Genomic DNA, 531,157 nt, shown 5'->3' on the forward strand with positions numbered 1-531,157 from the left:
GTGCTGAGAGCGATTTTGTGATCATTTATCGAATCCAAGATGGCCGCCGCACAAAATTATGTTTTCAGCAATATGGATATCGTGTCCGAGGTTCTCGAGGGTGCAGAAATCAATTTTGGGATCATTTTTAAATCCGAGATGGCCACCGCTCAACAGTATGATAACAAGATTATGGGTATCGTATACTAGGTTCTCGAGAGAGCACAGAACGATTTTGTGATCATTTATCGAATCCAAGATGGCCGCCGCACAAAATTATGTTTTCAGCAATATGGATATCGTGTCCGAGGTTCTCGAGGGTGCAGAAATCAATTTTGGGATCATTTTTAAATCCGAGATGGCCACCGCTCAAAAGTATGATAACAAGATTATGGGTATCGTATACTAGGTTCCCGAGAGTGCACCGAACGATTTTGTGATCATTTTTAAAATCCAAGATGGCTGCCGCTCAAAATTATGATAACTACATTATGGGTATCGTATACGAGGTCCTCGAGGGTGCAGAGAGCGATTTTGTGAGCATTTTTCAAATCCAAGATGGCCGCCGCTCAAAAGTATGATAACTACATTATGGGTATCGTATCCGAGGTTCTTGAGAGCGCACAGAACAATTTTGTGATCATTTTTTAAATCCAAGATGGCCGCCGCACAAAATTATGTTTTCAGCAATATGGATATCGTGTCCGAGGTTCTCGAGGGTGCAGAAAACAATTTTGTGATCATTTTTCAAATCCAAGATGGCCGCCGCTCAAAAGTATGATAATTACATTATGGGTATCGTATCCGAGGTTCTTGAGAGCGCACAGAACGATTTTGTAATCATTTTTTAAATCTAAGATGGCCGCCGCACATAATTATGTTTTCAGCAATATGGATATCGTGTCCGAGGTTCTCGAGGGTGCAGAAAACAATTTTGGGATCATTTTTAAATCCGAGATGGCCACCGCTCAAAAGTATGATAACAAGATTATGGTTATCGTATACTAGGTTCTCGGGGGTGCAGAGAACGATTTTGTTATCATTTTTCAAATCCAAGATGGCCGCCGCACAAAATTATGATTTCAGCAATATGGATATCGTACCCGAGGTTCTTGAGGGTGCAGAGAACGATTTGGTGATCATTTTTCAAATCCAAGATGGCCGCCGCACAAAATTATGATTTTAGCAATATGGATATCGTGTCCGAGATTCTCCAGGGTGCAGAGAACGATTCTGTGATCATTTTTCAAATCCAAGATGGCCGCCGCACAAAAGTATGATAACTACATTATGGGTATCGTATTCGAGGTTCTCGAGGGTGCTGAGAACGATTTTGTAATCATTTTTCAAATCCAAGATGGCTGCCGCACAAAATTATGATTTTCGCAATATGGATATCGTGACCGAGGTTCTCGAGAGTGCAGAAAACGATTTTGTGATCATTTTTCAAATCCAAGATGGCCGCCGCTTAAAAGTATGATAACTACATTATGGGTATCGTATCCAAGGTTCTTGAGGGTGCTGAGAAAGATTTTGTGATCATTTTTCTAATCCAAGATGGCCGCCGCACAAAATTATGTTTTCAGCAATATGGATATCGTGTCCGAGATTCTCGAGGGTGCAGAGAACGATTTGGTGATCAATTTACAAATACAAGATGGCCGCCGCACAAAATGATGTTTTCAGCAATATTGATATCGTGCCCGAGGTTCTTGAGGGTGCAGAAAACAATTTTGGGATCATTCTTAAATCCGAGATGGCCACCGCTCAATAGTATGATTACAAGATTATGGGTATCGTATACAAGGTTCTCGAGGGTGCAGAGAACGATTTTGTGATCATTTTTGAATACCAAAATGGCCGCCGCTCAAAATTACCATAACTACATTATGGTTATCGTATCCGAGGTTCTCGAGTGTGCAGAGAGCGATTTTGTGATCATTTTTCAAATCCAAGATGGCCGCCGCTCAAAAGTATGATGACTACATTATGGGTATCGTATCCGAGGTTCTCGAGAGTGCACAGAACGATTTTGTGGTCTTTTTTAAATCCAATATGGCCGCCGCTCAAAATTATGATAACTACGTTATGGGTATCGTATCCGAGGTTCTCGAGGGTGCAGAGAGCGATTTTGTGATCATTTTTCAAATCCAAGATGGCCGCCGCTCAAAAGTATGATAACTAGATTATGGGAATCGTATCCTAGGTTCTCGAGGGTGCAGAGAACGATTTTGTGATCATTTTTCAAATCCAAGATGGCCGCCGCACAAAATTATGATTTCAGCAATATGGATATCGTGTCCGAGATTCTCGAGGGTGCAGAGAACGATTTTGTGATCATTTTACAAATCCAAGATGGCCGCCGCACAAAATTATGTTTTCAGCAAAATTGATATCGTGTCCGAGGTCCTTGAGGGTGCAGAAAACAATTTAGGGATCATTTTGAAATCCGAGATAGCCGCCGCTCAAAAGTATGATAACTAGATTATGGGTATCGTATCCTAGGTTCTAGAGAGTGCACAGAACGATTTTGTGATCATTTTTGAATTCCAAGATGGCCGCCGCTCAAAATTACGATAACTACATTATGGGTATCGTATCCGAGTTTCTCAAGGGTGCAGAGAACGATTTTGTGATAATTTTTCAAATCGAAGATGGCCGCCGCACAAAAGTATGATAACTACATTATGGGTATCGTATCCGAGGTTCTCAAGGGTGCTGAGAACGATTTTGTGATCATTTTTCAAATCGAAGATGGCCGCCGCACAAAAGTATGATAACTACATTATGGGTATCGTATCAGAGGTTCTCGAGGGTGCAGAGAACGATTTTGTGATCATTTTATAAATCCAAGATGGCCGCCGCTCAAAAGTATGATAACTACAATATGGTTATCGTATCCGAGGTTCTCGAGGATGCAGAGAACGATTTTGTGATCATTTTTCAAATCGAAGATGGCCGCCGCACAAAAGTATGATAACTACATTATGGGTATCGACCCATACGAGTCGGATACGATTATCCGAGGTTTTGCGAGGGTGCTGAGAACGATTTTGTGATCATTTTTCAAATCCAAGATGGCTGCCGCACAAAATTAGTATTTTAGCAATATGGATATCGTGACCGAGGTTCTCGAGGTTGCAGAGAACAATTCTGTGATCATTTTTGAAATCCAAGATGGCCGCCGCTTAAAAGTATGATAACTACATTATGGGCATCTTATCCAAGGTTCTTGAGGGTGCTGAGAAAGATTTTGTGATCATTTATCTAATCCAAGATGGCCGCCGCACAAAATTATGTTTTCAGCAATATGGATATCGTGTCCGAGGTTCTCGAGGGTGCAGAAAACAATTTTGGTATCATTTTTAAATCCGAGATGGCCACCGCTCAAAAGTATGATAACAAGATTATGGGTATCGTATACTAGGTTTTCGAAGGTGCAGAGAAAGATTTTGTTATCATTTTTCAAATCCAAGATGGCCGCCGCTCAAAATTATGATAACTACATTATGGGTATCGTATCAGAGGTTCTCGAGGGTGTAGAGAACGATTTTGTGATTATTTTTCTAATCCAAGATGGCCGCCGCACAAAATTATGTTTTCAGCATATTGCTGCTATATATTCAGCATATATCATGTCCGAGGTTCTCGAGGGAGCAGAAAACAATTTTGGGATCATTTTTAAATCCGAGATGGCCACCGCTCAAAAGTATGAGAACAAGATTATGGGTATCGTATACTAGGTTTTCGAAGGTGCAAAGAAAGATTTTGTTATCATTTTTCAAATCCAAGATGGTCGCCACTCAAAATTATGATAACTACATTATGGGTATCGTATCAGAGGTTCTCGAGGGTGTAGAGAACGATTTTGTGATTATTTTTCTAATCCAAGATGGCCGCCGCACAAAATTATGATTTCAGCATATTGCTGCTATATATTCAGCATATATCATGTCCGAGGTTCTCGAGGGAGCAGAAAACAATTTTGGGATCATTTTTAAATCCGAGATGGCCACCGCTCAAAAGTATGAGAACAAGATTATGGGTATCGTATACAAGGTTCTCGAGGGTGCAGAGAACGATTTTGTAATCATTTTTGAATTCCAAAATGGCCGCCGCTCAAAATTACCATAACTACATTATGGTTATCGTGACCGAGGTTCTCGAGGTTGCAGAGAACAATTCTGTGATCATTTTTGAAATCCAAGAGGGCTGCCGCAAACAATTATGTTTTCAGCAATATGGATATCGTGTCCGAGGTTCTCGAGAGTGCAGAGAACGATTTTGTAATCATTTTTAAAATCCAAGATGGCCGCCGCTTAAAAGTATGATAACTACATTATGGGTATCGTATCCAAGGTTCTTGAGGGTGCTGAGAAAGATTTTGTGATCATTTATCTAATCCAAGATGGCCGCCGCACAAAATTATGTTTTCAGCAATATGGATATCGTGTCCGAGATTCTCGAGGGTGCAGAGAACGATTTGGTGATCAATTTACAAATACAAGATGGCCGCCGCACAAAATGATGTTTTCAGCAATATTGATATCGTGCCCGAGGTTCTTGAGGGTGCAGAAAACAATTTTGGGATCATTCTTAAATCCGAGATGGCCACCGCTCAATAGTATGATTACAAGATTATGGGTATCGTATACAAGGTTCTCGAGGGTGCAGAGAACGATTTTGTGATCATTTTTGAATTCCAAAATGGCCGCCGCTCAAAATTACCATAACTACATTATGGTTATCGTATCCGAGGTTCTCGAGTGTGCAGAGAACGATTTTGTGATCATTTTTCAAATCCAAGATGGCCGCCGCACAAAATTATGTTTTCAGCATATTGCTGCTATATATTCAGCATATATCATGTCCGAGGTTCTCGAGGGAGCAGAAAACAATTTTGGGATCATTTTTAAATCCGAGATGGCCACCGCTCAAAAGTATGAGAACAAGATTATGGGTATCGTATACTAGGTTTTCGAAGGTGCAGAGAAAGATTTTGTTATCATTTTTCAAATCCAAGATGGTCGCCGCTCAAAATTATGATAACTACATTATGGGTATCGTATCAGAGGTTCTCGAGGGTGTAGAGAACGATTTTGTGATTATTTTTCTAATCCAAGATGGCCGCCGCACAAAATTATGATTTCAGCATATTGCTGCTATATATTCAGCATATATCATGTCCGAGGTTCTCGAGGGAGCAGAAAACAATTTTGGGATCATTTTTAAATCCGAGGTGGCCACCGCTCAAAAGTATGAGAACAAGATTATGGGTATCGTATACAAGGTTCTCGAGGGTGCAGAGAACGATTTTGTAATCATTTTTGAATTCCAAAATGGCCGCCGCTCAAAATTACCATAACTACATTATGGTTATCGTATACGAGGTTCTAGAGGGTGCAGAGAGCGATTTTGTGATCATTTTTCAAATCCAAGATGGCCGCCACTCAAAAGTATGATAACTAGATTATGGGAATCGTATCCTAGGTTCTCGAGGGTGCAGAGAACGATTTTGTGATTATTTTTCAAATCCAAGATGGCAGCCGCACAAAATTATGATTTCAGCAATATGGATATCGTGTCCGAGATTCTCGAGGGTGCAGAGAACGATTTGGTGATCAATTTACAAATCCAAGATGGCCGCCGCACAAAATTATGTTTTCAGCAATATTGATATCGTGTCCGAGGTTCTTGAGGGTGCAGAAAACAATTTAGGGATCATTTAAAAATCCGAGATAGCCGCCGCTCAAAAGTATGATAACAAGATTATGGGTATCGTATCCTAGGTTCTCGAGGGTGCAGAGAACGATTTTGTTATCATTTTTCAAATCCAAGATGGCCGCCGCTCAAAATTATGATAACTACATTATGGGTATCGTATCAGAGGTTCTCGAGGGTGTAGAGAACGATTTTGTGATTATTTTTCTAATCCAAGATGGCCGCCGCACAAAATTATGTTTTCAGCATATTGCTGCTATATATTCAGCATATATCATGTCCGAGGTTCTCGAGGGAGCAGAAAACAATTTTGGGATCATTTTTAAATCCGAGATGGCCACCGCTCAAAAGTATGAGAACAAGATTATGGGTATCGTATACTAGGTTTTCGAAGGTGCAGAGAAAGATTTTGTGATTATTTTTCTAATCCAAGATGGCCGCCGCACAAAATTATGATAACTACATTATGGGTATCGTATCAGAGGTTCTCGAGGGTGTAGAGAACGATTTTGTGATTATTTTTCTAATCCAAGATGGCCGCCGCACAAAATTATGTTTTCAGCATATTGCTGCTATATATTCAGCATATATCATGTCCGAGGTTCTCGAGGGAGCAGAAAACAATTTTGGGATCATTTTTAAATCCGAGATGGCCACCGCTCAAAAGTATGAGAACAAGATTATGGGTACCGTATCCGAGGTTTTCGAGAGTGCACAGAACGATTTTGTGATCATTTTTTAAATCCAATATGGCCGCCTCTCAAAATTATGATAACTACATTATGGGTATCGTATCCGAGGTTCTCGAGGGTGCAGAGAGTGATTTTGTGATCATTTTTCAAATCCAAGATGGCCGCCACTCAAAAGTATGATAACTAGATTATGGGAATCGTATCCTAGGTTCTCGAGGGTGCAGAGAACGATTTTGTGATTATTTTCAAATCCAAGATGGCAGCCGCACAAAATTATGATTTCAGCAATATGGATATCGTGTCCGAGATTCTCGAGGGTGCAGAGAACGATTTGGTGATCAATTTACAAATCCAAGATGGCCGCCGCACAAAATTATGTTTTCAGCAATATTGATATCGTGTCCGAGGTTCTTGAGGGTGCAGAAAACAATTTAGGGATCATTTTAAAATCCGAGATAGCTGCCGCTCAAAAGTATGATAACTAGATTATGGGTATCGTATCCTAGGTTCTAGAGAGTGTACAGAACGATTTTGAGATCATTTTTGAATTCCAAGATGGCCGCCGCTCAAAATTACGATAACTACATTATGGGTATCGTATCCGAGGTTCTCGAGGGTGCAGAGAACGATTTTGTGATCATTTTTCAAATCGAAGATGGCCGCCGCACAAAAGTATGATAACTACATTATGGGTATCGTATCCGAGGTTCTCGAGGTTGCAGAGAACAATTATGTGATCATTTTTGAAATCCAAGAGGGCTGCCGCAAACAATTATGTTTTCAGCAATATGGATATCGTGTCCGAGGTTCTCGAGAGTGCAGAGAACGATTTTGTGATCATTTTTCAAATCCAAGATGGCCGCCGCTTAAAAGTATTATAACTGCATTATGGGTATCGTATCCAAGGTTCTTGAGGGTGCTGAGAAAGATTTTGTGATCATTCATCTAATCCAAGATGGCCGCCGCACAAAATTATGTTTTCAGCAATATGGATATCGTGTCCGAGGTTCTCGAGGGTGCAGAAAACAATTTTGGTATCATTTTTAAATCCGAGATAACCGCCGCTCAAAATTATGATAACTACATTATGGGTATCGTATCAGAGGTTCTTGAGGGTGCTGAGAAAGATTTTGTGATCATTCATCTAATCCAAGATGGCCGCCGCACAAAATTATGTTTTCAGCAATATGGGTATCGTATCAGAGGTTCTCGAGGGTGTAGAGAACGATTTTGTGATTATTTTTCAAATCCAAGATGGCCGCCGCTCAAAAGTATAATAACTACATTATGGATATCGTGTCCGAGGTTCTCGAGGGTGCAGAAAACAATTTTGGTATCATTTTTAAATCCGAGATAACCGCCGCTTCAAATTATGATAACTACATTATGGGTATCGTATCCAAGGTTCTCGAGGGTGCTGAGAACGATTTTGTGATCATTTATCGAATCCAAGATGGCCGCCGCACAAAATTATGTTTTCAGCAATATGGATATCGTGTCCGAGGTTCTCGAGGGTGCAGAAATCAATTTTGGGATCATTTTTAAATCCGAGATGGCCACCGCTCAAAAGTATGATAACAAGATTATGGGTATCGTATACTAAATTCTCGAGAGTGCACAGAACGATTTTGTGATCATTTTTTAAATCCAAGATGGCCGCCGCTCAAAAGTATGATAACTACATTATGGGTATCGTATACGAGGTCCTCGAGGGTGCAGAGAGCGATTTTGTGATCATTTTTCAAATCCAAGATGGCCGCCGCTCAAAAGTATGATAACTACATTATGGGTATCGTATCCGAGGTTCATGAGAGCGCACAGAACGATTTTGTGATCATTTTTTAAATCCAAAATGGCCGCCGCACAAAATTATGTTTTCAGCAATATGGATATCGTGTCCGAGGTTCTCGAGGGTGCAGAAAACAATTTTGGCATCATTTTTAAATCCGAGATGGCCACCGCTCAAAAGTATGATAACATGATTATGGGTATCGTATACTGGGTTCTCGAGGGTGCAGAGAACGATTTTGATATGATTTTTCAAATCCAAGATGGCTGCCACTCAAAATTATAATAACTACATTATGGGTATCGTATCCGAGGTTCTTGAGAGAGCACAGAACGATTTTGTGATCATTTTTTAAATCCAAGATGGGCGCCGCACAAAATTATGTTTTCAGCAATATGGATATCGTGTCCGAGGTTCTCGAGGGTGCAGAAAACAATTTTGGGATCATTTTTAAATCCGAGATGGCCACCGCTCAAAAGTATGATAACATGATTATGGGTATCGTATACTGGGTTCTCGAGGGTGCAGAGAACGATTTTGATATGATTTTTCAAATCCAAGATGGCTGCCGCTCAAAATTATGATAACTACATTATGGGTATCGTATCCGAGGTTCTTGAGAGAGCACAGAACGATTTTGTGATCATTTTTAAATCCAAGATGGCCGCCGCACAAAATTATGTTTTCAGCAATATGGATATCGTGTCCGAGGTTCTCGAGGGTGCAGAAAACAATTTTGGGATCATTTTTAAATCCGAGATGGCCACCGCTCAAAAGTATGATAACAAGATTATGGTTATCTTATACTAGGTTCTCGAGGGTGCAGAGAACGATTTTGTTATCATTTTTCAAATCCAAGATGGCCGCCGCACAAAATTATGATTTCAGCAATATGGATATCGTACCCGAGGTTCTTGAGGGTGCAGAGAACGATTTGGTGATCATTTTTCAAATCCAAGATGGCCGCCGCACAAAATTATGATTTTAGCAATATGGATATCGTGTCCGAGATTCTCCAGGGTGCAGAGAACAATTCTGTGATCATTTTGGAAATCCAAGAGGGCTGCCGCAAACAATTATGTTTTCAACAATATGGATATCGTGTCCGAGGTTCTCGAGAGTAAAGAGAACGATTTTGTGATCATTTTTCAAATCCAAGATGGCCGCCGTTAAAAGTATGATAACTACATTATGGGTATCGTATCCAAGGTTATCGAGGGTGCTGAGAGCGATTTTGTGATCATTTATCGAATCCAAGATGGCCGCCGCACAAAATTATGTTTTCAGCAATATGGATATCGTGTCCGAGGTTCTCGAGGGTGCAGAAATCAATTTTGGGATCATTTTTAAATCCGAGATGGCCACCGCTCAACAGTATGATAACAAGATTATGGGTATCGTATACTAGGTTCTCGAGAGAGCACAGAACGATTTTGTGATCATTTATCGAATCCAAGATGGCCGCCGCACAAAATTATGTTTTCAGCAATATGGATATCGTGTCCGAGGTTCTCGAGGGTGCAGAAATCAATTTTGGGATCATTTTTAAATCCGAGATGGCCACCGCTCAAAAGTATGATAACAAGATTATGGGTATCGTATACTAGGTTCCCGAGAGTGCACCGAACGATTTTGTGATCATTTTTAAAATCCAAGATGGCTGCCGCTCAAAATTATGATAACTACATTATGGGTATCGTATACGAGGTCCTCGAGGGTGCAGAGAGCGATTTTGTGAGCATTTTTCAAATCCAAGATGGCCGCCGCTCAAAAGTATGATAACTACATTATGGGTATCGTATCCGAGGTTCTTGAGAGCGCACAGAACGATTTTGTGATCATTTTTTAAATCCAAGATGGCCGCCGCACAAAATTATGTTTTCAGCAATATGGATATCGTGTCCGAGGTTCTCGAGGGTGCAGAAAACAATTTTGTGATCATTTTTCAAATCCAAGATGGCCGCCGCTCAAAAGTATGATAATTACATTATGGGTATCGTATCCGAGGTTCTTGAGAGCGCACAGAACGATTTTGTAATCATTTTTTAAATCTAAGATGGCCGCCGCACATAATTATGTTTTCAGCAATATGGATATCGTGTCCGAGGTTCTCGAGGGTGCAGAAAACAATTTTGGGATCATTTTTAAATCCGAGATGGCCACCGCTCAAAAGTATGATAACAAGATTATGGTTATCGTATACTAGGTTCTCGGGGGTGCAGAGAACGATTTTGTTATCATTTTTCAAATCCAAGATGGCCGCCGCACAAAATTATGATTTCAGCAATATGGATATCGTACCCGAGGTTCTTGAGGGTGCAGAGAACGATTTGGTGATCATTTTTCAAATCCAAGATGGCCGCCGCACAAAATTATGATTTTAGCAATATGGATATCGTGTCCGAGATTCTCCAGGGTGCAGAGAACGATTCTGTGATCATTTTTCAAATCGAAGATGGCCGCCGCACAAAAGTATGATAACTACATTATGGGTATCGTATTCGAGGTTCTCGAGGGTGCTGAGAACGATTTTGTAATCATTTTTCAAATCCAAGATGGCTGCCGCACAAAATTATGATTTTCGCAATATGGATATCGTGACCGAGGTTCTCGAGAGTGCAGAAAACGATTTTGTGATCATTTTTCAAATCCAAGATGGCCGCCGCTTAAAAGTATGATAACTACATTATGGGTATCGTATCCAAGGTTCTTGAGGGTGCTGAGAAAGATTTTGTGATCATTTATCTAATCCAAGATGGCCGCCGCACAAAATTATGTTTTCAGCAATATGGATATCGTGTCCGAGATTCTCGAGGGTGCAGAGAACGATTTGGTGATCAATTTACAAATACAAGATGGCCGCCGCACAAAATGATGTTTTCAGCAATATTGATATCGTGCCCGAGGTTCTTGAGGGTGCAGAAAACAATTTTGGGATCATTCTTAAATCCGAGATGGCCACCGCTCAATAGTATGATTACAAGATTATGGGTATCGTATACAAGGTTCTCGAGGGTGCAGAGAACGATTTTGTGATCATTTTTGAATTCCAAAATGGCCGCCGCTCAAAATTACCATAACTACATTATGGTTATCGTATCCGAGGTTCTCGAGTGTGCAGAGAGCGATTTTGTGATCATTTTTCAAATCCAAGATGGCCGCCGCTCAAAAGTATGATGACTACATTATGGGTATCGTATCCGAGGTTCTCGAGAGTGCACAGAACGATTTTGTGGTCTTTTTTAAATCCAATATGGCCGCCGCTCAAAATTATGATAACTACATTATGGGTATCGTATCCGAGGTTCTCGAGGGTGCAGAGAGCGATTTTGTGATCATTTTTCAAATCCAAGATGGCCGCCGCTCAAAAGTATGATAACTAGATTATGGGAATCGTATCCTAGGTTCTCGAGGGTGCAGAGAACGATTTTGTGATCATTTTTCTAAGCCAAGATGGCCGCCGCACAAAATTATGATTTCAGCAATAAGGATATCGTGTCCGAGATTCTCGAGGGTGCAGAGAACGATTTGGTGATCATTTTACAAATCCAAGATGGCCGCCGCACAAAATTATGTTTTCAGCAAAATTGATATCGTGTCCGAGGTCCTTGAGGGTGCAGAAAACAATTTAGGGATCATTTTGAAATCCGAGATGGCCGCCGCTCAAAAGTATGATAACTACATTATGGGTATCGTATCCTAGGTTCTCGAGGGTGCACAGAACGATTTTGTGATCATTTTTGAATTCCAAGATGGCCGCCGCTCAAAATTACGATAACTACATTATGGGTATCGTATCCGAGTTTCTCAAGGGTGCAGAGAACGATTTTGTGATAATTTTTCAAATCGAAGATGGCCGCCGCACAAAAGTATGATAACTACATTATGGGTATCGTATCCGAGGTTCTCAAGGGTGCTGAGAACGATTTTGTGATCATTTTTCAAATCGAAGATGGCCGCCGCACAAAAGTATGATAACTACATTATGGGTATCGTATCAGAGGTTCTCGAGGGTGCAGAGAACGATTTTGTGATCATTTTATAAATCCAAGATGGCCGCCGCTCAAAAGTATGATAACTACAATATGGTTATCGTATCCGAGGTTCTCGAGGATGCAGAGAACGATTTTGTGATCATTTTTCAAATCGAAGATGGCCGCCGCACAAAAGTATGATAACTACATTATGGGTATCGACCCATACGAGTCGGATACGATTATCCGAGGTTTTCGAGGGTGCTGAGAACGATTTTGTGATCATTTTTCAAATCCAAGATGGCTGCCGCACAAAATTAGTATTTTAGCAATATGGATATCGTGACCGAGGTTCTCGAGGTTGCAGAGAACAATTCTGTGATCATTTTTGAAATCCAAGATGGCCGCCGCTTAAAAGTATGATAACTACATTATGGGCATCTTATCCAAGGTTCTTGAGGGTGCTGAGAAAGATTTTGTGATCATTTATCTAATCCAAGATGGCCGCCGCACAAAATTATGTTTTCAGCAATATGGATATCGTGTCCGAGGTTCTCGAGGGTGCAGAAAACAATTTTGGTATCATTTTTAAATCCGAGATGGCCACCGCTCAAAAGTATGATAACAAGATTATGGGTATCGTATACTAGGTTTTCGAAGGTGCAGAGAAAGATTTTGTTATCATTTTTCAAATCCAAGATGGCCGCCGCTCAAAATTATGATAACTACATTATGGGTATCGTATCAGAGGTTCTCGAGGGTGTAGAGAACGATTTTGTGATTATTTTTCTAATCCAAGATGGCCGCCGCACAAAATTATGTTTTCAGCATATTGCTGCTATATATTCAGCATATATCATGTCCGAGGTTCTCGAGGGAGCAGAAAACAATTTTGGGATCATTTTTAAATCCGAGATGGCCACCGCTCAAAAGTATGAGAACAAGATTATGGGTATCGTATACTAGGTTTTCGAAGGTGCAAAGAAAGATTTTGTTATCATTTTTCAAATCCAAGATGGTCGCCGCTCAAAATTATGATAACTACATTATGGGTATCGTATCAGAGGTTCTCGAGGGTGTAGAGAACGATTTTGTGATTATTTTTCTAATCCAAGATGGCCGCCGCACAAAATTATGATTTCAGCATATTGCTGCTATATATTCAGCATATATCATGTCCGAGGTTCTCGAGGGAGCAGAAAACAATTTTGGGATCATTTTTAAATCCGAGATGGCCACCGCTCAAAAGTATGAGAACAAGATTATGGGTATCGTATACAAGGTTCTCGAGGGTGCAGAGAACGATTTTGTAATCATTTTTGAATTCCAAAATGGCCGCCGCTCAAAATTACAATAACTACATTATGGTTATCGTGACCGAGGTTCTCGAGGTTGCAGAGAACAATTCTGTGATCATTTTTGAAATCCAAGAGGGCTGCCGCAAACAATTATGTTTTCAGCAATATGGATATCGTGTCCGAGGTTCTCGAGAGTGCAGAGAACGATTTTGTGATCATTTTTAAAATCCAAGATGGCCGCCGCTTAAAAGTATGATAACTACATTATGGGTATCGTATCCAAGGTTCTTGAGGGTGCTGAGAAAGATTTTTTGATCATTTATCTAATCCAAGATGGCCGCCGCACAAAATTATGTTTTCAGCAATATGGATATCGTGTCCGAGATTCTCGAGGGTGCAGAGAACGATTTGGTGATCAATTTACAAATACAAGATGGCCGCCGCACAAAATGATGTTTTCAGCAATATTGATATCGTGCCCGAGGTTCTTGAGGGTGCAGAAAACAATTTTGGGATCATTCTTAAATCCGAGATGGCCACCGCTCAATAGTATGATTACAAGATTATGGGTATCGTATACAAGGTTCTCGAGGGTGCAGAGAACGATTTTGTGATCATTTTTGAATTCCAAAATGGCCGCCGCTCAAAATTACCATAACTACATTATGGTTATCGTATCCGAGGTTCTCGAGGGTGCAGAGAGCGATTTTGTGATCATTTTTCAAATCCAAGATGGCCGCCGCACAAAATTATGTTTTCAGCATATTGCTGCTATATATTCAGCATATATCATGTCCGAGGTTCTCGAGGGAGCAGAAAACAATTTTGGGATCATTTTTAAATCCGAGATGGCCACCGCTCAAAAGTATGAGAACAAGATTATGGGTATCGTATACTAGGTTTTCGAAGGTGCAGAGAAAGATTTTGTTATCATTTTTCAAATCCAAGATGGTCGCCGCTCAAAATTATGATAACTACATTATGGGTATCGTATCAGAGGTTCTCGAGGGTGTAGAGAACGATTTTGTGATTATTTTTCTAATCCAAGATGGCCGCCGCACAAAATTATGATTTCAGCATATTGCTGCTATATATTCAGCATATATCATGTCCGAGGTTCTCGAGGGAGCAGAAAACAATTTTGGGATCATTTTTAAATCCGAGGTGGCCACCGCTCAAAAGTATGAGAACAAGATTATGGGTATCGTATACAAGGTTCTCGAGGGTGCAGAGAACGATTTTGTAATCATTTTTGAATTCCAAAATGGCCGCCGCTCAAAATTACCATAACTACATTATGGTTATCGTATACGAGGTTCTAGAGGGTGCAGAGAGCGATTTTGTGATCATTTTTCAAATCCAAGATGGCCGCCACTCAAAAGTATGATAACTAGATTATGGGAATCGTATCCTAGGTTCTCGAGGGTGCAGAGAACGATTTTGTGATTATTTTTCAAATCCAAGATGGCAGCCGCACAAAATTATGATTTCAGCAATATGGATATCGTGTCCGAGATTCTCGAGGGTGCAGAGAACGATTTGGTGATCAATTTACAAATCCAAGATGGCCGCCGCACAAAATTATGTTTTCAGCAATATTGATATCGTGTCCGAGGTTCTTGAGGGTGCAGAAAACAATTTAGGGATCATTTAAAAATCCGAGATAGCCGCCGCTCAAAAGTATGATAACAAGATTATGGGTATCGTATACTAGGTTTTCGAAGGTGCAGAGAAAGATTTTGTTATCATTTTTCAAATCCAAGATGGCCGCCGCTCAAAATTATGATAACTACATTATGGGTATCGTATCAGAGGTTCTCGAGGGTGTAGAGAACGATTTTGTGATTATTTTTCTAATCCAAGATGGCCGCCGCACAAAATTATGTTTTCAGCATATTGCTGCTATATATTCAGCATATATCATGTCCGAGGTTCTCGAGGGAGCAGAAAACAATTTTGGGATCATTTTTAAATCCGAGATGGCCACCGCTCAAAAGTATGAGAACAAGATTATGGGTATCGTATACTAGGTTTTCGAAGGTGCAGAGAAAGATTTTGTTATCATTTTTCAAATCCAAGATGGCCGCCGCTCAAAATTATGATAACTACATTATGGGTATCGTATCAGAGGTTCTCGAGGGTGTAGAGAACGATTTTGTGATTATTTTTCTAATCCAAGATGGCCGCCGCACAAAATTATGTTTTCAGCATATTGCTGCTATATATTCAGCATATATCATGTCCGAGGTTCTCGAGGGAGCAGAAAACAATTTTGGGATCATTTTTAAATCCGAGATGGCCACCGCTCAAAAGTATGAGAACAAGATTATGGGTACCGTATCCGAGGTTTTCGAGAGTGCACAGAACGATTTTGTGATCATTTTTTAAATCCAATATGGCCGCCTCTCAAAATTATGATAACTACATTATGGGTATCGTATCCGAGGTTCTCGAGGGTGCAGAGAGTGATTTTGTGATCATTTTTCAAATCCAAGATGGCCGCCACTCAAAAGTATGATAACTAGATTATGGGAATCGTATCCTAGGTTCTCGAGGGTGCAGAGAACGATTTTGTGATTATTTTCAAATCCAAGATGGCAGCCGCACAAAATTATGATTTCAGCAATATGGATATCGTGTCCGAGATTCTCGAGGGTGCAGAGAACGATTTGGTGATCAATTTACAAATCCAAGATGGCCGCCGCACAAAATTATGTTTTCAGCAATATTGATATCGTGTCCGAGGTTCTTGAGGGTGCAGAAAACAATTTAGGGATCATTTTAAAATCCGAGATAGCTGCCGCTCAAAAGTATGATAACTAGATTATGGGTATCGTATCCTAGGTTCTAGAGAGTGTACAGAACGATTTTGAGATCATTTTTGAATTCCAAGATGGCCGCCGCTCAAAATTACGATAACTACATTATGGGTATCGTATCCGAGGTTCTCGAGGGTGCAGAGAACGATTTTGTGATCATTTTTCAAATCGAAGATGGCCGCCGCTTAAAAGTATGATAACTACATTATGGGTATCGTATCCGAGGTTCTCGAGGTTGCAGAGAACAATTCTGTGATCATTTTTGAAATCCAAGAGGGCTGCCGCAAACAATTATGTTTTCAGCAATATGGATATCGTGTCCGAGGTTCTCGAGAGTGCAGAGAACGATTTTGTGATCATTTTTCAAATCCAAGATGGCCGCCGCTTAAAAGTATTATAACTGCATTATGGGTATCGTATCCAAGGTTCTTGAGGGTGCTGAGAAAGATTTTGTGATCATTCATCTAATCCAAGATGGCCGCCGCACAAAATTATGTTTTCAGCAATATGGATATCGTGTCCGAGGTTCTCGAGGGTGCAGAAAACAATTTTGGTATCATTTTTAAATCCGAGATAACCGCCGCTCAAAATTATGATAACTACATTATGGGTATCGTATCAGAGGTTCTTGAGGGTGCTGAGAAAGATTTTGTGATCATTCATCTAATCCAAGATGGCCGCCGCACAAAATTATGTTTTCAGCAATATGGGTATCGTATCAGAGGTTCTCGAGGGTGTAGAGAACGATTTTGTGATTATTTTTCAAATCCAAGATGGCCGCCGCTCAAAAGTATAATAACTACATTATGGATATCGTGTCCGAGGTTCTCGAGGGTGCAGAAAACAATTTTGGTATCATTTTTCAAATCCAAGATGGCTGCCACTCAAAATTATAATAACTACATTATGGGTATCGTATCCGAGGTTCTTGAGAGAGCACAGAACGATTTTGTGATCATTTTTTAAATCCAAGATGGCCGCCGCACAAAATTATGTTTTCAGCAATATGGATATCGTGTCCGAGGTTCTCGAGGGTGCAGAAAACAATTTTGGGATCATTTTTAAATCCGAGATGGCCACCGCTCAAAAGTATGATAACATGATTATGGGTATCGTATACTGGGTTCTCGAGGGTGCAGAGAACGATTTTGATATGATTTTTCAAATCCAAGATGGCTGCCGCTCAAAATTATGATAACTACATTATGGGTATCGTATCCGAGGTTCTTGAGAGAGCACAGAACGATTTTGTGATCATTTTTAAATCCAAGATGGCCGCAGCACAAAATTATGTTTTCAGCAATATGGATATCGTGTCCGAGGTTCTCGAGGGTGCAGAAAACAATTTTGGGATCATTTTTAAATCCGAGATTGCCACCGCTCAAAAGTATGATAACAAGATTATGGTTATCTTATACTAGGTTCTCGAGGGTGCAGAGAACGATTTTGTTATCATTTTTCAAATCCAAGATGGCCGCCGCACAAAATTATGATTTCAGCAATATGGATATCGTACCCGAGGTTCTTGAGGGTGCAGAGAACGATTTGGTGATCATTTTTCAAATCCAAGATGGCCGCCGCACAAAATTATGATTTTAGCAATATGGATATCGTGTCCGAGATTCTCCAGGGTGCAGAGAACAATTCTGTGATCATTTTGGAAATCCAAGAGGGCTGCCGCAAACAATTATGTTTTCAACAATATGGATATCGTGTCCGAGGTTCTCGAGAGTAAAGAGAACGATTTTGTGATCATTTTTCAAATCCAAGATGGCCGCCGTTAAAAGTATGATAACTACATTATGGGTATCGTATCCAAGGTTATCGAGGGTGCTGAGAGCGATTTTGTGATCATTTATCGAATCCAAGATGGCCGCCGCACAAAATTATGTTTTCAGCAATATGGATATCGTGTCCGAGGTTCTCGAGGGTGCAGAAATCAATTTTGGGATCATTTTTAAATCCGAGATGGCCACCGCTCAACAGTATGATAACAAGATTATGGGTATCGTATACTAGGTTCTCGAGAGAGCACAGAACGATTTTGTGATCATTTATCGAATCCAAGATGGCCGCCGCACAAAATTATGTTTTCAGCAATATGGATATCGTGTCCGAGGTTCTCGAGGGTGCAGAAATCAATTTTGGGATCATTTTTAAATCCGAGATGGCCACCGCTCAAAAGTATGATAACAAGATTATGGGTATCGTATACTAGGTTCCCGAGAGTGCACCGAACGATTTTGTTATCATTTTTAAAATCCAAGATGGCTGCCGCTCAAAATTATGATAACTACATTATGGGTATCGTATACGAGGTCCTCGAGGGTGCAGAGAGCGATTTTGTGAGCATTTTTCAAATCCAAGATGGCCGCCGCTCAAAAGTATGATAACTACATTATGGGTATCGTATCCGAGGTTCTTGAGAGCGCACAGAACGATTTTGTGATCATTTTTTTAATCCAAGATGGCCGCCGCACAAAATTATGTTTTCAGCAATATGGATATCGTGTCCGAGGTTCTCGAGGGTGCAGAAAACAATTTTGTGATCATTTTTCAAATCCAAGATGGCCGCCGCTCAAAAGTATGATAATTACATTATGGGTATCGTATCCGAGGTTCTTGAGAGCGCACAGAACGATTTTGTAATCATTTTTTAAATCTAAGATGGCCGCCGCACATAATTATGTTTTCAGCAATATGGATATCGTGTCCGAGGTTCTCGAGGGTGCAGAAAACAATTTTGGGATCATTTTTAAATCCGAGATGGCCACCGCTCAAAAGTATGATAACAAGATTATGGTTATCGTATACTAGGTTCTCGGGGGTGCAGAGAACGATTTTGTTATCATTTTTCAAATCCAAGATGGCCGCCGCACAAAATTATGATTTCAGCAATATGGATATCGTACCCGAGGTTCTTGAGGGTGCAGAGAACGATTTGGTGATCATTTTTCAAATCCAAGATGGCCGCCGCACAAAATTATGATTTTAGCAATATGGATATCGTACCCGAGGTTCTTGAGGGTGCAGAGAACGATTTGGTGATCATTTTTCAAATCCAAGATGGCTGCCGCTCAAAATTATGATAACTACATTATGGGTATCGTATACGAGGTCCTCGAGGGTGCAGAGAGCGATTTTGTGAGCATTTTTCAAATCCAAGATGGCCGCCGCTCAAAAGTATGATAACTACATTATGGGTATCGTATCCGAGGTTCTTGAGAGCGCACAGAACGATTTGGTGATCATTTTTCAAATCCAAGATGGCCGCCGCACAAAATTATGATTTTAGCAATATGGATATCGTGTCCGAGATTCTCCAGGGTGCAGAGAACAATTCTGTGATGATTTTGGAAATCGAAGAGGGCTGCCGCAAACAATTATGTTTTCAGCAATATTGATATCGTGCCCGAGGTTCTTGAGGGTGCAGAAAACAATTTTGGGATCATTCTTAAATCCGAGATGGCCACCGCTCAATAGTATGATTACAAGATTATGGGTATCGTATACAAGGTTCTCGAGGGTGCAGAGAACGATTTTGTGATCATTTTTGAATTCCAAAATGGCCGCCGCTCAAAATTACCATAACTACATTATGGTTATCGTATCCGAGGTTCTCGAGTGTGCAGAGAGCGATTTTGTGATCATTTTTCAAATCCAAGATGGCCGCCGCTCAAAAGTATGATGACTACATTATGGGTATCGTATCCGAGGTTCTCGAGAGTGCACAGAACGATTTTGTGGTCTTTTTTAAATCCAATATGGCCGCCGCTCAAAATTATGATAACTACGTTATGGGTATCGTATCCGAGGTTCTCGAGGGTGCAGAGAGCGATTTTGTGATCATTTTTCAAATCCAAGATGGCCGCCGCTCAAAAGTATGATAACTAGATTATGGGAATCGTATCCTAGGTTCTCGAGGGTGCAGAGAACGATTTTGTGATCATTTTTCAAATCCAAGATGGCCGCCGCACAAAATTATGATTTCAGCAATATGGATATCGTGTCCGAGATTCTCGAGGGTGCAGAGAACGATTTGGTGATCATTTTACAAATCCAAGATGGCCGCCGCACAAAATTATGTTTTCAGCAAAATTGATATCGTGTCCGAGGTCCTTGAGGGTGCAGAAAACAATTTAGGGATCATTTTGAAATCCGAGATAGCCGCCGCTCAAAAGTATGATAACTAGATTATGGGTATCGTATCCTAGGTTCTAGAGAGTGCACAGAACGATTTTGTGATCATTTTTGAATTCCAAGATGGCCGCCGCTCAAAATTACGATAACTACATTATGGGTATCGTATCCGAGTTTCTCAAGGGTGCAGAGAACGATTTTGTGATCATTTTTCAAATCGAAGATGGCCGCCGCTCAAAAGTATGATAACTACATTATGGGTATCGTATCCGAGGTTCTCAAGGGTGCTGAGAACGATTTTGTGATCATTTTTCAAATCGAAGATGGCCGCCGCCCAAAAGTATGATAACTACATTATGGGTATCGTATCAGAGGTTCTCGAGGGTGCAGAGAACGATTTTGTGATCATTTTATAAATCCAAGATGGCCGCCGCTCAAAAGTATGATAACTACAATATGGTTATCGTATCCGAGGTTCTCGAGGATGCAGAGAACGATTTTGTGGTCATTTTTCAAATCGAAGATGGCCGCCGCACAAAAGTATGATAACTACATTATGGGTATCGACCCATACGAGTCGGATACGATTATCCGAGGTTTTCGAGGGTGCTGAGAACGATTTTGTGATCATTTTTCAAATCCAAGATGGCTGCCGCACAAAATTAGTATTTTAGCAATATGGATATCGTGACCGAGGTTCTCGAGGTTGCAGAGAACAATTCTGTGATCATTTTTGAAATCCAAGATGGCCGCCGCTTAAAAGTATGATAACTACATTATGGGCATCTTATCCAAGGTTCTTGAGGGTGCTGAGAAAGATTTTGTGATCATTTATCTAATCCAAGATGGCCGCCGCACAAAATTATGTTTTCAGCAATATGGATATCGTGTCCGAGGTTCTCGAGGGTGCAGAAAACAATTTTGGTATCATTTTTAAATCCGAGATGGCCACCGCTCAAAAGTATGATAACAAGATTATGGGTATCGTATACTAGGTTTTCGAAGGTGCAGAGAAAGATTTTGTTATCATTTTTCAAATCCAAGATGGCCGCCGCTCAAAATTATGATAACTACATTATGGGTATCGTATCAGAGGTTCTCGAGGGTGTAGAGAACGATTTTGTGATTATTTTTCTAATCCAAGATGGCCGCCGCACAAAATTATGTTTTCAGCATATTGCTGCTATATATTCAGCATATATCATGTCCGAGGTTCTCGAGGGAGCAGAAAACAATTTTGGGATCATTTTTAAATCCGAGATGGCCACCGCTCAAAAGTATGAGAACAAGATTATGGGTATCGTATACTAGGTTTTCGAAGGTGCAAAGAAAGATTTTGTTATCATTTTTCAAATCCAAGATGGTCGCCGCTCAAAATTATGATAACTACATTATGGGTATCGTATCAGAGGTTCTCGAGGGTGTAGAGAACGATTTTGTGATTATTTTTCTAATCCAAGATGGCCGCCGCACAAAATTATGATTTCAGCATATTGCTGCTATATATTCAGCATATATCATGTCCGAGGTTCTCGAGGGAGCAGAAAACAATTTTGGGATCATTTTTAAATCCGAGATGGCCACCGCTCAAAAGTATGAGAACAAGATTATGGGTATCGTATACAAGGTTCTCGAGGGTGCAGAGAACGATTTTGTAATCATTTTTGAATTCCAAAATGGCCGCCGCTCAAAATTACCATAACTACATTATGGTTATCGTGACCGAGGTTCTCGAGGTTGCAGAGAACAATTCTGTGATCATTTTTGAAATCCAAGAGGGCTGCCGCAAACAATTATGTTTTCAGCAATATGGATATCGTGTCCGAGGTTCTCGAGAGTGCAGAGAACGATTTTGTGATCATTTTTAAAATCCAAGATGGCCGCCGCTTAAAAGTATGATAACTACATTATGGGTATCGTATCCAAGGTTCTTGAGGGTGCTGAGAAAGATTTTGTGATCATTTATCTAATCCAAGATGGCCGCCGCACAAAATTATGTTTTCAGCAATATGGATATCGTGTCCGAGATTCTCGAGGGTGCAGAGAACGATTTGGTGATCAATTTACAAATACAAGATGGCCGCCGCACAAAATGATGTTTTCAGCAATATTGATATCGTGCCCGAGGTTCTTGAGGGTGCAGAAAACAATTTTGGGATCATTCTTAAATCCGAGATGGCCACCGCTCAATAGTATGATTACAAGATTATGGGTATCGTATACAAGGTTCTCGAGGGTGCAGAGAACGATTTTGTGATCATTTTTGAATTCCAAAATGGCCGCCGCTCAAAATTACCATAACTACATTATGGTTATCGTATCCGAGGTTCTCGAGTGTGCAGAGAACGATTTTGTGATCATTTTTCAAATCCAAGATGGCCGCCGCACAAAATTATGTTTTCAGCATATTGCTGCTATATATTCAGCATATATCATGTCCGAGGTTCTCGAGGGAGCAGAAAACAATTTTGGGATCATTTTTAAATCCGAGATGGCCACCGCTCAAAAGTATGAGAACAAGATTATGGGTATCGTATACTAGGTTTTCGAAGGTGCAGAGAAAGATTTTGTTATCATTTTTCAAATCCAAGATGGTCGCCGCTCAAAATTATGATAACTACATTATGGGTATCGTATCAGAGGTTCTCGAGGGTGTAGAGAACGATTTTGTGATTATTTTTCTAATCCAAGATGGCCGCCGCACAAAATTATGATTTCAGCATATTGCTGCTATATATTCAGCATATATCATGTCCGAGGTTCTCGAGGGAGCAGAAAACAATTTTGGGATCATTTTTAAATCCGAGGTGGCCACCGCTCAAAAGTATGAGAACAAGATTATGGGTATCGTATACAAGGTTCTCGAGGGTGCAGAGAACGATTTTGTAATCATTTTTGAATTCCAAAATGGCCGCCGCTCAAAATTACCATAACTACATTATGGTTATCGTATACGAGGTTCTAGAGGGTGCAGAGAGCGATTTTGTGATCATTTTTCAAATCCAAGATGGCCGCCACTCAAAAGTATGATAACTAGATTATGGGAATCGTATCCTAGGTTCTCGAGGGTGCAGAGAACGATTTTGTGATTATTTTTCAAATCCAAGATGGCAGCCGCACAAAATTATGATTTCAGCAATATGGATATCGTGTCCGAGGTTCTCGAGGGTGCAGAGAACGATTTGGTGATCAATTTACAAATCCAAGATGGCCGCCGCACAAAATTATGTTTTCAGCAATATTGATATCGTGTCCGAGGTTCTTGAGGGTGCAGAAAACAATTTAGGGATCATTTAAAAATCCGAGATAGCCGCCGCTCAAAAGTATGATAACAAGATTATGGGTATCGTATACTAGGTTTTCGAAGGTGCAGAGAAAGATTTTGTTATCATTTTTCAAATCCAAGATGGCCGCCGCTCAAAATTATGATAACTACATTATGGGTATCGTATCAGAGGTTCTCGAGGGTGTAGAGAACGATTTTGTGATTATTTTTCTAATCCAAGATGGCCGCCGCACAAAATTATGTTTTCAGCATATTGCTGCTATATATTCAGCATATATCATGTCCGAGGTTCTCGAGGGAGCAGAAAACAATTTTGGGATCATTTTTAAATCCGAGATGGCCACCGCTCAAAAGTATGAGAACAAGATTATGGGTATCGTATACTAGGTTTTCGAAGGTGCAGAGAAAGATTTTGTTATCATTTTTCAAATCCAAGATGGCCGCCGCTCAAAATTATGATAACTACATTATGGGTATCGTATCAGAGGTTCTCGAGGGTGTAGAGAACGATTTTGTGATTATTTTTCTAATCCAAGATGGCCGCCGCACAAAATTATGTTTTCAGCATATTGCTGCTATATATTCAGCATATATCATGTCCGAGGTTCTCGAGGGAGCAGAAAACAATTTTGGGATCATTTTTAAATCCGAGATGGCCACCGCTCAAAAGTATGAGAACAAGATTATGGGTACCGTATCCGAGGTTTTCGAGAGTGCACAGAACGATTTTGTGATCATTTTTTAAATCCAATATGGCCGCCTCTCAAAATTATGATAACTACATTATGGGTATCGTATCCGAGGTTCTCGAGGGTGCAGAGAGTGATTTTGTGATCATTTTTCAAATCCAAGATGGCCGCCACTCAAAAGTATGATAACTAGATTATGGGAATCGTATCCTAGGTTCTCGAGGGTGCAGAGAACGATTTTGTGATTATTTTCAAATCCAAGATGGCAGCCGCACAAAATTATGATTTCAGCAATATGGATATCGTGTCCGAGATTCTCGAGGGTGCAGAGAACGATTTGGTGATCAATTTACAAATCCAAGATGGCCGCCGCACAAAATTATGTTTTCAGCAATATTGATATCGTGTCCGAGGTTCTTGAGGGTGCAGAAAACAATTTAGGGATCATTTTAAAATCCGAGATAGCTGCCGCTCAAAAGTATGATAACTAGATTATGGGTATCGTATCCTAGGTTCTAGAGAGTGTACAGAACGATTTTGAGATCATTTTTGAATTCCAAGATGGCCGCCGCTCAAAATTACGATAACTACATTATGGGTATCGTATCCGAGGTTCTCGAGGGTGCAGAGAACGATTTTGTGATCATTTTTCAAATCGAAGATGGCCGCCGCACAAAAGTATGATAACTACATTATGGGTATCGTATCCGAGGTTCTCGAGGTTGCAGAGAACAATTCTGTGATCATTTTTGAAATCCAAGAGGGCTGCCGCAAACAATTATGTTTTCAGCAATATGGATATCGTGTCCGAGGTTCTCGAGAGTGCAGAGAACGATTTTGTGATCATTTTTCAAATCCAAGATGGCCGCCGCTTAAAAGTATTATAACTGCATTATGGGTATCGTATCCAAGGTTCTTGAGGGTGCTGAGAAAGATTTTGTGATCATTCATCTAATCCAAGATGGCCGCCGCACAAAATTATGTTTTCAGCAATATGGATATCGTGTCCGAGGTTCTCGAGGGTGCAGAAAACAATTTTGGTATCATTTTTAAATCCGAGATAACCGCCGCTCAAAATTATGATAACTACATTATGGGTATCGTATCAGAGGTTCTTGAGGGTGCTGAGAAAGATTTTGTGATCATTCATCTAATCCAAGATGGCCGCCGCACAAAATTATGTTTTCAGCAATATGGGTATCGTATCAGAGGTTCTCGAGGGTGTAGAGAACGATTTTGTGATTATTTTTCAAATCCAAGATGGCCGCCGCTCAAAAGTATAATAACTACATTATGGATATCGTGTCCGAGGTTCTCGAGGGTGCAGAAAACAATTTTGGTATCATTTTTAAATCCGAGATAACCGCCGCTTCAAATTATGATAACTACATTATGGGTATCGTATCAGAGGTTCTCGAGGGTGTAGAGAACGATTTTGTGATTTTTTTTCAAATCCAAGATGGCCGCCGCTCAAAAGTATAATAACTACATTATGGGTATCGTATCCTAGGTTCTCGAGGGTGCTGAGAACGATTTTGTGATCATTTTTCAAATCCAAGAGGGCCGCCGTGCAAGATTATGATCACAAAAATATGAGTATCGTATCCGAGGTTCTCGAGAGTGCACAGAACGATTTTGTGATCATTTTTTACATCCAACATGGCTGCCGCTCAAAATTATGATAAATACATTATGGGTATCGTATCCGAGGTTCTTGAGGGTGCTGAGAACGATTTTGTGATCATTTTTCAAATCTAAGATGGCCGCCGCACAAAATTATGATTTCAGCAATATGGATATCGTACCCGAGGTTCTTGAGGGTGCAGAGAACGATTTGGTGATCATTTTTCAAATCCAAGATGGCCGCCGCACAAAATTATGATTTTAGCAATATGGATATCGTGTCCGAGGTTCTCCAGCGTGCAGAGAACAATTCTGTGATCATTTTGAAAGTCCAAGAGGGCTGCCGCAAGCAATTATGTTTTCAGCAATATGGATATCGTGTCCGAGGTTCTCGAGGGTGCAGAAAACAATTTTGGGGTCATTTTTAAATTCGAGATGGCCACCGCTCAAAAGTATGATAACAAGATTATGGGTGTCGTATACTAGGTTCTCGAGGGTGCAGAGAACGATTTTGTTATCATTTTTAAAATCGAAGTTGGCCGCCGCACAAAAGTATGATAACTACATTATGGGTATCGTATGCGAGGTGCTTGAGGGTGCAGAGAACGATTTGGTGATCATTTTTCAAATCCAAGATGGCCGCCGCACAAAATTATGATTTTAGCAATATGGATATCGTGTCCGAGGTTCTCCAGGGTGCAGAGAACAATTCTGTGATCATTTTGAAAATCCAAGAGGGCTGCCGCAAGCAATTATGTTTTCAGCAATATGGATATCGTGTCCGAGGTTCTCGAGGGTAAAGAAAAAAATGTTGGGATCATTTCTAAATCCGAGATGGCCACCGCTCAAAAGTATGATAACAAAATTATGGGTGTCGTATACTAGGTTCTCGAGGATGCAGAGAACGATTTTGTTATCATTTTTAAAATCGAAGATGGCCGCCGCACAAAAGTATGATAAGTACATTATGGGTATCGTATCCGAGGTTCTCGAGGGTGCAGAGAACGATTTGGTGATCATTTTTCAAATCCAAGATGGCCGCCGCACAAAATTATGATTTAACAATATGGATATCGTGTCCGAGATTCTCCAGGGTGCAGAGAACAATTCTGTGATCATTTTGAAAATCCAAGAGGGCTGCCGCAAGCAATTATGTTTTCAGCAATATGGATATCGTGTCCGAGGTTCTCGAGGGTGCAGAAAACAATTTTGGGATCATTTTTAAATCCCAGATGGCCACCGCTCAAAAGTATGGTAACAAGATTATGGGTGTCGTATACTAGGTTCTCGAGGGTGCAGAGAACGATTTTGTTATCATTTTTAAAATCGAAGATGGCCGCCGCACAAAAGTATGATAACTACATTATGGGTATCGTATCCGAGGTTCTCGAGGGTGCAGAGAACGATTTGGTGATCATTTTTCAAATCCAAGATGGCTGCCGCACAAAATTATGATTTAACAATATGGATATCGTGTCCGAGGTTCTCCAGGGTGCAGAGAACAATTCTGTGATCATTTTGAAAATCCAAGAGGGCTGCCGCAAGCAATTTTGTTTTCAGCAATATGGATATCGTGTCCGAGGTTCTCGAGAGTGCAGAAAACAATTTTGGGATCATTTTTAAATCCGAGATGGCCGCCGCTCAAAAGTATGATAACAAGATTATGGGTGTCGTATACTAGGTTCTCGAGGGTGCAGAGAACGATTTTGTTATCATTTTTAAAATCGAAGATGGCCGCCGCACAAAAGTATGATAACTACATTATGGGTATCGTATCCGAGGTTCTCGAGGGTGCAGAGAACGATTTGGTGATCATTTTTCAAATCCAAGATGTCCGCCGCACAAAATTATGATTTAACAATATGGATATCGTGTCCGAGATTCTCCAGGGTGCAGAGAACAATTCTGTGATCATTTTCGATATCCAAGAGGGCTGCCGCAAACAATTATGTTTTCAGCAATATGGATATCGTGTCCGAGGTTCTCGAGGGTGCAGAAAACAATTTTGGGATCATTTTTAAATCCGCGATGGCCGCCGCTCAAAAGTATGATAACTAGATTATGGGTATCGAATCCTAGGTTCTCGAGGGTGCTGAGAACGATTTTGTGATCAGTTTTCAAATCGAAGATGGCCGCCGCTCAAAAGTATGATAACTACATTATGGGTATCGTATCCGAGGTTCTCGAGGGTGCAGAGAACGATTTTGTGATCATTTTTCAAATCTAAGATAGCCGCCGCTTAAAAGTATGATAACTAAATTATGGGTATCGTATCCGAGGTTCTCGAGGGTGCTGAGAACGATTTTGTGATCATTTCGCTAATCCAAGATGGCCGCCGCACAAAATTATGTTTTCAGCAATATGGATATCATGTCCGAGGTTCTCGAGGGTGCAGAAAACAATTTTGGGATCATTCTTAAATCCGAGATGGCCACCGCTCAAAAGTATGCTAACAAGATTATGAGTATCGTATACAAGGTTCTCGAGGGTGCAGAGAACGATTTTGTGATCATTTTTGAATTCCAAAATGGCCGCCGCTCAAAATTACCATAACTACATTATGGTTATCGTATCCGAGGTTCTCGAGGGTGCAGAGAGCAATTTTGTGATCATTTTTCAAATCCAAGATGGCCGCCGCTCAAAAGTATGATGACTACATTATGGGTATCGTATCCGAGGTTCTCGAGAGTGCACAGAACGATTTTGTGATCAAATTTTAAATCCAATATGGCCGCCGCTCAAAATTATGATTTTAGCAATATGGATATCGTGTCCAAGCTTCTCCAGCGTGCAGAGAACAATTCTGTGATCATTTTGAAAATCCAAGAGGGCTGCCGCAAGCAATTATGTTTTCAGCAATATGGATATCGTGTCCGAGGTTCTCGAGGGTGCAGAAAACAATTTTGGGATCATTTTTAAATCCGAGATGGCCACCGCTCAAAAGTATGATAACAAGATTATGGGTATCCTATACTAGGTTCTCGAGGGTGCAGAGAACGATTTTTTGATCATTTTTCAAATCCAAGATGGCCGCCGCACAAAAGTATGATAACTAGATTATGGGAATCGTATCCTAGGTTCTCGAGGGTGCAGAGAACGATTTTGTGATCATTTTTCAAATCCAAGATGGCCGCCGCTCAAAAGTATGATGACTACATTATGGGTATCGTATCCGAGGTTCTCGAGAGTGCACAGAACGATTTTGTGATCATTTTTTAAATCCAATATGGCCGCCGCTCAAAATTATGATAACTACATTATGGGTATCGTATCCGAGGTTCTCGAGGGTGCAGAGAGCGATTTTGTGATCATTTTTCAAATCCAAGATGGCCGCCGCTCAAAAGTATGATAACTACATTATGGGTATCGTATCCGAGGTTCTTGAGAGCGCACAGAACGATTTTGTGATCATTTTTTAAATCCAAAATGGCCGCCGCACAAAATTATGTTTTCAGCAATATGGATATCGTGTCCGAGGTTCTCGAGGGTGCAGAAAACAATTTTGGCATCATTTTTAAATCCGAGATGGCCACCGCTCAAAAGTATGATAACATGATTATGGGTATCGTATACTGGGTTCTCGAGGGTGCAGAGAACGATTTTGATATGATTTTTCAAATCCAAGATGGCTGCCACTCAAAATTATGATAACTACATTATGGGTATCGTATCCGAGGTTCTTGAGAGAGCACAGAACGATTTTGTGATCATTTTTTAAATCCAAGATGGCCGCCGCACAAAATTATGTTTTCAGCAATATGGATATCGTGTCCGAGGTTCTCGAGGGTGCAGAAAACAATTTTGGGATCATTTTTAAATCCGAGATGGCCACCGCTCAAAAGTATGATAACAAGATTATGGTTATCGTATACTAGGTTCTCGAGGGTGCAGAGAACGATTTTGTTATCATTTTTCAAATCCAAGATGGCCGCCGCACAAAATTATGATTTCAGCAATATGGATATCGTACCCGAGGTTCTTGAGGGTGCAGAGAACGATTTGGTGATCATTTTTCAAATCCAAGATGGCCGCCGCACAAAATTATGATTTTAGCAATATGGATATCGTGTCCGAGATTCTCCAGGGTGCAGAGAACAATTCTGTGATCATTTTGGAAATCCAAGAGGGCTGCCGCAAACAATTATGTTTTCAACAATATGGATATCGTGTCCGAGGTTCTCGAGAGTAAAGAGAACGATTTTGTGATCATTTTTCAAATCCAAGATAGCCGCCGCTTAAAAGTATGATAACTACATTATGGGTATCGTATCCAAGGTTATCGAGGGTGCTGAGAACGATTTTGTGATCATTTATCGAATCCAAGATGGCCGCCGCACAAAATTATGTTTTCAGCAATATGGATATCGTGTCCGAGGTTCTCGAGGGTGCAGAAATCAATTTTGGGATCATTTTTAAATCCGAGATGGCCACCGCTCAAAAGTATGATATCAAGATTATGGGTATCGTATACTAGGTTCTAGAGAGTGCACAGAACGATTTTGTGATCATTTATCGAATCCAAGATGGCCGCCGCACAAAATTATGTTTTCAGCAATATGGATATCGTGTCCGAGGTTCTCGAGGGTGCAGAAATCAATTTTGGGATCATTTTTAAATCCGAGATGGCCACCGCTCAAAAGTATGATAACAAGATTATGGGTATCGTATACTAGGTTCCCGAGAGTGCACCGAACGATTTTGTGATCATTTTTAAAATCCAAGATGGCTGCCGCTCAAAATTATGATAACTACATTATGGGTATCGTATACGAGGTCCTCGAGGGTGCAGAGAGCGATTTTGTGAGCATTTTTCAAATCCAAGATGGCCGCCGCTCAAAAGTATGATAACTACATTATGGGTATCGTATCCGAGGTTCTTGAGAGCGCACAGAACGATTTTGTGATCATTTTTTAAATCCAAGATGGCCGCCGCACAAAATTATGTTTTCAGCAATATGGATATCGTGTCCGAGGTTCTCGAGGGTGCAGAAAACAATTTTGTGATCATTTTTCAAATCCAAGATGGCCGCCGCTCAAAAGTATGATAATTACATTATGGGTATCGTATCCGAGGTTCTTGAGAGCGCACAGAACGATTTTGTAATCATTTTTTAATCTAAGATGGCCGCCGCACATAATTATGTTTTCAGCAATATGGATATCGTGTCCGAGGTTCTCGAGGGTGCAGAAAACAATTTTGGGATCATTTTTAAATACGAGATGGCCACCGCTCAAAAGTATGATAACAAGATTATGGTTATCGTATACTAGGTTCTCGGGGGTGCAGAGAACGATTTGTTATCATTTTTCAAATCCAAGATGGCCGCCGCACAAAATTTTGATTTCAGCAATATGGATATCGTACCCGAGGTTCTTGAGGGTGCAGAGAACGATTTGGTGATCATTTTTCAAATCCAAGATGGCCGCCGCACAAAATTATGATTTTAGCAATATGGATATCGTGTCCGAGATTCTCCAGGGTGCAGAGAACGATTCTGTGATCATTTTTCAAATCGAAGATGGCCGCCGCACAAAAGTATGATAACTACATTATGGGTATCGTATTCGAGGTTCTCGAGGGTGCTGAGAACGATTTTGTGATCATTTTTAAATCCAAGATGGCTGCCGCACAAAATTATGATTTTCGCAATATGGATATCGTGACCGAGGTTCTCGAGGTTGCAGAGAACAATTCTGTGATCATTTTTGAAATCCAAGAGGGCTGCCGCAAACAATTATGTTTTCAGCAATATGGATATCGTGTCCGAGGTTCTCGAGAGTGCAGAGAACGATTTTGTGATCATTTTTCAAATCCAAGATGGCCGCCGCTTAAAAGTATGATAACTACATTATGGGTATCGTATCCAAGGTTCTTGAGGGTGCTGAGAAAGATTTTGTGATCATTTATCTAATCCAAGATGGCCGCCGCACAAAATTAAGTTTTCAGCAATATGGATATCGTGTCCGAGATTCTCGAGGGTGCAGAGAACGATTTGGTGATCAATTGTTCTTGAGGGTGCAGAAAACAATTTTGGGATCATTCTTAAATCCGAGATGGCCACCGCTCAATAGTATGATTACAAGATTATGGGTATCGTATACAATGTTCTCGAGGGTGCAGAGAACGATTTTGTGATCATTTTTGAATTCCAAAATGGCCGCCGCTCAAAATTACCATAACTACATTATGGTTATCGTATCCGAGGTTCTCGAGTGTGCAGAGAGCGATTTTGTGATCATTTTTCAAATCCAAGATGGCCGCCGCTCAAAAGTATGATGACTACATTATGGGTATCGTATCCGAGGTTCTCGAGAGTGCACAGAACGATTTTGTGATCATTTTTTAAATCCAATATGGCCGCCGCTCAAAATTATGATAACTACATTATGGGTATCGTATCCGAGGTTCTCGAGGGTGCAGAGAGCGATTTTGTGATCATTTTTCAAATCCAAGATGGCCGCCGCTCAAAAGTATGATAACTACATTATGGATATCGTGTCCGAGGTTCTCGAGGGTGCAGAAAACAATTTTGGGATCATTTTTAAATCCGAGATGGCCACCGCTCAAAAGTATGATAACAAGATTATGGGTATCCTATACTAGGTTCTCGAGGGTGCAGAGAACGATTTTTTGATCATTTTTCAAATCCAAGATGGCCGCCGCACAAAAGTATGATAACTAGATTATGGGAATCGTATCCTAGGTTCTCGAGGGTGCAGAGAACGATTTTGTGATCATTTTTCAAATCCAAGATGGCCGCCGCTCAAAAGTATGATGACTACATTATGGGTATCGTATCCGAGGTGCTCGAGAGTGCACAGAACGATTTTGTGATCATTTTTTAAATCCAATATGGCCGCCGCTCAAAATTATGATAACTACATTATGGGTATCGTATCCGAGGTTCTTGAGAGCGCACAGAACGATTTTGTGATCATTTTTTAAATCCAAAATGGCCGCCGCACAAAATTATGTTTTCAGCAATATGGATATCGTGTCCGAGGTTCTCGAGGGTGCAGAAAACAATTTTGGCATCATTTTTAAATCCGAGATGGCCACCGCTCAAAAGTATGATAACATGATTATGGGTATCGTATACTGGGTTCTCGAGGGTGCAGAGAACGATTTTGATATGATTTTTCAAATCCAAGATGGCTGCCACTCAAAATTATGATAACTACATTATGGGTATCGTATCCGAGGTTCTTGAGAGAGCACAGAACGATTTTGTGATCATTTTTTAAATCCAAGATGGCCGCCGCACAAAATTATGTTTTCAGCAATATGGATATCGTGTCCGAGGTTCTCGAGGGTGCAGAAAACAATTTTGGGATCATTTTTAAATCCGAGATGGCCACCGCTCAAAAGTATGATAACAAGATTATGGTTATCGTATACTAGGTTCTCGAGGGTGCAGAGAACGATTTTGTTATCATTTTTCAAATCCAAGATGGCCGCCGCACAAAATTATGATTTCAGCAATATGGATATCGTACCCGAGGTTCTTGAGGGTGCAGAGAACGATTTGGTGATCATTTTTCAAATCCAAGATGGCCGCCGCACAAAATTATGATTTTAGCAATATGGATATCGTGTCCGAGATTCTCCAGGGTGCAGAGAACAATTCTGTGATCATTTTGGAAATCCAAGAGGGCTGCCGCAAACAATTATGTTTTCAACAATATGGATATCGTGTCCGAGGTTCTCGAGAGTAAAGAGAACGATTTTGTGATCATTTTTCAAATCCAAGATAGCCGCCGCTTAAAAGTATGATAACTACATTATGGGTATCGTATCCAAGGTTATCGAGGGTGCTGAGAACGATTTTGTGATCATTTATCGAATCCAAGATGGCCGCCGCACAAAATTATGTTTTCAGCAATATGGATATCGTGTCCGAGGTTCTCGAGGGTGCAGAAATCAATTTTGGGATCATTTTTAAATCCGAGATGGCCACCGCTCAAAAGTATGATATCAAGATTATGGGTATCGTATACTAGGTTCTAGAGAGTGCACAGAACGATTTTGTGATCATTTATCGAATCCAAGATGGCCGCCGCACAAAATTATGTTTTCAGCAATATGGATATCGTGTCCGAGGTTCTCGAGGGTGCAGAAATCAATTTTGGGATCATTTTTAAATCCGAGATGGCCACCGCTCAAAAGTATGATAACAAGATTATGGGTATCGTATACTAGGTTCCCGAGAGTGCACCGAACGATTTTGTGATCATTTTTAAAATCCAAGATGGCTGCCGCTCAAAATTATGATAACTACATTATGGGTATCGTATACGAGGTCCTCGAGGGTGCAGAGAGCGATTTTGTGAGCATTTTTCAAATCCAAGATGGCCGCCGCTCAAAAGTATGATAACTACATTATGGGTATCGTATCCGAGGTTCTTGAGAGCGCACAGAACGATTTTGTGATCATTTTTTAAATCCAAGATGGCCGCCGCACAAAATTATGTTTTCAGCAATATGGATATCGTGTCCGAGGTTCTCGAGGGTGCAGAGAACAATTTTGTGATCATTTTTCAAATCCAAGATGGCCGCCGCTCAAAAGTATGATAATTACATTATGGGTATCGTATCCGAGGTTCTTGAGAGCGCACAGAACGATTTTGTAATCATTTTTTAATCTAAGATGGCCGCCGCACATAATTATGTTTTCAGCAATATGGATATCGTGTCCGAGGTTCTCGAGGGTGCAGAAAACAATTTTGGGATCATTTTTAAATACGAGATGGCCACCGCTCAAAAGTATGATAACAAGATTATGGTTATCGTATACTAGGTTCTCGGGGGTGCAGAGAACGATTTGTTATCATTTTTCAAATCCAAGATGGCCGCCGCACAAAATTATGATTTCAGCAATATGGATATCGTACCCGAGGTTCTTGAGGGTGCAGAGAACGATTTGGTGATCATTTTTCAAATCCAAGATGGCCGCCGCACAAAATTATGATTTTAGCAATATGGATATCGTGTCCGAGATTCTCCAGGGTGCAGAGAACGATTTTGTTATCATTTTTCAAATCCAAGATGGCCGCCGCACAAAAGTATGATAACTACATTATGGGTATCGTATTCGAGGTTCTCGAGGGTGCTGAGAACGATTTTGTGATCATTTTTCAAATCCAAGATGGCTGCCGCACAAAATTATGATTTTCGCAATATGGATATCGTGACCGAGGTTCTCGAGGTTGCAGAGAACAATTCTGTGATCATTTTTGAAATCCAAGAGGGCTGCCGCAAACAATAATGTTTTCAGCTATATGGATATCGTATCAGAGGTTCTCGAGGGTGCTGAGAACGTTTTTTGTGAACATTTTTCAAATCCAAGATGGCCGCCGCTCAAAATTATGATAACTACATTATGGGTATCGTATCCAAGGTTCTTGAGGGTGCAGAGAAAGATTTTGTGATCATTTATCTAATCCAAGATGGCCGCCGCACAAAATTAAGTTTTCAGCAATATGGATATCGTGTCCGAGATTCTCGAGGGTGCAGAGAACGATTTGGTGATCAATTTACAAATCCAAGATGGCCGCCGCACAAAATTATGTTTTCAGCAATATTGATATCGTGCCCGAGGTTCTTGAGGGTGCAGAAAACAATTTTGGGATCATTCTTAAATCCGAGATGGCCACCGCTCAATAGTATGATTACAAGATTATGGGTATCGTATACAATGTTCTCGAGGGTGCAGAGAACGATTTTGTGATCATTTTTGAATTCCAAAATGGCCGCCGCTCAAAATTACCATAACTACATTATGGTTATCGTATCCGAGGTTCTCGAGTGTGCAGAGAGCGATTTTGTGATCATTTTTCAAATCCAAGATGGCCGCCGCTCAAAAGTATGATGACTACATTATGGGTATCGTATCCGAGGTTCTCGAGAGTGCACAGAACGATTTTGTGATCATTTTTTAAATCCAATATGGCCGCCGCTCAAAATTATGATAACTACATTATGGGTATCGTATCCGAGGTTCTCGAGGGTGCAGAGAGCGATTTTGTGATCATTTTTCAAATCCAAGATGGTCGCCGCTCAAAAGTATGATAACTACATTATGGATATCGTGTCCGAGGTTCTCGAGGGTGCAGAAAACAATTTTGGGATCATTTTTAAATCCGAGATGGCCACCGCTCAAAAGTATGATAACAAGATTATGGGTATCCTATACTAGGTTCTCGAGGGTGCAGAGAACGATTTTTTGATCATTTTTCAAATCCAAGATGGCCGCCGCACAAAAGTATGATAACTAGATTATGGGAATCGTATCCTAGGTTCTCGAGGGTGCAGAGAACGATTTTGTGATCATTTTTCAAATCCAAGATGGCCGCCGCTCAAAAGTATGATGACTACATTATGGGTATCGTATCCGAGGTTCTCGAGAGTGCACAGAACGATTTTGTGATCATTTTTTAAATCCAATATGGCCGCCGCTCAAAATTATGATAACTACATTATGGGTATCGTATCCGAGGTTCTTGAGAGCGCACAGAACGATTTTGTGATCATTTTTTAAATCCAAAATGGCCGCCGCACAAAATTATGTTTTCAGCAATATGGATATCGTGTCCGAGGTTCTCGAGGGTGCAGAAAACAATTTTGGCATCATTTTTAAATCCGAGATGGCCACCGCTCAAAAGTATGATAACATGATTATGGGTATCGTATACTGGGTTCTCGAGGGTGCAGAGAACGATTTTGATATGATTTTTCAAATCCAAGATGGCTGCCACTCAAAATTATGATAACTACATTATGGGTATCGTATCCGAGGTTCTTGAGAGAGCACAGAACGATTTTGTGATCATTTTTTAAATCCAAGATGGCCGCCGCACAAAATTATGTTTTCAGCAATATGGATATCGTGTCCGAGGTTCTCGAGGGTGCAGAAAACAATTTTGGGATCATTTTTAAATCCGAGATGGCCACCGCTCAAAAGTATGATAACAAGATTATGGTTATCGTATACTAGGTTCTCGAGGGTGCAGAGAACGATTTTGTTATCATTTTTCAAATCCAAGATGGCCGCCGCACAAAATTATGATTTCAGCAATATGGATATCGTACCCGAGGTTCTTGAGGGTGCAGAGAACGATTTGGTGATCATTTTTCAAATCCAAGATGGCCGCCGCACAAAATTATGATTTTAGCAATATGGATATCGTGTCCGAGATTCTCCAGGGTGCAGAGAACAATTCTGTGATCATTTTGGAAATCCAAGAGGGCTGCCGCAAACAATTATGTTTTCAACAATATGGATATCGTGTCCGAGGTTCTCGAGAGTAAAGAGAACGATTTTGTGATCATTTTTCAAATCCAAGATAGCCGCCGCTTAAAAGTATGATAACTACATTATGGGTATCGTATCCAAGGTTATCGAGGGTGCTGAGAACGATTTTGTGATCATTTATCGAATCCAAGATGGCCGCCGCACAAAATTATGTTTTCAGCAATATGGATATCGTGTCCGAGGTTCTCGAGGGTGCAGAAATCAATTTTGGGATCATTTTTAAATCCGAGATGGCCACCGCTCAAAAGTATGATATCAAGATTATGGGTATCGTATACTAGGTTCTAGAGAGTGCACAGAACGATTTTGTGATCATTTATCGAATCCAAGATGGCCGCCGCACAAAATTATGTTTTCAGCAATATGGATATCGTGTCCGAGGTTCTCGAGGGTGCAGAAATCAATTTTGGGATCATTTTTAAATCCGAGATGGCCACCGCTCAAAAGTATGATAACAAGATTATGGGTATCGCATACTAGGTTCCCGAGAGTGCACCGAACGATTTTGTGATCATTTTTAAAATCCAAGATGGCTGCCGCTCAAAATTATGATAACTACATTATGGGTATCGTATACGAGGTCCTCGAGGGTGCAGAGAGCGATTTTGTGAGCATTTTTCAAATCCAAGATGGCCGCCGCTCAAAAGTATGATAACTACATTATGGGTATCGTATCCGAGGTTCTTGAGAGCGCACAGAACGATTTTGTGATCATTTTTTAAATCCAAGATGGCCGCCGCACAAAATTATGTTTTCAGCAATATGGATATCGTGTCCGAGGTTCTCGAGGGTGCAGAAAACAATTTTGTGATCATTTTTCAAATCCAAGATGGCCGCCGCTCAAAAGTATGATAATTACATTATGGGTATCGTATCCGAGGTTCTTGAGAGCGCACAGAACGATTTTGTAATCATTTTTTAATCTAAGATGGCCGCCGCACATAATTATGTTTTCAGCAATATGGATATCGTGTCCGAGGTTCTCGAGGGTGCAGAAAACAATTTTGGGATCATTTTTAAATACGAGATGGCCACCGCTCAAAAGTATGATAACAAGATTATGGTTATCGTATACTAGGTTCTCGGGGGTGCAGAGAACGATTTGTTATCATTTTTCAAATCCAAGATGGCCGCCGCACAAAATTATGATTTCAGCAATATGGATATCGTACCCGAGGTTCTTGAGGGTGCAGAGAACGATTTGGTGATCATTTTTCAAATCCAAGATGGCCGCCGCACAAAATTATGATTTTAGCAATATGGATATCGTGTCCGAGATTCTCCAGGGTGCAGAGAACGATTCTGTGATCATTTTTCAAATCGAAGATGGCCGCCGCACAAAAGTATGATAACTACATTATGGGTATCGTATTCGAGGTTCTCGAGGGTGCTGAGAACGATTTTGTGATCATTTTTCAAATCCAAGATGGCTGCCGCACAAAATTATGATTTTCGCAATATGGATATCGTGACCGAGGTTCTCGAGGTTGCAGAGAACAATTCTGTGATCATTTTTGAAATCCAAGAGGGCTGCCGCAAACAATTATGTTTTCAGCAATATGGATATCGTGTCCGAGGTTCTCGAGGGTGCAGAGAACGATTTTGTGATCATTTTTCAAATCCAAGATGGCCGCCGCTTAAAAGTATGATAACTACATTATGGGTATCGTATCCAAGGTTCTTGAGGGTGCTGAGAAAGATTTTGTGATCATTTATCTAATCCAAGATGGCCGCCGCACAAAATTAAGTTTTCAGCAATATGGATATCGTGTCCGAGATTCTCGAGGGTGCAGAGAACGATTTGGTGATCAATTTACAAATCCAAGATGGCCGCCGCACAAAATTATGTTTTCAGCAATATTGATATCGTGCCCGAGGTTCTTGAGGGTGCAGAAAACAATTTTGGGATCATTCTTAAATCCGAGATGGCCACCGCTCAATAGTATGATTACAAGATTATGGGTATCGTATACAATGTTCTCGAGGGTGCAGAGAACGATTTTGTGATCATTTTTGAATTCCAAAATGGCCGCCGCTCAAAATTACCATAACTACATTATGGTTATCGTATCCGAGGTTCTCGAGTGTGCAGAGAGCGATTTTGTGATCATTTTTCAAATCCAAGATGGCCGCCGCTCAAAAGTATGATGACTACATTATGGGTATCGTATCCGAGGTTCTCGAGAGTGCACAGAACGATTTTGTGATCATTTTTTAAATCCAATATGGCCGCCGCTCAAAATTATGATAACTACATTATGGGTATCGTATCCGAGGTTCTCGAGGGTGCAGAGAGCGATTTTGTGATCATTTTTCAAATCCAAGATGGCCGCCGCTCAAAAGTATGATAACTACATTATGGATATCGTGTCCGAGGTTCTCGAGGGTGCAGAAAACAATTTTGGGATCATTTTTAAATCCGAGATGGCCACCGCTCAAAAGTATGATAACAAGATTATGGGTATCCTATACTAGGTTCTCGAGGGTGCAGAGAACGATTTTTTGATCATTTTTCAAATCCAAGATGGCCGCCGCACAAAAGTATGATAACTAGATTATGGGAATCGTATCCTAGGTTCTCGAGGGTGCAGAGAACGATTTTGTGATCATTTTTCAAATCCAAGATGGCCGCCGCTCAAAAGTATGATGAACTACATTATGGGTATCGTATCCGAGGTTCTCGAGAGTGCACAGAACGATTTTGTGATCATTTTTTAAATCCAATATGGCCGCCGCTCAAAATTATGATAACTACATTATGGGTATCGTATCCGAGGTTCTTGAGAGCGCACAGAACGATTTTGTGATCATTTTTTAAATCCAAAATGGCCGCCGCACAAAATTATGTTTTCAGCAATATGGATATCGTGTCCGAAGTTCTCGAGGGTGCAGAAAACAATTTTGGCATCATTTTTAAATCCGAGATGGCCACCGCTCAAAAGTATGATAACATGATTATGGGTATCGTATACTGGGTTCTCGAGGGTGCAGAGAACGATTTTGATATGATTTTTCAAATCCAAGATGGCTGCCACTCAAAATTATGATAACTACATTATGGGTATCGTATCCGAGGTTCTTGAGAGAGCACAGAACGATTTTGTGATCATTTTTTAAATCCAAGATGGCCGCCGCACAAAATTATGTTTTCAGCAATATGGATATCGTGTCCGAGGTTCTCGAGGGTGCAGAAAACAATTTTGGGATCATTTTTAAATCCGAGATGGCAACCGCTCAAAAGTATGATAACAAGATTATGGTTATCGTATACTAGGTTCTCGAGGGTGCAGAGAACGATTTTGTTATCATTTTTCAAATCCAAGATGGCCGCCGCACAAAATTATGATTTCAGCAATATGGATATCGTACCCGAGGTTCTTGAGGGTGCAGAGAACGATTTGGTGATCATTTTTCAAATCCAAGATGGCCGCCGCACAAAATTATGATTTTAGCAATATGGATATCGTGTCCGAGATTCTCCAGGGTGCAGAGAACAATTCTGTGATCATTTTGGAAATCCAAGAGGGCTGCCGCAAACAATTATGTTTTCAACAATATGGATATCGTGTCCGAGGTTCTCGAGAGTAAAGAGAACGATTTTGTGATCATTTTTCAAATCCAAGATAGCCGCCGCTTAAAAGTATGATAACTACATTATGGGTATCGTATCCAAGGTTATCGAGGGTGCTGAGAACGATTTTGTGATCATTTATCGAATCCAAGATGGCCGCCGCACAAAATTATGTTTTCAGCAATATGGATATCGTGTCCGAGGTTCTCGAGGGTGCAGAAATCAATTTTGGGATCATTTTTAAATCCGAGATGGCCACCGCTCAAAAGTATGATATCAAGATTATGGGTATCGTATACTAGGTTCTAGAGAGTGCACAGAACGATTTTGTGATCATTTATCGAATCCAAGATGGCCGCCGCACAAAATTATGTTTTCAGCAATATGGATATCGTGTCCGAGGTTCTCGAGGGTGCAGAAATCAATTTTGGGATCATTTTTAAATCCGAGATGGCCACCGCTCAAAAGTATGATAACAAGATTATGGGTATCGTATACTAGGTTCCCGAGAGTGCACCGAACGATTTTGTGATCATTTTTAAAATCCAAGATGGCTGCCGCTCAAAATTATGATAACTACATTATGGGTATCGTATACGAGGTCCTCGAGGGTGCAGAGAGCGATTTTGTGAGCATTTTTCAAATCCAAGATGGCCGCCGCTCAAAAGTATGATAACTACATTATGGGTATCGTATCCGAGGTTCTTGAGAGCGCACAGAACGATTTTGTGATCATTTTTTAAATCCAAGATGGCCGCCGCACAAAATTATGTTTTCAGCAATATGGATATCGTGTCCGAGGTTCTCGAGGGTGCAGAAAACAATTTTGTGATCATTTTTCAAATCCAAGATGGCCGCCGCTCAAAATTATGATAATTACATTATGGGTATCGTATCCGAGGTTCTTGAGAGCGCACAGAACGATTTTGTAATCATTTTTTAATCTAAGATGGCCGCCGCACATAATTATGTTTTCAGCAATATGGATATCGTGTCCGAGGTTCTCGAGGGTGCAGAAAACAATTTTGGGATCATTTTTAAATACGAGATGGCCACCGCTCAAAAGTATGATAACAAGATTATGGTTATCGTATACTAGGTTCTCGGGGGTGCAGAGAACGATTTGTTATCATTTTTCAAATCCAAGATGGCCGCCGCACAAAATTATGATTTCAGCAATATGGATATCGTACCCGAGGTTCTTGAGGGTGCAGAGAACGATTTGGTGATCATTTTTCAAATCCAAGATGGCCGCCGCACAAAATTATGATTTTAGCAATATGGATATCGTGTCCGAGATTCTCCAGGGTGCAGAGAACGATTCTGTGATCATTTTTCAAATCGAAGATGGCCGCCGCACAAAAGTATGATAACTACATTATGGGTATCGTATTCGAGGTTCTCGAGGGTGCTGAGAACGATTTTGTGATCATTTTTCAAATCCAAGATGGCTGCCGCACAAAATTATGATTTTCGCAATATGGATATCGTGACCGAGGTTCTCGAGGTTGCAGAGAACAATTCTGTGATCATTTTTGAAATCCAAGAGGGCTGCCGCAAACAATTATGTTTTCAGCAATATGGATATCGTGTCCGAGGTTCTCGAGGGTGCAGAAAACAATTTTGGGATCATTTTTAAATCCGAGATGGCCACCGCTCAAAAGTATGATAACAAGATTATGGGTATCCTATACTAGGTTCTCGAGGGTGCAGAGAACGATTTTGTGATCATTTTTTAAATCCAATATGGCCGCCGCTCAAAATTATGATAACTACATTATGGGTATCGTATCCGAGGTTCTCGAGGGTGCAGAGAGCGATTTTGTGATCATTTTTCAAATCCAAGATGGCCGCCGCTCAAAAGTATGATAACTACATTATGCGTATCGTATCCGAGGTTCTTGAGAGCGCACAGAACGATTTTGTGATCATTTTTTAAATCCAAAATGGCCGCCGCACAAAATTATGTTTTCAGCAATATGGATATCGTGTCCGAGGTTCTCGAGGGTGCAGAAAACAATTTTGGCATCATTTTTAAATCCGAGATGGCCACCGCTCAAAAGTATGATAACATGATTATGGGTATCGTATACTGGGTTCTCGAGGGTGCAGAGAACGATTTTGATATGATTTTTCAAATCCAAGATGGCTGCCACTCAAAATTATGATAACTACATTATGGGTATCGTATCCGAGGTTCTTGAGAGAGCACAGAACGATTTTGTGATCATTTTTTAAATCCAAGATGGCCGCCGCACAAAATTATGTTTTCAGCAATATGGATATCGTGTCCGAGGTTCTCGAGGGTGCAGAAAACAATTTTGGGATCATTTTTAAATCCGAGATGGCCACCGCTCAAAAGTATGATAACAAGATTATGGTTATCGTATACTAGGTTCTCGAGGGTGCAGAGAACGATTTTGTTATCATTTTTCAAATCCAAGATGGCCGCCGCACAAAATTATGATTTCAGCAATATGGATATCGTACCCGAGGTTCTTGAGGGTGCAGAGAACGATTTGGTGATTATTTTTCAAATCCAAGATAGCCGCCGCACAAAATTATGATTTTAGCAATATGGATATCGTGTCCGAGATTCTCGAGGGTGCAGAGAACAATTCTGTGATCATTTTGGAAATCCAAGAGGGCTGCCGCAAACAATTATGTTTTCAACAATATGGATATCGTGTCCGAGGTTCTCGAGAGTAAAGAGAACGATTTTGTGATCATTTTTCAAATCCAAGATAGCCGCCGCTTAAAAGTATGATAACTACATTATGGGTATCGTATCCAAGGTTATCGAGGGTGCTGAGAACGATTTTGTGATCATTTATCGAATCCAAGATGGCCGCCGCACAAAATTATGTTTTCAGCAATATGGATATCGTGTCCGAGGTTCTCGAGGGTGCAGAAATCAATTTTGGGATCATTTTTAAATCCGAGATGGCCACCGCTCAAAAGTATGATAACAAGATTATGGGTATCGTATACTAGGTTCTAGAGAGTGCACAGAACGATTTTGTGATCATTTATCGAATCCAAGATGGCCGCCGCACAAAATTATGTTTTCAGCAATATGGATATCGTGTCCGAGGTTCTCGAGGGTGCAGAAATCAATTTTGGGATCATTTTTAAATCCGAGATGGCCACCGCTCAAAAGTATGATAACAAGATTATGGGTATCGTATACTAGGTTCCCGAGAGTGCACCGAACGATTTTGTGATCATTTTTAAAATCCAAGATGGCTGCCGCTCAAAATTATGATAACTACATTATGGGTATCGTATCCGAGGTTCTCGAGTGTGCAGAGAGCGATTTTGTGATCATTTTTCAAATCCAAGATGGCCGCCGCTCAAAAGTATGATGACTACATTATGGGTATCGTATCCGAGGTTCTCGAGAGTGCACAGAACGATTTTGTGGTCTTTTTTAAATCCAATATGGACGCCGCTCAAAATTATGATAACTACGTTATGGGTATCGTATCCGAGGTTCTCGAGGGTGCAGAGAGCGATTTTGTGATCATTTTTCAAATCCAAGATGGCCGCCGCTCAAAAGTATGATAACTAGATTATGGGAATCGTATCCTAGGTTCTCGAGGGTGCAGAGAACGATTTTGTGATCATTTTTCAAATCCAAGATGGCCGCCGCACAAAATTATGATTTCAGCAATATGGATATCGTGTCCGAGATTCTCGAGGGTGCAGAGAACGATTTGGTGATCAATTTACAAATCCAAGATGGCCGCCGCACAAAATTATGTTTTCAGCAATATTGATATCGTGCCCGAGGTTCTTGAGGGTGCAGAAAACAATTTTGGGATCATTCTTAAATCCGAGATGGCCACCGCTCAATAGTATGATTACAAGATTATGGGTATCGTATACAATGTTCTCGAGGGTGCAGAGAACGATTTTGTGATCATTTTTGAATTCCAAAATGGCCGCCGCTCAAAATTACCATAACTACATTATGGTTATCGTATCCGAGGTTCTCGAGTGTGCAGAGAGCGATTTTGTGATCATTTATCAAATCCAAGATGGCCGCCGCTCAAAAGTATGATGACTACATTATGGGTATCGTATCCGAGGTTCTCGAGAGTGCACAGAACGATTTTGTGGTCTTTTTTAAATCCAATATGGACGCCGCTCAAAATTATGATAACTACGTTATGGGTATCGTATCCGAGGTTCTCGAGGGTGCAGAGAGCGATTTTGTGATCATTTTTCAAATCCAAGATGGCCGCCGCTCAAAAGTATGATAACTAGATTATGGGAATCGTATCCTAGGTTCTCGAGGGTGCAGAGAACGATTTTGTGATCATTTTTCAAATCCAAGATGGCCGCCGCACAAAATTATGATTTCAGCAATATGGATATCGTGTCCGAGGTTCTCGAGGGTGCAGAGAACGATTTGGTGATCATTTTACAAATCCAAGATGGCCGCCGCACAAAATTATGTTTTCAGCAATATTGATATCGTGTCCGAGGTCCTTGAGGGTGCAGAAAACAATTTAGGGATCATTTTGAAATCCGAGATAGCCGCCGCTCAAAAGTATGATAACTAGATTATGGGTATCGTATCCTAGGTTCTAGAGAGTGCACAGAACGATTTTGTGATCATTTTTGAATTCCAAGATGGCCGCCGCTCAAAATTACGATAACTACATTATGGGTATCGTATCCGAGGTTCTCAAGGGTGCAGAGAACGATTTTGTGATAATTTTTCAAATCGAAGATGGCCGCCGCACAAAAGTATGATAACTACATTATGGGTATCGTATCCGAGGTTCTCGAGGGTGCTGAGAACGATTTTGTGATCATTTTTCAAATCGAAGATGGCCGCCGCACAAAAGTATGATAACTACATTATGGGTATCGTATCAGAGGTTCTCGAGGGTGCAGAGAACGATTTTGTGATCATTTTATAAATCCAAGATGGCCGCCGCTCAAAAGTATGATAACTACAATATGGTTATCGTATCCGAGGTTCTCGAGGATGCAGAGAACGATTTTGTGATCATTTTTCAAATCGAAGATGGCCGCCGCACAAAAGTATGATAACTACATTATGGGTATCGACCCATACGAGTCGGATACGATTATCCGAGGTTTTCGAGGGTGCTGAGAACGATTTTGTGATCATTTTTCAAATCCAAGATGGCTGCCGCACAAAATTAGTATTTTAGCAATATGGATATCGTGACCGAGGTTCTCGAGGTTGCAGAGAACAATTCTGTGATCATTTTTGAAATCCAAGAGGGCTGCCGCAAACAATTATGTTTTCAGCAATATGGATATCGTGTCCGAGGTTCTCGAGAGTGGAGAGAACGATTTTGTGATCATTTTTCAAATCCAAGATGGCCGCCGCTTAAAACTACATTATGGGCATCTTATCCAAGGTTCTTGAGGGTGCTGAGAAAGATTTTGTGATCATTTATCTAATCCAAGATGGCCGCCGCATAAAATTATGTTTTCAGCAATATGGATATCGTGTCCGAGGTTCTCGAGGGTGCAGAAAACAATTTTGGTATCATTTTTAAATCCGAGATGGCCACCGCTCAAAAGTATGATAACAAGATTATGGGTATCGTATACTAGGTTTTCGAAGGTGCAGAGAAAGATTTTGTTATCATTTTTCAAATCCAAGATGGCCGCCGCTCAAAATTATGATTTCAGCAATATGGATATCGTGTCCGAGATTCTCGAGGGTGCAGAGAACGATTTTGGTGATCAATTTACAAATCCAAGATGGCCGCCGCACAAAATTATGTTTTCAGCAATATTGATATCGTGTCCGAGGTTCTTGAGGGTGCAGAAAACAATTTAGGGATCATTTTAAAATCCGAGATAGCCGCCGCTCAAAAGTATGATAACAAGATTATGGGTATCTAATACTAGGTTTTCGAAGGTGCAGAGAAAGATTTTGTTATCATTTTTCAAATCCAAGATGGCCGCCGCTCAAAATTATGATAACTACATTATGGGTATCGTATCAGAGGTTCTCGAGGGTGTAGAGAACGATTTTGTGATTATTTTTCTAATCCAAGATGGCCGCCGCACAAAATTATGTTTTCAGCATATTGCTGCTATATATTCAGCATATATCATGTCCGAGGTTCTCGAGGGAGCAGAAAACAATTTTGGGATCATTTTTAAATCCGAGATGGCCACCGCTCAAAAGTATGAGAACAAGATTATGGGTATCGTATACAAGAATCTCGAGGGTGCAGAGAACGATTTTGTAATCATTTATGAATTCCAAAATGGCCGCCGCTCAAAATTACCATAACTACATTATGGTTATCGTATACGAGGTTCTCGAGGGTGCAGAGAGCGATTTTGTGATCATTTTTCAAATCCAAGATGGCCGCCACTCAAAAGTATGATAACTAGATTATGGGAATCGTATCCTAGGTTCTCGAGGGTGCAGAGAACGATTTTGTGATTATTTTTCAAATCCAAGATGGCAGCCGCACAAAATTATGATTTCAGCAATATGGATATCGTGTCCGAGATTCTCGAGGGTGCAGACAACGATTTGGTGATCAATTTACAAATCCAAGATGGCCGCCGCACAAAATTATGTTTTCAGCAATATGGATATCGTGTCCGAGGTTCTCGAGGGTGCAGAAAACAATTTTGGGATCATTTTTAAATCCGAGATGGCCACCGCTCAAAAGTATGATAACAAGATTATGGTTATCGTATACTAGGTTCTCGAGGGTGCAGAGAACGATTTTGTTATCATTTTTCAAATCCAAGATGGCCGCCGCACAAAATTATGATTTCAGCAATATGGATATCGTACCCGAGGTTCTTGAGGGTGCAGAGAACGATTTGGTGATCATTTTTCAAATCCAAGATGGCCGCCGCACAAAATTATGATTTTAGCAATATGGATATCGTGTCCGAGATTCTCCAGGGTGCAGAGAACAATTCTGTGATCATTTTGGAAATCCAAGAGGGCTGCCGCAAACAATTATGTTTTCAACAATATGGATATCGTGTCCGAGGTTCTCGAGAGTAAAGAGAACGATTTTGTGATCATTTTTCAAATCCAAGATAGCCGCCGCTTAAAAGTATGATAACTACATTATGGGTATCGTATCCAAGGTTATCGAGGGTGCTGAGAACGATTTTGTGATCATTTATCGAATTCAAGATGGCCGCCGCACAAAATTATGTTTTCAGCAATATGGATATCGTGTCCGAGGTTCTCGAGGGTGCAGAAATCAATTTTGGGATCATTTTTAAATCCGAGATGGCCACCGCTCAAAAGTATGATAACAAGATTATGGGTATCGTATACTAGGTTCTAGAGAGTGCACAGAACGATTTTGTGATCATTTATCGAATCCAAGATGGCCGCCGCACAAAATTATGTTTTCAGCAATATGGATATCGTGTCCGAGGTTCTCGAGGGTGCAGAAATCAATTTTGGGATCATTTTTAAATCCGAGATGGCCACCGCTCAAAAGTATGATAACAAGATTATGGGTATCGTATACTAGGTTCTAGAGAGTGCACAGAACGATTTTGTGATCATTTTTAAAATCCAAGATGGCTGCCGCTCAAAATTATGATAACTACATTATGGGTATCGTATCCGAGGTTCTCGAGTGTGCAGAGAGCGATTTTGTGATCATTTTTCAAATCCAAGATGGCCGCCGCTCAAAAGTATGATGACTACATTATGGGTATCGTATCCGAGGTTCTCGAGAGTGCACAGAACGATTTTGTGGTCTTTTTTAAATCCAATATGGACGCCGCTCAAAATTATGATAACTACGTTATGGGTATCGTATCCGAGGTTCTCGAGGGTGCAGAGAGCGATTTTGTGATCATTTTTCAAATCCAAGATGGCCGCCGCTCAAAAGTATGATAACTAGATTATGGGAATCGTATCCTAGGTTCTCGAGGGTGCAGAGAACGATTTTGTGATCATTTTTCAAATCCAAGATGGCCGCCGCACAAAATTATGATTTCAGCAATATGGATATCGTGTCCGAGATTCTCGAGGGTGCAGAGAACGATTTGGTGATCAATTTACAAATCCAAGATGGCCGCCGCACAAAATTATGTTTTCAGCAATATTGATATCGTGCCCGAGGTTCTTGAGGGTGCAGAAAACAATTTTGGGATCATTCTTAAATCCGAGATGGCCACCGCTCAATAGTATGATTACAAGATTATGGGTATCGTATACAATGTTCTCGAGGGTGCAGAGAACGATTTTGTGATCATTTTTGAATTCCAAAATGGCCGCCGCTCAAAATTACCATAACTACATTATGGTTATCGTATCCGAGGTTCTCGAGTGTGCAGAGAGCGATTTTGTGATCATTTATCAAATCCAAGATGGCCGCCGCTCAAAAGTATGATGACTACATTATGGGTATCGTATCCGAGGTTCTCGAGAGTGCACAGAACGATTTTGTGGTCTTTTTTAAATCCAATATGGACGCCGCTCAAAATTATGATAACTACGTTATGGGTATCGTATCCGAGGTTCTCGAGGGTGCAGAGAAAGATTTGGTGATCATTTTTCAAATCCAAGATGGCCGCCGCTCAAAAGTATGATAACTAGATTATGGGAATCGTATCCCAGGTTCTCGAGGGTGCAGAGAACGATTTTGTGATCATTTTTCAAATCCAAGATGGCCGCCGCACAAAATTATGATTTCAGCAATATGGATATCGTGTCCGAGATTCTCGAGGGTGCAGAGAACGATTTGGTGATCATTTTACAAATCCAAGATGGCCGCCGCACAAAATTATGTTTTCAGCAATATTGATATCGTGTCCGAGGTCCTTGAGGGTGCAGAAAACAATTTAGGGATCATTTTGAAATCCGAGATAGCCGCCGCTCAAAAGTATGATAACTAGATTATGGGTATCGTATCCTAGGTTCTAGAGAGTGCACAGAACGATTTTGTGATCATTTTTGAATTCCAAGATGGCCGCCGCTCAAAATTACGATAACTACATTATGGGTATCGTATCCGAGGTTCTCAAGGGTGCAGAGAACGATTTTGTGATAATTTTTCAAATCGAAGATGGCCGCCGCACAAAAGTATGATAACTACATTATGGGTATCGTATCCGAGGTTCTCGAGGGTGCTGAGAACGATTTTGTGATCATTTTTCAAATCGAAGATGGCCGCCGCACAAAATTATGTTTTCAGCAATATTGATATCGTGTCCGAGGTTCTTGAGGGTGCAGAAAACAATTTAGGGATCATTTTAAAATCCGAGATAGCCGCCGCTCAAAAGTATGATAACAAGATTATGGGTATCTAATACTAGGTTTTCGAAGGTGCAGAGAAAGATTTTGTTATCATTTTTCAAATCCAAGATGGCCGCCGCTCAAAATTATGATAACTACATTATGGGTATCGTATCAGAGGTTCTCGAGGGTGTAGAGAACGATTTTGTGATTATTTTTCTAATCCAAGATGGCCGCCGCACAAAATTATGTTTTCAGCATATTGCTGCTATATATTCAGCATATATCATGTCCGAGGTTCTCGAGGGAGCAGAAAACAATTTTGGGATCATTTTTAAATCCGAGATGGCCACCGCTCAAAAGTATGAGAACAAGATTATGGGTATCGTATACAAGAATCTCGAGGGTGCAGAGAACGATTTTGTAATCATTTATGAATTCCAAAATGGCCGCCGCTCAAAATTACCATAACTACATTATGGTTATCGTATACGAGGTTCTCGAGGGTGCAGAGAGCGATTTTGTGATCATTTTTCAAATCCAAGATGGCCGCCACTCAAAAGTATGATAACTAGATTATGGGAATCGTATCCTAGGTTCTCGAGGGTGCAGAGAACGATTTTGTGATTATTTTTCAAATCCAAGATGGCAGCCGCACAAAATTATGATTTCAGCAATATGGATATCGTGTCCGAGATTCTCGAGGGTGCAGACAACGATTTGGTGATCAATTTACAAATCCAAGATGGCCGCCGCACAAAATTATGTTTTCAGCAATATTGATATCGTGTCCGAGGTTCTTGAGGGTGCAGAAAACAATTTAGGGATCATTTTAAAATCCGAGATAGCCGCCGCTCAAAAGTATGATAACAAGATTATGGGTATCGTATACTAGGTTTTCGAAGGTGCAGAGAAAGATTTTGTTATCATTTTTCAAATCCAAGATGGCCGCCGCTCAAAATTATGATAACTACATTATGGGTATCGTATCAGAGGTTCTCGAGGGTGTAGAGAACGATTTTGTGATTATTTTTCTAATCCAAGATGGCCGCCGCACAAAATTATGTTTTCAGCATATTGCTGCTATATATTCAGCATATATCATGTCCGAGGTTCTCGAGGGAGCAGAAAACAATTTTGGGATCATTTTTAAATCCGAGATGGCCACCGCTCAAAAGTATGAGAACAAGATTATGGGTATCGTATACAAGGTTCTCGAGGGTGCAGAGAACGATTTTGTAATCATTTTTGAATTCCAAAATGGCCGCCGCTCAAAATTACCATAACTACATTATGGTTATCGTATACGAGGTTCTCGAGGGTGCAGAGAGCGATTTTGTGTTCATTTTTCAAATCCAAGATGGCCGCCACTCAAAAGTATGATAACTAGATTATGGGAATCGTATCCTAGGTTCTCGAGGGTGCAGAGAACGATTTTGTGATTATTTTTCAAATCCAAGATGGCAGCCGCACAAAATTATGATTTCAGCAATATGGATATCGTGTCCGAGATTCTCGAGGGTGCAGAGAACGATTTGGTGATCAATTTACAAATCCAAGATGGCCGCCGCACAAAATTATGTTTTCAGCAATATTGATATCGTGTCCGAGGTTCTTGAGGGTGCAGAAAACAATTTAGGGATCATTTTAAAATCCGAGATAGCCGCCGCTCAAAAGTATGATAACAAGATTATTGGTATCGTATACTAGGTTTTCGAAGGTGCAGAGAAAGATTTTGTTATCATTTTTCAAATCCAAGATGGCCGCCGCTCAAAATTATGATAACTACATTATGGGTATCGTATCAGAGGTTCTCGAGGGTGTAGAGAACGATTTTGTGATTATTTTTCTAATCCAAGATGGCCGCCGCACAAAATTATGTTTTCAGCATATTGCTGCTATAAATTCAGCATATATCATGTCCGAGGTTCTCGAGGGAGCAGAAAACAATTTTGGGATCATTTTTAAATCCGAGATGGCCACCGCTCAAAAGTATGAGAACAAGATTATGGGTATCGTATACTAGGTTTTCGAAGGTGCAGAGAAAGATTTTGTTATCATTTTTCAAATCCAAGATGGCCGCCGCTCAAAATTATGATAACTACATTATGGGTATCGTATGAGAGGTTCTCGAGGGTGTAGAGAACGATTTTGTGATTATTTTTCTAATCCAAGATGGCCGCCGCACAAAATTATGTTTTCAGCATATTGCTGCTATATATTCAGCATATATCATGTCCGAGGTTCTCGAGGGAGCAGAAAACAATTTTGGGATCATTTTTAAATCCGAGATGGCCACCGCTCAAAAGTATGAGAACAAGATTATGGGTATCGTATCCGAGGTTTTCGAGAGTGCACAGAACGATTTTGTGAACATTTTTTAAATCCAATATGGCCGCCTCTCAAAATTATGATAACTACATTATGGGTATCGTATCCGAGGTTCTCGAGGGTGCAGAGAGTGATTTTGTGATCATTTTTCAAATCCAAGATGGCCGCCACTCAAAAGTATGATAACTAGATTATGGGAATCGTATCCTAGGTTCTCGAGGGTGCAGAGAACGATTTTGTGATTATTTTTCAAATCCAAGATGGCAGCCGCACAAAATTATGATTTCAGCAATATGGATATCGTGACCGAGATTCTCGAGGGTGCAGCGAACGATTTGGTGATCAATTTACAAATCCAAGATGGCCGCCGCACAAAATTATGTTTTCAGCATATTGCTGCTATATATTCAGCATATATCATGTCCGAGGTTCTCGAGGGAGCAGAAAACAATTTTGGGATCATTTTTAAATCCGAGATGGCCACCGCTCAAAAGTATGAGAACAAGATTATGGGTATCGTATACAAGAATCTCGAGGGTGCAGAAAACGATTTTGTAATCATTTTTGAATTCCAAAATGGCCGCCGCTCAAAATTACCATAACTACATTATGGTTATCGTATACGAGGTTCTCGAGGGTGCAGAGAGCGATTTTGTGTTCATTTTTCAAATCCAAGATGGCCGCCACTCAAAAGTATGATAACTAGATTATGGGAATCGTATCCTAGGTTCTCGAGGGTGCAGAGAACGATTTTGTGATTATTTTTCAAATCCAAGATGGCAGCCGCACAAAATTATGATTTCAGCAATATGGATATCGTGTCCGAGATTCTCGAGGGTGCAGAGAACGATTTGGTGATCAATTTACAAATCCAAGATGGCCGCCGCACAAAATTATGTTTTCAGCAATATTGATATCGTGTCCGAGGTTCTTGAGGGTGCAGAAAACAATTTAGGGATCATTTTAAAATCCGAGATAGCCGCCGCTCAAAAGTATGATAACAAGATTATGGGTATCGTATACTAGGTTTTCGAAGGTGCAGAGAAAGATTTTGTTATCATTTTTCAAATCCAAGATGGCCGCCGCTCAAAATTATGATAACTACATCATGGGTATCGTATCAGAGGTTCTCGAGGGTGTAGAGAACGATTTTGTGATTATTTTTCTAATCCAAGATGGCCGCCGCACAAAATTATGTTTTCAGCATATTGCTGCTATATATTCAGCATATATCATGTCCGAGGTTCTCGAGGTTGCAGAGAACAATTCTGTGATCATTTTTGAAATCCAAGAGGGCTGCCGCAAACAATTATGTTTTCAGCAATATGGATATCGTGTCCGAGGTTCTCGAGAGTGCAAGAACGATTTTGTGATCATTTTTCAAATCCAAGATGGCCGCCGCTTAAAAGTATTATAACTACATTATGGGTATCGTATCCAAGGTTCTTGAGGGTGCTGAGAAAGATTTTGTGATCATTCATCTAATCCAAGATGGCCGCCGCACAAAATTATGTTTTCAGCAATATGGATATCGTGGCCGAGGTTCTCGAGGGTGCAGAAAACAATTTTGGTATCATTTTTAAATCCGAGATAACCGCCGCTCAAAATTATGATAACTACATTATGGGTATCGTATCAGAGGTTCTCGAGGGTGTAGAAAACGATTTTGTGATTATTTTTCAAATCCAAGATGGCCGCCGCTCAAAAGTATAATAACTACATTATGGGTATCGTATCCTAGGTTCTCGAGGGTGCTGAGAACGATTTTGTGATCATTTTTCAAATCCAAGAGGGCCGCCGTGCAAGATTATGATCACAAAAATATGAGTATCGTATCTGAGGTTCTCGAGAGTGCACAGAACGATTTTGTGATCATTTTTTACATCCAACATGGCTGCCGCTCAAAATTATGATAAATACATTATGGGTATCGTATCCGAAGTTCTTGAGGGTGCTGAGAACGATTTTGTGATCATTTTTCAAATCTAAGATGGCCGCCGCACAAAATTATGATTTCAGCAATATGGATATCGTACCCGAGGTTCTTGAGGGTGCAGAGAACGATTTGGTGATCATTTTTCAAATCCAAGTTGGCCGCCGCACAAAATTATGATTTTAGCAATATGGATATCGTGTCCGAGGTTCTCCAGCGTGCAGAGAACAATTCTGTGATCATTTTGAAAATCCAAGAGGGCTGCCGCAAGCAATTATGTTTTCAGCAATATGGATATCGTGTCCGAGGTTCTCGAGGGTGCAGAAAACAATTTTGGGATCATTTTTAAATCCGAGATGGCCACCGCTCAAAAGTATGATAACAAGATTATGGGTGTCGTATACTAGGTTCTCGAGGGTGCAGAGAACGATTTTGTTATCATTTTTAAAATCGAAGATGGCCGCCGCACAAAAGTATGATAACTACATTATGGGTATCGTATGCGAGGTGCTTGAGGGTGCAGAGAACGATTTGGTGATCATTTTTCAAATCCAAGATGGCCGCCGCACAAAATTATGATTTTAGCAATATGGATATCGTGTCCGAGGTTCTCCAGGGTGCAGAGAACAATTCTGTGATCATTTTGAAAATCCAAGAGGGCTGCCGCAAGCAATTATGTTTTCAGCAATATGGATATCGTGTCCGAGGTTCTCGAGGGTAAAGAAAACAATGTTGGGATCATTTCTAAATCCGAGATGGCCACCGCTCAAAAGTATGATAACAAGATTATGGGTGTCGTATACTAGGTTCTCGAGGGTGCAGAGAACGATTTTGTTATCATTTTTCAAATCGAAGATGGCCGCCGCACAAAAGTATGATAACTACATTATGGGTATCGTATCCGAGGTTCTCGAGGGTGCAGAGAACGATTTGGTGATCATTTTTCAAATCCAAGATGGCCGCCGCACAAAATTATGATTTAACAATATGGATATCGTGTCCGAGATTCTCCAGGGTGCAGAGAACAATTCTGTGATCATTTTCGAAATCCAAGAGGGCTGCCGCAAACAATTATGTTTTCAGCAATATGGATATCGTGTCCGAGGTTCTCGAGGGTGCAGAAAACAATTTTGGGATCATTTTTAAATCCGCGATGGCCGCCGCTCAAAAGTAAGATAACTAGATTATGGGTATCGAATCCTAGGTTCTCGAGGGTGCTGAGAACGATTTTGTGATCAGTTTTCAAATCGAAGATGGCCGCCGCTCAAAAGTATGATAACTACATTATGGGTATCGTATCCGAGGTTCTCGAGAGTGCAGAGAACGATTTTGTGATCATTTTTCAAATCTAAGATAGCCGCCGCTTAAAAGTATGATAACTAAATTATGGGTATCGTATCCGAGGTTCTCGAGGGTGCTGAGAACGATTTTGTGATCATTTCGCTAATCCAAGATGGCCGCCGCACAAAATTATGTTTTCAGCAATATGGATATCATGTCCGAGGTTCTCGAGGGTGCAGAAAACAATTTTGGGATCATTCTTAAATCCGAGATGGCCACCGCTCAAAAGTATGATAACAAGATTATGGGTATCGTATACAAGGTTCTCGAGGGTGCAGAGAACGATTTTGTGATCATTTTTGAATTCCAAAATGGCCGCCGCTCAAAATTACCATAACTACATTATGGTTATCGTATCCGAGGTTCTCGAGGGTGCAGAGAGCAATTTTGTGATCATTTTTCAAATCCAAGATGGCCGCCGCTCAAAAGTATGATGACTTCATTATGGGTATCGTATCCGAGGTTCTCGAGAGTGCACAGAACGATTTTGTGATCATATTTTAAATCCAATATGGCCGCCGCTCAAAATTATGATTTTAGCAATATGGATATCGTGTCCGAGCTTCTCCAGCGTGCAGAGAACAATTCTGTGATCATTTTGAAAATCCAAGAGGGCTGCCGCAAGCAATTATGTTTTCAGCAATATGGATATCGTGTCCGAGGTCCTCGAGGGTGCAGAAAACAATTTTGGGATCATTTTTAAATCCGAGATGGCCACCGCTCAAAAGTATGATAACAAGATTATGGGTATCCTATACTAGGTTCTCGAGGGTGCAGAGAACGATTTTTTGATCATTTTTCAAATCCAAGATGGCCGCCGCACAAAAGTATGATAACTAGATTATGGGAATCGTATCCTAGGTTCTCGAGGGTGCAGAGAACGATTTTGTGATCATTTTTAAAAATCCAAGATGGCCGCCGCTCAAAAGTATGATGACTACATTATGGGTATCGTATCCGAGGTTCTCGAGAGTGCACAGAACGATTTTGTGATCATTTTTTAAATCCAATATGGCCGCCGCTCAAAATTATGATAACTACATTATGGGTATCGTATCCGAGGTTCTCGAGGGTGCAGAGAGCGATTTTGTGATCATTTTTCAAATCCAAGATGGCCGCCGCACAAAAGTATGATAACTACATTATGGGTATCGTATGCGAGGTGCTTGAGGGTGCAGAGAACGATTTGGTGATCATTTTTCAAATCCAAGATGGCCGCCGCACAAAATTATGATTTTAGCAATATGGATATCGTGTCCGAGGTTCTCCAGGGTGCAGAGAACAATTCTGTGATCATTTTGAAAATCCAAGAGGGCTGCCGCAAGAAATTATGTTTTCAGCAATATGGATATCGTGTCCGAGGTTCTCGAGGGTAAAGAAAACAATGTTGGGATCATTTCTAAATCCGAGATGGCCACCGCTCAAAAGTATGATAACAAGATTATGGGTGTCGTATACTAGGTTCTCGAGGGTGCAGAGAACGATTTGGTGATCATTTTTCAAATCCAAGATGGCCGCCGCACAAAATTATGATTTAACAATATGGATATCGTGTCCGAGATTCTCCAGGGTGCAGAGAACAATTCTGTGATCATTTTCGAAATCCAAGAGGGCTGCCGCAAACAATTATGTTTTCAGCAATATGGATATCGTGTCCGAGGTTCTCGAGGGTGCAGAAAACAATTTTGGGATCATTTTTAAATCCGCGATGGCCGCCGCTCAAAAGTATGATAACTAGATTATGGGTATCGAATCCTAGGTTCTCGAGGGTGCTGAGAACGATTTTGTGATCAGTTTTCAAATCGAAGATGGCCGCCGCTCAAAAGTATGATAACTACATTATGGGTATCGTATCCGAGGTTCTCGAGAGTGCAGAGAACGATTTTGTGATCATTTTTCAAATCTAAGATAGCCGCCGCTTAAAAGTATGATAACTAAATTATGGGTATCGTATCCGAGGTTCTCGAGGGTGCTGAGAACGATTTTGTGATCATTTCGCTAATCCAAGATGGCCGCCGCACAAAATTATGTTTTCAGCAATATGGATATCATGTCCGAGGTTCTCGAGGGTGCAGAAAACAATTTTGGGATCATTCTTAAATCCGAGATGGCCACCGCTCAAAAGTATGATAACAAGATTATGGGTATCGTATACAAGGTTCTCGAGGGTGCAGAGAACGATTTTGTGATCATTTTTGAATTCCAAAATGGCCGCCGCTCAAAATTACCATAACTACATTATGGTTATCGTATCCGAGGTTCTCGAGGGTGCAGAGAGCAATTTTGTGATCATTTTTCAAATCCAAGATGGCCGCCGCTCAAAAGTATGATGACTTCATTATGGGTATCGTATCCGAGGTTCTCGAGAGTGCACAGAACGATTTTGTGATCATATTTTAAATCCAATATGGCCGCCGCTCAAAATTATGATTTTAGCAATATGGATATCGTGTCCGAGCTTCTCCAGCGTGCAGAGAACAATTCTGTGATCATTTTGAAAATCCAAGAGGGCTGCCGCAAGCAATTATGTTTTCAGCAATATGGATATCGTGTCCGAGGTTCTCGAGGGTGCAGAAAACAATTTTGGGATCATTTTTAAATCCGAGATGGCCACCGCTCAAAAGTATGATAACAAGATTATGGGTATCCTATACTAGGTTCTCGAGGGTGCAGAGAACGATTTTTTTATCATTTTTCAAATCCAAGATGGCCGCCGCACAAAAGTATGATAACTAGATTATGGGAATCGTATCCTAGGTTCTCGAGGGTGCAGAGAACGATTTTGTGATCATTTTTCAAATCCAAGATGGCCGCCGCTCAAAAGTATGATGACTACATTATGGGTATCGTATCCGAGGTTCTCGAGAGTGCACAGAACGATTTTGTGATCATTTTTTAAATCCAATATGGCCGCCGCTCAAAATTATGATAACTACATTATGGGTATCGTATCCGAGGTTCTCGAGGGTGCAGAGAGCGATTTTGTGATCATTTTTCAAATCCAAGATGGCCGCCGCTCAAAAGTATGATAACTACATTATGGGTATCGTATCCGAGGTTCTCGAGGGTGCAGAGAGCCATTTTGTGATCATTTCTCAAATCCAAGATGGCCGCCGCTCAAAAGTATGATAACTAGATTATGGGAATCGTATCCTAGGTACTCGAGGGTGCAGAGAACGATTTTGTGATCATTTTACAAATCCAAGATGGCCGCCGAACAAAATTAGGTTTTCAGCAATATTGATATCGTGTCCGAGGTCCTTGAGGGTGCAGAAAACAATTTAGGGATCATTTTGAAATCCGAGATAGCCGCCGCTCAAAAGTATGATAACTAGATTATGGGTATCGTATCCTAGGTTCTAGAGAGTGCACAGAACGATTTTGTGATCAGTTTCGAATTCCAAGATGGCCGCCGCTCAAAATTACGATAACTACATTATGGGTATCGTATCCGAGGTTCTCAAGGGTGCAGAGAACGATTTTGTGATAATTTTTCAAATCGAAGATGGCCGCCGCTCAAAATTACGATAACTACATTATGGGTATCGTATCCGAGGTTCTCAAGGGTGCAGAGAACAATTCTGTGATCATTTTCGAAATCCAAGAGGGCTGCCGCAAACAATTATGTTTTCAGCAATATGGATATCGTGTCCGAGGTTCTCGAGGGTGCAGAAAACAATTTTGGGATCATTTTTAAATCCGCGATGGCCGCCGCTCAAAAGTATGATAACTAGATTATGGGTATCGAATCCTAGGTTCTCGAGGGTGCTGAGAACGATTTTGTGATCAGTTTTCAAATCGAAGATGGCCGCCGCTCAAAAGTATGATAACTACATTATGGGTATCGTATCCGAGGTTCTCGAGAGTGCAGAGAACGATTTTGTGATCATTTTTCAAATCTAAGATAGCCGCCGCTTAAAAGTATGATAACTAAATTATGGGTATCGTATCCGAGGTTCTCGAGGGTGCTGAGAACGATTTTGTGATCATTTCGCTAATCCAAGATGGCCGCCGCACAAAATTATGTTTTCAGCAATATGGATATCATGTCCGAGGTTCTCGAGGGTGCAGAAAACAATTTTGGGATCATTCTTAAATCCGAGATGGCCACCGCTCAAAAGTATGATAACAAGATTATGGGTATCGTATACAAGGTTCTCGAGGGTGCAGAGAACGATTTTGTGATCATTTTTGAATTCCAAAATGGCCGCCGCTCAAAATTACCATAACTACATTATGGTTATCGTATCCGAGGTTCTCGAGGGTGCAGAGAGCAATTTTGTGATCATTTTTCAAATCCAAGATGGCCGCCGCTCAAAAGTATGATGACTTCATTATGGGTATCGTATCCGAGGTTCTCGAGAGTGCACAGAACGATTTTGTGATCATATTTTAAATCCAATATGGCCGCCGCTCAAAATTATGATTTTAGCAATATGGATATCGTGTCCGAGCTTCTCCAGCGTGCAGAGAACAATTCTGTGATCATTTTGAAAATCCAAGAGGGCTGCCGCAAGCAATTATGTTTTCAGCAATATGGATATCGTGTCCGAGGTTCTCGAGGGTGCAGAAAACAATTTTGGGATCATTTTTAAATCCGAGATGGCCACCGCTCAAAAGTATGATAACAAGATTATGGGTATCCTATACTAGGTTCTCGAGGGTGCAGAGAACGATTTTTTGATCATTTTTCAAATCCAAGATGGCCGCCGCACAAAAGTATGATAACTAGATTATGGGAATCGTATCCTAGGTTCTCGAGGGTGCAGAGAACGATTTTGTGATCATTTTTCAAATCCAAGATGGCCGCCGCTCAAAATTATGATAACTACATTATGGGTATCGTATCCGAGGTTCTCGAGGGTGCAGAGAGCGATTTTGTGATCATTTTTCAAATCCAAGATGGCCGCCGCTCAAAAGTATGATAACTACATTATGGGTATCGTATCCGAGGTTCTCGAGGGTGCAGAGAGCCATTTTGTGATCATTTCTCAAATCCAAGATGGCCGCCGCTCAAAAGTATGATAACTAGATTATGGGAATCGTATCCTAGGTACTCGAGGGTGCAGAGAACGATTTTGTGATCATTTTACAAATCCAAGATGGCCGCCGCACAAAATTAGGTTTTCAGCAATATTGATATCGTGTCCGAGGTCCTTGAGGGTGCAGAAAACAATTTAGGGATCATTTTGAAATCCGAGATAGCCGCCGCTCAAAAGTATGATAACTAGATTATGGGTATCGTATCCTAGGTTCTAGAGAGTGCACAGAACGATTTTGTGATCATTTTCGAATTCCAAGATGGCCGCCGCTCAAAATTACGATAACTACATTATGGGTATCGTATCCGAGGTTCTCAAGGGTGCAGAGAACGATTTTGTGATAATTTTTCAAATCGAAGATGGCCGCCGCTCAAAATTACGATAACTACATTATGGGTATCGTATCCGAGGTTCTCAAGGGTGCAGAGAACGATTTTGTGATAATTTTTCAAATCGAAGATGGCCGCCGCACAAAAGTATGTTAACTACATTATGGGTATCGTATCCGAGGTTCTCGAGGGTGCTGAGAACGATTTTGTGATCATTTTTCAAATCGAAGATGGCCGCCGCACAAAAGGATGATAACTACATTATGGGTATCGTATCAGAGAATCTCGAGGGTGCAGAGAACGATTTTGTGATCATTTTATAAATCCAAGATGGCCGCCGCTCAAAAAAATGATAACTACAATATGGTTATCGTATCCGAGGTTCTCGAGGATGCAGAGAACGATTTTGTGATCATTTTTCAAATCGAAGATGGCCGCCGCACAAAAGTATGATAACTACATTATGGGTATCGACCCATACGAGTCGGATACGATTATCCGAGGTTTTCGAGGGTGCAGAGAACAATTCTGTGATCATTTTTGAAATCCAAGAGGGCTGCCGCAAACAATTATGTTTTCAGCAATATGGATATCGTGTCCGAGGTTCTCGAGAGTGCAGAGAACGATTTTGTGATCATTTTTCAAATCCAAGATGGCCGCCGCTTAAAAGTATGATAACTACATTATGGGCATCGTATCCAAGGTTCTTGAGGGTGCTGAGAAAGATTTTGTGATCATTTATCTAATCCAAGATGGCCGCCGCACAAAATTATGTTTTCAGCAATATGGATATCGTGTCCGAGGTTCTCGAGGGTGCAGAAAACAATTTTGGTATCATTTTTAAATCCGAGATGGCCACCCCTCAAAAGTATGATAACAAGATTATGGGTATCGTATACTAGGTTCTCGAAGGTGCAGAAAAAGATTTTGTTATCATTTTTCAAATCCAAGATGGCCGCCGCTCAAAATTATGATAACTAAATTATGGGTATCGTATCAGAGGTTCTCGAGAGTGCACAGAACGATTTTGTGATCATTTTTTACATCCAAGATGGATGCCACTCAAAATTATGATAAATACATTATGGGTTTCGTATCCGAGGTTCTAGTGGGTGCTGAGAACGATTTTGTTATCATTTTTCAAATCCAAGATGGCCGCCGCACAAAATTATGATTTCAGCAATATGGATATCGTACCCAAGGTTCTTGAGGGTGCAGAGAACGATTTGGTGATCATTTTTCAAATCCAAGATGGCCGCTGCACAAAATTATGATTTAACAATATGGATATCGTGTCCGAGGTTCTCGAGAGTGCAGAGAACGATTTTGTGATCATTTTTCTAATCCAAGATGGCCGCCGCTTAAAAGTATGATAACTACATTATGGGTATCGTATCCGAGGTTCTCGAGGGTGCTGAGAACGATTTTGTGATCATTTCGCTAATGCAAGATGGCCGCCGCACAAAATTATGTTTTCAGCAATATGGATATCATGTCCGAGGTTCTCGAGGGTGCAGAAAACAATTTTGGGATCATTCTTAAATCCGAGATGGCCACCGCTCAAAAGTATGCTAACAAGATTATGGGTATCGTATACAAGGTTCTCGAGGGTGCAGAGAACGATTTTGTTATCATTTTTCAAATCGAAGATGGCCGCCGCACAAAAGTATGATAACTACATTATGGGTATCGTATCCGAGGTTCTCGAGGGTGCAGAGAACGATTTGGTGATCATTTTTCAAATCCAAGATGGCCGCCGCTCAAAAGTATGATGACTTCATTATGGGTATCGTATCCGAGGTTCTCGAGAGTGCACAGAACGATTTTGTGATCATATTTTAAATCCAATATGGCCGCCGCTCAAAATTATGATTTTAGCAATATGGATATCGTGTCCGAGCTTCTCCAGCGTGCAGAGAACAATTCTGTGATCATTTTCGAAATCCAAGAGTGCTGCCGCAAACAATTATGTTTTCAGCAATATGGATATCGTGTCCGAGGTTCTCGAGGGTGCAGAAAACAATTTTGGGATCATTTTTAAATCCGCGATGGCCGCCGCTCAAAAGTATGATAACTAGATTATGGGTATCGAATCCTAGGTTCTCGAGGGTGCTGAGAACGATTTTGTTATCAGTTTTCAATTCGAAGATGGCCGCCGCTCAAAAGTATGATAACTACATTATGGGTACCGTATCCGAGGTTCTCGAGAGTGCAGAGAACGATTTTGTGATCATTTTTCAAATCTAAGATAGCCGCCGCTTAAAAGTATGATAACTAAATTATGGGTATCGTATCCGAGGTTCTCGAGGGTGCTGAGAACGATTTTGTGATCATTTCGCTAATCCAAGATGGCCGCCGCACAAAATTATGTTTTCAGCAATATGGATATCATGTCCGAGGTTCTCGAGGGTGCAGAAAACAATTTTGGGATCATTCTTAAATCCGAGATGGCCACCGCTCAAAAGTATGATAACAAGATTATGGGTATCGTATACAAGGTTCTCGAGGGTGCAGAGAACGATTTTGTGATCATTTTTGAATTCCAAAATGGCCGCCGCTCAAAATTACCATAACTACATTATGGTTATCGTATCCGAGGTTCTCGAGGGTGCAGAGAGCAATTTTGTGATCATTTTTCAAATCCAAGATGGCCGCCGCTCAAAAGTATGATGACTTCATTATGGGTATCGTATCCGAGGTTCTCGAGAGTGCACAGAACGATTTTGTGATCATTTTTTAAATCCAATATGGCCGCCGCTCAAAATTATGATTTTAGCAATATGGATATCGTGTCCGAGCTTCTCCAGCGTGCAGAGAACAATTCTGTGATCATTTTGAAAATCCAAGAGGGCTGCCGCAAGCAATTATGTTTTCAGCAATATGGATATCGTGTCCGAGGTTCTCGAGGGTGCAGAAAACAATTTTGGGTTCATTTTTAAATCCGAGATGGCCACCGCTCAAAAGTATGATAACAAGATTATGGGTATCCTATACTAGGTTCTCGAGGGTGCAGAGAACGATTTTTTGATCATTTTTCAAATCCAAGATGGCCGCCGCACAAAAGTATGATAACTAGATTATGGGAATCGTATCCTAGGTTCTCGAGGGTGCAGAGAACGATTTTGTGATCATTTTTCAAATCCAAGATGGCCGCCGCTCAAAAGTATGATGACTACATTATGGGTATCGTATCCGAGGTTCTCGAGAGTGCACAGAACGATTTTGTGATCATTTTTTAAATCCAATATGGCCGCCGCTCAAAATTATGATAACTACATTATGGGTATCGTATCCGAGGTTCTCGAGGGTGCAGAGAGCGATTTTGTGATCATTTTTCAAATCCAAGATGGCCGCCACTCAAAAGTATGATAACTAAATTATGGGTATCGTATCCGAGGTTCTCGAGGGTGCAGAGAGCCATTTTGTGATCATTTCTCAAATCCAAGATGGCCGCCGCTCAAAAGTATGATAACTAGATTATGGGAATCGTATCCTAGGTACTCGAGGGTGCAGAGAACGATTTTGTGATCATTTTACAAATCCAAGATGGCCGCCGCACAAAATTAGGTTTTCAGCAATATTGATATCGTGTCCGAGGTCCTTGAGGGTGCAGAAAACAATTTAGGGATCATTTTGAAATCCGAGATAGCCGCCGCTCAAAAGTATGATAACTAGATTATGGGTATCGTATCCTAGGTTCTAGAGAGTGCACAGAACGATTTTGTGATCATTTTCGAATTCCAAGATGGCCGCCGCTCAAAATTACGATAACTACATTATGGGTATCGTATCCGAGGTTCTCAAGGGTGCAGAGAACGATTTTGTGATAATTTTTCAAATCGAAGATGGCCGCCGCTCAAAATTACGATAACTACATTATGGGTATCGTATCCGAGGTTCTCAAGGGTGCAGAGAACGATTTTGTGATAATTTTTCAAATCGAAGATGGCCGCCGCACAAAAGTATGTTAACTACATTATGGGTATCGTATCCGAGGTTCTCGAGGGTGCAGAGAACGATTTTGTGATCATTTTTCAAATCGAAGATGGCCGCCGCACAAAAGGATGATAACTACATTATGGGTATCGTATCAGAGAATCTCGAGGGTGCAGAGAACGATTTTGTGATCATTTTATAAATCCAAGATGGCCGCCGCTCAAAAAAATGATAACTACAATATGGTTATCGTATCCGAGGTTCTCGAGGATGCAGAGAACGATTTTGTGATCATTTTTCAAATCGAAGATGGCCGCCGCACAAAAGTATGATAACTACATTATGGGTATCGACCCATACGAGTCGGATACGATTATCCGAGGTTTTCGAGGGTGCAGAGAACAATTCTGTGATCATTTTTGAAATCCAAGAGGGCTGCCGCAAACAATTATGTTTTCAGCAATATGGATATCGTATCCGAGGTTCTCGAGAGTGCAGAGAACGATTTTGTGATCATTTTTCAAATCCAAGATGGCCGCCGCTCAAAAGTATGATAACTACATTATGGGCATCGTATCCAAGGTTCTTGAGGGTGCTGAGAAAGATTTTGTGATCATTTATCTAATCCAAGATGGCCGCCGCACAAAATTATGTTTTCAGCAATATGGATATCGTGTCCGAGGTTCTCGAGGGTGCAGAAAACAATTTTGGTATCATTTTTAAATCCGAGATGGCCACCCCTCAAAAGTATGATAACAAGATTATGGGTATCGTATACTAGGTTTTCGAAGGTGCAGAAAAAGATTTTGTTATCATTTTTCAAATCCAAGATGGCCGCCGCTCAAAATTATGATAACTAAATTATGGGTATCGTATCAGAGGTTCTCGAGAGTGCACAGAACGATTTTGTGATCATTTTTTACATCCAAGATGGATGCCACTCAAAATTATGATAAATACATTATGGGTTTCGTATCCGAGGTTCTAGTGGGTGCTGAGAACGATTTTGTTATCATTTTTCAAATCCAAGATGGCCGCCGCACAAAATTATGATTTCAGCAATATGGATATCGTACCCAAGGTTCTTGAGGGTGCAGAGAACGATTTGGTGATCATTTTTCAAATCCAAGATGGCCGCTGCACAAAATTATGATTTAACAATATGGATATCGTGTCCGAGGTTATCGAGAGTGCAGAGAACGATTTTGTGATCATTTTTCTAATCCAAGATGGCCGCCGCTTAAAAGTATGATAACTACATTATGGGTATCGTATCCGAGGTTCTCGAGGGTGCTGAGAACGATTTTGTGATCATTTCGCTAATCCAAGATGGCCGCCGCACAAAATTATGTTTTCAGCAATATGGATATCATGTCCGAGGTTCTCGAGGGTGCAGAAAACAATTTTGGGATCATTCTTAAATCCGAGATGGCCACCGCTCAAAAGTATGCTAACAAGATTATGGGTATCGTATCCAAGGTTCTCGAGGGTGCAGAGAACGATTTTGTTATCATTTTTCAAATCGAAGATGGCCGCCGCTCAAAAGTATGATAACTACATTATGGGTATCGTATCCGAGGTTCTCGAGGGTGCAGAGAACGATTTGGTGATCATTTTTCAAATCCAAGATGGCCGCCGCTCAAAAGTATGATAACTACATTATGGATATCGTATCCGAGGTTCTCGAGAGTGCACAGAACGATTTTGTGATCATATTTTAAATCCAATATGGCCGCCGCTCAAAATTATGATTTTAGCAATATGGATATCGTGTCCGAGCTTCTCCAGCGTGCAGAGAACAATTCTGTGATCATTTTGAAAATCCAAGAGGGCTGCCGCAAGCAATTATGTTTTCAGCAATATGGATATCGTGTCCGAGGTTCTCGAGGGTGCAGAAAACAATTTTGGGATCATTTTTAAATCCGAGATGGCCACCGCTCAAAAGTATGATAACAAGATTATGGGTATCCTATACTAGGTTCTCGAGGGTGCAGAGAACGATTTTTTGATCATTTTTCAAATCCAAGATGGCCGCCGCACAAAAGTATGATAACTAGATTATGGGAATCGTATCCTAGGTTCTCGAGGGTGCAGAGAACGATTTTGTGATCATTTTTCAAATCCAAGATGGCCGCCGCTCAAAAGTATGATGACTACATTATGGGTATCGTATCCGAGGTTCTCGAGAGTGCACAGAACGATTTTGTGATCATTTTTTAAATCCAATATGGCCGCCGCTCAAAATTATGATAACTACATTATGGGTATCGTATCCGAGGTTTTCGAGGGTGCAGAGAGCGATTTTGTGATCATTTTTCAAATCCAAGATGGCCGCCGCTCAAAAGTATGATAACTACATTATGGGTATCGTATCCGAGGTTCTTGAGAGCGCACAGAACGATTTTGTGATCATTTTTTAAATCCAAAATGGCCGCCGCACAAAATTATGTTTTCAGCAATATGGATATCGTGTCCGAGGTTCTCGAGGGTGCAGAAAACAATTTTGGCATCATTTTTAAATCCGAGATGGCCACCGCTCAAAAGTATGATAACATGATTATGGGTATCGTATACTGGGTTCTCGAGGGTGCAGAGAACGATTTTGATATGATTTTTCAAATCCAAGATGGCTGCCACTCAAAATTATGATAACTACATTATGGGTATCGTATCCGAGGTTCTTGAGAGAGCACAGAACGATTTTGTGATCATTTTTTAAATCCAAGATGGCCGCCGCACAAAATTATGTTTTCAGCAATATGGATATCGTGTCCGAGGTTCTCGAGGGTGCAGAAAACAATTTTGGGATCATTTTTAAATCCGAGATGGCCACCGCTCAAAAGTATGATAACATGATTATGGGTATCGTATACTGGGTTCTCGAGGGTGCAGAGAACGATTTTGATATGATTTTTCAAATCCAAGATGGCTGCCGCTCAAAATTATGATAACTACATTATGGGTATCGTATCCGAGGTTCTTGAGAGAGCACAGAACGATTTTGTGATCATTTTTTAAATCCAGGATGGCCGCCGCACAAAATTATGTTTTCAGCAATATGGATATCGTGTCCGAGGTTCTCGAGGGTGCAGAAAACAATTTTGGGATCATTTTTAAATCCGAGATGGCCACCGCTCAAAAGTATGATAACAAGATTATGGTTATCGTATACTAGGTTCTCGAGGGTGCAGAGAACGATTTTGTGATCATTTAACAAGTCCAAGATGGCCGCCGCACAAAATTATGATTTCAGCATTATGGATATCGTACCTGAGGTTCTCGAGGGTGCAGAGAACGATTTTGGGATCATTTTTCAAATCCAAGATGGCCGCCGCACAAAATTATGATTTTAGCAATATGGATATCGTGTCCGAGATTCTCCAGGGTGCAGAGAACAATTCTGTGATCATTTTGGAAATCCAAGAGGGCTGCCGCAAACAATTATGTTTTCAACAATATGGATATCGTGTCCGAGGTTCTCGAGAGTAAAGAGAACGATTTTGTGATCATTTTTCAAATCCAAGATAGCCGCCGCTTAAAAGTATGATAACTACATTATGGGTATCGTATCCTAGGTTCTAGAGAGTGCACAGAACGATTTTGTGATCATTTTCGAATTCCAAGATGGCCGCCGCTCAAAATTACGATAACTACATTATGGGTATCGTATCCGAGGTTCTCAAGGGTGCAGAGAACGATTTTGTGATAATTTTTCAAATCGAAGATGGCCGCCGCTCAAAATTACGATAACTACATTATGGGTATCGTATCCGAGGTTCTCAAGGGTGCAGAGAACGATTTTGTGATAATTTTTCAAATCGAAGATGGCCGCCGCACAAAAGTATGTTAACTACATTATGGGTATCGTATCCTAGGTTCTCGAGGGTGCTGAGAACGATTTTGTGATCATTTTTCAAATCGAAGATGGCCGCTGCACAAAAGGATGATTACTACATTATGGGTATCGTATCAGAGAATCTCGAGGGTGCAGAGAACGATTTTGTGATCATTTTATAAATCCAAGATGGCCGCCGCTCAAAAAAATGATAACTACAATATGGTTATCGTATCCGAGGTTCTCGAGGATGCAGAGAACGATTTTGTGATCATTTTTCAAATCGAAGATGGCCGCCGCACAAAAGTATGATAACTACATTATGGGTATCGACCCATACGAGTCGGATACGATTATCCGAGGTTTTCGAGGGTGCAGAGAACAATTCTGTGATCATTTTTGAAATCCAAGAGGGCTGCCGCAAACAATTATGTTTTCAGCAATATGGATATCGTATCCGAGGTTCTCGAGAGTGCAGAGAACGATTTTGTGATCATTTTTCAAATCCAAGATGGCCGCCGCTTAAAAGTATGATAACTACATTATGGGCATCGTATCCAAGGTTCTTGAGGGTGCTGAGAAAGATTTTGTGATCATTTATCTAATCCAAGATGGCCGCCGCACTAAATTATGTTTTCAGCAATATGGATATCGTGTCCGAGGTTCTCGAGGGTGCAGAAAACAATTTTGGTATCATTTTTAAATCCGAGATGGCCACCCCTCAAAAGTATGATAACAAGATTATGGGTATCGTATACTAGGTTTTCCAAGGTGCAGAAAAAGATTTTGTTATCATTTTTCAAATCCAAGATGGCCGCCGCTCAAAATTATGATAACTAAATTATGGGTATCGTATCAGAGGTTCTCGAGAGTGCACAGAACGATTTTGTGATCATTTTTTACATCCAAGATGGATGCCACTCAAAAGTATGATAACTAGATTATGGGAATCGTATCCTAGGTACTCGAGGGTGCAGAGAACGATTTTGTGATCATTTTACAAATCCAAGATGGCCGCCGCACAAAATTAGGTTTTCAGCAATATTGATATCGTGTCCGAGGTCCTTGAGGGTGCAGAAAACAATTTAGGGATCATTTTGAAATCCGAGATAGCCGCCGCTCAAAAGTATGATAACTAGATTATGGGTATCGTATCCTAGGTTCTAGAGAGTGCACAGAACGATTTTGTGATCATTTTCGAATTCCAAGATGGCCGCCGCTCAAAATTACGATAACTACATTATGGGTATCGTATCCGAGGTTCTCAAGGGTGCAGAGAACGATTTTGTGATAATTTTTCAAATCGAAGATGGCCGCCGCTCAAAAGTATGATAACTACATTATGGGTATCGTATCCGAGGTTCTCAAGGGTGCAGAGAACGATTTTGTGATAATTTTTCAAATCGAAGATGGCCGCCGCACAAAAGTATGTTAACTACATTATGGGTATCGTATCCGAGGTTCTCGAGGGTGCTGAGAACGATTTTGTGATAATTTTTCAAATCGAAGATGGCCGCCGCACAAAAGGATGATAACTACATTATGGGTATCGTATCAGAGAATCTCGAGGGTGCAGAGAACGATTTTGTGATCATTTTATAAATCCAAGATGGCCGCCGCTCAAAAAAATGATAACTACAATATGGTTATCGTATCCGAGGTTCTCGAGGATGCAGAGAACGATTTTGTGATCATTTTTCAAATCGAAGATGGCCGCCGCACAAAAGTATGATAACTACATTATGGGTATCGACCCATACGAGTCGGATACGATTATCCGAGGTTTTCGAGGGTGCAGAGAACAATTCTGTGATCATTTTTGAAATCCAAGAGGGCTGCCGCAAACAATTATGTTTTCAGCAATATGGATATCGTATCCGAGGTTCTCGAGAGTGCAGAGAACGATTTTGTGATCATTTTTCAAATCCAAGATGGCCGCCGCTTAAAAGTATGATAACTACATTATGGGCATCGTATCCAAGGTTCTTGAGGGTGCTGAGAAAGATTTTGTGATCATTTATCTAATCCAAGATGGCCGCCGCACAAAATTATGTTTTCAGCAATATGGATATCGTGTCCGAGGTTCTCGAGGGTGCAGAAAACAATTTTGGTATCATTTTTAAATCCGAGATGGCCACCCCTCAAAAGTATGATAACAAGATTATGGGTATCGTATACTAGGTTTTCGAAGGTGCAGAAAAAGATTTTGTTATCATTTTTCAAATCCAAGATGGCCGCCGCTCAAAATTATGATAACTAAATTATGGGTATCGTATCAGAGGTTCTCGAGAGTGCACAGAACGATTTTGTGATCATTTTTTACATCCAAGATGGATGCCACTCAAAATTATGATAAATACATTATGGGTTTCGTATCCGAGGTTCTAGTGGGTGCTGAGAACGATTTTGTTATCATTTTTCAAATCCAAGATGGCCGCCGCACAAAATTATGATTTCAGCAATATGGATATCGTACCCAAGGTTCTTGAGGGTGCAGAGAACGATTTGGTGATCATTTTTCAAATCCAAGATGGCCGCTGCACAAAATTATGATTTAACAATATGGATATCGTGTCCGAGGTTATCGAGAGTGCAGAGAACGATTTTGTGATCATTTTTCTAATCCAAGATGGCCGCCGCTTAAAAGTATGATAACTACATTATGGGTATCGTATCCGAGGTTCTCGAGGGTGCTGAGAACGATTTTGTGATCATTTCGCTAATCCAAGATGGCCGCCGCACAAAATTATGTTTTCAGCAATATGGATATCATGTCCGAGGTTCTCGAGGGTGCAGAAAACAATTTTGGGATCATTCTTAAATCCGAGATGGCCACCGCTCAAAAGTATGCTAACAAGATTATGGGTATCGTATACAAGGTTCTCGAGGGTGCAGAGAACGATTTTGTTATCATTTTTCAAATCGAAGATGGCCGCCGCACAAAAGTATGATAACTACATTATGGGTATCGTATCCGAGGTTCTCGAGGGTGCAGAGAACGATTTTGTGATCATTTTTCAAATCCAAGATGGCCGCCGCTCAAAAGTATGATAACTACATTATGGGTATCGTATCCGAGGTTCTCGAGAGTGCACAGAACGATTTTGTGATCATATTTTAAATCCAATATGGCCGCCGCTCAAAATTATGATTTTAGCAATATGGATATCGTGTCCGAGCTTCTCCAGCGTGCAGAGAACAATTCTGTGATCATTTTGAAAATCCAAGAGGGCTGCCGCAAGCAATTATGTTTTCAGCAATATGGATATCGTGTCCGAGGTTCTCGAGGGTGCAGAAAACAATTTTGGGATCATTTTTAAATCCGAGATGGCCACCGCTCAAAAGTATGATAACAAGATTATGGGTATCCTATACTAGGTTCTCGAGGGTGCAGAGAACGATTTTTTGATCATTTTTCAAATCCAAGATGGCCGCCGCACAAAAGTATGATAACTAGATTATGGGAATCGTATCCTAGGTTCTCGAGGGTGCAGAGAACGATTTTGTGATCATTTTTCAAATCCAAGATGGCCGCCGCTCAAAAGTATGATGACTACATTATGGGTATCGTATCCGAGGTTCTCGAGAGTGCACAGAACGATTTTGTGATCATTTTTTAAATCCAATATGGCCGCCGCTCAAAATTATGATAACTACATTATGGGTATCGTATCCGAGGTTTTCGAGGGTGCAGAGAGCGATTTTGTGATCATTTTTCAAATCCAAGATGGCCGCCGCTCAAAAGTATGATAACTACATTATGGGTATCGTATCCGAGGTTCTTGAGAGCGCACAGAACGATTTTGTGATCATTTTTTAAATCCAAAATGGCCGCCGCACAAAATTATGTTTTCAGCAATATGGATATCGTGTCCGAGGTTCTCGAGGGTGCAGAAAACAATTTTGGCATCATTTTTAAATCCGAGATGGCCACCGCTCAAAAGTATGATAACATGATTATGGGTATCGTATACTGGGTTCTCGAGGGTGCAGAGAACGATTTTGATATGATTTTTCAAATCCAAGATGGCTGCCACTCAAAATTATGATAACTACATTATGGGTATCGTATCCGAGGTTCTTGAGAGAGCACAGAACGATTTTGTGATCATTTTTTAAATCCAAGATGGCCGCCGCACAAAATTATGTTTTCAGCAATATGGATATCGTGTCCGAGGTTCTCGAGGGTGCAGAAAACAATTTTGGGATCATTTTTAAATCCGAGATGGCCACCGCTCAAAAGTATGATAACATGATTATGGGTATCGTATACTGGGTTCTCGAGGGTGCAGAGAACGATTTTGATATGATTTTTCAAATCCAAGATGGCTGCCGCTCAAAATTATGATAACTACATTATGGGTATCGTATCCGAGGTTCTTGAGAGAGCACAGAACGATTTTGTGATCATTTTTTAAATCCAGGATGGCCGCCGCACAAAATTATGTTTTCAGCAATATGGATATCGTGTCCGAGGTTCTCGAGGGTGCAGAAAACAATTTTGGGATCATTTTTAAATCCGAGATGGCCACCGCTCAAAAGTATGATAACAAGATTATGGTTATCGTATACTAGGTTCTCGAGGGTGCAGAGAACGATTTTGTTATCATTTTTCAAATCCAAGATGGCCGCCGCACAAAATTATGATTTCAGCATTATGGATATCGTACCCGAGGTTCTTGAGGGTGCAGAGAACGATTTGGTGATCATTTTTCAAATCCAAGATGGCCGCCGCACAAAATTATGATTTTAGCAATATGGATATCGTGTCCGAGATTCTCCAGGGTGCAGAGAACAATTCTGTGATCATTTTGGAAATCCAAGAGGGCTGCCGCAAACAATTATGTTTTCAACAATATGGATATCGTGTCCGAGGTTCTCGAGAGTAAAGAGAACGATTTTGTGATCATTTTTCAAATCCAAGATAGCCGCCGCTTAAAAGTATGATAACTACATTATGGGTATCGTATCCTAGGTTCTAGAGAGTGCACAGAACGATTTTGTGATCATTTTCGAATTCCAAGATGGCCGCCGCTCAAAATTACGATAACTACATTATGGGTATCGTATCCGAGGTTCTCAAGGGTGCAGAGAACGATTTTGTGATAATTTTTCAAATCGAAGATGGCCGCCGCTCAAAATTACGATAACTACATTATGGGTATCGTATCCGAGGTTCTCAAGGGTGCAGAGAACGATTTTGTGATAATTTTTCAAATCGAAGATGGCCGCCGCACAAAAGTATGTTAACTACATTATGGGTATCGTATCCGAGGTTCTCGAGGGTGCTGAGAACGATTTTGTGATCATTTTTCAAATCGAAGATGGCCGCTGCACAAAAGGATGATAACTACATTATGGGTATCGTATCAGAGAATCTCGAGGGTGCAGAGAACGATTTTGTGATCATTTTATAAATCCAAGATGGCCGCCGCTCAAAAAAATGATAACTACAATATGGTTATCGTATCCGAGGTTCTCGAGGATGCAGAGAACGATTTTGTGATCATTTTTCAAATCGAAGATGGCCGCCGCACAAAAGTATGATAACTACATTATGGGTATCGACCCATACGAGTCGGATACGATTATCCGAGGTTTTCGAGGGTGCAGAGAACAATTCTGTGATCATTTTTGAAATCCAAGAGGGCTGCCGCAAACAATTATGTTTTCAGCAATATGGATATCGTATCCGAGGTTCTCGAGAGTGCAGAGAACGATTTTGTGATCATTTTTCAAATCCAAGATGGCCGCCGCTCAAAAGTATGATAACTACATTATGGGTATCGTATCCAAGGTTCTTGAGGGTGCTGAGAAAGATTTTGTGATCATTTATCTAATCCAAGATGGCCGCCGCACTAAATTATGTTTTCAGCAATATGGATATCGTGTCCGAGGTTCTCGAGGGTGCAGAAAACAATTTTGGTATCATTTTTAAATCCGAGATGGCCACCCCTCAAAAGTATGATAACAAGATTATGGGTATCGTATACTAGGTTTTCGAAGGTGCAGAAAAAGATTTTGTTATCATTTTTCAAATCCAAGATGGCCGCCGCTCAAAATTATGATAACTAAATTATGGGTATCGTATCAGAGGTTCTCGAGAGTGCACAGAACGATTTTGTGATCATTTTTTACATCCAAGATGGATGCCACTCAAAATTATGATAAATACATTATGGGTTTCGTATCCGAGGTTCTAGTGGGTGCTGAGAACGATTTTGTTATCATTTTTCAAATCCAAGATGGCCGCCGCACAAAATTATGATTTCAGCAATATGGATATCGTACCCAAGGTTCTTGAGGGTGCAGAGAACGATTTGGTGATCATTTTTCAAATCCAAGATGGCCGCTGCACAAAATTATGATTTAACAATATGGATATCGTGTCCGAGGTTCTCGAGAGTGCAGAGAACGATTTTGTGATCATTTTTCTAATCCAAGATGGCCGCCGCTTAAAAGTATGATAACTACATTATGGGTATCGTATCCGAGGTTCTCGAGGGTGCTGAGAACGATTTTGTGATCATTTCGCTAATCCAAGATGGCCGCCGCACAAAATTATGTTTTCAGCAATATGGATATCATGTCCGAGGTTCTCGAGGGTGCAGAAAACAATTTTGGGATCATTCTTAAATCCGAGATGGCCACCGCTCAAAAGTATGCTAACAAGATTATGGGTATCGTATACAAGGTTCTCGAGGGTGCAGAGAACGATTTTGTTATCATTTTTCAAATCGAAGATGGCCGCCAGCTCAAAAGTATGATAACTACATTATGGGTATCGTATCCGAGGTTCTCGAGGGTGCAGAGAACGATTTGGTGATCATTTTTCAAATCCAAGATGGCCGCCGCTCAAAAGTATGATGACTACATTATGGGTATCGTATCCGAGGTTCTCGAGAGTGCACAGAACGATTTTGTGATCATATTTTAAATCCAATATGGCCGCCGCTCAAAATTATGATTTTAGCAATATGGATATCGTGTCCGAGCTTCTCCAGCGTGCAGAGAACAATTCTGTGATCATTTTGAAAATCCAAGAGGGCTGCCGCAAGCAATTATGTTTTCAGCAATATGGATATCGTGTCCGAGGTTCTCGAGGGTGCAGAAAACAATTTTGGGATCATTTTTAAATCCGAGATGGCCACCGCTCAAAAGTATGATAACAAGATTATGGGTATCCTATACTAGGTTCTCGAGGGTGCAGAGAACGATTTTTTGATCATTTTTCAAATCCAAGATGGCCGCCGCACAAAAGTATGATAACTAGATTATGGGAATCGTATCCTAGGTTCTCGAGGGTGCAGAGAACGATTTTGTGATCATTTTTCAAATCCAAGATGGCCGCCGCTCAAAAGTATGATGACTACATTATGGGTATCGTATCCGAGGTTCTTGAGGGTGCAGAGAACGATTTGGTGATCATTTTTCAAATCCAAGATGGCCGCCGCACAAAATTATGATTTTAGCAATATGGATATCGTGTCCGAGATTCTCCAGGGTGCAGAGAACAATTCTGTGATCATTTTGGAAATCCAAGAGGGCTGCCGCAAACAATTATGTTTTCAACAATATGGATATCGTGTCCGAGGTTCTCGAGAGTAAAGAGAACGATTTTGTGATCATTTTTCAAATCCAAGATAGCCGCCGCTTAAAAGTATGATAACTACATTATGGGTATCGTATCCTAGGTTCTAGAGAGTGCACAGAACGATTTTGTGATCATTTTCGAATTCCAAGATGGCCGCCGCTCAAAATTACGATAACTACATTATGGGTATCGTATCCGAGGTTCTCAAGGGTGCAGAGAACGATTTTGTGATAATTTTTCAAATCGAAGATGGCCGCCGCTCAAAATTACGATAACTACATTATGGGTATCGTATCCGAGGTTCTCAAGGGTGCAGAGAACGATTTTGTGATAATTTTTCAAATCGAAGATGGCCGCCGCACAAAAGTATGTTAACTACATTATGGGTATCGTATCCGAGGTTCTCGAGGGTGCTGAGAACGATTTTGTGATCATTTTTCAAATCGAAGATGGCCGCTGCACAAAAGGATGATAACTACATTATGGGTATCGTATCAGAGAATCTCGAGGGTGCAGAGAACGATTTTGTGATCATTTTATAAATCCAAGATGGCCGCCGCTCAAAAAAATGATAACTACAATATGGTTATCGTATCCGAGGTTCTCGAGGATGCAGAGAACGATTTTGTGATCATTTTTCAAATCGAAGATGGCCGCCGCACAAAAGTATGATAACTACATTATGGGTATCGACCCATACGAGTCGGATACGATTATCCGAGGTTTTCGAGGGTGCAGAGAACAATTCTGTGATCATTTTTGAAATCCAAGAGGGCTGCCGCAAACAATTATGTTTTCAGCAATATGGATATCGTATCCGAGGTTCTCGAGGGTGCAGAGAACGATTTTGTGATCATTTTTCAAATCCAAGATGGCCGCCGCTTAAAAGTATGATAACTACATTATGGGCATCGTATCCAAGGTTCTTGAGGGTGCTGAGAAAGATTTTGTGATCATTTATCTAATCCAAGATGGCCGCCGCACTAAATTATGTTTTCAGCAATATGGATATCGTGTCCGAGGTTCTCGAGGGTGCAGAAAACAATTTTGGTATCATTTTTAAATCCGAGATGGCCACCCTTCAAAAGTATGATAACAAGATTATGGGTATCGTATACTAGGTTTTCGAAGGTGCAGAAAAAGATTTTGTTATCATTTTTCAAATCCAAGATGGCCGCCGCTCAAAATTATGATAACTAAATTATGGGTATCGTATCAGAGGTTCTCGAGAGTGCACAGAACGATTTTGTGATCATTTTTTACATCCAAGATGGATGCCACTCAAAATTATGATAAATACATTATGGGTTTCGTATCCGAGATTCTAGTGGGTGCTGAGAACGATTTTGTTATCATTTTTCAAATCCAAGATGGCCGCCGCACAAAATTATGATTTCAGCAATATGGATATCGTACCCAAGGTTCTTGAGGGTGCAGAGAACGATTTGGTGATCATTTTTCAAATCCAAGATGGCCGCTGCACAAAATTATGATTTAACAATATGGATATCGTGTCCGAGGTTCTCGAGAGTGCAGAGAACGATTTTGTGATCATTTTTCTAATCCAAGATGGCCGCCGCTTAAAAGTATGATAACTACATTATGGGTATCGTATCCGAGGTTCTCGAGGGTGCTGAGAACGATTTTGTGATCATTTCGCTAATCCAAGATGGCCGCCGCACAAAATTATGTTTTCAGCAATATGGATATCATGTCCGAGGTTCTCGAGGGTGCAGAAAACAATTTTGGGATCATTCTTAAATCCGAGATGGCCACCGCTCAAAAGTATGCTAACAAGATTATGGGTATCGTATACAAGGTTCTCGAGGGTGCAGAGAACGATTTTGTTATCATTTTTCAAATCGAAGATGGCCGCCGCTCAAAAGTATGATAACTACATTATGGGTATCGTATCCGAGGTTCTCGAGGGTGCAGAGAACGATTTGGTGATCATTTTTCAAATCCAAGATGGCCGCCGCTCAAAAGTATGATGACTACATTATGGGTATCGTATCCGAGGTTCTCGAGAGTGCACAGAACGATTTTGTGATCATATTTTAAATCCAATATGGCCGCCGCTCAAAATTATGATTTTAGCAATATGGATATCGTGTCCGAGCTTCTCCAGCGTGCAGAGAACAATTCTGTGATCATTTTGAAAATCCAAGAGGGCTGCCGCAAGCAATTATGTTTTCAGCAATATGGATATCGTGTCCGAGGTTCTCGAGGGTGCAGAAAACAATTTTGGGATCATTTTTAAATCCGAGATGGCCACCGCTCAAAAGTATGATAACAAGATTATGGGTATCCTATACTAGGTTCTCGAGGGTGCAGAGAACGATTTTTTGATCATTTTTCAAATCCAAGATGGCCGCCGCACAAAAGTATGATAACTAGATTATGGGAATCGTATCCTAGGTTCTCGAGGGTGCAGAGAACGATTTTGTGATCATTTTTCAAATCCAAGATGGCCGCCGCTCAAAAGTATGATGACTACATTATGGGTATCGTATCCGAGGTTCTCGAGAGTGCACAGAACGATTTTGTGATCATTTTTTAAATCCAATATGGCCGCCGCTCAAAATTATGATAACTACATAATGGGTATCGTATCCGAGGTTTTCGAGGGTGCAGAGAGCGATTTTGTGATCATTTTTCAAATCCAAGATGGCCGCCGCTCAAAAGTATGATAACTACATTATGGGTATCGTATCCGAGGTTCTTGAGAGCGCACAGAACGATTTTGTGATCATTTTTTAAATCCAAAATGGCCGCCGCACAAAATTATGTTTTCAGCAATATGGATATCGTGTCCGAGGTTCTCGAGGGTGCAGAAAACAATTTTGGCATCATTTTTAAATCCGAGATGGCCACCGCTCAAAAGTATGATAACATGATTATGGGTATCGTATACTGGGTTCTCGAGGGTGCAGAGAACGATTTTGATATGATTTTTCAAATCCAAGATGGCTGCCACTCAAAATTATGATAACTACATTATGGGTATCGTATCCGAGGTTCTTGAGAGAGCACAGAACGATTTTGTGATCATTTTTTAAATCCAAGATGGCCGCCGCACAAAATTATGTTTTCAGCAATATGGATATCGTGTCCGAGGTTCTCGAGGGTGCAGAAAACAATTTTGGGATCATTTTTAAATCCGAGATGGCCACCGCTCAAAAGTATGATAACATGATTATGGGTATCGTATACTGGGTTCTCGAGGGTGCAGAGAACGATTTTGATATGATTTTTCAAATCCAAGATGGCTGCCGCTCAAAATTATGATAACTACATTATGGGTATCGTATCCGAGGTTCTTGAGAGAGCACAGAACGATTTTGTGATCATTTTTTAAATCCAGGATGGCCGCCGCACAAAATTATGTTTTCAGCAATATGGATATCGTGTCCGAGGTTCTCGAGGGTGCAGAAAACAATTTTGGGATCATTTTTAAATCCGAGATGGCCACCGCTCAAAAGTATGATAACAAGATTATGGTTATCGTATACTAGGTTCTCGAGGGTGCAGAGAACGATTTTGTTATCATTTTTCAAATCCAAGATGGCCGCCGCACAAAATTATGATTTCAGCATTATGGATATCGTACCCGAGGTTCTTGAGGGTGCAGAGAACGATTTGGTGATCATTTTTCAAATCCAAGATGGCCGCCGCACAAAATTATGATTTTAGCAATATGGATATCGTGTCCGAGATTCTCCAGGGTGCAGAGAACAATTCTGTGATCATTTTGGAAATCCAAGAGGGCTGCCGCAAACAATTATGTTTTCAACAATATGGATATCGTGTCCGAGGTTCTCGAGAGTAAAGAGAACGATTTTGTGATCATTTTTCAAATCCAAGATAGCCGCCGCTTAAAAGTATGATAACTACATTATGGGTATCGTATCCAAGGTTATCGAGGGTGCTGAGAACGATTTTGTGATCATTTATCGAATCCAAGATGGCCGCCGCACAAAATTATGTTTTCAGCAATATGGATATCGTGTCCGAGGTTCTCGAGGGTGCAGAAATCAATTTTGGGATCATTTTTAAATCCGAGATGGCCACCGCTCAAAAGTATGATAACAAGATTATGGGTATCGTATACTAGGTTCTCGAGAGTGCACAGAACGATTTTGTGATCATTTATCGAATCCAAGATGGCCGCCGCACAAAATTATGTTTTCAGCAATATGGATATCGTGTCCGAGGTTCTCGAGGGTGCAGAAATCAATTTTGGGATCATTTTTAAATCCGAGATGGCCACCGCTCAAAAGTATGATAACAAGATTATGGGTATCGTATACTAGGTTCCCGAGAGTGCACCGAACGATTTTGTGATCATTTTTAAAATCCAAGATGGCTGCCGCTCAAAATTATGATAACTACATTATGGGTATCGTATACGAGGTCCTCGAGGGTGCAGAGAGCGATTTTGTGAGCATTTTTCAAATCCAAGATGGCCGCCGCTCAAAAGTATGATAACTACATTATGGGTATCGTATCCGAGGTTCTTGAGAGCGCACAGAACGATTTTGTGATCATTTTTTAAATCCAAGATGGCCGCCGCACAAAATTATGTTTTCAGCAATATGGATATCGTGTCCGAGGTTCTCGAGGGTGCAGAAAACAATTTTGTGATCATTTTTCAAATCCAAGATGGCCGCCGCTCAAAAGTATGATAATTACATTATGGGTATCGTATCCGAGGTTCTTGAGAGCGCACAGAACGATTTTGTAATCATTTTTTAATCTAAGATGGCCGCCGCACATAATTATGTTTTCAGCAATATGGATATCGTGTCCGAGGTTCTCGAGGGTGCAGAAAACAATTTTGGGATCATTTTTAAATCCGAGATGGCCACCGCTCAAAAGTATGATAACAAGATTATGGTTATCGTATACTAGGTTCTCGGGGGTGCAGAGAACGATTTGTTATCATTTTTCAAATCCAAGATGGCCGCCGCACAAAATTATGATTTCAGCAATATGGATATCGTACCCGAGGTTCTTGAGGGTGCAGAGAACGATTTGGTGATCATTTTTCAAATCCAAGATGGCCGCCGCACAAAATTATGATTTTAGCAATATGGATATCGTGTCCGAGATTCTCCAGGGTGCAGAGAACGATTCTGTGATCATTTTTCAAATCGAAGATGGCCGCCGCACAAAAGTATGATAACTACATTATGGGTATCGTATTCGAGGTTCTCGAGGGTGCTGAGAACGATTTTGTGATCATTTTTCAAATCCAAGATGGCTGCCGCACAAAATTATGATTTTCGCAATATGGATATCGTGACCGAGGTTCTCGAGGTTGCAGAGAACAATTCTGTGATCATTTTTGAAATCCAAGAGGGCTGCCGCAAACAATTATGTTTTCAGCAATATGGATATCGTGTCCGAGGTTCTCGAGAGTGCAGAGAACGATTTTGTGATCATTTTTCAAATCCAAGATGGCCGCCGCTTAAAAGTATGATAACTACATTATGGGTATCGTATCCAAGGTTCTCGAGGGTGCTGAGAAAGATTTTGTGATCATTTATCTAATCCAAGATGGCCGCCGCACAAAATTAAGTTTTCAGCAATATGGATATCGTGTCCGAGATTCTCGAGGGTGCAGAGAACGATTTGGTGATCAATTTACAAATCCAAGATGGCCGCCGCACAAAATTATGTTTTCAGCAATATTGATATCGTGCCCGAGGTTCTTGAGGGTGCAGAAAACAATTTTGGGATCATTCTTAAATCCGAGATGGCCACCGCTCAATAGTATGATTACAAGATTATGGGTATCGTATACAAGGTTCTCGAGGGTGCAGAGAACGATTTTGTGATCATTTTTGAATTCCAAAATGGCCGCCGCTCAAAATCACCATAACTACATTATGGTTATCGTATCCGAGGTTCTCGAGTGTGCAGAGAGCGATTTTGTGATCATTTTTCAAATCCAAGATGGCCGCCGCTCAAAAGTATGATGACTACATTATGGGTATCGTATCCGAGGTTCTCGAGAGTGCACAGAACGATTTTGTGGTCTTTTTTAAATCCAATATGGCCGCCGCTCAAAATTATGATAACTACGTTATGGGTATCGTATCCGAGGTTCTCGAGGGTGCAGAGAGCGATTTTGTGATCATTTTTCAAATCCAAGATGGCCGCCGCTCAAAAGTATGATAACTAGATTATGGGAATCGTATCCTAGGTTCTCGAGGGTGCAGAGAACGATTTTGTGATCATTTTTCAAATACAAGATGGCCGCCGCACAAAATTATGATTTCAGCAATATGGATATCGTGTCCGAGATTCTCGAGGGTGCAGAGAACGATTTGGTGATCATTTTACAAATCCAAGATGGCCGCCGCACAAAATTATGTTTTCAGCAATATTGATATCGTGTCCGAGGTCCTTGAGGGTGCAGAAAACAATTTAGGGATCATTTTGAAATCCGAGATAGCCGCCGCTCAAAAGTATGATAACTAGATTATGGGTATCGTATCCTAGGTTCTAGAGAGTGCACAGAACGATTTTGTGATCATTTTTGAATTCCAAGATGGCCGCCGCTCAAAATTACGATAACTACATTATGGGTATCGTATCCGAGGTTCTCAAGGGTGCAGAGAACGATTTTGTGATCATTTTTCAAATCGAAGATGGCCGCCGCACAAAAGTATGATAACTACATTATGGGTATCGTATCAGAGGTTCTCGAGGGTGCAGAGAACGATTTTGTGATCATTTTATAAATCCAAGATGGCCGCCGCTCAAAAGTATGAAAACTACAATATGGTTATCGTATCCGAGGTTCTCGAGGATGCAGAGAACGATTTTGTGATCATTTTTCAAATCGAAGATGGCCGCCGCACAAAAGTATGATAACTACATTATGGGTATCGACCCATACGAGTCGGATACGATTATCCGAGGTTTTCGAGGGTGCTGAGAACGATTTTGTGATCATTTTTCAAATCCAAGATGGCTGCCGCACAAAATTAGTATTTTAGCAATATGGATATCGTGACCGAGGTTCTCGAGGTTGCAGAGAACAATTCTGTGATCATTTTTGAAATCCAAGAGGGCTGCCGCAAACAATTATGTTTTCAGCAATATGGATATCGTGTCCGAGGTTCTCGAGAGTGCAGAGAACGATTTTGTGATCATTTTTCAAATCCAAGATGGCCGCCGCTTAAAACTACATTATGGGCATCTTATCCAAGGTTCTTGAGGGTGCTGAGAAAGATTTTGTGATCATTTATCTAATCCAAGATGGCCGCCGCACAAAATTATGTTTTCAGCAATATGGATATCGTGTCCGAGGTTCTCGAGGGTGCAGAAAACAATTTTGGTATCATTTTTAAATCCGAGATGGCCACCGCTCAAAAGTATGATAACAAGATTATGGGTATCGTATACTAGGTTTTCGAAGGTGCAGAGAAAGATTTTGTTATCATTTTTCAAATCCAAGATGGCCGCCGCTCAAAATTATGATTTCAGCAATATGGATATCGTGTCCGAGATTCTCGAGGGTGCAGAGAACGATTTGGTGATCAATTTACAAATCCAAGATGGCCGCCGCACAAAATTATGTTTTCAGCAATATTGATATCGTGTCCGAGGTTCTTGAGGGTGCAGAAAACAATTTAGGGATCATTTTAAAATCCGAGATAGCCGCCGCTCAAAAGTATGATAACAAGATTATGGGTATCGTATACTAGATTTTCGAAGGTGCAGAGAAAGATTTTGTTATCATTTTTCAAATCCAAGATGGCCGCCGCTCAAAATTATGATAACTACATTATGGGTATCGTATCAGAGGTTCTCGAGGGTGTAGAGAACGATTTTGTGATTATTTTTCTAATCCAAGATGGCCGCCGCACAAAATTATGTTTTCAGCATATTGCTGCTATATATTCAGCATATATCATGTCCGAGGTTCTCGAGGGAGCAGAAAACAATTTTGGGATCATTTTTAAATCCGAGATGGCCACCGCTCAAAAGTATGAGAACAAGATTATGGGTATCGTATACTAGGTTTTCGAAGGTGCAGAGAATGATTTTGTTATCATTTTTCAAATCCAAGATGGCCGCCGCTCAAAATTATGATAACTACATTATGGGTATCGTATGAGAGGTTCTCGAGGGTGTAGAGAACGATTTTGTGATTATTTTTCTAATCCAAGATGGCCGCCGCACAAAATTATGTTTTCAGCATATTGCTGCTATATATTCAGCATATATCATGTCCGAGGTTCTCGAGGGAGCAGAAAACAATTTTGGGATCATTTTTAAATCCGAGATGGCCACCGCTCAAAAGTATGAGAACAAGATTATGGGTATCGTATACAAGAATCTCGAGGGTGCAGAGAACGATTTTGTAATCATTTATGAATTCCAAAATGGCCGCCGCTCAAAATTACCATAACTACATTATGGTTATCGTATACGAGGTTCTCGAGGGTGCAGAGAGCGATTTTGTGATCATTTTTCAAATCCAAGATGGCCGCCACTCAAAAGTATGATAACTAGATTATGGGAATCGTATCCTAGGTTATCGAGGGTGCTGAGAACGATTTTGTGATCATTTATCGAATCCAAGATGGCCGCCGCACAAAATTATATTTTCAGCAATATGGATATCGTGTCCGAGGTTCTCGAGGGTGCAGAAATCAATTTTGGGATCATTTTTAAATCCGAGATGGCCACCACTCAAAAGTATGATAACAAGATTATGGGTATCGTATACTAGGTTCTCGAGAGTGCACAGAACGATTTTGTGATCATTTATCGAATCCAAGATGGCCGCCGCACAAAATTATGTTTTCAGCAATATGGATATCGTGTCCGAGGTTCTCGAGGGTGCAGAAATCAATTTTGGGATCATTTTTAAATCCGAGATGGCCACCGCTCAAAAGTATGATAACAAGATTATGGGTATCGTATACTAGGTTCCCGAGAGTGCACCGAACGATTTTGTGATCATTTTTAAAATCCAAGATGGCTGCCGCTCAAAATTATGATAACTACATTATGGGTATCGTATACGAGGTCCTCGAGGGTGCAGAGAGCGATTTTGTGAGCATTTTTCAAATCCAAGATGGCCGCCGCTCAAAAGTATGATAACTACATTATGGGTATCGTATCCGAGGTTCTTGAGAGCGCACAGAACGATTTTGTGATAATTTTTTAAATCCAAGATGGCCGCCGCACAAAATTATGTTTTCAGCAATATGGATATCGTGTCCGAGGTTCTCGAGGGTGCAGAAAACAATTTTGTGATCATTTTTCAAATCCAAGATGGCCGCCGCTCAAAAGTATGATAATTACATCATGGGTATCGTATCCGAGGTTCTTGAGAGCGCACAGAACGATTTTGTAATCATTTTTTAATCTAAGATGGCCGCCGCACATAATTATGTTTTCAGCAATATGGATATCGTGTCCGAGGTTCTCGAGGGTGCAGAAAACAATTTTGGGATCATTTTTAAATCCGAGATGGCCACCGCTCAAAAGTATGATAACAAGATTATGGTTATCGTATACTAGGTTCTCGGGGGTGCAGAGAACGATTTGTTATCATTTTTCAAATCCAAGATGGCCGCCGCACAAAATTATGATTTCAGCAATATGGATATCGTACCCGAGGTTCTTGAGGGTGCAGAGAACGATTTGGTGATCATTTTTCAAATCCAAGATGGCCGCCGCACAAAATTATGATTTTAGCAATATGGATATCGTGTCCGAGATTCTCCAGGGTGCAGAGAACGATTCTGTGATCATTTTTCAAATCGAAGATGGCCGCCGCACAAAAGTATGATAACTACATTATGGGTATCGTATTCGAGGTTCTCGAGGGTGCAGAGAACGATTTTGTGATCATTTTTCAAATCCAAGATGGCTGCCGCACAAAATTATGATTTTCGCAATATGGATATCGTGACCGAGGTTCTCGAGGTTGCAGAGAACAATTCTGTGATCATTTTTGAAATCCAAGAGGGCTGCCGCAAACAATTATGTTTTCAGCAATATGGATATCGTGTCCGAGGTTCTCGAGAGTGCAGAGAACGATTTTGTGATCATTTTTCAAATCCAAGATGGCCGCCGCTTAAAAGTATGATAACTACATTATGGGTATCGTATCCAAGGTTCTTGAGGGTGCTGAGAAAGATTTTGTGATCATTTATCTAATCCAAGATGGCCGCCGCACAAAATTAAGTTTTCAGCAATATGGATATCGTGTCCGAGATTCTCGAGGGTGCAGAGAACGATTTGGTGATCAATTTACAAATCCAAGATGGCCGCCGCACAAAATTATGTTTTCAGCAATATTGATATCGTGCCCGAGGTTCTTGAGGGTGCAGAAAACAATTTTGGGATCATTCTTAAATCCGAGATGGCCACCGCTCAATAGTATGATTACAAGATTATGGGTATCGTACACAAGGTTCTCGAGGGTGCAGAGAACGATTTTGTGATCATTTTTGAATTCCAAAATGGCCGCCGCTCAAAATTACCATAACTACATTATGGTTATCGTATCCGAGGTTCTCGAGTGTGCAGAGAGCGATTTTGTGATCATTTTTCAAATCCAAGATGGCCGCCGCTCAAAAGTATGATGACTACATTATGGGTATCGTATCCGAGGTTCTCGAGAGTGCACAGAACGATTTTGTGGTCTTTTTTAAATCCAATATGGCCGCCGCTCAAAATTATGATAACTACGTTATGGGTATCGTATCCGAGGTTCTCGAGGGTGCAGAGAGCGATTTTGTGATCATTTTTCAAATCCAAGATGGCCGCCGCTCAAAAGTATGATAACTACATTATGGGAATCGTATCCTAGGTTCTCGAGGGTGCAGAGAACGATTTTGTGATCATTTTTCAAATCCAAGATGGCCGCCGCACAAAATTATGATTTCAGCAATATGGATATCGTGTCCGAGATTCTCGAGGGTGCAGAGAACGATTTGGTGATCATTTTACAAATCCAAGATGGCCGCCGCACAAAATTATGTTTTCAGCAATATTGATATCGTGTCCGAGGTCCTTGAGGGTGCAGAAAACAATTTAGGGATCATTTTGAAATCCGAGATAGCCGCCGCTCAAAAGTATGATAACTAGATTATGGGTATCGTATCCTAGGTTCTAGAGAGTGCACAGAACGATTTTGTGATCATTTTTGAATTCCAAGATGGCCGCCGCTCAAAATTACGATAACTACATTATGAGTATCGTATCCGAGGTTCTCAAGGGTGCAGAGAACGATTTTGTGATAATTTTTCAAATCGAAGATGGCCGCCGCACAAAAGTATGATAACTACATTATGGGTATCGTATCCGAGGTTCTCGAGGGTGCTGAGAACGATTTTGTGATCATTTTTCAAATCGAAGATGGCCGCCGCACAAAAGTATGATAACTACATTATGGGTATCGTATCAGAGGTTCTCGAGGGTGCAGAGAACGATTTTGTGATCATTTTATAAATCCAAGATGGCCGCCGCTCAAAAGTATGATAACTACAATATGGTTATCGTATCCGAGGTTCTCGAGGATGCAGAGAACGATTTTGTGATCATTTTTCAAATCGAAGATGGCCGCCGCACAAAAGTATGATAACTACATTATGGGTATCGACCCATACGAGTCGGATACGATTATCCGAGGTTTTCGAGGGTGCTGAGAACGATTTTGTGATCATTTTTCAAATCCAAGATGGCTGCCGCACAAAATTAGTATTTTAGCAATATGGATATCGTGACCGAGGTTCTCGAGGTTGCAGAGAACAATTCTGTGATCATTTTTGAAATCCAAGAGGGCTGCCGCAAACAATTATGTTTTCAGCAATATGGATATCGTGTCCGAGGTTCTCGAGAGTGCAGAGAACGATTTTGTGATCATTTTTCAAATCCAAGATGGCCGCCGCTTAAAACTACATTATGGGCATCTTATCCAAGGTTCTTGAGGGTGCTGAGAAAGATTTTGTGATCATTTATCTAATCCAAGATGGCCGCCGCACAAAATTATGTTTTCAGCAATATGGATATCGTGTCCGAGGTTCTCGAGGGTGCAGAAAACAATTTTGGTATCATTTTTAAATCCGAGATGGCCACCGCTCAAAAGTATGATAACAAGATTATGGGTATCGTATACTAGGTTTTCGAGGGTGCAGAGAAAGATTTTGTTATCATTTTTCAAATCCAAGATGGCCGCCGCACAAAATTATGATTTCAGCAATATGGATATCGTGTCCGAGATTCTCGAGGGTGCAGAGAACGATTTGGTGATCAATTTACAAATCCAAGATGGCCGCCGCACAAAATTATGTTTTCAGCAATATTGATATCGTGTCCGAGGTTCTTGAGGGTGCAGAAAACAATTTAGGGATCATTTTAAAATCCGAGATAGCCGCCGCTCAAAAGTATGATAACAAGATTATGGGTATCGTATACTAGATTTTCGAAGGTGCAGAGAAAGATTTTGTTATCATTTTTCAAATCCAAGATGGCCGCCGCTCAAAATTATGATAACTACATTATGGGTATCGTATCAGAGGTTCTCGAGGGTGTAGAGAACGATTTTGTGATTATTTTTCTAATCCAAGATGGCCGCCGCACAAAATTATGTTTTCAGCATATTGCTGCTATATATTCAGCATATATCATGTCCGAGGTTCTCGAGGGAGCAGAAAACAATTTTGGGATCATTTTTAAATCCGAGATGGCCACCGCTCAAAAGTATGAGAACAAGATTATGGGTATCGTATACTAGGTTTTCGAAGGTGCAGAGAAAGATTTTGTTATCATTTTTCAAATCCAAGATGGCCGCCGCTCAAAATTATGATAACTACATTATGGGTATCGTATGAGAGGTTCTCGAGGGTGTAGAGAACGATTTTGTGATTATTTTTCTAATCCAAGATGGCCGCCGCACAAAATTATGTTTTCAGCATATTGCTGCTATATATTCAGCATATATCATGTCCGAGGTTCTCGAGGGAGCAGAAAACAATTTTGGGATCATTTTTAAATCCGAGATGGCCACCGCTCAAAAGTATGAGAACAAGATTATGGGTATCGTATACAAGAATCTCGAGGGTGCAGAGAACGATTTTGTAATCATTTATGAATTCCAAAATGGCCGCCGCTCAAAATTACCATAACTACATTATGGTTATCGTATACGAGGTTCTCGAGGGTGCAGAGAGCGATTTTGTGATCATTTTTCAAATCCAAGATGGCCGCCGCTCAAAAGTATGATGACTACATTATGGGTATCGTATCCGAGGTTCTCGAGAGTGCACAGAACGATTTTGTGGTCTTTTTTAAATCCAATATGGCCGCCGCTCAAAATTATGATAACTACGTTATGGGTATCGTATTCGAGGTTCTCGAGGGTGCTGAGAACGATTTTGTGATCATTTTTCAAATCCAAGATGGCTGCCGCACAAAATTATGATTTTCGCAATATGGATATCGTGACCGAGGTTCTCGAGGTTGCAGAGAACAATTCTGTGATCATTTTTGAAATCCAAGAGGGCTGCCGCAAACAATTATGTTTTCAGCAATATGGATATCGTGTCCGAGGTTCTCGAGGGTGCAGAAATCAATTTTGGGATCATTTTTAAATCCGAGATGGCCACCGCTCAAAAGTATGATAACAAGATTATGGGTATCGTATACTAGGTTCCCGAGAGTGCACCGAACGATTTGGTGATCATTTTTAAAATCCAAGATGGCTGCCGCTCAAAATTATGATAACTACATTATGGGTATCGTATACGAGGTCCTCGAGGGTGCAGAGAGCGATTTTGTGAGCATTTTTCAAATCCAAGATGGCCGCCGCTCAAAAGTATGATAACTACATTATGGGTATCGTATCCGAGGTTCTTGAGAGCGCACAGAACGATTTTGTGATAATTTTTTAAATCCAAGATGGCCGCCGCACAAAATTATGTTTTCAGCAATATGGATATCGTGTCCGAGGTTCTCGAGGGTGCAGAAAACAATTTTGTGATCATTTTTCAAATCCAAGATGGCCGCCGCTCAAAAGTATGATAATTACATTATGGGTATCGTATCCGAGGTTCTTGAGAGCGCACAGAACGATTTTGTAATCATTTTTTAATCTAAGATGGCCGCCGCACATAATTATGTTTTCAGCAATATGGATATCGTGTCCGAGGTTCTCGAGGGTGCAGAAAACAATTTTGGGATCATTTTTAAATCCGAGATGGCCACCGCTCAAAAGTATGATAACAAGATTATGGTTATCGTATACTAGGTTCTCGGGGGTGCAGAGAACGATTTGTTATCATTTTTCAAATCCAAGATGGCCGCCGCACAAAATTATGATTTTAGCAATATGGATATCGTGTCCGAGATTCTCCAGGGTGCAGAGAACGATTCTGTGATCATTTTTCAAATCGAAGATGGCCGACGCACAAAAGTATGATAACTACATTATGGGTATCGTATTCGAGGTTCTCGAGGGTGCTGAGAACGATTTTGTGATCATTTTTCAAATCCAAGATGGCTGCCGCACAAAATTATGATTTTCGCAATATGGATATCGTGACCGAGGTTCTCGAGGTTGCAGAGAACAATTCTGTGATCATTTTTGAAATCCAAGAGGGCTGCCGCAAACAATTATGTTTTCAGCAATATGGATATCGTGTCCGAGGTTCTCGAGAGTGCAGAGAACGATTTTGTGATCATTTTTCAAATCCAAGATGGCCGCCGCTTAAAAGTATGATAACTACATTATGGGTATCGTATCCAAGGTTCTTGAGGGTGCTGAGAAAGATTTTGTGATCATTTATCTAATCCAAGATGGCCGCCGCACAAAATTAAGTTTTCAGCAATATGGATATCGTGTCCGAGATTCTCGAGGGTGCAGAGAACGATTTGGTGATCAATTTACAAATCCAAGATGGCCGCCGCACAAAATTATGTTTTCAGCAATATTGATATCGTGCCCGAGGTTCTTGAGGGTGCAGAAAACAATTTTGGGATCATTCTTAAATCCGAGATGGCCACCGCTCAATAGTATGATTACAAGATTATGGGTATCGTATACAAGGTTCTCGAGGGTGCAGAGAACGATTTTGTGATCATTTTTGAATTCCAAAATGGCCGCCGCTCAAAATTACCATAACTACATTATGGTTATCGTATCCGAGGTTCTCGAGTGTGCAGAGAGCGATTTTGTGATCATTTTTCAAATCCAAGATGGCCGCCGCTCAAAAGTATGATGACTACATTATGGGTATCGTATCCGAGGTTCTCGAGAGTGCACAGAACGATTTTGTGGTCTTTTTTAAATCCAATATGGCCGCCGCTCAAAATTATGATAACTACATTATGGGTATCGTATCCGAGGTTCTCGAGGGTGCAGAGAGCGATTTTGTGATCATTTTTCAAATCCAAGATGGCCGCCGCTCAAAAGTATGATAACTAGATTATGGGAATCGTATCCTAGGTTCTCGAGGGTGCAGAGAACGATTTTGTGATCATTTTTCAAATCCAAGATGGCCGCCGCACAAAATTATGATTTCAGCAATATGGATATCGTGTCCGAGATTCTCGAGGGTGCAGAGAACGATTTGGTGATCATTTTACAAATCCAAGATGGCCGCCGCACAAAATTATGTTTTCAGCAATATTGATATCGTGTCCGAGGTCCTTGAGGGTGCAGAAAACAATTTAGGGATCATTTTGAAATCCGAGATAGCCGCCGCTCAAAAGTATGATAACTAGATTATGGGTATCGTATCCTAGGTTCTAGAGAGTGCACAGAACGATTTTGTGATCATTTTTGAATTCGAAGATGGCCGCCGCTCAAAATTACGATAACTACATTATGGGTATCGTATCCGAGGTTCTCAAGGGTGCAGAGAACGATTTTGTGATAATTTTTCAAATCGAAGATGGCCGCCGCACAAAAGTATGATAACTACATTATGGGTATCGTATCCGAGGTTCTCGAGGGTGCTGAGAACGATTTTGTGATCATTTTTCAAATCGAAGATGGCCGCCGCACAAAAGTATGATAACTACATTATGGGTATCGTATCAGAGGTTCTCGAGGGTGCAGAGAACGATTTTGTGATCATTTTATAAATCCAAGATTGCCGCCGCTCAAAAGTATGATAACTACAATATGGTTATCGTATCCGAGGTTCTCGAGGATGCAGAGAACGATTTTGTGATCATTTTTCAAATCGAAGATGGCCGCCGCACAAAAGTATGATAACTACATTATGGGTATCGACCCATACGAGTCGGATACGATTATCCGAGGTTTTCGAGGGTGCTGAGAACGATTTTGTGATCATTTTTCAAATCCAAGATGGCTGCCGCACAAAATTAGTATTTTAGCAATATGGATATCGTGACCGAGGTTCTCGAGGTTGCAGAGAACAATTCTGTGATCATTTTTGAAATCCAAGAGGGCTGCCGCAAACAATTATGTTTTCAGCAATATGGATATCGTGTCCGAGGTTCTCGAGAGTGCAGAGAACGATTTTGTGATCATTTTTCAAATCCAAGATGGCCGCCGCTTAAAACTACATTATGGGCATCTTATCCAAGGTTCTTGAGGGTGCTGAGAAAGATTTTGTGATCATTTATCTAATCCAAGATGGCCGCCGCACAAAATTATGTTTTCAGCAATATGGATATCGTGTCCGAGGTTCTCGAGGGTGCAGAAAACAATTTTGGTATCATTTTTAAATCCGAGATGGCCACCGCTCAAAAGTATGATAACAAGATTATGGGTATCGTATACTAGGTTTTCGAAGGTGCAGAGAAAGATTTTGTTATCATTTTTCAAATCCAAGATGGCCGCCGCTCAAAATTATGATTTCAGCAATATGGATATCGTGTCCGAGATTCTCGAGGGTGCAGAGAACGATTTGGTGATCAATTTACAAATCCAAGATGGCCGCCGCACAAAATTATGTTTTCAGCAATATTGATATCGTGTCCGAGGTTCTTGAGGGTGCAGAAAACAATTTAGGGATCATTTTAAAATCCGAGATAGCCGCCGCTCAAAAGTATGATAACAAGATTATGGGTATCGTATACTAGGTTTTCGAAGGTGCAGAGAAAGATTTTGTTATCATTTTTCAAATCCAAGATGGCCGCCGCTCAAAATTATGATAACTACATTATGGGTATCGTATCAGAGGTTCTCGAGGGTGTAGAGAACGATTTTGTGATTATTTTTCTAATCCAAGATGGCCGCCGCACAAAATTATGTTTTCAGCATATTGCTGCTATATATTCAGCATATATCATGTCCGAGGTTCTCGAGGGAGCAGAAAACAATTTTGGGATCATTTTTAAATCCGAGATGGCCACCGCTCAAAAGTATGAGAACAAGATTATGGGTATCGTATACTAGGTTTTCGAAGGTGCAGAGAAAGATTTTGTTATCATTTTTCAAATCCAAGATGGTCGCCGCTCAAAATTATGATAACTACATTATGGGTATCGTATGAGAGGTTCTCGAGGGTGTAGAGAACGATTTTGTGATTATTTTTCTAATCCAAGATGGCCGCCGCACAAAATTATGTTTTCAGCATATTGCTGCTATATATTCAGCATATATCATGTCCGAGGTTCTCGAGGGAGCAGAAAACAATTTTGGGATCATTTTTAAATCCGAGATGGCCACCGCTCAAAAGTATGAGAACAAGATTATGGGTATCGTATACAAGAATCTCGAGGGTGCAGAGAACGATTTTGTAATCATTTATGAATTCCAAAATGGCCGCCGCTCAAAATTACCATAACTACATTATGGTTATCGTATACGAGGTTCTCGAGGGTGCAGAGAGCGATTTTGTGATCATTTTTCAAATCCAAGATGGCCGCCACTCAAAAGTATGATAACTAGATTATGGGAATCGTATCCTAGGTTCTCGAGGGTGCAGAGAACGATTTTGTGATTATTTTTCAAATCCAAGATGGCAGCCGCACAAAATTATGATTTCAGCAATATGGATATCGTGTCCGAGATTCTCGAGGGTGCAGAGAACGATTTGGTGATCAATTTACAAATCCAAGATGGCCGCCGCACAAAATTATGTTTTCAGCAATATTGATATCGTGTCCGAGGTTCTTGAGGGTGCAGAAAACAATTTAGGGATCATTTTAAAATCCGAGATAGCCGCCGCTCAAAAGTATGATAACAAGATTATGGGTATCGTATACTAGGTTTTCGAAGGTGCAGAGAAAGATTTTGTTATCTATTTTCAAATCCAAGATGGCCGCCGCTCAAAATTATGATAACTACATTATGGGTATCGTATCAGAGGTTCTCGAGGGTGTAGAGAACGATTTTGTGATTATTTTTCTAATCCAAGATGGCCGCCGCACAAAATTATGTTTTCAGCATATTGCTGCTATATATTCAGCATATATCATGTCCGAGGTTCTCGAGGGAGCAGAAAACAATTTTGGGATCATTTTTAAATCCGAGATGGCCACCGCTCAAAAGTATGAGAACAAGATTATGGGTATCGTATACTAGGTTTTCGAAGGTGCAGAGAAAGATTTTGTTATCATTTTTCAAATCCAAGATGGTCGCCGCTCAAAATTATGATAACTACATTATGGGTATCGTATCAGAGGTTCTCGAGGGTGTAGAGAACGATTTTGTGACTATTTTTCTAATCCAAGATGGCCGCCGCACAAAATTATGTTTTCAGCATATTGCTGCTATATATTCAGCATATATCATGTCCGAGGTTCTCGAGGGAGCAGAAAACAATTTTGGGATCATTTTTAAATCCGAGATGGCCACCGCTCAAAAGTATGAGAACAAGATTATGGGTATCGTATACAAGGTTCTCGAGGGTGCAGAGAACGATTTTGTAATCATTTTTGAATTCCAAAATGGCCGCCGCTCAAAATTACCATAACTACATTATGGTTATCGTATACGAGGTTCTCGAGGGTGCAGAGAGCGATTTTGTGATCATTTTTCAAATCCAAGATGGCCGCCACTCAAAAGTATGATAACTAGATTATGGGAATCGTATCCTAGGTTCTCGAGGGTGCAGAGAACGATTTTGTGATTATTTTTCAAATCCAAGATGGCAGCCGCACAAAATTATGATTTCAGCAATATGGATATCGTGTCCGAGATTCTCGAGGGTGCAGAGAACGATTTGGTGATCAATTTACAAATCCAAGATGGCCGCCGCACAAAATTATGTTTTCAGCAATATTGATATCGTGTCCGAGGTTCTTGAGGGTGCAGAAAACAATTTAGGGATCATTTTAAAATCCGAGATAGCCGCCGCTCAAAAGTATGATAACAAGATTATGGGTATCGTATACTAGGTTTTCGAAGGTGCAGAGAAAGATTTTGTTATCATTTTTCAAATCGAAGATGGCCGCCGCTCAAAATTATGATAACTACATTATGGGTATCGTATCAGAGGTTCTCGAGGGTGTAGAGAACGATTTTGTGATTATTTTTCTAATCCAAGATGGCCGCCGCACAAAATTATGTTTTCAGCATATTGCTGCTATATATTCAGCATATATCATGTCCGAGGTTCTCGAGGGAGCAGAAAACAATTTTGGGATCATTTTTAAATCCGAGATGGCCACCGCTCAAAAGTATGAGAACAAGATTATGGGTATCGTATACTAGGTTTTCGAAGGTGCAGAGAAAGATTTTGTTATCATTTTTCAAATCCAAGATGGCCGCCGCTCAAAATTATGATAACTACATTATGGGTATCGTATGAGAGGTTCTCGAGGGTGTAGAGAACGATTTTGTGATTATTTTTCTAATCCAAGATGGCCGCCGCACAAAATTATGTTTTCAGCATATTGCTGCTATATATTCAGCATATATCATGTCCGAGGTTCTCGAGGGAGCAGAAAACAATTTTGGGATCATTTTTAAATCCGAGATGGCCACCGCTCAAAAGTATGAGAACAAGATTATGGGTATCGTATCCGAGGTTTTCGAGAGTGCACAGAACGATTTTGTGATCATTTTTTAAATCCAATATGGCCGCCTCTCAAAATTATGATAACTACATTATGGGTATCGTATCCGAGGTTCTCGAGGGTGCAGAGAGTGATTTTGTGATCATTTTTCAAATCCAAGATGGCCGCCACTCAAAAGTATGATAACTAGATTATGGGAATCGTATCCTAGGTTCTCGAGGGTGCAGAGAACGATTTTGTGATTATTTTTCAAATCCAAGATGGCAGCCGCACAAAATTATGATTTCAGCAATATGGATATCGTGTCCGAGATTCTCGAGGGTGCAGAGAACGATTTGGTGATCAATTTACAAATCCAAGATGGCCGCCGCACAAAATTATGTTTTCAGCAATATTGATATCGTGTCCGAGGTTCTTGAGGGTGCAGAAAACAATTTAGGGATCATTTTAAAATCCGAGATAGCCGCCGCTCAAAAGTATGATAACAAGATTATGGGTATCGTATACTAGGTTTTCGAAGGTGCAGAGAAAGATTTTGTTATCATTTTTCAAATCGAAGATGGCCGCCGCTCAAAATTATGATAACTACATTATGGGTATCGTATCAGAGGTTCTCGAGGGTGTAGAGAACGATTTTGTGATTATTTTTCTAATCCAAGATGGCCGCCGCACAAAATTATGTTTTCAGCATATTGCTGCTATATATTCAGCATATATCATGTCCGAGGTTCTCGAGGGAGCAGAAAACAATTTTGGGATCATTTTTAAATCCGAGATGGCCACCGCTCAAAAGTATGAGAACAAGATTATGGGTATCGTATACTAGGTTTTCGAAGGTGCAGAGAAAGATTTTGTTATCATTTTTCAAATCCAAGATGGCCGCCGCTCAAAATTATGATAACTACATTATGGGTATCGTATGAGAGGTTCTCGAGGGTGTAGAGAACGATTTTGTGATTATTTTTCTAATCAAAGATGGCCGCCGCACAAAATTATGTTTTCAGCATATTGCTGCTATATATTCAGCATATATCATGTCCGAGGTTCTCGAGGGAGCAGAAAACAATTTTGGGATCATTTTTAAATCCGAGATGGCCACCGCTCAAAAGTATGAGAACAAGATTATGGGTATCGTATCCGAGGTTTTCGAGAGTGCACAGAACGATTTTGTGATCATTTTTTAAATCCAATATGGCCGCCTCTCAAAATTATGATAACTACATTATGGGTATCGTATCCGAGGTTCTCGAGGGTGCAGAGAGTGATTTTGTGATCATTTTTCAAATCCAAGATGGCCGCCACTCAAAAGTATGATAACTAGATTATGGGAATCGTATCCTAGGTTCTCGAGGGTGCAGAGAACGATTTTGTGATTATTTTTCAAATCCAAGATGGCAGCCGCACAAAATAATGATTTCAGCAATATGGATATCGTGTCCGAGATTCTCGAGGGTGCAGAGAACGATTTGGTGATCAATTTACAAATCCAAGATGGCCGCCGCACAAAATTATGTTTTCAGCATATTGCTGCTATATATTCAGCATATATCATGTCCGAGGTTCTCGAGGGAGCAGAAAACAATTTTGGGATCATTTTTAAATCCGAGATGGCCACCGCTCAAAAGTATGAGAACAAGATTATGGGTATCGTATACAAGAATCTCGAGGGTGCAGAAAACGATTTTGTAATCATTTTTGAATTCCAAAATGGCCGCCGCTCAAAATTACCATAACTACATTATGGTTATCGTATACGAGGTTCTCGAGGGTGCAGAGAGCGATTTTGTGATCATTTTTCAAATCCAAGATGGCCGCCACTCAAAAGTATGATAACTAGATTATGGGAATCGTATCCTAGGTTCTCGAGGGTGCAGAGAACGATTTTGTGATTATTTTTCAAATCCAAGATGGCAGCCGCACAAAATTATGATTTCAGCAATATGGATATCGTGTCCGAGATTCTCGAGGGTGCAGAGAACGATTTGGTGATCAATTTACAAATCCAAGATGGCCGCCGCACAAAATTATGTTTTCAGCAATATTGATATCGTGTCCGAGGTTCTTGAGGGTGCAGAAAACAATTTAGGGATCATTTTAAAATCCGAGATAGCCGCCGCTCAAAAGTATGATAACAAGATTATGGGTATCGTATACTAGGTTTTCGAAGGTGCAGAGAAAGATTTTGTTATCATTTTTCAAATCCAAGATGGCCGCCGCTCAAAATTATGATAACTACATTATGGGTATCGTATCAGAGGTTCTCGAGGGTGTAGAGAACGATTTTGTGATTATTTTTCTAATCCAAGATGGCCGCCGCACAAAATTATGTTTTCAGCATATTGCTGCTATATATTCAGCATATATCATGTACGAGGTTCTCGAGGTTGCAGAGAACAATTCTGTGATCATTTTTGAAATCCAAGAGGGCTGCCGCAAACAATTATGTTTTCAGCAATATGGATATCGTGTCCGAGGTTCTCGAGAGTGCAGAGAACGATTTTGTGATCATTTTTCAAATCCAAGATGGCCGCCGCTTAAAAGTATTATAACTACATTATGGGTATCGTATCCAAGGTTCTTGAGGTTGCTGAGAAAGATTTTGTGATCATTCATCTAATCCAAGATGGCCGCCGCACAAAATTATGTTTTCAGCAATATGGATATCGTGTCCGAGGTTCTCGAGGGTGCAGAAAACAATTTTGGTATCATTTTTAAATCCGAGATAACCGCCGATCAAAATTATGATAACTACATTATGGGTATCGTATCAGAGGTTCTCGAGGGTGTAGAAAACGATTTTGTGATTATTTTTCAAATCCAAGATGGCCGCCGCTCAAAAGTATAATAACTACATTATGGGTATCGTATCCTAGGTTCTCGAGGGTGCTGAGAACGATTTTGTGATCATTTTTCAAATCCAAGAGGGCCGCCGTGCAAGATTATGATCACAAAAATATGAGTATCGTATCCGAGGTTCTCGAGAGTGCACAGAACGATTTTGTGATCATTTTTTACATCCAACATGGCTGACGCTCAAAATTATGATAAACACATTATGGGTATCGTATCCGAAGTTCTTGAGGGTGCTGAGAACGATTTTGTGATCATTTTTCAAATCTAAGATGGCCGCCGCACAAAATTATGATTTCAGCAATATGGATATCGTACCCGAGGTTCTTGAGGGTGCAGAGAACGATTTGGTGATCATTTTTCAAATCCAAGATGGCCGCCGCACAAAATTATGATTTTAGCAATATGGATATCGTATCCGAGGTTCTCCAGCGTGCAGAGAACAATTCTGTGATCATTTTGAAAATCCAAGAGGGCTGCCGCAAGCAATTATGTTTTCAGCAATATGGATATCGTGTCCGAGGTTCTCGAGGGTGCAGAAAACAATTTTGGGATCATTTTTAAATCCGAGATGGCCACCGCTCAAAAGTATGATAACAAGATTATGGGTGTCGTATACTAGGTTCTCGAGGGTGCAGAGAACGATTTTGTTATCATTTTTAAAATCGAAGATGGCCGCTGCACAAAAGTATGATAACTACATTATGGGTATCGTATGCGAGGTGCTTGAGGGTGTAGAGAACGATTTGGTGATCATTTTTCAAATCCAAGATGGCCGCCGCACAAAATTATGATTTTAGCAATATGGATATCGTGTCCGAGGTTCTCCAGGGTGCAGAGAACAATTCTGTGATCATTTTGAAAATCCAAGAGGGCTGCCGCAAGCAATTATGTTTTCAGCAATATGGATATCGTGTCCGAGGTTCTCGAGGGTAAAGAAAACAATGTTGGGATCATTTCTAAATCCGAGATGGCCACCGCTCAAAAGTATGATAACAAGATTATGGGTGTCGTATACTAGGTTCTCGAGGGTGCAGAGAACGATTTTGTTATCATTTTTCAAATCGAAGATGGCCGCCGCACAAAAGTATGATAACTACATTATGGGTATCGTATCCGAGGTTCTCGAGGGTGCAGAGAACGATTTGGTGATCATTTTTCAAATCCAAGATGGCCGCCACTCAAAAGTATGATAACTAGATTATGGGAATCGTATCCTAGGTTCTCGAGGGTGCAGAGAACGATTTTGTGATTATTTTTCAAATCCAAGATGGCAGCCGCACAAAATTATGATTTCAGCAATATGGATATCGTGTCCGAGATTCTCGAGGGTGCAGAGAACGATTTGGTGATCAATTTACAAATCCAAGATGGCCGCCGCACAAAATTATGTTTTCAGCAATATTGATATCGTGTCCGAGGTTCTTGAGGGTGCAGAAAACAATTTAGGGATCATTTTAAAATCCGAGATAGCCGCCGCTCAAAAGTATGATAACAAGATTATGGGTATCGTATACTAGGTTTTCGAAGGTGCAGAGAAAGATTTTGTTATCATTTTTCAAATCCAAGATGGCCGCCGCTCAAAATTATGATAACTACATTATGGGTATCGTATCAGAGGTTCTCGAGGGTGTAGAGAACGATTTTGTGATTATTTTTCTAATCCAAGATGGCCGCCGCACAAAATTATGTTTTCAGCATATTGCTGCTATATATTCAGCATATATCATGTCCGAGGTTCTCGAGGTTGCAGAGAACAATTCTGTGATCATTTTTGAAATCCAAGAGGGCTGCCGCAAACAATTATGTTTTCAGCAATATGGATATCGTGTCCGAGGTTCTCGAGAGTGCAGAGAACGATTTTGTGATCATTTTTCAAATCCAAGATGGCCGCCGCTTAAAAGTATTATAACTACATTATGGGTATCGTATCCAAGGTTCTTGAGGTTGCTGAGAAAGATTTTGTGATCATTCATCTAATCCAAGATGGCCGCCGCACAAAATTATGTTTTCAGCAATATGGATATCGTGTCCGAGGTTCTCGAGGGTGCAGAAAACAATTTTGGTATCATTTTTAAATCCGAGATAACCGCCGCTCAAAATTATGATAACTACATTATGGGTATCGTATCAGAGGTTCTCGAGGGTGTAGAAAACGATTTTGTGATTATTTTTCAAATCCAAGATGGCCGCCGCTCAAAAGTATAATAACTACATTATGGGTATCGTATCCTAGGTTCTCGAGGGTGCTGAGAACGATTTTGTGATCATTTTTCAAATCCAAGAGGGCCGCCGTGCAAGATTATGATCACAAAAATATGAGTATCGTATCCGAGGTTCTCGAGAGTGCACAGAACGATTTTGTGATCATTTTTTACATCCAACATGGCTGCCGCTCAAAATTATGATAAATACATTATGGGTATCGTATCCGAAGTTCTTGAGGGTGCTGAGAACGATTTTGTGATCATTTTTCAAATCTAAGATGGCCGCCGCACAAAATTATGATTTCAGCAATATGGATATCGTACCCGAGGTTCTTGAGGGTGCAGAGAACGATTTGGTGATCATTTTTCAAATCCAAGATGGCTGCCGCACAAAATTATGATTTTAGCAATATGGATATCGTGTCCGAGGTTCTCCAGCGTGCAGAGAACAATTCTGTGATCATTTTGAAAATCCAAGAGGGCTGCCGCAAGCAATTATGTTTTCAGCAATATGGATATCGTATCCGAGGTTCTCGAGGGTGCAGAAAACAATTTTGGGATCATTTTTAAATCCGAGATGGCCACCGCTCAAAAGTATGATAACAAGATTATGGGTGTCGTATACTAGGTTCTCGAGGGTGCAGAGAACGATTTTGTTATCATTTTTAAAATCGAAGATGGCCGCCGCACAAAAGTATGATAACTACATTATGGGTATCGTATGCGAGGTGCTTGAGGGTGCAGAGAACGATTTGGTGATCATTTTTCAAATCCAAGATGGCCGCCGCACAAAATTATGATTTTAGCAATATGGATATCGTGTCCGAGGTTCTCCAGGGTGCAGAGAACAATTCTGTGATCATTTTGAAAATCCAAGAGGGCTGCCGCAAGCAATTATGTTTTCAGCAATATGGATATCGTGTCCGAGGTTCTCGAGGGTAAAGAAAACAATGTTGGGATCATTTCTAAATCCGAGATGGCCACCGCTCAAAAGTATGATAACAAGATTATGGGTGTCGTATACTAGGTTCTCGAGGGTGCAGAGAACGATTTTGTTATCATTTTTCAAATCGAAGATGGCCGCCGCACAAAAGTATGATAACTACATTATGGGTATTGTATCCGAGGTTCTCGAGGGTGCAGAGAACGATTTGGTGATCATTTTTCAAATCCAAGATGGCCGCCGCACAAAATTATGATTTAACAATATGGATATCGTGTCCAAGATTCTCCAGGGTGCAGAGAACAATTCTGTGATCATTTTCGAAATCCAAGAGGGCTGCCGCAAACAATTATGTTTTCAGCAATATGGATATCGTGTCCGAGGTTCTCGAGGGTGCAGAAAACAATTTTGGGATCATTTTTAAATCCGCGATGGCTGCCGCTCAAAAGTATGATAACTAGATTATGGGTATCGAATCCTAGGTTCTCGAGGGTGCTGAGAACGATTTTGTGATCAGTTTTCAAATCGAAGATGGCCGCCGCTCAAAAGTATGATAACTACATTATGGGTATCGTATCCGAGGTTCTCGAGAGTGCAGAGAACGATTTTGTGATCATTTTTCAAATCTAAGATAGCCGCCGCTTAAAAGTATGATAACTAAATTATGGGTATCGTATCCGAGGTTCTCGAGGGTGCTGAGAACGATTTTGTGATCATTTCGCTAATCCAAGATGGCCGCCGCACAAAATTATGTTTTCAGCAATATGGATATCATGTCCGAGGTTCTCGAGGGTGCAGAAAACAATTTTGGGATCATTCTTAAATCCGAGATGGCCACCGCTCAAAAGTATGATAACAAGATTATGGGTATCGTATACAAGGTTCTCGAGGGTGCAGAGAACGATTTTGTGATCATTTTTGAATTCCAAAATGGCCGCCGCTCAAAATTACCATAACTACATTATGGTTATCGTATCCGAGGTTCTCGAGGGTGCAGAGAGCAATTTTGTGATCATTTTTCAAATCCAAGATGGCCGCCGCTCAAAAGTATGATGACTACATTATGGGTATCGTATCCGAGGTTCTCGAGAGTGCACAGAACGATTTTGTGATCATATTTTAAATCCAATATGGCCGCCGCTCAAAATTATGATTTTAGCAATATGGATATCGTGTCCGAGCTTCTCCAGCGTGCAGAGAACAATTCTGTGATCATTTTGAAAATCCAAGAGGGCTGCCGCAAGCAATTATGTTTTCAGCAATATGGATATCGTGTCCGAGGTTCTCGAGGGTGCAGAAAACAATTTTGGGATCATTTTTAAATCCGAGATGGCCACCGCTCAAAAGTATGATAACAAGATTATGGGTATCCTATACTAGGTTCTCGAGGGTGCAGAGAACGATTTTTTGATCATTTTTCAAATCCAAGATGGCCGCCGCACAAAAGTATGATAACTAGATTATGGGAATCGTATCCTAGGTTCTCGAGGGTGCAGAGAACGATTTTGTGATCATTTTTCAAATCCAAGATGGCCGCCGCTCAAAAGAATGATGACTACATTATGGGTATCGTATCCGAGGTTCTCGAGAGTGCACAGAACGATTTTGTGATCATTTTTTAAATCCAATATGGCCGCCGCTCAAAATTATGATAACTACATTATGGGTATCGTATCCGAGGTTCTCGAGGGCGCAGAGAGCGATTTTGTGATCATTTTTCAAATCCAAGATGGCCGCCGCTCAAAAGTATGATAACTACATTATGGGTATCGTATCCGAGGTTCTCGAGGGTGCAGGAGCCATTTTGTGATCATTTCTCAAATCCAAGATGGCCGCCGCTCAAAAGTATGATAACTAGATTATGGGAATCGTATCCTAGGTTCTCGAGGGTGCAGAGAACGATTTTGTGATCATTTTACAAATCCAAGATGGCCGCCGCACAAAATTAGGTTTTCAGCAATATTGATATCGTGTCCGAGGTCCTTGAGGGTGCAGAAAACAATTTAGGGATCATTTTGAAATCCGAGAAAGCCACCGCTCAAAAGTATGATAACTAGATTATGGGTATCGTATCCTAGGTTCTAGAGAGTGCACAGAACGATTTTGTGATCATTTTTGAATTCCAAGATGGCCGCCGCTCAAAATTACGATAACTACATTATGGGTATCGTATCCGAGGTTCTCAAGGGTGCAGAGAACGATTTTGTGATAATTTTTCAAATCGAAGATGGCCGCCGCACAAAAGTATGTTAACTACATTATGGGTATCGTATCCGAGGTTCTCGAGGGTGCTGAGAACGATTTTGTGATCATTTTTCAAATCGAAGATGGCCGCCGCACAAAAGGATGATAACTACATTATGGGTATCGTATCAGAGAATCTCCAGGGTGCAGAGAACGATTTTGTGATCATTTTATAAATCCAAGATGGCCGCCGCTCAAAAAAATGATAACTACAATATGGTTATCGTATCCGAGGTTCTCGAGGATGCAGAGAACGATTTTGTGATCATTTTTCAAATCGAAGATGGCCGCCGCACAAAAGTATGATAACTACATTATGGGTATCGACCCATACGAGTCGGATACGATTATCCGAGGTTTTCGAGGGTGCAGAGAACAATTCTGTGATCATTTTTGAAATCCAAGAGGGCTGCCGCAAACAATTATGTTTTCAGCAATATGGATATCGTGTCCGAGGTTCTCGAGAGTGCAGAGAACGATTTTGTGATCATTTTTCAAATCCAAGATGGCCGCCGCTCAAAAGTATGATAACTACATTATGGGTATCGTATCCGAGGTTCTCGAGAGTGCACAGAACGATTTTGTGATCATTTTTTAAATCCAAGATGGCCGCCGCTCAAAATTATGATAACTACATTATGGGTATCGTATCCTAGGTTCTAGAGAGTGCACAGAACGATTTTGTGATAATTTTTGAATTCCAAGATGGCCGCCGCTCAAAATTACGATAACTACATTATGGGTATCGTATCCGAGGTTCTCAAGGGTGCAGAGAACGATTTTGTGATAATTTTTCAAATCGAAGATGGCCGCCGCTCAAAATCACGATAACTACATTATGGGTATCGTATCCGAGGTTCTCAAGGGTGCAGAGAACGATTTTGTGATAATTTTTCAAATCGAAGATGGCCGCCGCACAAAAGTATGTTAACTAAATTATGGGTATCGTATCCGAGGTTCTCGAGGGTGCTGAGAACGATTTTGTGATCATTTTTCTAATCCAAGATGGCCGCCGCACAAAATAATGTTTTCAGCAATATGGTTATCGTGTCCGAGGTTCTCGAGGGTGCAGAAAACAATTTTGGCATCATTTTTCAATCCGAGATGGCCACCGCTCAAAAGTATGATAACAAGATTATGGGTATCGTATACTAGGTTCTCGAGGGTGCAGAGAACGATTTGGTGATCATTATTCAAATCCAAGATGGCCGCCGCACAAAATTATGTTTTCAGCTATATGGATATCGTGTCCGAGTTTCTCGAGGGTGCAGAAAACAATTTTGGGATCATTCTTAAATCCGAGAGGGCCGCCGCACAAAATTATGATTTCAGCAATATGGATATCGTACCCGAGGTTCTTGAGGGTGCAGAGAACGATTTGGTGATCATTTTTCAAATCCAAGATGGCCGCCGCTCAAAAGTATGATAACTACATTATGGGTATCGTATCCGAGGTTCTCGAGGGTACTGAGAACGATTTTGTGATCATTTTTCAAATCCAAGATGGCCGCTGCTAAAAAGTATGATAACTAAATTATGGGTATCGTATCCGAGGTTCTCGAGGGTGCTGAGAACGATTTTGTGATCATTTTTCAAATCCAAGATGGCCGCCGCACAAAATAATGTTTTCAGCAATATGGATATCGTGTCCGAGGTTCTCGAGGGTGCAGAAAACAATTTTGGCATCATTTTTAAATCCGAGATGGCCACCGCTCAAAAGTATGATAACAAGATTATGGGTATCGTATACTAGGTTCTCGAGGGTGCAGAGAACGATTTTGTTGTCATTTTTCAAATCCAAGATGGCCGCCACTCAAAATTATGATAACTTCATTATGGTTATCGTAAACGAGGTTCTCGAGGGTGCAGAGAGCGATTTTGTGATCATTTTTCAAATCCAAGATGGCCGCCGCTCAAAAGTATGATAACTACATTATGGGTATCGTATCCGAGGTTCTCGAGAGTGCACAGAACGATTTTGTGATCATTTTTTAAATCCAAGATGGCCGCCGCTCAAAATTATGATAACTACATTATGGGTATCGTATCCGGGGTTCTCGAGGGTGCAGAGAGCGATTTTGTCATCATTTTTCAAATCCAAGATGGCCGCCGCTCATAAGTATGATAACTACATTATGGGTATCGTATCCGAGGTTCTCCAGGGTGCTTAGAACGATTTTGTGATCATTTATCTAATCCAAGATGGCCGCCGCACAAAATTATGTTTTCAGCTATATGGATATCGTGTCCGAGGTTCTCGAGGGTGCAGAAAACAATTTTGGGATCATTTTTAAATCCGAGATGGCCATCGCTCAAAAGTATGATAACAAGATTATGGGTATCGTATACTAGATTTTCGAGGGTGCAGAGAACGATTTTGTTATCATTTTTCAAATCCAAGATGGCTGCCGCTCAAAATTATGATAACTACACTATGGGTATCGTATCAGAGGTTCTCGAGGGTGTAGAGAACGATTTTGTGATTATTTTTCAAATCCAAGATGGCCGCCGCTCAAAAGTATGATAACTACATTATGGGCATCGTATCCGAGGTTCTCGAGGGTGCTGAGAACGATTTTGTGATCATTTTTCAAATCCAAGAGGGCCGCCGTGCAAGATTATGATCCCAAAAAATGGGTATCGTACCCTTGATTCTCGAGAGTGCAGAGAACGATTTTGTGATCATTTTTCAAATCCAAGATGGCCGCCGCTCAAAAGTATGATAACTACATTATGGGTATCGTATCCGAGGTTCTCGAGGGTGCTGAGAACGATTTTGTAAACATTTTTCAAATCGAAGATGGCCGCCGCTCAAAAGTATAATAACTACATTATGGGTATCGTGTCCGAGGTTCTCGAGGGTACTGAGAACGATTTTGTGATCATTTTTCAAATCCAAGATGGCCGCTGCTAAAAAGTATGATAACTAAATTATGGGTATCGTATCCGAGGTTCTCGAGGGTGCTGAGAACGATTTTGTGATCATTTTTCTAGTCCAAGATGGCCGCTGCTAAAAAGTATGATAACTAAATTATGGGTATCGTATCCGAGGTTCTCGAGGGTGCTGAGAACGATTTTGTGATCATTTTTCTAATCCAAGATGGCCGCCGCACAAAATAATGTTTTCAGCAATATGGTTATCGTGTCCGAGGTTCTCGAGGGTGCAGAAAACAATTTTGGCATCATTTTTCAATCCGAGATGGCCACCGCTCAAAAGTATGATAACAAGATTATGGGTATCGTATACTAGGTTCTCGAGGGTGCAGAGAACGATTTGGTGATCATTATTCAAATCCAAGATGGCCGCCGCACAAAATTATGTTTTCAGCTATATGGATATCGTGTCCGAGTTTCTCGAGGGTGCAGAAAACAATTTTGGGATCATTCTTAAATCCGAGAGGGCCGCCGCACAAAATTATGATTTCAGCAATATGGATATCGTACCCGAGGTTCTTGAGGGTGCAGAGAACGATTTGGTGATCATTTTTCAAATCCAAGATGGCCGCCGCTCAAAAGTATGATAACTACATTATGGGTATCGTATCCGAGGTTCTCGAGGGTACTGAGAACGATTTTGTGATCATTTTTCAAATCCAAGATGGCCGCTGCTAAAAAGTATGATAACTAAATTATGGGTATCGTATCCGAGGTTCTCGAGGGTGCTGAGAACGATTTTGTGATCATTTTTCTAATCCAAGATGGCCGCCGCACAAAATAATGTTTTCAGCAATATGGATATCGTGTCCGAGGTTCTCGAGGGTGCAGAAAACAATTTTGGCATCATTTTTAAATCCGAGATGGCCACCGCTCAAAAGTATGATAACAAGATTATGGGTATCGTATACTAGGTTCTCGAGGGTGCAGAGAACGATTTTGTTGTCATTTTTCAAATCCAAGATGGCCGCCACTCAAAATTATGATAACTTCATTATGGTTATCGTAAACGAGGTTCTCGAGGGTGCAGAGAGCGATTTTGTGATCATTTTTCAAATCCAAGATGGCCGCCGCTCAAAAGTATGATAACTACATTATGGGTATCGTATCCGAGGTTCTCGAGAGTGCACAGAACGATTTTGTGATCATTTTTTAAATCCAAGATGGCCGCCGCTCAAAATTATGATAACTACATTATGGGTATCGTATCCGGGGTTCTCGAGGGTGCAGAGAGCGATATTGTCATCATTTTTCAAATCCAAGATGGCCGCCGCTCATAAGTATGATAACTACATTATGGGTATCGTATCCGAGGTTCTCCAGGGTGCTTAGAACGATTTTGTGATCATTTATCTAATCCAAGATGGCCGCCGCACAAAATTATGTTTTCAGCAATATGGTTATCGTGTACGAGGTTCTCGAGGGTGCAGAAAACAATTTTGGGATCATTTTTAAATCCGAGATGGCCACCGCTCAAAAGTATGATAACAAGATTATGGGTATCGTATACAAGGTTCTCGAGAGTGCACAGAACGATTTTGTGGTCATTTTTTAAATCCAAGATGGCCGCCGCTCAAAATTATGATAACTACATTATGGGTATCGTATCCGAGGTTCTCGAGGGTGCAGAGAGCGATTTTGTCATCATTTTTCAAATCCAAGATGCCGCCGCTCATAAGTATGATAACTAGATTATGGGTATCGTATCCTAGGTTCTCGAGGGTGCAGAGAACGATTTTGTGATCATTTTTCAAATCCAAGATGGCCGCCGCACAAAATTATGATTTCAGCAATATGGATATCGTGTCCGAGATTCTAGAGGGTGCAGAGAACGATTTGGTTATCATTTTTCAAATCCACGATGGCCGCCGCACAAAATTATGTTTTCAGCAATATGGATATCGTGTCCGCGGTTTCGAGGGTGCAGAAAACAATTTAGGGATCACTTTTAAATCCGAGATGGCCGCCGCTCAAAAGTATGATAACTAGATTATGCGTATCGTATCCTAGGTTCTAGAGAGTGCACAGAACGATTTTGTGATCATTTTTGAAATCCAAGATGGCCGACGCTCAAAATTATGATAACTACATTATGGGTATCGTATCCGACGTTCTCGAGGGTGCAGAAAACGATTTTGTGATCATTTTTCAAATCGAAGATGGCCGCCGCTCAAAATTATGATAGCTACATTATGGGTATCGTATCCGAGGTTCTCTAGGGTGCAGAGAGCGATTTTGTGATCATTATTCAAATCCAAGATGGCAGCCGCTCAAAAGTATGATAACTAGATTATGGGTATCGTATCCTAGGTTCTCGAGGGTGCCGAGAACGATTTTGTGACCATTTTTCAAATCAAAAATGGCCGCCGCACTAAATTATGATTTCAGCAATATGGATATCGTGTCCGAGATTCTCGAGGGTGCAGAGAACGATTTGGTGATCATTATTCAAATCCAAGATGGCCGCCGCACAAAATTATGTTTTCAGCTATATGGATATCGTGTCCGAGTTTCTCGAGGGTGCAGAAAACAATTTTGGGATCATTCTTAAATCCGAGAGGGCCGCCGCACAAAATTATGATTTCAGCAATATGGATATCGTACCCGAGGTTCTTGAGGGTGCAGAGAACGATTTGGTGATCATTTTTCAAATCCAAGATGGCCGCCGCACAAAAATAATGATTTTAGCAATATGGATATCGTGTCCGGGGTTCTCGAGGGTGCAGAAAACAATTTTGGGATCATTTTTAAATCCGAGATGGCCACCGCTCAAAAGTATGATAACAAGATTATGGGTATCGTATACAAGGTTCTCGAGGGTGCAGAGAACGATTTTGTTATCATTTTTCAAATCCGAGATGGCCGCCGCTCAAAATTATGATAACTACATTATAGGTATCGTATCAGAGGTTCTCGAGGGTGCAGAGAACGATATTGTGATCATTTTACAAATCTAAGATGGCCGCCGCTCAAAAGTATGATAACTACATTATGGGTATCGGTATACGAGGTTCTCGAGGGTGCAGAGAAAAATTTTGTGATCATTTTTCAAATCGAAGATGGCCGCCGCACAAAAGTATGATAACTACATTATGGGTATCGTATCCGAGGTTCTCGAGCGTGCACAGATCGATTTTGTGATCATTTTTTAAATCCAAGATGGCCGCCGCTCAAAATTATGATAACTACATTATGGGTATCGTATCCGAGGTTCTCGAGGGTGCAGAGAGCGATTTATTGATCATTTTTCAAATCCAAGATGGCCGCCGCTCAAAAGTATGATAACTAGATTATGGGTATCGTATCCTAGGTTCTCGAGGGTGCAGAGAACGATTTTGAGATCATTTTTCAAATCCAAGATGGCCGCCGCTCAAAATTATGATAACTACATTATGGGTATCGTATCCGAGGTTCTCGAGGGTGCTGATAACGATTTTGTGATCATTTTTCAAATCCAAGAGGGCCGCCGCACAAAATAATGTTTTCAGCAATATGGATATCGTGTCCGAGGTTCTCGAGGGTGCAGAAAACAATTTTGGCATCATTTTTAAATCCGAGATGGCCACCGCTCAAAAGTATGATAACAAGATTATGGGTATCGTATACTAGGTTCTCGAGGGTGCAGAGAACGATTTTGTTGTCATTTTTCAAATCCAAGATGGCCGCCACTCAAAATTATGATAACTTCATTATGGTTATCGTAAACGAGGTTCTCGAGGGTGCAGAGAGCGATTTTGTGATCATTTTTCAAATCCAAGATGGCCGCCGCTCAAAAGTATGATAACTACATTATGGGTATCGTATCCGAGGTTCTCGAGAGTGCACAGAACGATTTTGTGATCATTTTTTAAATCCAAGATGGCCGCCGCTCAAAATTATGATAACTACATTATGGGTATCGTATCCGGGGTTCTCGAGGGTGCAGAGAGCGATATTGTCATCATTTTTCAAATCCAAGATGGCCGCCGCTCATAAGTATGATAACTACATTATGGGTATCGTATCCGAGGTTCTCCAGGGTGCTTAGAACGATTTTGTGATCATTTATCTAATCCAAGATGGCCGCCGCACAAAATTATGTTTTCAGCAATATGGTTATCGTGTACGAGGTTCTCGAGGGTGCAGAAAACAATTTTGGGATCATTTTTAAATCCGAGATGGCCACCGCTCAAAAGTATGATAACAAGATTATGGGTATCGTATACAAGGTTCTCGAGAGTGCACAGAACGATTTTGTGGTCATTTTTTAAATCCAAGATGGCCGCCGCTCAAAATTATGATAACTACATTATGGGTATCGTATCCGAGGTTCTCGAGGGTGCAGAGAGCGATTTTGTCATCATTTTTCAAATCCAAGATGCCGCCGCTCATAAGTATGATAACTAGATTATGGGTATCGTATCCTAGGTTCTCGAGGGTGCAGAGAACGATTTTGTGATCATTTTTCAAATCCAAGATGGCCGCCGCACAAAATTATGATTTCAGCAATATGGATATCGTGTCCGAGATTCTAGAGGGTGCAGAGAACGATTTGGTTATCATTTTTCAAATCCACGATGGCCGCCGCACAAAATTATGTTTTCAGCAATATGGATATCGTGTCCGCGGTTTCGAGGGTGCAGAAAACAATTTAGGGATCACTTTTAAATCCGAGATGGCCGCCGCTCAAAAGTATGATAACTAGATTATGCGTATCGTATCCTAGGTTCTAGAGAGTGCACAGAACGATTTTGTGATCATTTTTGAAATCCAAGATGGCCGACGCTCAAAATTATGATAACTACATTATGGGTATCGTATCCGACGTTCTCGAGGGTGCAGAAAACGATTTTGTGATCATTTTTCAAATCGAAGATGGCCGCCGCTCAAAATTATGATAGCTACATTATGGGTATCGTATCCGAGGTTCTCTAGGGTGCAGAGAGCGATTTTGTGATCATTATTCAAATCCAAGATGGCAGCCGCTCAAAAGTATGATAACTAGATTATGGGTATCGTATCCTAGGTTCTCGAGGGTGCCGAGAACGATTTTGTGACCATTTTTCAAATCAAAAATGGCCGCCGCACTAAATTATGATTTCAGCAATATGGATATCGTGTCCGAGATTCTCGAGGGTGCAGAGAACGATTTGGTGATCATTATTCAAATCCAAGATGGCCGCCGCACAAAATTATGTTTTCAGCTATATGGATATCGTGTCCGAGTTTCTCGAGGGTGCAGAAAACAATTTTGGGATCATTCTTAAATCCGAGAGGGCCGCCGCACAAAATTATGATTTCAGCAATATGGATATCGTACCCGAGGTTCTTGAGGGTGCAGAGAACGATTTGGTGATCATTTTTCAAATCCAAGATGGCCGCCGCACAAAAATAATGATTTTAGCAATATGGATATCGTGTCCGGGGTTCTCGAGGGTGCAGAAAACAATTTTGGGATCATTTTTAAATCCGAGATGGCCACCGCTCAAAAGTATGATAACAAGATTATGGGTATCGTATACAAGGTTCTCGAGGGTGCAGAGAACGATTTTGTTATCATTTTTCAAATCCGAGATGGCCGCCGCTCAAAATTATGATAACTACATTATAGGTATCGTATCAGAGGTTCTCGAGGGTGCAGAGAACGATTTTGTGATCATTTTACAAATCTAAGATGGCCGCCGCTCAAAAGTATGATAACTACATTATGGGTATCGGTATACGAGGTTCTCGAGGGTGCAGAGAAAAATTTTGTGATCATTTTTCAAATCGAAGATGGCCGCCGCACAAAAGTATGATAACTACATTATGGGTATCGTATCCGAGGTTCTCGAGCGTGCACAGATCGATTTTGTGATCATTTTTTAAATCCAAGATGGCCGCCGCTCAAAATTATGATAACTACATTATGGGTATCGTATCCGAGGTTCTCGAGGGTGCAGAGAGCGATTTATTGATCATTTTTCAAATCCAAGATGGCCGCCGCTCAAAAGTATGATAACTAGATTATGGGTATCGTATCCTAGGTTCTCGAGGGTGCAGAGAACGATTTTGAGATCATTTTTCAAATCCAAGATGGCCGCCGCTCAAAATTATGATAACTACATTATGGGTATCGTATCCGAGGTTCTCGAGGGTGCTGATAACGATTTTGTGATCATTTTTCAAATCCAAGAGGGCCGCCGTGCAAGATTATGATCACAAAAATACGAGTATCGTGTCCGAGGTTCTCGAGGGTGCAGAAAACAATTTTGGGATCATTTTTAAATCCGAGATGGCCACCGCTCAAAAGTATGATAACAAGATTATGGGTATCGTATACAAGGTTCTCGAGGGTGCAGAGAACGATTTTGTTATCATTTTTCAAATCCAAGATGGCCGCCGCTCAAAATTATGATAACTACATTATGGTTATCGTATACGAGGTTCTCGAGGGTGCAGAGAGCGATTTTGTGATCATTTTTCAAATCCAAGATGGCCGCCGCTCAAAAGTATGATGACTATAATATGGGTATCGTATCCGAGGTTCTCGAGAGTGCACAGAACGATTTTGTGATCATTTTTTAAATCCAAGATGGCCGCCGCTCAAAATTATGATAACTTCATTATGGGTATCGTATCCGAGAATCTCGAGGGTGCAGAGAGCGATTTTGTGATCATTTTTCAAATCCAAGATGGCCGCCGCTCAAAAGTATGATAACTAGATTATGGGTATCGTATCCTAGGTTCTCGAGGGTGCAGAGAACAATTTTGTGATCATTTTTGAATTCCAAGATGGCCGCCGCTCAAAATTACGATAACTACATTATGGGTATCGTATCCGAGGTTCTCGAGGGTGCAGAAAACAATTTTGGCATCATTTTTCAATCCAAGATGGCCGCCGCTCAAAAGTATTATAACTACATTATGGGTATCGGTATCCGAGGTTCTCGAGGGTGCAGAGAAAAATTTTGTGATCATTTTTCAAATCGAAGATGGCCGCCGCACAAAAGTATGATAACTACATTATGGGTATCGTATCCGAGGTTCTCGAGGGTGCTAAGAACGATTTTGTGATCATTTTTCAAATCCAAGATGGCTGCCGCACAAAATTATGATAACTACATTATGGGTATCGTATCCGAGGTTCTCGAGGGTGCTGATAACGATTTTGTGATCATTTTTCAAATCCAAGAGGGCCGCCGTGCAAGATTATGATCACAAAAATACGAGTATCGTGTCCGAGGTTCTCGAGGGTGCAGAAAACAATTTTGGGATCATTTTTAAATCCGAGATGGCCACCGCTCAAAAGTATGATAACAAGATCATGGGTATCGTATACAAGGTTCTCGAGGGTGCAGAGAACGATTTTGTTATCATTTTTCAAATCCAAGATGGCCGCCGCACAAAAGTATGATAACTACATTATGGGTATCGTATCCGAGGTTCTCGAGCGTGCACAGATCGATTTTGTGATCATTTTTTAAATCCAAGATGGCCGCCGCTCAAAATTATTATAACTACATAACGGGTATCGTATCCGAGGTTCTCGAGGGTGCAGAGAGCGATTTATTGATCATTTTTCAAATCCAAGATGGCCGCCGCTCAAAAGTATGATAACTAGATTATGGGTATCGTATCCTAGGTTCTCGAGGGTGCAGAGAACGATTTTGAGATCATTTTTCAAATCCAAGATGGCCGCCGCTCAAAATTATGATAACTACATTATGGGTATCGTATCCGAGGTTCTCGAGGGTGCTGATTACGATTTTGTGATCATTTTGCAAATCCAAGAGGGCCGCCGTGCAAGATTATGATCACAAAAATACGAGTATCGTGTCCGAGGTTCTCGAGGGTGCAGAAAACAATTTTGGGATCATTTTTAAATCCGAGATGGCAACCGCTCAAAAGTATGATAACAAGATTATGGGTATCGTATACAAGGTTCTCGAGGGTGCAGAGAACGATTTTGTTATCATTTTTCAAATCCAAGATGGCCGCCGCTCAAACTTATGATAACTACATTATGGTTATCGTATACGAGGTTCTCGAGGGTGCAGAGAGCGATTTTGTGATCATTTTTCAAATCCAAGATGGCCGCCGCTCAAAAGTATGATGACTATAATATGGGTATCGTATCCGAGGTTCTCGAGAGTGCACAGAACGATTTTGTGATCATTTTTTAAATCTAAGATGGCCGCCGCTCAAAAGTATGATAACAAGATTATGGGTATCGTATACAAGGTTCTCGAGGGTGCAGAGAACGATTTTGTTATCATTTTTCAAATCCGAGATGGCCGCCGCTCAAAATTATGATAACTACATTATAGGTATCGTATCAGAGGTTCTCGAGGGTGCAGAGAACGATTTTGTGATCATTTTACAAATCTAAGATGGCCACCGCTCAAAAGTATGATAACTACATTATGGGTATCGGTATACGAGGTTCTCGAGGGTGCAGAGAAAAATTTGTGATCATTTTTCAAATCGAAGATGGCCGCCGCACAAAAGTATGATAACTACATTATGGGTATCGTATCCGAGGTTCTCGAGCGTGCACAGATCGATTTTGTGATCATTTTTTAAATCCAAGATGGCCGCCGCTCAAAATTATGATAACTACATTATGGGTATCGTATCCGAGGTTCTCGAGGGTGCAGAGAGCGATTTATTGATCATTTTGCAAATCCAAGATGGCCGCCGCTCAAAAGTATGATAACTAGATTATGGGTATCGTATCCTAGGTTCTCGAGGGTGCAGAGAACGATTTTGAGATCATTTTTCAAATCCAAGATGGCCGCCGCTCAAAATTACGATAACTACATTATGGGTATCGTATCCGAGGTTCTCGAGGGTGCAGAAAACAATTTTGGCATCATTTTTCAATCCAAGATGGCCGCCGCTCAAAAGTATTATAACTACATTATGGGTATCGGTATCCGAGGTTCTCGAGGGTGCAGAGAAAAATTTTGTGATCATTTTTCAAATCGAAGATGGCCGCCGCACAAAAGTATGATAACTACATTATGGGTATCGTATCCGAGGTTCTCGAGGGTGCTAAGAACGATTTTGTGATCATTTTTCAAATCCAAGATGGCTGCCGCACAAAATTATGATAACTACATTATGGGTATCGTATCCGAGGTTCTCGAGGGTACTGATAACGATTTTGTGATCATTTTTCAAATCCAAGAGGGCCGCCGTGCAAGATTATGATCACAAAAATACGAGTATCGTGTCCGAGGTTCTCGAGGGTGCAGAAAACAATTTTGGGATCATTTTTAAATCCGAGATGGCCACCGCTCAAAAGTATGATAACAAGATCATGGGTATCGTATACAAGGTTCTCGAGGGTGCAGAGAACGATTTTGTTATCATTTTTCAAATCCAAGATGGCCGCCGCACAAAAGTATGATAACTACATTATGGGTATCGTATCCGAGGTTCTCGAGCGTGCACAGATCGATTTTGTGATCATTTTTTAAATCCAAGATGGCCGCCGCTCAAAATTATGATAACTACATAATGGGTATCGTATCCGAGGTTCTCGAGGGTGCAGAGAGCGATTTATTGATCATTTTTCAAATCCAAGATGGCCGCCGCTCAAAAGTATGATAACTAGATTATGGGTATCGTATCCTAGGTTCTCGAGGGTGCAGAGAACGATTTTGAGATCATTTTTCAAATCCAAGATGGCCGCCGCTCAAAATTATGATAACTACATTATGGGTATCGTATCCGAGGTTCTCGAGGGTGCTGATTACGATTTTGTGATCATTTTGCAAATCCAAGAGGGCCGCCGTGCAAGATTATGATCACAAAAATACGAGTATCGTGTCCGAGGTTCTCGAGGGTGCAGAAAACAATTTTGGGATCATTTTTAAATCCGAGATGGCAACCGCTCAAAAGTATGATAACAAGATTATGGGTATCGTATACAAGGTTCTCGAGGGTGCAGAGAACGATTTTGTTATCATTTTTCAAATCCAAGATGGCCGCCGCTCAAAATTATGATAACTACATTATGGTTATCGTATACGAGGTTCTCGAGGGTGCAGAGAGCGATTTTGTGATCATTTTTCAAATCCAAGATGGCCGCCGCTCAAAATTATGATGACTATAATATGGGTATCGTATCCGAGGTTCTCGAGAGTGCACAGAACGATTTTGTGATCATTTTTTAAATCTAAGATGGCCGCCGCTCAAAATTATGATAACTTCATTATGGGTATCGTATCCGAGAATCTCGAGGGTGCAGAGAGCGATTTTGTGATCATTTTTCAAATCCAAGATGGCCGCCGCTCAAAAGTATGATAACTAGATTATGGGTATCGTATCCCAGGTTCTCGAGGGTGCAGAGAACAATTTTGTGATCATTTTTGAATTCCAAGATGGCCGCCGCTCAAAATTACGATAACTACATTATGGGTATCGTATCCGAGGTTCTCGAGGGTGCAGAAAACAATTTTGGCATCATTTTTAAATCCAAGATGGCCGCCGCTCAAAAGTATGATAACTACATTATGGGTATCGGTATCCGAGGTTCTCGAGGGTGCAGAGAAAAATTTTGTGATCATTTTTCAAATCGAAGATGGCCGCCGCACAAAAGTATGATAACTACATTATGGGTATCGTATCCGAGGTTCTCGAGGGTGCTAAGAACGATTTTGTGATTATTTTTCAAATCCAAGATGGCTGCCGCACAAAATTATGATTTTAGCAATATGGATATCGTGACCGAGGTTCTCGAGGTTGCAGAGAACAATTCTGTGATCATTTTTGAAATCCAAGAGGGTTGCCGCAAACAATTATGTTTTCAGCAATATGGATATCGTGTCCGCGGTTTCGAGGGTGCAGAAAACAATTTTGGGATCATTTTTAAATCCGAGATGGCCACCGCTCAAAAGTATGATAACAAGATTATGGGTATCGTATACAAGGTTCTCGAGGGTGCAGAGAACGATTTTGTTATCATTTTTCAAATCCAAGATGGCCGCCGCTCAAAATTATGATAACTACATTATGGTTATCGTATACGAGGTTCTCGAGGGTGCTGAGAACGATTTTGTGATCATTTTTCAAATCGAAGATGGCCGCCGCTCAAAAGTATAATAACTACATTATGGGTATCGTATCCGAGGTTCTCGAGGGTGCTGAGAACGATTTTCTGATCATTTTTCTAATCCAAGATGGCCGCCGCTCAAAAGTATGATAACTACATTATGGGTATCGTATCCGAGGTTCTCGAGGGTGCTGAGAACGATTTTGTGATCATTTTTCAAATCGAAGATGGCCGCCGCTCAAAAGTATAATAACTACATTATGGGTATCGTATCCGAGGTTCTCGAGGGTACTGAGAACGATTTTGTGATCATTTTTCAAATCCAAGATGGCCGCTGCTAAAAAGTATGATAACTAAATTATGGGTATCGTATCCGAGGTTCTCGAGGGTGCTGAGAACGATTTTCTGATCATTTTTCTAATCCAAGATGGCCGCCGCACAAAATTATGTTTTCAGCAATATGGTTATCGTGTCCGAGGTTCTCGAGGGTGCAGAAAACAATTTTGGGATCATTTTTAAATCCGAGATGGCCACCGCTCAAAAGTATGATAACAAGATTATGGGTATCGTATACAAGGTTCTCGAGAGTGCACAGAACGATTTTGTGGTCATTTTTTAAATCCAAGATGGCCGCCGCTCAAAATTATGATAACTACATTATGGGTATCGTATCCGAGGTTCTCGAGGGTGCAGAGAGCGATTTTGTCATCATTTTTCAAATCCAAGATGGCCGCCGCTCATAAGTATGATAACTAGATTATGGGTATCGTATCCTAGGTTCTCGAGGGTGGAGATAACGATTTTGTGACCATTTTTCAAATCCAAGATGGCCGCCGCACAAAATTATGATTTCAGCAATATGGATATCGTGTCCGAGATTCTAGAGCGTGCAGAGAACGATTTGGTTATCATTTTTCAAATCCACGATGGCCGCCGCACAAAATTATGTTTTCAGCAATATGGATATCGTGTCCGCGGTTTCGAGGGTGCAGAAAACAACTTAGGGATCACTTTTAAATCCGAGATGGCCGCCGCTCAAAAGTATGATAACTAGATTATGCGTATTGTATCCTAGGTTCTAGAGAGTGCACAGAACGATTTTGTGATCATTTTTGAAATCCAAGATGGCCGACGCTCAAAATTATGATAACTACATTATGGGTATCGTATCCGACGTTCTCGAGGGTGCAGAGAACGATTTTGTGATCATTTTTCAAATCGAAGATGGCTGCCGCTCAAAATTATGATAACTACATTATGGGTATCGTATCCGAGGTTCTCTAGGGTGCAGAGAGCGATTTTGTGATCATTTTTCAAATCCAAGATGGCCGCCGCTCAAAAGTATGATAACTAGATTATGGGTATCGTATCCTAGGTTCTCGAGGGTGCAGAGAACGATTTTGTGACCATTTTTCAAATCAAAAATGGCCGCCGCACTAAATTATGATTTCAGCAATATGGATATCGTGTCCGAGATTCTCGAGGGTGCAGAGAACGATTTGGTGATCATTATTCAAATCCAAGATGGCCGCCGCACAAAATTATGTTTTCAGCTATATGGATATCGTGTCCGAGTTTCTCGAGGGTGCAGAAAACAATTTTGGGATCATTTTTAAATCCGAGAGGGCCGCCGCACAAAATTATGATTTCAGCAATATGGATATCGTACCCGAGGTTCTTGAGGGTGCAGAGAACGATTTGGTGATTATTTTTCAAATCCAAGATGGCCGCCGCACAAAAATAATGATTTTAGCAATATGGATATCGTGTCCGAGGTTCTCGAGGGTGCAGAAAACAATTTTGGGATCATTTTTAAATCCCAGATGGCCACCGCTCAAAAGTATGATAACAAGATTATGGGTATCGTATACAAGGTTCTCGAGGGTGCAGAGAACGATTTTGTTATCATTTTTCAAATCCGAGATGGCCGCCGCTCAAAATTATGATAACTACATTATAGGTATCGTATCAGAGGTTCTCGAGGGTGCAGAGAACGATTTTGTGATCATTTTACAAATCCAAGATGGCCGCCGCTCAAAAGTATGATAACTACATTATGGGTATCGGTATCCGAGGTTCTCGAGGGTGCAGAGAAAAATTTTGTGATCATTTTTCAAATCGAAGATGGCCGCCGCACAAAAGTATGATAACTACATTATGGGTATCGTATCCGAGGTTCTCGAGCGTGCACAGATCGATTTTGTGATCATTTTTTAAATCCAAGATGGCCGCCGCTCAAAATTATGATAACTACATTATGGGTATCGTATCCGAGGTTCTCGAGGGTGCAGAGAGCGATTTTTTGATCATTTTTCAAATCCACGATGGCCGCCGCAAAAAATTATGTTATCAGCAATATGGATATCGTGTCCGGGGTTTCGAGGGTGCAGAAAACAATTTGAGGATCACTTTTAAATCCGAGATGGCCGCCGCTCAAAAGTATGATAACTAGATTATGCGTATCGTATCCTAGGTTCTAGAGTGTGCACAGAACGATTTTGTGATCATTTTTGAAATCCAAGATGGCCGCCGCACAAAATTATGATTTCAGTAATATGGATATCGTACCCGAGGTTCTTGAGGGTGCAGAGAACGATTTGGTGATCATTCTTTAAATCCAAGATGGCCGCCGCACAAAATTATGATTTTAGCAATATGGATATCGTGTCCGAGGTTCTCGAGGGTGCAGAGAACAATTCTGTATTCATTTTTGAAATCCAAGAGGGCCGCCGTGCAAGATTATGATCACAAAAAATGGGTATCGTATCCTAGGTTCTCGAGGGTGCAGAGAACGATTTTGTGATCAGTTTTCAAATCCAAGATGGCCGACGCTCAAAAGTATGATAACTACATTATGGGTATTGTATCTGAGATTCTCGAGAGTGCAGAGAACGATTTTGTGATCATTTTTCAAATCCAAGATGGCCGCCGCTCAAAATTATGGTAACTACATAATGGGTATCGTATCCGAGGTTCTCGAGGGTGCTGAGAACGATTTTGTGATCATTTTTCAAATCCAAGAGGGCCGCCGTGCAAGATTATGATCACAAAAATATGACTATCGTTTCCGAGGTTCTCGAGAGTGCACAGAACGATTTTGTGATCATTTTTTACATACAAGATGGCTGCTGCTCAAAATTATGATAACTACATTATGGGTATCGTATCCGAGGTTCTCGACGGTGCTGAGAACGATTTTGTGATCATTTTTCAAATCTATGATGGCCGCCACACAAAATTATGATTTCAGCAATATGGATATCGTGTCCGAGGTTCTCGAGGGTGCAGAGAACAATTCTGTATTCATTATTGAAATCCAAGAGGGCCGCCGTGCAAGATTATGATCACAAAAAAATGGGTATCGTATCCTAGGTTCTCGAGAGTGCACAGAACGATTTTGTGATCATTTTTTACATACAAGATGGCTGCTGCTCAAAATTATGATAACTACATTATGGGTATCGTATCCGAGGTTCTCGACGGTGCTGAGAACGATTTTGTGATCATTTTTCAAATCTAAGATGGCCGCCACACAAAATTATGATTTCAGCAATATGGATATCGTACCCGAGGTTCTTGAGGGTGCAGAGAACGATTTGGTGATCATTTTTCAAATCCAAGATGGCCGCCGCACAAAATTATGATTTCAGCAATATGGATATCGTACCCGAGGTTCTTGAGGGTGCAGAGAACGATTTGGAGATCATTTTTTAAATCCAAGATGGCCGCCGCACAAAATTATGATTTTAGCAATATGGATATCGTGTCCGAGGTTCTCGAGGGTGCAGAGAACAATTCTGTATTCATTATTGAAATCCAAGAGGGCCGCCGTGCAAGATTATGATCACAAAAAAATGGGTATCGTATCCTAGGTTCTCGAGGGTGCAGAGAACGATTTTGTGATCTGTTTTCAAATCCAAGATGGCCGCCGCTCAAAAGTATGATAACTACATATTCTCGAGGTTGCAGAGGACAATTCTGTGATCATTTTTCAAATCCAAGATGGCCGCCGCACAAAATTATGATTTTAGCAATATGGATATCGTGACCGAGGTTCTCGAGGTTGCAGAGAACAATTCTGTGATCATTTTTGAAATCCAAGAGGGTTGCCGCAAACAATTATGTTTTCAGCAATATAGATATCGTGTCCGAGGTTCTCGAGGGTGCAGAAAACAATTTTGGCATCATTTTTAAATCCGAGATGGCCGCCGCTCAAAATTATGATAACTACATTATAGGTATCGTATCAGAGGTTCTCGAGGGTGCAGAGAACGATTTTGTGATCATTTTACAAATCCAAGATGGCCGCCGCTCCAAAGTATGATAACTACATTATGGGTATCGTATCCGAGGTTCTCGAGAGTGCAGAGAACGATTTTGTGATCATTTTTCAAATCCAAGATGACCACCGCTCAAAAGTATGATAACTACATTATGGGCATCGCATCCGAGGTTCGCATCAAATCCAAGAGCGCCGCCGTGCAAGATTATGATCACAAAAATATGGATATCGTATCCTTGGTTCTCGAGAGTGCAGATAACTATTTGGTGATCATTTTTCAAATCCAAGAGGGTTGCCGCAAACAATTATGTTTTCAGCAATATGAATATCGTGTCCGAGGTTCTCGAGGGTGCAGATAACAATTTTGGCATCATTTTTAAATCCGAGATGGCCGCCGCTCAAAATTATGATAACTACATTATGGGCATCGTATCCGAGGTTCTCGAGGGTGCTGAGAACGGTTTTGTGATAATTTTTCAAATCCAAGAGGGCCGCCGTGCAAGATTATGATCACAAAAATATGGATATCGTACCCGAGGTTCTTGAGGGTGCAGAGACCGATTTGGTGATCATTTTTTAAATCCAAGATGGCCGCCGCACAAAATTATGATTTTAGCAATATGGATATCGTGTCCGAGGTTCTCGAGGGTGCACAGAACAATTCTGTATTCATTTTTGAAATCCAAGAGGGCTGCCGCAAACAATTATGTTTTCAGCAATATGGATATCGTGTCCGAGGTTCTCGAGGGTGCAGAAAACAATTTTGGGATCATTTTTAAATGCGAGATGGCCGCCGCTCAAAAGTATGATAAGTAGATTACGGGTATCGTATCCTAGGTTCTCGAGGGTGCAGAGAACGATTTGTGATCTGTTTTCAAATCCAAGATGGCCGCCGCTCAAAAGTATGATAACTACATTATGGGCATCGTATCCGAGGTTCTCGAAGGTGCTGAGTACGATTTTGTGATCATTTTTCAAATCCAAGAGGGCTGCCATACAAGATTATGATCACAAAAAAATGGGTATCGTATCCGAGGTTCTCGAGGGTGCAGAGAACGATTTTGTGATCATTTTCCTAATCCAAGATGGCCGCTGCACAAAATTATGTTTTCAGCAATATGGATATCGTGTCCCAGGTTCTCGAGGGTGCAGAATGCAATATTGGGATCATTTTTAAATCCGAGATGGCCACCGCTCAAAAGTATGATAACAAGATTATGGGTATCGTATACAAGGTTCTCTAGGGTGCAAAGAAAGATTTTGTTATCATTTTTCAAATCCAAGATGGCCGCCGCTCAAAATTATGATAACTACATTATGGTTATCGTATACGAGGTTCTCGAGGGTGCAGAGAGCGGTTTTGTGATCATTTTTCAAATCCAAGATGGCCGCCGCTCAAAATTATGATGACCACATTATGGGTATCGTATCCGAGGTTCGAGAGTGCGCAGAACGATTTTGTGATCATTTTTTAAATCGAAGATGGCCGCCGCTCAAAATTATGATAACTACATTATGGGTATCGTATCCGAGGTTCTCGAGGTTGCAGAGAACAATTCTGTGATCATTTTTCAAATCCAAGATGGCTGCCGCACAAAATTATGATTTTAGCAATATGGATATCGTGACCGAGGTTCTCGAGGTTGCAGAGAACAATTCTGTGATCATATTTGAAATCCAAGAGGGTTGCCGCAAACAATTATGTTTTCAGCAATATAGATATCGTGTCCGAGGTTCTCGAGGGTGCAGAAAACAATTTTGGCATCATTTTTAAATCCGAGATGGCCGCCGCTCAAAATTATGATAACTACATTATAGGTATCGTATCAGAGGTTCTCGAGGGTGCAGAGAACGATTTTGTGATCATTTTACAAATCCAAGATGGCCGCCGCTCAAAAGTATGATAACTACATTATGGGTATCGTATCCGAGGTTCTCGAGAGTGCAGAGAACGATTTTGTGATCATTTTTCAAATCCAAGATGACCGCCGCTCAAAAGTATGATAACTACATTATGGGCATCGCATCCGAGGTTCGCATCAAATCCAAGAGCGCCGCCGTGCAAGATTATGATCACAAAAATATGGGTATCGTATCCTTGGTTCTCGAGAGTGCAGATAACTATTTGGTGATCATTTTTCAAATCCAAGAGGGTTGCCGCAAACAATTATGTTTTCAGCAATATGAATATCGTGTCCGAGGTTCTCGAGGGTGCAGATAACAATTTTGGCATCATTTTTAAATCCGAGATGGCCGCCGCTCAAAATTATGATAACTACATTATGGGCATCGTATCCGAGGTTCTCGAGGGTGCTGAGAACGGTTTTGTGATAATTTTTCAAATCCAAGAGGGCCGCCGTGCAAGATTATGATCACAAAAATATGGATATCGTACCCGAGGTTCTTGAGGGTGCAGAGACCGATTTGGTGATCATTTTTTAAATCCAAGATGGCCGCCGCACAAAATTATGATTTTAGCAATATGGATATCGTGTCCGAGGTTCTCGAGGGTGCAGAGAACAATTCTGTATTCATTTTTGAAATCCAAGAGGGCTGCCGCAAACAATTATGTTTTCAGCAATATGGATATCGTGTCCGAGGTTCTCGAGGGTGCAGAAAACAATTTTGGGATCATTTTTAAATGCGAGATGGCCGCCGCTCAAAAGTATGATAAGTAGATTACGGGTATCGTATCCTAGGTTCTCGAGGGTGCAGAGAACGATTTGTGATCTGTTTTCAAATCCAAGATGGCCGCCGCTCAAAAGTATGATAACTACATTATGGGCATCGTATCCGAGGTTCTCGAAGGTGCTGAGTACGATTTTGTGATCATTTTTCAAATCCAAGAGGGCTGCCATGCAAGATTATGATCACAAAAAAATGGGTATCGTATCCGAGGTTCTCGAGGGTGCAGAGAACGATTTTGTGATCATTTTCCTAATCCAAGATGGCCGCTGCACAAAATTATGTTTTCAGCAATATGGATATCGTGTCCCAGGTTCTCGAGGGTGCAGAAAGCAATTTTGGGATCATTTTTAAATCCGAGATGGCCACCGCTCAAAAGTATGATAACAAGATTATGGGTATCGTATACAAGGTTCTCTAGGGTGCAAAGAACGATTTTGTTATCATTTTTCAAATCCAAGATGGCCGCCGCTCAAAATTATGATAACTACATTATGGTTATCGTATACGAGGTTCTCGAGGGTGCAGAGAGCGGTTTTGTGATCATTTTTCAAATCCAAGATGGCCGCCGCTCAAAATTATGATGACCACATTATGGGTATCGTATCCGAGGTTCGAGAGTGCGCAGAACGATTTTGTGATCATTTTTTAAATCGAAGATGGCCGCCGCTCAAAATTATGATAACTACATTATGGGTATCGTATCCGAGGTTCTCGAGGGTGCAGAGAGCGATTTTGTTATCATTTTTCAAATCCAAGATGGCCGCCGCTCAAAAGTATAATAACTACATTATGGGTATCGTATCCGAGGTTCTCGAGGGTGCTGAAGGGCCGCCGCACAAAATTATGATAACTACATTATGGGTATCGTATCCGAGGTTCTCGAGGGTGCAGAGGGCGATTTTGTGATCATTTTTCAAATCCAAGACGGCCGCCGCTCAAAAGTATGATAACTAGATTACGGGTATCGTATTCTAGGTTCTAGAGGGTGCAGAGAACGATTTTGTGATCATTTTTTAAATCCAAGATGGCCGCCGCACAAAACTATGATTTCAGCAATATGCATATCGTGTCCGAGGTTCTCGAGGGTGCAGAGAACAATTCTGTGATCATTTTTAAAATCCAAGAGGGTTGCCGCAAACAATTATGTTTTCAGCAATATGGATATCGTGTCCGAGGTTCTCGAGGGTGCAGAAAACAATTTTGGGATCATTTTTAAATCCGAGATGGCCACCGCTCAAATGTATGATAACTAGATTATGGGTATCGTATCCTAGGTTCTCGAGTTTGCAGAGAACGATTTTGTGATCATTTTTCAAATCGAAGATGGCCGCCGCTCAAAAGTGTAATAACTACATTATGGGTATCGTATCCTATAACATTTTCTAGAAGAAGTGACTCAGCAACACTGGTGGAGGAGACAAGAGTGTTTGTTATAGAAACTGGAATCTCAGAAAAAAATTTCTCAAAAGCAGTAGCAACTTCCTGCTTAGATTGAATTATTGTATTGTTTATTGATAGATTATATTCAATGTTGCGGTCTTTCAATCTTCCAGATTCCCAGTTAATAACATTCCAAGTCATCTTTATTTTATTTGGTGCATTTTAATTATTTGTCTGATATGCATAGACTTTGCAATAGAACAAACACTTTTAAATAATTTAGAGTATTTTTTAACATACTCGAGAAAAGATGCATCATGATTATACATTGATCTCTCACTATATAGTTCATATAGCCTTTGTCTGCTCCTATGAATGCCAGCTGTTGCCCAATCATTAAATGACAGGAGACCACCTGATTTAACTGTTTTAATTATTTTAAATAACATATTATACATTTCATTGGGATTAATATTATATTTGAATAAATCCAAATTAGAGAGTTTAACTGACACATTGCCTCTATATTTCTCCATTCGCCTATTATTCACAGGAACAAACGTAAACTTTTTAATTTTAGTACATTTATTGACCTCAATATTAAAAGAGGCTAACTGACCAAAGTGGTCTGAACTCAGTTTGTTAATTTTTGTCTGAGAAATGGGTTTATAATTGGTAAATATGTTATCAGTACAGCTTTTGGAGGTGCCAGTTACTCTAGTTAGAAAGTTAAGTACCACTACCTAGGACTATTCTGGGTAGAGTAATATTATTTGTATTTTTTGTTTTATGGATATTTTAAAGAACAACAGGAGGGTACTAGAGTCGGAGAATCCCTCCCTGAGCATTCTCGCTCGGGCTGCCCCTCGTATTCTGGGGAGTGCACAGTACCGCGCATACCTAAGGACAAACAGGGCAGCAACACCACGGCACCCCGCTCCACGCTCGATGTGGAATTCTGTAATATCAGGGGGAATTCACTCCAATTTAAACGCCGTCCACCACCACCTTGAGACGGCGCAGCCGGCCTTGTGTTTCCTTACGGAGACGCAGATATCTCGACCTAGCGATACGTCATATTTAACGTACCCCGGGTACAAAATTGAGCATAATTTGTACCCGGTTTGCTCCGCGTAGATTTAGAGGACCGCGTCCGCATCAAATTCAAATTCAAATTCAAATATTTTTATTCAAAATAGGATTTAAAATCATTTATTGAACGTCAAAATCTACCACCCATTCAAAAGAGACTGCCTCAGACCTGAGAAGATTGGTCGCAAGAAACTCAGCGGGTTTTTTTTTAATATAAAATATGGATTACAATGTAATATCGTACAATAAACTTTTATAATTAAAGAGCCTGAGGGTGTTCGCTTTATTCCCAGTCCGTGGTGTCATTAAGAAAATCGTTTATGCTATAATAACCTTTCCCACACAAATGTTTTTTAACAATTCTTTTAAATTTCGTAACACATTTGTTTTCTACATTTTCTGGGATCATATTGTAGAAGCATATACATCGCCCAACAAAAGACTTACTAACTCGACCCAACCGAGTAGTAGGCACAACAAGTTTATGTTTGTTCCTCGTGTTAACATTATGAATGTCACAGTTTCTAGAAAATTCCTCAATGTGCTTATGAACATACAAAACATTATCAAAAATGTATTGAGAAGCAACAGTCAAAATGTTTATTTCTTTAAATTTTTCTCTTAATGATTCTTTAGGACCTAGGTTATAAATCGCGCGAATAGCCCTCTTCTGCAGCACATATATAGTATTAATATCGGCCGCACTGCCCCATAACAATATACCATAGGACATAATACTATGAAAATAACTAAAGTATACTAGTCTCGCCGTATCTATGTCAGTCAACCGTCTAATTTTCTTAACCGCATATGCTGCAGAACTAAGCCTATTCGTCAATCCTTCAATATGGGGGCCCCACTGCAATTTGGAATCAAGAGTAATGCCAAGAAATATAGCAGATTCCACTGGTTTTACCACCTCTCCATTTAATAAAATATTCGCATCTACATTTTTGACATTTGGCGCGGTGAATTTAATATATTTGGTTTTATGATTATTTAACAATAAGTTATTGGCACTAAACCAGTACACGATGTCAGATAGAGCATTGTTTACTTCGTCATACAAAACTTGGCTTCGTTTCACTTTGAATATATGTGAAGTGTCATCCGCAAACAATACCACCTTGTGTTTTTTTTTCTACAAGGTTAGGTAGATCATTTATATAAATTAGGAAGAGGAAGGGTCCAAGAATAAACCCTTGTGGTACCCCCATACCGAGAGGAGTCCCAGGAGATCTCCTGCCATTCACCTCGACCCTCTGAATCCTATTATTTAAATATGAGATCAGAAGAGCGAGTGCAGATCCTCTTATACCATAGTGGCATAGCTTCCTGACCAGCGTTGAATGTTGAACACAATCAAAAGCCTTAGATAAATCACAGAAGATACCAAGTGCATTCTGTGATTCTTCCCAGGCCTCAAAAATATTCCTGATGAGTTCAACACCTGCATCCGTAGTCAAGCGTCCCCTAGAAAAGCCAAATTGTTTTATATGATGTAACTTATAAGTGTTAAAGTGAGTAAGCATTTGGCTTAAAATAATTTTTTCAAAAATTTTACTAAGGGTCGGCAACACCGAAACAGGGCGATAGTTATTCGGGTCAGAAGTGAGTCCCGATTTAAATATTGGTGTAATTTTACTATACTTCAGAAGGTCAGGAAACACGCCATGTTCAATACAGCTATTAAAAACTAGTGCTAGATATGGTGCTATGACGTTAATAACAGAACTTATTATTTTTACAGATATGCCCCATATATCAGCAGTTTTTTTCATTTCTAAGGATCTGAAAGTTTTAATTATTTCTGCTGGGCTAACAACACTGAATTTGAAATTTTGTTTACATTCCTTAATATTTTCCAAAAGAAGTGACTCGGCAACACTGGTGGAGGAGACAAGGGTACTTGAGATGGATACTGGAATGTCAGAAAAAATTTCTCAAAAGCAGAAGCTACTTCCTGCTCAGAGTGGATTTTTGTATTGTTATCTATGAGTGTGTCTACAAGTCCACTAGTGGTAACGCAGAAACGGATCACCTCATGGGCTGCGTTCAAGTGGCATTTGATGACGTGCTTGCTCAGATCCCCTCCGCTGAAATCGTGTGAAATAGTAAAATAATATAATATAAAAATATATAAATAGTCTTGGGTGATTTCAACGGGCACAATGGCGAATGGCTTGGATCACGTACTACAGACTACGCAGGGCGATCTGCGCATAATTTTGCATTGGCGTATGGTTTGTCCCAATTGGTTGAGTCGCCAACGCGGCTCCCGGATGTGGATAGCCACATGCCGTCCTTATTAGATCTTCTGCTGACTACACATCCCGATGGTTAGCAGATCTCTATTGACGCCCCTCTCGGAACGTCCGACCATTGCCTGGTCAGGAGTGTAGTGCCTATCCGACGCCAACGTCGCAGACCACCAGCGACCCGGCGCGTTTGGCACTACAAGTCAGCAGATTGGGATAGGATGCGTTCCTTTTTTGCATCCTACCCTTGGGGCAGGGTTTGTTTCCCTTCGGATGATCCTAGTGCCTGCGCCGTTGGAGTAGCCGATGTGATACTGCAGGGCATGAATATTTTTATACCAAGTTCTGTAGTACCGATCGGTGGCAGATCACAGCCCTGGTTCGATGCGTCAGTTCTGCAGCATCTGACTGCAAACAACAGGCGTATCGAACGTGGGTTGCGGCGCTGGGCTCAAAGAATCCGAACTGCAAAGTTCTGAAGAGGAAATATAACCGTGCCTCCAGATTTTATAAGCGGTAAATCGCCCGTGCGAAATCGAAGCACGTCGTCAAAATTGGCGAGCAGCTTTCCAGTTACTCGACCGGAACACGCAAGTTCTGGTCGTTGTCGAAAGCTGATCTTCGTAACTTCAACAAGCCGTCCATGCCGCCGTTGCACATGAGGAATGACACCCTGGCCCATACGGCAAAAGAGAAAGCCGTTCTCCTGTGCACTCTTTGCCTCCAACTCGACTCTTGACGACAACGGAAAAACACCGCCGACCATCCCGCGGTGTCAGAGCTACATGCCTGAAGTACAGTTCCGACAGAAAACTGTTAGGCGAGCTCTGTTTTCGTTGGACGTCAGGAAGTCGAGCGGGCTGGATGTCATTTCTCCAATCGTGCTTAGAACATGTGCCCTTGAGTTGACGCCGGTGCTAACGCGTTTATTCCGGCACTCTTATTCAAAAGGCGTAGTCTCTGATTCATGGAAGTCAGCCCTTGTCCATCCGATCCCAAAAAAAGGAGACAGTTCGGATCCGTCAATCTATAGGCCTATTGCTATTACCTCCTTACTCTCCAAAATCATGGAGAGCATTATTAACCGCCAGCTCTTGGTATACCTTGAGGGTCACCAGTTGATCAACGACCGGCAGTACGGCTTTCGCCATGGTCGGTCGACTGGCGATCTTCTGGTATACCTAACAAATAGATGGGCGGCGGCTATGCAAGTGGACCTCCAGTTTCCTCACTGGGCGCAGCATACAGGTCATTGTCGACGGTTATTGCTCGAATCCGAAGACCGTGAACGCTGGAGTGCCCCAAGGCTGTGTGCTATCTCCCACGCTGTTTCTTCTGCATATCAATGATATGTTGGACACAGCCAACATGCATTGCTATGCAGACGACAGCACTGGTGATGCCGTATACACGGGCCATGCAGGTCTCTCTCGGGAAAACGTTGACCGGTGCCGGGAGAAACTTGTGTCTTCTATCGAGTCCTCTCTCGAGAAGGTCGCGGAATGGGGTAAGTTGTACCTCGTCCAATTTAACCCCCAGAAGACTCAAGTTTGCGAGTTTACCACTAAAAAAACCCCATTTGCCGTATCACCGCTCTGCGAGAACACTTCCCTTAAAGCCTCGCCTAGTATCGGAATACTGGGTCTCGAAATCTCGAGCGATTGCCAATTCCGTGGCCATCTGGAGGGCAAAGCCAAATTGACGTCGAAGAAACTGGGCGTCATAAATAGAGCACGGCAATACTTCAAGCCGGCCCACATTCTAGCGCTCTACAAAGCGCAGGTCCGGCCTCACATGGAGCATTGCTGTCATCTCTGGTCTGGCGCACCCCGCGTGCAACGCAGAGCAGCTCGGATTGTCGGGGACCTAGCGCTCTGTGAACGGCTGGATCACTTGGCGTTGCGTAGAGACGTCGCTTCATTGTGTGTCTTCTACCGCATTTATCACGAGGAGTGTTCCGAAGAGCTGTTCAACCTGATTCCTGCCGCCGAATTTCACCTTCGCACGACACGCCACAAGTTACGATATCATCCCCACCATCTGGATGTGTGGCGGTCCTCCACATTGCGGTTTTCAAAGAACTTTCTTCCTCGTACTACGAAGCTGTGGAATGAGCTTCCTTGTGCGGTGTTTCCGGGATGATACGACATGGGTACCTTCAAGAAAAGCGCGTACACCTTCCTTACAGGCCGGCAACGCTCTTGTGAGTCCTCTGGTGTTGCATGAGAGTGTGGGCGGCGGTAATCACTTAACACCAGGTGACCCGGACGCTCGTTTGTCCTCCTATTCCATAGAAAAAAAAAACAACCGCCTGTTTCCATTATGATCATAATTTTTTCCAGTTTCTATAAATAAGTTCCGATTTGTTATGCATTTTAGGAGAGCTAAGAAAACGATCATGTTGTTAAAATAATCTGCAAGCCAAGTTTCATTGTTTTTTTTTTTGTTTTTCACGCATTTAATAAATAATCAAAAAAACGGGGCGGAGAAGAGGCATTGTTTTGACATCACGCACACCAAGACGTGTTACAATGTCTCTCATCTATTTTGCTCCGCTATCCCAAGGAGTAATCTGGCAAATGGTCATGGGTGGAGTACAAGTTGCAAAGATACCATGGCAAGTCTACTTAGTTCCCTTCCCGTGGTTGCCGCCTGTTATTGATCTGGTTCCCTATGAAACAGATATAACAAAAACTGAGTAGACGCACTTGACCCTTCTCACCACAACAATTCCAGTTTCCAATCATTTTTCCCATCCCTCCTCGGCCGAGCTCAAGGCCAGCGGCTCCCCCAGTTTTTGTAGGTTGGGGCTGGGAGACTATCAACGACCTACCTGCGTTTTTTCCTACGCAGTCGATCGCCGTAAGCTGGGACGAAGGAATCCTGTAGGATTGAGCTGTAGATGAGCAACACGCCCTCTTTGGTCTGGACTTCCATGCGAAACGGCAGCCCCCCGCCTAGCCAGCGTGGGGAAATGGTCTTCGGTAGCCTGCCTTCTGCAGATACCTGGCGAGGGGCGGCGGGACTGGTGGCAGTCATGCTGAGGAGGTAAGGATTGCGTGGACAAACTGGGGGTGTTTTGGGAACCTATGCTCCGAGCCACGCTCTTCCAAGCTCCTGATGTCGCACCTAAACCACCAACTCGCTGTACCGACATCCTTTGTGGTAGTCTTAGTGTACCGAATAGGCACTCCCTATTGCGGGCTCCGGGGAGGGTGGGAAACCACGAAGGATAAATTTTCATACTTTAACATGGATAATTTAAAGGTCTCAAAAACAAAAAACACACCCGAGGGGCAACCCGAGGGAAAACCTGAAGGGAAAGCCGCACTGGCCATCCCTTCAACATCTAAAGCAATAGCTGCTACTTCCGCTATGGAGGTGGCGCAAACAGGGTCTCTGGAACCCTCCCAAACACACAACATAAGTAACTTCAAGCTCAAATGGGCCCAGGTGAACGCGCCAAAAACAGGGCTGCTAAAACCACTCCCAAAGTGGCTCAGCGGCCTAGTGGCTTGGCGAATAGTGAACCCGGGCTCTCGCGAAAACACAAAAAGTTACTCAAAAAGAAGGAGAAGAGGCGAGCAAAACGTGAGTCTCAAACTCAATCACTCACCTGTCTCCCCAAAACACAAACCGACAGACGGACCGATACGCCAGGACCGTCCACAACAAAAGCAATTTTCCGTAAGACTGTGCTGGAAACCAAGGCGACTGGCCAGTCCGAGAAGGAAAGTGTACAGGACAAAGGCAAAACAAAGAGGGCTAGGCTCGACGAGACCCTGTCTCCTCGAGGCGAGCCCAAGAGTGGATCCCAATGGAGCCCTATTCCCCCAATAAGCAAATATTGATTTTACAATGCAACCTCCATCATAGCATTACTGCGACGGCTCAACTTCGAAGATGGTTGGAGGCTGCATCCACTACACCAGCCATTGCACTGATCCAAGAGCCGTGGATTAGGAGCGGCAACGTATGCGGACTCTGCAATATTGGTGGTAAGCTCTTCCAAAACAATTTCGAAGAGGTGAGACCCTGCATTTACGTTAAAGGTAATATAAATATACAGCCTCTTGTGGATTTCTGTTCCAGAGATCTATGTGCCATAAGGCTGAATTCTTACCAAGACATAAACAACCTCAACATCGTTATTGCATCAGCCTACATGCATGAGGCGGATGCGGTACCACCTGAAGGACTCAACACAGTCGTCAGATGCTGCGAACATAATGGATTGATTGTGTCAACGGACTCCAATGCCCATCATCCGCTATGGGGAATGGAAGCAAGCAACAATAGAGGTAATGATCTAGTTGAATACCTATTTACTACTCATTTAGATATATCAAACAAAGGTAACGAGCCCACATTTGTGGGTAGGCGGTGCAAAACAATAATTGAGTTGACACTGGCAACCCCCAGAGCTGCTGATCTTGTAGCGGGTTGGCATGTCTCATCATAGGCATTATGCTCTGATCACAGGTGGATTCGATACGATTTAAAGATTACCAGTAACCCCGAACAACCTTAGGTACCCGAGGAAGACTGCCCAGAGGCTCTATAGATCTCTAGTAGAACTAGAGCTGGGAAAACAGCCGCCTACCACTAGGTTAGACAGCATAGAAACAATTGATCAACAGGTAAGTAACTTAAACAGCACCTTAATAAACTGCTTCCGTAAAGCCTGTCCTCTAGTAACACCGGTTACTGGGGTCATATCCAAGGGCTGGTGGGGCACAGAACTTTAAAAAGCTACGAACAAAAGTAAGGAAAGCCTTCAATAGAGCAATGAATACAGGCGCTGATGTAGACTGGGATGCCTACAAGGAGAACAAAACTAAACGAACCAAACGAAGTCTCACTCATGGAGAAAATTCTGTGAAGACATTAATTCACTCCACAAGCAAACCGCATTAGGAAGGTACTGGCCAAACAGGGTCTTTGCGTTGTCGGAAATCTGAGGAAAGCCGATGGCACAATGACCCTGAGCCAGGAGGAGACTAACACGGTACTGCTAGAAACACACTTTCCAGACTGTAAAATAATACAAGAACCAACTAGGACGATACCTAACAGCTTGGTTACAGAAAACTGCTGGCAAACCGCCTATGAGATCGTCACCTACAACAAGGTGAAATGGGCGGTGAACAGCTTCCAGCCTTTCAAGTCAGCAGGCACAGATCGCGTCTTTCCTGCACTGCTACAGTGGGGAGGAGATAAGTTTATGTACATACTGACATATCTATCAGGCCTGTCTGGCCTTTAAATACACTCCCCTTGCCTGGCGGGAAGTTAGGGTCATCTTCATACCCAAGCAAGGTAAGAGTAATTACACTAATCCTAAATCGTTTAGACCCATCAGTCTGTCGTCTTTTCTCCTCAAGACTTTAGAGAGAATATGCGTCAGACACCTGAGAGATAATGCGCTACGTAACACACCCATACACAGGCATCAGCATGCCTACTGCCAAGGCAGATCAACGGAATCCGCTCTTCACCAGGTAGTAGGAAAAATTGAACAATATGCGTTACAAAATAAATTAGTCTGTCTAGGTTGCTTCATAGATATAGAGGGAGCCTTGGACAAGTCCAACTTCACCAGTATCAACATAGCACTTCGCAGACACGGAGTACAGACCCTGCTCATTGACTGGATTATTAATATGTTAAGCAATAGAATTATAAGGGTAACAGGGGAAGACACGAAAGGCGCCCTTGTAGCCCGCGGCTGTCCGCAGGGAGGTGTTCTCTCTCCGCTTCCGTGGAACTTCGTAGTGAACGACGTGATCTCCAAACTGAACAACCAATACTTTTACTCAGTAGGTATGCCGATGACATCACCATATTAAACACAGGCAATAATGCCAGCATGGTATGTGATAGGTTACAAGCAGCTCTTCGACTCGTCGAAGAATGGTGTAAAGACCATGAGCTCTCTGTAAGCCCACAGAAAACACAGGTAGTACTCTTTCATTTTTGATAAAAATACAGAATAGAGCTCGAGGAAAGGAACAACAGTGTCCTTACACATCATGAGCTCGACCTCTACACAGATGGTTCGAAGACGTATTCAGGCACAGGTACGGGAGTCTTCTCGGAAGATCTAAATATCAGCATATCCGAGCCCTTCGGTAAAAGTAACACTGTATACCAGGCTGAATGCATGGGGATTTTGCTGGCTGCCAATGCTATCTTGGTCAGAGAAGTTCAAGATCACTCCATTAGAATACTCTCTGATAGCAAATCGGTATTACAATCCCTTCAAGGTAAGATAATCAATTCCAGCCTATTACTTGAATGCCACTCAGCATTAAATAAGGTGGCTGGTAAAAACAACAACCTAACACTTCAGTGGATCAAAGGTCACAGTGGGGTCAGGGGCAACGAGGCTTCAGACCAACTAGCTCGAAGGGTTTCTGAGACCCAGCCGGTTGGACCAGAGTCTTTCCTGCCTCTGCCACATAGTTGGTTCAGGAACCACTTAAATCAAAAGATAAAAGCACTACATCAACAATACTGGGATAGCCTTGAGGAGTGCAGGCAAGCCAAAGCAGCTTTACCTTGAGCCGACTTGCGTTTTACCAGGGAAATCTTACAACTTAATCGGTGTCGACTAAGATTAATACTGTGTGCGGCCACAGGTCACGGCAATTTTAACAGGCATCTCTTTAATATAGGTGTCACGGACAGCCCTCTATGCAGAGGTTGCCTGGGGACAGAGGAAACAGCCGCTCACGTTCTGCTGGAATGCAGTGAGGTGGCAAAATACAGGGCGAAGCACCTGGGGTCACCAGGCGCTCTTCGGGAAGTCTCCCGAGACGTTAAGAAGTTGGGTGACTTCTTGGAGGAGCTCGGCTGGTTGGAGTAGCCTCTACCACCCTCGCACGCAAAATAGGCACATATGACGTCGAGTTGCGGAAAGCGGCCGTATGAAGAAGAAGAAGATAATTGTAATTTTTAGTACTGATAAATAACCAGTGTTTAATTATTTTCATATATCAGAAGAAGAAATTAGATTTAAATTGACACTTTTTATATAACAATTTTTGAAGTTCAAATTTTGACTTTTTTTTAAAAATGCTAAAAACCTGATCACTCAAATGTTCAATTTTTCATAATGTATTAATACCAATAACCCTGTATATTACAACATTATAGGTATTGCATAAAAAATGGAGGTGCATTAGTGATTACCACAATATAACACAAGTGGTAGAAAGAGACTTGGTGTTCCAACTTTCCGACTTTATAAAACTGGTCACCCATACATGGGGATGACACGACGTGGGAGTTTATTATATACAAATATAATAAACTCCCACATCATGTAACTCAAACTCCGTTAGTTAATTTATTCAAGTTTCATATTAAGCAAAATTTTAATGAAGAAAGCGTATTATAAAATTCAGGATATTTTATGAAAATATGGAAGGAGACGAGCAGGATTTTCAGCTGATGGTTATGGAAACGCCCTGCCGATTACAATGCAGTGCCGCGTTTCAATTCGGATCAAGCTCAGGATTCTTGAAAATCCCCAAAAATTCTGAACGGCACTACAATTGCGCTTATCACCTTGAGACATAAGATGTTAAGTCTTATTTGCCCAGTAATTTCACTAGCTACGGCGCCCTTCACCTCAAAACACAATAACGCTTACACATTACTGCTTCACGGCAGAAATAGGCGCTATTGGGGTGCCCATAATCTATCCGGCATCCTCCACAAGATTGTAGGACGAGAAATCACTCTACTTTAATTGTCAAAATTCGATAAAATATGAGAAAATAACGCCGTCATGTTAGGGTTCGTAGAGAAAAATACCACAGATATGTCAAAATTACTTTTATCTCTACTTTTGACGTAAAGAGACGAAATAATTATGCAACCATGTTAGCTTCAGTAGACATGTCGAGATAAGTCGAGAAAATGCGTAGAGATAATTTACTCGTGGTGCGCATCTTAGCCGGGCTGGTAGTCTCATGAACCGATGGCATCAAAACTGACTTTCATAAGTGTAGGTACAAATTCTACCAAAAGGAATAAATAAAGTTAATCGCTAAAAAAATATCCCCATGAAATGATCACTAAACGGCTACCATGACTTTTCCTTTTTTCTTTTTTTTTTTCAGGGAACGTACAGTCTTGAACAAATGATATACAAGATATAAGTAAAATTAATATCGACAATGAGTCCCATACAAGTTAAACAAAAGAAAATTTTCAAGTACCTATAGAGACGCATCGTAAGCATAGTTATTACAATTTTGACAATTACCTTAATATCAATAGAGATGAATTATATCAACTTCTTAAAGATATTTTTATTGGTAAGGTTACGTAACTTTTGGTCACATTCGAGCTGGAGTCAGCCATTGCAATGTTCACTTGCAATAATTATCGAATAGAATCAAGTAATGACAACAAATAAATATTGATTTTCAGGAAATAAGCACATAAAAGAAAGGATTGTACATGTATTGCTTATAAAATTTGGACACCACTGCCTGCAGCCATTTAAATTTTTCCCCAACCACATATCTATTTGCACCCCACGGGTGCGGGCGGTGGCGGCAAAAACGAGTAGTAGGAGTAGTAATAGAATAAATAAGTTAGAGGCTCATTTCATATGAAATGTTCTTTTTATTGTAGCATTTAAACAAAGGGCTTTCATTTTTATTTTATTTGTAGTGGTGTTGCCGCACTCAACTTCATATCCTTGTCAATTATCGTACAAGGTTTTTTAACAAAGTGTATATGATCAAGATTCTAAATGAAAGAGCGAGAGTCATCCATTACTTTTATTAAAAAGTTTATTCACATAAACAATTATCACTATCAACTATTAACAATTCTATGTAAGAGTATGATGCATTTGCATTGTAATTAAAAAGACATGGTTATAATTTTTACAATTATTATCTAATATAATATGATCGTTAATTATATTTCATTTATAATTAATATTTAAACAGTTACGCGATTCCTGTTAAAGCCAAATCGCATTTTAAATATTATCTCATTTATTTATGGTGTATGTGGATGATGCAGCTACTGTACTCAATAACTTTTGTATGAATTTACATTTACTTTTTTGACTTACTCGTGTAAGGCAATGAGTGTATGACGTTTGAGTATTTTTGTTGCATCACTTTACGTTTATAAGCTGTAAATGTTGATTTAAAAAAGTGGCAATGACTTTCTTGCCACTTCTTCTCATTAAAGCACAACCTTTTCCGAAGTAGCGGTAATTGTAAAAAGAAAAGACAACTTGACATTCATAAGCCTCATTTCCTTGGCCTAAGTGATTTTGATTTGATTTTATAGTGACGAGCGCAATTGCGGTACCACTCAGATTTTTTAATGGGCGTGGCGTAAATCTTACAATCATGTGAACATAGTCTTGTCACTTTTTCCTCAAAAAAAAAATAAGAAAAAATACACCTCTTCGACATTACATTATGCTTTAAATATTCAGTTTCATATAATTCTTAGGCTAAGCGCACACTACGATAAAAAAACGTTGCGAAAAATTAACGTTACTCTGTGAACAACAGAAATACACTTAAATCGGCGAACCGCGAAAATAATTCGTTTGCGATTTAAAATCTTATATTACGTATTTTCCACTACAATTTCTACACATTCTTTTGTAAATCCCAGCACGACTGATACGGTCTTTAGGCATCCAATATTTCGCAGGCGGCACATAATATTTCGTTATACGCGTAGGAATTCGTAGTGTGCGCTTAGCCTTACAAAATAGATAATATTATGAAAGTTACAAACAATATATAACTCAGTACATGGTAATAAATTGTTCTACAATAACAGTAAAATAAAGATCTAATTTCACAAAGAACGTAGATAAATTCTTAATATTAGAACACTGGAATGAGATGTCTCGGCGTTCTGTGTAAGGGTTCGTCGATGATCAAGAGCGCGTTAAACGAAAAAAACATGGCCGCCGCGGACGCCAAGTGCCAAAGGTCGTGAGTGTCAAACACGCCCATTGCGTCGCACACGGCATTGTGTTGCCGCGATTGCGCAGGAGTTTGCTGAAAAAATTTTATTATACATACTTCGATGTCAAAAATAATTGATTTATTTAATAGGAAGCCAACGTTGTATACAATATAAATCCTTATTCTAAAGCACACTCTTAATGAATATATATAGAGAACTTAGTAAAAATTTTGAATTTTTCAAACAAATTATATATTTGAGTAACAATTTTGATCACCTTTACGAGGTAAGACGGCACGAAGTAGGTGTCAGTGTCTATCCTAGCGCGCGGCTACTAGATTTCTTACAGGTTGTTCCGAAATGATATTATGGAAAATTGATTTATTTAGGCGAATTATGTATTTTATATATATTATCTAAGTTAAGTATACAATTTCTATCTGTATACATATATCTAAAATTAAGACAACTAACAAGTAACAAATAATTAAAATACAATATAGAATATAAAATATTTGAATGTGAGAAAAAAAATAAAAGAAAAAAAAGACATATCATGCAAGTGCATCCAACATTACAACTAAAAGAGGCATTTGTAGGTGGTGAAAATTACAAAAACAGTCGCCTTTTACGACACCCTTTACCTTGGGACTTCCCTAATCTTTTTATGCCCCAGGCAAGCACAGGGCAATATAATAACTTAGCCCATATGAAAACGGTAGCCCCCCACTCACCGACCACTTGGTCCTCGATGTAGTGAACAACACCGCAGCAAGCCCCCAGGCGGCGTGAGCTAGTCCCACCCACATCCAGGCAGCGCCCCCCACTCGCTCTCGATGCACCAACTTCATGACCACGTAGCTCACATTGTAGATAATGGCGTTCCCCATGAGGATGGCGAGCAGGTGACGAGCAAAGTCCTTCTTGTGCTCGTACATACTAAATTAGAAGATTTTTTTTTAAGTTATTCTTCTTTTGTTGCGTTAGGGAAAAATTTGCAGAGTCAATTTTAATGATGCGCGCGCACTCGTCTGACGTTAGCTGGTCAACTAGACCATTTGTATGGTTGAGAAAATGGACGATAAAATAAATAAATTTCAATTTATAAACAAGTTGTCAAATAAAACAAAACAATATGTGTAACAAAAAATTCACACGTGGTAGAAGTGGAGGAGGAGTCACCAGTGGGAGGCTCCTTTGAGCAGGAAGCCGGCTAGATTATGGGTACCACTACGGCGCCTATTTCTGCCGTGAAGCAGTAATGTGTAAACATTACTGTGTTTCGGTCTGAATGGCGCCGAGCTAGTGAAATTACTGGGCAAATGAGACTTAACGTCTTATGTCTCAAGGTGACGTGAGCAATTGTAGTGCCCTCAGAATTTTCGGGTTTTTCAAGAATCAAAGAAGAAAGAAAGAAGAAGAATAATTGTCATACAATAGTGAAATCTTTAAAAATTTTGGCTTCAAGATAATTAGACGAATGTAAATATTTCATGAGGATTGCTTAAATTGTAGGAACCTGAATGCTTTATAATTTACCCGTAGGAGGCGAGAGCGATATTCGCGCAGTTGGCAACACCGAGTAGTGCTGCTCGTGCCGTGTAGTTCGGCTTAAATGCACGCCATCCGTGCACTCTGACCGCCGACCACGCTTGCGGTATTACGGCACGCTCTGAAGAAAATAAGCTAATAAATAACGTTAATAAAAAGCCATTTATTTAATTTTAAAATTTAAAACTACAAACCTTTATTTTAGATTATTTACATTTATATGATATAGCCGAATGGTTAGTAACCCTGACTACTAAGCTAGAGGTCCCGGGTTCGAATCCCGGTAGGTGCAGTCTTTATTTATATCATTAATATGCATGTTTGTTTCCGAGTCATGGATGTTTATATGTATTTATGTATGTTTAGGTAAGTATATTGTATTAAATATATCGTTGTCTTGTACCCAAAGTACAGGCTATGCCTAGTTTGGGGCAAGATAATTTGTGTAAAAGTGTGTCAATATTATACTATATTTTATATAGTATAGTAATATTTTCTATTATTAACGTCAGTGTTACACTTATAAATTAAACACTTCTCAAATGATTGCAACGCGTGTTATTGTAACTTTGTTTTTACTTTAGAATTTTGGGTAAAAATTACATTTTTATCATTATTTTAGTTAACCCGACGTTTGAAGACCTTTCCAGGTCTCGTTGTCAGGGGGTGCTGTTAAAATGAGTCAAGATAGTATTTGTCAGTAGTTGTCAGTATGAAGTTTAGCGCCATTCATTGCCTCGGAGGTAGTATTTGCTGTAGACAGATAGTTTTTGGCAATAAAGTAATAATTGAAGGTATGCAAACATGCTAATATTTATTACGAATATAGGTGAGAGAGACATCGGGGATTGCCGATGGAGAACGAATAAATGGGACGCCCCACCAGTTATTGTTCCGTGTCGATTCTCATCGTCGTATTATTTTTTGTCCGTTTCTCTGCGTTTTTAAGCATAAAACGAAAGTATTAATAATGTCCGTGCGCAGTTCATGATGGAAAATATTATTAAATTATCTCATATTTTGTAGTAATATTTATGAATACAAGGCATTAGTCGTAAAAGGTGCTGATTCATATTTTATTAATTGTTCGAAGTAAACCCATCGAACAGCATTATATTACAAATATTGCTTAGTAGATTAATTGTAAAATTAATTATTGTAATGAAACCATGTGTTGCCTTACGCAGTACGCGAGTATTGATCGATCCGGTCCTAGTTACCATTAAACATTTGTCTATAACCATTACAGGACTGGTCCGAGTAACCATTTTAACCAGTTAATAGTAGAGACCCGCGTACTCACATGTTGAACAATTAATGATAGTTATTTAGCAAGTGTCATAGATTAGTTTAGTACATGAAGTACTTACTTTACTTTTTACCATTACCAAACCAATATATATATACATATATATATCTACCCTTTTCATTAATAGTGAACACTTGTAAATTGTCTATTTATAGGGTTCAATTAAATTGTTAAGTATCGAGTTAAATCGTCTAGTTGTTTGTTAATTTTTCTGTTTTATATATATTCGTCATCATCAGCCGGAAGACGTCCACTGCTGGACAAAGGCCTCCCCCAAATATCTCCATTACGATGGGTCCTGCGCTGTACTCATACAATTTATTACGGCAATCTTGACCAGATCGTCGGTACATCTTGTGGGAGGCCTACCAACACTACGTCTTCCGGTACGTGGTCACCATTCGAGGACTTTTCTGCCCCAGCGGCCATCTGTCCATCGAGCTATGTGCCCTGCCCACTGCCACTTCAGTTCCGCAACCATATGGGCTTAGTTGGTGACTTTAGTTCTCCTACGGATCTCCTCATTTCTGATTCGATCTCGCAGGGAAGCTAGACATAACCAAGTATATCCCTCTCCATTGCTCTAAGCGACCATGACCTTTTTCATCAGGCCCATAGTTAGCCCGTCATATTTAATCATATTCACGCTGAATTCTTTTTATTCTATTAGTGAAAAATGTTTTTGTCTTTTGTGTACACATTTTATTATAATCTTAAGTGCGAATATAATAATTAAAAAAAATAAAGTAAGCCGTCTGATTGTTAATAATATAAGAACAGAGCTCTATTGTTGAGATTTATAAAGCGTACTTAGACTTTGCCCAGACTTTTCTTACGTAAAACTTTGCTGAGTGTGACAGATCATTTTGCGCGATGAATGCGAACTTGAATTTTCCATTGGGCTAGCTACCTTGGTTACTCTCAGCATAATTTCAGAACTTAAACAAAAGGCATAAAAGGCATGTATTTTCTTAAAATTGATCCTTTAGAATTCGTTTTGATATTATTTCTAATAACAACTAGATACTACTACCGCTTCGGAAACAAATGGCACTCTGAGAGAAAGAGAAGCAGCGCAAGAAACTCTCCCAGCATTCCTTTTTAGCGCTCTTTTTAATGAAATATATACAATATTGTACTGTCATTGCTATAAAATAATCAAAATCAACTCCCAGGCTATCGGATCACTTAGATATTCAGCTGTGGAATAGTAAGATTTACTAGAGAGCCATTTTTAAATAAAAGATTAAAATTTATTTGTAGATAATGCCTGAACTTAGCAAAGTTCTACGTAAGTGAAGTATAAGAACGCTCTACAGAACTCAGTCTATCACTTCCAGAGTACCGCAGAAGATCTCTGGCAGTGGCTATGAGAGTTGTGGTAGTGACTGACCGTGGGGACCCACTAACACATTTTTTTCCAAGCTATCGAATGATACGGAGAACCGTAATGTGATGTTACAACGAATAATTGTGCGGCACGAATGAACATAAGAAAAATTGTACTCCATAAACTCACCCACTTTAAATCTTCCAACGTAATATATCTTAAAGGTGAACACAAAACAGACAGACAGATGGAGCACCGTGAACAAAATCCAGAAGTATACACTAGGATACATAATACCGAAGAAACCTGAAAGAAAATTCCGCTAAATTGAGTCAAATAATTATTATCTTTAGCAAAAACACTAGTTGCTCACGGTACCAAAGAAATAGATAGTTTTGTTTTTATTTATGATAACAAGGGACGAGGCGAGTAGGACGTTCAGCTGATGGTAATTGATACGCCCTGCCCAACACTCAAAAGCTCTGTGCGGCACTACAATTGTGCTCGTCACCATGAGACACAAAATGTTAAGTCTCATTTTCCCAGTAATTTCACTAGTTACGGCGCCCTTCAGACCGAAACACAAGAATTTTAATTTTAATATTAAGCTTACACATTACTGCTTCACGGCAGAAATAGGTACCGTTGTGGCACCCATAATTTAGCCGGTAACCTGTGCCAAGGAGCCTCCCACTGGTGAATCCTTCTTTTTATGGATGAGAAGGACAAACAATCAGGTGACAAGATGTTAAGTGTTCACCGCTGCCCATACTCTTCTGGAACACCAGAGGAATCACAGGAGCGTTGCCGTCCCTTATAATCAGTACATTAGAAAGGTGTACGCGCTTTTTTCAAAGGCACCTATTACGTATCGTCCCGGAAACACCGCACAAGTAAGATGTTTCATCATAATGTACCCCCTTGCACATCAAGAAATGCAGAATCCTGAGCGGCACTATATTTTAATGGGCAGGGCGTACCAATTACCATCAGCTGAACGTCCTGCTCGTCTCGTCTCCTATTTTAAAAAAAATACCATTGTACAACTGTGCATAGTTTAAGTAAATTAGTTCAAGATATTTTGTTTTCTTTCATGGCATCATCAGGGCTTACCAAGAGCCATCATCATAGCCAATAGCATAAAGGTGGCGTGAGCGCTGGCGTTCACGTCGGGGTGCCGCGACTGGTAAAGTTTCACCACAAACAGTACAGCAATCACGTACATGAACGACGAGTCTGCGAACAATTATTATGAGAAGTATATTTAAGTACAACAATTACAAACATAAAATTTATAATTTGTACTTTTGTTTCTTCTTTCGTTTTTTTTTCTAAATAATCTAAATAGACTATGACAGCTGAGATAACGTCGAAAAAAAATTGAGTTTAGAACTAACCTCCATTTTGAGCAATTCACGCACACTAAAGTAATATTCTTGGGATGTTCTTATCGGGTGTCTAACAGCAAGAGACTCTATCTAGACGTACCTATACATTATCTAACGCCATAGTTTTATTTTTCAAACACAATTAGAGAGCATAGTTTGTAATTTTTATGTTCACCGTAATTGTCCTATATTTTACAACAACAAATTGTAACGTAATATGTAGAAAATTGTATAGTATATGAAGTGGTGTACTTTAATAAATAAAAAGTAGAAATTATATTTTTGACAAAAAAAAAGATAAACGCATCAATAATATAATAGGGAGTGTGTAACATTTACAAAGAAAAGATTCTGACGTTTGTGGATTTTATTAATATTTTAACAAGTTTTCAACATGTTATATAAAATAGCATGGTTAAAGCACGGACTAGTAAAAAAATAAGGACTCCGTGTCGCCTTACATGTAATGTAGCACCAAAACAAGCCGATTAACGTGTAAATACATAGCCCCACGCACACACTTACACTACTACAGGCCGATAGGCGGCCATTATGAGAATTGTCATCGTCTGTGACAGATCAGTTTGCGTCTCAATAAAATATTTTAAAAACCCGTCGTGCGTTGTGAAAAAGTGTAAAAACGATACTTTATAAGTAAGTGGCCATATATGATTATTACAGTGAGAAAAAATTGTGTAACTAGTATCCCCCGTAACCGCACACACACTAGCATAACGGTGCCTCACTTGCTAATATCACGGCGCGGAGTCCTTCTTTTTTACTCGTCCGTGGGATAATGGAGAATAAAATATAAAGAGGCCTAAAGAATCACATCTGCATTAAACTCTTCTGCAGGCCTGCTAAGGAGAGACAACTTAATATGCTTTTGGTTACTCACCGAATTGAAAGTTCATTTTATTGGGGCACAGATGATAGCAGGCCGATAGCAAACCCTCCATGGCGAGCGCAAGACCCATGGAGTAGAAGAACCCCACGTGCTGCGGTATGCCCAACTCCTGACACAGACATTCAACATCTAAATATATTTCTAGTAAGGTATTACTAGTCATAAGCCTCCAACTACTAACGACTCCAGAACGGCTTTATCGACCGCCCCAAATTGCTAAATAAATTTAAGCTAAGGGCGCTTTCGCACTACGTCCGATCCATATCCGTGAAAAAACGGTCCAGTGTAGTCGTAGAACTATTTCTAATAGTTGACGGAAAGAAAGCGGATGGCGGAAGCCGGATCTAGTTCGTAAACTACCATAGAAATAGTTCTACGACTACTTCGAACCGTGTTTTGACGGGTACGGATCGGATTCGGATCGGACGTAGTGCGAAAGCGCTCTAAGAGTACCAGTAAGAATTCCACGTAAGCCCACTTCAAACTCATCTTATCATCAAATAACTCCACTTCATCGAACGATCCTAGGTACCAATTCCCCAGACCCACAGTTATGTAAAATTTCAAATTCTTATAGCGTAGCTGATATTGACATATTTGCTGATTCCTTAGCCAAATTCCGTAAGACCATTTGCACCAACATTGGTAATCCTTAAGTGCTTTATCATTAACCTTAACCTGTAACCTACTCATTTATTAATTAAAAAAATAGTATATTACGCACCTAGGAAGAAAAGTATACGATTTTTTTCCCACCTGGATGAAAAGCTCGATTTTAGTCCCTGGTACGAGGGACAAAAGTCATCTTGCCGGGAGAGAATCGGCCACTTTTGTCCCTCGTACCAGGGACTAAAATCGAGCTTTTGGAGGACTAAAAGAAAGCTTCTCATCGAGGTGGAAAAAAACTGTTAAATTCTTAACTTATCTATACTAATATTATAAAGCTGCAGTGTTTGTTTGTTTGAACGCGCTAATCTCTGGTACTACTGGTCCGATTTGAATGATTCTTTCAGTGTTGGGTAGTCCATTTATCGAGGAAGGCTATAGGCTTTTTTTTCAAAATTAGGGATCCGTAATAAAATTGCTATTTTGTAACACAAGGTGTAAAATCGAAAACCTATTTTTGCGTGCGCTGCAAAAACTATTGACAATAGAACAAAATGATGTACAGGCTATAATATAGGCAATATTTTATTACTTATAAAACTATCGCGTGAATTATACTTTATATGGCAAAACAACGTTTGCCGGGTCAGCTACTTCTATATAACACTTAAAATTAATTATTTCTGTGCATGCTGTGTTTATTTGTAAGTAATCACTACATGTAATTCCTAGTTTTTAGTGATACTTTTTATATTTGTGTGTAATATTGTAAGGGATTGTAAATAAACCTAATAAATAAAAAAAAGCCGTCGGTACACTATTAAATTATTTTTTTTTTAACAAAAAACGAACTGACTTAAAAAATGAGTGATCAATCTATTTCAAAACAATATAATATGCACTAAAGAGTAAAAAAATAGTTGCGTATTCTTCTACAGCTTATTAATGAACTTATTTTTAGAGTTCTCCTAAATAATATGAAATTTAAAATTAGTTATTTGGATGCAATTATCAGAACTGGACCTTATTGAAATTGGACCCACACGGGAAGCACCAGCTTTCAAATAAAAAAAAAAGAATCATCAAAATCGGTTCATCCAATCGTAAGTTCCGAGGCAACAAATATAATAAAATACAGTCGAATTGAGAACCTTCCCCTTTTTTTAAGTCGGTTAAAAATTTGTTTACATTATGATCTGACAGTATTCGTTGTCTCCAATGTCTCATTACTCTCTCTTCAGAAGAATGACCTGAGCGTTGCCGCCGAGAAGATACGGAAGAAACTCTCCCAGCATTAATTGTTGCGCTCTTTAGAAAATACTGTCATTGCTATTGCTATAAAATAATCATAATCTAGTCCCAGGTTCTCCGATCACTTAGACATTCAGATGTGGAGTAGTAGGATTTACGACAGAGCCATTTTTTTTATAAAACAAACTGTTAGCTTTATAACTTTTAACATTCAAGTGTGACTTTTGACTCAACTGAATAAATCTGAAAATACAATTTAGAATATCACTCACGTGTTGATCACTGTGTCTACGATGTCTACACTTGGCCTGCACCATGAAAACTAAGCCCAAGATGACGTAACCGATGTTGGAGTACACGTGGTTGAAGTCGGCGAGCGGACCCAGCGGCTGAGCGCACAGGAAGTTATAGTAGCACACATCCTGGTCCCCGGTTTGGAACACCATCTATCCACAAATAAAACTGCATGTATTTTTTGAAAGTCGATGAAACGAAAAAGCGTCAGGAAAAAGAGACAGACACATTAATTCATAAGATTTAATGTGGGAGAAAATGAGATAGGAAGCTATACAGGATGTCCCAAAGTTATGGGACATGAAGGGAAAGTACCTTAAATATCGAAGATAGGCTATTTTACCGAAAGAAGACTTTATGTTATTTTTAAAAGTTAGTAATTCTGCATTCAAAGATTTTCTAAAAATTACTTGCCCCGTCTGTCATCTAATCGGTCCATTCGTACCAATCCGAGTAGGAAAACATTCATTTTACGTTGTTCCTTTCTTTTAAAATACTATGTTACTTAAGAAGAGTTATTAGTTTTTGACCATTCTTTCGATAGCATCATAAAAGTAGGGGTGTTTTTTTTACGGGTTACGTCCCGTATCGCACTACGGATTTGCGATCGTAGGCTGAGATCAGACTTTACTCGCGTAAGACTTAGCTGAGTGTAAACTTAGCATAATTTCGTTTTTATAGGCATTTGTCAGCTGAATATATACTGAGCTTAAGACAGCCCAATACAAAAGTCAAGCTCACTTATTATCACACTCAACTAAACAATCTGTTATTTTTAAAGTGATATACAAAGACAGGTGGTAAAACCGCGAGGTCGGAGCCCGAGAGGTCGCGGTTTCGAGTCCCGCATCGTTCATACATTTTAGTATAAATTAAATTTGTATAAAGCTAAGTTCATATGGCCGCGCGGCACCGCGCGCCGACGCGCGATGTGAGAGTTCACATGACAGGGTATATACGAGCGCCAGTCTGGCATTAACATTGATATACAATGGACGTGGAGGAGGCAATTTGCTTGTGGATTTTATATAGAAGACTGAGACGTCGCAGAAGACGACAAAGGCGATACTGGGTGCATCCAATATTAAGTGACTGACTTTCTGCAAGCCTGTTTGTCACCTTATACCCTAAGTTGAGGTTACATGAAGAAATTTTTTTTAATTATTGTCAAAAGAAAAAAAAATATTTAACTACCGCCTTTCTTTAGCACGAAGGTATGTCGAATGTACATTTGGCATAATGTGTAACAAGTGGCGTATCTTACACCGGCCAATAGACGTGAAGATAGATTTTGCTGTTGATATCGTCAAAGCTATTTGTGTTTTACATAACTTGGTAAGGATGAGAGATGGTATAAATCAGGATGATATGATCAATCCAGCGCCATTACCTAATGTGAATCCAACTAACAGTGGACGAGCAATCCATGAAGTAGATAATATTCGAACTAAATTCACAAATTATTTTGTTACTGAAGGTAAATTAGATTGGCAAGATAAAATGGTGTAATAGGTGATGATTTTATAAAACTTATTTTAAATAAATAAAACTAATTAAAAAACAACTTACCCAAATTTTTCTTTTTTTCTTCGGAATCATCATTTTTGCAAAAAATTAAAACTAGTTCTTCCCAAGACCTTCTTTTTAATATTTTATTTGAATAATCCTTAGAGTTAAGATTCCAAATCGCATCTCTTTTTTCGATTTCGTCGATAAGCAAATCGATAGGCACAATGTCATCTTCGGTACTCATTGCATCGATCTATGTGTCTTTCCGTCTCAAGGCGCGCGGATCAACTGAACAGGTCGATACAGGTTTGAAATACTTGGGCCGCGCGGCAGCGCGCGGTTCTAGATCTTGCGCGCGGGTCAGAGCGCGCCGCGCGTTGGCGTGCGGTACCGCGCGGTAATGTAGACGATAATTATCGTTTATATTGATCTTGTGCCGCGCGGTTCGTAGTTCCGCGCGGTACCGCGCGGCCATATGAACTTAGCCTAATAATACGCGTAAAAAGTATATGTTGGCCGACTCACAGACCTACCCGATATGCACACAAAATTTCATACAAATCTGTTCAGCCGTTTCGGAGAAGTTTGGTAACAAACAACGGGACACGATAATTTAATATATAAGATTATCACATCGTGGCGGGAAGTTTAAATTATGTATTTGATAAATGTGGGAACTTGGTTGGTGTTAGAACTACACACTTACTTTGCAATAATTTATTGTACTTTTTGTTTCTCTTAAAAATCAAATAATTAAATGCTTTTGAGTTAGAGTTAGAAGTAAGTTAGAAGACACCGACCTTTTGGTAAGTGGAGAGAAGCTGCACCACAGGCAAGGCGTATACCACGGCAACTGTTAGCACACTCAAGAAATATCTGCAAAACATTCATTTAAATAAACTCCCTGGGTAACACTGAAAATATTTAGAAAATGAAAAACGGCTTAATGTAGAAAGTTGCCAATACTTTTATTATTTTTCGAAGTAATCTTCGTTCCTCTCTATCGTCGCATTCGATGGAACCATTGAGAAAAGCAGTGGGCCCATTCTTCCTTAAGACTCTTCTATGGCATTTTCGAACGCTTTCACCGCATCTTCAGGGCTGGTAAAGCGAATACCTCGGATTTTATCTTTAGTTCTTGGGAATAAATAAAAGTCGCAGGGCGCCAGGTCAGGACTGTGTGGCGGATGACTCATTATCTCGACACCTGCCATAGTCAAATATTCAACAGTCCGTTTTGCGGAGTGCGCTGAAGCATTGTCGTGGTGAAGGAGGATCTTGCTTCGAGGGCACTGCTGTCGATTTTTTTCCAAGACAACAGGCAAACAGCGATTGACATACCAGTCCGCAATAACTGTCTTTCTAGCACAAATGTCGCGAAATGACCTTTCCGACCAAAGAATGATGCAATCATCTTTTGTCCTTGACTTCTTCCTTTCTTTACCTTAGTTGAAAAGAAACACCCACTGAGCTGAATGTCTATTGGTTTCGAGTTCGTAGCAATATATCCAGGTTTCACCACCTAAGACGATGTCAAATACAGCATTTGAGTCACCGCCGTTGAACTTATCTAACACTTGGCGACACCAGTCCATTCGAAGGTGTTTCTTGTCGTCGATTAAAGTATGGGGAATCCATCTGGTACAAAGCTGCCTGACGCCTAAATATTCGTGTGAATTTTTTTTAACTTGACTCATACCAATGCCTAGGCTTGCCGGTATCTGCTGATAGGTCACTCTCGTATCTTGCTCTATGATGCGTCGCACAGCACTGATGTTATCTTCAGTAATTGCTGTTAAAGGACATCCCTCACGCAGATCATCATTGAAATTGATACGTCCACGCTTAAACTCGTTAAACCAACTGTAAATAGTGGCACGAGATGGGGCTTCATTAAGAAATGCTAATCGCGGCCTATCATAGCTTTGTTGTTGAGTAAGCCCACAACGAAAGTCATAATAAATCATTGACCGAAAATTTTCTCGCGTTAGGTTAGTTATTTTCACGTGTAACAAGAGTTTCAGATTTGCCGCCAATTCACAAAAACAAATGACAAATGAATGCATTTAACTACATTAGGTTACCAAAGAGTTCTAAAATTGAAATTCAAAAAAAATTTTCAATAGCAATGTTTCTAACTGGCCAGTTCTACACATTTTCAGTGTTACCCACGTATAAGCGTTGTTTATTTTTATTTATAATAAGTTAATATAATATAAGGTGTCTATTCAGTTGACAGCGTGAAGACAGGTAAGTACGTAGTAAGATAAAAAGTTATTTGGAAGATAGTGAAGTAAAATTTGTAAGTAAAGAGATATACATAATTCCGCACGTTCCCCAGTATGTAAGGAATTTTTGTTATCGGCTGTATGATATGTGCTTTGTTCCAATAACTTAGGTGAGTGTACCGACCTGTTAGATCGCCTGTAGTGCGCCGTGGGCTTGGCTCGGCTGAGTCCAGCGAGATTCAAGGGCATCGGCAACGACCGCACCTCTTCATCCAACTCTAACACAAAATCATATTTTACTTTGGGTCCAAAGTGCTCAACTTTCACACACCATCAGGGGCGTGCATATCATATAGGCAGTGCCTACCTCAAAATGAACCTATATAAATCTATATTTATTATAGCGTCAAATTATAAACCATTAAGCCCTTTTTTGTACTCTTTAAATAAGAGTAATATAAATGAATATAGTTCTTTGAATTACAAATTAAATGTTTGCTTAGGTGTTTTCGTAAAAATAACGAGCTATGAACGCACCTCCGTTGATGTTTGATTTGACAGGGGCACAGAGTACATATTATTTAATTCGTTCTTGCGAAGGGGCTATAGCCCGGGCCCTTACTGCCTCGTCTTTAGTATTTTCATTTTCGGTATTTATTTTCAGTGTTTTGTTTAACAAAAAAGTCCAATAAAGTATTCTCATCTCATCTTTCATCAATAAGATTTCCTTTTTCTGTATGTTTTCACTATTTTTTAAAAGTACATTAACTTTTACACTAGTGCATTAACTTTAACACTAGTGTTATCACTAGTGTAAAAGTTAATGTACTACCTACGGTAGGCGGTCTACAGATTGCATATACGAAGTAAGCAGCGTTTCATACAACTAATGTCGTACTGTCGGACTAAAGCACAACTACAACTAGTTAGGTCTACAGTTCCTACCAATGAAAAATTACGTACGTATTTTTAGAGTTCCGTAGCCAAACGGAACCCTTGTCTGTCTGTCTGTCCGTGTATGTCACAGCCACTTTTTTCCAAAGCTATAAGAACTATACTGTTGAAACTTGGTAAGTAAATGTATTCTGTGAATCGCATTAAGATTTTTACATAAAAATAGAAGAAAAACGAAACAATAGATTTTGGGAGTTCCCCATACTTAGAACTGAAAGTCAACATTTTTTTTTTTCATCAAACCCATACGTGTGTGGCTATGTATAGGTCTTCAAAAACTATTTTGAGGTTTCTAATATAATTTTTGACACACTTCAAAGTGAAAAAATGTTTGTCCCCCCTGTAACTTCTAAAATAAGAGAATATATACGAACTATGTCTGTGAAGTCATATTCAGTGTTTGATGCCATTGAAAGTGCAGTTAGTTTGAATTAGAGTTAGTTAGTTAGTTACTCACCATCGTCTCCTTGCATGATGGGTTCTGATTCCACGTTACTACTGGACGTTGATGGTACAACCAGCTCTTCGACCAGGTAAGAGTCTGAAATAAGTTGGAGAGTTGAACAAACACACGAAGACTTATTATTATAGTAATACTATCTGACCCAGCAAACGTTGTATTGGCGATATTAAAATCGCGATACAAAAGTAACTGTTGATCGTAGATGGGTGAAAATTTGAAGTTGTATATATTTTTTAATGCTAACTCATAATCAAATAAATTAAAAAAAAAATGCCAATAAAATTTAAAAAACAATTTGGCGTGGACCACCCTTAACATTTAGGGGGATGAAAAATAGATGCGGTCCGATTCTCAGACCTACCCAAAATGCACTCAAAATTTCATGAGAATCGGTCAAGCCGTTTCAAAGGAGTTTAACTACAAACACCGCGACATGAGAGTTTTATATATTAGATTTTCTTTATATTTTATTTTATTATAACTGGAAAACTAACAGCTAAATACAATAATCGTTAGGAAAATATTGATATGAAAAACATTTAAATAAAACACTTTTAAATGGATTAAAACGCGTGTAACTGTAACTTTTATTTAAACACGAGATTTTGCGTTAAAGTAATATTTTTAATATTATTTTAGCTAACCCGACGTTTTGAGGCCCTTCCAGGTCTCGTTTTCAGGGGGACTTAACACAGATATTTATTTGAATTTTTAAAAACAGAAGTGTCAATTAATTTGAGAAAAGAACATATTATTGATAGTACGTTTAAATTCTACATAATCGAATTGTTGAGAAAACCAACGTTAGTTTTTGAGCACAAATTATTCTACGATCTGCAATATATCTGCAATAGATAAATGTGGAAACTTTTAAGTAGCCTTCATTAGTTTTAATTATTTCATAAGTTATAATTGTAAGCTAGCTGTAAGTCTCCCAAATATTAATAAATAAAAAATAATAAATAAATAGATTTTAATTAATTTTTTCCTTGGACACAAGGCCCTTATTAAAAAAGAATATTGCGATATGTTAATTATAAACAATTTGTTATGTTTAAAGTAATAGCCCTTACATCTGGAATTAATTACACAAATAAAACTGAAAACAAAATTTTATGAACGATGCGAAACTCGAACCCGCGACCTCTCGCGTTCCGTGCGAGCGTTCTTTCCGACTGAGCCTACCGTTCGAGTGACGTATCGTTGATTAAATCTTGTATGCTTTTTATTATTATTCCCTAATATGCTAACATCGGGGTTGAGCAGGTTATCAACTGTAAAGTAGATCCTGTAGATGAAGCCACAAACAACCTGAGAATTGTACAAAGCATACAAGATCTTAATTATAAAGTTATTTAAGTTTTAAGAAACAACTATTTTTATAAGCATTCGGTCATTTATTTATACTTTAATAAAACGCCGTGAGCCAATTACAACGTCTAATATATAAAATTCTCTTGTCATGGAAAACATTGAACTCCTCCGTAACGGCTTGACTGATTCTCATGAAATTTTGAGTGCATATTAGGTAGGTCTGAGAATCGGACAACATCTATTTTTCATCCCCCTAAATGTTAAGGGTGGTCCGGGCCATTTTTTTTTAATTTTTTTTAACATTTTTTTTTAAATTTGTTTGATTACGAGTCAGCAAAATACATACAACTTCAAATTTTCACCCATCTACGATGGGTTACTTTTGTATCGCGATTTTAATATCGGCAATGCAACGTTTGCTGGGTCAGCTAGTTAACATATACAAATAATAGTAAATAAATACAAAATTTACTGTTATTAGCTATTACGTAAACATCCAAACACAGTTCATCCATCACTCAAACGCAAGCACTGTTAAAATCGTCTGCCATTCATACGCAAATATACCACAAGCAGGGTTGGCTTAGAGAATACCGTTGAGAGCGGAGAGTAAAAAAAATTGCGATATCTTCATTTAAAATATTGTTTATTTAAGTATAAGTCATTGAAGTTGTACAAAACAACGATTTTTATAAACACTACATCCTCAGTCATGTGTGTACGCGAACGAATTCGCTGTTGTAGGACGTGTAGTGACTAGGTACAAGCTATTGTTACTTAAGGCGAAGAGTAAGCAGAAAACACGCAAACATGGTGTTTTTAGACAAGTTTTGTGGTGAAAGTATAGCATTTGAGCTATGAACACTACTTAATCCTGTTAAACATATCCTTAAGTCTTACTTGTAGGTTGCTAATGCTTGCTGTTGGTTATAGTTAACACTGCCGAGCCTTTTTGAACTACCACTTTTCTTTGAAGTTAAACATGTTTTTTGGCATGGCGTGACGAATTTTTTTGGTACTTCTCGCAGAAAAGTTATTCTTATAGCTTGTACTTTTTTGTGTAGGTTCATTTATTCACATTAGTAGTGAATAACGAGGATTGTAAGCATATAAACTGTTTTCCATCCAAGAATTTTGAAAATATTGGCTTTGTTACATAGATGGCGGGACGGCAGCCGCGAACTCATATCGCTCAAGGTCGCTGGCATTTAGTGTCGCCTTAATATTACACAGTTAGCGCGCGAGTTGAATGCAGTCGGGGCCCGGGGTAATCCCCAGGAGAGTCTCCCCCCCTGCCCGCACGCCTCGCCTCTCCTAGTGTAGTGATGTACCGTAGTCGTCGCTTACCGTGTTATCGCCTTAATACTAAAGTTGCGATCCCATGTTATTTTTTTATTTATTTTAATAATGGCTGATCCGAGTCCATCAGGGGGCCTACTACAAAAATCGATATTCGATATATCGTGGCATTAGTCGTGTCGAATTCTACTCTTAGTAACATCGTATTCAATGTCGAAACGATGATTGAACGAACGAAACATTTTTCGATATTATAAGTCCTAACCCTACTCTTAGTTGAAAATGTCAGAGACGAATATTCGAATTTGACAAATAATCAAACGTCACTTTTACGATAATCTCAAAGACACCTTCTAGGCTGTCGTTGCCATTATCGTTTCAAGTTGTATAGATATATTTGCCATACAATATACATACTTTATAAATATTATTAAAATAATAATATGTGATTTACTACTCAACAGGATTTTTTTACTACCAAGTAATTTAAGTCATTTTATTGATCGCTTATGCGTAGAAAGTAATGCAAATGGCCGCCTGAGAAATAGGAAATCGACGAGAAAGGTTGAGTTACTTTTTTTTTACATTTTATTATACACACGTTTTGTATTATTTATTCAATTATAAATGGTCATATTATATTCATTACATAATTTTTTAATATTTACATTTTGCGTAAATGATACTCAATAAGTGGTAATGAGTCTGGCATGGTCCTTAGCGCCTAAGCTATGTTTTGACTTTTGACACTTAACAGCGACATAGCACAGATAATATTTAGTTTTTATAGGTTTGCGCATAATTCATTCACTCTAACATCGTAAAAAAATCAAACGATAAACGATTTGGAATACGAACATTTGTTAGAGTAGGGTAAGTGCAATATATTCGGAGTATTATCGTATCGTTCCGAATATATCGTTGTCGATTTTGCGAGTAGCCTCCAGGGTCCATTCCAAAAGAACTAGTTTTTATTCATCGCCCAGCACGAAAAATTGCGATAAATGTTTGGGACATGTGTGTTGAGATTTAATTATTAGGTTAAAATGGTTAAGTTTAATTTAAACAATGCTTCATTGTTTAAATTTATCGACATACATGAGGATGATACAATATAATATAATTGAAGACCATAATCATGAGAATATGGCCATGAATTATAATTATGTCCCAGCACTATCGCATTCCTGAACACTGCATTCAACTCGCGCGTTTTCTGTAGTTTCTTAGCTTTTCTTATGAATTAATTAATAGTCGATTTAATAGTTTTAAAGCGTATTTGACATCACTAGTGTAAACTGACCGTTTCGTCCGCAAGTGAGTTTGTTGCCCAGCGGCGCTAGGATTGCCACCAATATAATAAGCGTCAAGGACGCAAGTGCGCCCGCTATGAAGTCACTCGTGGTCGCCGCCGGTACGATACTGAATCTGTAATTAAAGTCATTAATTGTTTTTTCCATACGGCTTAGCCTTATGCAGTAAAACTTCACTGTTTTTATGTACACCAGCGATTCGGAAAGCAACAAGTTGAGAAGCAGCGTATTGGGGCATCATATTTTTATATATAACATATAAAAATCGGACAACAGTTTATTATTCTTTAAGTCATATATTTATTTTATACGAAATACCAAATTTAATTTATACGAAAATTTATGAAAGGCTCAAAGGACCAAAAAAGATGATGGAAGGTCCTTGATTGACACTACACTCTCTTCATGATAATTGATAAATGCTATTTGATTGTATTGCTGTTAAATTAACACTCGAGTTATTTTAATTATTATTTATTTATTATGCTAAAAACATATTTATTTTTATATACTATTTATGATTAATGATGAGGTGAGCACGCGCGATCGCCTTGCTGCTTTCGTGCGAACTAATTAATGAAATCGTGAGTATATGTAAACCACTATAAAACTACTAAACATGTACAATACAATGTGCGATTTAGGTACAAGATCGTACAATGCGCGGCTCAAATCCGTGCCTCTCGGGTGCGTCCGAGCGCTCTTACCAACTGAGCTTACCGTCCGAGTGACGCATTGACCGTAAATCTTAGTATGTCTTGTTCAACTATTAGGTTCCATCTACTTTACAGTTGATAACCTGCTCACTTGCCGAATTGCGCGTGTTCGAGTCCCTCATCGTCCATAATTTTTTTTTACAAATTATTTTTTTTTATGTTTAATCCCAGATGTGAGGGATATCACTTAAAAATAACAAACTGGTTAGACGCCATTTTGATTTTATAAATTGGTCCGAGTGAATTCGTACGAGTAGGGCCGCGTTTGAGTTTTATTTCATTTTATTTATTTATTTAGTAGGAAGCCCACGTTGTATACAATGGTAAATTTACACATTAATCTTCTAAAATATAAAATTCTCGTGTCATGGTGTTAAACTTTGAACTCCTCCGAAACGGCTTGACCGATTCTCATGAAATTTTGAGTGCATATTGGGTAGGTCTAAAAATCGGACAATAACTATTTTTCATCCCCCTAAATGTTAAGGGTGGTCCACACGAATTTTTTTTTATTTTTTTTTGAATTTTTTTTTAAATTTGTTTGATTATGAGTCAGAATTAAAAAAAAAAGAACTTCAAATTTTCCCCCATCTTCGATCAACAGTTACTTTTGTATCGCGATTTTTATATCGGCAATACAACGTTTGCTCGGTCAGCTAGTAACTTATATTATTTAACATCGTATACCCCAATTACGGGCGAACTCGACACGCAATAAAATAAATAACAAGTACTTAATAACATTATTAAAATAAGACCTGTTAACTTACTATCTAAATTACTATATAAAGTACCTACACAAAGATATAAAAGATTATAAAACTGTAGAAATTAAGAAAAGACAGCAACTATTATCAAAAACAAAGACGAATGATTATTTAATTAAATTATTATTAATTTTGCGCTTGAAAATCGATGCAGAGTTCAATAAAATGTCCAAATTTCAATTGAGTCCAATTTCTATTGAACACCCAACCAGAACTTCTGTTCGATTATAGAATTAAAGAACTAAAGTTATCTGAATTAACTTGAAATCTAGTGTAGGTAGATTATTTACACTCTATATATAGTAGGTAGGCTATGCCTATTGGCATTGGAATTCACGCCTCTGGATGACGGCCAATTGTCAAATATATACCGCGAAAATCTCACCTGAAGTTTTTAGCTCGTCCGTTGGTGGTGAAGAACTGAGAGCCGTGTTCATTATCACCGACACCGGAGCACTCCTCGTCACTCTCCTTCACGATGAACACCACGTAGAAACCGTTCGGGAACATAGATTGCTGGAAACGAATACAATACAGCAAACAGGCTTCTGTGATATCCGACTATAACTTTTAAATAAAAATTTTTTACGTACGTCTCATCGTGACGAGCGCAGTTGTAGTGCTGCTCAGAGTTTTAGGATTTTTCAAGAATCCTGAGCGGCACTATATTGTAATGGGCAGGGCGTATCGATTACTATCAGCTGAACGTCCTGCTCGTCTCGTACCTTAATTTCATAAAAAAATCGCTAGTAGATATAATATGGTAAATCTATAGTTTAGATTATAGGTATAACAAAAAAATTTAAAAAAAAATATGTTTGATGTTAATGCCTTACTGTTATCGTCATACCACCCTTTGTGGTCACCGTGAAGTGATAACCCTGGTTCAGGATATCTTTCTCATTGTCAAACACTGGACACTGAAACAAATTATAACCAACAAGTGATTCTAAAGCCAATACCAAAAAACATACCCAAAGCTTCTAATAGAACCATCATTCACAAAAGAAAAAAATCAGTGGATAAAAATGATCTCTGTAATCGTATACTACTCTACTCACTCTTCTAATTTATCAAGAACTTATATAGCGCGAAGAGGTTGTAAATACTATTTATCTACATCCATGCTTTAAACCGTCTATTAAAGATTCTGAAACAGTTATCTTATTGCCAACATTAAAACACCCAATGTTCTAATAACCATAACATCATCCAAACGAGTGTTGTAATGTTGTACTGAATTTCATAACAACACTCCTATGTTTTTCTTTTCGATCCCCTCATGCGCAAAGAGTTCCAACAGACAGCCACATTCTTATTGCTCGATGCGTGGTATCTGTATGAATTAAAAAAAAATAACATTTTCGTTTACGCGCCTTCCACACTACCAGAAGTCGCGCGCCGTAAAAAAAAGTAGGTTATACGAATCCCCGCCATTTTTATTGTTTTGTTTACAAAAAATGAGCGATTCATTTTAAACGCTGCAAAAGAACATTATATTCAAGTGAATTTTAATTATTGCACCATACAAAATGTAAATTACTACTAAAATATATAATTCTTTAGTTTATTTGTACATAATCAGTAGTAGGTTACTACTAGGACTGGCTGTTTTAATGTTAGCAGTAAGGTAACTGTTCCAGAATCTTTTAGAGGATTCATATTCTGGGTGTAGATAAAGTATTGTATGCAACTGTTGATAATTAGGTATTGAAACACTCATGTGATAAATCCACATTCGTGTTTTAATACCTAATTACACTACAGTTGCATAAATAACTAGAAATAAAAGGCTGCTTAAGTAAACATTGAAATTTAGTTTTGTATGAAACGTGCAATGATTTGACATAAGTTTGAAATAGTAATTATAATAATATGGCGATTAAGTATAATCCGGCTAATTTTATAAGTGAACAGTTGCTTAAAACAATACGTTGTCGGCTATCTCCGTTTTTTACAAGATCATAGCCGTCATCTGTCAATCTATCAATGGCTGCACGTTTCATACAATCGACTGAATCGCTTTTTTCTTAAGAGGGTTTCGCTAGGCTGATAAATTTAATTGTTTAATTTTTTTTACTCCTCTACTTTTATCAGTCATTAATTATCTGTGTATCACAAATATTAGTACATACTTTAACGAGTCTTAGGCGAGAGAAAAAGGCTATACCCTATGGCCTAAAAAAGCATTGCTCATCGTACTTTCATTTCTTCTTAGTCGGACACTCTTGTCAGAGTGGTCGTGGTTGCGCTGACGAGGTACATGGTGGAGTGTTCGGTGGGTCAACATCCTTTCTGAGGGTAGATCTCCTGGCGATGTGCTTCCATTTCTGACGGTTAGAGGCGTTGCGAGTACACTGGACTATGGTGGACTCAGTAGCCTTTGTGATGGCGTCTATCCAGCGGGTTGGCGATCGACCGCGTGCTCTCTTGCCTTCCACCTGGCCCTGAACTACCAGTCTCTCCATCGAGTTCTCATTTCTAGAGACGTGACCAAAGAACTTCAGTATTCTTAGTTGCACAATTGACGATAGTCTGTCTTTAATACGAAGCTCTTTGAGGATGGATACATTGGTGCGAAATGCCGTCCACGGGATCTTTAGGAGGCGTCTCCAGCACCACATCTCTAATGCATCGATTTTACAGCGGTCCTGCAGTCTCAGAGACCAAGTTTCGGCTCCATAGAGAAAGATTGGAAACACAAGGCATTTTCATTTATTAACTATTTATTTATGGTGTATGTGGATGATGCAGCTACTGTACTCAATAACTTTTGTATGAATTTACATTTACTTTTTTGACTTACTCGTGTAAGACATTGACTATTTGATTTGACGTTTGAGTGTGTCTATTGCATCATTATACATATTATATTGTAATTTGAAATGATTTGTAAATCGATGTACTCAAATGTAAATCTTGATTAAAAAGAGTGGCAATGAGTTTCTTGCTATTTTTTCTCATTAGCTCAACCATTTACGAAGTAGCGGTAAATTCAATAAGATTTTTTTTTGACATTCATAAGTGTCATTTCCGTGACCTACATGAATAAACTGATTTTGATTTGATTTGATTTAATGTCGACAAAAAAACACATATTTTTTGGTGCCAAAGACAACTAAATCTAAGTTAGGTATTGTAGGTTCATATAAATATTAGGTAGGTTACGTAGTACATATCATAGTAAGTCTGTCGTATAAAAAGACGAAATGTGGAACATGCCAAAAATAACACCAAAATAAGCTTCGATTGCTTTATCTATACATTGCCGATATTATATTCCAGTTGATTAATATATATATACTAGCTGCCCCGACAGACGTTGTTCTATAGATAATAAAAACATACTGTTATATAGGAATTTGCCAAAAAGATTTCAAAACATCAAGAATTATTTCATGAAAAATGCTCTCTGTTGTTATAATTAAATTGTTTCACAGCCGTACTGACAAACCGTGCATCAATAAATTCTCTCACAGAAAATATGTCCATAGAAAACAAACATTGGAAATAAATATAATTATGGGTCCCAAATCTAAATAAAAAATATCCAATCTCTCAAGTTGGATTAAACTGAACTCCATGCAGTAATCCCCATTAAAATCCGTTCATTAGTTTAGGAGTCCCTCGAGGACAAACAACGTGTCACGTAATTTATATATATTAGATATATATACGTGTATATATATATATATATATATTACGTATGTTGTATTACGAACCCGATTCGGACAGTTGACACACGACTAAGGAGAAAAAAGTGGTTTTGTATCTAAGTACGTAAATATGGTCTATTTAAAAGGTCCACTTACCGAGTTATTTTGTACAGAGACAACAGCACACACGTCGTCGTCAGAATCGATGACCAGCAGCACGCTCTTTGGTATAGTGTAGTTAAAGCTGAAAATGCAAAAACATTTTGAGCAGCAGGAATCAGGTCAAACAATACCTCGGAAAGCTCCCTGTGGTAAATGCGTTATAAGATACACAATCAAGCGACATCTCCACGCAACGCTAAGTGACCGAGTCGTAAAGTTTCACGCGGTCAAATCGATCGAGCTGATATCTAAAGAGCTGTGATATGACAAATGGGGTGGTTAACACGCAAACTTGAGGAATAGATCAAGGTTCTCAAGAAAGTGCTCGATCCACGACACATGTTTTTTATGACGTTGAGTTAACAATGCAGTGCCGCTCAGGATTCTTGAAAAACCCAAAATTCAGGCACTACAATGAATGTCGTCACCTTGAGACATAAGATATTAAGTCTTATTTACCCAGTAATTTCCCGCGTTAGCAACCATTTTCCGAGAGAGACCTGCACGGTCAATGTATACTCCATCTCTATAACAATGCATGCTGGTCTCATCCAATATATCATTGATATGCAGAAGAAACAGTGTAGGATATACACACAGTCCTGGGGAACACATACACACACACACAAACGCGCGCAAATTCTTTGTATTTTGTATATCTAATGTGGTACTATTACTAATATGGTACCCAATAAAAATTCTTTCTTTTTATTTTTTCTTGAAAACGCCAGCGTTTATGAGCTTAAGTTATGTCGGCAACACTTCTGTGATTCGTTTGGTGTTGCAAAAGTTTATGGGAGGCGGGGATCACTTAATACCAGGTGATCTACACGCTCCTTTGTCCTCCACATCCATAAAAGAATCCATTATATAGCTAGGCAATTGTAAAATATCTGTATTGGCAGTGCATGGCTACGTCATAGTGAAATACGATGAAACACCTACCTGGGTAGCATCAGTTTTCTTGTCAAATTTGAAGCGTCTTTGTCGAACGAGAAATAGTAGTACTTGGGTGTACTTGGGGTTACCTTGACCAGCTCCACCTCCTGTAAATACAAATATGGTAAATGAATATCAACGATTGGGCGGGTGGAAACTCTGGTATGGATAGAAACACTCAAGTGGGCTATGACCTTACTCTGATTTAGGGTTTCTGGTTTCAGTTTCCAGTGTAGCCTTACAATTTAAAGTGACGATTTGTGATTGAAAGTAAAGTTTAAGAATGTAAAGTGACGATTTGTGATTGAAAGTAAAGTTTAAGAATGTAAAGTGACGATTTGTGATTCAACGTAAAGTTTAAGAATGTAAAGTAACACTTTCTGATTGAAAGAAACTTTTAAGAATGTAAAATGACTATTTTTGATTTAAAGTTAATTAATTTAAAGTGACACTTTGTGATTCAAAGCAAAGTTTATGAATGTAAAATGACTATTTTTGATTCAAAGTAAAGTTAATTAATGTTAAGTGACGATTTGCGATTCAACGTAATGTTTAAGAATGTAAAGTGACGATTTGTGATTCAAACTAGCTAACTTGTTAAATTTAAAAGTGTAACCTTATTGATCTCCAGATAGAAGTCCTCGACTCGTCTCAGTTTGATCCTTACGTCAATGTCGTAGCCGCTGGTGGTCGCAAGCGTGACAGTGGGACGAGTTTGTGACGTTATATCTGTAACATTTGTTACTTAACAACACAATCTGTTACTTTATATAATTTTTTGAAGTTAATATTTAAGAAAGTATATTTAATTGTGTGATAAGTGTTATTAAAAAATAATAATATAACTTAGAACATGCGCTTACTGGGGCCAGCATCGTGCGGGCACAAAGTCCTTGCCATATCGTCGAATTGGAGCCTCCCGTGATTCGTGTTGATTGTCAGTGGTAGCTCCCATGACGATATACCTAAAACATCGGTTAAGAATGAGAGACTCAAAATAACGTTTCGTATAGTATTTTCTTTGATTAATGCGAGTGTTACACATTTAAATAAAACACTTTTAAAGGATTAAAACACGTAGAATTGTAACGGTTTTACATTAGATGTTTGCGTTTTCTGAAAACGAGATCTTGAAATGTCTTGAAACGTCGGATTAACTAAAATAAAATTGTAATTTTTACGCAAACATCTAATGTAATACCGTTACAATTACACGCGTTTTAATCCTTTAAAAGTGTTTTATTTAAACGTTTCGTATTACGAAATTAGCATTTTGTGATTGAAAGTAGCATTTATGAATGTGAAGCAAAAATTTGTGATTCAAAGTAACGTTTTATAGTGTTTCTTTGTTACGCAAAATAATATTTTAGAAAATAAAGTGATAATTTGTGATTCAAACTTAAGTTTTATTATGTGATTTATTATTCAAAGTAACTACTTAATTAATTAGCACCAGAGGTCAAGAGATGCGATGCTTAACCCCTTGCTATAAAGTTCCATTATCGTATACTAGCTGACCCCGCAAACGTTGTTTAGCCACATAAAGTATAATTCACGCGATAAATTTATAAATAATAGCCTATGTGTTATTCTGGTGTGTAAGCTATATTATTATAAAGTTTCATCAAAATCCATTCAGTAGATTTTGCGTTAAAGAAGTTCAAATATACATCCAGACATGCAAACTTTCACATTTATAATATTAATAGGATGTCAAGGAAAACTTTAGCCGGTAATTAATTCCACAATGTGGCTATATGAAGTAAAAAGTTTCTCGCAATAATCTGGAATTCTACAACCGTCAACATGATGTGGGTGGAATTTTGCATTTTACGTAATGTCCGGTGGTGAAATTCGGTTGTTGGTATCAACCCGAAAAACTATCACTCTACGATCAACCCACATCTCTACGCAACGCCAAAGAATCAAACCCATCGGAGATGACTTGATCGTCGATGATTCGAGCCGCTCTTCGAAGATGTTACTGGGGAGCGCCTGCCCAGAGATGAGTACTCCATGTGAGGCCGAAATTGCGCCTTATATAGTTGTAAGCTGAAGTAAAGTACTGTAGCGCCTTACTGAGTACACCAAGAGGCCAATTTGGCATTCTCTTACAAGTGACATAGAACTACGGACGATATATAAACGCCACGTAGAACCTTTAAGAACAGTTAGAGGAACGATATCATATCGAAAGGTTGGAATCGAATCGAATGACGTCAATGTATATAAAGTATGCATGTATGTGTTAGGCTACGTGTTTTTCAGTAACTACAAATCCAAATTTTAATATGTCCATTACACATGTATTGTAAGCATCCTCATAATGTGTTTCAGTAACAGTTGCGACTCACTTTTTTGCTGGGCAGCGGTCACGAACAATGGATTGTCAGCGCTGATGGTGTCGTTGGTGCCAACATGAACTCTCGTTGGATATCCCGACCACAACTCGGTCTCCTGAAAACATTAACGGCCTTACAAATAAAATTGGTATAAAGTTATACCTGTGAATAAACAATGCAAAATGTTTATAAAAAGAGAATTTTGCTTACGATTGGTTTATTCGGCCCGTATAACGTTTCCCGCGTTTATTTGCAAAGCTACCTGACATTCAGAAAACTTTAGAAATATCATTGTATTTACAGTGTTCTCAGCGATATAGTCAATATTTTGCATATTCTTGTTTTAATCTCAGCGCTTTCGCACTACGCCCGATCCGAATCCGATTCGTATTCGTGAAGTCCGAAGTAGTCTTAGAACTATTTCTATGGTAGTTTACGCACTGGATCCGGCTTCATCCGTCATCCGAATTTTCACGGGTTCGGATCGGATTCGGATTGGACGTAGAGCGAAAGCGCTCTAACTGTTGGCCAAGTATTAAGGTATTTGTAAGGCCGTTAGTGGATATCAAAAATAATGGAATAAAATTCAATAAAATCTCACTATGTGGCGGTGGTGTGCTGACATATGTGTTTATTGATAATATAATAATTATTGATACATTATTAATAATTTCAGGCTCAGATTATAGAAAAAAACCAGAAGGATCTATCACATTTCTACGCAAGGCGTTGTATTTTCGACACAATAACTCCCTGTCTGCGCGTCATGCCCTGCTATGTGCTATCAGCGCTCCATACATTACCGCATTTGGTACTTATTTTTTAGTTAATAACATTCAAGTACCTACAATGAAATTTTATAAAATTGTCAGTCTCGAGCCAGTATTCGGCAAGTCAACATCTCCTAAGGATGCCTCGTGTACAGGTTAGATAGAGAAAACGCTTGTGGAGTGCAAGAAAACACATTACATTTGGATAATTATGTATCTCCACAAAATAACGCCCAATTCAATAGATTTGGAGTGAAAATTTCTTTAGCATTGTTGGGATTTGAAATTCGATGAAATGAAAAAGCGACAGTCAAAAGAGATAGACACATAAGTTCATAAGATTAAACGTCGTACAAAATGAGACAGGAAGCATTCTACAGTGTTTTGGTACCAGGCGATCATAGTTGAAGAAGAGATATGACGCGAGTACCTATTCCTTAATATATTCAGACGTTATGCGCACGACGTATGACTACATAGACACCAGGAGAACATAAATATGGTAGCGGTGATGGTAATGTCTTTCATAGTGGTTGAAATCATGTGTCATTCTAGCAACATATACCAGGACTTCATATGCAGTTTACAGGTTCATGCATAATGCAGGTTTCACTTCTGACATGTGTACTTTGTACGCACGCAATTTTTTTTAATTGTTACCTAATTTAGTAGAACATAACTACAGAAATATGATTTATTACCTCATAGAAATCAAGTATTTGAGTTGTATAATTATTCACTTTAATGTGAATAATATCATTATAGCCATACCTGAAAAGAGAAATTAATTTATTTCTATATATAGAATTATTATAGAATTTTCTCTAGTCAGAAAACATTTAAAGGCAAGTACAGTAAAAACTCTTTATTCCCGGGGTATACGTTTCGTAAATATGCCGCGAATAATGAAAACCGTGAATATGGAATGTTGATTTATATGTGATTGTTCGGTGACAAAACCAACAAAATCTTTTTGACCATATTGTGTTATCTATTATATATAATCTATTATCTTCTAGCTTATGCAGTGGAAGAATTTGTAATTTTTTCTTGGTTTGCAGTTTTTAAAAGTTCCTTCAATTCAGACTGAAATTGCCTCTTAAACATAAGAATAAAGAATAAAGAAATCGCAAGGCTCAACTTCACTAAGATTATTAAAATAAAATGTCTTTAAAATGTTTCCGGGGCTTGTTGAAGGATCTTCTTCAATGAGCTGTTATTTACATTTCCACCAAGCCATTTCCATAATGATTCAAGCGATTCCTGAATGTTGCTTGATTCATTCTGTTCAAGCCGATCTAGCACTATTCAATTTGCAATTTTAGCTATGTTTGCAGTCTAGAAGAGCTTTTATTGTACTTTCATTAGAGATTCAAGGAATATTTTTGTTTTGGGTAGTCAAAGATGACTTTGTCACACCCTACTTAAAAAATTCCTTAATTACATCACACAATATATAAAAAACACAAAAAGCATGGCTTTTATAATATATATAACTAGCTGACCCGGCAAACGTTGTTTTACCATATAAAGTATAATTCACGCGATAGTTTTATAAGTAATAAAATATTGCCTATATTATAGCCTGTACATCATTTTGTTCTATTGTCAATAGTTTTTGCAGCGCACGCAAAAATAGGTTTTCGATTTTACACCTTGTGTTACAAAATAGCAATTATTATTACGGATCCCTAATTTTGAAAAAAAAAAAACATAGCCTATAGCCTTCCTCGATAAATGGACTACCCAACACTGAAAGAAACATTCAAATCGGACCAGTAGTACCAGAGATTAGCGTGTTCAAACAAACAAACAAACACTGCAGCTTTATAATATTAGTATAGATATAATAACCAAAAAGCATACAAACACACTATAACAAACACAAAATAAAGTTATTTAATGTCTTAACATTAAACTGTTAATATTAAACTCAGTGGGCTTCTATTTGTTTCATTCTATTTGACGACCTGTATAGCCGAGTGGTTAGCGATCCTACCTACTAAGCTAGAGGTCCCAGGTTGGAATCCCGGTAGGTGCAAGCATTTATATGATGAATATGGATGTTTGTTTCCGAGTCATGGATGTTTAAATGTATTTATGTATGTTTATATGAATTTATGTATGTTTAAGTAAGTATATTGTATTAAATATATCGTTGTCTTATAACCGTACTGTGTAATCATAACACAGGCTATATATGCTTAACTTGGGGCAAGATAATTTGTGTAAAAAGTGTGTCAATATTATTATTTTTATTATTTGTAGCTGAGACTTGTAGACAAATGAGTGAAGTCTGCAAGAGCTTAGCATCTCATAGTGCCTTTTACCTTCTTTTATAGGCATATAATTTATTACATATTTATTACTACTTAATTAAACTCTATAATAGGTAAATATTTTACATTTCGAAATTATAATGAATAGAAAAAAAGCAAAGACTATTTTGTTAATTTATTCCATGATCATTAAACTTTCATTATTTTCAATAATGAAGCAATAGAATATTTTAAGACAGAACTTAACTAAATTTAAAAAATATTTCTATGTCATGTATGTCTGATAAGATGTAACGAAGTTTCTTAATGTTAATTAAGAAACTTCGTTACATCTTATCAGATGTTTCTATTAATTAAATAAAAAATCATTATATTTTTGGCTATCTTTGGAATTATAAATAGATTTATGTGTGTGTTATACAACACACATGAATATTATAAAGTATGAGAAGGCTTTAGGACATGTATAGAGTCAAAATGAAATATAATTGTAACAAGTAAGTGAAGTGAGGAGCGAATGTCAGTAAGGTGGCGCTAGTGTAGCGGTGTGAAGTGTGAGGCAAGTAGTAGAGGGGCGACGAGAGGAGAGGGGTGGCAAAGGGTATATAAATGTCTTGCTCGGGATTAAATTAATTATTCCGCAGTGTTTAAAGTAATGTTAAATAATAACAAGAGTACCAGTATATTTGAAAGTCAAAACTTGTAATTGTAAAGTCAAAAGTTGTAGTTGTAAATATAAAGTGGTTTCTGATAGAATACTATTTTTATTCTTCCTGACTGCTTTACATTATTATTCAAATTCAAATATTCTTATTCAAAATAGAATATGATAACACATATTGAAAGTCAAAAACTACCACCCATTCTAAACAGTATGCCTCAGACCTGAGAAGAACGGGCACAACAAAGTAAATGGGCCTCCTTTTTTTTCATAAAAAATAGGGTAACAAAGTAATATCCTACAATCAAACTAATTATTTTATAGCCTGAGGGTGCCAATTTTTTTTTTAAATTTCTTCATAGGGTGAGGGTGAGCCAAACATTTTGTAACAATTCTTTTGAATTTCATAATACAATTGTTTTGAACATTTTCTGGGATCGTGTTGTAAAAGCATATAATATACAACGTCCCACAAAAGACTTACTAACTTGACATGGCCAAGTAGTAGGCATTGTAAGTTTATGTCTGTTCCTGGTGTTAACGTTATGGTTATGACAGTTTCTAGCAAATTTACTTATGTGCCTATGTACATACATAACATTATCAAGAATATATTGAGAAGCAACAGTCAAGATTTAATTTCTTTAAATTCTGCTCGCAATGATTCTTTAGGAGAAGGTATAAATAGTGCAAGTAGACCTCTTCTGCAGCACAAAGATTGTATTAATATCGGCAGCATTACCCCATAAGACATAAACAAAATAGGTCGTATTTAATTTTATAAACTACTACCCATTTGAAAATTTATGCCGCAGACCTGAGAAGAATGGCCCCAAGAAACTTGGCAGGCTTCATTTTTTTTTAATAAATTTCCATAACTATAAAATTTATTCCCTAAAGAGCCTCAGTGGTTATGTCCATCTATTCATCCCCCATCTGAGGTATTGTTAAGAGTCATTTATATATTAATAGCCTTTACCAAATAAAAGTCTAGCAATTTGTTTGAATTTTGTAGCACATGTCATCATCATGTGTAAAAGTATGTACGTCTTACATAAATGTACATAAATTCCCATTAAAAAGAGCTGTTATCAAAAAAACTATTGCCATAACGACATCAATTAGAAAGTTAAATAATAATACATATCTGCTGCGTATAAATGAAATAATGAATTACCACAAAAACTCATATTTTACGATGTTTTTCCTCAGTCTCGGTATGAATTTTCTTTCATATGAGATGAATATGAACTCATAGTAATTGCAAATAATTGTAGGTAAACATTAGACAGTACTAAAACTTACGTAGCATAATTAAAGATTTTCTGCGATGCATTGCTATATTTTACTGTGTTCGTGGAAGTGCAATAAACTGCAGAGTTTATAACTATAGTCAAATATAAAGCCGTAAACATTTTGTCTTACTTCTAAACATTAAAGTGGTTTAACAAATACATCAATGTTTTTATTAATCAGCAAACCAAAAAACAAACACCATCAGCTGTGAACAAAAATATCAAATAATATATTTACTCTGCGAATAATGCACAGAGAATAAAACCACGAATTGACTATGAATTATTCTTATGGTGGCAACCTGCGCTATTTTATTCCTTACCCAGTATAATTATTATAATAAAATCTTTATTGCAGCCATAAAAATCCTATATCACAATATTTAGTAGTTAGTAAGTAGTACTTAAATATATTACATAGTACTTATACAATAAAGTAAAAATACGTAGTACATAAGATTAAATCAGTAAAAAACATAGTTGCGATTTTTCTCAAAATGCACGCTCGAAGATGAAACAGTTTATGGACCCGGACAGAGATGAAAGGATCGTATTTTTCGACGCCAACAATCTGTTCCAGAATCCGATATGTGTCATTATATTGTATCCTGATAGCGCTCATTGTCCTTTGGGTGTATGGTACCCAGAGCTGGCACGTGTACAAGCATAAACAGAATGCTCTAAAGTCTAAGCAGTGTCTACTTAACATCACGTGTGTATCCAGCATATCTGCACGCAATCATGTTGCCACGTTCTTCTATGGAAAACCGCTCCCCTCAGTGTCGGCATCGTCATTCAGGTAACTAGCCTTCCTGCTCTGAAAACCATAAACCTATTCTTAGCTGCATTGTATTTCAAGCCGTGATATATTAAATATTCAAATTCAAATAATTTTATTCAAAATTGGATATAATATCACATATTGAAAGTCAAAAACAACCTATTCGAAAAAGTATGCCTCAAACCTAAGAATAACGGACCCAAGAAACTTCCGCTGAGTTTCTTGCACCCGTTCTTCTTCTTTTTTTTTTCATAAAAATAAGGTTACAATGTAAAATCGTTCAATAAAAATCTAATAGTGGGCGTAATGAGAGAGGTTGCTCCCTTCCCAATATATCATCATTAAGACGTTATCATTCAAGAGAGGCATAGTTACAGCACAGGGTAGGGATGGATACTTAGGGTATTTCTGTTGTAACTTTTACGACAGAAACGTTTTTTAACATTTTTTTATTAAATTTCGTAATAAACATTTGTTTTGAACATTTTCTGGGATCTTGTTGTAAAAGCATATACATCGCCCCACAATTTACAAGAGACTAACTTCACTTAGCAGAGTAGTAGTAGTTTATGTATGATCCTGATGGCGAAGAGTTCAGTACTTTAAGAGGCATATCTTCATCTGCGGTCCCCGATTCCTCGAGTTTCTCCCATATCAAACTATAATTTACTAGGCTGAACGCTCGACTTAGATCGAGGAAACAGGCATAGACTGAAGTGTTTCGGTCTGTGTAGTATTTCACTCTCCTTTTCAAACTTAAAATTGTAGCGTCAGTGGAGATATTGGTACGAAAATCCAAATTTCGCGTCTTCAATTCTTAATTTAGAATTCAAACATTTCTTCTTAGAATTCAATTATCCTTTCGAATATTTGGTAAAGTAAATAAGTCTATAGTTTTAAGTACTGGATTTGGTTCTACTTTTTGGCACAGGAACTACAATAGATTTCATAAATTTTTTGGGAAGAAAACTGAGTATAATAAATTAAAGAGCCTTTATTCAGCCAATGCTTAACTAATTAAAAACTCAATTTTATTTTAACTGTTCTATACTTTGTATTCTTCATCCGTTTCTCTGTCTGTTTGCCTTTTGGCAAAGGCCTCCTCCAACACTTTCCACTTTCTCGGGTGTTTCGCTGTCCTTGTATTTTTATTGCCTACTGCCTTCTTAATCTCGTCTGCCCATCTTCTAAATGTTCTCCTCCTTTGCGATTACCAGCCCTTGGATACCACTTTGTTTTTACTATTACTGTACTCCATTTCTTTCGTCTAATAGTATGACCTGCTTTACTCCATTTTAGTTTTATCACTAATAATTTTGTTTTTTCTCTAATTGTTTTGTTTCGTCTAACTCTTACTTGCTCTCCGTTGGACATGATTTTCGATTTTTGTGTGCTCATTGATAGTCCTATCTTTATGCTTGCCCTATCAAGATCGATCAGCATAGATTATAGGTCTTCCGGGTTTGTCGCGATAATAATTAGGTCATCTGCGAATCTTAGCGATATTTAAGCCGAATTTATCCCACGTCATTCACCTGAAGATGTCCTATACGATTGCTGAGACGAGTTTTGGTGATAGCTGGTTTATTCTTGAAATCACTAACTAATTCTAGAGCTTTTCATAATTTCAAAAATCGTACCTGAATTTGGTCAACCAGTTAGAGTTTACGAAGAATAATGTATATAGGCTTTATCGTGCATGCCCTTCACGTAGATAATTCCACCCTACAATTTGTTTAGCACCGCTCACGTGCACCATGATTGCAGTTACAACCAAGAGTCGCTACAGATAGTAGTGAATTAATAATAATATTTTCATAAGAATTATCTTTTTATCCTTAATGAGACTGACATAAACCTTTTGAACAGTCGTCACGACAACCTGTCCATGAACTGCAGTCATGGAGTGTTTACTAAAAGTCAGAGTTGCATTTTAATTTTAAACCACTAAGTTTCAACCATAACAAAGTGATGTATTTCAACAAACCCGTCACCTCAATATTATTGTCGAATGACACCGGTCGGAGTCGATTAAGGTCTTTCGCTACGAATGATTGCTGTACTGCTGGTTCAATTTCTTTAAGGACCCTTCTAACATCCTTGGTGTTGTTCTTCTTTTTATCGTCACCTTTTCGTTGAATAATCTTGAGCCTTAACAGCTGCTGAAAAGCACGTTATTTCCTGTTTCTATCTTGACTTAATTATAATTCGGCGCACAGCAAAATCTTTAATTCATCTAACACGTCCATTTTATTTTGTACAAAATACACATTTATTATAACATCCTCATCGCTAGAATCTGAATAATTTACTATATGAGTTCACAGGGTCACATAAACCCATTTAAAACTTTTAACTTTAAGTTTTACTTATTTTATATAAGTATTTCACACATCTTTTCGCATGCGGTATTTAACTTTGTAATAAGACCTTTATAACTTAGCATAATTATAAATGTAATTACCAATGGTGAATCTAAATAAATAAACCAAGGGTTAACATTGTAAGAACCCATTATTATAATTATTAATTAATTGCCCATTAATTATATGTACCCATCATTAATTGAATTTTGAAATAATACTCAAAATATGAAGTTTACTTCGAATAAGTATAAGAGACAACAGTTAATAGTTTGACTTGAAAACCGAATAATAATAATTGTAATTTGTAAGTTACAAATAATAATAATAGGGAATACTTGTATCAAAAGCTGTTAAAAGATTAAAAAAATACAAAAAAATCAATGAAGGCACAGAAAGATCTCTAACGTCATAACCCCTAACCAATAGCCATCCAATATTTCAATGACATCAAATGAAGTAAGCCAATACCCACAGATCATTAAATGTCTTTTCTTTGTAAGTGGAAAAAATCAGACTGACATTAATTGAAAATGGCGTCGGTTTGCCGATCAAATGAATCAGTGATTATTTTTTCGTAAATAGTATTTTGAAATAAAAAGCTGTATTATAGATTGTATTAAATATTGTTAACCTGATGATTTAGTCCTCTGATTCTGTGCGTCAAGTTTCGAGCCATGAAGATCGTAGAAATGGTTTTAACTTGGAAGTGATTTTGTGTGTTTACATGATTTCGTTGCGGGTGCTTCAGCTAAAATGCTGCCAACGGTGGAGGAAAGTCGAGGATATGACTTCCAGGATCCGGAAAACGTGGATAAATGGCGAGGATTATTCCTCAATTCCTTTCGAAAGGTTTGCTTACAATAATGTGTCAATACAAAAACAATGAACTTGAAAAAATAAACCTATAGGATAATATAAAATAATACATAATATTTTGTTTCTCGTATAATATGAATCAGTTTAGCGGCTTTTATAAATCGCATAAATATTTGGATAAAGTTTCTATTACCTATAAGGCTATTGTAGTAGTAAGTATTGTAGTGTATTGTAGTAGTAGTAAGTGTATTGTAGTTTTGGTAATGTTTACCTCTTGGTAACATATCCAAAGCTCAAGAGATGATTCATTTCAAGGTACTTTCAGTTATCTATTTCTAATTATTTACAGTGTAGTGGTAGTTTCTTTTTCTATTCATTATTATTTTAAATTCTTTCAGTAGTTAAATTTTTTATTTAAGCCATAATGGTCTCAAAAATTGTGTATATAAATTCTAGATTGATATCATACTTATTTATTTATATTTAAAGAAGTATATTTTTCTGGATTGGAACATACAAAATACAAACAAACAAAAACTAAGTATCTAATATCTAATTTCAACAATGTGTCCCTGGTAGCATTTCGTTGTGCATGCTTTTTATGCACTAGGAGATAATAAACATGTGGGGTGCAAAAGTAAATAGTCACTGTCATCAGTGTCAACATACTCTGAAGCCGGGCCACTATCACTCATGATAATTCATTTCTTTTTCTTTTTTGAACTTACATAAGTCAATAAGTTTCAGAAATTTTAGTGCATCACTTGACACAATATAACATTCTATAAAATAATATGGTAAGTGCTGAAACTGTACACTTAGATTTTAACACTCTTACATGAGTTTCTTGTCACTTCTTCTCATTAAAGCTTAACCTTTACAAAGTGGTGGTTATATCTGACATTGATAAGTGTCATTTTGACCTGAGTGAATAAATGATTTTTCTCCCTTTCTTTTGTTTCAATTATTATAGGGCTGTAAAATTATTTACTGGTCTCAGAATTCAAAACTATTTTCTTCCAGATAACATTTGTTTCTCTGTCACTTTTTTTTATATATTTTGGATATAATATGATAATTTTGGAATAGGAGGACAAACGAGTGTATGGGTCATCTGGTGTTAAGTGATCACTGCCGCCCACATTCTCTTGCAACACCAGAGGAATCATAAGAGTGTTGCCGGCCTTTAAGGAGGGTGTACACACTTTTTTTAAAGGTACCCATGTTGTATTGTCCCGGAAAAACCGCACAAGGAAGCTCATTCCACAGCTTAGTAGTAAAGCTCCTTGAAAACCGCACCGTGGAGGACCGCCACACATCCAGATGGGGATGATATCCTAATTTGTGGCGTGACATGTGAAGGTACTTACAATTAAATGCTAAACTAACTATTGCTTCACTACTCAGCTGAGAAGAAGCCAAGGTAACTAAGACTTATTCTCTCAAATAATTAACTTACTTCACTTTCCAAAATCGGCAGTGCCCCAGGGGACTAGATTTTTCAGATTCACAAAAATTGAAAGTGCCATACTGCACACTATTCCCTCACCAAGTTCTGACCTTTATTTTGTTTATAAGATTCTTTTATTTGCATGGTCTTATAGCTTGATTCATTAGCTTTCAGGTACATTCATTCAATTCATCCTAATTATAAGCAATCTATTAATACACGTAAAATAATACGCATTGACGGCTGCGCCCGCGCCAAAATCTCGCCAATCTCGGCAACTGCGTGGTCTCAAAATATTAACGCCAAACGGTGGGGGGATTGTTATTCAGTTAATTACATAGGGCACTCAAAGTTCTGAGAAATTAAAAAAAATATATGGATATGATAATGAAGTGTACTCCTTCTATGGCCTTCTCATACACTGTTAAAGCTCATACACTGTTCTGGCAAAGAAAACTGGATCTTTTCAGTTGATTTTTATATTTTATGGAATAAAAACAAGTCACATGGTGTCATATCAGGACTATAAGGAAGGTGACCCGTGACATTGACCAGTGTGGTGTCCAGAACATCCCTTGTTTTTAGTGCAATCTAATTGCAATATGCTGAATTTCTTTCTATGTAATTTGTTTGATTTCTTGAATTAAATGCCCAAAGAAAATCTAAACTTAAATATTTCAATCTTGTATGGATTCTTTCCAAATCTGTAAATCATGGAGAAAAACTAAACTTAAAAATAGACTTATTGAAACTCAAAGGATTTAGTCATGATCAGATCACTGTTATTACAAATCCAGCTGTGGATTCCGTTCCTACTACTCTTTCGGAAATGGAATCATCAGGATCACATTGAGTCCTATTGTGGTTTCGCGCCAAAACCATTATAAATTTTGATTTTGAGCAATATTTTTTGTTGTTTACAGACTCCTGACCATCCTATTAGTATTATAAATGTGAAAGTTTGTATGTCTGGATGTATGTTTGAACTTCTTTAACGCAAAAAATACTGTATGGATTTTGATGAAACTTTACAATAATATAGCTTACACACCAGAATAACACTTAGGCTATTATTTATAAAACTATCGCGTGAATTATACTTTATATGGCAAAACAATGTTTGCCGGGTCAGCTAGTTGATGATCAAGATGAATGACTTCTTTTATTTACGTGTATTCACAAATCTCAAAAGAAAAAAATTTGTAATAAAAATTTATGAACTGTGCTTATAATGTAATGAACACTTTTCTGAACGAAATAAGACGAGATAGTCTTACATTACATACATTAGAGGTCTAATATGAAACAGATATAGATACAGACAAAGATAGTCTTTTGAACACATAAAAAAGATCATTGAAGTTTTAATGTACCGAAACTCATCCTAATTTGAATCTGGCTTTATTATTTCGCTCGGAAATAAAGGGATTGCTTGAAGAAGCAACTGACGATGAGCCTCTAGCAATAGCTTGGCTTAAAAGTAACATGAAGAGTTGTGTGGAATCCTGGTTTCCTCTAACTGATGTACCTAAACAATTTGTTATGTTTTATTATAGTGATAACCATCACTTCTTTTGGGGTTGAGCAGGTACTCTACTGTAAAGTAGATCCTGTAGATGAAACCACAACCTGAGATTTGAACAAAGCATACAAGATATTATCAACAATATGTCACACGAACGGTTGGCTCGGTTGGGACAGCACTCGCACGGAATGCGAGAGATCGGGGGTTCGAGTCTCGCATTGTTTATAAAATTTTGATTTTAAATTTGGTATTTCATACTGATATCCCTCACTCATAAATTTTGGTCACAAATTTAATTTGTAAAATGAATACCAAAAGTGAGTTTATCACTTTAAAATAACAAATCTCATTTAATGATGTGACCTGATGTAACTTCAAATTGCTGCAAGTAAATATTAATTTACAAACTCTTCTTTACTTTGGTCCCCTGACTAAAATCAATTTTCTTTTTAGATCCTGGAGAACTTACATCCATCGTTGTCTGCAGAGCAGACAGCCTTTGAGTTTGTGGAGTCACTATGTCTCCGGCTACTTTCCATGCTGTGTGCCATACCAGTGCCAGTTACTATACAGGTTAATTTTAAATTCTACACTCTTTAAACCATTATTTAAGAATTAGCAAGAAAAAAATGGTTAATTATTTACCATTACAGAACATATTATTAGAAAAAATAAATAAAAACAATGTCAAAAAGCTATCCCAAGGAAATTTTTAATCACTAGTTCATCACCCTACTCTGTTTACGTCCTGTCATGACTGATGTCAATAAACATCTAGACTCACAATCACACTCAAAAATTGTCTGAAGTAAAACTCTGCCCAAACGTCTATTAGGCAGAGTTTTCGTTCAGTTGTGTTGCGACCGCGCTTTGAATACAACACCACGCAATGACAGAGTGTTCACTGAAAAACTGTCCAAATAACAGCATATCCAAACTTAAAAAGGATTACTTACTGACTTATTTCAGGTAATTGCCTCTTTAAATTAACAAAATTGTGTAACTAACTTCTTTTTATTCATTTTGCTAGATAATTACATTTTAGTTGATAAAACAAAATATTCTTGCCTCGTGTTACTTTACCGCTTTGAACATTACTGCCACGAATTAAGGTGTTAATTCGAATGAATGTCTTAATGTTATCTGTATAAGTTAATATATACGTTTATACAATGGCGCTCGGATAATTTTTGACAACCTTAATAATAGGCGATTGGAGCTGTTTATTGTTCGTCAATGCCTGTCACTAGGAGGATTTCCACGTTGGCACACTCACTAATAAGTATTGTGTTCAATGTTCATAATTTTAGGTAGACAAAGTACTGTTCTCTTTCTTATGAGTGCGAGTCGGACTCGCCCATGAAGGGGTTACGTAGCAGCAAGTAACAATTTAAAAGTTCTTGTAGTTCATTGTAACTAATCGATGTTTTAATAATAGCGTATTTTTTTAATATAAGTTATTGATAATACGATTTATGACGTATTAAAAATGACTACTTACTAGATCTCGTTCAAAACAATTTTCGGTGGAAGTTTGCATGCTAATGTACATATATTTTTTTTAGTTTTATCATTATCTTGTTTTAGAAGTTCCAGGGGGGGGGATTACACACATTTTACCACTTTGGAAGTGTCTCTAGCGCAAACTATTCAGTTTACGTTCACAGAATACATCTACTTACCAAGTTTCAACAGTATAGTTCTTATAGTTTCGGAAAAAAGTGTTTTTTGCCATTTGGCTATAAATATATATAATATATGACATGAAATATTGTCGATAGTGTTCAAAGTTAGCATAATATAAGAAGTTTCATTTCCTACTTCTTGCTATAGATATGACGTGATTTAAATAAATCTTCCAGGATGTTGAAGAGAGGGTAGCGCGGACTTTCCCGAATCCTTTGGACCGCTGGGCGTTGGGAGAGGCCAGAGATGCCCCAAAACGGAGAAAACTGCTCTTGCCAGCTGACAAACTACACCACCTACTTCAGAAGGTACCGCTTTTATGCGTATGGGCTTATCTATAAGCTTAGGGTTCATACCCATATGCCACGCATGTCCATGGGTGTCTGGTTTTTATTTTACATCGCGTGAGCAGATTGCCCGTTTCTCACCTCCACATTGCAGTTCCTAAGGGACTTTCCCATCTAAAGGCGCCGACGTCATCTGCTGTTTTGTAAATACCACGGAAGTTTGCATGCTCGTTGCTCATGCTTCTAGTCTTCACACGTTGGCTCTGAAATGACGCAGGGGACCACTGGTGGGACTTAACCTTTTCCCGTCTCGTCACTTTTGTATACGTCATGTAATTTGAGACGACTTTGTTGGGTAGATATATCTCTGATGTTAGAAATAGGACTTGCCCTGCCCGGGGATACAAACTTTTAATTTTACACAAAGTCTTTCTTCATTAAAATCTTGTTTTATACCTTAGGGATACAATGTACAATTTCTCTTCGGTATAAATACTTTTTCCAATGTCTGTATCCTCTCTGGTGATTTTGGGTGATATTTTACCCAGGATGTAATCAAATGTTGACGTGGGCATTAAATTGTACCTGCTCAAAGAATTTAGTGGGGTACAATATCATATCTCCATACAAATGAAAAATTCAAAATATTTTTTCTCTCTTTTTATAAAATTTGTCTTCAACACCTCCCATCGTAGGATCAGACTATCTACTAAGAATGTAGACGTCTGGTTGAAGAAATAACCCGTGAATTACCATAGTCACAATCTACTTACCATATGCAGACAACATATTTTAGCCACATAATGGGTACAGGCGATGAAAGTTTGGAAAAAATAACTGTGGTTGGAAATACCAACGGCAAAAGATCGCGCGGTCATTCTCCATGAAGATGGGATTCGCCAAATTAAAGACTCGTCAGAGAAATTCTCCATGGTTGTAAGAGAAGACCTGGACAGAAAGCGGTGGAAGCAGATCATCCACTCCCGATGCAGTTGCATAATCTGACTGGCTGACCACGAACCTCAGACATGAGGGCTTGCTGTGCAATTAATAAAGTGTGTAAATGTACGAGCGTTTAATATTTCAGGAGGTCTTCCCTCACAAAATTGACCCCTCAGTGACAGCGTTCATGATAGGGATACTAGAGTACATAAGCACAGATGTACTGAGGCTGTCAGGGACATTTGTGAAGGAGATATCCCAGAAGTCCGGCTACCTGGTTATCACGAGCAGTGATATCAAGACGGCTATGTGTGCTGATAAGGTTGGTTTTATATCTATCAGATATTATGTCAAAACTGTACATTAAAAAACACAGAAACATAATATATGCTGAGGGATAAAATCTCATACGATCTTGTATTATTAAACTAGCAATAATAAAAAAAACTCTGCTAAATTTTGCTTTGACTGATCGCGCTCTCTTAGTCTAACCGAACCGATTTTACCCGAGCGTGACAGCACAGTCTCATACAATCAACCCACAAAATAAAAAATATTAAACAATTTGATATGTTTTTTAAAATGATAACCTTCACTTCTAGGATTAATACACAAATAAAATTTGAAAACAAAATTTTATGAACGATGCGGGACTCGAACCCACGACCACGAGTGTTCAGTGCGAGTGCTCTGCCAACTGAGCTAACCGTTCGAGTAACGTATCATTATAAAATCGTAAAAAAAATAACTTCAAATATGACAGTCTGTATTTTTATGGCGCCGTCAATCATAAGAATCTCTTATTTTTTTAAAGAAAACAATAAAATATATCGATGATAGGCAGATATAAGATATTAGTTAAATAAGTTAAAAAATATGTTATTGACACAAACCAATGATTCTTTGAGTCCTCCGCAGCGTTTAAATGCGATACCTGTTTATCTATAATATTAAAGTGGTTACTTTAACTCTGTTTATACATTTCACACACAATTTAAAGAGTAAAATATAATTAACACAAACTAAATTTTACATTAATTATGAATAAATTAAGTAGTTAAATAATTGGCATTTTCAGCTCTTGATGGACATGTTTTACCAAGAATCAGAATTGGCTGGTGTGGCTGCTGGCGTTTCGGCTTTGGATAGAGGTCGGAGAGGTTCACTCACATACGGAGAACTAGTGAGAGACTTATTAGCTGATGAGAGAAGTTTTCTGAGGGATTTGAACCTTATTATACGAGTATTTAAGGATGAACTTGAAAAAATTCTGCATTCGGACAACCGGGTAAGTGACAAATATATGAAATTATTGTGGGGTGCCCCAAGGTTTGCACTAAGCCCATATTTAATTTTATTATAAATTTAAACAAATATAAAAAGCGACTAATATCGAGTCGGACTCGCCCATGATGAGTTCCGTGGCAGCAAGTAACATAATATAAAAGTTTTAAAGAAAGAAAAATGATATTAAATTATTTAAATGGAAAAGGCAAAAAAACTGCTCAAAATATCTAATTTTTTTCATCAAACCTCTCTAGAGTTTCAGAAGTATGGAGACCCCCAAAATTTTTATTTTTGTGTGTAAATGTTGCCATTTGGCTCCGGAACCTTAACTAGTGCTTTTCTTGTCATCTATACTAATATTATAAAGCTGCAGTGTTTGTTTGTTTGTTTGAACGCGCTAATCTCTGGTACTACTGGTCCGATTTGAATGATTCTTTCAGTGTTGGGTAGTCCATTTATCGAGGAAGGCTATAGGCTGTTTTTTTTTTCAAAATTAGGGATCCGTAATAATATTGCTATTTTGTAACACAAGGTGTAAAATCGAAAACCTATTTTTGCGTGCGCTGCAAAAACTATTGACAATAGAACAAAATGATGTACAGGCTATAATATAGGCAATATTTTATTACTTATAAAACTATCGCGTGAATTATACTTTATATGGCAAAACAACGTTTGCCGGGTCAACTAGTATATTATATAAGTACTAAAAAATTCAAGTAGTTTCATTCGACATACATAGTGATATTTGTTGTATCCTTTGACAGAAATTGATTCTATAATTTGTGCATTTCAGACAATATCACTAATATTTGGCAACATAGTGGACATATATGAGTTAACGGTTACTCTATTGGGCAATCTCGAAGATGCTATGGAGGTATCACAGGATTCGACGCAACCCTACATTGGCAGTTGCTTTGAAGGTACTCAACTCTTTTTATCTTAAAGTGATATATGAAATACTAGCGACCCACATGGCTGTAATGCGGATACTAAAATATATACTACAGAATGTTTTTATTTAATAAAGCTTACAGCTTTTTTGTCATTAGACAGTACAAATATGTTCTTTTAGAGGTATTTATATGCACGCGATGGCGGTCCCCCGTCGGTACCGCGTTCATGCATTTTAAATCTGTAATATCTTCAAATATATTCATTTAAATGACATTCTCGTAAAAAGCAGTTGATAAGAAATGGTTCCTGTAGGTTATCCCTAAGAGATAGACATATAAAATTGCGGACTTTTTTGGAGAACTTATAAGGGCCGGTATCCACCAAAGTGGAGAAGAGCTGTCAGGTTATTTCCACCAGAGCGGAGAGGAGATGTGAGCTCTGCTTATAGCAACGCTTTCGGGTGCGCTAGGCGCGGGGAGATAACAACGGCGAAAACCACGCAAGAGCGCAGGCGCCGCCCGGCCGCCTTCATCTCCGCACTGCCGCGCTGCTTGATCGCTCGACGCGGCACATAATTCTATAGACAAATGAGGCATCTCCTCTTGATTAATTTCCACCGAAGCTAAGCGGAAAGGAGATGTGGAAATAACGAAATCTGATTAGTTATCACAATACATCTTCTCTTCTCTCCGCTTTGGTGGATACCGGGCCTTAGGTGTACAATGCTAGAGTACATTATTTTAATCTATCATGTATTAGGTAAAAAAAAAAATGTGTTTATTTACGACACATTAGAAACCTCTAAAATTATCAGTATTTATTTGGTATTATAAATATGAAAATACTAAGCATACGTAGGGACAGACAGACTGTGTAAAGCAACCTTGTTTTATACAATGTAGTGATTTGCAAAAACTCAATTTCTTTTATTCAAACAAACAACGGATGTCGTTTATCGGAAGAGTTTTGTCTTAATTGATTAAATCCGACACGTATTTCGCCTCTACACGAGGTATCCTCAGGAGATGTTGACACTGACTGAATTGAATAAGCCGGAAACCGCTCTTTTATACCCTCGTCACATGAATTGGCGTGTTGTGATTGGTCGGTTGTTGTGACGTATTACCCCCGGAAGAGATACGTAACAATGGTGAAGAGACCAAATTTGTTTGTATGTGTGTCCCCCCGATGCGTGAACGCGGATGAAAACGTAATAGTTATGTTATTTACTTATAAAATGTGTTATTTTTTAGAATTGGCGGAAGTGGAGGAGTTTCGGGCTTATGTTAGATATGCAAACATCGTGACGAGGAAAGAGTCGAGGGACGCACTACAGAGGATTGTCGACGATCCTGAAGTGAGTAAAGGACTATTCAAGTTAAGACCACCAGTAGTAAAAATAATATTGATTTAGAAGAGTTATAAATTTGTGCGCGATTGTACCCTCAAATATGTGCGAAAGGAACGATCGCTGGTCCATGCGTCAACTCATGTATGAGTGCTACTTGTGGTGCCAGGTCAACCTGTTATCCCTACTTAATATTATAAATGTGAATGTAAGTTTGTTTGTTACAATTTTACGCCGGAGCTACTGAACCGATTCACTTCGATGAGCTATAAGTATGCCAATAGTAGGTTTAGTTTGCCATAGCAATCTTCCTCGAAATAAGTTTCATATAATATGTTGGGAACGGGAATCGGAACTGGAATAGGACACGAGTTAATCTTCAATTCCAAACTTGCTTATTATTTCTAAAAAACCCTTTTCTACGCGGGCGAAGTCGCGGGCATCAGCTAGTATAATATATATGAAATTGAATTTATTTTGGAAGAAAAACTGACACATTCACACAAAGAGGTCAATGAAAACAAAATATATGCTTAATTTTAATACTTAACTTGCTTAATACAAAAGAAAAAAAAGAAATACTAAATTACGTCGGGTCAACTAAAAGAATAATAGAAATTAAACTTATACGCTAAATCTATTGTAAAAACACAGTTACAAAACAGTTTTATTTAAAAATGTAATACTCGCGTTAATCAGAAAAAAATACTATATATCAAATTGCAAAATTGACTTTCACCTCAGCATAATGTGTAAAAAGCGTTACATTTCAATTTAATAGTTATATAATAATACTAGCTGACCCAGCAAACGTTGTATTGCCGATATTAAAATCGCGATACAAAAGTAACTGTTGATCGTAGATGGGTGAAAATTTGAAGTTGTATTTATTTTTTAATGGTGACTCATAATCAAACAAATTTAAATAAAATGTCAAAAAAATTAAAAAAAAAATTCGTGAAACTTAACATTTAGGGGGATGAAAAATAGATGTTGTCCGATTCTCAGACCTACCCAATATGCACTCAAAATTTCATGAGAATCGTTCAAGCCGTTTCGGAGGAGTTCAATGTTTAACACCATGACACGAGAATTTTATATATTAGATTAACAAATAGTAATGTAGGTTAAATATTTTGCATATTTTCTTTCTTTTTTCCAAGTTAACTTTGATATTGCAACATTTCAGTTGTCGGAGCGGTTGGACACGGCAGGTCACGGGTTCCGACTGGCCGTCAAGTACTACCTGCCGAAGCTACTGCTCAGCCCCGTGACGCACGCGTTGCTCTATCACACCTACGTGTTGGCGCTGCTGCAGATAGCCCCAGCCACCGACGACCGCGAGAGCTTCAAGCAGGTATAAAAAAAAAGTACACATGTCAGAAGTGAAACCTGCATTGTGCATGAACCTCTCAACTGTATATGAAGCCCTGGTACATGTTGCCACATGATTTCAACCTCTATGAAAGACATTACTATTACCGCTACCATATTTATGTTCTCTTGGTGTCTATGTAGTAATACGTCGTGCGCATGTCGTCAGAATATATTAAGGTATACTCGAGTCAAACATTTTTTGTTCTGATTTATTATATTACGTTACGTGTGAACAAAACGAAGGTTGTTTCCTTTGGGAAATAAGGTACGAGACGAGCAGGACATTCAGCTGATAGTTATTGATACGACCTGCCCATTACAATGCAGCGCTGCTCAAGATTATTGAAAAATCCAAAATATCTGAGCGGTACTACAGCTGCGCTCGTCATCTTGAGACATAATGCTTACACATTACTGCTTCACGGCAGAAATAGGCGCCGTTGTGGTACCTATAATCTAGCCGGCATCCTGTGCAAAGCCTCCCTCGGTTCCCGAGCCGTTTTCAAATCCTACTAGCAAAGTACAAAGCCAGGCGCTCTACACCTCTCAGCTCTCATACAACAATGTGTTTCGAACTCTACTGGGGTTGCCATGAAGGTGTAGTGCGTCGAGTATGTTCGCGGTACACAGGGTTGACGCTTATATTGACGCTTTTTATGCTGTAATGCGTAGGGTAAGAGCAGGATTCCTGTTGAGATTGTATAATAATAATTTTATTTTGAAAACTGTAAAACATTACCACCTCAATATTGTACCAAAATTTTTCTTATATAATATTGTTATTTTTAATTAATGTTACCTACTTTAATTTAAGATTGGTTACCGGCGGTTTTTGCTGTCTGAATTTTTTTTTATTTATTTCATTTCAACCGGTAAACTGTTGAAATTTTGCGCAGATCATAAAGCTGTTTCGTCTATAGTTTGAGTTCACTGGAGGTTCATATAGGAGGTGTTACTATTTAATATTTTGTGAAGTATCAACAGTCAAAACATCATTTAGGCGCTAAGTACCATGCCAGACTCTGCACCATCAATTTCCATCATTTACACAATTGTAAATGATGTAACATTTAAATAATTTGTAATGAATATAATATGGCCATTTAAAATTGAATAAATAAGACAAAACTTGCGGATAATAAAATGTAAGAAAAAGCAACTAAGTAACCCTTCTCGTCGACTTCCTATTTCTCAGGCGGCCATTTGCATTACTTTCTACGCATAAACGATCAAAAAAAATCTCAACGACGCCGTCTAGGCTGTCTAGGATTATCGTAAAAGTGAAGTTTGATTATTTGTCAAATTCGAATACTCGTCTCTGACATTTTCAACTAAGAGTAGGGTTAGGGCCGATAATATCGAAAAATGTTTCGTTCGTTCATTCGTCGTTTCGACTTTGAATACGATGTAACTCAGTAGGATTCGACACGACTAATGCCACGATATATCGAATATCGAATTTAGGAGTAGGCGACAAGGAGATTTTACCCTAACTATAAAAGATATCAAAAAAACTTTAAACTGATATTGTAAGTACGTTACCTAATCAGTAAAACGACATAAATAACTTTTTATAAATCAAATGAGAAGTATCAAAAATTTTAATATATTACTGTGCCATATAAATGTATGTATATATTAGTAGTTAAGGAATAATCGCCTGGTCACACTTTACGATAACACCCTGTATCATAATCAGAATCATCAGCCGGAAGACGTCCACTACTGGAGAAAGGCCTCCCCCAAAGATTTCCACGACAATCGGTTCTGCGTTGCCCTCATCCAACGTATTCCGGCGATTTTGGCTAAATCGCCGTTCCATCTTGTCATTCCATCATCAATTATCATCCTGTATATAAAAGCTAAAATCACAGAACTGATATGAGAATGATTTGAACAATAGTTAATTATAATAACTGTAAGACTACTTATTTTCTTATACTTGTATTTTTATTGTTTATGTCGTATTAATATAATATTATCGATTTATTTACAGGTGGAATGCAATCTTCATCCAATTAAGAAGTTACTAGTCAAAGCTCTAGGAAATGGACCTAAAATGTATGTACATGACAAGTATTACCTAAATAAGAATGATTAATAATTAGGTCTGGTTTGCATCAACTAACTTTAAAAATAACAAACATGTTATAGTACCCGCTTAGAAACAATATGTTAAATAGCCATTTTTACATGACGTCATATCTTTAACTGCTAACCGTAACTGTCCAATCGTCGCCGGTTAAAGCTATTGTTAATGTTAAAAAGCGACCTGTCAAAAGTTTCAAATAAATATTCGATATCGACTTGATAGCAAAGAACCGAATGCTCGATTCTGCTGTTATGTGTATAGTAGTATATATGTATATATATATTATACCTGTTTACACCTAACAAGCAACTCTAATGTTCTGGCTGACTGAGAGTTTGAAACCATATTAATTTCAATTGTTTACATAATTTCCATTAATATGACGTAAATGTATAACATGCACGTATTTTTATATCAGGAAGTTAATTATATTAAAATTAATTACCGGTATTTTTTTATTGTCGGGGACCCAGTGCTCTGTGAACGGCTGGATCACTTGGCGTTGCGTAGAGATGTCGTTTCATTGTGTGTCTTCTACCGCATTTATCACAGGGAGTGTTCCGAAGAGCTGTTTAACCTGATTCCTGCCGCCGAATTCCACCTTCGCACGACACGCCACAAGTTAGGATATCATCCCCACCATCTGGATGTGTGGCGGTCCTCCACAGTGCGGTTTTCAAGGAACTTTCTTCCACGTACTACAAAAGCTGAGCTTCCTTATGCGGTGTTTCCGCGACGATACGACATGGGTACCTTCAAAAAAAGCGCATACTCCTTCCTTAAAGGCCGGCAACGCTCCTGTGATTCCTCTGGTGTTGCAAGAGATTGTGGGCGGCGGTGATCACTTAACACCAGGTGACCCGTACGCTCGTTTGTCTTCCTATTCCATAAAAAAAAATTACTTAACGCTAATGTCTCTCTCGTATGTTTTACAGTGAGGGTGCGGTCCGCGGCGCCGCCAGAGCGAGACGGCAACAGGCGATAGAAAAGTGCAACGAGCTGTCGAAACTGATCGACAACTGGGACACGAGAGACGTGGCGCAGTGCTGCAACGAGTTCATACGAGGTACATTCTGACTTCTGCGACTTATTTATTTATAACTAAAAATGTTAACATGCATTATCAGTGCTTCGCGGTCAATCAGCGATTAAACACAACTATGACATCACGATAATATAAGCATTTTATTGTATACATTCGCTGAACACCTCGTCATTGCATGGCGTTGTGCTTAAAGCGCGGTCGAGACTCAACTGAACGAAAACTCTGCCTATAGACGCGTAAGCAGAGTTTTGCATCAGACAATTTTTGAGCGTGATTGTGAGTCTAGTGGGTTATTTTATGTCAATGCTTCATTAATACACAACATCTTGGAAATAGAGTGATAGCCATCCGTCTATTTCAAGAAAAAAGTAATGTAATGTTATTTTTTATCTTAGGTTTCAAGATTTCTCATTAAAAACGTAGTCACTTACACGAAAACATGATAATTGATAATAATTTTTAACAGTAATAATTTGTTTTGTTGCTTGTTTCTCATCTATGATGTAACAATAAGTCTCTTACTACCCGGTTACATTATCTCTGGACCTGACGTCGATGACGTCACATCAAGCACCATTATTATTAATAAATAAATATAGATTTATTTTTTCTGTATTATTCATTGATGTAAAGGTGTGTGTTGTGGTACTGATTATTTTATTTTTATAATGATGAAAAATCAAAGTAAGAATCCGGGTTAAGTATAAATGGCATTTAACAGAAACTAAAGAACTATTAACAACAAAAGTCAAAACGTTACAAACCGTACTGCTGCAACAGGACGAGCGCGAGAGGGTGAAACGTTCCAGCTGGTCCGGAGATAATGTGGACGTGTAGTATTTATTTATTTTTCTCATTTAAAAAAAAAAAACCCCTTAGTGTGTTGTATTCTCGCGTCTGAAGCATCTCTTTTCAAACTACTTTGAGTTATGGATTCAAAAATTAAGTATTCAATTTGATAATGATTTACAGAGGACACGTTAAGTAAGGTGGGACCCGGGCGGCGCCTGGCCGAGCGTCGCGCGTTCCTCTTCGATGGTCTACTGTTACTATGCAAGCCTTCTACAAGTATCGTGAGTATACTCGACATGTCATCACGCTCGTCTCTCCAAGGAAGACGGAAGAGTCACCTGGTGTCAAGTGATCACCGCCGCCCACATTCTCTTGCAACAACAGAGGAAACTCACAAGAGCTTTGCCGGTCTTTTAGAAGAGTGTACACGCTTTTTTTATGACATGTCGTATCGTCCCGGAAACACCGCACAAGGAAGCTCATTCCACAGCTTTGTTGTACGTGGAAGAAAATACCTTAAAACCGCACTGTGGAGGAACACCACACATCCAGATGTTGGGGATGATATCGTAATATGTGGCGTGTTGTGTGAAGGTGGAATTCGGCGGCAGGAATCACGTGAAACAGCTCTTCGGAACACACTAAGTCATAAATGGATAAACTCTTCCTTGGTTACTCTTCTACATCCCAGATATTATCATGCGATATTGACCTTTAGTCTACCTCCATTTTCCAAAACCTTCATCCACTTGTGTGGTTACAACAATAAATGGCGGCTTAGTGAGTACTACTCACTGGTGCCTATTTTTGCTATCAGTATAAAATATATATATAATATAAACATTGTGTTTCGGTCTGAAGAGCGCCGTAGCTAGTTACGATGCCGCTCAATTTCGAGTTCCATTAAGAATCCTCAGCGGCACTGCATTCTGGTCAGGGCGTATGACTTACCACCCGTCTTGTTCGTCTCGTAACTTTTTCTCATAAAAAATATTATGCTAGCTATAATGAGGGTTCTTGCATATCCCTTATCGGATCTTTTGTATCCTTTGCCATGTTACAGCATTGCTTCTAGACGTACTTTCTTAAAGGCAGCTATTTTCTCAACATTGATTCCTTTAGAATTCTTTTTGATGTCAGTTGAAACACTACCATCGCTTCGGAAACAAATGACGCTTTAATAAAGAAGAAACGGCGAAAGAAACTCACTGAGTATTCCTTTTTACCTGTGGAGTAGTAAGATTTACGACAGAGCCATTTAGTGGTTTGGACGGTCTGTTATGTGTTCACATACAGCTGACTTGCAGTGACGTCTGTGTTTAATATCCGCAATGTGTAGAGAAAACAACACAGCTACAATTACACGCGTTTTAAGTCTTTAAAAAGTGTTTTATTTAAATGTGTAACGCTCGCGTTTATCAAAGAAAATATGTACTATGATTTATCACTCCCAGGTGACAGTAAACAGTAACGCGGCGAATAGCGGAGTGCAGCAGCTGAAAATGAAGGAGAAGCTTCACATACGGAAACTGGAGATCGTGGACAAGACTGATTGTGATGGTGCGTGCTATACTCTGATCTGCCTTGTGTCATCATCATTTCAGCCGGGACAACGTCCACTGCTAGACAAAGGTCTCCCCCAAAGATCACCATAACGATTAGTATTGCCTTGCCCTCATCCGACTTATTCCAGCGATCTTGACTAGATCATCTGTCCATCTTATGGGGGGCCTATCAAGTACCAACACTGCGTCTTTCACTACGTGGTCGCCATTCGAGCACTTTACTGCCTCACCGGCCATCTGTCCGTCGAGCTATGTGCCCTGCCCACAGACATCAGTTTCGCAATCATTCATGTCGGACTTTAGTTCTCCTATGGATCTCGTTATTTTTGATTCGATCTCACAGGGAATCTAGACATAACCGAGTCCAGCCCTCTTCTGCTTACCGTAAGTCTACAATGGCAACACACAGTGGTTGATGATACCCTTCGTTTTTAGACACTGGTATTTTCGATGAGAAAATTTTACGGATCTTTACGTACGTTACGATCGAAGGCTGCCCACGTGAGAATTACTTAGTTACTATGAATATAACTGGATAAATTAAGAAAAAATGGCAAATAAAATAAATTTAATTATTTTATTTTAAATCATATTATAAAAATTAACGAAACAAGAATATCTAAATAAATATATGGCTATGGTCTAAACTCGCGAATATGATATTATTATATATATGAATATGGTATTGTGTACTGGGTTATTTGATTTTTGATAGTAATGATGTAAATCACTGTTGACAGAGGGTCGTCACCTCATAGAGCTGTGTCCGCGCGTGGGCGGGCCCGTGCTGTTGATGGCTGGCTCGGGCGCGGAGAAGCGGAGCTGGATGAGCGACCTGGTGATGCTGAACACCAAGCCCATGCTGGACCGGAGCCTCGACAGGTTACACGCAGACATATGAGTCGCCATTTAAACATTGCATACTATAGTTATAAAACTACTCCGCTTTATCAGCTCGCTGTCTGGGCAGTAAATTAAAAAATCATCCTTTTACTCAGGATCAGTCATGGGTTAAGAAGAAAGAAGGTTTTGAAGGTATCCATTTTTTTTTATGGAATAGGAGGACAAACGAGCGTACGGGTCACCTGTTAAGTGATCACCGCCGCCCATACTCTCTTGCAACACCAGAGGAATCACAGGAGCGTTGCCGGCCTTTAAGGAAGGTGTACGCGCTTTTTTTGAAGGTACCCATGTCGTATCGTCCCGGAAACACCGCATAAGGAAACTCATTCCACAACTTTGTAGTACATGGAAGAAAGTTCCTTGAAAACCGCACTGTGGAGGAACTCCTCACAGCTCTTCGAAACTTCCCTGAGATAAATACGGTAGAAGACAGATTTGTCTACACTAAGCCAAGTGATCAAGCCGTTCATAGAGCACTGGATTTCTGACAATTCGTGCAGCTCTGCGTTGTACGCGGTCAAATGGTAGAAACAAAATGGTCAACGTAGATCTATAAATTATTTTTAATTAGTATTTTCTTACGTCACAGTATCCTGTTGGAGTTGGAGCGACGTCACCCGTTGAAGCTGCCTCCCGTGTCGCTGTACAGGTTCGCGGAGCCCGACTCTCCCGACAACATTGTCCTGGAAGACGCGCCCACGCCGCTCATCAAGGTACGCACCTGGTGTTTATATTTAAAAAAAGGCCAATGTCTGCTTATCCGTAGATAAAACCACCACAGATAATTTTTACTGGGTGTATTATTAATTGATTTTAGTTTTAAAAGCCATAAAACGAAGCGCAACGCTTTTGAAGACAAAATATATTAGTATTTATTTGAATTTAGCTGGCGGCGGACATCTTTTTTTAGCATACAACCGGAACATTATTTTTTAATATTTTATTTAGAAAAAAAAACTTTTTTGTAAGAAAATATAAGATCATATTATAAAGTGTCCACCATAGTAAAAATAATTCAATTGCAATATTTTTAATTTGACGCGTTTAACAAAATAGGCACAATTTCTCGTACAATTCTGAAAGAGCGGCGAAATCACAGCACGAATCTTTTACAAATCACGGTTTTTTTGCTCACAATAACAGTGCTTGTTTATCTTATAACCCCTAACATAAACCGCACAATGATACCTCGGCTAATGTAAACACAAGTGCTTATAGCATTTCAAGTGGCCGCGCCGGGTTTGGCGTCAAAACAGCTGAGCGGGTGCCGGGCGTGCGGAACGTGAGAGCATTGCTTAGTTTAATAATGGCGGTTGTAGAGACTGCCGATAGCAGTGAAAATTAAGAACTTTTAGTATTAAAATTTGATATATACACTTAAAATTGTTTAAACTTTTGATTTAATTTATTTTTAAAACTTTATTTTCAATAATATATTACTCAATCAAATAACAGTATTTTAACACTGAACTTTTCACTAAATCCATTCAATTTCATTATACGCCAGATGATGAAATTTTGACAGAGAGTGAGTTTAACCATTCTGCTACAACATATGGCGATATGGGGCGTGCATATCATATAATAAATAAATAAATAGGCAATTAAGCATTGCCTACCTTATTACGAACCTAAATAAATATAGAACTAGTGTTAAAGTTTATTTACTACCTACGGTAGGCAGTCTACATATTGCATATACGAAGCAAGCAGCGTTTCATACAACTTATGTGGTACCGTCGGAATAAAGCGCAACCACGACTAGTTAGATTTACAGTGCCTAACTTGCTAGTAAACCAATACAGCCTAGGCGAATTTAAAATTTATTATTATCGTATTTAAAACTATAATTTAAATGTAACGTTGTTGTTGATTGCAGGGCGCCACGCTACTGAAGCTGGTTGAGCGGCTGACGTACCACGTGCACGCGGACCTCAACCTGGTGCGCACGTTCCTCACAACGTACCGCTCGTTCTGCTCGCCCGCCGAGCTCCTCGAGCTGCTCGTCGAGCGGTTCAACATACCCGAGCCCAGCGAGGTGTACGACACGCCGCGCCCCAGTTAGTCTTACACAATACTTTATACTACACTACGCTCACCCGACAGACGCTGTTCTGTCGTTAGTTATCATTAAGTGATAGACATATGCCATCGCGGACTTTTCTGTAGATATGAGCGTTTTTTTTTTTTTTTTTGTTTACCAAAGTCAATTAAATTTTTGTGATATGGCGTGTGTACCAAAGTCAATATTTGACGAAAAATAATTATTGACAGCTAATTTATATTTTCGGGGTTTCTTGTTGATAATCTTTGTTATTTGAAAATAATACTTTTTTGAAAGTTCTAATAAAAAGCATACTGGTTATTGTTAAATGTTATTAATTTGTCTCAGCTTGAGCGTCTTAATGTTCCACTGAGTTACAATATAATTTCTTTTTTTTTTTCTACTGAGTTACGACTGCATCCAACTCTAATATCTATTACATTAAAATGTCGTCACGCAAATGCAGTATAGAAATAGAACTTAAAATCAATGCAATAAGATCAGACTAATACTTGCTTTAAAAAAGAGTACAGTGCTCCTTAAGAACACATAACGATTTTTTTATGTTTTCTGAATGCTATTTGTCGTGAGACATCCTTAAAAATAGGGTTTTTTCAATTTATATAATTAATAAATATATGTAACAGTTATTAAGGCAGTAAAATAATAAGTCGATTTTATATTTATTCATACATAAAAATAATTTCACGAAAACATTATGTAAAAAAATATTACATGCATAAAACAGCCATAGGACAGGACAAAAGTCAAGGTTCAAAAAAATAAAAAAACGCCCATTTAAGATACACAATTCCACCATACTTTCTTTTGTAATATCTCAAAAGGTTCAGACAGCGTTTTCGTTGATAGCTCCCAGACAGCTAAATTTTTTCCGACACCTCCAACAAAATTCGTAAATATATACAAAAACTTAACAAAGTATATACTAAAACCTTCCTCGAGAACCATTAGTGAAAACAGCCTGAAAATCGGTGCAATAGTTTTTGAGTTTATCGTGAACAGGCAGACAGGCGATGACGTCACATCGTTGCTTTGTTACCGTGTCCAAAACAGGCTTTTTCAGTGTATATTGATGTAAAGGTCTTGTGTTGTGATACTGATTATTATTATAATTATAAAAATCAATGAAATACTCTGGGTTGAGTAAAAAGAGATTTTATATTTCTGGTAGAACTATTATAGCGTCAGAGAACAACATAAACTACTAAGCTTCAATAAACAACATGAAAATATCACGACATGTACCTAACGGTAATGAAACTTCAAACCGTTCTGACGCAACAGGGGGGAGCGCGAGGGGTAAAATGGGAAGGGGAGGGGGCTTCATTTTCTAGCGAGGTCCAGAGATAATGTGGTCGTGTAGTACATTATATTATGTATTCTATTGTTCTTAAAAAAAGAGCCATAAAATTTGGTAATTTATCAAATCTTATCTCAATATTTTCAATTAAAAGTGAAACTGAAAGTATTTTTTCTGTGTTTTCTCGGCGTTTCGGCGTCATGGATGTAATTGACATGAAAAGTAATCTCAATTGAATTCATTTTTATGTTACAAATACCTTTTAATTTGTTCCCATACTAAGTAAGCTTACATTTTCACTTGTTTTCACTATTCCGTGATAGTAACCATATTTAATAATTGGTGTAAAAATCTTTTCAAACATGGAGAAATTAAAAGAGGTTAAGATAAATAAAACTAAATAAAGCAACACTAATCAGAGAAAGTAAGTAGCTAATTTATTTTTCTGTTTTCGTGCTGGTTCTAAAGTAGATTTGACTTTCTTAGATTGTTCTTTAACATTATAAACAAGTCACCAGATAACAGCTGCTGTAGTAGTAGTTTCGCGCGCACTGGGTAATTTCTCAATAAGTTACTACGAGTAGATCGCAGTGTGCGTATACTGATTTGTCAATGTATTATAAGTCCATCGCAGCTGCGAACTGAGCACGACTTAAAATCAATGCTATTAAGCTAAGTTCATATGGCCGCGCGGCACCGCGCGCCGACGCGCGATGTGAGAGTTCACATGACAGGGTATATACGAGCGCCAGTCTGGCATTAACATTGATATACAATGGACGTGGAGGAGGCAATTTGCTTGTGGATTTTATATAGAAGACTGAGACGTCGCAGAAGACGACAAAGGCGATACTGGGTGCATCCAATATTAAGTGACAGACTTTCTTCAAGCCTGTTTGTCACCTTATACCCTAAGTTGAGGTTACATGAAGAAATTTTTTTTAATTATTTCCGTATGTCAGTTGCAACCTTTGATTTTTTATACGATTTCATTGAAAATGATTTAAAATCCAGTGAAAATGCTGTAAGATATTGCATATCACCAAAAGAAAAACTCATTGTAACATTGCGGTAAGTTAACTGTTTATTAATCATAATCACAGTAAAAATTATAAAAAATAAGAAATTATGAGCGAGGCTTCTTGGCAAATTAACTTTTAGTTTAATTGAACAGATCTAATTCTTGAGAATCTTCGTATGACGGGTCACAAGTAACATCACCCGGGGGTGATGTTGCTTGCGATGAACTTGTGGGAGGTGAAGTGTATGAACTAGTTGTATAGCCATATTGTGTTGATTCTCTATCAGAGTACTGCATTGGGTTGCTATATTGAGAACTTTGAAATGAAGCATGATAGTTTCTGGGTGGTCGTTGTGAGCTATATGAAGTAGACGGGTAGTTAAAATCTTCAAGTGGCTGTGCTCGTGTAGCTTGGTATCGTTCTAATAAATTATAAATTTCAATTTTCAGTTTTAAACGCCGGTTTTCAGGAACTTTTTTTATTTCCCTAACCAATGAAAGACAAAATAATTTATCTTCATCGTCATCTTTCTTTTCTGCTGCATTATTATTTCGAGTATTTATGCTTTGTTGTAAAAGATTTGCAAAATGTTCATCGGCAGGGTGAAGTTTGAATTTTTTCCGGGGCACATTTTCTGTTGAAGCTTGAACGCCGCTGCTGTTAACTGCACTATCCAAATCAGGATTCTCTGTAACTTCCGCAACATCAAGGCTGTTGTCAGTTTTTCGTTTCTGGACAACTTGTTTAAGAAATGACAATCTTTGGAAATACGAAAATGAAGATGGTGTTGATGCTGAGGAACCAGACTTCAAATGTTTTGTTTTCTTAAGTTCTTTTACATAGGCATCTCGTAAATTTTTCCATTTTTTTTGCAAAATCGATCCTAGAAAGTAAATAATTAATTATTAGTTTTCATTGCAAAACTATTGAAAAATGTTGTACGATACGGGTGCATAAAGAGTCCTTATGACCTACTCGTACTTTATGCAAATTGTACTTTGTGCACTTTAGGCTCACGTGCCACACTGTAAACACTCGCTATGAATGTGTTTTCTTTGTAGCACTTATTCAGTAAAGATTTCCTTAAAAGAAATAGACATAGACATAGAATTAGGAATAGGAATAGGAGTAGGAATAGGAGTAAGTAGGGGTAGGAATAGGTATGGGAATAGGAATTTGACGAGGAATAGGAGTAGGAATAGAAATGGAATATTTATCGTGGCACGTGAGCATATGCACTTTATGCTCGCGTGCCACACTGTAAACACTCGCTATGCTTGTGTTTTCACTGTAGCACTTATTCGGTAAAGATCTACTTTATGCACGTGTATCTTAAATAACTATTATGTTACAGGTACCTAGCAACTGGTTCTTCATTTGCAGAGTTACAATATGGTTATAAAATTGGCAAGTCTACGATATCGGGTATAATTAAGCAAGTGTGCCAAGTTTTTTGGAGAAATTTAAAAACTTTGGTCATGAGTCCACCAACAAAAGAAATCTGGACACAAATATCTATACAATTTGAAAATAAAGCATATTTTCCAAATTGTGTTGGAGCGTTGGACGGCAAACACGTTCGTTTAATACAGCCACCAGAATCAGGATCAATGTATTACAATTATAAACACTTTTTCTCATTAGTTTTAATGGCTTTATGTGATGCTAACTATTGCTTCATATGGATAGACGTTGGAGCTTACGGAAAAGACAGTGATTCGGGTGTTTTCAAGGAAACGTCATTATTCAAAAAACTCTCAGAAAATTCGTTGAACTTACCAGAGCCTAGATCTATCACAAATAATGAGAGCGATGCATTTAAACTACCATACGTAATTGTAGCTGACGAGGCTTTCGCTATGACTAAAAATTTGATGAGACCCTATGGTGGTAAAATGTTGTCAAAAGAAAAAAAAATATTTAACTACCGCCTTTCTTTAGCACGAAGGTATGTCGAATGTACATTTGGCATAATGTGTAACAAGTGGCGTATCTTACACCGGCCAATAGACGTGAAGATAGATTTTGCTGTTGATATCGTCAAAGCTATTTGTGTTTTACATAACTTGGTAAGGATGAGAGATGGTATAAATCAGGATGATATGATCAATCCAGCGCCATTACCTAATGTGAATCCAACTAACAGTGGACGAGCAATCCATGAAGTAGATAATATTCGAACTAAATTCACAAATTATTTTGTTACTGAAGGTAAATTAGATTGGCAAGATAAAATGGTGTAATAGGTGATGATTTTATAAAACTTATTTTAAATAAATAAAACTAATTAAAAAACAACTTACCCAAATTTTTCTTTTTTTCTTCGGAATCATCATTTTTGCAAAAAATTAAAACTAGTTCTTCCCAAGACCTTCTTTTTAATATTTTATTTGAATAATCCTTAGAGTTAAGATTCCAAATCGCATCTCTTTTTTCGATTTCGTCGATAAGCAAATCGATAGGCACAATGTCATCTTCGGTACTCATTGCATCGATCTATGTGTCTTTCCGTCTCAAGGCGCGCGGATCAACTGAACAGGTCGATACAGGTTTGAAATACTTGGGCCGCGCGGCAGCGCGCGGTTCTAGATCTTGCGCGCGGGTCAGAGCGCGCCGCGCGTTGGCGTGCGGTACCGCGCGGTAATGTAGACGATAATTATCGTTTATATTGATCTTGTGCCGCGCGGTTCGTAGTTCCGCGCGGTACCGCGCGGCCATATGAACTTAGCCTTAGAGTTGTTACTTCTATAAAAGTTGTTACTTATTGAAACTTTTGTATTTATTATTATTATATTATTTATTAATTATTATTTTTGTTTTAACTTCTCATCCTAATAATACTTACCTATTTAAAGATAAAGATTTCAACGTACAACACATCTTGCGTGCAAACAGACAACTCGGCCTGATAATCCCTAAGCACAAAACAGCTCGGTTTAGGGGATCTTTCAGATTCTCTGCAGCAAAAATATAAAAATAAATCCATGATTCCATGTCAGGTGAAGCTGAGCCTTTTCCTTTTGCCTTGTGTTTAATCGCGTATCCTAATTGTTCATTTTATATTTGTAATGATTTCTATGGCAATAAAGAATTTATTAATATTTTTACTATTTATTTATAACGTGTAAAATATTTTGCGCACGCCAGTACCAAGGATCAAGCTACCAAAAAAGGACATTAGCCCTCATGAATCGTTTTTGGATCTCGATTTAGACATTGGTAATGTATTATAAGAGTACCTACTGTATGTTATTCATGTTTTAGGACAGTCTACTTTTTTATGGAAGAGGAGGAAAAAGGAGTTAATGGTTCACCTTGTGTTAAGTGATTACCGCCGCCTACATTCTTCTACAATACCATAGGAATCACCGGAGCGTTGCCGGCCTTCTACGAAGGCTTACAATGACGTTGTATACACATATAAGAACATACCACTTGAAGCCTGACAGCAGGACGGCGTTTCGCCTCTATACGAGGCATCCTCAGAAGATGTTGACTCGCCAAATTCTGGTACGAGACTTTAGTGGAATTTAAACTCAAAATAACTCAAAAATTTGGATAATTATGGATTTCAATAAACTTTTTATACTGCTATGCTAAAAATGTGACACAGTTTTAGCTTAATTATCACTTTATTATTAAGGCAATCTCCGAGAAAGTTCAGTATAGATTGATATTTTTAACTGAATACTTTTTGCACAGCTGAATGCGTCGAGGAGATGTCGGCCAATAGCGACGCTGAGAAGCTGAGCAAGAATACGGCGAGAGAAGACTGGAAGCGATACAGGAAAGAGTTCCAGCAGCCTGTCAAGTTTCGGTGAGTCGCTCAATGCGGTGCAGATTTACGGGTTGGATGGCAATGGGAAGCGATCCAGTGCAAGTTGGTGGATGGGTTCAGAGGATGGGGCGCTAAAACAATATATTGCTGTGGGGCAGCGCTGCCGATATTAATACAATATTTGTGCTGCAGAAGAGGGCTGTTCGCGCTATTTATAACCTAGTTTTTTTTTAATAATTAACTAGTGGCTTATACGAGAAAAGGAAGTGGAAAAGTTTAACATCCAAATATTATACACTTTTCTGATAATACTATTCTTTTCTACAACCCCAGAAGTGAGGAAAAGCATTTAAAAAGAAATTGTTTTCTAACTCATTCTATTTCGTACAGAGTCATCAACGTTCTCCGGCATTGGGTGGACCAGCACTTCTACGACTTTGAGCGCGAGCCGCAGCTGCTCGAGAGACTGAAGGAGTTTCTGGAGTCGGTTGACGGGAAACCCATGAAGAAGTGGGTGCAGAGTGTGCTGAAGATTGTGCAGAGGAAGGTAAACTTACATAAGACTCACACACACACAGACATGGTATGGGCCTGATGAGAAAGCTCATGGTCGCTTAAGGGGTGAGGCTCTCCTCAATAGGCCTCTGGCTATTCTACTCGGTTATGTCTAGTTTCCCTGCGCGATCGAAGTAGAAATGAGGAGATCCGTAGGAGAACCAAAGTAACCAACATAGCGCAGATGGTTGCGAAACTGAAGTGGCAGTGGGCAGGGCACATAGCTCGACGGACAGATGGTCATTGGGGCAGTAAAGTCCTCGAATGGCGACTACGTACCGGAAGACGCAGTGTTGCTAGGCCCCCCACAATATGGACCGACAATCTGATCAAGATCGCCGGAATACGTTAGATGAGGGCAGCGCAGGACCGATCATCATGGATATCTTTGGGGGAGGCTGGCAACACCAGAGAAATCACATGCCTTTATAATCACATGCGTTGCCGGCCTTTAACGTAGGTGTAAGGGCTTTTTTTGAAGGTACCCATATCATATCGTCTTGGAAACACCACACAAGGAAGAAGGAGATTCACATGTGTGGGGTTGAACTGACATTTAGGAGTAAAATAGGGGGCAAACGGCAAGACGCTCACGGATGGGGAGTGGTGAGGAAACCGCCTATGGACTTCCGCAACAGCAGGGTCATGAGTTGCGGTGCCGGTCCTTAAGGTGGGAGTATGCTCTTTTCTTGAAGGTCCCTTAGTAGAATCGGTTTGGGTTTGAGTAAAATGGCTGTGCGAGGCAAGAAATTTCTTGCAAAATGGAATTGCAGTTGTGGAATGCCAGTGGTCATCGTGATGCGGGTGGTATTTTGCATTTCGATGTAATGTCCTTGTAATTGTTATGATTGATTGTGTTTCCAGAGCGGCGTGTGGATGGACTGCGAGGGCAGCATCTCGGGCAGTATCTCCAGCAGCGTGTCGGGCGTGTCGGCCATGTCGGTGTCGCACGTGTTCGACAAACTGCCGCCCGCGCAGGCCCGCCACCTCGCCGACCCCGACAAGTACAACTGGCACCCGCTGGCGCTGCACCCCCTGGAACTCGCCCGTCAGCTCACGCTTCTCGAGTTCCAGCTCTACCGACAGGTCGGTAATCACCGTTCAGCTTCAAAGATACGTATGGAGTATTGCTGTCATCTCTAGCATGGCGTACCCCAGTATCAGTTCAAACCATTTGTCCGAGTGCTACGCCGAGCCGTTCGATTTGTTGTGGATCCCGTGCTCTATGAATGGTAGTGTTCCGAAGAGCTGTTTGACTTTCGCACGACACGCCACGAGTTAGGATATCATCCCCGAGTACACCTTTCTAAATACTCGGCAACGCTCCTGTGATCCCTCTGGTGTTGTAAGAGAATGTGGATGGCGCTGATCATTTAACAACAGGTGACCCATACGCCAATTTTTTAAAATACCTTAGTAATTATTATATACTACAGGGTTGTAAATTACCAGTGAATTCTATTTTATCTTTCTTACGCCAGAATTAAGGCTAAAAGGCCTTGACCCCAAGATAGTTAAGTAGTGTACTAAAGTAATTATAACAGCTCAGTTTGCTAAGATTTTCTTCGTTGCAATGACATACGTAGTATCGCATTTTATATTTTGTTCACAATAATGCTTACATCTATTATGATAATATTTTTCATTGTTAGGTTAAACCTTCTGAGCTGGTCGGAGCTGTGTGGACTAAAAAGGACAAGGAGAAGACGAGCCCTAACTTATTGAAAATCATCAAACATACAACTAATGTGAGTTATTTGTGTATTTTTTTATTAAGTAGACGTAGAACTTATTGAATTTTTTTTCAGCAGTAATGCAGTACTGTCGCGTGCAACGCAGAACTGCTTGAATGGTTAGGTATCCAGTAATATATATAATAATTGTTGTTTTAGGTTAGGTTAATGTAAGTAGCATTATTGTTCCACGAGAGCTGCTGCCCACAAACTACATACGTAGTTTGGCAGATTGTACATATGAAATGTGTTATGGCTACTTAAATAAATAAATAAAGTACTCTGAGAACAGCTAAATCACTGGGCCTTCCGTAGAAACGTCGCTTCATTGTGTCTTCTAAAGGATTTATCATGGGGAGTGTTCTGAAGAGCTGTACAACAATCCTGTTGCTGAATGAGTTGGATGAGGGCAGCACAGGACCGAAGTTCACGGAGATCTTTGGGGACGTTCTTTGTCCAGCAGTGGATGTCTTCCGGCTGAAATTATGATGAACATGTGGTAGGTCAAGAAACAGTATAGTTTTTTGTATCCCTAGTTCACCAGATGGATGGAGAAGTGGATAGTGGAGAGTGAGAACCTGGAAGAACGCGCGGGCGTGGTGTGCCGCCTCATAGAGCTGGCCATCTGCCTCCGCGACCTGAACAACTTCAACGGCGTGTTGGGAGTGGTGGCGGCTTGCGGCAGCGCCAGCGTGCACCGGCTCCGGAACACCTTTCAGGTGGCGCTATCTATATTTTTTATTATTAGGTTTAGACCTATTTCGCCTTTTCCATGTGCTGCACAACCTTTCACTTAACCAACGGGAATCCTATATTAAGGCTGTAATTTAGCCATTTAGTGCTCGACCGACGGTGAGCGCTGACATCGGTCAAGCGTAGCTACAACAATAAAAACCTATGATGAATAACTACTCGCGTACAGCTACGTCGCGCTGATGAGAATCGTTAGTCGAGCTCGTCGGTCTGGCGTACTTCGGTCCACTGACACGCTATGGAGATAAATTAGTGCGTTCAGTGCGACGCCGACCAAGCAACCGAACGTACGCGTGTGCGTATGATCGTTATCAAAAATCGCAGACAAAAATTCGTGTTTTCACTAGTAAGTATATTATATTGTTTTAATAATTAGGTAAACATGATATCTTCTACGCCTTTTATTCAAAAATTTTATAAAAGTTGTGCTCTAGCCGTTTTATGCTGTTTCGTCTAAAATGAAAATTGCCATTCCGCCGAGGGGATGACTGAAAAAAATGTATTCATATGAAAAATTTTAATAAAGAAATATTTTTATATGTTAACTACCCATTCTCAGGTTGTTCCACTTCGATACCTGCGCGCGCTTGAGCAGTTCCGCGCGCTCAATTCTGACCACTTCAAGCGTTACCAGGAGAGGCTGCGGAGCATCAACCCGCCCTGTGTGCCGTTCTGCGGGATCTACCTTACCAACATCCTGCACATCGAAGAGGGCAACCTGGGTGAGTAGAAACTCGGAATTGATATATAGAATACGAACTTATTAGAAATTGAAATGGCTCAAACAAGAAAGCAATCGAGAGAGATTAGAAGATGATGTAAGTCAAGAACGGTTGGCCCTCGGCCTAGTACTTAATATAAAACAATGTTAAGTATTATGTAAAAGTAATGGAAAACAAAGAAGATAATTCAAGAATAGTTTCAATATAATACGATCCCGCGTGTGAAGTTACGTGTTACAGGAGTTATCCAAAATTTTGATATTAAACACTCCATTACATTTAGTATGAGATTAGTATAAAGGTCTGCTTGGAATACAATTTTTTATTTACTTTCTGAGGATATTATTCATTTAAAGGATAAGATATTTTGATTATTTTGTTAGTTTAGTAAACAGTTTCCTTTAATATCAATTCTAAGCTAAAAAAACGCTTGAAAATAAAGAAACTAAAACCTTTCTACTAATCTCATACTAAATATATGGGAGTGTTTAATATTTTGGACACTTCTCGTTTGTTTTAAAAATATATTGATCTCATTTTTCTTTTAGATATCGTACTTTCGATATCACTTTAAAGTTTTCTTATATCTGTAATACTTATGGAATAATTTCAGTAACGTTTACACTCTGTGTATGGGAAGCAGGCGTATTATTGTGTGTACGTTGTGCTTTGCATAAAATTACGTCCCAGCTGGTATAAAAAATTGTAATATGAAATTAAAATGAAATGATGTTCATTTCAGACTACCTACCAAACTCGCAGCTAATAAACTTCTCGAAGCGAAGAAAAGTTGCAGAAATAACGGGCGAAATTCAACAGTATCAAAACCAGCCGTACTGTCTCACCGTCGAGATAAGGACGCGAGTGAGTATTACCGCTACTGTCGGGACCGTAGAGCGTGTGAGAGAGATTGGAGAACATCTTGAAATCGGAGATACAGAAAGAGAGAAAAGGAAAACGCATCTACAGTAACCGATTTTGATTGCCATAAACCAGTCTTTCTCAAATGTGATAACGCCCCATTGTAGGCGTTAGAGACCTAGAGGGGGGCGTTAAAGGGCCCAGAAAAAAATGGGGGATGTTGGCGTGGTTTAGGAGAGTGTTGGTCGATTTGTAATGTCATTTAGATACTTTATATATTAATAAATTTCGAATAAGGGTATTTGTGCATTCATCCGTGATTTTACGGATCCATGAATAAAATACGTATGAGTGCACAAATGCACTAATTAGTTTATATTTCTGCCCTGTATGATGGTATAAAACTAGAAATACTCGAAGTGTATAAACAATTGGGGATGCTGAATAGCAGTTGATTTTCAAAACGGGCGGTGAAAGAAATAAGTTTGATAATCTCTGCTCTAAATCTGTTTAAACTAAGTAACGCACACATTGGCAAATCAAAATTGGTCTCGCATTATTGGGCTGTCAGATCGTCTTACACTAGTAAATAATACGCTAATATTCTTACGATATTTATATCGATGTTGTGTTTCAGATGTTTCTAGAAGCATTGGACCCATTCCCCGGCATGGACGAGAACGAAATCACCAACTATCTGTACGCGAAAAGTTTGGAGATAGAACCACGACCTCCCGCCAAGCCGATGGCGAAAATTGTAAGTCACTAACTTGACTTTTGTGTTATCCATCTGCAGTTGAGGGACTAGAAAAACTAGAAGCTAATGGTAAATGGTAATGCGATATGTAAAGTATTCGAGTCATGCAGAACGTAGACCAGGTCGAAGGTCGAAATATATCATAATACGTGGTCCTCCACAGTGCGGTTTACAAGGAGCTTTCTTCCACGTACTACAAAGCTGTGGAATGAACTTCCTTGTGCGGTGTTTCCGCGATGATACGACATGGGTACCTTCAAAAAAAGCGCGTACACCTTCCTTAAAGGCCGGCAACGCTCCTGTGATTCCTCTGGTGTTGCAAGAGAGTATGGGTGGCGGTGATCACTTAACAACAGGTGACCCGTACGCTCGTTTGTCCTCCTATTCCATAAAAAAAAAATACACCTTGGAAAGTACCAACATATGTAACAATAAGGCGGAAATTTCTAAAGACTATTTATGTCTATGGCGGCAAGGTTGGTCATATGGTCAGGATTTTCGTGGTTGTCTATTGTTGTGGGCACTTAACACTCCAGCAAGTAAAACACAGTCCTTCGAACACACGGTATAATAATCAGTCAGTCATACGTTGTAAGTAAGCAGTTTATAATCGCATAATAGTTACACTTCACAAACACAGCAATTACGATTTCGAAATAAGGATGTGGTGTTCTTGACATGCGCGTGCGACACAACCGCCTCGCTCGGTAGTTCTTCCCTGACTGAATGCTCGGCGCTTGCCCTGAACCCGTTCTCGCCCGCACTCCCACCGCACGGCGATTACACCCGAGCTAAGTTACTTTCTTGGCTCGACGTTCTGGACTAAGTCTAACATTATGTCACAATGTTACAGCCACGGAAATACCCAGACTTGTCGCTGAAGCCGGTGAAGATATCGCGGCGATCGCACGAACAGCACGCGCCCTCTAACAACAACGACGACAACATCAGTGAGTCACGTCTATGATCAAATATATATTTACTGTAGTGATATTCAAATTTAAATTGTACCAAAATTCATGGACGATGCGGGACTCGAACCCGCGCCTCTTGGATTCCATTCGTGTGCTCTTACCAATTAAGCCAACCGTTCGAGTGACGCATTGGTATGTCATGTTCAACTCTCAGGTTGTGGCCATCTAAAGCACCTACTTTACAGATGATAACCTGCTCAACCCCAATAATTGCATATTAGGGCCACGGGTCCATCATCGTCCAGTGATTTTGGTGCAAATTAAATTTGTAAACTTAAAAAGCAAAATACTGTTTATTGAAATTTAAAATAATTGTGAGCAGATTTGAAAGATAGTGTGGCTCCCGTCACATAAAGAGAGCGCTACTATGCTACAAAAGAAATTGATGTTAAAATAAGAGATGTGTAGGTGAAAATGTACAGTTATTGGTCGAGACGTTATCAGCGCTTCAACAGTACAGTTGCGTTCAATTAAAATTCACGACAATTTATGTGGACACGTTTTATCAAAAGATTGAATTATTGTTGATACACATTAAAATTTATCTAATTTTAAAAACCGTACCATACAATAATCATTGAATGAGCATTACATTTGAGACCATTAAAATATGTCAAGTGAAATGTGATTTATCTACGAAATAAAATATATTTGATTTGATCTGTATTTGCAGCGGATTTATGTACTAATGTTCGTGTTCCAGGTGTGAGCCAACTGTCTCCGACAAGCATGAGCACGTGGGACGGGGCGTCCCTTGCCTCGCTACCGATACATTTACACCACGACGACTGTGAGTATAATTAATTTATACAATTCCTATTCGCGATGTTGAAGTAATAGAAAAACTCAATACAACCAAAGAATATATACAATAACTCCTGTCTATGTAGTAAACCGTCGTGCGCATGACGTCAGAATATATTAACGTCATCATACATAAGACAATCTCTTCTTTAACTATGATCGCCTGGTACCAAAACACTTTATAAAGCTTCCTATCTCATTTTGTCCCACGTTAAATCTTATGAATTTATGTGTCTGCCTCTTTTTACTGTCGCTTTTTCGTTTTATCGACTTTCAAATCACAACGATGCCAAAGAAGTTTTTCACTTCAATAGGTATTTACATATTAATCCGGGCCCTATTGATAATTTTCACAGGTGATAGATCAGTTACGAGTCCGCGCTTAGAGCGGTCTTGTTCCAGCTCGCTCGCGCACATTGGTCAGCTCAGCCTCTTCGACAAGGGACTGGCGTTCTTCGACAAGAGCAAGTCGATAGCGACGCTCAACGCCCATTCTAGGTGAGTGGCCAATGAGGGCTTACAAACGTCAGACGCTAATCAATCAGCGAGCGTTGATATATTGTCGTCAAAAACAAGTAATCTTTTATTAGGAGCTAAGATCATGTATACGTCTAAATAGTCTACATATTAAACGATAAGAAAAATAGGCATGTGAGTGTAAGCAATGAGCGATTATAACTATGTACCTATCTCTTTTATAATTTATAATAAATATTATATATATATATCGATACCTCAGTTCTACAGTGTAACAGTTCCGAGATTAGTATGAGCAATTATTCTATAAACGTTAAGCCACCATTACCAAAGAGAAACAAGTTGGTCGATAAGTGAATACAGCTTAGTTGTTACTTCTAATATTTCTTCGTAAGTCTACAATTTCAAGTTATTTCTTGAGTTTTGTTTGAGAACCCTTTTCTGAATTGTTACGCTTTGGAACTGGTGAAGATTTGATATTCTGTTTTAAGAGCGTGGACTTCTGAAACAGGAATTAATTAGAAGATCACATTCACTTACTATTTTTGTACCCTTAGATAATTTATGCGTCTAGATAGTCTCTTGCTGTTAGACAACCGATAAAAACAGGCCGGGAATATTAATTTAGTGTGCGTGACAAGCTGCGTTTTATAGTCGTGATTTCTTCGACACAGTGTGCGTGAATTGCTCAAAATAGAGGTTAGTTCTAAAGTCTTTTTTTTTTCGACGTTTTCACAGCTCATAAGTCTAGACGTATAAATGAATCATGTTTGTACCATATTTGTTACTGAAATAAATTATTTTAAAATATTTCAATATGTGTGAGTAACACGATGTTATTTCTTTAGGCACAGTATGTCGACGCGAGACGAGCCTCCCTCACCTAGAGACAATCACTCTCCGAGACATGAGCGGTATGACATTATCTCCATCTATTAGTTATAAATAGAAAACTAAATTTTTATTTTTCTCATCATCATAGTTTGCGTTAAATGAAAGTGGTTTTCCATCGAGCATCTAGCGCTCTACAAAGCACAGGTCCGGCCACATACGGAGTATAGCTGTCATCTCTGGTCTGGCGCACCTTAGTATCAGCTCCAACGTATAAACGACATCGTATAAAAATAAAGCCGAAATATGGAACATGTCTCAAATTACACAATAATAAGCTTCGACTGCTATATCTATACATTGCCGCATTCACTCCAGTTGTTTTTAAATATTTGTGGGCAATAAACAGCAATGTAAAACATTTTGCTTATTGCTCAAGAATATTGTCCTGTACTTTCCCCGGGGCATAAAATGAATAGGGGAGTCCCACGCCCATGGGTGTCGTAAGAGGTGACTAAGGGCTTTTTAGAAGTGGGAGAGTCACGCTGCCGTCTTTTCACGTCAGCACAATCGGGCCAGACTCGTCCGGGTTAATTACCACACTCGCACAGAATACCGTCGTGAAGTAGCGGCCTAGTGCCGCTATGTTTCGCATGGGTTAGTGTCGAGGACCGGTGGCCATCCCTTAATCCATTAACAACGGTGACCCGTACCCTCGTTTGTCCTCCTATTTCATAAAAAAAATTCGGTTCATGTTTCATTCGGACAGTGACAGTTGACGCATGATGAGAAAAGTTTTCTTACATTGTCTTTAAGCACACTTTTACCGTTCCGCTATCAACCTGTGAATGATATGTCCTTATATGTGTATAGATCGTTATTGATTTGATGGCGTAGAACGGGTCAAGTGGTTGGTGTAATTAGGATAAAATCCCCACCATCAGGACGATACGAGTTGGGTACCTTAATGACACGATGATTGCTTAGCATCAGATGACTCCTACGGTCGTTTATCCTCTAACTGAGAAGGATCCTTCCCGGTTGTTTGTGTTGATTCCTCGCGGTTGATATTTTATTTATTTATTGTAACACTAACAATAGATATGCATGACATTTGATTACACATTGTTAAGATTTTGTATAGTCTAGGATATCTATTAATTTAAGGCATTCACAGAATTTCATAATAGATATCTACAATAGGCAAAAACAAGACTTAAACATTCAAAACAAAATACTAGTAAATTAAATAAAACTTTTTACAAAATATTATTGAAATTAACAATTTATGAGTATATACAACAATATCTTATTTGCAAGTAATTTTCGTTTGAGATCCGCTAAATTGTCGTCGAAGAGATCTAATTGAGTGGTGGTGGTGGTTCCAGATGCGGCAGTAGTAGCAGTATAGCGAGCGCGGGCTGCCGCCGCGGAGTGGGAGGGGCGTTGTCCCCGCGCGGAGCCATCGTCGACGCGGAGCTGTTCTACTGCCGCCACTACAGCGACCAGGCGTCACGCCGCGCCGACACGCTGGTGCGTTTTACAACTACCCACATTATACGAGTTGGCCGGATGCTGGCTAGCATATGAGTACCACAACGGTGCCTATTTCTGTTGTAAAGCAGTAATATGTAAGCATTATTGTGTTTCGGTGTGAAGGGCGCCGTGGCGACGGAAATTACTGGGCAAATGAGACTTAACATCTTATGTCTTAAGATGACTAGCGTAATTGTAGTCCCACTCAGAGTTTTGGGTTTTTTAAAAATCCTGAGCGGCACGGCATTGTAATGGACAGGGCAGCAATGGAGTTGACTCACTGTTGAATTTATTGCACATTTTTTATGGCAAGAAGGGACGAGACGAGCAGGATGTTCAGCTGATGATAATTGATTGACGCCCTGCCCATTACAATGCAGTGTCGCTCAGGCACAACAATTGCGCTCGTCACCTTGAGACGTAAGATGTTAAGTCTCATTTACCCATGCCCAATAATTTCACTAGCTACGGCGCCCTTCAGACTGAAACACAGTAATGTTTACATATTACTGCTTAGAAATAGGCACCGTTGTGGTACCCATAATCTAGCCGGCATCCTGTGCATAGGAACCTCCCCGCTGGTAGGAAGTGAGACAGCCTGCTGTAGGACAGGTTGTAGATGCAACCTCTTACCCTCATCAATAAGTATGTGTTGTTGTGGCAGGAGCGAGTGCCGCCGCTGCTGCCGCGCCACTCGGCCAGCAGCAGCCCGGGCGAGCACGAGGCGCCGCCGCCGCCGCCACACAACCACCACCATCTGGGTGAGTGTACCGACCACTGGTGCCTCGACCGATTTATTATTATATTTTTGTTAAGTTCACGTAATTGGACTTGATTCCAGAAACAATTTCCAAACCACAATCATGCGGAAATTGAGTTAAGAACACAAAACTGGTCACGTGATCCATATTAATGGACTGACAAAAAATGGCAGCCCTACTGTCACTATTTAAATGACATCATGACTTAGTTTTGTGGCTTGGAACGTTTTCAGGAACTACGTCCAATTATCGTAATCCTATCACTGCATATTATAAAACAAAGTCTTCCACCGCAACGGCCTGTTCGCGATAAACTCAAAAACTCCTGATTTTCTTGTTGTTTTCACCGATGGATAGCGTGGTTCTCGAGGGAGGTTTTAGTATACAATTTGTTAAGTTTTTGTATAAATTTTTTTATACCATTACTATATTTGTTGGAGGTGTCGGATAAAAATAATCCATCTGGGAGCTTTCAATGAAAACTCCGTATAAAATATAAAACACTGTTACAGAATAAAAAAAAATATACAAATCGTTATTTGAGGAATCAAATGATGGGTACTTTGATAAATGATAGGAACGAAGTTTATCAAGCTCAATAGGTGATTGTCATTATTATTATATATGTATGCTCGGGTGGAAATGCGGGGCACAACTATACACTACTACACTGTGATATAATACTAGCTACATAATATAATACATATAGTGATATTTCAAGGTACCTGTGACATATCGGACGGTGACAAGCCCCTGCCCAGTCCGAAACATCAAGAGTTATTCAGGTAAGAATGAATTTTTGCAACCAAAAAAGACGGTCATTTCAATTTCTGTATTATATATTAGTATTGATATTGGACTCCTGTTTCCGCAATTAGACCGCTTAATTAGGTCCATTTTGCGTGCAGTGTTGGCCAGTCATTCCAACCAGCCCAGCTCCTTCCAGAAGTTCAGAACACTCCGGGGGTGTTCGCAGACTTCCTGGAGCGACCTTGTATTTACTAAGGTTTGTGCCCGTTGGTTGGCCACCCCAGCACATTCCAGGATTACGTGAGTGACCGTTTCATCTTCGGTTAGACAGCCCCTGCACTTAGGACTGTCCGTAACGCCGATTGTAAATAGGTGTTTGTTCAGTGATGTGTGACCCGTTAGGGTGCCGACCATAATTCGGATGTCATGTCTGTTTAGGCTAATAAGTCGACGTGTCAGTTTGGGCGATAGTGCAGGAATCGCCGCTTTCGACTGTCTGCAGCCTGAGACATTTGTCCATCGGGTTCCATGTAGGTTGTTGGTGAGAGAGCGTATCCATGACCGCATTTGGCTGAAGGGTAGCGGCAGGACTGGCCCTGGGCCAGCCACTTGCGTTTCCGACCCCCGCCTTGCAAGTTCATCCGCTGCATCGTTCCCCAACGAACCGCTGTGTCCTTTGATCCATTGCAGAGTTACCCAGTTGTTAGAGGCAGCTCGTTCTAAGGATCGGTGACACTCGTATATCAGCGCTGAGTTATAGGTGTTGCTCCCCAGCGCAGTCAGTACTGCCATACTATCGGATAGAATACGGACATAATATCCGTGTATTTTCCTTCTTAGTATCGCGTCTGCAGCTTCCTTGATTCTGTATTATATAATATTATATTCTTTCTTTTTCTAAACTACCGCTATAGGAGGTATCCACGGGAGTGAAAGTTATTGTTTAAATACCTCAAATAAAGAGGTGGTGAGAATCAATAATAAGCCCTGGGGGAAATTTTATTAAAAAGATAAACTACACTACTCCTGGAGATTGAACAAACCAAGATTTATGAATCATGCGTCATCCGGACTGTTAGCATAGATGTTAGAGTTGGAGAAATCATGCATCGTGTATATATTTTTGTACATACGTTTGTAAAATTAATGAGTAATTTTATGTGACTTCATTACATAATGGTTCTAATACCACTGGCTGATTTGAATAAGCTAACATTTGAATTCGTCTATTCGATGCATGTAGATGAAATCCAAAGTGTATTAAGTCTGAAATTCAGAAAGGTTGAGATAAGTATGAGAAATTGTTCTACAAGCGATAAGTCACCGTTACGACAGAGAAACAAGTCGATAAGTGGTAATAGTTTACTTATTACTTCCAATATATCTTCATAAGCCTGGGATATTTTCGTTTCATATAGTAACAACTCGAGTTGTTTTCCTTATGAGCTTTGGAACCCTTTTCTGAATAGTTACTCTTTGGAGCTGAGGTATCGAAATGTACTTTTTATCTTTTTAAATACATAAAAGAGCAAGCAACCTTGAGAACACTTTGTCTATTTACCAGGAAAATATAACAATTGTATTATCTTCATGCAGATCGAGTCCAGCCATGTCACCTAAAAGATCCCCTGCACCGCCAGCCGCCAGTCCGCTAAACCAGGACAGGTAAGGAAAAATAATAAATCATTGTATTTGTTGGATGCAATTACTAATTGTAACAGTAATCACGACACTCACGAAGAAGCCTTACACAAACAATGAGTTCAAGCTCTAAAGGTTGATGTATCCAATATACGATAATTTATAATTATACAGTTAATTTGCACTGTACTTTCCCCGGGGCGTAAAAGGAATAGGGGAGCCCCAGGCCCATGGGTGTCGTAAGAGGCGACTTAGGGCTTTTTAGAAGTGGGAGAGTCACGCTGCCGTCTTATGACGTCAGCACAATCGGGCCAGACTCGTCCGAGGAAATTACCACACTCGCAGAGAATACTGGCGAAGTAGCGGCCTAGTGCCGCTATGTTTCGCATAGGTTAGTGTCGAGGACCGGAGGCCACCCCTTTTGCCTCATGTATGTGTGTACGTTAGGGAGGATATCTTCTGTCGCCGTCTCGGCAATTTTGAAGGTAGGGACCTGTCTTCTCTCTGGCTCCGCGTAGATTTAGAGGACCGCGTCCGCATCTATGCGTGAGTCTACAGGTCCCATAGTGGTAACGCAGAAACCGATCATCTCATGGGCTGCGTTCAAACGGCAATTGACGACGTGCTTGCACAGATCCCCTCTGCTGAAATCGTAGTCTTGGGTGATGTCAACGGGCACAATGCCGAATGGCTTGGATCACGTACCACAGACTACGCAGGGCGATCTGTGCATAATTTTGCATTGGCGTATGGTCATGTTCCAATTGGTTGAGTCGCCAACGCGGCTCCCGGATGTGGATAGCCACATGCCGCCCTTATTAGATCTTCTGCTGACTACACATCCCGGTGGTTACCAGGTCTTTGTCGATGCCCCTCTCGGAACGTCCGACCATTGCCTGGTCAGGAGTGTAGTGCCTATCCGACGCCAACGTCGCAGACCACCAGCGATCCGCCGCGTTTGGCACTACAAGTCAGCAGATTGGGATAGGTTGCGTTCCTTTTTTGCATCCTACCCTTGGGGCAAGGTTTGTTTCCCTTGGGATGATCCTAGTGCCTGCGCCGTTGCAGTAGCCGATGTGATACTGCAGGGCATGGATATTTTTATACCAAGCTCTGTAGTAACGATCGGTGGCAGATCATAGCCCTGGTTCGATGCGTCAGTTACGGCAGCATCTGACTGCAAAAAACAGGCGTATCGAACTTGGGTTGCGGCGCTGGGCACAAGGGATCCGAACTGCAAAGTTCTTAAGAGGAAATAAAACCGTGCCTCCAGATTTTTTAAGCGGCAAATCGCCCTTGCGAAATCGAAGCACATCGTCAAAATCGGCGAGCAGCTTTCAAGTTACCCGACCGGAACGAGTCGAGGAAAAGCTGCTCTTGGTAACTTCAACCAGCCATCCTTGCCGCCCTTGCTTGCACATGAGGAATGACACCCTGGCCCATACGGCAAAAGAGAAAGCCGATCTCCTGTGCGCTTTTTGCCTCGAACTCGACTCTTGACGACAACGGAAAAACACCGCCGACCATCCCGCGGTGTCAGAGCTCTATGCCTGAAGTACAGTGCAGACAGAAAACTGTTAGGCGAGCTTTGTTTTCGTTGGACATCAGGAAGTCGAGTGGGCCGGATGGCATTTATCCAATCGTGCTTAGAACGTGTGCCCTTGAGTTGAAGCCGGTGCTAACGCGTTTATTCCGGCACTCTTATTTAAAAGGCGTAGTCCCTGACTCATGGAAGTCAGCCCTTGCCCATCCGATCCAAAAAAAGGAGACAGTTCAGATCCAGCAAACTACAGGCCTATTGCTATTACCTCCCTGCTCTCCAAAATCATGGAGAGCATAATCAACCGCCGGCTCTTGGTATACCTAGAGGGTCATCAGTTGATCAACGACCGACAGGATGGCTTTCGCCATGGTCGGTCGGCAGGTGATCTTCTGGTATGCCTAACACATAGATGGGCGGCGGCTATTGAAAGCAAGGGGGAAGGCCTGGCAGTTAGCCTGGATATAGCAAAGGCCTGGCAGTTAACCTGGATATAGCAAAGGCCTTTGATCGTGTATGGCACAAGGCGCTCCTCTCAAAACTTCCATCATTTAGGCTTCCCGAGAGCTTGTGCAAGTGGACCTCCAGCTTCCTCACTGGGCGTAGCATACAGGTCGTTGTCGACGGATATTGCTCGAACCCAAAGCCCGTGAATGCTGGAGTGCCCCAAGGCTGTGTGCTATCTCCTACGCTGTTTCTTCTGCATATCAATGATATGTTGGACACTTCCAACATTAATTGCTATGCAGATGACAGCACTGGTGATGCCGTATACACGGGCCATGTCTCTCTCGGGAAATCGTCGACCAGTGCCGGGAGAAACTTGTGTCTTCTATCGAGTCCTCTCTCGAGAAGGTCGCGGAATGGGGTAAGTTGTACCTCGTCCAATTTAACCCCCAGAAGACTCAAGTTTTCGCGTTTACCACTAAAAAAACCTTATTTGTCGTATCACCGCTCTTCGAGAACACTTCTCTTAAATCCTCGCCTAGTATCGGAATACTGGGTCTCGAAATCTCGAGCGATTGCCAATTCCATGGCCATCTGGAGGGCAAAGCCAAATTGGCTTCGAAGAAGCCGGGCGTCATCAATAGAGCACGGCAATACTTCAAGCCGGCCCACATTCTAGCGCTCTACAAAGCGCAGGTCCGGCCACACATGGAGTATTGCTGTCATCTCTGGTCTGGCGCACCACAGTATCTGCTCGATCCATTTGACCGCGTGCAACGTAAAGCAGCTCGAATTGTCGGGGACTCAGTGCTCTGTGAACGGCTGGATCACTTGGCGTTGCGTAGAGACGTCGCTTCATTGTGTGTCTTCTACCGCATTTATCACGGGGAGTGTTCCGAAGAGCTGTTTAACCTGATTCCTGCCGCCGAATTCCACCTTCGCACGACACGCCACAAGTTAGGATATCATCCCCACCATCTGGATGTGTGGCGGTCCTCCACAGTGCGTTTTTCAAGGAGCTTTCTCCCACGTACTACAAAGCTGTGGAATGAGCTTCCTTGTGCGGTGTTTCCGGGACGATACGACATGGGTACCTTCAAAAAAAGCGCGTACACCTTCCTTAAAGGCCGGCAACGCTCTTGTGATTCCTCTGGTGTTGCAAGAGAATGTGGGCGGCGGTGATCACTTAACACCAGGTGACCCGTACGCTCGTTTGTCCTCCTATTCCATAAAAAAATATTATTACTTTTTATGAAATAGTTTATATTACTTAAACACGACTCATATATTGGATGCAGCACCTTACAAACTAATTTGTTATGTATATTACAGCCATTGTATAATACTCCATTTGATTGGAAAGAGTGGCCCTTGAGTTTCCTATATGTTCTTCTCACGAGCTCAACTATTTACGAACATATGGTAAATTCAGTAATTTTAAAGAAATATTTGTAGTGAAGATTCAAAAGCACTTAGTTTAAGCCTAATTGAATAAAGTTTATTTGACTTGAATGCATCTCTCTCTTTTCTCATCATGTACCTTTAGAAATAACGTCAAAAAAGTTTATCGAGCTTATATAAAAGAACTTGTTCCAGTGACCCTAGAAAGATCTACTTATTTATTTATTTATTCATAAAGGCTTACCAACTAAATACAATTTATTAACTTATGCACTAAGAATTAAACAAATATAATAAAATAGTTTAAATGTACTTAAATTATAGGTAGGCACAACATTACTATAAGAAATACATGTGATATTTTAAAATCTATAAATTTTGGAGAGCAATATAAATTTGTTTTTTAAAATTAAGAAAGTTTGAAGAGAAGATATCAGTGTTTTCATCTTTATTAAAAATACACTTAATAATACTTAGCACTGAATTAAACATAGTTTTTTGGGGAGGGAAAAAAATTACAAAATATATTGAGGAAAGTGAAAGAAGGTGAGGGTGAAGATGTTTATTAAAGGCGACGTCTCACTGGCGTCGGTACACTTCCGCTGCTTACCGCACCTCTCTAAGAAAAAAGCGATTCAGTCGATTGTATGAAACGTGCAGTCATTTATTGATATATTGACAGATGAAGGCTATAATCTTGTAAAAAACGGAGATAGCCGAAATCCACTACGTTTTAAGCAGCTTTTCGCTTTGAAACTTAGCCGAATTATACTTTGCCGCCAATCATCATTCTATAATAACTACTACTTCAAACTTATGTCAAATGACTACACGTTTCATACTAAAGTATTTTTAAATTTTTACTGAAGCAATCCCCTCTTATTACGTAGTATTGACATCCTCTTTGCATTTCCGCTTCAACCGTTGACGAGTTAGGATGTTACTCTGTCCTATTTACTGTTTGAATATTGTCATTATTATTCGTAATTCATTCTTAGAAGCTTAGCATATTTTTCTACTTAATTTAACAGTTAATTATATGCATCTATATACCCACAATTTTTTCATAAAAAACATATTACCTTTTTTCACCCCAAGAACGCCATAGACGAGTACAATTACTTCTACTGCTATTAAACTAGGCTGTTAAATATTTAAACGTACTTGTTTTGTCAACAGACCACCGCCGACCTTCAGCTTTCCATCCGCCACTTCTCCTTCGTCACTACCGCAGAGTAAGTACACTTTCTAAACAGTTTGTTATTTATAAGTGATGTGAGTTCTTGTCTTGTTCAACTCTCAGGTTGTGGCTACATCTACAGGATCTACTTTACAGTAGATAATCTGCTCAACCCCAATAATTGCATAATAGGATATTGACTTGATATGTCTCTCTTTCCAAACAGTGCGAAACAGCGAAATTGAGTAAGCAACAGTTGATAAGAGTGCTCGCACGGAATCCGAGAGGCACGGGTTCGAGTCCCGCAACGTCCATCAATATTAGTACAAATTTAATTTGTAGATCTTATATAAATCAGTACCTACCGACTGTTTACGATGTGTTGTAATCGTTGCCTGACCAATGAGCATTCAGTACCACGCGCCCACTCACCCTAGTTGGTTGACTAAATTGTTTGCATTGCGAATATAATCATTCGACTTTATAAAAAATACTAGCTAACTCAGCTGTATTGCCATATAAAATAATAAAAAAAATCACTAATTAAAATTTTTGGGGTATGAAATATATCTCTTTTTGCCTGTCTGTCTGCAGACGAGACCAACTCATGCGGTACTCCGCCCCCGCTGCCCCCGCGCAGGAGGAGGGACTCGGCAGTCACGCCCACACACCATCACGTAAGTCACAGAATTCAATAGAGATAGAAAGAGAAATGGCCGCATTCAATATCCGATTTCTAGTTTAAGATATTTACCACCCAGATTTAATGTTTAAAGGGCTTCGGATTCGAGCAATATCTTTCGACAATGACCTGTATGGTTCGCACATTAGGGAAGCTGCTGTTTCTCTCCTCGCCTAATCTCTAGGTATACCAAGAGCTGGCAGATAGTAATTCATTGGTTTTGGAGAGCAGAATGGCTATAGCAGGCCAGGCATATATAGGCCTGTGGTAAGGTAGCTGTTATTTTTATGCTGACTTCCATTAGTTCGGGACTATACCTTTTGAGTGCCAGAATTAAATGTGTTAGCACTGGAGTGAACTCATGGGCTCACGTTCTGAGCACGTTTAAAGAGATGCCGTTTTTTTTTTTATGGAATAGGAGGACAAACGAGCATACGGGTCACCTGGTGTTAAATGATCACCGCCGCCCACATTCTCTTGCAACACCAGAGGAATCACAAGAGCGTTGCCGGCCTTTAAAGAAGGTGTTTGTTAATACTTTCATGCTTCCTCCGCAAATGCCGCACCATCTTAATATTCGTTTCTCAATAGCATCACTCAATACATCATTAACTACGCAGCGCTCATTAATCGAAAATCTCCTCAATTTCTCTTTTAATATATTATTAATATTACCAGTAGTAGGCTCCTTTGTATGGGCTATCTGCTAGGTTATGGGTATCACAACGGCGCCTTTTTCTGCCGTGAAGCCGTAATGTGTTAGCATTATTGTGTTTCGGTCTGAAGGGCGCCGTAGCTAGTGAAATTACTGCTCAAATGGGACTTAACATCTTATTGCATCGTATCAATTACCATCAGCTGAACGTCCCCGCTCGTCTCGTCGCGTATTATCATAAAAAAAACTCCACACAAAGTAGTACATATAATAAATGTATGGTATTACAAATCAACAGTCGTGGGCGGACAGTGTCCCGGGCGGGTCGCCGTCGTCCGGGGGCGCGTGCTCCACCGCGCGGGCGGGCGGGGGCAGCCCCCCTCCGCTGCCGCCCCGCCCCCCCGCGGCCCCGCCCCTGCTGCGGCCGCAGAGCTCGGCGCTGCTGCAGCGACGACATCACACTGCGCAGTAAGTATCTGGACACACCACACCCCACCAGCAGTTACAAAACATTATTCACAAACATAATTGGACGTAGTTCCTGAAAAACGTTCCAAGCCACAAACATCATATTTTAAGGAATTCGTGATTAAAGTTTAATGAATATTAGTGTATTCCATACGGGTTGGGCTACTAAGTCATGATGTCATTAAAAGAGTGGCAGTAGGCCTGCCATTTTTTGTCAGTCTGTCAATAATATGAATCACGTGACCAGTTTTCTGTTCTCAACTCTATTTCGACATGATTGTGGTTTGGAACGATTTTCTGGAATTACGTCCAATTATGAGTGATGGGCCGAATGTGGTTTGAACCGACTACTTACGAACTTCGGCTGAACATTCGATAAAAATCCAAAAATTCGATATTTTAAGTAAGCAGATTTAAATTGAGAAATATTAATATTTTTTTGGTGCGAATGTTAAAGGCCTTTTTTATTTAACAGATATAACTGATTTTTAGTTCTATTATTTTCAAAAAATTGCAGATATTGTTTAGTTTTCTCTTGTACCGACTAAGCAGAACGGAAAATGAGTTCGCCCATCCCTAATAATTACAGCTATCGACACTGTCACAATGTCACACACATTCACGTTTTATTTACACTCAAAAGTTTCACACGGACATAAACTTAGAAACGTCTATGGGTACAACCGTTGACGGTGACCCCGGTTACATCTGCGACCGCCGCGTTTCAATCTGTTTCGGTTTCCAAGTTTCAAGTATTTAAGTTTTTTCAATACCATCATGGTCACCTGATGCCGTGTGCTAGTTTGTTATCTAAAAGGAGGACAAGCGAGCGTACCCCCTGATGTTAAGTGTTCACGCCCGCCCAAAGAACCTCATAACGTGGAAGAAAATTCCTTGAAAACCGCACTGTGGTGAGGATGATATCTAACATTTAATATTCACACACATACATATTCAGACAAGTACAAACTACACGTAACATTCACACACAAAAGCTTGTATTCGACGAGCACTCAATCAACAATAGTCCATCCTGGCTTGGGATGTCCAAATTGATAGTACGGGAAGCGACGTAGACTTTCAGGGCTTGAAACATTAGATTTTCGAGGCAGCAGAGCGCTATAGCTTTTCCACAGGTCTAAAATCGCACAAGATAAATAGGCTTTTTTGCTGTGTCAATTAATGCCGCCGAAATTCACCTTCGCACGACACGCTACAAATTATCCTAATCTCAGAAATGTGTGTGAATATATATAGTCCCTAAAATCTGGATGTGTGACAGTCCTTCACAGTGCGGTTTTCAACTTTCCTCCACGTACTACAAAGCTGTGGAATGAGCTTCCTTGTGCGGTGTTTCCGGGACGATACGATATATGGGTACCTTCAAAAAAAGCGCGTACATCTTCCTTAAAGGCAGGCAACGCTCCTGTTATTCCTTTGGTGTTGCAAGAGTAAGAGTGATCACTTAACACCAGGTGACCCGTACGCTCGTTTGTCCTCCTTTTTCATAAAACAAAGAATTTGAGATTCCAGAGACTAAGATTTAGTATTTCATGTTTTAGGTTGGCCCCTCGTTTGCCACCAAAGCCCCCTCCAGCGGCTGTGGCCCCTCGGACTTAGCCCGGCCTATGCCTTGAGGGTCTGCTCTCATACTCATGGATACTGCACCCTGCACCGGGCAAGCCACGTGACGAAATCCCTTACGGGGTTCGACAGGCTTCGATGCATTTCAACATGAATTTGACTGTACACAAAAGCGTTCAATTCTAGACAGAATTCTAGTATATTACAATTTTAGAGCATAAAGCTGTAAATATGTAGGCAAGAATGTTAACCGTCTCTAATATCAATATATGTTTTTTTTTTTGACTAGAGTACCGACGCGAAGCAAAAAATAATTAGGTTATTGACTTGTCACGGCATTCTGTGTGGCCGTGTACATGATTATCGTTCCGTTTTGCTCACACGATTAGACACTGCCGTGAACTCATAGTGCAACCATCGGGGTCAATAACCGAAATTGTTTAAACTCCGCGACTGTACTCTATCAATATTTATTTTAATTTGAAAAGGTTGACCAAATGAACAATAAACCTTTGAACATCTATGTGATAGAAATGTACAAAATATTATTGATATTTATATATGCTGTGCCGTACTAGTGATAATTTGGTTTTGTTTAAAAAAATGTATATAAATATATATTTTTTGACATACAAACGATAAATTGGCCGAGTTAGCTCCCAATCGCAATAATACGGTATGTTTTCCTAAGTTAAGCGCAGACTGAGAATGATGTGTAAGAAATTAAGTGTGTCAATAGCGCAATAGTTAGACATTACTTTATAGTTATGCCGCACAAAAAATGCATAGAGCTTCCATTTTTTTTAAATATATAAGTCGAATAAAATAATCTGATAGAACTTCAGCAGTAGATGGAAGCTATAGAGGGAGAAAATAACTATATACTCCGATATTAACTTAACTCACGTGTCATACTTTAAAAAAATTTAAATAAGGGCAAGTGACAATATCTGAGTGATAAAGCGATACAGATTCGGTAAGGAAAGTTGCAAAACCTCATTGCAACTATTGGGCTTAGATATTTTTTTAAAATCGATATTTACAGAGGCATTATTTGTGACTTTTGTTATAGATCAATCTGTAATGTCATTCTACAAATTCCTCAAACATCTTAACTTACTTAGTTAGTGAATTTACTCAACAGATGGGGTATTTGCTTCATTATTTAGTTTTTTTTAAATGCAGGCAATAGCTCGGACATTGACCTCCACTACCTACGCTCTCTCGTATTGTGTGTGATATGGTAGTTATTGATACTAGGTGCACGGGTATATTGGACCGAAATTGGAAACTGTTCGCGACAGAAGTATACACGTATTTATTTCACAAAAATCTCTACATATTGTGGTAGTTCGTTTGTTTAATAATACAGGTTGTAAACCAAGTACCTTTTGAGGTACGGGACTTTTGGTGTAGACAAATCAAGAATATATCTAGGATAAATCTGCTAGATTCAACTATTCATAGTACAATCTTATAATATCCGCCTTACAATAGAATCAACCTTGTTTTTATTAATAGGCTACCTACGTAATATTACTTCACGGTTTGTGAGCATTCCTGCATTGTCTAGTAGGGGCCGGGGGGGGGGGGGGCGCTGCCCGTACCTACTATGCCCTTGGGTGAGATCATTTAATGTGAGAAATGATAATAACTTAAAGATGGTCAATCAACACATTCTACACACAAATGATGTTTATTGTTTGCAAAAGGGGAACGTATAGTGTTAATTCAGTTAATTTTTGTTAGGCTACATGCCGGATGCAAGCACGGCCTAAAGTTAAGGGGGTTAAACATGCTCTCCGTCGAAGTAGTCTCGACCGAACGACCGAGATAGTTGTTGATGTCAATCTTTCCTGAACCAATTCGACACATAATTCGCCGTTGACACGCTCGAACGAGACAACTTTCTTAAGTGTTCGGCGAAGCGGAATTAACACTAAAATATGAATTAATAGCATATTAAATAATTTAGGTTCTATTAAAATTTGATCAATGTAACTGTTTGGAATTGGCAAAGGTGGTATTTAATGCAACGGGATGTAGTTGGACATACATCGTCCACTTCGAAAATGTAAATAACCATCGAATAGTTTATGAATACATTAAGAATTAAGGTCTTGAGGCCCACACGCTTTCTTGTGCCGTGTTTCCAGGACGATACGACATGGGATACCTTGAAAAAAAGTGCTTACATTTTCTAAAGGGCTAGCAACGCTCCTGTAATTCCTGTAGTGTTGCAAGAGATGTGGGCGACGATGCCGCTCTTCCATAAAAAAAAATTTAGCACTTGACTTACACCTGATATTATTGAACACGGATAAAAAAATATAAGTAGTTTATTTTTGATTGTTGATCGACAATACTTCGCAAATACAAAATTGTCTGAAGTGCTTGATACTAATTTGTGTAAACACTACAATGGTCATCACAGCGTGGTTATGTAACAACAGTCGAGTGTTCCCCACGCTCGACCGTTGCCTAAAACTTGTATATTATAGAATATTAGATGGTGCCAGAATTGTACAGAATATGTTGATATGTTGTACATAATGCTATTAACGTGTAGTGTAGGTTACGCCGCTGTTGGAAGAGTGATTGTTGAATTGAGGGTAGTTCTCGTTTAGATTACGACCATTGACGTACTATAAACAACTAGACTCACAATCACGCTTAAAAATTGTCTGAAGCAAAACTCTGTCGATTTGGCAGAGTTTTCGTTCAGTTTTGTTGCGACTGCGCTTTGAGTACAACGCCACGCAATAACAAAGTGGCCAGTGAAAAATTGTCCAAATTACAGCATATCCAAACTTAAAAAGGATAGTGTCGTATTTCAGGTAAGTGCCCCTTTGAATTAACAAAATTGTGTGATGTTAATTTGACCTTTTTAAAAAGTTTTGCAAAATAATTACGTTTCAATTGCTTAAACAAAATGTTCTTGTCTGGTGTTCGCGTGACGTCACGAAATAAGGTGTTAAATTTGAATGTATGTTTTAATATTATCTGTTTTTGTGTTTAACGCCACTCCGACTTTTTTGACAACCTTTTAGTAGGCGATCTGGAGTCAAGTTTATAGTGCGTCAATGGTTACGACGGATAGATAAGGTACGGATAGTACAGATTTTGTGGACGCCCTGGCGTGCGAGTGGGACGTATATATGCCTTTGTCCCACTCGCACGATACATGACAATAGTTTGTGGAGCGACTAAATACATTTGTGACAAGTCGCTTTTTGTTATCTCCCTAATATATAAATTTATATAAAGGGTGTGTTATAGAAAAGTTGCCCCTTTTAGCTTCATTTTGCGAATTGTTTCGAGCAATGGAGAAAGCTTGAAGTTATTTTTCTAGCCCCCGTAGGATTTTTTAAGCATTTGGCTATAGTAGTGGGCCGAAATTGAACGTCCAATCTTGCAAAAAGCAAATAATTATTTGATATAACAGTAGTGGAAATTCGGGATTGCGCCAAAAATGTTAGTTCACAGGCGCCATGTTGTTTCGTTGAGTATGTGTGGGTCTTTTCAAGATGCTTTTTGGCAGAGGTAACAAACAGTTGGCTACGCGTAGTTCTGTCAATGTCATATCATTTAGATTATAGACCATCATAATTACGCATAGACTTACAATATACTAGCGTATAAACAAATCATGTAAGAGAGAAGAACATCTCTAACGGAGAAACTGCAAGATAGAAAGGGATGGCGAATATAGTCACTACCTCTGTTGGAACTAGTTATAAAGTATTTTGAATATTAAACTAGCTGACCTAGTGGTCTAATCTAGTGATTACGCATACATTTACAAATTGAAATTGTTCACGCATTATCGGGCTGTCGGGTCATGTATACGCTATTATATTCTAACTCTATGTAATTAAGAGTCAGGCCGTGATTTTTTATCACTGTAAGTAAAGTGTGTGTCTCTATTATTACTATTATTGCATACTTAGATCATTAATACGTCTAGATAGACTGTGACAGCTGTGAAAACGTCGAGAAAAATTGAGGTTGACAGTTAACCTCTATTTTGAGCATTGCACGCACACTAACATAAAGTGACATACAAATCGCGAGTGTAAGACGTAGCTTCTCACGCACATTAAAGTAATAAACCTGACCTGTTTTCATCGGTTGTCTAGCAGCAAGCAGCTCTATCTAATCGTATAAATTATCTTAGGTTGTTTAAATATTTATATTGTACTGTTATAGTTTTGTTAATTTTATAAAATTACAACTTGCTCAGTAGAAAGATACGGTATATTAATATTGACAGATAATAATGTACAACACTGTACCATTTTTTTTGTAAAATCATCTTGAAAACGGCCCACGTAGCGCCATAGTGAGTGCGTTGGTCCTTCAAGCCGATGTGATATAAAAGTCTGTGAGATTACTCGAGCGCTGTATGTGTCGGAAGCTACCATGGACTATATATGGGCTATTATCGCTGATATATCTGAGGGTTGGCGCAGATTTATAGTAATTTCAATCGTAGATAGAAGATGAACAATAGATACCTACCAGTGGAAGGCTCCTTTGCCGGCTAGATTATGGGTACCACAACGGCGCCTATTTCTGCCGTGAAGCAGTAAAGTGTAAGCGTTATTGTGTTTCGGTCTGAAGGGCACCGTAGCTAGTGAAATTACTGGGCAAATGAGACTTAACACCTTATGTCTCAAGGTGACGAGCGCAGTTGTAATGCCGCTCAGAATTTTTGGGGTTTTTCAAGAATCCTGAGCGGTAAGTACTGCATTGTAATGGGCAGGGCGCATCAATTACCATCAGCGGAACGTCCTGCTTGTCTCGTCCCTTATTTTCATTAAAAAAAAAGATGCGTTACTATAATAACAATGTGACGAGAGACATAAATTAGATTGGTATTGAGAGTAAGCGAGATACACTACAATATCTGCTATCCCTTTCGCGTATGCGATTTTTTTGTTTGGACCCATTTCATAGGTTTTCAGATAAAAAATAAATAAATTTTAATTATAATTGAATAAATTCTGATTGTTGATACGTCATTGAGTGATTTAGTGTTAATTCAGTTATTATTAAAATATGGAACGTGGTTGTCTATTATGTAGTACAAATCGTCACAGACTTGTTATCTCACGCTGACAAAATTAAGGAGTATTAAGTAAATTAGTATATATATACAAAAAATGTAGAGCCAATGTGAAATATTTTGAAAAGTAATTTCTAAATTATAAAATCTGCGAATGTCAAATGCCCATGGTTCCGGCCATGAATACAAAAGTTAATGTTATTTTCTATGCTATCCGTAAATTCATATAATCTGTGAAAATTCCCAATCGGCACATAATATCATTATTCAGATTGTATCTAACCGAAAGCCTAAATATGATCTAATAATATTATTACCGTAGACGTCCAAATATACTGGCCTATAGAGTACAAACAAACATAGGTTGCAAATAGAAAAGAACATCTGTAACGTAGATGCAGAAATATTGAAACGGAAACCTCTATTACTATAATCGATTTTACATATTAACCCGCACACATTGACAAATCAAAATTGGTCACGTGTTATCAGATTGACAGGTCGCCTTTACGCTAGTATATTTTAATATGATTATTACTAAAAAGAGTGAATATCTTAATGATAATAATTAAATAATTCGTCAGTTGCTGCACATATATTTTATTTTATATGAATGTCGAAATGACTTTCTACCAATCGCGAGCCTCGGTAACACACGTCATAATAATATAAACCAATCGCGAGCATGGGAAACACACGTCATAATAATATAAACCAATCGCGAGCATCGGAAACACACGTCATCGTAACATTAACCAATCGCGCGCAGCAAATGTTGACAAGTTTGTATTGAATGAAATGTGCGCCGCCCCTCACGTTTATTTGTGTCGCGTAGTGTTCCATATCAGTCGTATGTCGTCTATGGTGATTGTTGAGAAAAGACCATTTGTAAATGAATAGTTGTAAATATAAATAATATTATGTGGATAATGTATGTAGAGTATTCATATTATATACACAGTTATATTTTGTGTTTTATTAATACAACCGAAAAATCATTCTGAAAGGCAAAAGGCGCGAACACTTGCCGTTGCGGAGAAAGTTGCTTCTACAAGTGTCTTCTTCCATACCCCGCATCGTGTTGACGTCTGTCATTCTACAACCGTGTGTTTTGCAAGAAATTTCTGCCCTCACACAGGGATTTTGTCACAATACAGTAATGGAACAGACCTTCATACTACAGCGCCCGAATCGACGCACGCACACATGCACACGATTTACACGGCCGCTAAGCACTATTGGGAAGACGAAACTATTGAGGGAGTCTCTTTTGAATGGGTGGTAGTTTTTGACGTGCAATAAGTGATTTTAAATCCAATTTTGAATAAAAATATTTGAATTTGAATTGGATTTCAATTCTACGTAATAAGAGGGACTGCCTAAGTAAAAATTGAAATTTGGTATGAAATGTAATCCGATGTAATGTAATACGAAGTATTAACCGGCTATGTTTGAAAGCAAACAGTTGCGTAAAACGTAGAGGATTTCGGCAATCTCCGTTGTTTAGTCGAGTGAATCGCTTACTGAAGTAAAACTTCTTTAGGCGCGACTTGGGGGTAACTCAGAATTTTTTTCTGACGGACGTAACGCTCAGTACAAAAGTCAATTGAAAGAACTTTTTAAGCCATTATGATAATAAGATATTAAGTTCTTAAGATAATAATAATGATAATACTTAAGATATTAAGTTCTCAAGGAACTTTCATCCACGTAAAACCAGAGAGGAATAGACTTCACTGCGCAATATTTCCAGGATGTCACGACATTGGAAGTTCTTTATAAGGAAGGTGGTGATAGAAAGGTGGAAAGAAAGTTATTGCAAGCGAGCTAGCATTAACAAACACCAGCCAAAGGCGGGAGTTAATGTCACGAACTTAAAAAAGTTTGTTTAAATGTTATCTTAAACATATATGCAGGATTTTTTCACATAAAGGTATATGTTTTCATTTTTCAGTCGCCTCAATAAGCAATTGTGAATAAATATGTTGTAGCTTTCGTGTTTTCTATACTATATATGTGTATTGTATATACTGGTCCCGCCATGCGGGAACTTTCAGATATTAAGCTGAAAAGAACAGACTTTGATTAGCCAAAAGGCCGAGTAGCGATGCCGTCAAAAACACCTGGGTCTTCCGCGTAGGTCCTTACGGGCCTCGGGGTAACTGTTCGGGGCGATGGCCCCTTTCAGTAGTATAAACGCCGCCTGCAACTACAGACGGGTCACTGGGTGGGACCGGTTGGTCCGTGGTGTCATGTCCGGTGGTTTCTTGCTACAGTGCGATCAAGCCCGCGTAGTGTCGCGAGCGATCTGCGGACTGCAGCAGGTTTGTAGGTCCGTGGTTAGCTTTCTCCCGTCGCTCAGCGAGGTCAAGCCCGCCGGTAGTGTACCGGTGAGCGCCCATCAGCCCTCTTATGTCCGGCGGTCGTCGATGGTATGGCGCGATGCCACGCAAATGCTAGGATCGCGCTCCATCGGTGCGCGCGAACACAGAGGTGCTCAGGCGGCAAACGAAGTCATCCAGGCTCTCCATGCGCAGGTCTCTGGAGATGACCTGATTCCGTACGAAGCGTGGTGCTCCAGAGATGGTGCGAAGCGCCAGCGACTGCTGCGCTCGCAGCGACTTGCGACCCGTCTCGCTTGTCAGCGCGAACCATGCGGGGGCCGCATATGTGAGTCGCGAACGTACGCCTTGTATACGCACAGCTTCGTACGGAGTGGCAGGTGAGACGCCAGCACGGGGCGGAGAAGGTTCCGTGCGGCGCGCGTCTGGGCGACCACGTTCTTCACATGGGGCCGCATCCCGTTGATGGTCACACCAAGGTATTTAGCCTTCGGGGACCATTCGACGGGCTCGCCCATGAGTGACACCGGGGGCGGCAGTAAGCGCGCCCGCCCGATGGAAATCGCCTGAGTCTTCGCCACGTTGACCTTGAGTCTCCAGTCCTTCAGCCAGGTGGGAAGCGCGTCCAGTGCTCGCTGCATCTTCAGCGCTGCATGCGGGACATTCAGCGAGGTGGTAATGAACGCCGCGTCGTCGGCATACAGCGCTAAAATGGCGCCGTCGGCGACTGGGATGTCGTTCGTGTATCTGCTGTAGCAGACGGGCGACAGGCAGCTTCCCTGGGGCACACCGGCTCGGATGGGGCGCTCCGTGGACAGAGCGTCTTCAACCGCCACTTGAAAACGTCTGTCTTCCAAAAGGGTAGCCACAGTCTTAACTACTCGACGAGGAGTAGTAGAAGTAGACAGCTTATATACGAGGCCGGCATGCCAGACGCGATCGAACGCCTTCTCCATATCGAGGAATACTGCGACTGACTGTTCTCGCTTGTTGTAGGCGGTAGCGAGATGGTGCAGTACTCTCGTCACTTGTAAAGTGGTGGAGTGTTCGGCACGGAAACCGAACTGTTCGTCGCGTGGCTGAAGGTGAGGCGTGATGTGCAGCAACAGTAGCTTCTCAAAGACTTTCGAGGTGGTGGATAGAAGAGTGATGGGACGGTAACTCCCAGGCAGCATGATGTTCTTGCCTTGCTTGGGAATCAGGATGACTCGGCCGAGCTTCCACGACGATGGAATGTGCCCGGTACGGAGGATTCCATTGAAGAGCCGCGTCAGCGTCGCGATTGCTCGCGTAGGTAGGTGACGCAGCGCTTCGTTGGTGATTAGATCGGGGCCGGGGGCTTTACGTAGTCTAGTTCGTCGAATCATCCTTTGGACTTGTCCAGGGGAGAACACGACGGGATCTTCTGTCGGCGCTATCGGCGACTCGAAGTAATTCTTCAGATGTCGTTCGATAGTCTCTACGTGCTGCAAATCCGCAGTCGGGTTGGGTGTAAACTGCGTCTCCAGGTAGTCCGCAAATATCTCCGCTCGATCCTCAGCTTGGTAACGTGGGGTTCCGTCACTGGCCATGAGGGGTCTAATCGGAGAGGGCCTCCCGGAGAGTTCGCGGCAGAGGCGGTGCATGCCGGACCAGTCATCGCCGGCTCGCTCGATGGCGGATTGCCAGGATTCGACTGCGACTGTTTCCAGTGCGTTTGAGATCTTGGCAGCCAGAGCGTTCAGCCGCGTCTTCATGGTCGGGCACCGCAGGTTTTGCTATTGCCTTCGCAGCTTCCTCTTCTCGTCTATCATCGCTTGTATGTAGCTGGGGTTGTCTTCGAGTAGATGCAGCGTCGAGTCTGGACTCTGGAAGCGCATTGGACACTGTTGCGCTGAGGTCCGTGGCGAGTCGATCGACGTCTGCAGGGCTCTCTACTCTAAAGGACGGCGAATGTTCAGCCATGTGTTCGGCGAAGATTCGCCAGTCCTGGCGATGCTTCGGAGAAGGCAGCGATGTTGTCATCGGGGTTGTCTTCAGTGTCAAGAGGACTGCTTGGTGGTCGGAGATGAGGTGGTCATCCAGGACGTCTAGCGACGGTGCGGCGGCTAATCCGCGCGTGACGGCTATGCCGATGACGTCCGGCATGTGGGTCCTAGCACCTCGTAGCCGTGGCGGTCTGCATCGTCCAGGAGGCGTCTGCCATCCGGGCTCACAATGTTGGAGTTCCACGCCGTGTGTTTCGCATTGAAGTCGCCCCGCAAGGATCGTGGGCAGCAGCAAGTCCAGCAAGGTGTGGTCATCAAGCCACTGCAATTCGATTTTGCGGCGGCTTGTAAAAGGTGAACACACGGGTGGGCTGACGATCGATGCAGATCTACATGCCCAGGGCGTCCAACATCTGCAGTTGAGGTAATTCTAGTATTCCTCGAAACGATACTGGCAAGCGTCACTAGTATGCAATAAATTCTAATAGCGCGTCGTAATATTGAGCTAACGATGTAGTACCGACATCTCTGGGCGTTCATATAAACTAACGCGACCGACTAAACATGCGATATCTGATGGAATGCTATTAGTGATATGACCTGCAATAACGGACCGAGATACTACTCGTAATTAGTTATTTATAGAAAATCTATTACTTGGATTTTCATTGCAGTTTTTTATTACAGAACAAAAACTCGCGGTGATATTTTAGAAAAATAGATATGTATAATATATAAATTGTCTTTATAAATTCCAATGCGACTAAAAATAACTGATTTAAGAGATAATAATTTTTTTATATTATTTTGCTTAAAATTTGTGTAAGTATCAAAATGGAGCCATCCATTCGAACAACTCATGTTTGGTAAATCTTGTTCAACATACAGGTTGTGGTTCCATCTACTTTACAATTGATAACCTGCTCAACCCCAATAAATGCATATTAGGAAATTGACTTGAGATGTCACTCTTGTAAATCTAAAGAATTTGTTACTAAACAATCTGAAAAAAAAATGGTCACAAATTTAATTACTCCCAGAAATGAAGGATACCAAATTAAAAATAACAAATTATTATTTCACTTACCTTGATAATGTATTCGCTAATTATACCATCTTCATATTTATTTGTTGAAAAATAAAACATCATGTATGTGAGTAAAACACTATTTATTAAACGTAACTTCATTAATTACAACATAACTTCATTTCAAACTCGGGATCGGTCGCGCGGTAGAAAGTGTTTTGGTCAACGCCCTATTGGTCGCCTATCTCGCTGCTACAGTCGCGAACGAATATTACAGTGATTGACCAATAAAATTCTTTCTAACGTGTAACCTTACTATGTTACAATAAAATTAACTATTCAGTAAGAAAGATATGTTTCTTAAATAAATAATAAATATAAAATCACTAATCAGGCAGTTGATGAGCTGACTTTTTAATAATTTAAATGCTTGCCATTTGCTATAATCCGGTCACGAAGTGGAAAGATTTTAGGTCATTGAACTCATTGTCCAGGTGTAGCAACAATCTTGGTACCCCAAACAAACTCCCAGAAGTATTAGGAAGGAGAGGAGGTTGCTGCGGTTTCTGGAGGAATATATTTATTCCCGCACACGTAAATTAGACGCGCAGGCGTCGAGTGGCGGAAATTAGCCCGATTATACCATACCATATCATTGAACTGGGGTTGCACGCACCTTGGTACATTCGATACAGCGATCTCTATCGGGACCTAAACATCGACATAGGTTAGAATATATTGATAGATTTTCTGTTTCGCGACCGTATTTAAATCTTGCATATTTAGAGTTTTCTTTCAAGTTCTAATACTGCATGTGATAAATGTATTTTGCAAAGCGATCCAATAAAATAATACCCAATTTCATTATCTCTGGACCTGACATCGATGACGTCACATCGTCGCTTTGTTACGGTGTGCATAACATGCTACTCGGATATTAACTTTATTTATATGCATATAATTCTTATGTACGTGTGTTGACAGTGAACTCCACCTAAACGGTTGGACCGATTTTGGGTGTGTTCAAGTGGATTCGAGGATGGTTTAGATTCACAATTGAACCAACTCCTCAGCGGCTGGACCGATTTTGATGATTTTTTGTGTGTTTGTGATTAGTAGAAAGGTCATTGTATCGCACAATAAGGACGTATCTTCGAATACAAAATTTTGTACTTACAAAGAAATAAATATAATAAAATAAAATGATAGTTTTATTACTTTGTTAGGCTAATAAATGGTTTCCTTTAATATCAGTACAAGGCTAAAATAACTTTTTAAATAAGGAAGCGAACACCTTTCTACTAATCTCATACCAAATGTTAGGAATAATGGGAGTGTTTAATATAAAAATTTTGGATACTTCTCATTTGATTTTTACAAAATTATTTATGTAATTTTACTAATTAGGTAACATGCTTTCAATATCAGTTCAAATTTTTTTGGTATCTGTAACAGTTACTGAATAATCGCCTGATCACACTTTACGGTTACAGCCTGATGTAAACTATCCAAATTGATAAAATATTATTTCGAGTGAGATAAGACATTATGTATAAACAGATAAATCATAATTACTTGAAACAGAAACTTAACTGTTGTCATTTACTAACAAAACACAAATCACTAACTTCTAACTCTCAACTTTTTCTTAAAGAACGGATTTATAGGTGAAGGCGTCGACGGTTTTAGATTAGTTTTTGACGGAATCTTGGTGCCGTCGTAAGGTATGTTCGGACTCTGTCGAACACTCTTGTAATAATCTCCAGTTCCCTGCATACAATTATTCTTCAGTACAAATTTCACCTTTTTTGGTGTACTCATACTATCAGTAAGCTTTTTCTGATAATTTTTAACTTTCCCCCCAACATTCTTAGTAATACACTTATTTACTTTTCTTAAAGTATCTTTCTTAACCATTTCGCTTTTAGTGCTATTATCTTTACTTTTATCTTTATCAACTACTTTTGATTTGTCACTGACACTATTTCTTTCTTTAACTATTTTATCTTTTTTAATTGTTTCTGTGTTATTATTGACAACACTTTTTGTTTGTTTATTTTTTCCCACTATTACAGAACTAATTTTCTTCGATTTATCACATTTTGTTTTTCTATCATCAGTTTTGGAAGTTTTCTCTACTGTTGGTTCAATTCTTTTCATTTTAGAATTGACTTCTTTCTTTTCCGTGTTATTTTGTTTAACATTAATTTTAGGCTTTTTAACAACGACATCAACTTTTTCACTGTCTCCTTTACGTTTTTTGGCACGTTTGCGTTTCTTCTTCACTTCCGTATTCTGAAACACATTTTTTTTTATTATTCATATTTAAAAAAAGAGTACAATGAAAACTTAAGTCTAAAATGCGCCACAGAAACCTGTGCAGGTTTTTGCGTGGTGCAAATGCATCACTTCGCTCACAACGACTGTACTTAAGAAGTATTTATATCAATATTTTATTTTTATACATAAGAAGGTATAATGTTAAATGACAAAAGATGAAAAAAAATACCTATTACATCCCCATTTTCTCTTAGTGTATACTGCATATTTTTAAATGCGTATTTACACGAATTTTTCTTATGCGTATTTTCACGAATAGGTCTTCAGGTAAGTTATTTAATATGTTAGGTAGCATGTATTCCCACGTCCTTTTGCCATACACATTTACATACCTAGGTAAAATATATCTGGTTTGATTAACCCCGGTAATATATAATGATAAAAAGATAATGTAGAACAAACATTACAGAAATGTATCCAAGAAATGGAAAAAGGCACAGAGAATTAAATAGCAAAAAACGGAGGGTTAGATGAAGTCTATATCTCAGGACAATCTAACCTGATTAATGATCTAATCACGAAAAATAATATTAAGGCTAAAATTAATTGTGTAAGAAGGTGAAAGAAAAACGTTTTCCTATTTTTTTAATTTATGACGAAATGCAAATAAAAAACAAAATCTTGATATTAAAGTTAATAAACAGATCTTGCATTTACTTAGGCGTTTATTACGGAACAACTATAACATATACTATTTTATAAAGTCATCACCTATTTGCATTTTCTTTAATTATTGCTTGAACATTGTATACTAGTTAAATTCAAATATTTTTATTCAAAATAGCATATGATATATCTTATTGACAGTCAGAAACTACCACCCATTCAAGTATGCTTCAGACCTGAGAAGAACGGGTGCAAGAAACTGCAGCAGGCTTCTTTTTTTTTCATAAAAATATCGTAATAATAATGTAATGTTTATTATTTAATAGCCTGAGGGAGGTCGCTCCATTACCAATCCGTGGTATCATTAAGAGAGTCATTTATGTTATAACCTTTACCACACAAACGTTTTTAACTATTCTTTTAAATTTCGTAATTTGTTTTGTACATTTTCTGGTATTACAACATGTAAAAGAATATAAATCGCCCAATAAATGACTTACTAACTCGACTTAACCGAGTAGTAGGCATAACAAGTTTATGTTTCTTCCTCGTATTAACATTTTAACTGTCGCAGTTTCAATCAAATTCACTAATGTGCCTATGTACATACATAACATTATCAAGAATATATTGAGACGCAACATAATATAACAGAATATATTTCTTTAAATTTTACTCTCAATGATTCTTTAGGACCTTGGTTAAAAACAGCGTGAATAGCCCTCTTCTGCAGCACAAAGATTGTGATAATATCGGCTGCATTGCCCCATAGATAAATACCATAGGAATAATATACTATGGAAATAACTAAAGTAAACTAAGGGCCATATATCTATGTCAGTTAACTGTCTAATCTTTTTAACCGTGTATGCTGCAGAAGTAAGTCTATTAGCCAATCCTTCAATATGTAGTGATAGTCCACTAAAACATTATCAATCAACATGATGTTACTTCTACTGTTACGACTTAATCTGGGGGCACGGCCGTATCATCATTTTCTCAATGCACTTCAGGCCATTTTCGACCCTCTATTACTTCGTTGTGCACTAAACAATCTAATTTAATATTATAATATTACTAGCTGACCCGACAGACGTTGTACTGTACATAATAAATAAAATACTGCTTTTTATGTATTTGTCAATAATTTTTCATAACATCAAGAATTATTTCGTAAAATATGCTCCCTGTTGTTATAATGAAATTGTTTCACAGCAGAACTGTCAAACCGTGCGTCAATAAATTCTCTCACAGAAAATATGTCCATTCAAAACAAATATTGGAAATAAAAATAATTAATTATTGGTCCCAAATCGAAATAAAAAGTATCCTATCTCTCAAGTTGGACTAAACTGCACTCCATGAAGTGATCCCCCATTTAAATCCGTGCATTAGTTTAGGAGTCCATCGCGGACAAACAATGTGTCTCGATATTTATATATATTAAGATGTATTGCTTGTGAGATACACTGTGTTTTTAATAAAAATAAAATAGAAAAGAAACATTGTATTTTCATGCGATGGCCAAGTTAATCTATTTATATAAAACATAAAATATTTTTAATATTGATATGGTCACTATAACATGTTGTTAGTTTAGTTAAATACTTTATAACTTAATACAGAAGAACTCTTAATAAGTTAAAAATTAAGAACTCTATATAAACCGAATTGGTATTACATGGATCTCACAACTTTGTATAGTATAAGAACAAGTTGCAAGACTTGTTTTTTTTTTTTATAAAATACCTTCTTGATGATAAATACTTACACTATCTGTTTTTGTGTCTGTCTGTAGATCCTCCACGATACTCAACCCGGCTCTACTCTTAGCAAGCAAACGTTTCCTGTGTTTGCGGCGAAGACCTTTAATTAAAAAATAGAAATTTAACATCATATAAACTAACAGCCGTTTTCAATAACCTATCTATCCTTAGTTTAACTTACTAGAGGTAGACAAATCTATACTTTTACGCTTACTTACATTTCAAGAACCTATCGACATAACTATAGAAAGATAAGATCTTGTCATTAAACAATGATAGCATATAAAGCGGGTTGGGTACAAATTTTGATTTTGACACTGACAGGAGAATCTTAAAGGGTAAGATAATATTTATGGAGATTGTTAATATTTGTTTTTATTCCAGTAAAAGAAATGATTGCTCAGTTACGACCCTTTCACTATTCTACAGATCCCGATCTTGAAGTGATAACTTCTTATGGCACTTATGGTTCACCCGAACCGCTTCGTAACGTAACGCGTTACGACGCCAGTCTGTCTGGCTTCCCTTTCTCTCACGCATACGACAGCGGTAGACAGGCTCCGCCCCTCTCACTCTAACCAATTGTTACTATTATAGGATTAAATAATGATACTAATAATGTACATACACAATATTCAAGAATTGTAACTAAGAATAAAATATATTTAAAGATTTTATGAATAACCGTTCCTTATATAATCATATTAATATACATACAATTTAATAGTAACCTATGCTTTTCTCAATTTAAACAATTTCAATATTAAATAGCTCAACTTACATTAGTTTAAGTTGTCACTTCTGTCCGGCGTCCCGAGACACACAGGTTTTTTTGTAATAAATAACCGGGGGTTAATTTATTAATATATCGTTCATGATATTGGTACCTCTCATCGCCAGCTCATCTGAGTCCACGACCAGTTTCTTCTCCAGGGTGTTGAGCGACTGTATTGCTTCCAGCTTATCTTTGGCTCGCAGTGGCGACTCCACACCTTCGGCATCCCAAGTCCTCACTGCGAGGGGGTACTTGTCGCGGGACAGATCCTCGAATCTGTTGGAATAATATATTTTTTTATGGAAAAGAAGGACAAACGAGCGTACGGGTCTCCTGATGTTAAGTAATCACCGCCGCCCACATTCTCTTGCAAGACTAGACGAATCTCACAGGAGCGTTGCCAACTTTAAGGAAGGTGTACATGTCGCATCGTCCCGGAAACACCGCACAACGAAACTCATTCCACAGCTTTGCGCACGCCACACATCCAGTAGTGGGGATGATATTCTAATTTGTGGCGTGTCATGGGAAGGTGGAATAGTACCTTAGATCATTTTTACGTCTAGTTAGACTGTGACAGCTGTGAAAAAAACCTCGAAAAAAAATTGAGGTTGACAATTTACCCCTATTTTGAACAATGCTATGCAATGAACACTAACACAAAATGACATAAAAATCGCGAGTGTAAGACATATCTTGTCACGCACACTAAAGTAATAAATTTAACTTTATACGAACATTTCGTAAATTCAGTAATTTAAAAGAAATATTTGTTGTAGTCAAAAGCGCTTAGTTTAAGCCTAATTAATTAAAGTTTATTTGACTTTGACTTTAAACCTATAATTTGAGCAAGAAGCTGTTACTCACCGTTGGAGGCACTGGCGCGCCCGCTTGTATGAACTGGATGAGGCGCTGCTCATCAGCTCCTTGATCCTGGCGGCCAGAAGCCGCGCTGGTACCGGCAGTGGCGTGAGCACCACGTCCACGTGACCAGCCCGGGGATCCAGCGCCGTCGACCTGAAGTCATCATTCATCGATGTGTCCAGCAACATCCAAATAGACTTGTTTACAAAAAAGCATAAAGGACTATTGTATTTATTTATTTAATAGTAGTGCATATTATTGATAAGTTGTATTTTTTTTTCTTTTTTACAGACAAAACATACACTTTGAAGAATACCGCGTTAGATTCGGGATGGGGGAGGGGGTTGAGGAAAATCATATGATATCTCAGCAAGGGAAAAAGGGGGCTAGAAAAATGCCTCACGTAATTAATGGATGCCCCCCAACTAGGATAAATAGATCACAATATTCAAACATACATATTCTCAACTTCAACTTCATCTTCACCATTCTCATCGTCCGACTGCAATTCCAGAGCTTCGGGTCCACCGGCCGGACAACCCATCTAGAATAAAATTTGTGGGTTGAAAGTTAGTGAAAATTTTAGGGTCAGACTATATAGCGTCGCTATATGAATAGTTAAGTACTCCAATCAAGAGGAGGACAAACGAGCCTACATGTTACCTGATGTTATGTGACCACCGCCGCCCATATTCTCCTGCAACACCACAGGAATCATAGAACTGGGCTTGCTAGACTTTTATAAAACCGCGTTATCGCGCCTTTTCTTCAAGAAAGTTCATTCCATAGCTTGGCTTCTGGCATTCAGATGATGGGGGAGATATCCAAGTTTGTGGCGTATTTATGGGAAGGAATTCGGCGGCAGGAATTAGGTCAAACTGCTCTTTTCGGAACGCTCGCCGAGATACATTCTCGAGGTAGAAGACAGACGTCTCGTCTATCGATTTCGACTCTCTGGTACATGGAAACTTGTTTCATTGACATTGCTTTTAACTGAGTCATACCTGTCTCCAAGCTTCAAAAGCACTTGTGTACTTCAAGCCTGGCTCACTCTGTTTCATGAGATCATTGAGGAGCTGCCTTGACGAGATGCTCAGAGTCAGGTTGTCGCCACAGACTTGGAGGAGGAACGGCTCCAAGAGTTCCACAAGGCTCTCCTCGGGGATCTTGCCTTTGGATACCTGGAAATTGAATTGAACTGAAGATTCAATTGAACATTGGAATATCTAGATTTTAGCAATTAATCTCCGGGTATCCCTTATCCCCTGAGCATAAAAATAATAGGGATGGCAACTAAGGGCCGTTATCAGTGGGAGGCTTCTTGGCACAGGATGCCCGCTAGATTATGGGTACCACAATGACGCCTCTTTCTACCGTAATGTATTATTTCGTTTACTGTGTTTCGTTTATTTGGGTTAGAGAAATTACTGGGCAAATGAGACATAACATCTTCGGTCTAAACGCGACGATCACAATTGCAGTGCTACTCAGAACTTTTGGGTTTTTCAAGAATCCTGAACGACCTGCTCGTCACGTCATTGTCATTAAAAAAAATGTAAAATCTACCTACCTTAGACAACTCTTCTAGATAACACTCTGTTAGATGTTGTATTAATGAACTTGCATTCCTCGCGTAGTGCGGGGTTTTTCTTGAGAGTAGCCCTGAAAATAATAGTTGTTAGTAAGTGTTAGGTTCTGCTGAGTGATACATAGCAAACTCAACGACATCAACATCAAATGATTAGGCCGTTTTTATTAGATAGACGCGATGACTACGCACAATGCTTCCTGTCTCTTTCGCGCCTATCTCTAATGCCTATATCCTTCCTTGTCTTCCACATGTGTGCGCGGGGGGTAAAATATTGAACGCATAATGCGAGTACGCCACGCGCCTAATTCATTCATTAACATCAAGCCTCCTCCACAGTTCGGTTTTCAAGGAACTTTCTTCCATGAACTTCCTTGTGTGATTTTTTCAGGACATAAGACACAGGACACTTGCAAATCTGGTACAGATTTGTAAGTGTCCAGTCAAGAGCGACATCTCAAGTCTTCAAAATGCATATATCCCCAATATTTGCATTTTGAAGATTAAGCAGGTTATCTGCTGTAAAGTAGATCCTGTAGATGAAGCCACAACCTGAGAGTTGAACACGCATACAAGATTTTATCAACGATACGGCACTCGAACGGTTGGCTCAGTTGGAAAGAACGCTCGCACGGAAAGCGAAAGGTCGCGGGTTCAAGTCCCGCATCGTTCATAAATTTGTTTTTAGTTTAAATTGTGTAGTTAATCCCAGAACTGTAGATCTAACTAGTCGTTTGTATCATACTAGATACAAGAAGTAGATTTTTTTATGATCGCTGTTGTAGCTTCATGTGTAAGCTATATTATTGTAAAGTTTCATCAAAATCTATTCAGTAGATTTTGCGTTAAAGAAGTTCAAACATACATCCAGACATACAAACTTTCACATTTATAATATTAGTAGTTTTGAACCTATTTTAAAGTCGGAAAAAGTAGAGCTCTGAGAAGAACATACAAGAAACTCAAATGCCACTCTTTTCAATCAAATAGAGTACTTTACAATGGCTGTAATATACATAACTAAGTATTAGAAAAGTGCAGCATCCAATAAATTTATTGAGTTTAAATAATATCAAATATTTCATATTAAACTTTATAAATAAATATAATTTATCATATATTTGTGTGTTTGTGTAAGGATGCATCAAGGTTGTGATTACTGTCATAATAATTAGTAATCGCACCCAACAACTACAATGATTTATTAATTATTACAGGTCGACCTGGAGCCAAAAGCAGCACCCATTCACGAGTTGATGATGGGGCAGCAATATACAGTATTAGAGAACTTAAGGGCATTCCGTTACAGGTCAGAATCAAGCTTATAAATAAAAACATTAACAGACCGTCATCATTGGACAACATATCGGCATATAGCTTGCAGCTGTCCACATCCCACTCCATGCGCTGCAAACATCTGAAACTGCCACGCAAGTACCGACGGACGAGCTGGAAAAAGAAAAATATTTAGAGCTACGATTAAATGTTTTTTTTTGATGAAAACTCCATATAGTTTGGACTAGTAGTTCTCATTTAAAAAAAATTATGAACATTCATGTTTTTGTGGATGATGTAATTTTAGTTTGTGTCTGGCTTTTTAGGAGTTTTCATTTAGGTTGATTATATATTATTATTAGCTGACCCGGCAAACGTGTTTTGCCATATAAATTATTTTTAGAGTTAGACCGTTTCTTGGACATTGCAACATTACTTAATTTTTCTAAAATAAAAGTAGCCTAAGTTACTCCTTATAAGGTCTGTTTTAATTATTTTTTAGTGGTTTTTATAGTTTAAGTTTATAATTTTGGTTAACTTATAGTTTTAATCTAATATTTTATGTTAAAATTACTTGTTTGTTAAAGTTATTATTTTATAAACTATGACCTATTTTAGCAGTGTAATTACGTTGCCAATAAAGTTTATTATTATTATTACATCAGTCATCAGCCAAAAAAATGTCCCGTCGATATTGGTCCAGCCATTTCTAGCTAACAAACGTTCTTCACAATATTTCACTGTCTCACAAGAACATGAAGTAGAGTTAGAACATCATATTTTCGGATTCGATTCCTTTTTTCCGTTCCCTACTACTTAAAATGATTATTGAATATTACTTGGCACCAACTTAAACCCTATCAATAGGTATTATATCATACAAATTATAAAAGTATTTTATTAATATTAAAGGTATTAAGTTTGAAAAAACTGTGTATTAAATTAAATCTCTATTTAGTTATTTTATACTTTATAATTTTTGAAGTCAGTTTTTTCTACATTTTGTTTTGTGTACTATATTAATTCCTTTTTGTTGTCGGCGTCCCTTTTTAACCTTTCCGGATCGGCGCGCTCCGCCGCTCGATGTACACCTTAGATCGGCAAGTGTTCGGCGTTTGCGCAGCGTTTTACCCGTGCGTATTATTTAACGTGTAGTTATAAAATGCTTATAACTAGGGTGATTTCAGTGACTGTCGCTGAAAGCTATTCTAACAAGCTATAAGACCATATATAAATTATTCATATTGTCTTTGTTTTTTATTTCACACAGTTTTTTCATTCGACAATAAGTGTAAAAATAGGTATATTTTTAAATAAATATTGTTATTATTGTTAATTACTTGTTTTATTTATTTCCTTTTATGTTTTTGTAATGAACATTATATGTTCATTATAAAAATTAAGCCAAACTCTCCACAAAGAACAATCTTCGTGCAAAGTCTTGATAACGACCGCTCGCTGCGCCGCCCGGGAACAAGTGAACACATAAGTGCTTTGTCCGTAAAGCTATGACGTCGAATATTGGTGGCCTTGAATCGTATCGGATCGAAATGTGTATTGGACTTCACTCGTTCATAACTGCGTAGGCAAATAAACCATCTTGTACACCTAATAAGGGTGAAAACTGGATGAGGTAAAAGAGTGCCCCGCGGCACAGCCACTCTCATTGTTTTTTGAATTACCAGTGCCAGATGCGGAAAGGTTAATATATATTATAAGTAATTAAAGAAATCCATATATTTACCATCAGGAACTTATCATAGCGGTGTTGATCTAACCCATACCACTCCAGAGCCAGCACCTTGAATCCCGCTTTTGTCATCAGCACTGCATATTTGAATTGGTCATTTGGGAACAGGTCTAAAGTATTAGCAATACTTTCACATAAGTCTTCCTGAAATAAATATGAACAGAATTATACATTTAGCTTCAAATCCAATCAAGTCATTTATTTGCAAAGATTATGTGGGTACATTGGTGTTACATTATAATTATAGGTGCTTACAATCTGCCGTGTGTAGTATATGCAAATAAACAACATAAAACGACATTATTCATAAATGTGCATCCTTAGATCAAGGATTGGTCTCTGCTGCGCTCCAACTAGATACCACACTACCTAAGAACAATAGGTCTTTTATTACGGCAAATATTAGATGCTTGTGTGTACATCTTGACACTCAATGGCATCTTTCAAATTTTGTAACATACGCTTCATGTTATTTTCATTGAAATTAATTAAATACAAAATACTTATAATATGTGATCCCAGTGTCTTTCTTATAGTATTATTTTTACTATGTTTTACTACACAAGCCGGAATTTTAGTTGCCGCACTTTGTGACTACACCTGCGGTATCTAGTAGAGCTCAGAGGAGACCAAATCTTCATTCAAATTTTCGAGAGCATACTATCCATTAAATCTAAAGTGAAACTGAGAGGCACTACGATTGTGCTCGTCACCTTGAGACATAAGATGTTAAGTCTCATTTGCCCAGTAATTCCATCCTTTACAAAGTAGCCTCCCACTGGTAAGTAAGTATTAAATTAGTAATTAATATTGTCAAACATTATTACTATGTAATTTTTGTATATCTAAAAAAATTTTTATTTCTTTCTTACCTGCACTAATGGTTTATCAGACATCCACATTGCGTAAAACAAACCTTTCCAGACTCTAATGAAGTCATCCTCTTTAAAAGCTGTAATTAATAAAAACTTAATTTTATAACAAATTTAAACACAAAAGATCAACTGTATGTATATTTGTAACTATTGACCTTGCCATAAACTAAGGAAAAAATATTTATAACCCATGCATACTCTATGGTTGGCTCAGTTGGAAAGAGCACTTGGATGGTTCCCAAGGGTTTGAGTGCCACATCTGTCAGTAATCATCATCAAGTCTGTAATCAATGTATACATGTGCCTTTTATGGAATATTGAGTGGGCCTGCAGATAATAAAGTATTATTCCTTTTTTCTTCTATTTCTATAAGAAGGCATACACTCTCCAACTATCTCTGTGGTAATTCCCTCATGACTGAGAATCAAGTTTATTGTTGATAAGGATGCTGGCACAGTGATACATCCTAAGATCTGCCTCCATCAGTGACTACACTCTATAACTCTTAACCAGCCTTTTAAGGAACCAATATCATATTATTATGAGACCACAGGAAAAGCAAGTTCATACCAAACTTTGATACAATGTGGTAGATCCTAAATCCCACTGTGGAAGAATACCACACAACCAGGTGAGGGTGATAGGTAATAAAAATTTGTTAAAGGTGTTTCTATTATCTTAGTTCACCAACGTAAAATATAATTAAGGTTATGTTGACAATAACAAAATAGCACTTTTGAGGTTATTCCAATGTGCGACGTAAGAAATCATACACACTTTTAACACCATAACTCACCGTAATTCTTGTCGAAACAATTAGTTAACCATTTCTTCAGTGATTTAAGCACACGGTCACGGGTTTTTTTATCATTACCAGAAAGTAGCAATGCAAACTTAAACTCTTGTGCTACCACCAAGACTTTCTCCTTTTTTGGTTTTACCATCGGTTTCTTTTTTAGCTTTTGTTGCTTTATGTTCTTTTTATCAACAGATTTCATTTTTATTTTTCACAATTCAATTTGTGTAATTATATTAACGATAAACACCAAAAAGAGCATGCGTATTCAGTACTGCGATTTGCGTCGTATTCAGATTTGAGATTTCAGATTTTTTACTTGTTTAATGTCAAATGTCAACATTTATTTTTCTCACAATGACACTTGATAGGCTGTGACTGATAAATATGTGCCGATTTCAACATCCCAGAGGACTTACATTTTAAATTCGCTTTGATTATAATAATAACATCTACAGATCGTGCATGGTCTCAAGCCACTTTACCATACAGTTTGGTGTTTATCAGTTCATAGTGCGCAGCCATTGGATACCATAATTATTGTAATTCATGTACCAGGTAACTCAGAGATTGCGTATTTGAACGAAGCTAACTATACTTGGCTTGGAAAATTTTGAATATTTGCAATAAATATTGCAAATATTCAAAATTTTCCAGCCGGGCTAGGATGTGCACCACGAGTAAATAATCTCTTCTACACATTTTCTCGTCGTATCTCGACATGTCTATTGAAGCTAACACGGCTATACCTTTCCACATCGGACAGTGCCCGCAGGCACTTGAAATTACAAACACACAAGAGTTCGGCAGTGCCGCACGGCACTCTTTTACCTCACCCAGTTTTCACCTTAATTACGTGTTTGTACACGGTTTGGTTTATTTTCCTATGCAATTATGAACGAGTGAAGTCCTATACACATTTCAATCCGTTACGATTCAAGGCCACCAATATTCGACGTCATAGCTTTACGGACATAGCATTTTTGTGTTCCCTTTTTCCCGGGCGGCGCAGCGAGCGGTCGTTATCAAGACTTTGCACGAAGATTGTTCTTTGTGGAGATTTTGGTTTTTATTTTATAATGAACATAAAATGTTTATTACAAAAACATAAAAGTAAGTAAATAAAACAAGTAATTACCATTGAAAATAATAATTTATTCTAAAATATACCTATTTTTACACTTATTGTCGAATGAAAAGTCTGTGTGAAATAAAATAAAAACACAATATGAATAATTTATGCATGGTCTTATAGCTTGTTTCAATAGCTTTCAGTGACAGTCACTCAAATCACCCGAGTTTTAAGCATTTTATTACTACACGTAAAATAATACGCACGGGGAGAACGCTGCACGAGCGTCGAACGCATGCCGATCTAAGGCGAACATTTTGCGGCGGAGAGCGCCGATGTGGAAAGGTCAATTGTCAAAAAGCATGGGACGCACTTCTTTATAAGTCTTTTGATGACATGTGCTGATAGAACAGAGCGTGCTCATCTTTTGGCCGTGACACAAAATGAGTCGAGCTTTTGGTTACAAGCGTTGCCTTCTGCGCCGATTGGAACGCTACTTGACAATATTATGACATTGTCAATATGCGTATCACTTCGGCTAGGTATAAAACTGAATGAACCACATCAAAGAAGATGTAGCGTTCAGAACAAAAAAATATCGGCGAACAGCTAAATCTCTATTTTCAACAAACGTACGCACACTAAAATAAAGTGACTGACCTATCGAGAGTCTAAAACGTAGCTGTCATGCAAAGGTACTAAAATGTAAATATTCTAAGATACTAAAGTAATAAACCTGCAGTTTAATGCGTGGTCTAACAGCAAGAAGTTTCAATTTACGGCCGTTTTCAATGTTAAAGTTAATGCATGGGACCTCAGAAGATATGCATACTTTTATAGTGAGACTTACAATGTGCCACCATAAAAATAAAACTAACTTGTCATTAATTTGTCTTTTGTTATGCCTTGTAATAAGGACAAAAAAATGTACTAATACTTGAGATGTTGTTTTTTGTACGTATAAAATAAAATCGAGACGAATCTACTCGTAAGTTTCAATAACCTATCTACCCTTAGTTTAACTTACGCACACGTTGCTGTCACCGTTTAATGACAAGATCTTATCTATCCATAGTTATGTCCAATATAGTTATAGCCCAATGCTATCTGTCAATAGTTTATTGAAATGTAAGTAAGCGTTAAAGGATAGATTTATCTACCTCTAGTTAGTTAAACTAAGGATAGTTAGGTTATTGGAAACGGCCGTAAGACGTTAAATTATCTTAAGTCAGAGGTAGAATAATTGTGAACGGACTGTAGTTAACCCTTTGTTACTGTACCAACTATTTTATGTTGACTCATCGTTTTACTAAACTTAAGTAGCCGATAAATAATCCCAAACAAAAACAGTTATGGTTATTAACCACTTTTAGTTTGCTTAATATTCTTGTAAAAACAATCGTGTTGAATCTTTTGTGATTGCATTGATAAAGATTCGGATATGCAAATACTATAGGTATGCAACTATTATATTATTCGAAAAATATGAGAATATTCGAATAAAGGAATACGACACAAACCTCACGATGCCTCGCCATCTCTACGTGGTATATGGAGCTCCCAAATTGATGCTTTAAAAGAATTTAGTAAAAGTCACACGATATTAAAATATTCATATATTAACAATAAAATATCGTAATAAATACAGACAAAATACATAAAACTTTGCTTAAACGACATGCACCTAATATTTCATAAGATAAAAATATTATACAATTGTAACATTTAAATAGAATTCAAATTGAATAACAAGAAATAATGACAAGTCATTTCCGAGCGACCCAAGGCCAAAATTTTTTCACGCATGGAGAGGATAAAACGTAATGATTGCTGCCTACATTTTCAAGCAACGCCATAGGAATCACAGGAGCGTTGACGGCTTTTAGAAAAGTTTACGCGCTTTTTTTTTTGAAGGTACTTATGTCACAATGCAGGTATTAAGGGTTGGTACATACAAAAATATTGACGATGCGGACGGCGCGTCGCAGCTAATTTAACTCGGACAGCGACCAGTCTCGGCGGCGTACGTCGATGCACTCAATAGTTTAGTCTTTCCAAGATTACTTAGCAGCTGTGTAAATGGTGTGTATGTGTGCGTGCGTCGATTCGGGCGCTCTAGTATGAAGTTAAAGTACTATTCTATTACTGTATTGTGCTTATGCCGTATTGATCTGGAAACACTGCACAAGGCGAGTCCAATGTTTGGTTGTAAGTATGTGTAAGAAAGTTTCTTGAAAATCGCACTGTAGAGGAACGACGCATATCTGTATGGAGGGGATGATATCCAGATTTGTGGCGTGTCGTGAGAAGCATCTATGATTGATTCGGAACAAATTAATATCTACTACACGGCAACATTATCTCTGGACGTCACCGGACCGTGAAGTCCCCTCCCGTTCCCCTTTCACCCCTCGCGCTCGTCCTGTTGCATCAGTACGGTTTGTATGTATCTGTAGTTTATGTTATTCTGTGTCGCTAATATAGTTCAATCAGAAAAGAAAATACTATTTGTACTTAACCCAGATTCTTTCACTGATTTTTCATCAATATTATAATTATAATCAGCATCACACAACATCTACACATCAATCAATAATTCAGAAAAAAAAATATAGGTTATTAGTTATTAACAAACAATACTCTAGTGATGCTTGCATTGCATACCGTGACAATGCGGCGATGTGACGTCATCGATGTCAGGTCCAGAGATAATGTAAGCGGGTAGTATATATATTTTCACTAAAACATATTATACCTATAGTACGTTGACATGGTACCTACCTGGTAGAGTTACAATATATACTACATACTTGATTTGTCAATACTAAAGGCGGAAACGCAGTAGAGCGCGCGCCGCTGCGCAGCGCGTCGCATTACGTCGCGTACCTATCGCATTACAACTGCAGTAAGCGGCAGCTCGCGTCATTTCTATAACAGTTCGCGTGCGTGCAACATTACAAGATGAGCGATAGTGACGAGGATTTGGTTATTATTTCTTTATTGTGTGCAGAAGATGAATCAATTATGGAAGAGAAAAAAAGTGGGATGTCAAAGCCAAATACTTAAACTTTATTCAATTAGGCTTCAATCGTCACTATAAATATTTTTATTTTAAATCACTGAATCTACCATAATGTACGGAAAAAGTAGAGCTCTTGAAAAGAACATACAAGAAACACAACAGCCACTCTTTTCAATCAATAGAGTATTTTACAATGGTTATGGTATACAAAATAAATTAGTTTGTGAGGGTATGCATCCAATATATATGAATAAAATAAAATAAATTAATTTAAAGTACTAAATAAAATAATTAAATTATTTTTACTTAGTTATAAAAATGTATTAAATTATAAGACAAAATTCTATAAACTTAGCAATTAACAGTATGTTGCTGTGTCGCATTGAGCGACGCTGCACTGCGCGTCAAAATATTTTCTCGAAGCCAAGTATGCCGCGACGCGCATTGCAGCACCGCTGTAGTGCGACATGCTCCATACAAAATGGTTGAAATAATATTATGACGCTTAGCGCCGTGTAGTGCAGCGCTGCGCAGCGCCGCTCTAATGCGTTCCTTAAGGAGTCTATGCTACCTTCCACGTACAAACAAAATAGGGGTATCGAAATTCGTCGATGTGAACTAACGCTCGTTAACATTATTATCAGAGATAACCTTAACGGTTAACATTAACGGGAACTTTGGTGCCACCCTTAGCCTTCATCCAAATTTATCATATTGTTCCAGTAATTCCCATACCCTGAGACATCACGTTACAGAGGGGAAAAAAACTCAAAATACAGAAAAAAAACATTTCCAAAAAAGGAGTGTTAGATCACATTTCTCCTTAATTTAATTATTCTATTCCATTAAAATACCCTAATGTTGTAAGTGTAAATGTAGTGTTGTAAATGTAAGATTACTCAATTTCTTCCTATACCTAGTACCATTTTTGTAAGTGAGAACGACACACAACCGCGTAAATATTTAAAAACTGATAAGGCCACTAGTAAAACGTACACGGGTCGGCCATTGCTAAACGACAATTAAACGAAATAAGTTTACACCACAATACTATTGATGACGTTTTTTGGTTTGGGACAGGGAGGAGTGAATTTAATAAGATTTTAAAGCTTAATAGAACCTTAGTTTTATCGTAAATTACAATAAAATAATATATTTTTATATAAAATATGGAATGTAAAATTTTCATATACTAAAAAACAGTAGTTAAATTAATATTTACAATTAACTTAAATAATCTCCAATCGTAAGTAGTTGAGTAACAGATACCTACTGGCAAAAGTCGTGTGCACTATTTTCATTGGTTCTTCGATCGATGCTGGTTTTATTTTGGATATATACGACCCATTCGACTACCATATACTTTAAAGCACTTTGTAATTTTGTTAGAAGCACTATCTGTGCTTACAACTTAGAGGGGAAGGGGACTATACTGTTTTTTAACCCTGTAAAAGACAAGCTAACAAATGTGCAGCTTTCTAAATTGATGGTAAAAATAAGTTTTACGATAAAAAAGTATTTTAAATTAAGCAATTTGAATAAAGATGTTGGACTTGGTAACATTCGATACTACCAACTTCTGTTAAATACATTACAAGTACTCAAATGGAAAATAATCCTTTAAAACAGCACTGAATAATGAAGTTTAAGTATTTTACGGCTATCACCACTGCACATATGTTCCATGCAAGATTACTTTACCATAACTCACAATCCGAAGAAAGATACTATTTCTTACTACTAAACAGATCGTCATCACTGTCTGATTCAAATAATTTCCCTTTGGGCACTTTTTTGCTGTCACTGTTCCTATAATTAGCCGTACTCGTTGGTTTAAATAGTTCGTCATCGGAATCACCGAAAATATTTTTTTCTTTATTCTCTTCTTTTACATCAGAAAATAGATCTTCATCATTTAAAATATAAACTACTTTTTTCGTAATTGATTTCGGTTGATTTTCTATTTCAGGGTCATTCAACGAAGTTTCATAGGATTTTGTAGGTTCAGCAGTTTTTAGATCCTCTATTTTAGATGAATCATCTATTGAACTAGAGTTATCCGTAGAATCGAAGCTGCCGCCTAAGTCAGTTACTTTTTTAACCGCCTCTTTCCTGGCTTTTCGAGTAGATGGTCGTCTTTTCACCTGAATTTTTGCTCTATCCTTAGATATTTTATTGTCCAGCATGCCTGAATCTTGATCGAAATTCACTGATTTCCAGGTATCATTGGATCCGTAATCTTCTGTACGAAGTTTGGGTTTATCCTGTGGAACTTCAGTTACTGCTGTTGTCACATCAATATTTAGATCTGAATCTGAACTCTTTAATTTCCCTACTGTTATATTTTCCCCTGGCGAATGATCTTTTGAGCCATCAGTTTCTTCACTAAGTATGGATTTCTTTGGAGAGGCTCCAGGCAATAGGGTTGATACATCAATTTTTAGATTAACAGCTTTTAACTTTCCAATTGTTTTATATTCCTCCGTTGTATGCCTCGCTGCATTAAGTTTGTCTCCGCGTACGAAGTCGTCAGTATTTAAAATTTCAACATGTTCACATGGTTCTGAATTTAAATATTTTTTACTTTCACTGTCTAAACTTTGATTCGGAGAAGTAAATTGAATATCTTTATCTGGATTTATTTTATAGCTTTTTTGAGTTTCAGATATATTACTTTCCGAAATAATATCCTCGAATGGATCTGGCACACTCTCAATAGTTTTGTTTGATTGGAGATTACTTGTGGAATCTACATCAATTGCTGGTGGTTCATCATGAAATATACTAAAACTTTCGTTTCCATAATCTGTGTTCGGTTCATCATTTACATCATTTTTCTTAAAAAATAAGGCTTCATCATCAGAATCATCATCAAATAATGCATTGACATTTTTACTCTTTTTAGATTCTTTTGGTTTTTCAAATTCAGGTGGCAAATCAGCAAATATGTTAGTAAAGCTATCAGTCACGATTGGTACAGAATATTCTAGATTTTTCGAAACATCCGTGGCCACATTTTGGATAGATCTTTCTTCTATCACTTTCTCACTTCTTATTTCTACTTTCGTGTCGGGGTAAGGTATAAGATCGGGGTATATTTGAGTTATAGATTCAATAACAGTTCTCGGTTGTGGTACCGATTCGGGACGTATTTCTAAGTTTTCTTCTCTTTGCACGGTACTTCTTTCAGTATTAGAATCGAAAAGGCTACCCTTAAGTATTTGATTGTTAATTGTTCCAGGTTTTACGATTTCCTCATTTAAAACTGTTTCTGGCCAGAGTTCATCATCATCAAATATTGATGGACTCTGTTTTTCGTTATGAGACATACTTACGTCGGAAAACAGTCTTGAGTTTACGTCTGTTTTTGATTCATTTTTTTCTTCTTCTATTTTTACATTTGTAGCTGTATTTAATGCTACATTTACTGCTGTTGATTGCTTACTAACAATACCTATATTACTTGATACTTCTGTTTCTGTACTGTCAAATAGTATGGGACTTTTATTTATTGGAATTTCTTCATTAAATTTGTTTGGATCACCATCAATGATACGAGAACAAGCATTCGCCTCACCTTTCACATTTACAAGTGGTGTAGAAACTTTCTTGATTGCACCATTATTTTGTTTATTTTCATTATTTGTATTCGTAATACTGGTGAACCCGTCATCGTCACTTTCATCATCGAAAATGCTTGTTTTTGGTGGCAACTTCTTATTTTCACGACAAACTTTATCAGGCTTATCAAAAAATAAATCATCATCGCTACCATTAAAAATATCATTTATATTAGAGAACTCTTTCTCCAGTATTTTTTTTGATTTACTTTCACTATCAAATAATTCATCATTAGAATCATCATCAGAAATGCTTTTATCCTTATTTTCACTTGTTTTAACTTTTTTATTAGTTTTTGTTATATCACTACTTTCAACATCTTTTTTGGGAATTACATCACTAAACAATTCGTCGTCACTATCGAACATACTCTTTGCATTATATTTCGAAGTTTTATTCGTTGTGCCGCTGGAAATATCCACAGACTTTTGTGTGGTATTAATACTTAGTACTTTGCTAGTAAAGAGATCTTCAAAATCATCAAATAAATCATCCTTAAACAGATCTACTTTGGGTTTTTTTACGTTGACTTCTTTAGCATTTGGTTCAACTTTAGGTAACATTGCTTTGACTGGAACTGTCTTTGGTTTAGCGAATATATCTTCGATAATATTTTTGGCTGTTGCACTTGGTTTCGGTGCGGATTTATCAGCTTCAACACAAACTTTCGGTGTTTCAGTGAAGTCTTCGTCATCCGTGCTCGACTTACGTTGGTGACGCTTCAAAATAGCAGCTCCGATACTATCTGAATTTTTGTTAGATCCAAACAAAGAAATGCCGCCAACTGGTTTCTGTTGAGGAAATTAAAATAAAGTGACTTAGGATAAAGATAGTGTCACATATGGGGACGTTTTATGATTTAAGTGTCCCGCTGCACAACAATATTATAAGTTCAAAAATGTCTCTATCTGATATGAATGTTATCCCTTATTGATAAAAAATTTCTTACCTTGACGTTTTCATTTTTATCGTGGTCTTCAATTTCATTCGTTGCTCTGTTCGTTTCATTGTTGTTATTGAATATTTGTTCATCTCTCACCTTGACCTGTATAATATATTATAAAAAGTCTGTGTTAGTGTTAACTGTATTACACAAAAAAAAGTTATAAACAATTTCTATGAACGATGGGAGACTCAAACCCGCGACCTCTCGAGTTCCGTGCGAGTGCTCTTCCACTGAGCCGTATCGTTAATAAATCTTGTATATGTCTTGTTCAACTCTCAGGTTGTGGCTTCATCTACAGGATCTACTTTACAGTTGATAACCTGCTCAACCCCAATATTTGCATATAAGGAAATTGACTTGAGATGTCGCTCTTGCGAATCTAAACAATTTGTTATTTGAATTCATATTTATATATATATAAGAGACGGCAAACGAGCAAGAAGCTCACGGGCTGGGGAGAGCTGAGGCAACTGCCCATGGACATCCGCAGCAACAGATGTGTCAAGAAATACGTTGCCGGCCTTTAAGGTGGGAGTATGCTTAATTCTTGAAGGTCCCTAAGTCGTATCTGTTCCACAAAGTGGCTGTGCGAGGCAAGAAACTTCTAACGAGACGCGCGGTTGTGGAATGCCAGACGTCCAAGTGGTGCGGTTGGTACTTGGCACGTAATGTCCGGTGCTGGAATTCGGCCGCTGGAATCAACCCGAACAGCTCCTCTGAGCACTCCCCGCGATAAATGCTGTAGAAGATGCAGAGGGGTTCTCTCTGCAACATCTCTACGCAATGCCAAAGGATCTAGCCAATCGGAGATGGCTTGATCGTCGATGATTCGAACCGCTCTTCGTTGTATGCGGTCAAATGGAAGAAGGGCGGCTGCTCCCCAGTACCAGACTGGGGAGCAGCCGCCCAGAGGTGAGAACAGTACTCCATGTGAGGCCGAATTTGCGCCTTATAAAGTTGCAGGCGGTGGCTTTTAGTGAAGTACTGTCTCGCCTTACTGAGTAAACCAAGTTTTTTAGAGGCCAGTTTGGCCTTCTCTTCCAAGGGACCACGGAACTGAACGTCGCTCGATATATCAACGCCAAGTATGTCAATACAGGCTGTGGTAGTTAGAGGAGTGATCTCGAATCGAGGGAATACGACAAAGGGAGACTTTTTAGTGGTGAACGCACAAACTTGTGTCTTCTTGGGGTTGAATTGGACTAAATTTTGTCGGCCCCATTCCGAGACATTTGCAAAGCAGTCTCGATTTCAGACACAAGTTTGTTCCGGTTTTCGTCGACGCTATCCCGGGGCATGTTGGCACGGCCGGTATAGCAAGCATACCCTGTGCTGACTGCATAGCAATAAATACTGCTGATTTGCAGCATATCATTGATATGCAGAAGAAACAGTGTAGAGGATAGCACGCAGACTTGCGGGACCCCGGCGTTTATGGGTTTTAAGTCGGAGCATCACCGTTGATAACAACATTGATGCTCCGATCGGCCAAAATCTAGCGATCCATTTGCACAACTTCTCGGGAAGCCGATAGAATGGCAATTTTGCTATAAGCGCCTTTATGCTACACCGATCGAAGGCCTTCGCTATGTCCAAACTCACCGCCAACGCCTCTCCCTTCGACTCAAGCAGCTGAGCGACCCTGACGGAAACCGTACTGGCAGTCGCTGATCAGCTGGTGCTCCTTTAGGTTTCCCAATAGCTGGCGGTTGATGATCGACTCCATTACTTTGAAGAAAGTGGATGTAATGGCAATGGGCCGGTAGTTGGACGGATCCGAGCGTACACCTTTTTTAGGGATCGGGTGCACTAAAGCCGCCTTCCATAATTTTGGGACTACGCCTGATGAGTAGGAGAGCTGGAAAAGACGAGTAAGGACCGGCGCCAGTTCCGGAGCACATGTCCGCAGCACTATCGGGGGAATGCCATCGGGCCCGCTCGATTTGTGAATGTCCAAGGTGAGAAGCGCCTTTAGCACGGCGCCATGCCGGATTTTTACCTCCGGCATGTATGACTCGCACCGCGAAATATGCGGTGGTGGTGCGCACCTTGGTCATCCAGAGTCGAGTTGGACGCGAAGACGGAGCCCAGGAGACCAGATTTCTCTTTCGCGTCATGGGCCAGCGAGTCATCATCCCTGTGCAGTGGCTGAATGGCTGGCTGGCAGAAGTTTCCTTGGACAGCCTTTCCGAGCGACCAGAACGCACGAGTTCTCGAGGGAAGGCGTGCAAGTCTCTCGGCAATTCTGCCAATGTGCTTCAACTTCGCGTCAGCAATAACTCTTTTGAAGGACCTGGAGGCATGATTGAAGTGTTTTTAAGTTCGCTGGAATTCACATCCTTAGATACCACCGCATTGACCCAAGCCTGATAGCACTCCTGCTTTCGGCTAGAGGCCATTTTGCAGGAGCGGTCAAACCATGGTTGGGACCTGCCACCGATAGGGACAGAGGAGGATGGAATGAAGAGTTCCATACCTTGCAGTACCACATCAGCAACAGCGTCAGCAGCGGCATCTGGATTACCCAGCGAAAAACAGACCTGCCTCCACGGGTAGGATGCAAAAAAGCACCGCATCTCGTCCTACTTTGCTGATCTATAGCCACACGCGGCGACAGCCTAAGGAGCGGGGCCGTGTTAGGCGCGTGATCGGCATGGTACTCCGGATCAGGCAGTGGTCCGACGAGGAGGGTCAACGGAAACTAGGTAGCCGCCCGGATGTGAGGTCAACAGAAGGTCCAACAGTGAAGGTATATGATCTTCCACATCTGGGATTCGCGTTGGCGCAATAACTAGTTGCGTCAGACCATATGCTAAGGCGAAGTCGTGAACAGATCTCCCTGCATGATCGGTGGTACGTGAGCCTAGCCATTCGGCGTGGTGGATCACAGAATCACAGGATAAGAACACGATCTCTGCAGTGGGGATCTGCTCCAACACGGAATCTGTAGCCATTCGGATGTGAATTAATCCCAGAAGTGAGGGTTATCACTTCAAAAAATAACAAATATTCGTATTAACACATATTACCCAACACAACACACAACACACATTCACATTTACTTAATTTTCAGGAAATCTTTAAATAATTTTTTAAGTACTCTATTCAATTAATAAAAAGAAATGCAATAAAATGGGGTATAAAAATAGATTACAACCAATTCTCAGACATAACCAAATATAAATTCTCATAAAAATCGATCAAGCTGTTTCGGAGGAGCATGACAACTATCATTGTAACGCGAGAATTTTATATGTATACCAATAGCTTATATAATTTATACGTCTAGATAGTCTCTTGCTGTTAGAGAACAGATAAAAACAGGGAAGGAATATTAGTTTAGTGTTCGTGACAAGATACGCACTAGCGATTTGTATGACACTTTGTGTTAGTGTGCGTGAATTGCTCAAAATAGAAGTTGATTGTGAAATCGATTTTTTCCGACGTTGTCACATTGTTATAGGCTATCTAGACGTGTAAATGATGTAAAAGATCTTCATTTCTTTAATATGACAATATCCTTGCACCCAACTCCATTGCTGCTTTTGTAGCGCTACGCTAAAGAATAAAAAAAAATTAAACTATTTAAAATGAGTAGTCTCAGATCAAGGATTGGTCTCTGATGCGCTCCAACTAGATACCGCAGTTGTAGTCACAACGTGCGGCAACTAATACTATTAGTTGCCGCACCCAATGGGCGTACTCGAGCTAGTCTCGAACAATGTGTGACGTTGACATGCCACATGATCTGTTAAACTTTGCTAATAAATTAATAATTGAAACTAAAATGCCGGGTTGTTAAGTAAAACTTTGTTAAAATAATATTACAAGAAATAAGAAAGACACTGGGAACACATATCATCAGTAAGTATTTTGTGTTTTATTAATTTCAATGTAAAATAACATGAAGCTTATTTCGTACGTCCTACAATATTTGAAAGATGCCATTGAATGTCAAGATGCCACGCTATGTTCTAAGGTAGTGCGGTATCTACCAAGGAGACCAATCCTTAATCTAAGGGAGTTCTAATACTCAGATTAAACCAAGCAAATATTAATTTTATTTACCTTCACCATATCCTCTATTTTCTCGCTCGAAAGACTCCCGAACAACTCTTCTACCACACTCGAGCGATCCTCAACCTTATGTTCATACACGTAAGGTTTCTTATGGAGCGTTGCAAATATGTCGTCGTCACTATTGCTGTCTTGCTCTTCACAGTCAAGAGGCGGTGGTTCATTTGGAAATATCGTCGCTGGAATTTATTCATGTTATAATAGTATATTATGATAAATTAGCTCCATTATACAAAGACGATGTAAATACTACGTAATAAGGGGCGGGACTATCTAAGGAAAATATGACTTGGCGTTGCGTAGAGAAGTCGCTTCATTGTGTGTCTTCTACCGCATTTAACACGGGGAGTGTTCCGAAGAGCTGTTTAACCTGATTCTTGCCGCCGAATTCCACCTTCGCACGAGACGCCACAAGTTAGGATATCATCCTCACCATCTGGATGTGTGGCGGTTTTCAAGGAGCTTTCTTCCACGTACCACAAAGCTGTGGAATGAACTTCCTTGTCTCCGGGACGTACGACATGGGTACCTTCAAAAAAAGCGCGTACACCTTCCTTAAAGGCCGGCAATGCTCCTGTGATTCCTCTGGTGTTGCAAGAGATTGTGGGCGGTGGTGATCATTTAACACCAGGTGACCCGTACGCTCGTTTGTCCTCCTATTCCATAAAAAAAAAGTAAAAATTGAAATTTAGTTTAGTATGAAACGTGCAGTGATTTAACATAAGTTTGAAATAGTAGTAATTACATTAAGTTTAAAAGCGAACTGTTGCTTAAAACGTAGTGGATTTCGGCTATCTCAGTTTTTTACAGTCAATCTATCAATGACTGCACGTTTCATACAATACCTCTTTTCGTAGAGTTCCGCTAGGCTGCCATTATACACGAAGCTGGGGGCCTACTCCTAAAATTATATTCGATGCATCGTTGCATTAGTCGTATCGAATCCTACTCTTAGTTACATCGTAATCAATGTCGAAACGATGATTGAACGAACGAAACATTATTCGATATTATCGGTCCTTAGCCCTACTCTTAGTTGAAAATGTCAGAGGCGAATATTCGAATTTCACATATAATCAAACGTCACTTTTACGATAATCTCAACGACACCTCCTAGGCTGTCGATGCTATTATCGTTTCAAGTTGTATAGATATATTTGCCATACAATATACATACTTAATAAATATTATTGAAATAATTATATGTGATTTACTATTCAACAGGATTTTTTTACTACTAGTTATTTAAGTCATTTTGTTGATCGTTTGTGCGTAGAAATAATGCAAATGGCCGCCTGAGAAATAGGAAGTCGACGAGAAGGCTTGAGTTACTTTTTTTACATTTTATTATCCGCAAGTTTGTATTATTTATTCAATTTTAAATGGTCATATTATATTCATTACATATTTTTTTACATTTACATTATGTGTAAATGATATCAAATTTTTGATGCAGAGTCTGGCATGGTCCTTTTTTTTTTAATTAACTGGCTCCGTCGACTGATTTTCGACGATTCGGCCAACGTCAAGGTGGAGAGATTTTTTATTTTAATTTAGCTGATTTAAGTATATAAAGATGTAAAAGGAAATGATCGATTGATATAGCTGTGGTTTTTTTGTGAACTGAAGAATAGGCAACAAGAGTTAGCACGGTTAGTAATAAGCCATAATATTATTAATAGTAACAGCCATAATATTAACTACCTTGTTAGTATCTAATCTAAGTTTAAGGGAGAAATGTGTGAATGTAAGTGGGAATATGTGCCTAATAGAAGCGTAGAAAGTATGGAGGATAGAAATTACAATTTAATATTATTTCGGGAGATAAATTTGTGAAGAATCTTTATGAAAGGAGAATGGCATAAAGTAAGAAGAAAAGGGATGTTGATGGGGCGAGGGATATCCTTCGGTAGAAGGTCATATAAAGGAATGGACAATTTAGGGCAATAGAAAAAAATATGTTCAAGAGTACCTTCCTCAAGGCCACATTCACATATAGAATGGTCCCTTACCCGGATCTTGGGCAAAAATAGTGGGGATCAGACAAATCCCAGACGAAGTCGTATGATGACAGAAGTGAAAAGTTTATTTTGTTTTTTTTGAGGAAAGAACCAGGGCTTAGAGGGGATAAAGGGTTGGATAGAACCATAGAATTTACCTTTAGTTTGTTTTGTGATTTGCCATAAAGAATTCCATGAATTGACCAGAAAGTGTTTAGACATAGCGCGTAGATCTCGAGGAAAACAGTAATTAAATTTTAATGTTCCAGACTTAATTGCGTCTTTAGCGCACGAGTCTGCAATTTCATTGCCAGTTATCCCTAGATGGCTAGGTATCCAAGCTAATGCAACTTCTATTCCCATTATGTGACATCTGTACAGGTAGGCCTTTGTTCTTAAATTAAATGTGAAGTTGTTTGAAGATTTGAAAGGATTTTTTCTTAGGTCCAACAAGCAGCTTAATGAGTCAGACAGGATTAAAGCCTTGTTGATCTTATGTGATTCAACATATGACACCGCCTCTGACAGGGCAATTGATTCGCCAGTAAAGATGGAATTCTGCGGGGGTCTTTTGTAATTTAAAATTATACGGAACTTAGGGATCCAAACTGCAGACCCGACCCAGCTATTGTTGGATAATTTGGATGCGTCCGTGTACAACTTCACCCAATCAGACCAATCAGAAGATAGAATGGAATTAAATTTTCTATTGGCTTCTAGCTTGCTTTTAGTATAAGAATTAATTAACGGAGGCGGATCTTTATGAGACCAATATAAAGAAGTTTGAATAGTTAGAGAGATAGAGTGCAGAATATCAAGAAGGGGGTGTGCGCTAAATTGGATTACGTTAGTTAGGAATCTATCGGCTAGGTACTGACGGCGAAGGCGAAGAGGTGGGTCTACGCACTCCACTTGGAGAGCGTTGACGGGAGAACATTTCATAGCACCAGTTATGATTCGTAAGCATTTGGACTGGATTTTCTCTAATTTGGACAGGGCTATTTTGCTACACGGCTGAAGTAGAAAGCTACCGTAATCAAAATGACTACGAACGATAGCACTGTATAAAAGTTTTTGACAAAATGGGTGGGCATCCCAGCGTACCCCCGAAAGGGCCCTCATAACGTTGACACCCCTCTCACATTTCTTAACAATGTACTTCAAGTGGTGAATACCGGAGAGCTTAGAGTCAAGAAAAAAACCTAGGAATTTAACATTATTCTTAAACGGGACTGATTCATCACCTACTGAGAGATTTATGACCGGTATAGTGCGTTTTCGGGAAATAATAACCGCAGTATATTTGGGAACAGAAAGAGTGAGGTTGTGGTCTAAGAGCCATTGATTCAGATAACATAAAGCAGAATTTAAGCAAGATGATGAATAGTTGAAAGAAGATGAGATGGAGTACAGTGCTATATCATCAGCATATTGAAGAATTTTGCAGAATGGGCTAACAGTAAGGCCTAGGTCAGAAGTATATATATTATATAGGATAGGACTTAACACCGAACCCTGTGGGAGGCCCTTCCAGACAGTTCGAGGTGGGAGGAGAGTTCCTTGATGGCGGACGGAAATAGAGCGACCCATTAACATATTACAAATGATATTGATCAACCTAACAGGAATACTCAGCTGGTGCATTTTCTGCCTGAGTAGAGGAAGGTGAACGTTGTCATATGCCGCTGAGATATCTAGAAAGACCCCAACAACATGGTCGCTTCTAGAAAATGCTAAACGAATTTCAGAAGTAAGGATGCTTAGGTTTTCCAGCGTACCCTTACCTTTCCTAAAGCCATGTTGGCTATTAGAAAAGAGATTTTTATTTTCTATTATCCATTCTAAACTGTTTTTTACCAAATTTTCCAAAATTTTGGCCAGAACTGACGACAAAGCAATGGGACGATAGGAGGAAGCAACCAATGGGTCCTTGCCAGGTTTAAGGATGGGTATAATAATTTGTGTTCTCCAAGAATTCGGGATTACACAGGAGGAGTAGAACGAATTGAGAATATTAAGAAGGACTTTTTTGCTAGTGGTAGAGGATTTACAAATGAAGGAATAAGGTATACCATCCGCGCCAGGAGAGGAATCACGAAGGTGATCAAGAACAGATGTTAGTCCGGAGAAGGAAAAAGGATCGTTCATTTTGTCTGAGTCGGAAAGGGCAGAAATTGGGAGTAAAAAGGCAATCAGATTCAGGGACGTAGGGAGGAGCTAGATGGCAAAAGAAGTCATTAATAAAAGAGTTTGGATCATTGTCCGGCATGTCAAAACCTCTACGGTACGTTTTTATATTTTTCCAAACGAGGGAAAGGGGGGAACGAGGCGATAAGGATTCACAGAATTGACGCCATCCAAGGGATTTCTTTTTGGAAAGAAGTCTTGATGTGCGAGCAGAAATCTGTTTAAAGGAAATAAAATCTACCATGCTACAAGATGTGGAGAATATTTTCTCAGCTTCTTTTCGCGAGCGGACCATGGCGGAGCATTCAGCATCCCAGCAAGGAGGGGAAGAAGTAAATTTTCGGTCAGGATTTTTTATGGGAATTGAAGCATTAGCAGCTTGTAAAATTGACGAAATGGACTTTTCATATATCTGGAGACAATTAGATGTTGTTATCTCTGTAAAAGAGTCACTTTCTGAGTCCATAAGCAATAAAAATTGATGCCAATTGGCATTGGCGCCTAAACTATGTTTTTTTTGACACTTAACAGCGACATAGCACAGATAATGTTTAGGTTTGAACATATTTCATTCACACTAACATCGTAAAAAATTCAAAATATTAGTCTATGGTAACGATAAACGATAAGGAATTCGAACATTTGTTAGAGTAGGAAAGTTGCGATATATTCGGAGTATTATCGTATCGTTCCGAATGTATCGTTGTCGATTTTGGGAGTAGACCTCCTGTGGGTTACAGTGATCGTAAATTAGCCGAGTGTCTAGTCAGCAACTTGCTCACGAGTTTTACAAGCACTCTTTAACACACTTGCGAGGAAAAATCAAACATGTATTGCATACATAAATCGTTTAATTATTAAACTAATTGTTGAAAAATTGTATTACCCGGTTAAATTTATAATGCTCTAAAATAATTTTTCTCCCATATAATTTGCAGTTATGTTAGTAACTTTATCTACACCCATGCTTTACATCCTCTATTAGAGATTCTGAAACAGTTAGCTTATTGCCAACATTAAAACACCCAATGTCCTAAAAACCATTATATCAACCAAACGAGTGCTGTAAAATTGTACTGAATTTCATAACAACACTCCTTATATTTTTTTTCGATCCCTTCATGTGCAAAGAGTTTCGTCAGACAGACACATTCTGCTCGATGCGTGGTATATATATAGGTATCTGTATGAATTTCAAAAAAAGAACATTTTCGTTTACGCGCGCCGTAAAAATTACGTACGTTATTCGAATCCCCGCCATTTTTCTTAGATATTTTTATTGTTTTGTTTACAAAAAGAGAGCGATTCAAGTTTTGACAGCACACCGGCAGATATTTTAAACGCTGCAAAAGAACATAATATTCAAGTGAATTTTAATAGTTGCACTATATTAAATGTAAATGAATACTAAAATAAATAATTATTTCATTAGCACTTAGTTTATTTGTATATAATCAGTAATGGATGATAATATTAGGTTACTACTAGGACTGGCTGTTTTAATGTTAGCAGTAAGCTAACTGTTTCAGAATCTTTTAGAGGATTCATATTATGGGTATAGATAAAGTCTTGTATGCAACTGTTGCTAATTAGGTATTAAAACTCATGTGATAAACCCACATTCATGTTTTAATACCCCTTATTACACAACAGTTGCATAAATAACTATAACTTTGTAGAAATAATTCTATTATGCACTAGTTTGTAATAATATAGTTATGCACGTGTGTGTTATAGTTCGATTTATAGCGATGTAATAAGGCTCAATTATTTACGAGCAACTGTGTGTTGAAAATTTATTGACTCTTTTGCGGTATTATAGAAAATACAATCACCGAAGTAATAATTGGCATTAAACAACTTGGATAATTACTTACTTACTTGTTTCAGCAACCATTAACTACACATGGAGCCAAAGCACATGCATCAACAGTATAAGAGATGTATTGATAATATTATTAGGTAAAATTATTATATTTTATGCGTGTTTTTATAGAGATAACTAGCTGACCCAGCAAACGTTGTATTGCCGATATTAAAATCGCGATACAAAAGTAACTGTTGATCGTAGATGGGTGAAAATTTGAATTGTATGTATTTTTTAATGCTGACTCATAATCAAAAAAATTTCGTGTGGACCACCCATAACATTTAAGGGGATGAAAAATAGATGCTGTCCGATTCTCAGACCTACCCAATATGCACTCCAAAATTCATGAGAATCGGTCTAGCCGTTTCGGAGGAGTTCAAAGTTTAACACTACGACACTAGAATTTTATATATCAGATAATCATTATATTTCATGTAATGTAGTATGTAATGCATTAAAAAAAATGATTAGTACATTATACGTTCATAGGATAAGTTCTAATAAAAATATCTACTTATAATTTATTTATCATAAAATTCTAACCTCTGGTTGGTTCGGCTCGGTAAGTTTTTCTGACAATAGGCTCCGTTGGTGTTATCACTTCTGTCACAGCATGTTGTGAGGGTATCTATAAAAAATAATTTTAACTAAATCAAATAGGTCCAATAATTACACTGATAAATAAAATACCAATTGTTCCCGAATGAAGCGCCCACGGGCTTATATGGACTCACCTACGCCTCCACCAGCCTTACGAAACTCTAAGAAAAAAGCGATTCACTCGAATGTATGAAACGTGCAGTGCATTGACACATGACGGCTATAATCTTGTAAACAAAGGAGATTCACTACGTTTTAAGCAACTGTTCGCTTTCAAACTTAGCCGGGTTATACTTTGTGGCCAATCGCGATACTATAATTACTACTGTTTTAAACTTATGTCAAACTAAATATCAATTTTTACATAGGCAGTCCCACCTCTTATTACGTACTATTTACATCCTCTTTGGTCCCCACTGTTGACGCCTGCTGTCATCCTTTCCAAGATGACGTCTCCTCACTATGCGTCTAATATTACATTTACTTTTTTTGAATTAATACTACTAATTCTGCATGATTAGTCTTTTTTAAATGTTCTTTTTCAGTAATCGTTAGTAAAATTAAACTGTCCTTGTCATATTAGACACTTTAAATCTTTTTGGGAAATTTCTAAGGAACAATTGGACGTTATTCCAGAAAAACCTTCCAAACCACAATTATGTTGAAATTGAGTTAAGAACACAAAACTGGTCACGTGATTCATATTACGAGCTGACAAAAAATGGCAGCCCCACTGTCATTCTTTAAATGACATCATGACTTAGTAGCCACATGGAATACATACATAAGTACATATAATCACGCCTCTTTCCCGTAGGGGTAGGCAGACACCACTTCTTTCCACTTGCTACGATCCTTACATACTTATTTCGCTTCGTCCACTTTCATTATTCCTTTCCTACATGCTCTTCAGTTTAGGGTACTCTTGACCTGGCCTTTTTCCAATACGTCCCTGATTTGATCTTGAAACGTCCGCCTAGGTCTTCCCCTGCCAACACTTTCATTCACACTGGCCTTATACACTTTCTTCGTCAATCGTTCTTCATTCATTCTCTCGACATGTCCAAACCATCTCAGCATCTCTCATGTATGGAATACACTCATATTTATTAAACTTTAAACACGAATTCCTTAAAATGTGATGTTTGTGATTGGAACTTTTTTAACAGGAACTACGTCCAAATTTTTAGCATAATATATTATAAGCCACTTATATGTACCTAGATTTTAGATAATAGTTCTTTTTCTCCAAATAAATAAATTAAAAAATAAAAACTGAGCAAAACAGCCGTAATTCAGAGGACTTCTGGCGAAAGTGGACTGTATAAAATTGACTAGGAACTGGTCTGATGAAGATGCACTGCTAGCGACACATAACTCGGTCCTTATTTGTAGTCCAATTGTTTTTTTTTTCATAAAGGCCTACCAATTAAATATAATTTATTAACTTATGCACTGAGAAATAAACAAATATAATAAAATTGTTTCAATGTACTTAAATTATGGGTAGGCACAACAGTACTATAATAAATATGTGTGATATTTTGAAATATAAAACCTACAAATTTTGGAGAGCAATATAAATTTGTCAAAGATAAATGATTTGATAAAGATATCAATGTTTTCATCTATATTAAAAATACTATTACATAATTGTAACATTAGCTGTAGGAGGCATTATTACTGTGATGGGGGAAGAAGTCCTAAGCCGACATTTGAAGGCAGGCAAATGCAAAACAATTTGTGATAAAAGCGAAGCACAGTCCATATCATAGCTTAAAAGTTATGTAAACACAGCAATTGTGAAGCATTTCTACGTATTCACAGAGATCTTATTTGAAATGTATATGTAATATATTGGTTCAAGCGGTTTTCCTCACTCATTCACAATTCGTTTCGCGGCGCGTAAACTTGCGATTTGCGAAGGGGTTCAACACTGCGCATGCGTGCGTGCATCAATGCTTCGGCGAACGACTGTCTTGACTGGTTTGCGAGCAGCCTTCTTTCCAATATGGCGCGCGGTGGAGGGGGGAAGGGAAAGCAGGAACGGATAGACAGATAGCGGCGTTAACAGAATATGTGTGAAGTGTGCCAATAATTTATATATTTACTAGTTGACCCGACAGACGTTGTTCTGTATATAATAAATAAAATACTGTTTTTTATGAATTTGTCAATAATATTTCATAACATCAAGAATTATTTCGTAAAATATGCTCCCTGTTGTTGTAATGAAATTGTTTTACGGCAGAACTGTCAAACCGTGCGTCAATAAATTCTCTAATAGAAAATATATCCATACAAAAGAAATATCGGACGAGAGGGGACAACGTTATTATACAAAAAAACTAATGCTAAAAACAAATTAGAAAAATAAAAATAATGAATTTACAAATAATTACTTATTTACTAATCTATATTGAACCTTTTTAATGACAAGGACACATGTTTTTTATATTATGATCTAATTAAAATATTTTATTATCGTTTACACATATGAGTTGAGTTTAATCCGTAGTTGTTTCTATAAAATTTAATAAATATTGGGGAATAAGTACCTATTCGATTATTAAATGCTGGTACACAAATTTTTAAGAACATCTGGACATAATTATTATGCAATAAGATCTTTTTTTTTTATTTTATTTGATCATGATGTAAGTACTCACATATTCGCCGCCAAGTCGCCTAGCCAATTCGGCTGCAATATCCGCCGGCTGGGCTTGAACAACTGGATTTGTTTCCACACTCGTGTTGGACCCCGAAACCTAGCAAATGTAAACGTTATTTTATAATAATATGCTTCGATAATTAATAGGTCTCCTAGACAGGGTCTCAAAGACCTTCTTGCTGCTAGACAACCGATGAGAACAGGCCAGGTTTATTACTTTACTGTGCGTGACAAGCTCATTTTTCTTCGACGCTTTCAGAGCTGTCACTGCTTATCTATTATAATTCTATTCAGTGATAAATTAATTTATTGATTTATCACTGAATATAATTTTACCATGGAATGTTTGGAGTGAGAAATCCTACTAGTGCGAGGCTCCTTTGCACAGGATGCCGGCTAGATTATGGGTACCACAACGGCTCCCATTTCTGCCGTGAAGCAGTAATGTGTAAACATTATTGTGTGTCGGTCTGAAGGGCGCCGTAGCTAGTGAAATTACTGGGTAAATGAGACTTAACATCTTATGTCTCAATGTAACGAGCGCAATTGTAGTGCCGCTCAGAATTTTTGGGTTTTTCGAGAATCCTGAGCGGCATTGCATTGAAATGGGCAGGGCGTATCAATTACCATCAGCTGAACGTCCTGCTCGTCTCGTCCCTTATTATCATAAAAAAGGGTCTAAATGTTTGCAATCATTTAGTATTTTAGACATCATCGGAATTGGTGAGTTTTTTTATTTATTGTTGAAAATATACAAGAAAACTACAAAACAATTTAAGCTATCCTCATGAAACTTAAGTTATTCCCGAGAATAGTTTTTCCAAAAATTCTTGTAAGAGGTGTTACTGTTCCGCTTATGATTATTTTAAAATGTTATAAGAAAAAGAGTGTGTGTACTTATGTATGCACGCAAGAAATTATACTTCTTTGGCCTAACGAAGCAAAAATCCATTTACAATTACATTTACAATCGCGATGTGTATGTCACTTTGAACCTCAATTTTTTTTCAACGTTTTGACAGCTGTCACTGTCTATCTATCTAAAAATCCTTAAAATTATTTATTCCTCGTGCTAATCTAGGTTTGTTGAAAGAATAACATTGTAAAAATCTTACAACGATGGCTTTGACAATTAATCATTAAATAACGAATACGCCTGCACGGGCTTGAACCCTTTGTCTATCCTAATAATGGACTAAGAAACCAAAAAAAAAAAACGAATGTCGCAAACGCCAGAAAATTTTAGAAGCCAACTTCACCCTGTTGCTTTTGTTACAGTGATGCGCACGCATCTTAAAATTTCACTCTCATCATTTTTTCATAACGCGCCTGAAGAAGGATAACTTCAAAAAGAAATAATACTCACCGTCAATTGTCTATCGAAGTGTTTATCTGTGTGTGTGTCGACAATTTCCGGCTCCGATTCAGAATATTCCTCGGACGGCCCGGGCGGTTTTGATACCGAACTATCACTGTCGCTGTCTTCCACCACTAAGCCTGTAGGAAATTTAACAGTCAATTCTTAGATCATTTATACCTCTAGACAGACAGTGATACCTATGAAAACTTCTAAGAAAATTAAAGTTGACAGTAAACCTATTTCAATAATAGTAAATGTGTAAATTTTAATATATGTAAATATATTAAACAAAATAATATTAAGTTACAACTAACACAATAAATGTTTTATATAAGTAATATTATCAGTATTTGTCAATTATAATCTAACAGCATGTATATTTATTTCAGGTATAATAAGAAAATAAATCTGTTTTGATTCTGAGCACCGGTCATTACCATAATCACTTGTAAATTCGTTAACACCGATTAAATGACACACTCTTAGCTTGGTGGTCTACTGAAACGTGACATTGGCGAGTTGTGGTGCTCCTTCCACAGAAGCCACTAGAAAGAATAGAATAGGTTTACTGTCAGCCTCAATTTTCGATGGCCATCTGTCATTTCTCTATTCTCATGTCTCATTTCTCTTTTTTACCTGATAAATAAAATGGAGCCATAAATCAGGTGAATCTTTTTTATTCTCGTCATGCCTATGCCTATTGACAATGAACTCTATTCAGGCAACAAACCATAGTTCCAAAATGAAAAAACGCATCTCCTTTGCTTTTTCTTTAAGTTAAGGTTCCAAAATTCCTAAGACCTAAGTGATCACCGTTAGCGTGCTAATTATACATTACTCACCTGCGTGCCATTTATTTTTCCAAGATTGTGAGCCAATAATGTAAGGCAACGGCCTGTCAGAATAAAGGTCCTTGGGTTTCAACACTAATCTGTAAAACACGATTTATATTTTTTTATTTACTACAGTCGAATTAATAAAGCACATCTTAATTATAAAACAGATTGGGAATGGAGCGATCGCCCTCAGGCTATTAAATAATTAGCATAATTGTACGATATTATTTCGTAACCATATTTTTATGAAAAAAAAGAAGCCCGCAGAGTTTTAACCACACGTTCTTCTCAGGTCTGAGGCATACTTTTTTTAATGGGTGGTAGTTTTTGACTTTCAATAAGTAATAGTAAGTTTTAGTAACCACATGCTATTTTGAATAAAAATATTTGAATTTGAATCACAAGAAACTCTTTTGATTAACTACTATATTGTACTATATTATTACAATAGCTATAAAATAATAATTGGAGCAGCACTTCGCCGCAGTTTCAGTATTTTTAGAAGCACCTGAAATGCGAGAGACATAAGCTATCAACACGCACCTGCCTTCATCGTCATCATCATCAGAGCTGTCCGAGTCAAGGATCATCACGCTGTCATGCATCGCCTCAAATACATTCAGACACTGCTGCATCTTCGAAAATTCGTCCACCGGCTGAACTTGTTTTGGGACTTCCTTAAATTAAAAACAAGCGTCTTTTATTTAATTAGAGATACAAACGGGCTGCTTTAATGGAAAGTAATAACCAGCCATTCATCAGCAATACCTTAGCTCGAGATGTATGTGCTTTTTGTATATGAATGTATTTAAATATTGAATATATATTATCTTAGATAATTTATACGTCTAGAAAAATACTCTTGCTGTTAGACAACCGATAAAAACGGGCCAGGAGTATTAGTTACGTGTGCGTGATAAGCTACGTCTTATACTCGAGATTTGTATGGCACTTTGTGTTAGTGCGCGTGCATTGCTCTAAATAGAGGTTAGTTCTAAAGACGTTGTTACTGCTGTCATAGTCTATCTAGACGTATAAATGTTAACTTAACTAAGTATATTATATATTGTTATGGGGCAGTGCGGCCGATGTTAATACTCTCTTTACACAAATAAAATTTGAAAAACAAAATTTTATGAACGATGCGGGATTCGAACCCACGACCTCCTGCGTTCCGTCCCGGTGCTCAAACCAACTGAGCTAACCGTTTGAGTACCGCCTCGTTACAAAATTCTGTTTGCTTTGTTCAACTCTCAGGAAGCCACAACCTGTAAAATTTTGTTTTTCTTATTTGTGTATTAATCCTAGAAGTGAGGGTTATCACTTTAAAAACATAACATATTGTTTAGATTTACAAGAGCGACATCCCAAGTCAACTTCCTAATATGCAAATGTTGAGCAGGTAATCAACTCTAAAGTAGATCCTGTAGATGAAGCCACAACCTGAGAGTTGAACAAAGCAAACAGAATTTTGTAACGAGGCGGTACTCGAACGGTTAGCTCAGTTGTTTAGAGCACCGGCACGGAACGCCGGAGGTCGTGGGTTCGAATCCCGCATCGTTCATTAAATTTTGTTTTTCAAATTTTATTTGTGTATTAATCCTAGAAGTGAGGGTTATCACTTTAAAAACATAACATATTGTTTAATACTCTCTTTGTGCTGCAGAAGAGGGCTTTTCACGCTATTTATAACCTAGGTCCTAAAGAATCATTCAGAGAAATTTTTAAATTGAATGGTGCGAACACCCTAAGGCTATTTAATTATAAATGTTTATTATACGAAATAATTCCATATTTTTATAAACTAGCCCGCTAAGTTTCTTGCGTCTGTTCTTCTCAGGTCTGAAAAATCGACGATCAAGTCATCTCCGATCGGCTTTATACTTTACAGATGCGTAGAGATGTAGGTCTAACACCCCGTTTGTGACCATAGTCAGAATTAGATAGCACCGTCTGTGCTATATGCCAGCGGATACTCCCAATTAAGTGCCGCTTGCGCCTCTCTTTCCCCAAGAGAGATCGATGATAGCTTAGCGGGCATTTGCCCACGTGGTGTTTAGTGGGTAGGCATGTAGGTTCTTGTGTGTCCCTTATGACCAACGCAGCCGGCTACGTAGATATGCATGAGCATTCACTACCTCCCTCTCCCATCATTATCGCGTAGGGTTGCCCTTTCTCCTTGTCTGGGCGCAAAAAAATAAAAGTGGGTTTCTGTGTCTCTATAGTTGTGTCTGACTGTTAATGATGAGTAGAGTATTTATGCTCCACTGTAACTATAACTTACATAAATCAATATATAACTTATATTATATAACAAAATTTATGTTTATAACGCAACAATATTTACCTCTGTGGTTGCATCTGGTACCATATCGTCATCGTAAACTCTGCTCTCAATGAACTGACTATTGCTTAACGCCATAAATCTATAATTTTAAATTTAATATTAATTAATAATTAAATTGTGTGGAAAATGTGTCAACAGTATCTTAAGGCTTCACTTTAGTCAGGTAAGGCCTAACTTTGTCCATATCTACAAAGAAAAACCGCCCCTTCCTTTTTCACTCACCTTTGGTGAATCACGCTTACATCACCTATGCTCTTTTTTTCCCTATATTTTTTTTTCATTACATATTGACCTAGCATAATAGCTGAACATTTTTCTTTAGCTATTTTTGTTTGTAAGTTCCTGTATCTTGAAAAATTATTATGTGCCCTACCCAATCACACTACATCTATATGTATATCTATATATTACTAATACCGTAACCGTTTTTTCCTTCGGTTAACTACTAAAACTACTAGACCGATCGGAATAATACTTAGACCATAAGATGCAGCGCATTTCGGAGAATATCTTTGTTGGTGATTACTAGTACCGAAACCTATATTTCTGAAGTAGAAATACCTGCATATTCGCAATACAAATAACTCAGTCAGTGACATTTCGTTGTAATAGAGGTTAAAGTATAAAATTGCCTTTTTATTGTATAACAATACTACTTCGATACTTCGTATTGACATAGAGCCTTCATGGTTTGAGATTTTTGAGTGAAACATTCACATGGTACCTATGTAATTCTTGTATTAAAAAATGTGCAACATTCGATTATCGACTTTCATTTATTTTTTTCAATCAGCTTAGATGAAAGATGGACTGCACTTTTTTTTAACTACCCATGTATCGTCCTAGAAACACCGCAAAAGAAAGCTCATCAAACTTGGTTGTACGTGGAAAATGGTTCATTGAAACTGTGGAGCATATCAAGCCCTGCACCATTGTATAAAATCATCTAGAAAATTGACACATACATGTATTTTTGAATTCAAAATTTCTTTAGCTTCGGTGTAATTTAAAAGTCGATGAAACGAAAAAGCGACACTAAAAAGAGACGGACACATAAATTCATAAGATTTAACATGGGAGAAAATGAGATAGGAAGCATTGAAGAAGAAAAGAGAGAAGAAGTTGAAGAAGTCCCAGTTGAAGATTGTCTCATGTATAAAGCGAGTATACCTTAATATATTCTATAGTCTTGCGCACCATGTATTACTACATAAACACCAGGAGAACATAAATATGGTAACGGTGATAGTAATGCCTTTCACACTAGTTGAAATCATGTGTCATCCTAGCAACATGTACCAGGACTTATGCAATTATACGTTCATGCAATGCATTCACTTCTAACATATTAGACTGTTAGGTACACACGTAATTTTTTTTAATTAGAGAAGAATTTTCTTTCGTTTACCACTCTGTTGCAGCCCAAGAAAAGAGTGTATCTTGCAATATTTGAACATGGAGAAATATTTGCTGTATTGATAAGTGGAACAAGATCTGCCGGTCCAAGCTGGGATTTTACTTTTATAATTTGAATATGCTTACTTATTATTGACATTCTGCAGGTCAATGCTTGCTGTATCTAATGCGTTCACCATTCCATCAATCTTTGTATTGACTTCTTCACATTTTGATATTATTTTCTGAAATTTATAAAGAATATGTATTCATAGAATGAAAACGTGAAGGGAGGGGAAGCAAGCAGATTAACTGTATCTTTAGTAATATAGAGTATTGAAGTTTGCGTAACAAAGAACGTCTTATGAAGAAATAGCAACTCTAGCTGCGCGCTATTAAAAAAAAATATTTACTTTAATGGCTTGTGAATCCTACGGCAGATTTAAAAGGCACAGGTCCACCGGTCATACATTCCTGATACACACACATTTTTATATGTTAATCATATACAAACAATACCTTGTGGAAATTATTCAACAACTCTAAGAGCTGTTTGTCTCCAGCCAAACTCCATGATGGAGCTGCTGCTCGCAGGCTATCAAGTTCTTTATCCATAGTTACAGCTGTAAATACAAATTAAAGCATTCATTTTATTTCATCATGTATCAATAGAAATAATTGTTAAGCATTTTTTATTAAACAAGTGTCAACTTGATGTGTTTACGAATGCTACCAATGTCATGTCCTGTCATAAGATATCGCAATTAATAATTACATTCCTTTAACTACTGTTACTATTTAATATAATTATCACTATAATTAGAAATAACTATAATAGCATATAATATTTAGATCTTTAGTTAACTTGATTTGTGTAAGTTAGTTGGCACTACAACAGTGCCACCTAACAGTTGGTAGCATCATCACAGTAGATGGTCATGCCCTATATAAGCCAGAGCGCTAAGTTCTAGTGGTCATTAAATATTGTGAATTGTAAGGGGACACTATGCCCTAATTCTCTTTTAATAATAAGTGTATATTTTAATTGTAAGTGGAAACTTTAAAGTCCAGATGTAACAGTTTTATTATGTGAATTTAAATTACCAACCCCTTCTACACAAGTCACTATAGGTGTTGAAGGTGCAATCGGTGCACTCTCTCCACAGCGCTAAGTTTCACCTTTACCCACTGCATACTAATGTTTTCAGATTTTTATTCATATATGTAAATTTATTTGATGATGTATAGTCCGTAACACTTTTGTGATTCCTCTAGTGCATAATTTCTCAACTTTATTTTGCTCACAGCCCACTTTGAGAATATGTGTTTTTCTAGAGCATTTTCATGTATTTTTTTGCCTATTTAGACTATATTTTTTAATCTACCCACGCCCCATCTGTGCCATCTCAATGCCCCCTAATTTTCTCTGGTTCTTCTACTGCCCCCCCGAAAGTCTTAAATGCCCACAAGGGGGCGTTATCGCCCACTTTGAGAACCTATGCCCTAGTGTTACAGTGTATGGGCAGCACTGATCACATACTATCAGATGACCTATAGATAGATATATATATATAGGGTTGCCAACTATTATTAGAAGAAATAGAGTACATCTGATTTCAAACGATATAAAAAAGAGTATGGATTTCCAAAAAAAATATAATTTATTTAATATTTAACAATTTATCATAGTTTTTAAAACAATTGTGAATAATAGATTATTCTAGTATACTCTATTAGTGTTATAAATTATAGAGTACAATACTCTATTTTAGAATACGGTTGGCAACCCTACCTGTAGATACTTCTTTGACCTCCTCTTTCATAAAAAAGCTACCTGAAAATACTAGCCACACATGTGAATGCCTTTTGTAACTAAATCATCAGGAACAGGTACTATGCAAGACAGGGGAAAAAAACAGTGTTCCAACCATAATAAACCAATCTAGACACTATAATATAAAATCTCAATATACTCTAGGTGTTGGTCAGTCAGACCAGAAGCTAAATGTTCTAGAAAATAGGCTTACCCTTAACTCTAAAAATAAATTACTGGTATTTTTTATGAAATAGGAGCGTACGGGTCACCTGTTAAGTGATCACCGCTACCCACAATATCTTGCAACACCAGAGGAATCACAAGAGTGTTGCCGGCCTTTAAGGAAGGTGTACCCTCTTTTTTTGAAGGTACCCATGTCATATCGTCCCGGAAACACCACACAAGGAAGTTCATTCCACTTTGTACTATGTGGAAGAAATCTCCTTGAAAACCTCACTGTGGACGACTGCCACACATCCAGATGGTGGGGATGATATCCTCACTTGTGACATGTTGTGGTATAAAACTTTGAAATGTACGAAAGTCAAAGTTCACCAGATAATTACATTTAAGTTTAATACTCTGTTGTTCTTTGTCACTTTTACTCGAGACTATTCTCACTACAACCCCAATGTGATAACAACCTTTTGTAAATGTTGCTTTTTAAAACCGTAAAGATCTGCTTTGTGTTTACTCATATTTGATTGCCTTAAAACATATAGTTAACATTTACAATTATTAAAAAAATCAGAGTGTCTGTAAATCTCAAAGTCATATAGTATAAAAATACCACCCCTTTTTATGAACTTAGAAGTGTTTAAATTCATTATTGTGTTTGTATGCACCTAAAAAGACCTGTTTGTGTCTTTTTAAAATAGATTTCTATTCACAAATAATGTAATATTCAATCAGATAATTAAAACAATTGAGAAAAAATTTCAGCACAATTCCAGTATAAACTATAAACAAAGTTGGTACCTACATTATTATGTTAAAAAGTGCTGAGAAGCCTCTTTAAACGCAATAATATTTTGTACCCAGATCTTGAAAGACGAGCATTTAAACAGTCAATAAACTTTGGAAGTGTTAGTTTTCTACTCACCACAAAATTTTAATCATTGGGAATTAAGTTTTTTAATTACTATTTCATATTATATAAATTACAATAAAATTATTGATATATTAATTCATATGAAATATAGACTTGTGACCTTATTATGTTATTACCTATCTAAATATTTTAAATTTTTAACTTTTATTTACATTTTTCTTCTCAACAATGAAGTATGAAGTTTAATTAAACTGAAGTGTTGTCACTTATCAGTTATAAGATGATCTCAAAGTCAACTGTCATGTCAGACAATCGCGCAGTATCTTTAGAAAGAATATAGAATAGAATAGTCATATTCACAGAGTACGTTTTGTATATACGTCATATTGGTACTTCCGTCAGAAAATCAACAGTAGGCCGTCGCCTTTGATGTTTGATGAAGAGCCGACAACACATGGCGTACTCCGCAGCACATAGCGTCGTCACAAGTTTTTTTTTATAATTTACTTAAAATATACTTTATTATTTGGTCATTTATTGAAGTTTTTCTTAGCAACGAATACAAACTGGCATTTCGCAGAGACTGTTAAATATATATATGTATAGGCTACTATTATATATACCAGTACAATATGTAGACTATTATTGAGTGAATTTTACAATTTTTTATATAATATAAGGCTTTTGTCTAGATGTGGACGTCTTCTGACTGAAATGATGATGATGATGATATAATATAATGTAATTAATGAAAAATAAATAAATTTAATAAGTCCAAAATGCTACAGTGTCTGAAGATGACGTTTTTAACCAGTGTGTGTTGCCAGTGATGACATACGGAACGCAGACGTGGTCGCTAACTATGGGCCTTATGAGGAAGCTCATTGTCGCGATCGAATCCATTGTTAAGATCGAATCGGAATTGAGGAGAACCGTAGAAGTACCAAAGTCACTGACATACCCCAAATGGTTGCGAAACTGAGAACTGCTATGTGCCCTGCCCACTGCCACAGTGGGCAGGGCACATAGCTCGACAGACTTCATTTTATGTAAAATTTTGTTTACCTCGTTGATATAATTGTTTTTTGTGTACGGCTTTTTAGGAGTTTTCATTCAGGTTGATTATATAATATAATTATATATTAGCTGACACTAAAAACTCAAAAAAAAACTTCGTTTAAAAAAAACCGACTTGTAAAACTGAAAAGTATCAAATAACTAAAAATTTAATTTAATACAAGGTGTATTAAATTTTATATAAAACCTTTAATATTAATAAAATACTATTATTTTTTATACGTATTTTATTAGCTTCACCTGTATGTTTGTATGTTTGTACCGACTTCCTTGGGCGCGATTTCGACCCACTTTAAACGGCTGGATTTCGTTCAAACTTTGTAGATTTATCGAGGACCGATGACATAACACTAATTTGATAAAAAAATAATAGTTTAAAAAAAACTAACTAATAATAGTGTGAATAAAAAAAAAATATTAAAATAAGAGCGTGGGGTGCTTTTTAAGATATTATCAAAATGATAATCACTCTACTCATATCTGTCAAATATTTATAACTATTGACACCATGCACCCCACGCTTTTTTTATAATAAAATATTTTTTTTTTATTCACACAATTAATTATTTATATTTATTGAAATTTTAAACACTATTCTTAATTTAAATTTATTAAAATTTTATTTCTATTTTTTAGGTCGGTTTTCTATAAAAAGCGTGTTTTGTAGTTTTTTTTAACTATTATTTATTATGTGCTACATATTGAAAGCTTTGAAGTCGATGCCAAGCCTACACTCGCCACGCGTGACTTTGAGCGGGATAGCTTCGTCTAGAATAAAACAACCCAAGCAGACAGACACGCGTGGCCAGACAACCTTAATAATTACAGTAAGTAAGCTGTTTATGATATTAAGTTTCACTTTAGTTTAAGGGCTTGGCACCGACTTAAAACCTATCAATAGGTAGCGCTTATAAATAATAGCATTTTATTAATATAAAAGGTATAGGTGTATTAAATAAAATTTTTAATTAATAGTTTTCAGTTTTTGAAGTCGGTTTTTTTAAACAAAGTTTTTGTTATTCTTTCTATGAAACGGCTTCGTCAGACGACTGTTTATTTGATTGACTGTGATTCCGTGTACCTACTAGATTCCCTTCTTCGATTTTTTATTACAAGAAGGAAACTATGAGATTGCTTCTATATTTGTGTGCACATCACATTTATCATCGTCTTACCAAGTTCCTCAAATATTGGGCTTAAAATAAAAGTAAATTAAAGAATGGCGACGAATTAAGTCGGGGTGATATAAGTTAATTAATTAACTTAAAATTACAACACTCACAAAAAAAATTGTAAAACCATGCGCACTATCGGTAAACTTTTATTTAAGGCTATTGAACTTATTTCGACACTTCTGCAAATCGATTTTATGTGAGGAAATTAATATTGCGTAGCCGCCATAATTTTCAAGTTTATTCGAAATTTTTATTGGCTGGATATAAAAATAATAATTTGAAATTAGTTTTGACAGTCAGACAATGTAACAATCTATTACGAAATGTGGTCGTTTTGTCATAAAATATAAAAGTAAAAAAAATAGAAAAAAAAAATTATAAAAAGGTATGTACGAGGCTTCTTATAATATAGTTCTACAAACACTAAATTAAGTATGGTGGCTACGGGTGGAACTGGTGAAATTGAGCGGCAGGCATCAGGCCAAATGGCTCTTCTGAATACTGGCCGTGATAAAAACGGTATAAAATAACAACGAAGATGTTTCCAAGCAGCGCCAAGTGATTGAGCCGTTCATAGAGTACTGTATTTACATGACTATTCGAGCAGCTCTGCTTTGCATGTGGTTTAATGGTTTCGTTTGACTGGGGTGCACCAGGCCAGAGATGAGAAAATAACTCGTTTACACCAAGAAACATGTCAGAAACTTGTTTTATACAAAACTTGTGGAATACTTGTCAAAACATAATTATTTGTTTTAACATGTATTGTAATTGTCTGACACATTCTTGTGTTCACACTGTGTTGGCAACAATTTTTATACAAGAGACAGGTTTGATACATTGACAGCGTTCACACCAAAATAAAACACACATGTTTTTGTCAAGTATTGTTAATTTTATTGAAGTTTATGTAAAATACTTATTTAATACAAGTTTTATACTCTATCCATGCTTGGTGGATAAAGTTTTAAACATTTACGGGACAAGCCGCTATTATATATTTTAAAAATGGAGTGGTCAAAGAGCTTTATTAGCAATATTTACCTCGGTTTATATTAAGATATTCTTTCGATTCTTTTATAATCGTCTCGCAAGCATGAGTAATGCCTAAACTACATTTTGCCTTTGATATCCGATGCAAATACAAAGAAGAGTCACCAGTTGCTAGAAATCACAAGGAATTTGCTAACAAAAAAAGCGCGTACGCCTTCCTTCAAGGCCGGCAACGCTCCTGTGATTCTTCTGGTATTGCAAGAGAATGTGTGCAGTGGTGATCACGTATCACCAGGTGACCCGTGCGTACGCTCGTTTGTCCTCCTTTTCCATAAAAAAATAATTGCTCTGCTGGAGTAAAGCAAATTCTCCAAATTTACTGGTCTCATTCTAACAAAATTTCTGAATCCACTTCTGTCTTCTATTCTTAAATCATTCAATAAGGAACGACAGGCCCCTTCTTGCTGTCGCTCCTCAAAAATGATCGCGACCAGTATTTCCTTCATTCTGTATGATGTACAAGTATACTGCACTTATGAAGCAAAGTTCCGCAGTACCTTTCAATTGCATGTACCAGTAGTCATTTGTGTTGTCAAATTCATTATCTTCTGCACTGACATGTCTAAAACACGTTTAGCTACAAGCCTACAACAAGTAAAAAACATGATTTCATATACATGTAGACAACTAACAGGTGACAAACAATTTCATCAGACAAGATTCATACAAATTTTGTCTAGGTACGACGACAAGTTTTATGTTTTTGTATTTTGAAAACATTGCATACAACTTGTATTTGTAATTTGCATGAAACTTGTCAAATACGTGTATAAATAAAAACGTAAACGAGAGTGATAGAATGTGGCCGGCTCAAACTAGTGTCTCTGATTGTTGATCTCCAGTTATTTCGAGACAATGGTTTTGCTTTCCATATGACCGCGGCATTGGCAATCGGTCGGGATTTCAAGACCCAGTATTCTGATATTAGGTTAGGCAAGGTGAATGTATCGAATAGCGGTGATACAACAAATGAGGTTTCTTTAGTGATTAACATGCAAACTCTTCTGGGGTTTCAATTTAGCAAGATTTTCTCTAGAAGGACTCGATCGAAGAATTTTCTTTCATTTCTGATCAGCGAATTCGAAAGAGAGAGAGCTGCATGGCCCGTGCACCGTATATGATGATGAAGCATAGATAACAAAAGGGTATGAGTGAGAAAGAATGTTAATTAATAGACGGGCTGTTTTCCGCATTTGATTTCCACTGTGTGCCTAATCGACTTTCTATCCCAACTTCGTGTGTGAAAGTGACTCCATATTCCAGATCAATGTGAAATCTTCTCTTGTGCTTCCATGCAAGCTCTGCAAAGGGCACTATTTGTAACATATTAAAAAACAGATTTATATTTCTTTGTTGCAGTATAAAATTTAAATGAAATTCGTCCGATAATCACGATCAGGCGAAGTTCTGATTCAATTTACGGAGAATAATGGCAGCGGAAAAGAAAAGGTAAGTAAGAAGATTAATACTCCAAGGGGGGTGCCGACCTCTTCTAAGGGATATATTTTACACCACATTTGTGTCCATAAGATAGCAAACTAGACATCATACAGACACCAGAGTCATGACCCGTCCGAGTTGATCACGCCACCAAATTTGTTCCGCAACCGGAGCCATGTGATATTGGGGATTATATATTATATTTTATTATTGTATTATTATAATACATTTTACTAGTATACTACTAGTCAGCAGTAAATTGATAGCGTTTGTAAAGGAGTTTACCTACTTATTTAATGCAGGAGAGTTTATACACTTCACCACGGGGGGTGAAATAAAAAAAACAAAACAATGTTTTTTTCTAAAAAACATTACTTGAAACAACTTTCTTAAACAAAATGTATAATTCTAAATTAACAAGAAAGCTAGGTACCTAAAATTTCGTAACTATTTATCACTAAAACATTAAACTAAAGACAATATTGATGCTTATCGGTAAAAAGATCTTGTTTAATTCTTATGAACTATCTCAGTTTTTTGATTTTTACTTATCTTAAGGACGCGTTTACGAATCCGACAAAAATAAGATATTTTTCGGTAGAGTTTGTGATGAAATGAAAGTAAATCTGACAAAACTAAAAATTGCCACAAATAGATTACTTCTTTATCTTCAATTAGCGGGAAATATTTGCTTTGAAATTTTGATATTTTTATGTCGTAAAAACGATTATCTGTTACCTCTTCACACAAAATTGACGAAATGGGGCTTCATTCAGGATCAGTTTTCTGCTACTTCTTACATAATTTTGTCTCTTAAAAATTACGTAAGGAAAGCAGATATAATATTTTCAAAAACACGGGAAGTAAATTAATGAATATGTTTTAAATAATCTCAGAATAAAAATAAAAATGAATCGTCTAAAATTCATATATTTTTCTGATAAGCATGAGCTTTATAGTGTGGTATTAAGGGTTATTTTATTTTGTCACTCCGTACGCATTGCACTGAAAGATCTATCTCGGCCGCCGCCGTGGGTAGACACTGTGTCGGTTGTAAGTAGCAGCTCGTACGCGGAAAGATCGCTGTACGAACATGAATATTTTTTATAAGCTCTACAATACTGTCTTTGATACTTTACATATTTTGAACGCAGTCAGATTTTCAAAAAATTATGTTTCTGTATTTTTTTGAAGAATTAGTGATTTATAAGTTCATCTCTAAATATAAGGTCTATATATTAAATCGAAATCCAAGATGGCGCCTATGAAAAATACCAATTTCTCTTCATGGGTGTCATTTTCATGGTTTTCGGGGTCAACAATATCGAATATCGGATCAAAATCGAATTTCAAGATGGCGCCTATGAAATTCACCAACTTCTCATAATGGGTGTCATTTTCATGGTTTTCGGGGTCAACAATAACGAATATCGGGTCAAAATCGAAATCCAAGATGGCGCCGATGAAATATAGAAACTTCTCTTCATGGGTGTCATTTACATCGTCAAAATTCATTCATAAACTTAAATAATATTATATAAGGCATGTCTAACAGTAGTAGGGATTCGCCGGTTCTGGCTCACAGTAGTGGGGATTCGCCGGTTCTGCCTCCCCGGTTCTGGCTCACTTGTTCGTGATGCCTACTAAAAAAAAAAAAGTTTGGTGTCAAACTGGGGGTTTTGATGTATTTCCGAGCGATTGCGCTGATCCGTTTTTCGATATCTCTTATAGTTTCAAAGTTAGCTTTTTAAGTTAAACAGATCCATACTCATTACTAATCAGTGGTAATTAACCTAATGATTGGTGAGCGCCTCAATGTTAATTCTATGAATGTGATAGATGTAATTAGTAAATTACCTCTCACATTCGTTACTAAGATTAAAACGACAGTTTTGTGCTGTGTGTCTTATTTATATTAAAAGATTATAAAAATAAAGTATATAATAAAACATCGTTGCAGATTGTATCATTTTCAAAATATTTGATGAAATCATTCAAAATCTTCATATTAAACTCAAAGTATAGATACATTAAACAGTACTCGCTAAATATACTGCGTCAAATAAATTCTTTACTCTTGTAGTATTGTAGATATACATTCTGCAATTGCTTTGTAAAAACCTCGGCTGGAATCCCTAAGCTGGACGATCATATGAATCGAAGTATTGTCCTATATCATGTTCATCAATGTGTATTGTAACAACCCAGTGTGAGCCTGGCTTATTTTCACTATCTATATCAAGTCAAGTGAAAAAAATCTTTATTCACTGTAAAACATTGTAAGTTATTTAGTGCAAGTCAGGTTGAAGTACAAAAGTTACAATAGCATACAACAATATTGATTAACAAAATTTAGAAAATTAATTCCAACTATCTTTATCATTCAAATAATCTTTCACATTATAATAGGCCTTGGATGTTAATTTATTTTTTACGATACATTTAATTTTTTTAATAGGTAAGATTTTACTATCATTTGGGAGTTCATTATAAAATATAACACAATCCACTTTAAAATATTAAGATATTTAATTTTACGGAGACTAGTAGATGGAATTGCGAGTTTGTTTGTTTCGAGTATTCACATTATGTACATCACTGTTCTTTTTAAATTGGCTAATATGTTCATGAGCGTATAGGAGGTTCTCGTATATGTACTGGCAGTGTACTGTCATATATTAATTTAACTAAACTTTTCTCTCAATGAATCCCTTGAACGCATTTTATATATTGCTGACAATATAACAGGGCGTAACAACGTATATCGACTATCGGTTTGCTGCGTAAATATTATTTTGAATACTGAGATCAATATTCTTCAAATAATTCTGATTCTCGATTGTATTCATATTAGTTTAGAATAAGCTCTTGTCAGTTGAGGGATTGAATATTTATGTGGTTCATGTATTTAAAAGGTATTGGGTTACAACTTACAATAAAACAAAACATCATTTTATGTACTTATATTAATTCAAAATTATAAGGCAATATAGTAGTAAGTTTAACCAAAAATAATACACAGCCTAACAAACGATCAAACATAAACATAACCGCGGTAATCTATGGAAATATTGTGATTTTTATCAATTTTATTGTATAAGAGCTTATTCAAAAGGAACTTTGGTTTTTGAAATATGTAACTTGAGTTAAGTGATATAGCTCTTTGTCATTATCTTGATGTAACAAATTTTGAGATAAATAAAATAAACTTTGGTTTCTGTGATTACTTCCTTTCGTGAATATATCAACAATCCGACCATTAGACTTCCTCATCAGGTCATCAATTATTATTAGGATTAGTTTAAGATTTCCGTCGAACATATTATAGAGATCAGGCAGTTATATCTTGAAAGTAATTAACATGGTTGAGATTTTATAAAGGTTGCTGTATATCATCAAAGCATCAAGTGATTTAGATAAAATTTGTGTCACTGACATCATTCAAATATTTTATAAAATTATTTGCGAAAACTGATTATCCACACCCACACACAATGCAACTTTTACTACAAAAATGGTTTCAAATAATATAATGAGACGATTTATTGTTAAACAACCATTTATTGATTATATTTAAATATAATAATTTATAAGTAAACCAATATACAGTACCTACATCGTACCTTACTCCACAAGTTATGTATCTAATCCTATTCTTTTCAAAAAAAATAATTCAACCTTAAAACTTATATAATATTTATTTTATTTTATGATGACTCCAAGCTAATGTATCAATATAATTTGCTTAGATATACCGTTTGGTATGACAAACTAGATTTATTTATTCGTTGAGTGAAAATATTATGCTTAATGACTTAAATCTATGCATTGAACAATATTCATTTTTATTTTCAAATAGGCATATCTTTTAATTTTCCATTTTCATATACTTACTTAGTAACACTTTTATCAAATTTGAATGTGAATTGTCCAACAACATCTAATGCATGCGTTTACATCTAAGTACTAGGAATTCATTAAATATGTTAACTTTGTTTTCATCTTTATAATTATGGTACCGCACTTCTATTAATTGACTTTTGGATAGCAAACAATTTTTTCTGTAATCAGAGGTTTAGAAACGCAAATGTAAATCAAGTTTTATATCCGTGTAAAATTTTTATATATCAGTGTACAATAATTTTAATTTATTTCGAAACATATTTAACTAGTGAAAGTCATTGCATTAGAGTTTTAGAAATATTCAATATATAAAATCCCAAATAAATAGGTTTATTGAAGAACAAGTTCTTTTAAAAAAGTTTAAAATTTTACACGGATATAAAACTTGATTTACATTTGCGTTTCTAAACCTCTGATTACAGAAAAAATTGTTTGCTATCCAAAAGTCAACTAATAGAAGTGCGGTACCATAATTATAAAGATGAAAACAAAGTTAACATATTTAATGAATTCCTAGTACTTAGATGTAAACGCATGCATTAGATGTTGTTGGACAATTCACATTCAAATTTGATAAAAGTGTTACTAAGTTAGTATATGAAAATGGAAAATTAAAAGATATGCCTATTTGAAAATAAAAATGAATATTGTTCAATGCATAGATTTAAGTCATTAAGCATAATATTTTCACTCAACGAATAAATAAATCTAGTTTGTCATACCAAACGGTATATCTAAGCAAATTATATTGATACATTAGCTTGGAGTCATCATAAAATAAAATAAATATTATATAAGTTTTAAGGTTGAATTATTTTTTTTGAAAAGAATAGGTTTAGATACATAACTTGTGGAGTAAGGTACGATGTAGGTACTGTATATTGGTTTACTTATAAATTATTATATTTAAATATAATCAATAAATGGTTGTTTAACAATAAATCGTCTCATTATATTATTTGAAACCATTTTTGTAGTAGAAGTTGCATTGTGTGTGGGTGTGGATAATCAGTTTTCGCAAATAATTTTATAAAATTTTTGAATGATGTCAGTGACACAAATTTTATCTAAATCACTTGATGCTTTGATGATATACAGCAACCTTTATAAAATCTCACCATGTTAATTACTTTCAAGGTATAACTGCCTGATCTCTATAATATGTTTGACGGAAATCTTAAACTAATCCTAATAATAATTGATGACCTGATGAGGAAGTCTAATGAACATGATATAGGACAATACTTCGATTCATATGATCGTCCAGCTTAGGGATTCCAGCCGAGGTTTTTACAAAGCAATTGCAGAATGTATATCTACAATACTACAAGAGTAAAGAATTTATTTGACGCAGTATATTTAGCGAGTACTGTTTAATATATCTATACTTTGAGTTTAATATGAAGATTTTGAATGATTTCATCAAATATTTTGAAAATGATACAATCTGCAACGATGTTTTATTATATACTTTATTTTTATAATCTTTTAATATAAATAAGACACACAGCACAAAACTGTCGTTTTAATCTTAGTAACGAATGTGAGAGGTAATTTACTAATTACATCTATCACATTCATAGAATTAACATTGAGGCGCTCACCAATCATTAGGTCAATTACCACTGATTAGTAATGAGTATGGATCTGTTTAACTTAAAAAGCTAACTTTGAAACTATAAGAGATATCGAAAAACGGATCAGCGCAATCGCTCGGAAATACATCAAAACCCCCAGTTTGACACCAAACTTTTTTTTTTTTTTTAGTAGGCATCACGAACAAGTGAGCCAGAACCGGCGAATCCCTACTTCTTCTAACAATATCCCACATGCTAAATTAATTCTTCATTCCCTATATATAGAAATATTTACGTTTCGAATTTTCACCCACAATATTTACAAAACACATTCCGTTACCAACCCAATTAAAATATCTCAAAATTTGATTTTGAAAGACCTATCTAACATACCCTACATGCAAAAAAATTTTCATCCTCTTTTTAACCACGAGAAGCTCTACCCTTCTTATCAATTGTTACCACCATATTATGTCAAGAAGAGTTATTTCAATAGATATTGTAATCATAAGTTATAAGCTATTACATAAATGTAACGTGATATACGTTCCTTAATCCCGCATTATTTTCAAAAGACCAAAGGAAATGTCATGTATCAAACCTGAATCTAACTTTCAAACCATCCAACGATACCCCACAAGGTAAGTCTCCAGTATATTTTTCAACTCCACTTTTAGGGGAGGTGTTCTTAGGGGGGAAACTACGTCCAAAGCACCAGACAACACAAAAAATGGCGTGCGTACAAAGTACACATGTCAGAAGTGAAACTAATTTGCGAAAACCAATTTTTAAATCTCGTTTATATTAATAATTATCGTAATCTGTTCTCTAAACCAATTGATTTATGTCAATATTAGAAATTATTAGATGTTTTACTAATCTTTATTACTCATTAACCTGCACGATACAAAGCTATTAGGGAAGATGTTCTACTTACTCGCGGCCGCGCGCTAAACCTGCATGTCTACAACGCTAGTAGTGAAGTTGTTTTACTTCATAGCGGTACCGTCTGCTTCATGCTACATTCGCATTTTCTCACTCTATCTCAATCAGACTCAATCTCCCTCCCCTCTTCTTGGATATACGTCCTTTATATTCGTGACACTTTATTCCGTTTCATCCGTAAAAATTTTACCCTCATGCCGGCAAAGAAGTTTCACTTCAAAAATGATCCCAAATTCGTTCTCTGCACTCTCGATAATCTTGAATACGATATCCATATAGTTGAAATCATAATTTTGCGCGACGGCCATCTTGTATTTCAAAAGTGATCCCAAATTCGTTCTCTGCGCCCTCGATAACCTCGGATTCGATATCCATAATGTTGAAATCATAATTTTGCGCGGCGGCCATCTTGGATTTCAAAAAAGACTCGAAAATCGTTCTCTGCACCCTCGATAACCTCGGATACGATACCCATATTGCTGAAATCATAATTTTGCGCGGCGGCCATCTTGGATGTCAAAAATGATCCCAAAATCGTTCTCTGCACCCTCGATAACCTCGGATATGATACCCATTTTGTTGAAATCATAATTTTGCGCGGCGGCCATCTTGCATTATAAAAATGATCCCAAAATCGTTCTGTGCACCCTCGATAACCTCGGATACGATACCCATATTGCTGAAATCATAATTTTGCGCGGCGGCCATCTTGGATTTCAAAAATGATCCCAAAATCGTTCTCTGCACCCTCGATAACCTCGGATACGATACCCATATTGTTGGAATCATAAGTTTGCGCTGCGGCCATCTTGGATTTCAAAAATGATTCCAAAATCGTTCTCTGCACTCTCGATAACCTCAGATACGATACACATATTGTTGAAATCATAATTTTGCGCGGCGGCCATCTTGGGTTTCAAAAATGATCGCAAAATTGTTCTCTACACCCTCGATAACCTACCTCCGATACCTGCGGATGTGAAAAATTATGATTTCAGCAAATATTCGCGGCGGCCATCTTAGATATAAATAGAAACTGCGTTTACTGCACACGATGTTAAGCGACAGAATTGCCATCTAAAGTTCTCATATTTAACTACTAAAAGAATACATCAACCAATTATCAAAAACACATAGGGATTAAAAAACCAAAATTCAAAATTGCTAAAGTATCAATTTCATTTGATTCCTGCAATAAACTATAAGTACGTGTATGTGTTTGAGCGGTGTCGGTGTAGTGGTGCGATTCGATACCTCTCTGTTTTGAGAACGCGTCCTTAACATTACCACGGACGAGTAAGAAAAGAAGGACTCCGCGCCGTGATATTAGCAAGTGCAGCACCGTTATGCTGTGCCGTGTGTTTGCGGTTACGGGGGATACTAGTTACACAATTTTTTTTCCTTTAAATAATCATGTATGGCCAAAAATACTTTTATAGCATCGTTTTTACACGTTTTCACAACGCACGACGGCATTTCAAAAATATTTTATTGTGACGCGTAACTGATCTATCACAGACGATGGCAAATCTCATAATGGCGACCGATCGGCTTGTATTAGTGTGAGTGTGTGCGTGGGGCTATGTTTTTACTCGTTTGCCGGCTTGTTTTGGTGCTTCACTGTTATGTAAGGTTACACGGAGTCTTTCTTTTTTTACTTAACTACATAAGGTCCTTCAAACAATGCATCTAATTTACGTCCTGACTCATTCTTTAACAAAATTAAATCATTATTTTTTATCATACTTAACAGAATAACTAATAATAATAACAACCGTAGAGCTATATACATTTTGTTGGTAGCGGCGACTGGTTGCGTCACCGTGGTGTCCCGGTGTAATATAGCCCTAACAGAGTCAGATAATCTCTCTCCAATGAAAAGAGAGCAATGAGAGAGAGAATTTTTGTTATCTTTTAAACTCGACCAACATTTAAACTATACACCAATGAATAATTTCGCAATAATGTGGCCTTAAGATTTGTTGATGTGTGTACTTGTGCTGTTGTCACGTAAGGGAGAAAGCTTAGTTTTTTTTCGAGAGGAGGCTCAGTAATGGTCAACAGATACACACAGTAATGGTTACACATTACCGCTTCGTGGCTGAAATAGGCGCCGTTGTGGTACCCATAATCTAGCCGACATCCTGTACAAAGGAGCCTCCCACTATATATTAAGTACAAGACAAAAATTACCCACTTAAAAGAGACAACAAATTGGCTTATAGTGTTTGGCACAAAAAATGCTTAATATAAATTATAACGATGGTACCATTCTCAGATCGCTAACAACCGCGGGTGGCGACGCACCAGATAAGAAAGAAAAGGGAAAGGGCCACGAGCCAGAGGTAGAAGAGGTGCCGAAGACTCCATCCCAAATAGCAAGAGAGTGAGTAAGACTTGGTTTTATATGATGTAGAGCCCCAAAGAAGTTTTAGAAAATGGAAAAACTTGATATCCACACTTTTTTTTTTTCGAGAGGAGAAAAATACTGTTACGTATTTACGCACCGGAACGGGGCGTAATATGTCGGACTCGATAATGTTTGCGCTTTTATAGGAAAAATGTATTTTAAAATAGTTTTTAACAATTGCCATAAGCTTCCTAATGATTTACTTAGGGCATATATATTTTTGGTACTTTCTTTAACCTGCTCAACCCCAATATTTGCATATTTTTGGATGAAGCCACAACCTGAGAGTTGAAGAAAGCATACAAGATTTTATCAACGATACGTCACTCGAACGGTTGGCTCAGAACGTGAGAACGTAAGAGGTCGCGGCTTCGAGTACCGCATCTTTCATTAAATTTTGTTTCCAAATTTTATTTGTGTTCTGTTCTATTACTTATTGTGCCATTGTTCCGGTTTGAAGCAAATGAGGTCGCGGGTGTAGATTCGATCTGTCTCAGGGTTTTATCATTGTTCGCTATTAAAAATGCCGAGGTATTGTAGCGCGTCGGGCATGTTCGCCGACGCTGGAGTCCCGGACTACTACGCTGTTATACGGAATAGAATAGCGGGTTTCTGGGAAACCGTCCGTTATTCTAATAATAAGATGATTAAGGTTGTCGCTGAGGCATCCATTGACAATGTGTTTTACAAACACTGGCTAAGGGTACACCAGATCCCTAACGTAAAATGACTATTTATTTTTATTTATTTTGAAGTGACTTTAATTTTATATTAATTAAATATCTTCATGCATATTCTATTTATAATTTTAAAATATTTTGACTACCTACTTATATGTAAACATGTTTTCTATGGGTCCCTGACCTGCAATAAAATGATTTTATTTATTTATTTATTATTTATTGTTCGCTATGACGAGTTTCGATTTGAATTACGTTACGATTCAGACTAAGCCTTTAACAAGAAGGCTGCGCATGAGGCATTAGGTCTAAGTAGGAAAACCTACGCATTACAACCAGGGTATCAACGTGGCACAGCACGTTAAACAAACACCTCTCAATCCTAGGCCTCAGAGATAGCAGAGCGTGTAGATACTGTAACAGTGCAGATGAAACCCCGTTACACATCCTCTCTGAAAGTGGTCCTTTAATGCGCAAACGTAGCATCTCTTTGGTAAGTCGTCAGCTCACTGCAAAAGATTTAATAAGATTCATGAAAAGACTCAATCTTAGCTGTGAGATATAGCTAAGAATGGCTATCACAATAGGATCATATTGTAACTGTTAACTGTAACTAAAGCACGCTTTACATACCATAACTATACAACTCAGACTTGGTAGTGAAATTAAGAGGAAGCGAGGTTTTCACTTGGTTAATTTAGTTACCTGAGTATGTACAAACATTGCTACCAATCTTCTTTTACTATAGGGAGGTGGAGTACAGAGCATACTTACGGAAGCAGAGGTTCAAGAGGAAATGGCCGGAGATCACGAAGGTCAAGATCAGAACGAGACCCTGGCATCCTCCGCCGCCGCCGCAAAGGATGCCAAGAATTGTAAGATTTGAGAATTAAATTTTTAAGTAATTATACTTCAAATTATTGGAATTTGGTACCGGACAGACCAACGAGATTCCAGTACATATTACTCTTCTTACTAAATTAACGACTATAATTTTCACGAAGCATCCTTATACAAGCAATGCATTCAAGCTCTAAAGGTTGATGCATCCAATTTAGAATCATTTTTATTAATGCAGTTTATTCTTTATTACTTTTTATGAAAAATTTTATGCTTAAAACTCTTTTAACTTTGAACATGATTAATCTATTGCGTGCAGCACCTTACAAAAATTTTTTTTTGTATATTACAGCCATTGTATAGTATTTTATTGATTGAAAAGAGTTGCCATTTCGAGAGTTTTGTGTATGTTCTTCTCACGAGATTTACTTTTTCCGAACATTATATGGTAAATCGCGACCATCTGGGCTATGTGGGTAACTTTGGTTCTCCTACGGATCTCCTCATTTCTTCGATTTCTTCTCATTGATTCGATCTCGCAGGGAATAGCCAAGCGTACCACTCTCCATTACCCTCTGAGCGACTATAAGCTTCCTGAGCTACTCGTAGTACGTCAATCTAGATATTGCGCTCTTCGCCTAGAGACATTAATATGATGTTAAGTCTCATTAGGGCATTAATTTCACTAACTACGCCACAAATAGTGCCTCCACATTACTGCTTGCCGACAGAAAAAGGCGCCGGTGACCCATCAAGCTGGCATTCTGAGCGAACAACTACCAACAAACCTCACACTATTAATACAAAAATAACTCATCATACACACATGTAAAAACATAAAATACTCCTTTCGAAATATAGTATATTACAGCTTTCACTATATTTTACTAATTCGCCTTAATTCTGGGTTAAATTTGGTCATATCACTGTCCGTCGCATACTTCTCTGGTTCTTCGAGCTGCACCAACTGCTTCATAAAAGCTCTCTTTTTTGTACTCTTAATATGGCCACTTTTCTTTAACATCCCCGATAAATCCTTTTTCAAATCTATCCATAGTCGCTATATACATTCTACTTTTCTCCATCCTCTCAGGATGACCTATTATTTCAAACATGTTTTCATATTTTTGAGAAAAGGACTCGGAAAAGTGTACAACCTTTATTGATTAGAGTCAAGGCATTTCTTTCTCTGTATTGTAAAGGAGAATGGGACTTTTGGGCCTGATGGTTAACAAGTTGAAACATACTTTAAAAAAAAGGGTACTTATTTTTTTTCTGATGTAAAATACAAAAAAAGAAATCGATTAAAATGACGCAATCGAATGAATATTTTATCGATTAAAATAAAATTAAGATCCAGTTGTTTTATTTCAATAATATTAGTAAGGTGCATAGTATATGTTCGAATTATTATTATGAATAAAATATATTATTTTCTCAGGAAAAAAACAGAACTGAGCAATTATTTTATTATCTATAAATCGATCAATAAATCGTTTTACATAAAAAATCGATACTAGTGAAATCCTTATTCCTCAACGCTAACTTCACTTTGACAACAGTCTGACAGATCATTTCGTTTCTTCGTCATTGTCACTTTGTTTCTTGTTGTATTTGTTGAGTTACCGACTTGTTAACTACCTACCCATTTGAATTCCAAGGAATTCTGTTTAGCAGTCATGTATGAGCTAATGAGTATATATTATTCTTATCTGAGCAAATAAAACTATCTTTTAATCTAGGTATACTATATTATATTATCTAATTACCAATTGTCTTATATTATAATGCGTAGATAGGTAGGTATTTATTATCTAAAACAAAAAACAAGGTTGGTACCCATCTAATATAAGTATGTGATAAATCCTTAGCAGCTAGGCATTTAATAAACCTAGAATAGATGAGCTGTCAACATATAATTTAAGACATAACCTAATTTTTATATCTTCGATTACTCAGCTCCTAGATTGACAAATCTTGCTAAATTTCCAATTATGGATTATTTAAATGTTATCTTTTAAATGGTGATACTTTCATCTTGTTATCACTTGGGCCCAGGAATGTATGGAAGCGTTTTAATCTCCTTTGATGCGGTGTGTCTAATGTGATGTCATAAACACATTTTTTGCGCTTACATTGTAAACGCTAGCTGAACCCTACGAGATAATTCAAAATAATTTACTACAGTATTGTACACCTTAAAAAGTGCCGCCCAATAAATAAAAAATACCCATATTTATCCTTTACTTTTTACGAGCAACTATGGCTTATTTACAAAGTGATTTTTAGCAATATAATAATAATATAAGCCTTTATTCAGATAGTAGAATTTACATATATGTTTAAATACTATCCATACAGGCCTCTTCCAACTTCTTCCACTCTTTTCCATCTTAAACTAAAGTTTTGCTATCAACTTTTGACAGAACGAAGTCTGTCTGGGAAGCTAGTTTCTGATATTCGCCAAAACGAATTCAACTACGAGTACACGCGTGTTACACTTGTCAGTAGAAAATCATGGATTTTGATTTAGTTTTAAGAGTTAAAAAGTCGACTCCCATATTCCTCTCAAATTCCTCTTCTTCCTCCAACTCAGGTGATAGATCTGCCAGAAATTGAAACGCGTAAATGGATCCCGCCATTCAGGCGCCGGCGCAGACAAAGACCCAGACTGCAGAGGATACCGGCTGAGGAGATGACTCAGCCACTGTACGAGTACGCGAAGCTCAAGAAGGTGGGTATTAAAATATAAGTAAAAAAAAAATTGAGTAAGTGTATTTTTTATTTATTATGACTTTAATTAGCCTAGTCCATGCCGGAACCGTCAACACTATGTACACAGAAAGACGTCCAGCCTAATCACCACAGCTCATGTTATCTCGCAAGATCAGAGTAATTACAAGAACATTTTCAGATTTATAGACAGCTGCTTGAATTGTCGGGGACCCAGTGCTCTATGTACGGTTCTAGTCTAAACGCCGCCCGTTGCGTGTAGACATCGCTTCATTGTGTGTCTTCTACCGCATTTATCAAGTGGATTATTCCGAAGAGCTATTTCACCTGATTGCTCCCGCTAAATTCCACCTTCGCACGACACGTCACAAGTAAGAATATCATACCCACCATCTGGATCAGTGCGGTTTTCAAGGAGTTTTCTTCCACGTACGACTAAGCTGTGGAATGAGCTTCCTTGTGCGATGTTTCCCGAACAAAACGACATGGGTCCCTTAAAAAAAAAGCGTATACACTTTTCTAAAGGACCGGCAACGCTCCTGTGATTCTTTTGGTGTTGCAAGAGAATGCGGGCGGTGGTGATCACTTAACATCAGGTGACCCGTATGATCGTTTGTCTTCCTCTTCCATAAAATTGACTTACGGACTTATTTTGAAGGTCGTCCGTATCCTACTGAATATACCGCGCGATACTGTTCTTTCCACAGTTTGTTATACGTCGAAGAAATCCAGCTAGTGGTAAGGTAATGTTTTAGTGTGTGATCCTGAAATTCATCTGAATATTCCTTGGGATAAATGCGGTAGAAGAAAAAGGATGAAGCGACTTATAGATAGGCCTTTCGAAAAGTAAAACATTGCGTTATTTGATGCGGACACCACTTCAGAAGCATCTCGTTTATTCAACTATCTATTTGCGAGCTAAATTGGTTGCCCCTGACTAGTTTTGGAATCCTTTCGGCTGTTTTCCGTTTTTTTGATTCTTATATCAGAATAATCATCATAATATCAGACAAAAGACGTCTACTGCTGAACAAAGATCTCTACTATGATCGGTCCTGCGATGCCCTCATCCAACGTATTCTGGCGGTCTTGACCAGTTCATTGGTCCATCTTGTGGGGGCCTACCAACACTGCATCTTCCGGTACGTGGCCGCCATTCGAGGACTTTACTGCCCCACTGGCCATCTGTCCGTCGAGCTATGTGCCCTGACCACTGTCACTTTAGTTTCGTAATCATTTGGGGTATATCGGTGACTGTTGAATAATGAGTAAATAAATTTTTTAACTTCTTATTTTTTTCAGATCTGGCATAACTTTTCGCAAGTGGAGAAGAATAAAATGATACTCCAAGGCAGTATCGGTTGCAACTCAAAGAAGTACTCCTCGACTACATGCGGTAAGACTGAATCAAATTTATTTACTTTGAGCTGAAAATTTTCATGTTAAGTTCGGATGATAAAGCCTTAGATAATCTTTACGTCTAAATAGAGCCTCTTGCTGTTAGACAACCGATGAAAACAGGCCAGGCTTATTACTTTAGTGTGCGTGACACTGGAACAGGATTTTTAAATTGCCAGTATTTACTCATGGTGAAAAAGTTCTAAACTCAAACTTCTTCTGTCCAGCCAGTACGTCATTATACAGGGATTTTCATTTTCTTGACACTAAAGCAGCATTATTTGAAACGAAATTTTTGAATTCAGTTTATTCTTGATGACTTTTTATGAAATATTTAATATCTATTATTTAAACACAACTCATATATTGGATACAGCACCTTATAAATTATACTGTTATGTATATTACAGTCATTGTAAAATACTCTATTGTATAAAAGTTTGGCCGTTGAGTTTCTTGTATGTTCTCCTCACGAGCTCTACTTTTTCCGATTTATGGAAGGTTCATTAATTTAATAGAAATATTTATAGTGACGTTCCAAAAGCGCTTAGTTTAAGTTTAATTGAATAAAGTTTATTTGATTTTGACTTTGAATCCATTTCATCCTGATGCAGGTTCCCAAACGGCCTGCATAGCGGTGGTCTGCCGAGCGCTGTTGGAAGAAAAGCCGGCATCAGAGCTGGTGCGGCGTGATGTGAACGAGGTCATCGAGGGTGGTGACAGATATTACCGGCAGTGTATGCTGGCCCTCAAATGCTACAAAGGTTTGAGTTATACCGTTTCATTCGAACTGTCGTAATCTAGCGTTCCAAGGACGTGTCAAAGATATTAAATTGCAATGGTCATGTTTAATAACTAAACTAACTTGAACTAGTGGGAGGCTCCTTTGCACAGAATGCCGGCTAGATTATGGGTACCACAACTGCGCCTAATTCTGTCGGGAAGCATTAATGTGTAAGCATTACTGCTTCGGTCTAAAGTCTGCCGTAGCTAGTGAAATTACTGGGAAAATAAGTCTTAACATCTTATGTCTCAACGTGACGAGCGCAATTGTATTGCCGCTCAGTATTTTTGGCTTTTTTAAGAATCCTGAGCTATCCTGAGATAGCTGGACGTCCTGCTCGTCTCATCTCGGAAAAATTGTTTTGTTCCCTTAAGAAACATAAATCTTAAGTTTTAGGAAGAAATCACTATAAAATTGTTAACAAAACATCGTAAGGCAAATTTTTAAACATATAATGAAAAATTGAAATACAAAATAATTTTAATATTGATTTTTCTACATTAATTTTCAATTTACTTAGCTTTAATCTCAAATCTCCGCTTTGTGTAATATCAAATCGATTTATTTTTTCATCAGTAAATCATTTACAGCACTAAATCCAAATAAAGCGAAACATGGAGATGGAACCGGTAGTAAAAGCTATCTGGCACATTCTTGGAGTTTGCGTTTTTTGTTAAATTTGTCACCGATATCTAGCATTGCATTAACATAACCCAAATCGAAAGTTAAAGACGTGTAGAGTCCATTTTTAAATTGCCCCCTCAACTATCAAACTGCCCCCCTGTAGAGCGTGGGCCCCACTTTGGGAAACACTGATTTAGACTATAATATATACGATCGTCCCGTAGCTGATAAGCTTTTCGTCTATTCAGGAAAACCACAACTGCAGCTTAATCAGCTGCTGACTTCATTCTTCTTCCACGACACGAAGTACACGGTCAAAATGGTGGAATTGGAGCGAGGTCTACTCGCTAAGCATCCGGACAACATTCAGGCTGAGCCAGACTTGCTGGCGTTAGTATTCATCCACTTTACCTTTAGTAAAATAATTAAAGCATTTCATCAAACAAATCTTTATAAGTTATAATTATATTAGGGGTTAAAGTATGAAATTGCTGTTGTGTACTGATAACTTGAAATTAGTTTTTTTTTTTCATTTAATAAATTTATTTAATCAAAATAATAACCTTTATTATCTATACATTGCTGCCATCTAATAGCGCAGCCTGCCTTACGGAGACGCAGATATCACCATCGAGCGACACATCGTATTTAATATAGACCGGGTCCCAAAGTCGCAGAGACGACTCGTCTCATGGGCAATTCAATTTGTAATCGACGACGTGCTTGCACAGATAGCCCCCGCCGAAATAATATACTTCAACAGGCTTTAATTATTATTCTTTTGATCGTCTTCTACCGCATTTATCACGGGGAGTGTTCCGAAGAGCTGTTTCACCTTATTCAAGAATTAGGATATCATCACCACCATCTGGATATGTGGCGTAGGAACGCCAGAGTGGAGGACCTCAGTGTCTACGGGCTTTCTTCCACGTATTACAATGCTGTGCAATGAGCTTCCTTGCGCGGTGTTTCCAGGACGATACGATATGGGTACCTTCAAAAAAAGCGCGTACACATTTAAGGCCGATAACGCTTCTGTGATTCCTCTGGTGTTCCAAGAGAATGTGGGCGGCGATGATCACTTAACACTAGGTGACCCGTACGCTCGTTTGTCCTTCTTATTCCATAAAATAATCTCAAAACAAGTTCTTCCCGCACTAGTCGACGTTTTCCCGAGAGATTATTATCAGGCTTATGGCTAATTCTAAAGTTGATTGACGATTGTCTGCATAGGTAAGGTAATTGATGATTAAAGGGATGTTTAACTACAATTTTATTATTGGATCATTACCACAATAAGTAATTTTCAGCTTGATGGATGAGTAGTGATTCTTTAAGAATAACTCTAAAGGTTTAATTGAATGTTATTATTCGAAATATCGTTGTAAGATTAAAAGGTCATACTCATTAAGGTCTACTGCTAATTCATTCGGAAACGTCAACAAGTGCACACCATTACTTGCTCACTCCAAGTTATTTAATTCATAAATAGTGTAAAGGGTTACCGTTCTTGTCAAAAACTTTTATTACCTTAATCTAAAGAAAGTTAGTAAACCAGTGGCATAAACAGAATTACAGAAAGTGTTCAAATTGTGCAACAATAATCAATATAATTTGAAAACTAAGTGTCGAAACCATTATAAACATTTGTTATATACCTACAAGTTTATTCGTCGCGTCGCGAGCTCGCCGGCGCCTTGTCGCTGACCTGAGTACCACGAAACTGATTTTCGAACGATAGCGACTGTCGCAATTGTAGCGGATCTATTGGTTAAGGTTCCTATGAATATATGAATTTGAAACAAAATATTCGTTGTGCTGCTTGTATAAATACTATTAGTGATAAGAGATACATAAGTTGCTCTGAATCAAAATGTGTAAAACGATTTCATCTTACTTGTGTAAATATCACAAGTATACACACCGATTTGAAAAATACCTGGGTTACAGAAATTTTTACTATTATCTTTTGCGAAAACTCAAACACAAACATGAGTCATTTGAATTGGAAAAAAACAAACACGACCCTAAAAGCTCTGGAAGAGTATAAGAACAATTTCCCACACCAAGAAAATAAATCAAGTACCACTAGAACTCACCAATATTAAAGATACTGTAACGGAATCTCTGGATTATTCCAATGAATATTTTGCAGGCATAGGTAAAACTCTTGCAAACAAGATACTCACAGCATGCAATGAAACAGAAGTTTCACTCCCTAGTAAGATAAAACTCGAAAATACTCCAGCGCAATCATTTTTCTTAGGACCCACTGATGAACGAGAAATTGAATCCTTGATAAGTAACTCTAATCTTGACAGTGCTCCTGGACTGGATGGAATATCAAACCGCCTTTTGAATATTAGCAAAAAATATATTACTCCCCCCCTGACGAGCATATGTAACCTAAGTTTATCTCAAGGCATTTTTCCTACTGCCTGGAAAATGGCTGCAATTGTTGGTATTCATAAGTCGGGTAACAAATTGAATCCTACGAACTATAGACCGATTTTTTTATTAGGGTCATTCTCAAAAATTTTGGAAAAACTAGTATACAAGCGATTGACAAGTTTTCTTGACGCACATAAAATAATATCTGACAGACAATTCGGGTTTCGCACTAAAAAATAAACAGAATACGCTGTAGACTTAGTAACAAAAATTATTTCTTCCAAACTAGATAAGCAGCAAGCATGTATCGGTGTATTTTTAGACCTCGCGAAGGTGGTGTTTTGATACAGTCTGTATTCCTATACTTTTACGAAAACTTGAGCTCCTAGGTATTCGAGGTAATTGCCTGAACTGGTTCAAAAGCTATTTAATGTGCCGAACTCAGTGTGTTAAAGTTGATCATAAGAAAAGCAATCCAAGTACAATAGATTTTGGCGTCCCCCAAGGAAGTATATTAGGCCCCACGTTATTCCTTTTGTATATAAATGACATCAAAACTAAAGTATCCAGCTCTGACGTCATCTATTATGCCGATGATACAGCTCTTTTATTTTACGGGAAAAACTGGGATACTGCACTACACACAGCGGAACAAGGAATGAGGAAAATTGCAACTTGGCTACAAAATAATCTTCTCACCTTAAATCACACTAAAACACAGAACATCTGTTTCCATAAAACGAAAACTTCATCCCCTTCCCACATTTTTGACATTAAAGTCCACACATGTCCTGTTGCTCTATCTGGCCCTTGCTCTTGCAATAGTATAAGTAGAACTACTCATATGAAATACTTAGGAGTCGTCATGGACGAAAACTTAAACTTTAAGCAACATCTCAATACAACAGCGAAAAGAGTCCGCTAGCTGATCTATATTTTTAAGAACTTACGCGCTTCGGCATCTTTAAATCTGCTAAAAACCATTTATTTTGCAATCGGTCAATCTGTATTATCTTATTGTATCACCGTATGGGGAGGGGCGGCTACTTCACACATGATACTCTTAGAATGAGCACAGAGAGCTGTCCTTAAAGTGATTTTTAAAAAAACCTATTAGATACCCAACACATAAACTATATAAAGACTTAGAACTTCTTTCTGTCCGAGGTATATTTATCTTGCGTGTTATGACAAGCATGCATAAGGAGGTCTTGAAAAACCTACAAGATAGACGTTCGTACAAGATTCCAACACCAATAATAAATACAACATTTGCAAGTAGATTAAGCCCATTCTTACATACATATATATACAACAAGTTAAATTTAAAATGTTCTATTAAAAATTGCTCGGTCCATCAGGTCAAATTTAAAATACAGAGATGGTTACACACACTCACTTATGCAGACATGGAAGCTATTCTTAAAGTGATAGCTTAGCATTCATACAATGTTAATACTTTGTAACATGATTAATCAGATACTCACACTCACTCACACCCACCCTCACACACACACAGAGTGCACTTTTTGACCTTTCAGTTCATATTGTTAACCTTAGGATGTAAATTGGTTGCCTACAGGACTGCTGCCTACGCCTAGTGTAGGGACCAGATATAATGTAATATTATGTGATAAAGTGTCTGTAAATAATAAATATAGAAAAAAAAAATTATGATGTCAAGCCACGTCATAAGACGGTTAGCTCAGCAACGGTTTGTACTCCCGTTAACGGCCGTTCCCAATGTACTATCTACAGATAGAGATAAATTACTACCTTCTACTGTCAGTAAGTAGCTGTCAATAATCCGGAACTGTCCCAATATACCCGATAAGTCATTCTTATCGCCTTATATTGGGACGCGTGAACTGCAATTTCCATGTAAACTTCTATCGCTGCAGCGCTGGTAAGCTATACGTCTTCCCATTGACAGACAGCGTGTACGGATAAGGTGAGTTACCGTCGGTAAGTCTATTGGGACAGAAAAGTCTACGATAGTTACGATTTTTATCTCAATTAGGCCACAACCGGAGATAGACTGAATATTGGGAACCGCCGTAAGAGCGCCAGCAATCTGCATCCTCTATAAAACTTTGCACAAATAATTACTTGGATTTATTCCCAGAAGTAGTGGTTTAAAAATTAAAATTCAATTAATTGCGTAGGTTCTATCCATTTTTTTATATTTACACACATAAAATATCTTGCCCCAAACAAGGGATAGCCCGTACTATGGGTGCAAGACAACGATAAATTTAATACCTTAGACATTTATACGTTTAGATAGAGCCTCTTGCTGTTAGACAACCGATGAATGCAGCCAGGTTTATTAAATTAGTGTGCGTGACAAGCTACGTCTTACACTCGCGATTTATATGTCACATTGCGTTAGTGGGCGTGCATTGCTCAAAAGAGATGTTAACTGTCGAACTCAATTTTTTTCGACGTTTCCACAGCTGTCACAGTCTACCTTATCTAGACGTATAAATGATCTAAGTTTAATATATTTTTATGGAATAGGAGGACAAACGAGCGTACGGGTCACCTGGTGTTAAGTGATCACCGCCGCCCACATTCTCTTGCAACACCAGAGGAATCACAAGAGCGTTGCCGGCCTTTAAGGAAGGTGTACGCGCTTTTTTTGAAGGTACCCATGTCGTATCGTCCCGGAAACACCGCACAAGGAAGCTCATTCCACAGCGTTGTAGTACGCGGAAGAAAGCTCCTTGAAAACCGCACTGTGGAGGACCGCCACACATCCAGATGGTGGGGATGATATTTTAACTTGTGGCGAGTCGTGCGAAGGTGGAATTTAATACGATATACATAATTAAATGCGTATTATAAACATTCATGACTCGGAGACAAATATTCATATAAATATTTGCACCTACCGGGAGCCCGGAACCTCTGGCTTACTGGGTAAAGTCACTGAAGGATAGAGTCATTATGAATCTGGTCATCAGGTTGATGGATATTATGAGAGATTCTCCAGTTTATCGGTACTTAAATCAATAGGTCTGTTATCAAGTCAACGGAGAAAAAGTAAAAAATAATAATTTTTAGGTTGATGGAGAAGCGAGTAGGCGGGACATACATGATGATACTGACAGTGGGGGACAGTCACTTCCTGATCTGGGGACACCCACCCCCACCCGAGGCTGGCAGCCAGTGCAAGACTGTGTGCTACATATTCGACCCCCATATGCTCAATGAGTTGGGGCAACCAGATAAAATGTAAGTAATGTTTCATTTTATACTAATAATTAACAAAATAAGGCTATATACAGCAATATACAATGTCTGCCTAGCGTGATAATACAGCCAAACTTTTGTTAAGATTCATGCAAAATTTGAGTTAAATCTAATGCATTTTGTCATTTTTGCCGAACATACAAATAAACAGACAGCCAAAAATCCTTAGAACACACAGCATGTGTTGTTTATAAAAATATTCAATGTACAGGTTTTACTTCCATTATTTAAAATTATAAGGAAACTAATATAATATTAAGTGGGTTCTAAATTTTACTAATACTTACTTTTTTGACTTTGTCAGTTCTTTGAATAGATATTCTTCAACTTTTGACGACTACGGCAGACATTTATCCGGTGGATGTAATAATTATGTACCTACCGATTACACTAAATGCCTTTTTGATAGGATAGGTCACTATGTCAATTAAAAAGTAAATTAAATTAATGGTTTTTTAGGGAGACTTAATCGGATATTTTTCTCCTACGTAGAAAATATAACTCGAACAGTAGTAATAAGTAATCAAAAGTCTAGGTAGGTAAGAGTAACAAGTGGCGTCCCACAAGGTTCACTTCTGTACCCACTCCTATTTAATATCTTCAATAATGATATCAGCAAATTCTAATTTTTAGCCTACTTTGTTCTGTTGATCAACGAAAGTATGCTAAAGTGTCATACCCTGACGACCAATTCAAATTAAAAGATCGTTCGTTGGGAATCTAAACTTTAAATAAAAAAGACGTGTGGCACTCGGGGACTGCCGCGGTAAAGCTATTGCATAGTATTTTTTATCAACTTATGCAATTATAATTATTTATTTATTTTATTTATGCAGTATTTTATTTTGATAAAATTAATTTAAAAAAAGCAAACGGGAAGTGAGTAAAATTTAACTTGCAAGATTTGATTACATACAGACAACGGGACAGGTGAAACTAAATAAAAATGCTTGTCATAATGATAAAAATTAAAAAACGTGATAAAAAATAAAGAAATTAAAAAAAATCAAGACGTACCACAGGCTCGAACCTGAGACCTGCACAAAAAGCATACGTGATAACCGCTGTTCCACGGCAACTGTAATGACCGTGGGGAAATATCTATATAGATCTAGTAAGTAAGTGTTAGGTTATTTTCGTTACGAAATTTCTGGATTCGGTCTCCACGCTCAAGGCCCGCGATAGAAGCTATGCAATAGCTTAAAATACTACACCATCAATAAGTTGGATTTAAACCGAGACAAGTGCTCAACTGTCACCATCACACGTAGAAGTAATCCTAAAAATTCCTTAAATATCGATTTAAAGGAGTGGCATTAAGGGTCTTGTTAATTCTTTTCATTAATGCTCAACTTTTCGGAAGTGGTTATAAAATTGGTAAATTGTATAATTTTAACATTAGCGTAACCGATATCAGTCCTGATTATCATCCCCCTTGATATTCTTCTAGATTTGGAGCCGGCGCATTTCTTCGTTACGCGGGAGTGACTTCGTTTGTGCTGGACTTCTTGGCAAACTATGGTGATCTTGACGCTGCTAAGAAGGGCACCCCCAAGCCCCCCATTACACTCACTTCTATTGAGGTTGGTGTTTATTTATTCAAACTATATTTTCTCATATAAGATATTGCAAACGGGCACAGAGCTCATCAGATGGAAAGTAAATACTCAAAATTCGCCCACTAAAACATAAACTTTCTACAAAAAATGACAAAATAAGTGTTTTTCTGTAGGTATTTATGTACACACGTAAGATTGTATACATACTTCTTTATGGGATAGGAGGACAAACGAGCGTACGGGTCACCTGGTGGTAAGTGACCACCGCCGCCCACCTTCTCTCGCAAAAGCAGAGGAATCACAGGGGCGTTGCCGGCCGTAATTAAAACTTAATTAAACTTCATTGGCATAACAAAACAAATATCCATCAAAAAAATGGTATTAAATACAACCAATGAAAATATACCGCGGTGTACCGCATAATTTAGTTAAATATAAATAACGTTTTTTTTTACAACTTATACATGATGAAATTTATTTATTTCTCGTCCATAAGTTGTGGTTCAGTAGCCATATACAAGAGGCTGGTGGTAGCTGAAGTATGATACAAATGGTCTAGTTGACCAACTAACGACTTTGACAGGTCAATAAATGGTGCCATGACAACGGACTTGTCCTAAATACAAAAAAAAAGACGTGTGGCACTCGGGGACTGCCGCGGCAAAGCTATTGCATAAAAATTTTTATCAACTTATGTAAATATAATTATTTATTTATTTTATTAGCAGTATTTTTTTTCTTTTGTTTTATATAAAAAATAAATAAATAAAAAAAAATCAAGGCGTACCCCAGGCTCGAACCTGGGACCTCCTGCACAAAAAGCATACTTGATAACCGCTGTTCCACGGCAACTGTAATGATAACGGCGAAATATTTATATGCATATAGTAAGTGGGGTGTTAGGTCATTTTCGTTACCGAATTTCTGGATTCGGTCTCCACGTTCAAGGCCCGCGATTGAAGCTATGCAATAGCTTAACTAAATGTGAATACATTATATAAAATTATAATCATGAAATCATCGCAAGTAATGAAACAAATCAAATTAATAAAATTGTGAAAGCGAGGAATGTGTACGGTGATAAACCTGTGTATTGGCTTATAACTTTGTGTTTCGAGTTGCCTTTTCGTTGTCGACAAGCTTGATTGGTGCGTAGCGTGTCCGCAATTAAGAACTTAATACACTGGCCTGCAAAAGTAAGTATCACACTTTTCAAATTAAATTTTTTTCTTAACTATATAAGGTTAAAAACGTTTTGTTGCAAATTTTACAGGCTTTAATTCTTAGAAACTAAAATTATGCATTAGTAACATTTTTAACTTAAAAAAGATAAAACAATGAAAATAGACATTTTTAGGTGGTCTGCGATTTCTGACTAGCCTCCCAAGCTCATCCCAGGCGTGTTCAATCGGGTTGAGATCAGGACTTCTTGTTGGCCAAGCCATCACGCTGATACCGACCTCCTGAATATACTCTTGTCTGATATGAGCCGTGTGTGGCCGGGCATTATCATGCATCAGCATCGATCCATCACCCATATTTGCTAAATATGGCCCTGCACACTCATTGAGAATCTCTTGAGCATATCTTTGCCCAGTGAGGGTGCCATTTTCTATGGCTACAAGCTCTGTGCGACTATCTGAAGATATGCCAGCCCATACATGTACACTGCCTCCACCGTATTGGACTCTTTCTGAGATGCAGGCTTGAAGGTATCACTCACCAGGTCGCCTGTAAACACTTCGCCTTCTATCAGAAGTGTAAAGGGAGAATCGAGACTCATCTGCAAACAAAATTCTTCTTCATCCCACTGCATGTGTTCACGGGCGTATCGCAGTCTCGCTACTCGATGCTGTCTCTCGAGTTTTGGGCCACTCGCTGGTCTTCGGGGTTTCAAATTTGCTTCAGTAAGTCTTCTTCTCACTGTACTGTCACTAATGAAGTCCCTCCGGGTCTCAAGTAGCTGTTGCTGGACTTCAACTGCATTTTGGTGGCGATTTCTTAACACAGTGGAAATAATATAACGATCTTCTCGGGCACTGGTACACCTGGGTCTGCCATTACAAGGTCTCCTCAGATGGTGTCCAGTCTCTTCGTACCTTCGCTTTACCTTCTGGACCGTTCGTACCGTCACACCCACCATTCTTGCAATGCGACGCATACTGATGCCTAGTTCCAGAAAAGCCATGATCCTAGTACATTCTTCAACGAAAGAAAAATGAGAATGGTAAAATTGTAATTCGGAAACGTCCACTTTGAAAATGGAATGGTTTTGTTTTTGAAGTTTTTTTTCAGCCGATTCTTAAAAGAAGGTTACCGACTATAAAGTTTTTATGTACAAAATTCAATTCTCTTTGGAGTCCTTTTTATTTCGAAATTATATCTTGTGAACTTAAAACGTTATCCCAATTTTAAAAGTGTGATACTTACTTTTGAAGGCCAGTGTAGATTGTTTTACAGTTGAGTATTGTCTACCAATACCTAAGTAACTGAAAATATTTAGAAAATGAAAAGGGGCTTATTGTAGAATGATGCAAATACTTTTATTATTTTTCGAAGTAATCTCCGTTCCTCTCTACACATCGTCGCATTCGATGGAACCACTGAGAAAAGCAGTGGGCCCATTCTTCCTTAGAGGTCTCGACTATGGCATTTTCGTACGCTTTCACCGCATCCTCAGGGCTCGTAAAGCGAATACCTCTCATTTTATCTTTAGTTCTTGCGAATAAATAAAAGTCGCAGGGCGCCAGGTCAGGACTGTATGGCGGATGACTCATTATCTCGACACCTGCCATAGTCAAATATTCAACAGTCTGTTTTGCGAAGTGCGCTGAAGCATTTTCGTGGTGAAGGAGGATCCTGCTTCGAGGGCGCTGCTGTCGAATTTTTCCAAGACAACAGGCAAACAGCGATTGACATACCAGTCGCAAGCAACTGTCCTTCCATATTCTACCACAATTGTCGCGAAATGACCTTTCCGACCAAAGAATCTTTTTCCTTGACTTCTTCCTTTCTTTACCTCAATTGGCCGATCCTCGAAAGGAAACACCCACTGAGCTGACTGTCTTTTGGTTTCGGGTTCGCAGTAATATATCCAGCTTTCATCACCTGTGACGATGTCAAATACAGCATTTGAGTCACCGACACATTTGGCGACACCAGCCCATGCGAAGGTGTTTCTGGTCGTCGCTTAAAGTATGGGGAGTCTATCTGGTACAAAGCTTCCTGACGCCTAAATGTTCGTGTAATATTTTTGAACTTGATTCATACCAATACCTAGGCTTGCCCGTATCTGCTGAAAGGTCACTCTCTAATCTTCCTCTATCATGCGTCGCACAGCACTGATGTTATCTTCAGTAGTCGCTGTTAAAGGAAGTCCCTCACGCGGATCATCATTGAGATTGCTACGTCCACGCTTAAACTCGTTAAACCAATTGTAAATAGTGGCACGAGATAGGGCTTCATTAAGAAATGCTAATCGCAGCCTATCATAGCTTTGTTGTTGAGTAAGCCCACAACGAAAGTCATAATAAATCATTGACCGAAACATTTTCTCGCGTAAGGTTCATTTTCACGTGTAACAAGAGTTATAGATTTGCCGCCAATTCACAAAACAAAATATGACAAATGAATGCAATATACTACATAAGTTACTAAAGAGTTCTTAAATTAAAATTCAAAAAAGTTTTCACTATCAATGTTTCTAACTGGCCAGTTCTAAACATTTTAAAAACTAAAAACCTCCGTTATTTTTCAGGTGTGGTGTTTATTAATAAATTGCAATTCCTTATTTAATTAAAATACAAATAGTATAAGTGACGAAACTATTTCAGGTTGTCCAACAAGAACCATTGATCAGAGAGCCCAACTATGAGCTGGACTTGAAAGCACTGAAGATTCACTGCAAGAGCGAATGGGATAGCATTAACATCAATGCGCTAATCGAGAAGAAGATAAAAGAGGTGATGTCAACGTAATTCTATTCAGATCTCCGAACGGCTGATATACAATGTCAATCCTATAATGGCGAGCATAGATTCGTTTCCTGCTTCTGCCATTCAAATAAACGTTAAATGGGACGTTATGGCTTTCTCTTTTTCCAATCCATCAGCTATAGGATGACGTCTTCGATCGTAGTTTTCGCTTGCTATTTGTCTGAATGTGACCGATAAGCGTTATACTATAATTATGGATTTGTAAATTAAGATTGACATTTATCGCAGTTCTTAATAATCTTACACCCTCAATAAAAAGCTGTAAGTGCGTTAACTCACGTAAGTCTTTCAGCTTTTAACTTTAAATAAGAAATAACTTTGAATTTAAATAAGCCAAAGAAGGACGTCTAATAATTCTTGGTATTTGTAATATCGAAGAAAATATAATATAAATAATGATCTCTTAAGCGTGTATTACCTATAAGAAATCCTAGTGAAAATTAAGTAATTACAGATATGACACGAGATAATAGTTTCAATAGAAAGAGAATCGCACAAAGAACACACACACGACGTCTTCAGTCGAAGTTTTGATATTTGTAAAAATTGCAACTACAAGTTAAAATTTTCATTATTAAATTATATACATTACGCTTCAGGGTCAATATCCACAATGTTCACTCAGCGCTGTAAGTCTGGCGACCTCAAGAGCCACGTCAAGGAAGAAGGTCAGAGATTTCTACCAGAAGCATCCGAAAGAAGTGAGTATTACCATCGGAAGGCTTTTGTTAGGCTCGTTTGAACAGTATGATTCGCTTTATAATATACCACCGAAGCTTTTTTTTATAGCCAGCCAGTAATTGTGCACGACCGTTTTTTCTTCTATTCTATGGAAATAGTTTTCTCATTTGTGCTTATTTTTGGATTAAGGATAAGTTTTAGAGATTTAGTCTTACAACAAGTATCCCTTAGTTTCGTCGAAGGTCACCTATGCGATGGGCCGATCTGAGGGCCTACCATCAATTTTTAGTAAGCGATGCGATTCCGATGCAGTTTAGGTACCTAAACTGAATCACTAAAATTCTTACCATGAAGTGCCTTTTACCGAATGGCGTTTGGATAGCTTATGAAGAATGAACGAAAGATATTTGTCTGTGGTCCGCGGTGTGAGAAAGAGATGACGCTCTGCAGTCGTTGCATAAGTTTGTCTATCTTACTCGAACCATATGCGTTGCGTTTCGAAACCTGAAAAATGATATGATTTTAGCGGTTTTTTATGCATAGAAAATACTTAAAGTACATTTTAAAATTGCGCTTTATAGCGTCAAATTATAAACCATTAAGCTCTTTTTGTACTTATTAAATAATAGTAATTTACATAAATATAGTTCTTTGAATTACAAATTAAATGTTTGCTTAGATGTTTTCGTAAAAATAACGAGTTATGAACACACCTCGATTGGTGTTTGATTTGACAGGAACACAGAGTACATTGTTTTTGATTCGTTCTTGCGAACAGGCTATAGCACGGGCCCTTACTGCCTCGTCTTCAGTATTTTCATTTTCGGTATTTATTTTCAGTATTTTGTTTACAAAAAAGTCCAATAAAGTATTCTTATCTCATCTTTTATCAATAAAATTTTCCCTTTCTGTATGTTTTAACTATTTTTTAAAAGTTATTAACAAGATGATTCACTTTCCTCTAAGGAAGTACCAACTTTTTTCGAGTCACTCGCTTTGACACATAACCTATCCAGTTTAGGTTGCAATATTACCTCATGGTACGAATGAATGAACAAACTAAATCAGTTTGCGATTCAAGTGATACCATTTTTGACATTCAATTGACATCATTGGGATTTAATCAGTTGATTTGACGTCAACCTAAATTAGATAGCTCTAATCACGTCGTGGTACGAAATAGCAAAGCAGTTCATTTTATGTTGTCAATTGAATCGCAATAAGAGTTCATGGTAGGCCCGCTGTTCAAACCTGCTATGAGCGGCCCCGTGCATAAGTTCACTCGAATGACTCAGGACGCACACTAACAGGATAGATGCCGAGAAACTGTGAGGCATCTAGAGTATAATAAGTAAGGAACTAGATAGAGGAGAAGGTCACGTACATAAGTGCACCTGAATTAGTTCTAGCAGAGACTGATGGCGAGGTGTTAAAATTGTTAAGTGCATTGCCATGATCCAGATGCCGTGGCTGCGACAATTGCTGATGTGATACTGCAAGGAATCTCTTTATTCCTCTCTCTTTGGTGCCGGACTGACTACTCCTGCAAAATCGCTTCCCGCCGAAATGCTATCTGGTTTCGGTCAATGCCGTGGCATCCACGGGTGAAAACGGCACATTCTAACCTCCAGGTCTCTCAAAACATTTATTGCCTTGGTGGTCCCTCAAATGGCGAGCGAGGTGCGCTCTTCCCTTAGGAACTCGTAAATTCTGCTCAGAGTCAAGACTGTCCAAGGAAAGTTCTTTCAGATTATCGGCTGCAGTTTTACCAAACTTAACTTTAGCGTGGCATGATTGACCTGATGTTAGGTGGTAAAATTGTTAATGTGCTTGTATTACCTAAGCAAATTACGCCGAGCACTTATACGAGTATTATAGTAAAAATTGGGACTATTTAGCCTGCGCCACAACTGCCAATTGCGCCGGAAAAGCCTCCACCGAACCCGACCCAAGAGCAGCTGATGCAGCTACGTGGCGAGGACTTCTTCCTATACTGCGCGAAGGCTGATGGCCATGCTTACGGCAGGTAAGTACGCATAATCCTGTTTTTAAGTTTTTCTTCGATTATTGACCAAGCATGAAATAAAAATATATTTATTTACCATAGGGAGTGACAATAACATAACCTATTGTAACAGCACTTGGTAAGTGTCATGAAGCTACATCAGTTCGTAAAGGGCTATGAGGAGAACTGATAGAAACTTCTAGGCCATCTTTTATGTAAGGAAATAACAGCGCTTAAAGTTAAGGTCTATCAGTGGAGCATCATTAAATATTATGTAGTGTAGTCTTATAAATGAAGCCTCATTCTCGTTCGTTATAGCTGCAGAAATAATTGTGCACGATTCATATTATGTCCAAAAAGTTATCTTTTATATTATAATAAGCTTGACAATGGTTAAATTATGCTTAGTGATGCCCAAGCATTTCATCTATATGCAATAATTTAATATTTAACAAAACCACAATTAAGTTAGAAACGAAAAGAGATTAGAAACATGTATAATGATGATAATCATTTAATTGTTGTTTTGTTCATTTTCGTTATTTTGTAATGGCTTATTAACGTTATTATGAAAATAATACTAAAGGCCTAATTTAATGAAAGTATAAAAATTCCAGAGACGACATGATTCCCCGGCCGAAATCTGAGACGGTAATGCACAGCCCAGTGGAAATAGCAGACCAGAACTACCACTCGCAGTACCAGCAAATGGACGCAGAGAAGTGGATACTGAGGGGAACCAGGCATATGGCTAGCTACAGGTGAGCTTGATGAAGTGGCTTGTGCTGGAAAAGTAGATTATTTATGGAATAGGTCATTTTATGATTAAGTGATCACCGCTGTCTATTTTCTTTTATATCTTATAGGAATCCTCAGGAGTGTTGCTGGAGTTTCTTAAATATTCGAAGAGATAATATGTGCAAAACAGTTTTTGTTGCCTCAAATTGAAACAGAAATACAGAAACCTTCTGAAAAAGCGCCGGGAGTGTTGCAGGATGATTCAAAATCATAAATTTTGATGCAAATTAGAGTTTACGTTTTTGTTTAAAGAACGTCAAAAATTAGAAAATAAATAAGAATTAGAAGAACATTTCGAAAATTTATGCTTAAGACCTGAGAACAACGGGTGAACGGGTGATTGATGAGAACAACAAGAAATTATGCGGGCTTCTTTGTTTTATAAGATTTCGTTGCTTACAGTATAATTTATTAAATAGCCTATGGCGATCCATTACCAAACTGGTCATAAATAAAATGGCTATATCATATTTGTTTTGTAAGGATATTTCATGAAATTAATATTTTTTGTAATGTCATTTTTTTTAATCCGTTCTTCCGAGGTCTTTTGTTTATGATAAGTAGTGACGAGATGAGCAAGACTTGGAGATAGAGATATTTAAAAAAAAAATAAGATGGAAAGTAATATGTCCTGCCCAATATGATGCAGGCCTGTTCAGGTTTCTCGAGAAACCCATATATTCTGAGCGGCACCGTGATAGCACATTTTAAATGGGTGGTAAAAGTTAAAATCGATAAATGAGACAATTAACCATCGTGGAATAGAAATAATTGAATTCCTATTTTAATTTCACCATGTGAGCTGAAAGACTTCATGCTGGACAAAGGCCTCCTCCAAAGATCTTTATGATGATCCTGCGTTACCCTCATCCAACGTATTCCAGCGATCTTGACCAGATCACCGGTCTGTCCTTTTGGGCGGCCTACCAACACTGCGTCTTCCGGTACGTACCGTACGACCACGTGGTTGTAATTGGCCATCTGTCCGCCTAACTATGTGCCCTGCCCACTGCCACTTCCAATTTTCGCCATTATTTTAATATAATCCTTATAATAAAATTATCATCTTGGTCGATAGGTACCAGACTTTCAAGACGTTCACGGCCATCGCGTGCTGCGTGGCCGCGCTGGGGATGCTACGAAGACTTCGAGCTCGAGCCTGGAATGAGGACATTGCTGATGAGACGCTCGATATCGGTTACAATTTCTTTAGGGTAAGCTTACCGTAGTTAAGTTGAATGATCCATTTTGTTGTAAAATGCAACGAGCCCGTTGGTTGAAAAATTCCACGAGGGAGCAAAAGAGCAAGGGCGCGTCAAGAATACATATATTTAGAGATGCTCTAGACTTGAAAGTCCCTAAATTGCATCGGTATATGGTTGCAATATTGCCGAAATGCGCGGTTGTGGAATGTCAGACATCAACTTGATGCGCATGAAAATTTCGCATTTTGACGTGGTGTGTGCAAGTGGAGTGGAGTGCAACTGCTGGTTTCAACCCGAATAACTACTCTGAGCAATCCTAGTGATATATACAGAATATATATAGAAGATGCAGAGAGAACCCACATCTCTACGCAACGCCAAAGAATCAAGCCGATTGTGCATGACTTAATCGTCAATTTTATGAGCCACTCTATGGAAGAAGCTGGTTCTGGGCAGCAATCTATCGAAAGATATTCCAACACATCCTATGTTCATGACCATAAAAGATCAGGGTAGCCGCGTGCTGCTAGAATCGCAAGGACACACAGCCACTTGGTGGAACCAATTACCAGCTGCAGTTTTTCAGAACCGACCTGCAAACTTAGTGCATACTCCCAACTTAAAGGCCGGCAACGCATCTCTTGACTGGACTGTTGTTGCGGATGTCCATGGGCGGTTGCCTCACCACTCCACATCACGTGCGCCTTTTGAAGTTTCTTAAGAATCGTCGCGGACGGCTCCACATCCGCTTTGTGCAAGGCAATCAGTGCGATTCTGTTTTCTTAAACAACCCATTCCATGAAAAATTCAACTCTAAAAAATATGTGAAATGAATTAAAGAAATGATAAAAGCATTCCAAATTTGATAAGAATAAATAAAATTAGAAGTTGCAACAATATTTATTTGTCAGACTAGTTGAATGGAGAAAAATAATTAGATTGTGTATTGCAGGAGTCACTCCTGGAGAGAGGCGGTCCAATCAGGAGGCTGGTGCTCGGAGAACTAAAGGAAAGTTTTAGGATACGCGATACAGAATTTACACACAAGGTAAATGCAATATAAAAGAATTTTGAGTACTTTATCTCTTTTTTCTTATCTATTATTACTATACTATTATCTATATCATTTTATTATCTTTACCTCGACTAATTTATTATGTAGGTATAAATTCCCCTTTCTTCCAACTTATCTACAACCATAAGCTTTTAAAAAATCTACGCTCTATTAGTAATATTAACGAGAAAATTATTGATTATTGTTTGTATGCACCTTGTTCCGCTGAGGCCCATGACCGTTCGGTCAGAAAAATCAATATTTAAATGAATTTTATTTCGTTCATGGCATTGCAACGCTTGCTTGGTGCAGCTAGCTATGAATACTCTGTGTGTGTGAGTTTGATGAAGATTTGACTCAATTGTGAATTTGGGTAGCGATTGGAGTATTTTTGTGGGGATCGAGCACTCACCCGTTGGATACGAGGCAACAAGCCTAGCCGACCACCAACGCTCTTTATGCTACATACTTATCTTTTATATTAGGAAAGTTTAGATCTGGTAGTGAAACTAAAATCCCAGCTATATGAGGCTGAGGATGTTATAAGATCCTTAAAAACAGCATATCAAAGTTTCAAGACATCTCAAACCCAATGCCTATTTAATGAGTCGGTTGGATATGCCCTAGACTTAGTCTCACCAGCCAAAATCTTCAATAACAAAATCCCCAATAACATTCACAAATGTACATATCTTTTTTTATAGAAGACACGGACAAAAGAACGTACGGGTCTTTTGCAGTAACGTTATCACCGTCGTAACACGACCGGAATCACAGAAGTATGTACGGACTTTTAAAAAATGTACGCGCTTTTTTTTCAATGTACCCATGGCATATCGTCCTGGAAATACCGCATAAGGAAGCTATTTCCACAGCACGGTTGTACGTGGAAGAAAGTTCCTTGAATGATCATATCGTTATTTGTGGCGTGTCGTGCGAAGGTGGAATTCGGCGGCAATCAGGTCAAACAGCTCTTCAGAACTCTCCCGTGATACATGCGGTGGAAGACACACAATGATGCGAAATCTCTGCACAAATCCAGGTGATCTAGCCGTCCATAGAGCACTGGACCCCCAACAATTCAAGCAGCTCTGCGTTGCATGCGTTTTTAAAATCATGTATCATATCTGTTTTAGGAGCGTGGTATAGCAGTATGGGGCAAGATGATCTCGTCAGATCCCAAGGTCTTGGATCTCTGTCGAGGCCTGGACACATTTTTCAAGGAAAGCGATACCGGCGTGCTGCAGGTCAGTGAGAACAATTAAATCAGACAAAGGGAATAATTTGAGCAATAAATTACAGAATAGGAGTCAAATGAAGAAATAAGAAGGAAAGAGAAATTGTTATATTTGATGGTAATGGAATAGATCAAAATAGTAACATGAATAAAAAACAAACACAACTCAGCGTGTTTACTCGATTAAAAACCAGCACTCGCCTTTCGTTGAGCCTTTTGATGACGTCACGATAATGTCAACTACAGTGGTAAAATAAAACGAAACTCGACTCGAAAACTTGTTTGAGAATAACTTTTCGCAACATTAATTGTAGATTTATGAAATACGCAATATTTCATAAATCTACAATTAATTATCGAGTACCATATCTCTGTACTATTTTTTCTGGTGAGGGTGAGACAAACACGGTCCTTGGCACCTCTCCATCACACCACACTACTTGTTTTCCCTTCGATCCAGAATTTTTTCACACGCAGTGCCTGCAGGCATTTCGTTTTCCACGAATGCAGTAACCTTTGCCTCCGAACAGAAAAATAATCAAATTATTATCACATTCGCTTCCTGTGTTCCTATATAGTTGATCGAAAGTTAATGGTAATAAGTACAGTACGTAATTGATAGATTTGACTACCCGGACTTAGCGAAGGCCTTTGATCGAATATATGTACTTAACTCTCAAAACTTGTATATTAGGGGCTTATCGAGACTTTTTGCAAGCAGATCACCAGCTTTAAGCTAGAATTCATAGATCGTATCGTGCCAACACTGGTATATCTGAAGGCAAACTGCTATCTCAAATACTTTTTCTTCTATTCCAAGCATAATTCTAGCATGTGCTAGATCTAGAAGTTGTAACCATTAAACCAGAGGGCTTTGCACGGATTTTCCTCACGAGATCGAATCAGATATGAGGATATCCGTATGAGAACCAAAATCACTGACATAGCCAGGATGATTTTGAACGTAAAGTGGCAGTGGGCGCGGTACATAAATCGAAGGACAGATGTCAGTTCGGGCAGTAAATTCCTCGAATGGCGACCACGTACGTAAGATGCATGCAGTATTGGTAGGCCCCCCACAAGATGGACCGATGATCTGGTAAAGATTGCCGGAATAGGTTGGATAAGGGCAGAGCAGGAATGATCGTCATGGAGATCTTTGTCCATGAATGGAAGTCTTTCGCCTGAAGGGATAATCACTTTAATTTTCATTTTATTTACTTACAGATTCCCGGAGAGCTTGAGGCGGCGGTTTGGAACGAGGGTGGTAAATATTACTTGTACCATCCTTGGCCGGCAGACAGATATGGATATAAGGTTCGTTTGTTTGAAAATATTATTAAACTTTTACACATTTTTCTCCATAATTTTTAATTATACCAAATCCCACACTCAAATTTTCTTAATATGCTCCAGTTTTCAGGTATAATATCAGTTAGTTTCAAGACACCCAAAGCTCCACCTACTGTTTGCTACATATTTTTTCCCCGGCCCCCCTTCTCTGATTGATTCTAGCTATTTCTCTTATCTCTTCCTACTTCCCTCCTTCTTCCTCCCAGATGGAAGGTCGTCAACATCTTTGTACCATCTTGACGTCCTTACGGCTGATGAAAATGCGAACGTAAACAAACAGAAGAACACTTGTTATTTGCACCATGAGGCCGGAAGAGTTGTGAATGAAATATTACTGATCTAAATATTAATAATATAGAGAAAAGCAATTCGTTGAATAGTTTGCTGACTGTCGTTTTTAAATTGATTCTCAACAAAAATACGCAAAAGATTTTGCTTGCAAAATTTATATTCATGTTGCAATCAATGCTTTACATATAATGTAAATCAAATTGCCCAAAATGTAACCAACAATGCTTGATCATAACATGTCTGGTTTAAATAATTTGCTTAACCGCTGATTATTTACGTTTTTTTTTAGTAATCGTGGTCACTCAATGGAGCTCATATATTTTAATTTCCAAACACAAATAATTGAGAGCAATTTGTATGACATTACTTACTTACCAATAGAGGAATGTTTGCCGATCAAAAGTTAGTTCCCAACTCTTATTTTGACTGGCCAAATACATTTCTGTCATCATAAATAGAGCTGCTTAACCTGTTTCCTGCCGCCGAATTCCACCACCGATATCATCTGGACGTGTGGCGGTCCTCCAAAGAGCGGGTTTCAAGGATATTTCTACTACAAAGCTGTGGAATAATACTACAAAGTATTTTCGAGACTACACGACATGGGTACCTTCAAATAAAGCGCGCAAACCTTCACGCGCGTTTAAGGCCGGCAACGCTCATGTGATTCCTCTGGTGTTGCAAGAGAATGTGGGCAGCTTTCATCAGTTAACACCAGGTGACTCGTACGGTCGTTTGTCCTTGTCCATGAAAAAAAAATAGAGATTAAATTAAATAAACGGCAGTATCCCCATTTGGATATTTATAGGTTGGCCTACAAGACGGGGGCAAGGCTTGCATCCTCTACTTCACGAAAGTGTCCCGACTCTGCGAGCACTTCCTGGACAGCGTTGGAGATCTAAAACGAAAGCCGTTCAGCATTGCCGATGTCTACGTCATCGAGAGACCCGACATGCCCGAACCAGTCAACAAACTAAAACGTGAGTACACATCATAAACTTAGATCTGACAGCCCTACAATGCGTGATCAATATTCAAAATACTAACCCCCTTATTCATAATGGTCCGCTAACTTTCAACAGCCGCTAAGGAGTGTTTTTTTTCATTCTGACTTAGGTCAATAGAAGAAGACCGAGTGCGAATTAGCAATGCTTTAAGTTAGCAGACTATTATGAATAAGGGGGTAAGGAGCTTCGGTTACAGTAACAATTCTATCTGACTGTGTCTCCGTTAGAGATGTTCTCACTCGGCATATTAAAGGTAATTGCGATTCAAATTAAAATTGTTTTTCAGCTTCCTGAGACGCTGAAACAATCTTATATAATTTGATTATTATTTTAATAAAATTACCCTTCATGATGGCTACAAATTTATTTGCTATATACTAAGTAGGTTTGACTATGTTGTGGTCTTCCAACGCATACATTACTATCTGCAACTAATGGAGGTTTGACAACGAAAGAATATTGATTTAAAATTACGACTACATACTTATCTATGCTAATATATAAAGCTGCAGTGTTTGTTTGTTTGTTTGAACGCGCTAATCTCTGGTACTACTGGTCCGATTTGAATGATTCTTTCAGTATTGGGTAGTCCATTTATCGAGGAAGGCTATAGGCTATGTTTTTTTTCAAAATTAGGGATCCGTAATAAAATTGCTATTTAAAAAAAATCGAAAACCTATTTTGGCGTGCGCTGCAAAAACTATTGACAATAGAACAAAATGATGTACAGGCTATAATATAGGCAATATTTTATTACTTATAAAACTATCGCGTGAATTATACTTTATATGGCAAAACAACTTTGCCGGGTCAACTAGTTTATATTATAAAAAAACTGAGCTATTTTTATATGATGACCTTGTACTAGTAGGTACAGTTTTACTTAAAGAAGTCAACCCTAATGTCGTCAGAAGAGGTAAGAGTCACGTGATAGAATAGAAAGAGAGGCAACTTATAGGTGAATAAAAATTGTAGTTTAGTCGCGCTGTGCGATCTTAACCTTATTCTATGACTGCAAGAGTCAATATTTCTTTATTAAATTTTGCGGAGCGAGTCTTTCATACTTCTACTATTATATATTCTTTGCTCTGGCTGAGATCTATAAGGCATATTTAGACTTAATTCACTCAAAACTAAGCTGAGTGTAAGCTTAACAAAATCTTTGATTTCCTTTTTTATAGTTATTTGACAGCTGAATTATACTCAGCTTAAGCTTAAACAAAAGTTCAAAGTGTTGTCTTATTGGGATTGACTAGCGGGTACGTGTAGTTGTAAACTGGATTTTGCTTCCCTGATCCGTTCAACAAAATTTTAAGCAACCTATCTTCAGCAGATTTGGGAAATGGAACGCGTCTTTTATTGGCTTCATTGTTTCTCTAGCTATCGCACCTAATAAGTGGCTGATCCGTGGTAGCTTCCACGAGGGAGATGAACGGTTCCCGGAGGAGCATCGGGGCAAGCAAGCCACGCCGGCGTCGATAGCTGCCATCGCGATGGCTCACGTGGTGGACCCCAGCGGGTGGACAAACGATGACGTAGATGAGGTGGGGGAAGAAGTATTTTATCTGTGTCAAATTAAATCTAAATCCATAAATTTCTTCCTTCTACTGTCAGTAATTAGCTGTCAAAAATATCGCCTTATATTGGGACGCTTGAATTGCAATTTCCATACAAACTTTATATCGCTGGTAAGCTATACGTCGTCTCATTGACAGACAGCGTGCACGGATAAGGTGAATTACCGTCGATAAGTTTATTGGGACAGAAAAATCAACGATAGATACGATTTTTATCTCATGTAAGAGATAGACTGACTATTGGGAACAGCCGTATGTCCTGTAGGTCATGGAAATGCCACTGAACTTATTAATGTCAAAAGTTTTCTTTTCTTTTTACATTTACCACCATTTCGAAAAAGGTGGAGTTTTCATGACAAGAAGTGGCAAGAAAGTCATTGTCACTCTTTAGATCAACATTTACAGCTTCATCGTTTTACAAATGATTTTAGTTACAATATATTCTATAAAGGGATTCAACACTGCCTCCAAAAATAACAATAATTGTAACTAGAATTATATTAATTTGTTAGATTAATTAGATTGTATAAAAATTGTTATTTCTTTTTTCATTTTTTGATACTCACTGAACCTGAAGTAGGTACACTAGTAGTAATAATTAATAATTTGTGTAAATATTTATAGATCTACTAAATATTGGAATGCAGAAATGACCGTAAGCGCATTGCAGTTTGATTATAGACAGAAATTCTGCCACAGATCGCCGCACCCTTACTATAAATCGTTAAGTAGTTCGATTGATCAATATATTCGACTCCAATATCCGGATAGCATATTTAAAAAAAATAATGCTCTTCGGCTATACTGCAATGCTACACGGACTACACGGGAAGCACCAGCTTTCAAATAATAAAATGATTATAAAAATTGTTTCACCCAGTCGAAAGTTCTGAGTTAACAAACAATAAAAACATACCGACGAATGGAGAACGTTAAGTCAACGAGTAGGATAATATATTTTACCATAGCTGCCTAGCGTATTTATATATAATATTTAAAAAAAATCTAAACAATAACTGTATAAATATAAATTATGGTGTATTTTGTGTGTTTAGTGTGTTTGTGTTAGGATAGTCGGGATTACTGTAACAGTTGGAAATCGCAAAAAATAAATACGATGAATTATTAACGAAACCAACTACTTATCGTCGACCTGGAACCATAAGCTGCACTAGTTCACGAGTTCATAGACCAGCCATTAGAGCGTTACCGTCGCACATATTTGAGGGAATGAGACGACCCGGTACCCGACGCCAACGCAAGCAATGCAATTTTGGTGATAATGACGAACCGATATTAATAACAACGTCTAAAACTTGTAATACGAACCGCTATTCTTGCCGGGCTTAATGTTATTGTAACTTTCTGAATCAGACTTTAGTGCGTGGGGATATCCTGTACCAAAACACCATGGAGCACCTGGAGAAGATGGGCATCAGCCTCGAAGCGGTCAAGAATAATGAGGAGGAGATTGAAGAGGAGGAGTCGGGGCCCAGTGGAACTCTTGCAGCCGCTGACGTGCTCACCAGGTTTCGGATATCGGAGTACGATTGCATTGAGACTGAGGTTATGGACAGCGTGTTGAGTGGTGAGTAGCCTAACTGTGGAAGACTTAACTGTATTTGCCGTGTTTTTCGAGGAAAAGCTGCTACACATTTTTTTATGACAACAAGGGACCAGACGAGCAAGACGTTCAGCTCATGTTAAATGATTCGACCTACCCAATACAATGCAGTGCCAACTCAGGATTCTTGAAAAACCCAAAAACTCTGAGCTTCTGAAGAACCTCTACACTTGCCCTCGTCACCTTGAGACATAAGATGTTAACTCTCATATTTTGCCCAGTAATTTCATTAGCTACGGCGGCCTTTAGACCGAAACACAATAATGCTTACATATTACTACTTCACGGCGGAAAAACGCGCCGTTGTGGTACCCGTAATCTAGCCGGCATCCTGTGCAAACGATCCTCCCATTGGTAAATGCTTTTTACAACATCCTTAGGCCTGGCCCTTCCGACTTCCCTTTTCTTTTTATGCCCCGGGGAAGCTGTTGTTCTGCCGTGGCTATACACGCACTTGTTCCGGTAGGTAGGGTGTAGATACCAGTCATCGATCTTATAAACCAGTAGACTTCTGCCAGCTGTTAAATTGCAATGTAAACAATTCAGTGACAGAAGTGATCGGGTTTCCGGATACTGAATGCTCATTGCTCAAGTAATTATCACTACGTATCGCGATTGGTCAGATTATAATCACAACATATCGTAAACAATCGCTTTTGTACAAATTACTTCCCAGAGCTCTACCAAATAAGCCAATCTGCATGCTGCATAATCCGAAAATCTTGGTATGTTTGTCAAACTCTCGGGTTGTGGATCCATTATCAGGATCTACTTTACAGTTAACCTGCTCAACCCCAATACTTGTTAATCCAGGTCAACTGAACCCTGAGCCAGGCAGTGGAGTGCTGTCTCTCAAAGATTCACTGAGGCAACTCTTCAAGGAGTACAAACATGCGGTGGTTACTGCTCGCGGTGCTTCCACCGCCATCTGGAAACACGACGAGAGCTTCTACTTCTTCGATCCTCACGGATGCGACGAAAGTGGTAAGTGGGGACTAATTATTGTCGAAGTTTTTTTGTGAAAAGGGGGGGAACGAACGAGCATAATACGATTCACCTGGTACCTGGATTACTGCAGTACATACTCTCTTGAAACATCAGATGATTCATATGAGCGCCCCTGACCTTATAAAGTCGTGTCGAGTGTCCATATTTTTTTTTAATAAAAAACCTTATTTTTTCATATTTATATTTTATGTTTTCATTCTGGACTTACCTGAAGTGGAATAAAACTAAGAAAGAGTATTAGCATTAACACTCTTCTTATTGTCGCTATTAAGGGGTAGACATATGTTCTTGTGTTCTTTACATGTTAGTTTCACTATTTACTGCGAGACATTAGATGTTAAGTCTCATTTGCCCAGTCATTTCACAAGCAACGACTTCAGACAGAAACACAATAATGCTTACACATTACTGCTTCACGGCAGAAAATGGCACCGTTGTGGTACCCATGATCTAGCCGGCATCCTGTGCAAAGGAGACTATTGCTTGTGTGTGATGTGACACAAAAACAAGTGGATTATCTGGACATAACCTATTGCACTATATTTTGTCATCAGGTTTTCCATCTGACGAGCCCCGGGCAACCGCTTGCCTGGTCCGCCTCAAGGGCAGCACTGCTGACCTGGCCAATCTAATAATGGGCAACCTACCGCCCGGCAAAGACGACAGTTTCAACATATCCCCGGTTCTGGTCACCACTAGCAGGCTGCACCCTGAACTTGGAGCCCCCGAGATGAAACCTGATGTATGTACTTACTTTACTTTCTTCATGAAATATTTATTATGTTCTATCATGTGTTTTTATTAAACAAGACGCGACATCACTTATTTTGTTAACAAGTTCATGGAGTTAATTACTTTTTCCTGGTCTTAGGCTGAAATAATATATAGAGCGTACTTAGACTTTGCTCAGACTTTACTTATGTAAAACTTGGTTGAGTGTAAGCTTAGCATAATCTTTGATATCGTATGTATAGAAATTTGACAGCTCAAATCATACTGAGCTTAAGCTAAGACAGCCCAATGCAAAAGTAGTTTATCACACTGAGCTAAGTTTTAAGTATGCTCTATAGATCCCAGCCTTAATGAAGTTCTAGAAATAAATGTACCTTTAATATCGTCAAATTAGATCGAGCTTTTTGAGACATAAGCGGGACCATCAGACCTGCTTGCTAATAGACGATAATTTGAAATTAAGCCAAATTGGACTGTTAATTTATTTGTCTTTGACAGAACAAGCAATTCGAGTGGATATCGAAGGGCACGGCGGCCATTTTGATGGGACCGCGCGGCGAGAACACTGCCATCGGGAAACTTGCCGACAAAGCTGGCATTGGGGTGAGTGGGTTTTCTTTATAAGTAGTACTTTTTTTACGACAATAAGGGACGAGACGAGCAGGGCGTTCAGCTGATGGCAATTGATACGCCCTGCAGGTGATGGTAATACAATGCAGTGCCGTTCAGGATTCTTGAAAAACCCAAAAATTCTGAGCGGTACTACAATTACGCTCGTGAGCAAAAATTGGCTGAATATGGCTCCACTTTTCACTTGTTTCATAATTAATGACGTAGGATGAAGACATGGCCGGTCGCACCATCGCTCTGCCTGCTGCAGCAGCCTTTGCAGCGGCGTCGGATTCTGTGCCTCCACCATTTATGCATCAGGATCATATGTACAACTTTCTCGGTGAGTTTTTGAAGCATGATATAATCATGGCTAAATCACAAACGTTGTTCTACCGTACAAGTTAGGATATCATCCCATCTGGATGTATGGGCCTACCTCCACAGTGTGGTTTTCAAGGAATCTTCTTACACGTTCTATGGATTAAGCTTCCTTTTGCGGTATTTCCGGGACATGGGTACCTTCAAAACAAGCGCGTACACCTTCCTTAAATGCCGGAAACGCTCCCGTGATTCCTCTGGTGTTGCAGGAGAATGTTGGCGGCGGTGATCACACCAGGTGACTCATACGCTTGTATGTCCCTCTTTTCCATAAAATAAAAAAATAACATTTAAAAAATCTAACATATCATATAGATGCTGGCGTGGATTACTACCTGAACATAAAAAAGAAGACGGGCAAGAAAGAGATCTTGCCCGAGGACCTCACGGAGAAGTTCGAGATGGGAGCGAACACGTTCTCTATCGAGCTGGAGGATCCCATCAAGTTACCGCTGAGACTTCCGGATGAACCAGCTGGGGTAAGTTTATACTGGAAATTTTTTGAGGAGTCCATTGGTTTAGTGTAAAATAAATTGATGGGCATGAAGCTACTAAAGTTCGTAAAGGAGCTACGATATATACAGGGTGGACCAAAAGTCCGTTAATATTTGAATCGGTTGCCGCGTCTAGCAGCGGCGGCGGCGGGGGGTGGAGGGGTTACGCATTGCAAGAACGGCCAATGGGAATATAGTACCATGGCGTCGTTCAGCGGTATTCAACGTGCGTTTTGTGTACGCGAGTACTATCGAAACAATGATTCTGCGACCTTGGCTCAACGAAAGTTATGCAATCATTACAAGATACGACACAAAAATCAAGCTCCATCCATGTTAATTAAAAAATAGGTGCTTAAGTTTGAGAAGACGGGGAAGATCTGGCCGGCCTAGAACATCGAGGGAACCTAGAACCCCGAAAACGTGGAGCGAGTAAAATCGTCTGTTCGTGACCAACCTGGACTTTCAACTCGAAAGCGGTCTGCTGTCCTTAACGTGCCAAGAACATCATTAAACCACATTCTCAAGAAAGATTTAAGTCTACATACCTATAAAATCCAAATGGTGCAGGAATTAAGGCCTCAGAACCATGCCACTAGGTTGCAGTTTGCGAACGAAATGGTAGAGCGATTCACCAGTTTTACAAACATTTTTTTCTCAGACGAGGCACACTTCCACCTAAATGGGCATGTTAATAGACAAAATTGTGGTTATTGGAGTGACACTAATCCGAAATTAAAGCATCAAAAACCCCTGCATTCACCCAAAGTCACAGTATGGGCTGCTTTATCAGCAAGATGCATTATTGGTCCATAATTTTTTGAAGACTCAAGAGGACGTGCGGTTACAGTGAATTCCGAGCGGTATATTACCATGTTACAAAACTTTTTCACTCCCGCGCTGCAGGATGTTATTGGTTTTAATCAACGCTCATGGTTTCAGCATCTCGTTAAGGGCAGCTCGAGACATTTTTGGCCCAAAAGTGATATCGAAAAGTGGGGACATTAACTGGCCGCCTCGTAACCCGGATCTATCACCAATGGATTTTTTTCTTTGGGGATATCTTAAGGCTAAAGTTTACGATACCAACCCAGTAACTGACGAATTAAAGGATCATATTCGCACAGAAATCCCAAACATCTCAACAGAAACATGTAAAACTGTTATCGAAAATTTCCGCTCTAGATTGTAGCAATGCCAGAATAATGAAGGATAACATATGGATGATGTGATTTTTAAGAAATAAATTCCCCTTTTGTTTAGTATCGAAAACAATAAACAATTTTGATCTACTGTAATTAGTTTTTTTTAATCATCATTCCAATTATGAATGGACTTTTGGTCCACCCATAAGCAATCCAGCCGAAAAACTTTAGCCCTACGCGAACACTATATGTGTCGCAAATTATTGTAATTTTCGAGATTTTTTAAACTTTTTGTCGAATGCCGACTCAAGAACTATACTTTTCGTCGCTCAGATTTATATGACCGGCAATTTTTTTCAGGAAGGTGAGGAAGAGGGTGAAGAAAAGGAGATCGGCGAAGGTTTGGAAGAAGAGGAAAAGGAAGAGCCCATGAAACGTTGGTATTTTATTGTATTTAGAAAATAACTTTAACCGTTTGGGCGTTTTATTAGTATTGTTCGCGCGCGACAAGAATGATATGCGACCATTAAGTACTTCTGTTCTGATGAAAATAGTATTATAGAAGTATCATCTAGTGAATTGGTGATGAAGCCGGAAGGTAAGCAATAGAACTCCTTTGTAGAACTAGGAATCCTAGCCATTGTGTGGCCTGTAGGAATTACGGTAAGCGGTGACACGACCTATAGGGAATATTCGTTTTACATTGGTATATGCTTACGTAAAATATAGTGGTCGCATGTTTTTCACTTTTAGCTAACTTGGTAAAGTATTATGCTTGAGGTTGAGATTTTTTTTCTTCTCTTATAAGCTTCAATACCATTCTGATTGACTTCGTATTATTGTCTTTAACTGTTCTTTTAAAATAGGCTTACTGAGTTGTTGTCCGTTTTTCTCAGGCCCGAGGCGTTTCTGTTCCGAATGGATCCGATTGGGAATAAAAATATTTGAATGTTTACAGAAATAAAGGACGCGCTATTTAAGGCGTGGAATGACGACACAAAGCCTACATCAGTGTACTTGCTGTATGGTGATTACCACCAGATGGGCGTCTGGATGAGAGCCGGCGGTAAGGTGGTGGCTTTCGATCCGGCACCCACGCTCAACAAGGGAATGCTCACTTCACAGAGGATCAAGAAAGGTTGGTGGTTGTTTTCACTATGATTGTTGAACATGAAGATGTAGTGAGTTATTATGTACTTTGCAATAACAAACAGCAATATCCATAGTCCAGTCTCCACAAGGCTTCTTAATCTACTATCAATTTAATTTTTGTCATTGTCAAGAGACAAACAATGGTTTGATAATAAGTTGGAATGCCAGATGATTTAAAGCAGTACCTCTGTCATGGGTCAAAAAGTTTCTCGCACGCCACGCGGATGTAGAATGACAGACGGCAACATAATTCGAATTTCGCTTTTTGACGTGATGTCTATTAGTGGAATTTGGCTTATGAGAAATGTAGGCATGGTGGGTTAAAGAAGCATAACCTGTGCTGTACAATGGAGCCCGCTGATTCGTTGTATAGGTTATTGCGAAATATTATTGCTATGCAGTCGTTTTCGATCACAAATCCCCAGCACGAACGGGGAAATAAACCCAGGATATGGATATATCACAACGGTCCAGCGGGAGTAGATACTCAGAGTCTAGTTGGACAGTAAAAGGGAGCCAAAGGGATCGATTTTCTCTATCGTGGCATGGGCAGGCTAGACATCTACAGCCACGGATGTCATCACCGAAACCTACGGAGGAAGCTGCCCATTTCTTACACCGCCTGGGACGTAAACAAGACTATTAAAACGCTGAAATCTTGATTTATAAAGTCAAGCAGATTAGATTTCCGGTGCTTATACTAAACAGCGTGGACATATTCGTACCGCTTCTAGTCAAGATATACTAGGCAAGTTTTGACTGGGGTTATCTTCCCGAACATTAGATTAGGGCTAAAGAAACCGAAAGAAAGGACTACTCATTGCCAAGCTCCATCAGGCCCATAAGTCTTCCTACCTCCCTCCTCAAGGGTATCGAGAAAGTCCTTGACAGGAATTTAAGAGGGGATGCTCCAAGCCTATAGCCCATTCACAGTTAACAACACGCTTACCGTAGAGACAGGTCCATGAAAACTGCACTTCTATAATGTGTGAATATAATAATAACACAATAACACTTACACATTACTGCTTCACGACAGAAAAAGACGCCTTTGTGGTACTCTAGTAATCTAGCCGGCATCCTGATCCGGCGGATCATTTCATAAAAGTTTGATCAGATTTAGTCTACGACTAATAATTATTAATAATAAAAATTTATAGGTGATGAAATAAGACTGCAACGTATCAAGGACGAAATGTCCGGCGAAGGAGGCGGTGGTGATGAAGAAGAAGAGGACGAAGGAGAAGGAGGTATGGCTTACTTGCTGAGTAAGTAATTAAATACCTTCAGGAATAAGAAGGGGAATGTAATGACGAAGAGACTAGTGACTACAGGTTAACTACCAGCTGGTCAATCTTCATAATTTATAGGAGTATGTAAGTTAAACTGAAGGAACTAGTCTAAAGCAAATGTATTCATGAACATTTAGCGAGGTTTTTACGGGTCAAAACCACATGCCAACTCTCATAGAAATGTGTATTTACATTAAAGGCTGGCCAAAGCATCAGATGAGCTCGTTTGTTTCCAAAACAAAAACTTCAATATTGGGAGGTAGCACACTCCTTATTAACATTATCTAACTCTTCATAATATGTGTTATCTATTTTTATGTCCAGAGGGAGAAGAAAAACCTGAACCAGAACCTGAGTATGTGCCCCCTGAGTCCTGCCCAGTTCTGATGGTGTTCGCCAGTCCTGGGGAGTTCATTGACAAGCTCAGTAAGTAATCTTTATGATTTTCTCAATATAATTATCCCCGTATAGAATCTTCTCGAACAGCCCAGCAGCTTCTGTTTCCAATGTTACCATAATTCGACTTGACGTCTACTGACACTAAGATTCGTATCTTAGAAGGCGTTTCAAAACGCAATCCGTGATCAAGATTTGTTGTCTCTTTTATGTACTTATATTTATCAAGACTGTGACAAACACACTTGAAATTGTTTTATTCAGGTATTTGGAATGCGGATCTATGTTTCTTGCCACAGTCGAATTGAAATGCAGAAAATGAATAGAATTTCCCTGACAACATGTTTGCTGCTGTTTTTAGTTACATTCAATGACTGGGTGCCGAAAACAAATGATCGTGCAAACACAACATTAATAATCAATTTAATAGATAACTTGGCGTTGCGTAGGGACGTCGCTTCATTGTGTGTCTTCTACCGCATTTATCACCGGGACTGTATCGAAGAGCTGTTTGATTTTATTAAATTTTGGAAACACAATTCCCCGACACGCCATAAATTAGGATATCGTCCCCACCGTCTGGATGTGTGGCGTTCCTCCACAGTGCGGTTTTTAAGGAACTTTCTTCCACGTACTACGAAACTGTGGAAAGAGCTTCCATGTGCGGTGTTTCCAGGATGATACGATACGGGTACCTTCAAATAAAGCGCGCCTCTTGCTGTCTCTGATGACTTTCCCAATGATACCACAGATTGGGAAAGGGGCGACCGCCATCAGGCTATCAAATAATAAATTTTATTGTACGATATTACATTTTAACCATATTTTTATGAAAAAAAAGTAGCTTGCTGAGTTCCTTGCGCCCGTTCCTCTCAGGCCTGAGGCATACTTTTTACAATTGTCAATAAGTGATATAATATCCGATTATGAATAAAAATATTAGAATTTGAATATTCTTCTTATTTGAACAGCGCTTCAAGGCGGTCTGGACAGGAAGCAATGCCTCGCGCCGTACAAGCTGTATCCAGTGAAGATCATCAACGAGCTCACTTCGGTTTTGAAGGAGAGGAAGTCACCCGGCGCCAAGAAGGGTGACGAGGACCTGGGCGATGAAGAGGGTGAGATGAATAATGATGATGTAGCTTCGCTTGGTGAAAAATAATCAACTGTGTTAACACAATATACATTAATATCAATAGCTTTTACAAAAAAAAATATTCATAACACATATTATATTGGTCTCTGATGTCGCAGAGTTTGCAATAAATTAGCTTCTTTGGTCATTTCTGCTAAGTTTTAAGGTTCTATTGTTGATGTAGATAAATTACATTTTTGTCGTTATTTATTTACCCTATGTGCTGTAACTTTTGCAGGGCCATCTATCAATATTCAAAAATTCCAAACAGCTCAATTAAAAACATCCAAATTGAAATATAAAAGACGCGCTTAAATTATCTGACACCTGGGAAAACCCAAAACTAAGCATACAAAAATGAAGAGGGCACTGTCAGTCAATTTTGCCATGACACATCTGTCTGCAGCAAAAACAATTACTCAATTGAAACTATTTCTGGTGCTTTCTTCTAGAGGGAGATGTGTTGATTGATCCCCTGGATGACGCCGCCATTGGCAAGTACTTCACGAAGCTGGGCAGGGCTGTGGCCTCTGTGAGGGGCAGAGTGGCTCAGAATGAGAACTATTTCATGGACCAGCCGAACAGAGATAACCAGGTATGAATGAATCCATTGATCATTATTTTTCTGTAAGATCCTAATTACAATTATGGCGAAGAAATACACGAATGGTTAGCAAATTGAATCAGATCTGCAGCATATGCAGTTTAAGGATTCCCAATGGACTGACAAGGACACGTAAACTAGGAGAGCCATTCACCTAGTTTACTTTACTTCAGGCGAAAGACGTCCCCCAAAGATCTCCACGACGGTTGGTCCTACGTTGCCGTCATCCAACCTATTTCGACGATGTTGATCAGATCATAGGTCCATTTTGTGGGGGACTACCAACACAGCGTCTTCCAGTACGTGGTCACTATTCGATGACTTTTTTACACTAACGGCCATCTGTCCTACGAGCTTTTTGCCCTGCCAATTGACACTTTACTTTTACTTTAGTTACTTTATCAGTATTAAGTCTAAAGGTATACTTCTACAGGGCAAAGCTTCTGATAGCAATATATTTTATGTGCTTTAAGGGCTATTAACTCTACTTATAGCTTATATCCTAGAGCACACAGTTATCCAACTATTTTGGACAACATGCCCCTTTTCCAAAATGAAATGATATATTAGAACCCAATAGTTGGATACATTGAAAATTACTGTTCAAGAGAATCCTTACCCGAAAAATTTCAAGAAATTGACTGCTTTTTTTTTCACATCATAACCAGTCTGGCCGAAAATTTTGTAAGTGTTTGAATTTAAATTTGGAACTCGTTAATTATGCTAGAAACTTCGATTATTTCCTACCATTTCAGGATACTTTTGCATTTTACCAAACACTCAATTTTTTGAAAGCCAATCAAGTTTTGCCTTCTAGGTGACCGCGGTTCTGGCATTAACTTAAAATTTGGAAAGCCTGTACTTGGTGCAGCTTTAAATGGAATATTATCTTATTCTACCTATAATTAATGTAACAGGATGTCGCCAACGCTGCAATGGGCATTGTCGTGGACCACATTGAACCACATATCCACTGGAAGACGTCCCTACTGGACAGCATGCTGAAGTACGGCGACCGCCTCTACACGATGTCTTTGCCGCGAGCGTCCGAGCCGCCCAAGCTGAAGGCTAATGAGCTGGTGGAAAACTTCCATCTCACAAGCTTTAATGTGAGTAATTTCTACTTTTTAAGACAAGAGACGAGACGAGCAGGACATTCAGCTGACGGTAATTGATGCGCCATGGCCATTACAATGCAGTACTGAAATCTTCATCAGGAATCTTCATCGCTCATCACCTTGAGACATAAGATGTTAAGTCTCATTTGCTCAGTAATTTCACTGGCTACGGCGCCCTTCAGACAGAAACACAATAATGCTTACACATTACTGCTCCATGGCAGAAAAAATCGCCATCGTGGTAGCCACAATCTAGCCGGCATCCTATCTAAAGAAGCCACCCACTGGTAAATCCCCTTAGTCGCTTCTGACACCCTTGAGGCTGGAACTTCCCTATTATTTTTATGCCCCGGTGAAGCATAGGGCTAAGTCTATGTTGAGGTTTGGCCATATGTAGGATGAGGCAGGGTGACTAAAAGTAGATTGCACTTTTCTTTGAGCATATCATGGTGCTTGTGCTGTTAACATTTGAATAGATCGTCATGTAGAGAGACAGAATACAAACAAGTGAAAAACCATAGGCATTACGTCAAAATGCAAAATTTCACCCGCATTATGTTGACGTCTAGCATTTAACAACTGTGTGTTTTGCGTGGAACGTCTTGCCTCGCATAGCCACTTTGTACAATCAATTACCGGTTTCCCGAACCGATACGACTAAGGGACCTTCAATCTTAGTGCCTACTCCCAACATACTAGTAATAACGATCATCATGTTCACGAAGCATTCTTACACAAACAACAATAAATTCAAGCTCTAAAGGTTGATGCATCCAATATACGACATTTTACATTTATACAATTTGTTCTTTTATTTTCATGAAATATTTGATATTTAAAACGCTTTTAACATTGAACACGATTCATATATTGGATGCAGCATCTTACAAACTAATTTGTTTTGTATAATATTACAGCCATTATACTCTATTAATTGAAAGGAGTGGCCGTTGAGTTTCTTGTATGTTCTTCTTTACGAGCTCTACTTTTTCCGAATATATAGTAGATTCACTAATTTAAAAATATTTATAGTGACGATTCAAAAGCTGAATTAGTTTAAGCCTAATTGAATAGAGTTTATTTGCCTTTGACTTAAATTGTATACACTTCTATAATAAAGTCCCAGCCACTGTTCAGGCATTATCTATAACAATAAATTAAAATGTTTTATAAAAAAAATGGCCTTGTCGTAAATCCTATTACTCCACTGCTGAATATCTAAATGATCGGACAGCCTGGGACTAGATTGTGATTATTTTATAGCGATAGAAATGGCTGTACAATATTGTATATTTTTATTGAAAAGAGCGCAAAAAAAGAATGCTGGGAGAGTTTCTTGCGCCTCTTCTCTGGCGCTCTGAGAGAGTCAGAGCGCCATTTGTTTCCGAAGCGGTAGTAGTATCTAGTAGTTATTAGAAATGACATCAAAAAGAATTCTAAAGGAAAATATTTTGAGAAAATAATGCCTTTTATGCCTTTTAAAGGCTGACGCAAACGCATCTATTGACCCCTGGTGTTTCGGATCACCATAGGCTATTGCCTCACCACTTTTTATATGAAAAAAGAACGCTAATGTAATATTTTTATCATTGATTCTTAGGTGAAACTGGAGGTGGAGACTGATGCAGTGGTTGGAGACATCAAGGCCGGACCAACCGGCTTTGTGCTAAACTTGAGGAGAGGGATTGCGAAGTTTTTCGAAACGGTACATGAATTGACTAAATCAGTATTATGGTTAGAAACGGTCAGCATAAAAATAGAATATTTCGAACGATACGTAAGTCTGTAATTATAATAAATATATATATATATAGAATATAGTTTATATATAAATATGTGTTCAGATGGAATTTTTGCACTTTTATGGAATAGCAAGACAAATGAGAGAACTGACCGATGGTATAAATGTGACTGTGCCGTTTATAGAGCGTTTAAATGAAGAACATGATTTGGGGTGTAAAAAACAGATGACGACTGATTCTCAGACCTACCAAATAGTAAATCGTACATAAAATCTACCAACTATAGGTAACTAAAATTATTTTTTTTTTACCTCCGGAGAAAGCTCGAACGGTATAAAGATTTTGTTTAGTTATTCATTTTAAACTATTCTTTCTATTTGATTTGTGAACAACGGGGGACACATCAAAGGAATAACAAAATTGTTATTTTTATTTAATTCCGAGCATTTTCAGATTTTTTCACCTTTTAAACCTTCTCTGGGCTTCCACAAATAATTCAAGACCAAAATTAGCCAAATCGATCCAGCCGTTCTCGAGTTTTAGCGAGACTAACGAACAGTACCAGTGGGAGGCTCCATCGCACAGGAAGCCGGCTAGATTATGTGTACCACAACGGCGCCTATTTCTGCCGTGAAGCAGTAATGTGTAAGCATTACTGTGTTTCGGTCTGAAGGGCGCCGTAGCTAGTGAAATTACTGGGCAAATGAGGCTTAACATCTTATGTCTCAAAGTGACAAACGCAATTGTAGTGCCGCTCAGAATTTTTGGGTTTTTCGAGAATCCTGAGCGGCAGTGCGTTGTAATGGGCATGGCGTATCAATTACCATCAGCTGAACGTCCTGCTCGTCTCGTCCCTCATTATCATAAAAAAAAAAAAAAAACAGCAATTCATTTTTATATATATAGACTAGTTGACCCGACAGACGTTCTGTATATAATAAATAAAATAATGTTTTTATATGAATTTGTCAATAATATATCATAACATCAAAAATTACTTCGTAAAATATGCACCCTGCTGTCGTAATGAAATTTTTTCACAGCAGAACTGTCAAACCGTGCGTCAATAAATTCTCTCATATAAATTATGTATGGACACATCAAAGGAAAAACAAACATGTTGTTTTTATTTAATTTAGCAGCATTTTCCTATTTATTCAAAATTTAAACCTTCTCTAGACTTCCACAAATAATTCAAGACCAAAATTTGCCAAATCGGTCCAGCCGTTCTCGAGTTTTAGCGAGACTAACGAACAGCAATTCATTTTTATATATATATATATTATATTTATTGAATTAAAGCGAAGCAATGTGTATTAATGACATATAAAAAAATTCCAATCACAATCAAATATTTGTATAACGATGTATTGGGGAATTATGCTGTGCACCTATCAATTGTTAACAACTATGTTACCACGATTCATACAAATAAATCATTTCATTTCATTTCAATACTTTAATAATCAATTGTCTATAATTACCGAGTCTAAGAATAAAGCAGGGCGCCTCACAACGTCTTGGTGCCTAGACCACTCCAAAAACCAAACTAGACAAACAACGTGGGCGCAACTGCCGATCGTTTTTCGCCCAGTAAGACATGACATGATAATTGCTAATGAAATCGAGCCCATGATGGTTCTCTTCAATTAAAATATAGCATTGATACACTTTTGCCGATGTATATCTGCCCTTTATGTGCGTTCGAATTAATTGCACATTGCTGGTTAGCATCGACAAATCGGAGAGTCGTTAAGGCGACCATTATAGTTTTGAATTTTAAATATCTCCGTGGTGCGTATATGCTCGCTATTATACCTAGGTGCAAGTATTAGTTGATACGTTACTACTGCAAAGATAGTCAATTCCTCCGGTGGCAATATGGGAAATGTTACCTTATTCCCACCCACTGAAATATTTTTGAAGTTAGCTCTGTTTTGGTCTAACCTTCTTTCATCAACATACTCGGCTAAGTGATTTGCATTGTGTATAATATCAACATGGAAACATTACTTATCGCTGCAGCGATCCAAAGGTGTGTATAAAAATGGCCCATGGCCAGATTACAGTATTCATGACGAAGAATCTTAAAATCTCATTTTAGCTGTCCATTTATTACCTCAACAAGAATCTTTATCTTGGAATTGAAAATCGAAATACATCTACTGTATTGTACTTTAAGTGTGTACTCAATTACTATAACAATTTTTTTACTTATTAATTTACATTTTTTTGACTCTTGTAAGGCATTTAGTAATTGACGTTTAAGTATTTTGTTGCATCACTTTGCATATATTGTAATTGAAATGATTTGTAAATTTAATTGAAAATAAGAACCTGTTATACCATTCTGTTTTGAAAAGAGCAAACTTAGAGTTTCTTGTTAGTTCGTCTTGAACGAAATCTGCCTTCGAAAATGAAATGTATGAAAAAATTACATATTTCAAGTGTAATGCAATTTAGCTACGAAATAAAATATTTTTGATTTGATTTGATTTGATTTGAGACAGCGCACAGAGTCGTATTTCAACGATGTACGCGGCCAAAAATATTTTTATGTGGAATTGGTACCTAAACAATGTAAATAAATAAAAAAACAATTTTTCAGAATAAATATAGTATATATATTAATGTGTATATACACTATATATTTACAAAAAAGTAAAATAATACAATTTTCGGTCTGTACAGCGCGTTAAACAAAGCTTGCCATTTTTTAAAAAATACTTCGAGCGAGATTATTGAGTTTGATTCTGGAATGGGGAATACGAGAAAAATCTAGGTACTAAATGAACCCGTGGATGCTATTTTTTTTAATATCACTAAAAAAGAAAAGTTTGCCTGGGCAGCATTTGGTGCAGATCGGTCAATATCTTTTGATGTCTCTAGCACAAGCACGGCATTGTCTGCGCGAAGGACTACTGCGTGGCGATATGGCGAGGCGCTGATGACAAGGCGTACTGTCTGTGGGAACCGCACGCGGTGGGGCCTCAGGGAGGCGTGTCTCCCGGAGGGGCGTGTGCCCTCGTCGTGTACTCCACACTGGAGCAGCTTGCTGATACCATCGCGAACAACATCAGCAAGCTGGCACGCCCTGGACCTAACAAGTGAGTATAAAACACTTAAATGACATTACTCTTGCAACCAATCACGGCTCAAGATATTCTGGTCCAACGTAAAGACCGTATTGCTGTACGGGTGGAAGACGTGGAAGATCACCAAGTTTTATTTAATTGGAACACCATTGGGTCGTCATTATTCAAATAAAAAATAAATTACAAACATTTTTTCCTTCTTGATACTTACTGAATACAACTAGTATATTTTGTCACTTCAATTAGAGTATAAACTAAGTTAATCACTGTCAAAATGTGTCCCAATTTGGACGCTTGCGTGTCGCACTATAATCATTTAGCTGCTAATTATTGTTAAACATTCTATAACGTTTTTGTGAGTCAGGGGCGAGTTTAATTTCATGTTTTTTTGTATTGCATAAAGGTATTCGATATCAGCGGTGAAGGTGTTTTGGGAACTGTCGAAGACTCCAGGCGCTGTGACAGCGCAGGGAGCTGTGCCTGACGAGGGTTATGAATGGAAGGTAATCAACTTTTCATCTATACTAATATTATAAAGAGGAAAGATTTGATTGTTTGTTTGTTTGCATTGAATAGGCTCCGCAACTACTGAAGCGATTTGAATAATTCTTTCACTGTTGGGAAGCCACATTATCCCCGGGTGTTATAGGCTATATTACATTTTCAAAAAATTAGGGATCCCCACGAAACGTCCAGTAATGTAACCCAAGGTGTAAAAATACGTACGCGAACGACGACTAGTCTCATTATAAACTTACAATCAAATTATGCGTGAGTGTCCTGTAACAACCTCGTATTCACTAAGTTTTTTGCCCGTTGGTTGGCCACTCCAGGATTGTATGACTGACTGTCCTTTACGGCGATTGTGAAAAGGTGCTTGTTTAGAGATGTGTGATCCGTCAGGGTGCCCACCATGATTCGGATAGCATGTCTGTTTAGACTGATAAGTCGACGTGTCAGTTTGGCCTATGACATTATATTTAAGTATACAATTTTCTAATTCCCATTTCAGGTGTTAACTGCTTATGTCGAGACGGCGAGAGGTCGAACTATACTGCGAGGGTCTAGGCCTCCAGATTTGGTGAAGTAAGCCAACAGAACTGATTTAAAGCTAGCTATGTAATATTATATAATATGTAATTGCGTTTGGCTGGCTTTCACGCCTTGACAACTCAACGCGTTAGTGAGTTTTTTGTTGGGTGATGATTGATGAATATGCCTTTACAACATGCTCCCAGAAAGTGTACTTACAGAACAATAATTAGTGCTACGAAATTCAATAAAATTGTTAAGAAATTTGCTATTATGTTGTAAAATTTTCTATAAAATAAATGCCTTTACTGATACCGCAGATTGGGAATGGTGCGAACACCCTCACCTTCAAGCTAAAATAAATTTTATTGTACGATATAATATTATACAAATGATTAAAGTTATTTTATTTATTTTAGCTTATTATTATTATTATTTTAGACGTTCACTGGATACCAATGATTTGAGTTTTCTTTAATTTTAATTCCGCCAATATTTGTTTTTAAAAACAATTCGACACGTGTTTCACCTCTACACGAGGCATCCTCGAGAGGTGTTGTCTCGCCAAAATCAAAATTTAGGAATAATCATCCCGAAAAATCACACTTCGCGAAACATTTAATTGATACAGGTCACTCACTCGGAAACAATAATAATTTTAATATTTTACATACATGTGAAAACGGATTTCGCTTAAATGTGTTAGAGCAATTAGAAATAATAAAACACAAAAATAACATGTTTCATTGTTGAATGAACAAACAAATTTAGTCCCATCACCTTTGTTACGTGTCTCTTCAAGGGGTAATACGTCACAACAGCCGACCAATCACAGCGCTTCATTTCATGGGACGAGGGTATAAAAGAGCGGCTTCCGGCTCATTTTATTCAGTTTCGTGCCAGATTTTGGCGAGACAACACATCCCGAGGATGCCTCATGTAGAGGCGAAACACGTGTCGAATTGTTTTTAAAAACAAATATTGGCGGAATTAACACTAAAGAAAGTTTTTGAAATTGGAATTTTGAATTTGAATATAATTGCGTTTGGTTGGCTTTCACGCCAACGAGTTAGTCAGTCGTTAGTTGGGCTTTTATTGCATGCTCCCAGAAAATGTACAAAACAAACGTGTTACGAAATTTTACAGAATTATTAAAGATCGTTTGTTTGGTAAATAAAGGTTGTTAGCACCTTAGGAATAGAGCGACCGCCCGGGCCCGCAGGCTATATAATAATAAATTTAATTGTACGATATTATGACAAAATTTTATTTGTGTGATTAACCCCAGAAGTGATCACTTTAAAAACATAACAAATTGTTTAGATTTGCAAGACCGACATCTCATGTCAATTTCCTAATATGCAAATGTTATGATTGAGCAGGTAATCAACTGTATAGTAGAACCTGTAGATGAAGCCACAACCTGAGAGTTGAACAACGCATACAAGATTTTATCAACGATACGTCACTCGAACGGTTGGCTCAGTTGAAAGAGCGCTCGCACGGAACGCGTAAGGTCGCGGGTTCCAGTCCCGCAACGTTCATAAAATTTTGTTTTCAGTTTTATTTGTATGGCCTACTTTGAATATAACAACCATGAAACAGGTTCACCCGCGATGCGCTACTGCAGTCGTCCTGTGGCGCAATAGTGGGCGCCTGCATGTCCCACATCCGACGACCCCACCTGTGGACCCGGCGGACTGTGGACGAGATCATGGTCGTGGCGTGTCAGCTGTTCAGCGCATCACTCGGCTCGCTTGGGTACGAGTTCAGGCCGGGAGACGATGTGTTGTTACCACTACAGGTAAGAAATGTGTAGCGGTAAAACTAAATGTTAAGTTTACTAGTATTATATTCTATCAAGTTAAAATTAGTCCCAAAAAATAGCCGATAGATGGCGTTGTGCATTTACTACAACACACTAATGGAAGACAGTTTCAAATTTGTATTTTACATGATATAAATATTTAGAATGGTGAGAATAATATTTCTCGCTGAGCCTTCTTTCGCCTAGTTTTTAGCATGGAAAATAATTAAAACAACTCCTTGTGAGAATAAACGTGATTTTTACTGGTGGTTTTAATGCAGGTGCTAAAGCGCTTCGTGCTCGGCGTGAACTACGTGAGGTATGACCTGCAGCAGGTGTACTCTGGGAAGTTGGAGCAGAAGGAACCCACGGGGATGACTGTGAGGTAAATGTTCACTTATGACAGTTTACTGAGTAGAGAGGTCATGTCACGTCATACACAAGACAATATGTTCTTCAACTATGATCGCCGGGTACCAAAACACTGTTTTATTCTTCCTATCTCATTTTCTCCCGTACGTACGAATTTATAATATGTCTGTCTCTTTTTACTGTCCCTTTTTTCGTTTCATCGACTTTTAATGAATCACAACGATGCTAAAGAAGTTTTTACTTTAGAAAAAGTTGAAGAAGGAAATGGTTGATTCTTTTTTCGGCAAATCTGAGACTGAGGGGGCAACTGAGAATTGCAGAAAGCATACAAGATTTTATGACGATACGTCACTCGAACGGTTAGCTCATTTGGCAGTGCACTGGCACGGAACGCCAGAGGACGCGGGTTCGGTTAAATTTTGTTTTTCAAATTTTATTTGTGTTTTAATCCTTAACTATCACTTAAAAACATAACAAATTGTAAGCACATGCTCGCCCAGAGTTCTAGCAGCAAAGACGTCCTTCATCCCGACAACACGTCCTCACATTTATATATAATTTGCATGTTTTCTTTTTGTTATTTTTTCGAAAATTAAACGAACGCATTAGATTTATTTTTGTCTACGTTACTACGAGCTTGGTTAAGGACGATATTTAGGGTCTCTTAAGATTAGACTTTTCAAGAAATTAAATTGTTTTTATTGACGTTTTAATACAATATCTACAAAATGGCTTCCTTCTTAACATTTGCTTTAATACATTATGATAATTTACAGTCGTATACGTAGGTCACACTAAAAGTTTTGCGTAACTTAAAAAAAACAACATGTAATAACCAAAATATTATGTTTATTGCTTTTCAAAATACTCTGTTTTACATTTTAAACATTTTTTTAAGCGATCGAACCATTTTTAAAAACAGGAGGACCACACATCTGAAGACATGTTTTATTCGTGCTCATTGAACGCTATCACTGCCTCTTTGGAATTGGTAAAAGTGAAACCTCTCATCAAATCTTTGATTTTGGGGAAAATACAGAGATCACAGGGTGCTAGGTCGGGGCTATGTGCAGGATGGGTGACGATGGCTTTTTAACAGCCTGTGTAAGCCAATCGTAGAATACCACCCGGCATTAACACTGTTTTGATCTTCAAGTGGAATTGTGCAGATGGGACCCGTAGCTGAGAAAAAAAAATGCGATCATTTTTTATTAACGTTTCTCGCCTGCCTTACTTTTGTTGGCCTGTTCTTATTTTCAAACATCCATTCACAAGATTGCTGTTTTTTTTCGGATTCAAAACCATTTCACGTTTCGCCTGCTGTGACAATGTCATAAACAGCATTAGAATGTCCGTGTTCGTACTTCATTATTATCAGTGAGCACCATTCCACACGAGCCCACTTCTGCTCCGCTTTCAATTCATGAGGGATCCAACGTCAACAAAGTTTCCGAACTTTTAATTCTTCGTGTAAAATTTTCTGAATTTGACTCATACCAATCCCCAATAGTCCTCGAATTGTCTCATAGGTAATCCGCAGGTTTTCTTCAATTTGCCGCGGCCTTCAACTGTGTACTGTACAACTGTAATGTGGCGGACATTATTATCGTTGACGGCAGTTGAAGGCCGCCCTTCACGAAATTCGTCATGTGAAGAAACCCGACCTCTCTCAAATTCAGCAAAACATCGCCTCACGGTGCTCAAGCAAGGTGGTCTCTCCCAAAAGCATTTTGAAGACAAGCGGAGAGAGACAACTTTTAAAATCATTGCTCTAAAATCTTTTCGACTTCATTCCATTTTCGTTGCGTGCGAAGACCATTGATGTGTGATAAAAAATAAATTGACAAATGATTTCCCGTAAATTGTTTTTTTTATTGCTAAGAAGGTTGCAACATTTCAAAAAATATAATATTCGTAATTCAAATAGTTCCGATTAGCTAGAAGTGCAAAACTTTTATTATGCCCCATGTATTATGTCATTTTTATTAGGTCCAGATCGCGAATGCGAGTCTCAATACGTTAACATTTACGTTTGGAAAATTGAAATTAAATTATAAATAACGTGTATTGTTTCTTTATAATAAATAGAAGAAACTGAACATCTGATTTTTTTTTTAATTTTACATGGATTGGATTTTAATACGCACATTAAAATATTATTAAAATAACAATACTTTTATTGACTTAAAGAAATACGATTACAAGCTAGTCGCAAAGGCCCATGTGGTAAGTGTGGCCACGTATTTCTGGGTGCCCGGCTCATCCACCAAGACTAGAAAGATGTCAAACAGAGTGGAAACAAAACTAAATTAAATAACATGTACCTATGTGTGTGTGTCTAACCTATGTGTACGAAAATGTACTTAAATATTATACACTGCTCGTTCAGGTATTATACGATGTACTGAATGGTAAACAGTTGTTCAATTTCGTCATAGTTCTTTGACAATAGAGTTTTAGTTAGAACACTTTTTGTTTCGGTCTCCTAATATCAATAATTGTGCTGTTAATATTATTATTATTTTATTAATTGTCCAATTATCTCGACAGCGCCACTTACACTAATTAGACGAAACACAAAAAAGGAAAAATTACAAAAAAAGCAATGTTAAAGAATAATTGAATGAATTATATAATTTCAATGTTCTCTGCGTACCTTAGTAGTTCAGAAACTAGGGAAGCCCATTGAATGGATTAATATGATTGGCAGATGTGCACTGGAACACTTCTTTGAGTCCCACACTCACGGCATCCTGTGGTCGGTGCCCCACGCGGTGGCCGTGTGGAGAGTAGCCGGGGCCCCGTCCTTCTACATGATGGAGCCCCATGCCTGTGGCCCCACCGGGCTGCGTATTGATGCCCAGGTACCTTATTATCAACTTCTTATCACAACATATAATATATACATATAATGTATAAATTAGACTTTATGTACATGTTTGTTTTTTGTTCCATGTTATTATTATAATTTAGGTATAGGTATGCGTTGGTAACAATTAATAATTATTATTATTATAACATCAGGATGATGGAGCAGCCTGCGTTCTCACCTTCACGTCGGCGAAGCTCATGGCGTTTGCGTTAGTTATCTGCTCTCTTTATCACTTGAATACAGATCGCTGTGGAGAGTGCTTGCGGCCATTTTCTTAATACGGAATTACTCTATGCTTATCAATGCATCAATGGGGACTCAATTATCAGTGCGTCAGCAACGCATATTGGCCAATCGCAGCCGGCGAAGCTTCAGGCTGTTTTTAGTGTTCAACCGACGGTCAATACTTTCAGTCCAGCGCTGATGAATTGCTACGCGCTAAAAAGCTACGTCGCAATCACGAGACTCGTCGGTCCGCGACCGACCGTACGCGCGGGTGTAACATATTCATCAGAAATCGTAAACAAAAAATGCGTGTTCTGGCAATTTCAAATTTATTGTACAAATTTCTCGTTCAATTACGCCATCGATAATAATTGTGTAAACATAATATCTTCTTAGACTTCTATTCCGTAATCGTCTTCTTAAGTAGTACGCATATATTATAAAGAGGTTAAAAATAGATCAATTTTTCTTCGCTTTGTACACGCGCAATCAAGTTTGCTGTCAGCTGAGCACTAAGTTGCATAGTTAGCGCGTACAGGTACACACTACGCTCGACCGACGACGCGGACGTCAGCGCTGACTGTCCATCTGCGGTCAAGAACTAAATGTAGCCTCAAGCTCTCCCCCCGTTCCAAAATTAGAAACAAAATCGCACCAACGCGTACTCGCTCTCCACGCGTTCTTTAGATTCCATCATTCCATGGCGAATTATTAGATATTTAATTAGTTGCAAGTAATGAGATATCAGGGCAGAAAGCCCATTATTACCTGCAAACGTCATTTATAACTCGCCCAATTTCAAGAAAACGATAAGATTTTTGAAGTATTTGTTAAAAGAATAATGTGGGACTGCTAAATAGATTGTTCAAATCTGCTGGTATTATCTGACAATATGAGTCGCAAAGAATAGCTAAACTTAACGTAGGTACTTAATTTCACTGCACGAGTAGGATATTATGTAATGTAATGTAGTAGGTACTGTGGCCGTGTAGTACATTGTGGCTGTCTGAGTTGGAGTAAATTCAGGTTTAAATATTTCACCTTCGAAAATATAAATTGTCAGTGTGTGCGTACAAAGTACACGCCATGTCAGAAGTGAAATCTGCATTGTGCATGAACCACTAATCTGCATATGAAGTCCTGGTACATCCGCTGTGAAAGACATTTCCATCACCGCTACCATATTTATGTATTATGTAGTAATAAGTCGTGCGCATGACGTCAGAGTATATTAAGGTAAACTCGCGTCATACATAAGACAATGGTACCAAAACACTACAGTAAATAGTATAATGCTTAATATCTCATTTTCTCTCATGTTAAATCTTATGAATTGAAATAGTTCCAACTTTTTACAGTTGCTTTTTCGTTTCATCGACTTTCAAATCACAACGAAGCTAAATAAGTTTTCACTTCAATAATAGTGAGAGTAAAGTGATTTGAAACGATTATGACTTTAATATGCAGCTACCTTCAAAACATCCCGGTAATGGAGCGTCTTAAGCACGACTTCCAGCTGTACGCCATGGCTGTTGTGGTGCAGCCGATTAAGAAACTTGGTGGTGTGGATCCCCCCATCGTGAAGGCCCCGCCGGGAGTCAAACTTGTGCCGGCCACTAGCAAGGTAAGTGAGGGTACAGGTTCTGTCAAAAGTTAATAGTAAAATTTAAACAAATATAACATAGGTATTTCCGAGTGATTCTGCTATTTATATCTCAACTTGCATTTTAAATATATAAATATCTTCGAAAATATTCATTTAAATTACATGCCGTAAAAAGCCCTATTGATGTATATTAAATGCACAATGTATTTGTGGTACATACCTGCTTATTGGATATGGATTTATGCTGTTTGCATTAAATCGTTTATTAAATAAGACATTATATCTCATGTAAAAAGTATCGATAAAAAATGGTTATTGTGGGCTATCCCTAAGAGATAGATATATCACATATGCCATCTTTTTTGTAGACCTTTTTAAGTTGTACAATACTGTAGTATGTATTGTACAAGTATTGTGCATTATTATGATCTATCTCGTAGGGTTCAGCTAGCGTTTGCAATGTAAGCGCAAAAAATGTGTTCATTTACGACATCACATTAGAAACCTCTAAAGTTATCAGTGTTTCTCTTCTATATTAAGCATATATAATACATATAAACCTTCCTCCTGACTCACTATCCATTAAATAAAAACGCATCAAAATCCATTCCTATATACGGCGCCTATTTCTGCCGTGAAGCAGTAATGTGTAAGCATTACTGTGTTTCGGTCTGAAGGGCGCCGTAGCTTACTAGCTACGTACACTTGTCCACGCACATACATTAACCCAGTAATTTTACTAAATTACTGGGCAAATGAGACTTAACATCTTATGTCTCATGGTGAACAGCGCAATTGTAGTGCCGCTCAGAGTTTTTGGGTTTTTCAAGAATCCTGAGCGGCACTGCATTGTAATGGACAGGGTGTATCAATTACCATCAGTTGAACGTTCTGCTCTTCTTGTTCCGTATTGGCATAAAAAACCGTAGTTTTAAAGATCTAAGCATACATATGGATTATGGACAGATAGCGGGAAGCGACATTGTTCTAAAGTCTATGCTATGTAGTGATTTTGAATATCGTTTGCAGGTTGCTGTGGACGGTTCCAAGCGCCGTGCCTCGGAGGGTGACAGGAAACATCCGCCCGGCAGCGCTACCTGTGTGGACGCCCAACGAGCCTCTGAGAAGAGGGACAAGGAGGACGAGAAACTCAAGGGTAAGCTGATGTTCAAGTGTTATTATCTATACTTATAATTTAGTTCATGTGACAGTTACTCCGTCTGTCTGTTTTAAGTAGATTGCATTATATTTTATAAACAATAAAATAAGTTTAAAAGTTTGTCTGTTTGACAAGTAAGTTTTCAAGTTTTTTATGAAAATAAGGGAAGAGACGAGCAGAACGTTAAGCTGATGGTAAATGATAGGCCTTGCTCATTACAATGCAGTGTCGCTCAGGTTTATTGAAAAAATCCCAAAAATTCTGAGCGGCACTACATTCGCTCTCGTCACCCTGAGACATAAGATGTTAAGTCACATTTGCCCAGTAATGTCACTAGCAACGGCGCCTTTCAGACTGAAACACAGTAATGCTTACACATTACTGCTTAATGGCAGAAATACTCGCAGTTGTGGTACCCATAATCTAGCCGGCATCCTGTGCAAAGGAGTCTCCCTCTGGTTAATTGGTGACTGGAATTAGATGCAGTCTCTCCAGATGGAAAACGTATTATTCTTTAATCAAAAGTTGAGTATCATTTACCATCAGCAGTATGTCCTGTTCGTCTCGTCCCTTATTTTCATTAAAAAATCCATAAATATTTAATTGTAACTTTTACTATGACTTTCAGGTCTTCGAAATACAAGCGGCTGGCTGGTTCTCCACGATGGTACCCAGTTCCTCTCCGCCCAGCACTCCATGAGCTGCAGGAAGTTCCCCTACGCGTCACGGGGCCGTCAGGTGAATAATTAATATTACTGCGCCGACGCAATAATCCGAATTGGTTCTTGGCCTCCGTTTCAATAGAACTCCAACATTGCCGCTGCTTTAGGATTTTTGGAAATCCAACATTTTAGAATAGGACGACAAACTAGCGTGCAGGTCACTTGATATGTGTCGGCACTTGAACGCCAGCTTGACGACGACCTATGAGTTTGAGTTGCTAACACAATAGTTCAATTCTGGACGTAACACCACGTCCAGAATTGAACTATTAGGTAGTAGGACTCATTAGGACTATACAAATAGCCACCCTCTCCAAATAATAATGACATGACGTACGACGATTAACGTGAAACACCGCGCAAGGGTTTTATTTAATTTAGGAATTTTGTTTTATGTATTGAAAAATACTGTGGTTGAAATTACAGGCTCTAGCTTGCTGCGTGATGGCCGTCGCAATGTCCCGAGTAGAGGACGTTTGTCGCTGGTGCTCCTCGACCCTCGACCAGATACTGGATAGCGGAGACCAACTATACCAAGACAGCTATCTGCACTTCAAGCCAATGGACAGCATTCTTACTATGGAACAGGTAAGTGGGGATCATGTTGGCGGATATAAACATAAAATCAAGCACGTTTCTGATATGACTTGGCCAAAGCATTTTACTTTGTACATCACTTAAATCTTGTATTACGATTTGTTTAACTCCGTAGTTACTAAACAAGACATATTCTTTTGAAATTATAATTAAATGTAAGTATTTGCATAGTTGATGTTAATGGAATTTAATCTTAGTCATCAAAATATGTTTCAAAAGGATTCCCGCAAGGCTCTATTCTCGATCCTATTTATTTAATGTTTGCTGTTTATATTTTAAATACTGAATTCTCATAGCAGCTATAATTCTATATATGTTCTAATGGTATTGGAAAACATTATCAAAGCAATCTGGAATTATCCATTATTTTAAGAAATTGAATGTAAATTTTGTTGCCTGATTAGGGGAATCTCGTTATTTTCTTTCTGCGACGGAAGAAAATTCGTATAAGTTATTGATAAGGTATTATATAGATTCATGTAAAATGGACGCGCTAGTCCTCTATGTATCTAAAATCAAGTAATCGTATGGGTTAGGTAGTCTATAAATTTTTAGCTGTCGCAAACTACCTACACGCAAATATTGTTTCAGCCGGGAATTTCACAAATTACATTATTCATAATCTTTATTGTGGACTTAAACACACTTGAATCGTCATATAAATTAAGCGAAGGTAGCCCGTCAGAAGAGCTGACAGCAAAATTTACTTTCATTTATTTTTGGCCAAGAAGTCATGTAATTGTCAATGTTCTCATGTGCTTTTAATTAGAACATGTCACTGACTTTCATTACATAAATAGTGAACTCTACTCTCTCTCTCTCCAATGAACTATGTAACAAAATTGTTAATGTTGATATTATTGTAATGAAAAACCTAATAATGTGTGATAATGGTTTAGATTCTACGCAAATTCTACACTCCGGGTAACTGTGTCTGCCGCGTCGTGGTTTACAAGCCTCGGCAGAAAGGAGTCGTGGATACCCAACTGTCTGGACAGGTATTTGTTGCATAACAGTTTATTTTAAGAATATCATCATCATCATATCAGCCACAAGACGACCACTGCTGGACAAAGGCCTCCTCGAAATATCTCCACGACGATCGGTGCTACGCTGCCCTCATCCAACGTATTCCGGCGATCTTAACCAGATCGTAGTTCCACCCATCTACCAACAGTGCGTCTTCCGGTACGTGGTCGCCATTCGAAATAAGGAATAAAAGCCAAATTAAATGTTATATCAAACAATCTTCTTTTAAATGTAAATTTCTTGTCGCATCAACCCTTTAGTCGAAGCATTCTCATTCTTGCAGGCTCTTGCAATTCGATCTGACACTTCCATTCCTATTTGCTTTTTAAATTTATGCAGAGAATCCATTTTCAGCAATCCTTTCTACACGACAAAATAGTCTCAATGTATCCTTCTCAATAACTTCTAATACATCTTGTTTAGCTACACATCACTGTCTCCTATTTCGTAAATTCTAAATTTGTTTCAACACTTCGTTTCGTGCGCTTATACCATCAATCACCATCAAGTGGGTCCATATCTTTAGTGTAATTTTTGTTATCAATGGACATGTTATTGTAAGTGGTCATCGTAGCCAATGCTCTCCTGCAATAGCAGAAAAAACTTAGGAGCGTTTCTGTCCTTTAGTGTTAAACGCGATTTTCAAACTGGTCTCTACCCAGAATTCAGGGGGAGCCCTGAGATTCTTGACGGAATTCAGAATGAGGGATTCTCTGACTCTGTAACAGTTTAAGTTTGAATCGTTACCTTCTTAGGATAAAAACTATGACAGTCAAACTGTGGTGGAGGGATGGGGGGGTTGGGCGTCGGTTCCTGCGCCAGTTTGGTACTTAGCCGGCCGAGTCCTGTCCAAGTAGTACTGTCGTGATGAGACTGTTTTAAGCTGGTGATAACTTTGATGTTCATTTTCTCTGTGTTATTTAAGGTGACGGAGTTCTTCCGCGAGGAAAGATCTGGCGTGTTCGTGGCTGGTCGGGGAGACTTTGCGGTTGCGTTGTTTAGGACTCCAAGAGGTGAGTCAATATGTTGAATTACAATAACCATAATAAGCATATTACTAAAATATGCATATACTAGTAGTTTACCTACACGATAAATTATATGAAAAAATTATCCACTAAATCATTTTTTTTCTAATTAATATACAAATTTAGGTAAATCATTTTTTTCTGATTAATATACAAATTTAGGTAAACTTAATAAATATAATTTTTGTTCAATATCTTTCTTAGCAGAAAAACAATTTGTTTGTCTGAAAGGCTACTGATTTCTGTAGAACAAGCACGAGCCGAGGTAGCCGTAGTCCTACTGCTTGCAAACTGCTAGATTCTAATCCGGATCCGTGTTAGGAATAACGTGGATAATATGACTTAGGCCTTTCCATATACATCGATCAACGAAAAAAAGATACTATACTTAAATACTTTATTTTATACTTTCGCAATCCGCGTCACGCATTCTCATTCACTTTAGCTCCATAGCTTTTTTCGCCGAATTCGCTATTTATGTGACCCAACCTCAGCTTCAGCCATGTATTTTGTTTTAGCAATTGGAATATAATTATCTAGCAACATTATTAAAACCGTCAAGTTAGTTATATAATTTTGTTAATTTAAAGGAGCACTTACCTGAAATACGACACTTTTTTAAGTTTGGATATGCTGTTATTTGGACAGTTTTTCTCTAAATACTTGTTTGCGTGGCGTTGTATTCAAAGCGCGGTCGAAACTCAACGGAACGGAAACTCTGCCAGCGTGATTGTGAAGCTAGTTGTTTATTGTATGACAATGTTCCCTAACCAAATAATATCTAAACATATCCAATCCGACAGGTTTCTACATGTTCGACCCGGCAGACCGTGACCGCTACGGGCGCGCTGTGGCTCCGCCCTGTACCGGTCGCGCCCGAGCGTGCTTCTCTCAGTATCCCAATGTGAGTTATTACTTTAGCTTATGCTGGGAACAGACCATAATAACGAAGATGAACGAAAGCTAGCGATTAGCATGAACAACGAGTGTGGCTGACATCAGGCGGCTGGCTTCATAACCAAAGACGGCATGTTACATTATAGGATCATTTACTTTGGTCGTGACTTGATCCTGTGTCCAGATTCTTCCTTCTGCACCCCACGATTATCGTGTGTCCCGCATCATGTTGACGTCTGACATTCTACAGACATTGACATTTGTTTTGCAAGACATTTAATGCCTCGTGAAGCCACTGTCGAATCAATTACCAGCTGCAGTTTTCGCGAACCGTCAGTCATGTCATACACCTAAGTGTATGACATGACTGACGATATTATATTGCTTGTAAGCTTGAAGGCCTTATGGCTGACTGATATAATTTATTTGTTAATTTGCTAGAAACTACATACATGAGAGAATACACCTGTCGTACAGAGGCCGGTAACACATCACTTGACCCCTGGTGTTGTTGTCAGCACTTTCAATCACGTGAGCATCTCGCTAGTTGTCATCGTGCTAGTTGTAGAGACTGCCGATAGAAGCGAAAACTTAGAACTAAAGTTCTAATTGCATAATGTTTAAAAACAATTAGATTATTATTTTCAATTTTCACTTAAAAAATACACCAACGTAGTAGATACTTGGATCTATATCTTATAAGTGCCATCCATTTGTATGGGGAAATGTTTCCCAACTACCAAATACCAGGTCCCTACGTAATCCTAAATACCAATCAAATATTGCGAGTCTTCGGAAATTGCACCATGCCAACACAATGCTCAAGGCGAAGAGGAGTGGCATGGGTTATCTCGCCACACGAAGATATTCTCAAGTACTTTGAGAACAGCCCACAATCAAGTATCTACTCGAAATGTTGCAAGAAGGTTTGTTGTGTCTCAGTGGATGGTGTGGAATCAACTTCACACAGATAAGTCGACATTGTGCATTAAAGTGTCCGATTTCAGTCTAGTAGAGACAAAATTGTAGGACTTAAGGGTTTAAACAGATTTGATACGGGCACGTTTGTAAATATACCCGGCCCGTCCTGCATCTAAGGATGCCATAAGTCTGTTTGAATCCATAAGTCTTATTTGATGAAGACTGTATAACTTTCTTTTCCTTTTATTACCTTTTTTTTTAGTTTGTTAATTAAAGAATTTTGTTTTTTAATGTACTTAGATTATAATGAGGCTGACATGTACATACATATAAAAGCTCCTAAATAAATAAAGAAGAAGAAAAAAGAACATAGATGGCGCATAGAGAACAGTGTTGCAATTAATTAATTTCAAAACTCTCATTTCTTTTATAATTTTACAATATAAAGCTAGTTTAGTTAATATCGCTATTATTATTGCATTTTAATACTCATTTATTTCTGCTAAGAACCAAGTAGAGCTTGAAAATAGCGAGTACATGTAATTCCGTTAATTATGTCGCTGAACAATAGCGAGTGTAATAAGTGTAAAAACTACTTGCACTGAAGTAGAAAATGACCTCCGGTACTGAGATCACTGGGCGAACGTTTCTGAAGCCCAAGAGAACATCGCTCATCGAGTAGGTACATACTATCTTTATTAGCTCTTGTCGATGCGACAAACTGGCAGGAAGAGTCCTCGCCGCGCAGCCTGCGATTAACCATTACTTTATGTATGTGTCTCTTTGCTTCTTCGTGTGATATAATATAGGTAACTACGTATGCGTTGAGCGAGAAAATAGTCTATTGTACCTTTCTCGTGCCAAAAGGGTGTAACTTGTATATTCCTCTTTGGGATTTTCTAATATTTTTATCATGAACTGTTGTTACAAAATTAGCACTGCATCGTAGTTTCAGCATATTTCGCCAATACCGATATAAATCTATGGAATTCAATAACTATGTTTTTACATTAAGTACTTTTTTTCATTATAAGATTAGAATTCAAAAACAATAAAAATACATAAATATTAGGTAGAGGTTCTATTGTCAAGTCAAAAAAATTAAGGCATCGTGTGTTTGAGTTTCCACATTGCAGGATAATATATAGCTCTGTAGTATATAGGTATATACTTACTTAGTTTATAATATACTGAAATATATTATATAATATCTTTACGTGTAGGTACAAACTCTATGCGACAAACTGGGACCTAATATACCACCCGTGACAACAGTGAAGAGGGAAGGAGATGATAAAGAGGTAAGGAATTGTTAACTGTCTAAGAAGATTTGTGTTGACGTAGGGGAGAGTATCAGTGAAAAATTTTTTCCTCGAGTCCAGCAGTCTGAAAGGTTAACACAATATAATTTTCTGAAACAAGTCATTGGCTTTTTTATTAGTTTTACACTACAAAGTATAGCAACATGTAAAACAAAATGGTTAATTAAACACTGTGACCCTATAATTACCCATTACGAAGTTTCTCGTAGACCTAATCAAAATTCTATAAAATTACTCACCTGTCGCTGTTAGGGCTGTGTCGCCTAGGGCTGTTAGAACCTTTTATAGGTATGTATATAACGTAATTCCCCGGGGAAAAAGGATATTCTGAGTATTAATTGGAACTTAAATGATTTTTTTTTAATTTTAGGTGGAAGTTATTGTGGATAAGACGAAGGACGAAAGTAAAGAAGAAAAAGAGGTTTGTTTTTATATTCCAATTAAACATTCTTGTAAGTATTTAAATTATTGTTTAAGTTTACTTTTGTAATATATCTTCCAAACATTGTTTTTGATTTGGGTAATTTATTAGCATTATCTCACGGCAAGCTATAGGTAGTGTTTGATTCCATAATTGGCCTTATGAGACTAAACATGTCGCATGAGAACAGTGCAGAATCTTGCAGGGCTATTCTACTAAAAACTGGAACTGTTCTGTAACGGGACGCCTGTCAAAAAGATTAAGTTTTGACATGTCGGTAGGTATTTCACTAGCCTGCAGGCAGGCCTGTTGCAGTTATTTTGCAGGAACGCTGCGGTGAAGGAATAGTAGTAGCAGCAGTATTCATGCAGTTATTTTGCCGGCTTACTAAGGAATTGGCCATTTTTGCACTGTAATTTTGGTGCAAATGTAAGAAATATTTTCGGACAATAATATGTAAAAACAACAACTAAGTATTCAATATCCGCGATTACTACAACTAACCCTCCTTAAGTTTTTCAGCGTTTAAGAACCAACTATAATTTAATAACTCTTTAAGTGGATTAATTCATTGGGTAGAAACTATTTTTTATTATAATATGGTTACATTACTTGTACCTTTATCACTTAACCATCAGGTAAACAACTTGCTTCCAAACAATCCATATAAAACTGTGATTTCTATTTTCATTTTAAATTTTAGGTACGCTTTGAAGAGCCAGCTTCTTTTGCAATATACGGCATGGACGTCACAACACTCCGCAGATTGAATCAGCATGAAAAATAAAGTGAAAAGAAAAAAGTCTCGATTTAATGCCATCTATAATGTACAATACAATACTTGTCAGCGCCATCTGTTTTTGTGCTCGAAGATTTAAAAAAAAATATACGCTAAATTTTGTGTAAGTAGGTAAAGTTCAGATTTATTTTATGTGCTAGTCCTTTCATTTAGAATCTTATTTTTTTCGGTTTTTACCACAGCACACTGTTTAGTCTAGTTTGTCTTAGTATTTTTAATATGTATGTTATATAGTAGGTAAGTATTGTTCAGGATTTAATATTTTTAAATTGATGTTTAAGAGCCGCTTAATCGCATTGTTCCAACTTTATATTTTTTTGATTGAGTTTGTAATCGAGGTAAAAATGTTGTTTAGTTACTGTACGATAGATGGCGCTTGATGTTATCCTTTAATTTTAGGTCTGTAAATTTGTAATTACATTGTGTGCGCCACATTTTGTAATAAAGCAAATAAAATAATTGTGATTCTATTATCCCTTATTTAACTGTTATGTTTCATATCATTTTGTCAATTCTATTTGATGTTAATGTTGCCTACGGCTCGTCATGCCTATTTCATGGCACTCATAAGTCATGAAACTTAATTTTGGAGCGGCGACGTAATTGCGCTTGTTACTCTGAGACAAGATGTCTTTGGTAAGGTAAGTCTCATAAGTCCATTGTACTAGCTACGACTCCTTAAAAATCGCCACTGTGGTAGCCGGCATTGTGTGAAGAAACCTCCCACTGGTAGTAGGTGATACGAAGATATAATATCTAAATCATAATATTTACACGACAGCATCGCCTCGACCCATCTGAACGTTGTTGAGTCGGCCATCTTATCGGTTAAAGCCAATTCAAAACCAACTTTAATAGGTTTCAGTAGGTTTTCCTTCACAATAGGCATGTTGACTATGGTGGATTGGGGACTAGGTAGAACCTTATTTCTGGTGTACTTGTCTATCGCCTTCTCCATACTTTTCAGTAATGATGAAGTAAGGCCGAAGGACTTTGGTTTTCAGTAGTCCTTTCTGCGAGCCTTGGGGGAAAGAATAGTACCTTGATCTTAGTTCATTGTCCTCGGATATATCCACATGCAAAGCTCGCCCTTTAGATCCTGAGTAAATGTGTTAGATGTCAATTCCTTTCTAAAGAATAACAGGAAGAATGGCATCCTCTTTACATGCTTTATAGGGATGGAACGTTTTAATCGCCCATTTCACCAGTACCGGTTTTGTTACTTTAGAGAACATAGTCCTCCCTACGAATTCTAAATGGTGTATTCGCCTTGAGTTCCTCAACGTCAAGGTCGAGCAATCCAGGGAAATGAGTTGAGACTAGAAGTTCGAAAGTTTCCTTCTCATTCGATGTGACAGTAATGTCCAAAACTTCCTGCCTTGTTCCAAACGTAGGAGTTCAACTTATGTTTAGATGGTTATAGTTATAAATTAATTTACAATCTCGCTTCTATTGTTGATGTTTGAGCTCCTCCATGCGGAGTGGTGAGACACCACCAGAAATTCGGCCTTGGTTCCGCGCACATTCAACCATAGGTCTGATAACATTGGTAAGGTCACAGTGCTCTCCAGGCAGGTAGGCCGAGCAAATGATCACTCTAGACCCAGCCCACTGCTACTGAGTCGTCAGTGCATAGCTCTGTAAAAGGAAAAAACTCCAAAATTTTTGTTAAGAATTCGGCTCGCGGCCACACTCCACCGGCGTAAGTAAGGTCTTATCTATATGGCAGCATTTAGTCCTAAAATGAAGGTGTCAGCAACCCAAGGTTCTTGATTGAGGGCGAGGTCAGCTCTTCTTTTTCCAAGGCAGCGCGCCATTACTGCAGTGGCAGCTGCAGTCATTCTGGAGATTAGCTTGCGGAAGAATCCTTTTTATTTTTTTACCTTTTGCAGGCCTAATCGTCTTTTTGTGCGTTGCCTTGCGTTTTGCCCTTAGTCGCATCATTAGTTATAGGTCCAGCTCTGACAGGGCCCCAGGCTCCAATTTCAGATGTATTTATGTAAATACGAAATTGGAGCCTTAGGAGGAGAAAAATACCATATCAATTTAAAGCCCAACCAGCTTGAAAACATTTTTCATTACTTTTACAAATAGTTGTCAAAAATCTATTAAAAACTCGTGGCGGGATTCAACGGAGTGGGAATCAAATACATTCCTCATCTTCGATAATGACATTCAGATCGGTACTACAGTCCAGACTGTTTTTATATAAGATGGGGCAAACGGGCAAGAGCTTTGCGTGATGGATAGTGGTGAGGCAACCGCCCATGGACGTGCCCAACACCAGGGATCAAGAGATGCGTTGCCGGCCTTTAATGTGCCTAATCTTGAAGGTAATAAATAAAACACAATTTACTAATAACAATTTATTAATACCTTTGGTTAAAGAATTTAACGTTTCGTTAAGCTCCAAACAAGATAGAAACACAAACAGACTCATTATATTTTCGTAAAAAAACAATAGAATCCAATTTCATGATTGGCTACCAAATACCCAGAACAAAGCTTAATGACCACAGCATAAAGAGAAACGGTTTGTCGGCGTCTTTGATATAGGCATATATTGCTACACTGAAATTTATCTGATCTTTTAAAACAATGTACCGTTTTCCTAATTACCAGATGAGTTTTATTCCCCAAACTTGAAGAGGAAATGGGAACCGGAATCACAAAATAATAACATACAAAAGACTCAGTGTTAGCCTCGGCAATAAGTCACGTGACCATTTCAAAATTTAATTATTCCTTAACTTGGAACAATTTGCCGTGTGCTAACACTGGCCGAGTGTATATATAAGGAACCAAGTAGGTACATTCAAAAGCTATCCTTCTATATGTTATCGAAAGGTTGAGAAAAGTGGACCTAGGTGAACATATGAACAGAAAAGAGCTCAAATCCAGAGTATGAGAATAGAACATGCGTGAAAACAATGACATCAGTGAGAGAATAGCAGGAGGAACGTATGATATACTAAGTGTCGCTGTGAATTGATGACATTGCCTATACCTACTAGATTTGGATTAATTATTATAATTAAAGACTGTTGTTCTCTATACTGTGTTACAAATTACAATAAACCCACTAACCTACATTTACAAACATAATAAAAAATTTACAATATTAATAAAAGTAACATTTCAATGATTTACGTGAAATATAATTCATAATATAAATAATATGTATTAAAACCACAGTTTGAGACTAGTTTTGCACATAAATATAAAATTCTAAACAGTAAATGATAGTTGACTTAGTTGTGACTAGATTTTTCTAACTGGAAATGTACCGAGATTCTTCTATCAGATTTTAAATCCTATTACTCCACAGCTGAATATCTAAGGGATCGGACAGTCAATGACTAGATTATGATTATTTTATAGCAATAGCAATGACAGTACAAAAGTGTATATTTTTATTAAAAAGAGTGCAATAAAAGAATGCTGGGAGAGTTTATTGCGCCGCTTTCGCTCTCCCATAGCGCCATTTGTTTCCGAAGCGGTAGTAGAATCTAGTATATTAGAAATGCCATCAAAAAGAATTCTAAAGGAATAAATTTTGAGAAAATAAACGCCTTTTATGCCTTCATATGAAGTTAAAGTAGGCACTGTTCTATTACTGTATTTTGACATGGTGGTATAAGCCTAGGCTTGTACCTGAAATCACAGCATTAGTCGGATATGAAAGTTATTATCTAATTCTGCTCATTTGATCCATACGCTAACTTTGTGTGACAAATATGAATAGAGACGCCATTTTAAATTATTTGCTGTATTTATTCGGATAAGGAATATCTGAGCAGCACCTCAATTGCGCTCCTCACCGCAACACATAAGATGTCAATTTTAGAGCATAACAAGGCGTAAGTTACTCATAGCTTTAGGTACGAAAACGTACACCAACCGGCGCGGGATCCTCGAGGCAGTCAATAAGTTACCGGTTGCGGCTGACCGGTACGTAGTAGTACGAACATTGCAGTAACTGATTACTGCAATGTTCGTACCGCTTTTATTCGAGCCATAGGTATGTATTGTAATCATTTATGTTTATTTGTTTGGAAAAAAAAGTGTTCTTTACACGGAGAAGCATATTTTTTTAGAAAAACAAAACAACCATAAACATTACATAGAACAAGTAGACATATTATAGTCCAACAACTTCGTGCGTGACCGTCCCATAGGGTGACAGACGGCGGCGGCGACGAGGTAGGTACTAACATGTCAGCGGGTTGCGGGGAAGGGCAACGCGTGAGATTGCCGTAACCCGTAAATTGTTTCTTCCGTCAACGTTAAGTAATAAATTGTAAGCTTAGAATGTGTCAGATGAATCCTCGACCTTACAGCAAGAAGTAACTGTTCTAGCGTTAAAAAGACCGTAGGTAACCAAAAAGTACATAGATTTATGATGAGTCCACCGCAGCTGCGAACTGAGTGCTACGATTTAAAATGAATCTTATTCGCGGGCAGCTATAGTAGATATTTCTTTGATTTTAGGTGCTCAGTAAAACATCTACACCACCACGTCTATATTTCTGTGTCCTAATAATTTCAACGGCACCCTTCCAACTGATATAAATAGTGCTTGCACACGACACTGAATGAGCAAAAAAGTTTTAGTGCTTCTAATCATGTGTGTGCTCAATACATGCTTAAGTAAGATGCTATAAATGCAATGATTCAATGACGTAATTTCAGTTTTGATGTTGAAATGGTTGGGATATTTGTCTTTCTTGGGTTCAGTATAGCAAAATTAATCACAAGTCGTTTTTAATCCCAACCCAAGATTTGATTATTATTTTTATGCTTGCCAAATAGTCAAACTGTGGTTTTATAATTTAAATACAGGTTACAGTATCAAAAATACAAAGGTGGTAATGCCTTGCATGGCTGATTGTTTACTACTTTTCGGAAGTGATGGTAAAATCTTTGAAATTTATAAGTGTCATTTTGATCTAATTGAATAATTTATTTTTATTTATATCTTACAATTCAAATTCAATTCAAATCAAAAAGAGATTCACTTTCGTTGTTTTGCTGTGTCTGAGTTGGAAATTTTCTTTTCTCTTGCCTGCTTTGCCTCTATGTTAGTATATTGTAAGTCTACGCTTTGGATGTTTGATTTTATAGAAATGCTAATGACATACATAAATTGTCACAGCATTTTTATTTTTTTTAGATTATTTTATAAATACAAATAATACTTAATTTAATGTTGTTGAAATATTATGTTTTTTTTTTGCTCTTCTTAAAGGCACATGCAGGTTTCAATTACTTTCAAAACTTTGTGTATATTAAACAACAATTATTATAATACAAATTTATTATATTCACTAAAAAATTACAATTTTTATCAATATTGTAATACCTTTTATTAACCTTGTAACTTATCATCTAATCTATTTTGGCCACATTATTGCACTAAAATATATTATGGCCTTTTAATGACACATTTTATTTTCTTTGATATGACATTGAGCTTTTTCATATAATATAACTATGCTATATGTAAATTTTTTTAAATTTTAGCTAAAAATCTGTAATCGTACTAAACATATTTTAGTACAAAAAGATAACATTTACAAACCCCAATAAACATGGCAATCAGTTCGCTCACAAAATAATGCCAACTTACATCTCTTTAATTCGATGAAAAGAGTGAAAATTGCAACATCATAAAAGCATTTTGGTATCAGTGTATGAATAAAACTAATTTGAACTGAATTATTTCGTAAATTTTATTTGATTTCTTTTTATTTTTTATCAGCTGTCAATTTAGCTGTCATATTCTGTGACTAACTCACAGAATATTAATAAAAATATTGTGGCTAGACGATAACACACAACTAACTAGTTACACACAACTTTATAGTCATGTCTTTTTAAACTGAAAAATATAAAAAAAATGCTACACTGGCTCTATAATGATAGGCGTCATGTGTCTGGTCACTAGAACCACTGGTCATACAGATAAGATATAGATTGCTCCCTAACATTAAGATTTTTAAATAGTCCAATACTGTTAAATTTATTGGAAGTAGATTTACTTGACAGTGTGAAGTAGATTCACTTTTGTAATCTACCAAAACTATACAAAATGAAATAAAAAATAATGTCGCATTCACATATTAGTTTACTTTTTGGGTGATTGGGTATGATGGCAAACACAATCTCAATGTATGACTTTCATTGATATAAACCCTAGATACAAGAATTCATACAAAAGTTAAATTCAGTGACCACAGCAACATAATGAACATTAATCTGTGTATAGTGTATATAAGTGTTCAAGTATTGAATAGCCAGGCAAGACTGGATGTTAATAATTTTTTTCAAATTTAAAGCAAGGATACTGATTGAGGTGTCCCAGCACAGTTGCAAGGTATAATACCTTCATTTTGAAGCCAATGTAGTCCAGTTATTGAAGTTTCATTAATATTGCTCAGTTGTTAACCCGGAGGCCATCCCATCTGCCTTCCACCCAGAACATGGAGATGTAGGTGATACACAGACTGAGCACCATGTCTTCCATTGTTGACAATAAGCCTCCAGCCACTTGGGGCGCGTTCTGAACCCAGAGATCTTGCTACCACCATTAGATGTCCAAGAAGCTGGAACGCCATTTGAAACAAATTATGTTTAAGAATCGCATATAAGTACCATTTATATAATAAGGTGAGTTATTCAGCCTTAATAAGATCATTGGCACTCTTTTCTAGTATAGGTGATCATCATTGAATATCTTGACCATGGGCTACTGTTACTGACTCTTTATATTCTTGAATTTTTATTGAAATCACACTTTATTATCTGATCTATTCAGATTCATATTTTACACACCTTTAGTACCATTTACCTGCCAAAGCTACATCTGGCAAGGGGTTTGAACTATCAAAAGTGCCTGGCTAATGAGAAAATATCTTCTACTTATTATGCAAGTATTGTATATAAAAATCAGCTTTTATACTATGACATAAGTAAAATTACAATTTCATGAACATTAAGGATGTCTGGCAAGGGGTTGCCACGATGTTAAGTGTCTGACAATGAATAATGTGATTGTTAATAATATACTGAAGGTAATACTGAAAAATCACACTTTATTATTTGATGTATTTAGTTTGGTATTTTACACACCTGTAGTACTGTTTACCTGCCAAAGCCACTGTTACTCAAACTCCATAATGGTCCATCATTCTTATCTGTATTAGGAGAATGCACTGACAAACTTTCAGCTTTTATAAAATAACATAGGTCTGGGGTTCACGGGCTCTTAGACTATTATGGGGTATATCTGGGACGATATGACATGGTTACCTTCATAATAATGTGTGTATATCTTTCTTAAAGGCCAGTAATGCTCCTGTGATACCTCCAGTGTTGCAAGATAATGTGGGTGGAACTTAACACCAGGTGACCCATATGCTAGTTTATCCTCCTATTCCACAAATAAAACTATAGCTCTAAATGTATCTTCTAAGCCTCTTATAAAAAAATTCATTTTATTTCAACTTTAAAATCAACAATCATTCTTGTGAGTAAGCCATTACAATATTTACACAGTGAAGAATTTGTGATAAGCAATCTTTTATGTAAACAATTTAAATTTCTATAAAAACATATTATATGGTGTCATAAAGCTTATTATTCAGAAATAAACATAACACATAATATTTTAAAGATATAAAAGATATATTTCATAGATTGGTGCTCCATTGTATACCAAGACCTTCTCCCACTCTCATTAACCCTGCCATACCTTTTCCTCTGTTACTTTTTAGCACATCCCCATGATAATTGAATGCCATTCCCACATTTTGGCTATCAATTACAAAATATTGGATGTTCTGGTTATCTCTTTTAATTAAGGGCCTATATGCAGCGGTTTAAAACCGCTGAAAGTATACAAATATTTCAGTGAAAGATGATTCACTGAATGTGAAAACCCTAACAGATCAGCGACTTGTTAACAAAACAAAGTTACCTCTTTATCATCAGATTCACAATCTTGCAATCTCGGAATTCTACGCTTTGGAATAACCAAGAAGTGGACAGGAGCCTGAGGTGCTATGTCATTGAAAGCCAAACAATATTCATCTTCATATATAATATCAGCTTTAATCTCCTTCGATATTATTTTATCAAATATTGTTGGTCCCGGCGCGGCGACACTAGAAGTTTGCGCTTTTTTCACCTCATCGCTATACGGACGTCGAACAGCTATAGCTGAACAACGATTTAAGTCGTATATATTTGTCGGATAACTTTTCTTGAGACGAAATTTCAGCGCGCGTTGGAATACTTTGGTAAACATATTTTCTTTTTGATCCTTTCAAAACATTTCACAATAACATAGTTCAATGATCAGTTCACTTTCCGTAATCCGTACAAACTATTATAGAATATTTAAGATATTCCCTATCTTGAATCTCGATATCCAGTCTCCACCAATTATTTGATTTGTTTAAAACTATTTAATATCTCTAGACTCTAGTTATCTCACTTCATGACTACAGTTAGGTACACAGTTTGCCGGCGCACTGTCGGATTGACGTTGACACTTGACAGCTTAGTGATGAACAGTTTTATCTTTTAAGACCATGTATAAAATTAATCCTTCAGTCGGATTAATAAATAGAGTAGTACTTCTAGTCGTTTAATATTGTTTTTGAATTTTGATAAACAATATAAACTATATACAAAATGTACATATTTTTTGTTTTTCATAAACTTAAAATAATATTTAAAACAGTGTTTAGCCTCCCAAAAATGGTGGGCGCATATAGGTCATTGTCGGTTATTGCTCGAAACCGAAGCCCGTGAACGCTGGAGTTCCCCAAGGCTGTATGCTATGTCCCATACTGTTTCTTCTACCAATCAATGATATGTTCGACGCCTCCAACGTACATTGCTATGCAGACGACAGTATCAGGGAAGCCGTAAACATGGGCCATGCAGGTCTCTCTCGGGAAATCGTCGACTTGTATCTTCTATCGAGTCCTCTCTTAGAAACGTCGCGGATTGGGGTAAAATGAACCTTGTCCAAATTTTCCCCCAGAAGACTGAAGTTTACACGTTTACCACTAAAAAAACTCTCTTTTGTTCCCAACACTTGCCATAAAGCCTCGCCTAGTATCGAAATACTGCGTCTCGAAATATCGAGCGATTGCCTATTCCGTGGTTGTGGCGGTGGAAGGCAGTGTCTCTGAATCGCTAGTGGCGTTGCAAAGAGACTTCGCTTAATTGTTGTCTTCTACCACTTTTATCACGGGGAGTGTTCCAACGAGCTGTTTGACCTGATTCCTGCCGTTGAGTTCCACCTTCGCACGATACGCCACAAATTACAATAATCCTCCATCTGGATGTGTGGCGTTCGTACACAGTGCGGTTCCATGTTCAACCAAGCAGCTGTGATATGAACTTTCTTATGCGGTGTTTCCAGGACAATATGACAGGGGTACCTTAAAAAAATCACCTTCCTTAAAGGCCGGCAACGCTCCTGTAATTTCTCCGGTGTAAAAGAAAATGTGGGTGGCGGTGATCACTTAACATCAGGGGACATGTACTAATAATTGTCCTCCGCTTCCATAAAAAAAAAGAAAGTCAAAGTTCTTAACTGATTTCTTGGCATGATGTCTTGGCTCCATTGCTGTCCACATTACTCTACACTAGCAGATAGACTCAGCTCTGCTGTATCAGTATGAGAGTTGACCTAGGGGGACGAAAGACAAAGAGTATATATGGCGCGGCGAGTTAAAGAGAAGGAAGACTTATTTGTTGCTATTGTTCGTCGCATGTGATCAAGGTCTAATAAGATTTCTACGAGCATATATTACCTACAATATTACCTAAAAATATGTAAATACGTCGAAGCTGTAAGACGTAGCTGCACAATAAAGTGATAAACCTGTTGTCATGCGCTGCCTAACAGTAAGTGGCTCTATATACACGTATAAAATATCTAAGAGTATTTCATATAAACATGGTGGGATGAGGAGACGGAATCAACTCCTTTATTCTCGAATTATTTCTGTAAGAAAAAACTATACAATGACGAAATAAATGAATATATGACGATTATGATTTTTTTTTATTAATATAGCTTACATTTTCCTCACGTAACCTTTGTTACTACATATACATTAAGTACAATTTTTTTTTGATGAATAGATACATATTCAAACATACGCTAGTAGCAAACTAGTCATTATAAAAAACATTGATTGCTTTAAATAATATTTTCAAGTGTTAATACAAAATACGTTTTACAAGGATTTAGATTTCCGTAAAGTATGTCAGACATTTTTAAGAAAACAATAACAATTGGAAAAAAATTGTACATTAGTAAAGGTCAATAAATGTAAGTTAGTTTGGTAAAGAAGTGATGTCGCATATCAAACGCTTCATAAAAATCCGATCCATGTTTCTCGCAGGCGGCCAAACTGGGGAGTGTTTTTTTTAAAAATATCGAGATATTTTGCTTGGAATTTATCGTTCGAAAATAATAAATATCATTTTAAATTCAATTATTGAGAGAAAGTTTGTTTTAAATGATATCTGAGCATATAACATCTACCTTGTACCAAAAAACTAGACTAGAACTGACAGTTTAGGCTGAAATAAATTTAGATTGTTGAATTGTTATCGCTAAGTACCTACTACACGACCACATTATCTCTGGATCTCTCTGGAACGTGAAGCCCCCTCCCCCCATTCTCCTTTCACCATCTTGCGCTCATCCTGTTGCGTCAGTACGGCTAGCAGCTATCATTACCGTTAAGTACATGTCGTGATATTTTCGTATAGTCGTGCTCTAAATAGTTTTTTTTTAATTTTTCATTGTTATGTTTTGACATTTGTTGTTAATAGTTCTGAAGTTACTGTTGTTCTGTGTCTATTCTAGTACTCCCAGAAAAATAAATACTTTTTATACTTAGCCCAGAATTTGTCATTGATTTTTCATCATTATGATAATAATAATCAGCATCACAACCTTTACATCAATCAATAATCTAGAATCGTTAAAAATAAATCGTTGTTTATTTATTAATAATAATGTCCTAGTGATGCTTGTTTTGCACACCGCGTAACAAAGCGATGTGATGTCATCGACGTCAGGTCCACAGATAATATGACCGGGTAGTAGGTTTGTGTTAAGAATTCAAAACCAGCCGAGTGAGATAGTACATAATATAACCTTAAATCATAATACACAACCTTATTTAACAAGGACACACACCCGTGTGGCTTTGTGTAACAAATTGCTAATACAAATATTTAACACAACTTTTACTCTTGAACATTTTTTTAGAATATCACACAGGACGACCTTTGTCAATATACGAATGCTTAAAGTAGGTTTGGTGACAGCCAGTCTGTTACTAGGTATAACCCCGCACGTTAATTTAGGGATAAAGTGCCATCTTTGTGACACCATAGTGACGTCAGGTTCAGGCGTACACTCTTAAACTCACCTATCAAAAGTACAGTTTGCAACAGGGGTGGGACAGACGCCTTAAAGTGACGTTTCCAGAAGACTGTAGTGCCATCTGTTAGTTGGCCCGAAAATGAAAGCTTTGTCAGCTGTCACTCGCTTTGAAACCTTTCAACTTCTCTTTATTTTTGTCACTGCCCACTGGTCATTAAATGGCGGCTACTTCTAGCGTTTGCGCATGTATGTAGCTCTCATCTTCCATTTTGCATATTTACACTACTAAATCTGTCCTTTATGTTCAATGTTGTGACAAAATTAAATAACTAACTCTACGCGCAATTTCAACATGGTAAAAAATTGCTATACCTACATTGAAAAGTAGAGTTAGTTATTTAATTACGACAACTTTAAAAATGAATTTTATAATTTGCAGCTTATACATAGTTATTTTCGGGGCCAATCTCCAGATGGCGCTAGTTTTCAAATAGACAGCTCATAATGCATAGAGAGGGCTCGCTTTTCCCTATATATTATTATACTCTTTGGTTTGCAAACAGACTGCCGGCTGGCGTCACGTGAACGCCCTGTTCCAACGCGCGGGGTCATAGACGGTATATTTTGGGAGGGATTTAACGAAATGATCATTGTGTATGAGCTATCCCAAAATTCATTACTATTATTTGAAAAATTAATGACGTCATAATCTTCCCATAAAAGAAACCGTAATAACCCATAGCATCGTAATAGATACGACCCAAAATTAAATGAAATTAAAACTAGTTATTGCATTAACAGCTAATGACTCTAAACATGAAAATATTAATATCAGTGTTTTATAATATTAGCCAAGTCAATAGAGAAAATAATCAAAAATAGCGTCGCTCATTATTATTTTTCACTCCCTACCTACCATATTGTAATCTATTTTCAGGCACACGGCAGTAGTGCCTGTAAAAAATCAGTACTAATATATTGACATAAAATTTTTAGTTGAGTGATAGAGCAAAATAGTATATGAAATAGAAAAAATATATATTGTATAGTATTTCTTTTTTTGCTTAATAGTTTTTTTTTTTTCAATAAAATCAAGCGAGTAGTTTTTAGGTTGCGATAATTTTTGTTTCCACATTATTCATACGGCGTGAAATAACCGTGTGACGTCATAGATCACACGCCGCTTAGAGGCCCACTCTCACCATTTTGAGTGGAGTGTTGTGACATCACAGCGGTTAGCGACCCCGCTCCGCAGCGCCTAGATCACAATTTATTTCGGACACGTTACGCCCGATAGTATTTTGTTTCTAATAAATCAAACATTATATGACGTAACCTTTACTAAAAAATTTGTCAAGTCATATTTTTGTCCAAGAATTTTAAACTTCATTTATTTTTATATTTACTTTTTTAGAAACAATACAGATGGGTACATTCTTAAACATAAAATAGACATAGTGAGATAGAAATAAGGACGTGGAAGAGAGACAGAGAGAGGGAGAGAAGAAGAGAGAATAAATTGAATATAAGCAGTAGGGTAATCATTGTAAATATTAAGTGCTATTTACGTAAATTTAATTGGTTATGTCATGCTAACACGTAAGACATCAAATACTTCAGACCATTTGAGACGTAATAACGAACGAATCTGTTTTGTAATAAGAATCGAATAAATAACAGTATTGCGAAGAGCATTACAGTTTTGTGGACGTAGCGCAGCCTGAAAAAAAAAGATATAATTAATACAAAGCATTCGAGGAGTAGGTAGGTCCTACTGTATGAGGCTGTATGATTACTTAACTTTGTTGGGATAATTCTATTATGCACGTGTGTGTTATAGTTCGATTTATGGCCCTAAGAACGAAGAAGAGGCTCACTTTACGGACAAGAATGAAAATATTATTATAACATTATCGTGTCGAAACTGAAAAATCGCCGCCATATAATTCCTAATAGTTAGTTACATTCACGATCTGATCAACTGAATATACACAAAGAAGAAGTTTGACCTTCAGCAATATAAAGAGAGCTATGATGTTTTCCTCTACTGTCACTAGATGGCGCTCTTTCGACGCCATACAAATCGTAGTTATCTTCTCCGCGATCGAATAGGTAAATAATCTCACACTTGGCACTCTGTTCGTTTTTTGTTAATTTGTTCTGCATCGATACGCGCCATCTTGCTTATCAGCTCGTAGTCCATCTTTGATCTTTCATGCGTGTAATATTTCCAACCGATTTCATTTAAGTTTTTGCGCTTAACTCAAAGGATGAGTTGCTTTAGTTATGCATCTTAGTCGTTTATCCGTTAATAGATACTTAAAAATTTGCACTCAATCGATTTTCATCCATCTTCTACATTGACGTAGAATAAATAAATAGACTCCCAATCTATAAAAATATTAAAAGTTCGTCGAAAATGTCAATATTAAAGATAATATTAAAACGTTTATTCAAATTAACACTCGAGACAGTAATGTTTAAAGTCTTTAAAGGCTCAATAGAAGTAGTAACATTTACGTCACGCGCTGGAAGGACGCGAACACCAGGGAAGAACATTTTGTTTAAGCAACTGAAATGTAATTATTTAGCAAAATGATTAAAGGCGTCAAGTTAGATACACAATTTTGTTTATTTAAAGGGATACTTACCTGAAATTCTTGTTATTTAGACAGTTTTTCACTGAACACTTTGTCATTGCATGGTGTTGTATTCAAAGCGCAGTCGAAACACGGCTGAACGAAAACTCTGCCTAATAGACACGTAGACAGAGTTTTGCTTTAGACAATTTTTGAGTGTGATTGTGAGTCTAGTTATTTATTGTACGTCAATGATCCTCTAGAATTATATCTACGTTACCTTCTCATATGCTTTCTGGCCTTTGGAAGATTCTCGTCCTTTTCTTTTAAAATATATCTCCTCGTTCCTAATAAGAAGTTCTCCATAAGGTTTTCCCAACTACAACAAAAATTAATCAATTTATAAAATCTTTTTTTATGGAAAAGGAGAGCAAACGACCGTACGGGTCCTGGTGTTAAGTGATCACCGCCGCCCATATTCTCTTGCAACACCACAGGAATCACAGGTGCGTTGCTGGCATTTAAGGAAGATGTACGCGCTTTTTTGAAGGTACCCATGGAAGGTACATAAGGAATCTCATTCCACAGCTTTGAAGTAGGTGGAAGAAAGTTCCTTGAATACCGCACTGTGGAGGAACGCTACACAGATCCAGGTGAGGATGATATCCTAATTCGTGGCGTGTCCTGCGAAGATGGGATTCGGCGGCAGGAATCAGATGAAACAGTTCTTCGGAACACTCATGCAGAAGAAGACACACAATGAAGCGACGTCTCTACGCAACGCCAGATGATCGAGAAATACTCCATATGTGGCCGGACCTACGCTTTTAAGTATTGCCGTGCTCTATTTATACTCTACTGTAGCATGAAAATAATCCGTTGGCCCAAATAGCTGCCATATTATGCTTTATTAAGACGCGTAGATGATACTATACGCGTCCAGCCCCGCAGGGCTTAAATGTCACAAGCCTACTTCACATTCTACTTCCTCTCATTCGTTACGCTCTTTATAGAGCAGTAATGGTTGACATAAAGTTTAGTTTTTTTTTATGGAATAGGAGGACGAACGAGCGTACGGGTCACCTGTTGTTAAGTGATCACCGCCGCCCACAAGGAAGCTCATTCCACAGCTTAGTAGTACGTAGAAGAAAAAACCTTGAAAACCGCACTGTGGGGGACCGCCACACATCGAGATGGTGGGGATGATATCCTAACTTGTGGCGTGTCGTGCGAAGGTGGAATTCGGCGGCAGGAATCAGGTTAAAAAGGTTCTTCGGAACACTCCCCGTGATAAATGCGCAACGCCAAGTGATCAAGCCGTTCACAGAGCACTGGGTCCCCGACAATTAGAGCTGCTCTGCGTTGCACGCGGTCAAATGGATCGAGCTGATACTGGGGTGCGCCAGACCAGAGATGACAGCAATACTCCATGTGTGGCCGGAGCTGCGCTTTTGTCCATAGAGAATATACCTACTAGCGTATAGACAAACAAAGCGTGCGAGAGAGTGTGAATCAACCTAAAAGACTTCAATGTGGCGTAGATGTGGAAAATGTGGATCACTTATCATTTGCTCTTCAATTGTCCTTTAATGTGCAACCGTCTTTGTACAATTTTGTACCTCCTGAAGTTCCCTGCCCAACTTCCTTTAAATGTCTGCTGTCCCTAGTTTATCACTCCTTTTGTAAATATTTTGTGTCTTTTTAATATATTAAAAAGAATAAGATTAAGTTGATTAAATCTGTAGCACCGATCACTACAATTAAAGTTAATTAATTAAAACAAATACTCTAAGCTTGGTGGTCTACTGTAACATGACATTGGCTAATTTGTGCTATACCTTCCACAGAAGTCACAGTGGGATGAATAGAATAGAACTAAAAAAACATTTATACTTACTCTATGGTCGTAGGATCCAAATTGTAGATGGCTCTGTCTTCCGGCGTAAGCCGATTCATTAAACGCTTCACATTCTCTGTGTAGAAAAACCATTCCCTCATAGTGAAGTAAGCTAGTAAACTGCTCATAGCTTTTGTTTTTTGCGCTACTCTAATAAGATTTATCCTGAAAAATGCATTAACTTTTTCAAAATGGATTCCTTTAGAATTCTTTTTGATTTCTTTTTTCCCACTTCTAGTCTCACCACCACTTCGGAAACAAATGGCGCTCTGAGAGAAAAGAAGCGGCGCAAGAAACACTCCCATCATTATTTTTTGCGCTCTTTTTAATAATATATACAATTTTCTACTGCCACTGTTATTGCTATAAAATAATCATAATCTAGTCCCATCCTGTCCGATCACTTAGATATTCAGCTGTGGATTACTAGGATTGACGACATAGAGTAACAGAGCGGCAGTAGTGGCGACGTATTGGCAGTTGTGGCCAACTGAATCAGCCCTTGTTAATTAGTAACACATAAATTTAGACTGTTGATCACAAAGCATTGTTGTTTCATGCTTTTACCAGTTGCCCGGAGTTTTACAGGAGCCCGGCCAGAACGGCGCCTATTTCTGCCGTGAAGCAGTAATGTGTAAACATTACTGTGTTTTGGTCTGAAGGGCGCCGTAGCTAGTGAAATTACTAGGCAAATGAGACTTAACATGCTATGTCTCAAGGTGGCGAGCGCAATTGTAGTGCCACTCAGAATTTTTGGGTTTTTCAAGAATTCTGAGCGGTACTGCATTGTAATGGGTAGGGCGTATCAATTATCATTAGCTGAACGTCCTGCTCGTCTCGTCCCTTATTTTCATAAAAAAAATACCTTTAAAGTATGAAGTTGCCAAGCGTAAATATATATAATATAAAATATAGTAAAGATAGTTTGGAACCCGGAAACAGGTGTCCACGGAAAGTACGGAGAAATAATTGATATATAAAAAAACACCCAAAATATACTATTCCAAAAAATATAAAGAATGAAGTTGAATTCGGTCGCGTGCCAGGCTACCCACACCGCGCGTGGCGTACGAGCCATTCGTGTCTTACCGACGCCAAGGCAACGGGCTCGGGTTACAAAATAAAATTTATTGCTTTTGAAGTGTTTGGGCTTGTTTATAAAAACGAACGTCTACGCTTTTGTTTTTAAACAAGATTTGTTGCTTTAAAATTAAATATTTTTACTTTTATAGTCTGTTAAATTACCTTTCTTGTGGTATATCGTGTAGCTTGTCTTACTCTGTGTATATAAAACGAAAAAAATATCTGCTACCGTTGAGAGGCAAGCAGACATAAAAAGATGATTTAGGACTTGCAACCTATAAGAGACGTACTGGTCTTTTTTAAATGATAATTTAAAAAAGAATAGGTTAGTAAAATCGGTCACAGAAATATTTTGTTCACGGATGAGAAAAGTTTTACAATTGAGCAACATTTATGCTCAAAACTCTAAGGAAGCTTCCCAATTAGTCAACAGAGTGTAACGTGGGCACTAATTTCAGTGATGGTTTGGTGGGGTATTAGCTATGAAGGAGTGTCTGAGCCATACTTTTATGAAAATGGCACAAGTGTATCTAGATACCATTCTTGAGAAGGTAGTGAAGCCCCTTAACAACACCATGTTCAATAACCAAGAATGGTCCTTCCAGCAAGACGGCGCCGGGTCATAAAGCTTGGTCTACGCAGTCTTGGTTGGAAACGAACGTTTCGGACTTTATCACAGCTGAAGACTGGCCGTCTTCTAGTCCCGATCTTTATCCGCTGGATTATGATTTATGGTCAGTTTTAGAGAGTTCGGCTTGCTCTAAGCCCCATAATAATTTGGAGTCCCTAAAACAATCCATACGATTGGTGTTTTCAGTGAAGAACTTTCCCATGGAAAGAGTGCGTGCTTCTTTTGATAACTGACCTCAACTTTTATAGGGCTGTATTGCAGCCAATGGAGACCACATCGAATTAGCTTTTTATATTTTAAATTGTTTTACATTTATGTATTAAACTAAGACACTGTAAAAGTAATAAATGTTATTTGCAATAGAAAAAAAAAATCTTTCCTATTCTTTTTACTTTGAATATGAGCGAATTGTCATCTTTGAATATGTCATGTATTTACGGATGACACTTGTGTAACAAAACCTTGTGTTTTTTTCTACAAGGTTAGGTATATCATTTATATAAATTAGGAAGAGGAAGGGTCCAAGAATAGACCCGTGTAATTTATATATTTGCTAGGTCTGAGAATCAGTCGTAATCTATTTTTTAAACTTACCCCAAAACTTTAAATTGTTGATTTTTTTTTATTACTTTTTAGGTAGTATTCCTATTTGAATTAAATGACTTACGTATTAATAATAATAAATACTTAATACTTACTTTATGTCAATCCTTAATCCCCTTAAGATAAATTCTAAGATATAAAGCGGCAGAGAATTCAATAAAAACTCGAAGAACATATGCGTGTATCTGAAATAAAAAACATATTTACCATAAAAATTCATCCTCCAAATAATAATATTACTAGAGTATATATATATATTACTATGTAGTGTATCTCACCTTTGATGTCGGAACCATTATCTAAAGATATGAAAATCGGGAAGATCGACAATTCATCTATTAATATGATTCGCAACTATTATGACATAGCAGCCATTTTGATTTTTAAGCAATGTAAGGCGCTTGTGCTAATTTAGCTATATCTACATTAAATATGTAGGTGTTGATATATGGTGACAATGCATATATATGGGTCTTTTTCTTTTTAAAATTATTGGCTTAGGTTTATTTTGCAGAAATCCATAGTAAATATCCAATAAAATATCCAAATGTTAGGTTGAGTTAGTTATCATAAGTGTCAATTTCGCCAGAGAGGATATAAATACTACGTAATAAGAGGTGGGACTGCCTAAGTAAAAAGTGAAATTTGGTTTAGTATGAAACATGCAGTACGACAATTGGACGTTGTTTCTGAAAAACGATTTCGTGTTTAAAGTTTAATAAATGTTGGTGTATTCCACTATCCAAACATGTTGGTTGGGCTACTAAGTCATGTTTCATTCATATTTTCATGTTTTCCTTTTTCTGTCAGTCCGTTAATATGAATCACGTGACAAGTTTTGTGTTCTTAACTCAATTTGGACATGATTGTGGTTTGGAAAGTTTTTCTGAAATTCCGTCCAATAATTGGCGACGAAGTATAATCCGGCTAAGTTTGAAAGCGAACAGTTGCTTATAACGTAGTGGATTACGGCTTCTCCTCCTCGCGTCGTATTTCTCATTGCTGGGGGTCGTGATTTCTCTGAGGATTCCACTTTTTGACAATAGTTCGCCATCTGTGTCTGTCTTTGGCTACGTGCAGTGCGTCATGAAGTCCGATATTTAGAGATGTGCGGATTTGGTCAGACCATCTTATAGGACTCCGACCTTTGGGACGTCGTCCGTCTACCTTCCCAGTAACCGTCAGTTGTTCGAGGTTGTGGCCGTCTTTTCTGGCGATATGTCCGAAGAACTCTAAGATTCTACGGAGGCAGATGGATGAGAGTCTGGTTTTTACACCTAGACTGTTAAGCATGGATTGGTTGGTGCTGTCTAAGGAATTTGAAGCATCTTCCTCCAGCACCACATCTCAAAGGCATCAATCCGATCTCTGTCGCCCTTCTTTAGTGTCCATGTCTCAACCCCATAGCTGAAGTTGGAATAAATTAGACTGTTGACTAGCCTCATTTTAGTTTTTCGTGAAATGTTACGGTCACGCCATATTTGGAGTTGAGACATTTGGCCATTTTTGATTTCAGCTCCGGCCTTTTACATGATTATAGCAGTCATCTGTCAATCTATAAATGACAGCATGTTTCACACAATCTAGTGAACTGCTCTTTTCTTAGTGAAAAAAAAATGACATTTCATAGTACGTATCGTTGGTGTAATTTATCTACAAATTGTTTCTGCTATAGTGACGTCACAAAATGGTGGTCCGCGTTTTCAGTCACGTGACATACAGATAATAAAATTATGATTTTAATTATGAAACTATAAATAAATCTCATATCTTTTATAACAAATTAGTATTGTATTCCTATTTGCTATGGTAAGAACTCTAATAAATAACATACATTGATAATTTAACTTTGATAGATGAAACTGACCTATTGAGTTTACTTACTTGTTTTCGAGACTAAATCCTGAAGGATACCATATTGCATTGTCCAATGGGCTCTCACCCCGAAGATATTTCCTCATGTACAACTCAAACATATTCCACGTAATTGGATTCTCGCAAGTACTGGAGTTGTAAACGCGAATTGTGTCTAACCTAAAAGGTATTAATGTTTTTAATGGAAAAATGCGGTCGATGGTCGGAAGAGTTCAACGTATTTTGACGTCTATCGAGAGATAGGACAAATTATGAAGAAAATTTTTCAAAAAGTTATACTAAAATAAAAAGCCTTTATTTCTACTGCTTTCACAGTTTTTACAAAAAAAAATAATTATATATTAAACTATCAGTGGGCGGCTCCTTGGGTACCACAACGGGGCCTATTTCTGCCGTGAAGCAGTAATGTGTGAACATTACTGCAGGGCCGGAGTACCCCAAGGCTCTATACATAGTCCAGTCCCCTACAACATATTTACTAGTGACATATCCCAATCACCAGAAGCAGCTGTAGCAACCTTTGCTGATGATGCGGTTCCTCAGTTGTAACAGTGACCCCAATGAAGCGACAAGATATTTACAAACTCAGCTCGATGCCACTAATGCTTGACTGACCAAGTGGGGCAAAGCAAGCGCCCCGAAGTCTCACCATATCACATTTACCCTAAGACGCAAAACTTGTCAACCGGTCAATCTAGGCTCCGACACTCTGCCGCAATCAACCTGCGTTAAATACCTCGGATTTTATCTGGACCGTGGGAAGGTATGGAAAGACCATATAAAAACGAAGCAATCAACTATAAGGCTCGTTTGACAACTCACCCAAACCCGCTATCCAGTATGCTCTTGCAGCAAAATCTGATTAGAAGACTCAAGAGAGCCGATGTGCTACCTAACTAAGGGGAGATGGGGCAGTGGCTCCATCTCGCCAAACCTCAACCTCTCGCAACTCACCTGATTATTGTCTTGAGGACTGATCGCAGGTCGAAATGGAAAAAAAAAATCACTAAGTTTTACGTTATTACAATAAGAGCGCGGGTGTCAGACGATGAAGAAGAATAAGATCCATCGATCATATATGCGGCGCGCCTGCCCCGCCCACAAGGCCATTCTAATCTCTGTAAACTGTTCTGTGGGTAGGTCAGTCTCTTGGTGTTGATTGATCTCTTATCTATGACTTATATTCTCGTATGTTTATTAGGTATATAAAAAAATCAAAGTGCCTTACTTATCAACCGTGGTCTCCCAACCAACAGCTATCAAGGTATTTACAGCAATATCCACTGGCAGAAGATCAGCCACCTTAGTCTTGTCTATTCTGAACACGTGGAGTATTCCTTTACCAGCCGTGGCTATTACTCCAGGTGGACCGTTCAGGTTTTCAACCCATCCAGGAAATGGGTGACTGAGCGAAGCAACAACTGTAAAATTATTGTAGTTATAGAATTAATATCGAGTGAATTTTCGAGAAACTGTCATAGCCTTAATATTAACACCAGGAACAAACAAACTTATTATGCCTATTACTCGGCTAAGTCATGTTAGTAAGTTGGAGTGATATGAATTTACTACAAGATCCAAGATTTTTTTTTAAAACAAAATGTTTTACAAAATTCGAAAGTATACCAGTGGGAGGCTCCTTTGCACCGGATGCTAGCTAGATTATGGGCACCACAACGGCGCCTATTTCTGCCGTGAAGCAGTAATGTGTAAGCATTACTGTGTTTCAGTCTGACGGCCGCCGTAGCTATTGAAATTACTAGGCAAATGAGACCTCTTATGTCGCAATGTGACGAGCGTAGCTGTAGTGCCGCTCAGATTTTTTGGATTTTTCAATAATTTTGAGCAGCTCGGTATTGTAATGGACCGAGCGTATCAATTACCATCAGCTGAACGTCCTCGCCTCGTCCCTTATTTTCATAAAAAAACCTAGTGTTGTATGAAAATGAATAAACATATCGATAAGTTAGTGACAACTAAAAATGATGTAATCAGGGTTGATGTAATGTTCATGTAAGGGTTGACGTCGCAAGTAATGTAGGCCAATATTTTTTCTTAGGTATAGTTTTATTTAAAAGGATGAACAATATTTAGATGAATTCAAATTAAATCAAGACAGCGTACACCAATAGTCTTGGAAAGTTAATCTATTTGTTAAAAATTCTATAACGTATTTCCTCTACTCCATGATGTGACGAGCGTGCATTCCAAATAGGCGTTTAGGCAGTGCCTACCTTATAAGAACCTACATTAATATGTACCACTACTATTAGAGTTAAATTACTTCCGTTATTCTATAAGCAAATTTCTATTAAACACCCACCCAGTTAGTTTTAGCTTACTTACTTTTAACTTGGAGTTGCACAAACAAAAATATCAAAGCTCTGGAAACCTGCCAACACAGAATGGAACGAAGTATACTTAACATAAAACTTAAAGATAAAATTAGGCTAGCAATAATAAGAAAACGAACCAATGTCATAGATATAAAATATCATATACAACAACTGAAATGGAAATGGGCTGGACACATGATACGAAGTAAGACTTAGAAATGGACTAAAGAAGTGACAGAATGGTGTCCAAGATATAATACCAGAAATAAAGGAAGACAGCATCGAAGATGGGAAGATGATATTCTAAAGGTGGCAGGTCCGACTTGGATGAGGACAGCAAGATCTTTGTGGAGAAAACTTGGGGAGGCCTATGCTGAAAAGCAAAACAATCTAGAAACCGGTGTCTAATATAGTAAATTATCACATAAGTACTTTTACATAATCAAATTAAAATAGTAGATTTAAGATTAGAAATGTAACTGCACTTATTTATAGATTGTTAATAAAGGCTTTTATTATTATTATTACTTACTTTTAAAACCACAAAATTGCCACGTCGAGAGTAAATGACAACGTCAAACTCTTTGCGATATACCTAATACAATATCCAAATATTATATTAGGGACGTAGATACTAGTATCTACAGTGCCTACCTTGCTAGAAAAGTAATGCACGCCTCTGGTGACGACTATGAATAAATATGTAGGCACATTCTCCGCGTCTCTGTGTGTGGCACAGAGACCAAGCCAAGTGTTTCGACACCAAACGTCACAGAGGCTAACTGACCGACTTATCTGCAACTTTTGTTATCTTGCATAAAATATTATATTACCTGTTGTGGGTCGGAAGATTGCAATGGAGTATTTCTTGGAACTCCTTGAGAAGACCACGCTTTCAGCCATGGCTTTCGTGAATATATAGGTGTTCGCTTTAGGGGCAATATATCTGAAAAATAAATACATTGTAAGGCATAAAATATAATAATAGAATCTATATAATTAACCAGATGAATCCGGTATGTATGAATCAAGGCTTGAAAACAAAAAAGAAAAACTAACCAACTACGGTGTTATTACAAAAAAAAAATTAAATATGGCTTGTTCGCGCACTAATAACCGGCTGTGGTCTCATCGCCTCATGCCTCCCACCCGCGGCGGATCTAAGCGTATACTGTTAATGAAGTGTCACATGTTTTCAATGCACCTATCCTTATTATACCCCCCGAGGTGCCAATCAGACGTCTGACGTCTGCTTGGCACACAACGGTAGCAGATATTTTTTCGTTAAATATACACAGAGTAAGACAATCTACACGATATACCACAAGAAAGGTAATTTAACAGCCTATAAAAGTAAGAATATTTAATTTTAAAACTTTATCTGTGTAAAATACGATAAGCCGTCAAAATGCGGTCAGCCGTAAAAATTATCTGTAGCAGTCGATTTAAAAATTATTTTTTGTATTATCTATGATGTTTTAGTAACTATTCTATGACTAATTAGTAACTTTGAAGTATGTTTTAGTTATAAAAAATTACTACATTCATTAGTAATAATCGAAATGTAATCTGTAGGTAAATCTAAAAAATCACAAAAATGCATGACATACTTTAAACGAAATTTGTTTAAATTAAGCAGTATCTATTGTTTATGTAATCTAACAAAGCGCTAGCTTGTTTAATAATAAAAGCATTGACGTTCGTTTTTATAAACAAGCCGAAACACTTCAAAAGCAATATATTTTATTGTGTAACCCGAGCCCGTTAGGTAACGCGCGGCGGCATAAGACTGGCCATCGACTCACACGATTTGTGGCGCATTAGCCACCCGACCGACGTTTAAGTGTCTTTATTAAAACAGTGAATCAGTAAAACCAAATCTTTAATTTTCAAAATCGGAACACTGTATTAGCAATGAAGGAGTGACTGAGCCATACTGTGAAAAAGGTATCAAAACTTCGGCACAAGTGTATCAAGATTCTTGGGAGGGAAGTGAAACTCCATAACAACACCTTCAATGACCAAGAATGGTCCTTCCAGCAAGACTCGGCGCCGGGTTATAGAGCTCGGTCTACGCAGTCTTGGTTGGAAACGAACGTTTCAGACTTCATCAGAGTTGAAGACTGGCCGCCGTCTAGTCTCAATCTAATTCCGCTGGTTTATGATTTATGATCAGTTTTAAAGTGACGTACAATTGGCAATGAAGAATTTTCCGATGGAAAGAGTGCGTGCTTCTATTGATAACTGGCCTCAACGTTTAAAGGACTGTACGTGGGTAACACTGAAAATATTTAGAACTCGCCAGTTAGAAACATTGCTAATGAAAACTTTTTTTGAATTTCTATTTTAGAACTCTTTGGTAACCTAATGTAGTATATTGCATTCATTGTCATTTGTTTTTGTGAATTGGCGGCAAATCTAAGACTCTTGTTACACGTGAAAATGAACCTAACGCGAGAAATGATTAAGTGATTTATTATGACTCTCGTTGTGGGCTTACTCTACAACAAAGCTATGATAGGCTGCGATTAGCATTTTTTAATGAAGCACCATCTCGTGCCACTATTAACAATTGGTTTAACGAGATTAAGCGTGGACGTAGCAGTCTCAATGATGATCCGCGTGAGGGACGTCCTTTAACAGCGACTGCTGAAGATAACATCAGTGCTATGGGACACATGATACAGGAAGATAAGAGAGTGACCTATCAGCAGATTGCCCGAGGCCTATTGGTATGAGTCAAGTTCAAAAAATTACACGAACATTTAGGCGTCAGGAAGCTTTGTACCAGATGGATTCCCCATACTTTAACCGTTGACCAGAAACACCTTCGCATGGACTGGTGTCGCCAAATGTTAGATAAGTTCAACGGCGGTGACTCAAATGCTGTATTTGACATCGTCACAGGTGATGAAAGCTGGATATATTGCTACGAACCCGAAACCAAAAGACAATCAGCTCAGTGGGTGTATCCTTTCGAGGATCGGCCAACTAAGGTAAAGAAAAGAAGAAGTCAAGGAAAAAAGATGATTGCCTCATTCTTTGGTTAGAAAGGTCATTTCGCGACAGTTGTGCTAGAAGATGGCAGGATAGTTACTGCAGACTGGTATGTCAATCGCTGTTTGCCTGTTGTCTTGGAAAAAATTCAACAGCAGCGCCCTCGAAGCAGGATCCTCCTTCACCACGACAATGCATCAGCGCACTCCGCAAAACGGACTGTTGAATATTTGACTATGGCAGGTGTCGAGATAATGAGTCATCCGCCATACAGTCGTGACCTGGCGCCCTGCGACTTTTATTTATTCCCAAGAACTAAAGATAAAATTAGAGGTATTCGCTTTACGAGTTACTTTTACTGAGGATGCGGTGAAAGCGTACGAAAATGCCATAGACGAGACCTCTAAGGAAGAATGGGCCCACTGCTTTTCTCAGTAGTTCCATCGAATGCGACGATGTGTAGAGAGGAACGGAGATTACTTCGAAAAATAATAAAAGTATTGGCAACTTTCTACATTAACCCCTTTTTCATTTTCTAAACATTTTCAGTGTTACCACTGAACCACAAGACCACTTCGAATAATCTATTTATATTTTTAATTGTTTTATAGTTGTGTATTAAACTGACACACTCTAATAGTAATAAATGTTATTTGCAATAGAATTTTTTTTTTCTTTGTTGACTAGGTATGATCTATATTCTATACGTAGCTTCGACTCTTGTTTTAATAAAAGCAATGTCTAAAGATTGTTGAACGCTAAACAACAGAAAGACACAGATCTGTAATAGAAATATTTAAAAACAAGTGTTCAACACGTGATTAACTTTTTTGTTATAAGACAGGTTATGTTTTTTCACCTTACATAAACTTAGATAAATCAAGCAGACCCGATGGCATACCCCCAGTAGTGCTGCGGACTTGGCGCCGGTCCATGCCAGTTTTTTCCTACTCAAGGTTTTCTAATCAGGTTTAATACCGAAATTATGGAAAGCGGCTCTAGTGCACCCTCCCTAAGAAAGGTGTATGCTCGGATCCGTGCAACTACCGCCCCAATGCTATTACCTCAATTTTCTCCAAAGTTTTGGAGTCGATTGTCACCTCTTGAAATACTTACCAGCTGATCAGCGACGTGCCAGTACGGTTTCTGCCAGGTCGCTCAGCTGGTGATCTTCTTGCATATCTTATAGTGAGTTTGATCATAGCGAAGGCCTTCATCGGATGTGGCACAAAGCGCTTACACCAAAACTGCCATTCTATGGGTTTTTCGAGAAGTTTTTGGCCGATCAGAGCACCAAAGTTGTTGTCAATCCGGAATAAACTTGTGTCTGAAATCGAGACTTTGCTTTGCAAAGTCTCTGAATGGGACCGACAAAGTTTAGTCCAATTCAACACTAAGACACAAGTTTGTGCATCACCGCTAAAAGGTCACTCTTCTAATGTCCACATCTGCTATTGGAATACGCGCCGTCGATATATCGAGTGACGTTCAGTTCCGTGGTCACTTGGAAGAGAAGGCCAAACTGACCTCTGACAAGATTGGTGCACTCAGTAAGGCGAGAGAGTAATTCACTATAAGCCATCGCCTGCAACTTCGGCGCAAATTCGGCATCACATGGATTACTCTTCTCACCTCTGGACGGGCGCTCCCCAGTACCGCTACACCTTCTTTCATTTGACCGCATACAACGACAAATGACTCGAATCATAGACAATCAAATTATCTCCGATCGGTTTGATTCTTTGGCGTTGCGAAGAGATGGCGGGTTCTCTTGCACGCTTTGTTTCTCATACGATAGAATGTTGTATCTCTTTGGTTCCAATATATGTATACAAAACTTACTCTGGCGTTATCTTCTGCAATAAGTCGGTTGGTAGCACGTCTACGAGGGTCAGCAATTTGGACAACTCCTCAGGTGACTTGTACACCCTCTCCTCTACACGAGGATGCTCAGCATTTGAGTACGCCGTCGAAACGTGGATCAGAGTCTGCAACATTTATTTTATTATCAGTTATATTGACGCTGGTGTCTTGGACACAGGCAAGTCTGCTGGTAAGGGACATCGCTCCTATTTTTATGTAGTATGTCTAACTGCGGGAAAATGAAAATATTACATTTCATCGATAAGAAGTTGTGTAACTGCTATTTTTGTTCTTTGCTTAAATAAATAAATATCCGGAGCGTTGCAAACGTCGCAAGGAATTACCACTTATTTCTATTACCGTCTTAATCAGTTTTGTATGATCAACCGGACTAGCATGACCACGAGTAAATTATCTCTACGCATTTTCTCGTCTTATCTTGATATGTCTATTGAAGCAAACGTGGTTACATACTTATTTCGTCTCGTTACGTCAAAAGTAGTGATAAAAGTAATTTTGCAATAACTGTGGAATTTTTCTCTACGAACCCTAACATGACGACGTAATTTTAAAAGTAAAAGTACTCTGTGGTCAGAGTAAGTAAAAAATCAGTAACAAATGTCATTAAAATAATTAAAGTTAAAAAATAGCATGAACGAAGAATGAACGAAATCGGTGCTGCAACTTCATAATACCATTTATTCTTTTGAAACTGCAACATCGGTTTGTCTACGTGACAAGGCCGAGTCTGTGACGAGAATTTTGTCACTCGTAGTGTGCATGTTAGGGTAAACAAGAAATTAACCGATGTCGACAACTTTTTTCTTTCGCGTCGTGATATATCTCGCATTGCGCATCCAAGCCCGGCAGAACAGTAATAATTATCGCCGAGAATCTACGAAAAGTTGTCTCTGTCGTCATTACTGTGTATAAAACAAAGAGCAACCAAATATAAATTACCTCAATATTGGGTAGACTATCACAGATGTCCATGACTCGTATAACTGACCGGATATTCTGCTCCACAGCGCATCCTAGAAGCTCGTCAAACTTGACAGTAGCTGCACTATGGAATACTATTGAAACCTGCAAAATATCGACAGATTATATCAGTGCTGAAAATGTATTTGTCTGGGACGAATGAACCACTGGACACAAATCCCAAGAAGAATATAAGGACTAGCGAAACTCACTAAGGAAAAAGCGATTGTATGAAACGTGCAGTAATTGATATGATATATCATAGATTGACATATGACGGCTATAATCTTGTAAGAAACGGAGATAGCCGAAATCCATCACGTTTTAAGCAACTGTTCGTTTTCAAACTTAGCCGGATTTTACGTCATCGCCATAATATTGTAATTACTATTTCAAACTTAGGTCAAATCGCTGCACGTTTCATACTAAACTAAATTTCACTTTTTACTTAGGCAGCCTCTTAGCTAGCCTTATGGATGTTAATAATCTTTGTTATGATTGACCAATTTTCGTGAGTGGTCTACAATTGTCAGATAATGACAGTAGAGCTACAAGGTCTAATTCTGGACACTCAGAAAATTTTACGAAAAAAATGTTTTTATGTATGGCCTATATTATTTAAAAACACGTGATTATTTCCGAGTAAAAATAACATCGTTCGAATTTCAAATATCTGTCCAAATTTTTGAAGGTAGATTGAATTATCGTGTCTCATGGAAACGCGGATCTGCGTCGGGAACATTTTCGGACCAAACTAGACGAGTCATTTTATCGACTTCAAATAGGTTTCTGGGTGAAGGCCCTTCTAAAGCAACCATTTACCGTTAGCATACCGAATTTTAGCGCGGCTGTCTATCGTTAGGGGATGAAAAAATAATTAATGGTTATCCTTCGATGACTGTTACCGAGGAAAATGTGCTAGCAGTGAAAAATTTTATTCGAGAAAACAAAACGAGTTACATACGAATGAATTCAGCATAAAGTGCAGATTGGATCGGGAAGGGTTCACAAGATTCAACAGCCCGTGTTGAATCTATACATGAGAAGGATAGTTTCACGCTGGGTGTCGAACACCTCAATGAAGCTCAGACGGTGGCCTGTGTGGAGTGGTGTCATGGCATGATCAATAAGTTCGAACCAGGCTTGTCTCGGCACGTTTTCGACATTGTGACAGGTGATGAAACCTAGATTTATCAATAAGATCCCGAAGAATAGCATCCGTCGATAGTTTGGCTGTATCACAACGAACCAACGTCTACTAAAGTGAAGCGCAGGTAAAATTTTGATCCATGAGCGATATTATTTCACCACAACAACGCACCCGCGCACCCGAGCGCTCAAAACAAGGGACTTCCTGGACTCCACGCCAGTCAAAGTCACAGGTCACCCTTCTTATAGTCGTCATCTAGCACCGTGTGACTTCTTTTTATTCCCTAAAATGAAAATTCAACTGAAAGGAATCCAGTTTTCGTTGCCGAAAGATGCGCTAACAACTTTCAAGAAGGTTGTAGAAGAGGTGTCTGCGGCGGACTGGAATAGGCGGCTTAGATGCATTGAGGCTTTGTATAGAGGCTGGTGGAGAGTACTTTGAGAAGATAAGATGATTTTAAGTGTGTTCATTCTGAGTGCCCCGCGTATTTATACCAAAGTTTACAATATGAAGAGATTCTGGTGACCAAGCAATCACGAAAAATACTAAATACCGATATGAAGAAATAAAAATGAATTGATGATATACCTTATCAAGTTTCTTCAAATATTCTTCGGAAATACCCAGGTTAGGCTGCGTAACGTCTCCGGGAATGATGCTCAATTTGTTCAACTGTTGGGGATCCTTCTGGCGAAGAATATCGAAAACCTGGAATTTAAATTTTGTTTCATTTAGATGTTTTTTAAGTAATATCTACTTCAGACACGTTGGGCATACTTTGGGATGAGAAAAAAGTATTTTACTCGCGACACTGCTACCGTTCGATTGGCACCTGTAGTGCAGCACTTTCTGCCGGATTGGAGACGATCTATTTGTTTAAAAACATAACCCTATTGCTAAGACTCCAGTGTCCGTCTGTCTGTCACCAGGCTGTAATTCATGAACCGTGACACTTAGACAGTTAACATTTTCATAGATCATGTATTTCTATTGAAGCTATAATAATAAATACTAAAAGTAGAATAACAAAAATATTTAAGGGGGCTCCCAAACAACAAACGTGATTTTATATGATGTTTTTATAGATAATGGTACAAGACCCCTTCGTTCTTGGCCGGTTTTTTTTAACCCCAAACGCGCCATAAGAAGAAGTTATAACTCTAAAAACCTACCTGTGATTGTTTCAGCTGCAGCAATCTTTTATCAGGTAGCAGACCCTTCTTTGGTCTCATAAGGAGATGAAGCTGAGCTACTTCTGGACATGTGGACAGAAGACGTTCTACCAACACCTGGAATAATAACATATAAATGTACTCGATATATTTCTATAAGCCTGACATAAAAATCTTATTTTAAATTTGTATCAAAATTTATGGGCGATGCGGGACTCAAACACTTAAGGAGATATTCACAGAGTACTGGATCTGTCTGTGTTACACGCGATCAGATATTTCGAGAAGTCCATGCACTCATAGAGCTCTATAAAATGGGCTTAAGTTACTTTTAATTGAAATATTAAATATATATATATTTTAAATCAGGCTTTGTCACTTGTAGCACTTTCTTTAGACTAATTGGTATACTTTTTATAAAAAAGAGATTTAAATATATGAAAAAATTGGTATTTTAGGAACAGTCGTTTAGTTTAAAACAGTACTTTTCGTTTTACTTTAGAACGGTCTCCATATTGGAAATTTGTTTTGAAACTTTTTTTGTTTTAATATTTTTTTATTTTTATGCAAAATGGAGGACAAGCGAGCGTAAGGGTCACCTGGTGTTAAGTGATCACCGCCGCCCACATTCTCTTGCAATACCAGAAGAATCACAGGAGCGTTGCCGGCCTTTAAGGAAGGTGTGCGCGTTTTTTTTGAAGATGTCGTATCAAAAAATCATAATTTAAATTAAATATTGTAAAATTGTATTCCAGTGCTAATATAATATATAAGAGAATCATTTGCATCTATACGTCATATTTCTTTACAGCTGAAACACACTTGGGAGCAGTGCGAGAACGCATTTTACATGCGTTCATTGCTTGGGACTCATCTAAATTTAGACAAGCCCGTGTTGACATTAATTATAATAATTGACATGATAATCTAGCCAGGTAACGTGTTAATAATAAGTATTAATGTATATCTATTATTACAGAGATATTTATTAGTGTTGTGTCAGCCATTAAACGTGGTGATGTATCCATAAATAATAAAAAAAGATCTTTTGAAATCGTCGACTATTAAGGGAATCAAATTGTATCTTGTATATTGAATACTATTAATAACTACACTTACATATTATTAAAGTGAAACTTTTATTACACCGTCTCAAACTTTTTCGTCTGTGTGTTGCAAGTCGCGTGACGGTCTCTGCAGCTGACCGTGTAGTGTATAGACTATTACTCATTTGTGCCAGTGCTCAACGCTATTTTGTTTGTTTTTGTCAGTGTTTAATATAAATGTTGTTTGTCAGTGTTTGATTTTCCAAGTATAAAAATAAGATTGATAAAGCGATTTTTATACCCTGAATGGATTATTATTCCAAAAATTTTTAGTTAAATGTCTATAATGTGAAAAAAAGTTTCACTTTACCGTGGTTTCATAAAACCACATAATCCATACAGGTATATTGATATAAAACTTAAAACAGTTGTCATATTTTCGAACATTTTATTATTTATTTATACCTATTTATTTATTTATTTATTTATTTACAAGTAGGTACAATAACAGATAACAAGATAAAACTATCATCTAATAACAAGTGCAGCATATTTTTATGATCCTGAGATCCAATTAAAATTGTACACATCATTCACCAAATACAGTAAAAAAAAAAAAAAAATTAATAAGTGGACACAATAGTAATTACAGTATAACGAAATTTAGTTAAACATTAAATTATTTTAGATAAACTAGAAAGTTTTATAAAGAGTATTTTTAAAAATGTCTACATTTGTAAAGAATATATCAAAATCAGCACACACTTCGTTAAATTCTCTACAAATTCTCATAATCGGGTTGTTATGCGATACATTATTATTTTAGGAATTGATCGAAAATAAACATGGAATACGCACAGATCGTGTTGGAACTTTAAAGTTTATCAAACTTAATAGATGACTATCCATAAAACCATTCGCAATGTTATGTAAGACGCACATATCAGATACCCATCTCCGTTTATCAAGACTATGCAAGTTAAATTTACGTAAGCGTTCAGAGTATTCGGGAATTTTACGTCTAACACCCAACCTGCTACAAAGAACTCTTACAAACCGCCGCTGAATTGACTCTATTCTATCACGGTGAACATTATCAATTGGAGACCAAATCACTGAGCAATACTCCAGGATACTTCTCACTAAACCTTTGTATAATAATATCCAGGAGTTTTCCTGTTTAAATGGTCTGGCGATTCTAATAAGCCACAGTGCCGTCTTATGACGTCAGCACAAACACAATTGGGTTCACGAGAAAGTAAAATGTTATGAGTTATATGAAGTGTCAATTCCGCTAAGAAGCGAACCACGTGTGGAATTAGTTTAACCAGGGCTCTACGTTGCCGCTTAACCCGGTCGTTCCAACCGGGGTTCAACGTGAGCCGATCCATCTACGCGTATAACCCCGAACTCTTAGCGTTTGGTGCATTCTGCGTGTATGTATTTGAATTTACCTTTCCCAAAAAGCCTGATGCTCCTGTGATGAAGATTTCCTTTCCTGCGTAGAACTGCGGAATAAGAGCGCCTTGCGGAGACCTTGGGCGAGCTACCATTGTGATTCTGTAACAATACAGTAATAATAATAATTGAGACATAAATTATCGAACCCCAAATTGGGCATATGGCAACATTTATTGTAAGTAGAGGTACTTCATTAATTGAGTTATTGTAGCAGTCCTAGCGTGCTCATAAATGTCATTGCTTGTGATGTTGTCATGGAAGGGGTCTTTACCTATAATATGGCGACGGTAGCCGTAGCTGGTCTTTTATATTTTTCCTTAATTCCTTTCTTTATTAATACTTTTTGTTTATTTTCTCAAGCAAGCCCTAACCGTTACTATAGTATTTCTGTTTATAGATTAAATATTTTTTTTATTTATTCATTCCTATAAATAAAAAAAAATTGATACGGCTGTTTATGCCGCAAAAAATAAATAGTATTTTCCGTCGAACTAGAACTATTAAATTTAGTTACAAAGTTACACCGTCTTATACTACAAGTATGGGGAAAACTATTTATATTATTAAATCTTAAAACACCCCTGTTTTATTTTTCAAAATACCCTTCATTATTGAAGGAACGGCGTTTCAAATTTTGAATTGAGTTAACCGTGTCATGTGGGACATCGTAAGGGCTTAAAAGGGTTTCATTGGCAAAAGCTGAAACAGATTTTTATGTATTTTTATGATTTATAGTTTTAGATTAATTACGAAGAATGATTTCCCTTTTATATATATAATTTTTTTGCTGAAAGCGGAACGGCAAATGTGTGCTTAAAAATAATGTAATCACACTTTTCTCGTTAGTCGTGTGTCAACTGTCACTGCCCGAATCAAACCTTAACTGAATAAATGTTTTACATTGCTGCTTATTGACCAATAATATTTTAAACAACTGGAGTTAATGTAGCAATGTATAGATATAGCAGTCGAAGCTCCATATGGTTCATATTTTGGCTTTGTTTTTACACGATGCGAATTGACTATATGTATAGAACGCCATTGTTTTCGTGCGATGATTATTCATAATTTCAAAGGCAAAAACTGGAAGCGCCGTTTAATCGACTTTAAATAGTACTTGTGGATAAAGAGCCTTCTAAAACAACAACGCGCACAAACTAGTTATATCAAAGGTGAGTTTGCGCGCGCAGCTATTTAGCTGCGGGGTCCAATCCATTTTCTGCCGTAAGGCTGTCATTGCCCACTGGTGCGTTAGGAACGCAGCCCTTCACCGGGACTTAGAGCTCCTCACCATCCAACAATACTTAAAGTGCTTGTCTGAAACTTTCTTTAAGTCCTCAGACAATCACCCAAATCCCCTGATTAAGGAGGCAGCGGATTATACCACCCCCCCCTCCTTCACGTTATCAAGTCAGGAAGCCCAGACACGCCCTCTCCGATCCCCCTAACAAACTCTCGTCTGACCTGGAACGCCTCTTGGCATCCGGGGATAATCAGACGCATTTAGATTCACCTCTAGTTTGTGATCATCCTTCTAAAGTCACTAGTCCCAATTAGATAGCACCTTCTGTGCAATATCCCAGCGGAAACTCCATAGGGAGTGCCGCTTGCGCCTCTCTCTCCCCAAGAGAAGGTCGCCTTCGATGTAGGCTTAGAGGGCACCTACCCAAAGCCAACTGCATGTGGTGTTTAGTGGGTAGGCACCTAGGTTTTCACGTGAGTCCCACATAACCAACGCAGACTTAGGCTGCGTTGGTATGCATGAGCATTCACCACCTCCCTCCCGTCGTTATTACGGAGGGTAGCCCTTTCCCTTGTTTGGGCGCAAAAAAAAATAGCTGCGGGGATGTAAAAATGTGAAATAAAATGGTAGTGCTCCGAAAACATGTTAGCAAAAAAATGGAACTAATCAGATGAAGTAAATACGGAGAGATTTAGATATCAGATCAGATCAGATCTTCCGGTATGTGGCCGCCATTAGTGGATTTTATTGCCCCAACGGCCATTTGTCCATAAAAGTATATTTTGTGCCGTGCTGATCGGATCTCCTTATTTCTGATTCGATCTCGCAGGGAAACTCCGAGCGACCATGGGCTTTCTCATAAAGCCCATAGTTAGCGACCACGTCTGCGTACCGTAAGCAACACTGGCAATACTGAAGCAGTAATGTGTACGCATTATTGTGTTTCGGTCTGAAGGGCGCCGTAGCTAGTGAAACTACTGGACAAATGAAACTTAACATCTTATGTCTCAAGGTGACGAAAGCAATTATTGTAGTGCCGCTCAGAATTTTTGGTTTAATCCTAAACGGCACGGTATTTAATGGGCAGGGCGTATCAATTACCATCAGCTGCTCGCCTCATCCCTTAATGCCATAAAAACACACACAAATCTTAAACCCACCTATTTCCTAAATATAAGTCAGATTGCAGCCTCATTTTATAACAGCAGTTCAAAATTAATTCATTGATGTATTTTCAACACGTTGCACCAAGACAGTTACTTGGCTATTGTCCCAGGCACCGATGAATAAATAACAAAAAAAAATTGGTTATCTGTAAAGTCGGCTTACAGACGATAATTTTAACATGATGACGTCATTTGAATACATCTTTTATACGATCGTTAATAGGATTCAAGGAATTAGCTTTTTTCATGTTTTAGTCAAAATTGTTACATAACCGATAATACTTTTTACGGTTCCTTAGCCAAATGGCAAAAAACGGAACCCTTATAGATTCGTCATGTATGTCTGTCTGTCCGTGTATGTCACATCCACTTTTTTCAACCCTATAAGAACTATCCTGATGAAACATGGTAAGTACCTAGTTGTATTCTGTGTACCGCATTAACATTTTCAGACAAAAATAGAAAAAAAACAATTAATTTTAGAGTTATATAAATAATAGAATTAAAACTCAATTTTTTTATCATCAAACCTTAGTAGCTATGGATAGGTCTACAAAAATTATATTGAGGTTTCTCATATATATATTTTTTAACCTGAATAATTTGCGCAAGAGACACTACCAAAGTGGTAAAATGTACCCCTTTCCCCCTTAACTTCTAAAATAAAAGAATGGACTAAAAAAAATACAGGATGGCCGAGAAGTTGACGTCCAAGGCTAAAATTTGAAAGCCTCATGGTGATGACTGATGGGTATCCGAATCACCCCTATGTATGTTCTACGATTTTGCGTAGTTTAGGAGATAATATTTTTTTCCCCTTTTATCCGCTTTTTTCACCTTATTGTGGATAAGGACTTTTTTCAAATTTTTTTGAACACATTTAGTTAATTTTATTGTTGATAATTATTAACTACAGTTGCAATAACCACATATGAATAGTTTAGACAATGCGGAACTAGTTTAGAATTCAGTCGTAAGTTCAAAATAACTGCTCTAGCTAAATTCATGAAAATGTACAAGGAATAAAAAAAAAATGGGGAGCCTATGGCTTCTAACTATTTTTAAAAACTACCCAGAACATTGACCAATAAAATGAGCTAAATTCAAATATTAGCTTTGGACGTCAGCCTCTCGGCCACCCAGTATATGATGTAACAGGTAAAGTTTGTGAGTTTGTGAGGGTGTAAGCGATAATCTCTGGATCTACTGAACCGATTTTGAAGATACTGTAATCAATAGAAAGCCACTTGTGAGTGTCATCGGCTATATAATAAAAAATAACTTATTTTTCCACCTTGATGAAAAGCTCGTTTTTAGTGCCTGGTACGAGGGACAAAAGTGGCCGATTCTCTCACGGCAAGACGACTTTTGTCCCTCGTACCAGGGACTAAAGCGAGCTTTTCATTCAGGTCGGAAAAAAAACGTTTCCGCACCACGTATGATAGTAGCACATTGGTTTCCGCTCCAACTAGATACCACATGCGTAGTCGCAAAGTGCGGCAACAAATACTACGACCAATTGAGCGTACTCGAGCAAGTCTCGAACAATGTGTGACGTTGACGTGCCACAAGTTCTGTTAAACTTTAATAATATAATAATCGAAACTAATATTAAGGTTGCGAGGTTAAATTTTATAAATAATACTACAAGAAATAAGAAAGACACAAGTACCACATATAATCATCAGTAAGTATTTTGTATTTTATTAATTTCAATGTAAAATAACACTAAGCTTATGTCACAAAATTTGAAAGATGCCATTGAGTGTCAAGATGCCACGCACACAAGCATCTACTAGTTGCCGTTATATAAAAGCTATAGTTCTTAGTGCGACCTTTGAATATAATTTTTAATAATTTGTCAATACAGACAAGAATTCGTATGAAATTGCGTGAATTAAATATTATATCCCTAATTCGAATACAACCTGGCTAACTCCAAACAAACTTATTGTATACTCGTATACCTACCTATAGATATCTATAGATTTGAGCAAATATATTTGAATGCCATAATACATTAATATGCACCATACAAACTGTCCGTCACACCCATTAAAATCGTACACACTAATTAACAGCTACATTGTACGTAGTCATATTAACTTGAGCAGACGGAGCGCTTTTGATATTTCTTTTAATTGAAATCTTTTTAAGGTGAGTGTTGCAAAGAGCTAATTGACCTGCTTCATGCTGCAAAATTCCATCATCACGCCAAACGCCACAAATTTAAAAATCATCCAGGCCAAAGTGCGGTCTTCAAGGAACTTCCTCACGAAGTATTTCCAGAATGACACTTTCAAGAAAAGCACATACCTATCTAAAAGGTTGGCACTACATTACTAAACTAAAACTCTTGATTCCTCTGGAGTTGATAAGTGTTCCGGACAAAAGTCGATGTTAGCAATCCGAATCAAATCACGTATCTACTGAAAAGGCGCACATCAAACGGGACACTTATTCAACGAACGCGATATACGATACTCTCGTTTATCAACTTTTTTTGATGTGAAACATCTATAGCCGCACGTAAAACCGATTTCTGGCGTGGCGACGCATGCCGTGGCGACGCGTCGCCTTGTCACAGTAATACCGTCCTCAGAGGCAACATCGAATATAACTATTACCGAAGTCACTGATTAAACGAATTAAGTAGTCACGATTTGAAATAAATTCGTAAATTTTTTGTATTTAATGAAAATAAATGTTTATTCAATCAATATTCATCGTTATCTGGAAAAAAATCGTAATATTTTATTTTATCATTATGACATATTTAGTTCCTATCACAATATGTTCATTTCTGCATATTACTTTTACAAAATAATGTCGATGTTTCACATCTGCCAGACGTCACGTCGACGTTATTTAAACTATAGTGATTTCTTTGATTAACACGAGTGTTACACATTTAAATAAAACACTTTTGAAAGGGTTATAACTTCGACCAACCAAAAGTTTTAGTAAAAGAGGATAGATTTCTCCCAAGACAGGTACGTGAAGCCATTGAAATTAAAATATACCCAAATTTCTCGATCGAATAATCTCTAAATTAACCTCAACCCACAACTACGCATGCCAAATAAGAAAAATGTCAATAAATTTTGCCAAAAACCATCTGTCTACAGGAAATACCACCTCCAAGGCAATAAATAGCGCTACATTTTATAATGAAAAATACTATATTGGCTCATTTCATCTACAGTCCCCCTTAAAACGAGATCTGGAAAGGTCTTGAAATGTCGGGTTAACTAAAATAATAATAGAAATGTAACTCTTACGCAAAAATCAAATGTAACGTTACAGTATCACGCGTATTAATGCCTTAAAAAGCGTATTTATTTATTTAAACCAGGTCGTCAGTCAAAGGTTATACTGGACCAGACTGAAAAGGAAGGCTTCACATAAAATACTTTCATCCGGTAGTTGTCGACAATTAGTAACGTCGACCATTTCTTAAATCGCTCTATCTATGTTTCCCTTAGTCTAAGTTAAAACTGTTACTTGTTTCGAATTAGTAATACTGTCATATAGATAATTCGTGCTGTGAATGAATAGTAACGTTACATAAGGCTGTCACCTACTTATTAACTTACTATAATATGTCGTGTAGTTATGAAATTGATGGACTTACGACCCTTGCAGATTAGCTATAATCTTAAGATGATGTTGGCGTCTTTTTGCATTAAATCGCCGTAGATCATTTTTCATTGCGTTATAATCTGATCATATTTATACTAATTCCTTCGGTTATACCACAAAAACTACTAAACCGATCGGAATAATACTTATACCATAAGATGTAGCTGGTTTCAGAGAAAGTTTTAATATTTATTTATAATTTATGCTAATTATTTCCGGAACCTATATTTTTTGTTACCTCAATACTTACTCCTCATATTAACACCTAAATGCATTGACGTTCAGTAAACAACTAAACTCCCAATCGCCTATTAAAATGTTGTCAATAAGTGTCCGAGCAGCGTTGTATATGCGTATACATTCATTCAAATTAACACTTTATTTGGTGGCAGTCACTCGCGAGATAGACGCGAACATGAAGCAAGAACATTTTGTTTTATCAATTATTGAAATGTCATTATTTAGCAAAATGATCAGAAACGTCGATTTAGTTACACAATTTTGCTAATTTAAAGGGGCATTTTCTTATACCATTAGGTACCTATTAAATAACTAAATAAATTTATCATTGTATTATTGGCGTTGTATTCAAAGCGCGGTCGAAACGCAACTGAAGGAAAACTCTGCCTAATAGACGCGTGGGCAGAATTTTGCTTCAGACAATTTTTGAGCGGGATTGTGTCCACTGTTTACTTTACGTCAATTCCTAAATCTAATACAAACACTGATATTTGATGTTACATAATTTGAAATGTTTATATATTTATATAGTGAACTAATTTATAAAATATTTGTAGGTAGTTAACTACCTTATTTCAGTAGATATTAAGAAGAATATTATTAAAGTTATTGTTTTTTTGGCGGGTTAGAGAAAAATAGAAAAAAACTTTTAGAACCAATTACGACAGCGATTGATAATAATAATAATATTGACACACTTTTTACTCAAATTACATTCCCCAAGTTAAGCATATATAGCCTGTGTTATGGGTTACAAGACAATGATATATTTAATACAATATACTTACTTAAACATACATAAATACATTTAAACATCCATGACTCGGAAACAAACATCCATATTCATCATATAGATGCTTGCACCTACCGGGATTCGAACCCGGGACCTCTAGCTTAGTAGGTAGGATCGCTAACCACTCGGCTATACAGGTCGTCATTAATAATTTGACTTAGATTGTTAACTCGTTAACTACCTAATATCCGCACGACCGAGCCTTGCTCACGTTTTTAAGAATGTAGAAAACTTAAACAAAAAAATCTAAAAGCTTTCCGGATCACCCAATGTCCCATCTGAGCTATTATAATCTTGTATATAGTGGCGAAATTTACCTTTGTATTCTAATGTTATTGTAGCTGTTTCTCATTCAAACATGGATAAAACCATTTTTTTTAAATTGAAACCTAGCTAGATCAATTTATCACCCCCGAAATCCCCTGCATACTTCATTTTATGAAAATCGTTGGAGCCGTTTCCGAGATTCAGATTATATATATATATACAAGAATTGCTCGTTTAAAGATATAAGATTAAGATTAATTATTCACTCAACTATTTGTCATTTCACACTAATAAATATTCAAATTGTATAATTTAAAATTCAAATTAAGAAGCAAGTTAAAGTAAACAATTAGAATAACCAACCTAAAATTAGTATGTAAATCAATTCTTATTGTTGAGTTATTGGTGGTGCATCTTATAACATAAATAAATATTAAGATTTATTTGCTCGCTGTTGCGAGTGTTAAAGTAATTAAATTGTTTATTATGTAATTCAAGATTAAGAATAATATTTCTAAAGCACTTACAGTTATGTTGTTTTATCAACTTACTTGTTGATTTATGTATTGTCCATGAGCGCAAGTAACGATCGTTCAGTCAATAAATCGGCTTCAATTAATATATAGACAGATATAGAAAAAACCGGCCAAGGGCGAGTCGGAGTCGCCCATGAAAGGTTCCGTAGCAGCGAGTAACATAATAGAAAAGTTATATGGAAAGGAGAATGATATTAAATTATTTAAATGGAAACGGCAAAAAAATCTTTGCTCAAAATCATACAGTGTAAATGAGCTCTCTTTATTTATACTTATTAAAAAAACTACTTACTGGATCTTGTTCAAAACAAATTTCGGTGGCAGTTTGCATGGTAATGTAGATACAACATATATTTTTTAAATTTTATCATTCTCTTATTTTAGAATTTTATAAGGGAGGGAGACACATTTCCACTTTGGAAGTGCCTCTCGCGCAAACTATTCAGTTATTAAATTTTTATTATATATTAGGTTATACCCCAAACGTATGGGTTTGATGAAAAAAAAAAATTCATTTCTAAGTATGGGGAACCCCCAAAATTTTTGTTTTTTTTTTTTCTATTTTTGTATTAAAATGTTAATACAATTACACAATACATCTACTTACCAACTTTCAACAATTATAGTTCTTATGGTTTTGGAAAAAAGTGACATACACGGGCAGACTGACATCACAAATCTATAAGGGTTCCGTTTTTTGCCATTCGGCTATGGAACCCTAATAAAGGACTTATACACTTAAACAATAGCAAGAATGCTGCTTGCTTTTAAAGGCAGAGGAAAACGCGTCACAGGCCTTAAGGCCTGTTTCCTCTGAGTGACGATCACTAAACATAAGGCGATTATTACGTGTGTTTGTCCATAAGAAAAGCGACAGATTTCCCGCAAGGAATTCATATATGCTGGATAAAGGCCACCCCCAAAGATCTCCGCGACGATTGGTCCTGCGCTGCCCTGATTCTACCCGCAAGAAATTTTACGAAGTACGAAGACTGTTTCACCTTTAGATTACGTTTTGTGTGTATGTGCGGAGTTTCTCTGTGGAACAGAATCCGTAATGAGGATGTTCAAAGCAATACCAATGCTACCGAGATAGTGCAAATAATTAGTTAGTTAGTTGAAGTGGCAATTGGCAGGCCATATCGCTCGCAGAACCGATTATTGATGGATAAATATTATGGAAGATTCTCGAGTGGCGGCCACGTGTAGGAAAACAACGCACGGGACGGTCCCCGACAAGATGGACTTTTTTTTTTAAATGAAAATAAGGGACGAGACGAGCAGGACGTTCAGCTGTTGGTAATTGATACGCCCTGCCGATTACAATGCAGTGCCGCTCAGGATTCTTGAAAGACCCAAAAATACTGAGCGGCACTACAACTGCGCTCACCTTGAGACATAAGATTAAGTCTCATTTGCCCAGTAATTTTACTAGCTACGGTACCCATAATTAGCCGGAATCCTGTGCAAAGGTGCCTCCCACTATAAAAAGCCTAGAGGGCTAAAGGGCCTATAAAAAGTATGTATAAATTAACTTACAGAAAACACTAAAACATTCGTTCAAATTAACACCTTATATCGTGGCAGTAAGTCTATTATAGTTATTAGAAGCTTGAACGCAAACATGAGGCAAGAACATTTTGTTTTAGCAATCGAAATGTAACTATTTACCAAAATTATTCAAAAAAAAAGTCAATTTAGTTACATAATTTTGTTAATTTAAAGGGGGCGATGCGATGAAATGCGATACTCCAACATTTTTAAGCTTGGATATGCTGTTATTTGGACAATTTTTCATTGCGTGGCGTTGTATTCAAAGCGCGGTCGAAGCAGAACTAAACGAAAACTCTGCGTAATAGATGCGTCAGGCAGAGGTTGGCTTCGGAAAATTTTTTCTGCTGATGACGTGATAACGGTCAGCCGTTGGAAACAGGCTGCCCAAGATCGGTCGTTCCGGAAGTCGTTGGGAAAGGCTTATGTTCGGCGGTGGACGTTTTCGGGTTGATGATGATGATGTCGATCATAGTCGATATTCATTACGAATCTAGATATAGTGACAATTTCTTACTTTAACCCCCTGATAATACTTTGAATAATGTTAATCATTATTAGCCGGAAGACGTCCACTACTAGACAAAGGCCTCCCCCAAAGATCTCCAACGTATTCTGGCGATCTTAACCAGTCATCGGTCAGTCTTGTGGGGGTACTACCAACACTGCGACTTCCGGTACGTGGTCGCCATTCGAGGAATTTACTGTCCCAACGGCCATCTGTCCGTCGAGCTATGTGCCCTGCCCATTGCCACTTCATTTTGGCAATCATCTGCACTATATCGGTGACTTTGGTTCTCCTAATAATAAGATACATAATAGCTTTAAGGGTAAATGTATACACTTCTTCAATAAAGTCCCAGCCACTGTTCAGGCATTATCTATAAATAAATTTAAATGTTTTATAAAAAAAATGGCTCTGTCGTAAATCCTATTACTCCACTGCTGAATATCTAAATGATCGGACAGCCTGGGACTAGATTGTGATTATTTTATAGCGACTGTACAATATTGTATATTTTTATTGAAAAGAGCGCATAAAAAAAGAATGCTGGGACAGTTTCTTGCGCCGCTTCTTCTCTCTCAGAGCGCCATTTGTTTCCGAAGCGGTAGTAGTATCTAGTAGTATAAGAAATGAGATCAAAAAGAATTCTAAAGGAATCAATTTTGAGAAAATAAATGCCTTTTATGCCTACGGATCTCCCCTTTTCTGATTCGATAACAACTCTCTCTCAAGCGATAAGGGAAATCTGATTAATGTTAATCTTAACAAATAAAAAACGAAATTAATAATTAAAGAAGACTCTTTTATGCATTTATAGTTTATTTTGACTTAATTGTGTGAATTTTTGGCGCTAATAATCAACGGTTGATAGTATGACAAGACTGCTTCCATGTTTAATATACGTTAACTGTATGAGTGTCGTACGAGTACCTACAAATATACTAAGAGATGTAGAAATGTAGCCCGAATTTACTTTCATGGTTCTTAAGTAAAAAATGGTGGTGTTTATAAGAAATAATAATAAACAAATTCTGGAGCTATACACTAGCTATTTGTGAGGATGTATTTTATTTAACTGATAATGTTTTTCGTGAATTTGCCGCAGTAAATTGTTATTTTAGTATTATTTCGTGACAGAAAACTATTGGCTCACGTATGAATGTTAAGTTATATTTGATGAAACTCAGTCTTATCTATTTATCAACATTGAAAAATAGGTATAATACTAATGCAACTTATAATTTAGTTTTTTTTAATGAAAATAAGGGACGAGACGAGTAGGATGTTCAGCTGATGGCAATTGATACACCCTACCCATTACAATGCACTGCCGCACAGGATTCTTGAAAACCCTAAAAACTCTGAGCGGCACTACAATTGCGCTCGTCACCTTGAGACATAAGGTGTTAAGTCTCATTTGCCCAGTAGTTTCACTAGTAACGGCGCCCTTCAGACAGAAACACAGTAATGTTTTACACACATTACTGCTTCACGGAAGAAATAGGCGCCCTTGTGGTACCCATAATCTAGCCGGCTTCCTGTGCAAAGGAGCCTCCCACTGGTAGTGTACGAAACACATACAACTTAATAAACTTAATATTTATAATACTATGATTTACCTACCGCTAAAAAATCCTATTTGTCGTATCACCGCTCTTTGACAACACCTCCCTTATAGCCTCACCTAGTATCGGAATACTGGGTCTCAAAATCTCGGGCGATTGCCAATTGCGCGGTCATCTGGAAGGCAAAACCAAATTGGCTTCGAAGAAGCTGGGCGTCATAAATAGAGCACGGCAATAATTTAAGTTTTACATTCGAGTTCTCTACGAGTATTGCTGTCATCTCTGGTCTGGAGCAACCCAGTATCAGCTCAGTCCATTGAATGCTCAGAATATCGGAGGTCCAGTGCTCTGTAAACGGCTGGATCACTTGGCGTTGCGTAGAGACGTTGTTTAATTGTGTGTCTTCTACCGCATTTATCACCTGATTCCTGCCGCCGAAATCCACCTTCGCACGACACATCACAAATTAGGATATAATCCCCACCATCTGAATGTGTGGCCTATCCGATGTGGAGGACCACAGTGCGGTTATCAAGCAACTTTCTTCCACGTACTACAAAGCTGTGGAATGAGCTTCCTTGAGTGGTGTTTCCGGTACCTTAAAAAAAGCGCATGCACCTTCCTTCTTAATGACTGGCAACGCTCCTGTGATTCCTCTGGTGTTGCAAAAGAATGTTGACGGCGGTGATCACTTAACACCAAGTATGCTCGTTTTGTTCGTTTCGTCACTTGAAGTCATAAGAGCTTGACTGCTCTATTTACGCACTTAGTGTCTTGCTTGGACCATTGTGCGATTAAATATAATGGACCAGCCATCGTCTCCCTTATGTTAAGAAAGGGATTCGAACACGAGGCCTCTAGCTTAACGGGCAGGGTCTTTAACCACTGGGCTAATGGTTTAACAAATTATGGACGTTAATTGTTGTGTCATTCGCCTTAAACATGGATTAAATTTCTTAATAGGTAGAAACGCGTGAAGAAATTCGAAAAACAAATCCGTACGCATTAGAATGCACGCAGTGTACAAGAGTGTCATTAAAATGGTTGCACAAACGCAGTGAGAGTTATGTAAAGGAGAAATCATGTCCGAAGGGTCATCATGACTGGCTTTCTGAAGTTTATTCAGGATAATTTAGTTTAAGTACGTTCATACCAGTTTTTTTTAATATTTAATTTTTTGAAGTGAAAACTTGTTTAGCGGAGTTGAGCACATTTCTTGAGATGGGTATAAATAAAATATTAAAGGGGTCAAAAGATGAATTGCCAATTTGGCAGTTCTGATAATAGCAGAAAAAATTATGAATTAATTGTTAATGTAATGATCATGTAAAAATGTCTTTGTTTAAATTTGTTTGTTTATTTGTTTTAGGTAAGTCAGTAATTTATCTATTTATTTATTTTTCCTTATGAAAAGGCCAATGACACACGATATAATTTATAACACTAGAAATAAGGGATTGCTTGGAACTAATTCTAGTAGGCTTTATAAGATACATATTAGCTTTAAGGGTAAATGTATACACTTTTATAATAAAGTCCCAGCCACTGATCAGGCAAAAAAAAAAAATTAAATGTTTTGTTAAAAAAATGGCTGTCGTAAATCCTACTACTCCACAGCTGAATACCTAAGTGATCGGACAGCCTGGGACTAGATTATGATTAATTTATAACAATAACAACGACAGTACAATATTGTACATTTTATTAAAAAGAGCGCAAAAGAATGCTGGGAGAGTTTCTTGCACCGCTTCTTCTCTCAACGCACCATTTGTTTTCAAAGCGGTGGTAGTGTTAGAAATGACAACAAAAAGAATTCTAAAGGAATCAATTTTGAGAAAATAAATACGTTTTTATGCCTTTTAATAGTGTGGGTTGCCACAATCAAATCTTTATATATGTCGTAGGTATATTATAAAAGCCGTGATATTACAATATCTCTAGTGATATTATAAAAAAACGGTAGATTATAATCCACTTCATTTCATAGATTATCGTTATTTTTACGCTTAACTTGGCACCACTTTCAAATTGTTATAGAGAAAATTTATGTTTTGCTTTTCAACTACCGTGTTTAGTACATGCGAGTTTGAAATCGTTTTTATTTTATATTTTATTCGACTTTCGTTCGTATTCATTTTGTCATATTTGTTTATTTTAGCGCCAAATAGCCAATGCATTATGATATTCAAACGAAAATTGTTATAACGGAAGTAGCCCAGTGTATATATTTTTTTAAACTGTTGATAAAACATTAATTATATTTAAGTAATTACAAATACCCGGGATAGAATAACAAGAGTGCCGCCCTATTTGAAATAAACTGTAGGAATCAGTAATAACATCTATATTAAATAAAATCTAAGGGCTTATTTTCAGTGATATATTTTTACAACAATTTTTAAATTTTCTATTATTATTGTATACTACGATTACAACGTTGTTTTTATAATAATGATGGCGTTCGTGTAATTGTTTTATCCTCAAATAAAACTATTTTCAACGAATTTAAACGCGTGTAATTGTAACTGTTTTTTTACATTAGTTTTTGCGTAAAAGTATTTTTTTTATAATTATTTTAGCTAACCCGACGTTACGTGACCTTCTTAGATTTGGTTTTCAGGGGGACTGTAACTTTAACACAAATAGTAATGTAAAAACACAACTTCAATAACACGCGTTTTAATTCTTTTAAAGCTATATAAATGTATTACACTCGCGTTAATCAGAGAAAATACTGTGTTCTTTTTCTTTTTATTAAATTCTGTTTCAGTGTTTACTGCATCTGCATCATTTACCCAGGCAGTTGCTGAAAATTAGCCTTTTCTTTTGCCAAACAGCATATTTGATTTAGTTAGGATTAGAAATACATTAATTATTCAGATTATAATTTTATGTATGTGACATGGAATAATTTTTTCTTATTCTTAAATACAGGATACTCCAGTATAAAAAAGTTAATACTTAGTAATAATTGAATTCGACTCAGTACTTACCTATTTTATTTCAAAAAACACAAAAACATCACTAGAAATCCATCAAAGACCACGTAAACACTTACGGGCGTTAGCGACAAGACTGGCAGCTGCCGTATCAAACCTTATAAATATACATATCATGACAATATTGTGTAAAGGTGAACGCACACTGATCCGAGCAGAACGTGTCGAACACACATTCACACCAGTAGAATCAATCGCGCCACTAGGATTCATACTATGTGCGAATACATACTTACTAATTCAATTAAATTAGAATCATTCATTTGATAAAATAATGAAGAAATATAATACTCGCACGTTGCTTTGTCGTACGCAATTGATAGAAAGGGAACGCATCGGTCAAGTCGACCTCATAAACCGCGCCGAATGATGACGTCATCCGAATTCGTCTAGGATTTCTGTGTTCACGATGATTCCACCAGCCCTAATAATCCAAAAATAATAGGAAAATAAAAATATTAAATTCAAAATAACAATTATTATAAGAAGCCGCCCCGCATCAATGAAAATGCGAAGCGTAGGTCGTCCGTCCATCCGTGCGCTATATGCCTATTGGGTGTTGTATATAGTTACTGCTGTGTGTGTATTCTCTAAATAAAGGATTACTTCCATCTCTTAACTCTTTTCGCCCTATCAACACTGGGGTTCGGCGACGACGGCGACGATTCGACGCGGAGCAGTGAGCGTTCACCTTAAAAGTGACGTCAGTGATGTACTCTTTTTCAGTGCACTGTATATCATTGCGGGGTTCTAGACTTTTAATTACTTCTTACTTCGATCTTCTTGAGTATCACGGTAGATAAAAAGCTCCAGTGGGGGTCCACATATTGCCTAAGTAGCAGATAGACTCAGCTCTGGGGCATACGCTCTTAGAAGGATTAGAGAGTACACGAATGATGCTACCGCTAGATTAGTGTACTTCAGTTATTTTCACAGTATCATGACATACAGTATCATGCTGCTGATATTGATATAGCGTTTTGCTCTGCATAAGAGAACTGATCGTGCTATATATCAGCTTGGTCATAGACAGTCATTAAAAGAAAATTTTAAAGAAATAAATATTATGACTATCCATTGTCAGTACATTTATGAAAATTTAATATGCGTTCAAAAAATCGTCACCTTTTTGCTCTGAATAGTGATTTTCATTATTATTACACATTTATTTATTTATTATACATAAGTTATAACTTATAAATTCAAGGGTAAATGTATAATATAATTCATACTTTTATAATAAATTCCTAGCCGCTGTTCAGGCTTTCTCATTTATTAATACAATTAAATGTATTAAAAAATGGCTCTGTCGTAAATCCTACTGCTCTACTGCTGAATATCTAAGCGACCAGATAGCCAGGGACTAGATTTTGATTATTTTATAGCAATGACAGTACAATATTGTTTATTAAAAAGAGTGAAAAAAAAAGAAAACTAGGAGAGTTTGCGCCGTTTCTTCTCTCTCAGAGCGCGATTTGTTTCCGAAGCGGTGGTAGAGTTTGAACTGCCATCAAAAAAATTCTAAAAATCAATTTTGAGAAAATAAATGCCTTTTTTTATTGTTTTTCGTACTTACTTCAGTTGGAACCAAGACTTGGGAACCGAACCCGTCCAGGTAAACAGAAAACATTTTATTATGTTTTGTTCTACCGTTCTTGTTGGTTATTCAAAACCGGTTTGGAATGGTTTCTTTACCTACCTTCATCGTCGAGAATATTAATTTTAACATCTTAACAATATTGATTGAGCCTTTGTCCAGCAGTGGACGTCTTCCGGCTGAAGTGGTGATGATACAAATCTGAAAACAGTACTTAAAGAGTAGATCACTTGGAGTTGAGTAGAGACGTCGCTTCATTGTGTGTCTTATACCACATTTATCACCACGCGTGTCCTGAAAAGCTGTTTCACCTGATTCCTGCCGCCGAATAACACCTTCGCACGACACGCCACATATTAGAATATCATCCCTACCATCTAGATGTGTAGCGTCCCTCCACAGTGCGGTTTTCATGGAATTGAGCTTCCTTGTGCGGTGTTTCCGGGACGATACGACATGAGTATCTTCATAAAAAGCGAGTACGTTCCTTAAAGGCTGGTAGCGCTCCTGTGATGCCTCTGGTGTTGCAAGAGAATGTGGGCGGCGGTGATCACTTAGCATCAGATGACCCGTACGCTCCTTTGTCGGCCTCTTCTGTAAAAACAAAACCTCTGGCCAAAGTGACAGCGGAAACAAGGGATCTCGCCTTCGGAATAGACGGTGGATTAATTTGTGTGTGTGTAGTTGTCAGTGTCGCGTTCGCGATAGTGATTTCAAAGCCGCTCGTCAAGTTGAGACGTAAGATGTTAAGTCTCATTTGTCATTTCACTAGCTACGGCGCCCTTCAGACCGAAACACAATAATGTTTACACATTACTACTTCACAGCAGAAATAGGCGCCGTTGTGGCACCCATAATCTAGTTGGCATCCTGTGCAAAAGAGCCTCCCTCTGACTATTGTAAACACAAGTGGCTATAGACGCTATCGTCTCAAGTGGCCGGCGCAGGGTTTGGCACCAAAATAGCTCAGCAGGTGGCTTCTGCGGGCGCGCGGGACATGTTGGCATATCAGAGGTACCTACATCTGGTAAGGTAATCTGGATGGCAAGTTGGTTTGGGTGATGGTCTAGTCTTTGTTTGTATTTGGCAGCGATTGCTTTGATCTCTTCCTTCACAGTTAGCATATTTAGGAATTTTTGTATTACAGTATTTCTAATGAACCAAGGTTCATTGCTGATTTGCTTCAGGATGTAGTTCTGGGCTGTACACAATGGTGTTATCTCGGCTTTGTAGATGAGAAGATTATTGTCCAGCAGTAGTTTTGAGCTCCTACCAAGTAGCCAGTGCAGGGCTTTGTATTTAAAATTTCGCTGTACCATCGTAGATGCTTAAATAGCTGTATCATCAGCATAAGTGGCGTAGGTGCTTCCGGGTATCAGCGGTAACCTGAGGTGAATATTCTGTACAGCAATGGACCGAGAACAGAGCCTTATGGTACTCCAGCGGATATTTCATGGAATTTAGATGTCCAGTCAACCTCTTTTACTTGGAATATTCTAGTGCTAAGGTAAGATTCCAGTATGGGGTAGAAACTGTGGGGTAGCAGTAACTTTATCGTACAACGTAACCCCTTATGCCATACACGATCCAAGGCCTGTTAGACGTCAAGGATTGCATAGGACCAATATTCCTTTCATTCAAGACTATCGCTGATGTGTGTGCATACTCTGTGTATTTGTTCAATTGTGCCATGCTTAGCTCTAAGCCCGAATTGATGGTCTGGGGTTACGCTGTTTTCGGCCATTTCGCATAAGAGCCGCCGTAACAGTATCTTTTCAAGGACTTTTGATATGATGGGTAAAAGGTTGATCGGTCTGTAGGATGTCAGTTCGAGTGGTGGTTTCCCAGGCATGTGGACCATGATTAGTTGGGAGACCCCATAGAGCAGGAAAGTAGCTAGCTCTTATGATGCAATTGAATAGTGAAGTCAAGTATACTATTGCTTTGCGTTGTAAGTCTGACAGGACTTTCTTATCAACAAGAGCAAGCCCTGGAGCTTTCTTGCTTTCTAAATTGCTTCCTTAATCCTTCTAGGCGGACTTAGGGTTTATTGGCTGATTCGTGTTAGGAGTAGTCAGAGCTACTGGAAGCAGATAGCAACAACAAGAATGCTTCGACTGGTGCATTTTCTTTTATAGTTTGTCTAAGACTTTTGCTATAATTTTTGAATGCTCTTTTATCGTCTGGGTACCGCCTAGTGTGCCATACTCTGCGTAGTCTCCTTTTTTCCAGGATCATATCTCTAACTTCAAGCGGAACGTGATTTTGTCTCTTGGTCATACTATTTGACACTTCTGTACTTATCCTGCACGCCTCTTGGACCAAACTACTAAAGGACATAACTGCATCGTGAATTTCGTCTTCGTTCTTGAGAGAGATTCGTAGATTCAGGGAAGCTTCAACTATAGCTCGAAATAATTTCTAGTTGGTCTTATTGCTGTACAGCTTTGGGTTTCTTTGTTTCTCAAGCACATTAGAGCTGATTGTTAATATCACAGGGAAGTGATTAAAGATTCCGTCTATGCAAGAATCAATTTGGTAGAAGTATCGAGAAAGACCTTTCATTATGAAAAAGTCGAATACATCGGGCAGCTTGTTTGGGTCAGTCGGTCGTTAGGCTCAGATGTAGTGTATTGTTGTTAGATTAACACACTTTTTGAGTTCTCTACCTCTAGCGGTAATCAGTCATGAGCCCCAATGCAGATGCTTAGCATTCCAGTCACCTGCTACAAACCCTGGAGCAAGGTTTTTAATGTATGCAGTGAACTGCTCTTCTGTGATTTTGTGCTTTGGTGGGAGACATTAAAGTGACCATTCTTATCTTAAATGTTAACTGAGGTGACTTGGATGAATTCTGTATTATACTGAGGCAACTCAAAGTGTTTAATAGAAGCTCTTATTATTACAGTAGCGCCCCCATGTGTGTACCATCTGGATGGTTTATTTTATTTTTTACTTGAGCCAAGCGAAACGAAGCTGAGCGGAGCTCCCACCGGGTGACCAATTGATTTCTGTGTTAAACTGTTTCTCGGCCATTTCTGGACCAATTTAAAAAAAAAATTGAACTCATGGAAAGCTTTCGAAATTTTCTAGGTTATTGTCGAGACAGAATCTTGAATTTCGACTTGATTCAATTATTATAATTAAAAATAAACATGATTTACAAATTATTCTAAATTAGCACGCGCTATTTATATTTATTTAAAAATTGAGCCGATTGATCAAATCTTGTTTGATTAATTTTGTTTTGTTTTTGTACACAGACTTAGTCTAGCTCGCTTCGCTCAAATGTACGCCGCAGCGAAGCGGTACGTCGAGCATGATTCCACTATCATATTATTTAATAGCAGTAGTAGTAGCGTATTACTTTGACAGGCAGACTTATAGAAGTATCAATAAGTCAATCTGAAATATATACGAGGGCGGCACTGAAAATTTCGGGAATCAAGGAAGTCCGCGAAATTTGACACATTTTTCCATACGATGGAATCAATCATTGAAGCAACCATTCCATTCGGAAGTTGGTGTCTCCAAAATGGCCGTTTTGTAGGCGTCCACAACTTCTTAAGGTGATGAAAATCTCTGACCACGCAATTTATTCTTTATTTTAGGGAAAGTATAGATAATCATTAGGGCTGTACGGCGGATGGTCTAATAATTCTATGTTTTCTTGCTCTAAAAACACTTTTGTTCTGTGCGGGGTGTGAGAACTCGCAGTCGTGATGGAGGATGATGCGGCGGTTGCAATTCTCTTTACGGAGTTCAGAAACGACCTGTGGCAAACAAATGCTAGCATACCATTCTGCATTAACCGTTCTTTGTCCCTCAAGAGGAATAGTCGCAACATGGCCGGCTTTGGAGACAAACGTGGCCACCTTTTTTTTGCAACACTTCGTGAACGAACAATTTTTGTTGGCTGTAACTCATTTTCGAACACCCAAACTCGTGACTGGTGTTTTGCTTCGGGTTCGTACGCGTATATCCAGGATTCGTCACCTGATACGATGTCGTATACAGCATTTGAGGATCCTGCGTGGAATCTTTCGAGAGTTCTGACGCACCAAGTAACGCGAGCCGCTTTTTGCTCTTCACAGAGCAAATGCGGTATCCATCGGGAAAACAAATTTTTTACACCTAATTGTTCATGCAAGATTATTTGTATTTGACTCATGCCAATGTCTAAGGTTGCCTGAATTTCGCGGTATGTCACATGTCGATCTTCCTCAATCAGCTTACGCACAGCATCAACGTTTTCTTTGGCGACTGCAGTTTTTGGACGATCTTGACGGGGATCATCACTGAGCTTACACATCCACGTTGAAATTGAGCAAACCAGCGATAAATTGTGGTTTTGGATGAGGCTTCATCACCAAATGCAGAAATCATCCGGTCAACACACTATTTTTGTGTTAAACCACTTCGAAAGTCATAATAAATCATCGCTCTAGAATTTCCTCGAGTCAATTCCATTTTCTCAACGACTAAACAAGTTTGAAAAGACCTTGTGACAAGGCCGAGAATCATTTTTTAAATAAATAAATGGTATTCGATTTTAAAAAACAAGGAGTTTTCAATTAAAAAGATTTTAATATGACAGGAACAGTGGAAATATTCCCTTCCCGATACTTTTAGTGCAGCCCTCGTACACAGAGCAGACAAAGATACATTTTTGTGTCTTCTCTTTGGTTGCGCTGTTCCCGAACCGTGCATTTTGACATGTTTTTCACCGTATTTTGACTTAACAGAAGAGAAAAGGCTATATTTGATTTCATTGTCAACAACTTTCTTGTACTATTTTCATATTAAACCAAGCATAACCATACTAAGTATAAAGGTGGAATAGAGTTGTTATAACACATTTTTAATTGTAAGGCCATAAGTGTTCTTAATTTCTTACGGGACCCTAAAATAGGTCATGACAGACAGATGGACAGACATCAAGGCAATCAATATTTCTTTCATTCCAAAGTATCTCAAAAAAGATAAATAAAATATCAAGTAACGTTTTTGTACAATATTTATTTATAACTTACCTATTATATTATATTACTTAATTCATTCGAAGTCCCTTCGTAACTCAATACTTATTAAATTACAATCCATGATATCATAATATTAAAAACAAAATGTAAAATTACAGCGCGGAACAACTCGGCTGTAGGTATAAAGGTCCTTCAGACCGGGGGAGGAACGGTTGCGATACTACAACAGTAACAATATGACAATTTCCTTGAAAATGGCTGTGTAAAGTGTTTGATCACCAGGGGGCAAGTAGTTGAAAAATATCATATTTTTCAACACACTTGATCAGAAAATACATACACACATTGTTCGAAATTTACAAATTAAGTCATAATACAACGGAAATCGCGTTAAAAATAGGTAATTTGGTGAGAATCTATTTCAGCGAGTTTCATGATACAGAGCCGTGCGTATTCTATTCCTTTAATTTCCAAAAAAAAAATGTCGAACATCTTGGGAAACACTTTTGCTGAAAACATTTGCTTTATTTTAATACCAAAAAGAAAATACGACGAAATTTGTTTTTCTACTTATTGCCACGCGCAAATGAGGCACCTCTATCTCCTACTCTACTCGAGGCTATTTTCATACCAAAAACATCTAATATTATCGCGATTTTTATTTTTTGGAAAAAGAGGACAAACAAACAAATAAACCTGATGTTAAGTGATCACCGCGGATCACAGGAGCGTTACCGGCCTTTATGGAAGGTGTACGCGCGTATGTTTTTTTTGAAGGTACCCATATCGTATCGTCCCGAAAACACCGCACAAGAAAGCTCATTCCACAGCTTTGTAGTACGTGGAAGAATGTCATTGAAAACCGCACCGTGGAGAAATGCCACACATCCAGAATTATAGATGTTAAAAAAAATCGTGTTCCGAACATCTTTTAGACACATACAAGCGCTCAGGGTTTGATACTATATATTTTGCGAGTAAGGACTTGATAGCTTTTTTTTAAAGAAAATAAGGGACGACACGAGCAGGACATTCAGGTGATGGTAATTGATACGCTCTGCCCATTATAATGCAGCGCCGATCAAGATTATTGAAAAACCCAAAAATTCTGAGCGGCGCTACAACTGCGCTGGTCACCTTGAGACATAAGGTGTCAAGTCTCATATGCCTTGTAATTTCAGACCAACAGAAAATGGCGCCGTAGTGACACCCATAATCTAGCCGGCATCCTGTGCAAAGGAGCCTCCCACTGGTAGAGTTATCAGTTGAATAAGTACGATCATCATTAGAATTGTATTACCACTATATTGGGTACATCTAAATCATCTTACACCATCTTCCACTTAAATTCGCAAAGTGTTTAATATTATTTATTGGAATAATTAAAAAAAAATACATTGTTCACGGAAATAACATACTCGTTAACTACTTTACATTTGTGCATATCATTAAGGTTTATTATGATTGTGATTACTTAGAACCTATTAGGTTTAACCTCTATCAATTGTTTTCTGAACATTGTATATGTTACAAATCAATATACATACTACATTGTGGAAATAATCATTACGTTATATCTTATGATAGTTTGAATTGACATTTCGAATCCTATTAATTTCCTATTAATATTATAAATGTGAAAGTTTGTATGTCTGGATGTATGTTTGAAATTCTTTAACGCAAACACTACCGATTGGATTTTGATGAAACTTTACAATAATATAGCTTACACACCAGAATAACACGTAGGCTATTATTTATAAAACTATCGCGTGAATTATACTTTATATGGCGAAACAACGTTTGCCGGGTCAGCTAGTTATAAATAAAACAACGAAGAAAATATATAGGAGAACTTATTGACCAGTATGTATGGTAGTTAATGATGTAGTTAACTTACCATAGACTGTGACAGCTGTCAAAACGTCGAAACGTGGTGTGTCGTACAAATACAGTGCAGTTCACAAAAAAACCACAGCTATATCAACCGATCATTTCCTTTTAAATCAGCTCTTTATATACTTCAATCGGCTAAATTAAAATAAAAAATCTCTCCACCTTGACGTTGGCCTAATCGTCGACATTCAGTCGACGGAGCCGGTAAATATAAAAAAAAAAGACGTAGTTTGTCACGCACACTAAAGTAATATACATGGCCTATTTTTATCCGTTGTGTAGCAACAAGAGCGCTATTAAAACCATAAACTTAGTATAACGTAATAGACGAAACCTGTGTGAAAGTGACATAACTATCCTTACATAAAAACTTAGGTGTGAGAAAGAGACGGAATAGATTGATAGACAAACAATTTAGTGTCCATTAGTCTCCTGTCATATTGGAGCGCGTTTTAATTTTAGTGTTTATTCGTTATTGTTCTGTGTTTTAACGGATTTTAGTTAAAAATATAATGGTGTCGTGTTCTGTATTAGATTGTATTGTTACATATCACAACAATCCGACTAATGCAACATTTCATAGGTAAATACTGATTCTGCAATACTACTTTCGTAATGTTTATTTTCGTAGAACATATGCACTAAAATACTAAATATTACATTTCAGCAAACACTCTATTTTCTTAAGATTATAATCATTTAAGAAAATATGTATCAGATAATAAAATATTTTATACGTGAATATGCAGCCGTTTATCAATACTTGTCATAGAGACACTTCACCAACTCGCTAACACATGTTTAAAACTAGCACACATGAACGTTTTAAATTTAGTCTCGCCGTAATGAGGAGTGTTTGTCTATTACGCTTGTATAATAAGTTTATGATTTCGACGTAGATAATGATTGTTGAAGTTATACTTCTTTAGGTGCGTTATGAAAAATGATGAGAGTGAAATTTAAAGATGCGCGCGCATCACTGTAACACAAAAGTAACAGTGTGAAGGTGGTTCCTAAAATTTTCTGACCTTTGCGACATTCGTTATTATTATTAGGATAGGCAAAGGGTTCAAGTCCGTACAGCCGTATTCGTTATTTAATAATTAATTGTCAAAGCCAACGTTGCAAGATTTTTACAATATTGTTCTTTATACAAACGAGGAATAAATAATTTTAAGGATTTTTGCTTTGTTAGGCCAAAGAAGTATAACTTCTTGCGTGCATACATAAGTACAAACACACTTTTTTTATTATTGAAGGGAAGGATGAGAATGAGCGTGCGATCACTTGATGGTAAGTGGTCTACATAGCCCATGGTCTTTTGCAGTAATAGCCAATTAATTACACGGGCATTACTTGCCTTTTGGGTACGTTTTATTGAGGGTATTTTTATCCACGGCTGCTGTCAACAGGTCGACTTGGTAAGTACTTACTGAAAATAAGTGCTGGAATTGGGGCGATCCTAATTTCGATTTCAAAAATGATGAGTGGGTGTGATTTTCATCACATCATATTTTTATATTGTTAATTTAACTATGTATATAATATTAAATAAAACTGAAAACAAAATGTTATGAACGATGCGGGACTCGAAGTCGCAACCTCTCGCGCTCCGTGCAAGCGCTCTTACTAACTGAGCCAACCGTTGGACTGACGTAACGTTTATATAATTTTGTACGCTTCGTTCAACTCCCAGGTTGTAGCTTAGTTTTATTCAGTTGTATTTGTTTAATTAATACCAAAAGTGAGGGCTATTATTTTAAGAACAAAACAAATGGTATAATATTATGTTATTTTTTGTTTCATGAATAAATGCTTACTCTACTTTATGTACGCGATATTTTGAAGAAAAAAAAAGGTCAAAGTTACGTGGTTCAAACTTCTCGATGTCAAATGTCGATGTCGAACCACACATCTCGATGTCAAGCCTGATACTTAAGTTTGTATTGTTTTCATTTAAAATAATGCCTCACCATTAAATTGTTTTATATTCGATAGCTTCAATTTAATTGTATTATCATAATAAAATGGGTAATAATAATCGCAATAGTACCGCAACCGCAACCGCCACCGCGGCGTCTTGTGTGTTGATAGCTTTACGCCAGATATGAGTATGTGTCGTGTTTCCCGGGCGTTCGCTCCAAATACTGTTTGTCTATGAGAGCCTCTATGCACTTTTTGATCATGGCTACAGATGGCGCGAAGGAACCACGCGCTTGCGAAACTACTTCCTGTATTAGCTCCGTGTGACGTAATACCTGAAAGAAACAGTCAGGTCAGTGTCGGAATGCGGATGTATCAAATCAAATCAAATCAAAATCACTTTATTCATGTAATAATAATAATAATAATAATAAAGCCATTTTTTTTCATATCCTTAATATATGTACATTTCAGATGTTGTTATTTAGTGTTAGTTTATATTTTTCTTAATATTTAGACGTTAGTACGTGTTACTTATTTGTATGGGTTATTTATTTATTTGGATATGAACCCCTCCTCGGGTGAAGGATTCCTCCAACTTTTTCCACGCGTCTCTGTCTTAACCCGTTATTTGCCAGACGTTCCCGGCTATTTCCATTACTTCATCAGCCCACCTTCTTTTCGGTCATTGCCATTTCAATTTAAGGGCTTACTTAAGGGCATCAGTTACCTTAGTTTTTTGTCTAATTTCTTCACTTCTGACTTTGTGTATTTTCTTTATTTTTAACTAGCTGACCCGGCAAACGTTGTTTTGCCATATAAAGTATAATTCACGCGATAGTTTTATAAGTAATAATAAGTAAGTAATTATAGCCTGTACATCATTTTGTTCTATTGTCAATAGTTTTTGCAGCGCACGCAAAAATAGGTTTTCGATTTTACACCTTGTGTTACAAAATAGCAATTTTATTACGGATCCCTAATTTTGAAAAAAAAAAACAGCCTATAGCCTTCCTCGATAAATGGACTACCCAACACTGAAAGAATCATTCAAATCGGACCAGTAGTACCAGAGATTAGCGCGTTCAAACAAACAAACACTGCAGCTTTATAATATTATAGTATTTTTAATATGCTTCGTTCCATGGCTCTTTGTGTAGTCCTGATCTTCTGTTTAGCTCTTGTCGTCAATACCAATGTTTGACAACCATATAACACAAAGAAATATTAAGGAAAAAAAAACAGTATTTGATACCTTTATTCATGTAGATCACGGAAATGACACTTATTAATGTCAAAAAAAAAATTTTTTGCCTTATTGAATCTACTGCTACGTCGTAGAGGGATGAGCGAATGAGAAGAAGTAGCAAGAGACTCATTGTCACTCTTTTAAATCGTGATTTGCATTTTCATCGTTTCAGAAATCATTCCAATTACAATATAATATGTAAAGTGATGCAACAAACATATTCAGACGTCAAATGGTCAATGCCCTACTCGTGTAAGCAAAAAGTAAATCTAAATTAAAGGAGAGGTGTAAATTGTTAGATTTAAAGTTCATACATAAACTGTTTCACAATTTAATTGATAGCCCAGACTTGCTGACGAAATTGTGCATTAATGTAACTCGAAGTGCCCCTCGAAGCCAACGTCCATTTTTTGCACAAATGAAAGTAAATACAAACCTGGGTAAGAATTCTCCAATCGAGCGAATGGCAAGAGAATATAATGATTACCTAAATAAAATACCAGACTTGGACATTGGTGCAGTTGGGTTTACAATATTTATAAATAGACTAGTTGACCCGACAGACGTTTTTCTGTATATAATAAATAATGTTTTTATATGAATTTGTCAATAATATATCATAACATCAAAAATTACTTCGTAAAATATGCACCCTGCTGTCGTAATGAAATTGTTTCAGAACTGTCAAACCGTGCGTCAATAAATTCTCTCATAGAAATTATGTATGGACACATCAAAAGGAAAAACAAATTTGTTGTTTTTATTTAATTTAGCAGCATTTTTCACCATTTATTCACCTTTAAGCCTTCCCTGGACTTCCACAAATAATTCAATTTCAATTTGCCAAATCGGTCCAGCCGTTCTCGAGTTATAGCGAGACTAACGAACAGCAATTCATTTTTATTTATAAATAGATGTACTAGAATTTATACGAAGTAAATGCTGTTATTTTGTATTTGACTTAATTTTAACATAATATTTAGATAAACTGTAATTTTTACTAATATAATATTTAAGTATTGTAATCCAAGTTGTATAATATGGTGGGGAAGGTAACAGATAATGAAAAATGTGTAACCCTGTAATTTATTTGTACACTTAGATATCTAATATATATAAATTACGTGACACATTGTTTGTCCGCGATGGACTCCTAAAAAAATGAAAGGATTTTAATGGGGATTACTTCATGGAGTGCAGTTTAGTCCAACTTGAGAGATAGGATAGTTTTTATTTCGATTTGGGACCCATAATTATTTTTATTTCCAATTTTTGTTTTGTATGGACATATTTTCTATTAGAGAATTTAAAGACGCACGGTTTGACAATTCTGCTGTGAAACAATTTCACTTAAACAACAGGGAGCATATTTTACGAAATAATTCTTGATGTCATCAATTGTTATTGACGAATTTAAAAAAAAAACAGTATTTTATTTATTATGTACAGAACAACGTTTGCCGAGTCAGGTAGTATATAATATATATTTTTATTTTTGTATGTACTTTATGTATTAGTGTGCGATTGTTGGATTTCCGAATAAATAAATAAAAAAATACAAAACAAAAGTTATTGAGTACAGAAGCTGCATCCACACACACCGTAAATAAATAAAGGTATTTTTAATAAAATCAAAATCACTTTATTCATGTAAATGAAAAAAATGACACTTTTGAATGTCAAGTTTTCTTTTCTTTTTACATTTACCGCAACTTTGCAAAAGGTTGAACTTTAATGAGAAGAAACCAAACCAAGGTTTGGTTTCTTCTTCAAGGCAACAACATGTGTTTCATAACTAAATTAATGAAATAAAATCAAATTTACGAATTTAAAACATGCATTTTAGTATGAAAAATTTTAACTAAAGATATAAAATACTAGCACAAAAAGGATAAACGTACAAAAAATTATCACTCGTCAAGCAAAACATAATATTTGTCTAAAGCCCCCCATACACGGGCACGCCATCGCTCCAAACGGCTCGTGAACTCTCAAAAATCCGCTCGTGAATGTCAAATGGAGTGTTATTGCCATCGCGCCGAGCCGTTTGTCCCGCTCGTGAATGCGAAAACCCCCCCGCCATTCGACTCATACCACGGTTGCACACTGCATCTTCAGAGAGTATTATATTCTTTGCTGCATAATGATGAGTAATCGGAAATTCGTAATTGAGTTTATTTCGAAATTTAAGGAATTACATTGCTTGTGGCAAAATTTTCGCGTTTAAATACAAACAAACCGCTATGGCAGTTGTATTAAACTCATTATCAGAATCAAAACTCATTTTTCAAAAGGGCTGTGTATACGAATTGGCATGGCGCGGTGGCGCGCCCGTGAGTGTGGTAAAATTTTTACAACGATCCAAATGACGTCGCTCCAAACGGCTCGTGAACTCTCAAAAATCCGCTCGTGAATATCAAAATCCCAGCAATCCAAATGGAGTGTTAAGGAAAAATGGAATTACAAACGATCGAAACTCCAGCGCGCCACGCCAATTGGCGCGGCTCGTCCGGTCGGTGTAGCATGCTCGTGAATGCGAAAACCCGCGCGCCATTTGTCTCATACCGCTTCGAGTCGTTGAATAATACCAAAGAGTATAATAATAATAGGGAAGGGAGAGCCCTCTCTACGCATTATGAGCTGTCTATTTGAAAACTAGCGCCATCTGGAGATTGGCCCCGAAAATAACTATATATAAGCTCGAAATTATAAAATTCATTTTTAATGTTGTGACGCAATTAAATAACTAACTCTACTTTTTAATTGCAATTTTTATTATGATAAATGTTGAAATTGCTCGTAGAGTTAGTTATTTAATTTTGTCACAACATAGAACATGAAGGATAGATTTAGTAGTGTAAATATGCAATATGGAACACGAGAGCTATATACATGCGCAAACGCTAGAAGTAGCCGCCATTTTATGACCAGTGGGCAATGACACAAATAAAGAAAAGTTGAAAGGTTTCAAAGCGAGTGACAGCTGACAAAGCTTTCATTTTTGGGCCAACTAAGAGATGGCACTACAGTCTTCTGAAAACGTCACTTAAAGGCGTCTGTCCCACCCCTGGATAATACGCACGGTTACACACTGCATCGCCAGAGAGTATTATTCTTTGCTGCATAATGATCAGTAATCGGAAATTCGTAAAATTCAAAATTTTCTCTTGGTGTTTTTTTGCTTTATACACAAACAAACCACTATGGCAGTTGTATAAAACTCGTCATCAGAATCAAAACTCAGTTTTCAAAAGGCAAATTATTGATACGAATGCACCGACCGCTAGTGTCGCTGTGTATACGAATTGGCATAGCGCGTTGGCGCGCCCGTCAGTGTGCTAAAATTTTCAAATGGCGTCGCAACAAACGGAGCGGCGCTAAATGGCGTGCCCGTGTATGGGGGGCTTAAGACAAGAACAAACTATGGAAGAAGAAATATTACGTTTGAAGGTGCGCAGATATATAGTAATATATAATGATAACTAAATTGTGTCATTTAGTAAATATTTTTTTTGTTAATAAAAAAAAAATAGAAGATATGTCCCCTTAAGTACTTACTTTCAATTACTTAGATAGTAGATGTTATTTTTGTTATTATTTTTAATTTATGTTCTATCATTAAGTATGTATTATAAGTAGCATATTATATGTTTTTTTTGTGTGTTACCAGAACAATATTATCTCAGTATCTTAATAATTCTTTTTGAGATAAATAAAGTTTCTGAAACCTATACATAGGCCCACCTTTCTCTGTTTCATTATCCTCACGAGAGCTGCCTGTAAGTACATCTTCCTGTCGTCTTCACAGTGGGTCGAATCGCTCGAAGGTGTCACTGTCTGATTACCTGTCGGATTAAAATGAAATGGAAATCGCAAATCTTTCACTCGCTTTTGTATTCAAATTCAAAATGGGATTTTAAATCGCTTATTTAAAATTACGCCTCAGACTCAAATATTCAAATAGCCTGAGGGCGGTCGCTCCATTCCCAATATATAACTTGTATACTGTTTGTAAATACGCCGAGGCAGTGATTTGTTTGAGCTTCCTTGTGTGGTGTTTCCAAGTCGATCCAATATTAGTGCCGAGTACCTTCAAAAAAAATCGCGTAAAAAGAAGGGTGCTTCTTGAAAGTCCGGCAACCCACTGCTGCGATGCCTCTGGTGTTGCAAGAGAATGTGGGCGGCGGTGATCACTTATCACCAGGTGACCCATAAACTCGTTTGTCATCCTCTTCTCAAAGGGATATTATATACAAATAAAACTGAAAACAAATTTTTATGAACGATGCGGGACTCCACCGACCGCGACCTCTCGCGTTCTGTGCGAGCGATCTTTCCAACTGAGCGAACCGTTCGAGTGACGTATCGTTGATACAATCTTGTATATTCAATTCTCAGGTTGTGGCTTCATCTAGAGGATCTACTTTACAGTTGATAACCTGCATTTTGTTTTCAGTTTTATTTGGGTAATTCAATCCAGAAGTAAGGGTTATCAGTTTAAAACTTAGCAAATTGTAGGGATATTATAGCGAAAGACGCTTGACATGTGAAATACCAGATATCAACGTGCTGCGGGTAATCTAGTTTTGACGTCACATCCGGAACACGTTCCGATGTTTCCGTTACGAATGTATTCATATTAATAAATTCATTGCGCAATGCATGCAATGCATTTGTAATAAATACATTTTGTTTATTAAGAAAAATTAAACAAATCTATATATATAAAAATTAATTGCTGTTCCTTAGTCTCGCTAAAACTCGAGAACGGCTGGCCCGATTTAGCTAATTTCGTTCTTGAATTATTTTTGGAGGTCCAGAGAAGGTTTAGAAGGTGAATAAATATGAAAATGCTCGAAATTGAATAAAAACAACAACCTTGTTTTTCCTTTGATGTGTCCGCCGTCGTTCAGAAATCAAATTGAAAGAATACTTTAAAATGAATAACTAATTAGAATCTTTATATCTTTCTCAGGACATAAAAAGCAAACTTTAATTTAATTATTGATTTTTTCTTATTACTTTATACGGCAATACAACGTTTGCTGGGTCAGTTAGCATAATATATTTATTTCAAGATCTTTCCATTTATTAAACTCGTCGTTTATACATAAAAAAAAACAGTGAACCCGTCATTACTTTATACGTAAAAATTAATGTTGAAATTCATATATGCGTCGAGTTTCATTCAACAAGAGTTTAAGCTACAAAGTTATATAGGCAAAACTGTTGTTGATTCAATTTTTATCGCCCCAATTTCATTGACGTAGTTGAAATTGTATTTAATAAGTTATTCATCGATTTAAAAAAAATATATTCTAAAATGATTGAAAAGATTTTCCCCCTTATTCATAATAGTCTGCTAACTTAAAGCATTGCTAATTCTCACTCTGTCTTCTTCTATTGACCTAAGTCAGAATGAGAAATAACACTCCTTAGCGGCAGTTTAAAGTTAGCGGACCATTATGAATAAGGGGGTTTATAGTCAAATGGTATTTTTAATTTCTCATAATAAACCCACTAAGTATAGGCTAAGAAAATTTGTTTTAAATTTAAATGATAAATATTCGCGCCAAAAAGGGAGCCGCAAACAAAGAAAACTAAACTAAATTTTTCTAAAAATAAAAACTTCCGTTTCGTTGGTGTGTTGCTAAAACAAATTGCTTCTGACATCACAAAATTGTGGTAGGCGTTTTCAGTCACGGATAATAAAACTATGATTTTAATTTTGAAAATATATGAAATTCTCATGTTTTTATAATAAAATAGTATTGAACTCGTATTTCTTATGGTAATTTTGAAACATGAAACTGACCTATTAAGCGATTGTTCAACGGATACGCGCCGTGTAAATCCGGTCTTACCTGGTGTCGGAGGTGCAGCAGCGCAAGTGAGTCTGATTTTGGTCCGCTTGCAAGTGAAACCCAAGTTCAACGTGAGCTCCCCATCTCCCTCAATGTCTCCCTCCGCGGTGATCAGGTTCACCTCCAGGAGCGGGCGCACGTGTCTCGTCCACGCCTCTTCCGACAACTGGAGTGTCTCCTGCGCTTCTCTTGCGCGGACGGTGTCGACCGTATCGAACATTAGGAGGAGAGCACACTGGAAATACGGATGTAAGATAAAATAAACAATGCAGCGGCGGTTATTAAATGCAATGAAACTATCTTAGGTTGTACGGGCTTTTTTGACCCATCTCGTTTCGACCCGGAAACACCGGACAAGAAAGCTCATTCCACAGCTTGGTAATACGTGGAAGAAAGTTCCTTGAAAACTGCACTGTGGAGGAACGCCACACATCCAGATCGTTGGGATGACATCCTTATTTGAGGCGTGTCGTGCGAAGGTGGAATTCGGCGGCAGGAATCAGATAAAACAGCTCTTCGGAACACAACCTGTAAATGCGGTAGAAGACATACGATGAAGCGACGTCTGTACCCATCTTAAACTGAACAAGGTACATTTTTCCCAATCCGCGACCAACTAAGGACCAGGACTCGAGGCACTGGTCGACGATTTCCCGAGAGAGGCCTGCATGGCCCGTGTATACGGCATCACCAGTACTTCGTCTGCATAGCAATGTATGATAAAGGTGTCCAACATATCATCGATATGCAGAAGAAACAGTGTAAGAGATAGCGCACATCCCTGGGGAACTCCAGTGTTCACGGGCTTCGGGTTCGAGCATTTGTGCAACGATCCCACGTGAACGAAGGGCTCCCGAACGTTACAGTACTATTAAAAGTAAAAATTGTCTAAAGTCAATGTGTCAAGTGTCAATATTTCAAATGTCAAGTGTCAATGTGTCAAAGTGTCAAGTGTCAATGTGTCAAGAGTTTCTCGCCGCCTCCGCAGTTCCTCGGCGACCACGATTTATCAGAAGTCATAATAATAACAATGTTACAGTACTAACCTGTGGCGTAGTAGCGTTGATGTGATAAGATCTCTGCGTGTACTTTGTCCTGAGCTCGCCGGTGCACAGGTGATGCAGCCAGGCCAGCCTTCTGCCGGAGAATGAGGATCGGTAGAACGTCTCGAACAGCCTCGCGGGCTTCTCGAGCTGCGGTGGGGGGGCGAGGGGAGCCATAGCCCCTCCTAGAGGCCAGGCGCCCGCCTGCAGTACCTGAACATACAAGTATCTTTGAAGCCATGTGTCTATTTCTGCCGTGAAGCAGTAATGTGTAAGCATTACTGTGCTTCGGTCTCAAGGGCGCCGTAGCTAGTGATATTACTGGGCAAATGAGACTTAACATCTTCTGCTTCAAGGTGACGAGCGGAGTTGTAGTGCCGCTCAGTATTTTTGGGGTCTTTCAAGAATCCTGAGCGGCACTGCATTGTAATGGGCAGGGCGCATCAATTCCCATCAGCTGAACGTCCTGCTCGTCTCGTCCCTTATTTTCATTAAAAAAAAGTCATACATCCTTTAAAGCGTTGGGGAAAAATTATCAGAGTAAATTTTTACGATGCGCGCGCACAAGCCTGACGTTAGACGGACAATTAGACCATTTGTATCATACTTCAGTTACCAAGGCTCTTGAAGCTCATATGCCTACTGAACCAAAACCAATGGACGAGAATTAATAATATCAATTTATATACAAGTTTTAAAATGAAATAAACAAAATTAATTTATTTTGGAAGATAAACTGACATATTCACATAAAAAAAGTTATTGAAAACAAAATATATGCTTGATCTTAATACTGAAGTTACTAAATTATGTTATTTAACTAAATTATGGGAATGTCATTGGTTGTATTTAATACCGTCTTTATTTCAATATTCTTTTTTCTACAAACGTAAAATAACACGAGGAATTATTTTTTTACTACGCCAAAGACGCGCGTACGTAAGTACGCACACATTTTTAAACCGCCTTAAATTCAAATATTTTTTCAGTGAAACACGTTGTCATTGCGTGGCGTTATATTCAAAGCGCGTTAAAAACACAACTGAACGAAAACTCTGCCTAATAGACCCGAACGCAGTGTTTTGCTAGTTGTTTTGTTTATTGCACGTCAATGGTACATAATTAAACTGTTACGAATATTATTTAAAAAAATTCGAATCAGTGGTAGTTTTTGACATTTTCAATAGGAGATTTGAAATCCTATTTTAAGTAAAAACATTTAAGTTTAAATATATTCTTCTCCTGTCACTTAAACGCAAACTCGTCGACATGTGCATCCTGACTTATGGTGCACATACAGAAAATCAGAAGCTATTGACCGCAGTATTCCGGGAATTATCGCTCGCATTAGAACAGGGGCCTACTCCTAAAATCGATATTCGATAAATCGTCGCATTAGTCGTGTCGAATCCTACTCTTATATACATCGTAATCAATGTCGAAACGATGATTGAACGAACGAAACATTATTCGATATTATCGGTCCTAACCCTACTCTTAGTTGAAAATGTCAGAGACGAATATTCGAATTTCACAAATAATCAAACGTCACTTTTACGATAATCTCAACGACACCTCCTAGGCTGTCGATGCTATTATCGTTTCAAGTTGTGTAGATATATTTGCCATACAATGTACATACTTAATAAATATTATTGAAATAATTATATGTGATTTACTAGAATAGTCTACTAGAGACTAAGTAGTGATAGACTAAGTCATGTAAGTCATTTTGTTGATCATTTATGCGTAGAAATAATGCAAATGGCCGCCTGAGAAATTGGAAGACGACGAGAAGAGTTGAGTTACTTTTCTTTTACATTTTATTATCCACAAGTTTTGTATTATTTATTCAATTTTAAATGATCATATTATTTTCATAACATATTTTTTTTACATTTACATTATGTGTAAATGATCCCAAATTGGTGGTGCAGAGTCGGGCATGGTCCTTAGCGCCTAAACTATGTTTTGACTTTTGACACTTAACAGCGACATAGCACAGATAATGTTTAGATTTGAACATATTTCATTCACACTAACATCGTAAAAAACAGAAAATATTAGTCTATGGTAAGGATAAACGATAAGGAATTCGAACATTTGTTAGAGTAGGATAGTTGCGATGTATCGCAGTCGATTTTGCGTGTAGACCTCCAGGCATTGCTGATGTGTGAGAAAAAACCACCAGGCTAAAGTGGAACTGGGCTGGGCATGTATGTCGGATGCACACAGACTGATGGGCACAGGTCATCACGCGTCTTTGGCGTCATTGGGTGCGTCAGGATGGGAAAGACCTCGAGGCAGACCCCGAAAACGATGGCTAGAAGATCTGGATACCTATAATAAGACCTAGTCGGAGCTGACACAGGACAAGGTTCCAGGATAAATGGAGTACAGCAGGGGAGGCTTTAGCCCAGCAGTAGGATCCAATATACTAATTCAAATTCAAATATTTTTATTCAAAATAGGATGTGACATCACTTATTGAAAGCCAAAAACTACCACCCATTCCAAAAAGAATGCCTCAGACCTGAGAAGAATGGGCGCAACAAACTCACCGGGCTCTTTTTTCCATCAAAAGATATGTTTATAAATTAATATTGTACAATTAAACTTTTTATTTAATAGCCTGAGGGCGGTCGCTCCATTCCCAATCTGTGGAATCATTAAGAAAGTCATTTATGTTATAGCACACAAACGTTTCTTAACAATTCATTTTAATATCGTTATACTTTTGTTTTGAACATTTACTGGGATCTTGTTGTAAAAGCATATACATCGCCCCACAAAATACTTACTAATTCGACTTAGCCGAGTAGTAGGCATAAGAAGTTAATATATGGTAATAAAAAAATATATTCATTTAAACTTACTTGTATAGTGAACCCGATGTTGGTACACAGGTCGTTGTCTCTAAGGTACTGCTGGAACTTAGCGTTGAGGTCGGCCGATACTGCCACGTCAGTGAACATCCGGTGCAGCTTGTTGGTAAATTCGTAGCCGCACGCCGCTTTCAGACGATTTATCATCGCTTCCTCCTGAGCAAGAAAATCAAACATTCACAAATTGTTGGCTATCTCGCTTAACCTCTGATACGCCATCGTCCACTTGCTGTACTGTTTTGGCACCAAACCCAGCTGTAACCACTTTTTTATGGAAAAAGGAGGACAAACGAGCGTACGTCACCTGGTGTTAAGCGATCACCGCCCCCCACATTCTCATGCAACACCACGGGAATCACAGGAGCGTTGCCGGCCTTAAAGGAAGGTGTACGTGCTGTTTTTTATGTCGTATCATCCAGGGAACACCACACAAGGAAGCTCATTCCACAGCTTTGTAGTACGTGGAAGAGAAGAACCGCCACACATCCAGATGGTGGGGATGATATCCTAATTTGTTGCGTGGGGTGCGAAGGTGGAATGAAACGTTCTAACCATTTGTGTATATAATACTCGAGGTATCAGTATGCGGTTTTTGTGTTAGGGTTGCTAGAGAAACAAGCTTGGTGATTTATGAATGATTCGTGCTGTCATATAGCCGCTCTATCAGAGTTGAACGAGAAATTATGACTTTTTGCTTAAACAGTGGACACGTTAAAAACGTGACAAGCTTAAAAAGTGCTATCATGTGTGGAATAGCTAGAAATGCGCTACGGGCTTTTATTATGGGAACACAGCACAGATATAAACGAAGCATTTATTACTCAGAAAAAAAATTACAAAAAAGCAACCGACTTTAAAAACACTATTCTAAAACAATACATATAATGTGCACTAAAAAGTATAAAAATAATTGCGCATTTTTATAATCTAATTCTAGTTACGATTATTGTAATTTTTGGAGTCGGTGTCATCCAAGGTAGTTTTGTTACTACGTTTAAAACGTATAATATTATAGTATAAAAATACGCAATAATTTTTATACTTTTTAGTGCACATTATATATTTTTTTTTGGAATAGTGTTTTTGAAATCGGTTGTTTTTTTGTTAATTTTTCTATTATTTTATGATTTTTAGTGAATTTGAAGTACACTAATCGTTAATTTGCTCGTTAGAATTGAAGAGTTCCGTTACTTTGTCATGGATTCCATAATCAGAACCTAACCAAACTCTCACCAAACTATCTTCGAAGTATATCCTTACCAATAAAAGAAGAACCATCGAAATCGTTTGGCGCGATATTGAGTTATTCGTAAATTTATCATCCACTTTGCTATACGTATGTATAGCAAATTTAAGACTTTTATGGTTTGCTCATGGATGCCATTGTCAGATCTGGACCAAATTACAATGGGACCACACGGGAAGCACCAGCTTTCAGAATTATCAAAATAGGTTCACCCAGTCCAAAGTTTTGAGATAACAAACCAAAAAAAAAAGAACATACCGACGAATTGAGAACCTCCTCCTTATTTGAAGTCGGTTAAAAAAGTGCATAAGCGCAATCTACGGGATACATCCTGAGCAATCGTGTCAACCCATATTTAAAAAGTAGGGTAGTTATCTTTGATGTCGCTTTATATTTACGAGATATATATGAATGTTAATAAAAAGCAATTATTATATAAATCAGCTAATGATTCAAATCCGCGGAACCAACGATATCCACAAAGGCTCATTCTACATGATGTTCCCAAACTTACTAAATATAATCAAACTTGGTATATAATTGTGGTAGTATTTATATAAAGTTACCGAGTAGCATTAAAAATTTAACATACACACACACATACACACCCACACACACAATCGAATTCCAATTGCTTCTATTCTCACAAACCTTTCCTTTCCTCAAAATGCCCTCAATTTGGTCGACGAATGTTCTACGAGGTCTTCCGCTACCGACTTGCCTACTATCCCTTGCCTTATATATTTGAGAAGTCATTCTTTCTTCACTCATTCGCTCCACGTGTCCAAACCATTTCAACATTCCTTTCTCAATCCTTGTCACAACATCTTCTTTCATACCACAGCTCGTATTACCGCATTCAGAATTCTATCAAACAGTCTCACCCCACATATACTACGCAGTGATCGCATTTCAACTGCGTTATTTCTGCTTTTATGCTTCTTCTGCCATACCCAACTCTCACTTCCGTACCTTAACATGGCGAAAAGGACTACATTATGGACTGCCATTCGCGCCATTTTGGCACAGTCTGACTGTTCATAAAGGCATGCAGCGCTCCATTCACAGTTTCTCGCAGTCACTCTCCTTTCAATAACTTCTTCACATCTTGCCTCTCTTGTAAACAAGCTACTGAGCTTTATAATTTGCTATATTCTTATAATCTCTATAGTCATAAGGAATTTATGGACAAGATATTCTAATCTTAGTATTAAGCCATGTAAGCTCATCATTATGTGGCGCAGATCGCCACCTACCGGCAATAATTGGCAACTATTGATGTTTATGTTTCAGTTTATCGGTATAGTGAATATATTATTATAGAAATATCTGAAATATATAAGATTTAAATACAAATAGCTATTTGTAAACATAAAACCGTTATTTATTAATGTCTGATATTTAATGTTTGAAAGTTTTGAAGATGTGTCATTTATTGTTAAAATACTTAATTGACTGTGAATTAAAATTAATTTCAATTAGAATTAACATCATTATTATTTATCAAACTTTATAATTTAATGCTTGTCTTGTTGCTTAAGTCTCTCTTAATTGCATTTCGAATCTTGCTAGCAGCGCCATCTTCTTACTTACTAATGTTCGTTCAAATTGAAAAATGATCAAACTTTTGTATTGAATATAAATCATTTGAAATTATTTAAATTCACTAAAACATTTACTATAAATATTAAGCTGTATTTAGGAATTATTTTAGGGCACCTAATTTTATTTGTTTGTTTTAAAAGATGTGTCTGCTATATGTGTTTTAACTATTGTAAGGAATCTATAAAAGCGGTTGTTCTATGTAAAGACTGTTCAGTTCAAGTACAGATCTATACTAGTAATTGTGAGTGAATAAACTAAGAAATTATTAGTGTGTTATTTCACCGTGATGGACCCTGATCAAATAAATATATCATTATCATTATAGTATATTGAAAGTCTGTGGTCTAAACAGTTACCTGTTCCATCGAGGCTGATAGCTGGTGGATGAGTCTTCTAGCCAGAGCTCTCGCGTAGTGCTTTTGAAACACGTCCTTATCGTCAATATACTTAAAGACCACAATGGCAGCCGACAATTTTTCGTCTGCATCGCGTTCGGAGCCCTGTCAACGGATAAAATTTATAAACAATCTAGGGATTTCTGATGAACATAATTATGTTAATTTAACAAAATTGTTAGCAGATTTTGAGAATCAAATCTTTAACGAGGCAGAACTATATAGTAAGGCCATCGAGATGAGATAAAGAATGTAAACAAAGTTTCAGGGGCTCAAAACATTTTTATAGGAAGAATTGATGGGAAGGTACGAAGTACCAACTGTCACTAACGTCAGATGTCCGTTGACAATGTCGTTAACTCTGACACAACACCTTGCGCTAGCGTAACAAGCGCCAGTACGCATTGAGTCGGCGATCAGGTCGCATCGAATAAGTGCGCTACGCGCTTGGAGAGTCCATTGATTCGGTGTCTTTAATTATCCAAGATGATAGCCTAAGCTTCTTTTTAAGAAAGTAAGGGGGGAGTCGAGCAGGACGTTCAGCTGATGGTAATTGATACGCCCTGCCCATTACAATACAGAGCGGCTCAGGATTCTTGAAAAACCCAAAAATTCTGAGCGGTACTACAATTGCGCTCGTCACCTTGAGACATAAGATGTTAAGTCTCATTTGCCCAGTGACTTCACTTGCTACGGCGCCCTTCAGACCGAAACACGGTAATGTTTACACATTACTGCTTCACGGCAGAAATAGGCTCCGTTGTGGTACACATAATATAGCCGGCATCCTGTGCAAAGGAGCCTCCCACTGGTAAAAGCTATATTTCACCTGTCGAAGATGCTGGGATTATCTGTGATTTCTCTAGATACAAATTTTGGATCTAATCGCTGTCACCTGTGTTAGACAAAGATGATTCACAGGAAGAGTCCGAATCACCCGTATTAATGACAATGTAACTCAGTAACGGTCTGTTTACATTCTTTATCTCCTCTCGTTGGCCTTAGTATATAATATACTATGCTGAACCAGTTTATCCTGACGTGTTTATTCATATAAGGCTCAACTAGTTCAGCCTAGGTTAAATGGTTTGGTCCAAAGACCAATAGGAGAAACTAGTCTGAACCGGTTTATCCTATTGCCTAAAGGCTAAACTGATTTGGCTAGAAAATCTAATATTGGATCAGGCCGATAACATATATACATAAAATTGAATGGTCTATTAGTTTTGTGAAATAACAGCTTTTTAAACGCTTTCCATTGATTACAAAGCATTAGCTTGCATTCATTCAATTTCAACTTCGCAGCATATTTTGTACTTTTTCTGGAAACCGAACATCATATGTTAGGTTTTTTTTATCTTCCATAAAAAAAGTATTACAGTTTAGTCTACATCAGAATGCACCTAAAGCCCAACCTCACGGTGTAGGGTTAGGATCTATAAGCATCCTCCATCGAAGAATCGGCCCATGTTAAACCCCGGACTAAACAACCGCGTTAATTGTCAATCTGCCTTAACCAATTCCACGCGTGTTTCGCCTTTTTTATGACAATAAGGGACGAGACGAGCTGGACGATCAGCTGATGGAAATTGATACGCCCTGCCCATTACAATGCAGTGCCGCTAAGGATTCTTGAAACCAAAAAAATCTGAATGGCACTACAACTGCGCTCATCACCTTGAGACATAAGATGTTAAGTCTCATTTGACCAGAAATTTCACAGGCGCCTAATTTTACGGCGCCCTTCAGACCGAAACATAAAAATACTTACACATTACTGCTTCACGGCAGAAAAAGGTGCCGTTGTGGTACACAATATAATCAAGCCGGCATCCTGTGCAAAGAAGCCTCCCACTGGTAAATGCCCTAAGTCACCTCTTACGACACCCTTGGGCCTGGGACTTCCCTATTATTTTTATGCCCCGGGGAAGCATAGCCTCTACGCGAGTGCTAAACATACCTTTCTCCTTAACAGCGCGTCGCAGTATCGCGAGAGAAGTTCGGGTGCCCGAGCGAAATGTTCGCCCTCCGTTCGAGAATTGACCACAGTGCTACACGCCTGAAAGAAAACAACAATAGACGTAGTTAAATAGACCAACGGCTATACCACATGAAGGGGAGATTTTCAAATAATTGCCTGGTTGAACTGGGAATCGAACCTGTTACGAGAAAAATCTACGTGGACATCTGGAGGGCAAAGCCAAATTGGCTTCGAAGAAGCTGGGCGTCATTAATAGAGCATGGCAATACTTCAAGCCGGCCCATATTCTAGCGCTCTACAAAGCGCAGGTCCGGCCACACATAGAGTATTGCTGTCATCTCTGGTCTGGCGTACCCCAGTATCAGCAGCTCGAATCGTCAACTGGGACCCAGTGCTCTGTGAACGGCTGGATCACTTGTCGTTGCGTTGAGATTTCGCTTCATTATGTCTTCTACCGCATTTATCACGGGAGTGTTCCGAAGAGCTGTTTAACCTGATTCCTGCCGAATTCCACTTTCGTACGACAACTTTCTTCCACGTACTACAAAACTGCTTGTAGCTTTATCATAACAATCAAAAGGCTTCACCATAAAGCATATTTTTGCTTCATAACACAGCATCACAAATAAAAGGAAGACAATTTTATGAAAATTTTTATTCAGAAACATGAAAAGCTGACATTGCCGTAAGGATATATACAACTTACATTATCATGTTCGATTCCCGGTTCAAAATCTGTGAATGCAGTTTTAATTTTTTTTTATTAATTAAAATAAAGTCTTCTTTCAGTTAGCTGTTACATCTACAATATTTGAGGTACTTCCCCTCCATGTGGTATAGCCGTAGTAGTGTATATACACAACTTTAAAACTCTGCTAGCTTGTCAACGCTACAATATCTATCCTTGTCCTTCTCCTATCAAGCCCTCTCTCTCACCTCATCCCCCCTAAACCGCACCCACTGCATTCCGTGCCATATTGGAACAATGGACACGCGCGGGCCAGCCAGCAGTCAATCGCTCGCAACTTGCAAATTAACGCGCCGTGAAACCAATTGTTAAATGGTGAGGAAAACCACGAGAACCCCCCGTTGGTTCTAAACTAAACTATAAAAAAGGACCCGATTAAGTTAAGTCGACAGAGCAGCTTCCTCAGGTCAGTCCTAGTTCCCTCTCATATAGTCCAGTTTTCGCAAGATGTCTACTGGCCTACGGCTGTATTACTCAGCCGACAGTGGTCTTCACAAAAATATGGTTTTTGAAGATTTTTTATATTTATTGATATTTCTTTCGGTGCGTTATGAAAAAATGATAACAGTGAAATTTTAAGATGCGCGCGCATCACTGTAACTAAAATAACAGTTTCAAGTTGGTTCCTAAAATTTTCTGACGTTTGCGTCATTCGTTATTTTTTTTTTTGGTTTCTTCGTTCATTATGGACATTTCGGACAGGCAAAGGGTTCAAGCCCATACAGCCGTATTCATTTTTAATAATTAATTATCAAAGCCATCTTTGCAAGACTTTTACAAAATTGTTCTATCTAAAAACGTAGAATAATAATAATAATAGAAAACCGGCAACGCTCCTGTGATTCCTCTGGTGTTGCAAGAGATTGTGGGCGGCGGTGATCACTTAACAACAGGTACGCTCATTTGTCCTCCTATTCCATAAAAAAAAAAATAGCACGTGGAATAAGTTTATTTTTTTCCTCGTGCTATTCTACGTTTAATGATTTCAATGATTTTTGCTTCGTTAGGCAAAAGAAGTAATACTTCTTGCGTGCATACATAAGTACACACACTTTTTTTTTATAGAATAGGGCAAACGGATAAAATCATAATCAATTATACCTACTGAATTTAAGGCTTAATTTGAATATGCTTACAGAGTATATTGTAACGTGGCAAGTGAATTGAGCAGACTGTAACGAGTCAAGTGAAGTATGCAGACTATAACGAGTCAAGTGAAGTGAGCAGCGGGTGTCTGAGAGGTGGCGCTAGTGTAGCGGTGTTAAGTGTGAGGCGAGGGGTAAGGAGAGGGGGTGAGGTGAGGTGAGGAGAGATGAGGTGAGGGGAGGCGAAGGGTATGTTATGCCTTGCTCGGGATTAAATTGATTTTTCTGCCGTGTTAGTGTTGTTAAATAACTCCGAGAGTGTATATTTGAAAGTTAAAAGTTATAATTATAAAATCTGTACAATATAATATAGTGGTTTGTGTAGGAGTTCTGTTTTTATTTTCTCTGTCTATATAAATCCGCCGAATTGTATACTTTTTAATGTATCTCACCTTATCCAGAGCACCGACGAAGGCCTGCGCTCCACAGAATACGTCATTGAACAGTCTCTTGTACTTGCCGTGGAGTGATAGCATTGAGTATACGAAGTGTGTGTGAGCCTGAAATTAATTTAGACATCACTTCAGAGTAGGCAGAAAGCTGTTATTCAATTTTTTTTATTGAAGTAGGCGTTACTTTGCGGAAATCCATAATTATATAAATGATTTACTCTCTTTATTGATTAAATCCATAATTATATAATGATTAAGTCTCGTGCCAGATTTTGAGGATGCCTCGTGTAGAAACACGTGTCGAATTGTTTAAAGAGAAATATTGGCGGAATTAACACTAAAGAAAACTCAAATATTATTACATGTTTACCTTTTTTTCGTGCATTTGTTAAAAAAACATTGAACGAAACGTGTGCGCATTCAAATATTATTATTCAAAATGGGATTTAAAATCACTAAACATCAAAAACTGACACCCATTCGAAATAGTGTGCCTCAGATCTGAAAAGAACGGGCGCAAGAAACTCAGCGGGATTGTTTTTTTTTCTTAATGTAGTTACGAGCACCTGGACGACGATTTTAAAGAAGCTACAAAACTTGAACAAAAATAAACTTATAGGACATCTGGATTCGAAATGAGGTCTTCTGCTTTCCGGATCACCCAATGTCCCATCTGAGCTATTATAGTCTTGTATACAGTGTGTTTTTTTTAAGTGGGACAGTATGGGGAAATCCTAAAGTATAAGAGATACAGGGAAACAGTTTTAGGAAACATTAGGTACCATAAATTCGACCTTTAAGGTACCCCCAAATGAAAAAATCCAACGGTGTTAAATCGGGTGAACGTGGTGGCCATTTAATAGGGCTATTTGTGCCCATCCAGCGATCAAGAAAATGTTCATTTAAAAATTTTTTAGTAGCGATACTATTGTGGGCAGGGGCGTTGTCTTGTTGGTAGATGATATTATTCAAATTATTTAATGGAATTGCCATATCTGCTAAATCCACAGCCATGTTTAATATTTCCTGATATTTTTGACTATTCAATGTTCCATGGTAAATTTTAATGGCAAAGATTTTATTATCTAATATTGCACACCAACAATTAAAGGAAAAGCGGACCTGGTTATGGGTTGCCGTAGTTCGGAAGGGGTTTGTACGTGCCCAAAAATGATTATTTTTTCTATTGTACATGCCATTGTTTGAAAAATTGCATTCATCTGTCCAAATAATCCGGCTTCTTAAATTTTTCACCAGTTTGTCAAAAATTTTGCGGTTCGGTTGATCGCGGTCCGGATAACGTTCCCGATACCACTGTAACGCATTCACAGAGCTACGATAATTTACAAAATACGATTCAATTAAATTTACTTTATGCGAGTTTGATAATTCCATGACGAAAACTTAACACAATGTTAAATTTAAACAATGAAATATCAAGTAAAATTGTTGGTTTCAAGAAGTTCCAAATTTATTTATTTTTTTTTTTTAATTAGATCTGTAAGGTGCTCGGGTAAGAATACCTTAAAGTATTTTAATCCTTTTTAAACCAAATAAAATGTTCCAAATTCAAATGTAAAACTGGACTAGGCAATATTTTTTTAATAAAAACCTTGCAGTGGGAAGTGGTAGGCAATTTACACGGGTTGTAATAATGAAAACGATTTTCGTAAATTTGACTAACTTCTGCTGTCCCGATTTTTTTCTTCCCATACAATAAAATGATCCCCTCATGAAACTGAGTAGATGTGCGTCAAAAAAAAATTTCATCAAAATTAATCATTTTTAGGGACAACTCACACTTGACCAAAATTTTGACTATACCAATTTTTTTTTCACAAAAAAGTACCTAATGTTTCCTAAGACAGTTTCCCTGTATCTCTTATACTTAAGGATTTCCCCGTACTGTCCCACTTAAAAAAAACACACTGTATAGTGGCGAAATTTACCTTTGCATACTAATGTTATTGTAACAGTTTCTTATTAAAACACGGATAAAACTACATGTTTTAAAATTGAAACCTAGTGATATCGATTTCTTGCACCCGAAACTACCTGTATACTAAATTTCATTAAAATCGTTGGAGCCGTTTCTGAGATATATATATATATATATAAATATATTCTTGATAAAGTAATGTATGTTAATATGCACATAAGTGAATTTGCTAGAAACTGTTATAACCATAATCTTAACACCAGGAACAGACATAAACTTATAATGCCTACTACTCAGCTAAGTCGATGTAAATACTTTTACAAAAAGAACCCAGAAAATGTTCAAAACAAAAGTATTACGTTATTAAAAAGAATTGTTAAAACGTCTGTGTGGTACAGGTTACTATAACATAAATGACTTTCTTAATCTTAATATATATAAATCTCCTGTCACAATGTTTGTGCTCAATGGACTCCTAAACTAATGAACGGATATCAATGGGGATTACTTCATGGAGTGCAGTTTAGTCCAACTTGAGAGATAGGATAGTTTTTATTTCGATTTGGGACCCATAATTATTTTTATTTCCAATATTTGTTTTGTTTGGACTATTATTTTCTGTGAGAGTATTTTTGACGCGCGGTTTGACAGTTCTGCTGTGAAACAATTTCATTATAACAACAAGGAGCATATTATTATGTTACAATGAAAAATTATTGACAAATTCATCAAAAACGGTATTTTATTTATTATGTACAGAACAACGTCTGTCTGGTCAGCTAGTGATACTATAGATTAGGAATGGATCGGCCCTCAGGCTATTTAATAATACGTTTAATTATACAATATTACTATGCATACATATGTTTTCGATAAAAAAAAGCCCGCTGAGTTTGTTGCGCTCATTCTTCTCAGGTCTGAGGCATTCTCTTTGGAATGGGTGGTAGTTTTTGACTTTCAATAAGTGATGTCACATCCTATTTTGAATAAAAATATTTGAATTTGAATATATATACTAGCTGCAAACGCTGTATTGCCGATATTAAAATCGCGATACAATAGTAACTGTTGATCGTAGATGGGTGAAAATCAAAAAAATTAAAAAAAAATGTCAAAAAAAAAATTGGCGTGGACCACCCTTAAGATATAAGATATATACAGTACAATTGTACAGTAAAATTTATAATTAAATAGCCTGAGGGCGTAGTTTTAATGAATGTTATTTCTAGTCTTATGACTCGTCCTCACCTCGTCCTTGCTATGTTCCGCCGCCAGCATAGCGCGACCTTCGCGAGTAGCCTGCGCGTGCGCAGCCTCCACGAGCGGTCTAAGCGCGTTGCTGCCGAGCGGTTTCAGCAAAGCGAACATACGCTTCAGATCTGCACGCCGCTGGAATCAAAAGACTCGTCATCATATAATATCATCATCATCATCAGCCGGAAGACGTCCACTGGTGGACAAAGGACTCAACCAAACATCTCCACGACAGTAGCAGTATTCTTGACCAGATCGTCGGTCCATCTTGTAGGGGGCCTACCAACACTGCGTCTTCCGGTACGTACAAAATACTTACTGATAATACTATGTGATCCCAGTGTCATTCTTATTTCTTGTATTATAATTTTTTCAAAGTTTTAACTACGCAACCCCGCATTTAAGTTTCAATTATTAGTAAAGTTTACCAGAACATGTGGCACGTCAACAGATCGTCACGCCACGTCATTATTCGGAACTGGCTCGAGTACGCCCGTATACTTCGGCTTAGTGTTAGTTGCCGCACTTTGCGACTACGCCTTCAGTATCTAGTTAGAGCGCAGCGGGGACCAATTCTTAATCTATGCATCGAACTAATTATAGTTCGGCTATTTCAATTTAATAATCATAAGATCATTGGACCAGTGCTTGGATCATTGTGAGTACGAATTGGAAACACCGCGAGGTCGAGGGATCGAATCTCAGCGGTGAAACATTTGTACAATTTGATTAATTATTTTATCTACACCCATGCTTTAAATCCTCGATTAAAGATGTGAAACAGTTAGCTTATTGCCAACATTAAAACACCCAAATTTCTAATAACCATTACATCACCCAAACGAGTGTTGTAATGTTGTACCTACTGAATTTCATAACAACACTCCTATTTTTTTTTTCAATCCTTTCATGCTCAAAGAATTTCAACAGACAGCCACATTCTTATTGCTCGATACGTGGTATCTGTATGAATTTCAAAAAAAGAAAATTTTCGTTTACGCGTGTTCCGCAATACCCGAACGTCGCGCGCCGTAAAAAAAAGTAGGTTATTCGAATCCCCGCCATTTTTCTTAGATATTTTTATTGCTTTGTTTACAAAAAATGAGCGATTCATTTTAAACGCTGCAAAAGAATATAATATTCAAGTGAATTTTAATTATTGCACTATACAAAATGTAAATTACTACTAAAATAAATAATTATTTAATTAATACTTAGTTTATTTGTATACAATCAGTAATGGATGATATTAGGTTACTACTAGAACTGGCTGTTTTAATTCAGAATCTTTAAGAGGATTCATATTATGGTTGTAGATAAAGTCTTGTATGCAACTGTTGATAATTAGGTATTGAAACACTCATATGATACTATTATGATAAACCCACATTCGTGTTTTAATACCCCTTATTATAAAACAGTTGCATAAATAACTATTTTAAGCTTTGTCATTAGTAAAGACTCTCCTTAAGCCGCTATAGTCCTAAAAATTAACATTTTTGAAAATCTACTTAAAATACTTCTACAAATACTAGGGTTCCAATTTTTTAACTTGTTTATCTTCATTTCTTTATCTAAATTACGGCAGTTTCGAAAACACGATTACGAAAAAAAACTATGATAGCTATCTACACAAAACTTATTTTAATCGATAGTTTATTAGTATTTATAAGTTCTCTTCGTTGGTTTTATTTCATACGCTCTGTGAATTATTTTATATCAATTTTTCCGTAATAAACCAAACGCGACGGCTAGTTTGCATGCTCGCTCATACCAGCAGTACGCCCGTGACTACTGTCAAGGATGGTACTGTGTTCATTTCTCTCAGGCCGAGGCCTTGCGTAAGATTTTAGCAAACTAGTACAAAATGGGGAATCATAGAAAAAAAATGGTGATGATACGGCAGCGTATAATGATAAAATATATTAGGTAAAAGGAAGTCGGATGTTATTTTGAATATTATGCCACGCGGGATTGTTGTATGTATGTTTTTTAGGGAAGTTTGAAATCCCAGATGGCCGCCGCACAATGATTTCAACAATATGTATATCGTATCCGAGGTTCTCAAGAGTGCAGTGAACGAATTTGGGATCATTTTTGGAATAAAAGATGGCCGACGCGCAAAATTATGATTTCAACAATATGTATATCGTATCCGAGGTTCTCGAGAGTGCAGAGAACGAATTTGGGATCATTTTTGGAATAAAAGATGGCCGACGCGCAAAATTATGATTTCAACAATATGGGTATCGTATCCGAGGTTCTCGAGGGTGTAGAAAACGAATTTGGGATCATTTTTGAAATCCAAGATGGCGGCCGCGCAAAAGTATGATTTCAACAATATGGGTATCGTATCCAAGGTTCTCGAGGGTGCAGAGAACGAATTTGGGATCATTTTTGAAATCAAAGATGGCCTCCGCGCAATACTATTTTTGGATCCATACGTATGCGTGGAGGTTATACTGATAACCCTAATACCAAACAATTGAAGTTGATTTTTCAGAGAGATAAACTTTATAATGTAAAATAATTGCAATAGTTCTGAAGTGTTAAATTTTTTGTATAATATAAATTGTCATTTTTGTGTACGATAGTGAAATAGATGAATATTGTATTATACCACATAAATGCTAGTACTTTTACACTGATAAATAAAGCAATTCGTACGAAATTATTGCCTAACCATTCCAAAATAATCAAAAATGCACAACGTTTAATGTTGTATTCTTTACAACGGGTATTTTTTCTCAATAATCCAACACATTTACACCGGAAACATGAATTTTAAAGAATTTCGCGTGTCTAATATCACGAGGGGGGAGTTGAGGAAACTCTTACGATATCTCACCAAGGCGGAAGAGGGGGTCAAATAATTCTCCAAAATGCCGTAATAAATGGAAGCCGCCTTACCTCTTCCGCTCTCGGATTGTCTTCCGCGGCCTCCTTGATCAGCCGGTCTACTTCAGCATGTAGTGCCGGCAGATGGGCCTCGATGCACGCCTGCTCGTAACAGGCCCGAACGGCCTCACTCGACGAGGAGTGGAGATACTTGTTGCCCAGAGCTATTTCACGCTCCAGACCTGAACGAACATTTTCTATTACATGAAACAATATTAACAATAAAACACAAAACTACGTTTTAAAAACCGACTTTAAAAACTGAAAACTATAAAATAACATAATAAAGATTCTTTTTAATACACCTCTTCTGCAAACACCTTTAATATTGATAAAATACTATTATTGAAGCACAGTTTGGCAACTTTATGGCTAAAAAGCGATCTTAGCCAGGCAACTTAAATAATATGTAGTTCTTTATTCGTCAAATATTAGTACAAGGTAGTAAGTAGTAGTACAAAAGGCCAGGTCAAGAGTACCCTAAACCGGAGAGCATGTATGAAAGGAATAATGAAAGTGGACGAAGCGAAACAAGTGTGTAAGGATCGTAGCAAGTGGAAAGAAGTGGTCTCTGCCTACCCCTACGGGAAAGAGGCGTGATTTTATTTATGTATGTATGTATTATTTTATATTTGCCCAGTGTCACGAGTAACTATTGTCATTACTTATGTTTAATAAGAGCGCGGGAGTATTATAACAATCTTAGTTTAGATGTAAATATGCTCATACCAACGCCGATTGTCTCAATCTCAATCAAAAAATCACTTTGAACTTGTTTTTTTATGTATATCTGTAAATTTAACGGCTCAGTGGAACATGAAGTGGGTAGGTTTTGATAGTGGTAATTAATAGTTATGAGTATGATAATAGAATCACATGAGTGTTTTAATACCTTACTATCAACAGTTGCATACAAGACTTTATCTACACCCATAATATGAATTTCCAACACCCGTCCTAGTAACCTAGTCCGTAGTAACCTAATATCATTCATTATATATAGTTGATTATATACAAATAAAGTAAGTATTAATGAAAGAATTATTTATTTTAGTAGTAATTTACATTTTCTATAGTGCAATAATTAAAATTCACTTGAATATAATGTTCTTTTGCAGCGTTTAAAATGAATGCTCATTTTTTGTAAACAAAACAATAAAAATATCGAAGAAAAATGGCGGGGATTCGAATAACCTAATTTTTTTTACGGCGACGTTCTGGTAGTGTGCAACGCGCGTAAACGAAAATGTTCTTTTTTTGAAATTCATACAGATACCACGCATCGAGCAATAAGAATGTGGCTGACTGTTGAAACTCTTTGCGCATGAAGGGATAAAAAAAACATAGGAGTGTTGTTATGAAATTCAGTACAACATTACAACACTCTTTTGGATGATGTAATGGTTATTAGAACATTGGGTGTTTTAATGTTGGCAATAAGCTAACTGTTTCAGAAACTTTAATAGAGGATTTAAAGCATGGGTGTAGATAAAATAATTTAATTTATTTTTTACAACACTAGACTATTACATTTATTAGATATCTTTGATTAATGGTTATAATAGTGAAATCGTAGATTCCTAAGATACGGTTATTATATATTTGTAATTCAGTCCGACCTGATCAATGGTTTAACTGCTTTTGCGATTATTACACATAAGGTTAATGTTTGCGAATATTAAATACTTTTATATCTAGCAGAATTAGTAATATATAATGCTGATGGATAGACTTACTTCGATCAATATGTAATGTATTAAAATATATGTAAACTAATACTAAACTAATTTTATGTAAATAACCTTTATCTACACCCATGTTTTAAATACTGTATTAAAGATTCTGAAACAGTTAGCTTATTACCAACATTAAAACACCCAATGTCGTAATAACCATTACATCGTCCAAACGAGTGTTGTAATGTTGTACTGAATTTCATAACAACACTCCTTGGTTTTTTTTCGATCCCTTCATGCACAAAGAGTTTCAACAAACAGCCACATTCTTATTGCTCGATGCGTGGTATCTGTATGAAGTTCAAAAAAAGAACATTTTCGTTTACGCGCGTTCCACACTACCAGAACATGGCGCGTCGTAAAAAAAAAGTAGGTTATTCGAAACCCCGCCATTTTTCTTGAAAAAATAAGCGATTCAAGTTTTGACAGCACACCGCCGGATATTTTAAACACTACAAAATAACATAATATTCAAGTGAATTTTAATAATTGCACTATACAAAATGTAAATTACTACTAAAATTAATAATTCTTTCATTAATACTTAGTTTATTTGTATATAATCAGTAATGGATGATATTAGGTTACTACTAGGACTGGTGTTTTAATGTTAGCAATAAGCTCACCGTTTCAGAATCTTTTAGAGGATTCATATTCTGGGTGTAGATAAAGTCTTGTATGCAACTGTTGATACTAAGGTATTAAAACACTCATGTGATACTATTATCACACTCAGCTTCGCCTCGTGAGATAAACCCACATTCGTGTTTTAATACCCCTTATTACACAACAGTTGCATAAATAACTATATGACATTGAGTAATGTTGTTTCATTACGTTATAGAAACTTTAAGGAACTGTTGATAATAGGATTGTTTATCGTGTCGTGACTGTATATATGACTCACCGTCAAGCACGTGGCGTACGAAGTTGGAGACGTCTCCAGAGTCGAGCAGCTTCGCGGCCAGCGCGCAGTGATGCGCTGTGGCAGCCACCAAGTACGGCTCCACCACCAGCTCCTGGTACAGCTCGAGAGCCGAGCGCACACGATACGACTGCACATGATCAACTTCCATCTAACCAACAACTCCCGCCAACTCTTACACCAATCGCTTGTACTACCCGGTTACTTTATCTCTAGACCTGACGTCGATGGCATCACAACATCGCTTTGTTACGGTGTGCAAAACAAGCATCACTAAGGATATTATCTATATATATATAAATGAATTGCTGTTCGTTAGTCTCGCTAAAACTCGAGAACGGCTGGACCGATTTGGCAAATTTAGGTCTTGAATTATTTGTGAAGTCTAGAGAAGGTTTAAAAGGTGAATAAATAGGAAAATGCTGCTTAATTAAATAAAAACAACTTTGTTTTTCCTTTGATGTGCATCCATACATAATTTCTATGAAATAATTTATTGACGCACGGTTTGACAGTTCTGCTGTGAGACAATTTCATTACGACAGCAGGGTGCATATTTTACGGAGTAATTTTTGATGTTATGATATATTATTGACAAATTCATAAAAAAACATTATTTTATTTATTATATACAGAACAACTTCTGTCGGGTCAGCTAGTTATTAATAAATATTTGTTTTCATAGATTGATGTAAAGGTTGTCATGATAATTATTATTATTATAATGATAAAAATCAATGAAAGCATCTGGGTTAGGTACAAAGAGGATTTATTTTTCTGACAGAACTATAATAGTGATATACAAAAACAGCACTATTAATAACCAAAAACAAAAAATAACAATGAAAAAATAAAAAACAAAGCAGTGATAGCACGAAATTATCACTACATATACCATGTCGGTAATGAAACTGCAAACCGTACTGACGCAACAGCGTGAGGCGGTGGAAGGGAAACAGGAGGGGGGTGGGGGGTTTCACGTTCACGCGAGGTCCATAGATAATGTGGCCGTGTAGTAATTGCCGTTACAGTTTTCTTACTAGCACGGGAGCTCAGAGTAGGTACAGATCAAACCAGGAGTATTCAATCACATTGTGTCCAAAATAACAGATTGGTGTCATTTTGCTGATTAAGTATTGTACTTTCGATATCAGTTTCAAGTGTTTTGATATCTGTAATAGTTACGGAATAATCGCCTGATCACACTTAACGATTACACACTATTTTCATTAATTAGACGCTTTATAAGATAGAAAGAAAGAAAAAATGTTTATTGACGTCATTATACATTCTGATAATAGTTCTTAAAGTTATACTAATCTAATTATGATCTAATGACGCGAATGGGCCCCCAACTCAGCAAAGTTGTGTTTTCGAAAGAATCCACAATGCCGGTCTTCCGTGGAAGCCCAGAGAGCGCTACTAACGCACAGTCCTGTCACACGAAGTAAGTTACGTAATAAAAGTACGTAAGTTCGGCAACGCTTAACCTGGTGTTAAGTGATCACCGCCGCCCACATACTCTTGCAACACCAGAGGATTTTTTTGAAAGAACCCATGTCGTACCGACCCGGAAACAGCTCATTCCACAGCTTTGTAGAATGTGGAAGAAAGCTCCTTGAAAACAGCACTGTGGAGGACTGCCACACATCCAAATGATGCCTTCGTATGCTAGGATTATCTCTGATTTCTCTACATACAAATTATGTATCTAATCGTCTGTATTCACTGACCTCTACTATACCACTGGACTGACGGCTGTCAAAGCGCTTTTGTGCCTGTTTGATATTCGCCATTTTGGCGCTGTTGGCCATGTAGCGAGAGTCTGCGGTACTAACACTAGTGATGACAACTTCAGCAAACATCGATAGATGGTGGGAAACTATTTACAAAAAAAAATATGTACTTTATTACGTTGATTCTTGAAGTATAAATAACACGGAAAACGAACGAAATTAATTCAAAATGCAAAAATACTTCAGACTATTGTACGTTCCTTTGCAGCCATTTGCATTACACGTCAAAATTAGTTCTCTGGACGCTCGCGAGTGGCGCTTCAAATAGGCAAAAATATTTGGTGTCAAACATATGGAACAGCCTGTCCAGTGGTATTTATACAGGTCAGTGTCTGTATTAGACAAAGATGATTCACCGGTAGAGTTCGAATCAGCCGTATTTATGACAATATAACTCAATAACAGTCCGTTTGTTTACAATCTTTGTCACGTCTCGTTGGCCTTAGTGTAAATATAGCAATAAGTTCTAATACTCATCTTACCTGGACGTCGACCGTGCTGTGGATGGACGTGCGGAGTATGTCCGCGGTGGTGGAGTCATGGTTCAACTCCCGCGCCGCGTTGAGCCCACTAATGATACGTGACGTCAGAGCTTCCGATAAAGGCTGGACCAACACCCGCTCCCATATCACCAGGCCTAACTCACCGACCTAAAATTATAATATATTCTTGATAATGTAATGTATGTTCATAGGCACATAAGTGAATTGGCTAGAAACTGTCATAACCATAATGTTAACACCAGGAACATAAAGAAATAAACTTATAATGCAATACATAAACTTATAATGCATACTACTCGGCTGAGTCGAGTTAGTAAGTCTTTTGTGGGGCAATGTATATGCTTTTACAACAAGATCCCAGAAACTATTCAAAACACAAGTATTACGTTATTCAAAATAATTGTTAAAATACGTTTGTGCGGTAAGGTTTACTATAACATAAATGACTTTCTTAATGATACCAGAGATTGGGAGTAGAGCGACCGCCCTCAGGCTATTAAATAATAAGTTTAATTGTACGATATTACTAAACATATTTTTTTGATGAAAAAAAAAAGCCCGCTGAGTTTGTTGCGCGCGTCCTTCTTACGTCTGAGGCATTCATTTTGAAATGGGTGGTAGTTTATGACTTTCAATAAGTGATATCACATCCTATTTTGCATAAAAATATTTGAATTTGAAATTTGAATATATCAACGTGTGGTCTATTTAATTTGGACTTCAATGGCTCACCGCAGCGGATTGGTTCAGTGTCAATGCTGAGAAAGTTGACATTCATTCAGTGTCAATGCTGAGAAAGTTGACATCCATTCAGTGTCAATGCTGAGAAAGTGGACATTCATTCAGTGTCAATGCTGAGAAAGTGGACATACATTCAGTGTCAATTCTGAGAAAGTTGACATTCAATCAGTGTCAATGCTGAGAAAGTTGACATTCATTCAGTGTCAATGCTGAGAAAGTTGACATTCATTCAGTGTCAATGCTGAGAAAGTTTACATTCATTCAGTGTCTTTGCTAAGAAATTTTACATTCATTCAGTGTCAATTCTGAGAAAGTGGACATTCATTCAGTGTCAATGCTAAGAAAGTGGACATTCATTCAGTGTCAATGCTGAGAGAGTAGAAATTCATTCAGTGTCAATGCTTTGAAAGTGTCGAAAAATGCCGGAAAACATTATATAGGCTTAGGCTTGCAATTACATACTTTTATCTATGCCTTTTTTTAACTTAACGTAATTTTTAAAACTATATATAGTTTCTTTATGTTTTTGCAGATTATAACTGAATCTCATTATAATTACTATTTAAATAATTAAATGTTGAAGTACCATTTACTTGAATAACTAAGACAAACACTTTCTTTATGTTGAGTTTGCCTATGATTGGGTTTACACTCTAGTCAAGTGTACAAAATCATAACATGTAATAGTTTAAGATCATATTGTTAAAACTGTTGGCAGTCCTATTAACGGCCGTTCCCAATATACTATCTACAGATAGAGATAAATTACTACCTGCTACTGTAAGTAATTAGCTGTCAATAATCTGAAGCTGTCCCAACATACCCGATAAGTCATTCTTATCGCCTTATATTGGGACGCGTGAATTGCAATTTCCATGCTCATGCAAATTTATATCGCTGATAAGGTGAGTTACCGTCGATAAGTTTATTGGGACAGAAAAGTCAACGATAGTTACGATTTTTATCTCGAGTAAGAGATAGACTGAATATTGGGAACGGCCGTAAATAAAATAAAATTCACGGCAGAAAAATACGCAGTTGTGTGAGCCTCCAACTTGTAAAAGGTAAGTTTTTTTTATGAACTGTCTCAATTTTATTTTTATTTTCTTCGTTATAATATAGAGCAGGGTTACTCAAGCTTGAACTGCTGGCGATCTACATCAAAATTGTTAGACTACGATCGATCGACTCTGAGAGGCTTCAAGTATGTGTGATGAAGGATTGTCGTCTAGGTAGAGTGTCACGATGACATATATATTAGTTTTGCGCACAATAATGTGCATTTTTTAGTCAATTTAAGTGTAGGTCTGCTCTAAAATGTCAATGAAAAAACTCTTAATGATTCAAAATTGCGAATCTATTGGTTCTTACAAAATAAACACATTCCAGTGTCTTACTTAGTTCTAAACTTAACTAAAGAGTGACTTTGGACGTTGAATTTGCATGACACTGCATTTAGTGAGCATACTATTGATAAGATATATAATAATAATAATAATAATAATAATCATTTATTTCAGGCAATTTACCCATAGATTTACAAACAATATTAACTTAAATTACATTACATTGAAGAGTTTGATTTCGTTTTAATTAAATTACAGATAAAAATTTAAGATAATCACAATTTAAAAAAAATAATTAATAATAATAATAATAATAATAATAATAATAATAATAATAATAATAATAATAATAATAATAATAATTTAATTCAGAGAAAAAAAATCCATAATAATTGTTAGCACAATGTCCTATATTATGTTAGTATAATTATAACTAAACAGGCACATCAAGCCGCATAAATGCCTTTATAATAATTGGCGCATTAAATGACTAGCAATGGTTTGCAGAATGATGTTAGGGCTACCCCGCAACCTCTTCAGCAATGACGCGGTTCTTTTGCGTTAGATGGCATGGAAGCCGTCCACCCTCGCATCCGCGAACATTGCCGAAGCACTGCAAAAGCGGGGCAGCCCCGACATCAACCTGAAACCATTGTTGTACTGAACGCGAAAGGTATTAAGCATTCTTTGAGTATATCTGACCCACAGGCTGCTCGTATAAAAGGTTTGACAATATGCTTTGAAAAGCGTTATCTTTACCTGCTACATCGAGCAAACCTGCGAGCCAGCATATTACTCCTCACCGCCAGTGCTCTGCGTTCCCTCTCAATATCCATTTGGTCTTCGAGGTCTTCGGTGACGTAGTGTCCAAGGTACTTAAAATGGTGAACTTTCTTAAGTTCAACACCATTCAGCTTTATTGGCGGAGTATTACATAGATTTTTACCAGAGACTCTGAAGACCAAATAGTTGCTTTTTTGGCAATTATATTTGAGTCCATGTTGCATCGCATAGCTTTCACAGATAGCTAACAGCCTTCTTATAGAGCCCACACTTGGACCCAGCAGCACCATGTTATCCGCGTAGCTGATGTTGTTTATACAAACACCATCAACCGAGCAGCCGACACGCTCGCTGCTGAGCCCAACTATGAGCTCGTTCACATACAGATTGAAGAGCATGGGTGAGCTCAACCCCCCCTGCCTCACCCCGCACTCCAGCCTGTACGCATGGGAGAGGCTGCCGGCCCACCTTACATTGTTGGTCTGGTTAGCATACCAGTACTGAAAGAGACGTTGCACCTGTGTATGTACGCCAGTCTTCTTGAGTTTTTCCCATAAAAGATCATACGTAACAAGATCAAATGCTTTTGATAAATCAAGGAAGCATACATACACAGGCGTCCGCCTATCAGTATAGTATTGGACAGTGTGCTTTAGACTCAGAATGGCAGCTTCAGTAGAAAGTCCGGATACAAAACCGAACTGCGCCGCATGAATATTATATACTAGTCAAAACAAAATAAGGGCCACCACGTTTTTACGATATTCTCATGAATTCTTGAGGTTTAAAGGTTGATCAATGTTTCAGTTGGATAAATTGATTGATTTTTATTGTAGACAGCATAAAATAATGATGCATTCCATTAAAAAAAGAAATTTGCTCCACTTTTTCTAAAAATTGTCATTTTTGCAAAAATAATTAGTGAAGCAAAAAATTCTGAAAAAAAAAAAAACATAAAATGTCGCTTGATTTATGACTTTCCTCAATATCTAGTATGCCGTCCTCGATTACTATTGCACTCTTGAAGCCTAGAAGGTACATTCTCCACATGGGATTTAGATCCGGACTGTTTGCAGGCCAGGCCAACACCTGTATGGTACCAGCCTCCTCTAGGGCTTCTCTGGTGGCCCTAGCTGTATGAGCGCGAGCATTATCGTGCATCAGATGGAATCTTGCGCCGATTCTATGTGCATATGAGACCACATGGGGTCTTATGACCTGTTCGATGTAACATTGAGCTGTTATTGTGCCTTCGTTAAGAATTACCAGCTCGGTTCTGCCTGACATAGAGATTCCTCCCCATACCATAACATTGGGGCCCCCAAATCTGTCACTTTCATGGATGCAAGCATCCGAAAATCGCTCACCTTCACGCCTCCAGACCCTAATGCTACGGTCATCACTAAAAAATTTAACTTTGCACTCATCCGTAAACAATACAGTCCTCCAATCATTCATATCCCACGCCAGATGCTGCCTTGCGAATGATAATTGGTTTGCACGATGTGCACTTGTTATTGGTATCCGCACTACACGTCTCCTAGAGAACTACTGGTCTTCGTGTAAACGATTTCTAATAGTTTGATCACTAACACGTGTACCGGTCGCCTGCTGCAAACGGTTTTGTAACGAACGGGCTGTTATACAGGGTTCTCCACGCGCAGTCAAGCGCACGTAGCGGTCCCCCTGTGCTGTAGTTGCTCGAACTCTGCCAGATCCCCGTCTCCTGGTTAGTCTCCCAGTCTCTTGAAAACGATTCCAAGCATTCTGGATAGCTCGCCGGGAAAAACCCAGCTGCAACGCCACAACGCTGCGAATGGCCTTCTTGAAGCAATGTTACGGCCCTACTTACGGTTGGCAAGTCCATATGACTTCGAATTCTCGGCATAACTTTTTTAAAATGTTAATTCAGCCACTAGTCAAACGAAACTTACAGTGTTCCTGAGAGAATCGTCAATTTGACTGAGTTGAAATCCGTCTTAAAATCGGGTAGAATCAAGTGGTTGCAATAAATTATCTAAAACTACCCACTTCAAACAATTATGCGGGTGGAATGCTCAAAAAAAGTGTGTAAACAAATAAGGTAACACCACAATAAAGTATCAGCTACTTGAGAATGCATAAAAAATAAATTATCGCTAGCGAGGCCAAAAAAATAAAGTGGCCCTTATTTTGTTTTGACTAATATATATGCTTCTACAATATGATATGATGTTATATTTTAAAAGAATTGTTAAAAAACGTTTGTGTTGGAAAAGTTACAGAGCATAAAAGATTTTCTTAATGATACCACAGACTGGAAATGAAGCGAACACCCTCAGGCTCTTAAATTGTATAAATGTTTATTGTACGATTTTACATTGTAATCCATATTTTTATAAAAAGCCCGTTGTGTTTCTTGCGCACGTTCTTCTGAGGTCTATTTTGAATGGGTGGTAATTTTTGACGTTCACTAGGTGATTTTGAATCCTATTCTGAATAAAAATATTTAAATTTGAATTTCGATGGTACATAATAACCGATTTTAGTTAACTAAAACAAATTCTGAATATATATCGGAATTTTTTTTCGAGATCGACTCATAAAGTAATCGATAGGTTCGATTAAGTACTTTTTTTTCGATTCGCGATCAACCGTTTGAGCACCCCTGATAAGGAGTTAAATAGCCTACTGGGAGCTGTTCATGATGAAATCTTACCTCTAGTTGTCTGTTTAATTTTTCCACTTCAGGAGTATGGGCCGATGAGCCGTAAATCACTTCAGCTTCTGATACCTGAAGATGTAAAATAAATGTATCGCTTTTATTGAAGTGATAACTTGTTATGGGAGGGTAAACCGCTTCGTAACGTAACGCGTTACGGCGCCAGTCTGTCTGGCTTCCCTTTCTCTCACGCATACGACAGCGGTAGGCAGACTCCTCCCCTCTCACTCTAACCAATTGTTACTGTTATAGGACAAAAATAAAATTATTAAAACAAAATTTTATGAACGATGCGGGATTCGAACCCACGACCTCCGGCATTCCGTGCCGGTGCTCTAACCAACTGAGCTAACCGTTCGAGTACCGCCTCGTTATAAAATTCTGTTTGCTTTGTTCAACTCTCAGGTTGTGGCTTCATCTACAGGATCTACTTTACAGTTGATAACCTGCCCAACCCCAATATTTTCATATTAGGAAACTGACTTGAGATGTCGCTCTTGTAAATCTGAACAATATGTTATGTTTTTAAAGTGATAACCCTCACTTCTAGGATTAATGCACAAATAAAATTATAAAAACAAAATTTTATGAACGATGCGGGATTCGAACCCACGACCTCCGGCGTTTCATGCCGGTGCTCTAACCAACTGAGCTAACCGTTCGAGTACCGCCTCGTTATAAAATTTTGTTTTTATAATTTTATTTGTGTATTAATCCTAGAAGTGAGGGTTATCACTTTAAAAACATAACATACTGTTATAGCATTAAATAATTCTACTAATAATGTACATACACAAAATTATATTGTACATATTCGAGAATTGTAACTAATAATAAAACATATTTCATAATCAATCAAAGATATTATTATTAAATAACCTATCCTTAGATTATTATATTAACATACACAAATAAAATTTGAAAAACAAAATTTTATCAACGATGCGGGATTCGAACCCACGACCTCCGGCGTTCCGTGCCGGTGCTCTAACCAACTGAGCTAACCGTTCAAGTACCGCCTCGCTATAATGAGAGTTGAACAAAGCAAACAGAATTTTATAGCGAGGCCGAAGGCCGAGATCGAATCCCGCATCGTTCATAAAATTTTGTTTTTCAAATTTTATTTGTGTATCAATCCTAGAAGTGAGGGTTATCACTTTAAAAACATAACATATTGTTTATATTAATATACATAAAATTTAAGTAATAATCTATGCTTTTCTCATGTTAAACAGTTTCAATATTAAATAGTTCAACTTAGATTAGTTTAAGTTATCACTTCTGTGGGGCACATCATCAGATTTTTTTGTTGTGGACTAGTTTCACAACATTAAGCTGAGCATACGCCCTTTCTGTTCACATTTTTCATCTTTGTGTGTGTAAATTAAATTTGTATACAAAATAAATGAACGATGCGGGACTCGACACCGCGACCTCTCGCGCTTCGTGCGAGCGCTCTTCCACTGAGCCAACCGTTCGAGTTACGTAAAGTTCATAAATCTTGATATGTCTTTGTTCAACTCTCAGTTTATGGATCCATATAAATTATGTACTTTACAGTTGATAACCAGCTCGACCACAATATTTGCATATTAGAAAATTGACTTAAGATTTTGCTCTTTCGAATCTAAACAATTTGTTATTTTTTTAAAGAGATATTGTACTCATCATAGTTTTTCAAATTTAATTTGTACTTCGATCATTTATACATCTGGATACATTGTGATTGTGATGTGAAAACGTCGAAAAAAAATGGGGTTGACAGTTAACCTCTCTAATGCACGCACACTAACACAAAGTGACAACCAAATCGCGAGTGTAAGACATAGCTTGTCACACACACTAAAATAATAATTCTGGCCTGTCCTCATCGGTTGTCTAAGGATAAACTTAGTGAGGAGGTGAACCTGTAGAACGAAAATAAGGGTAAACCAATTACTACAAGTTTTGTTTTATCTGCATTTAATATAAAACCATTGTTGTGTGACATGAAATGAAAAAATATTTATTTCTGTAACAAAAATGGTACAAACATAATAGTGGATGTGACCTATTAAGTGAGGAACACCTGTGCCAGAAGGCCACGCACTTCCGTATCAATTATAATTAACACTAACAAAAACTAGGGATCACAAATTAAGTTAATAAAAATAAAATATAACAAAAGAAAAATATTATACAAACAGGATGTCTGTGTGTTCGTGTATGTTTGTGTGTGTGTGTGTGTGTTTGTGTATGCGCGTGTGTGTGGTGTGTGTCATTGTTACTTTTCGTAAAACACTACTTATTGTACTATCAAGAAGGTATACCTAAAATTTACTCTGTGTTGTTAAATTGTTTTGATAAGTACCTTGTGCCTTTTAACATGTTGAAGGTTTAAGTATGAGTAGAGGCTGTTCAGATACTGAACACCTTGGCTGTATTCCCTCCAGGCTGTTACATATCTGAAAAAAAAAAAAAAAACAAATGAAATCATTAAATTTGTCAGTTTTAATTATTGTATGTACTAGATACTTACGGGTAATTAACTGCAACTCTCATTTAGACAAAGAAGGCTGACAAGTGTACTACTAAGTGATCCAACAGCTTGGGACTAGATTATAATTAATTTATGGCAATAATAATGACACTACAATATTGTATAATTCATTAAAAAGAGCGCAAATAAAGAATGCTGGGAGAGTTTCTTGCGCCGCTTCTTCTCTCAGAGCGCTATTCGTTTCCAAAGCGGTTCTAGTATATTAGAAATTACATTAAAAAGAATTCTAAACGGAACAATAAAAATAAGTGCCTTTTATGCCTTTTTAATATCTAATATATAAAATTTCGTGTCATGGTGTTAAACATTGAACTCCTCCGAAACGGCTTGACCGATTTTCATGAAATTTTGAGTGCATATTGGGTAGGCCTGAGAATCGGACAACATCTATTTTTCATCCCCCTAAATGTTAAGGGTGGTCCACACGATTTTTGTGTTTTAATTTTTTGACTTTTTTTAAAATTTGTTTGATTATGAGTCAGTATTAAAAAATACATACAACTTCAAATTTTCACGCATATACGATCAACAGTTACTTTGGTATCGCGATTTTAATATCAGCAATACAACGATAGCTGGGTCAGCTAGTCCTCTATATAATCTATACTAATATTATAAAGCTGCAGTGTTTGTTTGTTTGTTTGTTTGAACGCGCTAATCTCTGGTACTACTGGTCCGATTTGAATGATTCTTTCAGTGTTGGGTAGTCCATTTATCGAGGAAGGCTATAGGCTATGTTTTTTTTTTCAAAATTAGGGATCCGTAATAAAATTGCTATTTTGTAACACAAGGTGTAAAATCGAAAACCTATTTTTGCGTGCGCTGCAAAAACTATTGACAATAGAACAAAATGATGTAGCTCTACAGGCTATAATATAGGCAATATTTTATTACTTATAAAACTATCGCGTGAATTATACTTTATATGGCAAAACAACGTTTGCAGGGTCAGCTAGTCTACTATACTATAGTAAGCCTTCTTTTTCAAAGAAGTTATAATTTATTTTAAGACAACATATTTTCTCCAGGATAATTAGTTATAATGCCACCCGGATTGGGTGTTATTCCAGTCTCTATTTATAGTTTGCTGCTAAGCTATTTCTTCACTTACCATTGCCTGATTGAAATATTCTTGTAATATTGTTAAGCCAATGCTGTGCCGCTCAGGATTCTTGAAAAGCCCAAAAATTCTGAGTGGCACTACAATTGCGCTTGTCACCTTGTGACATAAGATGTTAAGTCTCATTTGCCCATTAATTTGACTAGATACAGCCCCCTTCAGACCGAAACACAATAATGCTACCACATTACTAATGTGGTACCCATAATCTAGCCGGCATACTGTGCAAAGTAGCCTCCCACTGATTAATGCCCTAAGTAGCCTCATATGAAACCCTTGGCCGAGGAATCACAGGGCAGATTGATATTAGCTTTGAAATGTAAATTTGTGCTCTCTGTAAGATCATAACATTTGAGACAAAGAATATTAAGAACAATAATAAAAAACATTCTAAAATTATGATTTTTACCTTGATAGTAATCCATCATTATAGTCGCTGCTTTCTAGCGGTGTTGAGCCTTTGACTCTTTGAAGCATACCAGATACATGCTCCTCTAAGAAACTTCTGAAAGAATGAATACATTTTATGAAAACAATTTACTATTATTTATCCATATTAGGAGCTGAAGCACGACATATCCACACACACATACACCCGACTTATTCCCGTCGGGGTAGGAAGAGACAACATAGCCCACTTGCCGCCCCGGCGAGAACAATTTACTTTTAGGTCTTGGCGTGACGTATGGCGAATATCGTCACCGCCTACACCTATTAGGTTGCTCCCCCCAAAAATAAGCAGCCTCCTCCTACAGGAGGAGGGGGGATTCTTCAGTTCCTTCGGTATCCCCCTAGGGTACAGTCACGGTATTACTTCACACAGCTATCTTACCGTCGGTAATTATTTGTCAGGCTGTATGAGGTCTTTGGGGTTTGACAGCCAGCCCCTAAGCGGCGAGAATACCGGGTTTATTTCAAATTTTCTTTCTCTAAGATTGGAGACGTCAAATGCTTGATGAAATCAGAACACAATCGAGTGTGGCGGGCGAGGATTGAATCGGTGCTCTGGCAGCGGTTTTCTTTATAAAAGAAGGCCAAGGCTAACTTGATGGGGAAGTGGTAACCGCGACAACATGGGTCTATAGATGCGATGCTGACCTTCAAGTTGGGAGTACGCTCTATGCTTGAAGGCCCCTAAGTTAAGTCGTATCGGTTAGGAAAACCTTCAATCGCTAATTGATTACACAAAGTGGTGCGAGGCAAGTAGTTTCCCGCAAAATGCCAGACGCCAACAAGATGTGGTATGAATCTCGCATTTTGAGTAAATCTCCGGCGGTGGAATTCGTCTGCTGGTATCATCCCGAAGAACTTCTCTAAGCAGTCTTCTTACTCCTCACTTCCGCGCGTGAGGTCAACACAGAAGTTCCAATAGTGAAGGATATTTCACTCCTGGGATACGAGTCGGTGCAATAATAAGTTGTGTCAAACTATACACTAATGCGAAGTCGTGCACAAATCTCCCCGCATGATTGGTATATTGGTTGTAGGTGAGCCCAATCATTCGGTATTATCCGCGCAATGACGTTCTATACATATAGACAAATCACGTCGAATCAAAACAAAGCCGGAATTTGGAACATGCCAGGAATTACACCATTGATACGCTTTGACTGCTATATCTATTCATTGCCCATTTCACTTCAGATGTTTAAAATATTCTTGGTCAATAAACAGCAAAGTAAAACATTTATTCAGTTCAGATTTGATTCGGAGAGCGACAGTTGACCCACGACTAAGGAGAAATTTTTTCTTTAAGCACGCTTTTGCCGTTCCGTTATCAGTCTGCCAATATAATATGTCCTTATATGTGTATAGAACGACATTGGCTGCGCGTTATAATCGCTAAGAATCCCGATCTCTGCTGTGAGGGTCTGCTGTAGCCATTTGGATGTGTTTAAGGAGCCGGTCAGTCTCTGCGTTACCGTTATGGGACCTCTACAGGAATGCATAGATTCACGGATGGTCGTCACAGTCTACGCAGTAAAATGATTAGTATGCTTCAAGGATACTGAGGAGACTAGAACAGACATCTCCCCTGAATTAAACACACATACCAGCTTGTGCTTATTGGAGAGGTAAAATGTATAAGCCAGAGAGTATATCTGTGTATCAGTCAAAATAGAAAGTGTAGCTTCAATGTCTCCAGATGGAAGTGGACAGCAATTTGTATTTCAAATTTTATATCAAAGCCCCTTAATTAATATAAGTCAGCATAGTTTTGCCCCTTCCAGGCATCGACACCCACTAAAGTCCTAATTGTGGAAGTCCAGGGTGGATTCTCTGGTGTTCAATGTTTTGTAAAAAAAATAGTCTTGTACCTTCCTGGATATCTGTTGTGTCCCTTGGGACGCAACATGCCACTACCACTCATGAATCACGGTTCTGCCTTTTTCGCCACTGGCCACATTTTAAGTTTATCTAGTTTGTGGGCTTTAATTAGCAAGCACTAAGGGTACTACTAAAAAACGATTGAGTTTGTTAGTCATAAAGGTAATTCCAGTTGCTGGTATACTCACTTAGTTTCATCATATAACTTGTCAGCCATTGGTTCAGGATGGGCGACACACAGCGCGTATACATCTGAAAAGCGACTGTTCCATACTGCTCTCTCAACAGCTCTCAGAGATACCACACCGGATATCTGAAAATTTGTTAGAATTACTTACATCAGCAGTACTGAGATGTGCCCAAAGTAATTACATTCAAATCCTGTTAATTTCAGCTGCTTATGTACAACTCCTTATGAGGAAGCTCATGGTCACTCAGGCGGCAATGGAGAGGCTATGCTCGGAGTTTCCCTACGAGATCGAATCAGAAATCAGGAGATGCATAGGAGAACCAAAGGCAACGCCATAGCACAGATCGTAGCAAAACTAAAGTGGCAATGGGCACGACACATAGAAGGATAGATTGGGCCGTTTGGGCAGTAAAGTCCTCGAATGGAGACCACGTAGCAGAACACGTAGTATTGGTAGGCTCACCAGAAGATGGACCGACGATCTGATCAAGATCACCGGAATAGGTTGGATAGTTTGAAAACTAGAATAGACAATTACCCTTACATATTACCAAAAGCATTAATGAACAATAGAAAAGTATCAAGAAGACAAAAAATACCTCAAGCGAACTAGCGAACCATATACTAAATTTATGGAGATTTGGTCATGCATGGGCCATTCTCCAAGCAATCCAATAAATATTAGTTGGACACACAAATTGAATGTTCCAGTGAAGGGGTCAGATTATAATAAAATGAAGACAAAAAATATGATCTACATATTACCTTAGGTGGACTGTGTGTACCGTAATACAATCAAATCCAAAGTTTGATTGTGTTACGACACTTATGGGTAGGTTATGATGCTTGACATTAATTTGGATTTATTGGATCTTAGTCCCATAGCCATTAAATATCCATATTGCCATAAAAAAACTTACCTATATATTACTTCCATTGTGGCAACGAACTACCATTCACAAACAATATATTTCGGTAGGAATATTTAAATAATTATTTTTGACACAAACAAAATATAATTTTCATAGGTATAAATTTTTAATTAACGATAATTAATTACTAAACAACATCTAATTAATACTATAACACAAAAAGGCATGGTAAAAAACTGCTATGTTAAGAATTAAGAATAACACTATTGCTATGTTAAGAAATAAGAATAGCACTAAGGTATTAAAAATTCTGAATAATTTTCAAAACCGTTATTCCACACTGAAAAATGTTTCCGTATTGGTATATGAGGAACACACTGATTACAAATATCCTCTAATTTAAGTGACTGGAACGGATGACTATTCATATACATATACTCTATAGTAGAGAATGAGATATAACGCCAGACCAACCATATACACTCATATAAGTGAAATCGAGACAAAAGGGTACACACACTGTGGCGAGTGGCAGACACTTTGTATACTTATATATATTGTGTAGTATTACATTACATCCATATTTGTTAGTACAATTTGCAAACTTACAAAATAGTGTTAGTAATAAGTTGGCTTAATGTGACACACATGTGTAATGGTCCTTAATGTAACACTCTCGTGCATGTGTAACGCAAAACTCTGAAAGTAAGCATACTGGTAAATATTATTCTTTCCAATTTGGGAAACTTTGATCAAAGGCGATATGCCTCAGATCGACGTAATTTTGGCAAGCGCTCAGCGTTTTGTCAATGCGTATTATTTTAGGTATATTAATAGATTGCTTATGATTTGAGTGAATGCACATAAAAGCTATTGAAACAATATATAAGACCATGCAAAATAAACCATTTTATGAACAAAATAAGGGTCAGATATTGGTGAGGGAATAGTGTGACGTACAGCACTCTCAATTTTGGTGTATCTGAAAAATCTAGTGCCCTGGGGCACTTGCCGATTTCAGAAGATTTATTTAACAAAAAATCTAAAACTAAGTACTAATTTGCAGCGAGTGGCCCTAACATCCATTTAAAACCTTCACTTCAAAATAAAGTTGAATCCTAATAGCATGGCAGAGCCCAAAGAGTTCTGAGATGAAGGTGAACAGCCAAAACCCACATCTTGTCTTAACATTTTAACTGTTTCATTAATCACACACAAAGGGTTAAAATAAAGTCTGGATGTGGAAAAAGAAGTCAGTTTATGATGGTATAAATAGAATTTCAGTCTGGTTATGTGAGCAACATTTAGTCTGTGAGCAATAGTCAATTAGACATAATTCCAGAAAAACATTCCAGACAAAATATAATCACATTAACGGACTAACAAAAAATGGGAGCCCTACTGTCACTCTTTAAATGACATCATGACTTAGTAGCCCACCCACATGTATAGAATACACTAATATTTATTTAACTTTAAACACGAATCGAAATAAATCCTTAAAATGTGAAATTTGCGGCTTGGGACGTTTTTCAGGAACTATATACTATATATATATAATACAATACTTAAAAAAAGAAAATTCGTATAAAATAAGAAAGTACTTTTTGTTGAACATAAACAATGTCACCACAGTAGACTTAGATCTATTAATATATATTATGTATATTTATATATAGATGCTATTACTTAAAATCACAATATACTATGTAGGTATTTAGTTACCGTTTCTCGTAATTTTGACCATGTCTCTTCAAAATTTACATGGCGTGGCTTCAGCGACATCATTGGATCAATTCATATATCTGAAATAAATAAATTACCCTTACATTTATTTACAGTGGCTATGAAATGATGACAAGCCAAAATTTTTGGTAGCTTGAGAAATTTTATGATATATGTTATATATTGCTAGGATAAAGGATTAATTTTAAAGCAACACTCAAAAACCCTATAATGAAGAATCATCCATAAATTAATTATTTAATTACAATTTTGACTCACTGGGATTTCATGTAAAAGTACACCAAATTGGCACTCAAGTTATGGTTCTTTCCATTACAAAATCATCCAAAAACAAAACCGTAGAGTATTATTTATAAGGCAAGTTTATTTATCTAACCCTAAAATCTTTTAATGGTACAATAACATTGAGCGGACATTACAATTATTTGTATATTTTTAAATATAAACTGAATGGGTATTTCAATATTAGAGACAAAAGCTCCCTAAATAATTTTGGCAATGTGACAGCAAAATAAGCGAAGATACTTACTCAGCAAAAACACAAATTACGTACCCAAAATAAACTTTATATATACAATAAAGTTTTTTTAATTAAGTTTGTGTACTATATATCAAACTGATAATTAAAGGTTTCGCGTGTTTTTCTTTGAATAATTCAACTATTTGTTATAATATTACATTCCGTTTAAAACTCAAAACAAAATTAATGCACAAAAATGTTTAGACTTTAAAGAGATTGACATTTGTGAATTGTGATCTGACAGTAATGACAATTTGACAATATTGATACTTGAAAGGCAGTCAGTAGCTGCAATGCAGACGCCAAACCTTACAACATTGACTTACTTCTAAGCGCCAAACACAAGACACCCAGATTAGACTACATTCTAGAAAATGTTTTTTTAATTTCTCATAACTATGAAATTACTCTTTTGTTTATAATAAAATTTCGTTCATTTTACTAATAAAAATGGCCGTGTCTTTGCGTAAATATGTGTTGACACGTAGTTCGCACGTTCTAATTTTCTTTTAACGTATTATATTTAAATTGTTAATCGTAGTTCCATTCTTTGGGTCAGAAAGAAATTTAACAATGTTTTTGCCACAATCTAAGATACTATTACTTTGTAGTGTTACTCTGTGTGTTTCTCCTTCGTATTTTCAAAGAGAAAAATAGTACATCCAAGGCTACAACTTCCTAGCACGAGCGTGTTCACGACGCACGCTTTAAACTGTAAGGATGCTTTGCCATTCAGCCTCGGTGATAATGTTTTGGTTTGATTTTTAGCAAACAGTGGATAAAAGCAAATATTGAGGTGCACATTTAAAGTTTAAAACCTACTTAAAATGTGTCATACAGTAAAACTTTGAAAGTCGGATTGTTTTTTCTAACAGTTCTATAACTTAGGTGACAAATTTTTTTCTACATTTGCCTAATAAATCGAGATTAATTACTAGCCTACTGTATTTTAACTTATTTTCTACCTTTTTAAAATGCCTTGAAAAAAGTAAGGTAAATTTTATTTTCGTTCGACATTACATTAAAACGTACTCGGCAATCGAAAGTGTGATGACGTCACGATTCCTCTGCTAGCCGCCTAGTGCGGGGAAACGATCGCGGGCTGCTTGTGCTTGAGCCGAAATCCACAAAGTTATCAGCAACGGTTCGCTTTCAAACCAAGCTGGATTGTACTTCGTCGGCAATCGCCACACTGTAATAACCACTATTTCAAACTTATATCAAATGACTGCACGTTTCATACTAATCTAAATTTCAATTTTTACTCAGGCAGTCCCGCCTCCTCAAATAACGAACGTAGTCTTTAAATTATTTTTGCAAATAACGTAGTATAATTACATCCTCTTTGGGATCTAGTTTGTCAATACCCAATGACACATATATTATTAAAACACAACTATAAAATTTTTAAGCAAAAATTAGTACGATGTATGTGGCGCAGCGTTTAGTAAAATTTTCAATATTCTGCCCTCAGCAGGGCCTTGCCAGAACATTTGTATAGGCTATAGACATGTGTATAATAAGAAGTCTTTTAAAAAAGTTACTCATTGTATATTTGACATGGACGGAACCGTTTTGCGTAAGTTTTAAATAACAGCTATAATGTACTTATGTATTTTACTCAGTTCTTGGAGCAGCCAGACCAGCTAATATTGGACATGTGAAACATAATTTGTTTTTATGTAGTGAAGCTTTTATACGGATGTTCTGGCCGTTCGCCTTTAGAGCTTTTCTGAGATTCTGAGATCTTCTAGTGTTAGACTATGGAAGGAAGAGGCAAAGAGAATCATCTCATCTAATCTCTCAACAGTTCAAAAACCTTCTACAATGGCGCTGATGGCACGGTATGGTATGAATGTAGCAATTGTAGATGAACTGAAATGTGCCAAGTTAAAATGTTAGTATCAATGACGACAAAAGTAATGAATTATTGAAAAGTTCAACAACCTATTTTATTCAAAATAATGTAGTTAATATTACGGTTAAGAATTATAATAGGATTTCCTATAGTGCACCTAGATTGATTAGTATTATCTTAAATTTGGGGCTTCTTTTAAGATTTACCCTGATGCTACTGTGGCGCCACCCTAATTTAACACATTTTGACGGATACTTTTTCATTAACACAGATTTGGGACGACTGATATAAATTGGTACAGAGTGGCAGCTCCTCCACGCTCCCCAAAACCAAAACAAAAACAGTTTTCTGTGTGGAATGACTGTTTCGAAAACAATGTATTTTTGAAAACCCAGAGAATATAATATCTTAGTGTTACTCTTATATCTTCACGTAACAGTGAAAGTAATTAATTATTTCTTTAAATGATTTTCTGCTAAATTTATAGAATACACCGATAATGATTATCTGCCATTTTCGTACTCTGCATTACCTGCTAACAACCAAAATATTGGTAAAAGGTTTTTATTTTTAATTTATTGCATATTTGATCGAGGAACTGTAACACAAAAAAACGGGGTAAAACCAATAACACCGATTTATGAAAATTTTCAAGCGGGAAGTTAAATATAGTACTAAATCGTAATTTAATTTTCGTTTTGTAACTGATTCACGAAATTAGAGTATTTTATTTGCAAATTCTCCGATCTTGTGTGCTTTAATGGTGCAATGGACGACTGTGATTACCTACTATCAAGTAAAGCTTACTGGTCTATTAGGCGCTTCCTCCACAACCGAGGGGATCATGAAGAGTGCGAGAGTGCCACGTGTAACGGCGGGTGCGCGACGTTGCATTCACGTTTTACTAGCATTTAACGACTTATCGTATAGCCGCGATAACATCAGTGTGATGAGACAGTGTAGAAAACGTGGCAGGGCGATAAAATCACTCACTCGTGGAGTTATTACACACCTTATTAACCCAATTATATAATTATTTAATATGATTATGAATGGATTTTAGATACAGAGATATTGTACCATGAAATGATAAGAGAAATATGCGAAAAATATAATAAAAAGTACTTAAAAGACCTACAAGCTAAGGTAAGATTTTATATGATTGTGATGGTTGTTTTTATGGAATAGGAAGACAAACGAGCGTACGGATCGCCTGGTGTTAAGTGATTACAGCCGCCCACATTCTCTTGCAACACCAGAGGAATCACAAGAGCGGCCTTTAAGGAAGGTGTACGCGCATTTTTTGAAGGTAACCATGTCGTATCGTCCTGGAAACACCGCACAAGGAAGCTCATTCCACAGACGAGGAAGAAAGCTCCTTGAAAACCGCACTGTGGAGGACCGCCACACATCCAGATGATAGGGATGATATCCTAACTTGTGGCGTGGCGAATCAGGTTAAACAGCTCTTCAGAACACTCCCCGTGATAAATGCGGTAGAAGACACACAATGAAGCGACGTCTCTACGGAACGCCAAGTGTTCCAGCCGTTCACAGAGCACTGGGTCCCCGACAATTCGAGCTGCTCTGCGTTGCACGCGGTCAAATGGATCGAGCAGATACTGGGGTGCGCCAGACCAGAGATGACAGCAATACTCCATGTGTGGCCGGACCTGCGCTTTGTAGAGCGCTAGTATGTGGGCCGGCTTGAAGTATTGCCGTTCTATTAATGACACCCAGTTTCTTTGAAGCCAATTTGGCTTTGCCTTCCAGATGACCACGAAATTGGCAATCGCTTGAGATTTTGAGACCCAGTATTCCGATACTAGGCGAGGCTTTAAGGGAAGTGTTGTCGAAGAGAGGTGATACTACAAATGGGGTTTTTTTTAGTGATAAACGCGCAAACTTGAGTCTTCAGGGGGTAAAATTGGACAAGGTTCAATTCACCCCATTCCGCGACCTTCTCGAGAGAGGACTCGATAGAAGACACAAGTTTCTCTCGGCACTGGTCGACGATTTCCCGAGAGAGACCTGCATGGCCCGTGTATACGGCATTACCAGTGCAGCGTGGGTGATACGAGTAGCACACAGCCTTGGGGCACTCCAGAGTTCACGGGCTTGGGATTCGAGCAATAACCGTCGTCAACGACCTGTATGCTCCGCCCAGTGAGGAAGCTGGAAGTCCACTTGCATAAGCTCTCGGGAAGCCCAAATGATGGAAGTTTTGAGAGGAGTGCCTTGTGCCATACACGATCAAGGATATAGCGAAGCTATATCCAGGCTTATTGCCAGGCCTTCCCTCTTGCTTTCAATAGCCGCCGCCCATCTATGTGTTAGGTATACCAGAAGATCGCCTGCCGACCGATCAGGGGCTGACTTCCATGAGTCAGGGACTACGCCTTTTGAATAAGAGTGCCGGAATAAACGCGTTAGCACCGGCGCGGCGTCATCTCAGGGTCACACGATCTAAGCACGTTGGAGAAATGCCTTTCTGACGTCCAACGAAAACAGAGCTCCCCGAACAGTTTTCTGCCTGAACTGTACTTCAGGTTTCCGTCCGGTCCACATGTCAAGTGGTGGCAAGTGTCATCACTTCGCTTCAAAATGTCGATCTGTGCGAGATTTACAAACAATAATCATAGATACAGCAAGCTAAAGCTAAGCGAATCTATTGTTACTGTAACCGATTTTGATAAACAAGTCGTAAACAGTCAGCCACGCTCCGCACTAGCTTCTTAGTATTTTGAATTTCAAGCCATGAGGCTAACGCACACATTAACAATATTTGTCAAACGGCACGCATTACCGTGCTGTCTTAGGTCGTCTATTCTAAGTCTTTTGTTCATTCAAAATAGATCACAATAATTTGTGTTATGACAATAAGGGACGAGACGAGCAGGCTTATGGTAATTGATACGCCCTGCCCATTACAATGCAGTGCCGCTCTGAATTATTGAAAAATCCAAAAAATTCTGAGTGGTTCTACAATTGCGCTCGTCATCCTGAGACATAAGATGTTAAGTCTCATTTGCCCAGTAATTTCACTAGCTACGGCACCCTTCCGAAACACAATAATGCTTACACATTACTGCTTACGGCAGAAATAGGCGCTGTTGTGGTACCCATAATCTAGCCGGCATACTGTAAAAAGTAGAATCCCCCTGGTGATAATTTTATGTTGAGCGGCCAGTGTTAGTCAACGAAATTGAGCCATGTCAATGCGCTTTAACATTTTCATCGTTTCAAAAAGTAGTTTATGTGTGAAACTTGGGTGAATTATAAAAATACCTACTAAATCTTATGTTCTAGTTATTTGGATCTACGGATAGGGAAATTTGTGAAATTATCGTCAAAACACTGAAGTTACCGATATCCGTGGACGAGTTTGAACTTCAGGTTAATGCTATTGCGGCAAAAGTCATGCCGGGTGCTCCCCTAATGGAAGGTAAAATATTTTATCAAAACACTTTTAAAGGATTAATAGCCAGAGATCCAGATCTGAAATGCAAACATCGGGATAACTAAAATAATAATTAAAATGTTACTTTTACGCAAAAATCTAATGTAAAAACACAGTTACAATAACACGCGTTTTAATCCTTTAGTGTTTTATTTAAATGTGTAACACTCGCGTTGATCAAAGAAAATACTACTATCATTGCTATTTTCTCGATTGCCCCATTGTGGGCTTAAACATACAGTAGGACGGACACAAAATCTATTGTCCTTTTGTTATGTTCCATGTCTGTGACTTACAAGGTTAAGAATTAAACTGTCAATAAAATTCTGGGAAAATTTATCGAGCGCTATACAACAAAGGTGTTTCATCAGATGATTTCGTCATCTAGTGCTTTGATATCTTCAGTGCATTGTGTACTCAAACGAACCTCATAAATTGTTTCTCTTTTAGACGCTTATTGAAACAAAAAACTGAAGCCGCGTGCAAAATGGCACCGGAGCCGAGGGCAAGCAAGAAACGGCCTAATGTCCACCCTATTTGCGTAATATACTATTTAAATGCACAAGACTCCCATTCTGTAAATTGCCATCTTGTAATACTAAATCAAAATAGTCAAGTAATTTTAGCTGTCTAACTGATGCGCCTTATGAGATGCAGCCCGCTGACAAATGGACGCATAGTGGAGTCTAAGGTCTATATTATTTCACCGATACACCATGGCGGCGCTACTAGTCGCCGCTAACAACCTAATAAGTGCAGTTCTATAGAGAGTTACTCACCTGTGGGCCTACCATGAACTCTTATTGCGATTCTAAAATGAACAAAAATTATGTCAATTGAATCGCAAACTGATTTAGTTCGTTCATTCATAGTACGACCTATACAGGTCGTACTATGAATCGGCTATACACGGCTATACAGCCGAGTGGTTAGCGATCCTACCTACTAAGCTAGAGTGCAAGCATTTATATGATGAATATGGATGTTTGTTTCCGAGTCATGGATGCTTAAATGTATCTATGTATGTTTATATGATTTTATGTATGTTTAAGTAAGTATATTGTATTAAATATATCATTGTCTTGTAACCCATAACACAGGCTATATATGCTTAAGTTGGGGCAAGATAATTTGTGTAAAAAGTGTGTCAATATTAATATTAATAATATTAATATTCATTGGTGATATTCCAACCTAAACTGGATATATGTCAAAGTGAGCGATTCAAAAACATACAGAAAAGTAAAATTTTGTTGATGAAAGATGAGATGAGAATACTTTATTGGACTTTTTTGTAAAACAAAATACTGAAAATAAATACTAAAAACGAGGGAGTAAGGGCCCGGGCTATAGCCTGTTTGCAAGAACGAATTCAAAAAAATGTACCTACTCTATGCTCCTGTCAAATCACCAATGGAGGTGTTCATAGCTCGTTATTTTTACGAAAACACCTAAGCAAACATTTAATTTGTTATTCAAAGAACTATATTAATTATTTGTATTACTATTATTTAATAAGTACAAAAAAGGGATTAATGGTTTGTAATTTGACGCTATAAAACGCAATTTTAAAATGTTTTTTTAAGTATTTTCTACGCAAAAAGACCGCTAAAAACATATCATTTTAAGTTTCGAAACACAACGCATATGGTTCGAGTAAGAGAGACAAACTTATGCAAAGACTGTAGAGCATCGTCTCTTTCTCACACCGCGGACCACAGACAAATGTATTTCGTTCATTCTTCATAAGCGATCCAAACGCCATTGAGTAAAAGGCACTTCATAATACGAATTTTAGTGATTCAGTTTAGGTACCTAAACTCCTAAACTGAACTGCATCGGAATCGCATCATTTATTAAAAGTTGATGGTATGCCCTCTGATTTCCGGTGGTTGCGTAAACAATTTGGTGGCGCGAATAAATCGCAAGCGTGCAAAGAATTTTACTGGTCGCGCCACCACTAATTACTACAGAGCTTTAAAGAGCTATCACTCTCTCGCCACTTAGTGACGCTCCCACCTCATTGCATGCATTACGTGTGCACTGTTTTGTTTTTTAATTGTGCTTGTTGTTGTTGCCGAAAGATGTCCTCAGCTGGACATAGGCCACCCCCCAAAGATCTCCACGACGATTGGTCCTGCCCTCCCCTCATCCAACGTATTCCGGCGATCTTTAAGATAATTCCTCATGAGATAATTCCGATATAAATTGAAAAATTGCTACATAAGGATGAACTCATCACTGTACCCTTTTTTCTCTACATTTTCTTTTCCCACTTACAACAGTAGCAGTGCTACCTCTTCGAGGTACATTTTTATACCGTCTCAGTGTGGTGTCGTGCCTCTGGTATCTAGTTTGGTAGCTTACGGATGTTAAATAAACGGTGTCTAACTGATGCGGCGCATAAGCCAATACTATTTGATGATTTTGATTCAGTATTACAAAATGGGGGTCCTGTGCATTTAAATAGTATGTAATTAGGAAAATACGGAGGGTAGTAGGCCGTTTCTTGATTGCCAACCTCTCCTTCCGCTCCGGTGGCATTTTTCACGGGGATTCAGATGACCTTCTTGCCTCCCGTGTTGCGTATGTGATTTTTTACCACAGAGCTGCATGCATTTGCATGTCACCACAGAATAGAAAAAACTAGTAGAAGAGGCATCATGTCATTTTAGTATGGAAACCGATATCGCCAAACACATTTATCTATTATATATGTAATGATAGGCCTTAATTCACAATCACAAAAAGATATAACTATAAATCTATTTACATCAATTTCGAACTTAATACCATTACGCTAATCTCATATTCTTAGTGTTAATGACAACCTCAGAACTTTTTCTCAAATTGCGAAAAATAACATATAAAAACTTGAAGTAATAGAAACTCTGTAACCATAGATTTGACTTCTGTCATTATAGCTAGTATTGTACGAAAATTAATAAACATATCGATAAGTTAGTGAAAATTAGAAATGATGTAAGCAGGGTTGATAAAGTATATTACTAATTCATGGTTTTCGATCAATTTTTACAATTCTATGACGTATTTCCTCTACTCCATGAAATGATGAGGTTTTTCTTCTGCCAAATATTAAAATTAAATTTAATTAAAAAAATATTCAAATTATATATTTTAACTAGAATCTTACACATATTTGATAAATAATAATGAGCTGTACCTAAGAGACAATTAAAACTATTAATTGGAATTTATCGTAGTCTCTCTTGTACACAATTACCACAACCATATCATAACATTTTGCTGACTTACACCCTTATCGCACGGTGTATGGAAAAGAGCAATACTGGAATACAATTTGTAAAGAATAAAATTATTTTGATACAATTATATCGATATGAACATGCATGCACTTGTTGAGTAGCAGGATATTTTTATTGTTTACATTAAATATTCTAACATAAGGAACATCGATTAAATGAATCATATATCGTAATATTATGGTTCATTTTTTATTGCGGCTATGATTTCTATAGTCCAATATTGCACATCAGTGCATCGTAGGTACATTTGTACACAATAGTAGTTTTTTCGGTTCCGTGCATGTCACCCGGTTTTCCGCGAGGAAAATGGCTCTTTTCTGCCCTCTGAATTTGTTAACTTTTTATTATGACACATGAATAAAAAATCATTGTTTTAAAAGGTATTTAGAATATAGTCACACCAGCCCGGTGGTACGACTGGTTGCGCTGCCATGGTGTCCCGTGAATATTCCTTGGGACTCGGAACCCTATACTATCTTTACTAATTGGTTGCTGTTTTTTCGTTTATACTCAGGTGCTGAACGGCTGCTGACCCATCTCCACGATCACAAGATACCGATGGCACTAGCCACGAATTCCACAGAGCAGGCGGTTAGACTTCACGCATCAGCTCGCCCCAAGCTATTTGGACTATTTGACCACAAGGTAATTAAACCATTAATTATAACTGACATATGATTTACCAGTGGGAGGCTCCTTTGTACAGGATGCCGACTAGATTATGGGTACCATAACTGTGCCTTTTTCTGCCGTGTAGCAGCGTGTAAACATTATTGTGTTTTGGTCCGAAGGGCGTCGTAGCTATGAAATTGCTGGGCAAATAAGACTTAACAGCTTATGCATCAAGGTGACGAGCTAATTGTAGGATTATTGAAAAACCTAAAAATTCTGAGCAACATTGCAATGGGCAGGGCGTATTAATTACCGTCAGGTAAACGTCCTGCTCGTCTCTTCCCTTATTGTCATAAAAAAAGCATAATGACAAATCAAATTGAGAAGGATGCTGTTTTTAAAGTAAAATATTTGGTGGTTTTTCTCTGTTAGATTTAACTGACTAGTTGATTTGTAGGTGAGCGTGACAGACCCAGAAGTGTACAGGGGCAAACCGTATCCAGACATCTACTTGGTGGCAGCATCCCGTTTTCCGGATAAACCTAAACCGGCACAGGTGATTTACTTTTTTTCTGAAATATTGAATAAGCAATTAATTATACCTTTGCTTAACTTTGGTAGTCCTATAGATCTAGTTAGCCGAATTTCAATAAAAGATTTTAGTGTAAGATATTCTATACGTCTAGATCAGTGATTCCCAACGTGAGCCCAACGCCCCACAGGGGACAATTTGACAGTTTAGGAGGCAGTTTAAAAATGGACTCGATACGACTTAGCCCAAAAGTAATGCTAGATATCGGTGACAAATTTAATAAAAAATTTAGCTGAATGTGGATTTAGTGCTGTAAATGATTTACTGATAAAAAATAAATCGACTTGATATAATACAACGCGGAGACTCAGAGTGATCTCAAATCAAAGCTAAGTAAATTGGAACCTAGTATATCTAAAATTACTAGAACCCAGTATGCTTACTGCACAGAGATCGCATTAAAAGAATATAAAAAATTAAATACTAAAATTATTTTGTTTTTCAGTTTTTTTCATTATACGTTTCGAAATTTTACTGACGGTGTTTGTTTAATTTTATAGTGACTCCTAATACTTGAAATTTTTGGAATTAAAAAAACAATTTTTAAAGGTTAAAAATTATGTATGGGGGGCTTAAAAATTTTTGAAATGTTAAGGTGGGGCATGGCCTAAAAAAGGTGGGGAAACCCTGATCTAGATAGACTGTCACAGCTGTAAACTCGTCAAGAAACAACGGCGGCGAACTGTTAGCTTCTATTTGCAGCAAACCCGCGCACACCTAAAACAAAGTGACTGACGTATCGAGTAAGACGCAGCTATAGTGTTGTCATGCGTTGCCAAACAGCAAGAATCAGTGGTCGAAGATCTAAGATTTTAGTCAAATTAAATAAAAATTTGCTACACCAATTTAAAATTCATTTCATTTTGGTCCCTTTTTCATAAACACAATAATTTTTGGTGATCACATTTTAAACGTCTGGGATGAATCGCAAGATGTTTTGGAAATTTTCAGTGGATTGTCGAAAGCATTCGAATGAGTGTACCATAAAAATCTTCTCGTAAAATTTAAGCATTATCAAATAACATAATCACAAACATAATTTTGCTAAAATCATATTCAAATAAATGCCCCTAGTTGACGCAAACGACAACTGGTCTTGTGGTACCCCTGTCAACAATATCCTGTGTTCCGCAAGGTTCTATTCTCGGTTAATTATTGTTTGTACATATCAACGATACCCCGTTTTGTGTTAGACAATAGCTATGATATTACAAAAAATAATAATAAATATTGTAAATTGTTCACTTACTAATTTTTTTTTATCCTTTCAAAGCGAAGAAACGTACAGATATTGATAACGTGGTGGAAATTTCACTCTCAATAAAAAGTTTAATGTTTTGTGACGAATAATCTTCGTTCACCACAAAAACAGTTAAAACCAAAGCAATTAGAAACGACGAAAATCTAAAGTTTATAAGAAGGTTGTACATTGTGGTTAAATTAGAAATTATCTTAGATAAAAAAGAGGTTGCATACATGAGTAGATATTTAGTTCTAGGGATTTTGTTATTTTCTATTTAAGTTATTTTCATAACATCTTATAATATATTCATAATGTCCCCCACATTGTAAGGGGTTAATGGTGCTGGCATTAAATAATTATTTATATAGTTTTTGCGCTCTTGCTGTTTGGTCTTAACATGTATGAGCTTGGTTATATGTATACAGTCACAGCAAAATCTAAGATAATCTTACAATTTCTCAGTACATCAATGAAAATTTTATGTTTACTTAATAAATGATTTAGTATCATTATCTTTCAGAGTTTTTCACTAACACACCACAATTTTAAAAATATATTTTCATTTATAAATGAGATTAATCTATCCTATTTTGACACTGAAAGTGTTGCCCAAACATCCTTGGCATGCTCATAATCTCCACCGGAAATAAAAGCATGTGTCGGTTAATGTCTAGTTTTATATTTTTCTCGGCTAGGAAGTGCTGAAACTTTAAAGGATAATAAATTCATTTATCAAAAATAATTCTAAAGGAATCAATCTTCAGAAAATAAAAGCCTTTTATGCCTTTTTTATGGATAAATTCCTTTTTTTTTTCTAAGAAGTTTGAAATTGTTCTTCCTTCAAATATTTGACGAATTTATCTATACTGCAAGGTAGAAATTTAACGAATCAACTAATCTCACTTGAATTTTTTGATTATTATAGATAAATAATTCTATTAGGATCAATAAAATCTATAATAATTAATATTGTCAAAGTAGGAACTGTACTTCCTTAGTTTGTCTATAGGTATATTGCAAGTCTATTAAACAAACGGTATATCTTAAGAGAGCCCAAAAATAGAACACTCAAATTGATGCGCCGTTTCTTTCCTCTCAGGTCTCCAATTGTTTCGGAAGACTTTAAATAACATTTACCAATTTTAACATGTTTAACAACATTAACAGTGTCTCGTCTTCGAAGATTCAGCGATAGGAGTGCAAGCTGCTAAGGAAGCTGGAATGCAGGTACATTAAAAATTAATGTATTTTTTCATGATATGGACGCTCTGAAGTCTAGCGATTCACTTGATTGTATGAAACGTGCAGTTATTGATAGATTTACAGATGATGGCTATAATCTTGTTAAAAACGGAGATAGCGAAAATCCACTACGTTGTTAGCAACCGTTCGTTTTCAAATTTAGCCGGATTATACTTCATCGCCAATCGCATATTGTAATTACTACTATTTCAAACTTACATCAAATGACTCTTTGTTGTGTGGTCCCAGGCGTAGCGTGTGTTACGGGTACCAGTCTCCGATACATATACGTACCTCACCATTTCCACAGAGAAACAAGTCGATAAGTCTTCGATCAACAATAGCAACCGCTATTGCTATTGTTAATCGAAGCGATAAGTGAATGCTGTTTAGTTGTTAGGTACTTCCAATATTACTTCATAAGTCTAGAATATTTTCTTTTCATATAGTAACTTAGTACTCGTTTTTTTCTTTTGGAACTTTTCTGAATTGTTACTCTTTGGAACTCGATATAATATTTTCTATTTATATACGTTGAAAGGCGTGCGCTCATAGAGTAAGAAGGTGAACTGACACTACACTGACTTACTGACTGAATAAATAGCCCAGACCAACTAAGACATATTCTACACAATATACCCGAGAGGTCGCGGGTTCGAGTCCCGCATTTATGAGTATAATTTAATTTGTCAGGGATATTACTTTAAATATAAGAAATTTTTTAGATTTGAAAAGCGATCCTGATAGTAAACCTGATATAATTATTGGGGTTGAGCAGGTTATCAACTGTAAAGTAGATCATGTAGATGGAGCTACAACCTGAGAGTTGAACAAGACATAGATTTACGCAACGTGCGTCACTCGAACGGTTGATTTCAAATTTAATTTGTATCATTATATTCTCGCTTTCCAGGTTGTAATGATACCAGAGAATCGCTTGAGTCGGGACCAAACCCGCCACGCGACTTTGGTCATCAGGTCTATGTTGAATTTCCAGCCGGAACTGTTTGGTCTTCCGCCGTTCGAAGACAGGCCACAAATAAAGCGAATTGAATAGAGGGTCTTTTATATTTATGAATTGTAATGTTTGTTATTAATTTGTTTAAAGTTTAAATAAACGCTTTTATGATCCAGAATCAGAGTAATTTTGACAGATTTAGCCTTTTGCTTTTCTAAGAAATTTATTAGGTGTTTTTATTGTTAATTTTAATGTTCTTGTTTCAGATCATTTATACACTTAGATAGACTGACAGCTCTGAAAACGTCGAACAAATTGAGGTTGACAAATAACCTCCATTAACAGCAATGCACGTACACTAAAACAAAGTGACATACAAATCGCGAGTGTAAGACGAAGCTTGACAAGCACACTAAAGTAATAAATAAATTTTTTTTGGTTGTCTAACAGCAAGAGACTCTATCTAGACATACAAATTATCTAAGGTTCTTGTTTAACAATGTGTTTTCGGTTGAGCTAATGGTCTCGTAGCCAAAGCTAATAAGAAAATAATAAGTATCGTTAGGAGTGTATCGATTGGCCCGCTGGTTTGTATATAGCGGGAGTTACCCAGCACGATTATTAATTTACTTCAAATTAAACAAAAACTGTTCGTGAAATTACATAGACGGCTCAGTAAAAATGTTCTCACACTCACTGGCACTTTACAGCTAATTATAAAATTATTAAATAATGACTCTAGTAGGACATTTAAGAGTTACAACATGAAAGAAATATACAAAAAAATATAATAGATTTTTTAAGATAAATGATTTTTTTATTATGTTATGATCTTCCTAAACAATGTATACTTTATCAATACAAAAATTCGTCTTTAAGTCTGAGTATTGACACCCCAAAATTAAAGTAGCCATTGGAGTTTGGACACAAAATTAAGCTATGGCGGGACAGCAAATAACTAGTGATAAAACAAGACTAATTTAAGTTTAATGGCATTTATAGTTAAAACAATTTATTTTTCAATAGTCTCATAGATAGCGTGATTATTAAGAATTTTTATTTCGATATTTTAAATCATCATACCGTTATTTGGTCGAATGTTTTAGTTAATTAATCATTGTACTTGTTTGATGCGATAACGAATTATGATAGTAATCACGACCAACCAAAAAAATTTTTAATAAATTGTGGGTAGTTGTTGAAATATTCTTTAACTGGATTAAGACCTGTTACTCTTGACTCAGAAAGTAAGGTTAAATCTACTTCACCAAAGGGCTTGTCAAACGGGAAAAAATACGTAGACATTCCCCCAGTATGTAAACATATTTATTTCATTGATTTGTAAGCTGTCTGCAAATGTCAAAAGCAAAATAACTGAACGGATTGTACATTTGGGCATGCGAATTCTTGATTTACCACAACATTGAGCTGTTTGTGTTACAAACCCTGGAAACCATATTTTTACCTGGTGTTTATAAAATGTGTGTTGATTATGAATAATCGAATAATCATCGAAATAGGTTGGGGCCATAGTGTACGTTGTTTGAGAAATATTTTCTTTCAGTTTTATGTAATTATTATGTTGTTAGCTCTAGTTTTATTAATTCAGTACCTAAAGAACTCCCAACAATCCCAAACCTTGTTGAATCAACCTGTACTCTGATTTCATTTGAATTTTAGACACCAATTAGGTGGTAGGACTTGAAACTCATACTTTTAGAGGTCTCACTTACTGTATAGGGTTGTTTACAAAGCGCTACAGTAACCATTGTACAAACTCGTCCCTGCCGGCTTATTGTTGTAAAGAAACTACCGAAAATGCTTCACTGTTCAGTCTCAATGATGTCATGACAAACAGCGGATTTATAACTACTTACATATCTTTTTATCTTGATGGTAAATTGTTTCTTATCAATCGTTCTATATCAAATTCATGTAATGTTTTATTTATTTACCCGTGCTCATTGTTTTTCATATATCATACAAGTTAATATACTTCTAAAATAACAAACAAATATCAATTCAGTATGTTTATTCAACCAAACCCATGGTAATTACAAACGGTAATTTTACACTAACGTAAAACATTGCTAAGACATATTTAGTAACTATTCAGCCATGTTAAAACTAAACGAGGGTAGATTGAAAATTTCATGCAAACAAAAGAGGCAACTATAATCATTGTCCTAAAGAGAACAAGATAGGTACACGCAATTTTGAATTTTCTTTATGAAACTAACCCTTGTCAACTTTCACTTTCATGATTTTCAAATCGAAAGGTACCCTATTTCGGTTTTAATGGATTTTGGGTACTTTGAGATTATACTTGAGCGTCACGATATAATGCGGTATGACTGTTTATTATTATAAATATGCAGATACAGCAAACTGAATGATATTAGAGGTAAATGCATAAGTTATTACAGACTAACACAAAATAGTATTAAAAATAAACGTTGACAAAAACCGTGTTACATGGAAATTATTATCTACCCTCAATAGAACACAACATAAGGTATAAAAAAAACTAATGGGGCATAGCAATGCTGCTTATCACTTCAATTTACAAGGATAAATAATATATTAATCTTCATACAAAATATCTATACATATATACAAGCATATTTAAATTCTTGATGTAACGTAAATCGTAACCTACAAAAATAACCCACTAATTGTCACGTAGAGTACCAAAACAAAGTTGCTTGAAATTTAACTAAACAACAAATTTGAATAGAATATAACTTGAGAGCTTAGATATTTTATAAGTCTTGATAGATTCTTGAGAGGAATATTACTTTAGTGTGCGTGGCAAGCTACGTCTTACACTCGCAATTTTTTATGATACTTTGTGTTAGTGTGCATAAAATGCTCAAAATAGTTCTAAACTAAATTCTTTTCAACGTTTTCACAGCTGTCATATTCTATTTAGACGTATAAATGATCTAAGCTTGACAGTTATTGAAACATTAAAGGACATTTCCGCAACTACCCGCAAATTTAAAAAATTACTATTTTTTGAAAATGAGGGTAGATCAGATTTTTTTTGCAATTTTGTAATCGTCGTTATTTACACAGAATTATGATAAGAGATTTAATCTCAATTATTATTAAACAAGAATTTTTAAAATCGTTGTATATTCTTTGCTCTATCTGCCTCGAATAAAGTTAATTGTAAGCCGACGAGTTAATGTTTTAAGACAAATATTTTTCACAAAGTTTACTTTTTACAAAAATTGTCTATGTTATATATATATTATTATATATTAGGTTTAAAAAAACAAAGATTATGGTGCCCTCACATGAAGCTAATTTCATGGTAACCAAGTGATTTCATTAATTTATATTATATATGTAAAATATTGCAATGAAATAAATAAATAAATAAATAAATGCAATAACAAAAACAAAAACGAAGTGTTTATAAATACTCAAAAACTTTCGAGACGAAAAATGCAATTGTTAGAATACTTTGTAATTGTGAATTGTTTGCAGAAGGTTAGATATGATATATCTCTATTATGTGGCGTTCAGCCTGACTTATAATTTAAGGCAATTTAACAAATATATTGTTAAAAGCTATATTAAATGAACAAAAAAAAATTAAACTAAGATCGATAAAGCTAAAATTTACTGACTTAGAAAATTATATTCATGACTGACAAAATCAATCGGAATTTCCAACAAAAACATACCATAAAAACTAATAATAAGGGCTTGTAGTAAACTTTATTGCATCAACAAAACGTAACAAAATTATTTATAATAAATCACTCTGTTTTATACGATATAAACAATACTATATGCGAACATATATCTATATTCTTTAGTCTAGTTAAAGATAATCTGCGCTAATAAAAAGAGTTGTTGTGGAACACCAGAGGTATCAATAGAGCCTTACAGAAGGATAAATAACATAGCGCGTATCTTTATTGTAATCCCCACGATTGATTGGCCGATCTTAGAGAAGTCAAAATGACGCCATACTCCTAAAAAACACATAAAATTGAATAGTGTGAACCCGCTGTAAAGCTCTCGTGTTCAATTTTCGAATGGATTTGCTTGCCTTCTTAAAGTGGCGTATTAAGTGTGAACGCACCATAATACATTTAAATCTAACAACTAAGCACCAGACATTGATGTACAATAAACAACTAGAATCAAACCCGCGCTCAAAAATTGTCGGAATGAAAACTCTGTCTACGCGTCCATTAGGCAGTTTTCGTTCAATTGTGTTTTGACCGCGCTTTGAATACAACGCCACGCAATGACAAAGTGTCACGCATCTTAAAAAGGATGGACTGTCGTATTTCAGGTAAGTGTCCCTATAAATGAACAAAATTGTGTACCCAACTTGACGTTTATTATCATTTTGATTTTCATCACAAAATGTTATTTTCTCGTGTTGCGTCCGAGCTTCTAAGGAGCGTATACTATATGACTTCGAACATTACTGCAACGAATTAAGGTGTTAATTTGAATGCATGTCTTAATGTAATCTGTATATCTGTTAATGTAAAAAGTTAATACGTATACACAATGCCACTCAGACATTTTTACGACTTTTTAATAGGCGATTGTCAGCCTAGTTCTTTTTTGTACGCCAATGACACCAAATGATAAAATTACGAATTACTTTGTAAAGCTTATCTTTGTATGTTGACCCTTATAATGTTTTTCCCCGATTTTTGGGGCGATCAACGAATTTATTTAAAATGTTGTTAACGTTGATATTTTGTGCCAATTACGTTTAGTTTTACAAAAAATACACGTTCTCTCGTTTCAGCGTTTAACGTGTAAACTCCTCAAGATTGCTCGAATAAATGTGAAACACTTGGCGGTGCGATACTGTGAAACTTAACTGAATTTGCACAATAGATCATCATTTACAACATTTGAGAGTGCATCAAATATCCGTAAAATAACGCTTAACTCTACTAATTTTCTAAGCAACCAATAAATTCGTATTAAATGTTTAATTTAACATTTTATCCCAAGTGATTGCAACTAGCCGAATTTAATTTTTTATGTACCACATTTATGTAAATAAGTTTATACATTTTTTTAACTATATAAGGCTTCGAAATGTACATGGCTATAGATACATTTTATACAAACTAACATAATTTATGCAATGAGAAATGAATTAATTCAATGCGCCAAACTTTATAAACAAGATAAAAGGGATTTAGACTGTGAACATTTAGAGAAAATACATTTTTTTTGGCTCTATTCTGTCCGATTTTATTTTATTTATATGTTTAAGTATAAGCAATGCGTGGCAAAAAATAACTAATAGTTTAATGAAATAACAGTGTTAATATAGTTAATTCCATTTTTTGAGAGGAGAAGCGAACGTACCGGGTTACCGGTACCGACACAAAGCCGAAATATGGAACATGCCACTAATCACACCATAATAGTCTTCGATGTCTATACATTGCCACATTTACTCCAGTTGTTTAAAATATTCTTGGTCAATAGGCAGCAATGTATGACATTTATTCAGTTCAGATTTGACTCGGATACTGACAGTTGACACATGTGTAAGGAGAAAAGTGTGCTTACATCGTCTTTAAGCACACGTTTGCCGTTCCACCATCAGACTGAATGATATGTTTATATATAGAACGTATAGAACACATTTTTTTTAAATTATAGAACATTAATGAATTGAAGATTTAAATTTAAACAACATTACTAGTGATAGTAAAGAATTTCATAATTATCAGACGCATCGAATCACTAATTCCCAATCGACCTAACTTTATGAATTTTACAATTTATTTATAGAATATACATTTTTTTTCATTTTTTTTTTGTGCATTTGCGATTCCTCGCAATTACAGGCACTTAGCATCCTTACATTGATTGATATATTTAATATACATTGTCATTACAGTAAAATATACATGCTATTATAGCACGGTCGCGGAACATGTACAATTTCGGTCACTGACCCATGTGGCCGTCTCGCTAACCAATGGGCAGACATCCCTTATTGTTATTGGCAGTAAGTAGACAGAGTTCAATGGCCGAAACTCTGCTCCGCGACCATATTCTTAACAATACGGTCAAGAGTAAGATACATCTCTTTGTCGATCCACTGGATTTACCAACGATTTTTCACAAAGAGAATCGCCAAAATCACTACTTACTGCGCTATTCGTCGAAATTTCGTTCTTTATTTCATTGGCAAAAGGTTCAATTTCTTTAGCACCGGCTTTCGATTCTTTTATCCTTTCGTGATTTAAGCGATATATATTTGTATGAGCATTTTGATGTAAATCCCTTTCTATCAATAGATCTCTTTCTTCGACTGTAGCTCCTGTCTCCTTATCTTCTCCGCAGTGCCCTTTTGTTAAAAATTCAGACGTTATTGTAATTCTGCCTTCTGTTTTCTTTCCTTTATCATCTTCATAATATGGATTGTCTTCACTATCATTCTTCAAAAGTCTCTCACCTTCCACATTATCTACGTCACCCTTATCAATATTGGTAACATCTCCATCACTATTATCTGTTACTTGGTCATATTCAATTGGACTGATATCTATTTGTTCTTCTTTATTATTAGTAATCTTCGCTTCGCTGTCCCTTTCTTCTTGTGCCTTCTTCTCAGCGAGCTCTTTGCGTTTCTGGGCGTTCCACCATGGCATAAACCGTTGGAACACCACACGGGATCTGTGCTGGGGCTTCAACACCCATGATATTGCCACATCCACATCCGCTATTCTGTAAATGACAATTAATTATTACAATTAGTACTTTAATGATTTTTGACTTTTGTTTTGGATCAAAGTAAAAACTATTGGGAACTATGCGAAAAAATAAGAATATGGGCGGTGAAACAGGCTTTTGGCAGGCGGATAAGTGCGATTTTTACCAAACTATATGAGATTAGCAGTTTCATATCGACCATTCGATTTAAATACTTTCGATAACGAATCGTGACTAATAAAATTAATATACATATTAAAATTGATATATCTAAATTAGATAAATTATATCTGGAAGCCTGATCTTTAGTCGGTGTATTTGATAAATGTATAGCTTTGTGTTATGTTTCTCCATAGTGCGACCTACAGGAAAATTTCTTCCACGCACAACAAAATTTAGAATGAACTTCCATGTAAGGTTTTACGAACACACACGCACCTTCCAGGAAAGCGCGTTAGACACAAAATATCGTATCGTTACGTGACGTGCAAATGCATCATTTTTAAATACATGAAACTGTAGGAAGGTAGGTCAATCAGGCAAACGTATGCACGTGTGGCACCCGGCCGGCAATGTTCCCGTGGTTCCTCTGATGATGCAAGAGTATGGGCGGCCGTGATCAGGTAGGTTATCTGTACATCTCTATTCGAAACGGTCAGGCTTATCTTTCGTTTAATGACAATGAGGTACGAGACGAGCAGGACGTTCAGCAAGAATGGTAATTGATACGCGCTGCCCATTAAAATGCAGTGCCGCTCAGGATTCTTTGGAAAGCCGCAGAGCGGCACTACAATTATGCGCTCGTCACCTTGAAACATAAGATGTTAAGTCTCATTTGCTCAGTAATTTCACTAGCTACGGCGCCCTTCAGATCCAAAACATAATAATGCTTACACATTACTGTTTCCGGCAGAAAAGGCGCCGATTGTACCCATAATCCAGCCGGCATCCTGTGCAAATAAGCATTCCACTGGAAAAAAAAATATCATAGAGAAATGTATCGTCGATGATCGCTCCATTTGTTGTATGCGATCAATTAGTAAGAGCTGAGTTTCAAAGACGAAAATAATTGTCACACACAAACTGGCATTTTACCACCGCGCATTATGCGAGGAACTTCTCGCCTCACACAGGTACTTTGTGGAATCTATTGCCGGCTGTTTTCCCGAACCGATACGACTTATGGACCTACAAGCTCAGATCACACTCCAACTTAAATGCTGAAGACGCATCTCTCGATCTCGTTTTGATGTCAGTGGGCGGTCGCCTCACCACTTCCTATCACGTGAGTATTTTACCCGTTTGCCCCCTCTTATATAAAGGTTAAAAAAGACAGAAGAGAACAAACAATTCTATCCTGGAGCAACTTCGCATTGGCACTACATTGTCCACAATCATTGCTATCAAAAGATCTTGGGGTATTTTGGCCACATTGCCCTCCGTCTTCCCAGTAAGACAAACTGATAGTCATAGGCAAGGTGGAGGGCAAAAGAGCACGCGGACCATCACCTAGCCGCTGGTCGGATCAGATCAAGACGCTCACTGGCCTACAATTTACGACGAAATGAGGAAAGCCGAGGACCGAAAGGATAGGAAGGCTTTAGTGACCAACGTTACGAAATTTCTGAATTACGGAAACGACCTTCAGAAATGAAGAACGCGACCAAGAAGATAAAAAGTTTATTTTTGCGGGTACCCGTAAGTAGTAGTTATTATAGTGTTCATACGAAAATCATCCTAATAAGTTGCTTTTCGCAGCTTGCTTAAAGCTCTAAATTGCCTCCTAGGTATATAGGACTTGCCCAGAAGTAAGAACAGTACTCCTCACCTTACATCCAAAATAAGTAATATAGACTCACCGTCTCTTGAATCTATCTCTGTCGCGCGCTACCGTCTCCCAGTCACCGATCCTCGCCTGGCGCGCTGCGAAGGCCCACACACGCATCACGTGGACCTTGGGAGGGCATGGCGAGAATCGAACCTGAGGACAAATAACAATTTAGTAAAAAAAAAAATATAGAAAAGGAGGACAAACGAGCGTACGTTGTGTTAAATAATCACCGCCGCTCACATTCTCTTGCAACACCAGAGGAATCACTTTAAGAAAGGTGTACGAGCTTATTTAAAAGGTACCCAATTTGTCGTATCGTTCGGAAACACCGCATAAGGAAGCTTACATACCACAGCTTTGTGGTATGTGGAAGAAAGCCACACATCCAGATGTGTGGCTGGAATTAGAATATCAATTCTAATTCGTAGCGTGTCGTGCGAAGGCGGATTTCAGTGGCAGGAATCATGTGATGTTGCTTACGAATTTTTAGGCTGCAGTACTTATTCAAGATATAAGGAACCATTAAGCCTCTACCGCACACGGGTTTTCACCGAGAAATCTACGATTAGTTCGCCATGCGTCGACACAGTCAATGCTGTATAAGCCACTGTTTGTGTGTGTGTGTACACAGTGAAACGTTTAAAATAGTTTTAAGAGACAACCTTATGTCCTTATTTATTCGTTATAATATTGTCTATTTCGTTTGCAAATGAACAAAATATATCAATCTTATCGTCGTCCGATAGTTTTTCATGACGCTATTTCTCCGGAACGCAAGGAGATATGTCGACGAAATTAATATCATTTACAGCTGCTATCGCTTCAGGCTACAGCATAACGGCCTGGGTGTAAACTATAAAGTTATACTTAAGAATAAACCTAGAGTAAACTTCCAAATACAATTATTATTATTTATATCTAATATATAAAATTCTCATGTCGCGGTGTTTGTAGTTAAACTCCTTCGAAACGGCTTGACCGATTCTCATGAAATTTTGAGTGCATATTGGGAGGGTTTGAGAATCAACAACAACATCTATTTTTCATCCCCCTTAATGTTAAGGGTGGTCCACACCAAATATTTTTTTTTAATTTTTTGACATTTTTTTTAAATTTGTTTGATTATGAGTCAGCATTAAAAAATACATACAATTTCAAATTTTCACTCATCTACGATCAACAGTTACTTTTGTATCGCGATTTTAATATCGGCAATACAACGTTTGCTGGGTCAGCTAGTATTTATTATAAATTTAATAGGTAAATCAAATCCTATAGTACGGACTCGTATTATAAATATATTTTGTAAAAATGTGATGTCACAAAATTTGGATCTCCTCCCCGCCTCTTGTCACACTATGTCACACTTCATCCCTCCCTCCCCCTTAACGTGTGACGTAACTTATGGATGGCCGCTTGTCTACCTATTCACAGAACTGTCTATCCTCAAAAAGTCGTATGCTCAATTCTACAATAGATGATTCCATAACGCACAAATTATATTTGTCTAATATAAGTGTTCCCTAGCCCTTCTAGACCCAAGCTCTTGCAAGCGTGTTGTAATTAAACGATGACGCATACAATTTACGCGTATTTCCAATGGATATCTTATTTTGAATGGTGCGTAATCGTTCTATGAATAGAATACGTCATTCAAGATTGTCATGGTCACAAGCAATCCTACAATCACGGCGTAAATTCTATAATAGTAACGCATGCGTCATCATCATCATTATCATCAGCCAGAAGACGTCCAGCAGACAAAGGCCTCCCCCAAAGATATCAACGACGATTGGTCCTGCGCTGCCCTCATCCAACATATTCGGCGATCTTGATCAGATCATCAGTGCATCTTGTGAGGGGAATACCAACACTGTGTCTTCCGGTACGTGGTCACCATTCGAAGAATTTACATACTTATTTAACAATAAAATGGGATCAAAAATATTAGACAAAAAAATACATAAATACTAGCTGACCCAGCAAACGTTGTATTGCCGATATTAAAATCGCGATACAAAAGTAACTGTTGATCGTAGATGGGTGAAAATTTGAAGTTGTACGTATTTTTTAAATGCTGACTCATAGTCAAATTTAAAAAAAAAATGTAAAGAAAATTAAAAAAAAGTTGGCGTGGACCACCCTTAACATTTAGGAGGATGAAAAATAGATGTTGTCCGATTCTCAGACCTACCCAATATGCACTCAAAATTTCATGAGAATCGGTCAAGCCGTTTCGATGGAGTTTAACTACAAACATCGCGACATGAGAATTTTATATATTAGATGTTTTCATAGTCACAAAGTTGTCCAACAACCCAACACCACCCATTTTACGCTGAAAACAAAAACTGGAGTCCCGCCATTAGGTGGCGCCGCGATAGCTACATACAAAGTAAAAAGAGAAGAAAAAAATACGATAATTGGTAGAAATCACTAGGTACTTCAAAAATAAGTAAAAAAGAAAAACATATTTTCCGAATTCAAACACGTTACCTCATTGAATCGCCCAAACTTATTCTGTGACAAAGAGAGGTGTCCAGATATTGGGTCACCTGTCAAAATATATAGGCGTCTGGAGAACTTCTTTACGAGTTTTGGAGTTCTTTATTATCTATGACGTTATATATATATGACGTTCAGGAATTGATACGCCCTGCCCGTAACGCAGTGCCGCTCAGGATTCTTGAAAAACCCAAAAGTTCTGAACGGCACTACAATTGCGCTCGTGACTTTGAGACTCATTTAGCCAGTAGGTGATTTCACTAGCTACGGTGCCCTTCAGACCGAAACACTATAATGCTTACACATTATTGCTTCACGGCAGAAAAAGCCGCTATTCTAGTGCCCATAATCTGTGCAAATAAGCCTCCCACTGGTAATCACTGCTACCCTTGGGCCTGGGACTTGCCTAATGTTTTTTGCCCCGGGGAAACACAGGGCAAAACCCGGTCAGCAGACGTAGTCGGCGGAACCCAAGAACCCGTCGTTTTACACCAAAAGGAAAGAAATATGTTACCTTTTTTTATTAGTTTTTGGCCAATAAATATCTTAATTAATAATAATTTTCAGGAAGTATCTTTTAAAGCGAGTTTTGATTTTCGTGGTATTTATGTAAATTTCTTGCAACTCTTTGGGCAGTTCGTTAATTTAATCTGGTATTACGTAATTGACAGTTCTCTTCCCATATTTATTATAATTTTTTGGTAAGAAGTATTTGTGATTTTTATCAAGTTGTCGTAGACCTAAGGGTCTATTTTTTTCGATGAACACGGTGGGATTATTAATTTCGGTTAAAATAGAAAATTTACCTTTAACATACACATTCATAACATACAATGTCCAAAGAGCTGATCATAATTTTCCTTATTTTTATTTAGTACATGTTTTGGTACAATTGTTTTGATTTATCTTAACTCCAGGTTATAAATATCTTTCAGGTTATCTACCATAACTACTAATACCTTAACCGATGACAGTGTCAGCTAGGGCCATGCACAGAAGTCGTAATGTCTCGTAATATGTAATTGGACTTAAGGGTGCAATTCTAGTTTATTAATATACAGTTAATGTGGTGTACCTTGAGCAGACAACCTCGAGGTGACAATACTCGAAACAAACATGACGACACTTTGGAAATCCCCTCGCAGTATTAGGTCCAAATTCAGTCTAACAATTAATATTATATTTCAAATTTTACCAGTGTGACCACTTAGAAAGACGCTGAAACAATCTAATTTAAAGACAATATTATAACAATGAAGTTACCATTCATGATAGATACCTATTTATTTCCTTTATTAAGTATGTTTGACTATGTCGTGGTCTTCCAACGCATAACTATATGCAACTAATGTAGGTTTGACAACGAAAGAATATTGATTGAAAATTACGATTACATAGGTACCTACTTATATTATAGAAAAAACTGAGATATTTTTATAAGATGACCTTATACTAAGTAGGTACAGTTTTAGGTAAAGTAGTCAACCCTAATGTAGTCAGAAGAGGTAAGAGTCACGCGATAGAAAGAGACGCAACTTCTAGGTGAATAAAAATGTATGTTGGTAGCGCTGTGCGATCTGAATTACACCTTATTGTATGACCGCAAGAGTCCCTATTTTCTTTAATTGATTTTGCAGAGTGAGACTTCCGTACTTGTACTAATCTATATATATAAAAATGAATTGCTGTTCGTTAGTCTCGCTAAAACTCGAGAACGGCTGGACCGATTTGGCAAATTTAGGTCTTATTATTATGTGTGGAAGTCCAGAGAAGGTTGAAAAGGTGAAAAAATAGGAAAATGCTGCTAAATTAAATAAAAACAACAAATTTGTTTTTCCTTTGATGTGTCCATGCATAATTTCTATGAGAGAATTTATTGACGCACGGTTTGACAGTTCTGCTGTGAAACAATTTCATTACGACAGCAGGGTGCATATTTTACGAAGTAATTTTTGATGTTATGATAATATATTATTGACAAATTCATATAAAAACATTATTTTATTTATTATATACAGAACAACGTCTGTCGGGTCAGCTAGTGGGAGATAAAAGAGGCGTTCTATATAATTTATGTTTATTACAATTTATTGTGAAATTATTGCATTACCAGCTACCTGATAAAAGTATTCAATACGTGCTTTATCATTAAGGTTTTGTGCATTTACTAAATTAATATAAATTTCCTAATATAACTAAGTGTTCCGCAATAAGTCATTGTTTGTTAATGAGTTGCTACTTTTTTTGACATTTTTTTTACTCATAAAACATACTCTGTTCAGTAACTGTACTGTATAAATCATTTTTTTTTTATTTCAAAATTATGGTGCATTTCAGTGGTATAATAGGCTAAATAAGCACCATCAAAAAATTTAATTATTCCTATATTGCTACGTACATGTCCTACCCGGAAATGGCTAGAGGGACTGTTAGCCATTGTAGTGACGTCAACTCCAAGTAATAAGCAGACACAGAAAATCAGTAGCTACAGTTCGCAAAACTGTTTGACGAATATTACACGTATCGTCTAAATTCACACATTTTTTTTTTAGCTTCTTTTATTTACAATTGTTTTACAATTTATATTATTCCTGCCACATTATCTTTATAATAAGTAGAAATATAACTAACAGCCGTGCTAATATAGGTGTAAATTATAAAAATATAATAAAAATCGTTACAAAACATTATTTAAAAATATATGATTTTCTTTATTTAGTTAAGTAGCTATCATCAAGTCATCAACCGATATGTGACATTAATAAATTGTGTAAAGTTCAAGGTCATTATCCAGAAAGATATTATACAAACAGTTTGTTGAAACCTAAGTTAGATACAATTATGTTGTTCTTTACACTACCGCTAGATGCCGCTAATCTACCGCTAGCAGATGTTAACATTGTTTCGCGTGATTTCGTATAGCAACTTAGTAGTGCTGTTTCATTTCAGAGTGTGTGTGCGTGAGTATACGGTTAACACAGTAGCAAGGTTAATAAGTAGGTATCTTAAATAAACATATTGACAAAATAAAAGGAAGAATTACATCTATACTATAATATTATAAAGCTGCAGTGTTTGTTTGTTTGAACGCGCTAATCTCTGGTATTACTGGTCGGATTTGAATGATTCTTTCAGTGTTGGGTAGTCCATTTATCGAGGAAGGCTATAAGGCTATGTTTTTTTTCAAAATTAGGGATCCGTAATAAAATTTCTATTTTGTAACACAAGGTGTAAAATCGAAAACCTATTTTTGCGTGCGCTGCAAAAACTATTGACAATAGAACAAAATGATGTACAGGCTTTATTATAGACAATATTTTATTACTTATAAAACTATCGCGTGAATTATACTTTATATGGCAAAATAACGTTTGCCGGGTCAGCTAGTTCTAAAATATAAATGAAAATTAATTGTAAATACTAAATACATGAATGATTAAATTATCTGATGCTGACTGTACCGTGTACGGCCACTTGCTCACGTCAGTGACGTCACGGAGACAAGTCATTTATAACCTAGGGAGAGGGCTATTCGGGCTATTTATAACATAGGTCCTAGAGAATCATTGAGAGAATAATGTAAAGAAATAAACATCGTGACTGGTGCATCGCAATATTTCAATTGATAATGTTCTGTATAATTCAACGAATTTGCTAGAAACTGCGACAATCCATATTGTTAACACGGAAACAAAAATAAACTTCTAATGCCTGCTACTCGGTTAGGTCGAGTTAGTAAGTTTTTTATCGGGCGATGTACATGCTTCTAAAACATGATCCCAGAAAATGTGTTACAAAAATTCAAAAGAATTGTTAAAAAAACGTTTGTGTGGTAAAGGTTACTATAACATAAGACTCTCTTAATGATACCACAGATTGGGAATCGAGCGAATGCCCTCAGGCTATTTAAATATAAATTTTATCGTACGACCCTACATATATAATATTTTAACTAAATAAAGAAAAAAACCCGGAGTTTCTTGCACCCGTTCTTCTCCGGTCTGAGGTATAAGTAATATTTCGAATAGGTGGTAGTTTTTGACGTTCAATAAGTTTTTATATATAGACTATAAGACCTATTTTCAATAAAAATATTTTAATTTGAGTTTACGAGGTATTAGACCAACAATGGGACAGGCTAGTTCGCCAGACGACAGCAGCTATCGAGCTAAGGTCTGAGGAAAACGGAAGACATTCCAACACTGGTCGACCTCATTGCATCGTTTTGCAACACCATTTCTATCTTACGTACAGCCTTGTTTATGTGCGTGCTTATGACTTTCTGCAGTCCTGTTACAATATTATGAAATGTGGCTTTCGTCTATCTACGAATTGAATTATTTGTTCTTCAATTGTCCTTTAATCCAATCTTCAGTAAACAATTTTAATACCTGTTGAAGTTCTCCGCCGAACTTCCTTTAAATGTCTCCTGTTCCTAGTTTACGCTCCTTTGGAAGTATTTTGTGTAAATATATCATTAAGTACTTATCTATATATATAAAAATAATTTGCTGTTAGTTAGTCTCGCTAAAACTCGAGAACGGGTGGACCGATTTGGCTAATTTTGGTCTTGAATTATTTGTGGAAGTCCAGAGAAGGTTTAAAGGGTGAATAAATAGGAAAATGATTTACTATCATTTTTCTTTCTAAGTTTTCTATTATGTTACTTGCTGCTACGGAACCCTTCATGGGCGAGTCCTAAACGCACTTAACTGATTTTTTATTTTATTTATTTATTTACCTAAATAAAAACCGTTAACACCAACTACATTTAGATTTATTTATATTTTTAAGACAATAGATTCATTCATCTCCAATACTTTAGGCATTCTGATTATTCTCGTTCACTCATACGGGAATAAGCCACACTCAGGGTTTGCGTTCAAAAGAGCAATGAGCGCGGTGAGGGTGCGGGGTATAGGTTTTACTGTGCATGCGCTTCTGTTAGGGTTGCCAGATAGCCGGAAAATTCGGGTTAGTCCCGGTATTACATATGGCAGGAATTTCACATTTATATAGTCCCAGATGTCAAATACCTGCCACTTTTTTTTTACTGGCCTCGATTATCCCGATTATCCTAATATGTAACCCTCGAATTATCCCGGAAACGAAATGCCTGTATCTGGCAACCCTAGCTACTATGCGCCTCTGCGAAACCGCAGAAACAGTTCCTGCTTAGGGTTATGAATGTATACCATAATATATTGGTTGCTGAGCTTTCTACCTAATATACATCCCCTATATAAGTAATAATAATAATTATCGTTTGACTAGTTTTACTATTTAATTAAGATTTTTAATAGACAAATTCAATAAAATAATTTAATTTTGAAATACAATTGAGGCACGTGCAAAGGTACGCGAAGCTAATTACACACAAATAATTATGAATTTCACAGTACAGAGATATGTATATGGGAAATCCCCGCGTTATATGGGGGAATACCCGTGTTATACGGATGATTAAAATCGCTGAATATGGAATATATTCAGCGATATAAGGGTACTGCGTCATTACTGTACTGAAAATCGTCACAATCAAAATATGTGAGGGTTGAATATGTAAATAAGAGGTAAGGATAAAGTGTATTTGCAGACTGGTTCGCGAACTGTTGCCACGCAAATTTGTACTATAGAAGCTGACATTGAAGTATTATTGATAAGACTACTGATAACTATTATAATAATAACACCCATTGTATATCGATAACATAATATAATCTATGTCCAAGTGAAGTCTAGCAAGTATAAAGAAAAGGAAGACCTTTACCTGACGATAACATTATATAATTAATCTATGCCCAACTAAAGACTGGCAAGTATTAATTGGTACCTGTGTGACGAGACAGGCAAGACCTTTGCCTGATCGTAAGTGATAAGCTTTTTTCTTGTAACAAGACGAAAATAGGGTCGAAGCGAATTTATGTTAAAATGTTAAATTTCGTATTCTTTTAAAACAATTGACCGTTCAGAAGACAGATTACCAAAATCAAAATACGAAGTTTTTTTACACACACACACACATATACACACACATACACACACACGCACAAATAACACGTCTTATTATAAATATTGTAAATCCGTTATTAGAAGTAAGTTCCACAAAATAGTATTATACATAACCTAATTTCAGTTCTGTGGATTTTGTGATGTTTTAAATAAATAAGTTTCGGTTGACGGATCGTACATTTTCGTCTTATGAAAGTGTTTCCGATCCGAAGATCGATAGAAATTTCGCGATAAGACATTTTGTCTTTCGTTTACCTTATTCCCAAAGTCACTTCATTGTTGGAGGTTGCGTATTCTGCTAAATTTTAATGTTTTGAATGAATTGATAACTTAAAACATCATACAATCGAGCCTTATGTAATTTATACATCTAGATAGAGTCTCTTGTTGTTAGATAACCGATAAAAACATGCCAGGAATTAATAGTATAGTGTGCGTGACAAGCTACGTTTTACACTCGCGATTTCTATGACACTTACTGTACGTGAAGTGCTCAAAATAGAGGTTAGTTCAACACTCGATTTCTTTCGACGTTTTCACAGCTGTCATAAAATAATAGAGCATAGATAACCCTAGTAGATTGTTTTTGAATTGGTAGAACAATATTGGTAACTTCGTGTGAGATTGTTTGACCTTCATTTAACCTTCTGGTGAAATGATAGGAGAATACGTAGTTTGGATCGCAACTTAATGCCAACGATTTTGAAATTATTTGAGTAGCGACGCTGGCCAAAACTCTAGCGGCATCACTCTCGTCACTTTGATCAAATAGTTTGCTGTCTCGCGGGTAGTTTTAAAAGATAAATTCTATATTGCCATACAAAACAATACAAAAATAAAATGAATAATTAGGCTACGCGATTCAACAATAGGCAAAAGGAGAAGGCTCAGCTTCACCTGACATGGGATCATGGATTCATGTTTCCATGCAGCGCTGTTTATCAGTCATCCACTTTCTAAGGTGTTTAGTGGGAGCGGATGTATTATGGCTCAAGTTCAGAAATATCATGTCCACTGGTAATAAGACTTTCACAATTGAAGAGTACTACAACAGTTCGGAAAAGTGCAACCTCGTCACCATCATCAATTCTTTTTTTTAAGAAAATAAGCGACGAGACGAGCAGGACGTTCAGCTGTTGGTAATTGATGCGCCCTGCCCATTACAATGCAGTGCTGGTTAGAATTCTTGAAAAATCCAAAAACTCTCAGTGGCACTACAATTGTACTTGTCACCTTGAGACATAAGATGTTAAGTCTCATTTGCCCAGTAATTTCAGTAGCAACGGCACCCTTCAGACAGAAACACAATAATACTTACACATTACTGCTTTACGGCAGAAATAGGCGCCGTTGTGGTACCCATAATCTAGCCGGCATCCTGTGCAAGGAGTCTCAAACTGGTAAAAGTTTCGTCGTTAGTCATGATTTGGTGTTATATGAAGGAGTCACAAAGTTTAATTTTTGTGTAAAAGAAGTGGAGACCCCAGTGTAGGTGTTAACAGTTTATTATTTTTAATTGTTCATGATTTTTGGTACAAATTAAATTTGTATATAATCCCAGATGTGAGGAATATCACTTAAAAAAACTTTTTATATATTTTGAAAGAGTGACAGCTCAAGTCAATTTCCTATTATGCAATTATTGGGGTTGAGCAGGTTATCAACTGTAAAGTAGATCCTCTAGATGGAGCCAAGACATGTCAATATTTATGAAAGTGACTTCACTCGAACGGTTGGTTTAGTGGAAGAGCGGTCGCACGAAACGCGAGAGGGTTCGAGTCCCGCATCGTATATAAATTTTAGTACAAATTAAATTTGAAATGAACACGAATGAAGAGAGGGGAACTGCTCGTGATACACTCAAACTACTCCATCAACAGTTTCTTCAATGTACTCGAGATTATTAACAAAATCAACGCAAAACATTTCTAGGTCTTCGGACGTAGCGACATATAAGGACATTTATAAAAAATATTATATATTACAAGCTGACCCGACAGACTTTGTTCTGTAAATAATAAAAAAAATACTGTTTTATAGGATTTTGCCAATAATATTTCAAAACATAAAGAATTATTTCGTCAAATATTCTCGCTGTTGTTATAATGAAATTGTTTCACAGCGGAACTGTCAAACCGTGCGTCATTAAATTCTCTCCATACAAATATGTCCATACAAAACAAATATTGAAAATATAAATAATTTTGGGTCCCAAATCGAAATATAACCTATCCTATCTCTCAAGTTGGACCAAACTTCACTCGATGAAGTAATCCCCATTAAAATTCGCTCATTAGTTTAGGAGTCCATCGAGGGCAAACAACGTGTCACGTAATTTAGATATATTAAGAAGATATAAGTAGTTCGAAGCACCGTTGGTACAATAGGTAGGACTGTCACTAACTACGTTCCTTGCCCCCTACATACAATTTTGTGAAATAAATGTTTATCTTATAGAATCCATTACATGCGCGAGGTATCACAATGTTTTCTTTACTTCTACAATTTATGAGTACCTACATTATCGGCCAGAGCTCAGGTAAAATTTGTGCAAAAAAGCAGATAAAAAAACAGGCTTCACTTATTTTTCTGTGATTTTTGTTAATACTTGCACATATTGAGGTAGGGAGGGTATTGTTACACACAATCGTATGAGTCGCAAAGGAAATATTATAATAGTACAAGTACAGAAGGCTCACTCTGCAAAATCAATTAAGAAATAGGGACTCTGGATGCTATATAATTTGGTGCAATTCAGATCGCACAGCGGTAAAAACCTATATTTATATGGTAATTTTTTTAATAATATTCATTTTAAAATATCAGTCAGTTTGTTGAAACAAAACTCGCGCGTGCATCACTGCTTGCTCGTGAGCCCCTACTGGATAGCCACGCTGGCGGGGCCGCCGCACGTAATTACGTTTTCGATACCTACATGGGGAGTTAAACAGGTCTGCTAGAAGCAGAGTTAATTAGCAGTGTAAACCACAAAATTCTATTTATAAATATGTATACTTCAATATCTATAGTTCAGAGTGTAATTAGTTTATTATTGACTCACATAAACCAAAACACACAACTGTTTCACAAAGATTGCATGAGATCAATGACACACTATATGTGATTCATTCTTGCATTATTCACTAGTACACAATTACTTTGTTTGTAAATATGTTTATTGTTGTGTAAAAATTCCTTGAAACACAAAATGTTGGAAGTAAGACAGTAAGAAGCTGAAAGAATAATCCATAGTATCGTAGTATTTTATTCAAAATAGGATTTAAAATCACTTATTGAGTGTCAAAAACTACCCATTCAAAAGAGACTGCCTCAGACCTGAGAAGAATGGGCGCAAGAAACTCAGCCGGCTTTTTGTTAAATATAAAATATGGATTACAATGTGATATCGTACAATAAACATTTATAATTAAAGAGCCTGAGGGTGTTCGCTTTATTCCCAGTATGTGGTCTCATTAAGAAAATTGTTTATGCTATAGTAACCTTTTCGTTATAAGGAGTTGGGACATTAGCCACCCAACCTCTCAATACACATACCTTTGAAATAGATCAAAGTAAAATGAACTATTAATTAAGCTCAATTACCTGGTGTTGAGTAGAGAAAATAAAAAGTGTGTAAACCTTCCTTAAACTCCGGCAACACTTCTGTGATTGCAAGAGAATGGCAGTGATCACTTAACACCAGGTGACCCGTACGATTGTTCGTCCTCCTTTTCCATTAAAAAACAGAGACATAACTTCATTGTGTGACTTCCATCTCATTTATCACTGGGAGTGTTCCGAATAGCTGTTTCAATTGACATATAATATAGCCTACACATTAGCCAGTCTTCTCATTTAACTATTTGCAAATTTTCATTAATTTTCTTTTATAATTCAAGAATAGCTTGCATGATGCAAGAAATGCATGAAAGGACATACAGGCAGCCAAGTTTCAAAAATCAATGAATTGGTGTCAGTTACTGTTATAAGACCTATCACAAAATTTAAAAAAAAAAGGGTTAAAAGAAGTTATAGATTTATATTGTAGAACTACCCCCTTATTCATAATAGTCTGCTAACTTAAAGCATTTCTAATTCTCACTCTGTCTTTTTCTACTGACCTAAGTCGGAATGAGAAAAAACACTCCTTAGGGGCTGTTTAAAGTTAGCGGACCATTATGAACAAGGGGGTAAATGTATATGTGTATTATAGATATTGTGAAAATGTAATTTTTCATACAGTTAAAACTGCATGGAGTCAGGTATAATTATGAGCATAATATAATTTTTTTTAAATATAGCTCACCTTCTTCTGCGTCTTCTTATCCTCTTGTTTCTTTGTGTCATCCGAACACAATGCAGATTCAGAACAATTTTGAAGAACGACAGCATCTAATTCATCACTACCACTAGGAGAACTATCTGGCACATCAGCACTGTAGAGACTATTGTCAGTTAGGTCACAGAATGTCCGTGACAATGAATGATCAAGCTTACATGTCTGTATACAACCAGAATCTTCCTCAAAGTCAGACTCCAAATCAGATTCATTTCCGAATACATCATGTGATGTATAACAGCTATCCGGTGACTCATCAAACACAATAAAAGAATCCTCAGACTCGCAATCGGATGGTAGCCGTTTACGAGAATCACTGAACACTATTTGGAATGAATCATTACTATCTGTTGATGATGAATGAAATCTTCCTTTCACTTCATCGAAACTGTTATCCGGTTCACTGCTGACGGTTTCATTGCTGTTGTTTAGGTTCAATTCATCAGCAAATGATGTATCACATATGTTATTTATTGATATTGGTTCAGTCTTTTCATGTGTGTTTGAGTTTGCTTTACATTTTGACTGTAACAAAGCTTTGATCTTACTCAGTTTATCTTCACAAGACGCCACAACTTCATATTTCAAATCATCTTTACAATCACTACTTTTATTACTTGTGCTACAATTGTTATTAAATTTATCATCATTTAGATTTGTAGATGTATCCAATGAATCTTTAATTACCTCAGTCTTTACATAAGGGGCATCAGCTTCACATAAATAATCACTGTGGCTGTTGAAAGCGCTGTAATATTCAATAAATGTATCATTTGCCAGACTTACTATGTCTTCAGGACAAAAGGCATCCTCAAATGATTCTTCAATAGAGCTGGCTTCACCAACAACCCTTTTCGATTGTCCCAACTTTGGTGTACCACTCAAGAGTAATCGTACTTGATTTAGTTTGTCTTCACAGCTTTCAGCTGAAGATTTACAATCACTTATAGTCATATTAGTTGTAGAACCATTGTTACTGCTAAAAGACCTCTCATTTTTATTTTGAACATCTAATTTGGATGGTTGCCAGTTGAATGGCGCCATCTCACGACTACTTTCCGTATCAAAACAATCGTAATATTGTGTTACAGGGGAGGGTGGCCTTCTTTGGAAAATTGTACCCATAACATTCATAAGACCAGAAAAGTAATTGGTAATACTAGTTAGAGTTGTTAATTCTTTCTTTTGGGTTGGTTGAGGCTCGACCTCGACCTTTCCAAACTCGTTATGTGGCTTTAAGTCCCTCATAACTTGTGTATCGCCCATAACCGAGTCTGCTAGATTCTTTTTCAAAGGATCTGGTATAAGGTGCAATTTATTGATATTGCTCAAGAACATTGTATCTCCGTACGTAATCTTCATATCTTCTTTAGATTGAGCGTCCGTGGAATAGTATGAAACAGGAATATTAGCTTTTATGTCAAAAAGCGAGCGCCTATTGCGCGAATTTAAACCACCTAAATTATTCATTTTTGCACAATTTTTTGTCTGTAAAGGATGCTAGGCCATTTTACACTCAAACAAACATGACATTCATAGGTAAACACTCTGAAAAAGGCTTGTGAGCAAGTCTATAACACTTTAAACCGATAACAGTAACTTTTTGATTGCACCAAGGTCCTGCGTCGTAAATATAGCTATCAGTGCTATACGATGTATCACCACAACTGATGATATTTCTGATTCTTGAGACACTTGTAAATTCGTTTTCTTGAGATGTATAAACGCTTTGTTGCTCCATTTTGATAAAAAATCGAAAAACACGTCTTTACATTTCAGCCATTTTGTAAAATAATGCAATGTCAAATTGACAAATTGAATTTGTTGAAGATTCGTGTATTTTTTTTTTATATTTATTTATTTGCACAGGATGCAAGTCCATGCACCTTTATCAAGTATGGCCTCGGGGTTGCTAATGATGAACTTACTTAAATACCCTTCTCGCAAATTGTGTGCGTTGTGTAAAAAAACTCTTTAAAACATTTGCATTATCAATAGCGATATCATGACTAAGTAAAAGAAATAAATTTTGTAATTTACTTTTATTTACTTTACTTGACATGAAACTCAGTAGACTTATTAATAAGTATGTATTGAAGAGCGTGAATCTTTTTTTTAATTTCTCGTGCAGAAGTGGTCTGACTGAACATCCCTCATAAAAATATAACAAACTGAACAAAAAGAACTAAATTATTAGCAAACGTCTATGGAAAGGCAAAATCAATTATTACCGCATACTTCGGATTTACAAGACCAGCAGTGACAGATGAGCGGTGATAAAACAACAGAGTGTCATGACTCTGGCATACATATCGATAGTTCTGCTGACAAAATCATAGGACATATAAATGAGACATTATTTGGAAACAGCCCCTGTTAAAATAAGGTTATACCTTGTTTAGACAAAATCACCTAAGTCTGATGCTATTTGAGGAAAAACTCCAATGGTATAAGGAAGGAACAACAAATATAAATAATGGTATATAAAAGATTTAATGCCTTATCAAAGTTATAAAGTTGACAATCGTTAACCATCACTGCAACAAACCCCTGCTGTGTCAAGGCAGTTTGAAGTAGTATCTGCAGACTCAGTGTTTCCAGCCCACTTGTACAGACCAAGGAAGAATAGGTGGATGCTAGTAGTAGAGGGTGTTTGTTCATGCTGGGTGCAATGATTTCCATTAGAGAACGCTGCCAGTGTGGAATCTGCCTATATGCTTGCGAACGACGTGTTCCTTCGATATGGACTCCCTCGACAACTCATAAGAGACAATTTTTCATGTTATAGGGATAAGCCAAGCACTTTCAACTTTTTATCATCCTGAAGTTAGCTTCATATGATTAGTCATATAGTGCGTAAAAATAACCTCTAAAGCTAATAATCTAAGCCTCAGTTGGCCATGTCTGTTGGACATGACTATTCTGCATCTAGCAGTTATAAGATTTGCTATGAAGTGTGCAGTTAACAGCTGTACATAGTTATACCAGAATATCTCTATTTTTTTAAGCAAGACGAGTGCTGAACCGGCAATACCCCGCGCTCGCTTTTTTTAAATATTATCGGTCAATAGGCAGCAATGTAAACAATTTTTCAGTTTAAGCTGCGTAATTTGAATTAAGAAACCGATTTGGACAGTGAAATCAGTGGAGTAGAAGATAGGTATCTTTTAGGTATAAGAACCACTAAAACATGTCCTGGAGCTGGCATTAGATCTGCCCACAATCCGGTTATCGCCACAATATCATGTACGCTAAAAAGAGTTAAGAAACCTGCACAAAACACAAAAATAGATTTCAGGAAACATACAGACCTTAACACCAAAACGAATGTGTCGAATGACACAAACGGAAGGGCAGTTGATACGAAATCTGGGACACACACACTAGAAGAGACATGGAGCACACAAAAAAATAAATTATTAGACATAAACAAATTCTTATTAAAAAGAGACTGGGCTCCTAAATAGAGTTGGATGAACGAGAAAATAAATAAGCTTATGGAGGAAAGGAGACTCTTCAAAATCTCTGATGAAACCAAGTACATTGAGATCGAAAAAAGCCTTGGCTTTAAGAAAAGCTAAAACTGGAAAATCAGCGGGCCCAGATGATGTTCACATAGAGGTACTTAAAATGAATAAGGACGAAAATATTGATGTCCTCGTAAATTTTTTGAACGCCGCTTATGACTCTGGCCACTTACCTAAAGACTGGTTAACGTCATCTTTCATTACGCTCCCTGAGAAAGCCAGTACGAAAAAGTGTGGACAATTTCGAATAATTAGCCTTGTGAGTCAAGTATCAAAACAATTTCTAAATATCATTCACGAACGCATAAAAGAGAGGCTCTGCAGCATAGATTTTGGTGCAAAAATGCTTAGATATGCAGCGGGATGTTTTTCTTTACTTCATCGATTACGATAAAGCTTTCGATAGAGTTTTGCAAGACCACCTAATTGCAGTATTACAAATTAGACTGTGGAGTCAAAATAAATGGCCAGAATATAAATGATATTAGATATGCCTATGATACAGTCCTCATAGCATCATCTGCTAATGATTTTCAGAGACTAATTGTCGCCCGAGTAAATGAGTGCAGCGAAAGTGCTGGTCTTAGAATGAACACCTCAAAGTCGAAACTCATGGTCACATCTAAGAAACCAATTGACGACTTTGACATTACAGTAGCAGGCCAAAAACTAGAACGAGTGCGCATACACAAATACCTAGGTACGTGGTTTAATGATAGCTGGAAGACCAAGAAAACAAGACCAGAATTAGTGTGTACCAGAAGTGACTCGAAGCACCTTTAGTAAAATGAAAAAAGCACTGTGCACCGTGGTCTTAAGATTTCCTGCACTGTTACATCTGGCCCATACTTCTATACGGATGTGAGGCGTGGACTATTAAAGAAGACCTCAGAAAACGTTTTTGAAATGTTGGCATATAGACGTATTAGTTTCACCCATAAGGTCACAAATGTGGAAGTTTTGCGCTGCGTCAATCAAAAACGCGAAGTAATGCAAGCCATCAAGATGAGGAAAGTCGCATATTTGGAACACGTGCTTAGGCACGAGAGGTACGAACTCCTGCAACTCATCATGATGGGAAAAGTTGCCTGAAGAAGAGGGTCGCAGAAAAAAGTCTTGGCTGCGCAACATCCGAGAGTGAACTGACATCGCGAGTGCGGCAGAACTATTTCGCCTCGCGAAGGACAATAAATTAAAACTACAAAGCTGACCGCCAACCTTCGCTAGTCGGAGAGGCGAGCGAAGAAAAAGAAGAAGAGAAGAAGGTTGTTTGCTACTAAGTGTAACTTAAGTGAAAATTTAAATATTAAGTGTACTTGGTGAAACTCTTTAAGGAGACATGTCCATATTTCTTTTTAAAGTGAAACTCTTATTATATCGTCTCTTACTTTTTCGTCTGTGTGTTGCATGTCGCGTGATGGTCGGGCGGCTCCTATAGTTCGCAGCAGCTGACCGTGTAGTGTATAGACTATTGAATGAAACACTTCTAAAATGTTGTTTTCAGTTTTTTAATATGTGTAATAATCAAATATATATATAATAATCTAAATAATTGTTAAGTATTATGAATGTCGTACTCTCCCTGATTAAAAATATTGATTGAAAAGTATTGGGAATCAGTCACCCCATGTAAACTTTATATCTATATATATATGAAAAAGAATTGAAAGTATTCAAATTTCATCATTTTTAATCCTTTTCAATCAATATTTTGATCCAGGGCTAGGACACAGAGTTCAATAAAAATATTAGTTGGAGTTACTTTTATTGTTTCCCATTATCATTCCAATTTTCCAAGTATAAAACGTCCTCGCCCTTTCTTCTGTGTCATTCTGACAAGCAGAATTTGTTAATAATTGTACAATAATTTATGAAAAAATCCTAGTTTACTAATTTTTTACGCATTTTGCCAACCCATCTAATATTATAAATAAAATAAGCTTATTCTTGATTAGTCATATCCATCCATCCCATCTTTTTTTTGCGTCGTTTTTAGCACTTTTTTGTAGCACAATTGACTGGGTGATTGACACACAGTTGACACTCGACAGAAAAGTTAGGTATAGAACGTCATTGTGTCTCAATGTATTCTACAAGCTTTGTTTTGTATTCTGTGGTCTCCATATTTCGTTGTCACATTATAGTACAGTTGAGAATAAAATTTGCCCACGTCGCAATTCAAATGAAGGAATTATGGGCCACCTTATTTTCGACTGCCAAACATTTCTCATCGACAGACTTGTGCTGGCTAGTGAAATCAGTGACTCCAAAATTTTATGTGATTCTTCATCCCGCCCGTCTCCACTTGATCAGTTATTAAGAGACAAAAGAAGTCATAAACCATTATATAAATATATTAAGAATATAATTCAAACAATATAAAATAAAATGAAGTGATAAGTGAACTGTGAAATGAAAAGGATACATATTATTTAGATAATAAAAAAAGACTTGACTTATAGGTCTTACTTACCAGGTCATAAAATCCCAAAAAAAAAATATTGTTACATTATAAATGACACTAATTGAACGAATTCTGAAGTTGCGTCAGGGCGGGAACGAGTGAACGAAGGAAGGCGCGCTTATACAAAAAAAAATTGTTTAAATTATTGTTCATAGTGCATATATTTTTCATACTTGTAAATTGTTTATCCTGGTTTATAAATATTCGATTTTTGTATATATAAATTGTTAAGTGCGCTTCCCCATCGCCATGGGGAAGCGTACAGGTAAAAGGCCGAAGAACGGCCAGAGCGACGCAGAACCAGCAGACGAACTTCCCCTATCCGAATCCTCGGTATCTGACGCGGAGGTGACTGAACGTCTCATTGTAAGAAGAAAGGATAAAGAGAAGTATACCCCTTATAGAGCGACAAATTATTATAGGTTATACGACGAAAATTCAAATAAGAAGGAATTTATTGTATTTCTCAATCGCAAGCAGGGTGAAGTCAAAATATCAGACAAGGACAGGTTGGGTCTGTCAAATGGAATCAGGAGGCATTGCGTATCGGGTGTGTTGCACCTGAGGTCCGTTAATGCTTTTAAAGTTGGTGTTACCTTTGACCTGCCTAACAATGCGAATGTATTTTTAAAAAATGAAAAGTTACTTAGCGAGTTGGAGATGGTTGCCTCAATTCCGGCTTCTGAAACGGAGGTCACTGGAGTTCTTACTTCTGTTCCCACTGATTACTCCAACAAAAAAATTCATCAATTAATTGCATCGAGTAAAAAAGTTATTGCTGTGAGAAGGTTCATGCGGCGAGTAAAGGACCCACAGGGTGTTGTCTCCTTTGTTCCAACGCAAACTGTTGCAGTCACATTTGCATCAACGTTGTTACCTGAGTATGTAACACTTGATCACTGGAGGCATGAGGTTAATGTATATGTACCCCCTATTAAACAGTGTCTACGCTGTATGAAATTTGGCCATATTGCTAAATTTTGTAGAAACAATGAAGTTTGTTCCATATGTTCTGACAATCACAATTTTAAAATGTGTCCAAAAACTTTAACAAAATGTGCCAACTGTGGTGGAGATCACATAGCTATCTCATCTACCTGTCCTCTGAAAAAACAAAAAATTGAAGAAAACAAAGTGAAGTCCCGTAGTGTTAGATACTCAGATCTCTTCAATGAATCTGCTTTCCCTCAATTAAACTCAAAGTATATTGACACACACCTGAGCAATCTTATAAAATCTGACAAATTTATGAACCTCTTGGTTGAAGCAGTTTTACAAATTTGTACAAATAAAGATAAGTTAACTATAAATTCAAATAGTATTAAGGAAATTCTGAATAACACTTTTAGAAAAAAGACACCTAGTTAATTGTTATTATGGATACATTGAATATAGTGCAGTGGAACGCTCAAAGTATTATTAGTAATAGGCTTATTTTTACAAGGTTTTTATATGAAAATCATATCCATATTGCTATAATTTCGGAAACTTGGTTAAAACCACATCAGTATTTTTTAATAAAAGGCTATAACACAATAAGGAATGATTGTGGTAATAAACACAATGGTGTAGCAATTTTTATTCATAATAATATCACATTTTCTAACATAAATACATATTATGATAGTGCTCTACAAAATGTTTGCATTAAAATTAAAATTAATAACATAGAACTGAGTATTGTGAGTTTTTACAGTCCTTCCAATTCAAATCCTCCATTTAATAAAAACAATTTAAACAGTTTAATTAAGTCCATTCCAGAGCCAATGATATTTGCAGGTGATTTCAATGCTCATCACATGTTGTGGGGATGTGTTGATACATTGCCTCGAGGTAAAGATGTTTTAGAGGTTATAGATGAGAATGGTCTTGTTATTCTGAATAATGGTCAAGCTACCACAATAGGATCTCCATCTTGGCGTCCTAATGCTCTTGACTTGACTTTGGTAACTCCATCTTTGGCTCTTTTATGTAACTGGTCAGTTATTGACAGTCCTCTGGGCAGTAGTTATCATCTCCCTGTAATAATAAAAATGGCAGTAAGTAGTGATAGTATTAGTTTGCAAAACACATTATGTAATAATCTACATTTGCCCACTCACCCTAATTATAAGCAGGTGAATTGGAATATGTATAGTAACTTAGTTGTTTCTTATTTGGATGATGTTAAATTTGACACTTTATCTTCAATAGATGCTTTTAATTCCTTTTGTAATATTTTACTTTCTGCTGCCAAGCAGTCAATCCCTAGCTGTCTGTTTTCCAAAAGTTCTAATAGTAATAATGCTACTAGTTCTTGTTCACAAAAATCTTTTAAATATCCTTGGTCGCCTTGGTGGAATCAGAGGTGTACAGAAGCAGTTTTAAATGCTAAAAATGGTTACATTAATTTTAAAAACAACTCCACTGATGAAAATTATGTGGAGTTTAAGAGATTGCGGGCTTTAAAAAAACTTATCTTAAAAAGTGAAAGAAGAAATAGCTGGATAGGCTTGTGCAATTCATTTAATCGTTGTACTCCTTTGTCTTCAATTTGGAAATACATGCGCAAATTTAACAAAACTTACATTCCTGACAGTGTGTTGAATGATAGTTGGATTCCAGATTTTCTACAAAAGTATACTTCTGACTTTGTATCAAATGAGTTAACTAACTATGTAAATGTTGTTAATGATAGTAATAAATATTTGATAGAGCCTTTTTCTTTACAAGAACTAAAATCCGCTTTATTTACTAGAAGAGATACATCTTTCGGTCTTGATACCATTCCATATATTTTACTCAAAAAACTTAATTGCCACAGTCTCAACATCTTTTTAAATAATCTTAATCGCCTATGGAAGGAGAATACTATTCCTGCAGAATGGAAAACAGACTGTTTAATCCCAGTTTTAAAGCCAGACAAAAATAAAATGTTACCTGACTCTTATAGACCTATAGCTCTCACGTCTTGTGTTGGGAAGATATTTGAGCAGCTTCTAAAACAACGTCTCGAGTTCTTTATAGAACAAAATTGTCTTTTGCCTAATAATCAGTTTGGTTTTCGCAAAGGTCGGTCTTCTAGGGAGAGTATAGCGCAGTTACAGCTTGATGCGCATCAATGTTTAGCAAGTAATCAGTATCTTTTGTCTGTATTTTTTGACATCTCAGGTGCCTTCAATAGTGTAAATATTGCCGTGCTTTGTGACGAGTTATCAATGTTAGGGATACCAGGTAAAATAATAAATTGGATGCAATCCTTTTTGACTGACAGAAAAGTATATGTAAAATTTAATAAACATTTGTATGGACCACGACTCTCTTCTCTAGGTGTTTGTCAGGGGGGAATATTGTCTCCTTTAATTTTTATTATGTACATAAGACGATTGAACCTTATTTTGGGGCCAAATATAGTAAACCTACAGTATGCAGATGACTTAGTCGTCTATGTATCGGGAGTTGATCTGATTAATTTAGCCGCTACTATTAATAAAGCACTTGTAAATTTATATCAATACTTTTCTTATCTTAATTTAAATGTAAATCCAACCAAATCAAAAGTCTTTGTGATTGGTCGTAAACGCATCATATTGCCTCCCATTTTATACAATGGCATTCCACTGCCTATTTCATGTGACATAAAATTTCTAGGTGTAACATTTACTCCAAAACTGTCTTGATAAAAATATACAGATAGTGTTATAATTAAAGCGAATAAAGCTTATAATGTATTAAAATCTTTGTGTGCAACGTCGTGGGGAGCGGACCCTAAAATATTGTTAATTTTGTATAAATCGCTTATTCGTAGTCATTTTGAATATGGCTTTCATTGTTTCGCCGCAGACAGCAAAATTGTTAATAGTCTGGATAAAATACAAAATAAATGTATGCGTACAATATTGGGTGCACTTAAAACTAGCCCAATAGCTGCTATGCAAATCGAGGCCAACCTTCCTCCTTTGTGTATTAGATTTAGTTATCTTAAAGAAAGATTTATTTTAAAGCTCTATAGCTTGCCGACGAACAATCTTCTTAAGAATCTTATTGCTTATCAATCGTCTTCATTTCAGAGACAGTTGTTTATCTTGCAGGATTTTTCTTCATTTTTTAAATTTCTACAAGATTTAAATATTCATCGGAATAATGATATACTTCCCTGCCATGCAGGTTCTTTTCGATGTAAATATTCTGCAATTAATGTTGTAATAGATCCAAATTTAACTTCAAAAGAGGAGGTTCATGTATTATTGTCAGAATGGTCTAATTGTAAATTTGTTTATACGGATGGCGCAAAAAACAATAATAATGTTTCTTTTGCAATCTACCTTCCTGAAATTAGGAAGGGTATTGGCTTTAAGATTAATAGATATGCCAGTATTTTTACTGCTGAAGCCGTCGCTATTCTTTTTGCTTTAAAGCATATTAAGAAACAAAATCAACTTAATAAGAAGTGGGTAATAGTTAGTGATAGTATGAGTGTGTTAAAAAGTTTGTCAAATAACAAAATGAGTGCTAACATCAATTACATCATTTTTGCTATAAAGGAATTGTGGTTCGAACTATGTTTAATCGATATTAAAGTGGATTTCGTTTGGGTCCCGTCCCATATAGGAGTAGCAGGAAACGAAAGCGCTGATTTTCTAGCTAGAACTATCATTAATATATCCGATCTATCCCTATATCCTGATTGCAAAGATCTAGACATTAACATACCATTTACAGATATAATAAGTAATCTAAAACAGCGTATGACTCTTCTTTGGGGAAGATATTGGTACAATTGTACAGAAGTTGAAAATAAGGCTCATTTGTATACTTTGTTAGATAATCCCGTTAATAGCACACCCTGGTTTTGTAAGTTTAAAAATAACGCTCACAGAAAGTTCTATACTACAATAACACGAATGCGTATTGGTCACTATCGATTGAATTTTCATCTTCATCGCAAAAAAATTGTCTCCTCTCCTTTTTGTGACCATTGTAATAAGCAACAAGATCAGTCTCTGGATCACATCTTTTTTGATTGTTCGTCCTTTGGCATACAGCGCCTTGTGCTGATGGATGAGCTACTGGAAATATATGGTGCACCCAATATAATCCCGCTCTCAGTAATAGATCTATTAAAGGACACATCAACTTATATGTCCTTGTATAAATTTGTATGTAGTACTGTAAATACATTGTAATTTGTAGATACATACGTTGTAAATTTGTTTATAATTATGTAAATACGTTATAACTCGTACATATACAACTAGTAATAGCATAGCGCAATTCGCGAACTGAACAGATAATGTAAATAGGTAGGTATTATTCTAAAAAGTTATGCAAATTACACTGGATTTGACTTTAAGAAAAGGGGAAAATTATTAGGGACTATATTACTGGATTTGGACTTACTAAAAGGAAAATATGGAAAATATTCTTTAGAGAATTATACATTAACGGAAATGGTAAAATAACTGATGACTTTAAGACTGGATTGGATTTGATGAAAGAAACTACTATAAATATTCGCTATCGAATATACATAATTGGAAAAGGAAAATGGAAATAATGTAAGATGAAATGAGAAAACTGGATTGGACTTTTTGTAAAACAAAATAGTGAAAATAATAAATACCAAAGAAATGAAAATACTAACGACAAGGCAGTAAGGCCCCTGGCTATAGCCTGTTCGAAAGAACGAATTAATATATTAAAAAAAAAAAAAAAATTATGAAGTTGCGTCAACGGTTTTTTTTGGCGGGAACGAGTGAACGAAGGAAGGCGCGCTTATACAAAAAAAAATTGTTTAAATTATTGTTCATAGTGCATATATTTTTCATACTTGTAAATTGTTTATCCTGGTTTATAAATATTCGATTTTTGTATATATAAATTGTTAAGTGCGCTTCCCCATCGCCATGGGGAAGCGTACAGGTAAAAGGCCGAAGAACGGCCAGAGCGACGCAGAACCAGCAGACGAACTTCCCCTATCCGAATCCTCGGTATCTGACGCGGAGGTGACTGAACGTCTCATTGTAAGAAGAAAGGATAAAGAGAAGTATACCCCTTATAGATCGACAAATTATTATAGGTTATACGACGAAAATTCAAATAAGAAGGAATTTATTGTATTTCTCAATCGCAAGCAGGGTGAAGTCAAAATATCAGACAAGGACAGGTTGGGTCTGTCAAATGGAATCAGGAGGCATTGCGTATCGGGTGTGTTGCACCTGAGGTCCGTTAATGCTTTTAAAGTTGGTGTTACCTTTGACCTGCCTAACAATGCGAATGTATTTTTAAAAAAATGAAAAGTTACTTAGCTAGTTGGAGATGGTTGCCTCAATTCCGGCTTCTGAAACGGAGGTCACTGGAGTTCTTACTTCTGTTCCCACTGATTACTCCAACAAAAAAATTCATCAATTAATTGCATCGAGTAAAAAAGTTATTGCTGTGAGAAGGTTCATGCGGCGAGTAAAGGACCCACAGGGTGTTGTCTCCTTTGTTCCAACGCAAACTGTTGCAGTCACATTTGCATCAACGTTGTTACCTGAGTATGTAACACTTGATCACTGGAGGCATGAGGTTAATGTATATGTACCCCCTATTAAACAGTGTCTACGCTGTATGAAATTTGGCCATATTGCTAAATTTTGTAGAAACAATGAAGTTTGTTCCATATGTTCTGACAATCACAATTTTAAAATGTGTCCAAAAACTTTAACAAAATGTGCCAACTGTGGTGGAGATCACATAGCTATCTCATCTACCTGTCCTCTGAAAAAACAAAAAATTGAAGAAAACAAAGTGAAGTCCCGTAGTGTTAGATACTCAGATCTCTTCAATGAATCTGCTTTCCCTCAATTAAACTCAAAGTATATTGACACACACCTGAGCAATCTTATAAAATCTGACAAATTTATGAACCTCTTGGTTGAAGCAGTTTTACAAATTTGTACAAATAAAGATAAGTTAACTATAAATTCAAATAGTATTAAGGAAATTCTGAATAACACTTTTAGAAAAAAGACACCTAGTTAATTGTTATTATGGATACATTGAATATAGTGCAGTGGAACGCTCAAAGTATTATTAGTAATAGGCTTATTTTTACAAGGTTCTTATATGAAAATCATATCCATATTGCTATAATTTCGGAAACTTGGTTAAAACCACATCAGTATTTTTTAATAAAAGGCTATAACACAATAAGGAATGATTGTGGTAATAAACACAATGGTGTAGCAATTTTTATTCATAATAATATCACATTTTCTAACATAAATACATATTATGATAGTGCTCTACAAAATGTTTGCATTAAAATTAAAATTAATAACAAAGAACTGAGTATTGTGAGTTTTTACAGTCCTTCCAATTCAAATCCTCCATTTAATAAAAACAATTTAAACAGTTTAATTAAGTCCATTCCAGAGCCAATGATATTTGCAGGTGATTTCAATGCTCATCACATGTTGTGGGGATGTGTTGATACATTGCCTCGAGGTAAAGATGTTTTAGAGGTTATAGATGAGAATGGTCTTGTTATTCTGAATAATGGTCAAGCTACCACAATAGGATCTCCATCTTGGCGTCCTAATGCTCTTGACTTGACTTTGGTAACTCCATCTTTGGCTCTTTTATGTGACTGGTCAGTTATTGACAGTCCTCTGGGCAGTAGTTATCATCTCCCTGTAATAATAAAAATGGCAGTAAGTAGTGATAGTATTAGTTTGCAAAACACATTATGTAATAATCTACATTTGCCCACTCACCCTAATTATAAGCAGGTGAATTGGAATATGTATAGTAACTTAGTTGTTTCTTATTTGGATGATGTTAAATTTGACACTTTATCTTCAATAGATGCTTTTAATTCCTTTTGTAATATTTTACTTTCTGCTGCCAAGCAGTCAATCCCTAGCTGTCTGTTTTCCAAAAGTTCTAATAGTAATAATGCTACTAGTTCTTGTTCACAAAAATCTTTTAAATATCCTTGGTCGCCTTGGTGGAATCAGAGGTGTACAGAAGCAGTTTTAAATGCTAAAAATGGTTACATTAATTTTAAAAACAACTCCACTGATGAAAATTATGTGGAGTTTAAGAGATTGCGGGCTTTAAAAAAACTTATCTTAAAAAGTGAAAGAAGAAATAGCTGGATAGGCTTGTGCAATTCATTTAATCGTTGTACTCCTTTGTCTTCAATTTGGAAATACATGCGCAAATTTAACAAAACTTACATTCCTGACAGTGTGTTGAATGATAGTTGGATTCCAGATTTTCTACAAAAGTATACTTCTGACTTTGTATCAAATGAGTTAACTAACTATGTAAATGTTGTTAATGATAGTAATAAATATTTGATAGAGCCTTTTTCTTTACAAGAACTAAAATCCGCTTTATTTACTAGAAGAGATACATCTTTCGGTCTTGATACCATTCCATATATTTTACTCAAAAAACTTAATTGCCACAGTCTCAACATCTTTTTAAATAATCTTAATCGCCTATGGAAGGAGAATACTATTCCTGCAGAATGGAAAACAGACTGTTTAATCCCAGTTTTAAAGCCAGACAAAAATAAAATGTTACCTGACTCTTATAGACCTATAGCTCTCACGTCTTGTGTTGGGAAGATATTTGAGCAGCTTCTAAAACAACGTCTCGAGTTCTTTATAGAACAAAATTGTCTTTTGCCTAATAATCAGTTTGGTTTTCGCAAAGGTCGGTCTTCTAGGGAGAGTATAGCGCAGTTACAGCTTGATGCGCATCAATGTTTAGCAAGTAATCAGTATCTTTTGTCTGTATTTTTTGACATCTCAGGTGCCTTCAATAGTGTAAATATTGCCGTGCTTTGTGACGAGTTATCAATGTTAGGGATACCAGGTAAAATAATAAATTGGATGCAATCCTTTTTGACTGACAGAAAAGTATATGTAAAATTTAATAAACATTTGTATGGACCACGACTCTCTTCTCTAGGTGTTTGTCAGGGGGGAATATTGTCTCCTTTAATTTTTATTATGTACATAAGACGATTGAACCTTATTTTGGGGCCAAATATAGTAAACCTACAGTATGCAGATGACTTAGTCGTCTATGTATCGGGAGTTGATCTGATTAATTTAGCCGCTACTATTAATAAAGCACTTGTAAATTTATATCAATACTTTTCTTATCTTAATTTAAATGTAAATCCAACCAAATCAAAAGTCTTTGTGATTGGTCGTAAACGCATCATATTGCCTCCCATTTTATACAATGGCATTCCACTGCCTATTTCATGTGACATAAAATTTCTAGGTGTAACATTTACTCCAAAACTGTCTTGATAAAAATATACAGATAGTGTTATAATTAAAGCGAATAAAGCTTATAATGTATTAAAATCTTTGTGTGCAACGTCGTGGGGAGCGGACCCTAAAATATTGTTAATTTTGTATAAATCGCTTATTCGTAGTCATTTTGAATATGGCTTTCATTGTTTCGCCGCAGACAGCAAAATTGTTAATAGTCTGGATAAAATACAAAATAAATGTATGCGTACAATATTGGGTGCACTTAAAACTAGCCCAATAGCTGCTATGCAAATCGAGGCCAACCTTCCTCCTTTGTGTATTAGATTTAGTTATCTTAAAGAAAGATTTATTTTAAAGCTCTATAGCTTGCCGACGAACAATCTTCTTAAGAATCTTATTGCTTATCAATCGTCTTCATTTCAGAGACAGTTGTTTATCTTGCAGGATTTTTCTTCATTTTTTAAATTTCTACAAGATTTAAATATTCATCGGAATAATGATATACTTCCCTGCCATGCAGGTTCTTTTCGATGTAAATATTCTGCAATTAATGTTGTAATAGATCCAAATTTAACTTCAAAAGAGGAGGTTCATGTATTATTGTCAGAATGGTCTAATTGTAAATTTGTTTATACGGATGGCGCAAAAAACAATAATAATGTTTCTTTTGCAATCTACCTTCCTGAAATTAGGAAGGGTATTGGCTTTAAGATTAATAGATATGCCAGTATTTTTACTGCTGAAGCCGTCGCTATTCTTTTTGCTTTAAAGCATATTAAGAAACAAAATCAACTTAATAAGAAGTGGGTAATAGTTAGTGATAGTATGAGTGTGTTAAAAAGTTTGTCAAATAACAAAATGAGTGCTAACATCAATTACATCATTTTTGCTATAAAGGAATTGTGGTTCGAACTATGTTTAATCGATATTAAAGTGGATTTCGTTTGGGTCCCGTCCCATATAGGAGTAGCAGGAAACGAAAGCGCTGATTTTCTAGCTAGAACTATCATTAATATATCCGATCTATCCCTATATCCTGATTGCAAAGATCTAGACATTAACATACCATATACAGATATAATAAGTAATCTAAAACAGCGTATGACTCTTCTTTGGGGAAGATATTGGTACAATTGTACAGAAGTTGAAAATAAGGCTCATTCGTATACTTTGTTAGATAATCCCGTTAATAGCACACCCTGGTTTTGTAAGTTTAAAAATAACGCTCACAGAAAGTTCTATACTACAATAACACGAATGCGTATTGGTCACTATCGATTGAATTTTCATCTTCATCGCAAAAAAATTGTCTCCTCTCCTTTTTGTGACCATTGTAATAAGCAACAAGATCAGTCTCTGGATCACATCTTTTTTGATTGTTCGTCCTTTGGCATACAGCGCCTTGTGCTGATGGATGAGCTACTGGAAATATATGGTGCACCCAATATAATCCCGCTCTCAGTAATAGATCTATTAAAGGACACATCAACTTATATGTCCTTGTATAAATTTGTATGTAGTACTGTAAATACATTGTAATTTGTAGATACATACGTTGTAAATTTGTTTATAATTATGTAAATACGTTATAACTCGTACATATACAACTAGTAATAGCATAGCGCAATTCGCGAACTGAACAGATAATGTAAATAGGTAGGTATTATTCTAAAAAGTTATGCAAATTACACTGGATTTGACTTTAAGAAAAGGGGAAAATTATTAGGGACTATATTACTGGATTTGGACTTACTAAAAGGAAAATATGGAAAATATTCTTTAGAGAATTATACATTAACGGAAATGGTAAAATAACTGATGACTTTAAGACTGGATTGGATTTGATGAAAGAAACTACTATAAATATTCGCTATCGAATATACATAATTGGAAAAGGAAAATGGAAATAATGTAAGATGAAATGAGAAAACTGGATTGGACTTTTTGTAAAACAAAATAGTGAAAATAATAAATACCAAAGAAATGAAAATACTAACGACAAGGCAGTAAGGCCCCTGGCTATAGCCTGTTCGAAAGAACGAATTAATATATTAAAAAAAAAAAAAATTATGAAGTTGCGTCAACGGTTTTTTTTGGCGGGAACGAGTGAACGAAGGAAGGCGCGCTTATACAAAAAAAAATTGTTTAAATTATTGTTCATAGTGCATATATTTTTCATACTTGTAAATTGTTTATCCTGGTTTATAAATATTCGATTTTTGTATATATAAATTGTTAAGTGCGCTTCCCCATGGCGATGGGGAAGCGCACAGGTAAAAGGCCGAAGAACGGCCAGAGCGACGCAGAACCAGCAGACGAACTTCCCCTATCCGAATCCTCGGTATCTGACGCGGAGGTGACTGAACGTCTCATTGTAAGAAGAAAGGATAAAGAGAAGTATACCCCTTATAGAGCGACAAATTATTATAGGTTATACGACGAAAATTCAAATAAGAAGGAATTTATTGTATTTCTCAATCGCAAGCAGGGTGAAGTCAAAATATCAGACAAGGACAGGTTGGGTCTGTCAAATGGAATCAGGAGGCATTGCGTATCGGGTGTGTTGCACCTGAGGTCCGTTAATGCTTTTAAAGTTGGTGTTACCTTTGACCTGCCTAACAATGCGAATGTATTTTTAAAAAAATGAAAAGTTACTTAGCTAGTTGGAGATGGTTGCCTCAATTCCGGCTTCTGAAACGGAGGTCACTGGAGTTCTTACTTCTGTTCCCACTGATTACTCCAACAAAAAAATTCATCAATTAATTGCATCGAGTAAAAAAGTTATTGCTGTGAGAAGGTTCATGCGGCGAGTAAAGGACCCACAGGGTGTTGTCTCCTTTGTTCCAACGCAAACTGTTGCAGTCACATTTGCATCAACGTTGTTACCTGAGTATGTAACACTTGATCACTGGAGGCATGAGGTTAATGTATATGTACCCCCTATTAAACAGTGTCTACGCTGTATGAAATTTGGCCATATTGCTAAATTTTGTAGAAACAATGAAGTTTGTTCCATATGTTCTGACAATCACAATTTTAAAATGTGTCCAAAAACTTTAACAAAATGTGCCAACTGTGGTGGAGATCACATAGCTATCTCATCTACCTGTCCTCTGAAAAAACAAAAAATTGAAGAAAACAAAGTGAAGTCCCGTAGTGTTAGATACTCAGATCTCTTCAATGAATCTGCTTTCCCTCAATTAAACTCAAAGTATATTGACACACACCTGAGCAATCTTATAAAATCTGACAAATTTATGAACCTCTTGGTTGAAGCAGTTTTACAAATTTGTACAAATAAAGATAAGTTAACTATAAATTCAAATAGTATTAAGGAAATTCTGAATAACACTTTTAGAAAAAAGACACCTAGTTAATTGTTATTATGGATACATTGAATATAGTGCAGTGGAACGCTCAAAGTATTATTAGTAATAGGCTTATTTTTACAAGGTTCTTATATGAAAATCATATCCATATTGCTATAATTTCGGAAACTTGGTTAAAACCACATCAGTATTTTTTAATAAAAGGCTATAACACAATAAGGAATGATTGTGGTAATAAACACAATGGTGTAGCAATTTTTATTCATAATAATATCACATTTTCTAACATAAATACATATTATGATAGTGCTCTACAAAATGTTTGCATTAAAATTAAAATTAATAACAAAGAACTGAGTATTGTGAGTTTTTACAGTCCTTCCAATTCAAATCCTCCATTTAATAAAAACAATTTAAACAGTTTAATTAAGTCCATTCCAGAGCCAATGATATTTGCAGGTGATTTCAATGCTCATCACATGTTGTGGGGATGTGTTGATACATTGCCTCGAGGTAAAGATGTTTTAGAGGTTATAGATGAGAATGGTCTTGTTATTCTGAATAATGGTCAAGCTACCACAATAGGATCTCCATCTTGGCGTCCTAATGCTCTTGACTTGACTTTGGTAACTCCATCTTTGGCTCTTTTATGTGACTGGTCAGTTATTGACAGTCCTCTGGGCAGTAGTTATCATCTCCCTGTAATAATAAAAATGGCAGTAAGTAGTGATAGTATTAGTTTGCAAAACACATTATGTAATAATCTACATTTGCCCACTCACCCTAATTATAAGCAGGTGAATTGGAATATGTATAGTAACTTAGTTGTTTCTTATTTGGATGATGTTAAATTTGACACTTTATCTTCAATAGATGCTTTTAATTCCTTTTGTAATATTTTACTTTCTGCTGCCAAGCAGTCAATCCCTAGCTGTCTGTTTTCCAAAAGTTCTAATAGTAATAATGCTACTAGTTCTTGTTCACAAAAATCTTTTAAATATCCTTGGTCGCCTTGGTGGAATCAGAGGTGTACAGAAGCAGTTTTAAATGCTAAAAATGGTTACATTAATTTTAAAAACAACTCCACTGATGAAAATTATGTGGAGTTTAAGAGATTGCGGGCTTTAAAAAAACTTATCTTAAAAAGTGAAAGAAGAAATAGCTGGATAGGCTTGTGCAATTCATTTAATCGTTGTACTCCTTTGTCTTCAATTTGGAAATACATGCGCAAATTTAACAAAACTTACATTCCTGACAGTGTGTTGAATGATAGTTGGATTCCAGATTTTCTACAAAAGTATACTTCTGACTTTGTATCAAATGAGTTAACTAACTATGTAAATGTTGTTAATGATAGTAATAAATATTTGATAGAGCCTTTTTCTTTACAAGAACTAAAATCCGCTTTATTTACTAGAAGAGATACATCTTTCGGTCTTGATACCATTCCATATATTTTACTCAAAAAACTTAATTGCCACAGTCTCAACATCTTTTTAAATAATCTTAATCGCCTATGGAAGGAGAATACTATTCCTGCAGAATGGAAAACAGACTGTTTAATCCCAGTTTTAAAGCCAGACAAAAATAAAATGTTACCTGACTCTTATAGACCTATAGCTCTCACGTCTTGTGTTGGGAAGATATTTGAGCAGCTTCTAAAACAACGTCTCGAGTTCTTTATAGAACAAAATTGTCTTTTGCCTAATAATCAGTTTGGTTTTCGCAAAGGTCGGTCTTCTAGGGAGAGTATAGCGCAGTTACAGCTTGATGCGCATCAATGTTTAGCAAGTAATCAGTATCTTTTGTCTGTATTTTTTGACATCTCAGGTGCCTTCAATAGTGTAAATATTGCCGTGCTTTGTGACGAGTTATCAATGTTAGGGATACCAGGTAAAATAATAAATTGGATGCAATCCTTTTTGACTGACAGAAAAGTATATGTAAAATTTAATAAACATTTGTATGGACCACGACTCTCTTCTCTAGGTGTTTGTCAGGGGGGAATATTGTCTCCTTTAATTTTTATTATGTACATAAGACGATTGAACCTTATTTTGGGGCCAAATATAGTAAACCTACAGTATGCAGATGACTTAGTCGTCTATGTATCGGGAGTTGATCTGATTAATTTAGCCGCTACTATTAATAAAGCACTTGTAAATTTATATCAATACTTTTCTTATCTTAATTTAAATGTAAATCCAACCAAATCAAAAGTCTTTGTGATTGGTCGTAAACGCATCATATTGCCTCCCATTTTATACAATGGCATTCCACTGCCTATTTCATGTGACATAAAATTTCTAGGTGTAACATTTACTCCAAAACTGTCTTGATAAAAATATACAGATAGTGTTATAATTAAAGCGAATAAAGCTTATAATGTATTAAAATCTTTGTGTGCAACGTCGTGGGGAGCGGACCCTAAAATATTGTTAATTTTGTATAAATCGCTTATTCGTAGTCATTTTGAATATGGCTTTCATTGTTTCGCCGCAGACAGCAAAATTGTTAATAGTCTGGATAAAATACAAAATAAATGTATGCGTACAATATTGGGTGCACTTAAAACTAGCCCAATAGCTGCTATGCAAATCGAGGCCAACCTTCCTCCTTTGTGTATTAGATTTAGTTATCTTAAAGAAAGATTTATTTTAAAGCTCTATAGCTTGCCGACGAACAATCTTCTTAAGAATCTTATTGCTTATCAATCGTCTTCATTTCAGAGACAGTTGTTTATCTTGCAGGATTTTTCTTCATTTTTTAAATTTCTACAAGATTTAAATATTCATCGGAATAATGATATACTTCCCTGCCATGCAGGTTCTTTTCGATGTAAATATTCTGCAATTAATGTTGTAATAGATCCAAATTTAACTTCAAAAGAGGAGGTTCATGTATTATTGTCAGAATGGTCTAATTGTAAATTTGTTTATACGGATGGCGCAAAAAACAATAATAATGTTTCTTTTGCAATCTACCTTCCTGAAATTAGGAAGGGTATTGGCTTTAAGATTAATAGATATGCCAGTATTTTTACTGCTGAAGCCGTCGCTATTCTTTTTGCTTTAAAGCATATTAAGAAACAAAATCAACTTAATAAGAAGTGGGTAATAGTTAGTGATAGTATGAGTGTGTTAAAAAGTTTGTCAAATAACAAAATGAGTGCTAACATCAATTACATCATTTTTGCTATAAAGGAATTGTGGTTCGAACTATGTTTAATCGATATTAAAGTGGATTTCGTTTGGGTCCCGTCCCATATAGGAGTAGCAGGAAACGAAAGCGCTGATTTTCTAGCTAGAACTATCATTAATATATCCGATCTATCCCTATATCCTGATTGCAAAGATCTAGACATTAACATACCATATACAGATATAATAAGTAATCTAAAACAGCGTATGACTCTTCTTTGGGGAAGATATTGGTACAATTGTACAGAAGTTGAAAATAAGGCTCATTCGTATACTTTGTTAGATAATCCCGTTAATAGCACACCCTGGTTTTGTAAGTTTAAAAATAACGCTCACAGAAAGTTCTATACTACAATAACACGAATGCGTATTGGTCACTATCGATTGAATTTTCATCTTCATCGCAAAAAAATTGTCTCCTCTCCTTTTTGTGACCATTGTAATAAGCAACAAGATCAGTCTCTGGATCACATCTTTTTTGATTGTTCGTCCTTTGGCATACAGCGCCTTGTGCTGATGGATGAGCTACTGGAAATATATGGTGCACCCAATATAATCCCGCTCTCAGTAATAGATCTATTAAAGGACACATCAACTTATATGTCCTTGTATAAATTTGTATGTAGTACTGTAAATACATTGTAATTTGTAGATACATACGTTGTAAATTTGTTTATAATTATGTAAATACGTTATAACTCGTACATATACAACTAGTAATAGCATAGCGCAATTCGCGAACTGAACAGATAATGTAAATAGGTAGGTATTATTCTAAAAAGTTATGCAAATTACACTGGATTTGACTTTAAGAAAAGGGGAAAATTATTAGGGACTATATTACTGGATTTGGACTTACTAAAAGGAAAATATGGAAAATATTCTTTAGAGAATTATACATTAACGGAAATGGTAAAATAACTGATGACTTTAAGACTGGATTGGATTTGATGAAAGAAACTACTATAAATATTCGCTATCGAATATACATAATTGGAAAAGGAAAATGGAAATAATGTAAGATGAAATGAGAAAACTGGATTGGACTTTTTGTAAAACAAAATAGTGAAAATAATAAATACCAAAGAAATGAAAATACTAACGACAAGGCAGTAAGGCCCCTGGCTATAGCCTGTTCGAAAGAACGAATTAATATATTAAAAAAAAAAAAAATTATGAAGTTGCGTCAACGGTTTTTTTTGGCGGGAACGAGTGAACGAAGGAAGGCGCGCTTATACAAAAAAAAATTGTTTAAATTATTGTTCATAGTGCATATATTTTTCATACTTGTAAATTGTTTATCCTGGTTTATAAATATTCGATTTTTGTATATATAAATTGTTAAGTGCGCTTCCCCATCGCCATGGGGAAGCGTACAGGTAAAAGGCCGAAGAACGGCCAGAGCGACGCAGAACCAGCAGACGAACTTCCCCTATCCGAATCCTCGGTATCTGACGCGGAGGTGACTGAACGTCTCATTGTAAGAAGAAAGGATAAAGAGAAGTATACCCCTTATAGAGCGACAAATTATTATAGGTTATACGACGAAAATTCAAATAAGAAGGAATTTATTGTATTTCTCAATCGCAAGCAGGGTGAAGTCAAAATATCAGACAAGGACAGGTTGGGTCTGTCAAATGGAATCAGGAGGCATTGCGTATCGGGTGTGTTGCACCTGAGGTCCGTTAATGCTTTTAAAGTTGGTGTTACCTTTGACCTGCCTAACAATGCGAATGTATTTTTAAAAAAATGAAAAGTTACTTAGCGAGTTGGAGATGGTTGCCTCAATTCCGGCTTCTGAAACGGAGGTCACTGGAGTTCTTACTTCTGTTCCCACTGATTACTCCAACAAAAAAATTCATCAATTAATTGCATCGAGTAAAAAAGTTATTGCTGTGAGAAGGTTCATGCGGCGAGTAAAGGACCCACAGGGTGTTGTCTCCTTTGTTCCAACGCAAACTGTTGCAGTCACATTTGCATCAACGTTGTTACCTGAGTATGTAACACTTGATCACTGGAGGCATGAGGTTAATGTATATGTACCCCCTATTAAACAGTGTCTACGCTGTATGAAATTTGGCCATATTGCTAAATTTTGTAGAAACAATGAAGTTTGTTCCATATGTTCTGACAATCACAATTTTAAAATGTGTCCAAAAACTTTAACAAAATGTGCCAACTGTGGTGGAGATCACATAGCTATCTCATCTACCTGTCCTCTGAAAAAACAAAAAATTGAAGAAAACAAAGTGAAGTCCCGTAGTGTTAGATACTCAGATCTCTTCAATGAATCTGCTTTCCCTCAATTAAACTCAAAGTATATTGACACACACCTGAGCAATCTTATAAAATCTGACAAATTTATGAACCTCTTGGTTGAAGCAGTTTTACAAATTTGTACAAATAAAGATAAGTTAACTATAAATTCAAATAGTATTAAGGAAATTCTGAATAACACTTTTAGAAAAAAGACACCTAGTTAATTGTTATTATGGATACATTGAATATAGTGCAGTGGAACGCTCAAAGTATTATTAGTAATAGGCTTATTTTTACAAGGTTCTTATATGAAAATCATATCCATATTGCTATAATTTCGGAAACTTGGTTAAAACCACATCAGTATTTTTTAATAAAAGGCTATAACACAATAAGGAATGATTGTGGTAATAAACACAATGGTGTAGCAATTTTTATTCATAATAATATCACATTTTCTAACATAAATACATATTATGATAGTGCTCTACAAAATGTTTGCATTAAAATTAAAATTAATAACAAAGAACTGAGTATTGTGAGTTTTTACAGTCCTTCCAATTCAAATCCTCCATTTAATAAAAACAATTTAAACAGTTTAATTAAGTCCATTCCAGAGCCAATGATATTTGCAGGTGATTTCAATGCTCATCACATGTTGTGGGGATGTGTTGATACATTGCCTCGAGGTAAAGATGTTTTAGAGGTTATAGATGAGAATGGTCTTGTTATTCTGAATAATGGTCAAGCTACCACAATAGGATCTCCATCTTGGCGTCCTAATGCTCTTGACTTGACTTTGGTAACTCCATCTTTGGCTCTTTTATGTGACTGGTCAGTTATTGACAGTCCTCTGGGCAGTAGTTATCATCTCCCTGTAATAATAAAAATGGCAGTAAGTAGTGATAGTATTAGTTTGCAAAACACATTATGTAATAATCTACATTTGCCCACTCACCCTAATTATAAGCAGGTGAATTGGAATATGTATAGTAACTTAGTTGTTTCTTATTTGGATGATGTTAAATTTGACACTTTATCTTCAATAGATGCTTTTAATTCCTTTTGTAATATTTTACTTTCTGCTGCCAAGCAGTCAATCCCTAGCTGTCTGTTTTCCAAAAGTTCTAATAGTAATAATGCTACTAGTTCTTGTTCACAAAAATCTTTTAAATATCCTTGGTCGCCTTGGTGGAATCAGAGGTGTACAGAAGCAGTTTTAAATGCTAAAAATGGTTACATTAATTTTAAAAACAACTCCACTGATGAAAATTATGTGGAGTTTAAGAGATTGCGGGCTTTAAAAAAACTTATCTTAAAAAGTGAAAGAAGAAATAGCTGGATAGGCTTGTGCAATTCATTTAATCGTTGTACTCCTTTGTCTTCAATTTGGAAATACATGCGCAAATTTAACAAAACTTACATTCCTGACAGTGTGTTGAATGATAGTTGGATTCCAGATTTTCTACAAAAGTATACTTCTGACTTTGTATCAAATGAGTTAACTAACTATGTAAATGTTGTTAATGATAGTAATAAATATTTGATAGAGCCTTTTTCTTTACAAGAACTAAAATCCGCTTTATTTACTAGAAGAGATACATCTTTCGGTCTTGATACCATTCCATATATTTTACTCAAAAAACTTAATTGCCACAGTCTCAACATCTTTTTAAATAATCTTAATCGCCTATGGAAGGAGAATACTATTCCTGCAGAATGGAAAACAGACTGTTTAATCCCAGTTTTAAAGCCAGACAAAAATAAAATGTTACCTGACTCTTATAGACCTATAGCTCTCACGTCTTGTGTTGGGAAGATATTTGAGCAGCTTCTAAAACAACGTCTCGAGTTCTTTATAGAACAAAATTGTCTTTTGCCTAATAATCAGTTTGGTTTTCGCAAAGGTCGGTCTTCTAGGGAGAGTATAGCGCAGTTACAGCTTGATGCGCATCAATGTTTAGCAAGTAATCAATATCTTTTGTCTGTATTTTTTGACATCTCAGGTGCCTTCAATAGTGTAAATATTGCCGTGCTTTGTGACGAGTTATCAATGTTAGGGATACCAGGTAAAATAATAAATTGGATGCAATCCTTTTTGACTGACAGAAAAGTATATGTAAAATTTAATAAACATTTGTATGGACCACGACTTTCTTCTCTAGGTGTTTGTCAGGGGGGAATATTGTCTCCTTTAATTTTTATTATGTACATAAGACGATTGAACCTTATTTTGGGGCCAAATATAGTAAACCTACAGTATGCAGATGACTTAGTCGTCTATGTATCGGGAGTTGATCTGATTAATTTAGCCGCTACTATTAATAAAGCACTTGTAAATTTATATCAATACTTTTCTTATCTTAATTTAAATGTAAATCCAACCAAATCAAAAGTCTTTGTGATTGGTCGTAAACGCATCATATTGCCTCCCATTTTATACAATGGCATTCCACTGCCTATTTCATGTGACATAAAATTTCTAGGTGTAACATTTACTCCAAAACTGTCTTGATAAAAATATACAGATAGTGTTATAATTAAAGCGAATAAAGCTTATAATGTATTAAAATCTTTGTGTGCAACGTCGTGGGGAGCGGACCCTAAAATATTGTTAATTTTGTATAAATCGCTTATTCGTAGTCATTTTGAATATGGCTTTCATTGTTTCGCCGCAGACAGCAAAATTGTTAATAGTCTGGATAAAATACAAAATAAATGTATGCGTACAATATTGGGTGCACTTAAAACTAGCCCAATAGCTGCTATGCAAATCGAGGCCAACCTTCCTCCTTTGTGTATTAGATTTAGTTATCTTAAAGAAAGATTTATTTTAAAGCTCTATAGCTTGCCGACGAACAATCTTCTTAAGAATCTTATTGCTTATCAATCGTCTTCATTTCAGAGACAGTTGTTTATCTTGCAGGATTTTTCTTCATTTTTTAAATTTCTACAAGATTTAAATATTCATCGGAATAATGATATACTTCCCTGCCATGCAGGTTCTTTTCGATGTAAATATTCTGCAATTAATGTTGTAATAGATCCAAATTTAACTTCAAAAGAGGAGGTTCATGTATTATTGTCAGAATGGTCTAATTGTAAATTTGTTTATACGGATGGCGCAAAAAACAATAATAATGTTTCTTTTGCAATCTACCTTCCTGAAATTAGGAAGGGTATTGGCTTTAAGATTAATAGATATGCCAGTATTTTTACTGCTGAAGCCGTCGCTATTCTTTTTGCTTTAAAGCATATTAAGAAACAAAATCAACTTAATAAGAAGTGGGTAATAGTTAGTGATAGTATGAGTGTGTTAAAAAGTTTGTCAAATAACAAAATGAGTGCTAACATCAATTACATCATTTTTGCTATAAAGGAATTGTGGTTCGAACTATGTTTAATCGATATTAAAGTGGATTTCGTTTGGGTCCCGTCCCATATAGGAGTAGCAGGAAACGAAAGCGCTGATTTTCTAGCTAGAACTATCATTAATATATCCGATCTATCCCTATATCCTGATTGCAAAGATCTAGACATTAACATACCATATACAGATATAATAAGTAATCTAAAACAGCGTATGACTCTTCTTTGGGGAAGATATTGGTACAATTGTACAGAAGTTGAAAATAAGGCTCATTCGTATACTTTGTTAGATAATCCCGTTAATAGCACACCCTGGTTTTGTAAGTTTAAAAATAACGCTCACAGAAAGTTCTATACTACAATAACACGAATGCGTATTGGTCACTATCGATTGAATTTTCATCTTCATCGCAAAAAAATTGTCTCCTCTCCTTTTTGTGACCATTGTAATAAGCAACAAGATCAGTCTCTGGATCACATCTTTTTTGATTGTTCGTCCTTTGGCATACAGCGCCTTGTGCTGATGGATGAGCTACTGGAAATATATGGTGCACCCAATATAATCCCGCTCTCAGTAATAGATCTATTAAAGGACACATCAACTTATATGTCCTTGTATAAATTTGTATGTAGTACTGTAAATACATTGTAATTTGTAGATACATACGTTGTAAATTTGTTTATAATTATGTAAATACGTTATAACTCGTACATATACAACTAGTAATAGCATAGCGCAATTCGCGAACTGAACAGATAATGTAAATAGGTAGGTATTATTCTAAAAAGTTATGCAAATTACACTGGATTTGACTTTAAGAAAAGGGGAAAATTATTAGGGACTATATTACTGGATTTGGACTTACTAAAAGGAAAATATGGAAAATATTCTTTAGAGAATTATACATTAACGGAAATGGTAAAATAACTGATGACTTTAAGACTGGATTGGATTTGATGAAAGAAACTACTATAAATATTCGCTATCGAATATACATAATTGGAAAAGGAAAATGGAAATAATGTAAGATGAAATGAGAAAACTGGATTGGACTTTTTGTAAAACAAAATAGTGAAAATAATAAATACCAAAGAAATGAAAATACTAACGACAAGGCAGTAAGGCCCCTGGCTATAGCCTGTTCGAAAGAACGAATTAATATAAAAAAAAAAAAATGAAGTTGCGTCAAAACTTTCGTAATGTTTACCAAAGAGAATATTTTAAACACTACCTACGTTCTCAGTTCACTGTTTACCTAATACTAATTACGATTTTCCACTTCCCCGTGCTTTCTTGAAAGTTCTGATCTGATAATTTTTTCTCTGGAGTCTAGATTTGGGACACATAATACAGTTTTCATCTCGAATGATAAAACGTACATGAAGCAAATAACATGAATAGGGACAAGCGTGAAATGGATTATCCGACTGAACTCGAGTCACAATTCATTCTTCGACTGCCAGAAGAACCTGCAAAAGTGCTGAATGATGTATTAAAGTCTGGTGAAAACTTAAAAAACCGTCTCTCAATACAGATTGAGAACGACATGAGACATGGAGAGGTTCGTTTTGACCATTGGCTTATGCACGCCAAAATCGTGGACCTACCCACGATAATAGAATCCTTGAAGACTATTGATAACAAAAGTTTTTATAAATCCGCTGACATTTGTCAAATGATGCTATGTAAATTCGAACCAGACCAGCCTGAAGAGGAATCACCTTCAAAAACTAAAAAGAAGGACCCATATAAAGTCGATAAGAAGTTCCTGTACCCTCATGGCATCACACCCCCTACTAAGAATGTTAGGAAACGTCGCTTCCGAAAGACGTTAAAGAAAAAGAACATTGAAGCACCAGAAATAGAGAAAGAAGTAAAACGGTTGTTGAGAGCTGATAATGAGGCGGTGAGTGTAACTTGGGAGGTTATCCAAGAAGATGAAGAGCAACAGAAGCCGGAAACTAAGACACCAGCTCAAGTGAAATCTGAAAAGAAGAAATCTGCAAAGTCAACTAAGAAAGAAGCTGTTGATAAGCAAACTATTGATAAGTCTAATGTAGTTGATATATTTGGTGGAGCTGTCAGCGACAGTGATAATGAAGAGGAAACAAGAGGTATGGACGATAGTGGAATGTCACAGTACAGCCGCATGTCAGATAGCATGCAGGATAAAATACAAGAAACCTATCCATTCCAATTTGAGCCACAAATGTTCCAGAAGAAAGACTCCAACATCAAAATGGAACGAAATGCTGCTGCAAAAACAGAACAAAGTATGTCACAACAGATGGAAGCAAGTGGAAGTTCAAGGCAATATGATGAAGAGGATTCTCGGGATAATGACAATATGGCAATGAGAATTGAACAAGTGAAGGCAGAGCTGGATGAATTAAAAGAACGGAGGCAAAGAACTCAACATGGTATGGAGGGGATCGAGAACCTGGCTTTGAAACAGAGATTCCAAGAGGTCCTGCATACATTGAACCAGGACATCATGTTCAAAGAGATGGAATATCAAGGGCTGATTACATTACACACTTCTGAAGACATTTAAAATTAATGAAAATTGTTATATTTCCTATTCTTCCTACTGTGGTTTCTGTGGAAGGAACACCACAAATTAGCCAATATCATGTTAAAATAGACCAACAAGCTTAGAGTATTTGATTTCTAATTTTAATGGTAGTGATTGGTGCTAAAGATTGTAACAAGTTTTATTTTCTTATTTTATACCTGAAACAAATATACATGCCGTTAGACTATACAAATATACACAAATATGATTACTTAAATTATTAAATATAAGTTATTAGTCATTTTTACAACATAATCTTATTCTTGAAACAATGGTATTTATTCAGAGCTATTATTATAGCGCCGTATTTACATACACTTGTACTTGTCAAAAATTGTAAACGAATTAAAATAAATAAACTTAATTAAATTACTAATTATGTTATTGTGACCGAATGTATATCTCTTTGTGTTTCCCTGAACAACCATACAATTGTCATTCAGGTAATCATGTACAGTGTAATAAGCCTTTTTATACGCTTTATATTAGCTTCACCTGTATGTTTGTAACCGACTTCTTTGGGTGCGATTTTTACCCACTTTAAACGGCTAGATTTCGTTTATACTTTGTAGATTTATCGAGGACCGATGACATTACACTAATTTGACTAAAAAATGAAAAATAAATAATAGTTAAAAAAAACTAAACAGCACGCTTTATATAATATTCAACTAAAAAATAGAAAATAAATTTAAATTGAAAATATTGTAAAAGAAAGCGTGGAGTGTAGAAGAATTATTATTTTAATAATATCTTAAAAAGCACCCCACGCTTTACACTATTTTCAATTTAAATTTATTTTCTATTTTTTAGTTGAATTTTATACAAAGTGTGCTTTTTACTTTTTTTTTAACTATTATTTTTAATTAAAATCTTCTTGATTACTGATTTAAATCTATTAAAGGGCAATTCTTGCAGGAAAATTGGTATGTTATTTTAACCTCATTTAGGGCTTCTTGTGGTAGATAAATAGAAAGTACCTACTAAATTATATAATTAGTTTCAGTTGTCGAATAAATGATTTTGTAATTTGAGCTAGAATGGTTTGAGTACTATGTCTTATGAGTATGGTGGTGTATGGGGCATGAGCATAGACTTGGAATACCTTAAGAACTATTGTATAGACAAAGCGCAGGTTCGGCCACATAAGGAGTATTGCTGTCATCTCTGGTCTGGCGCACCCCCGTATCCGCACCCAGCTCAAATTGTCGGTGACCTAGTGCTGTGCATGATCACTTGGCGTTGTGTAGAGACGTCGCTTCATTGTGTGTCTTCTAAATCAAATCAAATCAAAATCACTTTATTCATATAGGTCACGGAAATGACACGATTGTTAAAAAAAATTTTTTTCTTACTGAATCTACTGCTACTTCGTAAAGGGTTGAGCTAATGAGAAGAAGTAGCAAGAAACTTATTGCCACTCTTTTAAATCAAGATTTACATACATTTTCATCGTTTTACAAATCATTTCAACTACAATTTAATATGTAAAGTGATGCAACAAACATACTCAAACATCAAATAGTCAATGCCTTACACGAAGTAAGTCAAAAAAGTAAATGTAAATTAATACAAAACAAAAGTTATTGAGTACAGTAGCTGCATCAGCCACACACACCGGAAATAAGTAACGGTATTCTGTGAGCATATTATAAGGGATTATATATATATATAATAACTTTTAAGAATCTGCAGCTGAGCCTCCGAAAACAGGATCATCCTGCCACCACATGTAGTGCCCGTTCACGAGCACGACGCATGAGCCAGCCATCACCTTCCTCAACCATATTTTAGAGAAGGGGACGACCCGTCCCATGTCCCCGCCACATGCAGTGACATTAAAGCGTGCATGACGAAGGCTGTTACGAGAACTCAAGCAAACAAAAAAAAGAATCTTAATCTACATAGCATGCACTACACACCAAATACCTCTACTTACAATTTGACAATTCTGCTTTAACTTTTACCTAAGTAATTAATATTATATATAATTTATAATTATCAATATTATATTTTTACAAACAGTACCTAATCAAAAGCTCAATCCTGTAGGGTAATCAAATCAAAATCAATTTATTCAAGCAGGTCAAGGAAATGACTTCTTTTTATATCCACCACCGCCTTTGAGGGTTGAGCTTTAATAAGAAGAAGAACTGGCAAGAAACTCATTCTGACAATCACTCGCTCACAAATCATTTCAGTTACAATATATGTAAAGTGATGCAACAATTATACTCGAAAGTACAAATATTCAATAAAAGAAATGTAACTTAATACGTAAAAACAAGAGCTATTTAGTACAGTCACGGCCGACTATTACTGTATCAACAATAATAGCAGGCCATGGCACAGTAGATGCATCAATCCACACCGCATATAAGGTAAGGTATTTAGTGACCATTTTATTAGCAATTATAAAAAATATAATATTTAATTTTAATACCATGAAGCAGAGTTTCCGGCCACAGGATCATCCTGCCACCACAAGTAGCACACGAGCATGACGCATCCACCGCAATTATTAGGGGAGTGTTCCGAAGAGTTGTTTCACCTGATTCCACTTTCAAATAGCACGCTACAAGTTAGGATATCATCCCCACCATCTGGATGTGTGGCGGTCCACCACAGTGAGGTTTTCAAGGAGCTTTCTTCCACGTACTACAAAGCTGTGGAATGGGCTTCCTTCTGCGGTGTTTCCGGGACGATACGACATGGATACCTTAAAAAAAGCGCGTACACCTTCCTTAACGGCCGGCAACGCTACTGTGATTCCTCTGGTGTTGTAAGAGAATGTAGGCGGCGGTGATCACTTAACATTAGGTGACCCGTACGCTCGTTTGCTCGTTTCGTCCTTTTCCATAAAATAAGAAAAATAGACGACCTGACTGCATGGAAATACGTGACTAATTTTGATATGTCAATGTTTATGTGTGCGTTAGCTTGTGGTTTATTAATCCAAATACTAACCCCCTTATTCAAGCATTGCTAATTCTCATTCTGTCTTCTTCTATTGACCTAAGTCAGAATGAAAAAAAAAACACTCCTAAGCGGCTGTTTAAAGTTAGCGGACCATTATGAATAAGGGGGTAAGAAGCTAATGCCAAGCGTGGCTGATTTTTGAAAATTTGGTTTTACCAGTGGGAGGCTCCTTTGCACAGGATGCCGGCTAGATTATGGGTACCACAACGGCGCCAATTTCTGCCGTGAAACAGTAATGTGTAAGCATTATTGTGTTTTGGTCTGAAGGGCGCTGTAGCTAGTGAAATTACTAGGCAAATGAGACAACATATCATGTCTCAAGGTGACGAGCGCAATTGTTGTGCCGCTTAGAATTTTTGTGTTTTCCAAGAATCCTGAGTGACATTGCAATGTAATGGGTAGGGCGTATCAATTGTACGTCCTCCTCGTCTCGTCCCCTATTATTATATAAAAAAAACTCGGTAACGGTAACAATACATTCAACTTCTTTTCTATCTTGCTGTATCTCCATTAGTGATGTTCTTCTCTCTTCACGCCCTTTGTCTGTACGCTAGTATTTTATAAGTCTATGGCCATGAGTATCATACGAAAAGTTTATTAAATAATAAAAGTACGGAACCAAAAATTTGTTATAATTTATCTTCTTCTTTAGCGCCTACGATATATTGATGGCAAAAGTTTCTTTCCCGCGTCACATTTTATATAGAGCGCTTGAGTCAGCACTTTAATTCTTTCAAACATTATTTAAAGACACTTCTTGCAGTTTATCAGAACTAGGTGCTACCCGTGACGTCATCTGACTTAGACTTTATATAGCTGGAAAAGTACTATGACTGCATCAACGATTGGTAATACTTATAGGGTCATAATAGTGTGATGTAGCCATAAGTTGTCCGGACCTCTTGTGCGTTTTGTTCGGATATACTTACAGATTAAAATTCTTTATACTACTATATTTGCTTGGGTACTCTTTGTAGAACACACAGCGAATATTCTTTTAAAGAAATATTTACTGTATAGTTTTTAAAGTGAAACTTTTATCACATCGTCTCAAACTTTTTCGTCTGTGTGTTGCATGTCGCGTGACAGTCGGGCGGCGCCTATAGTTCGCAGCAGCTGACCGTGTAGTGTATAGACTATTACTCATTTGTGCCAGTGCTCCACATTATTTTGTTTGTTTTTGTCAGTGTTTAATGTAAATGTTGTTATTTATTAAAGTGAAACTTTTATTCAATATTTTTAACCAGGGCTAAGACACAGAGTTCAATAAAAATATTAGTTGGAGACTTAGTCTACTTTTATTATTTCCCATTATTATTCCAATTATCCAAATATAAAATTAAGATTAATAAAGCGATTTTTATACCCTTAATGGAATATTATTATAAAATTTTTTAGTTAAATGTTTATAATGTGAAAATAAGTTTCACTTTTACCGTGGTTTCACAAAACCACACAATCGTTTTTTACCTTATTATTTGTAACTATACGTAGCTAGTTTTGTTGAAAAATTCATACATTGTCTTTTGAAATATAATGTTTAATACTTACATAATCTTATCTGTGTACAGAGTAGAGATACATATAACATGGTTCGACATGCTCATTGAATGGCATTCCTTGCGGCGGCGGCGTGTGCCGGGTTGTCTCCTTTCCTCAAATATGTGCGAGGGGAATGATGGCTGCTCCATGCGTCAACTCGTGAACGGGAGCTGCTTGTGGTGCCAGGTGGACCTGTTATAGTTAATAAATCATTGTATTTATTGGATGGAATTACCATGAATTATTATGAATTAATACTTTTTATGAAATAATTTAAATTATTTAAACACGATTCATATATTGGATGCAGCACCTAACAAACTAATTTGTTTTGTATATTACAGCCATTGTAAAACAATTTATTTGATTGAAAAGAGTGACCGTTGAGTTTGTTATATTATGATCTTCTTTTCTTACGTGCTCAACTTTTTACGAACATATGGTAAATTCAGTAATTTAATAGAAATATATGTAGTGACGATTTAAAAGCGCTTAGTTGAAGCCTAATTGAATAAAGTTTATTTGACTTTGACGACACATAGTGGTCAGTGGACAAACAGTGAACAAATTGTCCACATTTCAACGCGTGAAGTGTAAACTGGTGCTTACACTACGGCCACACTACCGTGATATGGTTATGGTAATACTGTAGAGACTCGATTAACCGGATTAATTTTTGTAATAAGCCAATTAGATACTTAAATTTTTGAAATTTAATTCGAAAATACATATTATTTAAACCAAAATGTAAATGTAAAATGTATGTTATTAACACAGAGATTGGACACTGGCTGATACTTCGGCGGTGCTTCAGTCTCTCCAGTGGTGCCACATTGATTATCGATATATCCAAGCGTTGATTTTTTTTTTTGAGAGGAGGAAATACGGTTACGTATTTACGCCCCGTTCCGGGGCGTAATATGTCGGACTCGAGTATCCGCGTAAGCGGACACCCCATACCGACTAAAACCTCCTCTGTGCTGTTAGCAGCCCTGGCTTTCACAGCGAAATAGGACGTGGGCCGTGGAGGCCGCAAAGACTACGCAACAACAGTCGCGGGGCGTCTCCTAAGGAGACTCGAACCTCAGACCGGCTGTGTGCTTGTGGGAAAAGTAACCAAGCGTTGATGTGTTTGTATGGAAACGTCACCATTTCAGTCCGTCTCCAGGATATGTTCTCGAAGCCTATCCTACTGCAGCGGAGAGTCAGACAAGGCGATGTCATTTCGCCGAAGCTGTTCACCGTTGCGTTGGAAGATGTCTTTAAACATCTGAACTGGAACCGGCTGGTCATCAATATCAACGGCGGATACACCACTCATCTTCGATTATCAGACGATATCGTTATCATGGCAGAGACAATGGAAGACTTAAGCCATATGCTCGATGGCAGCTTTCCAAGGTGTAGGTGACAAATATGTTTGTTTCCAGTGAACCTCTAAACTATTGAACGGATTTTAATGGGGATTACTTCAAGGAGTGCAGTTTAGTCCAACTTCAGAGATAGGATAGTTTTAATTTTGATTGAGGACCAATGACGTTATGTATGGAACGTCATTGTTCACAAAACAACGTCTGTCGGGTCAGCTAGTTAAGATATATATATTATTACAATTAATTGTTATGTAATTGTAATGATGGCGTTTTTTCTTTATTTCGACTTAATCTTTAGAGGCAAAGAGTAGCCAGAAAACCGCTTGTATGAGCCAGGGTATCATTCACCACCCGCAGCGGTAACAGGGACGACTGGCTTAACTACCAAGGGCAGCTTTCAATAACTCCCAGAATTTCCGTGTTCCGTTACTTGAATGCTGGTCGTCGATGTAGAGGCACAGTTGTACTTCATGACTTTTATGGATCTAATCACAATGATGTGTCAGTAAGTAGGAGAGTAGTAAAAAGTTGGTTTAACGGTTTTTTTATTTTGGTGTCAAAGATGCACCTTTTTTTATGTAAAAGGACGACAAACGAGCATGTAGGTCATCTGGTGTTAAGTGATCATAGCCGCTGACATTCTTTTGCAACACCAGAGAATTCATAGGAGCGTAGCCGGCCTCTCGTACTCCTTACTTAAGGAAGGAGTACAAGCTTTTTTTGAAGGTATCTATACCATTTTACATTTACAATTCTTTATTGAGACGTAATGAAATTGGACCGTTTTTGAAGACATTCATCACTGTTGTTGAAAAGTGGATCACGAACGACAAGAAGTCCGCAAAAGATCGTGGTTAAAGGTCAGTCAATCATCACAGACCGTGGCAAAACCCGGGCTAACTCGAAATAAGGTGATGCTGTGTGTGTGGTAGAGTTGTAAGAGAATTATTCATTATGACTTCAAAGCGAAGGCTATCTTCGTCTTTGCACCTGCCATCCTTGTAACCTTTGAACGCATAGCTACACATTATGTACTAGAATTAGTCAGAATAGCTTATCAATGTCGTAATAATGCACAAGAGTTAAACTGTTAGTCATAAACAAATAATGGAAAACGCAGCATGATTATCGCTTCGTCATAACGTAATCATTGCAACCAGCCTTAAAGTATTGTCGGCTTATTCATGCGGTTTATTACTCGTTTATGAATAAACTTGGTAAAGAATTTATCGACAAATCGACAATGGCAATTTCTATTTACATGCAATTAATATTTCCTTTCTTGCATTGCCAACTTAAAATGAATTAATACAACAATCACGATTTTTAACGACAAAGCAGTAAAAACGGCTAACGGCCGTTCCCAACATACTATCCACAGATAGAGATAAATTACTACCTACTACTGATAGTAATTAGCTGTCAATAATCTGAAGCTGTCCTAATATACCCGATAAGTCATTCTTATCGCCTTATATTGGGACGCGTGAATTTCAAATTCCATACTAACTTTATATCGCTGGTAAGCTATACGTCGTCCCATTGACAGACAGCGTGCAATTATAAGGTGAGTTACCGACGATAAGTTTATTGATAGTTAAGATTTTTATCTCGAGTAAGAGATAGACTGAATATTGGGAACGGCCGTAAGTAAGCTTTGGGTGTAAGTCGATGTCTTATAGGGAGACATTTGGGAGCACGCCCAAAGCTCCTTCTATGGCTATTCACAGCAATTGTGAGACCATCAATTACCATCCTCCAATGTATGGTGGAAAAGCCAGCCAGAAAATAACTACAAACTTGCCTGTATGTTGGTAACCGGGGCCAAGACGTCCACTCTAGGTGCGGATATTAAGGCGCTGCTTAGTCTATAGCCTCTTCCACTGTTTATACAGCAGGAGGCGAAGGCGAGCATTCTGAGGACAATCCTAAAGAGTCGTAAACGTTTAGGACTTTAGAAGACTTAGTTTTGCCAAACCACATACTATGCATGATAGCTGCTCAAATGACTTCACAAATAAATACTTTCAAACACTATATTGTGGAATTACCTTCAGGGACGACTGGATGAACAGTAAAGTCTCGTGGAAGCCTGTTATGGTTCGCCAATGGGTCCAAAATAGTAAATGATTGGATGTAGGGTCTATGGAGAGCGCCCCGGCTTAAACTACATAAGCCTGGGAGTTTTGCCCCCATATTTAAAAGCAGAGGTATACGCCATTCTAGAATGCGCAGAAACCAATATCCGAAAAGGCTTTCAACCAACAAATTATTCTCTCTGCGGGTGAGGCATTTTTGGCTTTAGACTTGACGCCGTTAAAAAATAGTAAAAAACTGCATTGACTGCCTAAACACATTTGTCTTTAGGCATGCAGAATAGAGTGATTCACAGATGGGTCCCAGACCACGTTGGAATCATAGGTAATGAAATGGCCGATGAGATCGCAAAAGTTGGAGCTAAAGCAATCCATTGTGGTACGGAACCTGTTTGAGACTGCCTAAGACCGCCACACCTAGAGGAACCTATGACCAGCGGTGGCTTATTTACACTAGAGGTAGTTGGGGCAAGTGCCCAGGGCGGCAATTTTTTTAGGGCAGTAAAATTTTGGAAGTGAAAAAAATTTTTTATGTTTTATTAAGATTGCTCAATATAATTAATTAATTCTGTTAATTAATAATTTTTGGTTTAATTGATAATTCAAGAAATTAAATTTATCCATTAAATAAATAAAAACGAATTAATCGATTTATTTCCTTGGAGTTTTAAAATGATAATAGTTTTTTTTATTTTCTTGAATTAAAGAAATTCAATTAGAAATTTTTTTTTTGAGAAAGTTTCTGCAATAAATTAGTTATTTTAGTTTTGAAAAATAAAATTTATAAACTATAAGTTTAAGTAAAATTACAGTATTGGGGCAGATTTATTTCCGATGCCCAGGGGCGGCATTAAGTTTAAATCCTGTCCTGCCTATGACAACAAAAAGAAGCACTAAAACGCTGGAGCAACAACAAACGGAGAAGCGTAAGTCCGTCAATGCGTAGTCGTGGCCAAGGTTTGGTGAGTACTTTTCTCAAATAATGCGCGGAAATTAAAACTAAACGCCTCTTGAATTTCAGCTGGCGTTAAGGTAAGTTCATCACACTATTGCATAACACATTGCACGTAAGTGTCGCCAATTTAATACACTTTCTCAAAATAATCAGCAACTAAATTTATTTAATTCCACATCAACCTGCTTTCGTCATAATGTCATTGACTCCCTGCGTAAGGGAGCTAATTTGTAGAAATTACTATTATTTTTGTTACACTACTTTAAATAATCTGTGTGTCTCTAAATCTTTTGTATGTGTCTTTTCGTTTCTTGTTGATATTTTTACATTTGTGCATAATATTGTTGGTTTGTCGAATAAAGTAAAATAAAATAAAATTACATTTGAACCACACTAGACATATTTCTACTGTGGTTGAACTCATTTTGTCAAATTCAATTACTTTTCAAAATCAATGACGAACAACTAACAATTATTTTCCCACGTTAAAGTGTTCAATATTTGTTTTTTTTTTTTCAATAAACCTGTTTGCAAGCCTGTTCGAAGTTCAAATAAAACCTTTTATAAATTAACTCCTTGGTTGTCCCAAATAAGTGTTACGCCCTTATAGGATAACTTTGTTTTCCGTCTGTCTGTCTGTCAATGCCCTTTATTTCGGAAACGCGTGTTGATATCGAGTTGAAATTAAAACGAAATAGGCTCTCCAGTCCTCAATCCCTGGAAGCTTTAAAAATATCAAACTTCTCAATTAATATAAAAAATATGCGGCCGTATATATTATATCAAGGGAATCATTTATAGGGTATTTTCCGTTGACTAAATTGAACCATGAAATTTGGCAAGTAATACTGTCTTATACAAGTACTTTTGCAAGAAAAAAGTCTAATTCTTATAAAATTTTGGGTTTTTTAACATTCGTTGTACGGATTATGGTTTAAATTTACGAAACTCATAAAATAAATGAAGTCAGAAATAGATTTATTCGATTAGGTTAAAAATAACAGTTATATTTACTTCCCTGAAATACACATTTTCTATCTGGGACTCTAGGATCAAAAAGAAACCCAACAAATTTTATCAAAATACGTCCAGCTGTTTAGGATGTCAGTGACGAAAAATAGAATTTTATATAATACCAACGGACCTGACAGACGTTGTCCTGTACACACGTGTTAAATTTGAAAAATCGGCCCAGACATTAGGAGATCACTAATATACACAGGAGAGTTATATATAGACTGTATTGGGAATCTAAAAATCATCAAAATCGGTCCAGCCATTTAGGAGTTAGTTCAATTGTGAATCTAAACCATCCTCGAAACCACTCGAACACACACAGAAAAATTCATTCAAATCGGTGCAGAGTTTTAAGAGGAGTTCACTGTCAACACACGTACAGAAGAATTATAGATATATTCAAATTCAGATATTTTTATTCAAAATAGGATTCAAAATCACTTATTGAACGTCAAAAACCACCACCCATTCAAAAGAGACTGCCTCAGACCTAACAAGAATGGGCGTAAGAAACTCAGCGGGCTGTTTTTTAATATAAAAATATGGATTACAATGTGATATCGTATAATAAACATTTATAATTAAAGAGCCTGAGGGTCTTAGCTTTATTCCCAGTCCGTGGTGTCATTAAGAAAATCGTTTATGCTATAATAACCTTTCCCACACAAACGTTTTTTAACAATTCTTTTAAATTTCGTAACACATTTTGTACACACGTTTTGTACATTTTCTGGGATCATATTGTAGAAGCATATACATCGCCCAACAAAAGACTTACTAACTCGACCCAACCGAGTAGCAGGCATAACAAGTTTATGTTTGTTCCTCGTGTTAATATTATGAATGTCACAGTTTCTAGAAAATTTCTCAATGTGCTTATGAACATACAGATGAAGAGCCCTCAATCTATATTGAAGCGGTATATACCTAATATTCTTCATAGTCAAACCCCCTTATTCATAATGGTCCGCTAACCTTAAACAGCGGCTTAGGAGTGTTTTTTCTCATCCTGACTTAGGTCAATAGAAGAAGACAGAGTGAGAATTAGCAATGCTTTAAGTTAACAAAACTGGTAGGTCAATAAAATGAAGGTCTAACCTAAATCAATTACATAATTTGCGGCCCAGAAACCTAACGGGCTTTTTCATGTAATGGAGTATTTTGGTTTCTACCAGTGTGAGGCTCCTTTGCACAGGATACCGGCTAGGTTATGGGTACCACAACGGCGCCTTTATCTGTCCTGAGTCAGTAATGTGTAAGCACTATTGTGTTTCGGTCTGATGATACTTAACATCTTATGTCTCAAGACGACGAGCGCAATATTGTAGTGCCGCTCAGAATTTCTGGGTTTTTTAAGAATCCTGAGCTGCACTTCATTATAATTGGCAGGGCGTATCAATTAGGAATTACCATCAACCGAACGTCTTGTTCGTCTCGTCCCAAATTGTCATATTTTTTTTTTAAATATGTTAACTATTCTTCTTTAATTGTATTTTAGTTTGAGCTGATGGTCTTGTTTCTAAAGATCTAAATAAATAAAACTAACTAACCAAACTAAACAAAATTGATACTTTATGACATGGGTTAGTTTATGTGGGCCTGGGTTTATAATACTTGCCCTAATGTAAAAAAAAAAACTAATGTGTACTAAGTATGCATAAGCACCTAGGAAACATACGACGATAAATAATTATTGAAGTGGAAGCTTCTTTATCCGCGTTGGACACT

The 531,157-nt window shown here is 37.8% G+C and overlaps 13 protein-coding genes, 1 long non-coding RNA gene, 1 other non-coding gene and 1 pseudogene across 25 annotated transcripts; 5 read left to right on the forward strand and 11 right to left on the reverse strand.

Moving 5' to 3' along the window:
• Positions 1-139,115: 139,115 nt before the first annotated feature.
• Positions 139,116-171,794, reverse strand: LOC126974800 (SID1 transmembrane family member 1-like). 2 transcript variants are annotated; one of them, XM_050822479.1, is made up of 20 exons: positions 171,609-171,794; positions 168,065-168,134; positions 166,606-166,708; positions 165,115-165,216; positions 164,868-164,980; positions 164,258-164,358; positions 163,307-163,394; positions 160,331-160,414; positions 159,880-160,010; positions 158,002-158,126; positions 154,080-154,163; positions 152,853-152,946; positions 151,241-151,316; positions 148,910-149,083; positions 146,772-146,889; positions 145,599-145,721; positions 144,675-144,791; positions 141,835-141,967; positions 141,030-141,234; positions 139,116-140,387 (listed from the first exon to the last, which is right to left on the reverse strand). In XM_050822479.1, the coding sequence occupies exons 1-20, from the start codon at positions 171,716-171,718 to the stop codon at positions 140,211-140,213; spliced, it is 2,328 nt and encodes a 775-aa protein (XP_050678436.1). In that variant the 5' UTR covers positions 171,719-171,794; the 3' UTR covers positions 139,116-140,210. The 2 variants fall into 2 exon arrangements, with proteins under 2 accessions (XP_050678436.1, XP_050678437.1); XM_050822480.1 differs by lacking the exon at positions 168,065-168,134 and having other exon boundaries at positions 171,609-171,753.
• A 3,489-nt stretch (positions 171,795-175,283) lies between these two features.
• LOC126974687 (protein son of sevenless) lies at positions 175,284-228,071 on the forward strand. The gene is made up of 35 exons (XM_050822245.1): positions 175,284-175,594; positions 178,990-179,109; positions 180,399-180,530; positions 181,597-181,773; positions 182,530-182,739; positions 183,535-183,664; positions 184,892-184,995; positions 186,176-186,343; positions 188,360-188,424; positions 189,391-189,521; positions 190,473-190,573; positions 191,747-191,852; positions 192,598-192,739; positions 193,350-193,473; positions 194,640-194,820; positions 200,850-200,964; positions 201,316-201,472; positions 202,345-202,566; positions 203,133-203,228; positions 203,750-203,932; positions 204,526-204,688; positions 205,431-205,552; positions 206,187-206,306; positions 207,160-207,256; positions 207,984-208,070; positions 208,441-208,582; positions 209,410-209,475; positions 210,781-210,925; positions 211,593-211,689; positions 212,411-212,474; positions 214,036-214,104; positions 218,648-218,703; positions 219,243-219,325; positions 220,284-220,453; positions 222,016-228,071. The coding sequence occupies exons 1-35, from the start codon at positions 175,499-175,501 to the stop codon at positions 222,071-222,073; spliced, it is 4,299 nt and encodes a 1,432-aa protein (XP_050678202.1). The 5' UTR covers positions 175,284-175,498; the 3' UTR covers positions 222,074-228,071.
• On the forward strand, positions 196,782-199,445 carry LOC126974688 (uncharacterized). Its single transcript, XM_050822246.1, has 2 exons — positions 196,782-197,196; positions 198,502-199,445. Exons 1-2 carry the CDS (start codon positions 196,901-196,903, stop codon positions 199,388-199,390), a joined length of 1,185 nt encoding a protein of 394 aa, XP_050678203.1. The 5' UTR covers positions 196,782-196,900; the 3' UTR covers positions 199,391-199,445.
• LOC126974689 (uncharacterized) lies at positions 197,184-199,879 on the reverse strand. The gene is made up of 2 exons (XM_050822247.1): positions 199,451-199,879; positions 197,184-198,030 (listed from the first exon to the last, which is right to left on the reverse strand). The coding sequence occupies exons 1-2, from the start codon at positions 199,632-199,634 to the stop codon at positions 197,288-197,290; spliced, it is 927 nt and encodes a 308-aa protein (XP_050678204.1). The 5' UTR covers positions 199,635-199,879; the 3' UTR covers positions 197,184-197,287.
• A 1,014-nt stretch (positions 228,072-229,085) lies between the features above and the next one.
• On the reverse strand, positions 229,086-229,214 carry LOC126974811 (U2 spliceosomal RNA; annotated as a pseudogene).
• A 3,353-nt stretch (positions 229,215-232,567) lies between these two features.
• Positions 232,568-245,382, reverse strand: LOC126974796 (ribosomal RNA processing protein 1 homolog). The gene is made up of 11 exons (XM_050822475.1): positions 245,077-245,382; positions 244,278-244,357; positions 243,400-243,549; positions 241,727-241,829; positions 240,363-240,454; positions 239,797-239,973; positions 239,251-239,336; positions 238,796-238,945; positions 238,041-238,204; positions 237,159-237,253; positions 232,568-234,736 (listed from the first exon to the last, which is right to left on the reverse strand). Exons 1-11 carry the CDS (start codon positions 245,276-245,278, stop codon positions 234,065-234,067), a joined length of 1,971 nt encoding a protein of 656 aa, XP_050678432.1. The 5' UTR covers positions 245,279-245,382; the 3' UTR covers positions 232,568-234,064.
• A 2,366-nt stretch (positions 245,383-247,748) lies between these two features.
• Positions 247,749-276,173, reverse strand: LOC126974803 (WASH complex subunit 2). Of its 2 annotated transcripts, none has more exons than XM_050822486.1 (12): positions 276,124-276,173; positions 273,600-273,703; positions 273,228-273,325; positions 271,686-271,764; positions 269,882-270,015; positions 269,345-269,433; positions 268,509-268,639; positions 267,141-267,239; positions 264,415-264,499; positions 257,806-257,993; positions 253,741-253,836; positions 247,749-253,582 (listed from the first exon to the last, which is right to left on the reverse strand). In XM_050822486.1, exons 2-12 carry the CDS (start codon positions 273,693-273,695, stop codon positions 250,898-250,900), a joined length of 3,780 nt encoding a protein of 1,259 aa, XP_050678443.1. In that variant the 5' UTR covers positions 273,696-273,703; positions 276,124-276,173; the 3' UTR covers positions 247,749-250,897. The 2 variants fall into 2 exon arrangements, with proteins under 2 accessions (XP_050678443.1, XP_050678442.1); XM_050822485.1 differs by having other exon boundaries at positions 275,999-276,132.
• A 2,335-nt stretch (positions 276,174-278,508) lies between these two features.
• LOC126974810 (uncharacterized) lies at positions 278,509-352,803 on the forward strand. The gene is made up of 51 exons (XM_050822492.1): positions 278,509-278,584; positions 280,612-280,701; positions 289,396-289,503; positions 290,956-291,082; positions 293,644-293,781; positions 295,083-295,176; positions 295,793-295,942; positions 296,835-296,976; positions 302,044-302,214; positions 303,683-303,815; positions 307,625-307,753; positions 308,386-308,487; positions 310,366-310,493; positions 311,090-311,233; positions 312,349-312,484; positions 313,428-313,523; positions 314,666-314,776; positions 315,994-316,083; positions 317,219-317,390; positions 318,798-318,961; positions 320,369-320,582; positions 321,432-321,602; positions 322,181-322,368; positions 322,857-322,961; positions 323,196-323,310; positions 323,664-323,827; positions 325,348-325,423; positions 325,946-326,125; positions 327,300-327,389; positions 327,756-327,857; positions 328,799-328,945; positions 329,415-329,557; positions 330,484-330,675; positions 332,285-332,389; positions 335,316-335,533; positions 335,925-336,024; positions 336,534-336,607; positions 338,159-338,357; positions 338,642-338,745; positions 341,443-341,596; positions 341,757-341,812; positions 343,297-343,453; positions 344,465-344,591; positions 345,223-345,332; positions 345,743-345,904; positions 346,813-346,911; positions 347,868-347,955; positions 348,774-348,874; positions 351,012-351,089; positions 351,481-351,531; positions 352,235-352,803. Exons 2-51 carry the CDS (start codon positions 280,682-280,684, stop codon positions 352,316-352,318), a joined length of 6,309 nt encoding a protein of 2,102 aa, XP_050678449.1. The 5' UTR covers positions 278,509-278,584; positions 280,612-280,681; the 3' UTR covers positions 352,319-352,803.
• Positions 352,804-354,681: 1,878 nt separating this feature from the next.
• Positions 354,682-360,848, reverse strand: LOC126974797 (adenosine 5'-monophosphoramidase HINT1-like). Its single transcript, XM_050822476.1, has 2 exons — positions 360,309-360,848; positions 354,682-358,935 (listed from the first exon to the last, which is right to left on the reverse strand). Exons 1-2 carry the CDS (start codon positions 360,636-360,638, stop codon positions 358,774-358,776), a joined length of 492 nt encoding a protein of 163 aa, XP_050678433.1. The 5' UTR covers positions 360,639-360,848; the 3' UTR covers positions 354,682-358,773.
• Positions 360,849-362,391: 1,543 nt separating this feature from the next.
• LOC126974613 (putative fatty acyl-CoA reductase CG5065) lies at positions 362,392-400,002 on the reverse strand. Of its 2 annotated transcripts, XM_050822118.1 has the most exons (13): positions 399,928-400,002; positions 385,420-385,525; positions 382,920-383,036; positions 382,336-382,455; positions 380,577-380,702; positions 379,596-379,741; positions 375,590-375,702; positions 373,649-373,841; positions 372,430-372,579; positions 370,641-370,730; positions 368,229-368,393; positions 366,612-366,710; positions 362,392-365,472 (listed from the first exon to the last, which is right to left on the reverse strand). In XM_050822118.1, the coding sequence occupies exons 2-13, from the start codon at positions 385,516-385,518 to the stop codon at positions 365,340-365,342; spliced, it is 1,551 nt and encodes a 516-aa protein (XP_050678075.1). In that variant the 5' UTR covers positions 385,519-385,525; positions 399,928-400,002; the 3' UTR covers positions 362,392-365,339. The 2 variants fall into 2 exon arrangements, with proteins under 2 accessions (XP_050678075.1, XP_050678076.1); XM_050822119.1 differs by lacking the exon at positions 362,392-365,472 and having other exon boundaries at positions 366,608-366,710.
• A 6,527-nt stretch (positions 400,003-406,529) lies between these two features.
• LOC126974710 (cullin-2) lies at positions 406,530-455,033 on the reverse strand. Of its 3 annotated transcripts, none has more exons than XM_050822296.1 (18): positions 454,855-455,033; positions 454,281-454,360; positions 451,682-451,806; positions 449,575-449,670; positions 447,857-447,950; positions 445,504-445,578; positions 439,915-440,082; positions 437,619-437,766; positions 434,988-435,157; positions 432,072-432,212; positions 428,885-428,992; positions 426,579-426,677; positions 424,580-424,723; positions 421,364-421,528; positions 418,491-418,700; positions 417,445-417,679; positions 415,325-415,425; positions 406,530-410,666 (listed from the first exon to the last, which is right to left on the reverse strand). In XM_050822296.1, the coding sequence occupies exons 2-18, from the start codon at positions 454,341-454,343 to the stop codon at positions 410,505-410,507; spliced, it is 2,304 nt and encodes a 767-aa protein (XP_050678253.1). In that variant the 5' UTR covers positions 454,344-454,360; positions 454,855-455,033; the 3' UTR covers positions 406,530-410,504. The 3 variants fall into 3 exon arrangements, with proteins under 3 accessions (XP_050678253.1, XP_050678254.1, XP_050678256.1); XM_050822297.1 differs by having other exon boundaries at positions 454,831-455,033; XM_050822299.1 differs by lacking the exon at positions 454,855-455,033 and adding an exon at positions 454,560-454,717.
• Positions 446,095-446,168, reverse strand: Trnaf-gaa (transfer RNA phenylalanine (anticodon GAA)). Its single transcript has one exon. It is a non-coding gene; the product is annotated as a tRNA-Phe (tRNA).
• A 1,176-nt stretch (positions 455,034-456,209) lies between the features above and the next one.
• Positions 456,210-468,251, forward strand: LOC126974742 (pseudouridine-5'-phosphatase-like). Its single transcript, XM_050822354.1, has 7 exons — positions 456,210-456,400; positions 457,743-457,825; positions 459,989-460,124; positions 463,941-464,071; positions 464,496-464,594; positions 467,041-467,100; positions 468,029-468,251. The coding sequence occupies exons 1-7, from the start codon at positions 456,382-456,384 to the stop codon at positions 468,170-468,172; spliced, it is 672 nt and encodes a 223-aa protein (XP_050678311.1). The 5' UTR covers positions 456,210-456,381; the 3' UTR covers positions 468,173-468,251.
• Positions 468,252-470,090: 1,839 nt separating this feature from the next.
• Positions 470,091-491,281, reverse strand: LOC126974712 (uncharacterized). Its single transcript, XM_050822301.1, has 3 exons — positions 489,448-491,281; positions 476,653-476,774; positions 470,091-474,808 (listed from the first exon to the last, which is right to left on the reverse strand). The coding sequence occupies exons 1-3, from the start codon at positions 490,948-490,950 to the stop codon at positions 474,148-474,150; spliced, it is 2,286 nt and encodes a 761-aa protein (XP_050678258.1). The 5' UTR covers positions 490,951-491,281; the 3' UTR covers positions 470,091-474,147.
• Positions 491,282-497,035: 5,754 nt separating this feature from the next.
• LOC126974749 (uncharacterized) lies at positions 497,036-510,237 on the reverse strand. 6 transcript variants are annotated; one of them, XR_007731570.1, is made up of 3 exons: positions 509,663-510,237; positions 497,574-497,841; positions 497,036-497,490 (listed from the first exon to the last, which is right to left on the reverse strand). It is a non-coding gene; the product is annotated as an uncharacterized LOC126974749 (long non-coding RNA). The 6 variants fall into 6 exon arrangements; XR_007731569.1 differs by lacking the exon at positions 497,574-497,841 and adding an exon at positions 503,211-503,478; XR_007731567.1 differs by lacking the exon at positions 497,574-497,841 and adding an exon at positions 508,846-509,113.
• Positions 510,238-518,077: 7,840 nt separating this feature from the next.
• On the forward strand, positions 518,078-519,839 carry LOC126974729 (transcription initiation factor TFIID subunit 7). The gene has a single exon (XM_050822337.1). The coding sequence runs from the start codon at positions 518,286-518,288 to the stop codon at positions 519,444-519,446; it is 1,161 nt and encodes a 386-aa protein (XP_050678294.1). The 5' UTR covers positions 518,078-518,285; the 3' UTR covers positions 519,447-519,839.
• The last annotated feature ends 11,318 nt before the right edge of the window (positions 519,840-531,157 follow it).

Source organism: Leptidea sinapis, chromosome 33 (assembly GCF_905404315.1).
Source record: "Leptidea sinapis chromosome 33, ilLepSina1.1, whole genome shotgun sequence".
NCBI classification, from domain to species: Eukaryota; Metazoa; Arthropoda; class Insecta; order Lepidoptera; family Pieridae; genus Leptidea; species Leptidea sinapis.

Bases quoted from the DNA above. Each gene is read 5' to 3' on its own strand.
- LOC126974687 (XM_050822245.1), top strand. From the start codon at position 175,499: ATGCTGCCAACGGTGGAGGAAAGTCGAGGATATGACTTCCAGGATCCG. The intron at 206,307-207,159 runs GTAAGTCACTAA...ACAATGTTACAG, and splicing joins CCAAGCCGATGGCGAAAATT to CCACGGAAATACCCAGACTT. The intron at 212,475-214,035 runs GTAAGAATGAAT...ATCTTCATGCAG, and splicing joins AAACATCAAGAGTTATTCAG to ATCGAGTCCAGCCATGTCAC.
- LOC126974689 (XM_050822247.1), bottom strand. From the start codon at position 199,634: ATGAGTACCGAAGATGACATTGTGCCTATCGATTTGCTTATCGACGAA. The intron at 198,031-199,450 runs GTAAGTTGTTTT...TTTACTTTCTAG, and splicing joins AGAAAAAAAGAAAAATTTGG to GATCGATTTTGCAAAAAAAA.
- LOC126974688 (XM_050822246.1), top strand. From the start codon at position 196,901: ATGGACGTGGAGGAGGCAATTTGCTTGTGGATTTTATATAGAAGACTG. The intron at 197,197-198,501 runs GTAAGTTAACTG...ATTATGTTACAG, and splicing joins AAACTCATTGTAACATTGCG to GTACCTAGCAACTGGTTCTT.
- LOC126974712 (XM_050822301.1), bottom strand. From the start codon at position 490,950: ATGAATAATTTAGGTGGTTTAAATTCGCGCAATAGGCGCTCGCTTTTT. The intron at 476,775-489,447 runs GTGAGCTATATT...ATTTGTCCTCAG, and splicing joins ATAAGAAGACGCAGAAGAAG to GTTCGATTCTCGCCATGCCC. The intron at 474,809-476,652 runs GTGAGTCTATAT...TGTCATTTACAG, and splicing joins AGAGATAGATTCAAGAGACG to AATAGCGGATGTGGATGTGG.
- LOC126974729 (XM_050822337.1), top strand. From the start codon at position 518,286: ATGAATAGGGACAAGCGTGAAATGGATTATCCGACTGAACTCGAGTCA.
- LOC126974810 (XM_050822492.1), top strand. From the start codon at position 280,682: ATGGCAGCGGAAAAGAAAAG. The intron at 295,943-296,834 runs GTTTGAGTTATA...TCGTCTATTCAG, and splicing joins GGCCCTCAAATGCTACAAAG to GAAAACCACAACTGCAGCTT. The intron at 336,608-338,158 runs GTAAGCCAACAG...ACCATGAAACAG, and splicing joins AGGCCTCCAGATTTGGTGAA to GTTCACCCGCGATGCGCTAC.
- LOC126974803 (XM_050822486.1), bottom strand. From the start codon at position 273,695: ATGGATAAAGAACTTGATAGCCTGCGAGCAGCAGCTCCATCATGGAGT. The intron at 273,326-273,599 runs GTATTGTTTGTA...TATAAATTTCAG, and splicing joins TGTTGAATAATTTCCACAAG to AAAATAATATCAAAATGTGA. The intron at 269,434-269,881 runs GTGCGTGTTGAT...CGTGTTTTACAG, and splicing joins GATGATGACGATGAAGGCAG to ATTAGTGTTGAAACCCAAGG.
- LOC126974800 (XM_050822479.1), bottom strand. From the start codon at position 171,718: ATGTTTACGGCTTTATATTTGACTATAGTTATAAACTCTGCAGTTTAT. The intron at 165,217-166,605 runs GTGAGTCGCAAC...CCGATGTTTTAG, and splicing joins GACCGCTGCCCAGCAAAAAA to GTATATCGTCATGGGAGCTA. The intron at 144,792-145,598 runs GTAAGCCCTGAT...ATTTTCTTTCAG, and splicing joins GGCTATGATGATGGCTCTTG to GTTTCTTCGGTATTATGTAT.
- LOC126974613 (XM_050822118.1), bottom strand. From the start codon at position 385,518: ATGGTAGCTCGCCCAAGGTCTCCGCAAGGCGCTCTTATTCCGCAGTTC. The intron at 382,456-382,919 runs GTAGGTTTTTAG...TTTAAATTCCAG, and splicing joins TGCAGCTGAAACAATCACAG to GTTTTCGATATTCTTCGCCA. The intron at 373,842-375,589 runs GTAATATAATAT...ATAATTTTACAG, and splicing joins AATCTTCCGACCCACAACAG to TTGTTGCTTCGCTCAGTCAC.
- LOC126974742 (XM_050822354.1), top strand. The intron at 457,826-459,988 runs GTAAGATTTTAT...CTTATGTTCTAG, and splicing joins TAAAAGACCTACAAGCTAAG to TTATTTGGATCTACGGATAG. The intron at 467,101-468,028 runs GTACATTAAAAA...CTCGCTTTCCAG, and splicing joins CTAAGGAAGCTGGAATGCAG to GTTGTAATGATACCAGAGAA.
- LOC126974710 (XM_050822296.1), bottom strand. From the start codon at position 454,343: ATGATGTCGCTGAAGCCACGCCATGTAAATTTTGAAGAGACATGGTCA. The intron at 432,213-434,987 runs GTAAGGCGGCTT...TTTTGATTCCAG, and splicing joins ACAATCCGAGAGCGGAAGAG to CGGCGTGCAGATCTGAAGCG. The intron at 410,667-415,324 runs GTGGGCCTATGT...TGTTTCTTTCAG, and splicing joins GGATAATGAAACAGAGAAAG to GTATTACGTCACACGGAGCT.
- LOC126974797 (XM_050822476.1), bottom strand. From the start codon at position 360,638: ATGTTTACCAAAGTATTCCAACGCGCGCTGAAATTTCGTCTCAAGAAA. The intron at 358,936-360,308 runs GTAACTTTGTTT...ATGGCGTTCCAG, and splicing joins GTGAATCTGATGATAAAGAG to CTTCTTGGACATCTAATGGT.
- LOC126974796 (XM_050822475.1), bottom strand. From the start codon at position 245,278: ATGAAATCTGTTGATAAAAAGAACATAAAGCAACAAAAGCTAAAAAAG. The intron at 244,358-245,076 runs GTGAGTTATGGT...TATTAATTACAG, and splicing joins TTGTTTCGACAAGAATTACG to CTTTTAAAGAGGATGACTTC. The intron at 238,205-238,795 runs GTGAGTAACAGC...TTATTCCAACAG, and splicing joins GCGCGCCAGTGCCTCCAACG to ATTCGAGGATCTGTCCCGCG.